At 38.9% G+C, this 487,587-nt stretch overlaps 1 protein-coding gene and 2 pseudogenes across 2 annotated transcripts; 1 reads left to right on the plus strand and 2 right to left on the minus strand.

Annotated features, from left to right (window-relative positions):
* The first annotated feature begins 87,198 nt into the window (after nt 1-87,198).
* On the plus strand, nt 87,199-92,891 carry LOC118993808 (coxsackievirus and adenovirus receptor homolog; annotated as a pseudogene).
* Nucleotides 92,892-180,613: 87,722 nt separating this feature from the next.
* Nucleotides 180,614-474,948, minus strand: PRIM2 (DNA primase subunit 2). Of its 2 annotated transcripts, XM_037056323.1 has the most exons (14): nt 474,850-474,947; nt 473,944-474,103; nt 472,220-472,323; nt 468,554-468,633; nt 467,106-467,226; nt 420,535-420,624; nt 418,013-418,150; nt 308,518-308,585; nt 287,666-287,738; nt 283,004-283,189; nt 229,127-229,253; nt 218,133-218,215; nt 196,347-196,415; nt 180,614-181,197 (listed from the first exon to the last, which is right to left on the minus strand). In XM_037056323.1, the coding sequence occupies exons 2-14, from the start codon at nt 474,095-474,097 to the stop codon at nt 180,973-180,975; spliced, it is 1,518 nt and encodes a 505-aa protein (XP_036912218.1). In that variant the 5' UTR covers nt 474,098-474,103; nt 474,850-474,947; the 3' UTR covers nt 180,614-180,972. The 2 variants fall into 2 exon arrangements, with proteins under 2 accessions (XP_036912218.1, XP_036912219.1); XM_037056324.1 differs by lacking the exons at nt 180,614-181,197; nt 196,347-196,415; nt 218,133-218,215; nt 229,127-229,253 and adding an exon at nt 261,508-261,593 and having other exon boundaries at nt 474,850-474,948.
* Nucleotides 377,342-388,669, minus strand: LOC118993836 (proteasomal ubiquitin receptor ADRM1-like; annotated as a pseudogene).
* Nucleotides 474,949-487,587: the final 12,639 nt, after the last annotated feature.

Consider the following 487,587-nt stretch of genomic DNA (forward strand, 5'->3'; position numbering starts at 1 on the left):
AGTTCTGCAGAGATCCTGGAGTGCAAAGGAAGAGCAGGCTGCCGCTGAAAAGGCTGTGACCAAGGAGGGATTTCAGGGGGAATGGACTGCTCTAGTTCCCAAATTTACTGCTCCTCAACTCAAGGTCACAGACTGATCTGAAGGTGCAGGTGGCCTCTGTGCCTGCAGAGCAGCTCCCCAGGAAGACGGGTCCACAGCCCCCACTGCTCAGCCAGTGAACGGGAAGGAGCCATCAGAGTGGTCTTTAGCTGGTCTTCCACAGACTCTTAAACAAAAAGCGGAAATAAGGTTGGTGGAAAATAGTTTCTGAAAAATAATAGAAGAAGTAAAGAAAGAAAAAAGAAAGTAAAATTTAAAGAAACAGTTTGTTACAGGTTGACAAAAGTAGGACAAAGCTGGCTCACTGGACATTCCAACACATCTCCTATTGCACCTAACATGGTGCGATACAAAATTGAAGTGACAAACTGGTACATCAAATTATAAGTCAGAAAACAAAATATGTAGGTGTTAGTGCCTGCTTTAAACATTTGGTGTGGGGGGCGGTGCTGCAAACAATACCCTAGCTGGCAATGTATCAGGTTAGAAAACTCTAGTAGGTTTTCCTGATATAAAGTAAAAAGTAACATGATTTTAATTCCAGTGAGACAAAGTTAATTGATGAAATGGTCAATAACACATACAAAACAAGGTTTCCCCTACCAAGAAAACAGGTGTCTGCTTGATGGAAAGGCAAAGTTAGACAATACAACCACCTTTAATTTCACAGTCTGTGATTCTTCATAAAAATTTTAAAGATCAATTATGTCCCATCAGTGTTAGATACAAGCCAAACTAAGTGATTTATGTACAAATATCCTCACACATGGAGCAATTATTGATGGAGTAACTTATCTTTATTAAATATGAACTCAAGAGATTATATTAGCAAGTAATTTACACTTATGACTCTCTACACTTTTTAACACACCTCTACTTTCTCTTTTAAGAGTACACATTTTAAATAACTAGAGGACAAGAGATACCGCTTTTATTTTACAACTAGATTAAACACAGTAGTTTACTGCAGTGATTCAGATGTGTTCATAAACTTTACATGATATTATGTTTAATCCACCGTTTGAAAATGAGAGCTTTCAGTGGTACAGCACAGCAATAAAAATTCTACTCCCTGAGAGTTGGCTTCATTTGTTCATTACACAAACATTCATACCGTTATTTACTACTGCAGTGAAGACTTAGTGCCAGGTGCAAACGAGTAAGGAACAGCCTCTGACCTCAAGGAGCTCATAGGCTAAAGGTGGAAACTGACCCAGAAACAGATAATTACAAACATGAGATGAAAAAATACAGTGATAGAGATCTGCCACAGACAGGTACCTGACGCAGCCTGAAGGCAACAGGAAAACATCCCGGAGTCAGGAGCACTTGCTATTAGCCTGAGTGACTGGGGCAGGAGGTACGCAGACTTCGGCAGATGGAACTAAGTCACTGAAGACAAAAAGGGAGTAAAACCCCCTAGTGCATCCAGACAGCCACAGCAGCTGAATCTGCTGGGGGCGTGGACCATTTCTCAGATCACTATAGACCTTGGTTTGATTTGCCTCATGAATTATGCAGTTATTAATGAGTAATAGCTGAAGTGTCACAATATACTAGACATTCAGTTAGGGAAAAATATACTTAAAACTCATTTCTGGTTTAATAGTACTCTATTGATAGATCCCTCTACACTGCCCAATTCACTAAAAATAGTTAATGTTTGGAGTCAATTTAACACTCTTCCCAATTTTTATTGCCATTTTTTACTGTACCCTGAGTGATTTTACATTTAAATGTTTAGCCAAGGAGAATCCTAAGTCTTCTTTTGCTATCTTCTTAGATTGAACACCGTGAAAGAAAAATCCTTTGGAAATAATATTAAGTCTGAGAAGAATCCAGGAAAATACCCCCATGCAGCCTAACACACCAACAGCATTACTAAATCCTTATTGTCCCACAACTGTCATGGCATCCTGAGCTGTAAATGAGCTGAAGTATATCTACTAAACCCACCCTGTGGAGACAATCAGATTAGCAGGAATGTAGTCCTGCTGCACCCTGAAGCAACAATAAACTTACCCACGAATTACCCTAGAATACCTAGCTCTTAAAGAAAACCCCATGATAACTGAACTAAATAATACTACCTTGAAAATGGTGATAATAGATTATATAACCAGCTTATGGATAAATATGTAAAAAGAATAAGTAGAATTAACTAAATGACTTTTCAATTACATTCCCAATAACCTATAAGAAAATCTTATCACTATTCAGTATATTCTTCATTAAAGTGTGAGGTATAACATTAAGAACAATATAGGCATAGAATCTAAAGTAAGTATGCTTTGCGAAAATCTCAAAATGCTTTTAGTTCCTTTAACTCAACTGCAGAAAAGACGTAAGGCAACTGGACTATCTTAATTTTTCAGGTGTAACTGCTTTATCAAAATATATTTTAAAATAGAAGAGCTTGGAAATATGAAAAAATAAATTATCTTTTTGTACCAAGATGTAATTCCCAGCTAAATGTAACCTCAGCAAGTCAAAGTTTACATTTCACAATTGCTTTTATGTCAATCACATCCATCAACTGTTTAAAAGTCCAGTCTTTTCTAAGGCTAAAATAAGTTGTTAAGGATCACATCGTGACAGAGACTTGGATATAAAAGTGTGGTAAATTTCATTTTGTTTATTCATCAGTCACAGGGGAAAAGAAAGGATGAGAATTGACCACATACTCTGAGTCAGACTGAACAAGTTCCTGGAAACACAAAATCCAAGTTCTAAGAGAAACAAAGAATTGGGAGCTGTGGAGACAGCTCCCTGGGAAACATGGAGACAGGTTCTCAGATGAAGAAACTTCACAGAAGAAGAATCTAAGCCTTGAATGTTGAAGTCCACCAAGCAAAGATGGAGACGAAGGAAACTCCAGTTTCAGGGATCAACAGAGGCACCAATATATGGCAAGCTATGGGTTTGTGCAGGGAATTCTGTCTGCTCTGATGCTGCTAGGACATGAGTGCATGTGTGAACATTCTGGGAGACAACAGAGTAGTCAGGACTTTCATACAAGGGTTACGGCCTATATGAAAGTAAGCAGGAGTACAAGATGCACAAAGGTATGGGTAGTATGAGTAGAAAGGTCACTCTGAAGTCAGGTGATGAGCTGGAAACATGGACATAATTTAGAGGCCATCCTCATCCCAGTGAGAGCCACTGGGTAACGTAACTAAGACAGTGAAAATGGAGAGAAGGAAATGGACCTGAAAGACATACCAGAGGCAGAATAAACAGTAACTGACAACAGAACAGATACAGAGAGGAAGACAAACTTACTGATATGAAAGCATGGGATAATTTGCTATTTCATAGAGAAAGGGAACACAAAGAGTAGATTTATAGGGAAAGAAAATGAGTTCAGCATTTTTCTACACTGGGTATGCAGTACCCACAAGATGTCCAAGCAGGGATGCTCAGTGTATGATTTGAGGTAGGGATGGCAAGGAACTGATGTTGTCAATTTTTTGAGAAGCTGAAGTCTTTGAGGCCAGCGTCTTTGCCTATTACCACTTGTCCCGCTGCCCTACTTACTGTCTGGAATAGAGTAGACATTCAATAAACATTTACTTAATTATACTTATGAAGGAATAAGCATAAAAAGAACAGATAAGGCATTAAGAACAGAACCCTATAGTCAGGGCACATGCCTGGGTTGTGGGCCAGGTCCCCAGTATAGGGGGCTGTGAGAGGCAACCACACACTGAACGAGAATCTCCATCCAGAAATCTTTGCATTTTACACACTCCCTGGGTTAATGTAACACAATTAGTGAGCCACTAGTTTTAGAACAGGCTTCTACAAGATTTTGATCTAGCCAACCAGCCATGTGCTGCTTAAAAGAACCACAAAAAAAAAATCCCTGTCATTTGATTTGTAAATTTCTAGAGACAGGAAATTCACACTCTCCCAAGAAAGCCCTCTTTAATATTTAAGTGGTTCACATTGTTGGAAAATTTTTCCTTATGTATATGTAAAATATCTCCACAGGACTTCTCATCTTTGCTCTTAGTTATGTGCAATGAGGCCAGTCAGAGCGAATCTCATCTGCCTTCCACATAACAGTCCAAACATTGCAGTTTCCTTGTTTCTCCTAAGTCTTCTCTTATCATCCAGAGTCTATTAAATCAGGCTGATGGAAAGGAGCTCTCCAGCAATCATCTGGGGAAAGATCTTCAGGACAATAACTTTAAATTATGAGTATGTAACAAATTTATTGGTCAGGGAAAGAGGTCACAGGCTTTTTAATGTTCATGTGAAGATATGGAGGGTTTGTCGTTGTTGATGTTGTTGTTTAGAAATAAAAGAAAAGAGAGAGAGAGAGACATCAATCACTTACCTTCCTTATGCACCCCGACCAGGAACTGAACCCACAACCTTTTGGTACACAGGACGACACTTCAACCAACTGAGTGACCCAGCCAGGGCAAGAGGTGACAATTTTTAACCACTAAAATTTTTATTCTAAAGCTTTATTGTTATAGTTATAATACTGAATGAAACACACAAGAACTAGTTTAACAATAAAAACTATATGTACATTCAACATATATACATGCTGATGTCACAAAATGTACAGATTTAAAGAAACATCAATGATGCTGTTGTTTGATCATTTGGTTCCACAGAAATCAATTTGGAGAGTCTATTAAAAATAAAATAAACTCTGGGAAATAATATCAGGCAAGTGGATAGGGGTGATATATGTTCCCAAGGGAGGAGAAATTACTTTTCTAATTGGTGAACTTTGTAAAAAGCCATAAGCCAGCAAGGTAAGGCACCTTCCGGTTCCCTTTCCTAGTTGCCTGCCCGCAGACAGTGCATTCTACCTGTTCTCTGCCACATGGTAAGGCCCCGTCTCCATGCAGCGCAGCTTGTGGCTGAGCAGCTGTTTTAGTGATGGGCAGCTAATTCCACCTAAGTCAGCAGTAGAGTATTAAAATGAATGCAGCCACCCATTGCTCCAGTCTTTCAATGGAGCTTCTATTGTTACAGTGGAATGAGCAGCCAGAGGGGAAATAAAGGCGGGGGGCCTTGTCACTGCAATCTAACAAAGAACTTAATACAGGAGGCTAAAAGCAAAAGCTCAGGCGTTGACCCAATAATCCTGAGCCTGGCTTGATAAGGCTGCTAGGCTTTCCAAACAACAAGTAAAGCTATGATAGTGTAGAAGGGGGAGGTGCCCTTGAAAGTTTGTGCACATCATCTCCACTAGCTGGGAAAAGGAAAACCCTGAGACTGTGTATTCATGCCAAGGCCTGGAAAGGGGGGAAAGGAGGGGTCTGCAGTGCCCAAAGAAAGGCCCCATAAACAATTTTGGTTAACTGCCTGCCTCTTGTCACATATGCAAAATGAACAAATAAAGTCTGGAGCAAGACAAGGATTTGAACTAACAGACCCCCACACATACCTACATTTGGGTCATCCTGTCTACCCAGGGGAAGCTGGCACCACCTCTACCCACCAATCAGAATGTACCTCACCCCCTCTCCACCAACCATATAAGTCCTCAGAACAAAAGACTCAGTCTCGTGGCCTCTTGGCCTTCTTGGCTCTTTTTGCCACACAGAAGCTTGGGTGCTGCTCACCCGGCCTCTGGCTACCCTATACTAGCCAACCTTGCTTTTGCTTTCCTATTAGAATTTAGCACTAATAAACCTTGCTTGGATGCTAATAGGCTCACTGCCCTGCAATTCTTTACTGTGTCAACAAGAAGAACTGGGTTCCTGAGAGTCTCTCCTATAACACTATCAGTAATAATACTGACACTCTCTCCAAGTGTCCGATTCCTATGTATTATCTGTCAATATGTTCAACCTCGAGACGGCAAAAAAAAGAAAAGAGAAAAAGAAGAGCTACTTATTGGGCCCTAAAATTCATCTTCTTTTTCCATCCAGGCTTCACCTGGATCACAAGCTTCTGTATTTACATGATTGTGAGTGCAATATACAAGGAATATAAGTTGATCCTTCAAAGTTATAGCTCCAATCCCACCTTCTCCTTGACACTGTCCTGACCCCTGTACACTAGACAGAAGTAACCTTTACTCGGTTACTCATGTGGGACCTTTAACTTACCCCTTTCAAAAGTTTATTTCCATTTCACATTCATATATTATTGGTTCACGACGCTGACCAAGAGCTCTCCAGGTATAATCTGAAATGGGCCTCCATAACAGGAGTACAGGAAAAAACAAGAAAAGAGGCAGACTATTCCAGATTGGTGGGTGGCAGGTTCAAAAACAAGGGGTTGTACCAGGTTTGTCTTGGGCAAGACGAGTAGTTTTCCACACCTGCCCACCAAATCTTAAAATTTTATCTAGAGATCTTAACTGGGTTCAGTCACATACCCAGTTCAGAAGTCTCAATACCATATTTCTACTTTAAGGACACAACCTTGGAGAACCTTCTGGGTACATGGAATGCACATTCCAAGGCACAGGAGACTGACTGGGGAGCCTTCGACTGCCAGGGTCCAGCTCCTGGGTCAAACTGACAGTCACGTTTTGATGACCTTCCCCAATGTTTATGTATTTCTCACGTGCATTATGGGACTGTAAGTTTTTTAGAGGAAAGGATAAGTGTTATAGTTCTCCTTTCTGCCCCTCAGATGCCTCCTTAAGTGCCATACACAGAAGAGGCAATCAATAATTTTGGATGGCCCAGTAGTCCTTCCAAGCAGCTCAGACATCCACAGTTGAAATGGTTTATGGAACACATTAATTTCACAGTCTACAAATAACTAACTTCTCCTCTCTTCCAATTTGATCCATAGCTGGATACAAAGCTTACTGCTATGAATTCCTGCCTCTCCACACGGCTCCCCTGCTACTTTAAGTTAGGTGCCAGTGTGCCCTTGAAGCATTTCTTCCATCCATTTCACATACAATTACATTCTTTCAATTCACCACACACCAAGGGCCCTGGCATCCTGGTGTCATCCATTCTCATTGCATTATTAGCCAAGCATCATGGAATTGTGATAAGCTTGGCATGAATGCCTATGGAAGGTCTCTGTGTCCAAACCTCTTTACTAAAGACAATTTGATGTGAAATAAAGCAAGCAGGTGTGGCAATGGACTCTTTCCTAAAGCCAAAAGAATATTGGCTGTGAAGAGGTCCAAATGCCACACCCATACCATAAACAGCAAATTTTGCTTTGTTGACCTGTGAATTCTTTAAAGGCCTAGCTCTCTTCTCTGCTATAAAACCTGTTAGAAAATTGCCTCTGAGAACCAACTATAAAAACCAAATGTTTCTGTGTAGTGTGGAGCATAGGAGAAAAGTGTTAAATAATCTGAACTTGTTTTATTCCCCAACTATGTTCCCACTATTTTGTTTTGTCTTGTTTTGCTTTGTTTGAGGACTGCAGTTGGACATAGAACCTTCTGGCTGAACGGCAAAGGCATCAGGATGCAGAATATCGTTTAAGACATCCAGTAAAGATGACCAGCAAAGACGCTAATAGGGATTTGGGATTAAATAAACTGGTGGAGTCATAAATATCAGGATCTGGATGCAAAGTAAACATTCAAGGTCAGGATGTAGGTTGAGGGCGATATAGGACATAGGCTCACAGGAGCACAGTTCATTGGCCACCAAGAACTCAGGATAAGCAGAGGCCAGTATCAGAGAGGACAAAGTCTCTTCTTGGGACTCAGAGCCTAGAAAGGAAAAAGCAAGTCAGCAAGGATACCCAGCTCACCTTCACCACATAGGCTAGTAAAAGCCAGTTTGAAATAGCAAAACCAACAATTACATAGCAATGTTTCTCAAATGGTTCATGTCGACAGGAATTTTGTTGAAATTCACATTCTCACGCTGTAGTTCTGAAACCAGGCCTGGGAATATGCATTTCTAATAAGCTCGTGCTGCTGGTCTGCAGACCACACTTGAAGTAGCACCTATGTACCAGATACTGCTTTATGTTCTTTGCATATGTTTACTCACTTCATCCTCATTATAGGTGCTCTGCTGGCATAACCAGCAAGCAGCACTGTTCGTCCAAGGCTGTGCTAAGCTGAGTCTGGATGCCCTGGCAAAGTTAAATCACTGCAATTATCACTCATATCCAACTTAACTCAACAGGAAGAGGAGGTAACTCTAATAATATTCACTTGGTTTAATAAAATCACAAAATCTTCAGTGTGCTAGCTACAGGCTTGTTACACAAAATGGTATGTTTGCATATACATTCTCCCATCATTTATTTATTGTATCATTTCTACCCGAACTCATCCCTGAGAACGGAAAATAGACAACAGATTAGCACAACGAACCACACACATGGATTTGCTCTCATTTTTTTCTCCCTGCAAGAGACTCTGGCCCTACTTCCTCCTCAAGACTTTATATCTTACCAGCCTCTGTGTTTGTGCAGTTTTGCTTGTCTTTGTGAGGCAGAGAAATAATGGCATCTCCCGTGGATTAAAATAACTGTAAAAACCCCAGTTTGAAAGGGCCTCTGGGCCCACTGCCTGGCTTCTCCAGGCAACTAAAGATTCAAATTTTTATTGAATTACAAACTAATGTGGTCACAGGCTGTGATTGTGGCGGTGAAGGAGGAACGCCAGGCCAGCCGCCTGACAGTGTGGCACAGCGGCTGATTCTTTGCACAGGTTCCCAGCAGCTCTCCAGTGTTTGGTGGCAGCCACGGCAACCAGCCAGGCAAGGGCTCCTTCTCAGCAACAGCACCCCTTGTGGGGAGGCTTAGCTGGCTTTTTGCATTCCCAAATGCACCCAGAGAGGTTCCTCTCTGTCAAACATGTGCATGGAAGCAGAGGTCAGAGTAGGGCAGTAAGAACAGGGAAATGATGCTATGTTCCCTGCAGAGGGAGAGTAAGGAATGAATATCTTCTTCTAAACAAGTAGAAGAAAATTGCTCCCTTCCCCCTTTTGTGAAAATACTTCCACTCTTTAATACTTATTGAATTGTTTCTGATAAATTTATATCTTGGGTAAAAGTAATAACATGGAACAGTCAAGAAGCTTAAATGTGAAAAACAGCATGTGTCTTCAGTGTTAACAACAGGCAAACAGGTCGTGACTTGCCTTTTTTTCTGTGTGATGCTAACAATTGCATAAAAAGGAAGTAACTTTCTATAACAATATTTTTTTGAAGATCTATTTACGTTTTTGAGGTAAATTAAACTATTATGTGTATATTAAGTCAGACTAGGAAGTATATTATTATAATGTTTAGAGAACATTCAACTCATATCTGTACCAAATATTAAGATAAAGTACTTTTTACTTACTATAACTGATTCTTTCAGGATAAGTGGATGTAAATACATATGCATGTTTAAATAATGCAAATATTTTCTATTTTGCTGAGAGTTTGAAATGCATAAAAAAATTTAACATGGTTTTCTTCTTAGATTTCCTTTTAATTCATTCATCAGCATAGCAGAATAGCAAATATTTAACTCACAAATCATTTCAGGTGTGCAGAAATGTCACTTCTTGATTTGTCTATAATTAATCAGCCTTCCTCTCAAATTGATTATCAAGAAAAAAATAACCTACATGTCTAGTCTGTTTATTTGAGGTCTGACCCTATCATTTAAATAATACCTTTAAGTACCACTCAGTTTCTCTTGGGTAAAAGTGCTTCTGAGAGCCCCCCCCCCCGACACTGTATCTCTCCATGGATTTGTCTCTAGGTGCTTGGTGCAGAAGAGGGACACAGCGCTTCGGGGTTAGTTGTGATCCTTGAATCCACACTGAATCTCACGCTGGTTTCTCCTTGAATTAGTGTGAAAGACAGTATCCCTTATCTGACTGAAAATTGTTGACACCTCCATCATTTAAAGCTGACTCTATGACATGTGTAAGTTGCAGTTTATTGTCTCTAGGTCAGGGCCTGGTAGTGTTCCGTCCATGATTCAGCCTCACTTCAGTTGGCAAAAGGTGTAACTCCTTTGAGGTCTAAGTGGGACTGTCCAGTCATTCTGCTAAGTGAAATAAGCCAGTCACAGGAAGACAAAGTCTGCATGATTCTACTTAGAAATGTGTGTGATGATAAAAAAAATGTGTCTTGGTCTCTTCCCCTAGTTCCTGACACAGAGCACCTGAAACCTTTATAATTTCCTAAATAACAAGAAATTAGGAGCATCTTTTGGTCTCATATTTGGTCTTTGACCCCAATTCCTGACACAGGGCTCCTGAAATCTTTGTAATTTCTGGGGTGATAGAGAGGAGTATCTTTTATTCTAATGAAGGAGCTTTGAGTGGGCTCCTCGAGGCTCCCACATGAGGGCCGGTCACCAGAGAGGACAAGCCATGAATGGAAGCTTAAAATGTTCAGCCTTGCTTCACATTCTCTTGAGAAGGACGAAGGACCAAAAATGGAGTTCATGATTCATCATAAATATGTAATGAAACTACTTAAAACTACCAAAGGTATGGGTTTTGAAGAGCCTCCAGGAGGATGATGTCCTAAACTCCGTGGAGACAGAAGCTCCCGCATTCAGGACCCTCCCAGGACTCACCCTACACATCTCTTCACGTGGCTGTTCATCTCGATCTTTTACCGTATCTTTCAATAAACTGGTAAATGTAAGTAAATGTTTCCTTGAATGCAGTGAGACCCTCTAGCAAATTTATTGATTCTGAAGGGGGCTATGGGAACCTTTAATTTGTAGACAGGTCAGACAGAAGTTGTGGACAACCTGAGGACCTACTACTTGCACTTAACCTGTGGGATTCACTGCTCTGTCTAGGTAGACAGACAGAATTGAGCTAAATTGTATGACACCCAGCTGGTGTCACAGAGGGTCACTCGGTGGGGTGAAACCCACACGCGTTTGAGTAACCAGAAGTGTCAGAAGCAAAGTGTTCTATGTGAGGAGCAACAGAGAGACACAGGGGTAAAATAGAATTTTTCTAATACATTATCTAAAATAGTCAAAATTGTAGAAGCAGAGATTGCAAGAGTGGTTAGCAGGGGATGGGGGAAATAAAAATACAATGGGTGTAAAGTTTCAGTCGTGCAAGATGAGGAAGTTCTAGAGACCTGATGTGTAGTGTCTATAGTACAGTTGACGATACAGTATTGCATCCTTCAAAACTTGGTCAGAGGGCAGATCTCCTGTTAAGTGTTCTTACCACATACACTCCCCCCCACACACAAAGGGCACAAGAAACCTTCAGAGATGATGGGTATGTCTATTACCTTGAGATGCATATATATATCCAAATTTACCAAATTGTATATATTAAATATATAGCACTTGTACCTCAATAAAGGTTGGACAATTAAAGTGTACAAATGGGCTCTCCTGTGTGGCCTCGGCTCAGGTGGGCGGTGCTGGGCCCCCCCTGGCCCTGGCACACTTCTAGGCTAGACTCAGCCGTTCAAACATCCAGCCATGCCGTCCGAAAGCCAAGAACGAATCAGAAACTTCAGAAATCAAAATCTCCAAAGTCCAAACAGAAGAACCCAGGTGGGAAATCAGGGCACATGCCTGACCCATTCTCACGTTTCTTTTAACATCCTCTTTTACAAACTCCCCTAAGTTTCACTTTGAAAAAATTGCCTCAAGCTTTCCCTTTGTATCATCAACCAAAAAGACTGCAGGTGTTTCTATCATTGATAAAAATGTTAAAATGTAACAGACTTCTATGTACATGGGTCTTTCAGATCTGATTATTAGATATTTTACAGTGATAAATGAATTTCTAAAAAATAGTTTCACCCTGGCCCTGGCTGGTGTAGCTCAGTGGATTGAGCACAGGCCTTCGAACCACACGATCGCAGTTCGATTCCCAGTCAGGGCACATGCCTGGGTTGCAGGCCAGCTCCCAGCAGGGGACTCACGAGGGGCAACCATACATTGATATTTCTCTCCTTCTCTCCTTCCCTTCCTCTCTAAAGATAAATAAATAAAATATTTTTAAAAAATAGTTTCACCCTGGATCTCAAAACTTACTTGAAAATCCATTTTGCATGTTGAAAATTAACTGTACAATGCTATACTATGTATAGTATATTATACTGTGTATATAGGTAACTTGGCCTTGGGATAACCTGGGAGAAGGCCTAGTCCTCAGAAAAACAAAAGAAAATAAGACATTAGCAAAATGTAAAAAAAATCCCATTAATGACTCAAGACAAACTTAGACTGCATGTGAAAATCACTGGCCTGTACTCTAAATCTTCACTGCTTTGCATGGCTTTTATTAGCTTCTAAAATTAGAAACACATTTATTACTGGCCACTTGGTGAGTAATCTTATAGCTAAAAGAAGCTCACAAGAAAGGAAAGGTTTTTCAGAGAAATAAAAGGTAGTCTGTCTTCAGGGACTCACCTGTTATACATGATGCGACAAAAGTACTTTACATCTGTATGTGGAACAACATTTATTCTTGGGTTATTAGTTTTTAATTATTGCGCTATTTTTCATATGAACAAATGTAAACCTACGCTTGCCCTACCCTGTATGTAATAAAAATAATACAAATAGGGTTCTTTCACCCCTGTCCAAAAAGCCATGAGAAAGAAGGCGGTGGAAGACTAAGCTCCTTTCCCTAGTCCTCTGCTATATACTGAATTTTTGTGCCCTCCCCCCATTTCATCATATTAGAAGGTAGGATCTTTGGAAGGTTGTTAGATCATGAAAGCAGAACCCTCATGAATGGGACTAACGCCTTTATAAATGGAACTCTACAGAACTCACTCCCACTTCTGCCCTATGAGGACACAGTGAAAAAAACAGTGGTCTATGAATCTGGAAGCAGATTCTCACCAGACACTACTACTACATCTGTCCGGACCTTAATCTTGGACTTCTTGGGCTTCAAACTCTGAAAAATAAATGTCTGTTGTTGATAAGCCAGCCAGCCTAGGGTATTCTGTCCCAGCAGCCTGAATGGACTAAGCCTCCTCAGGCTGAGTCTCTGACAAAAGCTGCAAGGATGAAAGCTCCTCTCTTCCCACCCAACCCGAGTGGATTGAGGCAGCGCTCACCTGCTTCCTTACAGTTACGAACAATGTTCCTTCAGGTCCGTGAAGCAGCAGCACCACGACCATGAAAGCAATGAAATTCTCAATGTACCTTGCAGAATGACGCTTTTCTGGACCTTTGTCATTGCAGGAGTTTTTCAAACAAAAACTACAGCAGAAAAAAATATGTGACTTAAATAATCCAACATCCTAGCCATAAAACTGAAGCATTAGGAACTTCGGTTTTGCCTGGAAGACCCATCACATGAAGCTGTTGAAGAGCGTAATAGAGACAGCTGGAGCCCATTATATCCTCTTTTCTTCTGGGCGCCCAAGTAAACTACGTTTTCAACTCTCTTGCAGTTCAGCTAAGATCATTTCTTGTGACGCATTTCTGGCCCACAGAATCTAAACTAATCTTAGCTGCACAGAATCTAAACTAGCAGGTGACTCTATAAAAGATACAGCCACCTCTGTGTTCTGTTGTCCTTGCACAAGTCAAAATCCCTACCAGTTTAACATGGGGCTAAGAGGGCAGGTGACTCTTGGTCTCTGGTTGTCAGTGTGTGGAGTCGTAATTGAACAAGTCTGTGAAAGTGGGCGGCTCCCAACAGGAACAGTGCCCAGCACCTTCCAGAAAAGCTATTCCGCTGGAGGGCCACTCGGGAGAGGTGGATGGCTGCTACCCTTCAACTCCCACGCAAGATCAGATGTGATAGACAGACACAAGAGCCTTTGCAACTAAGCACGTGGATTTCCCTAGGCAGAAAAATACCTCCTGTCCTTCCGCCCACAAGGCACAAGGCAGGAATTCCCGATATTGCGAGTCACATCATCTGATGTACAGGTTATAACTAAAATCTGGATCCTAAGATTAGAGGAGAAACCATCTCCAAGAGCCTGAGATCTCTTGACTCAGAGACCATGGAAGAGTAGAACATAAAACGGCTCTAGGACCTTCATTACCTCGTTCCCGTGCAGCAGCTGTAGCCAGAAAAAGCACAAGACCATCTTCAATGGAGCCAAGTAACTCTGCTGACAGCAGGGCCCCAGTAAGAGGTTAGCTCCGAGAATGAGTTCTCAGTAGGACCAGTGTGTCCGGAAGAAGAGAGAATAAACTCCCTTCCACAATCGGGTGCCAGGGAAGTCGGGCGAGTGAAGTAAAACAGTCAGGAGGATAAGCACACTTCAGATCTTAAGTTCTCCCTTCTTGGGTGGTTTGGCTTAAAAAATCCAAGAAAGATGGCAAAACAAATCTGAAGTTGTGCGATCCCATAAAGAAGGAAGAGATTCCAGAGGCTCCACCACCCGTACTCCTGAAGACTGTTAAATTATTTACAAACTCTCTCCAGGCCTGGTTTTAGCAGGCATGGTATAGGTTGTGCACACATATTATCTTCCAATTGCAGCACAAATGCTAATCTGTGCATATTGATTTTCAGCCAGAATCGTACTTGCAAGGACATATGAACATTTATTCTATGTACAACTATCCATATAGAAAATCTCTTTAAAACATGTTTTAAAAACAGGCGTAGATAAAAGTAATACCTTACCTAAGCGTGATTTTGTGATAGTGATTCTCAGAGAAAACTATTATCTTTTAATCTTACTAGGAGACTGGTCAATAAATTATGACAATGCAAAAGACAGACAAAAATCGGCACTTTTTATCAAAGTATATTCTCACTATCACCCGTATCACCTCCCTGTTATATTGGGAGAGAAGAGGAGGGTTTTCTGAGTCTGTCCTGTACTGCCTACTCCACAGTCTCCACCACCCTGACACTTAAGAGCACCTGATGTCTCTTAGGCCACTGATCCAAAACCTGTTCCTTTGTTATGTCTCTGGACAGCTGATTTGGAGCAAGTCACATTTCCCTTTACTCTCGCTTTATTCTTAACACTTTCACACAGCCGTACAGGAGTATTCAGCCTTACTCAAGGGCTGGAGAAATGAAAGAGAATTATGCATGGGAGAAAACTGAACTGTGCAGTAAGCCTGGCTTTTCTCAGAGTCAACAAAAAAACAAAAACCGTCGAGATGAATAAACCTTCCCAGGATTCCCCAAACGGTCACAACTCACTCATAACCTTTCTCTGCAGTCCTGAGGTCTGCGCTTCGCTGCTTCTTTTGCTGGCACTTCCAACTCCACATGTGGCTGGGCACCCACCTCAAGGTGAATCCCACTGTATGTCCCCAGGAGCTGCTTTGAAACCAGAAATTCATCTCTTTCTCCCAAGTCTCATTTCTCCAAATCTGATTAATTTGGCCTAGAAGTAAATCTTGGAGAGCCTCAGCTGTGTATGGTATTTGGCTTGAGGACTAAAGTATAACTCTGATACACCAAAGTCCTCCAGGACAGAGAGGTGGCTTTCAAGTCTGGCACCCTTCACATTTCTCCACCAAGTGACTTTCAACCGTACTCTTCTACTTTCCCAACAATTGAAACACTTGCTCACCTACACACACAAATATGTTATTCAATCACAAACATATATAAGATAAGCATTAAACATCTAAGTATGTGCTACATAGTACTGAGTCATTTTTCCTTTCCTTTAAAAATTTTTCCCTTTGATATTAAATTATGTCTGCTGAGACCTGCTGAAAATATAAAGTAACCACAGCTCAGTCATCCTTCTCTTAATAGCTGCTCCCTTAACAGCCCAGCGACTGGCCCTGGGTCAACTTTCAAGCCTGACAGCGGCACATTAGCGGGGCTGATTCACCTTCCCTGGCCTTCCGATTAAAGACCCATGAAAACAGGAAAAGACTCTAAGTTGTAACAATTTCGGTAAAGAATATCAATACAGGCATTCCCAATTTGTAAAAACAATTTATCTCCAAATACAAAACAGATGAATGGATCTGAGAAATAATTAGCACCCGAGTCATTTAGAAAGCACTTCAATATGTAGAGATAAGAGGTGGGAAAAGGCTTGCAGCCCCTCCTAATGGACACATTTGAAATTGCGATTATATCCCAGACAGCTGAGAGTCACTTTCCTGGCCACTCCATTCTACAAAGAAGCTCTTTACTTCCAGGAGCTCTTATGTCAATGTTTCCTTGTACCCATTCAGGAGACCGAAGCTCCCAGTAGTGGAACACAGGGCAGCAGTGCAGCCTGTCCTCAGCCATGACACCAAGAGGTTCCAGTGCTCCAGAGCCTCATTCACTGCACCATTTGACAACTGTGATGAAGGCAGTAGAGTTTAGCAGAGGAGACTATGAACACTAGAACCAGACAGACGTGAGTTCTAGTTCTGACTGTCCTACTTACTAGCTGTTTGACCTTGGGAAAATAATTTAACCTATCTGAAGTCCCTATTTTTTATTTTCAAAATTAGAGTAATGTTTCATCTGATTGTTTTGAAGGTAAAAAAGTTAAGAACTTTGTCACAGTGTCTGGCACATGGCAAGCACTTAATAAATAGTATTCAAGAGCATTACCTCATTTTGCTTCATGAAGGAAGCATACATGGAAGGTAAACTTTCTATGTTTCTGCATGTCTAAAAATGTACATTCTCTTCATGATAAGTGATAATTTGTCTAGATATAGAAGTCTAGGTAGAAATTCATTTTCGGTCTGGTTATTTTAACTTCAGGTTCTACTGCTTTCCAGAATCTACTATTTCCCTTGAGAAATATGACATGCATTTAACTTAACATTTGTAGTCCTCTTCCATTTGAAGAATCATGCCATTCTTTGGCTGTAAGAAATTATATGCTTTTACTCCTTTTAAAACTTTCTTTGTTGAATCTTTCTGTTCTCTCTTTCTGGAAGACTTATTATCATATGTTAAAATTTCTGAAATTATTCTCTATGTCTCTAAATTTTATCTCATACTTTCCACTTATCATCTTCTTATTTTATCTTATAGTTTCTGAACTTTACCAATTCTTCTATTGAAATCTTATATTAATAAGCATAACAATATTTACTAAGAATGTTTTATTACCTATAAGCATTCTTTTTCATTGCATGCTATTCTTATTCATGGATGCAATGTTTCCTTAAATTATCAAATTATGCCAAATGCTTTATATGGATTATCTCATCATTTCCTGGAATCACTCTCTGTGGGATAAGGAATAATTATTATTACTTTACACATAAGAAAAAAAGCTTAGCAAAATCACATTAACTTTTAAGATCATAAGAGAAATTAATCTTTAATCAGGATAAAATTAAGATGCCCCCTCAAATAGCCTGACTTTAAAATTAGGAATTTTAGTGACCATATTATAATACCCTCATTTTCTTCTACTGGATTATAGTAGGTTGAACAATAAACTCCCCAAATTTCAATATTCTAATCCCTGGACTCATTTATTATTTTTTAAAGATTTTATTAATTTTATTTTTAAAGAGAGGAGAAGGGAAGGAGAAAGAGAGGGAAAGAAACATCAATGTGTGGTTGCCTCTTGTTCACTCCCTACTGTGACCTGGCTCACAACCCAGACTTGAGCCCTGTCTGGGAACTCAACCAGTCCACCTGGCACTCAACCAACTGAGCCACACCAGCCAGGGACCTAATCCCTGGACTCTTTGAATATGTTATCTTACGGGGCAAAAGGACTTCGTAGACATGATTAAATTAAGGGTCTTAAAGAGATTTTCCTGGATTATCTAAATAAAACCTAGGTAATGGTAATCTTTAAAAGATAAGACAGGTTGAAGAGTCTAAGTAGAAGCAGAAACCACAGAGATGTGACAGCTGCCTTTGAAGGTAGAAGAAGGGGCCGTAAGTCAAGGAATGCAGGGCACCTGGAGAGACAACAAAACTTATTCTCCTCTTGAGCCTCCAGAAGGAATGCAGCTCTGTGAACCCATTTTGGACTTCTGACCTCCAAAGCTAGAAGACAGTAAGTTGGTGTCGTCCTAAGACACTGACTTTGTGGTAATTTGTTACATTAGCAATAGATAACTAAAAAGTAGATCTTGCGTATTTATTCCTTTATGTTCTAAGTTTTTTAGCTATTTTAAAAAACATCCTTTCATCAATTACACTTCTAAATTCCATTTTTTCTATTATAATGTATTTGTGATAGGTAAGAGATGGAGAAGGACTCCGCAAAGTATGGCCTTTGGTTACTATTTATTGAAATACTACTTTGATTAATCAAATATATATCTAAATGAATGATTCTATATAAAAGCTAAGTTTAAAGGAGATTCAACCTGGACATTAGTTTACTTCACAAGTTTTACTGTGACAGGTTATTTTCCTACATAATTCTTGGGAGTTAGGGTAAACCAATAAAAAATACTTGGGTACAAAAGAAACTAAGCATCCTTCTCTACACAGCACTAAGAACTCAGCATATATATGATATAAATCTAAGTGTTTTTAGATACAAATGATTTTGTCCTCCTCCTTTTTTTTTGGGGGGGGGGACAGGAGGGGTTATAGAATCCAGCCTAGAGTATTGCCTGGACCACTCTTCCCAGGGAAAGCGCCGTCTCTCGGGACCTCAGGAGTTCTGTGAGGCTGGGCAGAGCAGTGTTGGAGTAAGAAAGAGCCAGGTGCTGGTTGGCAGAGGCCCTTGTCCCAGATTCATGGGTGAAGTGACCCACTGAACCCACTTATCAAGCAATGATCATTTGTACCTCAAAACACTTAGATCTCTTCTCACCTGGCTCAGCTGAAGACATGAATGTCCTAATTATTTTCACCAGTTCTAAAGTGTTACAGCTAGGCAAACCCAACCAACTGTTCTTCCTTTTAAGATCCACCAAGCCCTACATATCCTATCTCCGGCACTTGTTAGCTCCTTCTCCCCATTCCCATTTCCTTCTTGTGACATTCCCATCACCCCAAACATTACAGCAAGCTCCAGTCTGATCTCCTTAACCCCAGTCTAAGGAGACTAACACAATGAAGCCTAAGTGGGTTTTCTAGAATACAAATTATCTGAATACTTTAATGCTTAAAATTCTATGTGGTTCCTCTTTGCCAAGATTTGGATAAGAAAATCCATTAGCCTGGTCTTACAAGGATTTTTTTAGTGTAGATACTTACCCAACTTTCCAAACTCATCTTCTGCCCCCCATCCAACCACAAACCCACTTAACTCTTCTCATAATCAGATTCTTAGTTTCCTGAATATAATGAATTTTTCACACCTGCATGTCCTGGAAAGCTCTTATTGCCCAGTTCCATCTGGCTGATTCCTATTTATCATTCAAACTCTTTTACTTTATGTGAAGCCCTGTTAAATGCTCCCACTCTCTTCTTTTGACCGAGCCTCTCCTCCCCCAACTTGAAATATTACACATTATTATTTCTGTATTTAGTGCCTTTCTCCACACCCTCTCCTGCAATACCTTGGAATGCAAGCATTTCTCGTTCAGAAACCAGGTCTTTCTGAGGCGGCGCCGTGGGTAGTAAGAGGTAACCCAACAAACGTCTGCTGTTGGATGTCGTTAACTCTTACTGGTGTGTGACAGGCAGTAGGGAAAGGAGAATAACTCAAAGTTATCATTAAAATAAAACACCCAACGTTCCCCCGCCCAAGCTCATTTTGCACAAGGTGATGCTGGGGAAACATACATTTTTGGAGGTGGAGCCACGACCACAGCTGCTGCCCTTGTGAGTCTGCGGACAAGGAAGCTTCTGGGCCGGAAGTGAATGGTGATCACCCAGGAGAGCATGGATTTCACGCTCGAGACTCCCCCTGGGCCTGGGTCCTCACCAACCCTGCACCACTATAGGCATGTGGTGAAGGCAGAGCAGGGAGAGGCATCAGAAGGGAAGCAGTGTATCAGAGCAACTTAAAGCAACTCCAGCTTCAGCCTCAGAGGGACCTCGGAGTGGGGCCCGGCAATGCCAGAGTGAGGCAGGCATTTCCTAGTAAGAAACTAGGAAAATTCCCTGCCAAGTAGAAAAGAGAAACTGAAATGAATGGCTGAGCAAATGGCCCGAATAGCTGAGCAATTAACAGCCAGCTGATAAATCACAAGACTCTATCCTTCCTAACCATAGATATCTAAGAGCAGGTGGTTTAAATCACCTTAGTCAGGAAGATAGTTTTAAAAAAAATTAGAGCCAGATTATTTCACAATAAAGGTGAAACTAACCAGAAAATGACCCTAGACCCCATCATATACTCATTTTAATACATCAGCATACTAAATGACACATCCGGAAATCTAATGAACATCCTGTTGAAATACTCCCCTGGGACATCCCCTAAAATTCCTAGCTATAGCAGAGCTCTCAGGACAAAGGAAGCCAGTGCGCACTCTTCTTTGAGTACACCTGCTTCCCCTTTCCACAGGTGTGCACTTTGCTGTTTCCATCCCAGGCTCTAAGGGTCCAGAGGAGACTTGACGTCTAGGGAGCAATGGGCAGGTTACCCCCTGATCCTGTCTCCAGGGGCCCTTCCTCTGCCTCACTGTCTCAAGCTTTAATAAACCAACTTTCACTTTCACCTGGACTCCTGTCTTGAAATTTTTCCTGAAGGAGTCAAGAACGTAGGTCACCTGCCACTCAAAGGGCCCCAGACAGTGCTGGGAGAGGGCCAGCCCCGGTGAGAGCCCCGGCCAGGCCCGATAATGAGAGCCTATACAGATGGAGATTACTGGAAGACCTGACCTTCAATAGCAAATCATACATCGATACACTGACCATTCTAGCTAAGAATCTACCCTTAGCCAAGGAGACAGTCTCTCTCATCAAGGCCCAAACCGCCAAGGTTTTTTACACACCCCACAAACTCCTATTCGTCTCATATTCCTTGATTTTAAGGTCAGCCTCCAACCATATCGCCCTTCCATCCACAGGTTCCCTCCTCCTAACCTCCCCCTGAAACTCTGGAAAGGTCTTTGGCCCAGGCTTCCCATGTCGATAGAGCTCTTTGGGGAAGGGAAGACTTCATTAAAGGCAGTTCATGGTATGGAGAAGTAAAAGTTAAAGCCATTTTAACCCTCTGGGAAGGTGGGGAGAGAGTATTCTTCTCCCCAAGCACTCTCCTTACTCTTTTTGATAACTGTCCGCTGTGGGTTGGAAGGAGGTGAAGGGGGACCAGGGAGCGAGCTGTAGGTAGGTTGCAATGGGGCATTGACTGTTAGTGGAGCAGCCCCCTGATGGGAGCCAACTGAGTGCCTGAAGGCAGTTAACGTAAGAGGAGGAAGGAAAATCACTGCACTGCCATCCAGGCACCGGGGGTGGCTAGATATAACTTTGTTTTTCTGTTGGATCATCTGATTTGCCCACAAAAGACTGGAAATTGGGGTTAAGTCTGGGGCTTGGGCGAGGGGAGATCTTATCCAACCTGCAGGTGGAGAACCAGCCCACTGGGTACTACAAGTACTTGTAGTTTTTTTAAAGTTCAGGTCCTCTTCTGTTTCCTTTTTTCTTTCTCCCCCTCCCTTCCCTGATAGTGAATAAGAGCTTTTTTCCATCTCTTAACCCCTCAGTGCCGTCCCAGAGCTCCCTGTCGTCCTCCTCGTGTGTGGGTCCATGTGGGGGCCACGTCACTGAAAGAGTTCCTATTAAACGTACCTTTATGAGTGCTACTAGATTTCCTGTACTATGTTTGTGTAGTTGGGTTTTTTTTCTTGTTGTTAGGGATTGAAATCATCAGGATGAGTCTCCTTTTAGCAGAGTGAACTGTTTTTGAAAGGCTGCTTTAACGACAATCACCAATATATTGTTTTTTTTCTATAAATGCATTTTCCTTATGATTTTTCTTTATATCTTATTTTATTTATTCAAGTATAGTTGGTATACAATATTACCAATATATTGTTTATAGGTGGTTTCTGTCTAGTGTAAAACTGAGTGGTCTAACTTAATAAATGGTTTTGAAATATGTGACTGGTGTTATGAAATTGCAAATAAAACATATAGAATTTTAAAAAAACACCTCCTCTGAAATATCTCAGGATAGATTATATCTGATTTGCTCAGCCACTCTTTTCTCCAATGGGGTTCAATATTAAAACAGTGGCCTATTACAGCTGTGAGAAAGGGAAGAGGGAATCAAAGGAGAGGAATGAGTTTTGGGGCCAAGCAGACACAGAGCACACTGGGAGAGGATCTGAGTCTACCCACACTCCTCAGTAAAAGCTCCGGAAACCAATTACTCCTCTCTACCCCACCCTCTCCAACAATAATCAGCCACCGTTTTGTCTCCTAAAACTGTCCAAACCTATGGAGGACTTTTATCAGTTTATTTGAGCCAAAGTGATTACCATTGCAAGGAAGAAAGATCTCAAATGCACCAGAGAATGACAGTTTCAAGTTTCTTTTATGCATTTGGAATTAAGGAGGGAACATAAGAAGATTACACAAAAGTGGGAGAAAAAAGGCTGAAACTGGGTTACAGGATAGTTAACAAGATTATGCTCCCCGAGGGGTGTGGAAAAGAAGATTACTGCTGGTGTTTCGAAGGAGTGTTAACCTAGAAGCACAAAAACTGTGGGCACGGCTGGCTTAAAAACTTCAGTAGAAAGGTTCTAGGCCTGGGGTGTAACTCCCCACCATGACCTCTCCAGTTTTGAATTTAGGATCGGATCACCCTGTGAGGTTACTTTCAGCTACATTTATTACCATGTCCCCTTTCAACCAGGCACATTTCTGAGCTCCCCTGGGGAGGCAAGGCTCTCCTTAATTCTCACTGAACTATATACTTCGCTTAATCCTGAACTTTGCCAGAGTTATCCATGTATGGAAACAATGAGTTCCTGGTCTTCTGAGCTGGTTACTTCAAAAATAAAAGGCCTGTCTCAATAACAAGAAGGAGACACAACACAAGAAATAAAAGGCACCAACTGAGGGAAGAGCAGCATTTACACTTTGCTCTTTTTTGAGTTGTAACTCATTAAGTATGAGAGATTGAGATGGGTCAACCTCAATATTCGGACAGCTATAACATGAGAGCGATTGCAAAAGTTTTAATATAAAAGCTATTACACTAGCTTTTGCCATGCCAAATTGACACATACACACTCTCTCTCAGAGCCCCTCAGTCTGCTCAGGCTACCGTAAGCAAATACCATACTCTGGGTGGCTTAAACAAGAGGCCTTGACCTCAGTGTGTACTCACATGGCCTCTTCTTTGTGTCCACTGTGGGTGGGTGTCAGGGGAGAGGGAGAGAGTACTCTCTGGTGTCTCTGCTTAACAGGGCACTAATATCACCATAAAGAACCTACCTTATCGTCCTCATCTAACTGTAATTACCTCCTAAAGGTGCCCTCTCTAAATGCCAATTCATTAAGGGTTAGAGTTTTAACACATGAATTTTGGACACATTCAGTCCATAATAGCCCACAGTCCACAAAATAAATAGCACCGCATACCTTGCATGACTTGAGCTCTGTAAATCATGTGTTGTTCACTGCAAAGTACCTTCACTAGTTGTATTACTTCCACAATTTATGGTTATATAAATACATAAAAGATTGAGTCATTATCTGTAGTTCTTTTTCTATCATTTATTGTCTTCCTTCCATTTACAGCTGTTTCTGTGCCCGCCACACTGACATTAACAGACACAAATGTTTTCTTCAAATTAAGCCACTCCATTTCTATTTCTAGTCAGCAGCACCGTCTATCTACTGCTGTTTGTTCACAATTGCCTACATGTAGTTCAAGTGATGCCTCAGTGGCTATTTACACCCTAAAAAAAGAGAAGCCAAATATTTGCAAAAATTCTTCATGCAAGTGTATAAAAAGTCCACCTGACATGGAATGTTTTGTCTTCCTGAGTATTAAACAAATGCATATCACTCATAGCCATTTAAATACAAGGTGTCAAAACATTCTTTTCTAAAAGATTTATTTATTTATTCATTTATAGACGGAGGGGAATTGAGAGAGAAAAAGAGGGAGAGAAACATCAGCGTGGGGTTGCCTCTCACACACCCCTACTGGGGACCTGGCCTGCAACCCAGGCAGGTGCCCTGACTGGGAATCGAACCCACTACCCTTTGGTTCACAGGCCAGCACTCAATCCACTGAGCCCCACCAACCAGGGCGAAACACTCTTATATGGAACAAAGTTGATTGTTACAGAGATTCTGCAGGGATCATAGTTTTATCAACATTTTTTATGGAAATTTCAAATTCCCTAATGTAGAAAGGTCATTTCTGTTTGGTTTATTGTCAGAAAGGAAAAAAATAAATAAAACTTAACTCTCATAACCACCTTGGAAGAAACAAGATGGAAGGTAAATTGGCGAAAGCAGGTATGAACAGAAGTGCTGCCACACAAAATAAATAAATAAATAAAAACACAATAAGTGTATCCATTTGAACTAAGCAGAAAACAAATCCTATGGTACTGCCACATAGAAAGAAAAATCCATCACTGACAAAAGAGACTGTCTGAGGACACCGGTCTCCTTTGAATGTCTGGAGCAGCAGTTCGGAATAACAATGATGGCCACTGCAATGACCACAATTTGTGCCTTACAACTGGTAGGCTTTAATAAGTTCTCATACTAATACATCTCTTTGTTAGAAACATCCTATTTCTCCCCAAGTCATTTTTCATGTTCTTCTCCCTGACTACACCCCCCTTTTCATAACGAAACACTATATCCGTATTAATGGTACAAAATGGATCTGAGTAAACAAATTGTGTAATGTGGCTGGGAAAGCTCTGTCCCTGTCAGCTGAACTGCAGTTAACCTTGGAGGGAAGGTCAGGTTTGAGAGTCCTAAGGTTGTTCATTGGAGCTGAAAAATGCCAGCTGTAGAGGTAACAGCACACTGAGGGAGACAGAAGGAATGACAGCTGTTTGTTCTGCCAACGTGGATGCTGGGTAATTCATGATTCCAACAGTAAAGCCAGCCTCCCAAGACAGTCGTGAGCCATGGAATGGCTTCCCCTGGACAACAAAGTATTTCTTTTGCAAAATGAGAGTACACCGTCTTTATTTCCACAAGCTTTGTAACTAGATGTCAGTCTGACTGGTTGTTTGACAATTCTACAGTGTGTATACAGCCAGGCCTCGGTATCCATGGGTTTCCCATCCTCAGATTCTACTAATCACACATCAAAAATATTGGGAGAAAAATTTACATTGTTGCTGGTGTGTACAATGTAGTTAGGCCTGCAGTAGTTGTCTCTATACTGAACATGTACAGACTTTTTCTTGTCATGATTCCCTAAGCAATACAGAATAACAACTATTTATATAGCATTTACATATTAGGTATCATAAGTAGTATAGAAGTGATTTAAAGTATAGAGCAGAATATGTTTAGGTTACGCGCAATTACTATGCCATTTTATATAAGGGACTTGAGCATCCGTGGATTTCGGTATCTGCGGGCAACCTGGAACCAGCCTCCCACGGATGCCGAGGGATGACTGTGTAGCCAGATGTGTGTTTTCCGAGGAGTCCATTGGGAGCTTTTTATGTTTGTTCTACCATTGAATGTTTGGAGATACCATTATTTAAATAACTTCAGGGTAAAATGAGGCAAGGCCTCCCAAGAAGAGGGGAGAGTGGTGAGACACACTCAGTGTTTAAAGAGCACCGAGGCCGGCATAAGCAGAGTGAGGCAGGGCGGGGGTTGAGGGTGGTGTTTGACAGGAGAGGCAGGCAGAGTGGTGGGGGCAGCAGTACCCCCTACTGGGCCTGAGAGGTCATGAAATAGAGTTTAGAATTAATTTTCAGTTCGATGGGAAGCCATTAAAAATATTTAACCAAGAAAGTGACGTGACACCTTTAAAACTCTTTCTGGGTGCTATGTGAAGAACAGACCACAGAAGGGCAAGAGGAGAAGCAGAGGGACCTTTGCTAGGGTGCAAGTGAGGTCACGGTAGCTCCAAGTAGTGGGGCAGCGAAAGGAGTGCTGGGAAGTGACTGGGTTTGTGATTTGGCTGTGAATGAAAGAAAAGCAATAATAGTAGAGGTGAAAAAATAAAGTGTGTAAAACAATTTCCTTTATTACTCTTTCAAACACTGAAGACACAAGATTAAGAGATTGATTCTTGTGCTTCTTTATAATTATTTACCTCTGCCCTTCTTAAAGAAGTGTTTAAAATTATTGAATTAAGAAAAGCAGTGCTGTTTTAAGTTTAAAATTAGTACACTTTAGTTCCAATTCTTCTAAAACTCAGAGTATTCATTTGTTCATTTATTCCACAATTATTTACTGACAACTTAACCATATATATAGTGTCATGCTAGGTACTAAAAATTGAAAGATGGATAAGACATAGCACAGTTTAGCTACAGTGTCAAAACCACATAATTGTTATACAGCTCACGGGTAAAAACACACCTAAACTCTTAATTGCCATTTCATGGAGGTACCTACCATCCAGGTCAAATTGTACTTCCCTAATATGCCTGTGTTCCATGTGATAAATCCATGTGTGTTGTGGTAAGGGCAGTAATCATGTGAACTGCTGGTGTGACGTAGTCTCAGAATCATAGAAGAAAGGAACAAATAGGGGTGCTCAGAGAAGGTGCAGTCACCTCTACTCCACCAGTCAGGAGAAGAATGTCTCTGAAGAGGCCATTATTCGTCAGAGGCCATTATTTGTCAGAGGCCACAGGACGTCAGTGTTTCAGACTGAGATAGTAACATCTACCCAAACCCCTCATGGAGTTTTTATGTGGTACATGTCATCTTTTCTACATCCATGTGATCATCCTATAATATTCCAATTATGGAAACTTACATAATTTATCTCCCCTCATAAATTTCAATAATCATTCCTTTTATTATCATGTTGTGACTTGACTCTCACTAAAAGAAAGTTTCCGCCTCGTGTATTTCCACATTCGCTATCCTTGACCACTTATATTTTAATTTTGTATTTGAGTCCTAATATTATTTATCTTTTGTGCCACAGGATTTCAAGTTTCTCAAGGCAGGAATTTGATTAATTAAAATACAGCTATGGTGCCTGCATCTAGAAGGCTTAACATATATTAAATAATAATCACTTCAATATCAAAACAAATTAAAGGAAAGCCCAAACTATTAACATTGTACCTTAAGATATATTCTATATGTAAATAGAAATGTTGCACTTATATATCTCCTTATGTACATCTTTAAAATATTACTTTTTCTTCTCTAAAAATAGTATGTTTAGAAAATTAGTTTTTGGAGACCTCTATTTCTAGCTGAGATGAGGTAATGCCCTGCCTGAAATTAAAACAACAATAACAATAAAACCCAAACAAATAAATGAAGCAAGGTTTCAAGAGCCTGGACATGAGGGATAAAAGACAAAAACGAATGAAGTAAGCCCTAAATTGCCTCAGCCCAAAAGACTTTGCAGGCCTCAGTACAGAGAGGGAAGCCCAGGCTGAGCCTAATGAACTTTCTGAGTTGAAGAGATACAGCTGAGAGTCCAGGAAAACCAAAGAGGCTAGTGTTCATAAGACAGAACATCAGACAGGAGAGAGCTACATAGAAAGAGAAATGCGGAAACCAGGCGGAAGTCTCCCTTGAGTATTCAGCTGAACATTGACTGGGCCCTGCATATGAGGAGATTAACCCACAGCCAGGGAAAAAACTGTTTGAAATAATTGGAAGGAACAGTGCCAGATGTTCACACAGGACTGGGAATAGTTCCTATTCACAACAGCCAGCCCCCAAAACCTAATTCATGTGGCCTTGGCTGTAATGTTTAGGAGGTTCTTGCCTCAGTGGTAGGGAATAATTAGTCCTACACTGGGCATTACTCCAGATCCACCTAACAATAATAAAAATAAGACCTGAAATGATCAAACCAATTTTAAGTAAATTAACAGCATCCTGGAGCAAACTTTGAGAAGATTTTTAAAAATGTAAAAATATCCAACACTTAATAAGATAAAATTCACAATGGCTGGCAACCAGTCCAGGATTATCAGTCATGCAAAGAAGTAGAAAAGTGTAACCATAAGAAGCAGAGTCAATCAACTCAAAATTGACACAGGTATTAGAATTATTAGACAAGGACATTGAAACAGTTACTACATCTATGTTCCATATGTTCCAAAAGTTAAATGGTGACATTGAAGATATAAAATAGATCTAAATCAAACTTCCAGAATGAAAATTACAATGCTGAAGTTAAAAAAAAATACTATGGATGAGATTACAAGCAGATTTACATTGCAAAAGAAAAAATGAACTTGAAGATATGGCAATAGAAATTTTACAAACTAAAATAGTGAGAAAAAAGATTTTTTTAATAAAAAGTGAATCAGTTACCTTGGCACAACTTAAAGTTTTTGTGTAATTTAAGTCCCCAAAGAAATAGTGAAAAAAAATAGAAAATACATTTGAAGAAATAATTGCTGAATTTTTTTCAAACTTGACAAAAACTAAATCCACAGATTCAGAACTTCAACAAACTCCAAGCATAAGAAACATGAAAAATTAAAAAAAACTATAGTAAGGTACATCATAATCATATTACTCCAATCCATGATAAAAATAAAATCTTAAAAGGAGCTAAAAGAAAAACACAGTATTTATAGGGAAACAAAAATAAGCATAATAACAGATGTCTCTTCTTAAAAAGAAAAACAAGAAAATAAAAGTGCAAATCTTAAACTAGGAGAAATTATTTTAGAAGCCAATATCTGATAAAGGACATATATAATATAAAAATTCAATAATAAGAAAACAATCTACTTTTTAAAAAAGATTTTATTTATTTATCTTTAGAGGGGAAGGGAAAGAGAGAAATATCAATGTATGGTTGCCTCTCATAAGTCCCCTGCTGGGAACTGGCCTGCAACCCAGGCATGTGCCCTGACTGGGAATTGAACTGCAATCGTGTGGTTCTCAGGCCCGCGCTCGATCCACTGAGCTACACCAGCCAGGGCGAAAAACAATCTACTTTTAAATGGCAAAAGATTTTGACAGATACATCACCAAAGAAGATACATGAATGGCCAGTAAGTACATGCAAGGTTCTCCACATCATTAGTCATAGGGAATTGCAAATTAAAACTACAAAGGACACCACCACCCACTGGAATGTCTAGCATTAAAAAGACTGACTGTACCAAAAGTTGGCAAGCATTTAGAGAAACTGGAACTCTCTATTACCACACTACTAGTAGTAACAGAAAATGGTATTTTATATTGGAAACAGTTTGGCCCTTTATTAAAAAACTATATATACACATATCATATGCTTAGCCATTTTACTCCTTATTGTTTTCCAAGACAAGAGAAGACATATATATGTTCATACAAAGACTTGTATGCAAGTGTTCATAACGACTCTATTTGCAATGGCCAAGAATTGGAAACAACCCAAATTTCTATCAACAGGTGAATGGGAAAACAAACTGTGGTATATCCATATAATGGGAAAAGCTCAGCAACAAAAAAATTTTTGATAAATGCAACAACATAAATTATTTTCAAACTAATTATGCTGAGTGAAAGAAGACAAAAAGTTTAGATGCTGTGGGAATCCATTTATGTAAACTTTAGAAAATACCGACTTATCTGTAGTGACAGAACAATGGTTGTCTGGGAACTGGGATCAGGTGGAAGAGAAGATAGGACTTCAAAGGGGCATATGGAAACCTTTGGAGGCAATAGAAATGCTCAGTTCCTGGACTGTGCTGATCTTTCACTGATGTATATAAATGTCAAAACTTACCAAAATGTCTACTAAAAATATGTATGCCCAGGAACTTCCCCAAAACTGTTAATATTTTCCATATAAAATAAATGAAAGAAAATGAGCATTTTTACACTAGATTTTCTTTTCAGAGCACTTTCAGGTTTACAACACTATCGAGCAGAATGTGCAGAGATTTCTCATATACTTCCTGTTCTCACCCATGCCTCCCTCATTATCAACATCCCACACAAGAGCAAATATTTGCTACATCCCACACCAGAGAAAATATTTGCTACAGTAGATGAACCTACAGTGATGCATCTTTATCACCCAAAGACCGTGCTTTACATTATGGTTCACTTGATGTTGTACATTTTAAGGGTTTGGACAAATGTGTAATGACATGTATCCATCATTACTGTATCATACAGAATAATTTTGCTACCCTAAAAATCCTCCAAACCCCATCTAGAAAATAAAAATTTTATTTAACTTCTTTTAATATTTTAATTTATATGTGATAATAAATATCAAATAGCATTTCTATCTTTCCAATTAACTCAACTATCTTTTGGAAAATGAATAAATGGTTGAAGAATATATATCTTGGTACACTTGGAAAATTCATCTTTAAATCACATACATGTTTAAGGACATTTTATGTAAAACTTTATATGCAAGACTTTAAGAGTTCATGGTTTGTTTATTTGTTTGTTTGTTTGTTTGTTTGTTTTGAGAATTATGTCATTGTTCTGTTGACTTCCTGCATGCTTTAGGCTTTTTGACTCAGTGTTAAAATAATCCCTGATGCTCACAGATTTCATACTGAAACTCCCTAGTGGACACAATAATGAAGGTTGTTTATTTGATACGCTTATTTTTTTCAAACTTTACTACTACACTGACCCCCAGGTATTAAATCTCAGAATGAAGATGTTTCCAAGTTACATTTACACAACATAGCCATCCATAACACGTCAGGGATTTTACATTATAGTGTCTATGTGATCTTCTTATAGCCGCTGTGGTTTTTCACAATCACTGTGCCTTCACATTATGACTGCTGCTTATTAAACAGTACATTCAAAGGTATTTCTTATCACAGTTGTGATCAACATGAATATTAGTGCACATTTTTCTTTGTCATTGTAAAGCAAAATTCTTTATTACCTAACTTTTCCCTGACTAGATAAAAGTAGACACATGGTGTGTTTTATAGCTCATTAAATTTTCCAAATGTAGCATTTACTGACATGAGAATTTTACAAAATCTTTCCAGTAATTTTTATTGTGTTTTGATCAATATATTACTAAACTGCTTTATTTTTTTTAATATTTTATTTATTTATCTTTAGAGGGGAAGGGAAGGAGAGAGGGAGAGAAATATCAATGTATGGTTGCCTCTGCCGAGGACACACAATGTATCGTGTGTCCCCTACCGGGAACCGGCCTGCAACCCAGGCATGTGCCCTGACTGGGAATGGAACTGCGATCCTCTGGTTCGCAGGCCCGCGCTCAATCCACTGAGCTACACCAGCCAGGACTAAACTGCTTTAAACATTGGGTTTTATCATGCTACTCATATGTGTCAAACAGTGATTCTTCATACCCCCCCTCACCTAATGAGAAAGAAAGAAGTGAAGGTATTGTCTGACAAATATCATACAACAATCTTATAAGCAAAAACCACATTAAAATTCAAAAGATCTCAGGCTAACACTTAGAAACAAAAAACCGCATGTTATCATGCATTTGATTTCTTGTTAGAAGTAAAACAACACAAGTTCTCAAAAGACCTAAAAGCTGTTTTGATGTTTTTTCTCAGTGTTCTTGTAGTGGCAGCATTTTTCAAAGTTTTGGTACAAGTCACAGAAGATAACTAATCCATGAATTCCTTTTTGTGGGGGGGAGGCTATATAATTGTTGGTATGGTTAGTAGCAGTAGCAAGAAGATGGAGTATTGAAGATCATCTTACTGACATTATTTTATTCCTTATAAGAGGATTATGTAATATATGCATTTAGATTTTATCCAACAAGCCTAAGAATGATTTACATCAGGAAATTTCTATTTCATATTCCAATAACACCATGATGGCCAAATACGTAGGTTTGTCACAAATAAACATTTCTAAAGGGAGAGTCTAAAGAATTCCTGGGCTAAGATTACCTAAGAAATAGCATAATGGATTGATAGCACTCTTATTCAGGCCCAATTATATATAAAACTGCTAGTCTTTTTACCTGGTATGGTAAGATGTACTGTTTGAGGCTGGTATTCCTGGTGGTACAAACTGAGGACCCATAAATGGCCTGAAAGTGAGAAAACATTACATGGCTACAGTAAAAGAAAAATTAGATGAATTTTATTGCATAAGAAATCTAGAAGTCAAAAGTAGCTATCAAAATGTACCTATGAGCTTGCCGACTGGGCGGGCTAACCAACAGAGGTGTGTGGCTTACCATCGGGAAAGGATGCTGACACTGTTAGGAGAGAAGAGACTTTCTCTGGAAGCTGGAAACTCCTACGTTCTCAGGGAGTTAAAGGCTATAGCAGGAAATAGCTAGAAAATGGGCATCTTCATAAGAAGAAAATTCATGGACAGTAATTAAGGAAAAATGTTTAATCCCTGATTTTATCAGCCAATGTTTACATATATTACTTATGGATTTCAGAGTTTATGAGCAAAGACATGATTGAGGCAGCCAGGAGCCACGATGCTAAGGAGACCAGATAATAAGCAATGTCTGGTACCAGAGCCTGAGTGACAGAAAGAATTTTGGGTCTGTCAAGAAAGCTCAGATGAAAACACTTTATACATGTTCAGCCATCATAAACAACAAAAGGCTTTGGCAGTATGTACATCATTTATAATAGGAAACACAAATTATAACTAAAATGGCATACCATAATTTTCTCAACTTGGAAGAAATGTTGGTACATTGCTTATAGAAGCAGAAATTCTTATAGCTTCTAAAGAAAGCAATTTGGTGATGTGTCAAAATTACAAGTACCTACACCATTTTTTCCTACAAATGGACTCACAAATGCACAAAATGACCTAATCATTTAATAAGTATACTGAATTAGTGCCAACTACATACCAGGGCTACCATTTGGGGCACTGGAGATCAAGCAGCCAACAGAATCTCATGAAGCTTATACTGGTTGGGGAGATGGGCTGTAGATAAATAGATTCAGGATATGTCAAGGGTTGGCATGAAGGAAAGGAAAGTAGGGTGAGAGGGGTCAGAAGTAATGAGGGAAGGATGCTGCCTTATATGAGGTAAGGAGGTGACATTTAAACAAGACCTGAATAAGATGAGGGAACAAACTATGCAGACACCTATGGGAAGTGTGATCTAGATACACACCATCGGCCCTGGCTGGTGTAGCTCAGTGGACTGAGCACAGGCCTATGAAGCAAAGGGTCACTGGTTTGATTCCCAGTCAGGGCACATGCCTGGGTTGCAGGCCGGGTCCCCAGTAGGGGACACATAAGAGGCAACCACACATTGATGTTTCTGTCCCTCTCTTTCTCCTTCCCTTCCCCCCTCTCTAAAAGCAAATAAATAAAATGTTTAAACATAAATAAATACAAATAAATAAATAAAAAGTACACACCATCGCAGCAAAGTTCATGGAAAATTGAAAACACAATGAGGCCTGGTAAACTAAATTGAGGTAGATAGACAGTTAGAAACATATAGCATAAATAAATCTGTTATAAATACTTGTAAACATAGAGAAGAAACAATAAATTGGTTATGCGGGAGTCCTGGATGCTGACATTGCTGACTTTTTAATAATAATTTTTATTTTTCAATTACAGTTGACATTCAATATTATTCTAGTTTCAGGTGTACAGCATAGTGGTTAGACATTTGTATGACTTACAAAGTGATCCCCAACAGTGCTGACATGTTTTTCACTGAATCTCTCTTGGTATCTTTCAAATTTTGTACCACATGAATGCATTCTCAGTTTGGGTTAGACAAATGCCTAAATTTGACTAAGGTAAAACTAGCTGTCCTGTTTAAAATATTTCTGGGAGTTCTGGAAATTCTAAATGATAATGTTCTGCCATCTAAAATACCTGGAGAAATGTATATGCAAATACATATTACATGTGTTACACCAAGAAGATATCTGGACTTGCTGATAAACACATGTAACATAAAGAACATTTCTGTAATTTTTTAACTATGGAAAAAATTATACCTTTGGAAGGAGCAATTCAAACAACATCATCATTTATATCACTAAATTATGGGGCTAGATCTCACAGATCCCTAATATCTTATCAAATTTTGAAGAAACACTGAACTCAAAATTGTTATAAACACTAATGCTAAAAAAATTCATTACGTTCAACTTCCCTGTCTTTTTCTTGACATTTTTATAGAAATATGAATTTATTAGTAAACCATAGCTTTATTGTTGACAGATAAGCAACAGGACGTGAGATAGCTTTACCAAGAGAATAAATTTCCAATATTTAACTGATGAAGTTTGCTCATGCTCCCTTCCTCTGCACCACATCCTGACGGCTGCAATCCACGTCCCCAGCTGATATCATCAACCACTCAGGTGTGAGGATGGGAGCAGCCCATCCTGGGAGAAGTGCCAGCAGGCTCATTAAGTGGACAATGGCGGTGGCTACACACCAAAGGACTTGGACGCTCCACTCCCCAGGGCCCTTCTCCTGTATCTGTCTGCTTTCTTCTCCCACTGCCAATAACCAGCCTGAAAAGATTCTTCATTGAAGAGCCATGGTAGGCAGGATTTCTGAGATGCTATTCACTTTACTAAGTGATTTTCAAGTCTGAGGTAAAGAACTATAAAATGGGCAAAGAGGGTCGAGGCTGGGGTGGTGGGGTTTTCCCAAAGTCTGTTATCTGCCAAGCTATTCTTTTGTGGAGCTCAAGACTTATAATAAGCTTGGACTTAGGAGAAACATGTTTAGAAGGAAGTTCAGAATTTTCTGCCTTTAACTATTTTTTATGTTTTTGTTATATGCATGTCCATCTTTTCTGTTGTTTTAGCAAACAAAATATTCCTACTGTGTCTTCAAGGCAATGTCATGAGACATACAGTAGCTACCCTTCATGCACATTCCCTTGTAATTGACAGGAGTGGCATGGTCTTCCTCCCGTGACCCCAAGCCCGACTAAAGTAGACCACCAAAGTCAGTCTGAGAGATTTAAAACAGCATCCTTTTTATCTGTTTCTCAGAGCTCAAAGTACAGCTGCATGATATTGTTTTTTTAATTGGTAACCATAGAGTATAGCCAAGTGCATGGTGTGTTCTAGCATAAATCTAATCTCAAATTCTTTTCAGATGTCAGAGAAATCCAGGAATATAAATGGCATGTATGGCTGTCAACTTGTACATGTAATAAACATTATTTCATAACAATATTAGCTAAAACTGCTACACTAGTTTTCTTTTGTTATATTACTACATAAATATACAGCAATACAAGGTTCATATGTGCAGAGGGGAGTGGGGAGGAGACAGAAAAACAACAGGGATGGCGGGAGTTGCCTAGAAGCAAATGGCTCAAGATCCTCGAAAAGCTTTTCTCTGCAACCCTGACAGTTTCAGTGATGAGATCAACCTTATGTTGAATGTTTTCACCCTCAAAATTTCTTGTCAGCCTGTACTGCATAGCCAGCAGATAGGAACACAAAGGACTAAAGGACAAGGGCACCCGGTCTTGCTCATTGCCCCTGGAAATGACAGCATGAAGAACACACCCAGCTGCACTGCGAAAGCATCACTGTTTCTACTGAGTCCCACACGCTCTTTCAGGGTTGGGAAGCTTGTGCTGTTCTGGGCCTTTCCTTTTCCTGTGCAGATGTAGGTGCACATGGTGAATAACCATAAGTCCTGTGCTGTAAACCTGAAGTTATAGCTTTTTTTCAGAATGCATTCTACACAAGTTTGTTTCCAAGGCAAGAGCATGAAGCAGAATCTTACTGATGGAGATTTCATCTTGGGTGCCGACTTGGAGCTCCTAAAAAGAGATAGAGGAAATTTATCAATAAAAGATCAGAATAAGCTTCTTAGGTAAATTTGGAATACATTTGTGGTAAAATCTAAGCATGCCCTCTGTTTATAGCAAAGAATGTGTAGTTGTGATACAGGAAAGGGCAATTAAGGGGGGAAAAGATGGGAAACTCTGAAAGACAAAGAACTGTGGCTACTGGGTATCTGAAGGGTCTACCATGAATGTGGCTGCTATGGATGAAAACACCAGACACAGTTGCTCTGACTGGGAATTAACTGTTAAGTGTGCGAGGCATGCAATAAAAAATAAGTTTTCAAACATAACACAGTAAATTCTGTTCATATACCCAAATAGCCTGCTTTTACCAAGTAGAAATAGGAAGAGGTCATGTTCAGAGAAGAAAAGAAAAGCTTCCTACGTCAGAACCCAGTTTACACAATGTTCATCCTCAGTTTAAAATCAAGTTATTTTTTTGTTGCCTCCATCAGGTTATGATGGAGAGAGAGATCTCCTTGCTCACAAACTTTGGACGCCTGGTTTAAGTGAGAAATACAACTTTGTTGTTTTAAGTCACTAAGAATCATTTATTGCTGCTGTCGTTACTGTTAAATCATCATAGCTTATTCCCATTAAACAATCTTGTAGAACTGGAAAACAATAAATATCAAATCAAGTCAAATCACTCTATTCTGTGAAAATAACTCTTCAGAGGTTTTTTAACACTCTGGATTCAAGTTCAACCGTGATATCTTGGGGATATGAGGTATGGAGCCAGGAGAATCTTAGCTTATTGAAGTATATCATTATATGAAAAATGTCAGTCTGCTCTTCTTAGTTTTGTGACACTGTTTTGTGCCAGATAAACACACAAAAAATAGTTTAAGAGTAATCAAAACAGTAAATGTCAAGTACTTTACCTTGTACTTCTCAAAGGACAACTTTTACCTTCAAAATAGGATTTACCTGCTCTTATGATCTCATCCACAGCAATTGCCACTTTAAGATTTTTCCGAACAGAGTAAAGGAGAAAAAAAAAACATTTGTAGAGCAAGATGAGCCCTGTCGTTCCCCCAACGCATTCTCTGGGCTTCTCACTTTCCCATCCATGAGAAGGCTTCATTGATTTGTCATTGAGTGCTCCCTGGAGTCCCATGAAAGCACAGAAACCACAACCATATGTTTCTGCCATGCCCTTGGTCAGGGAGCTGCTGACACCTTCATTGTCCAGCCTTCAAGATTCTTTAGCACATTTTATGTCTTGGAGACAGAAGTTATTTTAAAGTGATTGACTGAAGCAGAGCTTCTGGAATTAGAACAGGTGTGATTTGCGTACACATCTGTTTGGTCATAAAATACTGGCAAGTAAATGGAATACCCAGATTGAGAGCTGCCTTCCAAAACCTCCACACTAAGGTTAATACCTTCTAAGACAATGAGAGTAGGGGAAAATATTCTCTCATTATAGACAACAAAAATTATCTAAGTTTTGCTTATAATTTATCCTATATTTCTGATTTTTAATAAAATTAACATCGAATTTATTCCTTTGTTTTAAAATGTCCTTTCTGTTAGGCATGGATACATGAAAGAGACTGACAGCTGTCAGAGCAAAGGGGAGCGGGGGACTGGATGAAAGAAGGTGAAGGGATTGGCCAAAGGCCATATATACATGACCCATAGACACAGACAACAGTGTGGTGACGGCCCGAGGGGAGGGGGGTGGGGAGCTTGGTGAGGTGTGAAAAAGAGGGAGAAATTGGGACACCTGTAATGGTGTCAACAATAAAAATTAAGTAAAAAGTAAAATAATGAAAAGTGAATAAATAATTCACAGTCTTCCAAAACAAATAAAATGCCCATTCTGTTTTCTTATAATACACATAAGGCAGAGACCAAATATTTAACAAAATAAACTACTGAACTGTGCGTAATGGTGTGGTTTCATCATTCCCTTAGAATAAATCTGAGGAATGAATACAATTATGTCTCTATAAGAGGGAAGAGCATCCCAGAGAATGCAGATATGCACACACTTGGAAACAATTAGCTCATTCCAGATATTTGTATTTCTTTTTTCTTCTTCTGTAAACATATATTTTAACAAATACTGACCAATTCTGATATGGAGGTTTCTATCTAGGAATACTCCATTAATGTATTCAGACAGCCAGATCTTTGCATGTTATTAATACTATAACACATACTCTGAGAAAATAAATTTTAGCTCTGCTTCTGTAATTCCCTGTACACATTTATACACAGATATTTTCTCAGGCCAGGAAACAAACTAGCAAAGGAAAAATCATCTTGCCTTTCACCCTACTTCTTTCCACAAGGCCAGTATTTCCATTGAGGTAGGTGCTTATGGCAAAGTTTGTATATTCATTAGGAAATCATGCCTTGAAGGTTATTTTCATTTGTTTGGTACCTCCAAAGGAACTCAGACACATAAGCCATTTGATTTAGGTAGTTTAAGGCAAAGAAACATTCCTAGCTAGCCCTAGATTCCTCACTTGCTATTCTTTCTCTAGATTCACTATAAACGTTTGTTCCCCAACTGTCAGCTGACTGGCTGGCAATCACCAAGACCCGAATTGGAATTACCAGGTGATTCACCTTGTAATTCCCTAGCAGTTTGGAAAGATATGTAAAAGACTGAGCAGAGTGCCAAATGTAAATGAATCCTAGCAGACAGTGTGGGCCAGTCCCAAACAGAACTATTGCAAGCTAAGGCCCTACCAACCCTCCTACAAGGGCAACCTAATACTGTTGTCCAAGAGAAAGAGGAGGTTTTCAAAGGCTCGTAGATACTAAAGTAGGGGAATGCAGACTGGAGGAAAGCTGATCTGCTCGATTGCCGCTCCCCCCTTCTGGCCTCAAATAGTGTAAGGATCAAGAATCCTCTGAAGACACAGATCAATAACTAAGAATCTCCTTCAGCAATCCCCCAGAGGTCCTGTCAGAATACTGATCAGAATACTGACCAGGGCTGCATTTAGATTCCCCATCCACACTGTCACAAGGACACAACACTGGAGAGTTCCATACCTCAAGTTAGATACCAAGCCAGGTGACAGCCACCTCCCTCTGTTCTCCAGCCAACAGGGAAGCACCAGCCTTCCCTTTAGGCCCGCTTCCACATACCCTCTTAGGTAATCATGGGGGGGGGGGCAGCTATTATTTTTTATTTTATTTTTTTAATTCTCACTCGAGGACATGCTTATTGATTTTAGAGACAGGGGGAAAGAGGGAAAGAGGGAGAGAAAGATTGATGTGAGAAACATCAATCAGTTGCCTCTCAAATGCAGCCTGACCAGTGAACAAACCCAAAACCTCGGCATGCGCAACAGAATGACGCTCCAACCAACTGAAACTGGCCAGGGTATAATCATTTGTTTTTTACTTCAACCCACTGAGCCCTGACTGTTTACAAGTGTAGTTACAGTGCGTGGGCCAACCTCAATCAGCCTCCACGTCTTTCTTCATTGGATCCAAGACTACGTAAGCTCAAGCTCAGACTGTAGGACATTATACCTGATGCATAGCTGACCTTCAAAATGTCAACCTCCTTCCTAGGCCACTCCCTATTGTACACAACTTTGGTATGATCAGATTTATTCACAAAAGCACATACCAGATGCTCCTCCACTATCTTCCTGTTTCCACTATTTCCCCCACTGACCTCTTGATTAATCCATCTTTCACAAGTACAGAGATTCTTCAGTCTTTCCATGTGAATCTGGAACAGTCTTCAAGATCATGAATACCCATAATATTTCATCAGAAGTTTTTTTAAAAAATAGCATGTATTGATAATGTTGAGAATAAACACTTGTGGTTGCTTAGGCATTACATTTAATGCCGTACCAAGTATTTTCCTTTGCAGGGTAGAAGAGGTGATGCTGTGGGTATTCACAGAACAAAGTCTGGCATTGGACTTACCTAAAAATATGAAACAGCTTGAACACATAAAACACAATACAGACATTAAGGAATTTTTATTTTAGGATAAAGCTCTCTTGAAGTTCAACACTCTTTGACTCCGTTGCCTTTGTTAGCTTATTCCCTTGCCCAAATCAATCCTGTTCTTACCTTTTTTAACTCTTCAATACCACTTTCGTGATGACCCCAAGTTCTATCTACCTCCAGCCCTGAATTTCCACATTTGTGTTCTACGATTACGCTAAATACAACATGCCACCACTAGCTTCCTCAGAATCACTAAACGGGGAGCTCAGGGTTCTCTGTTTTCAATTTCTTTTTCCTCATTCTTTCAGTTACATCAATACATTTTCAATTTCCATAAAATATTTTTCACCAACTCATCCCACTGCTTAACATCCTTTAAAGATTTCTGTTTCCTCTAGGGTAAAATATGTGATATTTCTAGCTCAGATGTTCTATAGTTTATCTCCACATTACCTATTTCTGACTTCTCCCCAAGTCCTACTCTATATTCTAGTCTACTTATTATTTCATTCTTTTGACATGTTAAGCTTAGTCTCTGTTCTAAGCTTTTGGTCCATAGTTCCTTTCATATAGAATACATTTTCCTTCCTTTCTAGCCAATTTCTCACCATCTTTTAAAAAGCAACTCATTTAACATAAGCAGAGTCTTTCTGGCCATTGCTGGCTTTGTTAACTTTCCCCTGTCTAGACCACTCATTTTGGCCATTTCTATGTTATCATCCATTCTTAGATACACACTTATATGTATGATTTATATTTCAAATTATATTGGTTCTTAAATAAGAATAGGTAGTATTCCTTACATTTTCTTTTTAGCATTGAGCATTGTAAGTGCTTTATAAATACTTATAGAGAATGAACAAATGAGCCAACGTGCAGTTTGATTTTACATGGAGTAAAGAACTGTGAGGAGGTCAGAACAGTTTAAGCTGAGTCAAGTCTTCATGATTCCTGTTAAATCCTAAATTTTCTTCCTAAATATCCATGTTTACTGCAAATCCTTAACTGCATTGTAAAATCCAATCAAATGGTAAATCACTTTACAGGGGAAAAAATGTGAGAATGAAAGTATCACTACAGCACCAGTTTCAACCAAACATATTTAAAAAGAAAAAACTTACTTTGGCTTATATATATTTAGCAGGGCACTATTCCCTGATATTATATACAAGGAAATATGTAAATATTAAACAATTACATGTGACCAAAATAAAAATCCTGGAAGTACTGCAGGTAATAAACAATGTTTGTTCAGTGAATTTTCATGTCAAAAAGTAAAGTCTAATGTATGTGGGCAATAATTTCTAGTCAGGTCATCATAGTATATAAATATAAAAATGGCAAGGAAAGTAGTATCTATAAAATATTAACTATTTTAAACTCTTCAGTCATTTGAGAAATATCTAATTGACAAAATTGCACTTAATTTAAATAAGTGTGTTCTCATTTAATCTCAACAAAGCTATGAATTATTGAAGGTACCATTTTTTCCTTTTTCTACCTGAGGAGAGTGAAACCAGACAAGCTAAGTAACTTGCCCAAAGTCACACAACAAGCTGGGGGCAAAACAGATTGTGGATCCAGCAGTCCAACTGCACTCGGGGAACAGTTCTGTACCAGTGTCCTTTGTCTAGGTGGGTGGTGCTAATAATTGTGTGTCACAGCTTGATCCATGATGATTTTCAGTTGAAGATGAATCCTTGCTAACACAGAGGAACTGAAGATTCTGTACATTTTTAAAGTATTAAATCAACTAGAATCTGTCTTAACACTCACTTTTTGTTCATTTCAGCATCCATTACCACCTTATTCAAGAGATCTAATGGACTTCCAACTGCTTTATGAGTTTATAAAGAACTGGGTTAAGAAATATAAAGTACCCCTACTGATATTTTAATCCTTGCTGAAATGTGACGGGAAATAGCAAATATAAAAAGAAGAAAAACAAAATCTTTGAAAGGTCTATTTTTGCTGATAAATTACCAATATCATACAATGAGCTTCTTCAAGCCCAGGACCTGGAAAGAAAATTTCAAGTATTCAAAGAACCATATTCCATGGTCAGTTGCTGTAAAAAGGTCACAGAAATAGAACCTGACAAACCTCAGAGTATGACCTGAGGGAAGTTAACTTATTTGTGGGTTTATTTCTTCATCTGTCAGGGACAGATGGTTTCTCCTTATGTCATTTATTCCTTAATGTACTTGGATATTTATTTTTACATTTGTCTGTATTTGTAAATAATATAACATAATTGCATAATCTATAAATATTCCCATATACTTAAATGATGATTTAATGACTTTATGGTGAATTTTTATTTGTCTTTTATTCCTTCATCATTTTAATTTTGAAAAATTGCAAAGATACAAGAAGTTGAAAGAACATTTCAGTGAACACCAGACATTCTTGACCTAGATCCAGTTGTTACCATCACAACACACACAGACTTACACACTTTTTGACAAACCATTTGAGAGTAAGTTACAGATATCATGACAACTCACCACTAATTAAATGTCACACACCTATTAAGAACAAGAACATTCTCTTACATAAACACATCATTATCTTACCCAAGAAATTTAACCTTGAAATAATATTGTTTACTATACAGTCCATATTCGAATTTCTCTGATTATCTATAAAGATGTTCTTTCTAGCTGTTTTTTTTTCAATCCAAGGTCTATCCAAGGATCACACATTTCACTTAGTTGCCACCTCTCTTCAGTCCTCTCTAACTTGGACTGTACCCTCCTTTTGTTTGTTTGCTTTTTATGACATTGACATTTTTCAAAAAGTCCAAGTCATGAAAAATTACTATAATCTGGACTTGTTTGATTGTTTACTTGTCTTTTTTTAAATATTCAGTATGCTATCATCTATTAATGCCAATATTCTTTATGTTTATATTATCTCAAAGTTAGTCAAACAGTGTGCCTGTACTCTTTACACATGTCCCCATCACTCTTTCAGCCCTGCCTTGCTTTCTGACCCAAGATGTTTCATGTCTATCTTATGCTCTTTGATGGAAAGTTATGGGAATCATTCAATACTCCAGAGTCCTGGTTATAAGGATGCTCAAGGAACATAGTGAAGACCTCAACAGCATAAAAAAGATAAAAAGATGCAGTCAGAAACACAAATACACTCACTGAAATAAAAAACAATTTACAGGGAAACAACAGTAGAGTGGATGAAGCTGAGAGTCACATCAACTATTTGGATCACAAGTAAGCAAAAAAAAAAAAAAACAACCAATCAGAACAACAAGATAAAAAATCCAAAAAAATAAGATAATGTAAGGAGCCTCTGGGACAACTTAAAGCATTCCAGCATTCATATCATAGGGGTGCAGGAAAGGAGAAAGAGAAATAAGTTGGAAATCTACTTGAAAAAAATAATGAAATAATACTTCCCTAATTTGGTGAAGGAAATAGACATGTGAGTTGAGGAAGCACAGAAAATTCCAAACAAGATGGATGCAAAGAAGCCCACTCCAAGAAACATCATAATTAAAATACCAAAGGTTAAAGATAAATAGCAGGCAGAAGGAATGTGGGAAAGGGATAATGGTGGAAAGAATGGTGTTCTGAAGAACACAGATGAATGACCCATGGACATGGACAATGGTACAGGGAGTGACTGTGAGAGCAGAGGGTGTGCTAGGCGAAGGAGGGCAAAGAGAAGAAAATTGGGACAACTGTAATAGAACAACAATAAAAAATATCCTAAAAAAAAAAACAAGAAGAGAGAGAATCTTAAAAGTAGCAAAAGAAAAGCAGTTAGTTACCTACAGAGGAGTCCCCCTAAGACTGTTATCTGATTTCTCAAAGGAAACTTTGCAGACTAGAAGGGATTGGCAAGAAATGTTCCAAGTCATGAAATGCAGGAACCGACAGCCAAGATTGCTCTACCAAACAAAGCTATCATTTAGAATTGAAGGGCTGATAAAAAGCTTTCCAGACAAGAAAAAACTAAAGGAGTTCATCATCATTAAACCATTATTATATGGAATGCTAAAAGGACTTATTTAAGAAAAAGAAGAACATAAAAACTATGAACAGTAAAATGGCAATAAACACATACCTATCAACAATTGAATCTAAAAAAACAAATTAAGTGAACAAGAACAGACAGAATCATGGATACAGAGGGTATTTTGATGGTTGCCAAATGGGAGGGGAGTTTGGGGGAATGTTTGGAGAGGTGAGAGGATTAAGAAGTACAAATAGGTAGTTACAGAATAGCCATGGGGATGTAAAGTACAGTACAGGAAATGGAGTAGCCCAAGACCTTATACTCATGACCTATGGACATGAACAACAGTGGGAGGGTTGCCTGCGGGAGTGGGGGGTCCTGAGTTGAGGGGAAAGGGAAACAATTTGTGACAACTGTAATAGCATAAAATATCGTTTTTATAAAATATCATTTTTTAACAAAGTAATTCCAGGACATATGATCTTTTTATAAATGACCAGAAGAGTGCTGCATCATATGGTAACACTATTTTTAATTTTTTGAGGAACTTCCACGCTATCTTTCTATAGCAGTTACACTATTTTGCGATCCTACTAACAATGTACAAGGGTTCCAATTTTCCACATCCTCACCAATACTTGTTATTACTTTGATCATAGTTAGCCTGTTAGATGAGGGGTGTCAATATCATATTCTTTTAACAAGAGAAGCATTAGAATATGTTTTAACACACAATTCAATCATTCTTTTCATAGTGCTCTTATTTTTAGGATGTTTGGTGCATATTTACTTTTCCACATGAGTATTTTCTCATTTTATTTTTCAATATTTTCACATTTGTATAAAAGTCGCTGAAATAATACCATCTTCTCCATATACTTCATCCATAACAAAAATTAGGTGTGCCTAAGTTAGCAGATCCAAACCGTTAATATGCTTCAGCAGCTCTGAGCTGTAAGAGTTCTGAATGACAGCTTATTCAGATCCTCATCAAGTTATTGATCAATACTCAGAATCCTCAGGGATTTGATTTGATTCTTAGGTGAATCTAAAAAATAATTAAAAATTGAGACTGGCATATCAATATTATAGACAATTAATTTTTTAATAATTCAAAGAGTTCATTTTAACAAAAAAGTTACTCCCTCTTTCACATTGTCTTTTACACCTGTTCCATGTGCTCCTGTATTTTTAATGTATCATAATGTACCTATTAATCTGATTTTTTTAATCATATCAAAATCTTTCTCCAGGTTAATGGGTAATCTACACAACGGTCATTTTGGAAGACTGAAAATATTCTGAATTGTGTCAACTCTTTTTTTTTAAGATTTTATTTATTTATTTTTAGAGGGGAAGGGAAGGAGAGAGGGAGAGAAACATCAATGTATGGTTGCCTCTCATGGGTCCTCTGACAGGAACTGGCCTGCAACCCAGGCATGTGCCCTGACTGGGAATCGAACTGCGATCGTCTGGTTAGCAGGCCCACGCTCAATCCACTGAGCTACACTGGCCAGGGCTCCAGTTCCTTAATTTTCACTGAAAAATACTATTCTACTATTTGATTATACCATAATTTTCATGCATTCTTCTCTTATTGAACATTTAGTTTGTTTATCATTTTTGCTCTTACAAATGCTGTTACCTTTCTTGTAAATACATCCTTTATGCCTGTGTGGAGGCTTCTCTAAAGTATAAATGCAGAAATGGACTGCTAATACCTAGGATACTGTATCTTAAAGTTGTGTAGTTGCTGTTATAAAATTGTCCAAAGTACTTTTCCCTTTTATTCTCCCACCACAGCTCTGGTATTCTAGTAATAGGTACCACAGTCTGAATGTTTGTGTCCCCTCAGAATTCATATATTGAAATCTAACTCCCAAAGGTGATGGTATTATTGGGTGGGGTCATTGAGAGGTGCTTAAATCAGGAGAGTGAAGCCCTCAGGAATAAAATTAATGCCTTATAAAAAAAAAGGCTCTAGAGAGAGACCTAGACCTTTCTGTCATGTTAGAAGACAAGAGGTCTGTGACCTAGAAGCAGGGCCCCACCTGACCATCCTGGCACCCTGATCTTGAACTTCCTAGCCTCCACAACTGTGAGCTACAAATTTCTGCTCTTTAGAAGCCATCCAGTCTGTGGGGGGGTTTGTAACAGCAGTCCAAACAGACTGAGACGAGAGTATCCTCTGACTTATAATATTTGCCTGACAGATATTTCATTTTGGCTTTACATTATAATTTTCTAAACACTAGTAAAGGTGAGCATTTATTGGCTACTTATGATTGCTCTTTTGCAAATCACACTTATTTTTCCTATTTTGGGCTGTTTCTGATTGGTACGAAAAGATTCTTTTACCTTTTTTTTCCCTGAGTCCAGTTGGAGACAAGGATGTCTTTGTCACCTCCTTTTCACTACAAGAGGGAAATTTCTACCATGCTCTTTTCTCACTGCAGATCTACCACAAGGAATTGCTTTATCCAGAAGCCTCGGCTCCAGCTCCCCATCCTGCGCAAACCCAGTGCCCTGTCTCCTATTCCCTGTTTCCAATTTCTGCTACAAGGAAATGCCCTTGGGACATTCTTGGACTTGCTTAGCATTCGGGTTTCCTCATTCTCCTTTTGGCCCCTAAGAATACTGCTTACTTTCTTGCAAGTTAAACTGTGCCTTCAAATAGATGTTTTATCCAGCAAAGGATTTTGGTGGAAGTACCTTTGGTTTGGTATTCCATATAGTAGATGTATCACAACATAATTAACAATGTCCCTGTTGGTGCCCATTTATATTGTTTTTAATGTTTCCATATTAACAGAAATGCCACAATAAACTTTCCTGTGAACGTACCATGCCTACATGAAAGTACTTCTGTTGCATAAAATAAAGTATAAATTTCTTGTAGACTTGATGTTTCAAAGTGTTATGTGCATTTTTAGTTTTCTCACCAAAAAAAAAAAAAACCTGCATGAATTTACATTTCCAGGAACATTAGGTGGCAGTGACAGGGTGCCCAGAGGCTTAACAACACCGAGTCTTAATAGTCTTTGCCAGGCGTTTATATGTCTTCTTCCTCTTCTGAGTTGCCTATTGATATGCTTTGCCTGCTTTTTCTCATTGAATTATATTAACATGTATTTTGTTTTCCTATTACTTTGAAAAGGTAGTTTTATCATTTAGTGCTAATCCTTTCTCCCTCCAACTTTACTCATAATAAATACCTTTCTAAAACAGAAGTTTCAAACTATGTCAATTCAAGTACAACATTTTTACCTTTATTTCTTTTCATTCTCCCAAGATTATAGAAATATCACCCTGTATCCTACACATTGAAAGAAATTTCAACAGGTTTTGAAATCAATAACTAATTGCTCCAATGTCACTTAAATGTCCGTGTTTCCCCCATCGACTTAAAAATCATGTACACTATACATATGAGGGCATGAGTGTCTGTGTGTGATGCAGAATTTTTTCTCTAGTTTGTTCATTTATTTGCCTCTTCCTAAGCCCATAGCCAATACCTTGCTGTTTCGATTATGGCAACTGTATGCTTTGACATCTGGTGGGGCCAAATCCCAATGAAAACAGGAGCCGCCTTTCAAAACTCTCTTTGCTAATGTTGCATATGTCCAGATGAACTTTGGAATCGTTATTTTTATCAAGGTCCTCCCAAAGGGATTTTATTTTGTTACAGACAGACTACCTTAACCATATTGGGTGCTTAAAAGATCAATTACAAGTCCTGAAAATGGAGTTCTAGAGAAGAAGTCAAAAGTAGTAACACCAAAAAGCATCACAATCCCTCTTCTTTCAAATGCTTAATAAACATGATTTTATATCTTCTTTTTAACAACCCTGCTAGGGATGTTTTGTCACATTCATTTTGCTGGTGAGGAAACAGAAGTTTAGGGGGCTTACCCAGAGGAGAGGCCGCCCACCTGGGAAGGCAGTGAAGCAGGGATGGGAAGTGACACTCACACTGGAACACTTGGCCCTGCAGTTTCTCTTAATCCCAGTGCTGTCTCTGACCAGCAGCATCAGAGTCTCCAGGGAACCTGTTAGACATGCAAACGTCCTGGCCCTACCCTAGACCTACCAAAGCAGAAATCTGGGGGATGGAGTCCTGCAATCTGAATTATAAGAGCCCTTCAGATGTTCTGATGCAGGCAAAACGTGAGAACCACTGATCTAGGATTCAAAGATGGAGGAGTAATGAGAGGGGACAAGAAATGTTGTGTGGAGGAGGGGGATAATGGAAAAGAACAGCACTCATTGAAATAAGTGAGACGAAATGTTAGAGACACTGGAGCGTTTCATTAAATGATTATTGTGTTGTCTGCAGGTAAAAGGAAAAATAAAAAGTGCTAAGCTAATGGGGTCACTTATACTTTTCAGGTCAGAACCGTTAAGTAGATAAGCGTCCAAAGTGCACCATGAGATCTGCAACTGAGAAATCATCAGTAACCCTTGGCTAAGGCCCCAGTGCCTATCCCTCTGAATGCTGATTGATCTTCAAAGGTCAGGCCATCGACAGGCCTGGGGCCTGAGTGAGGAAGAAGTTTGGGAAAACCTTGAGAAGAGAAAACGTTGACAGGTGACAGAAAATTAGGGGAAATTGTTGAGGAAGACCGGCATAAAGCAGCAGTGCAGCTGGACGGCTGAGGAGAAGGGGCGGGGGCTGCCAGTCTGGGCATCGGGGAGGCCGCGCCGGCAGCACCATCTGGGGCGGTAAGGGGAGCCATATGCCCTGTGCTTTGGGGGCCTTCCACAGCCGCCTCTGTGATTAAAAGGGAACAAAAGAATAACTTTTTCATTATTATTTTTAATTGGATACATTTACCATTATTTGCAACCACATGCAGTTTGGCCAAATTCATATTTAGTAAAACTGCACCTAGAATCAGCTGGATTTGCCCGTGCAAAAAGGACTTGAGGGGTTCAGGTGTTTAGCCTCTTTGTAAGAATTACCTATTAATTAAGTGATTAAAGATAATTAGCCTTCTGGTTAAGTATTCTGTCAGAATTAGAAATAAATTATCACAGAAGACTGACTGTTAAAGGCATAGGATTGGATTGAATACATTTTAAATATTCCTGGGTCTTTTATTCAGTAGGGAGGTGCTTGCTTGGCTTGGAAAAATTTAGCACACAAGATTTTTGAAATAACCCTACGAACAGGAAGACTGTTACTGCAGCATATCTTTGCCACCCTCTTGGAATTTAAGGCATCCTTTTTAAGGTTAATTATTTGTATTGGTTTTAATAGGATTCTTTCATGAACCAGTTTAATGAGGAGTATTTAATTACTGCTTCCTGAAAACACTGCTGTAATATCAGACTGCATGCTGTGAGGCCTCTTTTCAGGAAAAGTAGGTGTGATCTGAATGGAAAATAAAAGAACTATTAAATAGCCATTTCTTTCCTTTACTGTATCAAGCTTTCTGTCTGCCAGTGTGGGTGAATGATGGATAAAATATGCAAATATGCCATCTTTCTGGTTTGGTAAAGCCACTGCATTTAAAAAGAAAATGTATTTAAATCTTAAAATCCATATCTGACACTTAGCAGATAAGGACTTTTTCAAACTAAGACCTTCTCTATTTCCTCTGACAAATCAAAAAAGATTGGGTGGAAGTTTTCTAAACCTGTGGGATGATTAATTAGAGAGGGTGCCCCAGGCAAGCTCAAGAACTCAAAATCAAACATGCACATTTAACATGTAAAACTCAATCTGGAGTTTTAAGCTGGATCTAGCAACTTGGAGCATGTGCCCCAAGACAGGGCTCAGGGACTCTGCTTAAAAAAAAAAAAAAAAAAAAAAATGAGACTGATACCCTGAGGGAAGAACCTGAAATTGTTAATCCACTTTTAATCACCAATCAGGAGAACCTTTGCAAATGCCCGATAAAACAAACCAGCATTCCACTTGAGCTGAAAGTGTTACACACCTTTTATGCCTATTTAATTACAAGCTATGAAAGCTCTCAAGAGCTCATGTACATAATATTTCATGTAGCTCATGTAGATAACATTTCATTTTTAGGAATAATGACTGGGAATGTTTAAAGCCAGTTTGGGAGGTTCTAGAATAAAGCCATCACTGAACCAGTGGTTGGGGCAGGAGGAACTTCTGACCAAGTCAAGACCGTATCCACCCTTCTCTAATTATCAATGTGTAATAGTCAGACTTTGAATTTTTATATAGATGGAAGAGTTTTAACCACTTGTCACCCAAACATTTGTTATGTTCTACTAGACAATTTCATACATGATATAATGCTCATCTCAAAAAAGAATTTCATTAACTTCCCCGAGGCCTTCCTTGGGCACTTCAGCCTTACACAGATGGGCAACGTCTTGTGAGAGAAGGGCGTGAGACAGACATTACAGGACCAATAACGCTTCCTTTGAACAAAGACTACACAAGGATTAGGTCTGAGGGGGGTGTATTGATATGAATAAATTATTCGGAGTTCTGCAAGAGCAAAGCACCAGGCACCAGCCAGTGTTAAGAAATGGCTTGTGAGGAGTGAAGGGAGGGAATGAGGCAGCTGGACAACCCCCCTTCTCTACCTCCCTGCCCCATCCTTATTCTCTCATTGTTCACAGTCGTCATTTTCTTCATTTTAGGTCAAGCGCGACACCAATACAACCCCAACACGAGTCTCTAGCCTCGCCACTTCTTTCCAAATAAATTGCCACCCCACTTCTATGTAGAATTTCTGGCACTGGTATCATATAAATGTTAAGTACTGTTGGGTTTTTCTTTTTCTTTTCTTTTTTTTGTTATTATTATTGTTGTTATGATTATTATTGTAATTGTTTCGGGGTAAGGTTGAGGGATCTCAGAACTTCCTGTTGCAGTTCTCTTCCTCCTATTGAGCTGGAGATTACCACCTCATTATGCCGAGTTTTATTCATCACCAAAGGGATGCCCTGGGATGGGGATGCTTTAATTAAAATATTTTTCATAACAGCCTGATGGTATGGTTAATATGATTATACTACTTAATTGAAGCAGGAAAAACTGAAGTAAAGAGATGCCTTGCACGTCCCTAAAGTTTACCTAAAGTTAGAATTTATATGCCCTGACTCTCTCACTAGTAGTCCAGCCAGTTATACAATAAAACAAAAATAAAAGAGAACATTGCCACCCAAGGAAGTGTTTATCCTAGGGTAAGACAAGTTGATATAAATAAACTTACCTTATTAGTTCACCGAAACACTGCACCTTAGCACTCATTCATCAACTATTAGACAATCTCATTGCAACTGAAAAACTTTAGCAGAGAAAGAAGTGCCCCATCATCAAGAATGTGGCCCAATTACACACCAATAAAAAGGTACCGAGTCTTTTGTCAAGGCTGTGAGATTTTCAAAGATAAACAAAAAGTTTGTCCCTACAATGTGGTCTAAATTTAAAGATTTCAATGTGGTCTCATGGTTTTTGTTTTGCCTGTCCCTGGAGTAATTCCCCCTAATTACTCACTGGACCTATTGATACCTGGTACAAACACCCCTTCAGGTACTAGGTGAAGAGATTCTTATAATCCACTCTCCACCTCTGGGACATGGATCTTCATCAAATTTGAGTTACCGAGCTTATCCTTTTCTTTCTCCACTTGGTCCAGCTACTGTAGGAAAAATCAGCCAATCTCATTAGATTCATTGGCTCGCCAAAAATGTTCAGACTTATCACATACACAGTCACTTAGATCCTTCTACTTAAGAGCAGTTGATTGGCAATGGTAACACTTTTAGGATCTCTATTGCTACATCAAGCCATGAATTATCACTGATGCCTTTGCTACTAGAAAGAAAGTCATTAATGGCCTTAAAACTAATCAGAGTGGCAAATCCAGAAACCCCAGAACCAATTCATAACACTCATCCTTAAAATTCTGTTCTTCTAGAATCACTCTTGGTACTAAAATCAGTATTAGTCAGCATTCTCCAAAGAAACAGAACCAATAATAGATAAATGGATAGCTAGATGTGTATTGTGTATTGTGTATTGTGTAAAGAAGCTGGTTCATGTTATTATGAAGCTGCCAAGTACCAAGATCTGTAGTCAGTAAGCTGGAGACCCAGGAAAGCCTATGGCTTAATTCCAAGTTTGAAGGCAGGAGAAGAAGACCAATAGGCCAGCTCCAAGCCAATTAAGCAATGAGAGCAAGTCCTCTTACTCTGACTTTTGTTCTATTCAAGCCTTCAGCAAATTAAATGGGGTTCGCTAACCTTGGGGAAAGCAATCTGCTGTACTCAGTCTACCAATATAAATGTTAATCTTATCAGAAAACACTCTCAGAGACACACCCAGCATAATGTTTAACCACATATCTGGGTACCCTGTGGTGTAGCCAAGTTGATGCATAAAATTAACCTTTTGAGGCATCACAAAACCTTTTAGGTTCCTCCCAGTAAGTTTAGAGATTACTATTTCTGTCATGTCTGTCCCATTCTCTGAAGACCAGCACAGCAGAAAGTCCCCAAATATTAACATGACAAAAATATTTTAGATTGAATAAAAATCAAGTTAAGCAACAGTTTTAAGTGCCAAGCGTGCACTGTATGGAACCAGGACTTCTATGCTAATTATATAATGTTATCTTCAACCTGAGGTTTGACATTATCTATGTACCTACTCAAAAAACACCCTGAAATAGCAAGATGTTCCTCTTCCAAGAAGTCTTGTGTTGTCTCTCCAGTTTGACACCATATGCATCTTTCATTCTTTCTTTTTACTATTTTTTAAATTAATTTTAGAGAAAGACATAAACAACTATTTGTTGTTCCACTCACACATTCATTGGTTGTTTCTTGCAACCGGAGGTCACACCAGCAACCTTGGCACATCCATACTGCATTCTCACCAACTGAGCTATCACGCCAGGGCTCAGCATCCTTCTTCACGTTGCAATATCTGATGACTGATTCTCTTCCTCACCATTCTAGAAGTTATTTCAGTGCCTTATTCAATTTTAATCACCTTTAAATTTCCAATATCCAAGATATTGGCACACACTAAATGCAAAATTTAATAATTTCACAACTCACAGGTATATAAAGCATGTGCGTATATATAGTCATGTATGGCACAACTACATTTTAGTCAACAAGGAAACATATATATGAGAGTGGTCCCAGGAGACTGTGTGAATATAAGCAGTTTGCCATGTTGAAATACAAGGTTGGACTTGACTAAAATGTTGAATATACTGCTAGCTATGGGTGGCTTCAATAAATGAGGACGTTCACCTGCCCCGGGCTCTGGGGCCAAGAGAGGCTGGGGAGGAGAGGAGCTTGTCTGCCACTCCCCTGCACAGGTGCACACACACTTGTGTGCACAAACTAACTTCCCTTTCCTCAGTTTCTCTTTTTTTTCTTTCCTTTTATTGTTGACTATTACAGATTCTCCATTATTCCCCACTTTGCCCGCCTCCACCCAATCCCCATTCCCCCTTCCCTCTGGCCATCACCACACTGTAGTCTGTGTCTATGAGTCATGCACGTATGATCTTTGGCTAATCCCTTCACCTTCTTTCATCCAGTCCCCCCTCCGCCTTCCCTCTCACTGCTGTCATTCTGTTCCATGTACCCACGCCTCTGTTTCTAATTTGTTCATTAGTTTATTTTATTTACTAGATTCCACATATAAGTGAGATCATAATTCTCTTTCTTGCTCCTGTCCCATTCCTCCTCCCTCCCTCCTTCTCCTCCGTCCCTCGCCTCTCTCTCACTCTCTCTCCTACACCCCGCCTTTTTATTATTTCGCTTTTCAAGCTTTATTTCTGGTTCTCTTTCCATTTCTCTTTTCCCTTTCTCTCCCTTTCTCTTCCTTCCTTTTTTCTCTCCCTCCCTCCCTCTTGCTGATTTCTACTCTCCCTCCCTCCATGCCCTCCCCACCTCCGCTCAGGCACAGGCACGCACACATACTTTATCTTTTATACTGACTGTATTTTTACTGTACCTTTTCTATGTTTAGATAGACAAATATTTACCACTGTGTTATAGCTGCCTGCAATATTCAGTACAGTAACATGCTGTGCAGGTTTGTAGTCTAGGAGCAATAGGCTACATACCATATGGCCTAGGTGTGTAGTAAGCTACACCACCCGGTTTTGTGTAAGTGCACTCTGATGTTTGCATAATGAGGAAATCACCTAATGATGCGGTTCTGAGAACATATCCCCATCGTTAAGTGATACAGGACTATATGTGTACATATATATGCACACATACACATATATGTCACTGAAATAGTTTTTTACTGTGGCATGTAACATTTGTTTTGTTTTACAGACCTGCCTTATATGTAATATTAGATTATACACTGCCTTGTAATTGGCTTCCCACTTATTTTTGTGAATTTCTTGTCTCTCCAACAAGACAGTAACTTCCTCAAATGTCAAAGATCGTGACTTTATCTTCTTTTGAGCTGTATTTGTGAGCTGAAACTGTAACTGATCAATGAAAGCTGAATGAATCATATACCTTTGTATTATTGTTTGAATAAATGAAAGAATAAATGAGTGCCAAGCCCTCTGATACACACACATAATATATATAATATCACACACACACACACACATATGTGTGTGTATATATATATATATATATATATATATATATATATATAAAATCTGAATTTCTAAAGGAGGGATGAAGGAGAGGATCTATTCCATAATTAGCAACTAAGAAATTTCTCCACATAAAAAGGTGAAAAATTAATCTATTCTTTTAAAAAATTTATGTTTCAAACCAATATAAATAACAGTGTTCTTGAAAACAGTATTTTTTTAAATACTGCCTTATTTAAGTCAACTCTCAGTTATTCAGGAGCTAATTATTTAAGGGTTATAACCCAAGAATTCAACCTTTATAGAAGTGGCCACTGAAGGTGATCATACAAGGTTACTAGAAAGAAATGCCCCTTGAAAAATTCTACTTGAAAAATTACTTGAAGACAGAGAGAAGAAATATAATTAACAGGTCAAGAACAAGAAAGCTGACATAAAAGAATAGGCAATGAACATGCAGACCAATTAAAATAAAATATCTAAATAATTATAAATCTGGTTATAAAACTGGAAGCAAATGTCAAAAAGAGAAGGTTTCTTAGTGGGGAAAAAGTCTTAGTCATAATATAGATCTAAACTTCAAGATTTTATTAACAAAGGCTGAGAAGTAATAAGGGAAAAATAGAAATACTGTTAAGTAAAGAGGTTTCAAAATAAACCTTTTATTCTTGATTTTAATAATTATGGAAAATGTTAATAATGCTTTAGAAAAATGTAAAATGAAAATGAAATAAAAGAGCAAGATATATAATTTTAAAACTTTGAAGAAGATTAACAGAGTAGTTACTTATTCATTTATCAAATGTCTTTTGAGAACCACTGTTTGCTAGCACTGCTCTGGTTGGTGGGCTTACAGTAGTGCCTTGCCATCTCTTGCAGGTGCTAGACAATGTCTCTTAAATTAGGCCTAAAAATGATTTAGTAAAAATATGCCATGTATAAGAAATAGTCATAAAACAAAACTAAAAAGTTAAAGGTTAAAAAATAGCCCTGGGTGGTGTAGTTCAGTGGATTGAGCACGGGCCTGCAAACCACACGATCGTGGTTTGATTCCCAGTCAGGGCACATGCCTGGGTTGCAGGCCAGTTCCCAGCAGGGGACACATAAGAGGCAACCATACATTGATATTTATCTCCCTCTCTCCTTCCCTTCTCGTCTAAAGATAAGTAAATAAATTCTTTTAAAAAAAGTGAAGATCCACCAGACCCTGTGAAAGGAGTCTGCAGCCTTTTAGGAGCTTACACCCACGGGGTTATAGATTCCCTGCATGCCACCAGCCATCTTTCTAGCCTCACCACAAGCATTTCTCTCAATTACCCATAATACTCTGCTCCAGGGGTTCCCAAGGGTATGGCATATTCCCTGAGAAGTACATTTCTGTCACACTGACTGGAACTCCTGTTGGTATTAATGGATGGACCTAGTATGGTAAAGAGACTTCCTGCAATTCAAACAACTTTAAAATATTTCACCAGACACTCATGTAAGCAAAACAATTTTTTCGAGTTAATGTTACCTGAACCATCTCCCCCAGTTAAAGCAAGGCAAATTATTTTTCATTGTTATTAACCAGTATATAGCCAGTGACTAGTATAAGGCCTGAAATATAGTGGGAGCTTAATATATATTAGTTGAAGAAATTAAAACTCTTAGAAATAAATGTTTTTTTCAATCTTTCCATTTTAAAGGGTGAAATGAAACACAACCTCCAATGTTGTGTATTCCACTTCTGGGAATATATCTGAAGAAATCCAAAACACTAATTAGAAAGAATGTAAGCACTCCTGTGGTTACTGCAGCATTATTTACAATTTCCAAAATACGGCAGCAGCCCAAGTGTCCATCAGTAGATAACTAGATAAAACAACTATGGAAAACTACAGAATGGAATACTACTCAGCCATAAAAAATAAGAAAATTTTACCTTTCGCAACAGCATGGATGGACCTGGAGAACATTATGCTAAGGGAAATAAGCCAGTCAGAGCAAGACAAATACCACATGGTTTCACTCACATGTGGACTCCAATGAACAAAATGAACTAACAAGCAAAATAGAGACTCATAGGCAGAAAGCAGGAGAACAGCTATGGGTGGGGCAGTTGAGGGGATGAAAGGATTGAGCAAACAGGAAAAAGGACTCTGGACGTGGACAACAGTGTGATGATTGCAGGGGATGGAGGAGGAAGGTATATAAGGGATAAATGGTAACGGAAAAATACAATAAAATGATTTTTAAAAAGCATTGAAACATTACTAATTTTTTATTTTTAGGTGACCTAGGGAATTCTTCTTTTCATCCTCTTCTCTGCAGGATCTGACTTTGCTCTGTGTCTAACTATGAGGAAAAGGTTATAATGTCCCACTCATCTCGGGACGGCAGCACCATGCCACGGGGGTGAAGATACAGACTCTGGAGCCACACTGCCTGGCTTCGAATGCTGGCTCTGTCTCATCTCTGGACTGTTCTAGGCCTTCGTTTCTCCATCTGTAAAGTTAGAAGAACAATGGCTCCAATCTCATGGGATTTTTCAGAAGATTAACCCATCTCATAAAATTGTTATGAGTATTAATTGGAGTAATACATAAACTACTTGACACAGTGCCTGGCTCACAGCATACACTATATAAGAGTGATGTGGTTATTAGAAGAAGCCCGGAAATATGACCTTCAGCTGGTATCCATGGGCCCATTAATATCCAAGACCCAGTATTTTAAAGGAGGAAGGGGAGAATGTACGTCGGTGCTCTGACAGCAGTCTTGGCCTCAATCTATAAACCAGATAACAGGTTTCTAGGTAATCGAGAGTTGTTATTACTGTGATTAGGGATTTTCTTCTCAAATTTGATTAATCTAGAATGGATATTAAACATCCCTATATTGCATATGCAGGAACTGAATCGATTTTGAGTAATTTTCCACAAATCACATCGACAATAAGTAGAAGACATGGTGCTTGAATATTCCTCTTTCTGACTCCTGTGGTGATGACAGAAGACATATTCTTCTGGCATCAGTGACAGGCACCAATATTGGTAGTGACATATTCTTGAGAAGGTCATTTTTGCTATAATTATGATAAATGAGTGTTCTCTACAGAGGTCTTAAGACAAAAGTATAAAAATTTGGAGAATATAAACAGTATGTCCTTTAAGATTACGAAAGTGGCATCAGAAACACATTCTAAGAGATCAGCCATTGGCAATGAAAGATGAAGAATTTGTTGAGCTGTGATTTCATGATTTGGTTTCATAATTGGATAGCTCAATAAATTTCACTTTTTGGTTGCCAACAATAGAAACTTACTCCAGTGAGCAAAAAGGCCCAAATGTCAGGAGGACATTGAGATGTGACGCCGGCTGTTGACGTCACAAAGGATGGGGCCAGAAAGAGGAAACCCACCAGAGACCAACACAGCTGCTCTCCTAGCCTCCCTCACCCTCTCTTGCTCTCCCTTTCTCCACTCCTGTCTCATCTCTCTATCGCTCAGCATGATGGCTTCCTTCTTCTCTTTCTCTGAAAATCAGTATGATTCAGAGAAGGCTCACCCCTCCCCCAAGAGCAGCCTTTGTTCGGGAATTTTTTTCACCTCGGGCAAAACCACTAAACAAATCAAGTAACATTTCTGAAGTCTAATTCCACATTCCCAGTAAAAAAGACTAAATTGGCTCATCTCAGTTAAAAGTCAACTGCTGGTCCAGGCTGCTATGGCCAGAGGGCAAAAGTTGTGTACAATCGTTGTAGGCAGGTGTGGAGAGTGTAACAATCAGAAAGAAAGGGCTGTGAGTTGGGCAGGTGCCCTAAAAATGCATCTACTAGAGAGGAGTTTTTTTATTAAAGACTGCACCCTTAGAGAATACGTCAAACTTGTATTTATTTTTGTGAAGAAAATTAGTAAGACAGGGCTATTTAAAAACTAAGGAATAATAATTTTCCTGAAGTTTTTTTAAGGCCTCATTATAAATTACAACACCAGGGGCTAAGAAGACTATAGGAGAAAATGGGGTGTCCACATTGATTTTTCACATCAGCACAACTTTTCCTCCATTTGAGGAAAGCCGACATGTAATTAAAGGAAAAGCCCTAAGACCATTTGAAGAAAGCTTGGGATCATCCAAAAAAAAAAAGGACACTAAATTCTGCATCTCTTTTTCTACTCCTTGACTTCTTTTTTTACAAGCAATAAGCTGAGTTCAGCTAGAAAACCTTTTACAGTATTCTGTGTTCAGAAATAGCAACAGAGAAGAGCTTTTCAAAATAAGAGACTTCTCACAGTCCCTGCAAGGTATTTCCTATATCACATGCCACCAGTTTCTGATTCCGGTGCGTATGTTACCTTGACACTGACTCTGGGAAGCTGTGCCGTATGAAAAGATTGTTGTGTCCACTGTCCGCATGTATTAGTTGAGGACTAATCAGATGATCTCTGGGAATTGAAATGTGGCCTGTAGCAGGAGAGGTGTTTCTGCCCTCATTATCCATGGATGATTTCACTCCCTCAAAGAATTAGTGGGTTTTCTGAAATGAGATAGGGCTTCCAACTTTTGCCTACATCTGTGAGAGCCACGGAAACACGTTAGTAGCTAAACAGATACGTCATCTATGGGGGCAGGACCAGAGAATAGTGTAGAATAATGTGGAACTTCACATTGGCCAACAGTTCCTTACAAAATAAGGTGAGGAAGGAAGAACTGATAAGCCCTGTTAGTGAACAAGCTTATTATATAAAATGTTATCTTGAGCCCTAATTTCATATCCTCCACCAGATTTCATAAAGTCAGAGTAATCTCTTCTATTGGACAGCTCTCATGATTTTAAATATCTTCTCAGAAATAAATCACAGAACTTTCATTATATGTCCTAACACCATCCCCAAGTGAAATGCTGATGATGAACAGAAAATAACTGTTCTTTCCCCCCATTTGCTCATTTAAGCTGACTCTGAGGGACTGGTTCTTTTCCTGCCCCTCTTAACACTTAGAAAATCTCCATGACTTTTCTCTTTACATATTTTATTTACAATAAATTTGAAAAACATTATTCTTATGAATTATATTATTCTTATTATATAAATGCATATATATATATATATATATATATATATATATATATATATCTGTACACTGATATAGTGAAAATGAACTTACAGCTCTATTGAGAGAGTTAAAGCTTTTCTCCTCTTTTACCTTCAAGGCTGCCCAGAGTCTGTCCTGCATTGGGCTGGCAGCTTGCAACGGGAAGCAGGGATATTGTGCTCACCACATTCTCTCTATCCCCACCTGGCCCTTCTTTTTCTCCCAACCACTCACTAGGTTGCCCCCACCTCCTCCAGATCATGGCACTATACGTTGGTGCTGTCTGAGCTGGGCAGATATTTACAGTGTGCTTTTCTCTCATAACATACTTTGCAGGTTCTTTGAAGCTCCTTTACATTGTACCATCACTAATCCCCTCACTGTAGTTCCCTTGACAGGGTGAAAGCTGGCCTTTTTCTATGGTCCTTTTAGCCTCTACACCATTGAAGGAACACCCCCACATCCTTCTGCTGTGACTCTCTCAGACAAGATCCATTATAACACTCTTATGAACCCCCGTGAGCAACCTCATTAAACCCAGAGAAACATTCCTGCACCCTTAGCTGGACAAACTCTGAATGCACATGTGCAGTGGTCTGGTCAGATACCATTAAATTCCAATTTCTGAGGTTACTTCTGAGGTCATTCCAGTGTATCTACCTCTCTTTTGTCCAGTCTTGGCCAAATGGCCCTAGTCTTCAGCTGAGTAGATATTTTTCAGGAATAAGCAGACATCAGCTATAAGAGAAGTCTGTCTAGCTCTCCACAGGGTGACACTGAAGCTCCTTTCCTTTATTTGAGAAAAGGGAAAAGCACTCTCTTTACTCATGCTCCATGTCACTAGAGAAAGGGAGACTCAAAACAATAAGAACCTTGTCTTAAAAAAAATCATCTTTAAGACTCCAACTTAACCCTTCTCTGCCCTTAATGAAGAAAAGGAGATAACAGCTGCCTGACTGGATTTTGAACACTTCCTCAGAAGTCTTTCATGAAGGTTTAACCTCTCACTTCCAAGTGCAGAGCAGCTGGCCACACATGCTTGGGGCTGCATCTGAAAGTGAAATTGATGTAGGTCCATGTAAATCATGCTACCTGTGAGAACACAAATGACACGGATAATCCTTCTTCCATAGGAAAGCCTTTGAAAGACCCTTTGAAAGGATCCTCGAGGCTCTTTAGAGTCTTCAAGTCATTCACATCTATTGTGGTATTTGGAATTCCTCTGTAATGTAGGATACTAAATGAGGACTCCAGAGAGGTAGACAGTCCTGTGCAGAAAGTTCTTCGGACCACAAATCCAATGCCCAGTCATAAGCTGAAAAATTTGAAAGCAAGTGGAACTATTTGGTCAAATGGAATTAAAAGCCCAGCTACTAAAGAAGATATCGCCACCTTATCTACCAAATTGTGAAGGGCCCTTGAAAAAAAACAACCACCTCCTCATCTATTGTAGTGATTCCTATCAGAGATGCCTAAGTATGTGGAGGGGGGTTTGTGAAAAGGTTTTTCAGGTGATATGATTTTGGGATATATAGCTCTCCTGCTTCTTTTTACTTCTTTCCTCCTGATTGTTCCCAACCTGTACCTTTCTGAAGAAAAACTACTGTCATGGGTCTCAGCAAAATTGTGGTAGTGAATTAAACAACTAGTTGTTTGGACACATAGCCTATATTTACTTACTAATATGTAGTGTAGAACAACAAAAAAAAGGGCCAGAGTTCGTGCTATGGTTATTTATCATAATATACTTAACTACCAAACACTTCTTAAAGTATTACATAAAGTAGACCAAAGATAAAGAGGTAGCTGTTTGTGACCTTTCTCTTGTCCTTAGATTTAATTTCCTTTTTGTTTTTCTCTTTCAATTTTTCCCTGTCAAGTTAGACCATTAAAAGAGATTGAATAAAGCAATCCTAGGAAATAATTTCAGTATAAACAATTTTATGTGACTTAGGGATTCTTTAACACACAAATCTTAACTCAGAACATTTAGAACACATGGTCACCGCAGCAGAAGTCCCAGGAGAGAGAACAAAAAAGGGTGATTTTTAATTTTGTGTGTGTGTGCAGTAGAGTGTGTCAAGTTGTGGGAAGAGATGGATAAAAGGGAATGATGTCAGCGATTATGCATTAAGTATAGAAGGTACATAAGAATTTAGTAGCTGGAAATGGGTTGCTGCTTTAACAAAAATGTAAGAAATGTGTCATTGGCTCTGGGACTGGACAACAAGGGGAAACTCACCTGACCTAGGAATATTGTCGGTAAGAGTTTAAAGAAAGTGAGGAAAAGAATTGTACAGTGGTGGAAAATTCAGCCACACTGACTCCTGTGGTCATATGGAAAACAAAAGGGGTATCTTAATGAACTTAGGAATCTGGCAGAGAAAATTGCCAGGCAGAATGTAGAAGGTACCAACTTGCTTCCAGGTGGCTATGACAACATATAGAAAAGACAGATGAACTATTTCATTTTACTATCTATTTTATTTTTATTTTTAATCCTCACCTGAGGATTTTAGAGAGAGGAAGAGAGACAAAAAGAGAGAAGCATCCATATGTTGCCTCCCATACACGCCCCGAGTAGGGTTGAACTCGAAGCCTAGGTATGTGACCTGACCTGGGATTTAACCCCTTTTGGTGTATAGAACAATGCTCCAACCAACGGAGCCACCCAACCAGGATGAGACAGATGAACTTTTAAAAGAACTATTAAATTTTCAAGCAACATTTAGAAAAATATGAGCAAGCCAGGACTCACATGGTGGAAAATAAAAATTGTTTAATATCCCCAGCCTCTCCCAGCATAATATCCTCAAGGATATAGCTTCAAGGAAAAGATCAAACCCAGGACACTACCAGTGAAAGGTGACTATTTCAAAGCATGGCTATAAGACTAGTTGTTAAAAGCTGAGAAATATTTAAGAGTATGTCTAGGAGAATTTCTAAGAATCTTAAGAATATGCTTCAAAGAACTTCTCAGTTAAGCAACAGGGCTTTTTAGAATCCTAAGGCCATTGTCCTATCGCAGCCTCAGAGAAAGCCAAAGGTGGAGAAAGAACCTAAGAAAAAAAATATATTGGTGTGGTTTTTCCCTCAGGCAGTTTGTTATAAATCAATATCTAAGAAACTCAAAAATTTATAAAATAATTTTATTTTCTAGATTGAACATGATAAAGACACTTCGAAAGAAAATTTAACTTTTCCCTGATTGGTTGGCTTGATTGTTTGGGCATTGTCCTGCAAAGTGAAAGGTCATTGGTTCAATTCCCAGTCAGCACTTATGCCTGGGTAGCAGGTTCAGTCCCTGGTCTAGCCATGTAGGCAAGGTGACCTATCAAGGTTTCTCACATCAATATGTCTCTCCCTCTCTTTCTCCCTCCCTTCCCTTCTAAAAATAAATAAATAAAACCTCTTTTAAAATAAATAAACAAAAAGATAACTTCGGATCTTAACCTTCCATGAGAAGGAAGTAAGTTGGCAAAGCTACTCAGCTTCAAACATGGGATACATAGAAAAGGAAGGATAATTTTGATAAAAAACAAAAGCCCAGAAAGCAGAGCCAAGAGCTGTGGAAAAACCTCTCCATGAAGCAGAACTGGGTCCATCACAGACTGACAACATATAGTCTGTGGGTTTTAGGATATCTATGGTCTAGTGACAGTGGATTCCTTTTTGAATGCAAATGTCTATTAGAGTGACCTTGTCTCTGAGCCAATATTGTGTATCGGGGACACATGGTAATGATAACATCTCTTGAGGTAGTTGGTGTTCAGATAGAAAGTAACTGTACCTGAGGATCCACACATAAGGAGCTGCATCTGCCCATGATGTGAAGCTGATAGCAGGGGTTGGCCAGATAGTAAGTACACTGTTTGCGGGCCGTAAAGACTCTGCCACAATGACTCAGCTCTGTCTTGGTAACAGGAAAGCAGTCATGGATCATCTACAGTCCCAAATTCATGGGCGGGACTGTGTCCCAGTAAAACATCATTTGTGAAAACAGGTGTTAGGCCATGTTTGCCAACCCCTGATGTAATGGCATGAGATTTTGGTGCTCTGATATAGAATGTTTTGCATGTGAGAGGAATATAAATAATTTGTGACTAAATTATAGCAGATTAAAGATGGCCACAAATTCTTTGACACGCCTCCCTGAGAATTTGGGCAGACTGACTGCTGTGACCAACAGAACACAGCAGAAGTGACATTGTGCCAGTTTCCTCCCCGCTAAGACTAGCGGCTTCCACTTTCTATCTCTGAGAACTTTTGTTCTTGGGACTCTGAGCCATCATGTAAGACCTCCAGTTAACTTCTGGAGAGACCACGTGAAGATTCTCCAACTGCCTGGTGTGGGAGAAGGGTCCAGTGGAGCCACTGTGGTCAAGACACAGGTATGTGAGTGAAATTATCTTGGACTCTCCACATGGCTAGTTAAATACTACTGAGTGATCTCAGTCAACGCTACAGGGAGCAAAAGAATCACCCAGCCAGGATTTGCCTGAATTCCTGACCCACAAGCCCACAGGATATGGTGAAGCAGTTCTTTAAACCACTAAGGTTTGGGGTATTTTGTTACACATCGTTAGGTAGAACACACACACACACTAATATTAGAAACAGTTCAGGAATTATGAGGAATTTAAGTTTGTAGTTTTCTCTTGGTTTTTTGTTTGTTTGTTTTATGATTTAGTATATTCCTCAAGTTTTTTAAAATAAACCTGAAAATTTTCCCTTTCAAAACAGCAATCGAGAAGCAAATCTGTACTCAAATAAAGAGGAATGGCAGGGTCAAAATGACCTGTAAGACAGAGCAATTATTTTTGCTGCCCTAAGAGGAAGGACATGCAAAAGCCTGACAGGAGCTTTATCAGAGCCAAGAGGAAAGTTGATTAGGATTTGGCAGTGAAGAAGAAGGAAAAGAGGCAGATATTTTTCAGTGTTTTTCAAAATAGGTACTTGCCCTCCCCATCTTTTGCATTTACATTCACAGAGTTGCAAAAGGCCACAAGAATTATATCCAATGGCAATAAGACTGTATCTCCATTTTTCTGTTTCCATCCTAAATCTAAGGAATCAGTGAATACAAGAACAGAAACATTTTTGCATTCCATCAAACTCATGAGGGGTGATATTTATGGTTTTTTTCAAAATAGATTCTTTTATTCTAATAGTCTTTAAATATGGTAGTATTCCTGAAACATAGGCCGCCAACCCTTAAACTATGACAGCCTCTACTTCCACCCCCATTTAGCTTTTCAAAACAGATGCTGAACTGGAATTTTTTTAAAGCTATTAAGCATCTCAGCTACATACTATTAAAGGTCATGGGCTGCCTCATAATAGATATTTTAGGAACATATTAATTGTCTCCAAGGTGATTTGGTGGGGGGGGGGAGGAGACAAGGGAAGTCACTGTTGTCTTCAGCAAAATGTCCAGTAACCCTCTTACTGTATCCTAATAAGCCATCAAGAATACTTGTCATTTAAGTTATTTGCATTCTAAGACACTAACTTTTAAAGGCAAATTACTTGAACCAATTTGCAACACCCCAATATCTTTAAATATTTCATTTCTTTTTCTTTATTTTCCACTCTGCTCTCACACTGCAACAATAGGTAGCTTATTCATGTGCCCTGGAAATTTAAATTCTTGCTTTGATTCTCCAGAAAAAGAGAGATGAGACATCTTAATGAAGGACAACAGAACACAAAGGAGAAACTAATGAAAAGAACATGATGATGCCCCAAAGGTGACTAACACATTGTGAATTCCATTATAAATAAAATCTGATTATTTTTACTTTCTTATCAGATGCATCTTCTGAGCTTGTCTTTCATTCCTGCTGCAGGAAATTCTTTACTGACACTGAAGTGAAGAAATGGTTATTTTCCCCAACTGCCAGTTTTGTGTTTCTAGAAAGATGACTTTCAACATGCAAATTGGATGCATCAAAAATCATTCCAATGCAAGACCAGAGCTTCACAACTCTTTTTACAATTTCAAAATGAGTTTGCTGCCCAAAGGAAAACATAATACACACCAAAGCTGAAGAAATGGCTTAGAAATTTCTTTTTCTCTGATGAACTGCTTTTATTAAAGAGTTTACTGTTTTCCCCCAATTTTGAATAGATGTTTCTAAAAATGGATGAAAGGTGAAAAGGCAAAAGAAAAGAATCTGACAAACTTGTAACCACAGTAGTATCCAGACTCAAACAATAGGAACGGAATAATAAACCAGGAAAGACACTACTGACATAACAATGATAGCAAATACTCGTGTAGTCCCTACAGCACATCGCCACTACCGTAAGCCCTTTGTGTATAGTAACTCCTATAATCTTCACAACAGGAGTAATTTTAATTTCCATTTTACAGATGAGAAAATTGAGCCACAAAAAAGTTTAAGTTGCCCGTGTGGTAGAGGCAGGATATAAACACAGGCAGCCTTAACTCCAGTTAAAACTGTCCTATAGGTCTGGAAGAGAGAGAGACAGAGAGAAGCTCCACCCTTCCTTATCACTCCAAAAGTATTCAGAGTGTCTTAAGGATAGTGAAAGGCATGTTCCCCAGGGTGAGCTGGTGTCTGGGGAATGATAAAAACAGCAAGGCTGACTAAAACTTCATAAATCGCCTACCAGGAATCCCATAGGAAAGCACAACAATGGTCTGGTTTCAAATACCACGCCCACCCCTGCTATTTTAATAGACCAAGATGTTTACATATATTTCTTTCAAGTTTTTATAGCAAAACTAAGTTTACAGGCAATATATTAGGGGGAACCTAGAAAGAACATTTCTGTGTTTCAGTGGTAAATGTACTTTTGGTTGACACAGGAATTTTTGTCATTGAAAGTCAACAGGGCCCCCATGAAAGTTACTCAGGCTCTCTGCTCCTCCCATGTTACAGGCAGTCATGGGCAGTGCCAGCCAAGACCCCAAGGCATGACAGTGAAGGTTGGAGTGAGTGGATTGGGCCATACTGGGTACCAGGTGCCCAGGGCTACTTTTAACTCTGACCAAGTGGATATTGACTATCACAATTAATAATCCCTTCACTGATCTCAGTTATGTACTCTACAAGTTCCAGTATGATTCCACACATGGCAAGTTCAAAGGCATAGTCAAGGCTGAGAATAGGAAGCTTGCCATCAATAAAAAGTTCATCTCCATCTTACAGGAGTGAGACCCCCCAACATCAAGTGGGGTGATGCTGGTGCTGAATATGTCATGAATTCAACTCGTATCTTCACTACCTGGAGAAGGCTGGGGCTCACTTGAAGGGTGAGGCCAAGAGGGTCATCATCTCTGCCCCTTCTGCATGTTCCTTGTGTTTGTCATAGGTGTGAACCATGACAAGTATGACAACTCCCTCAAGATTGTCAGCAATAACTCCTACACTGCCAACTGTTTGGCCCCCCAGCTCAAGGTCATCCATGACAACTTTGGCATCATGGAGGGACTCATGACCACAGTCTATACCATCACTGCCACCCAGAAGACTGTGGATGGTCCCTCTGGGAAGCTGGGGAATGCTGGCTGAGGGGCTGTGCAGAATATGACCCCTACTTCTACTGGCACTGCCCAGGCTGTGGACAAGATAATCCCTGAACTGAATGGGAGGCTCACTGTCATAGCCTTCTGTGTCCCCATCCTCAATATATCAGTCATGGATCTGACCTGCTGCCTGAAGAAATCTGCCAAATATTTTGAAGTATTCATCATGAAGTAGGTGAATCAGGTGTTAGAGGGCCCCCTCAAGGGCATCCTAGGCTATCTGAGCACCAGGCTGTCTCTTGTGACTTTAACAGAAGTTAAAGGGACACTTCCTCCTCTACCTTGATGTTGGGGCTGGCATTGCCCTCAGTGACCATTTTTTCAAACTTATCTTCTGGTATGACAATGAATTTGGCTACCGCAACAGGGTGGTGGATCTCATGGTCCAGATGGCCTGCAAGGAGTAAGAACCCCTGGACTACCAGCCCCAGCTGCTGCAGAGTCCTTGCCCCAAATCGATCCCCCAACACACTGAGAATCTCCTGACCTCAATGGTTCTCATCCCAGACCCCCTGAAGAAGGGAAGAAGTTTAGAGAACCCTACCTTGTCATGCACCATCAATAAAGTTCACTGTATGCCCCCCAAAAGAAATCATTCAGTATCCAACATGTCCACTGAGTTATTTGTATAAAAGCTGTCAGTCATCAGGGAAAAGTAAATGTGCAAAATTGTGTAGTATAGTTGGGGCTTTTGTCAACATGATGAACTTAGAAAGATGCTGCTTGAATAGATCTTTGTTTTCATGGCTAAATAGAGATTAAAATTACATCTATTCTTTCACATGGCAAATGTTTTTCTAGGATTGCATTTGGTTCAAATTGCAATTTTTCTGGGAAGATGGAATATGGAATCTAATAATGCATTGTTGGAAATAATGTTTACTTTATATAAAAAATTCAATGACATATTTCTCTGCCTTAAATTAATTTTATCACAGAATCTTACAGCCTCTGGAAATTTTAAATATGGATTATTCATTCACCTCAAACATTCTACTTATTCCTTCAGAAGCCCCGTGGGTTTTTGGGAGAGAAGAGAACGCAATATTTATTAAATATCTACTCAGGGCTAGGCACCATGCTAGACATATCACTTGTGAGGTAATTTTGTTCTCATAAAATATTACCATTCTCAGTTTGCATTTAGGAAAAGAGACTCACAAGTAATAATTTTTTCCAAGATTATGTAAGTGCTAAGTGTCGGAACTGGAATTCAGCCCCTGGTTCTCTGGTAGCACAGCCAAATTCCTTCCCGCAGCAGGACCGTGCCTCCCTGTAAAACACACAAAAGCTGGCTGGCACGTCCCTTCCCAGCCACAGCAGACGGGTGAAATGGAGGCCGCAAAGGAGGCTGGGAAATGGCAGCTGCTGCGGACTGCACCCTTGGCTCCCTCTAGAACCAAAGCAGGCCGGAAAAACGCCTTAAACACCATGCAGCACCAGAGCTGGCACTGCTCTCCTCCATGCTGTTTATGCTCAAGGTGAAAGTGAGGTTTTGCATCTATGGTAATTTGGATTATTGTTGAGAAATATTTAGCCTCCTTCCCCCACTTCCAGGGAGGTGTATCCTCATTTAGTGAAGGACTTGGTCATGTGACACACTTTGGCCAATTCTCATTGTAAGCAGAGTTGGTATTAGCAGATTTGACACAAGAAGAGAATTCAAAGGTGCTCACATGGTTGCGGGTTTGTTCCTTTTGGCTTCCAGAATTACTCTGAGAAGCACATCATCCAGCTATGAAATAAAAGACACATAAATCCCCCATAATGTGTAGCCAAGATGAAAAGAAAACCATGTTATTTTGAACTATCAAGATCTGGGTTGGTTTTTATACAAAAACAAAAAACAAAAAGCTGGTTAACTCACTATTTCAGTCAATTCTACTGAGATTTATCTCTCAAAAATTCCTCTTTAAGTTCAGCTATTTTATGAAAGTGGATTTTGCATTGCATGAAGCTGGAATTTACATTACGAAAATGGATTTACATTTGCATTACTTAGAAAATAGCCTAAGGTAACAGGTTCTGGGCGACTATTCTCAGACACTAACCTTGCCACAAAGGTGATCTATAGATAGATAGATAGATAGATAGATAGATAGATAGATAGATAGATAATAGATAGATGATAGATAGATAATAGACAGACAAACAATAATAAAGTTGTAGGTAAGGTGGTACAGTGGATTTTGTGTATATGATTATGTGTATGTGGTTTTAACAAAAAATACAGCATCAATACAAATAATATTTGCCTCATTTTTGTGAATAATGTGCTTTGTTTGACAATTTTAGGAGCACACTGGATAACAACCAGTATGTTTATGATATTCCTGTGGGGAAATATTCAAATTATGTAGACCTTTCTTTATCTTATGGTACACTGGTACTATTCAATGAATTTTTATTTCTTGCATTTATGGATCCCCTTCTGACCAAAGAGCTGAGGTGCTATTTAAGTTTTCCCTTGGTTCTTAGATGGGTTTTAAAATAAGAAGTCACTTACCAGTCAATGATGATGTACAGATATCCAAGGCACATCTGGGACAATCACTGTCCTGTTTTGCCTAATTTTATTCTTCTCTGCCAATCTGATGTCATTTCTCCAAAATAGCCAGAGAAAATTTCACTTCCCTTACATAATGATAAATAGACTAAAGCTCACAATGTGTTTATTTTAACTGCAATTCCACTAGATTTGTCTATGACTTATCCATGTTACAAATTTTAAAAATCCATATATAAGGAATAAATCATTAGTTAATCTCCCTCTCGCCTCTCTCTTTTGGATGGAGAACTTACTAAGGTATAATCTATAGGGATTCAGGCTTGGGGCTCACCCTTGTGACCAAGAAAAATTAAAAACAAACACTTGGGGATAATTTATGCCACTTACAGCTGTGTTAGTTTTCAAATGTGCAAAGATTACAAAACAGTGGGAGAACAGGCAAAATTAAACAAAACTTTGACTAAGATAATCATGAGCTGGCCCTTTTCTCAACCAGTCTGCCATTTCTACCCATCAGATAGTTAGTTCTCTCTCTCTCTCTATCTCTCTCTCTCTCTCTCTCTCTCGTTTTTCAACTATTTCTTGCCATACATTCTTCCATAATTGCCAGTATTTTACTCCAGGCTTTCAACTTTGCTAGGCAACATTTGTCAGTGTTTTCATGCTTGTATTGTACATTGCTCAAACCCCCCCCCACATCATTAGCCAGATATTTACAGAGATAACTCTATGACAATTATGATATGGCAAATCTATAATTTTCCAAAAACTGAAGATGTTAACCTATAGGGCAAAAAAGAAAGAAAGAAAAATATCCTCAAGCCCTACCTCTTTATCATTTTAATAACACAGAAGCTCTTTCTTTCTTTTTTTTAGAAGCTCTTTCTAAAAAGACAATTTGTCACTATGATAAAATGTAAAGAATACCTGCCTAGAAGTCAAAAGCCTTTGGTTGATATCATTGGTCTGCTAAAAGTTTTGATTCTGGGTAAGGCACTAACCTTTACTGGGTGTTAGTGGTCTCTTCTATAGTATAAAGATAATGCCAGTTATGCCAGCATCATAGAACTGTTGGGAGTATGAGGTGAGAGAATGCCAGGATTGATCTATGTTTAAATAGTATCAGAAATTGCTTTAATAAGGTAAAACTAAGAATTAGGAAAAATAATGAAAAGAAATAATGATTTACTTGTATTTAGACATAGTCAATTCTGGCACATACTATTATGCAGGCTACTTAAAATTGATTTTGAGAATGGTTTACTAAGTCTACTGAGTCTCATTACAGAGTCTTAGAATTAATAGTTTGAGAAATCCCTAGAGCGGGTTGAGGTAGGCTGAGAAATGATGCCCTTCCACCAAAGATATCCATTTCATAATCCCTTGAACTGGTAAATGCTACTCTATTTGGGCAAGAATTGGTCTTTGCGGTTGCAATTACATTGAAAGTCTTGAGATGGAGAAATTATCCTGGATTACCTGGATGGACCCAAAATGCAATCACAATATCCTTTTTAGTGGATGCAAAGGGCGATTTTACACACAAAAAAGAGCAGAAGGCAATGTGATCCTAGAGGCAGAATTGGAACTAGTGGAGCTACGAGCCCAGGAATGCGGGCAGCACCAGAGGCTGGACGAGGCAAGGAAGGGAGTCTCCTTTATTACACTAAGGAGAACATGGCTCTGCAGATTCCCTGATTTGGGCCCAGTGACATTGGTTGCAGACTTCTGGACTCCAGAATTAGAAGAGAATGATGTTTTGTTATTTTAAGCCACTACATTTTTAGTAATCTGTTACAGCAGGGTTAGAAATTAATACAAGTACTTTAGCCCTACAGTTATTAGATCTCCTTGTATAGGAGGCAAGAAAAATCTGCTTTACACAAACATGGTTTCATAATAAATAAAAAAATTATGTAAACCAACAGGCAGAGAGTAGGTGCTCATTAAGTATAAATCTTTGTTTTCCTATTCTATGGGAAAGTATTCTAACAAAAGTCTTTACCAAATGGCTACCTTTTACTCAGAATTTACCATAAGCCAAGCACTTTTTAAAATGTTCATTGTGTATTAAATTTGTTTCATCCCCATTTTTCAGATGAGGACACCAAGACACCAAGAAGCTCTTTACCTTTCCCAGGTCACACAGGGATTGGCAGAGCCAGAACTAATCCAGGCAGCCTGGTCCAGAATCTATTTTTATCCTCTGTCAACATGGAGTCCCAACATACCAGAGCAAGACACAAATGTGGTTCTCGAGGGAGTTACAGTCAGGAGGCATGGCTGTAAAAGCTATCTACTTTATCAGTTGATCTATTATACAATACACTCAGTTTTCACATGCAGCCACACTTCTCTGGGAACACACTCAGTTCAGAGCCACAAGGATCCCAGGGCAGTGACACCTCCTGGCCTCAGGATGCACCGCTATGGATCTGCTCTGCCTGTCCCAGGGAGACAAGATGCAGAGACGATGGATCTGCCCAGAACACCATATAGCATATTGTACAGCCCTAACTAGTGGGGCCAGAAGCCTGTCCCTCATCACTGTAGTCAACAATGTCTTTCATTCACCCATTCAACAGAGGGTTATTGAGTGAAGCACACTCTCCTAGACCTCCTGTAGGTGATGCGCAGGTGCATGCTTCCCACCCTAAAGGAACCAGCAATGTAGCAAGAGATCCAGGCTGCCACTCTGTGTTTCCAAAGCACTTAATAACCCAGTACGGGACATCTAAAATCCATTTGGTTTTCAGTATTTGTCACAGACCATGGCAAGATCAATATTATTTGGTGTTTTCAAATCACTATTGCTTGTAAGCATTGTGAGAGGTGTCAATTTCATCATAAATAAAGTTTTTCCTTGAAACATTTAGATTGCTGTTTTAAAGACGGCTGTTCTGGGGTATGCTGGTTCTACTTTGTATTCTGCCTTGTAGGCATGGAGCTGGGAAAGCAACCCTGTGAGCAACAAAAATGCCCGTCATCCTATTCACATACCAGTCAGGATCTGAGTTCAGAACCCTGTGTTACTCCTGAAAGAACTGGGGATATTAGAATCATCTAAAGCAGAATGTACTCCTACACTGTCTTTAGATCTCAAGATAATAAACAGAAACTTGTTATATTTTTTCCAATGGAAAAGAAAGAAGACTGATATCTCAATTTTTTTTCAAGACGGTCTGATTCTTCTTTTTCAGAGCAATGTCAGAAAACCTTGACCTGTTTTTTTTTTTCTTTTTTTGAAACAGACTGTATCAGTCGAGAGCCTGTTTCACTTAATATGTGGAAACAGACATCCTGAGTCTGAAGAGAAGTAAAATGCAGTCACCTCTACAGATCATTCTTTACTCAACTTTAGAAATATTACCCCAAATTTCCAACATATTATTGAGTAATTAGGAAAATGATTACATGCCATTTTCAATAAATTTGAGAATCTCTTCTCTAAAGTATGGTTCCAGCTTTTAAGATACTAAACCATATTGATTGCTGAACACCAGCATAAACATTTTCTTCTCACAAATATTACACATACACACACACACAAAGAAATTTCTAATCGAGAGACTTTTTGTGACCTTGCAATAGAAACAAGTTCTAGAAGCAGCAGCTTCTCTTGTTGGACCATTGTAAATGTCTCAGTTAAGGACCAGTATCCACAGTTGTCTACTGAGTGCCATGAAAGGATATAAGCAATATATAGAAAATGATAAAATGTAACTTTTATATCTGTCCACAAAAATAATTATGGAGCACTATATACAAGGCAATGTGTTCAATGCCTTCAATAGATACTTTATTCATAAGATGAATACACAAACAGATATAGGCCAGTCACAAAACTGCCATGGGGATGTAAATACAGCACAGGGAACATAGTGAATAACACAGTAGTAAGTATATATGGCACCAGGTGCATACTGATAATATTGAAGGTACCACTCTATAAAGTATATGATTGTCATACCACTATGCTGTACACCTGAACAAACACAAAATAATACTGAATGTAAACTGTGATTGAAAAAGAAAATGTTTAAAAAGATTTAAAAACAGATATAGGCCTCAAATTCCTACTATGTGCCAGATACATAGTATGTGCTTTAAACATATTTTCGGCTACCTAACATTATTGAGAAGTAGATATTTTTGATCCCCTGATACCAGATGAGATTCTGAAAGGTTGCAAGGTCAGTGTTTTGCAAGACTGGGACTCCACTCTGAGTCCAGGCCCTCCCTGTTCCTCAGCACAAAAACATGAGGCAGGGTGCGACAAGAAGCAAATGGACGCTGCAGCATGTTTCCAGAAGTCTCTTCAAATCCCATCAGACAAAGTCCTGAAACCCTAATGAACTTTTTAAAGTGGAAGGGAAAGCAGTGGAATTGCAAAAGTACCATCGATTGACAAGATAGACCAGATGCTGTGTGTACTTAGGTGATGCTAACCACTTCTGAACTACTTGGCATGACTTAAAAGTCATTCGTACTAAATTGGCCAGGACTCTCCAAACACCATTTCAAAAGCTTATGTATCTACCCACACAGGCCCATATATGCATGCATGTGCATACACACAATCACATATTTAAAACCTATCTTCTTCAGAACTAGATGAACAACAGCTAGCAATACCTTTGATAGGAAATACATGAAATGAACCATAATAACCTCTTTCTCGTTCCTAGGCTTTGTCTTGACAGAATCCCTTGGGACCTTGAAAATACAGGCACAAAAGTCCTCAGTTCCCAGTTCAGTATAAAAATATATATATACTAGAAATAACATTGATGTTTTTCAGTACCAGTAGAAAACACATGGTGACTCTTCTCACACGAATGGTACAAAAATGTTTTCATTTACAACTTATTTGATACATTCATGCAACCTCCTTCTACTGCATCTGTAAATGAGATTGCTTATGTCCAGAGATAAACATGATGCTTTGCTGAGATACTAATATATGCAGTAGTGACAACCCAGTATCTCAGACTGAGAGATGTTCCATAAATTAAAATATAGTACCTGCAAGTACACTACAGTTCTTCCTAGTGATTCTCAGAATTTCCACATACATCTCAAAAGCCTAATTAGCCTTATGAGAAAGCAGTAGTTTATTTAAACATGATTTTGTAGGTGCTAAAATGGTTCTCTCACACCTTACTACCTTTCCCCATTACCATTAATTCCCCCTAAAGAACCACTCCTTTGAGTTCTAAAGCCTTTTTGGCCCTTAGAATACTCCGTATTAAAAGGCACCTATCACTGGGGCCTCTGTTGGCTAAGTAAAAGAAATACTTATCAGCTGGTGTTTTTGCTGTGACAGCTGGCAAAGAATAACATTCTCCAGGAACGAGATATGGGACTTCTGCCCTGGGGTGATTGTACTGCTTGGCACAGAGTAATGTGGAGGGAGAGAAACAAAGACCAACCTTGCCTATTTCGCTATATTGCCCAAGGCAGCCCTGTTAACTGATTTTATCATTAAGATATCTTGCTTGACAATTTCAAATTCTATCACATGCTACCAGGTAATACTCAGCACAGTTTTCATGCTACTAGTCAATTACTGCTTCAGTGCACTGAATGGTGTACCATATGACTACAAGATGGACTACGGTTTCCTAAAGAACAGAGCTCGCTCCAAAGGAACTGTTTTACACCCTAGCAGAGTTAGACTCAGTAATGTCTGTCTTTTATGGGTCCACTGGAAGCTAAATTTGAGCCAAGTTATTCTACATATGTGCCCCCCCCAAACATGTCCTATCACTGTAGTGACAACTGTTATTTCCTACTATATATAAAAAGGCATTTAACCCACATACTCTAAATTCTAAAATAAAAACTTGCAAGCTAACTAGTATTGTGCCCATTTTGCAGATACTGAAATTGCAACTAGAGAAACACAAAACTACTAAGGAAAAAAGTCTGAACTTACTGACAGGACCAAGCATGTCCCAACACACTGCAGTGCCTATCCACAAACAGGGGTCTTATATTATTATTATTTAGAACTTCTGATCAACTTCATCACTGTCCTCAGACAATTTTGAGGGCCTGCTGGTCACCAACCAAACAGAGCATAAAGAAGCAGTGCCTTACAGAACACACAGATGACTTGGGCATCAAAAAATGGTTAATAATTTAAGATAATGTGGATTATTGCTTGAAGAACAGTACAAACAATAAGGGTTCCAAAGGTTTTTGATCACTAAAAACTACAATGTATAATGTTGTATTAGTTTCAGGTGTACAATCCCAGGATTAGGCATTTGTATAACTTACAAAGTGATTACCTCAATAAATCTGGTAGCTATCTGACACCATATATTACTGACTGTATTACTGACTGTATGCTCTGTGCTGTACTTTGGATCCCTATGACTATTTTGTAACTGTAACTTAAAAAATTGAAATATTAAAATAAATATAAATCACATTTTTTCTAAATTAAAAGTTTAAAAAAGGACAGAAGTGGCCCACACATTCAAATGTCTCTTACAGCAGCGGTCCCCATCCTTTTTGGCACCAGGGACCAGTTTCGTGGAAGACAACTTTTTCACAGACCGGAGAGGGGGATGCTCTCGGGATGATTCAAGTGGACTACATTCAAGCTCACCTCCTGCTGTGCTGCCCAGTTCCCAACAGGCTCAGACTGGTACCAGTCTGCAGTCCGGAAGTTGGGGACACCTGCCTTAGAGGTCAAGTAAGACAATATATATTTTTAAAAGAACTATAATGATTGAAATAAAAGATATGGCAGGACAATCTTACCAGTACCCTTTAAAATGATGTTGTAGAAGTTTCTTATTGACAATGATTGACATTTTGGGTTGCATAATTCTTTGATGGGAGTGGGGAAGGGATGCTGTCCCATTTTTGTAGAGTGCTTAGCAGAATCTCTAACCTCTACCTACTGAACACCAGTAACACTGCCCATTTATGACACTCAAAAATGTCCATAGACATTGCCAATGTCCCCTGGGAGAGCAAAATTACTCTAGTTCAAAGCCTGTAATAAAAAATATTTAGAAATGCAAAGTTTAAGTTTAATAATATATTATTTTCAAGTGAAAAGTGGTTATAAAATAATATAACTCTTTTTGAAGATAAGGATATGTTTACCAAAAAATAAAACTTTAAGAGCATCAATGTGTTCAAGTGGTCAACCTGGTTGTAGGGGAATATGTAATTTTTGTTTTCTTCTTGGCACATTTTCCAGGCTTCCTATATTTACCACAACAAATACGAATTTTCTTTTGTAGCATATTATGGCATTCTAGAAACTCTAAGCATTCATTTATTTTATGTAATGATATTTTTAAATTTATTTTAATCTTTGTTCAAGTACAGTTTTCTGTCTTTTAGTCCCATCTCATCCCAACCCACCCCCCTCAGTGTTCCCCACCTCCCTCCCATTTCCAACCCCCCTAGTTTTTGCCTTTGTGTCCTTTATACTTGTTCTTGTAAACCCTTTCCCTTTTCTTCTGAAATCCACCCCCCCATTTCCCCTCTGGTCACTGTCCGCCTGTTCTCTATTTCAGTGTCTTTGGTTATATTTTGCTTGCTTGTTTGTTTTGTTGTTTAGGTTCCTGTTAAAGGTGAGATCATATGGTATTTGTCTTTCACTGCCTGGCTTATTTCACTCAGCATAATACTTTCCAGTTCCATTCATGCTATTGCAAAGGGTAGGAGCTCCTTCTTTCTTTCTGCTGCATAGAATTCCATTGCGTAAATGTACCATAGTTTTTGGATCTATTCATTTACTGATGGGCACCTAGGTTGCTTCCAACTCTTGGCTATTGTAAATTGTGCTGCTATGAACACTGGTGTGCATGGGTTCTTTTGGATTGGTGTTCCTGGGTTCTTAGGATATAACCCTAACATTCACTTATTTTAAATCTACATAAGAAATTGTCTAACCCTGTCTAAATCAACAGAGAAATTGTCTAACTCTCTGTTGTCTGATGGAAATTTCTCTGTCTAAATCAACAGAGAAATTGTCTAACTCTGGACTGAAGATAAAGAAAAGTATTCCCTGATAAATATAAATTCCAGATTTGTAAGTCATACCTTTCCATAATATCAGTCACTTCTACCATTGTGGTCTGGAGACCCCTAAACTGAGAAATTACCACAAAAGTCAATGTTGGATAAGGGGTGCCCCTACATCATAGAGCAAAAGGAAATATAAAACTGCTCCAGAGGAATTTTCCCGTATCCTAAGCTTCAAAGGGAAATTTTTGCAAGAAAAAAAAGAACAATAAAAGCAATGAACAAATCTCCCATAAATTTAGTCACATTTATCCAGGGACCATTTACCATGGGAAAGTCAATAGGCACAAACAAGAGCTTAAAGCTGCAAGACCATGAAATAACTGAAAGACAATCTGAACAAACATGATTAAAGCGATAAGAGAAAGAAGTAATTACCCTACCCCCAAAAGTAAGACATTGTAAAAATAAATAAGTAGTCAATATCTTTCTAAAAAGAAATCAAATGGATCTTTGAAAAATGAAATGTATAATTGAAAAGAGAATTAGAGAACTGAGACATATGAAAAAATTAGTGCATCCCAGAGATGGAGCTCATAAAGGACAAGTTTAAAATCATGGAAAAACAACCATGAAAGTCCAAGATATCTTTAATATCAGTTTCCAGAAGAAAAAAGTTAAAAGAATGGAGGAGAGGCAATATTTAAAGAGATAATAGCTGAAATTTTTTCCAGAGTTGATTATATCTATGAATTCTTAGCTTCAAGAAGCTCCAGATAATCAAGCTACAAAGCCATAGCTATAAATAGAGCAGAGAATTGATAAAACACGAGAAACAACTAGATTGACAGGTGATTTCACAAAAGAAACTGTAGAAGTTGGAAGGCAATGGGGAAATAACCTCTTGTGGATGAAAAAGGGCCTGGCCACTAAACCTGACAGGTTCAGGGGCTGCCTGCACAGTGGGCCTTACAAACTAAGAGGCTGAAAGTAACCATGTAGGATGGACTGAAATTAAACCTTTCTAGCTAAAAGCAAGTTATGGCTGGTCGTCATGTCCTAGGCCAGTATCTTTCTTGACAAAGGTCAATCTTTACCTTAACTGAGTCTGTCTATTGTCCTTTTGCATCTACAATAACACACTTTTGGAATGTCAGGGTAATTTCCTTTTTCCAGATCCTCAGAGCACAATCTCTCAGCCTAGCAGAAGACCACAGAGTCCCTCATTGTTATTGTTATCCTACTAATCCTTAACTGCTAACTATTCTGTACCTACCTATGTAAAACAAGCATGTGTTTTATTCATTTTACTTTTTTATCCAATCTCAGGGATTTCCCTACTTTGCTTTCTCCTGCCTCCCTTATGTCTTTCTCTTTGATTTTGATGTATAAAATAAGTGGCACTTGTCAGTTTGGCTCAAATAAACTCATAAACATTCTTACAGGTTTGGATGTTTCTTATGTCAACACTCAAAATGTGATGAAAAATAACTGTCAGCTAAGTATTTTATTTAGAGGTAAATGTTATTCAACAGGGTGAGCACACACACACACACACACGACTCAGAATTCACAAAGAGCCACAATCATTCACTTTTGCTGAAAGAACTACTAAAAAAGTAGTCTAGAAAAAAGAAAACTGAAGCCAAAATGAATGAATGGAATACAAAATGCAAAGAAAAGCAATAAAATCGGTAGATGTGTAGGTAAATCTGAACAGGTATCACTGTGTAAAACAATAACAATACGTAACTTGAAGGAATACAAATAAGATAAAATTAAAATAGTGGACAGCTTCTCTTTAAGAGAATGTATGCAGTTATTTATACCTAAAATTATATAACTCCCAGGGTCTTCTTAAAAATACCTAGTGACAAGTGGAAGGCGTGGCGAGAAATGAACATATATGAATAAAACAGGATGGGAATATACTAATAATTATTGAAGCTGAGTGAAGAGTATTTTGGATTAATTATATTTTCTCTATGCTTTTGTGATTATGTGGAAAATTACATTATAAAAACTTTAAAATAAAATACTAAAAACAATAAAATATAAGGAAGGGAGGGCTAGGGTCCAAGCATTTTCTGTCCTGATATGTTTTGGGGGGGGTAGAGAAATACTGATTACCTTCAGACTTTGTTAAGTCAAGTGGGGTATGTTACGAATGTAAAGGTAAGCACTAAAAGAATAAATTAAAATACATAATTCCAAATTATGTATTTTATTTCTTTTACTGATCAAAGATAAATAAAGGAATGATTTATACACTGAAGATAATAAAGGAATTAAAAAAGTCATAAAAATAGTAGAAGGTAAGGGAAAAAACAGCATCAGAAGAAAACATGATCTACACAAGACACAAAGTAGGGGGTGGGCTGGTATGGGAGTAAAAGGCAGAAAACTGTACTGGAACAACAATTAAAATTTTTAAAAAATAAATAAAAATTAAAAAGACACAAAGTAAGGTGTCAGGAATAACTGACACTAATAATTGTAAATGTAAATAGACTAACCTATTAAAATTTAGAAGATCTGTATCTGGATTTAAAAAAATAATAATTCCAGTTATGGGCTGGTAAAAGAGGCCACAAGGAAGGTTGAAAATAAAAGGCAAATACATAGCAGCACTAATTTATCTAATAATGGATATCAAGGCAAAACAAATTATTAGAGATACAAAGAGACATAACATAATGAGGAAAAACAATTGCTTAAGCTAAAATCCTGAAGTCATCCTTGGCATTCTGTTCTTTCCCATTACAAATCCATACCATTAGCAAATCCATTTGGCTTTATCTACAAAAGAAGCTTCCAGAACCAGACCACTTCCCTCTACCTCCACCTCTATCATCTTTCCCTTTCATTATGATAATGGCCTCCTGATGGTCTCCTGTTTCTGTTCTTCTCCCGGTAAGTCTATCCTCAACTCAGCAGCTTAAATTATCATATTACAAATATAAGGTATATCATATAATCCCTTTGCTCAAAACATCCCAATGAATTCTCATTTCATTTGACATAAAAATCCAAAATGATTTAGAGAGAAGGCAGCAGAAAGAATAAAAGTCAGAAGTTTCAAAAATAGATATGAAAGCAATAGGGGCAAGAACTTCCCAGCAGTGAAGTTGTATTTCTTTCTTTTTTAAAAAATTTTATCTTTATTGTATTTTTTCCATTATCATTTAGTCCCCTTATACTCCCTTCCAATAGCAATCCCCACACTGTTGGCCATGTCCATGAGTCCTTTTTCCTTTTTGCTCAATCCCTCCACCCTCTCATTTCCCCCACACTAGCTGTCATCTTGCTCTCCATCAGTCGGTCTCCATTTTCCTTGTTAGTTCAGTTTGTTCAATAGGTCCCACACATGAGTGAAATCATATGGTGTTTGTATTTCTCTGACTGACTTATTTCACTTGGCACGCTGTTCTCCAGGTCCATCCATACTGTCACAAAGGATACATCAAACTGAAATGCTTTTGAACAGCAAAGGAAATCATGGACAAAAAAAAAGACAATCCATAGAATGGGATAACTTATTTGCCAACACATCTGATAAGGGGTTAATATCCAAAATTTATAAAAATTTTGTAAAACTCCATACCAAAAGTAAAATAAACAACCCACTTAAAACATGGGCAAATGACCTGAATATACACTTCTCTAAAGCAAATACACAAATGGCCAATACACATATGGAAAGAAGCTCAATATCACTAATCATCAGAAAAGTGCAAATTAAAACCACTGTGATATCATCTCACACCTGTCAGAATGGCTATCATCAATAAATCAATAAATAACAAGTGTTGGAGAGGATGTAAAGAAAGGGAAATCCTTTACATTATTAGTGGGATTGCAGATTGGTGCAACCACTGTGGAAAGCAGCATAGAGCTAACCTAAAGAATGAAAAATGGATCTATCTTTTGACCCAGCAATCCCAATTCTGGGAATATATAGAAAGGAACTGAATACACTAATTTGAAACAACATAAACACCCCTATGTTCATTGCAGTATTATTTATAATCACCAAGATAATGAAAGCAGACCAACTGTCCACCAGTAGATGAGTGGATAAAACAACTGTGGGACATTTACACAATGAAATACTATTTGGCCATAAAAAAGAACAAAATGTTGTCCTTTGCAACAGTATGGGACTTTAGGGATGAGAACATTATGCTAAGCCCTGGCTGGTGTAGCTCAGTGGATTGAGCGCGGGCCTGTGTGGGAACCAGAGGATCTCAGTTCAATTCCCAGTCAGGGCACATGCCTGGGTTGCAGGCTGGTTCCCTGCAGGCCAACTCCCAGCAGGGGATGCACGAAAGGCAACCATACATTGATGTTTCTCTCCCTCTCCTTCCCCTCTAAAGATAAATAAATAAATAAAAATATTTTTTTAAAAAAAGAACATTATGCTAAGTGAAACAAGCCAGTCAGAGAAAGACAAATACCATATGATTTCACTAATGTGGAATCTAATGAACAAACTGAACTAACAAGGAAAGTGGGGACAGACTCACAGATGAGGAGCAGGATGACTGCTGGGTGGGAGAGGTTAGGTGGTGGAAGGATTGAAAAAAAAGGAAAAAGGACGCATGGACATGTACAACAGTGTGGTGATTGTGCAGGGAGAAGGATATAATGGTACTAAATGGTAAAGAAAAAATTATGATAAAAGTTAAATTAAAAAATAAAATAAAATCATAGATACCATTTACAATAATATATAGAGATTATTAGGTTTCCATGTACCCAATATAAAAACTATCTGTAAATAACTCAAAATCTGTACATGTATTTTAAATAAATCTAACAAAACTATAAATAAAATATCATATAACATTTATTACTAAAAGATATAAAGACCTAAATTGATAGAAAAATATACCATAGTCATGAATGAGACTTAAAAATGGCAATCATTCACTGCAAAGTAATCTATAGATTCAATGCTATAAATTTAAGAACTTTTTCTCAAAACTTGGCTACCTATTGCTAAAATTCATAAGGAAGAGGAAAATGCCAAGACTAGAGAAGAAATTTTGAAAAAAATAATTATGAGAGCTTTCACCCACAACATACTAGAATGATCTATAAGCACTACAATAAGTTAAATAGTGTGGCGTCAATACAGTGATAGCTTCCATTGATCCATGGATAGGATTTTAGGCTATTTTTATGCATGTATTAAAATAGACTTATTCATAATATACCTGTAAAAATACAATTTCATCAATAATCAGGAAAATACAAACCAAGGAGATACAATTTTTAACCCATGTAGATGGAAAAATTTTTTAATGAAATAACCTAAAGCTATGCCAGAGACATTAGGAAATGATTTTGTTTGCCCAGTAACAGTGAGGTTCTGAAGTTAGTGCAATCTGTGTATAAAGCAGTTTGACAATATGTTTTTAGAAAAGAGGAATACAGGTATGTCCCATGAGTCAACAATTCTACTCGTACAGCCACAAGATGACGTGAACATGGATGTTCATAGGAGCACTACTGGTTAGATGTGGAAACAACCTAACCGTCCCTCATTAGAAAAACAAATTGATAAATTGACTTGTTTACATATGAAATATTATGTAGACACTTAAATGAAGACAGTACTAAGTGAATACATCTTTAAAAACAATGTTAAAAGGAAAACAATAACATTGTAAAAAGGATACATACAATATGATGCTGTTCATGAGAATTTTTCTTAGTTTTTGTTTTCAGGAGCTTTTTTTTTATTGTTGTTCAATTACAGTTGTCTCCATTTTACCCCCTTTTTCCTCCCCCTGCCCTGCCCACCCCCATGTTCATGTCAAGTTTTAAAAACATGCAAAGTAAAGCACATATTATTTTAAGAATCATGAATAATAAATATAAAATAATATGGATAGGAATGCTAGACATCAAATTCAGGATAGACACTAACTCTGGGAAGAGAGGGGGTGGAATGGGTGGAAACTATGTATATATAGATAGATATACATGATATAGACTATAGATACAAATATAAATATAGATATAGATAGACAGACACAGCGTTTGTTTATGAAAGAATGAGAAGTAGGCAAATTTGGCCAAAAATATATTTTTATGTAGTCTCAGTAATGGGTATATAGACATTTACATACCTTCCTATAGATATCTAGTTTGTTTGAAGTGTTTCTTAATTTGAATTTTTTGAGTTGTAGCTAGAAACATCTTTGACATTAAAAAATGTGTTTTTCCTCAGTGTTTTATTGAAATCTCGAAGGGAAAGAGTCCGTCTGAAGGCTTTCCTTTGTCTCTTAAGCTAAAGCTTATCTACCTAAATTATATTTTAGAGCCCAGGCACCTGTACCATTGCTCAGTGTCATCATCCAATTTTCCCCTTTCTTTCATTGCATCATACTTGAAAGTTTTATTGAAATGCAGGGTATAAACATGACACTAGTGACCAGATCTTAAATACTCTTCTTAACAACAAAGCAGATTTTTTAAAATATTTTATTTATTTATCTTTAGAGGGGAAGGAGAGAGGAAGAGAAACATCAATGTATGGTTGCTTCTCATGCATCCCCTGCTGGGAACTGGCCCCTGCCGGGAACTAGCCTGCAACCCAGGCATGTGCCCTGACTGGGAATCAAACCGCAATCGTCTGGTTCTCAGGCCCATGCTCAATCCACTGAGCTACACCAGCCAGGCTCAACAAAGCAGATTTTTAAAAAAATTTGGCACAGAACCCATTTAGGAAATTAAGGCATGACTAGACATATCCTCACAACATGCTAAGTATCTCTACACAAGGCTTCTGTTCCAACTGCCTTCATATACCTTAACTATTTCTCCAGCTGTTATTAAAGACATGATTGACTTCCTGCTTAACTGTAAAGGGGGGTAAAAATAAATACCACCCAAGGTTCACTGCTGTCTTCAGAAAGTATCATCCAAATTCTAATTCTCTTTAGCTTAGATATAACTTTTTCTAAGCTCAGAGTTTTTTGAGATTGTGCCAGTCATTGGGTTAAATATTGGGGCTGCTTGACACTAAGGGACCACCATAGCCTAGCACCTAGGAAAAAAGGAAAAGTCTCCTATTTGTCCAATCAGGTAATAAAATGTCTAAATTCCAAACAAGGAAGTTTGGATCCCGGGAACACTGAATAGCAGATCTGAATCTGCTTAGCTACAAATGATTGACTCAGGAGAAGCAAGTATGCATTTAAAGTTTCATCATATTTTTATATGTATCTGAAAACTCAGCTAGCAGTCAACATAATCAGTGGGGGATAGATGAGTAATAAAAATAAGCCATAAAACTAGCACTTTTAACCTTGTTTTCTAATTACATAAACTTAAAAAATATCTAAACTTGTCTACATAGTGCAACAAATCGATTATTTTAACACAATCGCTTATTTTAAAAAGCTGTCCAAGTATTTGTTTTAACTTATTGTTTGTATTGAATTGGCTAGGTCTTCTTTTTCCCTTTTTTTAAACACTAAACACTAAATAGGCTGTATTGACAACATCACAGGTAGACAAAGTAATTACCTTGCTTTACATTAGACTGATACAGTATGTATGACCTATGTTTGCTTACATTCTTCAGAATTTCTAAATCAGTCAGCAAGTGCCTTTCTGAGTGAATATCCTATATTACAGTTTCTCTTTGCACTACATAACTCCCCCAAAGCTTGCATGACTTACTGAATAACAGCAACCTTCATAAAAATCCAGCTTCATAGAAAAACGACAAAGTGTTCAACTACCTATTGGACCTTTGTTGGAAGAAAAAGTTGTCCCTGAAAGTCTGTTGTACATATTACTCCCTAAATTAGACTAATTCACAAATAATACAATTTTTTCAGGTTTTTAGCAGCAATAATCCAGCTGGAAAATTGAGTAAAAGGCAAGAGGAGTTAGAGCAAGGCCAGCGCTGCTTGAAAACAAAGCTTACTAAGCTAGGAGAAATGCTGTCTGTTTGTTTAACATGTGTTGAAAAAATGTCAGAGAGTAATTATATTTTTTAATAATTTTTACTTGAATTTGCATATATGAATCAATAACAGCTAGAGGATATGTTTCAATATAGTGCTGGTGTGACTTTTTAAAATTCTTGCTCAAGGATATACTTATTGATTTTAAAAAGAGAGGAGAGGAGAGAGAGAGAGAGAGAAAAACACCCACGTGAGAGAGAAACACTGGTTGAATGCCTCCTGTATGCACCCTGACCAGAGCTCAAAACCACAACCTAGAGACGTGCCCTGACAGGGAATCAAACCCAGGCCATTTCAATGTATGAGACAGTGCTCTAAGCAACCAAGCCGTGCCAGCCAGGGCTGATTTTTTTTTTTACCCTTTGCCATTGCCAGAGAAACTTACACCTGGCAATGGTGTAAATGAGGGCAAACTTCACCCTCATTTACCTTGCATTATTAAGCAAAAATCAAGAAGCTTTACCCAAAGTTTGATCTTTCCCCTTAAATGTTCCAATGAGTATAAACCTGATTTTTTACAGCTTTACCCAGGCTGTTCCCTGAATGGCATGTTTCACTTCATTCCTTCTCTTCATCTAGCTCATCCCTAAAGTCCCATCAAGTGTAAAATCAAGACATCTTTTCTTTTTCTTAAGTATTTATTTATTTTTAGAGAGAGGGGAAGGGAAGGAGAAAGAATGGAAGAGAAAATTCAATGTGTGGTTGCCTCTCATGTGTCCCCTACTAGGGACTTGACCTGCAACCCAGGCATGTGCCCTGACTGGGAACTGAACCAGCGACCCTTTGCTTCACAGGCCCATGCTCAATCCACTGAGCTAAACCAGCCAGGGCAAGACATCTTTTCACAAAAGCCTTTCTTGACTCCCTTTCCCCCTTCACAGTCACTGGGTCTCCCCCTAAGCCATATCTTCTACTTGAAGCTTTCTCCAATTTCCTAGCTTGCCTCTCCTCTGGAATATCAATTAGCAACCTATATTTACTACATTGTTGGTATCAGTTAACAACCAAGTATTTACTCCTGTACATCAGTGGTTCACAGTCTGGTGAGCAGGAGAATCTCCACTGGAGAGCTAACCAAGACCACAGGCTCATTGAAGTGAGTAGGGCCTGAGTATTTCTACCAAGTCCACTGGTGATTCTGATACTGATCAGAGTTGGAAAGCCACTGTTATATAGCATCCTGACTTATTCGCTAGTGGTTCCATACAGGCAAGTGCTTTCTCCAACATAATTTGAAATCCCTAATAAGCAAATGGACTTATTCTTTGGTATCTCTTTTTCTATCCCACCATACCCCTCCATCATATATATTATCCATTAACTATGAAAACTGGAATTCATTTATGTCAGCTCTTTGCAATACCATGATTCTTGATAAATTAAAGTATGGGAAGATAAAGATACTTCATTTTGGCTGGTGACAAATAACCTAGAGTGAGTAGCTATGTATCACTCAATAATTAATTCTATGGTATTTTTGTGTATGTTGTATCATTTTTTATTTGACATTTTTGACATATTTCCTCTGTGTCAATAACAAGGCTAACAAATAGATATACATCAATATTTTCTTTTGCCATAAGTACTTTACACCTAAAAATGTCTTTTATTCAATACTATAATGTCAAATAAAATGACAAAGAAAAATATCACATAGCTTTTACCTTTCACTCAGCCAGTTAATATTATAGTGAACTCATAGAAAAATCAAAAATATTGAAGTATGGGAAATCTATTCACTAAAAATTCATTCGACAGCATGCTGAGGTGCCTCATCTGGCAGCCAGTCAGTAGCCCACGAGGTGTGGGAAGACCCAGACCCTGGGCAAGAACCCCACCTGCAGCTGTCACCCACAGCTGGATTGCCACCACGGCACTTCTGCTGTGCTTCCTCCACCTGTGCAGAGTCACTGATGTCACCAGGAGTTTGAGTAGAACCACTCACGACCAGATGAGTGAGAAGGCCAAAGGGGAAACTGCCAAGTTGCCATACAAATTTATCCTGATATTTACAGGAAGACCAGGGACCACTGGCCATCAGATAGCTGCTATTACCAGCTGATAATCAGAAGGTAGATCAAATGATTATTTTATATTCTAGAGGCAAAATTTATGATGACTACTATCAGGATCTGAAAGGACAAGTGCAATTTACAAGTAGTGATCTCAAATCTGGTGATGCAACAATAAATGTAACAAATTTACAGTTGTCAGATATTGGCACATATCAGTACACAGTGAAAAAGTCCCTGCTGTTGGAAATAAGAGGAGTCAGCTGAGAATTCTTGAAATGACTTCATCTGTTATATCTGTAAAAAATGCCACTACCGAGTACTCTGGGGCATATAGCTCTACAGTCAGCAATAGAGTGGGTTCTGATCAATGCCTGCAATAGAGCAGGCTCTGATCAATGCCTGCTATGCCTGGATGTTGTTTCTCCTTCAAACGAAGGTAAAACAACTTCAGAAGCTATTACAGGAACTTTGCTTGCACTAGTGCTCATCTGTCTGATCATCTTTTGCTATCATAAAAAGCACAGAGGAAAAAATATATACAAAATGAGAGTTCGTCATGGTATCAAGGAAGATGCATCTTCTCTGAAGACATGGATGCCCACTGTCAGAAGCTACATGGTAGTAATTGTTCATTCCTGGGGTACATGTCTCCTTCCAAAATGAAAGGCTACTCCAAGATTCAATGTCAAGACTTCCTATCAAAATGGCAGGTAAGTGTAAGTGGTACTCACCTTCTCCCACAACCACATCAAAATTACAACTAAACTACAGAACAACCGTCATTCAGAACTGCATGAAATCTGGCTGCATGGAAGTCCTACAACTAGGAAATTCAAGAAAAAACTATGCAAGACTGGTAGGAAGGGCAGAGACGCAGAAAGGGCTGGTCCCACACCACATGTGGTTGATAAAAATTAGGAGGAATATCTAAGCTGCAGGAAGAGAAGTCCCCATAACTTTTGGTTATAGAAATCAGCAGGGATTGAAGCTGAGGGAGACAGAGGTCTTCTGGAGTCCCAGGTAGTTTCTCTTAAATGAAATGGCATGGACATACTTGGACTCACTCCTTCTAAACTCCAGAGCTGGGGCAGCAGCTTATAATGCACCAGAAACATATGGGGAGGAACCAAAATATCTGACATCAAGATAAGAGCTGGGGGGGAGCTTTCTCCCAGATAAAAGTGCTGGCAGAGGTCATTGTTCCTTCGATGAGCCATCCTCTCCACCCAGATCCAGCAGGCAGGCACCATATCTGTGTCTTTCAACCTGGTTTATACCATTTGCTCCACCTGGTGATTCCCTGAGGTCCCACCCTACTCAACTTTCGGGCCCATCCAAGCTGTTTCCAGTGGCTTTTCCATACAAATGGCCTGTCTCTAAACCCTTAGATTTCCCTAAGATCTCTCAAACAAGTAGCATCTGGCCTTAGCATGCCCTGTACCTTTCAGTGGCTTCAGGCCTAGTACTAGCAGCAGCCAGTCTTGGTTTGCAGCATGGCCTTTTCTGGGCACCTTCAAGCCCAGTACAATAATCAGCCATCTGCAGATTGCTTTGAAACTTATGCCAGATGTCACAGGCAGAGCAAAAGCAGCTGCTGACCTTATCCTGCACCTCCTGGGAGGCCTCAGAGCCTACAAACCCAGTGGACTGCTTCAAACCATGTTAAAACATTACCACCCAATCACCTCAACAAGTGACACACACAATGGACAAACTCAGCAGGCACTAGAGTCCACTGAAGTAAGTCCAACTCTGTGAAGGGGTCCCCTGCATAGGTAATCTTACATGGTGGCTGGAGGTCAGTGGTTGGTGATAGCAGCCAACTGATCAGCTTCAGGGTAAATCCTTCCCATTAACATGCCAACAGCATTCAAGGCTCAACTAGAAGAGGAGGGTGTACACAACCCACATAGGAGGGCTCACCTCAAGTGCCCAGCTTAAGTGATTGGCAGAGGGGCAGGGAGAGGCTGTGCCACTGGACACTACAGGACACCTACTACATTAGGACACTCTACCAAGTCTGGAAAACATAGCAGCTCTACCTAATACACAGAAACAAACACAAGGAGGCTGCCAAAATGAAGAGACCAAAAAATGTGCCCCAAATGAAAGAACAGAATAAAACCGTAGAAAAAGAACTAACAAAATGGAGACAAGCAATCTACTCAATGCAGAATTCAAACACTTGTTATAAGGATGTTTAACGAACTTAGTGAGAACTTCCCAGCATAAAAAAAGACCAGTCAGAAATGAAGGGATTTTTAAATGAACTTAAATAAAGAATAATGTACAGGTGATCAACAGTAGAGCAGATGAAGCTGAGAATCAAATCAGCAATTTGGAATATAAAGAAGAAAAAATCACTCAAATGGAAGAGCAAGAAAAAAAAGAATCCAAACAATGAGCATAGTGTAAGGAGCCTCTTCAAGTATACCAAAATTTGCAACATGAGGGTACCAGTAGAAGAACAGAGATGGCAAGAAATTGAAAACTTATTTGAAAAAATAATGACAGAAAACTTCCTTAACTTGGTGAAGAATATAAACATAAAAGCCCAGGAGGTGCAGAAAGCCCTAAATGAGATTAACCAAAAGAAGCCCACACCAAAACACATCATAATTAAAATGGCAAAGGTTAAAGACAAAAAGAGAGTCTTAAAGACAGCAAGAAACAAAGCAGTTAGTTACCTATAAGGGAGCTCCCATAAGACTGTCAGCTGATTTCCCAACAGAAACTTTGCAGGCCAGAAGGGATTGGCAAAAAATATTCAAAGTGATGAAAAACAAGGATCTATAACCAAGACTCCCCAGGAAGATTGTCATTTAGAAACGAAAGAGAAAGAAACAGTTTCCCAGACTAGAAAAGGCTAAAGGAATTCATCACCACCAGCATCACTAAGAAGGTTAAAGGGTCTTCTTTAAGAAAAAGAAGAAAAAAATCAAAATATAAACAACAATATGGCAATAAATACATATTTATCAACAACTGAATCTAAAAAAGAAAATAAATGATTAAGAAGAACAGAAACAGAATCATAGATACAGAGAATGTTTTGGGGGTTGCCACATGGGGGCAGGGGTGGGAGGATTAGTGGAACAGATAAAGGGATTAAGTACGAATTGGTTGTTACAGAATAGTCATGAGGATATAAAGTACAGCATAGGGAATGTGGTCAATAATATTCTAATAACTACAAATGGTGTTAGATGGATATGAGATTTGTTGGGATGATTAGTTAATCAGTTATGTAATACCTAATCATTTGGTATACACCTGAAACTAATATGATAATATATGTCAACTATAATTAAAAAATAAAAATATTATTTCTAAAGTATATTTTATTGATTGTGCTCTTACAGTTGTCCCAATTTTTTCTCCCTTTTATGCACACTCAGCCCTGCATCCTTCCATCCTCCAGCATCCCCCCACCTTAGTTCATGTCCATGGGTCATACATGTAAGTTCTTTGGATTCTCCATTTCCTCTACTACTTTTAACCTACCACCGTCTATTTTATGCCTACTAATTATGTTTCTTATTTCCTGTACCTTTTCATACCCATTCTCCCCTTCCATTCCCCCATTGATAACCCTCCGTGTGATCTTCATTTATGTGGTTCTGTTGCTCTTCTAGGAGTTTGCTTAGCTATTGTTCTTGTCTTTTTGGGGGGGTCAGTTGTTGATAGATATGAGTTTGTTGCCATTTTATTGTTCATAGTTTTTGATCTTCTATTTCTTAGATAAGTCCCTTTAACATTTCATATAATAAGGACTTGGTTATGATGAATTCCTTTTACTTGACCTTATTTGGGAAGCACTTTATCTGCCCTTCCATTCTAAATTATAACTTTGTTGGATAGAGTAATCTCTGACAGAGGTCCTTGCCTTTCATGACTTCAAATATTTCTTTCCAGCCCCTTTGTGCCTGCAAGATTTCTTTTTTTTTTAAGATTTTATTTATTTATTTATCTTTAGAGGAGAAGGAGAGGGAGAGAAACATCAATATATGGTTGCCTTTCATGCATCCCCTGCTGGGAGTTGGCCTGCAGGGAACTGGCCTGCAACCCAGGCATGTGCCCTGACTGGGAATCGAACCACGATCCTCTGGTTGGCAGGCCTGCCCTGCAAGATTTCTTTTTGAGAAATCAGATGATAGTATTATGGGAACTCCTTTGTAGGTAACTCTTTCCTTTCTTCTTGCTGCTTTTAAGATTCCCTCTCTATCTTTAACCTTGAGTACCTTAATTATGATGTGCTATGGTATGTTCCTCCTTAGATCCAACTTCTTTGGTACTCTCTGGGCTTCCTGAACTTCCTGGAAGTCTATTTCTTTCACTAGATTGGGGAAGTTCTCCTTCATTATTCATTCAAATAAATTTTCCATTCCTTGCTCTTCCTCTTCTCCTTCTGGCAATCCTAAGATTCAGATGTGCAAATGTTCAAAGTTGTCCTAGAGGTTCCTGAGTATCATCATCTTTTTCAATTCTTGCTTCTTTATTCTCTTCCATTTGGATATTTATTTCTTCCTTTCTTCCAAATTGTTGATTTGAGTCCTGGTTTCCTTCCCTTCACTGTTAGTTTCCTGTATATTTTGCTTTATTTCACTTTGTGTAGCCTTCATTTCTTCCTTCACTTTGCGACTGAGGTCAATCAATTCTGTGAGCACCCTGATTATCAGTGTTTTCAACTCTGTATCAAATAGGTTGTTTATCTCCTTGTGGCTTAGCTCTTTTCCTGGAGTTTCAATTTGTTTTTTCATCTGGGCCATATTTCTTTGTCTCAGTGCCCCTGTTGTTAAGTTGTAAGGAGCAGAGCCCCAGGTATTTGTCAGGGCGGGCCAACCCTCTTGGCTGCATTGTGGCACTGTTTGTTGGGGAGGGGGTCAGAGAGGGAAGAAGGCTGCTTGCTCAATCTGCTCTAGCCCCACTTTCCAACAAACTCTCCTCTGTGATGGAGTTTCTCCCACCTTGACAAGCCCCACAGTATTTTACCACTAGAGATTTTGACTCTAGCTTCCCAGTGAGCCAGCCCCTTCTCACCCACAGTCTGCACCTCAGCACAGGTCTTCTCTGCTGGCTCACTGAGCTGCCCTTCTCACCCCCTTCTACCTGTCTGGATGAATGTTTCTTTTACTCATTGGTTGTTGGAGTTCCATGCAGTTTGCTATTCTGGCAGTTCTGGTTTATTGTTTTTAAATTGGTTGTTGTCCTTCTTTTGGTTGCGTGAGGAAGCAAAGTGTTTCTACCTACGCCTCCATCTTGATTGGAACTCCTAAAAATGATTTTAAGGTGGAGAAAAAATAGGGTAAACTGGCGAGGTAATGGATAGGTTAATCAGCTTAATTGGGAGAATTATTTCACAATGTATACATATATCACAACATTACATTATATGCCTTAAATAGATACAATAAACATTTGTCAGTGAAATAAAACAACCATGCATTTCACTGTGAGAAGGAAAGACTCTGTACAACCAAGTACCAAGCGAAGATTTGAACACTCCTCAGAGTCCAACTCCCCAACTGGCTAAAGCAGCTGCCCCAATCTCAGGAGGATGGAGGTGGTGCCTGTGAAGATTTCAGCACAGAGCAAGGACAGGTCTGTGGTATAGCGACTCTGTACCTTCTGTCTCTGTGCTTCTTGACTCTCTTCTTTGGAAACATGAAAACCTGTTGTGTTCTAAATTTTGCTACCCGCCTCAATAGATCAAAAGGAAATGAATCAGAAACTGTCAGAAATGTACTTCCAAAACTTTTGTTTGGCTATATCAAAATAGTAAAGGCATTCAAGTTACTAAAAACAAATTTGCCATCTGAAAAAGATTTCCTTTAACAGGTTGATTTTATACATTTGTAAATATCAATACACAGTAAGATGTAGCACTTTGGATATGAAATCATAGGGGAAGCAACTGGTGAACTGACATGCCCACCAAACTGATACTTGAATCATCTGAAAGTAGTACTTTATCCTTTCTACCATTATTTTTAGGATGCTTTTCTCAATTAATTTATGACCCAAAATTGGTAAAGAAGCATTTATAGCAAAAATTCTTATATAACTTTATGTTTGTTCTTGTTTTATAGCTTCTTGGAAAATTCTAAAGGCATTTGGAATAGTTCTAATAACATAAAAACACTACAGTGTTCTGGAAATTACTAGTTTAACTTTCAAATCATTCATAGACCTTGCTTATCAAATGATTTCTTAAGTATTTGACTGATAGACTACTGTAGGCAACAGAGACATAGTAAGCTCTTTTATATGCTAAAATAAAGGAGCATCTATGGATTTATTTAGAAAATTTTCTGTGAGTCACATAGAGCAATGACTCCATGGTACCACAGAATGAATTTCAGCAATGAGTGATCTGATACTTGGAGACATGTGGTGATCTTCAGAATGGTAACCAGTTAGACCCAGGATAGAGCATTTTGCACTTTCCAACTAAATGTGCTCTCTGCTTTAGTTGATATTTTCCTAATAAGAAAAAATATGACATTTATTATTTAATGTAGATTGAAATTTCCTAATTATTAGTTCCAAATTTTAAAAAGCTTTTTCTGGCTCAGCCAGAAAATTTTGTTATGGCTGTTTTTGAGTGGTGTTGTATGGTATATGTTCTAGAAATATGTAATCCTAAATTTGCCTTCCTGAATGCAATTCCAGGAGGATGTTTTCTTCATAGACTCATACTGATGAAATACATTTTAAGCCAGTAAGTGTCCTCTGTCAATTCTATGTTCCAGTCTCAGGAGGATGTATAGATACTATTGTATGGCCAAATGTCTTTGCATAATTGCAGAAAAGCAATTGAGCTTTGAAATGTTCGAATCTTCATTTCACGAAAGTAATTTATTCTCTAAAAAAAGAAAAAATAAATGAGCCCTGTCCAATGTGCCTCAGCTGGTTGGGCATCGTTCGCAAGGCCAGAGGTCACCAATATGGTTCCTGGTCAGGGGACAGGCCTGGGATACAGGTTCATTCCCAGGTCGGAGCGTATACAAGAGGCAACTGATCAATGTTTCTCTTTCACATCTATGTTTACCCCCCTCCCTTGCTCCTTGTTTTCTCCTCTCTCTAAAAATAAATGAATAACATCTTTTAAAAAAAGAAAGAAATGAAATGAAAGAAAGAGAAGCAAAAGGAATACTCCTACCTAACTGCCACATGTGTTTAAAACTGAGTAGAAGAAAGTGAATTTATTGTATTTCCTTTGTGATTGTGAGAGAGGATGAATCAAGAGTTTCTTTGTAGTGAATAAGGTCTGCAATAAATTATTTCACTATCTCTAAAATCTTTTCCCTAGGTTTTGGTAAGGAGTTGTTTTCTGCTAATCTCTTGGGTGCTGTAGTAGTACATGCTACCTTACAAATTAATGTTGGCATGAATCTATTACTAGGAAGGGCATTGTGTACAGTTTTTAATGGTAAATTTAAGCTGAATGGCTGTGTAATGGATTTGTGTATAGTTTTATAAATTTGGAATAAAGGTTAAGTTTTATTAACCTTTGAATAAAAGTTAAAAACCTTTAAGAAGGTTTTTAACCTTATATAATATTGTTGTCATAGTTATATTAACATTTTTATTTGTGCCTGTGGGGTAATTTAATTTTTATTATGAATTTCTGGTCACTATGAGCTAGCCGTCAACTGAAAGGTAGCTAGAGGTGAAGGTACAATTCCTTAAAAAAAGTGTCACTATGACACCTTCCTATTTTCATACTTTCAGTCTTGCCTCTTCTCTGCTGTTCATCTTGGATGCAAGTTAACAAATTGTGTTATTCATAAAGATTTTTAAATTTCAACACCCAAAACACCCTTTAGCATGCTTCTGACTTTATTAACAGAAACTATTTTTGAACTCCAGATGTCTGGTCTATTTTATATGAATAAATTTATTTAGATAAGAGTATAAGAAATAGAAAGCACAAACTTTAATAAACAATGTTTGGTCCTTTCAAAAATATTAATCCAACAACCTGGTGGAATACCATATATATCATTTGGACACATGAATGCTTATGGAAGCAAGTATCATTTCACACAGTAGTCTGTAATCACAAAACTGCAGAGAGAGTAGTAACTGTCAGAGGTCATTTAGTCAGTCCAGCCTCCAAAGAAAACTACATCTAAAAAACTCCTGTCACATTCTTGTATATCCAAAGCATAAGATCTCCATGAAGGGAAGAATCAACAGATTCCCTTGGGAAGCCGTCATAGACCCTTACAACACACCGCCATTGGTGTGTTTCTATTGTGAGAATGTAGGGCCTGGCTACCCCAAGTGTGGTCCTTGATCCGCTGTGTGGGCATAACCTGGGGGCTTGTCATGCAGGAATGCAGAATCTCAAGCCCACCCCAGTCCTACAGCATCAGGACCCACACTTTAACAAGACTCCCAGGTCATTTGTGTGCACTATAAAGTTTGAGATGTCCTTCCCTTGTACATCAGGCTAAGAATTTAAATGGGAAACGAGTGTTTGCAAGTCATGATCTAGACTTTGTAAGCACTGAATCAAAAAGGTGGAACATAACTGAAGTGTTCTCCTGACCACATTAGAGATTTGGGGAGTAATCAGCACAGCCACAGGATTGATTGGTGTTTATTCCATATTACCCAAACACAGGCAGTAGGTTCTGACTAAAAATCCCCAAGACCAAGGGACGGGGGTGTCCGTGGAAGATGGGGTTTTGAGGGGGTGTTTCCTGAGGGAGTTTGCAAAGGGAGTAAGGAGAAGCTTCTTCCATGTTTGGCCATAAATTAAACAAATGTGAATGTTACAACACATGGAATTATTTACAACAGGTACTCCTTAACAGTATCAAAGTAAAGATTTTCTCAGAGAACGTGAAATTTCTGTGAATTCAATGCTGTTTTTTTATTTTTATCCAAGGACATTTTCATTTGCTTTTTTAGAGGGAGGGAGGGAGAGAAACACCATTTAAGAGGAGCATTGGTTGGTTACCTTCTTACACACCCAGACTGGGGATCCACGCTGGTCCACACATGTCAGGACACGTGCCCACACCCAGACTGGAGACGAATCTGCAACCCAGGTATGTGTCCTAGGGAATCAAACCTGCGACCTTCCAGCTGCAGGACGACACTCCAACCACTGAGCAACAGGGCCAGGGCTGAACTCAATACTGTTTCCTAAGTTTTTTGAAATCACCTCAAAGATTATTACTCACTTTCTTTTTGATTTTCAATGATCAATGTTTTTCTAATACTATAGCTTTAAATTTCTTTTCCAAAGTATTTTCCTCTCAGTTCCTAAAAAATCCATAAACAAGAATATAACCAACAGAAAAAGGCCTATCATTCACAGACAGATCCTCTTAACAACTACTAATACATAAAATGCTTACTATGTACCAAGCACTGTGTAATTGAATAATTTTATTCTCACAATAAACACATGAAGTAAGTGCTTCTACTGCCCCATTGTACACACGAGAAAACTGAGATCCACTTACCATTATTGTTAACTAATTTGTCCAAAGCCACACAGCCAGTAAGCAAAAAAGCCAGTTTTGAGCCCACGTTCTTATTCACTATACTCCATGTCAGTATACGAACACAGGCATGCAATAAATGACATATACTTTGACTTTGTATAGTTCACCTTAATTTCAACTCTCAGCTTCCATCCAGCTGGGCTTATTCGTTGGGTTCCTCCTGTGCATGCTCTCTAACACTGTGCCAGACCTGAAGTCAGAGAGGGTGCCTGCAGTGGTGAAGCCTCTTGTACTTTATCATCCTCCCACAGGGGTCACTTCTACATTATTCGCCATCTACCCATGTGGTCCCGTCAGGCTCCTCTTCTGTGCCACTCAAGGACATGCGGGACTTAAACAAAGCCTCCTGGGAGCTCTAAGGTGCTGTGTTCTCTGATATTCCACAAGACAGCGTCCCTGATTTCTGTCATATCTTGGATGTAGTCGAGGTGCAGACAGTAATCACAAAACCTTCCTCTCTCCAGCAATCCTGGTGTACTCAATAGCTTATGCTTTTGAAAAACAGAACAGGAATCCCCTAAAACAAAATTTCTCTGAGGCCAGGAAAAACAAGGGGTGCTATCTGCTTGAACATATAATGAACTATTTCAGAATTCTTCCACACATAAATCCTAGTTACCAGATGAATAATAATTGAAGGCAACAATGGGGAGAAAATTGGTTCTATTAGAATTAAAAAGAAAACAAACAGTAGATCACCTAGATTAGTCCTGGGTGTGAAGATGCTAAGGTAAGTACAACCTCTGCGGCAGCTTAAACCTGGTGTGGACCAGCAGTGGCTGAGCAAGAGCAAGTGGTGGCTCTTTAAATGACTTTCTGCCCAAGGTCATCAATATTGAACCAGGAACTGAAACTGAAGGACGGAAAACTGTGTTGCCTGTGCGTCGGTGAGCCTTCTGGGATTGATAGCCTGCCACCGTGGGTATAAGCACATGGCTTCTCCATCCCTATCCTCCAGAATTGGCTGGTCTACATCCTGGCAAGGACAAAGGAAGAAAGCCTGTCCAGATGAAATGATGAAAGGATCTATGACCTATGACCTATGGTTCCTTTCAACCTACAATGGCCAAATTTCTAATCACAAAAGGTCATAAAGAGCCATTTTTCATTTGTCTTCACAAACAGTGGAAGCTAAAGAAAACATAGTTAACCTGTGTTAACTGTATGTGTCCCCATCAAATATAAAATTCCATCTAAAACCAAAAATATATTGCATAACACCTAGAAACACAACTGTCTTTCCTGCAGAGAGCAAGGAGGTCTTCAGAAACAAGGAAAATCTATCTATTCAAATGCAGCTCAGTTCAGCTGCTTAGTTTGTGGATATACCCCAAGAACCTAGAACAGTGCCCATATCCTAGTGAATAGTGGACAAATATTTAGTATCTGAATAAATCACTAGACAAGCTAAATAAAGTACTGGGGCTCTGATTTAAGCCTGGATATGGAAGAGTGCAGAAAACATTTTCTGGTCTCTTTAGAGCTAAAGACAGATCACTGCATTGTGCTTATGAGTCTCAGAGGAAAACAACACCAGAGTCACCACCTCACAGGAAAGAAGGGAAGAAGGCAGGAAAACTCTCGTCTCTCTCATGTCTTACAAACTGCAGAGCTATATTGGCTAGGATTTAGTGTGGGCTGCAGTGAAACTTCTTATAACAGTGACCTGAACAAGTCAGAATTTTGTTTTTCTCTGATGTTAAAGTTAGGAGAGAGACAGTCCAGAGTTGTGTGTGGGCTCTAAGCCACCATAGAACAGGTTTTTAACGTAAAAAGGCCTTGGGAATCCAGGCTCTGCCTACCTTGCGGTTCTGACTTGCGCAGTCTCCACTCCCACAGTCTCCTTATAGTTCAAGATGGCAGCTCTAGCTGCCGCCTTCATCCCAGAATTCCAATAAAATTGTAGGAGGAAAGCAAAGTTATTAAAAGGGATGGGAATGTCCACCAGCTATCTCTGGGAGACTGTTCCAAGGACCGCACAAACACTATCTCATTGGCAAGAACTTTGTCAAACACACACATCTAAGGGCAAGGAAGGCTGGTAAATGTGGACTATCTTCTGGGCAGTGCCTGTTCTTAAAACTTCCATTATCACAACAGAAGGAGAAAATAGATGTTAGGTGACAACAGCAGTCTCTTCTCCAACAGCTAATGGAATGACACTTGGGATTCCTGAAGTCCTTCTTCCAAAGGGACACTTTGCTTGCATATTACTAACTGACAGCTGGAAAGACCAGGCGCTGTTACTTTATGAGCACAGACAGAGACTTTGTTAAGCAACAATGGTTTATTGTTATTTTTTGACTATCCCATATCAAGTGCTTATTGAGTACCCATCACAATGCTAAGTGCTTTTTGTCATTGTTCCATTTAATTCTTACAACAGCCTTTGATATTGGTGTCAAAACTCAGGCCCTTGGTGAGTGAATAACTTGTTAATAATTGGAGAAGAGGCAATTGCTTCTTAGGTGCGTTCATTGCAAGAACCTCTGCTCTCAAATACCATCAGTATATGTGGCCATCCCAAGACTGGATTAGCAAGTGAAGGCCCACTCTCTGAAAGTCCATCTGTTCAAACAATGATTTATTTAGAAAATATCATTCTGTGTACTTATTACCCATGATGTATGCTGGCCTCTTGAGCTACAGTGAGCAAAAAACTCATGCTGTTTAAACACTTGTGGGGATTAAGTAATTAACCCACTAATCCCAAGAATAATTATGATGACAGCCACAAAAGAAACTTTTATAGAATTCTAAGATACAGCCTAGTCTGGTGGATCTGAGAAGGCTTCCCCGAGTAAGAGACATTAGAACTGAGATCTGAGAGCTGAGGATCGGTGACGGAGGCTGCAGTATTCTGGCAAAAAGTACAGCATGTGCAAAGGCCCTGAAGAGGGAGGAGCCTACAGAACATTACCAGGATTCATAAATTGGAGAACTCATTATTGTAAAGATATTAATCTTCCTTATGTTTTTAAGAATTAGTAAAATCCCAATCAAAATCCCAGCAGGCAAAAATCAATCCATGTCATTGACCATAGCAACAGGCTGGAAAAGAATTATGCAAAGAGCATAATTAAGGAATAGAGACAAGGCCAGAGGGTTAAAGTGAAGTAAATGTTGACAAAAGGTGAAGCTAGAGGGAGGGCGACCTGACTATGAAATCCTTTAGATTTGGGGTTTTAATCTAATAACAACTAGACATCTACCAAAATGTTTTAATATGAAGTTGGGGAATGGGCAGAGAAGCTTGATACAATTTATTTTGCATTTTCACAATGGAAGAAGTTTATCTATCTACATCTTATACATACAGCGTTCACTAAAACCAGATTTGTGAGATGAATTAACACATCAGTAGATACATTTTGAGAATCCCATTCTGGCTACACTGTGGAGGACACTGATTGGAGAGGGGAGCAAGATGTCCAAGGGAGGCCACTTAAGGGGATATTCCAGAACTAAATAGAAGACTTTGTGATGGACCGAATATAGCCAGGAGGGAGTGGAAAGTATCAGGATAACTCCTAAGGTTCTGGCGTGAGCCACTAAGCAGATGACAGCCGTATTCACTGAGACTGGGACAAGGGCCAGTTTTGAAGAGGAAGGTCACATCATGTCACCAGAAGTATTTTCCATTTATATAACTGCAAGCTGTGAATTCTGTCTGCAAAGGTAGCAGGAAATAATAAAATACATCCCAATAAGCCCAAACTGTATCTGGAATGAGAAATAACCTTAGGTTTCTCGACCCTACCAAGTTCTTCTGAGAACCATCACTAGAAGTTAAAATAAAATCTCCCTATGGACACATACCTCTAACATTTGTGATATAGGGCTCAAGCCAATCAGAGAAGTCAGTGTGTATTGATTGGATGTCTATGGGAGATAGAGTTGTTCAAAGTGCACTGGTTTGGTGACCCAGTGTGAGGACGGTGCATGTAGTAGCTTCACACCTTTTTAAAAGATAAAACAAATCATCAGCCAGAAGAGTTATCACTGCACTGAGCTGGGGGCCAATTACCAGCAGGGTTATGGCTCATTCCCCTCCTTTTCACCAGCCACCATTCTCCACCACAATTACAAGCACCAAAACCAGGTTTTACTGGGTCTGAGAACCTCGACTGTCAGACTTGATAATACTGTGCGTCCCAGAAAGGAAAACTTATGACCTAGTGATCCAGTAGGCATGAAACAAACTGCTTTCATAGGCCGGAGAATTATTCATGTACTTTAAAAATCCTAATTTTACAATCCATATATCCAGGAATCCATCTAAAAGGTAAGATGTGTTAAAATGTCTCTACCACTGGCATCCTGCTTTACCTTACAACGGGGCAGTAATTTTTCAAAACTAGATTTGCATGGTTTCCCTGAGGTAAGAATGATTGACAGCATTTTACACCACAGATGGCTAAGCAGATGTGCACATAGGTAGGGTACCTCACTGCAGACAAGCTGGCCAATCAGAGAGGAGCTGAGAATTGCACTCTGAAGCAATTATAAATTCTATCTAGGGAGATCAGAGATCCAACTTGTACAGAATGGTCCCATTTTCAACCACATTGGAATACACAATTAGGTAATACTGGGACCTGATCAAGTATTCCCCACATCTACAACTAATATTCCCACCCTAGAAGTTACACAAGGAACTCCAATTCAAAAATCCTTCACTTTAATAGTATTAGGGGTTAAGAGCACAGTCCTTGGAGACAAACAGACCTGACATTGGATTCCTGCTCTGTCTATGAAAACATAGGCAAATTGCTTCTCTAAGGAGCAAATGTTTCACTTAAAATACGATACAGTATTGCCTACCTTGCAGAAATGTTGCAAGTATAAATGAAAAACAGTGATAAGCATAGTGTCTGGCACATACCAACAAACAAAAGGGACTTAGTAATTTTCAGAATTGCATAATCAGTGCCCTGCAAATCATGGCACGAAAACACTTCATTGTTCCCCTGGATCAAAACTAAGGCACAGCATAATGAATCTCAAAAATTCCTACCAAAAGAGAGTATAAATATAAATTGATGATTTTGGCGTGATATTCTAAAATAAGCATTTGCAAAAATAATATTTCTTTGAAATCCTTTATCTTTTCAAAAGATGGCAAATTATTTGATTTACTCTATAATATACCATCATATTTTGACATTTAAATTAATTACTCTTGAATAAAATGTCCTCCAGGAAAATATGCCATATTAATGTTTATGCCCCTTGGTGAAGACCTCAGACTGCTTCAATAAGCGTAGTGAGGAAAGAACAAAAGCACTGAGCCAGATACAGTTTCGGGCTTGAATTTTGGCCCTCCCTCTACATGGGCAAGTGACTTATCTCTCTAGGTCTTCATTTCCCATATGTAGAATTATAATAAAAGTAAATATTCTTCATGAGGTTTGCTTCCACTTCCTTTTTCTCACCCACTCCCATCCTTATACACAGGAGTATAGCAAGACACTATTTGAAATGATTTTAAACGTATTTATAGAGTCTAGTGCCAGGCACCCTGGTAAAGGCTGAATTATTAAACATAGTTTAATGTCAAATTTTAAAAGAGAATTTCCATGTTGAGAGCTGGCCTTTTCCAACTTAGCCTGAGCAGTTACACAGCATCACTTCTGCTGCATTCCATTGGTTACAATCACGTCACCAAGTCCAGCCCAGACTCAAGAGAGGGGAGCCTATGTCCCACCATTTGATGGAAGGAGTGCCAAAAATATATGGATATATTTTAAAACAAGTGCATAGACAACCTGCTCTTAAAGAGATCAAAAGGAAGGAAAAGGAAGGAAGAAAGGAGATGAAATAGAAGGAAAAAATAGAAGAGGAAGAGAAAGAAAAATGTCTGAGGCCCCTACACAGGAAACTATAAAACATTACCAGGATTCATAAATTGGAGAACTCATTATTGTAAAGATATTAATCCTCCTTATGTTTTTAAGAATGAATAAAATCCCAATCAAAATCTCAGCAGGCAAAAAACAATCCATGTAATTGACCATATCAACAGGCTGAAAAAGAAAAACAATGAATTAATCTCAATAGATACAGCAAAAACATTTGAGAAAATTCAGCATTCATTTCTGATTTAAAACAAAAAACTCTCAGAAAATTAGGAATGGAAAAGAATATGCTTGACCTGATAAGAGGCATCTATTGAATACAAAATACAGAAAAGATCTTACTTAATGGTAAAGGACTAAATGTTTTTCTTCCAACACTATGAACAAATAAAGGATGCTCATTTTTACCACTTATATTCAAAACTGTAGTGAAGAATCTAGCCAGTGCAATAGGCAACAAAAAGAAATATAAGGCATCCAGATTGTGAAGGAAGAAGTTAAACTCTGAATTCTCAGATTACATGATTTCCTATGTGGGAAAATGATCTCAAGGATTAAAAAAAAAGCTAATAAAGGTTTAGCAATGTTATAGGAAAAAAGAACAAGAATAAAGATCAATTACATTTCTGATACTAACAATAAAGATGTAGAAATTGTAATTAATAAAAGTGTAATAATTACAGTAACATAAAAATATGAAATATTAGGGATAAATCTGTCAAAAGGTATCTAAGGCTTGTATGCTGAAAATGATAAAATATTACTAAAATACATTCTAGAATATATAAACAAATGCAGCAATACACCACGTTTATGGATTGGAAGACTCAATTTTCCTCAGATGTCAGTTCTCCTTAAATTGATCTGTGGATTCAATGTAATCATAATAAAAATTTCAGCAAGCTCTTTTTGGCTAGAAACTGACAAGCTTATTCTAAAATCCATGTGGAAATGCAAAGAGCCTAGAATAGCCAAAATGACTTTGAGAAAGAACAAGGTTGGAGAACTAATATTATGTGACTTTAGGACTTATTAAAAAGCTACAGTAACCAAGAGAGTCAAGTATTGGTGTCAAGAAAGACAAATTGAATATGCATTTGAGTAAAAAATCAGCTTTGATCTACATCCCACATCATATAAAACTATTATCTCAAATGGATAATAGACCTAAATATAAAACTGAAAACTCTAAAACTTATAGAAAAAATATAGAAGGAAATCTTTGTGACATTCGATTTGGCAAGGATTTATTATACACAACACCAAAGGAAGGATCAATCATAGAAAACAATAATAAATTGGACTTCATCAAAATTAAGAAGTTTTGCTATTCCAAATACATTCTTAAAAAAATAAACAAGCCACAAATAGGGAGAAAATAATTGTAAAGCACATATCTGATAAGGTCTTGCACCCACAATATATAAATAATTCTTAAAACTCAATAATAAGAAAATAAACCAGTAAAAACTAGATTAAATATTTGAATAGACACTTTAGCAAATAAGATATAAAGATGACAGATAAGCACATAAAAACATGCTCAATATCATTCGTCATTAGGAAAGTACAAATTAAAATCACTTCACTTTTATTAGGGTGGCTAAAATAAAAAATACTGATTATAGCAAGTTCTGGTTGAGGATATTGAGAAGCTGGAATTCTTTCGCACTACTACTGGTGGAGATGTAAAATGGTTAACCAAGTTGAAAACCAGTTTGGCAGTTTCCTACAAAGTTCAACATACAACTTTGACCTAACCATTGGTTAGGAATGACCTCACCATTCCACTCCTAGGCAATTTACTCAAAAGAAATAAAAGTACATGTTTATACAAAGGCTTGCACGTGAATGTTCTTTGTAAGCTTTATTTATAATGTAAAAAAACTGGAAACAACCCAACTGTCCACTAACAGATGCATAGATAAATAAATCCATATAATGGAATGCTATTCAGCAATAAAATGACATGAAATATTGATCAACAACAGAATGAATGACTCTTAAAATAAGTATTCTGAGTGAAAGAAGTTTGACCCCCCAAAAGCATATGCTCTACAGTTCTATTTATAAAATATTCTCAAAAATGCACACACATACTATATAATCTATACTCTTAGTGGTTATCTACAGATGGAGTTCTGAGAGGAATGGGATTGAGTACAAACAGACACAAGAAAAGTTCTGAATGTAATAAATATGTTTGTTATTTTGATTGTGATAATGACATTATAGGCATTTTCATATGCCAGAACTTATAAAATTACACTTTAAAAGTGCAGTTCATTATATGCTGAATATACTTCAATAAAGTTGTTTCAAAATTCCAACAGTTTTTTTTTTTTTGTGGAAAATTAAAGACTGTTTCCGAAATTTATATGAAAAATGCAAAGTGCCAAGTATAGATCAGACAACTTTAAAGAACAAAATTAGAAGACATACATTGCCAGATATCAAGATTTATTATACAGCTTCTTCATTAAGAAACTGTGATAACATCACTAGGATGGAAAAATAGACCAATGGAATGAATTAGGAAGTTGACCTATAGTCACTTGATTTATGACAAAAGTGACATGGTAGAACAGTGGATTAAAAATGAACTTTTCAGTAAGAGGGGCTGAATAAATTGGACATTCATAGAGACTTTTTAAAAAATCTTGACTTCTAACTTACATCATGCACTAAAATCAACTTCAGGTAGATTGTAGGTCTCAATGTGAAAAGTAAGACAATAAAGCACCTGGGCGATAATATAGAAGGTCTTTTCTTCCCCCACAGAATAGGCAGAGGTTTTGGAAAAGGGACACAATGAGCAGTAACAATAAAAGAAGAGACAGATAAATTGGACTACATTGAAATTTAAAACTTCTGTTCATCAACAGTCACCATGAAAACAATGAAAAGGCAGCCAAAAGAGTAGAGGATCAATACAATACTTGTTTGACCCTAAAAAGATTTGTATCCTACAAGTTGATAAGAATAAGATAGTAAACTTCATTGGTTTTAAAACTGGGCAAAAAAGTTAAATAGAAAGTTCACAGAAAAGGATGTCCCAGTGACCCATAAACATCTGGAGAAGTGGTTGACTGCTTTAGTCAACCAGATAATAAGGAACAAAATAAAACTGAGACACCACAATATACCCAACGTATGACAAAAATCCTGGTATACAACAAGACCGAACATTGGGAAGGTTGGACAGCAACTGAACTTTCGCTGCTGCTGGTGGGGATGTAAATCGGTGTAACAACTCTGGAGTACCATCTGGCATTATCTAAATTCAAACATATATATTCATTACCTAGGGCCCCACAGTTCTATTCCTCATGGTAAATTCAATAGAAATATGTTATTAGTAGTAATATAATTGGTGCAGACTGTAAGCATATAATTTGGCAATATCAAGTAAAATCCAGCAATCCTACTCTTAAGAATCTATCTCACAAAAATATTTATACAAATGCCACAACAAACCTATGTATATAGATGTTTGTCACAGTGATATTTGTAGTGATAAAAATAAGAAATAACTTGAATATTATCAATTGGTGAATGGTGATTTGAAAGATCCATGAAAATTACCTGAGAGTTAAAAAGAATGAGTTAGATCTATATGTAGTCATTAAAAAGGTACCCTACCCTGACTGGTGTAGCTCAGTGGATTGAGTGCGGGCCTGGGAGCCAGATGATCACGGTTCGATTCCCAGTCAGGGCACATTCCTGGGTTGCAGGCCAGTTTCTGGCAGGGGCCAGTTCCCAGCAGGGGATGCACGAGAAGCAACCATACATTGATGTTTATCTTCCTCTCTCCTTCCTTTCCCCTCAAAGATAAATAAATAAAATAAAATAAATTTTTAAAAAAGGTACCCTAGATACAGTGTTAAATAAAAAATTTTGCAGAGCAATATACATAATATGATTTTTATTAACAGAATATATAAATTTAGTTTAAAATGGTTTAAATTTACATGTAAGCAAATATAGAGAAACATCTGGCAAGATAGAAACAAATGGTTAATAGTATTTTTTTCAGGAAAATACAATCGAATGAGGGGAAGACCTGAAAAGCGATCTTTAGTTTTTTTATTATGTATTTTAAACAACAAAAAAACATTTTGAAAAATTACTTGCATTGTTTTTTTAAAGACTAGTTTTTGTCACCACAGGGAGATCCTCAGACAAAGAGACAGTGAAATGCAAACATCATTCAAGTGAAAATGAAACCCGCCCCATTGTTTGAGGAGGAGGGGGACAGAGGTGTTGACAGAAGCCAGATATTTCACTTCAGGGAAAACCTAGTCGGAACAGTGGCTTCACCTCCCTCCAGTGCAAAGACAGAGTCCTAGGGCTGAACTTTCATTAGCTTCCTTATTAAATATCACAGAGATCTTGGATGTAGTAATGCAACAATTTCCAATCAGAGATGACAGAGTAGTATAACTAATGTATCCTCCGTCAGAGGACTGTATGTTGCCAGTGATTTTATTTCAGCTTACAGCCTAAGAAATGTATACATATTCAACCTGTAAACTGTTACCAGCTCACATTCATGTTCTATGGTGATGTCAAGAACAACAACAACAAAAACCCACAGCTAATATTTTTCTGACCGATTGAATATGCCTTCTTGCTTTAATAAAATACCTTACAATAGATTTATTTTTATTTAAGCCTTTAAAAATTACTTGTCATTCTTTGGAAACTTTATTTAAAAGAATATAAGAATGCACTTATTCAGAAATGATTGCATTAGAGCCTAGCTAGTAGACACATGGGACCGGAGAGTTGGAGCTGATGGGAAAGCAAAAGGCGTTATGAAAGTTTCATGAGATCAGGAATCTTGACTAGTTTGCTGCTGAGTCCCCAGTGTCTACTGCCTGTCAGAGGACACGGCAAACTACGATGATGATTTCCACATAGTAAAGCCAGATTCTGTGACACGCACTTCTCTCAACAGTCCTTTTGGGACTGTCATTACTTCCTTTATTAATGAGTACAATGAGGCTTAGCTTCATTAGGTGGCTTACCCAAACTCACGCAATTATTAAGTGGTAGAGCTTGACAGTCCCATGTCCCAGTCAAACTTCAGAAAATACGGGCTGTGGACATGCTTCATTAGATCAAAGGAAGAGAGGAAGGGAAACGAAGAAGGTGGGAGGAAGAGAAGACAGTAGTAGTGGAGACCCCCATAGCATTCACTTTTCGGGAGGAGAACCATTTCCCTCAGTGTTGGGGGCAGAGCGGGGTGACTGGTGAAACTAACCCGGCGTTCTTGTTTCAGGAGGCCTGTGCTGAGCAGATAACCAGGACAGGCCTATGCACCAAGATCAATTCTCTGTCCACTTTATTTTGCACCACTCACCACCTTGCATTCTTCTCCAGCTCTTCTCCAAAGCTGTGTCAAGTAGTCGTCCTCCTGGTTCAATGGTGGTTTGTCCACGCTGGTTACCACTGAGCTGTCCATTGTTCTGGTCTCCTTTGTCCCTTTGGATCTTACAATATTACTATTTTCTGGTCACAGGAACCTTGATGGGGCTGGATCCAGCCTCCCTCATGATATACAGTCATTGTCCTGAAGGCCACACCCAGGGCCCCTGCAGAGAGCCTCACAGACTCCTCTCCTCCCTTCCTACATGGGCCCTTAAAAGCCTTTCTCTTCTCAACTCCTCTGTGAAACTGAGTTATGCCATTCCCAAAGACCAGCCGTGGACCCCAGGCCACTTACTTCACACACAACCAAGATCCCCCAGGCTTGGAGTCACACTGAGAGACTCACTGTGTGAGAAAGTCACACCATTTTTAAGTGGGTTGGACAGGGAAAACATGAGGAGAAAAAGCACAATGCAACATTTCAATACATTAATTCTGTCACATTTCACTGGGTGAAGGGCGCTACCTTTCACTGACGAAGAAGCGTAATGTGATGACTAAGTCTGAGGCAGGAGACTATCGGTCTGGTTTCTGGTGTGATAAACTGAGTTGCCTTTGAGACATGCAAGGGGAGACATGACAAGGCAATTGGATATCCAAGTCTGGAGCTCTCTGGCTAAATTTTTGTAGCACCCTGTGCAAAAGTCCATTATTTTTCAACTTAGCCATTTCGGATATTGGACAAATAATGTTTTCTTACTGTGCAATAGTTTATAGGACCAAGCTTATTTATTTCTAGCACACTATTTGGTTCCCTAGTTTCACCAATATTCTGAAAACCACTTACAATTTCATGTTGGAAAAAAAGGACAAGAACAGAAATTCAATAAAATAGTTTTTCTCTAGGAGTAGTTAAGGCCCATGAACTTATTTAAAAGCTCTGTTACTTGAAAATAAATTGTTACAAGTGAAGAAAATTATGTCCTTGGAGATCAATGTCTCATTTTCAACTCACCACCATCTCCTTTCTGTTTCAACTGATGTATACAATATAGTGTTGGACCAACCGAAAAGAGTGACATGAAATATTTAAGATATTATAAGAAATCTACACTCAAAATTTTAACTGCTGAATTAAACTGTAAATATTGCCAGCCCATCAACCTAGTCCCCAACTTCCATGACTATTAACTACTGCTGAAGGGACCATGTTCCAAAGAGGGAAGAAACACAAAATATAGCTTATTGTGTAAAAAGTTTTAAGCTCTAAACATTTGGAATATTATAAAATCATGCTATGGATACCCTGTACTTGCATTTTTTCTGTGATTGATGGATTATCATCCATCTTATTTATATGGGGATTAAGTAGTAAAACCAGGTCACAGCTCCAGCAACAGAAAATGTAAACTGAGAAGTGACATGGAGTTTGTTGCATATAAGTGAGGTGTACAGGAAGAGCAGAGAAACCTGGAGATGCCACAAGGAGTCCATGCCTCCAGCTGCAGCGCTGACACGGAACCTCATCACTTGTCAGAGTAGAACACACTCACCCCGCTGAGCCCACGCCACTTCCCTTCATTACTACACACAGGACAGAAATGCTGCCATAAAAAGTTTGTCATTTGAATCTCCTTTCACTGCACAAATCTCAAATTCTGGTCTAAACCTACCATGAGGGTTCTACAGCCAGCAAACAGTACTTTGGACCACCAATATTATGAAATTGGGCCATCTTTCATGATGTTCTAAAATCTGAAATAAATCACAAAACACAGCTGCCTATATAATGAACAGAATAAGGTCAATTTCCTATTGGAGTTATCCTCTGTGATGTTTAAACTTGGGGTGAGATTTTGGGCAAATTTTGATGGCATTGTGGACAGAGACTTAGAAATAACCAGTTCCTTCCATGTTCACCCATGTTCCCTGAGGAAATCTGGACCGAGTTACATGCAAAATACAACAGAAGACTGGGAATCCAAGTAAAATTTAAATAATAGCTGGGAAGACACCCAAACCGCTCAGAAAATGACCTTCGTAAAGGATGGGTTGTAAACCACAGCTTAGGCTCCTACTCTCTCCCCTTACCCCGCATGTATCCCCACTGAAAACTAAGATGGTTGGAGTCCCAGAGTAGGGGTGGATTGTAGCCTGCTTGTGCGCAGGAAGAAAATGTCTTCCTTCCTAATATCTAACTCAGTGAACGGCCCGACCAATTGGATTAACAAAAAATCCTTCTAGAACTCTGGGCTGAGGCCGGTCTGATGTAGAAAAACAGGTAGAAATGCCCCTATTCCTAATAAATAGCTATTACAGTAAATAGTGGATTTTATCAAGCCAAATTTCTGTCAGTTCAGCCAAAGTGTTACTGATCATCACTTATATTCAAAATGTTACCATAAGTGTTTTTTCTTAAATGCTTATCATGTAGCATATTAAATAATTATCTAATTAGAATATGAAAAAATAGAATATTATATGCAAGATACTGGAGGCTGCTGGGGAGAATATGGCAATAAATAACTACACAAGCATTCTCTTCAAAGGACTTAACAATCTGGCAAAAAAAGACAAGATAAGCAATTTATTTAATAAGCATATCTACACCAATGCTAGATAGAATGGGATAAGCACAGAGGAGGCCATGAGAATTCAGGGCAGGAGTCCCTTTTGGATTGTCAATATTGGGGGAGGCATTAAGGAGGTGGTTGGATTTGCAAAAGTAAATATTATATATTTTTCCCATAATAAGATTACTGCATACTTAGGACATAAACAGTAGTTGTTCTGAGGGTGAGGGGCACTAGCGAAAGAAAAGAAATAAAACAAATCACTCATAATTCCACCAATTTCAAAGGAGGGTCACTTCAGGGGAAGAGACAGCACACACCAAGGCACAGAGGAGGGAAGACACAAGGAGAGATCCAGTTCCACTGGGATATATGCGAGAAGCTACACAAGGAAGAATGGAACAGTCCCATGGAACTGAATTAAGCACCAAAAGGCCTGAAAATCCTTACAGGGTACCCAAGTGGGTCAAGATGCTGCCAGAGAGAAAACTGGAAGGTAACCCTCCTCCCCATGGTTCCAGACGCCATTTGTCCCTGAGGGCTGGATCCTTCTCAGCACTGCAGTCAAGCAGCAGCTTCTTTCTATGTATTTATTAGTATCTTCTATTCCCCTCTGGGGCTATAAATTCTATTTGAGTCAGAAAGCCAGAAACTCTAAATCCCTTCAAGAACCAAAGATATTGGCAGATCAAATGGATGCCAGCAACCCCGACCAAGACCCAGTTATGGAAAGGACCCACATGTGAACTGGGAATCCAGGAACCACAGATTCAAGGCTTAAGAAACTTGGACAGGAAAAAAAAATGTGTCTTTATTTTTACTGATCTTTAACAGCAACATAAAGCAGCGTAGTGTCATCAGTATCTGGAACTTTGTCACCAAAAGACGATACAGATATTTTCATATCATAATAATTGTTGCTGTTAATTCAAAATATTATTTTATTGCCATTTCAAAGTTGGCTATTAGACCCACCACTGGATCTTGTAATTAAACGTATAAAAAAGCACATTTTAAAAATATTTGGTTAACTGTATTTCATTATAATTAGCCTACTTTATAATTATGTGTATAAAATGCATTATGTATTTAAATACATTATCCTGATAAAGGTCCACAAGCTTCAGATTGCCAAAGAGGTCCATGGCTCTAAAAATTTAAGAGTTTCTCATCATATAGTGGTCAGAAATTTGTTCTGGAAGTCAGACTTAGCACCAAATCGGATAAGTAGATCGGAGTTCACTTTGCACACAGCCAAGTGATGCAGAGGTAACTGGCATAAGGGTTGAGAAAGGACAGTAGTTGCCATTGAAGTGCATTCTCCAAAAGTGACACCATTTGTTAAGGTAGCACATTGATGGAGTCCTTTTGTGAAACTGATGAAAACACACGAAAGGAGTCAATAGGAATACAGGATGTTGAGATACATAGAGAAGTCGATCAGTGATAGCATTTTCATAAAGCATATGCTTCCGTGTGAGGCACAAGTCTAGCCCTGTCTTTGGTCCCAGTCCATCCACTGGCTGCACTTGGGTTGCCTCTGGGGTAACTAATACTTGTACTTGCTTCTCTCCAGCTGCTCTGAATACATGGGTACCCCCTGGGTAGGAAAGGGCAATGACAGTGGCAATGGCAAGGTGGGGAATGGCAGCCTGTGAGCTGAAAGACCTTTCACAATTATTGGCTCCGGTCAAACATCATTCAGAGAGGAGAAATACTTTCTCAACTCTTAATCACATGTGATCACCTCACGATCACATGGACAAATTGGCTGAAATCCTCCATGAAGACAGCAAGGTCTTAATTAAACTGCTAATTGCCAGATTAAGGCAGGCAGGAGAATGGTAACAGAGGAACCACGTACACCTGGCACTGTTGTACAGCATAAAAGGAACATCCTTCTCTTTCCTTTACACGTGTCCATTCACCATTTTCTGGTTCTCCAGCTGAGTGGCAAAGCGGCGCTTGGCTCTTTCTGTGCCTGGCTTCAAGAGTGATTGAGGCACCAGCAGAGCAGTGCTGAGAGGAGAACAAAGCATCTGAATGAGGCTGGCCAAAGATACCTGTGGATTCTGCAGGAGAGATGCTGTGACCTCCTAGCTCTGCCAGCAGCAGCTGTGGGAAATGGCCAGAGCAAAGAGGAGTGGAGATACAGAAGCCACTGAGGATTCTCAGAACTCAACAAGAAGAAACTATGGTTGGCAGGGAGCAATGGAGACAAGTAAATTGTCCTTGGTCAAGGAGGTGGAACCTTAAGAAATTAAAATTTGGATATTGCCATAATTGTGGCCACATTTTAGTAATAAGTGGGCAAAGCCGATGACTTTCCCTTTACACAGTCAGTAGGAAATCAAATGCTCGGATTGTTGGTTCTGAGAGGCCCTGGTCAAAAAGTGAAAACAGGACACCAGATTTTGTGCTCAACTTGATATAGCCTGCTCCCTGTCTCTACACTTTTGAGGCAAAGTATCCAGCCTGTGTGTTGGAACCATGGTGTAATGTGAAACTCCTCGTTCCATGGTTTAGAAAATGGCCACATGGCAAAGAGCTCAGGCTGTCTCTTCCCACTTCTTCATCAAGAGCTCTGACTGAGGGAAATGGTTCAGGGGATGATGAAGCCGGCCATGGGAGCCCCACGACCCCCTGCAGGTGCCCTGTCTGCAGTCTCCCTGTCATGAGGACTCCTCTCCCTGATTTGTCTAGTGGAGAAGAAAGAGATAGAAGATCAGAAGCAAAAGAAAGCACTCAGGAGAGAAAGAAGCAACTGTTCCCTTAAGTCTATAAGTAAATGAACATTTCAAAAACAAATCCAATGTTTGGTTTAAAGTTCCCAACTGAAGTCAAAGCTTTGTAAAGATATCCAATCAGGAAGGACTTAAAATGAACTTTAAGAAGAGAATTATCCTACTATGTAGTAAAAGAAGAATATCAAGTTTAGGTTCATAGAAGCCAAATTAAGTTCTTTATCACTTTTACTAAAAGGTCCTCATTTATAGTAATATCTGGCCGAGTAAATATTCTTCTATGATAATTAGCACCTAAGCCTCAGAAGCAATGCAGAGGTGAACAACAGGAAGACAAGGGCAAATCTGAAGCCCAGAATCAGTCTTTCCATTGGAAGACTTCTGTGTTTTACTAGAAAGTGAGAATGGTGCAACATTAGGATCATGAGAAAAAAACATAAAATAATTTAACATGCTCTTTAATAATTAATTATGCCTTTTCAAATAGAAGAAAGCTGAGGCCTCAAAACTGAGAAAATAAATTTGAGGTCATTTCTTTTTCAATAGAAATTCTTCCCATATCCATCACCAGACAGCACTGCTTGAAAAATTAATTGAATGTTTTCTATGCCTAGGGAGCTGTGAATAATGACAACAAGGAAGGTAAATAATAACTCAAGGTCCTTTGGAAATCTTAACTTTCAAGTAAACAGTAACACAATACTTCCAAGTTGACAATAACAACTTTAAATTTTCTAGTACTCAGAAAACACAACCTAACATCATGCTGGTACTGTGTCAGGAACAAGGCTATGAACCAGAAAGGAATAGGCTTGTTTTCTATGTTTTCTCTTTATTGCTCAAGAGCAAAAGGTACTTTTTATTGCTAGGGTCTTACCATGATACAGAGAAAGGCCATGACAGATAGGAGGGCTGTGCCTGCCAGGTCTATGCTGGTCTCACATCTGGCTCCTGGCTCTCTCCATTTTAGGACCACCATCCTTCCCAAGATAAGCCTCATCTTATGATACAAATTTTCACACTGGATCAGGAAGAGACCTTTAATTTTATGTTGCAGGGAGAAAAAAACACTAGTGTAGGAGTCTGGAAATTTTTTTTCATTGTTATTCAAGTAAGTTGTTTTCATTTTCACTCCACCACTGCCCCTTGACCACCCACTCCCAACTCCCACCCTCAATCCTACCCCTCTTTGGCTTCGTCCATGGATCCTTTATACATGTTCTTTGATGACCCTTCTCCTTCTTTTCCCCATTATTCTTCTGCCCCATCTCCTCTGGTTACTATCTGTTTGTTCTTTATTTCAATGTCTTTGGTTATACTTTGCTTGCTTGTTCATTTTGTTGATTAGGTTCTACTTATAGGTGAGATCATATGGTATTTGTCTTTCATTGCCTGGCTTATTTCACTTAGCATAATGCTCTCCAATTCCATCCATTCTGTCACAAAGGATAGGAGCTCGTTCTTTCTTTCTGCTGTGTAGTATTCCATTGTATAAATGTACCACAGTTTTTCTGATTCATGTATTTGCTAATTGGCACTTAGGTTGCTTCCAGCTCTGGGCTTTTGTAAATTATCTAATCCACACTCTACCACTAACAGCTGTGTGACCAATGATGGTGACCAATTTCCTCAACTATCAAATGAACTGAGTGGACTATATCAGAAGTCAGAGAACTTATCCATAAAGAGCCAAATAACAAATATTTGGGGCTTTGAGGGCCACCCACTCTTTGCCCAACTACTCCACAATGTCACTGTAACATAAAAGCAGCTACTGATATTACATAATCAAGGAAATGTCACTATGTTGGAAAAAAACTTTGTTTACAAAACAAGTAGCAGACCAGAGTTGGCTTAAGGACTATAATTTGCCAACCCTTGAACTAGATAACCTCTTATATCTCTTCTAGCTCTGAAATTCTATGAGTCTATAATTCCAAAAATGAGGTAGTCAGAGTGAGACCTATTAGATAAGATAGAGCTGTACAATAAGAACCTGCAGAGAGATCCAGAAACACTTCAGGGCAACAAAGAATGCTTTGGCTATCTCTGGAGCCTACAAATTCACTCATATTTAGACAGTGCAATAAGACTAAATAAATAAATAAATACATGTTATAAGGATTAAAAAGGAAGTAATAAAACTGTCATTATTTGTGGAGGATATGATTGTAAATATTCAAAGAGAGAGGAAGAGGAAGTATCAGAATAAATAACACATAATCTGTCCAGCTACTGGTTAATCTCAAATTTATTTCCTTTTTCTCTATTAAAAGAAAGGAAATTTTACAAGCTCTTATGTCCTCTGGCTTCTACATACATTCAACCAGTGAAAGGTACTGGCTCAATATTAGTGGGCAGGGGAGAGGACAATTCAGGGCATCTCTTTCTTTCTCTCTGCTTTCTATGGCATCTCAGGTAAATACTAGTTTTTCTAGCTCCTGATGTATAAGCTCTGTTGTTCCACTTCTGCAAAATGATGCTGCTCTCTGGGATTCAGTAATACAATCTTCTTTTTTTATTCCCCTAGTCTAGAAGTAGAAGCATTTTACTGCTTTTTTGTAATTTAGGTTACCTCATTACTTCTTCTCTTCCATTTCTCAATTCCTCTCTCACCAGTATTATAAATCTCTTACATTAAGTTCTCTCTGTATAAAATACTTGGAATAGTTTCTGTTTTTCTGGTTTGAAAGCAAGTTACTATACACAAGTTCAATGCACAAGAATTAATTTTGCTTCTTTGTAACAGCTACAAACAATTCAAGATGAAGTTTAAAATAGGTACTAGGTGTAAGAGTGTCAAAAATATTAAATACCAAACTTCCAGCCAAGATGGAGGTATAGGTAGACACACTGTGCCTCCCCACACAACCAAAAGAAGGACAACAATTTAAAAACAAAAAACAACCAGAGCTGACAAAAAATCAAACTGTATGAAAGTCCGACAGCCAAGGAGTTAAAGAAGATGCATCCATCCAGACCAGTAGGAGGGGTAGAGACTGGCAACCTAGTGGAGAGGACTCATGGCAAGGTAGCAGCTGGAGGATCCAGAACCAGATTGTGGAGCAGAGCGTGCAAGGCTGCAGCTGGCCAGCAAGGCTACGGCGGCAGCTGGTGGAGCAGGCAGTCCCACATTCATGCACAGATGAAATGGGAGGAACAATTGAAGGGTGAGACAAAAGGCACAACTCAGGGCTCCAGCAAAGGGAAATAAAGCCTCAAACCACTGACTCAAAATACCTGTGAGGATTGAGGTGCCGGGAGAAACTCCTCACAGGAGAGTTCATTGGAGAGACTCACAGGGTCCTAGAATGTACACAAGCCCACCCACCCAGGAACCAGCACCAGAAGGGCCCAATTTGCTGGTAGGAAGTGGGGGAAGCAACTGAAAGCCAGCAGAGAGAGGAGCAAGTGCCATCGTTCTCTTTTGACCCCTTCCCTACATATAGCATCACACAACCCAGCCATATGGGTTGCCCCGACCTGGTGAACACCTAAGGCTCCACCCTTCACTATGTAACAGGTGTATTGAGACAAAAAAACAATGGCCCAAATGAAAGAACAGATCAAAGGTCCATAAAAAATACAACTAAGCAGTGAAGAGGTAGCCAACCTATCAGATGCACAATTCAAAACACTGGTAATCAGGATGCTCATAGAATTGTTTGAATTTGGTCACAAATTGGATGAAAAAAAAAGAAGGCTATGCTAAGTGAAATAAAAGAAAATGTACAGGGAACCAATAGTAATGAGAAGGAAACTGGTACTCAAATCAAGGGTGTGGATGAGAAGGAAGAAAGAAACATCCAACCAGAAAAGAATGAAGAAACAAGAATTTAAAAAAATGAGGAGAGGCTTAGGAACCTCCAGGACATCTTTAAACCTTCCAACATCCGAATTATAGGGGTACCAGAAGGGGAAAAGAAACAACCACAAGTGGAAAACTTATTTGAACAAATAATAAAGGAGAACTTCCCCAGTCTGGCAAAGGAAATAGACTTCCAGGAAATCCAGGAAGCTCAGAGAGTGCCAAAGAAGTTGGACCCAAGAAGGAACACACCAAGGCACATCATAATTACATTAGCCAAGACTAAAATGAAGGAGAGAGTCCTAGAAGCAGCAAGAGATAAGGGGACAGTCACCTACAAAGGAGTGCCCATCAGACTGTCAGCTGATTCCTCAAAAGAGACCTTACAGGCAAGAAGGGGCTGGAAAGAAGTATTCCAAGTCATGAAATCCAAAGACCTACAGCCAAGATTGCTCTATCCAGCAAAGCTTTCATTTAGAATGGAAGGACGGATAAAGTGCTTCTCAGATAAGGTCAAGTTCAAGGAGTTCATCATCAACAAGCCCTTATTATATGAAATGTTAAAGGGACTTATCTAAGAAAAAGAAGATGAAAAATAGGAACAGTGAAAGGACAGAAAACTCACAGTTATTAACAATCACTCCTAAAGCAAAAACAAAAGCAAACTAAGCAACAACTAGAACAGGAACAGAACCACAGAAATGGAGATCACATGGAGGGTTATCGACAGGGGAGTGGGAGAGGAAGAATGGGGAAACGGTACAGGAAATAAGTAGTATAGATGGTGGGTGGAAAATAGACAGGGGGAGGGTAAGAATAGCATGGGAAATGTAGAAGCCAAAGAACTTATATGTATGACCCATGGACATGAACGAAAGCAGGGAATGTGGGTCAGAGAGGGTGTACAGGGTGGAGGGGAATGGAGAGGGGGAAATAGGACAGCTGTAACAGTATAATCAATAAAATATATTTAAAATTTTTGAATTAATTTAAAAAATAAATTAAATAACTACAAATAAAACTGAAAAAGATATGCAAGGCTGTGTGGAAAACTATAGAACACTCTTAAGAGAAATTGGAAAAATTGTAAACAAATTAAGAGGGAATTATTTTTATATAGTATATACAAGCACTAACTATAAACAAAAAAACTGATAAAGTAAGCTATAATAAATTTTATAGCTTCTATGATTAAGACAGGAAAAAACAAACTATAAAGTAAGAAGACATATAGTAATATGCATGTATATATTGATATGTATATATAATATGTATATCAACATGTATATATTCTAAATACTCTTATATAAAAATAAGGAAAAGACAGACAATGCAATAGAAAAGTGGACAAGACTCAAACTTCAAAAAGTAAAAGTAAAAAACCAAAATATTTTAAAAGCAAATAGTAGACAGCTAAAACTTAAACAAAACATACTGCAGTCCCCCCAAGAAAAAATGACTCTCTGAACAAAATTTGCAAACACATACAGTGTGTATATATATACACACAATGCTCAGTGGGGCTTCATTTTAGTAAATAAAAATATTTATATTGGGAAATTTTCAGGCAGAAATGTCTTTCTATTAATCTTTGAAGAGAAATAGAATTTCAGAAGATAGTATTATAAAGTGAAATTAAAAAAATGGACATGAAGGCTATCAACATAGCCCACCGTATGTACAATGGGTGGCCTCCTTACTAAGGAAAGAATTGTAAATTGAATAACTCTTCTCAACACACCAGTATGGCTAAAACTTAAAAGACTGACAATACCTAAGATTTACAACTCTATGGAATAACAGAAATCTCAGGGGCTACTGGAGGAGTGTACATTACTACAACTCTGGAAAATACTTTGGCATTATTTACTAAAAATAAATGCATACACTCATTGGGAAACATACCTATACGCCTCAATGAATAGACACTAGTTATGATAGGCAAAGACACGATACAACCAGATGTCTGTCAACAATAAAATGGATAATGACATATTCCCATAATGGAGCACTATATAGCAGGGAAAATAAACAAAATCCAGCCATATCCAACAATGCAAATAAATCTCTTAAAATATGGTTAAGAAAAATAGCCTGTTCTGGATACCTTCCATTTGTCCCTCTGGGCGCACTCTCCATTGTCTCTTCACCTCTGTGTCTAGGGGCCTGACCCATATGGATTTCTTTAAAGGAAGGCTCACCCTCTGGCTTTTAGTCAAATCCCACCAATAAGAAGCAGGTAAAAGAGCAGGAGGAAAGAGGTTTAGGGTATTTGTCCCTCAGACTCTCTCTGCCAGGGCATAGTCGGCAATGGTTACGTTTCTCCACCAAAGGCCACACGTACTGTTGAGCAGCTCTCCCCTCCTCCCAGCAACAGGGAGCCCAGGGCTTCTGGAACAGCTTGCCCTGCAGGCCTGTGGAAAGTAAAGCTCCCAGCTTCCCTGCTGTTGTTAGCCCTGGGACCACAGCATCCCTAGTTGATTTCCTTTATTCTGGTGTACAATTTGTGTATAGTCTCTTGATGAAACTCAAATCCTCNTCTCCACCAAAGGCCACACGTACTGTTGAGCAGCTCTCCCCTGCCCCCAGCAACAGGGAGCCCAGGGCTTCTGGAACAGCTTGCCCTGCAGGCCTGTGGAAAGTAAAGCTCCCAGCTTCCCTGCTGTTGTTAGCCCTGGGACCACAGCATCCCTAGTTGATTTCCTTTATTCTGGTGTACAATTTGTGTATAGTCTCTTGATGAAACTCAAATCCTCCTTTTGAATATGCTGCTTCCTCCCAGGAACCACACCCGTTCAAAGCCAGACCCAAATGTTTATAAACCATGATTATAAAAAGTTAAAAAAAATAGACCAAACTAAACTACAGTTTGAGGGAATGCATACATAAGTGGTTAAATTATAGTAATTACCATAAAAGTCAGGCCAGTGGTTAATTTGTGGGAGGAAAAGCAGTGTGATTGAGAAAGAATGCATGGTGGGATTCTGGGGCACAGACAATGTTCTATTAACATACCTGGGTGATGGTTAAATACGCTTTTGCCTTCTAATAATTTATTAAGCTTTATACATTTTTACTGTATATTTTCCATTGTTCACCATAAAAACAGGTCAAAAATAAATTAAAGGGGAAATTTTATTTGATTGCTGCATGCCATCAAGTGCACTTCTGGTTTAAGAACATGGATGTCAAGCGTGTAAGTTAATCAGTCTCACACAGTTTGGAGAAAAAAGCAGAAACCAGGAGTGTTGAAAACTGTTTCCCCTAATTGCCCTGAGACTTAACCAGGAATACCATTTTACAAGCATCCAGTTGATTTTGTCGGCCTAGAAGAGAATAGAATGAAAGTCAAAATCAAAAGAAAAAGAGACAGAATGCTTGAGCAAGAGGAGCACAATGATAAGGAAAATAAAGAGTTTTAAAAAAGATTTCAGAAATACACCAAACCATTATTGCCAGTATTTCAAAGATATGTGGATACAAAAGAATATACAATAAATGTGCTTACATCTGGGCTCAGGTTATTAACATGAATACAATTTCATCTGTCATGTTCTCTTAGTTGCTAACTTCCAGGCAGTCCTCAATAATAGATAGGTAGGCAATGAAAAATATTTACATGCCCAGACCTATAAGAGAATATCAAAACAAAGAAAAGTTGACAGAATACAGTCTATGTCAAGGGCATTTCCCAGCAGGCAAGCTCATTCCTGCAAAATATTTGGAAAATAAATGAAGGTCAGTGGATGAATGCAGCCTATTTTACAACAGTCACATAATGGCTCCTTAAGTACCAGTGTAATCTTCTGCTTGGAAGAACTACAGGCTCCAGTCTAGTACCACTAGGTGCACACATTCAAATCATGCAAACAGTTGCCATACATTACTTATTTCTGTAGTGACACTCCAAATGCTATTGGACATAGATAGCCTAAAAAAACAAGACACAGCGCTACCTCTCACAGAGTCTCAAACATTGCCCATTAGACCAAAAAAAAAAAAAACCCTCATTAAAAAGTTTAAAAATGGCAAAACCTGGTTAAGATTAGACAAGCTTCTTTATTGTAGAGACAATAGCACAGAACACATTTCACTCAGTGGAGGGCAGTTTACTTTTAGCTGATTGGGTGGAGAGGCTTCTGTACTCCTGGGTGGGTTTTGTCAGGGTGATTTGAATCCTGTGGCCTTAGCATATCTCTAGATTTTTCACATTAACTCAGGATATTATAGGAAATAGCATTTTCCACATGTAAATATTTTGTCATATTTTTTATTCTTCCAGGAGANAACCTGGTTAGGATTAGACAAGCTTCTTTATTGTAGAGACGATAGCACAGAACACATTTCACTCAGTGGAGGGCAGTTTACTTTTAGCTGATTGGGTGGGGAGGCTTCTGTACTCCTGGGTGGGTTTTGTCAGGGTGATTTGAATCCTGTGGCCTTAGCATATCTCTAGATTTTTCACATTAACTCAGGATATTATAGGAAATAGCATTTTCCACATGTAAATATTTTGTCATATTTTTTATTCTTCCAGGAGAACTAAACTGAATATAAGATTTTAAAACACCACAGAGCAATTTAACCTCCACCTGAAATGCCAGATTTCTTTTCTGCCATTTGTATCGTTTATTTTGTTAAATGTTAAATTACATTTGTTTCTGGACAGATAACGTTTGTACACGGTATGCCACTCAGCGCATGAGAAGGTATTCTGTGTAAAATGCCCCTCCTGTGCCTCTGCTCCAGGCAACCAGTTCCCAATTTGTGAGCCGTCCGCATCACTGACAGGAGCCATCTCAGAAACGCAGACATCTCAGAAATCTGTCCTTCCCCGCTCCGAGGTAATGGCATTCGAAGGACCTCACTTGTCTCTCCGCAAAGACCCACAAAAACAAGCCAATCCAGAGAGGCCCTCTAAGTCCCTTGGGTGTGTTAGGGGATACGCCGAGACGTGAAGGCAACAGAGATGTAAATGAACTGACCAGCCCCTGGGCGGTCACTGGTTCACCGTGGTCACCATGGGCTGGCTTATGCAGCATCATACAGGGATCGGTCTTTCCCAATCCCTGAAACCACCATAGGAGGGTTTTTTCATGAGCAAAAGAGTGTACTCTAGTCCTCCCTGTGTCATTCCATTAGCAAGTATTATTTTCTTACACACTGTTGATTGAGAACCATTTAGAGATATTATACAAGGTCAGTTTGCCACTACGGTGGCTTAAGGGGTGTGTGTGTTTATACAGATATGTGTGTACATATATATAAGATATGTTTATATATGTATATATATATCTTATTTATGTACTGAATATATATATATATCCATGTTAGAAATTTTACATTCTTCATGTGGTACAAATTAATGATTTTGTGATGTAACCTATAGCCTATTTCATATACCAATTTTATTGATCTTTTTTTTTAATTTTTATTTCTCTTTTTAAAGATTTTTATTTATTTATGTATCTTTAGAGGGGAAGGAGAGAGGGAGAGAAACATCAATGTATGGTTGCCTTTCGTGCATCCCCTGCTGGGAGTTGGCCTGCAGGGAACTGGCCTGCAACCCAGGCATGTGCCCTGACTGGGAATTGAACCGCAATCCACTGGTTCGCAGGCCTGTGCTCAATCCACTGAGCTACACCAGCCAGGGCTATTGATCTTTTGATATAATTTAACTAACCTTGTTTCAAGAAGAAAAAGAAGGGTGGTTGATTGAGCTGTGATTAAATTTAATTGAATTTTTAATGTTCATCAATCATTGCTAAAGGATAATTCTCGAAATTTGGGATACACAGAAGGTAATCTAGAGATCTCAGTGGATATGAGAATTATTGGATGGATAATTATTGAATTATGGATAAGAGAATTATTCCCTCTGGACTTGGAAAAAAAGGATTGAGAATATATTTTGTATTCTTTTTGATCATCTGTACTTTTTTCTAAAAAATGTCTAACATTCCTGCAATATGAAGAAATTATAAGCTATTAAGCTATATAAGAATTTACCGTTCCCATCTCCAATTAGCAAAACCAAAGCAGCGATGGCCTGAATGACTTTGCCACGGTCCCTCAGAGATTCAGTGGGAAAATGGAATTTTGTACAGAGTCCCTCCAGGTCTGAGTCTGTTTTTGAGCCCACTGACTCCACCGTCTTCTTTCATAAGAGTGCTGTATCTTGAAAGCATCTCTCAGAGACACCCCTGAGGTTAATGCCTTAGAAAAACCTATCAAACGTAATGACTCCGATAGAGGCCATTTCACATTACCTTTACCAATCTATTTTTCCTGGTTCATGCTCTCAAAAAAAAAAAAAAAGTCTAACTTTTCCCGATGACACTGTTCACACTGATTCTAGTTTTTAACAACGTAGGCAAAGATGAACCTCATTGCCTACGAGGCGAAAAGAAGGTGGCAGTAGCATTCCATTCTCCAGGACGGATAGGGACTATGCAATACATCTCCATATCAGGCACCATCAGCACTGCCCCACCCAGCAACCCCTACAGCAGCTAAACAGGACGACACTGGCAGCCTCGTGAGATCCTTGGGGAAATCTCTCTCCTCCACTTCCACCCCACCCCAACTTATTCCCAGATTATTCTTTTGGGAATAAGAATTCCCAAAAGAATAATCGCCTTAATAGCCAGATTATTCTAGCTATTAAGGTTGCCAAAATAAGTGGCTCCAGATCCCTGAAGTGTGAATTTTGTGATGAAGAAATGCAGGAAATGTGGGGTATGGAATTTCTAGAGAATAGAGAACTCTGGTGACATTTATTCGCCAGATAAGGGGACAGTTACCTACAAAGTCTAACCCCTTCACAAACAAGACATACACATAAAAAAGATCAAACCTTTTAATTCACTAACAAGCGATAGGCTCCGCTTCTCAAGGATTTGCATCACCGTGAAGAAGTAAACCCATTTGCCTAGTTTACCCTACGCACTTTTCAGGACAAAGGAGGTGGAGCAGACCTGAGGGTGCCCCTCGAGGAAAATACAGGCAGATCGGCCTGGAAGTAGTGAATCACTGACCTTGACTCTCTCACCACTTCACACAGAATCTGCTTTCTACCTTCTGATGTAGACATTCTACCTCCTCCAATCCATCTTGAGGTGGTTTCTCATGAGCCACAACTTATTTCTATCCATATAGCAACTATCACCTCCCCGGATCCAGAGAACTGGAGTAAAATGGATTGAGATGGGCTAGGCAGGTCCAACCATTAACCCAATGGGTTACCTGGAGGCAGGAATTAGATCCTAAGGGGATAATTAGCAGGCTAATTCAGATGTGATGAGTCAGAGAAAGGTTGGTCTGGGTCCCAGTCCTCAAGGAGGAGATGTAAACTAAGCCAGGGAGTCTCATATGCAACCAGTTCTAAGAACAGCATTGAGGCCTAACTATGGAATAGAGCTACATGAGTCAGGAGAAGGAAAAGAATGGAGTGGAGTTGGCAACAATGAAAGTGTAACGTGTCTATGCAATTTTGGTTTGGGGAGTCTACTGCTTGTCTTTAATTTAGCAGTGGACAGAATGCTGAAGTTTGCATTGTACTAGCTGAAAACATGCACCATTATTTGTAGTCTTCTACACTGCCATCTCAAAAGCCAGAGGGAATTGTCTATGCAAAATTAAAGTACAATTCATTACCTGCAATTCTTCTTTATCTCTCCTTAGTATGTGTATCAGTCAGACTCTAGGTGGCAAGCAACAGAAGTTGACACTGGCTGACAAAGCAAAAATATATAAGGTTGGGAGGCCTCAAGAGCAAGGCCCAAGAGTGACCTTGGTTATAATGTCAAAAACCATAGTGCAACTGGCCTGTTAAAGAACAATCACCATTGTGAAGGCCCCACCAAGACTGGAGGAAACAACCACTATACCAGAAAGCACAAGGCATACCTAGGCCTGCTTCCTCATACTGCTTCCTTCTATATCATTGTCTCATGTGGGTATATCAGATGGCTGAGTCCTAAAGTACATGCCACATTTTAGCTTACAAGAGAGACTATAAGCTTGAGGTCTGATTCTACACTGGGAATGTAGGACTCAACAATGGAATCTTTTTCAAATACAGAAAAGCTTATTCAAAAGGTAATGGGTAATTTGGGAGTGAGGGGTGGCAGGGGGGTGGCAGGGAGCAAAATAATTCAAGGATAAATGTTCTTTTCAGAAAATGGTGCAGATCAACTGGATATTCACATGCAAAAGAAATAAGTTAAGCACCCCTGCCCTGACCAGTGTGGCTCAGTTGGTTGGGCAGCATCTCGCAAAGTGAAAGGTCACTGGTTTGATTCCCAGTCAGGGTGCAAGCCTAGGCTGAGGGTTTGGAACATGCACAACAGGCAACAAGAGCAACCTATCAGTGTTTCTCTCGCACATAAATGTTTCTCTCCCTTTCTTTCTCCCTTCTTTCCCCCTCTCTAAAAATAAATAAATTAAAATCTTTTTTTTAAGAAAGCATTCCTTACACCTCATACAAAACTTTATTCCAAATGGATTACAGATCTAAAACTATCAATATATATCTCTTAGAGGAAAACATAGGAGTAAATCTCTGGAACCCAGGGTTAAGCAAAGCTTTCTTCAATATGGCACCAAAAGCATAAAGGACAAAAACAAAAAGATAAATAGAATTCATCACATTAAAAACATTTGTCTTTCAAATGATACCATCAAGAAAGTGAAAGAAGATACAAAATGATAAAAAAAATTTGCAAATTATATACGTATTTTTGACTGCTTTCTCTTTGCCTCTCGGTGAGGCAGGGATTCCCGCCCTAGCATTATGGACATTGCCAAACATACAACACCCACAAAGAGCACATGAGAATGACAGCAACTCATTAGTCACATACGCTCACAACCCAGAGGAGGAGGACATCATGCCATGCAGAACGATGTGGGAGCTGCACTCAGACACGGAGTAAACCATCTGGAGCTACGGAGGCCAACTTTGTGGTATTCAGAGAATGGGATGCCCTCTGGTTCCCAATGTAGGATGTAATTGGCTTATTTAATTTCACGACTTGGCAAGAAATTGAAACTTGCCAGACAAGAATAAGCAGAAACCACATTTGGTCCATTTGATTAGGAGGGCTGTTTGTCTAGGTGGCCTTAAACACATGGGAGTAGACTCATGCACTGGAGCGGGGTGCAGAGGGAAACAAGAAGTTAGGTCACTCAAGGCCCTTGAAGTCTTTCAGATGTCAAGGCAGCACATGATATTAAACCTTAAGTTTATTTCCTACACCACCATAATGCACCAAGTGTAATAAGGACCCATTTCCAGGAGATATAAAGAACTCTTACAATTAAACAATAAAAATACAAGTAACTGAATTTAAAAATGGATAAAGGATTTCAATGAACATTTCTCCAAAGAAGATACATAAATGACTAATAAGCACATGAAAAGATGCTCAACATTATTAGCCATTAGGAAAATGCCAGGAGATACCACTTCACACTCACTAGGATGACTATAATAAAGAAGACAGACAAAAACGGTTGGCAAAGACACACAGAAACTGGAGCCTTCATCATTGCTGGGAGGAATGCAAAATGATGCAGCTGCTTTGGAGAATGGTTTGGCAGTCCCTCAAAATGTTAAACATAGAGTTACCACATGAACCAGCAATTTTACTCCTACTTATATGCTCAGGAAAAGTGAAAACATATGTCCCCACAAAATTTGTACATGAATGTTCATAGCAGCATTACTCATAACTGCCAAAAAGTAGAAAAAACACACATGCCCATCAACTGTTGAATAGATGAATAAAATGAGGCCCATTCAGGCAATGTAACATCATTCAGCAGTAAAGAGTATGAAGTATTGGTATATACTGCAATACAGATGAATCTTAAAAATGTGGAAAGAAAATAGTCACAAAACAAACCTATCGTATGAGCCAATTTACAAAAATGTCCAAAATGGGCAAATCTATAGAGACAGAAAGTAGATTCCTGCTATTCCACTAACTGGGGGTGGAATAATGAGTGCCTGCTAATGATTACAGGGTTTCTTTTTGGAGGATAAACGTGTTCTAAAATAGATTGTGATGATGGTGGCATAACTTTGTGAATGTATTAAAGGCCATTAAACTGCACACTTTAAATGGGTGAATGATATGGTATGTGAGTTATTGAAATATAAAGTGGTTATTTTTAAAAAAGGTAATTAGTAGCCTGAATATGATTGATTCCAGTGGTTTCATTATTCTCAAATATCTATTTGAATCTTCTACTTTAAAATAGCTTCACAAGATTTGAAAAATCTTCTCTACGGCTGATTGCCTGTACAGTAGTCCCTGCTAATTCACGGGGGATGCATTTATAGACCTCAGTGAATGCCTGAAACAGTGCATGGTACCAAATGCTATATATGTATACTATGGTTTTTAATGCACACATACTTATAATAAAGTTTATTTATAATTTAGGCACAGTAAGAGATTAACAACAATAACTAATAATAAGATAGAATGATTATAACAATAAGGTAAGGACTGGTTGAACACAAGCACTATAATACCGTATCAGTCACTCTCAAAACCACGGCTGCCAAGCAGCTAACTGGCAGGTAGCTTACTCAGCACGGGTACACTAGATGAAGGGATGCTTCACATCCTGGGTGGGAGGGAAAGGGATGATGCAAGATTTTATCACACTACTTAGAACAGCATGCAGTTAAAACCCTGAATTTTTTATTTCTGGAATTTTCAGTTTAATATTTTTGTACCACAGTTGCTTGTAGATAACTGAAACCACAGAAAGGGGACCTGCCAAAATGGGGTCTACTGTAGTCCTTAGAAGTCTCCTATAATCTTGCCAAATTTGATGTTGGCGGCAATGGTAAAAAACATAGTCATTAAGAATATAAATGAAAAAAAAAGCTGTGGTACATTTCCATATGGAATACTACACAGCTATAAAAAAGAAGAAACCCTTACCCTTTGTGACAGCATGGATGGATCCGGAGAATATGATGCTAAGCTGGTCAGAAAAAGACAAATACCATATGATCTCACTCATATGTGAAATCTAATCAATAAAATAAGTTGACAAACAAAATAAAGCCAGAGGCTCAGAGACAAGAAGCAGACTGACAGATCTCAGAGTGGAGTGGGATGGCAGGGGCTGGCAAAGAGTAGTCAAAGAACATATATGCATATACGTATAGCCCATGGAGACAGACAACAATGTGGTGAAGGGCTGAGTGGGGACGAATGGGGGCTGGGGAGAGGGGAGCAACCCAGGGAGGATGGAAGTGGGGGACATCTGTAATAGTGTCAACAATAAAAAAGAACGCAGCTCCACTAAATAAATACACCTTGGAGGCTGAAAAAGAATATATATGAGAACTGCAATTTTATTTTTTAACCATCTGTGTTTAGGGAATAGGCTCAACATGGTTTTTAGATGAATAAAGGTCAATAGAGACCCACCAGATGATAAAAATGCATCTGAGAAAAGTGAGCTATCTGAGAAAAGTGAGACAACTACAAGGTCACACAGCCAAATGATGAAGACATCGTGTATTGTGGACACCTAACACGCCATCTGTGACAGCCATTCTCCATGATGTCCCCCAATGATCCTTGCCTCCTGGCATTTACATCCTTATGTAGACCCCTTCTCCATTTCCCATTGCTCATTCTGGGGAAAGCTACCAGGATGTAACGATGATATTCAAGCAACCAATGGAGAGGTCCACGTGTGGAGGGACTGGGGCCTGCAAACAAGCACATGAGTGAAGCTGGAAACATATCTTCCCCTCGCTGAGCTTTCAGACAAGGTTGCAGCCCCAAGTGATGGCTTGAGAGACCATGAGTGAGAACCACAGAGCTAAGCTACTCCTGAATCCCTGCCCCACAGAACAGTGAGATAATAAATTGGTTTAAGCTACCAGGTTTGGGAGAAGTTGTTATGCAGTAACAGATAACGAATACACCACTTATGCTCTTTTCACTGTAACAGATACTTCTTACCTGGGAACTATTAAATATTTACAGTGATTTTCCAGGCTACATGAGTTAAAATTTAAGCCCTAAACACTCTGGGTCAGATTTTGATTTACATTTCTCCACTTAAGAAGAGGTAAAATAAGTATCACAATAATTATATATATTTTTTTCTATCTGATTAGTTTTTGCTTCCTACCTCTCCAGCTACTTCCCCTCAGTCTCTTTTCTTGACTCCTCTTTTTCTACCTGCTTTCCAGATGTTTCTGTTCCTCAGGCCCAGTCCAAAGACTTCTCTTTTCTCTCCTGCAAGTTGCTCTTCTACTCCCAGGAAGTGAAGTCCATGAAATGCCAAAATTCTCACAGTCATGCCTCCAGATTTAGATATAAAACTGTCATCTTGAGATCTCTACTTGCCATGAATACCAATTAGACTTACCATGTTTAAAGTAGAACTCTTCATTCGCAAACAAATTACTCTCCTAGGTGTCTCTATTCACCTGGACATTCAAACCTGTAACTAGCTGGAGTGTTATTGAAAATTTCTCCCTCTCCCTTAACCTCCATCCACATTCAATTCAACAGCAAGTCCTCCGGAGACGTGCTCCAAATTGTGTCATGAATCCATGCATTTTATGTCAAATGCCCCCAACCTGGTATTATGCAGTCCACCATTATCATTCACCTGTCATCATACTGCAATAGCTCCCCTTTTCAGCTTTCCCCCCCTCTAATCCTTTCCCCAAGCAGAAAGCAGAAAAATTGCCTTAAATGACACTTGGAAAACTCAGCAACAAACTTTCAACTCCCTGCCTACCCCTCCAACCTTATCCAGTGCCAACTCCCAACTCTCCTCACTTATGAACTATCACCACTTGGACCTTTCATTTTCTGGAGCAAATCTTAGTCTTTCTTGCCAAGACCTTCACAATTATTATTACATATTGTAAGTGTTTAAGAGCTCCAAGGTAAGAGGCAGCTTGTACAATGAAGAGGGCGTAATGGTATAATAGTTATTTATTGCTACATAACAACCTTCCCCAATTTCATTCTGTCTAAAGTAAGCCCTGCCCCATCCCATCCTCCAGGCTCTTTAATTGATTAGTCTCTTATTTTTGTATATATTTTAGACTAAATATTATCTAAGGTTTTGACTCAATCCCTTGTATTCTCTCTTTTATAAGTTCTTTATGGCTTATAATTGTCAAAGTATTTACTTGTCTGTTGCAGCTGCATGCCTCCTACATTGTAAATTTCATAAGAAAACCTCTGTGTCTTCTTCATTCTTCATTCCAAATGTAGTGTCCAGAACAATGCTCTGACTATACTCATTCCTTATTAGTATTTTTGAATTAATAATAATGATAATGCTATGTGAGATTCATAGAATCAATGAATATTCTGCCTAAGAATTACAAGATCAAAAGACCTTAATAAGCAAACTGGCCATTGTAGTGCAAAAGGTACATATTATCAGTATGCCTTACATGTAAGAAGTTTACTAATTTCAATAATGCAAAATTACTATATTCCCATCCTACCAGTGGCATATTGTTTGTCTGTATGTACAGGTTGTGTTTATCTCTTAAAAGTTCTTCTCTTGCCCTGGCTGGTGTAACTCAATGGATTAAGCCCAGGCCTGGGAACCAAAGGACTGCAGTTGGATTCCCAGTCAGGGCACATGCCTGGGTTGCAGGCCAGGTCCCAGCAGGGGACACACAGAGGCAACCATACATTGATTTTTCTTTCCCTCTCTCCTTCCCTTCCCCTCTAAAGATAAATAAATAAAATCTTTTTAAAAAGTTCTTCTTGCCCTGGCTGGTGTAGCTCAGTGGATTGAGCGCGGGCCTGCGAACCACACAATTATGGTTTGATTCCCAGTCAGGGCACATGCCTGCGTTGCAGGCCAGGTCCCAGCAGGGGACTCACGAGAGGCAACCATACATTGACGTTTCTCTCCTTCTCTCCTTCCTTTCCTCTCTAAAGATAAATAAATAAAATCTTTTTAAAAAAGTTCTTCTCTACTATTCTAATTCCTGATTCCAGCACCTTCTGACTCAGATGGACCAGGATCTGTCCCCCATGAAAATGCCCTTGATTCCTCTTAGAATATTTGACCTTAAAAGGCCACCTGTCAGAAGCCTAAAAATGTCATTTCCCCAAGATGCAGAGGCTTGTCCTGTTTCTTTAACCAGGAAACTAAATGATAAATCAGAGATACACTAAGGGCGGGCGGGGGAAGGGGCTATCAGAAGTTTTACCCATAAAGCAGAATTGAAGTTGAAAAGAAAGTAGGAACCAGAACACTATCTGGGCATCAGCAGTCACAGGGGAATCCTGACAAAATTCAGAAATAGCTTCTCAAGGGTAACCATTTTCAATCTATTTCATTTCTTTTTATTATGCTTCCCAGGTCACAGAAAATTCCAACTGATATGAAACCTCTTAACAAATGCAGCTTGTAATACGGTCTATTTATATTCTTATTTCATTTGAATCAGTTATTCTCCTATAATTCTCCCAGTATTAAAAGTCCTTTTGATAGTTGCTCTGTTTTCCATTTCCAAAGTCATTAACCTCATTTTCTACCAGAGGTAAGGGAAATGCGCGGAGAGTGACAGCCTTGTTTACAGAGAGCAGGAAAGGACTTGGCAGCTGTTTCAAAGTATCAAACGAGATAGCCTCAAGAATGCTATAGAAAGCTGTCACCAAATGGGGAAGCCACGTCACACTAACTAGACTGACTTCTTGTCCACCACTAATAGAATTCTCTGATGGGTACCTCTGGAGAGGGAAGGATTTGCTAGGAGGAGAGCTGGGTAATTTCTTTTGTACCTTTCATATGACTTCTACAGCCCTTAAACTTTCTAAAGCACAGGGGTTGTCTTAAAAAGGCAGATAAGAGAACCAACTCTCTTAATCTGAATTAAAACATGGAACCCTTTTGAGAATTATTTTAAACATCTCAGAGTACTTAAAAAGCATATATTCATTTAGCAATTGGCCAAATTTCTCTAAAATATTTGAGTATTAAATTTTCTCTTCTCTTGTTACATTTCATCTCTTGGGAAGTCCAATTTGCTCATTCAAAGACATATTTTTAAACACCTACTATGTGAAGGCACAACTCGAGGCACTTACAAGCAAATAAAATTTAAAATTCAATTTTCAAACTGCACTAGCCATATCTAGGAGGCATCACATAGCTCCCAGTGAGATAGGACGAACAGGAAAGAGGACGGCAGTGCTACAGTAGTCACAGGCCCACTCACAAGGCAATAGTATCTCCCTGTGCTTCTTTGGACCCTTTCACCTAAATCCTAATCTATTTCTTCCAATCCATGAAATCTCCCATCTTCACCTCAAGGTCAGGATGTCCAAAACAGATATTTTCATTGCTCCCAACCCCAGTCTGGTTCCCATCCTTAGACTGTCAAACTAATCATCAACAATGAGCCCAAACTATGTGCAGGGAACTGCATTAAGTGTCCCACAGATTATCTGACTGGACCTTCAACATATTTCTGTGAACTAACACTGTTAGTCTATTTTACACATAAGGAAATGACCATCAAAAGATCTTCATTTAATAAATGTCCACAGGGAATGCTTCAGAAAATAAAAGGCAGGAAAACTTTAAAATACAAGAATGGTGACCAAAGATATTGGTAACATGATAATAAATCTAATATATATAGTAATAACGATGTCTACTGTTTAGGGTTTAAATAAAAAAGACCTAAAATACTGAGCAAAGATCAGATGTAAGGTGCAAGAGTGTGATTAGAACTAAAGCTCTCCAAGGACCTTCAACAGTTCCAAAGGAGCTTAAGATAACAAGTAACTTCTTTAAATCAAAAAGTACTTTTAAGGATGAAGATGGGTGGGGGGTGGGAGGGCAGGGCTGGGAATATAAGACAGAAAACTGTACTTGAACAAGAATTAAATTTTAAAAAAAGGATGAAGAGATTTACTGTATGTTAATAAACATATGTTAGTCAGAATCTTTAACCAAGAAGAGATAAAAATCCTAAATCACTATGCAAAGAAAGATATAATTTAAATGCTTATATTTTAAAAAAATTTTTAAACATACTGAAGTAAAAATTCATCCTAAATATTTTTTAAATAAAACAATACATCACACTTCAAATTGTTTTGAAGGCATTATATAAAATAATAATAATACCTAAACTGTGGAGTTTAAAAATAAGACAGTCATGAGTACTGACAAAAATTAGACACGATGCAATAGGCAAGAGGAAGCAAAGGTACATAAAACTTTCAAAGACAGAAATAAAACTATGTCTCTTTGCAGATGACATAACTGTATATCTAGAAAACCCAAGAGAAGCAATGGGGAAAATTACTACAAACAATAAGAGAATTTAGCAATGAAACTCTAACATTGATATACAGAAATCAATATTTTTCATAGGTACCAACAATAACCAGTTAGAAGATATAAGGAGAGAGAAGACTCAATTTACAGGAACAACAGAAAAATATATATACTTGATTATAAGGTTAACAATAGATGTATAAATTTATATGAGGAATTTTTTATATTATTTCTGAAATATAAAACAGAACTGAACAAATAAAAAGAGAAAAATATTTTTGGATAGGAAGACTAAATATACTAAAGATATCAATTCTCACTTGCCCCTAAGTTAATTATAAATTTGCTTCAATTACCCCCAAAACGACAATAAGTTTATACCCAGATACAGATAAGTCGACTATAAAGATTGAAAAATAAACAAGCAAGTTGCAAAAGTTCTAGAGATCCATTGCACCACAATCTGAACATACTTAACACTGTACTTGTACACTTAAAAATGGCTAAGACAGTAAATTTTGTTATTTTTAGCATAATTAAAGAAAAACAGGAATGTAGGACAACTTCTTCACACTGATCACCTCCCAAGCACTCCCACAGAACATTATAGATAAGCTCCCCATTCAGAGGCAGCGTCTATCTACTGATCTAGAAATACTGATTTTATTGAACTTCAGTACATTACCTCAAATGTGGTGCACTTGTGCTTATTGAATTCAATGCCTGACACAGAGTGAGGGATCAATAAATATAAATTATAAGTAACCTCCAATTTTCCCTCTAAATGTGTTGAGTTATCAATAAATCTATATGCATTTGTAAAAAACTGAACAAGGAAAAATCACCAAGAAGTCCCAAAAAAGAAGAAAAAAGAGGAAGCTAACCCAAATGGGTATTAAAACATTATTATAAAACTGTATTTAAAGTTGTATGGTATCCAGCGAAAACAATATATAGTATCAGAAGAAAAAAGGAACAAAATAGGCCCAAGGACATATCTAAACTTATGTGATAAAAGTGATATCTCAAATCAGTAGAGGGAAATATAAAAATATGAATGAATGGCATAAAGAAATCTGAATGGTGACTTGAAAGAAACATCATTGAATCTATGCTTTATAACATGCATCAGGGTAAACTCCAAATGAATTATATACGAAAATGTAGATAGATAACAGATCCATAGAAAAATGGATGATACGCATGCTAGAAAAGAAAACAAAAGTTAAGAAGAAAGAAAGGAAATGACAGAAGTACTATAATAAGACATGAGTAAATTTCTATATTACTTGGGAGAGGAGAAGAAGTTCCTAACCATGTTTCAATGTCTAGGAACAATAAGATAAAAATGGGTAATTTTGAAAAAATTAAAAATAAACACCTCTTATAAGGCAAAACAATAACATTATAAGCAAATGACAGTGATAAACCAGAAAAAAAAGGTCTGCAATTATTTTAAAACAGAGCTAACAGCTCTAATATACAAAAAGTTCCTAAAAACTCAGAAGAAATAAAAACTGATAGAAAAATGGAACACTACACACCTATTGGAATAGCCAAAATCCAATACTAAACGCCGGGGGGCGGGTGTGTAGAGGAACAGGAGCTCTCATTCACTGTGGGTGGGCGTGCAAAATGGCACGTCCACTTTGGGAGACAGTTTGCAGCTTCTTACAAAACTAAACATAGGCTTAGCATACTACTCAACAGTAACACTGCGTGGTATTTACCCAAATGAGTTGCAAACTTACGTCCACACAAAGACCTGTGTACGGATGTTTCTAGTGGTTTCATTCATAACTGTCAAAAATTTGGAAGTAACCAAGATGTCCTTTATTTGGTGAATCAATAAATAGATGGTTATAACCAGACAAAGGAATATTCGTTAGTGCTAAAAAGAAATGAGCTATCAAGTCATAGAAATATATGGAAGAAACTTTAATATGTATTACTAGGTAAAAGATGCCAGTCTCAAAAGGCTGCAGACTGAATGATTCCAGCTATATTGCATTCTATAAAAGGTACAACTATGAAGGCAGTTAAAAGGTTGTCGGTTGGCAGAGGCTAGGGAGTGATGAATATATGAGTACAGAAAAATTTTAGGGCAGTGAAAGCATTTTGTACAATACTACAATGTTGAATACATGCCATTATAAAAGATACATTTGTCAAAGCCCATAAAATTTACCACACCAAAAGGGAATACATGTCATGAAGTACACATTTATAAAAACACTTAGAATGTACAACACCAAGAAGGAATCCTAATGTAAACTATAGACTTTTGGATGATAATGATAACTAGAGACTTTTGGATGATAATAACTCTTCAATAATGAAGAGTTCTTGAAACAAATGCACCACTCTGCTTCAAGATGTCATTAGTAGGGGAGGGTGTATATGCATAGGGGTAAACACGTATAGGAATTCCATGCACTTTCCACTAAATGTCACTATGAATTGAAAACTAAAAAATAAAGTCCATTAAAAATAACAAATTAATAAATCAGTCTAGGGGTTACAGGAACAAGTATAAAAGACACATGGACAAAAACTAGGGGGCATGGAAATGGGAGGGAGGGTGGAGGGCTGGGTGGGTGGGATGGGATGGGAGTAAAAGACAGAAAACTGTACTTGAACGACGATTAAAATTAAATTTTTTTAAATCGGTCTAATATACACCTAATTTAAGTCCCATAAAAGGAGGAAAGGCATGAAAGCAGTATGAAGATACTTCAAAAAAATTAAAAATGTTTTTTTAAAAGAGATTTTATTTATTTAGTTATAGACAGAGGGGAAGGAAGGGAAAGAGCAAGAGAAACATCAATGTGTGGGTGCCCCCTATTGAGGACCTGGCCAGCAACCCAGGCATGTGCCCTGATTGGGAATCAAACTGGCAACCCTTTGGTTTGCATGCCCACACTCAATCCACTGAGCTACACCAGACAGGGCTCAACCCACCTTTTGAGCCAGTACTCCCATTTCTGAGAATACAAGGTCTGTCAGAGAAAAGTCCAGCCATTATTAACACAGTGAGAACGGTTTGCAATATAACCTGGCAGCCAAGGAGAGTGGACTGGAACTCACATGCTAGACAATGATGACTTCACTGTACTAGTCAGTGAGGGAGGTAGATGCCATTGAGAGAGCATCTGTACTGTGTGGCCGTCACATTCAAAATGACTGAGTGAGTAGAGCCATGAATCCATATCAAAGTTTGCATTAAGCTTGAACATTCCTCCATGGAAACTATTTGGATGATTCAGGAGGCCACAGCTATGGCCAACTAGTGATTGGCAGCTTCATCATGACAATACACCCCCTCACACATCACGTCTTGTGCAGAGTTTTTTGGTGAAACATTAAGTCACCCAGGTGCCTCAGTCCCCCTACAGCCCAGATACAGCACACTGTGACTTCTGAATTTTCCCAAAACTATGGTATTTGATTTGGTAAATCAAATACCATATGATTTCACCCTTGTATAGAATCTAATGAATAAATTGAACTAACAAGCAAAGTAGAAAGGGAATAGATTTCAGACATTGATGACATTCAGGAAAATGTGATGGGGCAGCTGATGCGATTGGGAGAGCTGTGTTAGTACCTAACCTTCCTACTTTGAAGAGAACTGAGGCATCATTGTCTTAGGTACAATATTTTTTTGTATCTTGTATCTTTTTCAATAAATGTCTCTTTTTTTCATATTGCATTGCTAGACACTGTCTGGACAAACCTCATGTACAAGAAGGAACCCAAAACACTAATTTAAAAGAACATAAGCACCCCTATGTTCATTGAAGTGTTGTTTACAATCACCAAAACATGGAAGCAGCCTAAGCGTCCACCAGTGGATGAGTAGATGAAACAACTATGGGACATTTACACAATGGAATACTACTTGGCTGTAAAAAAAAAGAAAAGACAGATTCACCCTTTGGAACAGTATGAATGGACCTGGAGAGCATTATGCTAAGTGAAATAAGCCAGAGAAAGACAAATACCATATGATTTCACTCCCGTGTAGAATCTAGTGAACAAATTGAACTAACAAGCAAAGCAGAGAAAGATTCATAAAAAGAGAGCCACATCTATCAGGGATTAGGGGGTCGAGGAGTTGAGCAAAAAAGAAAAAGTTCTCATGGACAACAGTGTGGTGACCGCAGGGGTGAGGGGGTATAAGAGGGTATATAAGGAGACTAAATAGTAATGGAAAAAATACAATTAAAAAAAAACAAATCACAAAAAAGGGAGGAGAGACAGGAAAAAACATCTGAAGAAACAGTGGTCAAAATGTCCTGAACAGTATAAAGCAACAATCCAAGATATTCATGATCTCTAAGAAGAAACATTTTTTAAAGTATATTATAATCAAAGTGCTGAAAATAAATTGTAGAGGGAAAATATTTTTTAACCATTTTAAATTTATGTATTTTTAAAATACTTCTATTACAGTCTACTTTCAGTATTATTTTGTATTGGTTTCAGGTATACAGCATAGTGGTTAGACAGTCATACTCTACAAAGTTACCCAGTACATACCTGGCGCCGTACAGAGCTACTGCAACATTATTGACTATATTCCCTATGCTGTGCTCCACATTCCTGTGACTATTCTGTAATTACCAATTTGTGCTTCTTAATCCCTTCGCCTCTTACATCCAGCCCCCCAAATCCCTCACCTCTAGCAATCATTAGTCTGGTCTGGTAAACAGAAAATCTTAAATATGTCTAGAGAGAGAGAGAGATTATTTATAAAAAAAAACAAAGATAATTATCATGGCTGACTTCTAAACAAAAATTATACAGAAGAAAATGGAATGATATCTTAAAAGTAATAAAAAAAACCTCAAGTGCTAGACTCAATGAAATTATCCTCTAAAAACGAAATCAGAACGAAGTCCTGTTCAGATCAACAAAAGCTGAAAGAACCGCACCAGCACACCTGCACCTAAACAACCAAGCTAATGAAATACAAACCTTCAAGTAAACCTAGGTAGGCTTAACACTACTTCCCCAATGAATTCATTTCATGAACTATTGCTGTATAGTCAGATCCTCTAACTCAGTGGTTGTCAAGTCTGGATACACAGCAGAACTATCGGAGAAACTTTCTTAAAATTAGAGTTACGCAAGTTCCAGGCCACAGCAATTAAGTAAGACAGTGAGTGAGGCATAGGTTCCTCGGGAGATTCTAATGTTCAAGTTAGGCTCAAACTGGCTACTTAACCTCTCCCCTAAATCCCTACCCCATTTCCAATCTTGTCTGCTCTGCTGAAAATACCTGACATGTAGGTCAGCCATGTTTCCCACCAGTTAAACTAAAACGTAATATAATGACCCGGGAAAGCCACATAAGGAACATCAAGTGAACAATTCCACACTCTGCCATCAAAATTCAATGCAGATGTTTACTTTGCCCGTTGGGCTAAAGAAACCCCTTAGCCCCTCCTGAGGGTGACACTTCCAGATCCTTCACACTTACAAGAAAGTCGGTCTTGTGTATGGTTCCACGTCTTTAAAAGAAAACAAAGGAGAGACATAGCAGTTCTTTCCATCTCCATGTTGCCATCTTGACTAATCCTTCTGCTTTTCTCCTACAAGCTCTTCCTCTGCAGGACGGACAAACTCCTGCTGTCTCCATCATCAACCTTCAAGGGCTTTCCTCACTCCACTGTATGATACTCTCTCAGCCACTGTCCTGTTAGTAAGAAAGAGCAAGTCCGTTTCTTCCAATCTGGCTTAATAGGCTTAGAGTTAAGTCTATTAAGATAAAACCAAAGCAATTGTTCCTTGCCCCAGCCCAACATTTATTTCCCTCAGATAAAAATTTTTCTAGTCTTTTCTACAATAAAAGGTGGATGGGGTTGTTTTTTGTTTTTTTTTTTTGGCCCAGCCTGTCTTAGACAACTCCTGTTCTCTGTTACAAACAATTCAACAAGAGATTTTCCCAAGAACAGAAATATTTTAAAGCCACTCCATTGCTAACAAAATCTTTGACAATATGTGGTTGCCTATGTCCTAATTTAATTATTAATAGCATCCCTGCTTACTCTAAAATTTCTCCTACTTTGGATAATAAATTGTATGTTTACCTTGTTTTTTTTATTGTTCAATTACAGTTGGTCCAGTTTTTCCACTATTGCTCTCCTCCACCATACCCAATCCTCTGCTCCCTTAGTCCATCCCCACCCTGTTCCCCGTTACCCTGGGTCCTTTATGCATGTTCCTTGACTAGACCCTTCCTTTCTGCCCCCCATTTCCCCCCTCCCCCCTGCCCTCTGGTCACTGGCAGTTTGTTCTTTATTTCCATGTCTCTGGTTCTATTATGCTCATTTGTTTGTTTTGTTCACTAGGTTCCACTTATAGGTGAGATTATATGGTATTTGACTTTCACCATCTGGCTTATTTCACTTAGCAGAATATTTTCCAGTTTCATCCCTACTGTCGCAAAATGTAGGAGTTCCTTCTTTCTGCTGTGTAGCATTCCACTGTGTAAATGTAACACAGTTTTTTCTTATCCATTCATTTACTGATGGACACTTAGGCTGTTTCCAGCACTTGACTACTATAAATAATGCTGTGATGACCATTGGTGTGCATAGGTTCTTTTGAATTGGTGATTCAGAGTTCACAGGGTATAGTCCCAGCAGGGGAATCACTAGATCAAAAGGAAGTTCCATTTAGTTTTTTGAAGAAATCCCACCCTGTTTTCCACACACAGTGACTGCACCAGTCTGCACTCCCACCAACAGTACACTAGGGTTCCCTTTTCTCCACAATCTCCCCAGCACTTGATTGTTGATTTGGTTATGATGGCCATTCTGACTGGTGCGAAGTTGCATCCCATGAGGTTTTTATTTGCATCTCTCTGATGACTAGTGGTGTTGAACATTCTTTTGTATATCTATGTGCCTTGTGTATGTCCTCCTCCTTGGAGAAGTGTCTGTTTAGGTTCTTTGCCTATGTTTTAATTGAACTGCTTGTCTCTTGATGTTGAGTCATTTGAGTTCTTTATATATTTTTGACATCAAACCCTTGTCCAAGGTATCACTGGAAAATATGGTTTTCCATACAGTTGGTTGCCTTTTCATTTTGCTGATGTTTTCTTTAGCCATACAGAAGCTTTCTAATTTGATGAAGTCCCCTTTGTTTATTCTTTCCTCTGTATTCTTGCCCTATTGGCAAAGATATTGCTGTGTGGGATATCTGAAATGCTCCTGCCTATGTTTTCCTCTAGGACTTTTATGGTGTCATCACTTACATTTAAGTCTTTTATACATTGTGAGTTATTTTGGTGTATGGTGGTCTAGTAAGTTGGTGGTCTAGTTTAATTTTTTTGCATGTACCTGTCCAGATATCCCAGCCTATTTATTGAAGAGGATATTTTTACTTCATTTTATTAATTGACCATAAAGACACGGGTTTATTTCAGGGCTCTTTATTCTGTGCCATTGATCTGTGTGTCTGTTCTTATGTCTGTGTTTTACCCCTACTAGACTATCCCTACTAAACAAGTGGCCTTGTAATACAATTTGATATCAGGTACTGTGATCCTTCCTACTTTGTTCTTCTTTTTCAAAATTGCAGAAGCTATTCAGGGTCATTTATGGTTCCATATACATTTTTTAAATATTTGTTCCATATCTGTGAAATATGACATTGGTATTTTAATGGGGATTGCATTAAATCTATAGATTGCTTTGAGTAGTATGGACATTTTAATGATATTAATTCTTCCAATCCATGAACATGGTAAATGCTGCCATTTATTTGTGTCTTCCTTGATTTCTTTCTTCAGTGTTATGTAGTATTCTGAGTACAGGTCTCTTACTTCCATGGTTAAGTTTATTCCTAGGTACTTTATTTTTCTTGTTGCTATAGTAAATGGGATTTTTTCCCTAGTTTCTATCTCTGATATTCATCGTTAGTGTATAAAAATGCCTTCAACTTCTGAATACTGACTTTATATCCTGCTGTTTGCCAGATTTATTTATTAGGTTGAGTAGTTTTTTGGTGGAGCCTATGGGGTTGTCTCTGTACATTATCATGTCATCTGTGAACAATGATAATTTTGCTTCCTTCCTTCCAATTTGGATGCCTTTTTTTTTCTTGTCTGATCACTGTGGCTAGAACTTCCAATGTTACGTTAAATAGAAGCGGTAAAAGTGGACAACCTTGTCTTGTTCCTGATCTTAGGAGAAGGATTTTAGTTTGTGCCCATTGACTATGATTCTGGCTTAGGTTTCCCATATATGGTCTTTTTAAGGTTGAGGTCTGCTCCTTCTATTGCCATTTTGCTGAGCATTTTTATCATAAATGGGTGCTGTACTCTATCAAATGCTTTTTCAGCATTACTGATATGATTATGTGCCCTCTGTCTTTCCTTTTATTTATGTAATGTATTATGGTTATTGATTTGCAAGTATTGTACCATCCTTGCATGCCTGGGATGAATCCATCTTGATCATGGTGTATGATCTTTTTTATGTATTGCTGGATCTGATTTGCCAATATTTTGCAGAGGATTTTATCATGTATGTGCATCAGTGATATTAGCCTGTAGTTTTCTTTGTTTGTATGTCTTTACCTGGTTTCGGAATTAGGATAATACTAGCCTCATAAGAAGAGTCTGGGAGTCTTCTCTCTTCTTGAAGTTTTTGGAATAGTTTGAGCAGGATAGGAGTCAGCTCTTCCCAAAATGTGTGGTAAAATTCACCTGTGAAGCTGTGCAGTGCAGTTTTTGTGTGCTGGGAATTTTTTCATTACTGCTTCAATTTCACTATCTGTTCCTGGTCTATTCAGGCTTTCTGCTTCTTCTTGATTCAGTTTTGGAAGATTATATGTTCCTACAAATTGGTCCATTTCACCCAAGTTGTCAAATTTCTTGGCATGTAGTTGTTCATAGTCATTTCTCATAATCCTTTGTGTTTCTGTGGTGTCAGTTGTAATCACTCTTCTTTCATATTTGATTTTGTTTATTTGGGTCCTCTCTTTATTTCTCTTGATTAGTCTGTCTAAAGGCTTGTCAATTTTGTTTATCTTTAAAAAAAACAGCTCCTGGATTTATTGATGCTTTGAATTGTTTTATTAGTCTCTATGTCATTTAATTCTTCTCTGATCTTGATTATTTCCTTCCTTCTACATGCTCTAGGCTTTGTTTGTTGTAGTCCCTGTAGCTCTTGCAGATGTAGGGTTAGGTTGTTTATCTGAAACTTTTCTTCTTAAGTGAGCCTGTAGTGCTATGAACTTCCCTCTCAGTACTACTTCCACTGTGTTCCAGAGGTTTTGGACTGTTGTGTGTTCATTTTCATTTGTTTTCAAAGACTTCTTTATTTCTTCCTTAATCTCATTGTTAACCCATTCATTGTTTAACATCAGGCTATTCAGTCTCCTTAAACTTGAATGGTTTTGAGTTTTTCCCTTGAGGTTGGTTTCTAGTTTCAAGACATTGTGATCTGAGAAAATGCTTGATGTGATTTCAATTTTCTGGTATCAGCTGAGGCTCATTTTGTGTTCTACCATATGGCCCATCTTTGAAAATATCCCATGTACATTTGAAAAGAATGTGTATTTTGCTTCTTTGGGGTGAAAGATTTTGTATATATCAATTAAGTCCATTCAATCTAGCACGTTGTTCAATGCCACAATATTCTTGTTGATTCTTTGTTTGGAAGATCTATCCGTTGTTGACAGTGGGGTGTTAAAATCCCCTGCTATAAGTGTGTTGCTATCTATATCTTTCTTGAAGTCTTCCAAGATTTTCCTTATATATTTGGGTGCTCCTATTTGGGTGCATATATGTTTACAATGGATATATCTTCTTGATGGATGCTTCCCTTAATTATTATGAAGTGTCCTTCTCTGTCTCTCTTTATGGTCTTTGTTTTGAAATCTATTTTGTCTGATATAAGTATTGCTACACTGCCTTTTTTTGTATGTTCATTTGCTTGAAATCTTTTTTCCATCACTTCACTTTCAGTCTGTGTAGATCTTTTTTTCTTGGGTGAGTCTCTTGTAGACAGCATATATGTGCATCATTGTTACTTATCCATTCAGCTACCCTATGCCTTTTGATTGGAACTTTCAGTCTATTTACATTTAAGGTTATTATTGATAGGTATTTATTCATTGGCACTATTTCTGTAGCTGTGAACTTCTCTCTCTCTTGCTCTCTCCTTTTCTCTCTCTCTCCTTCTGTCTCTCTTTTCATAGCAATTCCTTTAGCATCTCTTACAATGGTGGTTGGTGAAGACATGCCCTTTTAGCTTTTGTTTGACTGGTAAGCTCTTTATTTCACCATCTAATACAAGTGAGAGCCTTGCTGGATACATTAGTCTTGGTTATAGGTGCTTGTTTTTCATTATATGAGATGTTTTGCACAAATCTCTTCTGGCTTGTAGTGTTTCTGTTGAGAAATCTGCTGCTATCCTTATTGGAGTTCCTCTGTATGTTACTGTTTCTTCTCCCTTTCTGCCTTTAAGATTCTGTCTTTGCCTTTAACATTTGGCATTTTAATTATGATGTGTCTTGGAGTAGGCCTCTTTGGGTTCATCTTGATTGTGACCCTCCATTTTTGCTGAACTTGTGTGACTTTTCCCCTCACCTAGTTAGGGAAGCTGTCTATCATTATTTTTTCAAACAAGTTTTCTATTCTTGCTCCTTTTCTTCTTTTTCTGGTATTCCTATGATGCCAATGTTATTACATTTCATGTTGTCCTGAAGTTCTCTGAAACTATTCTCATTTTCTGTACATCTTATTTCATTCAGTTGCTCTGCCTGGGTATTTCTTTCTACCTTATCTTCCAGCTTGCTATTTGGCCCTCTGCTTTATCTGGCCTGTTTTTCATTTCTTCTAGTGTATTTTTCATTTCAGGTATTGTATTCTTCATTTCTTCCTGGTTCTTGTTCATAGTTTCTACTTCCTTTTTCATGTTTCTGTAGTTTCTATTCAGTTCCTTGTACTTGTCACTGAGTTCCTTGAGCATCCTTATAACCATTTTTTTTAAAATTCTTTGTCCGCCAGATTGCCTGCCTCAATTTCATTTAGCTCTTTTTCTGGGTATTTCTCCATTTCTTTCAATTTGGGATCCTTCCTTTGTCTTCCCATTTTAGGTGACTCTTTTTGTTTGTTTCTGGATCTCAGGTTGCTCTGCTTTGCCTGCCTGTCTTCATGGGGTGGCCTTTTGTGGTAGGAGTTCTGTGGAACACACTGGTGCAGTCTCTTTGATCTCCTGATCTCAGTGCTCTAGAGTTGCCCTTTATTCAGTTTGTGTGGGCTCCCTTGTGCTTGGGCTTTGCTTGTTTCTGGCTCATTTATTGGTGAATTCTCCCCTCCAGCTGAGCTGACTGGGAGTCACAACTTCTGCCTCATCTTACGTGCTGCTGTACAGGTGTTGGTTAACAAAGCAATACTACTAGAAAGCCAAACCCATGACAGGAAGGAAAAAAAAACCCTACCACATCAGCAATATCAACAGCAATTGAGCAAAGACTAATAAAGGTACAGAGAGATTAAGAATATTACAAAATATGACAAAGGGACTATGAGATGACTAAAAGGGAAAAAATAATTTTGAGTGAGAAGAGGGAGAAGAAATAATAAAAGTAGGGCATAGAAACAAGGCAAAGAAAGGAAAAAATAAAATTAAAAATGTAAGTAAAACAGGGAAAAGTGGTAGCAAAAATGCAGTAAGAAAAGGGAAGTGTATACTGTGAGGTTTGAAGTAAAATTAAAAGGTTATTAAACCAATGGGAACAAAATTACAGAAATACCACAGCAGGGTCAACAACAACATCATCTGAGTGAAGATTCATAAATGTGGAAATGGAATAAGAATATTATACAAAAATGAAAAGTGAATATGAGATGTCTACAGTAAAGAAAAATCATCTTGAGAGGATGGGAGAGGAAAACTAGTAAAAGAAATAGAACCCAGGCTAAGAAAGGGGAAAAATGAAAAGAGCATTCTGAACTCAGTTAATCAAAGGCACGGGAAGTCAAAATGGAGTAAGGCAGGGGGAGAGTGTCCTCTAGGATTTGAAGTACAAACAAATAGTAAACAAATTGTTATACCATTGGAGAACAACAATAACCACAACATCCTCGCTCAACTAGCCACACCTTGTAAAGGTGGAAAAAATAAGACTATTATAAGAGAGGAAAAAGAATATGAGCTGACTTAAGTAAGGGAAAAGACTTGCAAGGAGATGGAGGAGAAATAGCAAGAGTAAGGAATAGGAATATGGCATAGCATATTTAGGAAAAAATTAAGTTTACAACAGTAAGAAAGGTCAGGAAGAAAGCAAAATGGAGTAAGACCAGGTAAGGGTACTATGTTGGATTTGAAATAACAATAATATAAATATATATATATAATCTGAATAAAAAGAATATAAAACCAAGAGTAGCCCATTAGAATGCAACTGAAGCAAAAGAAGAAATATTTAACAGCTCTGTGAAAGGAAAAGAAACATTCAAGTTCTGAGGAAGTGAGATGAAATTCATCTCAGTTGTTGGTGTTTGCGTTTTAACTTCTTTCTGGATCTGTTTCTGGTTTTTTAGCAGCACAAGGTCCAGGGGCAGTCCGCCAACTTCTGACAGCACTGCCTGTGTCTCCTACACCTGCATCTAGAGGGAGCTTCTGTTGTGACCCAGAGGGGGGGGGGCTCTGTGTCTCACCTGGGAGACACCGGTTCAGTCTTCTGGGAAAATTGTGAGTATGCTCCCGCTGTCCCTACACCTCCTGTATTAGTCTGTCCTAGTTTATTTCTAATAATGTATAGATTCTGATTATATAGCTGTCCGTTTCACGGGGTGAGAGGGACACTCTGTGTAAGACTGTCAGCTCTCTCCCGCTTGGTAGAGAGGGCAGCTCTATGTGCAAGCCGAGGCTGGGTGGAGCCCTGAATCCCCCTCGCTGCACCACTTTCTGGACTTCCTGCGTTACTGGCCTCAGTGAAATAGGATCCCAGTGAGGAGTACACCTGGATCCCAGTGTACTTTGCCTCCCTGTGAGGAGTTCAAAATGGGCCTTTTTTCTTTTCCAACCTCCGCCCGGCCTCGCCCCCGGGCTCCTGCAGGAGGTGGGGGCTGGACACAACCTTCCCTTCCTGGAGGTTCCACTGAGGAAGGGGGGCGTTTCTGGCCTCGAATAATCTCAGGTGCACGGGTCCCGGCTCACCGCCCTCACAACACAAGGGCGGGCCACACTATGCACTCGCGCAGCTGTGCCGGGCCGGGCGGAGAAATGACCTCGCTTTGCACCCCTTTGATCAATTGCCCAGCTGTACTGAGTGGGAGCAAATCATGCCCACAATCCTTCCTCCTAGTTGTCAGGGCAGCTATGTGTGCGGGGTCCCTGCCTAGCACTCCACAGCTCTTAAAAATTCTATCCGAACCCTTCCACTGCAGCGCCGAGCCATGGTTTGGTTTTCCGCTCACACCACCTCTCCCAAAAATAAAGTGTCTATCGAAGTCACAGCCAGCCACACCTCCCCTCCTTCCCCAGATCCAGGTGCAGACAGAATCTGTCTCACTGTCTGGCACTCTCACGGCCACCGCCCACCACCACAGCTATGGGCTGTGTGTGTGTGTGTGTGTGTGTGTGTGTGTGTGTAGCCTGGTTATCCTCAACTACTTTACGTATCCAAGTCTCTCCAGGCCAGGGTCTGGGGATTCCTCGCCTGGGAGGTGAGGGGACAGCTAGGCAGCGCGCTGTCTCTGACTAGGCTCTCAATGTGTGCAGGCACCACAGCTGCCGGCTCCACACCTGGGAACTTCCCTGTCGGGTTATAAAACCTCCTAACCACCCGTTTTGAGGCCTCCTCTGTATTATTTAGCTTCCAAACTTCATATTAGGTAAGAATCTGTTGACTGTTCACTTTATTTTTCACAAGAGAGCTAAGTGTCCAAGTTGGGTGCAAGAGCAAGTAGACGCAGCTCCCACCCAGTGGGCCGCCATCTTCCACCTTCCTGTTTACCTTGTTTGCAGATGAAATGAAGACCAGTTTTCATCAGAAGGAGGTTTGCCTACATTAGCTAACATTACTGAACTAGCAGATTCATGCGGCCTAGTCATCCCCCTTGTGCCATTGTATCACAGAGCGTTAAGGCCCAACTGTTACAGTTGCAGTAACTGGAACTATGGCTAGATGCAACTAATCCTACAGGGTTGAGCACTTACATTCGAGTTTCCTAAAATTATATAATACAACTGGAGCATTAGGAAGGGTTGCTAACAAGATGAAAATAAGAGTAGACATTGATAATGCCTATACAACTGGTTTGTAGCCAGTATTTAAATGCCAAGCCAGGACCTTTCTTTTTTTTTTTTTTTGGAGAGGAAGGCAGAGAGAGAGAGAGATCAACTTATTGTTCCACTTATGTATGCATGTATTCACTGGTTGCTTCTTGCACATGACTTGACCAGATATCAAACTTGCAACCTTGGTTTATCAAGACAACACTCTAACTAACTGAGCCACCCGGCCAGGATCACCAGGATCCTTCTTCTTTTATTATTATTTTGTATTGATTGATTTTAGGGAGAGAAAGGAAAGGAGAAAGGAGGGAGAGAGGGAGAAAGAAAGAGAAACATCAACTTGTTTTTCCACTTATTTATGCATTCATTGGTTGCTGCTTCTTTTATGAGCCCTAACCAGGGATCAAACATGCAACCTAACCTTAGCATGTTGGGACAATGCTCTAACCAACTGAGCAACCCCAGTCAGGGAGCCAGGATTCTTCTTGACCCACACTGTTCTCAATAAAACATTCAAGTACCTCTTACACATATGAATTTCTGACCAGGTGATCTCCTACTGATCTAATTCAGATGCATCTTGCTGAAAATGTGATTTGTTACAACCTCCAGTTCTATTTCTATCTACTTCTATCTACTACCCTCAGGACTTACTGCCATATGTTTCCCATTTTCCCTAATTAAAAGTTCCATTCTTCATACATTGTATGCTGGCCTACACATTGATATCAATAGTCCAAGATGATACCCACCATAAGAAACAGTGGGAGAAAACAAAATAGCCCTACCCAAATCACTGAAAGACCTAATAAAAATGAAGAGAATATTTAGCAAACTCCCTATGTGTGCTGCCAATAGATACTGGTGACGTTCACATTCAAGGACTTCCTGAGGGCAACTGAATGATAACAGGCGTGGCTCCCGCAGTCCCCATAGACCCAACTCTCTATATAGCAAGGGTCTGGCTGCATTGCATCTCCTCTAACAGATCCATTCATAAAATCTTCTAAGTGAAATTGGTTTCTTTTAAATAACAAATAAATTTACCGTGATTATTTCTAGCCACCATTCTATGGCTAGTCACCATAAATAAACTGGACCTTTAACACAGGGCATAACTGAAATACAGCAGGCATGTTTCTCCATAGAAATATACCAGAATGATGTGCTGCATCCGTTGACCTTTCCAAATAGTCTTGCCTCGTGAACCAAAGGCAATTTTAATTTCCTCAAGAATAAGAGCTGATGCAGTTGTCAAAGATCACAGAAAAAGGACACAATAGCTGCAAACTTTAAATGTACTCTGGATAGTGAAATAATGATAGCCAAGGAGATCAGCGACCTCGAGAATGACAACATACTAAAGTGGGATTTAGAGGTCCCTGAGTATAATGTATTCACCAACACTTTTTATTTCAAATGGACAAGCAATGGAGAATTAATGTCCTGTGGAACTCATGGCTGTGCATCGAAATCCACCAAGTTACCAAGACTTATGGGCCTTCCAAACAACCCAGGTGAAGGTGGCACTCTTTACGGTGTGCCTGAGCAGCAGAATACAGATTTGGTTTTTTGACCCTTGAGAAAAATACAAAGCAGTCACTTTGAGCTAACACTCCAAATTAGAGCAGTGGTTCAGCTTAGATTTCTTTTGTGGAATAAAACTTGCTGACTAAGTCCATAAGATTTGATTTATCTTTTCCTTTTAATGGTGTTTATCAGAATAGAATTGGTCTCTTGTTACCACTCTGAATACATTGGGCTTTGCTGCATATCTGTATCAGTACATTTATTCTAACCTCATTGTGGCTATCAGCAAATGAATTTGCTAATTAATAGTAGAAAGGAAAGAATAAACAGAGAGAGGAAATGCAAAAGAATAAAATTCTTTAGGAATAGTGTCAACTATATTTCAGATAACTTCCTCTTGGCCAAATAGCACACAAAACTAAACACACGAGGACTTTCAGCCGTGAAGAGGCAGAGAAAAGAAAAATCAACAAATTGAATATAGAAATAATTTGTCATCTCAAAAGACTTCCAAAGCACAATAAAAGACTGTTTGGAATCTCATTGAAATGATTCAGGGAATGAAATGACATCAGCGCTTGGTGAAGGCACATTAGAAAAACAGAGTTGCTCGAGTGAAGAACTAACGAAGCCCTCACTTGGCCTAATGGTGCGTAGGAAAAGGCGCCTTCCAGGTCATCCACTTTGGCACCACCACAAATCACCGCGATGGGACAAACCAAAGACACAGCGGACCCCTGAGAGTGCGCATCAGCGAGGCCCCTGCTGCCGTCAACTGGAAGCACTCGTGATGAGAACCCAAAAATTAAATATGGGGCTTTCCACGCTCTCCACAAGCATCTGCTCCCCTGGGGATAAAAAGTGTTGAGAAATAGTAGGGCACACTGCCAGCTCCTTGGACATGGAAGGGAAGACCCGAACCCTACATTTCTCTAAAAGAATTTCATTTCGTTGAACGAATGTTAACTGAACATTACTAAGAACTGGGCAGACACTGTACATAGCACTGGAGACCCTAAAAGTCACAACACTTGTTTTCATAAAGTTGCTGCCTTATTGAGGGTTAAATTATAATACTACAATGTGGCTATACAAAAAAAAAAGCATGTGTCAAGTCCGGAATAATTTTGTCCAGGCTGCAGAGCTCCCACAGGTGGAGATGCCTCAGTGTGATGTTGCAGCATGAAGGTGAGTTCACATGCTGATGAGGCAGAGAAGGGCACGCCCAGCTGCCTCTGAGAATGAAGCCATTAGAGTGAAGCTCCAGAACTGGCGTGGCCAAGGGACACGGAAGGGCACTGAGACAGCAAGTTGCTGTCCAACTGTGGGGGCCCGAAACGTGGACAGAGACTTCCCAGTAAAATCTTCCCTTGAAAGAACTGTCTCTTTTCTTTTCTCCAATTCCTCTTTTCACATTTTTTCTTGAACCTACTCCAAAGAGGCATTTGGCCCCACTCCGCTAAAATTGCATTTGCCAAAATCACCAAAATCTTTATGTTTTGAATCCAAGGCCAATCTTTAAGCCTTAAAAATTTTATCCACTTAATAGAATGCCTCACATCCTCTTTCCAAAAACACTTTTTTCTTTGGCTTCGGAGATACCACCAGTCAATGGGGTCTCCTGCTGTCTCTAATAGCACCCCTTCAGCCTCCTTTGGTTCCTCCTCATTTCTTTGCACCCTGAAAGTTGGAGAGCCCCTGAACTCAGCTCTCATACCTCTTCTTTGCTCTGTTTAAACTAACTTCCTAGGATGTCTCACCCAGCTTCACACATTTAAAAATTTATAGGCTGATGACTCTCACCTTTCTACCTCTGGACTAGGTCTCAACCATGAACTCCAAGTTCACATATCTCACTGCCGATTAAATATTTATCCTGGGAGTCTCATAGGAATCTCAGTCTTCTCACATGCCAAAGAAATTCTTACTCCTCCTCCAATGTGTTTCTACTCTGATCTTAACCTGTCCCAGTTAACAATACCTCCATACTTCCATTGCTCATGCCTGAATCTTGGTGACTCTTCTCTTTCTGTTCCAGCCCGCATCCAGTGCAACACGAAATCTCTTTCAATATATACATCCAGAATGTGACCCGTTCTCAGCAGGTGTACTCACAAAATCTTGGTCCAAGTCACAATTATCTCTCACTGAAAATAGTGCAATAGCCTCCACAAAAGGTCTCCCTGCTTCTGTTCTCCCAGTCAAAGTGATTGCTCAAAAACATATCAGATTTCGGCATTCCTCTGCTCAAATCCTTCTAGTGGTTTTCCACTCAAGTCAGACTAGAATCCACAGTTCCTTCCCAGTCTCTACCCCTGACGTTACCTCCATCACTTCTGCCCACCCCCTGCTTGTATAGCCTCAGCCACACTGGCCTCCTTGAATATGCAGTCTGTTCACATGAAGCAGTCTCCCTCTTCAGAGCCTTTGTACTTCCCTTCCCTCTGCTTCTACAGCTCTTCCCTCTTGGAATTGCATGGCTTGGCTCGCTTTCTCAATTTCTTTAACACCTCCATAAATGTCACCTTTGCAGTAGGATCTTCCATGACCACTTTTTATAGCATCCCTATTCCCCTTTCCCGGTGTTTTCTAAATTGCACTTATTGCCAACATGTTTGTGTGTACACATATCCATTTGTCTCTCTGCCCCTATCAGAATATAAGTTCTGGAAAAGGTAAGACTTCGTCTCTTGTTTAACTGGTGTACCTCCAGCTCTCCGAATGGTGCCAGCTATGTAGTCAGCACCCAGTAAAAATTTAGTGACTGATTGCATTAATGAACAGAAGTGGGTGCTTGAACCTGAGCACTGAGAAGAAAGCCAGTTCTCTAGAATGCCAGCAATACCAGTTCCTCCAGAGAGAAGGAGCTAGAGACTGATATCAGAATCACATAATTTCTTCCTTGCTTATATAAACAAAATACTCTCTCTCACACACAGTAAATCCCCAAATTCTCATAATTGAACACTGATGCAATCATTTACAAGGCTCTCTCATAAACTTCATAAAGTCACTAATTTAAGAACCTCTTTTTAAGTATCATTATATTTTATGCTTGAACCAAATTCATACTTATCTGCCTAGTAGAGTCAAGAATCGATTGCCTTTGGAGAAAAATCTAAACTGACATTTTTTGAAGAATTTTGAAAAAATAGGTACTAATATTTAAGATGTACATGTCATTCTCCTAGGAATCCCATCCTAGGTATATGACCTAGGTAACCATCCCATGTGCACACAAGGAGACACAAATGCAAAATATTTATTGAAGCATTATTTATAACAGTAGGATATTGGAAACAACCTAAATATCCATCAATAGGAGAATGGATACATAAACTATGGTGTGTTCAAACAGTGGAATACTAAGTAGCCCTTTAGAATTAGAGTCTCATGGATCAACTTGAATAAAGTATTTCTGAGCAAATAAGCAAGTTGCAGGATGCATACCACATAATACCACTTACATAAAGCTTAACGTGTGTAAAAAACCAATACCATGTAGAATTTATGAAGGCATCAGCAACGTATTAAGAGAATGAAATGATAAATACCAAATTCAGTAGGGTGGTCGCCTCTGGAGAGGGAGGAAGGAAAGGAGGTGGCTGAGTCTCTGAACCGTATCTGCAATGACATTTCTTAACAAAGAAAATGTATCTGAAGGAAATCCGTCAAGGTTTTAAAATTTGACAAAGCTTGGTGGTGGTTTCCAGTATTTTTCTCTCTGCTTTCCTATGGGCTTGAAATGTTTCATAATAGAAAAGATTTAGTTTCCAAAATGGAGAAACCAGATAAACAGCCCCCTTAACATTGTGCGGTATTAATGAAGCTCAATTATATTTACAAGGGCATTCCAAGTGGAGAAAACTATATTTGCATAACTGCCTATTTTGGATAACACTAGTAGTCAGAGTTAAATCATGAAGGACTTTATAAGTCATGCTAAACCGTTGAAATTTTATCCTGTTGGCAAAGGGAGGTCATTGAATTTTAAGCAAGGGAGTAACATGATTTGATTTACATTTTAGTGAGATCACTTTTAGGGAGGAATTTGGGGAATAGAATGAAGGACTAAAGTGAATGGAGGTAGTAAAACCAGATTGGAGGCTTTTATAATGACCCAGAAAAAATATAATGAAGTCCTAGACTAAGTTAGTGGCACAGGGGTGGAGAAAATCAAATGAACGTAAGAGTATTTGAGGGGAAAAATCAACAGAATTCCCGTGTACAAAGTGCAGAAAGAAGGAAGGAAATGCAGGGTGCCTTTCAAGTTTCTAGCTTGTTGGAGTGAGCAGATAAGGATCGCAGCCACTCAAGTAGGGAAGGGCGATTTGGGAGTGGCAGGCAGACAGGAGGACGGCACCAACCGTCTGTCCTCCCCTGTACTGAAAGGATTGAATTGCCTCCTCCCCCTGAAGGCTAATGTCTCCACCTGGGCTTTGGACGACTTTGAAAGCGCATGTGTAAACCCATGAAGACTACTGGATACATTGTCAACAAAAGTCTCAAAGGAATCAATTTCCAGAGCCTCACACTCCATATGACCCCTCTTGAAACTGACCTGCCTGAAAATACACTTCGGGCTGGAGCATTAGAACAATCCTTTCCCACCTCTCCTTTAATAATCTCTTTCTTTACGCACACACATACACACACACACACAGGGAGAGAAAGACATTCTCCTCGCCCGTTCGTTTCTTTGTTTTCTTAATGACTGTTGAGAGGGAGGTAGGGAGAGAGAAACAGTGGAAGGGAAAGAAAGAAAAAAATTGATTTGTTGTTCCACTTATTTATGTATTCATTGGTTGATTCTTGTATGTGCCGTGACTGGGGATTGAACCCCACAACCTTGGTGGATCTGGATGACATGCTAACCACTGGGATTCCCTGCCATGGTTCCTTGCCCATTCTTAATACTTGGATACATTCCTCTAGGGTGTAAAAACATGCAAGGGGCCAAAGAAATAGTTCAAGATTTTAGTCTCAGCAGAGCCTTATTGAATGAATTAAGCACCTGAAACACATTGTGGGCCTCCTGTCTTTTCCTACCTTGCATATTTCTGACAAGGGCTCAGCGTGGCTCTAACATCCTGGATTCTGCACCCACCTCCAGTGACCTCTTCCAGTCCTTGCCACGTCCTTTCTTATTCCCCTGTCCAGTTCTGCACAGGCTTTGACCAGCTTCGTGCAGGTACAACCTAGAAGCTCCTGGCCTCAGCTTCCCTGGTGCTGTGGGTTAATGGGTACTCACACCAGCGCAATCTGCAGTGTGAGGAAGTTAACTGTCTGCAGGGCTGTCCTTGAGCCCTGACACAGGTAGATAAAGCCATCCCCTTTTATTCAGAGAGTTGGTCCTGAGTCACTTTCTAGTAGTCTCCTCAGATGGGCATGTGGTATCCAGCAGCCCAGCTTCTGCAGCCAATGCCAACTGGGTTCAGCTTCCTGGACTGGCTCTCTTCTTCCTTCACCGCCCTCTGCCTGAGCCTGGCATGCAGACTCCATCTCAGGCTCTGCTCTTAGGGAACCCAGGTTAAGAGAGCGGGGATGCTCTGAAATCAGATATCTTACGAGATGGGGAAAAAGGAGTGATAACAATTTCATTTAACAACTTCCCTTCTTCCATTTCTGGACTATCGCCAAAGGATAAGTCACGGCAGGGAGCATGCTAAGAGACCAGAGAGAACAGGAAAAATACCAAAGGCGGCAGTGCCTTACTTTACCCAAGTGACGAAGTCAAGGTTTTAAAATTTGGATCGTCTTTCTCCCTGCCCTAGAATTGGAATATTTGAGATACTTGGAAGGCATGCCAGGAAATCCAGTAGGCTATGCCTGGGGCCTGCTGTGCTTTTTGAATTTTTTATTTAATGAAAACTTTTGGTGAGAACTCATGTAGATGTGTCTTGATCTGGGTCTCAGAAGTATTTTCATGATCTCAAGGAGGAGGTGAGAAAATTGCCCAACCCGGTGAGTGTTACATCTTCAGGCAAAAGGAAAATATTTGAAGGTAAGTTAGCATGTATAGAATCTCGAACATTTATTCCGATGTCTGGGAGAAAAAAATTCATTAGCTTATACTAAAATGGTATTGAATTCATATTCACTTTTTCTGATATGCAGGTCTCCTGTCTGCTACTCCGTGTCAATCCCTTCGCTGCTACTTATGCATCACTGTTATGCGTATGTTAAGCTTGCATTACCTAATAGAAATATATTCTTAAGTCTACTGTAAATAAGGTTTTAAAAGGTTAATTCACTGAAGTCCCACATCTACTGGTGGTCCAATGCCTTTTTTTTTCTGCTGTGAATTTCCATGAAGCAGGTTAAAGTGTGCTTGTAAAGCAGAGCATTGCCTTGTGTATGGAAAGAGGATACCCTGTTGCGTAAATCAGTCTAGGATGTAATGCCCTGAAATTTGGGAAACTGAATATTTATTTCTCCCTCTCAGAGGCAGACATGCTGTTGAATTCTCTCAGTGTATGAAGTTAAACAATTATCTTTAACCATACAATGAAATCACCAATTTGTGTATAATAATATTCCTGTGTGACTCTCTGACCTCCACATATTCTGAAAGCAGTTTTTGGTAATGTAGAATGAGATGAATCTATTGGTCACTATTCGCAGGTAATGGGAAAATCCTAAAATACACAATTTCCAATTTTGTGGTGTTAGTTTTTGTGCAGTTGTCTGTATTTTTAGCTCCCAATGCAAGGAGTTTCTCAATGTAAGAATAGCAGGTGCAAGTAAGAGGCATTTTGATCAGCCTTGTTAAAGCTTCTAAGTGTATTTTCCAGAAAATGAGAAGTTAGTAATTCTAAGTGTCAGGTAAAAAATATTTTGGTCAGTCATCACTTTTCTATGCTTTTCCTTCAACAGAATTAAATGTAGGCCTAACAATGGTCAGTAGCTAAATTTTTCAATATCATTTTTATGTTACTATGAATTTGATTACACAACTTGGAAGAATTTCTAAGAATTGAGTGATATTATAAAACTACTCAATTTTCTTCCTTTACTGTGTAAGTAATATTTCTTATTTAACAAATATAAAAATAGGAGTATAGGCAATGCTGAACCCTGTTTTTCTGGCAATGTCATATTTATCTGGGGATACATAACCTAATTAGAAAAAAAAAGCCACCTGTCTCACAAACCAATGCAGTTCCCATAAAATTTTACTCTCTAGAATTATTATTGTATATACTTATACTGATTTGATAAACATGTATTAAGATAAATATAACTTATGCTGACATATATTATCTTTGAGAAAGATACCAACATTTCCATTTACATACATATTTTGTTGCAGAGAAGTTTGCTAGAATAATACAAGGCTTTTAAGCACAAAGTTATATTACATTAGGATGCAGTTCACTGGGGGAATTAAAATGAAAATATTTCAAGGAGAGAGGGTAATCTTTCATCTGTTAGAGTGCTCATATTTGTAGATGATGGTGAGTCATTATGTAGTTTAGATTTCCTTGTTTACATTTAAAAGTGTTCTAACAGCATTTTTAAAAAATAAATTATGTACATATAGTGGGGGTTATATCCTTTTTAACTTTTTAAACTTAGAATGAAAAATTTTAGATGTTTGCATAAAAATGTGTGAGTGAGCAGATAGTTTTTAAAACTATTTAGGGTTGCTCTAACCAGTTGATTCAGTTGGTTGGAGCATTGCCCCCTACACCAAAACATTGCGGGTTCGATCCCTGGTCAGGGCATATTCCTAGGTTGTGGGTTTGGTCCAACGTAGGGATACATATGGGAAGCAAATGAGCACCCACATCAATGTTTCTTTCTCTCTCTCTCCCCCCCATCCTTTCTCTCTAAAATCAATAAAAAGTATATCCTTGGGTAAGCATTAGAAAAACAAAAATTATTTAGGATTCATGTGGGCAAAAATATTTGAAGGTCATCATATTAGTTTCTTTTTGCTACTGTAACAAATGACTACAAACTTAGTGACTTCAAACAATACACATTTATTTTCCCATAGTTCTGTAGGTCAGAAGTCTGGCATGGGTCTCTGGGTTTAAAGCAAGGGCTGAATTCTTCCATGGGGGATCTAGAGAAAATGTTTCCTAGCTTTTCTAGCTGCTAGAGCCACCAAATTCCTTGGCTCATGGCCGCATTCCTCCGCCCTCAAAGCCAACAGTGTTGGACCATGTGCCTCTCCCACTGCCGTCTCTCTGGCTCCCTCTTCGGTCTCCCATGTCTCCCTCTTCTCCTGTCTTCGTATTATCAACTCCTCTCTACTTGTCTCTTCCTTAAGAGTAGAGAATACCCCTATTCTATTCATATAGTGCATTTGTTGTACATAAGTGAATAAATTACAAATTGCTCAAACAAAGACTTCCTTCCAGTCCAGACTCCCCTCATTGAACTCCCCAGGCGTTATCCTACCTTTCTCTGCTTTTACTTGGTTCACTTTCCTCACTGCTGACCCTCAACCCCACAATCTGCCTTTCACTCATGAAAATGCTCCTCCCACCATGCTAAACAATGGACTTTGTCATTAAATCCAATGGCCACATGACAGCATAAAATGCGCTGATGATCCGTTTCTCCATCTGAAACTCTTGATTCTCTTGTTTTTTGTGTCCCCACATACGGGGCTTTCTTCCTACCCCTCTGCTAGGTGCCCACAGTCTCCTCTATGACCTCCTTTCTTCATACCCAACCCATGTGTCTTGCTATTCTTTGGTGTCCTGTCATGAACCCTATTTTAATTCTGCACACTCTCTCCAGGCAATCCCACAGCTTGATTACATCTATAGGTAAATTGTTCCCAAACCCTTATCTCCAGTCAGGCCTATCTCTTTGTTTCGGATCCACAAATGTCTCTATTGATTGAATTTCTCTGTTTGATGTGCTGTAGGTACCTCAGTTTTAACATACTAAAAACTGAATTTATCCTTCACTACCACACTTCAACCTCCTTTAGCCCTTCTATTCTCTGTCTCAGTAAATGCCGCACCAAACCCTTGTTAAACAAGCCGAAACCCTGGGCATCATCCTCTCCACTCTCATCGATCACCGTCATGTCCTGTCAGTTCTCTCTCCAAGTGTATCGTGAATCAGCCACACACTTCCCAAGTTCAAATCACCATTCCTTCTCTGGATTACTGGTCTTCCTGCTTCCAATTTTAACACCTTCTTCCTGATCTCCACACTTGAACTCCGCTGCAGCCAGAGCTGAAAGACAAATCTCATTATGTCAGTTCCCTGAATAGAACAGTTTCATGGCTCCCCACTGCCCTTAGATAGGCTCAAGACCCTTGCCTGATCTTTCATTCCCAAAATGCTAAACTTCTTTCACTTCCTTCAACTTGTCATGTTACTTCTCATTCTCTGACCATCTTCCAGGCTATTACCCAGCCAAGTATATGCTTCCCATCCTCCTTGTCTTCCTTTTTAACGTCTCCTATTTAATTCTGAACAGGAAGGTATCTCATTTTCTGAAATTGGTGGGGAAAAGGGAGGCATGGGTAGGAGAACAAATTATCTTGTAGCTTGGGAGTAAGAAGGTGGAATTCTTACCCAATAGTTTTCTCAGGGAAGTGGTAAAGGCATCTGCCTAGAACAGGGATAGGTACAAGTAGAAAGAGCTCTTTCTACTTGTAAAAATTGGATCTAGCCTTTATGGGAAATGGAAGAGGAGGGTGACCAAAGACAAGCCAAGAAATATTCAAATGGAGCTCCATTAATATATGTTTGTAGCTTCCAGTCTAAATACTTGAGGAGATCTTTCCAATAATGGTAATTCAAGCCTCCCCTCCTAAAACCCATTCACCTGATGCTGAGTCAATGCACCTGCTTGTTGAAAAACTCAGACCTCTTTTAAATGTCTTTACAACTGATTTGATATATGCATGTGTTGTGAAATACCCCAATAAGTTAGTTCATTTTCATCTTTTCAAATAGTTACTATTTTTTTCTGGTATGAAAAACTTCAAGATTTATTTCTGTAACTTTCATATATACAATACAGTATTATTAACTATAGTCACCATGGTGTGTATTAGATCTCCAGGAATTGTCTTATGATTGGAATCTTGTATCGTTTGACCACGTTCACCCATTTTCTCCGTCCCTCCCCCACTCCTCGGTGATAGGATGTCTCTTTTCTCCTAGAGAAGTGGCACTGAGTGAGCTCCTGGACAGGTGCTCCTTGCCAGAGAGGCCGAACCATAATCAGAAGCTTGAACTTTTCAGCCACACCTCCACTTGTCTAGAGAAGGGAGAGGGACTGGAAATGAAGTTAACGATTGTGCATGGGTGAGGAAGCCTCCCAAAATCCCAACCATGTGGGGAATCAGAGAGCTTCTGGGTTGTTGAACACAAGGACTTTCTGGGAGAATGGCCGCCTGAAAGGGCACTGAATCTTCAGGCCCCTCCCCACCTTGCTCTGTGCGTTTCTCCCATCAGAATGTTCATCTGTATCCTTTATCATATTCTTTATAAGAAATGGATAAATAGTAAACTATTTTCCTGAATTCTATTGAGCATGATGTTAGCTATGGGCTTTATTATGCTGAGGTGCTGTCCCTCTGTACATAGCTTGTTGAGAGTCTTTGTTAAATTTTGTCAAATTCTTTTGCTGCATTGCAGAGATAATCATGCAGTTTTTAACAGTCATGTTGTTTATGTGCTGTATCACACTGATTGGTTTGCAGATGTATCTTGAATTGCTTTGTGGGTCTCATAGACACAAGCTCCATTGGCTTACAGAGTCAGACGTTTTGGGGGTCCATCTCTCAGGTGGACATCTTAAAAGTTGATGTACAATATATGCGGCCCAAATTTTTACCTCCTCAGGGGAAAGCTGGGAGTTGTGAGCCTTCTCCCAACTGTGTGTTGTTGTGCCTTGATGGCTGAGGCTTATGACAAGATTGTTCCTCAGCCTCTCCTCCCCACTTCAGTGTGAGTTTCCCCTCACTGGCCCAGTAGGTGGGGGTCCCTCAGTTGGTTTTTGGATTTTTTTAGAGGGAGTTGTTGCATATGCTGCTGTAGATTCTGTGTGTTCCTGGGAAGAGGTGCCTTTAAGAGGCTTAAGTGTCACCGTCTTGAACTGGAACGGGTCCCAGTCTCAGGAATTTTAAGGAAATTTTAAAACATTTCCATGTATGTTTTTTATAGGGCAATTATTAAACATTTAAAGGGCATTTCCATATTCAAAAGGACATTTCTAACTTCTATAAGTATTTATCAAATGTATAATCTTGTGTAAATTATGAAACTATTGGTAGCTTTATAGTTGACTTTTTCTATTTTTCTTTTGAACACTTTAAACACTGGTCACTTTGGAAGTATTCGCTGTATTGAATTATAATCAGTTATTAATGCGCTGCACCACTTGGCCTCATCCTTAAAGTAGATGCAGTTATGACACTGCATCTTTTGGACACTGGAATCTACACTCTGGAAGTGTATTCATATTCCTTTCATGCTGGGTCCCGAAGAGGCCCAAGGCAGAGAAACTAGGATCACAGCTCCTGTTGTGCCTGTTTCCATTGCATGGGGGTCTCTCTGTGGCAGAGACCAAAGGGCACGCTTGTCACTTAAGGCCTTTCTAACATGCTGACAAATAACTGTAGGGTGTGTCTATAAGAGATGTGAGAGAGAGCCTGGCTGGCACTATCGTGCACAAGCTGATGGGCATCCTAAGTCCGTGGTCTCAAAAGAAGAGTTAAATGTGGCTAGTTTTGCTTCTATTTCCTATTACCTTTGTGGATATAAAATAAAAATAAAAAACCTCTTGTGGAAACCTTGAAGCTTTCCCAACTGGATTCATCACTTGAAAGAATCACAAAATTTTATCCTAGAAATATCTTTAGCGATCATCTAGTTCAACACTGCCCCCTCCCTAGTTTTATTTCATACGTTATTTACCTGTGTTCTGGCATGAATAAATGCCTCTATTTTTAAATGTTTCTACTTATAAACATTTGTGCATGAATAGCCAGTGTGAACACTACACAGGATGTGCTTATTGTAGGTTATTTTATTTCCTTTGCATCTCTCCTCCTTAGAGCTCTAATGCAATGACCTTTCATGAGTAAATATTAGAAAAAGCACATTAAATACTTGATTCGGAGATGCCTAAATGCTAAGGAAGCAGAGAATAGTGTGGGGTGGAGAAAAGGGGAAACCCAAGAAGGCCGATGCGAGAATCCAAGGGTCAAAGGACAGGCCCTCTCGTGGTCCGCACAGACCGTCAGAGGGGTTCACTGAGTGGCAAAGTGGGAAGGAGTCACAGGGCTGCTGTAACAGAGCTCAGTTTGGAAAACATCATAGTCAATTTCGTTTCCGTGTCCAATCACTCTCATTTGAAGGAAGAGATTTGAACATGTCCGTCCACTTTGCTTGCCGTGCCTATGGTGCTGAGCAGCAGAGAAAGTGTCCCAGAAGAGACAGGGCTGGATATGAAGAGCTGTGAGTGTCAAAGCATTGGACAGTGGAGGCTGAGGGGGGTTTCAGGTTCACATTTCAGCTGATTCTAGCTTTGCATGTTACCCGGAACACTGCCCAACCTTTTCTAACCTCAGTTTCCTCAAGTGGTTAACTGAGATTAGGCTGGGGACCTCTGTAAGATCCCTTCTGACTCTAGCATCCTATGATTACATGTGTTGAGCATCTCCTAACCATTGCCTTAACAGAGACTGCTCGACATGAGATTCAATGAAACTTGAGTCCAGTGCACCCCTGTCTGAGTGAGGTAGAAGGACCTCAGTAGAACCCAGTATCTCCTCTAAAGCTATCACCTAAAACAAGGTCCACAGGAGCTTAGTTTTGGAAGCAGCATCTCCCACAAAGCTTAGCAGCATGCCTATAAACTGCAAACCTGAAATATAGTTTCATCCACTTGGTAAGTACAAATGCGAGGCTCTAGGATTGGAACTGGCGGTAAGAGATGAAACGTGTGGCCCTCACCCTCGGGAGAGCAGGGATAACTTTTGTTCTGTGAGTGGTAGAGAGGAGATGTGCACAGAAGGTCGAGGAGGCCAGAGAGAGTGGTGAACTCTCTGCAAGCAGGGGGCGAAGTTCCAAGGGGAGGCTGCCCAGCCTTTGAGTAGGATGTGGAACCGTGAGCATTTGTGAGACAGTAACGGGCAAAGAGCATTTTCAGGCAAAAGAAACAGTTTGGATAAAGGCGCAGAGTGAAGGGCAGTACTGTTTAAAGAAATGCTGAAAAACTAACTGAAGCTAGAATGTAGGGCACAGGATTACAGTGGCCAGGAAAAAAGGAGTGAATTAGGTTGAGGCCAAATTGTAAACGACCTTATGTGCCTGTCAAAGGAACTGTGAATTACTCCTGTGGGCAACAGCTGGGAGTTGACAGGTTTCTAGGAGAAAAATGTACCGGCGGCAGCATGGAGGTTGAGGAAAGGCTGGTTGGTGGGAAACCAGAGAGGGTGTTCCTGCACAGCAGGTAGCTAGCTCATCCCAGCTCACACTACCTGTCATTTGCAGGATGGAATCTGAATTATATTTGCACATCCGTTCTGGCCTGATCAGCAGTAGATATTGAGATGCAGAAAGAGTTTCCAGGAGTCATAATGGGAATAAGGCAAATCTCTAGACCAACAGTGACAATCTTATTACAGAAAAAAGACCGTGCATAGTATTTCTTATGACTCAATTTATGACACAAACCTTATACAATTTATCACAGAAATTCGTAGTATGCTACTTTCCCTGTTATAACCCACGCCCGTAGGGAGGGCTTCCAGAAAGGATGCATTTTATTTCTTCTTCTTGCCTGATTGTCATGGCTAGGATATCATTACTATGAGAATAAGAGTGAAAGCGAACATCCCTGTCTTGCACCCAGTCTTAAGGGGACATGCTTGTAGTTTTTGCCCATTGAGTATAATATAGGTTGTGGATTTCTCATATATGGCCTTTAATATGTTGTGGTATGATCCTTCTGTTCCCATGTTGCTGAGCGGTTTATAATAAATGGGTGCTGGATTTTATCATGTGCTTTTTCTGCATATGGAAAATAATCATGTGGTTTTTATCCTTCATTTTTTTATTAGGTGTATTACATTTATTGACTTGTGGATATTTTATTAGGTGTATTACATTTATTGACTTGTGGATATTACCCACCTTGCATCCCTGGAATAAATCCCACTTGAACATGGTATACGATCTTTTTAATGGATTGCTGGATCCAGTTTGCTAATATTTTCTTGAGGATTCTAGTATCTATGTTCATCAAGGATATTGACCTATAATTTTCTTCATCTATAGCATAATGATTTTGGAAATAGGATAATGCTGGCTTCATAAAATGAGTTTGGGATTCTTCCTTCCTCTTGAAGTTTTAGGAATAGTTTGAGAAGGATAGATGTTAGTTCTTCTTTGAATATTTGGTAAAGTTTACCTATGCAACCATCTGGTCTAGGATGTTTGTTTGTTGGGAGATTTTTTTTTAAATTACCACTTCAGTTTTATTAGTTGTAATTGGTCTATTCAGAGTTTCTGATCTTTCCGACTCAGTTTTGGAAGATTGTATGTTTCCAGGAATTTATCTATTTCTTCCAGATTGTCCAATTTATTGGTACATAGTTGTTTGTAATATTTTCTTAAAATCCTTTTTATTTCTTTGGTGTCACTTGTTGCTTCTCCTTCTTCATTTCTGATTTCATTTATTTGAGTCCTCTCTCTTCTTTCTTGATGGATTTGGCTAAAGGTTTTCCAGTCTGGTTTATCTTTTAAAAAAACCAGCTCTTGGTTTCATTGATCTTTTGTAATTTTTTAGACTCTTTTGTTATATCTGATCTTTATTATTTCCTCCTTTCTACCCATGTTGGACTTTGTTGTTATTTTTCTAGTTTCTTTAAATGTAAAGTTAAATCCTTTATTTGAAATTTTTCTTGTTTCTTAAGGTAGGCCTGTGTTGCTATAATTTCCCTCTTAGGACTGCTTTCACTGCATCCTGTAGATTTTGGGTGGTTGTGTTCTCATTTTCATTTGTTTCAAGGTATCTTTTTATTTCCCTTTTGATCTTTTTGTTATCCCATTCATTGTTTAATAATGTTATTTAGCCTCCATATATTTGTGTGTTTTTCAGTTTTTTTCTTGTGATTGATTTCTAGTTTCATATCATATGGCCAGTGAAGCACTTGGTATAATTTCAGTCTTCTTAAATTTATTAAGACTTGTTTTGTGTCCTAACATGTGCTCTGTTCTAGAAAATGTTCTGTGTGCACTTGAAAAGAACATATATTCTGCTGCTTTGGGGTGAAATTCTCTGATATCAATGATCAATTAAATATCAATTAAATGATATCAATTAAATCCATTTGATCTAGTCTGTCATTTAAGGCTGCTGTATCCTTATTGATTTTCTGTTTGGAAGATTTATCCATTGATGTCAATGGGGTGTTAAAACACCTGACTATGACTGTATTTCTGTTGCTCTTTCCCAGCATCAAGATTTGCTTTACATATTTCGGTGCTCCTATGTTGGGTGCAAAAATGTTTACAAGGGTTATAGACTCTTACTGGATTGCTTATCATCATGCAGTGTCTTTCTTTGTCTCTTACTTAAAGACTGTTTTGTCAGATAGAAATATCTGTACCCCACCTTTTTTTCCCTTTCCGTTTGTATGACATGTCTTTTTCCATTCCTTTACTTTTAATCTGTATGTATCTTTCATTCTGAGGTGGGTTTCTTGTAGATAGTATATATGGGTCTTGTGTTCTTATTTATTCAGCTACCCTATGTCATCTGATTGGAGCAGTTAAGCCATTTAAATTTAAAGTGATTATTGATAGGTGCGTATTTATTGCCATTTTATTTTTTTAACTATGTTCTTCTGGGTTTTTTTTTCTTCTTTTTTAAATAGGACCTTTAACATTTCTTATAATACTGGTTTACTGGCAACAAACCTTTTTTAGCTTTTTCTTGTCTGGAAAGCTCTTTATTTTCCCTATAAGCCCTTTATTTATCATTTTAAATGATAGCCTTGTACTCATGCTTGTAGGTCCTTACTTTTCATTGCTTTGAATATTTCATGCCAGTTCCTCCTGGCCTGAAATATTTCTGTTGAGGTATCAGCTGATAGTCTTATGGGAGCTCCCTTGTAGGTAACTGCCTTTCTCTTGCTGCTTTTAAGATCCTCTCTTTGTCTTTACCTTCACTATTTTAATTATGATGTGTCTACGTATGGGCCTCTTTATATTCATCCTGTTTGGACTCTCTGTGCTTCCTAGACTTGTGTGTCTTTTTCCTTCACCAGGTTAGGGGATTTTCCAGTCATTATTTCTTCAAATAGGTTCCCAGTCCTTTACTTGCTCTCTTCTCTTTCTGGTACTTCTATGATGCAGATGTTGGTATGCTTCATGTTGTCCGAAAGATCCCTTAGACTATCCTTTTTTTTTTGAAATTCTTTTTCCTTTTGCTCTGATTGGGTGTGTTCTACTACCTTGTCTTCCAGATTGCTGATTCAGTCCTCTGCTTTATCTAACCTATTCTTTACTCCTTAGAGTTTATTCTTCATTTCATTCTCCTTCATTTCATTCTTCATTATTCTTCATTGTGTTCTTCAGTGCCGACAGGTTATTTTCTATGGTTTCTATGTCATTTTTCCATGTTGCTGTAGTCCTCATTAAGTTCCTTCAGCATCCTTATAACCACTATTTTGAACTCAGTATCTGGTAAAATGTTTGCCTTCATTTCACTTAGCTTTTTTTTTTTCATGAGATTTCTCTTGTTCTTTCATTTTGGACATGTTTCTTTGTCTCCTATTTTGCAGCCTGTTTTATTTTTAGTAGCTTCTAATAATTCGAGCTGTACCCAGACCCATCAGCCTCCAATAATGGAGGATATTAGTTAGCATCTATGAAATTGGATGAATTTCACTGCCTTAACTACAAGTTTGTTGATCTTTTCATTCACTTAATACAGTCTGCAGTTGAACAGCTCTACTGAAGTTTTCAGTTTAGTTATCATATTCCTCAGCTCTATGACTTCTCTTGGGTACCTTTTTATTTTCTATTTGTCAAAATTCTCACTTTGTTCACACATTGTTTTTCAGACCTCGGTGAGCATCTTTATGGCCATTAGTTTGGATTCTGTATCAGGTAAATCACTTGTCTCCATTTCTTTAAGGTCTGTTTCTGGAGTTTTATGTTGGTTTCATATTTGGATCATATTTTTATATTGATTCATTTTTCTTGACTCTCTGTGTTTATTTCCATGTAATAGATTAAACACCCACCTCTCTCAGTCTTGACAGAGTTGTATCCTATAAGAGAATAATCTTATCATTCAGTCCAGGCCCAGTTCTTGGTTGTCTCTCAAACCTTTGTGATTTTCCAAGCAGCCTATTTTATTTTTAGTGGCTCTCAGTAGTTGATGCTGGGCCAAGACTCTCAGCATATCAAAGAGGAGGATTTCAGTTAGCATCTAAATGAAGGCTCATTGGAAACCAGACCCCCTGACAGTGGCTCTAAAGTATGCAAATAGACCTTTTAGACAAAGTCCGGGAGGTGGTCATTTTTGTCTGCTCCTTCTGCATTGAGCCCTGAGGAGCTACCAAGATAAGAACTGTTTGTTTATTCAGGCTTTTAAGGGACCTTTCAAATCAAGCCCTGCTTGCCACCAGAACCAAATGATTATGGTTGTGCCCCTGAGCCACAGTCAGAAAAAACAGAGCCCTGCGGTGGGGGGTGGGGGTGGAGTAGTGGGGGGTAAATGCAGATAACTGTACTTGAACAACAATAAAACAATTTTTTAAAAAACCAGAGCCCCATAATCATGTTCATAAGGTCCTTCCATGGAAATACTTATGATGTGGATCTGGCCACAGGGAGAATGTCAAGATGGTACTGGCAGACTTCCCTAATCTCTGGGTAGAATAGCTGTCAGCCCCTAGATGTGTGCAAAATTTGAAGTCTGACCTACAGGCTGCAACTCTTAAGATATGCAAATAGACCTCTTTCAGGGGAAGAATGTTAGTTGAGTATTTCTGTCTGCTGCCTCTTTGTTGATGAGCCTTGGAAAGATATTTGGTTAAGAACTTATTCGTTGTTCACTACAAATCTACTGGACCTAAGAACATAAGCCCTGCTGGCCACTAGAGTGAGGCTAATCAAGGTATATGTCCTCTGGGCTGCAGCAACAAAAAGCCCGGGTACCACAGATATGCAAAACCTCCATTCACAGAGACAGAAGCCATGGGGAATAGAGCTGAGGGAAAGAAGGAAGAGTGAATCCATTGACTCATAGGAAAGGATCAGAGTAGGTTGCTAGCACTACATTAAATTAGAAGCCTGGCCCTTTGCGAATGTTGGACCACTTAAAGTTGTTCAAAAAGCTGCTTACACTATCCTTATTTTTTCGGGGGGGGGGATTCTTTTTTCTTCTTGTTGTTCTGATTGGTTGCTTTTTGCTTCCTTGTGTTCCAAATCATGAATTTGTATCTTAGCTTAATCCACTCTACTGTTATTTCCCTGTAAATTATTCTTTATTTCAATTAGTGTATCCTTTGTTTCTGACTGGATATTTTATATGCTACTGAGGTCCTCACTAANGGCTAATCAAGGTATATGTCCTCTGGTCTGCAGCAACAAAAAGCCCGGGTACCACAGATATGCAAAACCTCCATTCACAGAGACAGAAGCCATGGGGAATGAAGCTGAGGGAAAGAAGGAAGAGTGAATCCACTGATTCATAGGAAAGGATCAGAGTAGGTTGCTAGCACTACATTAAATTAGAAGACTGGCCTTTTGCGAATGTTGGACCACTGAAAGTTGTTCCCAAAGCTGCTTACACTATCCTTATTTTTTCGGGGGGGGGGATTCTTTTTTCTTCTTGTTGTTCTGATTGGTTGCTTTTTGCTTCCTTGTGTTCCAAATCATGAATTTGTATCTTAGCTTAATCCACTCTACTGTTATTTCCCTGTAAATTATTCTTTATTTCAATTAGTGTATCCTTTGTTTCTGACTGGATATTTTATATGCTACTGAGGTCCTCACTAAGTTCCTTGAGCATCCTTATAACTGGTGTTTTGAACACTGCACCTGATAGATTGCTTATCTCCTTTTTGTTTAGTTCTTTTTTTGGAGTTTTGATCTGTTCTTTCATTTGAGTCATATTTTTTGTCTCTTCATTTTGGCAGCTTCCCTGTGTTTGTTCCAATGTATTAGGTAGAGCTGCTATGAATCCCTGTGGCCTAATATAGTGGCCCAATATAGTCCTATAGTGTCCAGTGGGTATAGTCTCCCCTATCACCCAAGCTGGGTACTTGAGACAAGTCTTTCGTATATGCTGAGTACAACCTCCTCTTTTAGTTGAGCCTTGATTGCTGTGGGCAGGTCAATGGGAGGGATATACCCAGACCAGCCAGCTGTGAAGACAGGCTGTGACCACTGACCACAAACCTCCACAGTACAATGGCAGGGTGGTGGTGCTCCAGTGTGGTCTGTAGCTGTTTATTGGGTATGCAGGCTCTGGGGTTTCCTGGGTGGTGTAAGCCAAGGTCAGCCGCAACCTGTGTTCTTCCTGGGGTCACTCTGCCTGGGCTATTGAGCAATCTGAGATGGCTGCTATCTGTGCTGGGCTTGGAGATTCCCAGGCAAAGCCATGCTATGCATCTAGGCTGGCTGCTGCTAGACTGGGTCCTGGGACCACTTAGCAAGAGGTACAGGGGCTGGGGGCTCAATGAGGCTGGCTGTTGCTTGTTTCATTGGATTTAGGAACTTGTAAAGCATGAGCAAAAACAGCCATTCATATGGAATGTCACTGTTAACAGTTTGGATGGGCCCATAAGTTGAGTGGGACGGAGCCTGAGGGGATCTCCAGAGTGGGGCGAACTGTGTTAGCCAGGTTGATAGAATATCTGATATGGCACCCACCTGCTGGTTCTGTGGCTCTTCAGTGGAGGGCTCAGAAAAGGCACAGTGGCCTCGGCCCACCTTTCTGTCTGAGAGAAAGCTGTCCCCAGCTCCCACTTTGATGCCAGACACTTCAGTTCCTCCCTGTGTGCCACTGGTCCTTTCATGCCGCTACCACGGTACTGGAGCTCAGAGGGAGTGAGTCTGTCTGTGTGCAGGTTGTTTAAGAGGAACTGCTTGGGACTCCAGAGTTTCTTCCGTGGACTCAACCCCCACTGGTTTTTGCAGCCAGAAGTTTTGAGAACTTATCTTCCTGTCACTGGAACCCTGAGCTGGGGGAACTGGTGTGGGGCTGGGACTCCTTGCTCCCAAGATATCCCTCCTGAATCTTTATATACCACATGTGGATGTGGACAAGCCCATTCCACATCTGTGCCCTCCTACCAGCCTGGTTTCTTTAAATCTGTAATTGTCAGACACCCATTCCACTCAATTTCTGATGTTCCTGAGTGATGGTTGCTTTATGATTTAGTTGTAATTTTGATGTGGCTGTGTGAGGACACATGCCATGTTTACTTTCACCCCCATCAGACCAGAAATCAGGTACTGTATTTGTGATGATCTTGTGGGTCCCATGGACCTAGATCCACTGGCTTTCAGAAGGATAATTTGGGGGGCCTGTCCTTCAGGCTGGATTCTTAAAATTGGTGTCTGGTCCAAATCCTTTACTTCTCAGGTGGAAGCTGGGAGTTGGAAGTATCCTCCAGATTGTATGTTACTGCACTGGAAATGGGGTTCATGGTGAGATTGTGTCTCGGCATTTTCAACCCATTTCAATGCATTTGTGGTTTTTCCAAGTTTATATAATATATAGGAGCCACTTGCTTAGTTTATGGAATTATTTCAAAATTAATAGTTATTTCAGAAATAGTGTAGCTATGGTTTGGTGTGTCCATGGAAAAAGGTGAGTTTAGGCACCTCCTGTATTACCATCTTGAACAAGAACTTTCAGTTCTGACTTCTAGCCATGAACAACATCCATTCCTATTTGGATTTTCATCATCTGCTTCTGCCCTAGAGTCTGAAAAGCTGAGCACAGATTACTGTAGTTTTATGGGCTGGGGGAGACTAAAATTAGAGTCAGTCAGATTTCAGCTGAGGCTCCTGAAAGCTAAACCTTAGAGGAGGATGTCCAAAGTAAAGAATAGTTAGAGACTTCTGCCAAGATGGAGGCATAGGTGGAAACACTGTGCTTTCTCCCACAACCAAGTTTGAATACAACAAAGGTTTGGAGAACAAAGACACAGCCAAAAAACAGAAAATTGAATTATACAGAAGTCCAACTACAACTAATCATTCCATGGGGATGGTAAGAGGGGCGGAACCAGCAGCAGAGCAGGGTCCGGCAGGAAAGATCCCCAGACCTAGGGGCGCAAGTGGCCCAGACCCAGGGTGTGGGGCAGACTGACCGCAGTCGCGCATTCGCGCACAGTGAGACGGATCATGCAGGCCCCAGGGGGCGAGGGCTGACGGCAGTGGCACACTTGTGTGCAGTGGGACGAAACGCGTGGGCCCGGTGATGGTGGCAGCTGCAGCACCTGTGGGGGCCGAGGCAGGAGACGGCAGATGGGATGCCATTGCTCCTCTTTGAACCCGCCCCCACATACAGCATCACAACCCAGTGACTGAGTTGCCCTGCTCTGGTGAACACTTTAGGGCTCTGATCCTGCTACGTAACAGGCACAAACAGCCCAAAAGATGGTGCAAGAAGAACTCAAAGTCCCAGAGCCGATAACTCTCAGCGACCCAGAAATTGCCAGCCTCTCAGAAGTACAATTCAAGACACTGTTTATCAGGATGCTCACAGAACTGGTTGATTGTAGTTACAAATTAGAGGAACATATGAAGGCTAAACTAATTGAAATGAAGGCAGATGTCTAGGAAACCAATAGAGATAGAAAGGAAACTGGGACTCAAATCAATGGAATGGACCAGAAGGAAGAACAAAACATCCAACCAGAAAGGAATGAAGAAATGAGAATTCAAAAAAATGAGGAGAGGCTTAGGAACCTCCAAGACATCTTTAAACGTTCCAACATCTGGATTATAGGGGTACCAAAAGGAATCTGAGCACAGATTCCTTTCTTTCCAAGGAAAGAAACAGCCACGAGTGGAAAACGTATTTGAACAAATAATAAGGGAGAACTTCCCCAGTCTGGCAAAGGAAATAGACTTCCAGGAAATCCAGGAAGCTCAGAGAGTCCCAAAGAATTTGGACCCAAGAAGGCACACACCAAGGCACATCATAATTACATTAGCCAAGACTAGAATGAAGGAGAGAACCCTAGAAGCAGCAAGAGATAAGGGGACAGTCACCTACAAAGGAGTACCCATCAGACTGTCAGTGGATTTCTCAAAAGAGACCTTCCAGGCAAGAAGGGGCTGGAAAGAAGTATTCCAAGTCATGAAATCCAAAGACCTACAGCCAAGATTGCTCTATCCAGCAAAGCTTGCAATTAGAATGGAAGGACAGATAAAGTGCTTCTCAGATAAGGTCAAGTTCAAGGAGTTCATCATCACCAAGCTCTTATTATATGAAATGCTAAAGGGACTTATATAAGGAAAAGGAGATGAAAAATATGAACAGTGAAAGAACAGCAATCTCACAATTATTAACAACCACACCTAAAACAAAAGCAAACCTAGAGAGCCGCTAGATCAGGAGTGGAACCATAGAAATGAAGAATGCATGGAGGGTTAGCAACAGGGGAGTGGGAGGAGGAGAAGTGGGGAGAAGGTACAGAAAATAGCATAGATGGTAGGTAGAAAATAGATAAGGGGGAGGGCAAGAATAGTGGGGGAAATATAGAATGTAAAGAACTTGAGACACGTGGTTATAAACTAAGGGGGGGAGAATGATGGGGGAGGGAGGGTGTGGGTGGAGGGGAATGAAGGGGGGGAATAGAACAATTGTAATGGTATAATCAATAAAATATATTACAAAAAAAGAATAGATTAGCCCTCCCAAAGACCAAAATCATGCCTTAAACCAGCGGTCCCCAACTTTTCTGGCACCAGGCACAGGTTTTGTAAAAGACAGTCTTTCCATGGACTGGTGTGGGGGTTGGGAGATGGTTTCGGGATGATTCAAGCATATTACATTCAAGCCCACCTCCTGCTGTGCAGCCCAGTTCCTAACAGGCCTGGACTGGTACTAGTCTGCAGCCAGAGGTTGGGGACCCCTGCCTTAAACCGCCTCAATCCCTGGAGTGGATTAGGATCATATACCATTGCCTAATTGCCTCACAGAAACAAAAGTAAGTCATTTCAGGAGGAAGGAAAATTAGTTCTGCAATTTTTTCTGTATTCTGACATTTAATCAAAACTTACGAGGCAAATTGGAGATGAAATCATCAAAAAGCAAGAAAAACAAACAAACAATAGAATAGAGCCACAGGCAACTCAGTCTTGGAATTAAAAGGAGGCTATAAAATAACTATGAAAGTTAATTTTTAAATTGATAATTAGATGGGGAATTTTAATAGAGAATTAGAAGTTATACAAAGAATTGAGTGGATATTCTAGCTAAAAAATTACAGTAATAGAATTTCAAATCTCAATAGATAGGTTTAATGACAGGTTCAGGTTTATCAACAATCAAGCATTAGAGAACTAATTTATAGGCTGGTAGAATCATCATAAACTGTAAAGTTTATGAAATTTTATACTATTTGTAAGGTAATAATTGAGGCTGCCACAAATTTATAGATGCTGAAGAAAACATGAAAAATTCTTGGGTCAGAGACCAAGGTTTTTATCACTCAAGGCTTCACACTCAGTTCACGTCTTGTGCACGGTGGCTGCTGCACTATGGTGACAGGGTTGGGCAGTGGTGACAGACGCCCGGTCCTCCAGCTGATGGCATGACTACATTGGGCTGGAGGCTGAACTAGGACAGTTCTAAAGGGCCAGCCTGCTTGCCGGTAGGCTTCGAAGGATACATGATAGATTTGGAGTGGGCTGTACTCTCCCAGTTTAAGTGGCAGGAATCTGCTGTTAGCCTTTCTCCTTCTAAACAATGGACAACACGTTCTTCGCGCAGAAGGCTACTTTACCCAAGGTCAGGGGGAAGTCACCCAGGGGCGATATGCATTCCCTTTGGCCTTGGTGCTTTTACAGCCTGCTGTTTGTGTATGGATTAGCAGCTGTGTGTAACTCTGGTGCTTATCTTATTTTGACGTACAAATCAATTTACTAAGGATATTACACCTGGATTTAAGTGGCATGCTTAGTACCAAGAAGTTGGTATGTCCCAAAGCTTCTTTCTGAATTCTATGGGACTGACAACCCACATCACGTGGGTTACGGGAGATAGACTGCTGTGGTCCGGGGAGGGGGCTGATTGAGAGGGTAGGGAGATGCCATGAGAGAGACCAGGAAATCGAAGTGTAGAACTCGGACCAAGGCATGAGGAGGACACACTAACTACTCTTGAGAAGCTTATGGACAACACACAGCCGAGAACATTTCCCGTAATTTTGTTCGCCAGTTCTGGCTCTACTTTTTCTAGATGATTTCATGATACCAAGGATGCCACAGTTAGGAGAAATCCTGGTAGTAGAAACTCCTTATAATTTTGAGAGTCTGTAGTTTGCTTTTATTTAAAGATCTAAGGGTTATGAAGTTTTTATTCTGTAGAGCAAAATTAAAATATAATTCTCATCCTTTAATATAAGAAATATTCTATGGTAGTTTCCAAATTTTGTTTCGGGCAAACCTTTTCTTTGAACAAAATTTAATAGAACCCCTCTATAAGAACAGCGAACAGTTATTTAAAGCTTAATGTGTACCTGGCCACATACAAAGCTTTTAATAAGTTATCTTATTTAATCTCACACCACATGTGGGATGTAGGTAATAATCATCCCAATGTTACTCACAAGAAAATTGAAGCAAGAGGGTTAATTAACTTGACAAAGCCAACAGAAGAAGTCAGTCGGGTTGGGGACTGCGCTGTGGGCTGAGCAGCCCAGTCGCTGCTCCGGAGGCAGCTCAGTGCGAACAGCAACGGTGCAGAAGTGTGCAGGCTGGAGTCCCGGTGCCTGATACCATCGGGGACTGTGTGCCCCAGCTCAGGGGGCTTAACCTTTCCACCTGTCGCTTTATTTTTTAGGGAAAATGCAGATGATTATTACCACCCACTTCCAGAGGGGCCAAGGGAGCAGCTGATCTGATCTTCACGAAAGCACTCCTTTTGTAGTGCTTACAGACTAGGTAGCACACAGGCATCACTGAAATATCACAACCTCCACAGAGCACATTTTAGGATGCCTTCTATATACCAAAGCCCTGTTTGCCTCGAGCCTTCCCTTTCAAAGGACCACTAGGACCACTCTGTAACGCCCTGCCAGCAACTTTTCACACCACAGTGTCTGCCACAGATAGGAAATCCACGGAGAGGAAATCCTCCAGGTTTGCAGTTTGCATTTCTCCATCTCTCCTGCTGGCTACAAAAGCATGGAGGTGAGGCGGTCAAAGGGTGGATCCAATGTCATTTTACTAAAACCTTGTTTGATTTGTGCCTCTTCCCCGCACCTACNAAGCACTCCTTTTGTAGTGCTTACAGACTAGGTAGCACACAGGCATCACTGAAATATCACAACCTCCATAGAGCACATTTTAGGATGCCTTCTATATACCAAAGCCCTGTTTGCCTCGGGCCTTCCCTTTCAAAGGACCACTAGGACCACTCTGTAATGCCCTGCCAGCAACTTTTCACACCACAGTGTCTGCCACAGATAGGAAATCCACGGAGAGGAAATCCTCCAGGTTTGCAGTTTGCATTTCTCCATCTCTCCTGCTGGCTACAAAAGCATGGAGGTGAGGCGGTCAAAGGGTGGATCCAATGTCATTTTACTAAAACCTTGTTTGATTTGTGCCTCTTCCCCGCACCTACTACAGCATGGCGCACATGGAAGGATCGCTCTAGGTAAGAGTCCCCCAGAATGAATGCCCCTCCATCAGGAAGGGCCCATACCTAACAGTTGCTTGTAGGGTTGAGTATCAAATAGCAACACCCAGAGTTCACCAAGTGTTACCATGGGTCAGGCAGTGTTCTGAGTGCTGTAGCTGTACTGGCACTGCTCTAATAGGACCTGGTACTCTAACAGAATAACCCTTGAAATGGACGCAATTATCTTCATTACATAGGGGAAGCAAATAAAGCACAGGGAAATTAAGAAACTTGCTCAAGATTACACGGTAAGAGATAGCCCCAGTCTGGGGCCCCAAGTCCATTCTACCCCTGATTTGTAGTTACGGAAGCTCAGAATTTGAGATTCCTGTAGGATAACTAACTAACCCCCCACTCTATACACGCTTCCTGAGTGCCCAAGATTTCATGCATGATGCTAAAAACTAGAGACAATGATAATTAATGAGGATTCAAATATGAAAGTGACCGAGTTCCTGGACATAGTTCCTGCCTTTAAGCACTTTACAGTCCAATGAAGGGCAAATAGATGGTTACAAACATAAGTACTGTGTTAGAAATATGTTATGTGGCCTAAAAGGAGCAACGAACCTACATGGCGCCTATCAGAGAAGGCTGAAAGAATGGGTAACTGACCTGAGCTTCAGAGGAGAAACAGTAGTTAGCAGGACAAGGAGTGAAAGGATGCTCCAGACAGGAGAAGTGGCAGAGATAAGAGAGCCTGGTGAACGTGCAGGGCAAGCTTGTTTGGGATGGGGAAGTCACAGGGTTCAGTGGCAGAAGAGAGGGTTGATGGCAGTGGATGGGACTGGAGAGGTCGGCAGGGGTCAGATGGGCGGTCATGAAGGTCATGAAGGGCCTCATGCATGAAATCGTAGAGAGTTAGACTTCATGTACCTAAGGGAGAGGTGTGTTAAAGAAGGTAAACACTTAAGGGGGAAAAACTGGAAACGGACATAGGGAGAGGAAAACGGAGACCAGGCCAGTAAGTTAAAGGATCACTGTGGTAATACAAGCTCGGAGTGATGGGAGAAGTGAGAATGCGAGGACGGAAACCCACTTAGGATTTCTCAACCACACACCACTGCCATTGTAGGCCGGATACTCCCGTCGTAAGGGACTGTCCTGTGAATCGCAGGCTGAGGAGCAGCATTGTTGGCCTCTACCCATTAGATGCCAGTAATAGGCTGCTTTCCCGTTGTGACAACCCCAAATCGCTCCAGACATTACCCAATGTCCCCTGCAGGCAAAATTGCCCCCAGCGGAGATCCGTGGGTTCAGACATACTGGTGTTAACTCAGAATCAACTGGACGTGGCTGTGTGAGGAATGTGAAAAGTGAGAAAGTGAGAAAATGGTCAAGGTTCACTTCAGAATAGAATTTCTGCGATGACAAACTCATGGGATGACAGATAACAGGCTTGATTTGGGACACACTAGAGATACTGGTAGGACATGCTAATGGAGAAGCCCAAGCAGCAGTCAGACAGACGAGTCTGTGCTCAGACAAATGTGAGTTGGAGACACGAATTTGGGAACTACCTGCATGTTGGAAGTACCATAGAGTGAATGAGCTCACCCATGGAGCCTTGTGGAGAAGAGCACCAGGCGGGAACTCTAAAGAGAACCAAGAGTTAAGGGTGGAAGAGGATTATTAAATCACAGTCCTGATTCTCAGCAATGGAAGGGGAGGTAGAAGAGAAGCACGTGGTACTATGTCCTTTTAGTCAGTAATGATCTTGGTACCCTCTATAACCCAAGTGCATGCTATAATTAAAAAAACAAGGTGGGGGGAAATTTAAAAAATTTACACAAGATGGTTCGTTTTCTTATTATACAGAGTCTTAAATTAAAGGTATCATTTGCTGAATTTATTTTCTCTCTATGCTTTCAGTGCAAAATGAAACAAAATAAAAAAACATTAAAGAGCCTCACAGTTCTGTTAGGGTGAATGAATACCTTGAAATGCAGGCCTGAATTGGAAAATCCATCATCCATTTATTAGCAGTGTTGTTTCACAACCTTGTCATCAATGTTCAAAAACGGTACTGCAACTGAAGGCTCGGGGAAAATACAGAAGCTTTATATACAGAGATATCCTTTAGCTTTTGATTATGTTCTACAGTGATAATTCTTGGAGAAAATAAAATGTCATGAAGAAATGGACAGAGAGAGCTTATGGGATAGAAAGAAAATCCAATAACTGGAAATACTATCACTTTTGGCAGGAAGGTCAGATGAAGTGGGAAGATAATTTCCTAATAGACAACAAGATGGCCATGGAGTCCCAGAGCTAATTGCTTACGATGTCAATTATGGTGAACAGTCTTAGACTCGGGCAATAGCTGTCTCTCAAAAAGGAACTCAGTTTTGAAGAGAAGGCCAGATGCTTTGGGTCAATAAGTGACTGCCTGAACGTAGTAGGGGACACACCCTTGTGAGAACCAGGAACTCTTTGGGCCCACAGCATATCTGGGAGGCCCACTCCCTAACAACGCTGTGCATTGGCCAAAGGGCCTGACCACCGGACAGGCACCTATTCAAAATGCAGCATTCACACATTGCAGTTGTCTGTGTATTGAAAAGAAAGACAAACTCCCCAAAAGTTCTTACAATAATTTCCCCATCTTACTTGTCAGAGGGGATATTTGCCATTTTTCTTTGCAACACAGGACTCTGCACAAACCCCACAGGGAACACTGGGCCACCTTTTCAGTTCCCGCCTCTCTCGCCTCTGCATCACCTCACCCCCTCCCTTTGCCAACATTAGAAAAGAACAAATGGATCTAATTACCACAGCGGTTTGAGGCTTCTCAACTTTTTCCCCTTCCAGCTTCAAGGATGTCCTCAGACTGAGCTTCACATTCAGAACTGCTGTCAAACCTCACTTGGATGGGCACTTATATTTAATGTCAAGCTGACGCCTGTGGAAGACCTTGATTAAATTTGCAAACAGTAGACTCTAACCAAACCAGAACTTGAGAGTTGTCTCATTTTGTCTTTCAAGCTTAAATCCCAGAAGCTTCTTTCTCTTCTTTGCAAAGAATTACAGAAGTTTGCTTGCAAAGACCCCGAGTGTCAGTAAGACAGCGACGTGTAACAAGCAAATACTCTGAATGCTTTTAGAGAGAGAAGAAATCCCTCAGCTTTTTAAAATTCTATATGAATTAAAGATTTTTCCCATTGCTTTATTTGGCTCCCTCTCATTCAAAATCCACAACTCTTCACTTTTATGACTCTATAATATTATAGGTAGACCCAAAGAATTTACTTAAAAACTTCCTAGTGATCTTTCATGCGCACTGCAATTAAGAATTTTGTACTCTACCGGCAGAGTAAGAAACATTATGGAGAAACAATGAAAGAAGTATAATAAACTCTTTGCTAACAATATCATCACTTCAGCCAGCTACAAATTTCCAGCCTAGTCTCTTTCCTCTCCTGTTTTTTTCTTCTGTCTCTGATAATCATACAGCCTCTCCTCTCTGAAGAAGTCATAACAAACTAGAAGTTAAAAGACCTGGAAGACTTATATTCCTTTTCATTGGCCATTGTTTTGAAATGAGACTACAGGCTTTTGATTTTTCTTTTGGGTTCTTCCTCCATCATTTGATTCAAACAGGTCTGCTTTCAAAGAAAACAAATCAAAATTGTCAAGACCTGTGAAGCATGAAAAATACATTGCTTTTTCCAACTCCAAAAAGCACCAAAAAGGCATTAATTTCTGCCATCTTATATAAACCTTTTGCCCCTATCCTCTAATCTACGGACTTCACAAAATATTTATATATTCTTCTGTATAATACATGACGGGAGATCAAGTCTTATTACAAAGAAATTGAACTTGTAATACAACTAATATTTAAACTAGTGTTATTTTGCAGTTTGACTAGAAACATATAAAACATTCAAGTAGGACGATAAATTCTCGGGGCTGCCAGTATAAAATAAAAAGTCAGCTAAGACACATATATTGTGCTGTTAATGGCTCTGTCCTTTTTGCTGGTGGGAGCACCGGCTTCATAAAGAAGGTGAACATGAGGCAGTAGAAAAAGAAAAGCCTTGCAAAATGTTGCCAGATATGAAATATCTTGTCATAAGGTTTCTCATTGAATTACAGCAGTGAGACTGCTTCTAATATTTCCCTTCTTTTTAATACAACAGAGACCTACATTTCTGTGCTTGGCTTTCTAAAGCTAATTTAATTCTGTGGTTAAAACAGCCCCATGCAGCACTTGTTCTTAACATTAAAAAAAAAAAAAGACTGGTGGTTTTGCAGTTCATGGATAAAGTGGTAGGCAATCATCAGATTCCTGTTGAGAACTATAAATGATAAAAAGAATAGCAGATGGTTTCAGAAGGGAGAAAGTTATAGGGGTAATTTGTAATGGAATAATACTATTTTCTGAACTAGGTAATAATAATTCATGAAGACAAGGTTCAGATGGTTATCTCATGAAATTATATAGTACAAAATATTTCAAGAAATCTTTGCATAGCAGTTTAAAGTGAAAACCCGATCAGCTGACACTTTCAGGTTCCAATGATCTGATCCTGCTTATATCCTTTTCATGTTGCTGCAGTTTTCCACGGGATTTAAAATGTGGTGCTTCTAACAGTCTAGTTTTCTGAATACAATATTCTCTTTTCACTTTAGTTAGTATGAGATTCAAGAAGATAAAGGGAAAGTGCCTTTCTTCACCAGGAAAAGGGGACTGAAAAAGACCGTTATGTTTACATAAACAAGTTAACAGATGAGGAAGGGTTACATTTCCACGGGCTCTCCCTTCTTAGAGACCCCGATTCTCAGGTGAGTAGGACCACTGGGAGGAAGTGCGTTAGACGAGGGCCTCCAAAAGGACTGCTCTGCAGGGCGGAAAGTGCGCCCCCTGCTCGCCAAAGGCATACCCAGTGTGTTCTCATATGCCAGTAACTGTCCACAACGTTTACTAAATCCCACAGCAGGCTCTGGAAGGAGGGGGTGGTCACTATAAATGCCAGAATATTCATTGCTGAGCTTAAGAAATTTACTAAATACATATGGCAATGCAGCAGCCACAGAAACAATAAAGTATGAAAGTTGGAGGGTGGAACAGAGAAACATTTCAGACTCTCCTCACAACCTTCTAGTCTATTCTTTGTGAGCCCGCCCCCCCCAGAGTGAATGGAAAATAATAGCAGATAAGGAGTTAGCATCGTTTTACATAACAAAACACTTCTGTTCATTACTTACATAGCTGACAAAAATTCCATTTGATCTTAATTCACAGTTCATTTCAGTAGAGTTTTCTGCCACTCAAAAGGGCAAAAGCTCTCCTTGCTGATAGGAAACAACCACAAATAGCCAAATCAAGGGAAAAAAAAAAGAGAAATGTGTTTAAAATCTTTACTGGTAATTGATAGTGTTGGATATTCCAAAGTGCCACTTCAAAAATGAACATAATGTCTAATCTGTTATGACATAATATGACTCCTGCAATTACACACAGACACACTCATATGCATTTTGATATTTATTAACAAAAATGATCCAAAAAAGGGTTGGATCAAAATTACAATGAGGGTTAAAATAAAAGTTGTTTTCACTATATTGTTTCTAGGGGCCTGTAACCAGTCTAGAAAGCTGTTTTCTCTCCTAAAGCAGGACTTAAATTAACATACCATGTGTTACATTTCAAGAGTAATTTTTCTTCTTCCCCGTTGTTAAAGCAAAATATGGTGGAGGCCTTCATTTCAACCTGCAAACCTGCCTGAAACACAGATGGATTAGATTGAGGTAGGGTGGAAGGAGAAGTTAAAAAGAAAGGTTAAAAAAGAAAAAAGCAGGAAATGAAAGCTAGTGAGAAAAAGGGTTGTGCATCAGTCACTGAAGTAATCTTCCAGTCCCTCCATGTCCACTTCCAGACAGGAACTCAGAGAGGCCAGAGCAGATGACGCATCCTTGGGTTTCTGGACACCTGGTTTGGGCTGAGGGGTTTCTGGCTGGGCGGATTCCTTCTTGATGTCTTTACCACCATTTAGAATCTTTTGGCTCTCGATAAAGAACTGATTAGGATGATTCAAAGAAAAGCCACAATCATCTACCTGTATGGGGAAGTAAATGGATATCACATTAATATATAGCTAAAGTATAAATATAAGGGCTTCAAAAACTGTGCCAGACCTCATAAAAAATCTATTTAATACTTGAAACATGGATCCTAGCAGTTCTCTTTCATAACACTCAATCCATGACCTACATTTCACTCAGAGTGACCTTCAACCACTACCTAAATACAAATGGCTCTGTATTTCTAGCCCGACCATCTGTACTTAGCTCCTGTTCCCTAACCATTTAGTTCCACACCCAATTCCTACTCAATATCTTGGGTGGCTGAAAGGCAGTTCCAAGCAAAATGATGGCACACTGTCAGTCAATAGGTATTTATTGTTTTAAAAAAAGGCAGAAAGATCTTTAAACACTCCAGAGTCCCAGAGAATAAGTATGAACACAGACACCAATGATACCACTTGTATGTTGGAGCTTATTTATAAGTTTGGCATAGGCAACCCCATGAAGTATAACACAAACTCTGAAAAAGCAACCTAATTTAATGTTAATGTCTTCATTCCAATTTTGGATTCTCTCTGCTCTTTGTATAAAAAATATTTTTCTTTTCACAATTTTTATCATCACTTTATGCAAACATGACCAGGCTCATTGTCTGATACAATTTCTTTTCTTAAGTACTATTACTCAACTTAAAATAAAATTTTGAGTATCATTTCAAATTACTCATGGCTATGTGCCTTTGGTACTCTATGAGTATTCAAATGGGTATCAATTAAAAGGTATCAATACCTTTTTTATTTGAAGACTCAGTGATCATTACTTTTTCTACATTTTGATTCTAAAATTTACTTTTGGTGAACAAAAAAATATATTCCTTAATAGTAGCTAACAATTACTTAATGCCCATTACGTGCTAGCCATTGTTGTAAGTGGCATAAACACACACACACTCATTTGCACATGTGTACTTGTACACCCAGTTAACTTCCACCAGAACCCTCTGAAGGGAGGCTGTCTGCTTTCCCAGTGTTGCAGAGGAGGCCCCCCATGAAAGGGGGAGATTAAGCACCTGCCCAAGTCCTCACTGACCGGGCTGGAGACGGGATGTGACTTAGCACAGCCCATGCTCCTAACTGTATGCTCAGCTGCCTTGTTCTTGTGCCAAGGTCAATACTTTTACATTGTATTCATTCCCTAAAATGTGTAAACCTTCACTAACTCTTGGTGTTTTCTACTGGGGTGTGGCATAAGAACACGATAACACAATGAAGTTTCCTTTGAGTGTGAACCTCCTGCATGAGTCACTTTCTTCACATTCAACCAATGGGTCAGACTGAGTTGACAGTTTGTAACACAGACAGATTCAAATCCCTGCCCTCCCTGCCTCTGCCATTGGAGTTGCCAACAAAAAATGCCATTTTGCTTTAGTTATTTTGTTGGTTGTTGTTGTTGTAAGGGGGGTATTTTCATTTCATATTTTTTATAAACTGAGAAATCATTACACTTCTTTTGGTCATCTGTCTTATAGTTATCAACCTTTTTATGTCTCACTCTTTGTACTAAAGTGATTTGCATACAGTAGATATCTAATAAATATTTGGTAAGTTGGATACAGAACTAACCAGTGTATGCCAGTGTTACATGAACATTCATTGAAGATTTAATATGTATAAGGCCATGTTACCGTACGTACTAGTAATTTTTCCACATATAAGAATGTATTTGACTAAGACTAATGCTGCAGACATTTCCAGCCTAATAAGTCACATGCTTAAAAACCTCTATCAAGAATGAAGAAGTGATTGGGGCCACAGATAAAGACCTATTATTATACTCTCATCACATTAGAGAGAAATTCTGGCTGGGGAGATCAAGGAAGGCTTTGTGAAGGAAGCAGTTGGTACATGAGTTAAGTCTGGAAAGTGAAAAGCTGATAATGAGGTCAAGGGCAAAACAAGCAGCAAGATGACAGGAGGAAGGGGAACACGCAGTGTCCTAGGAAAGGAAGTAGCTCAGATGGCCTGGTGTGAAAGGCACATAAAGGAGAATAGCAGGAAATGAGGCTGGAAAGATAAACCGGGGTCAGACCTTGGAGAGCCTTGAAAACCAGGCTAAATAGTTCAGACCTAATCCTGTAGGCAACAGGGAGTCATTTACAATCCTTAAGAAGGGACAGAGCTACGTGGTTAGAGCTGTGTATAATCTTACAGTTGATTAAAATGGATTAGTAGGGGTTTAAGGACCTGCTGTCCTAGTCCAGAACAAACCCTCTTAAGGGGTGGGCCAATAAGTAGAAATAAAGTCTTTTCTGGTAATACTCAGTACCCTGGGATTTTCTGATTCTCTTTAGTCAACTGCTGATACACGTTGGGCCAATAATTTTACTGTAACTTCAGTGTATAGAAGATTGATAGTAAACAGAATGATTTAAGAGTTATTACCCAGATAACTCAACAAATTTTTATCTGCTTAATTTCAAAATGTTTCCTGAATGTTTCATAGTACCATCTATGATTTTTACTAACAATGCGGTAATTTGTAAACTTCATTATTAGGTTCGTTTTCATCAAATTCATTAAAAATAGGGAGACTGAATTAAAAGTTTGCATTTTACAAAGTATTTAATGGAAAGTAAGTCTACCGCCTAGCACATTTCAATCAGAAGGCTGTGTTCTATAAGTAGAGAATATTATACTGGAAATATCTTGGGGCTCCTTTAAGCTGAACTCCCCCCATGTACAGATTAGGAAACCAGAAGAGATTAAATGGTTTATGCAGAGTCACAGAACTAGGAATTGATTTGGTCTGAATGAGAATTCAGACTCTTTGACTACATCACTTAGTTGCTCTAAAATGTGTTAAGCAAAGTGAAATAAACACACAATCTTACCATTACAAATATGATTTTTAGAGCTAAACCTGACTATAATGATTATACAAAACATAATGGTGTTATTTCATGCAAAAAGAATCTAGTACCATGTGTAATAATTACATATTGAGAATTTTGTACACTTTGCTTCAAGGTGTTTAAATTTCTGATACATCTGTCCAAAAAAGATGACTCTGTGGATTAAACTAAATTATTAGACTTCAGTGTGGATAAAAAGAAATATGGTCATCTTTGTAAGCCTCAGTTGTCTCATCAAGGAAATGGAGGCAATAACAGTGGCTACATCATAGGGCTGCCATGAGGCGGACCCAAGAAAAATGAATGTAAAAATAAAGAGTGGTTGGTTCTATGAGTTCTGAATTAAATATATGCAAAGGCTCAAGAAAGGCATCGCTTTAAAAAAAGTTGAATTCCCAAAAGATGGGGGAAAAGATTATACTGATCTGCATGTAACTTTAAGTTCCTTTTCCACTTTAAAGAAACCCAAAGTAGGACTTCGTGATGATGTATTAGGGGTATAATTTATGAAAAAAAATGAAATTGAATGCCAATCCCTAAACTTTATTCAATAAAAGATTTTGCCCTTACATCATAAGATTAGCAAATAAATGACATTTAAATGTTTGACTTTTATGAATCCCCATTTAATTAATATTCTTACTCACTAATGAACACAGTGCCAAGTCTTGAAGTGAGGGCCTATCTCATGATTCTGTGTGATGTTATGTTTTTCAGTTTTCTCTCTTAGGTCTACAATTGCCCTTTCTTAACTCATTTTAAGTTCACATTACTCAACTTATGGTCTGTTAAATTACTTGACAGCATGATGAAATTATGAAGAATTTACTTCTGTTTACTGCATTGTAATTCTGTCTAGGATGGGCTGTCTTTTGAGTGTCTCTTTCACTTTTACTTTGGCTAAAGGAAGTGTACAGAAGTCCTCAAATAAGTCATTTTGTTACAGCATTGTAAGATGCCACAGGAATGTAATTCTTGTTTATATAATTAGCTTATGGTAAAACTGGTTCCGCTTACACTTAAAGGTTGTTGTGCTTAAAATCACAGAACCTATCAAAGACATTACATGACATTACTAAATGTAAGTTCCCAGTCAGTTTCTTTTCATCTTGCTTAGGAAAATAAACTCAGGGTTTTGGGGGTGGAAGGTGAGGGGCATAAATTAAACAAAATGAAAAGAAATTTTATTTTAAATCAAATTAGAAAAAAGAATAGAGAAAGTTACTTGCAATTCCACTTGTTTCTGCTTATCAGTCAGTAGCTGCTGTTTCCTTTACTCCTCAATAAAACAAACAAAAAAACCTGTTTGTTTCATTCTGTATTTGGAAATAGTGAGAATTTTCACAATTTTGCCTGCTGTGAATCTTGTTTCTTTCCTTGCCTTTCTTCTTGTTTGGTTGCTATTGGTGATGTTTTCCTTTGAGGTTGATGATTTTTTTATTAAGTTTTGTACATTTTGTTACATATTGGGAGAGGGAAATTCTACAGTGCACTTTCATTCTGCCATATTAGCTTGGAATTCCCAAAGAATTAGGAAGGATCTGAAACAAGATCAGTCTAGTTGGAGCCTGGAAGAAGGGGGTTGGGTGGAGGACGCTATAGGCTACATTATAAATTTTGGATTTCATCTTAAGAGCCATCAGGAAGCCTCCTAAGGTTTTTAAAGAGCATGTTACTAAAATGACCAGATTCTTCTATTTAAAGACCACTTGAGCAGCTGTGTGGAGCAGAATGCATTGGAATGATGTGCGTGTTGCGGATGCTGGGAATGAGTGAGGAAACTGCTACTGCAATGATCCCAATGCGAGTTAATGGTGGTGGCTTCCAGCCCAGCATCCTAACCTATATTCACAACAATAACCTTGAGTTATTGTTAAAAAGCTTAATTGTATTTGGTACATCCTGTTTAAATTGCAGGAAAATACGTGATAGATTTTAACAAGATATCTGGAGAGATTTATATGGTTGGAAAAAAACTTAGGCTCAGCTGTTTGGAAAATAAGTATGCAGAATGACTAAGTGCCTAAAAGAGGTCTATTTCTAAAGAGGTTATTTTCTATTAAAATTCAGATTAATGTACAAAAGGCCTAGTGTTGTCATTTTCAATGGGGCATGCTGAAAGAAAGTATAAAACATTGCTCCCCCAAAATACTGAGGAAAACAATTTCCAGCTTCTGGAAACAGGAGCTTCTGACGCCTACTAAGTGAATCTCTCTCAAACATTTGCTTGGAATCAACACATTTGTACACGGTGACCTTCACATGAGCATAGTCTCATATTTCTGCCACAGCAAATGTAGATTTTGAAGGAATGAAAGCAATATTGTTTTACCTATGGGATGTTTGGGTTTTAATCAAGAGGTTTTGCAATGACAGCTTATAATGAGGCAGCTGGTATTACCAAGAAAGCCATATGGAGCTATCAGAGTGCTGCTGTAAATGGTATCAATTAACTGGTTTATTTTCAGAACTTTTATTAAAGTGAGTTTGATTATAGAGGCCTCAGGAAAATAAACATAGGGGGGTATTTTTGGAGGGGGGGCAGGCAGAATGGCAGAAACCTAACAATAAAAATTCTGTTTTTAAATTAGATTAGAAGGAATAAGTGGAGATATTCACAACTAAAAATCTATAATGAGACATCCAGTGAACACAAATAGCCTTTTTATTTCATTGATTTATATGCAGTTTAAGGTAGACCATTTCTACATGTGGGAGGATTTAGACGTGTCTGTTCAATGTCTTTATTAACGTAAGGCAGGTGGTGAGAACTAACAACAGCAGCACTACTCCAGTAACACAATTAATAGGAAAGAGACCACAAAAATGATCGAGAGCTAAAACACCCTTTTTAGTGGGCATCTCACAAAATCGATGTTTAAATCTATCTTTCATCTTATTAAAAAGAAAAGAACTTGAATACTAGACCTTAATTTTTTAAAGTTCTGAGTCCTCTTAATTAGAAGGATCCACAAATAATTAAAAACACATACAAAATTAATATTCTCAAGCTGAGCAAGCAAATTAAGGAATATAGTCTTCAGGAGAAAGAGTTACGTAAATCTGATGCAGAAAATATCAAACGTCGCTTATCTGGTGGGACTGTGATAAAACTAGTAAGAATCTGTTGTTTACTATTTTACTGTTAGTCCTTTATATTTTGTAAAAATAAACCGTATTTACTTAATAATTTTTAACTGCAGTTGACATTCAATATTATATTAGCTTAACCTATGAAGTGATCACCCTAATAAGACCAGTGCACAATAATTATTATAATATTACTGACTTTATTCCCTATGTCCTATTTTACATTCTTGTGACTATTTCGTAACTACCAATTTGTATTTCCCAATCCCTTCACCTTTTTCACCCAGGCCCTTAACTCCCCTCCCATCTGGCAACCTCAATTTGTTCTATGAGTTTGTTTTTATTTTATTAAGTTGTTCTTTAGATCCCACATATAAGTGAAATCATACGGTATGTGTCTTTCCCTGACTTACTTTACTTAGCACAGAAACCGCCAGGTCCATCCATGCTGTCGCAAATGGTAATATTTCATTCTTTTCTATGGCTGAGAAATACTATCCCATGCTCTGTAAGTATCACTTCTCCTTTATCCATGTGGCTTCTACATGTTGGCTATTCTAAATAATGCTGACGTTCTCAAACTGCTGTTTTGGTTTTTCAAATATAAACCTAGAAGTGGGGTTGCTGGGTCCCACGGTAGTTCTAGTTTTAACTTAAGCAACCTCCATACTGTTTCCATAGTGGCTGCATCAACTTACAACCCACCAACAGTGCATGAGGGTGTCCTTTCCTCCACATCTCCACCAACACTTGTTTGTAGATTTACTAATAACCATTCTGACAGGTGTGAAGCGATACCTCAATGTAGCTTTAACCTGCCTTTCCCTGATGATTAGTGATCTTGAGCATCTTTTCATGTCTGTTGGCCATCTGTGTGTCCTCTTTGGAGAAGTGTCTATTCAGGTCCCCTGGCCCCTGGCCCCTATTCAGGTCCCCTGTAAATTGGATTGTTTGGGGTTGGTTTTTTTGTTTGTTTTTGGTGCTAAGCTCAATTAAGGTCCTTATATATTATGGATATTAGCCCCTTACCAGATGCATCACTGGTGAATATCTTCTCCCATTCATTAAGGTATCTTTTTGTTTTGTTGGTGGTTTCCTTTGCTGTGTGAATCTTTTCAGTTTGGTGTAGTCCAATTCATTTTTTTCTTTTGTTTCCCTTGCCCGAGGAGACATATCCAAAAAAAATCTTACTAAGAATGATGTTGCAGAGTTTACTGCTTATGTTTTCTTCTAGGGGTCTTATGGTCTGGTCTTACATTTAAGACTTTAACCCATTTTGAGTTTATTCTTATATATGGTTTAAGTGGGCTAGTTTCATATTTTTGCATTTATCTGTCCCGTTTTCCTAACACCACTTATTGAAGAGACAGTCTTTACACCATTGTATATTCTTGCCTTTGTCATAGGAGTGGGTTTATTCCTGGGCTCTTCTGTTCCATTGATCTGTGTGTCTGTTTTTATGCCAGTCCATGCTGTTTTGATTACTATCATCTAGTAGTAAAGTGTGATATAAGGTATTCTGATACCTCCAACTTTGTTGTTCTTTCTCAAAATAACTGCCACTATTTGGGGTATTTTGTGTTTTCATATAAATTTTAGAATTGTTCTAGTTTCAATGAAAATGCCATTGGTATTTTGATAGAGATGGCATTGAATATATATATTGCTTTGGGTAGTATAGACATTTCAACGTTAATTCTTCCTATCCATTAGCACAGTATATTCTTCCATTTATTTGCATCTTCAATTTCTCTCTTAAATGTCTTAAAGTTTTCTGAGTACAGGTCTTTAAACTCCTTGGTTAAATTTATTCCTAGGTATTTCATTATTTTCCATGCAACTATAAATGGAATTTTCTTAATTTCTTTCTGATAGTTCATTATTGGTGTATAAAAATGCAACTGATTTCTGAATATTAATTTTGTATCCTGCTACTTCACTAAATCCATTTATTAGTTCTAAGAGTTTTTTGGTAGAATCTTTAGGGTTCTCTAGGTACAGCATCATGTCCTCTGCAAATAATGACAGTTTTACTTCTTCCTTTCCAATTTGGATTAGTTTTATTTCTTTTTCTCGTCTGACTGCTGTGGCCAGGACTTCCAATACTATGTTGAATAGAAGTGGTGAAAGTGGACATCCTCATCATATTTCTGATCTTAAGGAAAAAGCTTTCCATTTTCCCCCACTCAGTGTGATGTTAGCTGTGGGTTTGTCACAACATGGCCTTCATTATGTTGAGGTCTGTTCCTTCTATCCCCATTTTGTTGAGAGTTGTTACCATAAATGGATGGAGAATTTTGTCATATGCTTTTCTGCATTTACTGAGATTATTTTTATCCTTCAATTTATGTGTTGTACCACATTAATTTATTTGCCAATATTGAACCAACTTTCCATCCCAGGAATAAATTGCTGAATTTGGTTTGCTAATATTTTGTTGAGAATTTTTGCATCTATGTTCATCAGTGATAATGACCTATAATTTCCTTTTTTGGTAGTATCTTTCTCTGGTTTTGTTGTCAGGGTACTGCTGGCCTCATAAAATCAGTTTGGGAAGCTTCCCTCCTCTGCAGTTTTTTGCAATACTTTGGAAAGTACAGGTATTAATTCTAATTTGAATGTTTGGCAAAATTAATCTGTAAAGTCAACAAGTCCAGGACTTTTGCCTGTTGGGAGATTTTTTTGTTTTGTTGTTTTTCTTAAAAAAAAAAAAACTACTGATAAATTTCCTTAGTAGTTATCAGTCTTTTCAGATTTTCTGTTTCTGATTGGGTCTTAGAAGATATGTTTCTAGGAATTTATCCATTTCTTCCAGGTTGTCCAATTTGTGGCATATATTTTGTAGTATTTTCTTATAATTTTTGGGGATTCCTTTGGTGTCAGTTGTTACTTCTCTTTCATTTTTTATTGTATTACTCTTTTTACTTGATGAGTATCACTAGGTATATCAATTTTCTCCATCTTTGCATAGAACCAGCTCTTAGTTTCAGTGATCTTCTCTATCAATTTTTTAGACTATTTTAACACTATGAACTTTATTATTTCATTCTACTCACTTTGGCCTATGTTTGTTCTTCTTGTTCTAGTTCATTTAGGAGCAAGGTTAGATTGTTTACTTGAGAGTTTTCTTGTTACTTGAGGTAAGCCTGTATTACTAAAAATTTCCACGTGAGAACTGCTTTGGCTGTGTCCTACAGATTTAGGGTCAATGTGTATTTGTTTGTATTTGTCTCAAGGCAACTTTTGATTTCTTCCTTAATCGCCTTAACCAATTAAAACTGTTAACCAATTCATTGTTTACAACCATAATATTTAGCCTCTATGTGTTTGTACGTTTTTCAGTTTTCTTGTAATTGACTTCTAGTTTTATACCATTATGATGAAGCAGATACATGATATGATTTCAATCTTCTTAAATTTATTTGAGTACTGTTTGTGACTTAACCTGTGGTCTATCTGGAAGAATGTTTTGTGTGCACCTGAAAAGAATGTACATACTATTGCCCTTTGTGTGAAATGTCCTAAGAATATCAATTATGTCCATCTAGTCTAATGTGTCATTAAAGGCCACTGTTTCCTTGTTGATTTTCTGTCTAGATGATATATCCACTGACATCCATGGAATGTTAAATTCCCCTACTCTGTCTACATTACTGCCAATCTCTCCCTTTAAAACTGTCAATATCTGCTTTATATATTTACGTGCTCCCACATTGGGAGCTGAGACGTTTAGAAGGGTTATATCCTCTTGATGGAGTGATCTTTATCACTATGAAATGCACTTCTTAGTCTCTTGTTACAGTGTTTGTTTTAGAGTCTGCTTTGTTATAAATATTACTACCTAGTTGTTTTTTTAAAAGATTTTACTTATTTTTAGGGAGAGGGGAAGGGAGAGAAAGAGGAGAAGGAGAGAAACATCAATGTGTGGTTGACCCTCCTGTGCCGCCTTCTGGGGACCTGGCCTACAGCCCAGGCATGTGCACTGACTGGGAACCCTTTGGTTCACAGGCCAGCATCCAGAATCCACTGAGCCACACCAGCCAGTGTGCTACCTTACATTTTTTTCTCATTTTCCTTTGTATGAAAAATCTTTTCCCATCCCTTTACTTTTAATTTAAAGTGAGCCTCCTATGCCTTGTTTTTTAAGGCTGAATAGGTATATGCCTTGTTTTTTATCCACTATGTCTCTTGATTGAAGCATTTAGTCCATTTACATTTAAGGTAATTATTGATAGGTATATAGTCACTGTCATTTTATTGTTTTCTGATTGTTTTGTAGTTCTCAGTTCATTTCTAATTTTCCTACGCTCTTGTATGTCAATGACTTTGTATAGTGTTATATTTGGATTCCTTTGCCTTTATTTCTTGTATATCTCTTACAGATTTTTGGTTTGTGGTTACTATGTGCTTCATATAAACCAAACTATGTTTATAGCAGTCTATTTTAAGTAGATAGTCACTTAACTTTGAGTGCATTCTAAAATCACTACAATTTTTATTCATCCCCTCATGTATGATTTTGTCATTATTTTTTACCTCTTTTGTGTTTACATGTATCCTTTAATGTACTGTTGAAATTACACATGATCTTCCTACTTTTGCCTTTAACCACTGTTTTTACTAACTCTGCCTTTTCATTGTGAATTTTTTTCTTTCCTATATTTTCGATCTTTTCTTTTCTTCTTAAAGAAGTGCCTTTAACCTTTCCTCTGATACTCATTTCCTGGTGATGCAACACTTTAGCTTTTCCTGTCTGGGAAACTCTCTCTCTCCTTCTAAATGATAGCCTTGCTAGGTAGTGCATTCTTGGCTGTAGGCCTCAGACTGTCATCATTTTGAATATTGTATGCCATTTTCCTACGGCCTGCAAAGTTTTTGCTGAGAAATCAGCTAGAAGTCTTATGGGAAACTTCCTGGTACATAGCTAACTGCTTTTGTCTTACTACTTTGAAGATTCTCTTTGTTTGACCTTTGGCGCTTTAATTATTATAGGTCTTGGTGTGCGCCTCTTTGGGTTTGTCTTGTTGGGTATTCTATGCTTCATGGACTTTTATGTCTACTCCCTCTGCCAGGTTAGGGAAGTTTTTGCTCATTATTTCTTCAAACAGGTTTTAAATTCCTTGCTCTCTCTCTTTCTGGTCCCCCTCTGATGCAAATGTTGATATGTTTAATATGGTCCCAGAAAAACCTTAAACCATCCTCATTTACTTTCAATCTTTTTTCTTTCTGCTGTTCTAATTGGGATTCTTCTGCTATCTTGTCTTCCTGATTACTGAGTTGATTCTCTACTCCATCCGATCTGCTGTTGTTTCCATCTAATGTATTCTGCATTTCTGACTGGTCCTTTTTATGTTTTCTATCTCCATTTTTATTTTTCCTGCTTCTTTATCAAAGTTCTCACTGGGTTCATGTATTCTTCCCCTAAGTTCAATAATCTTCCTTACAACCAATGTTTTGAACTCTAAATCCTATAGATTGCTTATCTCTATTCTGTTTCGTTATTTTTCTACAGTTTTGTCTTTGTTTCATTGGGATATGTTTGTCTCCTCATTTTGGCTAACTTCCTTTATTTGCATCTATGTATTAGGTAGATTTGCTCTATCTCCTGGTCTTGGCTGAATGGCTCTATATAGTAGGTGTCCTGCGGGGCCCAGTCATATAGTCTTCCTGGTTCCTGAGTTGGGTGTTCCAGGTGTGTCCCTTGTGTGAGTTTTGTGTACCTTTTGTTGTAGTTAATCCTTGATTGCTGTGGCATTTCATGGGTTGGGACTGACCATAAGGCTGACTGGCTATGACTATAGTAGATGAGCTGTTGTTCAGGGGCTGACCCCCAAGACTGAGTTGCTTAGTGGGGTTGTAATGCCAGCTGAGTCCACCCTTCAAGTGTGCCATTTATGGAGCTGGGTGAGTGGTGCTCTGGTGTGGTCTGATGCTAACCATCAGGCATGTGGGTCCTGGAGCTCTGGTGTGTTTCCAGCTTGGGACCATCTGGTAGTATTTACAAAGTGATCTGTGCTTGGTTCATGCTTGGGCTGAGCTTGGGGGTGCCTGGGAAAGGTTATTCTGCGAACTGAGGATGGCTGTCACTAGTGTCAGACTTGGGACCCTTTGGTGGGCACCATGATGTGAGTTGAGGCCAGCAGCCACTTGTGCCTGGTTTGTGGTTGTTTAGTTGAGGCTACATTCCAAACCAAGATTGCCACTTCTTACGCTAGGCTTGGGACTACCTGATGGGAGTTACGATGTAAGTTGAGACAAGTCACCACTTGGTCTGAACTTGACATAACTTAACTAAAATACAGGACCCGCAGAGGTCAGGCACTATCTGATTACAGTTTGTGGGCCTTGGAGATAGTTTAGGGATGTCTACAGCACAAGGCAAGGTTGGTTGCTTGTATGGAGGAGTAGCTGGAAGAGGTTAGGCCAAGCATGTGAGTTGGGTGGGGAGGAGTCTCGGGGTATCTTCAGGGCAGGCAAACAGTGTTAGCCAGGTTAACGGAATACTCAGATTTGGCATCCACCTGGGTCAGGCAGCTGGGTGAGGGGAGAGCTCAACAAAAGAGCATTGGCACCGGCCAGCATTCCTGTCCCCAAGAGAGTTGTTCTGACTCTTGCCTTTCCAGCCTTTACCCTGAAGCCAGTCAATTTAGTTCCTCCCATACGCCCTTGGCACTTTCTGAGCTGCTGCTTCTGTGCTGGAGCCCAGAGGAAGTAAGTCTATGCATGGGCCCTTTCAGACCTGCAGTGCCTAGGTCTCCATCTGTTCTCCGTCTCACTAAGATGTAATCCCCACTGGTTTTCACAGCCAGATATAGCAACTCATTTTCCCAGCACTGAAGCCCTAGGCAGGGGAGCCAGGTGTGGGGCTAGAACCCCTTGCTCCTCAGGGAGGACCTCCACCGCTGAGATATCCCTCCCAATTCTTAATCACCACATTATGGATGTGGGACCTGCCCATTCCACTTCTCCACCCCTGCTACCAGCTTCTTTATACCGTCGGCTATAGGACTTCTATTCAGGTAGGCTTTAGGATGTTTTCAATGATGGTTGTTCTAATTCAGTTGTAATTTTCATGTGGTAGTGGAAAGAGATGAGCACAGCATCTTCCTATTCTACCATCTTGACTGAAAGTCTCTAAACTATTTTTTAAAATAATAATGATATTTTTAACCTTTAGGTATAATAGGGCGAGGGCCTGAGCCACAACAGACCAGAGTTCTAGCTCCAGAGCTCCCAAGGTTTGGTACCTCGGGCAAGTCCCATAGAACTGGTAGACCCGAGTTGTTTTACCATAAGCTATGAAGGTTGGATGATGAATCTAGAAAGGAAAGTGCTAATGATCACAACAGCAGTTATTACAAATCCAGTATAAGGTACTGTAGAACAGCACGGTTAGGCTTATAAGCTCTAGATGAGTTATTCAACAGCCTAGTTCAAATCCAAGTTCTATCCGCAATAAGCAGTGTAATTGTACACTGGCTATGCAGCTTTTCTAAGCTCTATTCACAAATGGGGACAAAAGCAGTGCCTAATAGTAGTCTTACAGTGTGAATCCAAAGAGTTAATGTGTCCAAAGTGCTTGTGCTATGCCTGGAATGCATTAAGGGTTCTACAGATATTGGCTGATATTATTATCATTGTTGTTATTATTTTTATCAACTTTAGTCATATTATAGGATATATTTTCTTATGAAATATTTTATCAAAAATATAACCAAACTAGAAAAATTTCTGCAGTCATATAACCAAACTAGAAAAATCTCATGAAAACTAAATTAAAAAACATAAAAATTATAAAACTTAGCATAGCATGGTAGCTAATAATGAATTCAATACATACATCTTTTTTTTAATCCTTACCCAAGGATATGTTCACTGACTTTAGAGAGAAGGGGAGAGAGAGAAACATCGATATGAGAGGGAAACATCAATCGGTTGCCTCCTATATGCGCCCCAATAGGGGATCCAACCCACAACCTTTTGATCTATGGGATGACGTTCCAACCAACTCAGCCACCTGGCCAGGGCTCATCAAATACACCTTTTAGGTGAAGGTATGGATTCCTTCGTATCAGAACAAAACCACTGACTCCAAGAAAGGCTCACATATACTCATAAAAGAAATGTTTCAAGAAGTGCTTGGACCTTGAAGTCCACTCTTGGATGTCTGTCTTCGGTTAGGAAGCCATGGTCAGGATCAGTGGTTGAAAACTCAGCACCAGTGAGCTGAATTTGACCTGCAGAGTCTTAAAACTTTTTGATGTGAATGCCTCTAAGGGTATGAATTCTTCAGTGCACCACAGTTCCTACCATACTCCCTGGTATTAATCTCAGGAAATGTCACTCTTGAGGGTTATTTGCATGACCTCTATAGGCCTCTGAGTTTGTGACCCTTGTTTTATACCGTTCAGCCCCTACTGTAGCAGGCCTTTCTTGTACTAAGGATGCTGGCATGAAAGAAACCAAACACATTTCCCTGACTCCCTTGCAGTTAAGGGTCCACCACGTAACCTAGGTTCTGCATGCAGATAAATACAAGACTTGGGTAGCTGATCAGATTAACAAGAATTGGCAGCAAGTAAAACAATCAGATTTTCTGTGTGGAAGATGGCAAAAACCTTAGGTTCTTTTTGGCAACTGGGGCCGAAAGTTCTAGATCTACTCCTGAGGTTGGCTATCTGAGGCCTGTGTGTCAGATCTGGCCCACTCTCTGTTTTTGCAAATAAAGGTCTACTGGAACACAGCCATGCCTGTTTGGTTACCTACTGTCTACGGCTGCATGTGTACTACAACAGCAATGCTGAGCGACTGTGACAGAGACCATATGGACTGTGAAGCCTAAAATTTTTACAATCTGACACTTTACAGAAAAAGTTTACCGACCTTTGGTCTCATCCCTAGATGTGTAGTTGTAGGTGACAGCTGTAGTAAAATAAGACTTTCTCGTGATACAGCTTCTCCTAGGAACAGTATTCCTGTTCGGGAGAATCTAAGCTCAATTCTCTGGACCTTCTTTAAATTTTAAAAGGTACCTATTACCATGTAATAAATTCCTTTCTACTGATGATAGGTGGAGTGGTTTCTATTGCAGTAAGTAAAAACCCTGAATGAAACACAGAGTCACAAAAGACAAGAAATTAGGCTATAAAGTTAAAAAAATTTAAAGTTTAAAATACTTACATTATGTGTCATCTCAAAGTACTTCTGACAGGCTACCTGGTAATGTGTGCCTTTGACTAAATCCAAAATCTAAAATGAATGAGAAAAGAGAAAAGAATTAGAAATTAAAAGTTTCTTCTACACCAGAGTACCTCATGGTTATTGGCCACCTTCATTCCAGACAGGAAATGCGTTAAATCACGCAGCATGCCGTACTTCTGCAGCCTGAGCACTGTGATCATTGTGACATTACACAGTAGCAGTTAAGGTCAGCATTAAGCCACAGATGACAACAGATAGAAAGTGATCTTTCTGACCTACTAACTGTGAATTTCAGTAACTTTACCGTGACAACGAGATGAAAATAGATCCTAGTGTTGTGACTTTGACAGTTATTTTTAGAATGTCTTATTGCAACGTCTCTTCTAAAATTGTAGATATAAATCTGGTCATCTAAATGGTCAGTACATGAAGCAATCAAGTATACTATTTAGATTTTTATTTGCCACATTACCAGTTTATACAGATACAGCATAAAATACAGCTGTACGCCCATCAGGAAAATTCAATGTAAACCCTTTGGATGACTATCTGTGGAGAGGGAATGCTTTTACCTTCAATCAGATTTGTCCTGTTTTGAAATGAAGTTATATCTAGTAAAGCTCAGCAGAATATGAGAGTAAATAGTCTATTCTGAACACCTATTAGGAACATCATCCTATCTTTTGTAAATACAATTTGCTTTCCAATTCTACCTCATGTAATCTCTTCAGAGTGGTGCGAACTCCCATTCTTATCAGCAGAGTGCAATGCCAGTTGAAATTCGTAAAGTTCCATCACCTCCCCCACCAAATAAATAATATATATATTTGGCCTGTTTATCAAACACAGTAAAATGCTGGAATTAAGAGACAGCCTCAAATGGAGGGAAATAACATTCTGGAGATATATAAATTTCTATCCCTTTTCAAAAGGCTGGCCTTCCTATGACAAAAAAAAATGTATATGAAGTTTAAAATTCTTGCTATCTTCATTATTGAATATAGCTTACCTCTTTTGACAGACACGCAAACAAATTACAGTTGAAGAATGAGTATCATAGAATACTGATAAGAGAGGGCTTAAAAAATTGTACTTCTCTGACTGTCTTACAGATTACATTTCCGAATTTCAGGTCATCTTGTAATTAAATCTACATGAACGACCTATGTAAATGCCAACCAATCATAGCACCCAGGATCCTGTCTGCCTATCTGACGTATCTACTTTTCATGAATTATTAGAGCAAAAATGAAAAATAGATCAATTAAAATAAATGACTATAAACTTTAAAAAATGAAAAAGCCACAAAATTCCACATAATTCCAACATTCTGAGCTCATATTTGCCAATGTTTTTTACACATAGATAATTCAAAATGTGTTAAGGTGAACTTACAATTGATTGTTGGCAAACATCAATGATACCAACACAGAGCTGGGCAAAAGCAGGTTTACAGTTGGTTATGTGGAAAATAATACAGTAATTAATAAATAATAATACAAGAAAAACTCTGTGTTTCATGTACTTACAACTGTAAATCAACTTTTGCCAACCCCTGTATATGCATATCTGTGAATACAATTTTGGAGAAGCCAAAGCATAACATAAAGTTTAAATGATACCATAAATTACCAGAAAAGGAATTCACAGAAATAAGCAAAAAGCTCAACTGTGTAATGCACAAGTTACTTTTATATAAAAACCAAATAGTGCATCTCATATCTTATTCTATATAAAATATATATACATTTTGTGTTATATATGTATGTATATATGTATGTTACACACATATATATAATAGACTTTGTATATAGTATTTTCCTTACAAAGTAAATAAGTAACTTATACACATAAACTCTAATAAATATTGGAAAGCATGCTATAAAGGAATACTTAAAAGAAATATTAATAAAAATATCTAGTTGTGTAATATACAAATGAGTAAAAAATTTATCAAGGAAAACTGACATATAAGCCACAGAATGTGAGAAAAGCAGATTTATGTATCTTGAAATTTTAGATTTCATCGAAAAAGTTGAATTTAGATTAATCACCTAACAACCACCCCACCCCACTCCACTCCCATAGTAGGCCCTTTATTAATAAAACTATCACTTACTTTTCCTCTGTTTGTATATGATTTTTTCAGGAAGAATTTTTATTTGAAATTTTCTTGCAAATGTACAAATAAATCATTTAACTATCTATCCTTAGACAACTTCATTAATTGTGTCACAGCATATATGAGTGGATAAAAGTCCTTGTATAATGGGAAATAATGGGATAATATAAAGGTACAATGGAAAAAAAGGACAATAGAGGGTTTTTCGTGGGCTAAAAAGCTATTCAAAGACAGACAGATAAACTTCGGCCTAAGGAGAAGAGCTAGGGAAGGAGAAAGAATTCTAAGTAATAAAAATATGGGGACAATAAATGAGCTTGTAGAAGAAATCCAAGAGAAGGACTGCTTTGAGGTAATCAGGTATTATTTTCATTTTAGAGATGAAGAAACACATCCTCTTAAGAATTGGGTATATGTCCAGTGAGGACCAATTACTATGGTAAGAATTAAAAATTAAAACATCAGCCCTGGCTTGTGTAGCTCAGTGGATTGAGCGAGGGCCTGCGAACCAGAGGATTGTGGTTTGATTCCCAGTCAGGGCACATGCCTGGGTTGCAGGCCAGTTCCCAGCAGGGGACTCACGAGAGGCAACCATACATTGATATTTCTCTCCTTCTCACCTTCCATTCCCCTCTAAAAATAAATGAATAAAATCTTTAAAAAAACTGAAAACATCATATGTAACTAAGTGATCCTGTTTTCCTGAAGAGAATATACAATATTTATATGTTTTAAAATTAGTATAGAAAATATACACTACTCAAAAAATCCAACAACTAATACAAATATATACTTTAATTTTACATTATTATCTACGTTGCAGAGATACAGGAAAAGAAAAGAAGAGAAAGAGATGGGTCTTGTGGACCAATGAATGGAGTATGGCTTTTTCTATTAATAAAATGAGGAGCTACTGCAATGTTCTAAGCACAGGAGTGACAGCAACTGACTTACATTAACAGGAATAGTTTTCCTTCAGTGATAGGAACAGACTAGAATGGTGGAGGAAACAGGAAGCTGATTTCAAAAACCCAGGAAATAGGTGATGGAGGCTTGCTTGGGATGGTAACAGTCATGGTGAGAACTGGTCAGGTTTGGAGGTGGAAGGATTTCCTACTTAACGACCATAAACTGTTCTTGAAAACTAGTTGTTCTACATGAAAATGCTTGACATGAGCCTTGGCTGGTGTGGCTCAGTGGACTGAGCGCTGGCCTGTGAACCAAAGGGTTCCCAGTTCGATTCCTAGTCAGGGCACATGCCTGGGTTGCAGGCCAGGTTCTCAGTAGGGGGCACATGACAGGCAACCACACATTGATGTTTCTCTCCCTCTCTTTCTCCCGCCCTTACCCTCTCTTTAAAAACAAACAAATAAATAAAATCTCTAAAAAGGGTGCTTGACAAGAACTTGATCCCCAATGTTTTGGAATGAGGCATTACCTATCATTTAACTCCTCCCCTCCCAGACTGATTTCCTAAATGAAACTAGTTAAAATACCAACATATAAGTAACAAGCTATCGTGTGAAATAAATGAAAAATACCACTTACTTACTAGTCACTAAGCAATATGACTAAGATGCTTTCTAAGCAGTAAAAAGTGTCACCAGAAGTGTCAACACACAACCTTTCTGCTGACGTCAGGAGTTTCACAAGTGAGTCTGATCCTCTACCATTTGTACTTGAAAAGCAACTTGAAACTTCTTCTGCACCTTATTTTCCTAGATTTTTCTGGTATAAACATCACTGGCAAACACTGGATTAAGAGGTCCTACAGGTATGTCTATTTTAAGGATGGTGCTGGCGCAATCTGCTGATGAGATGGATGACTCTGAAGCAGGAAATGCAAGTCTAAATACCAAAGGATGGGAGAGGAGAACTGAGGTGTGAGCAAGGTACAAAAATTCAGTTTGTGAAGAAGGAGCAAAAATAGAAACGTGGCAACGAAACACTAAAACACAAGAAGGGCAGGCGACGGAGGGAGAATCTGTCAAAGAGATTTGGGGACAAAAGCTAAAACCTCTACAATATGTTTTACAAACCCTGGAAAGACCGTTCTTCCCAAAGTGAATCACTTCGTGCAGAGAAGCTGAGGGCGCCCACAGCTAACCCAGTGAGGCCGAACAGGGCGACTGAAATGTGTGATGACTGGGATTACTGAGCCATCTTTATTCCCTGAAATCCAGGGTCCTAGGAATAGCTGGTCTCATTGAGAATATAAATTTTTTGTTAAGTCATAATTCAAGTGCCTTTTTTTTAAGTGCCAAGGTTTGAGGGACACATGCAGAAGGGCCCGTGTCCCAGGGCCATGGACAGAGAGGCTTGACTTACAGCCAGACTACTGTGAACCTGAGAAGGGCTAGGGTTTAACCAAATGTGCTGTGCTTTTCTTTGAAACTGAAATTTTTCTTTGATGTCTTCTTGAGAATGAAGAAATACTGGATAAGGTAATATTTCACAATGTGCTAATTTTGACCTTACCTACCTAGCCTTTTAAAAAATATATGCTTTGGCGTGGGGGATACAGGGTGTTCATAATGTGCTTGTTTACATAATCTGTGTTAGAATCATATATAAAATATATTAAATGTTTTTTAAAGAAAAAATATTCTGTTGAGAAGCCAGAATGAAGATGTGGTCAGACAACCGTACTTTCTGACCATGTTAGTTTTGCCCATACAGCTTGAGAAGGGCCTGACCTCCATCCTCACAAACTGCCTTTGCCCGTCTTACAGGGATAGTTCCCCTGTGCCCAAGTCCTTCCCACAGTAACTGGCCAGAGTGAGGGTCAGAAATAACACGGGTGAGGGAAGCCCATACTACACAGAGGCAGAAACTCACTGAGAGGAACAAATGCCACGAGATAAAAGGAAACAAACAGGAAGATGAAAGACTTTGTGAAAGAAAAATGTGCAAAACCAGAGAAATAGGTAAATGAAATGGAGTCCACAATCTGCTACTTACATGGCCTATCATTAAGTACTTAACATTAAAGTGGAACAACCCACAGCGCACAAAAGGTGTTCCACTGAGCGATGGCATGAGCCCGCAGTTCCCACATTCCATTCTAGAAGAGCAGGGCACACCACGAGTTCCTCGTGTACAGCATTAATGCCCAAAGGTGTCTAAGGAGGAAACCAAGACAGGCCTAGCCCAGAAGTTCCCTAATTCGGGTTAAAAATATATACAGCTAATTTGAACAGTCATCTCGAATAAAGGCATTTTTGAAACACAAGCTTATTATTTAAAGAAAATACTTCTATGAAGATCTAAGACTACCCTCAAATAGCAATTTGACCTTTGGTTTTTAATGCCAATATTTCCAGTCTAAAGTACAAAATGTCAAGAGTAATGATCCATTTATTATTCTAATCTAGTTCGTCAGTAATCAAAAGGCTAAGAAAAATTAACGGTAGTGATATCAACCTAATATATTTGGTCAATCATATTCTTTAACTTTTTATGTCTATTCTTTTTATCAGCTAACGTCCACCAAGAAGAATATTAGACCTGGTTTTCTAAACACTGCAGTTTGTCATTTTTGCAAGAAAACATTCATCATCCTTGTATTTGCTAAGTTTGGTTAAAGTACTATTTACACTCATCTACTATTTCATCCTCAAGGCAAATCACAGTCTGGTTTTGAATTCTAATAAAGTAGCTAACAATATACCACTACAGTGGATAAACAAAGAGCAAGGAAGATGGTATTTTCCTCATTTGACTGGTGACAGACACAGCCAGCTGACAACATGTGACAGAGCAGCACACTGGGACGAGGAATGCTATATGCACATTTATACACACATACAAACACGTATAAAATAGAAACATAGACTGCATTTTATAACTTTGAGCCACACTTCCTTCTTCCTTCCTAATCTCTCTAATACTCCCTACCACCTGCAAATTCCTCTCTGCCTTTTGCTCCAGTGCCGGCCAGCGAGGCCCAGGTGATTGATTCTCTGGCAGCAGAACGGAGCCACCTGCCGGCCTTGGCCCCGGTGAGCAGAGTACTGTTACAGCCAAGGATGCACCACTCACACAGTTCTTGGGCCTCTAATTCAAGGTCATACTGTGTCTTGTTTAAATGTGATAATAAGTTTGTTTCTCCCTAAAAAGCACAACCTTTCAAATGCAGACCATGCTGATTTTTTTCCACTTCATTTTTAGCCTGCCTTATTCCAAAGGTGGGAGAAAACGTGAGAGGAGCCGAGTCTGGAACACCCTTCAAACACATGGTTTCTGTTTCTCACACACTCAGCAGAGTTTATCCTGTGCTGCCTACAACTCTGCTGTGACCTTCCTTGGCTGGCAGATGGGGGTAAGTTTCCCCCCTGTGAAGACAAACTTTCATTCACTTCAAACTTACATGCTCAGAACTGTTCTGACACATTCTTCATTACCTTTATTTATTTATTTATTTATTTATTAAAATATTTTTATTTATTTATCTTTAGAGGGGAAGGGAAGGAGAGAGGGAGAGAAATATCAATGTATGGTTGCCTCTGCCGAGAACACACAATGTATGGTGTGTCCCCTGCTGGGAACTGGCCTGCAACCCAGGTATGTGCCCTGACTGGGAATCGAACCTCGATCCTCTGGTTCGCAGGCCTGTGCTCAGTCCACTGAGCTACACCAGCCAGGGCCTCTTCATTACCTTTAAACATAGTTATCTGACTGAATTGATCTACCTCCAAATGTCTTGCAGACCTATCTTGTCCTCTCCATTGTTCAGACTCTCATCATTCTCTTTATTATCACAAAGCTTCTAGATTTATTCTTTCCTTACTCAAGAAAGCATCTAAACTGCCACCGCAGTAACTTTTCTAAAATCTAAATGAAGTCTTGGCATCGCTGCTCCCTGCCATGGAGGGGGCTCGAGCTCTTCGCCACCGTTCACATAGCCATCTTCATCAGCCACAGCCTCCCTCTTCGGGCCTGCCTGGCCACATGGTCCTTGCCCTCTAGTCCAGCTTCTGCCATGGTCTCTGCAGCACACAAACTCCTAGGGGTGAATCAGTGGGTTTTCTAGTCTGATGCATCGTTTGATGTGGTTCAATCCAGAATTATCTCAGCTTCCTGATGGCGAGACTTACTGGGGTGGTATTTCTAATCTAATTTGTCCCTAGAACCTGTTTTCATAGATCTCCCAGGACTAGGGTGCCTCGGAGGACACCCTGACAACCTTACCTAAATACTTGTAGGTCCACCTCTCACAGTCTCATTATTTTCCTTCAACTGGCATACAGTCATTGTGCAATTATTATCTGTTGATGTTGAATGAGTGTTATTTCTTTTGTGTGATAAGCCTCATTTCCCTCTACTGGGGAAACCCTTATTCAACTTTAAAATCCAATTCAAGTAATACTCCCCACCCCAGCAAGTCTGTCTCTTCTGGATCTACAACTAGTCCTTAGGAGTTGTATTTTTACTAAAGCGATGATCATGCCTTATTTTAGTTAATTATATGCCTTTTTGACTCCACTAGGCTAAAAGCTCTAAAATAGTTTCTTAATCATCTTTCTACTTCCAGATTTGAACATAATAAAAACTCGGTGACATGATGAGCACTCAGTAAGTGTTTATTGAGTGATAAAGTAAGTGTCTTTCCTCACCAAAGCAACTTCTGTTTCAGTCGGCCTTAGAACACTTCTACTAGAACCTGTGCAAATTAGGACAGTTGCCCTTCCTTCCTCCCTTCTCTTCCCTCCCCTCCGCTCTGGTCCCTCCCCCGCTCTCTCTCTCTCTTCGTGGTTTAGTTATAGCATCACAGGGAAAAAAAGTCACTTAATTTAGTTCTTCAACAGGTTTTAAAGGCGTAATAACTTGAAACCTGCCCCCACTACCACTCTCCTGTCACCTGCCCCGCTCCAGCTGACACGGTAGCAGTGGAGGTGGGCATGGGGATAAGCCTTCACTCGACAGCCTAGAAAGGGCTGAAGGGGCAGAAGCAACGTTCCAGCCTGAGTGGCTAGTGCTCACTGTGGCTACACCCAGTGCAGCACCGCCCACACACCGTCACAGAACCCAGTAGAGGCAGCTGGGACACCTCAGATAGTAAGGGGCGGAGAGGCTGGCAGCCTCCAGTTACAGGGAAGCAGCACCAGGAACTCACAGGCCCAGAGGCCCATAGTGTGTCATCTCACCACAGGGTGGTGTCCTGAGACCGAGGTGACCCAGTCATGGAGGGGACATCACCTCCTCAGGTTCGGTGCATTTTCCACAGCCCGGGCAACACCGCCCACTGAAACACTGAAGTCCCAGTAGTGCCGGTAAGAGAAAACAAAAAAACGGTGCTATAGCATCATCTACTGGAAAGCAAAAGAAAGGCCTCTACTTACCAACCTTCTAAATCATCAACACAAAACAGTACCTAAAAAAGATTTCAATTCCTCAACTGTCCAGGCAGAAAAGTAATCCATCAGTAGTACCATGAATAACAAAAGTAACTCAGAAAGAAACTGAAGTCTCCAAAAAACAAACTCAAAGACAGAGAACACTGTGATTAACACGACAGGAAATTCAAAATTGTAGTTTTAAAAAAATTAAATGAGACAAGAAAACTCAGAAAGGCAGTTCAATGATCTCAAGAATAAAATAAATGAACAAAAGGAATACTTTACCAACGAGACTGAAGCTGTAAAACAACCAAACAGAAATTCTAAGCTGAAAAACTCAATGCATGAGATGAAGAATAAATGAGAGACCTTGGGAAATAGGGCAGACCAGACAGAAGAATTAGGGATCTCAAAGAGAGAAATATAGAAATGACTCCGGTGGAAGAACAAAAAGAATTGAGTTAAAAAATGAGAGGACTGTACAAGAACTATCTGACTCCATTAGAACAATATAAGACTAACAGATCCATTAGGAAGGATGGGGGTGGGGGTGGGGAGGAGGTAGACAGGGAGCCTAGTCAAACAAATAATGAGAATGCCCCAAACCTGTGCAAAGAGCTGGAGCCTTGAATCCAAGAAGTTAATACAACACCTAATTATCTCAATGCAGAAAGACCTCCAAGACACATTATTTTAAAACTGTCAAAAGTTAATGACAAAGAACAAATTCTTAAGGCAGCCAGGAAAAAGCGGACTGTAAACTATAAAGAAAGACCCATTAGATTATCACTGGATGTTTCAACAGAAATCTTACAGGATTGGAGTAAGTGGAATCAAATACTCAAATATATTAAAAGAGAGAAATGATCAGCCAAGAATAATATATCCATCGAAGTTACTCCTCAGACATGAGGGAGAAATGCAGGCTTTTCCAGACAGACAAAAGCTGAGGGAATTCACCACCACGACCTGCAGGGCAGAAAGGTTAAAAGGAGTTTTACACCTAAAACAAAAAGACAAAAGGATACAAGACTGAAAGATGACAAAGACAGAAGCAGGAAACTGCAAGTCTATTTTACAATAGGCTATTAAGCAATTATAACATGGGGATTAAAGGAGGTCAAAGCACTTAAAAAATAAAGTTTCTGCAATTCGGAAATGAATGTGCAGCATAAAAGAGTGTAAGTTAAGAACACAAAAGGGGCAAGGGAAAAAGGACTGAATTGGCACAGGTGAATGGAGATAAGAATCAATTAGAAGAAAAAGAACTACTGTTTGTATAAAACTTTTTTCATAAAGGAAATCATAACACAAATTTAGAACTGAATTTAGAACCACAGAAGCCATTTCAAACCTATTCCAGTAGGGAAGTGTTTGCAGGAAGTTATTTAGCTAACTAAAATTTTTAAAAGATATCGTTTTGAGTACTTTAATAGTAAGGATGATGTACAGGTGATTAATTTTGCATCTTCATGTAATTAGTACATTTGATTATTTTAATAACTGATCATACTGTTTTTGTTATGGATTATAATACTGAGGCAAGTATTTTCCTCAAGAGTTGAAGACAGAATTTCATCTAATGAATAGCGTTGATAGGCTATAGTTTCTTTAACAAGCACACCCATAGTCCCTTAAATCCATCCTGTTCTATTGGCTCAGTGACTTTGTTCACATCATCCCTGTACTCTGAATGTGTCCTCTTGTTCTTTTCTCCACCCACCACCAATCCGCCCATCCACATTCCATCCATCTTTATGTATCAGCTCAAATCCTAAATTCAAAGGGGTTTATTTTCAGCCCCTTAAGCAGAATGAACACCTCTTAAACGCAGACTTACTGTATGACCCAGCAATTGCACTCCTAGGTGCACAGCTGAGAGGGATGAAAACTGATGTTCCCATAAAAACCAGTGCATGGATGTTTTTTGCAGTATTATTCAAATAGCCCCAAGGTGAAAACTACCAAACAGCCATCAAATGATGACCGGATAAATGAATGTATTCCATCCACACAGTGGAATATCATTCAGCCACAAAAAGAAAGTACTGATAAGTGCTGCAACAAGGATATACCTGGAAAACATTTTGCTAAGTGAAAGTTACAAAAGACCGTATACCATGTGATGCTGTTGTATACCATGTGAAGAGGCAAACCTACAGAGACAGAAGTAGGTTAGTGGTTGGTGGGGCTTGGGTGGAATAGGGGCTGATAACTAAAGAGCACAGGGGTTTCCTCTTGAGGTGATGAAAATGTTCTAATACGAAAAACCATTGAATTGTGTATTTTAAGTGGGTGAATTGTAAAGTATATAAATTATATCTCAATAAAGCCATTATAAAAAACTAAATTTAAAAATTAGTGCCTCCTATCCATATTCCTATATGGATTGTTATACCTCTAGCAAAATACTTAGCACAGTCTGGTTATAATTATTAATTCAAGAACTCCATCTTTCTTATTGCATTATGAAGCTCCAAAAAGAAAAAATAGAGTGTTTTTTTAGTATTCTCTAACAAGCAAGTGCTTTGCTCTCTGTAAATATTAATTTAATTGAACTTCTTCACAATTATGTTCCATCCCCTATAAAACAAGAATGAGAAAAAAAATATTTGAATGTCGCCACAAAGTGTTGTTACAAAATGGTATTCCTAAATTTTTATAGTTAATTAGTTTTTGGAAAAATAAATGTTTGCTCTCACATATTAGGAAAAAAACCTAGTCCTGGATGGTGTGGCTCAGTGGATTGAGTGCCAGCCTGCAAACCAAAGGGTCACTCCCCATCAGGGCACACGCCTGGGTTGCAGGCCAAGTCCCCAGTCGGGGACGCATGACAGCAACCACACATTCATGTTTCTATCCCTCTATCCCCCTTCCCCTCTCTCTAAAAATAAATAAAATCTTAAAAAATAGTAAAAAAAAATCTAGAATGGAGACACATAACATTAAAAAATAGCAAACAGGAAAAAATAATAGAATACCACCAAACTAGAAGAGCACATCGAAACACAAAGAAAAAGAAACAATGGAATTGAGCGCGGGCCTGCAAACCAGAGGATCACGGTTCGATTCTCAGTCAGGGCACATGCCTGGGTTGCAAGCCAGTTCCCTGCAGGCCAACTCCCAGCAGGGGACGCACAAAAGGCAACCATACATTGATGTTTCTCTCCCTCTCCTTCCCCTCTAAAGATAAATAAATAAATAAAATTTAAAAAAAGAAAGAAACAATGGAGATACAGAGCAACAGAAAACAAAATAAAATGGCTATACTAAGTTTAAGTCCTCATATTTCAAGAATCACCCTAAATGTACATGGACTAAATAGACTTCATGAAATTGATCCCATAGGCCAGTGAAGTAAAAGCAAGAACAAGTAAATGGGACCATATCAAACTAAAAAGCTTCTGCAGAGCAAAAGAAGATATTTGCAAATGATACCTCTCATAAGGCACTAATATCTGAAATATATAAAGAACTCATACAATTGGACAACAACAGAAAACAATCCAATTAAGAAATGGGCAGAAGACCTGAACATTTTTGCTGAGAATACATATGGCTAACAGATATATAAAAAGTTGCTCAATTTCATTTGTTAAAAGGGATACTCAAATCAAAACCACAATGAGATACCACCTTACATCTGTTAGAATGGCCATCATGAACAAGACAAGAAATAACAAGTGTTAGAGAGGATGTGGAGAGAAGGGAACCCTCACGCATGGCTGGTGGGAATGTAAATTTGTGTAGCCTCCAGAAAAACAGTATGGAGGTTCCTCAAAAAATTAATAGAGCTACCAGATGACCCAGCAATTACTCTTTTGGGTATCTTGCCAAAAAATCTGAAAACACTTACCGTAAAGATATAGGTACCCATATATTCACTGTAGCACTATTCACAGTAGCCAGAACTTGGAAACAACCTAAGTGTCCTTTGATGGATGACTGAATAAAGATGTGGTACAAAGTACTCAGCCATAAAAAAATGATGAAATATATTCATTTGTGACAACATGAATGGATCTTAAGATCCATCCATTCACGTTAAGTGAAGTAAATCAGACAGAAAAGGACAAGAACCATATAATTTTACTTATTAGGATATAAAACAGAAAGCAACAAGCAAACTCATTACACAGACCACAGCATGTTAGTTACCAGAAGGGAAGGGGGAGAACGCATATAAAAAGAGTAAATTTTCTTGTAAGACTAGTTTTCAGTTTAATGGAAGTAAACTTTATTAGATTTAGCTAACAAAGGCATGTTATTTGACTTCCAAAGTGATTTTTATTTGAACCACCTTGAACAATACTAAATGATCTTCACATGACCTTCAGTCTAGAAGAAAGGAGGCTATACACAGACATGTGTGATAGAGCCCAAACTACAAACACAGGCTCCTGGCGCCAAAGCTAATGCTCAGGTTTCCATCTTCTCCTTAATGCAGTTCTAAGTTCTATCGAGAACAATGTACACATTTTCAACTACAAAACGGAGAAAAGCAAGCTAAATGCAGCAAAGTACTGTTCTTATAAATCAGAAGAGATGCTCCTGAAGATGAAACAGATGGAAAAGCTGCTCTTAAAAGCAGTTACTGTTCATAAAGTAATGGACAGACTGACTACCATCATCTATTGGTAAGTACCCTCACCTATGAAAAAAGTAGAAGTTTTAGGTATTTCAGATTTATATGAACATTGAATACAGAGTCTTTGAGATTTATCTTTGTCATAAAATCTTTTTGACATAGTGTTACTTTTAAGCCTTTGAAACTACTTTGAAAGATTTCTTGATTAGATTTAATATGTTCACTAACTTCTTGAGAACTGTTGTGCTGTGAAACCTCGCAAAAAGCATCAAGAGCATACTTTTTTCCTCATATTTCATGATTTTGCTATCAGTAGCAAGTTTTCTTAGAAGCACCAATAAGAGTTGCTTTTAGCCCTGGCTGGTATAGCTCAGTGGATTGAGTGCAGGCTATGAACCAAAGGGTCACTACTTCAATTCCCAGTCATGACACCTGCCTGGGTTGCAGGCCAAGTCCCCAGTAGGAGATGTGCAAAAGGCAACCACACATTGATGTTTCTCTCCCTCTCTTTCTCCCTCCCTCACCCTGTCTCTCAAAATAAATAAATAAAGTCTTAACATAAAAATTTGCTTTTAAATAATCATTAATGGTTATGCTGAGTCAAAATTATAAAACCTATTTCCTTCTGCTATACAAATTTTTAAATATCCTAAAATGTGAAGTACAAGAATTTCAAAAATGTATTTGTAAATAATGCATCATTTCAATGAGAAATACTGAAAAAAGGGTAGCCTTATACTCATTTATAGCTCAACATGCAGAAGTTAAGTATTGGTTGTAATTGGTCAAACACAATTGTTTGCTAGCAGCAAACATTAAAATATGTGGAAATAGAAGCTAATCACTCTAATACTCAATAGTCTCAACCAACTGTTTACAGCTGTGCTATCCAATACAAATAGAAGTGACATCTGTAATTTTAAATGGTCTATAAGTACAAAGGTAAAAAGATAAAGTTAATTTTAATAATTTAAATGATTAAATCATGGTTGCTGATTTAAATTAGTGTTGTTATTTCAACATGTAATCAATATAAAATATCATTACTGAAATATTTTACAATGCTTATTTTTTATACTAATTTGTTAAAAGCTGGTATATATTTTATACTTACAGCAAGTGGTATGCTTGAGCTGACTCAAACTGGCTTGTGAGAATTGATTGTGCATACCTCTTCCCAAGTCAGGGTCTGTCACATCACACTGGTAGTTTGACAATGGCCCCAGTAGGAGCATTTACATCACAAATGGTATCATCAGAGCTCCCTCCACCCCCAGAGAGCTGGTTTACCAAAACATCACAGACTCCAGCCCCTCCCAATTTGGACCAGCCACGAGTCTCAAACTGAAGAGTCATCGTATGCAGCTGGAGACCCCTACATTGAGCAGCACAGCCCCAGCACACAGACGGAATCCGACCTGCAGAGCCAGCAGTCTGTACTGGTCAGACGTCCTCCAGTGTTCTAGAAAACATGAGGATGGGAAGCAACAAGAAAGTAGGGCCCACTCCCAGGAGAACCACCAACTGTCCCCAAACAGGCCCAGGCATTATTACACTTATTAAATAAAGACTTTTAATCAAGTGTCTTAAAACATTCTCAGAAAATAGAAACCAGAAGAATGGTCTTAACAGACAGAAAATAGTAATAAAGAGAATGAAACTATAAAAAGGGCCCAGACAGAAATTCTACAGCTGAAAGTCATAGTAACTAAAAGGAAAAATGAAAAAGCCAATTTCAGCAGGTAGTAAAAAAAGAATGAGCAGACTTGAAGGTAGGTGAATTGAGATCACCCAGTCTGAAGAGTAGAAAAAAATAAATATTGAAGAAAATATGAACACAGCCAAAGACACAGTGGCACACTGTCAAGTATACCAACAGGTGCATCAGCGGTCCCCTAGAAGGAACAGACAGAAAGGGATAAAAAGAATAGTTGAATTAATAGCTGAAAATCTCCCAAACTTGATCAAAGACACACATGGTAGTAGCTCCGCAAACTCCAAGCATGACGAATACAAAGACATCCACACTGAAGCGCATTATAAGCAAACCAGGAAATGACACAGAACCTGGAAAGCTGCAAGACAGGCTCCTTCCTCATCACACTCAGGAGACAGTCAACAGACTAACAGATGATTTTCTCAGCAAAAACTGTGCAGGCAAGAAGGCAGTGAGATAACGTATGTTGCTGAAAAACTGTCAACCAAGACTATTCGTTCAAAAATGAGAGGGGAAATTAAGACATTCCCAGATAAACAAAAGCTTAGGGAATTTGTTTCTCCTAGAACTGCCCTGTAACATATGCTAAAAAGACTCTTTCAGGCAGGAACAAAAGGTCACTAAATAACTCAATGTCATAGAAAATTAGAGACCCTAGTACAGGTATATAAAAGCTTGTACTTTTGTATGTACCTCTACTCTTCCAATATGATTTAAAAGACAAATACATATATAATTATAAATTGATGTCAGTGGTCATATATAATATACAGGGTCCAGCACAAATAACCCCCCCTTTTTTATTACAAAATCATAAGCATTTAATTCTGTAACCTACCAATATCACACTCAAGCACACCATATGACATTTTAGGTGAAATGTTCAGATTAAAACTGTAAATTATTACACCCATATCATTACCCTACCAACCACGCTCAAGCAGGCCTTACTCCTGCCGGGCCCTATATGAAGATGTAATTTGTGTAGACAAAAAAGGAGACAGCTATAGAGAAGCAGAGTTTATTTCTCTGAATGAAATTCAGAAGAATTTAAATTCTTTTAAATTCTTCTTTAAAAAGAGGAAAAAGAAAGAAAAGAAAAACACTACAGAAGCAGACCAACGCAGTGGGAGAAAGCGGAGCCTCGGGCCAGGTGAGGTGAGAACACTGGCCTTCTCGTGTACTAAGCTCTACGGTCGGAGCAGCCTCTCATCTTTTACAAACTTCAGCTTTCTCTTCTGAAATGCAAGGGCAATACTGTGACAGAAATCAAATGAGATATAGTTTAAGAAAGAAAAACTACTAAAAAGTAAAAGCATTCATACATTACAACAAAAGACATTAGCTCCACTGTGGCATATATGAGCATTACAATGAGCCTTTTTTTGACTGTGGCACATAGTTGTATTCACTTTAGTTATAAATTGCATTTCCTTAATACCTAATGATGAATATTTTTCATGCATTTATCATTCACGTAGTTTCTCTGATGAAATGTCTGTTCAAAGCTTTTACATATTTAAAAACTGTTTTGTTATTGAGTTCTGAGAGTTCTTTGCATCTTTATATGTTCTCCATACAAGTATTTCATGAAATATACACCTTGCAAATATTTCTTCCAATCTGTGGCTTATTTTGTCATTCTCTCAACACTGTTTACAGAAAATTTTAACTTTGCTAAAATCTAATTTATCAACATCTTCTCTCATGGGACGTGCCAAACTGAAGGTCATTCAGATTTTCATGCTTTCTTGTGGAAGCTTTACATTTCGCATTTGAACTATGATCCACTTCAAGCTAGTTTATCAATAAGGTGTGAGGTAGGAGTCTATGCCCTCCTCCCCCTTGTCCTGGCAGATGGACATTCAGTCCTTCTGGAACTACTTGTTCTCAATACTACCCTTTCCCTATAGAACCCCCCAGGTACCTTTGTTTAAAAACAAGTTGGCCATACATATGTGGGCCTGTTTCTTTCCAGTTGAATCTCTATGTTCATTGTTTCCCTGACACCACACTGTTCAGATTCCAGCAGCTTTACAGTATACCTTGGAGTCAGGTAGCTGCACTTCCAATTTTCCCCTTTGATAGCTTCCATCAGTGTTTCGGCATAAAGATCTTGCACATATTTTGATAAATACATTTAAAAGCCACTGATATCCTTCTGCTACTTTTGCATATGGCACTTTTAATTTTTTTAAATATTTTTAATTGCTCATAATTGATTTTTGTATGCTGACTTAGAATCCCACCATCTATTGGTTACAATAGCATTTTGGTAGATTCATTGAGATGTTTTTCATAACTAACATTGAGAACAGAAGAAGGTTTTTTTCTTTCTTACTTTCTAATCTGTCTTTTATTTTTATTTTTCTTGCCTTATTGTACTGATTATAGTTGGAGAACATATTTTCTATAGTTTCAGTTTGTTTAAAATTTTAATGGCATTTTGAAGACCCCAAATATGATCTGTCTGGATTAATGTTCTATGTACACATACAAAAATTGTGCTCACCTGTTGTTTGGTGTTGTATTCTATAAATATCAATTAGGGTGGTCAGGATGGTTGACAGTGTTTTTCAAGCCATTGTACACTTACTGATTTTCCGTCTGCTTGTTCCATTAATCGCTGAAAGAGGAATGCTGACGTCTCCAAATATCAGTGTGGATTTTTCTAATTCTCATTTCAGTTCTGTTTTTGCTTCCTGTATTTTTAAGCTTTGTTGGGGTATAGACATTTACAATTTTGATATCTTGGTGAACTGACCTCCATGTTTTTCCCTTTGTGGGGAGGGCTGAGAAATAAGTGCAGGCCTGAGCATTTTCTTTGGCTTTATTTTGCTGTTCAATCGCTTTCTTTTTAAGCTGGATACCAAGCTCATCCAAGAAGGAAAACGAAATGTGATCCCATAAATATGCTTTTTAAAAAAAGTATGTTATGTCAGAACAGGCACAGTGCCCTTTCTTTTGGTCATCAACATTCTAAGATTTAATATTAAAGTATTCCTAAAAGTTGAAAGTTTTTTAAGTAGTTTTCTCTGAAAAGCAGCTCCATTGAGTTTTACCTTAAGTGCATGTAATGATGTTTTTCTTCACTTTCATTCAATATTTTAACATTCACTTGGACTTTTTAAGATCTAATTTACTCTTATGCCAACCTGCAACTAAGCATTTAACAAAATATTTTACTTGAATTTTTCATTCATCAACATTCTACCCTTTAGAACTCACTCCCCCCAGTGTTTCACTCTGCTGAGATCCATTCAATAAAGCCATCAGATGAAAGCCAAATATTATTCACAGCTTGCCCTTGTGTACTGTATACATTTGTGTTCATCTTAGATAAAAGGTTACAATGCAGGTCCAAAGGATAATGTGGAAATAACTAACCAGCTTCAACTAAGTAAGGAATCTATTTATAAATCAAGAGGATCCAGCCCTGGCCGGTGTAGCTCAGTGGATTGAGCGCAGGCCTGTGGACCAAACAATCGCGGTTCAATTCGTAGTCAGGGCACATGCCTGGGTTGCAGGCCAGTTCCCAGCAGGGGATGCATGGGAGGCAACCATACATTGATATTTCTCTCCTTCTCTCCTTCCCTTCCCCTCTAAAGATAAATAAAGAAAATCTTAAAAAAAACCTGAGACCAACTGAAAAAGGTCATATAAAAAAAAGAGGATCCATAACTTGCAATGTAGGAATGCAATGGAGTTAAAAGCAAGCATAAACAAACATAATTATTATTATTAAATAAAAACAATCTCTCAGTAGACATAGTAATAAATAGGAGACTTCCAGCCAAGATGGAGGTGTAGATACACTTTGCTTTCTTGTACAACCAAAAGAAAGACAACAACAAATTACAAAACAAAGACTGCCAGAACTTCCAGAAAGTCTAACTGTATGGAAACCCAACAACCAAGGAGTTAAAGAAAAAACATTTATCTGGACTGGTAGGAGGGGCAGAGACAGGCAGCCGGAGCAGAGGACCTGCGGCAAGGTGGCAGGCCAGGTGAATGAGTCAGTGGCTGGAGAACCAGGCAGTCCCACATTCACTTGCAAATAAAGCTGGGAGGAACAAATGGGGAGAGAGATATACTGCACAACCCAGGGTTCTAGCATGGGAAACTAAAGCTTCAAAACCTCTGGCTGTAAAAATCTATGGGAGTTATGGCAGCAGGAAAAAACTTCCAGCCTCACAGGAGAGTCCACTGGAGGGGCCCACAAGGTCCTAGAAGGTACCCAAGCCCACCCACCTGGGAATCAGCACCTGAAAGCGCACAGTCTGCTGGTGGGAAGCAAGGGAAGTGACTCAAAGCAGGGTGAGAGCCAATCAAGTGGCACTGTTCCCTCTCTGACCCCTCCCCACGTACAGCACCACAACAGAGTGATGTGGGTTGCCCCAACCTGACAAAACCTAAGTTTCTGCCCTTTATAACATAACAGGTGTGCTGATACAAAAAAAAAAAAAACATGGCCCTAATGAAAGAACAGATCAAAATTCCAGAAAAACAACTAAGCGACGAGGAGATACACAACCTATCAGATACAGAGTTCAAAACACTGGTAACCAGGATGCTCACAGAAATGGTTGAGTTTGGTTGCAAAATGAAGGAAGAAATGAAGGCTATGCAAAGTGAAATAAAGGAAAATATACAGGGAACCAACAGTGAAGGGAAGAAAATGAGGACTCAAATGAAACATTTAGAATAGAAGGAAGAAATAAATATTCAGCCAGAACATAATGAAGAGACAAGAATTCAGAAAAATGAGGAGAGGCTTAGGAACTTCCAGGACAACTTTAAACATTCCAACATCTGAATCAGAGGGGTACCATAAGAAGAGGAAGAGCAGGAAATTGAAAACTTAGTTGAAAACATAATGAAGGAGAACTTCCCTAACCTGGCAAAGGAAATAGACTTCCAGGAAGTCCAGGAAGCCAAGAGAGTCCCAAGGAAGTTGGATCCAAGAAAGCACACACCGAGGTACATCATAATTACATTACTCAAGATTAAAGATAAGGAGAGAGTCTTAAAAGCAGCAAGAGAAAAGGAGACAGTTACCTACAAAGGAGTTCCCGTAAGACTATGAGCAGATTTCGCAGAAGAAACCTTGCAGGCCTGAAGGGGCTGGAAAGAAGTATTCAAAGTAATGAAAGGCAAGGACCTACATCCAAGGTTACTCTATCCAGCAAAGATCATCTAGAATTGAAAAGCAGATAAAATGCTCTTCTGAAAAAGTGTTCCTTGGCCTCGCCTGCTGGTTATAATACCTGCCTTCTTCAGAAAATCCAAGATATTTTCCGTGTACAGTAGTCTCCCCCATTATCCATGGTTTCAGTTACAACAGTCAGTGACAATCCAAAATATTAAATTTCCCCAACCATCACCACAGCCTTGTTCCTAACATCCAACCATTGACACTGTCATGACCTACTGATCCAGGGTCACCTGAAGCAGATGATCCTCTACATCAGAGGGTCAATAGTAGCTGTAAGTGATGCTCACGTCATGCTTCTCACCTCGTCTCATCATGCAGACAATTTTACCATCTCACAGCATCACCAGAAGAAGGGGGAGTATAGTACATAACATATTGTCAAAAAGAAACTACGTTCACACCATTTTACTACTGTATATTGTTATAATTTTTCTAGTTTATTATTAGGTATGATTGTTAATTTCCCACTATGCCTAATTTATGAATTACACTTTGTCATAGGACTGTATGTATAGGAAAAGCACAGTATTTACTGTAATATCAGGCATCCACTGGGGGGTCTTGGAACGTATTCCCTATGGATAAGGGGGAACTACTGTACCCCTCTCCTGACACTTGGCATACTTGCCCCCAGACTCTTGGTTCTGCGGAAGCAGCAAGAATTACATACAGTTTTGCTTTGCACCCCCCAACAGCACCTAGGGCACTGTCTTGCCCAGAACACTGACAAACCCAAATATTTGAACTGAATTAAACTAAATTCAACCTCAATTTTGGACAGTGTAGGAGTAGTAGAATTCTAAAGTAATTATTTTCTTCAAGTAAAAATAATTGTTTACAGATACATGATTTAGATGTTCCAGCTGTAAAATGTATATATTGCTCTTAAACTCTGAAAAGAGCTCCTCTTGAACTCCTTCAAAATCCAAGTCAACTCAAAAGCACACTGTGGCCCTGGCTGGTGTAGCTCAGTGGATTGAGTGTGGGCCTGCGAACCACATGATCGTGGTTCGATTCCCAGTCAGGGCACATGCCTGGGCTGCAGGCCAGTTCCCAGCAGGGGACTCACAAGAGGCAACCATACATTGATATTTTTCTCCTTCTGTCCTTCCCTTCTCCTCTAAAGATAAATAAATAAATAAATCTTTAAAAAAAGCACACTGTGGACAGTAATCCTTGAGATGTCACAATATTTTTAAAAGTATATTTACTAGAAGATATACTTTTAAATATTTGATTTACATTTGTGGATTTTTAAAAATCTTAACTGTTTATGAGCAACGTATTTTGACAAACTATTAGATCAAATGAACTATCATTAGAACTGGAGATTTAACATAGCAACAACTGACGCTTATCAGAACATTTAGCCACTATACACTACATCATCTTCCGCAGCATAGAAAACAATTTCCAAAATGAAATAAGGTGTCATTAATTTTCAGCTTCATTCATAAGCTTCAATGCATTCCTCTATAAATGTTTTTAATGTCCTCAATTGAGACAGTAAAACAAATTGGGACAAAAAAGGTTTCTAGCTCCCTTATTACCAAGGAAAATAAAAATGCAGCCTAGCAGACCAAAGAGCTAGAAAGAACTTGGAAAGAATTTCGAAGCAGTCTAAACTAGAGAAGTCAAGGTTTCAGCCTAACTCACCTAGCAGATAGGCTGTCTGCTGGGAGGCCTGACAAGGAATACACAGAATCACTGCAAGAACATGAAATGAAAATGAGAGGAACTGTCTGATGCCTCATTGCTGAGGGTGCACAGCAGAGTCTGACCTACCTGGTTTATCGCTGCGGGAGAGATCTTGTATGTCTGCAGCTTCTGCTTCAGCAGCTCTGGATCACTGTGACGGAATGGGCACCCTGAGAACAAAAAGCAGGCCAGCACACCAACAAGGTTATTTACTCGGGACTCAGTACAGTGCCACACTCGAGAGACTATCTAAGCTCCCCTTAATTGTCTAACAGCTTATTAATAAAAAAGTTAATTGCCCATGAGTGCAACTGCTTTCCCCTCTTTATCTAAGTGACGACTTTGCTACACGGTTATCAGGGTACCACAGGCTCAAGAGTTACATAGAGCATTACAGCATCATCAAGCTAAGCTGCTCATTCACTAGGAAGAGAAAACAGTTTTAATTGTGCTACTTGCTAAGAAGCAGGGATAATCACAAAGTAGCTATAAAATAGTTTATATAAAAACTTTATATAATTGCACATTTTTCTACTCAAAAGATTACATAAAAGGCATATTAGAGAAGGAAGATAGTATAAACAAAAAATGGATGCAAACTCTAAAAAATATAAAAGGCTCACATCATTTTTGGATATAAATTCTATACCCATTTCCCATTGAGTAGAAATGATGTAAATTTCAATGAATCATGGATGTAAATGAGATGAACTACTAAGAAAATCTTTCACAGAAAAACAACTTAAGTAGATACATGTCATCTCTGTATCATTTCATGAGAAAAATATAAATAAAGATGGGCTACTAAAACTATTTGCATAAATAAGAATACAGAAGAATTGAAATGTAAAAGCTGTAGTAGGGCCAAAACCTAGAAAATTTTAATATTTTAGTAAGGAACTGCAATGACAAGTCAAAATACTTAACTTAAAATTTAATACAGGATGCCGGATTATTTCTTTCTGTCATACAGGTCTGTAAGTTAATTAGAAACAACTGTGCATTTTTAATGAAATCAACAGGAAATTGGTTGGGGCAAAATAATGGAAAAGAGCCTACAGTTCAAACAAATGTGTTTACCAAAAATCTTAACTACAAATAAAAACATTAATGATAATAATACAATGGATTCCTACAAATTATTAAATTCACAAAATTCATATTATGTACTTTATTCAGATTAAAATCATAGTAATTTATAGTACAAGGAAATATTCTGAGAAGCTATGTGGCACATGTTTAAACCACACACAAGAATAAATGTAAAGACTTAAATGTTAGACTCAAAACCATAAAAATCCTAAAAGAAAATATAGACAGCAAAATCTTGGACACAGCTTGTAGCAATATATTTTTTTAATATATCTCCTCAGATAAGGGAAACAAAAGAAAAAAATAAACAAATGGGACTATATCAAACTAAAATGTTTTTGCACAGCAAAGAAAATCATCAACAAAATAAAAAATACATGGAATGGGAGATCATATTCACTGATACATCTGATAAAGGGTTAATATCCAAAATTTATAAAGAACTTACAAAACTCATCACCAAAAAAACCCCTAACAAACAACCCAATTAAAACTGGGCAAAGGACCTGAATAGACACTTACCCAAAAAGAACATGCAGAAGGCCAATAGACATATGAGAAGATGCTCAATGTCACTAATCATCAGAGAAATGCAAATGAAAACCATGTGGAATCTAATGAGCAAACTGAACTAACAAGGAAAATGGGGACAGACTCATAGAGAGCAGGATGACTTCTGGGTAGGGTAGAGGGAAGGGTGGGGAAGTGAGAGGGTGGAAGTATTGAGCAAAAAAGGAAAAAGGACTTACAGACATGGATGACAGTGTGGTGACTGCTAGGGAGTGGAGGGCATATGGGGACTGAATGGTAATAGAAAAAATACAATAAAGATTAAATCAAAATAGGCAGATGATGATAGATAGAAAGACAGTTTGGAGCTATACTGCCTGCATTTGACTCTCAGTTTAACAGTTACAAGCTACAAGACTTAGGCAAATTTTGTATCTCCATGTTGACTCAGCTTCACTTTCTGTCAAGTTAGGGAAACACAGCAAGAATGGAATATAAAGCACTTACAAGTACCTGGCACACAGTAAGCACGCAACATATGTTATTATCATTATTATGCTCAAAACCATCTGAGAATAAAATTGTAAAGAATCACAATGAAAAGGTTATGAGGCTGCACGTGGAATTCTTGGTTCAGCCCAGAATTATTAAAGGAAACAAAAAGATTAATTGAATTGCCCAAATTACATTTGAAATAATGGCTATACCTGTATGAAAGGTTGGAAAGGGCAAAACCAAGAACAAACTAAAGATGGCCAGAGTACTAATGTCTTTTACTATGAGGTGAAAGCAGAAGAACCAGATTACTACTTAGAGAAGTTAGTGTTATTTTAACAGATAAAAGAAAGAAAACAGAACTCAGAACTTTATTTCTATCTTCCATATCAAAGAGAATAGGAAAGGGTTGAACTAACAACATAACTGGAAAAGTGAATTCATAAACAACACTGACTACAGCTAAGTGTTTGACAGAGCTTTCTGGAAGAGATGGATAAGCATCACCCGGAATACAGTTATACCCACACAGATTCATAACTGGTGGTACAACCCTGCCAGGCAGTGCTGCTTAATGAAATAATGTCAACCTAGGAGGCCAGTTCATTTTACAAGTAACACAAAAATAAAAGGATGGAGACTTCTGCTTTCCAGTCCAGCATGTAAGGAGCTTAGAAGTTGCCACTTAATCCAACTAAGTAAAGAGCTGAACTGAAAAATCAGCAACTCACCTCAGAAGTGAGGTCACATGGCAAAATGCTGCCCCCAAAACTGAAGAGAGGAGCAGATACAGAGAATCACAACTTCCCACAGCAGAAATCTCTGCAGGAGCGAGTACTGGTGTAGGAAAACCTAACCTGGACAAATCTCTAGGCAACATTAAGAGTTAAAAACTCCAAGGAGACCCACTCATGCCGCCCCGCACCCCCTGGCCCAGTTTTCTACGTTTAAGCTCCAGAAGCTCTTCTAGATCCTCACAGTAAGAGAGAAATCCTCACATCCTTCTAGAAGGAGAAGGGAAAAAATAAACATTTTGAAATAGAGTGTCCAGCCTTTTGGTGTCTCTGGGCCACACTGGAAGAAGAGCTGTCTTGGGCCACACATTAAATACACAAACACTAGTGAATACTGATGAACAAAAACAGATTTTAAGTAGATTTGTGATTTTGGTTAAGCCACATTCATAGCCATCCTGGGCCGCATGCAGCCCACAGGCTGTGGGTTGGACACCCCATCTTCCTCTTAACAAGGCCTGCCTTCAGGAGACACAATTTTGCCAGGACATAAAATGCTGGTGTTTTAATACATCCTAACTTACCTGGGGGAAGGAAAATACCCACCTACAGCCATCCTGCTCCACCTAATTGGGTAAAAAATGACTAAGAATCACTAGTGAAATTCGTAACTCCAGGCCACAGGCTCACTACAAGACTGAGATTGAATCACAGGTCTATAGAACACTTCCGCCATTCCATTAAAGGCCTATTTACTGGAGTTCTTGTCACCCAGTATGTCATGTCTACCTTTCAAAAAACAATTACAGTCATATAAAAAGGCAAAGATAGAGTTTAAAGAGACTGACCAAGTGTCAGAACTAGAGTCAGATGCAACGAGCTCTAATGAAAAATGTAGATAACCTGCAAGAACAGATGCGTAATATAAGCGTAGAGGGGATATTCCAAGAAGAATAAAAAAGAGATAAAAACCACTCAAGGAAATGAAGAATGCCTTTGATGTGCTTATTAGTAGACACACCTAAGTAAAGACTCTCTGAATTTGAGGATATGTTAGGAGAAACTTCCAAAAGAAGAAGAGAAAAAAGACTAAACAAGTAGACAAGAACAGGATATCCAACAACTGTGGGATAACTATGAAAGGTGTAACATGCAACAGGTAAAACCAGTAGGAGGAAGAGCAGCAATACCAACAGAGACTTTCCTTCGAACTGATGTCAGACAGCAACCCAAGGATCAAGGACTCCCAAAACACACCAAGAACAATAAATGCCAAAATGCACTTCTAGGTGTAATGATATTCATACTTTAGAAAATCAAAAATGAAGAAAAAAGTGCTGAAAGAAGCCAGGGAAAATAAACAGCTTAGCCACAAAGGTGCAGAGAGAACATCTAATATTATCGGAAGGAATGCAAACAAGAAGAGAGCGGAGTGGAATATTTAAAGCGTTCAGAGGAAAACCTAGATTTCTGTACCCTGTACCCACAAACCTAGATTTCTGTACCCTGCTAACTTACCAGTCAAAAGAGGAGAAATGGACTTTCTTGGAGAAACAAAAATTGAGGCAATCTGTTGCCAGTACACCTGCACTGCAAGGAACGTTAAAGGAAGTTCTTCAAAAAGAAAGAAAATGAAATAGGCCCAAAACTATGTAAAGAAAAAACTATATTCAAAAAAAGAACATCAAAGAATGATAAGAAAAATAAACTAAACATTTTTATTTTTCTTATTCATTTTTTTAAGATTTCATTTCATTTATTTTTAGAGAAGGGGAGGGAAGGAAAAAGAGTGGGAGAGAAACATCAATGTGTAGTTGCCTCTCACATGCCCACTACTGGGGACCTGGCCTGCAACCCAGCCATATGCCCTGACTGGGAATTGAACAGTTGACCCTTTGCTTCTCAGGCCTGTGCTCAATCCACTAAGCTACACCAGCCAGTGCTCTTATTCTTAATTGATCTAAGAAATAAGTTTGTTTGAAATAGTAAGAACAATGTATTCAATTATATTACTTATGTACTTTCATGTGTGCATTTATGTGCAGATGAAATGAATGACAGAACACTATAAGGGAATTAGAAATGTTTCAGTATTAAAACATACTTGTGCTACCTGTGATGTGGTTTACAGTGATTTGAAAGGAGACTTGGATTAATAGAAATGTATGGTGGAAACTCTTAGAAAAGTAAAGCCATTAAAAAATGTAACATAAACTGTAATAGATATGCTAAGAAAGGAGAAAAGAGGTAATAATATAAAATGCTCAATAAAACCCACAAACAGCAGAAAAGTATGGAGGATGAAAACAGAAACAAAGAATAAGGGCAACAAATAGAAAACAGTAACAAATACTGGAAATGTTAATCCAATTATATCAATAATTACTCTAAACGTCAGTGGGCTACAATGAACTGGACATAATTGATTTCTATAAAACAGCTACACCTAACAGCCGATCACACATCCCTCTCCGCTCACGTGTCATAAGCACTCTGATAGTGGGGATGGCTGCTCAGATCTGAGGTAGGAGACATCTGGGAATGCTACATTCTGCTTGGTTTTGCTGTGAACCTAAAACTGCTCTACAAAATGAAGTTCTAATTTTAAGAAAAAGATAATGCCTCCACCAAATCAGCTCTACGAGAAATAGTAAAAGGACTCCTTTAAGGAAAGGAAGGAAAAGAGAGAGATAGAGAGGAACACAGGTACACAAATGGCAATGAATAAGTACCTTTCAATAATAACCTTAAACGTAAGTGGATTAAATGCTCTAATCAAAAGACAAAGAATAGTGTAATGGATAAGAAAGCATGACCCACACATATGCTGCCTACAAGAGACCCACCTCAGGACAAAAGACCATCACAGACTAAAAGTGAAAGGATGGAAACAAATTTTCCAAGCAAAGAGACAAGAAAAAAAAGCCAGGGTAGCAATTCTCATATCAGACAAAATAGACTTCGATAAAAGGGCCGTAAACAGAGACCCAGAAGGTCACTTCATAATACTCAGGGGAAGAATCCACCAAGAAGACATTAACATCGTAAATATATATGCACCCAATGTAGGAGCACCCAAATATATAAAGAAAATCTTAGAGGACCTCAAGAAAGATATTGACAGCAACACAATTATAGTAGGGGATTTTAACACCCCACTGTCAAAAATGGACAGATCTTCTAAACAAAATATCAACAAAGACATTGCAGCATTAAACAGCACCCTAGATGAAATGGACCTAATTGATATATATAGAGCCCTTCATCCCAAAGAAGCTAAATACACATTCTTTTCAAATGCACATGGAACATGTTCAAAGATAGACCACATGATAGGACCCAAAATGAGCCTCAACAAATTCAAGAAAATTAAAATTATACCAAACATTTTCTCTGACCACAAGGGACTGAAACTGGAAACCAAACCCACATGAAAAAACCCAAAATACCCAAAATCATGGACACTGAATGATATGCTATTAAACAACGACTGGGTCAAGATTGAAATTAGGGAAGAAATCAGAAAGCTTCTGGAAATAAATGAAAATGAACTCACAACAATCCAAAACCTATGGGACACAGAAGTTCATAGCAATACAGGCTTACCTAAAGAAGATAGAAACACTTCAAACAAACAACCTAACCGTACGCCTGGAAGAACTTGAGGAACAACAACAAAGACAGCCCAGAGCAAGTAGAAGGAAGGAAATAACCAAGATCAGAGCAGAATTAAATGACATAGAGACTAAAAGCACAACTCTAAGGATCAATGAATCCAGGAGTTGGATTTTTGAAAAGATAAACAAAATAGACCAGGCTTTAAGTAGGCTCATCAAGAAAATAAGAGAGAGGACCCAAATAAACACAATCAGAAATGAAAGAGGAGAGATTACAACTGATACCACAGAAATAGAAGGGACTGTAAGGAATTACTATATGGAACTGTATGCCAAGAAATTTGAAAACCTAGATGAAATGGACAAATTTCTAGAAAAATATAACTTCCAAAACTCAATGAAAAAGAAGCAGAAAACCTGAACAGACCAATAACAGCAGATGAAATTGAAGCAGTAATCAAAAAACTCCCAATACACAAAAGCCCTGGAACAGATGGTTTCACAGGAGAATTCTACAAAGCATTTAAGAAAGAGCTAACCCCTATTCTTCACAGACTATCCCAAAAAGTCCAAAATGATGGAAAAATCCCAAACTCTTTTTATGAAACCGGCATCATCCTAATTCCAAAGCCAGATAGAGACACAACAAAGAAAGAAAACTTCAGGCCAATCTTGCTGATGAACATAGACACTAAAATCCTTAATAAAATATTGCCAAATCGCATCCAACAATACATCAAAAAGATCATGCACCATGACCAAGTGGGATTCATCCCAGGGATGCAAGGATGGTTCAGTACCCGCAAATCAGTAAATGTAATACATCACATAAACAAAAGCAAAAACAAAAGCCACATGATCATATCAATAGATGCGGAAAAAGCTTTTGATAAGGTACAACACCCATTTATAATAAAGGCACTCAGAAAAGTGGAAATAGAGGGAACATTCCTCAATATAATAAAGGCCATATATGAGAGACCTACAGCCAACATCATACTCAATGGGAAAAAACTAAAAGCTTTTCCACTAAGTTCAGGAACAAGACAAGGTTGTCCACTTTCACCACTTCTATTCAATATAGTATTGGAAGTTTTAGCCACAGCGATCAGACAAGAAAAGGAAATAAAAAGCATCCAAATTGGAAAGGAGGAAACAAAACTGTCATTGTTTGCAGATGACATGATAGTGTACCTGGAAAATCCTATAGCCTCTACCAAAAAACTGCTCAAACTAATAAATGAATTTGGCAAAACAGCAGGTTATAAAGTCAATATTCAGAAATCAAAGGCATTTTTGTATACTAATAATGAATCAGCAGAAGCAGAAATCAATTAAAAAATCCCATTCGATATAGCAAAAAGAAAAATAAAATATCTGGGAATAAATCTAACCAAGGAGGTAAAGACCTGTATACAGAAAACTACACAACACTGAAGAAAGAAATCAAGGAAGACACAAACAAATGGAAACATATACTGTGTTCATGGATTGGAAGAATTAACATAATCAAAATGTCCATACTACCCAAAGCAATTTACAGATTCAGTGCAATACCTATTAAAGTACCAATGGCATATTTCACAGACATTGAACAAACACTTCAAAAATTTATATGGAACCATAAATGACCCTGAATAGCAGGTCTTTGTTTCTTTGAGAAAGAAGAACGAAGCAGGAGGGATCACAATACCTGATACCAAACTGTATTACAAGGCCACTGTAATCAAACAGCCTGGTACTGGCATAAAAACAGGCACATGGACCAATGGAACAGAACAGAGAGCCCAGAAATAAACCCAACTCTCTACAGTCAATTAATATTTGACAAAGGGGACAGTAACATAAAATAAACTAAAGATAGCCTCTTCAACAAATGGTGTTGGGAGATCTGGACAGCTACGTGTAAAAAAATGAAACCTGAGCACCAACTTACACCATACACCAGAATAAATTCAAGGTGGATAAAAGACTTAAATATAAACGGTGACACCATTAAAGTCCTAGAGGAGGACACTGGCAGGAAAATCTCAGATATTCCATGCAGCAACATTTTTATTGATATGTCCCCTAGAGCAAGGGACATAGAGGAAAGAACAAACAAATGGGATCTCATCAAAATAAAAAGCTTCTGTGTGAGTAAAGAAAACAGCATTAAAATAAAAAGACAACCAACTGTATAAGAAAACATATTTGCCAATGATACCTCAGACAAAGGTTTAATCTCCAAAATACACAAAGAACTCACACGACTTCACTCTAAGACAACTAACCCAATTAAAAAATGGGGAAAGGCCTTGAACAGACACTTCTCCAAGGAGGACATATAGAGGATTCAGAGACACACGAAAAGATGCTCAATATCACCAGTTATCAGAGAGATGCAAATTAAAACCACAATGAGATACCACTTTATACCAGTAAGAATGGCCATCATAAACAAAGCAACAAACAACAAATGTTGGAGAGGTTGTGAGGAAAAGGGGACCCTAGTTCACTGTTGGTGGGATTGCAGACTGATACAACCACTATGGAAAACAGTATGGAATTTTCTCTGAAAACTAAAAATGGACCTGCCTTTTGACCCAGCAATTCCACTACTGGGATTATATCCTAAGAACCCTAAAACACCAATCCCAAAGAACCTATGCACCCCAATGTTCATAGCAGCACAATTCACAATAGCCAGGAGTTGGAAGCAACCTAGGTGCCCATCAGTAAATGAATGAATCAAAAAATTATGGTCTGAATACACAATGGAATTCTATGCAGCAGAAAGAAAGGAGCTCCTACTCTTTGCAACAGCATGGATGGAACTGAAAGTATTATGCTGGGTGAAATAAGCCAGGTGTTGAAAGACAAATATCATATGATCTCACCTTTAACAAGAAGCTAAACAACAAAACAAACAAGCAAGAAAAATAAAAACAAAGACACTGAAATAGAGAACAGGGGGACAGCGACCAGAGGGGAAAGGGGAGGGAATTTAAGGGGGAAAAAGGGGAGGGATTTACAGGAACTAGTATAAAGGACACATGGACAATAACTAAAGGGGGTGGAAATGGGAGGGAGGGGGGAGCACAGTGGGGTGGGCTGGGATGGGAGTAATAGACAGAAACTGTACTTGAAAAATAATTAAATAAAAAAATAATAAATAATTTTTTTTAATTTAAAAAATCTTGGGTTAGCCCAGAAAAAAACTTAGAAAAACAAAAGAAAAAAGATAGATAAATGTGTCTATAAATAATATGAAATCATTGAGTATTTGCTAAGTTTAACATTTTTAATTGATGGTTCAAATTAAAAACAAAGTAAAACAAACAGCATAGACTGGAATAAATAGGATATAACTTTTCAGGAATAATAATTTTAAAATCCTGCATTTAAAGTAATAAAAGTCAACAAAGTAAGTGACAAATGCTAGGACCTAGAAATTGACAGGAGAACCTCTGAGAGGAGCTTCACTTGGCCAGACTGAATCTGAGTTACCGGTCTGTAGGGGCTTCGAAGAAACGCTAGAGGCTTTCTCAACTAGAAGTGTCTGGCCAGTAGTTTTCCAAGTTCAGAAAACATAAAGATCATCCAAGGAACTCGTAAATACATCTGAGTTTTTATGTCTGAGGGCGGGCCTGAGAATATGCATTTCTAAAAGGTACATTAAGTGACTGACAAGTGATAAGAATCACTCACTGTTTATACCACCAACATGAGCTATTTTCTCATCTATTAAATATGAATGTAGAAGCATTTTTAAATGTTCTATACAAATGTAGCATCTTTCTTAAAATTCTGTTTGTGATTATATGATCTTTAATAACCTAAATGTGTCTAAATCTTTTTTAAAAGTTTCATTTAAGATGGTAAAACAAGAAAACTTTGACATCCAATGCAGTGAACTTCAGCAGTCCAGAAAATATATTAATGTGGATTGTTAAACCGTTTTCTGACAGACCAAATGAAGAAATTTTCAAGGTATACCACGGGAACTATTTTAGAGAAAGAGTTGCTGAACTCAGAAATCTATAGAAAATAGTTTAACATGAACACACACACACATACACACACACACACGTGTGTGTGTGTGTGTGTGTGTGTGTGTGTGTGTATATTAACCTACAACTCAGGCAAATTGATAGATGTTTGATACCATCAGGACTAGTGAAATTCCTGACTTAATCTGTGTTTGTTAGTCAGATGACAATAATGAGAATAAAATATACTTCCTCACAGTCTTCTGAAAAGTGATTGATCTACTATTATTGTAACATTTGAGGTATTCAGCTTCAAAAAGCTTTGAAGAACTTGTGTTCATCTCCTAAGACACTCGCAAACCACAAGAAAGACAGAGAACAGCCAGTGAGGGGCAGTGGGCACTGGGCACTAGGCACTGAGCACTGAAGCACCTGGCCCCGCAGAGACTGCTGCAGGCTGAGTGCCTTTCTCTTGCCTGATCTAGTTCAGCAATAAGACAAATGGACAGGAGAGTAATGGGGCTCTGGTTGACACTGATAACTGACCTAATCCAGAAACCAGTTCCTGTCAGTAATGCAAAACGCCACTACGCTGTTTCCGTTTTTCCTGCAGAGCTCATGGGCTTGGGTACTTCACAAACACATTAAGTGGAAGCACTTACCATGATAATCCCCTTGGCCTGGAGGATTGTTTAGAATAATCTTCATGCAACTGAAAGGCGTATAGTCTGTCCTCTTGCCTTCTTTTCCAAAGCTATGACGGATATTGTAGGAGTAGCCTTTGTCAAACTGATTGGAGGAAAAAGAAGAGACGAGGTAAGTCAATATTGTACCAGTGGCATCAGCCATGTCAGCTAGAATCAAAAAGCACAAAGTGATATTTTCTAAAAAAAAAAAAAAATCAGCATTCATGGGCAGATATATTGTACATTCAGATCACAGGTATCATTTGGGTCTTTTATGATACACATATTTTTTAAGGTACAAAACTTATAATAAACAAATTTCTTAGGTAGAGACAGCTAGTTAATGTTTATATTTGTAAAGATGAGGCTAAACCCTTCCTAAGAGAAATAATCAGTGTGCCCATTTCTTGATTTGATTCTAAATATTATACTAGAAGTAAATCAGTTGAGCCTCTTCACTGACCTTATCTGAGTTCTCCTGGAATCCTCACATTCCACACATTCTACTTCTGAAATGCCTGTTAACATAATTAACCCCTTCCTCTGTAGTTTCACTATACAAAGCAAGTAGTCAGCAAATGCATGATGAATGAATGAACTATTGCTACTACCTACTACCTGGAATGCTGGCCTCTGCATTTATAACAAGCTAATGGGATAGAAAGAATTTTGAGATGGATGGGATAGGAAGAAAAAAAGGAACTAACATTTATTGAAAGGCTCAGTATAGTGGGACTAAGCTGTTCAACATCTAAAGTAGGAAAGAGAATCATAGTAAGACAGATGGAAAAATACTCTGTCATTTTGGGGGTGAAATTTTTTAATATTATAATTCATATATAGCGAAAGGCATGGATCACAAGTCTATTATATGATAGGTTTGGACAAATCACTGTACCTATGTAACCCATCACCCATATGCCTACCAAGAGAGACCACTTCCATCATCGCAGAGTTCCCTGGTTCTGCTTCTCAGTCAGCATTCTTCCCCTCTCTCCATTCCCAGAGCTACTCCTGGGCTCATTTTTGTCATTGTAGTTTGTTATTCTACAACTTTATATAAATAGAATCACACAGCATAAAGTGTTTTGTGTCTGAGTTCTTTCATGTCTTTTCATTTTTTGAGATTTATGACATGCTGTTACATGTATTTGTTCATTCACTGCTGAGTAGTATTCCAGTGTATGAATACATCAGACATTGTCCTTGGTCTCCTACTGATGGACACCCGGGCTTTTCCAGTTCGGGGTTATTAGCAACAAAGCTGCCATGAACATTTTTTAATTTAAATATTTAAATTCATTGGGGTGACAATGGTTAATGAAATTACATAGGCTTCAGGGGAACAATCTGATAATACATCATCTGTAATTGTATTATGGGTTCACTGCCCCCAAGTCCAGTTTCCTTCCATCACCATTTATCCTCCTTTACCCTCTCCTTCCTCTCCCCACCTCCTTCCCCTCTGGTGATCACCACACTGTTATCTATGAGGTTTCTTTTTTTTTTTTTTTTTGCCATAGACATGTATAGATGACTTTTGTGAATATATGTTTCTATTTCTCATAAATAAATACCAAGGAGTGGGCCTGCTGCCATCTGTTTTTCCAGAGTGACTGTACGCCCCCACCAGCAATGCATGGGAGTTCCACCTGCTCCCTGACGACTAAAACTGTAGAGCACTTTGTCATACTTCTTTCTCGACTAGTGATATGCCTAATCTATAAACTGCCTCTTCAAATCTTTGGCCCATTTAAAGAAATGGACTGTCTTATTTTAATCATTCCACTGTAAGAATTCTTCATCTTTTCTGGATACAAGCCTTCTGTCGGATGATGCAGGTCAGGTTCCGGAGCACTGCAAAAGAGTGACTGGTAATCTTTTTGTTAGTGGAAAGTCTTGCCTTCAGTTTGTAATAAGCACAACACCTGTGAGGTGCAATAAAGTGAGGGCTGTCTGCTTAGATGTTACACATTTTCAGTTTGTGGCGTATTTACGAGACCGATACTTCACCACTGCGTTAATGGCCTATTTATCTTCTTGATATTACCTTCTGATAAAATGAGCAGATGTTTTTATTTTTGGTTACTCCCAATTTATCGACTCTCTTATGGTACTGCTCTGTGTCCTCCCTAAGGTAGGTTTCAGAGATGCTCTCCTCCGTTGTCCTCTGGAAGGTGCCATGTTTTGGCTTCTAAGTCTAGGTCCAGTTTCATCTCAAACTAATTTGTGTGTGCCATGAAGTCGCAGTTCAGGTTCTTTTCTATTTCCTGTAGGGGAAGCAAGATCTTTTCTCCTCTACCTTCCTAGGTTCCCTTGGTGGGGCCCATGAATCAAACTACTAAAAGGCAGACTCACAAGAAAAAAACAACACAATTTATGTATACATGTGGGAGCACACACAGACATCACATGAAGAAGACTCAAAAAGGTAGCCAGATAAATTAGGACACAAGCACATCTTTATAAATGTGTATTTTCTTTATTTAAAGGGGAACTTTATACTTGTGCCTTTAGCTCAAAATAATCCCTATGCAAAAGTGGCATATTTGGGGATGGCTTATTCTGGTACCCTTCATCTCATGTGAATAAACACTTTTCCCAACACCATCTGTTGAAGACACTTTCCCTTCCTTACTAAATCACGTTGGTACCCTGTCAATGTTGACTATAAGTGTGTGGGTCTATTCTGGACACTGTGTTAGACCACCAATCTGCCTGCCTATCTTCCTGCCAGTGCCGCACTGTCTTCATTACAAAGTCTTCAGAGTTAGGTCTCAAATTCCGATGATGTAAGTCCTACTGATTTGTTATTTTTCAATACTGTTTTGACTATTCTATGCCCTTGCATTTCCACAGAAATTTCAGAATCAGCTTATCAATTTCTATTTTTAAAAAAAGACTGCTGGAATTTTCAATAATCAGTAGCTTATGTCTTCACAACTACCTATCTGCCCATAGGAATCTACAACCAGGAAAACAAAAGGTATTTCAACTAAGAGAAAAATTTCAAAAAGAGAAGACAGCCTTTCAAAACAACATTAAATTTCAGCAGTGAAAACAAGATGCTTTAGAAGTTCCAGCAAACATCTTCTACAAACAACTCCTGTTTGTGTTGTAAGTTACGAACATTAACTATAATCAATCACTTTGTGTAGACTTCTAGGTATGAGCTGAATTTAAATACACATGCGATGTCTGTTTGCTGATCAGCAAACACCAACAGACCTTTTTGGTCAGCGACCCTATTAAAGCAATGGAAGGCTACTCTCTCAAAAGGACAGAGAGCTAAATTAGTATTTTTTGCTGTCCACCTGTGTGTACATGCCTAAAATTTGGACCTTACTGTGCTTCCACTATCTGCACATTCATCACACAAACAGCCCTCTCTGGTTTTCAGACTGGCAAAATCTTGCAATGTTGTAGAGAAGGTGTAGTTACTGGAAGAAACTTTTTAGAAAATACTTTCTATGTGTCCATATCCACAGCTCAAAGGAATATCTTTAAGTATTCACAGGGGAACTGAGTGAAGAACACACTTTCTGGTCTTGGCTCCTCCATCCCACTCCTTCCAGTGACAGGAAATGCCAGGAAATCAATACTGGTCCAAAGGTGGGTGAGTGGCAGTCTGTGACCTCCCAAATTAGTCCTGACATCCCAGCTGTGGCCCTGGCAACACATCAACCTGTATTTCCGCTGAAGTCAACAGTAAGTTATTTTCAGGGGCACTGTGTCACCAACGGAACTCAAGGAAAGAGATAAAGGAGGCACATTTGTTTGTTTTTCTCTTATAAATCTGTCTTTTGTCAGTCTAATTTACAGGCCCCCAGCTGAAGAACTTGAGTGGAGAAAAAAGGGTATGTTCCTCCCTACAGTTTCGTCCAAAAAAAGAGGGACATATGTTCTTCATCTTCACTTCCTAATTCCTTTCCTTGTAGTCAAGGAGAAGGTTTTCAGTTCTAGAGTAAGCAGATATTCTTTCCTTCAAATTTCCCCTGAGGCAGGGGGAAGCTAATTTTTTTTTAATTTTTAAAAGATTTTATATTATTTTTAGAGAGAAGGAAAGAGAGGGAGAAAAAGAGAGAAAATGTGTGGTTGCCTCTTGCGCACTCCCTGCTGGGAACCAGCCTGAAACCCAGGCACATGCCCTGCCTGGGAATTTTATCAGGGACCCTTTGGTTTGTAGGCCTACACTCAATTCATTTAGCTACACCAGGCAAATTTCTAAAATTTTGATTGACCAGTTTGTTAGAAAATGAAAAGGAAATAGCAAAATGCCAAACCCACTAGAAAAGAACTGAATAAAATGATTGTATGTAATTTCACAAGGTAACTGATTAAGCAGACTACTTTCAGTAAAGCCAACAGATCAAGAGAAACATCAGCTGTGTATAAAAGAAAAAACCTGTAATAATCACCGGAGTTAAACGGGGAGCTACCTGTTCAGGAATGCTGGTGGTATGTGGGCTTGCAGGTGTTCTTTCTCTTTTTCATGTTCTACCATACAAGACTCTACCGAAACAGTCTCGGAAAACAAGATCTGAGGGTCGTCTGTGACCGGGAGCTGTGTGAGCCACATCATTCTAACTGTACTTATTAGGTCAACTATTACATACAGAATATCATTTATAAATTCTTAGTGTAGAATTTAATACAAATACAATACTGTCACTAACAATAAAAATAAAGTAATACTTACTGATGTTTCAATACTAATAGCTTACATTTCTACAAATCTTTAGCAGTGACAAAATGATGATTCTCAGACCCCTTACTATTTACAAGGTTTAGACATCCTTATTTTATAAAAGGAAATTAAGGTTTTAAGAAATCAAGTGAATAGTTATTTCCAGTGCTTAGGAATAAGTAATTCTAGGGGAAAAGCTGGAATTAAAATCCTACTCATATACTTTCTAGAAAACGCTACAATATTATAGATGGAGACAATGAATAAATAAATAAATATGAGCAACTGTCGGTTACCCATGGCAAGCATTCAAGTGCAGGCTGCTTCCTACTGTCAGTCAATTTCTTCAGGGACATGTGAAAGTCAGAGTAAACCACCATAAAACAAAATGTTTCTGATTCTCGTGAAAACTGGAGAAAACTGTCTACTCTCAAAAGAAACACTAAGTCTAGCAAGCCACTCACATATTATTTATTTGGTTTCTAATTTACCATAATTTTAAAATGACAAAAAATGGAAAATTTGAAATCACGTATTTGAAGTAAAAAAACTCTAGTGTTTCTAAACAATAAAAATAAAATCGTGTATCTGCATGCTCTCAAATTACGAGGTACACTGGGTAGTCCTCCTCCTATAGTATTCTACTTGGAGACCTGATAAGGAAATGGAGAGCAAAACCAGAGAAAATGCATTGTGAAAAATGGAGAAGAAAGAACGCAGAACACACCATCTCTTATTTAGCTGCAACTTGAACTGCAGCTTTAGCAAATTTAGCTTCTTTATCAGACTCCTAAGTTAAAGCTGGAACAGACTTCAGACATCATCTAGCACAGTTATTATTACACAGGAAGCAGTAACAGAGCATCTAACCCTTTCCTTGCAAGGTGAGTTGGGGAAAGAAACCCTATCTGTAAATCCCACCAAGCCTGGCACATTGTAGCTGCTCACTAAATGTTTCCTAGGGCAAACTCCTAAGACTCTTCCTTGTCCTTTATGGTCACTGGCTTGTTCCTACTAGAGGACAGAAAGCTACTCTTACACTTATTACTTTCACTGACTGTTAACTTTCACTGACAAGAGATTTAACAAATTTCTATCACTACATACTGTAACTTAACACATCACTTATGGAGGCCTCAATGATCCCACCTGGAGGAAAGGAGGTGGAGGAGTCATGCAGGTCATTTTAATTGCTGTCTGTTCAGCTCCTGTGCCTTGATATCAAGAAAAGGACATTTCCTGACGACTTTCAGCATCTTGCCTGGAACACTTGTTTCACAGAAATGCTCTATAACTCACTGATAAAAACCACTGCCATTGCAGTCAAAGTTGATTATGATTCTAAATATAATTTGCCCAAATTTGAAGACAGAAACCACAAACAACCCTCATTCACTCAAATATACTTACTGAATCACATACTTAAAGCCTAAAAGACAATTTAGTAACTCTTCAGAGGTAATCAATTTCGTCACTGACTCACTGGTATGGTAAGAGCCAACATAAAACGAGTATCACCAGAGAAGCCCGGGCCCAGCTGACTGATGCAGAATGCTCTGGTCCAGGAAGAGTGACTCAGCGTGGATAACTCGGTCTTCTCACTCACAGCACACGGGGCAGCAAACCGAAAACACCATCCAAGCCTGCAGTCAAAGACTGCACAAAGTTCACTGATGAGAAGGAAAAGGCTCCCTCTTCACAGATGTAAGGACTGATTTTTACAACACTTTGAAGTAAAAATGAAATGCAAATGTATTTAACTTCTGCTAGATTAGTTTAATCCCATTTACTTATTTTCACAGGAATCTCTGTCAATTTTTTTTCACACTTTGCTTTTTTAGATTGCCTTATTTGGCAACTTTATTCTCCAAGTGAGTATTTTCTATCACTAAATATCTATATTTGATAGAATTTTAAAGATCTGGCTTGATCATATATGAAGAAGTTTAAGATTTTGAGGAGCTAGGAGGATGATTAGAAAATATAATTTCCTAATCCTACAAATGTTAAGAAATACCTAAATATTTTTACTATAAACATTTAAATATTTTATATATTAATATATTTCAATAAAGGTTTAGAATTTTCCTATATCCCTGGTGAAGTATACCTCTTATAAACACATATTTGTCCTGTGTAATACTCTTCTCCTGGGACTGAATTTTATGTAATATTTTCAGTCCAGTTCTTGTCTTTCTTTTTTTATTCCATTTGCTAGTATTCCTCTCCCCACCTTTACTGTTGATCTTCCAGCATCGGAATATCTTGAACAAACTGCACCATGGGTACTCGGTTACCTATGACCACCCTTTCTAGTGGTTACTCAGATCATATTAAAAACCCATTTTTCTATGAATGCCAAAAATGAATCAGGCTCTCTATACACAGACACACAAAAGGTATTTGGCACACTTTTACTTCCATCATAATTATAAAATGAGAACTGCTAAAATAATTAAATGATTTTCCCAAAGTCACCTCAATATAGTGAGATATTTCTCTCATTAGATTACATATCATCTTTTAGAGCAGTGACCAAAAAAACACTGCATTAGATTTTAAAAGCTATCAAAAAATGGTAGATGAAGGTATCATGCCTGGAAATAGCAAATGGCCTGAAATGAACTTTTAATTTACAGTGACAAGCCAAACTGTTCCTCTACAGCACAGGTGGCAAACACAAGGCCCACAAGGCCCACAGGCTGAATCCAGCCCTCCACCTTGTTTTATCCGGCCTGGCACCTTGTTTCTACCCGGCGACAGTGCCGAGCTCTCACTTAACTGGTAAGGAGTAGCTACATTTATACAGCCCTAAAATTACATTTGGCCTTTTGAAGGCAACCATGAGGCTGATGTGGTACCTGGTGAGAATGACTTCGATACCTCTGCTCTACAGTTTCAGAATCAAACCGAAGATTTGTTGCCTTCTGTTTCTAAAAATAGCTTCTGCTATTAGAACTTAATGATAATTTTCAACTTGCTTCAAATATAAGGGAGGGAGACAAAAAGGTTTTTTGGCATAATAATAAGGGGTGATTACTATATATGTAAATAAAAACATTTTAATTTACTATAACATCTAGCAAGTTTTCCCGAACTCTACAAATTACAACCCACTGCTATGCTTCCCAATATAAAATATAAGAAAGGTTGATTTGTTACAAAGGTTGTTCAATGTCAACAGGTATAGGTGTTTTCTTACATAGTTCAAAGATACCTAGCGTACAAGACTTAAGTGAATTTTCAGATTTATTTTAGTGGTTTTTTTCTTGCAACATTATACCACTTACCTATATAACCAACATATAAATATTATTTAATACAAAGAAAACGCATATCAAACTCCAGGGAAATATCTGAGAAGTAATAAAATATTCATGACAGAAGAGAAATACTTCCCCCTCTCCCCTTTTATTCATACATTACTCACAGGCATCAAAATTAAAGTCTCCAAAGAAAGTGTCTGCTTTCTTGTAACCTAATGTAACTAAATTGAATGTTGTGTTCTCAGCAATGCAAGAAGAAGGCTATGGAAACTTGTTGTACAGCTTCAGGGCATGTCTGCTTCCCAACTTTGTGCCGTCTCATTAAGACAGTTAATTCATTCTGCCATGCTGTTCTTTTGAATTAACTACATATGGAGGACATGCTAAGAGAAAAGAATGACAAGATGAACCAGAGAAATACTTTTTTCAATTCCACCCACTTAATTTTAGAATCACATATTTGTAAATGTTAGAAGATACTTTAACAAATCTTTTATACAATCACTTATAGCAATTTAATGTAAAAATTAATATATCAATGATATATTATAGTGAACACAATCTAAAAGAACAATGGTGGAGACTAATCTGCTCACTGAGCAAAGACTAACTCAGACACAGTTTGAGACATTTGAAAACAAAGAGTTGGGTTTTGTTCAAACCAAAATGTTGAAGTCTGTAGTACCTTAGTTAAGAAAAACAAAACCAAAACCAAACAATAAACACACATAGTTTACATTAAATTATGAACATGAACATTGTTATTACCTAAATCTGATATACAACTCTCCCCCTTCTAAAGAGTGAATTTTTAAACCACTTGGTCATTACCTCATTTACTTTCAACACACAGTTAACTTACTATAGTTCCTGATGGATACCTGAGTACCAGAGTTCAATAGCAAATCTGAAACTGCAGCCTAGCTCTGCTGATTCCCTATCCAGAGCTCATTCACCGACTCATGACACGTCTCAGCTATTTACCATGTGTCGTGAAGGATACAGAATAGCTTGTCACAATGTATTAGAAAGAGCAAATACATTATAGTTGTGTTTAGCAGTCTACCAGGCTCCACTTTTATGTCTGGGTATATTTTAAAATTCACTAGATGAAAACCACCATTTGGTGCTATAGAAATTACTGCCTTGTTTATTGGCTCTATTACCTTGACACAGAAAAAGAAAGAGATCTTGGGCTAGGTCATACATTCAATATCCTTCTACTTGTGATATCTATCTACAAAGTAGATAAAGTCTAAGTGTATTGTGTATTCATCAGGAATTTGGTTTAAACGTGTTTGGATACCTATTCAGCACCCAGGTGGACATGTAGAGAAGGCAGTTGGATAGATGTGAGTCTAGAGTAAGAGAGCTCTGTCTGGACCACCGAAGAGAATGCAATATCCAGAAAGACAAGCGTTGTCTTTTTGTTAACCACTGTGCCTTTAGCTTTGTCCTACGACAAAGCCTAGCACATACCAGCAGCTCTGTAATTAAATGGGACCTAATGCAGCTGCTGTGACATTACTCATTTTAATCTACATAAATGGCAATTTCTTATGGCTTCACTTAATACTTATCAAATGAATAATAAACTATAACTGTTCACAGTCTTTCCTCTGGGTCTGAGCTAAAAAAAAAAAGGTGTCTTTCTAGAAAAGGGGTAGAGCAGAGTGAGTGGAGGAGCCCCAGGTTTGTTCTGACTCCTTTTCAGAGCGAGGAGCTGGAGTTCCCCGTTCCTTTTCTTGCATCATAGGCATTGAATACACATTTATTGTTGGGGTGATGATGACTACAATTAGCCTGTCCTGATATTTCCTACAAGTAATTATTAGAATCTTAAGAATAGCCTCATGTACATTATATAAGGAGTTGACTTTGAATACATTTGCAGTACCTTTCTCAGTATACAATCCCCATTTTATAGCTAAAAGAATTGAGTAACTGATTATTTCTACAAAGCCACAGCAGATGCGTAGAGGGGAAAAAGAAAACTCAAAGTCTCTAAATTCACTTTTATGCTCAATTCATCACAACATGTCTTTATCACCAACTATAGAGAAATATTACATATCCGTATTTATAAGTATGTTCTTATGATATTTAATTATATTAGGGATTTCCCCCCTTAACTTTTCTTCTATACTGTCACATTTAGAAACTTTTAAAGAAAAATCTAATTCCTTAAAATTTTACCAAGATAGCCACCTAGATAATAATGTGAAGCAACTCTCCTCCTGAAATGCACATGCCCATATATATTTCATATTTATGAAAAATGTTTCAGATGACCACGTTGCTACAAAAAATTTCTTGAGTAGCTATCTTTTCCAGTTTACCATGCCATTAATTAAGCATTCACTATAAGTTATCACTTTCTGTTCTGCTTTACAAAGAAAAGTTGTTCCTGAAATAAGAACTCTTAGCATACATTAATTTGAATGCAATGTTTAAATGACAAGGTCATAACAAAAACAAAAGCCAGAGACAGCTGTAAAAATCTAAAAATGGCTCTCTGATACGGCAGTTTCCAGAATCACAAGTCTACTAGCCACTTCACATGTAGATTAATTTGCTTTAAAACTTGAAAGCCACCTCTGGTGCCCCACACAGCATGGGAAAGAGCAGAATAGTGATGAGAAACATAACGCGCATAAAATTACAGAAGTAATATTTTGATGTGTAGCTTTCAAGAGCAATTTGTTGAATACTAATAATTCTCAAATCATGTTGATAGACTTAATTTGTTTTTAAAGAAATAAAAGCACATTAACACTTTGGAAACTTCAATAAGAGATAATGAGAACCTTTCCATCATATAGCTACTAATACTATATATATATATATATATATATATATATATATATATGCTGAAAAATGTGTTTTATCCTGTAATACTGAATAACTCCCCCTTCACAAATCTCGCTGCTCTGACTTGTGCTAAGCGATGATGTGCCCCATCATGTGATTTAGGTTTCTCTCCCTTTACTGTATCAAATCCAACTGGACAGTGAGTCGTGGTAGCAGGGACTTCTCTCAATTTCCTTAAACCTCTCTGCCCACAATTCCTGATAGTGAGGTTCTTCAAAAATTATACATTAAATTCCATAGGTATTCATATAAAATTGCATATAAACATATAATGAACATTTTAATGATGCTGATTCTTCCAATCTATGAACACAGTACATGCTTCCATTTGTTTGTGTCTTCCTTAATTTCTTTCTTCAGTGTTCTGTAGTTTTCCAAGTACAGATCTTCTACCTCCTTGGTTAAGTCTATTTCTAGGTATTTTATTTTTCTTGTTGCTATAGTAAATGGGATTTTCCTCTGGGTATCTGTTTCTGATATTTCATTGTTGGTGTACAAAAACGCCTTTGATTTCTGAATACTGACTTTGTATTCCACTCTTTTGCCAAATTCCCTTATTAGGTCTAGTAGTTTTTTGGTGGAACCTATAGGGCTTTCTATGTACAGTATTATGTTGTCTGCAAATAGTGACAGACTACTGCAGCCACTGTGGAAAATAGTATGGAATCTCCTCAAAAGACTAAAAATGGAACTGCCTTTTGACCTAGAGATTCCACTGCTGGGAATATACACTAAGAATCCTGAAACACTATTCAGAAGAACCTATGCACTCCGATGTTCATGGCAGCATTATTTACAACAACCAAGTGCTAGAAACAGTCTAAGTGCCCATCAGTAGAGGAGTGGATAAAAAAATGTGGAATACCATGCACCAGAACGAAAGAAGGAGCTCCTACCTTTCGCAGTAGCATGGATGGAACTAGACAGTATTATGCTAAGTGAAATAAGCCAGGCAGTAAAAGACAAATATCATATGTCATCACTTTCAACAGAACCTAATGAACAAAACAAACAAACAAACAAACAAAAAATAGATCCAGAGGCATGGAAGCAAGGAGCAAATTGACAGGGACCAGAGGGGAGGTGAGGAGGAAAGAAGGGAAAGGGTCTATCAGGGGCGTCCAACCTGCAGCCCGCATGCTACATGCAGCCCAAGATGGCTGTGAATGCAACCCAACATAAAATCACAAATTTACTTAAAACATGAGATTATTTTGTGACTATGTGTCACAATGTATTTAATGTGTACTCCAAGACAACTCTTGTTCCAGTGTGGCACAGAGATGCCAAAAGGTTGGATACCACTAACATTAAAGAACAAGTATAGAGGGCCCAAGGACATGAACAACAGGGTAGGGACTGACTGTGGGAATTGGGGGTAGGCAGGGCAGGGGAAAGCAATGGGGGGAAATTGGGACAGCTGTAATAAAACAAGAATAAAAAAATATTGAACTGTTAAAATTCAGTTTCTTAAAGGTTCAGAGGATTATCATCTACTCTTCTCTTCTGCTGTGAAAACATCATATTCTACAAACCTGCAAGATTAAGCTACCCAACCCACCCGAGCTGTTTAGCTCATAAATTGAGGTGACACAATGTGCAAAGGAAAGTCACCTTAATTCCACTAAGGAAAAATAATGCACTAAAGCCCATCTCTCTCAGCTGAGCCTTCATTCAATATTTAAACAAGTAATCTCAAATTCCATGGTTTTGGCTGCCGCTCAACACTATTCCATTCAACTGGGGATTGAGCACAGCAAAATGAAAAGGAGCTTTAATCTGTCTTTTCTTCTCTTTTTCCTATAATACACTGACAGCATCTTGTTCATTAATTAAACTATTTTTTCCTTAAAGAAACTGACTGTGGAGTACCATATTGGACACCGAAGAAAGGAGGCAGAAGGTAAAAGGCATGGTTTTCAAAGATCTAGGTATTAAAATTATAGATAAAAATATTCGTAAATGATATGGCAAATACAGAGAAACATTTCAACAAATACAAAGGGATGCAGAGGCAGAACCAGAAATACACATGAATTGAGGCAGCTCCACTCCGGTGACTCAGAGTTCACGTGCATTGTCCATGTTTGTTCAGGCCCCTAAGGAGGTGGGGCTATGAATTTAAATTTTTAGAATTTATGACCTTACTATGACCTTACTATAAGAATCACTATAAACTTGCCAAATTTGCTGGAATCCCCCAATGTAGTTTTTTGTTTTGTGAGGCTCATTTTCACTTGGTTTCTTAAGAAGAGAATGTATTCACTGCTAGGAGCTCTAATAATAACCAGGGTAGGGAGATCATGGGTGGGGGAAACAACCATAATGCTTATTCATTAGCTTATTGATATGTATGAACTTTTGCTTTGACACTTATTTAAAGAAGATATGTCATTTCTAATTTTGCCATCCTAAAACACAAAATAATAATGCAGTAAAATTCAAAGTTTGCATTAACTCTTCTGACAGAAACAACAGGTGTTCTAAAGGGAAATGACAGAAAGGTAAAAAAAAAATGAGAAAATGCTTTTCATGTCTTTTTTACTTGGGTTTTTGATACCTCAGTACACAGAACTGGAGGAACACTGGCTTGTGTTACTATTTTATCATTATGTAAATCAAATAGCTTTTCTTTTCTAATAAAATTCTATGTGTAAATTGCCAACATAAATATCTTGGGGAAAAATTATAGGAATGTTGCCAGTTTGAAGGTAATATCAATAAAAAAATACTCCTCAGCTTTACAACCTAAATATTAACAAATCTTACAGTTTCCTGGAGTCTCCACTAAAAACTGAAGTCCAGTGTGACCTAGATAATCTTCTTCCTCAGGCAACAGTGATTTTAACAGTCACCTTAACCAATAATCTTGACCTCCAGACTTCCAGCCAAGATGGAGGCATAGGTAGACACACTGTGCCTCCTTGCACAACCAAAATTAAGGACAATAAAAAATTTAGAAACAAACAAAAAAAGCACAACCAGAACAGACAGAAAATTGAACTGTATGGAAGTCCAACAACCATTCATCCAGATTGGTAAGAGGGGCAGAGTTGGCAGCCGGCAAAAAGGGGTTGCAGCAGAAAAAAGCAGTGGCCAGTGACCTGGGCGCACAGGTAGCGGTTGGCAGATCCTGGGAACAGTGTGGCAACCAGAGACCCAGTGAGGCGTGCAGGATGGGTGGCTGGCTGACCATGGTCACATATTCGTGCACAGATAAACCAGACAAAAACGGGCAGTGAGACAGACCACACAACCCAGGGCCCCAGCACCAGGAAATAAAACCTAAAAGCACCAACTGAAAAAACTTTTGGGGCTGAGATGCCAGGAGAGACTCCCAGCCTCACAGGAGAGTTCGCTGGAGAGACCCACAGGGTCCTAGAATGTACACAAGCCCACCCACACGGGAACCAGCACTAGAAAGGCCCAATTTGTTTGTGGGAAGTGGCAGAGGGGACTGAAATCCAAGAGAAAACGGAGCAAGTGCCATTGCTCCCTCTCTGACCCCACCCCCACATACAGTGTCACAATCCAGCAACTGAGTTGCCCGGCCCTAGTGAACACCTAAGGCTCTTCCTCTCATACGTAACAGGTGTTGCCTGACTAAAAAATTATGGCTCAAACAGAAGAACAAATCAAAGCCCCAGAGCCAATATATCTAAGCTACCAAGAGATAGCCAACCTTTCAGATATACAGTTCAAAGCACTGGTGATCAGGATGCTCACAGAACTGGTTGATTTTGGTCACAAATTAGATGAAAAAACAAAGGCTACATTAAGTGAAATGAAGGAAAATGCACAGGGAACCAATAATGATGGGAGGAAAACTGGGATTCAAATCAATGGAGTGGACCAGAAGGGAGAAAGAAACAATCAAACAGAAAAGAAGGAAGAAGCAAGAATTTTAAAAAATGAGGAAAGGCTTAGGAACTCCAGGACATGTTTAAATGTTCCAACATCCGAATTATAGGGGTACCAGAAGGGGAAGGGGAAGAGCAACAAGCAGAAAAATTACTCGAATAAATAACAAAGGAGAACTTCCCCAATCTGGAAAAGGAAATAGACTTCCAGGAAATCCAGGAAGCTAAGAGAGTCCCAAAGAACTTGGACCCAAGAAGAAACACAGCAAGGCACATCGTAATTACATTACCCAAGATTAAAATGAAGGAGAGAATCCTAGAAGCAGCAAGAGATAAGGAGACAGTCACCTACAAAGGAGTTCCCATCAGACTGTCAGCTGATTTCTCAAAAGAGACCTTACAGGCAAGAAGGGGCTGGAAAGAAGTATTCCAAGTCATGAAATCCAAAGACCTACAGCCAAGATTGCTCTATCTTACATTTAGAGTGGAAGGGCGTTCTAAGTTTACATTTAGAATGGAAGGGTAGTAAAGCACTTCTCAGATAAGGTCAAGTTCAAGGAGTTCATCATCACTAAGCCCTTATTATATGAAATGTTAAAGGGACTTATCTAAGAAAAAGAAGATAAAAATATGAGCAGTAAAAAGACAGCAAACTCACAGTTATTAACAACCACACCTAAAACAAAAGCAAACTAAGAGGACAGCTAGATCAGGAGTGGAACCACAGAAATGAAGATCACATGGAGGGTTAGCAACAGGGGAGTGGGAGGAGGAGAGAGGGGAAAAGGTACAGAGAATAAGTAGCATAGACGGTAGGTAGAAAATAGACAGGGGAAGGGCAAGAATAGTAGGGGAAATGTAAAAGCTAAAGAACTTAAGACACATGGACATGAACTAAAGGGGGGAATGTGGGTGGGAGAGTGTGCAGGGTGGAGAGGAATGAAGGGGGGAAATGGGACAACTGTTATAACGTAATCAATAAAATATATTTTTAAAGAAGCAATCTTGAATTCACATCACAACATCTCAGTTTACTTTTGGCAAAGAGAAATTGTTGCCTATCAACAGTAATTGTTATCTTTTATTGAGTTTTTATTCTGTTCTAGGTACTGTGCTACATATTTTATTATGTTTACTTCCTAGCAATACTATGAAAAAGACTTCACTACCACTTTATAAGCCGAGGGAACTGAGGTTTGGAGAAATAAAGCGCCTTGCTCAGGGAAGCCAGCACAGCCAGCTAGTGGGACTGAGCTCTGGAGTCAGGCCTGAGTGACCACGGAGTGTGTTACAAATCTGAAATACAGCATGTAACTGGCACCTAACAATATAGTCAGAGTATGAGTATTCCTATTTTCCAAGTTTGAAAAGCAGACATCACAGTCACCTATTTTTTTTGATTATACTATTCATAAATGTATATAGCATGAATAGCCACTCCAAGAGTTATCTGAGTTACAAGATTAGACCCACTTTATGTAAGTGATACACTAAATCAGTTCTGCTAGTAGAGACACCCACATTTTCAACACATTTTCCAAAAACTGTGTTTAGTAGTCATGACTTAGCATCCTGAGAGCATCAGCGGCGACTATGAACTTTAGAGCATGACATATGGCCTCAGGGCCACACCTCGCCCTTCATCTTTATGCAGGACAATATTTTTTTAAAGGAAAATCTCAGTGCTTTAATTCCAATTGTGAAATTAAGTCAATTATTGAAAATATGTTAAATGACATGGTTTATTTTCCTCCTAGTGTAATTGCAGTTTTGCAGGCAAAAGGCTGACCAGAATCTTTACAGTTCATGTAGGACAGCCTGCAAAGTCCCCCAAACTCCTTTGTTGGCCACCACAGAAAGGAAGCAGTCCTTTCAATGTTAACTGCCCAAGTATTTCACCATACTTATGCTCAGAAAAATCATCCTAATATTAGAAAAACGATGCTATTTATGGATGCCAAGAGAAAGCCCTCCAAGTATAAAGAACTGTGATGTTGAAGGTATTATCAAGGTCATGAATTCTAAAAGGAAATTAAAGACATTTGTTATTTGTTAATTAGGAATTGCAAAAGACATGGTAAGAAATCATTTTCTACTCCATGACATTAATAAGGGATCAAATCGAAAAGCTGAGACAAAGGCATTTGGCTGGTACTACAAACCTATATAAAAAAGAATATCAAAGGCTTATAGGCAGCTCTTTTGTATCAGTTAACTTTGATTTCTAACATTCTCCCAGACAAGTGTTTCTATTACTTTTCTTAAAGATGTCAGCATGGCTCAGCAGTGGTCATAATGAGTTAATGGACTAAAAAGATGGTTTCTCATGCACACACAATTCATTTCCACATCCGCAAGAAAATAATGGGCAAGAATAACTAATAGAGTCAACCAAAGCAAAGAGAATTGAAATGAAAGCTGGAGGCTTATGAATTCACCTTAGAATTCATTGGCAGGATATGAACTTTATAAGTTTTTCTCATTGAATTATACTTTTACATCTATAACTTGGTGTCAAATCCTGTTTGTCTGTTTTTTAAAGTCTAAGTAATGAACACAGTAGATGACAACATTTAGGGAAAAAAGAAAGACCATCAGTGTAAATAAAATCTAAGCTTAGAATGTCCTTACTTATTATAGTCATCAATGTTTTGGTTTCAAGAAAAATCAATATTATTTACTTAATTTCACAACATTGATTTTCAATTAATACCACTATCTTAAAAGAGAAAATGATTAGAAACTGATACTTTCCACAAATGCCACATGTTGTTAAAACTAACAACTTCCTCCTTCTACCAAAAGGGTTTAGTTAGTTTCCTTCCTAGTAGTATGCACCACGTGGATGTGTGTTAACTATCAATACTTTTTTGAAGCAAATGACAGCGGCAGCTACCCCACACAGAACATCTGTATGTGCCTGGCATTGTGCTGGGCATTTGACATAACTGCTGCTCCTCACAAGAACCAGTGAGAAATATAAATTTTTTCTCACATACAATGAGGGCACAAGGCAGACCTGGGTGGGGTTGTTGGTACCTTAACCAGGCTCATAAAGTGAATCAAATGGTCAAAGCTTAAGGGAACCAGACAATCACCACCGAGTTCCCTCATGACCAACATAGCATATAGTAACTTCGATGCATTAACAACCTGCACTTTAGAAAGAATTTTCACTTCCAGGAAACTTACTTCACTCTTCATCCTCACACACAAAAAAGCAGGTATTATTTCCTCCCTTTTGCATGGGAGAAAACAGAGGCCCAAGGGCAGGAAGCAATTTTTCAGAGCTCCCAGAGCAGATCCGAGGGCCTGGTCTGTGCCCTGCCTTCAGATCCAGTGCTCTTCCCAGCACTCAGACCTTGCGAGTAGTTCAAACGCTTACACCCGTATCACAGTACCTGGAACAAGCATCCCCCCCAAAGGTTTGGACAGCTCCCCAATCTTCATATTTAATCACACACTTACGATTTTTATTATTCTCTTAGTATCTTTGTAAGAATAGAATTTTATGTATATTTTGCTTTATTTGAAAAATAAGAACTATCTTAAAACTCAATGATCATTGTTTTTAAGAAAAAATGGCCTACCTGTACAACTAGAAATTGGAATAACCATACACATTCTGATTCATGTGGCCAAATACAAAGCTCTTACAAAAACTCAGAAAATGTTAAATGAAGTATAGCACATATCTGTAACATAACTGTCCTTCTGAACGTGGCTCAAAGATAAATGACAACTCAAGAAATAGAAGAGGAAAAGACTTTCACAATATTGCACAACAAATCTGAGAAGAAATGGCTACGAACAAACAGTTATCATCAAACTAAGTGCATACACATACTTTTGGCACAGTCTTAAAATGTGAACCATTAGAAAATAATGCACAATGATAAAGTTTATAACAGACTTCAAAAGTACATCTTGAAAAATATAATTATAATTTCCATTGCCATATAAGATGATGAAAAATACTGTGCTAGAGGGAAGTCTTAAAACGTGTCTTTAAACTGCCCACAAATACAACTAAGATGACTATAAACACAATTTAAGTATAATTATACCATCTATAACTAGCAAATGGGTAATGGAAAGAAGGGTAAAGGAAAAGTGCATTTTGCTTTTCCCTCATCCTACACAATACAGTATTTTACATTCTGTTAAAAATATGGCAATACATTTGACAGTTTTTCCTCCTGTACTCAGAGAACAGCTATAAGACTCCAGAAAGGTGAGTGTGATTGTGGGAAGAAAAAAAAAGATTCCATAAAGAAGTATTCTTATGTTAAGAAATTCAAACATAAAAAATTGAAAATGCAGAACATACAGATTACATAGATGTTTTCAATCGCTATCACCAGAGTTCACTGAGTAACTAATTCTGTGTAAGTAGCTAAATTTAAAACAATGTTTCTCTGCAGTTACAACTGTTAATAGAAGTGCAGCTTCCACAGGTTCAATTCTTCAGATTCATGCTCTCTCTCAGGCCATCAAATAAGACCTCCCAGATACTGACCTATTATCATCACTTTTAGCATCACAGCACGACATGATATTGTCTTCCTAACAATTACCATGCTATTTCGAATGCTCAGTTTGGATGGCTAATAGAACTAAAGGTGTAGGTCTTTTGACAGTTTTATTTCTGAAAGCTAAATGGTACTGGGCACTTATTTTTTCATGAGACCGTTCTAAGCACTTCCCTTGTAGCAACTTCATTTATTCCTCACAATGACCCTCCAAGACAGATATTATCTGGATCTTCATTTTATAGATGAGAAAACTGGAGCATGGGAAGGGTAAGTAAGCCACCAGGAGTCAGGATACAGCAGCTAAGTGGTAGAGCAGCAACGTGCGTCAGAACAATCTGATTTCTAAGCACTCAGTTGCTCTGGAACACTATCTTTGTAGTTTATCTGATAAAACTGCCTCCTCTTTTCCTGAACTTATTAGGGGTGGGGTAGGAGGGAAGGAACGAGGAAAGGGAAATTACCCCAAATTGCCCGACTTCTCACCCTTTCACTTCTGAACCAAGGAGGCTCATGACTCGGTCCACCGGCTCCTACTGCTGCTGCTGCATCTGAGACACCTAGGGTGGGTATCGGAAACTTCACTTTGATTCTGAACTTGTGACTTCACACAACTCACTGAAATGTTTTGAAACTCAATCACAATCTATAAAATGAGATTCGAAAATACTGCCTTCCCTGTACTTCAGGGTAAACAAATAACCAGGGTGATTGGAGGCCATTTCTCACAGAAGAATTTCAGCTAATAAATGGAGAAATGAAAATAAGATACCTGATTTGTAAAGATGATTCAATGGATAATATCAGATAAAAAGTTGAAGAGGAACTTTACAGTGGAATGTTCATGACACTGACATGCTTCCTGATGTGACACAATAGGAAAAACAAGGTACCACTTACGAAGGATTCTTGCCAAAAGGTTGAATTTACATAAGCCTTAACAACTAACTCCATTTACGGGGGAAAAAAAAATGGGAAGTAACAAATTAAGTGACACCACAGGAAGCAAGCAAACATACATCTGGAATGTAAAACATTCTATAGAACAACTGCTTCATTTCTCCAAGAAGTTGCAAACTAAAAAAAACAACCAAAAAAGAAGAAAAAGGGGGTAAATAAAGAATTACTAAAAGAGATTTATGACACAAAAGGCAAATGTAACATATGATCTAATGTGGATTATGATTCAACATATATAGTATATAATCATATAATCACATAATCATATAATCATGTGTGTGTGTGTATATATATGTGCACACATGTGATTGGGGAAATTTGAAATTTACCTTGATATTAGATGGTATAAAAAATTATTGTTAATTTTGTGAAGTGGTAAGATAATGGTAGTGCAATCATATAAGAAAATGTTCATAAGTTCTAAAAATATACAAGTATGTAGGCATAAATGACACAGTTTGGAATTTGCTCTTAAATGCTTCAGCTAAAATAAAAAAAGAATAAAAAGGAATATGTAAGTGAAATATGTATAATACCAATAGCTGTTTGATATGGTAATGGAAATATGGCTGGTGATCTGCATTTGCACATGTTCTATATTAGAAGTTGATAAACCATGTCCGGCCCGTAAGCCCAGTCCAGACAGACAGCCGTCTGTTTAGTCAGTGACAACATCGTCTCTCTACTTGTTTTGTCTACGGCTGCTTCCATGCTACACCAGCAGAGTCAATGCGATGCACACCACATCATCCACAAAGTCAAAAATACTTACTATCTTTCCCTTTAAAATTCACTTACTCCTGTTCTATTTTTTTTACTGCCTCTTTGAGAGGAAAAGTAGCCTCAAAAGGTTTTCAGAGCCTTTCTCCTTGGAATTTACCAAGGATCTTCCCTACATAGACTTACTCATAAGGTAGAATTTAGGCAGCCTCATACTTTTTCCTGTAAGTGAATAAATCAGTTCATAGCTTCAAGGTAGTTACTTTTCTGCTAAATCTAGAAGCTTATAGTGAAAATAAATAAACCAAAAAAGCAAAGGTAAAAAAATTCAAACTTAAAAATGTATTATTATTATTATTATTATTATTACTTCAAGTTCCCTAGGTTAAAAAAATAGCCCAAGGGAAACAATGTGTTACATTTCAACACATTACAACCAAAGAGTTTTCTTCACTTAGGGATGAAGGGAGGAAAGTACCCGTATATGCACACACAATGCTGGACTTCTGTCCTTATGAATTCAGCAATGAACACCATAAACCCATGGGCCATTTTTTTCTGACTATAAATTCTGTATATTTTGAATTAATAGTTTAAACACATTCTTTGGCAGTCTTTAACTTAGCTTACATAACCTTCAGGTATACCCATGAGCTGATTAGTAATTTAAGGCCTGAGAAAAGCAAAGTTTCGGAGGGAAATACACTGAGACATGAATGAGTTTAATATGCAAGTACACTAGCTAAAGGGCATAATTAAAACTACATCACTCCTTTAAATCTACATAATTATGTCTCAAAGACATTCTCATTAGTATCTTCAACTTTGTCACAAAGCCAGAAAGGGCCTCAAGTCTTCATGGCTGAGAAATAAATATAAAATAAAAAGTTAAGGCATATATATATATATATATACAGGTCAAATAAAATACCTATAAAATTCAATTATTGAACTTTCCTCTTCAAAGTAATATATAAAATCCACCAGTCAACCATCATTGCTCTTGAGTCCACAACAAAATATTCAACCATATCTGTGGATGACCTTATGCCCCATGTCTCAGAAGAAAATAATAAGCAGAAAGGTTTAAAAAACTATTTTTTATTTTAGAAGAGAGAAAGCTTCTTTTTTCTGACAATAACTCAGCTGGAACTCTCTACCAACCAGCACCCCCATCACCACGCGATGGTAGCGGGTGCTCCTAATGATCAGCCTGCGGTGGCCCCGGATCCTGGAGTTCATTCGAAACCATTAAAAAGAAGATGAAATTAATTTTGGGATACTTTTGGTAGTGAGTGCAAATCCTAATATTCTCACTATTTTAAGATTAGTAATATACTTAAGATACACAAGGCAACTGTCCATCAAGAGGCTGTTAAACTCCAAGTCAGACATTTACAGGGGTCACGCTGAGAAGCTCTTATATTACAGCTGACAAGACATACGTGCCTCCTTTCAAAATCTGGGGCATGAAATTCTGTGTAAGAGGGATTCTGTCCAAGGACTTGAAAACATTTTAAATTCCTTTTAGGGAAAATATTGGCCGAAACAGTGGCCCTTCTTCCGCCGCTCCTATTGACACTGATCACGTCTTCTCAGACAGAAGCTGGAAACACAATTAGTAAGCTTCTGCAACAATCCACATGGGAGACAGTGATGGCGTGGACCCTCGCTGGAGCAGCAGGGACAGTGAGGCATGACAGACGTTCAAGACTGAACCAAAAGGATTTGCTGACAGCATAGATACAAGAGAAAAAAGTGAGTTGAAGACTGTGTACACCAGGGTTTTGGATGTGAGCAAGTGAAAGAAAGAATGGAGGTGCCATTGGGAGATAGAAAAGACAGTAGGAGTTGATCTGGGGAGAGCTGGTGGGCCAGGAGCTCAGTTTCGGAGACATCAAGTTTGAGATACTTCAAGCATTACTGTGTTTGTATGATCTAGAATCTGGATCATAAGGAGACACTCGGATATCAGGGTCTAGAGCTCAGGGGAGGTCAGGCTGGTAGGGACACAGTAGAAACCTTACAAAAGAAGGAGTTCACCTAGGGAGTCAGTATACAACATTGTTTTCTTTTTTTAGGACTATGCTATTTCCTGGGGCACTAACATATCAACAAAATGTAATACTTCCTTAGCAATATTCAATATCTATTACACTATGTTCTCTAGGATCTAACCTATAAAGTATCCCCTGAACCCTTTGAACCAGTTCTTGAAATTCTGATCAAAGCGTTAACTTGTCTCTGCTGCAACTGAAGAAAGACGGTTATGAAGACAGTGATCAGATGGGATTCTAGCTGATAGGTCTCCAGATATGATTTCAACAGAAGCCTAAAGGCACAACTTGCCGTAGATGAGAAGCACAGCTAAAGCCCAGGGAAGACTGTGTGAGCTCACTAAGACATGTGCAACACTGACGTCGGGCAGACAGCAATCCCACTGAGACAATGACAGTGTGGGAGGGAGACCGAAGTGACTCTGCAGTACCTTTCATGCATTCAACATAAATCCTTTGAGCATGCCACCAAAATGTCAAGTATCCAAAATATGTGACACAAAAATTTTGAGAGGTACTAATCTAAATTATCTTTCTATCACCTCAAAGCTTAAACGTTATCTTTCAAATGACTACCTAGAAGCTAGAATTTTGGCTCGTTACAAAACTGAACTCTGAATAGATCTCAGCTTAGCACTCACCACCAATTTTCTTTGGACATCTGACACTGTAAAGGAAAATCCAAACACATGTATCAGGTAACCATTCTTTTAGATGTTCTAATCTCTCTCCCTGTATTAAGATCACTAGACAGCAATGAAACCAGTCTATAATTTCTCAGTAGACAGCAGGAATACTTTTACTGAGATTGACTAACAGGATCCTGGATTTTTACAAAGGTTCAACATAAGAGTCACCCACCTGAGTTACAGATCTGTTCTTTTGCCAACCATGGTTTTACAAGGTACTCCATGATGTTACCAGTAGCCTTTACACAAGCACTTCATAGATCATGAAATACGCCTATGTTCCAATTCTATGTCCAAATCCTATCATCTTTCCAGGTTTAATTCAAACATCAATTTCCCCATGAAGCCTCTCTGAGTCCCCTGGGTAGATACAGCATCTTCTGAACTTGCCCTAATACTGTACTAAACACTTTCAACCTAGAATGAATGAGAACTAAAATGAGGGCATTTTATTATCTACTATACATTGGATGTTATGCTAATGAGCAGTATCCTAAGAATATTATCTTCTGTAATGTCCATTTCAACTCCATCACTTCCTTATTTGAGGGATGAGAAAACTGAAGTGAGAGAAGCTGACTCATCAAAGTCACACAGCTAATAAGCAGCGGATGGGATCTGAACTCTGGTCAGACTGCCTTCCAAAGCAAGTTGAACTACCTTGTTCAGTAGGCTAGTATTTTATTCATTAAGTTATATGAAAGATTCCCAAGTATTCCATAAGTGTTACTTGAATTTTAACTTGAGAAAACTATGGTCTATGCCCCTCAAAAAGTATGTAATTCACTGGAAGGCAATTCAATAGTTGTATTGCAAGACAAGTTATATCCTTCTAGTATAGGTATTTTCCTTAAGGTCATGAGTCATTCCTTTCACACATTTTTTCACTCATAGCCTTAAAAACATTGATATATATATAGAATCTAATTAATAAGAATATGCAAAATTTTATACTACTTTCCAAAAATGAGGATCGTAGGAATTTTCCCTCTTGGCCCAATTTTGGGCTCAAGAAGAATAGTTAACTTAGCTAGATGTTCAGCAATGTCCATTTCTCTGTGTCTTTCATATTCTGTTTTTGTTTTCCATCTTTCCATAGGAAGGAGACGATGCTATCAAAGCACATCTAGTATATGTGGTATGGTGTACCCCGCAGACAAAAAGATCAGGTGAACCTTGGAGCTTGTAATTACTAAGAAACTCAATGAAAAGGCTTCTGGTCAAGGCAGCGGCACAGGTAAGCATGGTTTGCCTCCTCATAAAACCACATCCAAATTACAACTGAAATAGAGAACAACCATCACTCAAAACCATCAGAAATCAAGTTGAATGGAAGTCTAACAATTACAGAATTAAATTACATCCATCCAGACTGATGGGAGGGGCAGAGATGCGTTACGGGCTTGTCCCACATCCAAATGTGGTGAATAAAAATTCAGGAGAAATATCTCAGGAACAAGAAGTCCCAACCCAACACCAAGACACCAGCCCAGGGTTCCAGTAACAGGAAGGTAAATCACCGTAACTTCTGGCTGGAAAACCAAGCAAGGACTGAGTTGGTGAAAGAAATTCTGGAGCCCCAAGCAGTTCCTCTTAAAGAACCCACACATGGACTTACTCAGACTCACTCCCTCTGAGCTCCAGCACTGGGGTAGTGGCTTGAAAGGCACCAATGGAATAGAAGGAGAAACTGAAGTGTCTGGCATCAAGATGAGAGATGGGGGACAGCTTTCTACCAGACAGAAAGGTGAAGAGAGGCCACCGTCCCTTTACTGAACCCTTCCCCCACAGAGCCATAGAGCTGGCTGGTGGGTACCACAGCTGAGACTCTATCAACCTGGCTAACACTGTTTGCCCTGCCCTGGAGATCCCTGGAGGCTCTATCCCAGAAAACTTAGACCTTTTAACAGTGGCTTTTCCATATGAATGGCTGGTCTTGGATAAATACTTCACAACTTCCAAAATCATTTCGAATAAGTAACAATGAGCTTCAGTGAGCCTCCAGCACCAATACCTCTTGCTAAATGATCCCAGGCCTGGCACTAGCAGCAGCCTGACTAGATAGATTCACAGCTTGGCTCTGCCTGGAAATCTCCAAGCCGAGCAAGTGTAGCAGCCATCTAGGATTGCTTAATAGCTCATGAAGGGTGGCCCCAAGCAAAACACAGGTTGGGGCTGACCTTGGCCTGCACCACCTGAAAAACCCCAGGGCCTGTGCACCAGTGGAGAGTTACAGACCACGTCAGAGCACCAAAATCCTGTTCCCACACAGCTGACCCACCAAGGAGTGTGGAGGTTGGTGGTCAGTGGTCAGAGCACTGACCAGCCTGGGTAAATCCCTCCCATTGACTTGTCAAGGCTCAAGTATAAGAGGAGGGTATACTCAGTTCATACAGAGGGTGCACTTCAAGTAAGCAGCTTGGGTGACAGGAGAGGCTGTGCCACTGGACCCAACAGGACACCTACTACATTAGGCCATGCTACGAAGGCAGGTAGTCATAGCAGCTCTACCTAATACATAGAAACAAACACAGGGAGGCTGCCGAAATGAGGAGACCAAGAAACATGACCCAAATGAGAGAACAGATCAAAACTCCAGAAAAAGAATTAAACGAAAGGGAGATATGTAATGTATCAGATGCACAGTTTAAAACACTGGTTATAAGGATGCTCAAGGAACCTAGTGAGCACCTCAACAGCATAAAAACATACAGTCAGATACAAAGGATTCACAATTAAAATAAAGGACAATTTACGGGGAAACAACAGTAAAGTGGAAAAAGCCGAGAATCAAATCAATGATTTGGAACATAAATAATCAAAAAGCAACCAATCAAAACAAGAAGAAAAAAAAGAATCAAAAAAAGCCAGCATAGGGTAAGCAGCCTCTAGGCAACTTCAAGCCTTCCAACATTCACATTATAGAAGTGCCAGAAGGAAAAGAGAAAGAGCAAGAAATCAGAAATCTATTTGAAAAATAATGTAAAGAAAACCTTCCAATTTGGTGAAGGAAATAGACATGCAAGCCCAGGAAGCACAGAGAGTCCCAAACAAGATGGATGTAAAAAGGCCCACTCCAAGACACATCATAATTAAAATGCCAAAGGTTAAAGATAAACGATCTTAAAAGCAACAAGAGAAAAAGCGGTTAATTACCTACAGGGGTGTTCCCATAAGACTTTCAGCTGATTTCTCAAAAGAGATTCTGCAGGCTACAAGAGATTGGAAAAAATATTCAAAGTCATGAAAAGCAGGGACCTACAGACAAGATTGCTCTACCCAGCAAAGATATTATTTAGAATCAAAGATCAGATAAAGAGTTTCCCAGACAAGAGTAAACTAAGAGTTCATCATCACCAAGCCATTATTATATGAAATGTTAAAGGCACTTATTTAAGAAAAAGATCAAAACTATGAACAATAAATGGCAATACATACATATCTATCAACAACTGTATCTAAAAAACAAACTAAACAATTAAGAACAGGGAAAGAATCATGGATATGGTGAACGTTTTGATGGTTGTCAGATGGGAGGGGAGAGGGGGTGAAGGGGTGAAGAGGTCAAGGGATTAAGAAGTACAAATGGGCCCTGGCTGGTATAGCTCAGTGGACTGAGCACAGGCCTGTGAACCAGAGGATTGCGGTTCAATTCCCAGTCAGGGCACATGACTGGGTTGCAGGCCAGTTCCCTGCAGGCCAACTCCCAGCAGGGAACGCATGAAAGGCAACCATACATTGATGTTTCTCTCCCTCTCTCCTTCCCCTCTAAAGATAGATAGATAGATAGATAAATAAATAAATAAATAAGAAGTACAAATGGGTAGTTATAGAACAGCCATGGGGATGTAAAGTATAGAATAGGAAGTGGAGCAGCCATGGAACTTATGTGCATGACCATGGACATGAACAATGGTGTGAGTGTTACTTGAGGGAGCAGAGAGTGCTGAGTGGAGAGGGGCAAAGGGGAGAAAATTGGGACAGTTATAATAATATAATCAATAAAATATAATAAAAAATTACAAATAATTAAAAAATAAATTCACTGAGTGTCAGGGAATCTCTGCAAAATTTGGATAATATAACAGCTACTCATGTATGATGAACACCAAAGGTTAAACAAGAATATTTACACAAAGTGCCAGGCGTACTGCAGGACTCAGTAAGTGCTAGTGCTCTCCGTTTGACAAGTCACTCCAAATGCCTTACCCATACCAGAGGACAGCCAATTTACTCTAAATCAATCACCCTTCTAAGAGCCATTAAAATAATATATACATTTCTAAGGAAAAGAATGACATTTTTTACATTTGTATCTACAACCTCAAATATTATATAGCCCCTATATAGCTTTTCTTCACTGGAAATCCTACAAATAACATGGAAAATACACAAAATCTTTTAGGATTTTAAGTGTCAGTAATAAATAGAAAATACCACAAGCCACTCACTATGGCCCCCAGGGGCCACCTTCTCTAAGGATAAGCCACCTTGTGCGACAATTGTCTGGAGGGTTCCCTGAAAGAATAAAATCATTGTCCTGACCAATTATAAATGTTTAATGAAAATACATCTTTATTACTAGAGCAAAATGCAAATATGAAGGGAGAAAAAGAATAAAGCACATCCTGAAAATGTTAATGAGGAAAACTAACAGTTTGACATACTCAGGACCACTTTCAAACATTGAATACATATTGAGGATAACCTGGGTGCAGTGCATTCTAGTGAGGCAGGTGAGTCCAGTGAGGCAGGTGGGGAGAGTATAAAAATTGTAAGATAGAGTCTCTGCTACTTAGACACTTGAATTTTACCTGAGATTAAATGGGATGTGGAGGGGGACAGGAGTCACTGTTGGCTCAGATGTTCAGGAAAAGATTAACCCAGAGGCTGGGCCTTTGGTGATAAACAGGAAAGATTCTTTGGCTCTTATCAACAATGGCTTAAACTAAATCCAATTTATCCCCAATAGTGCTGAAATGAATTCCACCTAGCAACTCCTAATTATTCAGACTCTTCTCCCCTCATCACAAAGTACAATCTCTTCCTTTTCTCTAGGCACTAAATTTATCCATACTTTGGGTAGATCAAAATTATCTTAAAAAAAAAACCCACAAAGTTTTTGAATGGCCTTGAATATGAATGTCCACATTTAACAAAATAAAGCTTTAAAAACTATTTACATGTAAACCATACATGCTACAAGTCCAAAGAAAGGAGTTTTCATTAGTGGCTGAAATGAAACATAATACAGTTGTAAACTGAGATTAAATGGCATTACCACAGCATTATTCTAATTGCATCCTTTGTGTAGAAGGCCTCAAGGTACAATCAATAAGTCAATAATTAGAACACATAAAACAGTATCAGACAGTAATCACCATAAAACTGTGTTAACATAATATTTAAGTGTTGACTTATCAAAAAAGGCCAATTATTAAAGCCAGGTTTTTTTTTTGCACTATTACTAGACGGTCCATAAATTGGAAAACAACAGCAAGGGATGAAGAATGCCTCATATAAGATACTTTTTGGAAGCCATCTTTGCTCACGTTCTTTGTAGTAAGGATTTAGAAACTGCAGAAACATATTGCCTCAATTCATGTGTGGCCAAGGCAAGCTTTGCAAAGGGCAAGGGGACAAGAACAGCGGACTGGAAGTAACCTTAAGTGTGATGACATCCCCAAAACTCCAACGACCAAGCTACCATGTTTCTGTTATCACAACATTAGTAAAGAATGAGAATACTCAGACTTCAAAAAGTATGAGAGTCAAGGCCTTCATGGTGAGCTATTATTGGACATGCCACAAAGAAGGAAGAACACCCGAAGCTTATGACAGGACAGGACAGGACAGGACAGGACAGAAAAGAAAAGAAAAGAAAAGAAAAGAAAAGAAAAGAAAAGAAAAGAAAAGAAACCGCAGCCACCTTTAAAGACAGAACGAATGGGACATTTCCTGGGAAAGAAGGAAAAATACTTTGGGATCTCTTCTTGAATTACCTTGAGTGGAATCATCTTTGTCAATGAATATCATGTTCAAATACACGGGAACTTCCACCAAGATGGAGGCATAGGTGGAAACACTGTGCCTTCTCCCACAACCAAGTTTGAATACAACAAAGCTTTGGAGAAACAAAGACACAACCAAAGGACAGAAAATTGAATTATACGGTAGTCCGACAACAACGAACCGTTCAACCGGGACGGTAAGAGGGGCGGAGCCAGCAGCAGAGCAGGGTCGGGCAGGAAAGATCCCCAGACCTAGGCGCACAGGCAGCCTGGATTCAGTCAGGGTGTGGGGCAGACTGACCGAGGTCGCACATTCGTGCACAGTGAGACGGACCATGCAGGCCCCAGGGGGCGAGGGCTGACGGCGGTGGCACACTCGCATGCAGTGGGACGAAATTCGGGGGCCCCGGTGACGGCGGCAGATGCGGCACCTGTGGGGGCTGCTGCGGGAGGTGGTAGACGGGACGCCATTGCTCCTCTTTGGCCCTGCCCCCATACAGCATCACAACCCAGTGAGTGAGTTGCCCTGCTCAGGTGAACACCTAGGGCTCCGATCCTGCTACGTAACAGGCATGAAGAGCCCAAAAGATGGCACAAGAAGAATGCAAAGTCCCAGAGCCGATAACTCTAAGTGACCAAGAGATTGCCAACCTCTCAGAAGCACAATTCAAAACACTGTTTATCAGGATGCTCACAGAACTGGTTGATTATAGTCACAAATTAGAGGAACATATGAAGGCTAAACTAATTGAAATGAAGGGAGATGCACAGGAAACCAAGAGTAACGAAAAGGAAACTGGGACTCAAATCAATGGAATGGACCAGAAAGAAGAACAAAACATCCAACCAGAAAGGAATGAAGAAATGAGAATTCAAAAAAATTAGGAGAGGCTTAGGAACCTCCAGGACAGCTTTAAACATTCCAACATCCGGATTATAGGGGTACCAGAAGGGGGAAAGAAATAGCCACAAGTGGAAAACTTATTTGAACAAATAATAAAGGAGAACTTCCCCAGTCTGGCAAAGGAAATAGACTTCCAGGAAATCCAGGAAGCTCAGAGTCCCAAAGAACTTGGACCCAAGATGGAACACACCAAGGCACATCATAATTACATTAGCCAAGATGAAAATGAAGGAGAGAATCCTAGAAGCAGCAAGAGATAAAGGGATAGTCACCTACAAAGGAGTACCCATCAGACTGTCAGTGGATTTCTCAAAAGAGACCTTACAGGCAAGAAGGGGCTGGAAAGAAGTATTCCAAGTCATGAAATCCAAAGACCTACAGCCAAGATTGCTTTATCCAGCAAAACTTTCATTTAGAATGGAAGGACAGATAAAGTGCTTCTCAGATAAGGTCAAGTTCAAGGAGTTCATCATCACCAAGCCCTTATTATATGAAATGCTAAANGGAATGTGCGGGCTGAGGGGAATGAAGGGGGAATAGAACAACTGTAATGGTATAATCAATAAAATATATTTTAAAAAAGAAGTAATGAATAATAGAGGAATAATAAAACATATTACTTACCTTTCCTGAAAAAAAAAAAAAACCAAATACACGGTAGGGCAAAAGTAGGTTTACAGTTGTTCGTATAGAAAATAATAATTAATAGGTAATAATACAAGAATCAACTCTGTGTTTTGCACGATCACAATTGTAAACCTACTTTTGTCCCACCCTGATTCTGACAAAATGACTATGTCCTAGATTTGTTTTTGGTTTAAATTTTTAAATGGTTTAAATATAAACGTAGTAATAAAAGTATAACCTGGATAAAACTCATATCTAAGAAAATTTGTCAACATACATTTTTTCCTCTGTAGGTAGAGAAACATCACATCTATAATATATTTTAAAACATCAAAGTGGAAAGCATTACTCATCTTTAATGTGTTTTAAAGTATTCTCATTATATCTAAATTACCATATCTACACCAATGAAAGTCTTTAATCCCCACATTTTTATGAAATGTCAGTTTTACCATTGACTTTACTTCACATATGCATTAACTGAATGGTTCTTCTTAGCCACTCCCTCAGCTAATGACAGTGATGTATTGTCTCATAAATATTTAATCATTCCAGCAAGTACTTTGTTTCTGTTGCACTGTCCAAATAAATCTGATAAGATAAAATACAATTTATTTGTAGAGTTTTTATTATTACAATGGAGAATATCTGACATGAATTTTCATCATGGAATTTATTTTGAAAGACTATGGGAAATAAGGGTTTATTAATACAAAGAACTTGTCATTAAAATCTGCCCAAGGACAGGGCAGAAAAGACAGGTGGTCACAGAGTAAGTGGGACTGTTTGCACAGTGATGGCAAAGCTGACCTGCAGGGTCGGGGCTAGGACCCCAGTGTGTAATGCTATTTACTTACCTGAGGTCCACATGAAAATTCAGAGGGTCAGGATGGCATATAGGAGCCTATCTGAAGAATGTAAGGGACAGTCAGTCTTACCAATGCAACGGAAAAGGAGAAACAAAAGGTCTTTAGGTACAAAGATATGGAGAAAAATGTAAGGATATAGTAGCTAAAAAGACTAATTTAGCTCAAGACCCAGATATCGCATTGGAATTGGGCATCAACCATTTCCCTCCTGGGTATCTTCCCAGTTGGGGATTAAAACATAGGCAGGCAATCTTTTGAGACTTTTTTTCAGGAAAGCCCTCATCTTCCCTTCTCAAATCCTGGAACCCTAACTAAATCACAGGATCCTCTGCTCTAGGTGTGATTAACAGTTTTCCTTTACTCATCCTTCTGGGCTGTAGAGATCAGAACCTGGAAAACCAGAATGTCAGCCCCATTCAGCCCTCAAGTGACCACAGACAAAGCCTGGTGCCTCATTTTAAACCATAACCCTTCCAAAAAAAAAAAAAGGTCTAAAACTACTTTGCTCACTGAAACCTGAGATGCAGTGAGCTCAGTACAGGCCTCAGGGAGTGCCTGGGTCCCCCCAGCCATGGCTTCTCACCCACCTTCTGCTAGGTCTCCCCAAACCTTATGACTGGGAGTCAGCCTCAGTCCACAGGGCCTGCTCCTGCCCCGAGGGGGCCTTTCCTGAGCCCCTAACTTTTTGGCTGGAGCTGGCTGCATGGCAGCTTAACTTCCAGAATCCAAATCGCAATATCCAACGGTTCTAAGATCCAGCATCTGCTGTTTCTGGGGACAGCTGGACAGGTTTCTTTCACTGTAAAATGGTGGACGCTGCCATTCACTGACTCATAGCCCGAGACATAAGTAGCCACCATGCCAAGCCTAGAGCTCGTGTACAAAACTCAAGCTGTGCTTAAAAGTCATCTTTTACTTACACCTTCCCTGACTACGTTATTTAAAAACCACATGCCCTGTTTTCTCCCTGCAAAATTTCCTCCAAAGCACTTAGCACCATTAATATATAACTCACCTACATGGTTACTATCTCCCACCAGAATGTAAACACCAGAGGGCTGGTATTTTTATCTAATTTTGTTCACTGCTGAACCTCTAGTACCTAGAGTGTCTGGGACACAGTAGACACTTGATAAATTATCTTTTGAATGGATGAATAAAATATGCTCTTAACGTAGCCATCTAGGAAAAGACAGGTTGGGTTGGGTGTATTTGTATAGTGCAAAAGAAGATGACAACCTTATTCTAAAGTAAAAAAGGAATTACTTCTTAGGGTGCCTCATCACTGTCATCCTCAAAATTTTTAACCTGAGTTACGGTAAATTTTTTAACTTACCTCATTCTTCTCTGAACGTATGCTCGCTTAGAAGCTGGCATTCTTGCCAGTCTAAAACACTAACCATCTATATGTCCCCTTGAGTAAACAACCCTCTATTCCTTACCTGGTTACGGTTCCTATTTTTCTGCACACAACACAAGGAACTGCACTCTCACAGCAGAGCCATCCTCCGAGGCCCCACAACATGGAAACTTGCCAAGCCTTCTTATAAAGAGCAATGCACGTTGACATGTGCAAAATAGCTATTCGTTTTTTCTTTTTTAAGTAAAATAAAATCCTACTTTACAAAGAAGTAAACTAATTGGAAAGATACTGCCAAGTAATTCTTTTAAAACAAAAACTAAAAAATAAGATTTATTGGAGTGTTCAGAGTAATAAAGACATATGGGTTGTTAAAGAAAACCAAGAAATACCTTCACACATCAAGCCCTTGAGATTCCTAACGTTAATAAGTTTTCCAAAGAACAATCCCTTAGTATCAGAAGTCGGACCCATTTCAGAACATATACATAGCCAGCTTTTCTGGAGACAATTTACCACCAGCGCATGGCAATTAAGACAAACTGTGAAAACTTAAACCGGTACCCCCTTATTGTCATTTTCTCCTAAAAGCATTCTGCATGTATTAACAAAATGTTAACCTATCTTTTAAAATGTTGGGTAAAATGTCATTTTATAGCAATTTTAATTCATAAGATATCACTGATAAAATGGTTATACATGAACGTTTAAAGTTGAAGTTTTCTACTTTTTTATCTCATTTGCATAGTTTAAGAATTAAAAAGCATTTGGAGTAGAACACCAAAAGAAATTAGACTTGCTAAAGCTACTTGTTACCAGAATAGTGTTGGGAAGGCATAACACTTGTTTTATTCTAATGATAGACTTAACGCAATGCATAATTTAATTGGAAATTGACTAGCTAGCCTCTTGACAATTCATGGAAGTCAGTCCCACCTGCTGATGTCGGTGTTTTAGTATTAAACTTATATTGTGTTACCTGTAATTTGTATCACAAAGGCAATGGAAGGCATGGCGGTAAGAGTTAAAACCTTAATACGTACACATCTCTATTATACATTAAAATATTTGGAAGAGAGACTACAATAAAAAGATTATTATAAAAAAAAAAACTTTGAAAAGTTCATTCTCTTGAACTTTTCTTAAAGCCCTAACTACATCAGATCCTTCTGGTAAGTGATCTCCCTGCTCAGTTTACTAAAAAGATGGGCATGAGATTCCCCAGCTCCTTTCTTCCTTCAAACACTTCTTTAGCAACTTAAAATCTTTAATATATCTTGGAGGGGTCAGACAAATAGACATCCTCACTGAACTCCCTCCATAATTCATTCATTCGTTTAACAAATTTTATTGAACATGCATGACTCTGGGCACTGTGCCAAATGTTGAGTGTATGGTGGTAAAAAATAAATAAAAAAGAACACAGAGAAGATCCCTACTCACAGAGTGCACTGTATGGGAGGGGAGAGTCACATTCTACAACAGCCACACTATACATGTATATTTATAAATTCTCAGTTTCCTCCATTATTTCTTGCACATCTTCCATTTCCATGAGCTTCACTGCTTCTGACCACCACACCTGAAAATAACATTTGCCTGGCATGGTCACCCTTATAGCTAAGATGTTCTGTTTCTTTCCTTCCTGACACCTCGAACTTCTGGAACACTGTATTTCCGTTGCCTCCATTGCTTTCTATGCTCAAGGAAACTAGGAAGTCTGTCTCCTGCTCTGTACTTTAATTCTTAGTTTTCTAAAAACAACATCCATGCCCTTCTCAGTTCTGAAAGAACCAAGTACACCTTACTTTTGCAACTGTCCTCTTTCTTAGTGCCTAGACCTCCAAACTGATTTCTCTCTTCTACCTGAATTTTTCTGATAACCCTGCTTTCACTTTAGGTTCCTCTTTTTCCATTCCAAGCAATGGGTATTTCTCAAAGTTGAGTCTTCTCTCTAAATTTCTCCCTGTACTCTCTATCTGCCAACTTCTTTACCTTCAAAAGATTTTCCTCTCGTTTTTATTTTAACCCTCAAACCAGTATCTCCATGTTCCTTCACACAGAAGAAATAGTGCCTTTCACAGTGTAAGTACTTAACAAACAAATAATTACAGAATGAATGAAGGAAGGAACAAACAAGCCAACTAATCAACCAGCAAGAATTCGTACTTGGACATCAGCTCAAACTTATACCTAAAGCCAAACTCATGACCTGTTTCTCCTCCGCTCTAATCCCAGACAATTCAGCTCACCACATGTTACCCATGTTAATGGAACTTCTTATTTTTCTATTTTCCATAGGTTGACCAGCTGAATTAAATTCTTTCCTCATGCTTTCCTATAAACTGTTCCTCAAAGCATTTCTACAATCCATCCCTCCCATTTTGTCATTATCAATGTCACAAGACCTAATCAAGTCAACAATGTATCCATTCTTAGTCTCTTTCCATTTCAATTCTGCATACCACTTCCACATTAATCGCCCCAAAAAAGTTCTCCCCATTTAAAATTCACTAATGGCTTTCTCTTGACTAAAACACAAATTTCATTTATAGCACCTATATTCTCGCACTAATGTCTCTTTCTCCTCTCTCCTAGTCCTTTACTATTTTCCTAAAATGTACACTACAAATAAAGTAGGATAGTAATTTTTAAACATTTTAAGTACCCAAATCCAACTTTTAAGTGAAATCTTGCAGAGAATTATAGCATGTAAAGATAAAGACACAGGCACCTTGTTAAAGTGGGGCCAGAAATCAGACATTCAACCTCCCTTGTGGTGTTCTGCCCTTCCTTGCTATGGAATTCATCCCACTGAATATGGAATCATGGGCCACGGTCTACGCCCCTTGAACATTCCCTAAAAGAAACTCTCGGCAGTAATTCAGTCCTTAACTCCTTTCTTTCCCCTTAACCTTCCTCTCCATTCTAAGTTACAGGAACCTCTTAAAAGGCCAGCACAAATGTTACTCTACCTGAGGAAACTTTACTGACCACTTACTTCACGGCAAGCTAACACCTCCTTCCTATGAAGTGCTAGAATAAGAATAACTAGCACTTACAGAATCTCAGAATCTGCCCCGCCATCAATGAAATGTAGACAGATAAGTAGATAGAGATATATCTATATATCTACATATGGAAACATAATTACTGTCCAAATTCTATAGATAATGACCATGTTAGGCAATGTGCCCAAAGGCACAGTTTTTTTTCCCAGTAGTGGAGCCAAATCTGATCTCTGACTCCAACAACCTCCAATAACCTGCCAAGAGCAACTAAAGCCAAACTACAAGAGGACAGTACACTTAACTCACATGAAGAGTGCACTTTGATTACCTAGTTACGGTGATACGGGAAGGCTGTGTCACTGGACCCTACCAAGACAGGGAGTCACAGCAGCTCTACCTAACATATAGAAACAAACACAGGGAAGCTGCCAAAATGAGGAGACAAAGAAACATGGCCCAAATGAAAGAAAAGATCAAAACTCCAGAAACAGAACTAAACAAAAGGGAGATAAGCAATCTATCAGCTGTAGAGTTCAAAACACTGGTTGTAAGGATGCTCAAGTGATCTCACTTAATGAGGACCTCAACAGCATAAAAAGCATACAGTCAGGAACAAAGGATACACAATTAAAGTAAAGGAAAATTTACAGAGAAACAACAATAGAGTGGATGAAGCTGAGAATCAAATTAATGATTTGGGGTAAAAGGAAACAAAAAACCACCAAACAGGAAAACAGGAAGAAAAGAGAATTTAAAAAAAACAATGATAGTATAAGCAGCCTATGGGACAATTTCAAATTGTCCAACATTTGCATCATGGTGGTGCTAGAGGGAGGAGAGAAAAAGGGAGAAATTGGAAATATGTTTGAAAAAATAGTAAAAGAAAACCTCCCAAATTTGATAATGAAAGTAAACATGCAAGACCAGGAAGTACAGAATCCCAAACAAGATACATGCAAAGAGGCCCACTCCAAGACACATTGATACAGGGTGCAGCCAAGGGGGGGCCCAGAAAAGATTTGGAATGGTGTCCAGAACTCAAAGTGTACAGGAATATTGGAGGAAATATTAAGATGTCCTCACCAGCCCCCCACCAAGTGTCAGTTGGGGGAAGGGACAAATGGAGCAGGGCCAGTGAGAGCTGTTTTGCATAGCAACAATTTTGCAGCTAACCTCTGGAATGGTCTTTTAACATATCTATAACCTTTAACTGGTTTCATAGATATGTTAAATAGCTGTGGCCAAGTTTTGGGCCAGGGAGAAGTGAGTGGCTGCAACCCAGGCTGGAATTGGGGGCTGCTTCTCAGAGAGAGTGCCTGTGAGAGAGGCATGTGGCTTTCGCAGAGTGAGGAACCCCCTCTTGGCCAGGTGAGGGGGAGAGCCACACTGTTTTGGAAAGATGTAGACCCCTGTAGCCATTAGGAGGGAGAGCCATGCGGTTTCAGCAGAGTGCTGAAAACCCCCTCTTGGGCCAGGTGAAAAGGGAAGACCACGCAGCTTTGCCAGAATGGAGATCCCTGCAGCTAGGTGAAGAAGAAAGACGCGTGCTTTTGGTGGAGTGCGGCTTTGGTAGAAGAGGCCCACGCGGCTTTGGGGTGCTCCCTTTGGCCGAGTGGCCTGGAAAGCAGGAGAGACTTTGACTGGAACTTGGTACAAAGAACTCTTGCCGGTGAAAGGTGCCACATGACTTTGGATTCATTGGAGATCTTGCCTGGACAGGCAGGCGACACAGCTCAAGTGCCAGCGACCTGAAAAACGGACGTGTGCTCTTTTCCTGATTTACGGTACCCGGAGTTGGGACAGTGGGAGAAGGGAGCGCTGTGTGTGGGTGTGTGTAGGTGTATACCCTTAAAGACTTTAATATTTTAAGGAGGACATTAGGCCTGAACAGCATTAAATAAACATTTTGTTTCCTTTTCACAAATCTCTGGCATTGAGAGATGTCTTTCCAATTGGCGGTGGACAGAAGAGCCTAATAGATATTAGTATATTGTCCTTGGGAGGGGCCCCTGTTTTCTGAAGCAGTTTTTGGCATCCCTGGGTGGGCCAAGTATTGCCCCCCCTCGGACCCTTGTTCGGTAACAACATCATAATTAAAATGCCAAAGGTTAAAGATAAAGAGAGAATCTTAAAAGCATCAAGAGATGAGCAGTTAGCTACCTACAGGGGGAATTCCCATAAGACTGTCAGCTGACTTCTCAAAAAAAAAAATTGCAGGCTAGAAGGGACTGGCAAGATATTCAAGTCATGAAAAGCAATGACCTGCAACCAAGAATGCTCTACACAGCAAAGATATATTTAGAACGAAGGGCAGATAAAGAGCTTCCCAGACAAGAAAAAACTAAAGGAGTTCATCATCATCAAACTATTCTTCTATGCAATATTAAAGAGAACTTATTTTTTTTAAAAAGATCAAAACTATGAATAACAAAACGGTAATAAATACATATCTATCAACAATTGAATCTAAAACACAAACTAAGCAAACAAGGACAGAGACAGAATCATGGAAACGGACAGCGTTTTGATGGTTTCAGAGGGGAGGAAGGGTGTGGGAGAATGAGTGATGAGGCAGGGGGATTAAGAAGCACAAACAGGTAGTCACAGAATAGTCACAGGGATGCACAGCACAGCAAAGGGAGCAGCCAAAGGGCCTATGCATGCCCCGTGCACATCAACAGTGATGTGGGGACTGCCTGAGGGAGTGGGTTGTGCTGCCTGGAGGGGAGCAAAGAGGCAATCATTGTGACAACTGTAATAGCATAATCAATAAAATATAACTCAAAAAGTAAAATAAAATCATAGTCTTCCAGTCAAGATGGAGGTATAGGTAAACACTCTAGCCTCCTCACACAATACAACTAGACCACAAAACAAATATCACCCAGAAACATGAGAAAATCAAGCCGTATGGAAGTCTGTCAAATAAGGATTTAAAGAAACCACATTAATCCAGACAGGTAGGAGGAGCAGAGACGTGGAGATAGGCAGAGAGACACAGAAACACAGTGTCACACAGAGAGATGGTGGAACAGCTGGTCCCACTTGTAGTGGGGAAAATCAGGAGGGATACTTTGGGAGGAGGGATACCAGCCCCAGGCCAGACAACACAGCCAAGGGCTCCAGCACCAGGAGGATAAATCCCCATAATTTCTGGCTGTAAAAACCAGTGGGGGTTAGGGCAATGGAAGAAATTGCTGGGTTTTCAGTAAACTCCTCTGAAAGGGCCCACACAGATTTGAGATTACACAGATTGACCCCCTCTGGGATTCAGCACGAGTGCAAGAGCTGGAAGGGCACTTGTGGCATACGAGGAAAAAGTGAAGCAACTGGAAACAAGACAAGTGCCAGGAGACAGCTTTCTCCCAGAAACCTCCAGAAGCCAGGCAGCAGCAGCATCGCCTCTCTAAGCCATCCCCCCACCCACACACAGAGCCACAAAGTGGTGAATCAGGTTGCCACACCCTGGCCATTAGCAAAGGCTCCTCCCCACATAATTCGCAGGTGACTTTTCTACAATAGGCCACACTAAACTAAGACATGGAGTCAAGGCAGCTCTACACAATACACAGAAACCAACATAGGGAGGCTGCCAAATTGAGAAGACAAAGAAATGTGGCCCAAATGGAAGAACAGGAGAACACTCCAAAAAAAGAAGTAAATTAAACAGAAATAACCAACCAAACACGTGCAGAATTCAAAACACTGCTTATCAGGATGCTCAACAAACTCACTGGGTACTGCAACAGCATAAAAAACACCCAGGCAAAAATGCAGGTTACACTAAGTGAAATAAAGAAAAATCTACAGGGAACCAACAGTGAAGGGGATAAAACTGAGATTCAAATCAATGATTAGGAAGATAAGTAAGAAAAAGGGATTCAATCAGAACAGCAAGAAAAAAGAATTTTAAAAAATGTGGACAGTCTAAGGAACCTCTGGGACATCTCCATGCATACCAACATCTGAATCACAGGGGTGCCAGAAGGAGAAGAGAAAGAGCAAGAAATTAGAAATCTGTTAGAAAAAATAATGAAAGAAAAATTCCTTAATTTGGTTAAGGAAATAGACTGAACATACAAGTCCAGGAAGCACAGAGCTGCAAACAAGTAGGACCCAAAGAGGTCTACACCAAGACACATCATAATCAAAATACCCAAGGTTAAAGATAAAGAGAGAATCTTAAAAGCAGCAAGATAAAACCAGTTAGTTACCTACAGGGGAGTTGCCATAAGACTAACAGCAAATTTCTCAAAAGAAACTTTGCAGGCTAGAAGGGACTGGCAAGAAGTATTCAAAGTGATGTAAAGCAAGGACCTACTACCTAGGTTACTCTATCCAGCAAAGCTATCATTTAGAATGGAAGGGCCGATAAATTGCTTCCCAGACAAGGTAAAGCTAAAGGAGTTTATCACCACAAAGTCATTATTACATGAAATGTTAAAAGGACTTATCTAATAAAAAAGAAGATGATCAAAACTATGAACATTAAAATGGCAACAAGTTCACAACTATCAAGAACTGAATCTAAAAAACAGTAAGCAAACAACCAAAACAGAAACAGAATCAGAGATACAGAGAACATTTGGAGGGTTGTCAGCTGGGAGGGGGGAGTGGAGAGAATCCACCTGTGCATGGATTAAGAAGCATAAATGGTAGGTACAGAATAGACAGGGGGAGGTTAAGAACATATAGGAAATGGAGAAGCCAAAGAACTTACATGTATGATCCATGGACATGAACTAATGGCAGGGGTTGACCGGAGGGTATGGGGGTACTAGGCAGAAGGGGCAAAGGAGAAAAATTGGGACAACTGTAACAACAAAATCAATAAAACTATTTTTAAAAATAAAAAGATAATAGTTTATCCATCTTTAACGCATCAATTTTACCTGGAAGGATTGTGAAACCACAAACTATTGGCTCCAGGTTCCCTGAGTCTGATCCAGAGAGTTGAATTTCCAGATGATGCTGAGCTGATGCTCTTGGTACATTCCTGGGAGAACCCGGGGTCTTATTTAACAAAAACCCAAGTGATAAATATGCCTCATACATTCATGCTCCCCCCATCAGCACCAGCCAAATATTTAATCCTTCGGTAGTCAATTTTTAACAACGTAAGTCATGATGCAAGCTGGGTTCTGGGACAAGAGATAAGCTTTTTAAATAGTGTTAAATGTTCCTTGACCCAATTATAACAACATGTAGTACACCTTAAGTATGCTATCATCAGGACAGGAACTCAGCTATATAAAATGAACATGATCTACGCTGTACTTACTATCCAGTGCAGCCAGGTCAAAGCCATTCGAACAACAACAATGTAAGCAATCTGATTAAGAGGACACAGTGCTTTGAATTTATTATAAGAATTATCCAGTTCAATTTATTTTTAACAAAGCTAGTGGCTGAAGTGATTTAATATCCAAGTTCCAAGTGAACAGATATTATAGCAGTATGTACGTCCATGCTATAAACCGAAGTTTGATTAATGCATCTCTCGTACACAGCATGAGGCTTTTTCTCAGGTACACTAGCATGTAAATAATTACAACTAAGAAACACTTGCATAAAACTACACTGAGATTAATTAAATATAGTTTATTTACAGAAAGCATAGATGCACTTCTTTTAGGAATCTAAGAAATTATTTAAAGAATAGGATACTCAAAGCTTTGAATACCTCTTAGAGAATCATTCACAAATCCAAAGGATGCTATTTGACAACCCAAATGCAATTTAACTGTCCCCAACTCCCACTGACAAGGGTAACTGAAAAGGCTTTACTTAAAACATTTTAATACATCATAAATATTTATACTCAATATATGCAATTAAATCTCTCAGCATAAGAACCCCACATTATGAAATTAATATTATTGGAGTAAAGTATACCCTAAAGCAACTACTTTGTTATAAGGTCATTCATAACAACAGAATATTCTCTTGCAAATGGTTGACATTTTAATACTAAAAGCCTTTATACTCTAGTACAATATGCATCCAAATTAAAACAATATTCAAATATACTGACCAGGTAAAATTCAAGAAGTCTGAAAGCACAGATTTAAGAATGACAACAACCAAAAATCACAACCACCCCAAACCAGCTGACAAAAGAGAGAAAAAAGACTCAGTGAATGACAAATTATAAAGTAATAGAAGACAAATAGTGAAAAAGCTGACAATGCTCTGCCTCCCTCACCCCTTGCTCACTGTACCTTCTTACCCTTGCTCATCTCTCTACAAATCCATGCCATTCACTTCCTTCAAACCCTAACTCAAAATGATCTTGAACAAATCTGAAACGTGGTCTACTTTAATAATTTCCTTCCTCCACATTACCTCAATAATACCTTCCCTTTCTCTGTGTTTTGAAATTGTTTCCTAGTTACATCTATCTCTCAACTCATCCTATTACCAAATAGGTTAAAGATGAAAATCTTAATCAAATGAATTGTTCATTTTTAAAAAATCAATACTGGCCCAGATGATCAGAAATCCATATTTAGAGGCCAAATTAATTTGTACCAAGTGAGAAAATAAGTGAAATTTTTGTTTATATTATTTTTTGTCAATATACTTTAAAACATTCCCAGATTCACTATAAAATTTTAGTAAATATTTAAATTATAAAACTATATATATGTTTATGTATTTCATATGAGATAAATGAAATTACTAGCATATATATGAAATTTTTTGTATATATGTTTAACTAAATTACTGTTATCAATTGAGCCTTACAGCTGACCTGACCCCAGTTGGCAGTTACCACTTCCTCCTGGCCTACTAATCCATCCATCTTTGGCAATTATTTTTATAACAAATGCCATATGATTTCGCTCATATGTGGAATCTAATGAACAAACTGAACTAACAAGCAAAACAGAGACAGACTCATAGATAGAGAGCAGGCTGACATTTCGGGTGGGGGTGAGGAGTAGGGAGTTAGGGGGTGGAGGGATCGAGCAAAAAAGAAAGAGGATTCATAGACATGGAGAAGAGTGTGGTGGTTATGGGGGTGGGGGGTGGGGGGTGGGGGGTGGAGGTGGGTCAAGGTGGAAGAGGGCATAAGGGGGATAAATAGTAATGGAAATAAATACCATAAAAAGAATTAACATTAAAAAATAATAAAAATAATTTAAAAAACACCTAAGTCTACAGACTCATCTCTAGCCGTGATCACACCTTTACTGCTCAGGGTCCCATCACCAAAAGGGTGGGCTACACTCTCTCATCTAAGGTCCTTTGACGATGCTGCTCCCTCAACATGGTATTTCACTTATTTCTCTGGCTAACTCCTTAATTTTCCCTGGCAAATATAACATCTTCACTCAGTGACACACTCAGTAACTATTCTCCTTTCTATTAGCTCCTCCTCCTGTTCTGTAGAATCCTATGACCACCTCTACCACAGCAATTACTATGGTGAGTTTGTATATTTTTATTTATCCAGTTTTCCCAGGAGACTGAAAAGTCCTCATAGAGAAGGGCTTGTGTCCTGTCCGCTGTGAACACTCAATAAAAAGCTGCTGAATGGTCGATGAAAGTAGACAGAGTATACATATGTGTATGCATATGTGTATGCTGAAAGTAGACAGAGTATACATATGTGTATGCATATAAATATATATGCATATTTCTGTACTCTTAACAAGACATAATTTGACAACTATAATTTCCATATTTGTAACTGCATATATATTTCTAGACATTAATAATGATAATAATGCTTACCACTTCTTGTATAGCTACATATTCTTCCAACCTGTATTTTGATTTAGAGAAATACATGGAAGACAACAAATTTGGCTAGCTACTAAAATTAGTATTAATACTTTAGAACTTTTGAGAAGTATAGCTCTACCTAAAAAGAAACAAAGATGATTTCTTTTCTCTTACTAAAAGCCACTTATAAAGCCTGGGCAGACTTTTACTGAACACTCAGCAAACACCGATGGGTTGCCAGGTCCTGTGCTAAGCCCTTGAGACCCACAGTGGAAAAGTCATAGTCCCTGAACTCAAGTGATGCGAAACCCAGTCCTAAGACACACATGCGACAAAGACGGCAGTTACAAAGATGGTGCATACAAAGTTCAATAAGCGTAGATCAGTATAGCTATTCTAGTCCCAATTTAGCAGGGAAAAAAATGAAAACTGCAGTTTCTGAACAACTAACTAAGTGTAACACAATAAACTAGAAGCCCTATCCTCTACTATGATAACCTTTTTTTAAACCACGGACCCCTTTGGCAAGCCCATGGTGAGAAATGCCTTCTAACTTATAAAATCAATTGTTCCTATGCAAACTTCAGGTCCTACTGAAATGCTTGCTTTAATTCAGCATCAAGTTCACTATAAATGAGATAACAGCATATTAACAAACAGTTATATAGTCCTGATTTATGTAAAGGCATTTGGGAAAAACAGATTTTCCATGAATTTATATCTATGAGGACTTATTCTTCAGGTCACTCAATGAGCAATAATTAAGTGCCTACTATGATTCAGGCACTGTTTCAGGTGCATAAACATGCAACAATGAACAAGAAAGACAAGACGCCTGCTTTCATGTGGTTTTTATTCTAATTGTAGGATACAGATAATAAATTAATAAATATGATCAGTGATAAGTACCCTAAATTGTAAAAGCAGAATCTAGCAGCAAGTAACCAGAAGATACATAAGGCAGCACCTCTTTCTATCACTAATACCATACGCTGGACTATGTATGCTAGTCTAAATATGGTTTTAAAAGATGAGAAAAATAATCCAAAGTAACAATTCTGAGTAAGCATTTTATAGTCAGTTGGCTCCTTTTCACATCCATAGAGGGACCGAGTATATCGTATTCCTAATAAAAGACAACTAACAGTGAGCCTCACACATTAAGTTGCTTCTACAACCACGTTATTACTATTCAAAAATGTCTGAATGAGAAAACGAGACTGTGTACATCACAAATTGATTAACCTTAATAATAAGTATCTAGAGACATGCTCTTTTAATATTTATACTCTGGATGACAGTTACCTAATACAGTTTTAGATTATTTTGAAATATGGACAACAAATCCCCCCTCTAACTTTAAGCAAAACCTCAGATGGACAAGTATTCCAAGTATGAAACAAACAAACAAAAAAAGCCAACTAAATAAATGCCTGCAACAGAAGCAAAGGAAGGAGGGAGAAAGAGACAGACACTGATTAGGCAATCAATTCATGAAGAATGGAGCTTAATTTTAGAAAGGAGGTAGTGAAAAGAGATATTTAGTGTAGGACAGTGTGACCTGAGAAGGTGGTAGTGATGACTGTTAACAGCTAAAATGTGTGTGAGGGACAAAGCCCTTCTCTGTTGCCTCAAAAATAATGGCTAAGTACCCACGATTTCTGCTCAGATGCATAAAGCAAGGTATCTCAAATAAGTCCCAATGAGGACATAAGCATAAAGAGAAAAAAATCAAATATATGGTCATTCAAGAAACAACAGCAAAGGAGAACTGCAGTCGAAACTGGCCGAGTTACCACAACACCGTCTTGCATTGTCAGGAAGTAAGCCATTCGACAGAAGCGACTGCTCCAATCCTTCCTAGGGTTCTCACTGAGTCCTTCAGAGCACTGCAAAAAATGTCTAACGTACAGTACATCCTCCATGCTGACTCTTTATCAATAGTACTTAAGCCACCAATTTCTACATCTCATAACAGTATTTTTAATTGTGTGTGCAATTAACAAAGAGGTACAAATACGAAACAGAAGAGAATATTTAATAAACTAAAAGATACTATATTACATTTTACTGCAAAAAATATGTAAGAGATATAACTGAGAAAAACATGAACCTGTATTTACAAATACAGACTCTAAAATAGAACACTAGACAGACACCATAAATCATAAGTATAATTTATAATCTTTTGTCAAAATAATAGATTTGCTATCATCAATAATAAGCTAATGAATATACAAACTGCTATATATTATCTAGAAAGGTAAAAATAGTTACTGATTTCCTTTTGCAATAATTTTTTAAGAAAACTTTTACAGTGCAAAATAAAAATCCCATTCAAGAACTATTTTCAAGCACACAGGTTTAAAAATAACTAAATACCGATGACACTTCTACATAGGCCATCCCAGATGCATATAAAAACAGGCAGTTCAGTGAGCGGGTGTGCAAGTCAAAGGCCTAGTATTTAGGGCAAGTTTTCTCTTCTGTCACTTTCGTCTTCCCCCCTCCCAATGCACAGCACACGCCATTTCAAAATGCTAACTCTGCTTCTCTCTTTTCACTTCAAAATCATGGCCTCACTTTCTCCGCAGTTCATAAGATTTATCCACTGAGATGATTAATTTTGTGTCAATTTGACTGGGCCACAGAGTGCCCAGACTTTCATTAAACATTATTCTCCAGAGTGTTTCTGGATAAGATTAACATTTGAATTTGTAAACTGGGTATGACAGATTGGTCCCTGGCAGCGGTGGGACTAGGCCAATACCAATGTTTGGAAGATAGGAATAAAACAAAAGGGCCGACCCCCCAGGAACAGGGCACTTCCTCCGGCCTGCCTTAAGCTGGGGCATGGACTTGTCCCTGCCTTCGGATTCAAGCTGAAATACTAGCTCTTCCTGGGTCTTAGGCCTCCTTGCCCTTGACTGGAACTGGCATTCCTGAGTCTCCAGAATGCTGACTGAGGATCTTGGGACTTCTCTGCCTCCACAAGCGCACGAGCCATTCCTTATGATCTCTTTCAATATACATGCATTCGACTGGTTCTGTTTCCCTGGAGAGCCCTAATACTCCTTCCTACTTAATATACAAATTCTTCATAAAATATCAAAAACAGTTTGAAGTAATAATATGCAAGATCAATGACAAAGCAAGATACACAGCTTCATGAGAGTCTGATCTAAAACCTTTCCTAACAGTCATTTCATGGCATACATCAAATCTTTAAAACTGTCTGCAGTTTTCACCAGGTAATTTTATTACCTGATGAATATATACAGAAGACATAATCAGAACTATAATAAAAGATTTATGTGCTCAGGATATCCATCGCAATAACATTTATGACAGAGTCAAAGAAATACAACCATATGTCCAATAATAGGGGAATGTTAATTAACCATATTAAATCACTTTCAAAGGATGTGTTGTCTGACAGCTAACCCAAATGTATTTTTCAAAAATTACTCAGCAACACTGGGAAATAATCATAGTGTAATGTCAAAATAAAAAACGGGGGCAAGCACAATGGTATCTGGCTACCTAGGTTACAGAGAAAGGCTAAATGTTCACAGTAATTATTTCCTAATAAGGAAATGGCAGGTAATTTTTTTGTATTTTTCATATTTTCTATAATCAGAATGTTACCTTTAAAGATAGGGATAACTGTAATAGCATAAACAATAAAATGCAATAAAAATATATAATAGAAGTCTAATAACAGAATCCAAATTTGTGTTTAAGGAAAACCCTATTAAATAATAAATTAAGACTCTATATGCTTACAATGAAAACAGTTTGTAAAACAAATCTATAAAAACTGTAAGAGCTTTTGATATATTGTAAAAGAATCTTAACTCATAAAAACATATGAAGCTTGAGACATGTGGACTGAATTGCATCCTCCTAAAATTAAACGTTGAAGCCCTAACTTGAAATTGTGACTGTATTTGGAGATAGGGCATTTAAACAGGTAAGGAAGGTTCAGTAAGATGGTAAGGGTAGACAGTAATCCCTTCTGATTGGTGTCTTTATAAGAAGTAAAGACAGGGCAGTGAGGGCACAGGGAAAAGGCCAGGTGAGCACACAGAAGGTGGCTACCTGGAAGTTAGGGAGACAGGCTTCAGAAGAGACAAACCTGCCAACACCTTGATCTTGGATTGCACATCTCCAGAACTAGAGAAAATAATTTCTGTTGTTTACGGCACCTGTCTATGCTATTTTGTTACGGTAGCACTACCACACTAATATAATACATAATAAATTGTTATAAAATATACTTGGGGAACTTCCAGTCAACATGGCGGCGTAGGCAGGTTTGGCTCGCCTCTTCATACAACCACAACAAAATCAGAACTAAAATATAGAACAACCATTGCTCAGAACTGACAGAAATCAAGTGGAATCAAGTCTGAAAACTATGAAATTAAAGAAACCATATCCATCCAGACTGGTAGGAGGGGCACAGATACAGAATGGGCTGGCTGGTCCCACACCCACGCGTGGTGGATAAAAATTCAGGAGGGATATCTTGGGAACGAGGAGTCCCAGCCCGACACCAGGCCCCCTAACCAAGGTTCCAGTGCCAGGAAGATTGGTCCCCACAATGTCTGGCTGCAAAAACCAGCAGGGATTGAATGGGTGGAAGAAACTGCTGGAGCCCCAAGTAGTTTCTCCTAAAGAACCCACACATGGACTCAGCTACTCACTCACTCACTCCCCTCGGAGCTCTAGCACCAGGATAGCTGCTTGAAAGGCACCGGCAGTACACAGGGAAAAACTGTAGTGTCTGCCATCAAGGTGAACAGAGGCCAGTGTCCCTTTCCTGGGCCCTCTCTCCACAGAGCCCGCAGACTGTTGCCTATCTGAGACTCCATCAACCTTGCTAACACTGTTTTACCAGCCTTGGAGACCCCCAGAGACTCTACCCAACCCAACCTATGGACCTACTCAAGCTGCTTTTCTGTGTGAATGGTTGGTCTTGGCTCATTCTTTACAACTTCCTAAATCCTCTAAAACAAGTAGCTGGCCTCAGTGACCCCAGCCAGAAACTAGCAGCCTAGATGCATAGCCTGGCTTTGCCTCGGTATCTCCAAGCCCAGCACAAGTAGCAGCCATCTCATACTGCTTTGTAACTCAGGCAGGGTGGCTCTGGGCAAAACACAGGTGGGGATTTACCTTGGCCTGCATCACCTGGGAAACTCCAGGGCCAGCATATCCATTGGATAGTTACAGACCACGTCAGAGTACCACAGCCAATCCTTGCAACTGACTGGCCTGGGTAAATCCCTCCCATTGATCTGCCAACAGAAACGAAGGCTCAACTACAAGAAGAGGGTGTACTCAGCTCACACAAAGGGTACACCTCAAGTACCCAGCTTGGGTGATAGGGGAGTCTGTGCCACCGGACCCTACAGGACACCTTCTACATTAGGCCACACTACTGAGACAGGGAGTCATAGCCCCTCAACCTAATACACAGAAACAAACACAGGGAGGTTGTCAAAATAAGCAGAAAAAGAAACATGGTCCAAATGAAAGGACAGATCAAAACTCCAGGAAAAGAGCTAAATGAAATGGAGATAAGCAATCTGTCAGATGTTGAGTTAAAAAAACTGGTTATAAGCACGTTCAAGGAACCTAGTGAGGACCTCAACAGCACAAAAAAAGACCAAATCAGAAGTGAAAGATACACTAATTGAAATAAAGAACAATTTACAGGGAAACAACAGTAGGGCAGATGAAGCCAAGAATCAAATCAAATTATTTGGAACATAAGGAAGCAAAAAACAACCAATCAGAACAAGAAGAAGAAAAGAGAATTTAAAAAACAGGGTAGTGTATGCAGCCTATGGGACAACTTTAAGCAATACAACATTCGCCTCATAAGGGTGCTAGAAGGAGAAGAGAAAGAGCAAGAAATTGGAAATCTATTAAAAAAGTAATGAAAGAAACTTCCCTGATCTGGTGAAGGAAAGAGATATGCAAGTCCAGGAAGCACAGAGAGCCCCAAACGACATGGATGCAAAAAGGCCCACCCCAAGATGCATCCTAATTAAAAGGCCAAAGGTTGAAAGAGATGAAAAGGAGTGTAGAAAAATGGGTGAGAGGCAAGGGAATTAAGAAGTACAAATGGGTAGTTACAGTATAGGAAATGTAAAGTACAGTATAAGAAATGGAGTAGCCAAAGAACTTACATGTGTGACCTATGGACACGAACAAGGGTAAGAGAATTACATGAAAGAGTTACAGGTCCAGGGTGGAAAGTAGCAAAGGGGTAAAAATCAGGTCAAATATAATAGCATGAGCAATAAAATATAATTTAAAGAATAAAAAAGAAATAAATTAAATATTTTTAAAAAGAGACAAATGTACTTGGTAAATATCTTTGGTTTTATCATTTATCTTTACCAGGAAGAAGAATCCGAGAAATACAATAGTAAAAAATTTACTTCGGCCCTGGCTGGTATAGCTCAGTGGATTGAGCGCAGGCCTGCGAACCACACGATTGCAGTTCGATTCCCAGTTAGGGCACATGCCTGGGTTGCAGGCCAGTTCCCAGCAGGGGACTCACAAGAGGCAACCATACATTGATGTTTCTCTCCCTCTCTCCTTCCCTTCCCCTCTAAAGATAAATAAATAAAATCTTTAAAAAAAATTTACTTCGTAGCACAGTGCCATGGCTTTAAAGAGGCAAGAAACCATATTTGCAAAATAAAATGTCATTAGCTAGTACAATTAAATAAAGAATAGGATTGGGAACGTGAGTATCATAGATAAATTTAAAAACAGTTCTTTCAATATCTACCTAAAAATGCTTCATAATATAATTCAATATAACACAATAGAAAACATTTTAAATTGTTTTCACTTTGTTACTATCTCCTAGTCCTGAAAATGACATTATATGGGCATATATGTAATCAGACTTCTAAGAAAACCTATTAATATAATCATCACTCAAACCTATATTCCACTGCAGAAACTGGAGAAGAAAAAATGGAAACTTCTATACAAATATACAAGAAGAAGCTGGCATGCTGATAAATATAAAAACAAAAGTAGGAAATAAGACAGAATCAACTGTCATCAAAAGACTTGAACTAAGAGTCAGAAATAGAGCAGGAGATTGGCTCATAGATTTGTGCGAAGATACCAACTTGTCAACCACAAACGCATGCTTCAGACAAGCGAACAGACGACTGCGTACACGGCCAGCGCCAGACGGCCAGCACAGAGATCAAACAGAAGCTGTATTCTCTCAGCCAAACAAGACCAGGAGCAGATTGCGGTGCTGACCATGAACTGGTAACAACAAACATTAGAGTAAAGCCAAAGAAAGCACTAAAGAAACTGTAGTGTCAAAATACAATGTAAAAAACACCGCTGCTGGATTTGAAGTCCACATAAAAAACAGATTGCACAGTTACATTTAATAGGCCAAGAACCAGAAGAACTAAGCCTAGAAATATTATCATGGAAGAATGTGAAAAAAAAAACACGCCAGAAGTAAAAACAAAAGATAAATCGAGATGGGTAACAGAAGAAATGCTAAAAATTGTTAGTGGCAAACAAGAGGCAAGTGCAAAAGGTGACAAAGGCAGGGTTAGGATCCCGAACTCGCTTCTCAACAGCTGTCACGTAAACATGAGGGGAATTATTACAATGGCAATGTAAGGAGTTAGAAGAGGACAATTACAAAGGAAAAACAGAGACTGCTACCAAAAGATTCAAGAAATCAAAGGGAAATTCAAGCCAATAAGGAAGCGCATTATCTAGCCAGGAAAAAAAATAAAGAGCAGGTAGAAACAGTGTATTGAAAATACAAAAGGAGGACAGATACCTTTGAAGAGGATTCCTGGGGAAAAGAATCTGTAATACTAGAAAGTGAAGCGAAAGCTGCCCTGAAAGTACTGGGAAGAAATAAGTCACCTTGGTAAAGGGCAGCCAATAGAAGTATTTCGGGTCGCAGAGACTGAATTTGTCATAATGCTTACAAAAACATGTCTAGAATGTGGAAAGCAAAACAATGACCTACAGACTGGATACAGCCAATATACAGCCCAATCTTCAAGAACGGAGATACCAAGGAGTACAGGACCACTGCTCTGATTTCCCACCGAGTAAAGTGAAGCTCAAGGTGACCTAACAAAGCGTCCTACCTTCCGTGGAGCAAGAAATGCCAGAAGTTCAAACTCGATTCAAACAAGAAAGAGGCAGGCGAGATCTAATTGCAAACGTTCACTCAATACTGGAGCGCCCCATACAATTTCAGAAGAGAGTTACTCTATGTTTTACAGACTACATACAGTAAAGCCTTTGACTGCGTAGATCCTAAAAAGCCATGGGTTGTCCGAGAGAAATGGGTGTGCCGCAGCCCTCAACTGTCCTGATGAGTGGCCTGTATTGTGGACAGGAAGCCACTGTCAGGACAGAACAGGAAGAGACAGGATGGTTTCCTACAGACAGAGGTGTCAGACAAGGGTATATTTTATCTCCTTATTTGCTGTACATAGAACATATCATCATGGAGGGAGAAAGAGTAAATTTTGATATAAGGAATCCCAGTAACCTAAGATATGCAGATGACACCATCGTCCTGGCAGAAAGAGGCAGTGATGTGGAAAGACTTCTGACGGAAGTGAAAGACGTGCCAAGGCAGGACTGCGTTTGAACTGCAAGATATAGAGCTTTGTAGAAGGACACAACTTTAACACAGACCATGGAGATGTCAAAATTGTCAAAGATTTTGCTTGCTCTAGTTTAGTCATCAATTCAAATGGAGATTGCAGCTAAGAAATTGAAGCAGCAAGGGAAGAATTAAAAAAGATCACCAAGAGCAGAGATGTGTCATTAGAAGTCAAAGCTAAGATCACCCACACCCAGTAGTCCCAGTTTCTATGCACAGATGTGAAAGCTGGACAGTGAAGACAGCTACCAGGGGAAAGACTGGTGCATCTGCAATACGATGTGGGAGAGCTCTGTGAATAATACCCCGATGGCCAGAAAGACGAACCAGTGGGCCCAAGAGCAAATTAAGCCTGAAACATCCCTAGAGGCAAAAATGACAGCACGGAGGCTGTCCAACTTCTGGCATGTCATTTTGGCAGGGCTATTTTGGAAAAAAGAATAACACTTGGGAAAAATAGAAAACAGCAGGAAACAGGAAGACCGTGCATGAAATGGATTGATTCCATGACAGAAGCCATAGGTATGAGTCTACAGGAGCGGAGCAGGGCCGTTGAGGACAGGACCTCGTGGATATCGCTCAGGCACAGGATTGCCGGGAGTCGGAGCTGACTCACTGGCATGTCCGCACACATATATTTGTATACTATATACACATATACAGTCCTACAGAAATATAACTCAGAAAGTAATTTCAGTCTTGTAACAACCACTCGCAGTATACCTACAGAGGAAAAGACTCTGCATTTAGGTATTGCTTTACACCTTACACTGCTGTCTCAACCTTCCCCTTAGAATTAATGTAACTCTCCCAATTTTTTGTTTAGCATCTATTAGACTAAAAAAAAATGAGAGGTCTTTTGTTTGGTTTTGTTTTCACCTAAAAGAAATTGTAAACATGTTCTTTTAGAATTATCAAGTACATTTCAGGAGCATATTCAAAAAAACATATCACTGAGTTTTCAGACCCAAGTAAAATTTCAATGACTGCTCCCATTCTCCATTATTACCTTGTCTGGATCCATCTTTCCCCTGATAAATTCCTGCTTCCAGAACTGCAATGCCTGCTCCAGTGTCAAGCCAATGCCCTTCAGGAAGAGGCCGTACTGCATTCGGCCTCCATGACGAAGATGGTGGTTTTCCCGCAAGGCTTTGTGCAGCTGACGCATGCAAGGTGGAAAGGACTTGGCGGAAAGCTACAAGAAAAACAGAGGTTTCGGTTATACAGAAGATTTATCAAGTCAGTCACAGTATTTGTTGCAAATTCAATCTAATTTGCAAATTGCAAATTCAGTCTAATTGGGCTAAAAACACAAATTATAAGAATTACTGTCTTACTGTGATTATAGATGAACTTTTTATTACTATTTTTATGTTGATTACATGTTGAAATTATAAATATTTTGGTTTGGTGGTTAAATAAAATATTAAAATTTATTCAGACAAATTCTTTTCAAAAATTTTGATTAAACTTTTTCTTTTGAGAAATTATAGATTCGCACGTAGTTGGAAGAAATAACACAGAGATATTATCACATACCCAGTTCCCCCCAAAGGTAATATCTTATAAAACTAAATTATATCATCACATCCAAGATACTGACATTGACATAATGCACTAGTCTTAGTTAGGTTTCCTCAGTTAACCTTCTGTGTGCATTTCTGTAGTTTATTTAGTTTTATGTAATTCTGTCACATGAAACACACGCGGGTTCTGGCCTCCACCACCACAGTCAAGATGCAGAGCGGTTCCATCCTCGTGAGGACCCCTCATGTTTCTCTTTCATAACCGCCCCCACCTACCTTCTGCACCCCCCCAGCCCCTAACCCTTGACAACCATTCATCTATCTCTGTCAATTTGTCATTTCAAGCATGTTATGTAGTCAGAGAGTATGTAATGCTTTGGGATTAGGTTTTCACCCAGGATAACTCCCACAAAATTCCTCTTAGGTTCTATGGGCTTCAACAGTTCACTCCCTTTCTATTGTTGAGTAATATTCCATGGTATAGCTAAACCACAATTTGTTTACCCATGCACTTGTTTTAGGGCATTTGGGCTATTTCCAGTTTGGGTTGATTTCAATTAAATGAATGCACAGGTTTTTGTGTGATCATAAAATTTAATTTCCCTGGAATAAATGTTCAAGAGTACAGTTGCTGAATCACAGATAAATTTTTTAAAACAACCCAAATACAAAGTAGAACACTAAAATAAGAGAAATGGTTCTCAGAAGAAATACTCAAATAAATGTAGTAAAGAAATCAACGGTTCAAACAAAGTACAGGTCATTCCTTTAGCATCAAAGGTGATATCGTTGTGTGCTTTCAATTCAACTGTTTCATTCATGGTCTCAAATGCATTCTCTCAGACTTGCTCAAATACCCTCTTCCTGCCACTTGAATCCTCGCCTCCTCAGCTATTCCTTGGCAAGTTCAACTTTCCCTCTGAGCAGGAGCAGGTCGCACTTTGCTCGAGGTTCCTGCTCCCTCTAGTGGTGACGCAGTTTCTTCATCCTTACACAGCAACAACCAAATTTTTCCATCCCCAACCTAATTCTTAGTCAGGTACCTAACCTCCCTGGGCAGCCTTACTGAAAAGCCCTCTGCGTGAACATTCTTGTTCCTTCATACTATTACAAAATCATTTTTCTTAACTATTGTTCTAATTCAAAACATCAATGAATATTCAACATCCTTAGTATGAATATGCAAGTTTCCCTCAATGTCTATAGTGAACCACTTTTCAATTGTGTGTCACAGAACAAATATTTATTGGATGTTTTGGGTAACAAGAAGGTTAATAAAACATAATTTCCCCTGCTATTCAGTTAAGTGAATGAAGGAGGCCTCCAACGGGGGCATCAATCAAATGCCGCGGAAGATGGGGACAGGGTGGGGTGGAAGAGGCCCGTTTGTGACTCCACAACACGCACGCTCTGCCCCAGCCAGCTGGGTTATTCCAAGCTCACAACGTTGTGGTTTGTACCTCCTCACTGTTCTCACTCCACCGGCCCTGCCTGGTACAGTCTTGCCACTCCCTATGCCATCCAGCCAAAACCCAGCCGTTCATCAAGACCCAGCACAACTACTTCCTTTGGCGCAATTCTTAGATGAGTTTTTACTCATTCGATCATCAAATATCCACTGAATACAATTATGTGTACAATCCTGGGCAGCCAGCAATGAACAAAGAAGGCAAATACTCTATTGCCAGAGAAGCTGTATTCTCATGGGAGGAGATAGACAATAAACAGACATAAGTGAAAAAAGATAACGTCTGATTCCAAAAGCACTGGAAATAAAACAGAATAATGGGGTCAAGTATAAAAAGGAGAGGAGTACTTTAACTTGCATGGCCAGGGAAGCCCCTCTGAGGAGATGGCACTGCAGCTAAGACATACATTTAAGTAGGACTCCAGGCAAACACATACCCAAGATACTGCTCCAGTGAAGGACACACTGCAAAGGCCCTGAGAAGAAAGGAGCTTGTGTGCTAACGAGAGCACAAGGAGGCCCGTGTGGCTACGGCACAGTGAGCGAGCCAGAATGAGGAAGTCAGTGTTGAAATAAGTACACGTGCCTTCAGTGGCCATACTCATGAGTTTGGATTTTAGTCTAAATGTGATGCAAACCCAATAGAGGGTAATGAACAGAAGGCTGACGTGGTCTGATACACAAAGAGAACTCTGGTTGTCACGTAGTGAACAGAATATACAGAAGCAAGAATGAAAACAGGAGGAACAATTAAAAGAGGTTTTGGCAATAATCCAAATAATGGAAATGAAAAGATAAGGTCTAGGTGTAGTCACCGTGGGATGGAAAAATGACTATGGATATCGAGCTGACAAGGAATTAGAAGGCCAGGGTATGGGATGAGTTATCAGTGTGGATGTTGCAGAGGTCAAGAACAGTAACAGGAGTACTGCTAGTACCAAAGCCCATGGCCAAATGCTAGAGCCATCAATGAGGGCAAGGATCATGAAATATCAGGGGAAATAGCAGGATCACAGGGGTTTAAAGGAGCTGGCAGTTCTGACCTTGGTAGGCAGAGAAACAGTTTAGAAGTGGTACCGTGGACTGAGGAAGGCGCACCCCATACTTACGTAGGGTGTGGGAGAAAAAAGCAGCTTCTACTTGAAAGAGGCTACAGGGCAAAGTGTCATCAAGAGAGCCAGACTACAGTTAGAAAAGAAATCTAAAGGAAACATTTAGAAAAAAACTGAGAACATCAAGGGCTATACTAATGGCACGCCACAGTGAAGGTCAGACGATGCAAACACGGAGTAAGGAAGAGATCCAGGTAAGGATCTATCTGTACCACTTAGCACAGGATCTCGGTCCCAGCAAGGTCAATGAAGATAGAGGTATTTTCTGTTTTATTCATCTCTGCATCCACAACACAGTGGCTGGAGCCTAACTGGTGGGCTTAATACATACTCACTAAACGAATTAATAAATCATATTTCTGTATCTTCCTACAGTAGCCAACCAAGTTCACATTTGCTTGTGAATGTGACAGGACTAGAAATATAATTGACTTCTAACCATTCACATAATATAAACACAATCATATGTCAGGGGAAGTGTTAGAGATTTCAAATCAACTGCATAAGGTAGGCAATCCTATTGTATCTCTTGACATATTAACTGCAAGTGTTGAGAATAATTTTTCCAATAGGTAAGACCTACTCATTCTGGTCTCTAAAAACTCATCATCTCTCCCTACTCATCTTGTTAGAATTCTTGTTTCCAAGCATTAAAATCTCAGTATATTTTCAATTTATTGTAAATAATTTGGTAATCGTCTAAACAAAGATTATTTGTGGCCCCTTTATTTTCCACTCTTCGGATAAAGGGGAAATTCAACTGTGCATTAAAGAGAAACCCTACGGACTACAGTCAAGCATGCTACTCCTTCACCCTACTAGAGAACCAGAGAGTGAAGCTGGGGTGTGCTGACCAGGAATCCAGTGGCAATCCGAGGATGGGAGCCTGTACTTAGTGGGATAGATTTTATCCTGCCAAAATGTATCATGTTCAAGTCCTAATCCCCACTACCTCAGAATGTGGCCATATTTGGATCTGGAGCCTTTAAAGACGGAAAGTTAAATGAGGCCAGGGGGGTGGGGCCCTGCTCCGAGGAAGAGACACTAGGGATGTGGGCACAGTGGAAAGACCATGTGAGATGAGGACCCAGAAGAAATCCCAGTGGCTGATGCCTTGGAGTTCTAGCCTCTAGAACCAGGAGAAAATAAACTTGTTGTTTAAAGCACCCAGTCTGTGCTATATTGTTACAGTAGCCCTACCAAACAGACACATTTAGTATTTTTCCATCTCTTTCTTTCTAAATGTATAATGTATTTAAATAGAAAGATATAAACACCATTTAGTTATCATCAGTTAAAAGAATTTCCCTCTGGAGTAATCAACTATATTCTGGTTTTCATCAGAATACAATTTTCTGATTAATTTTGGTGTTCCTATGATTTAAAAATATCTTATGTATATAGCACATGGGATTTCCTTTAAAAATTATTGGCAGGCTAAGAAATAACATTCTCTCCCAATCTGGTGTCAAATATTCTCTCCCATCCAAAAATAATCTTTGGTTGAGGAGTCTCTGCTTCCTCCATTGACAAAAAGTCTAAACTTAAAAGGGCACGACGCTTACCGAATCAATTTGATCTAAAGCAATCTTCCCAACGTTTCCCTGTACGCTGTAATCTTGACCAGTGTAGGAATGACTAAAACGAAAAACAAAAAATATATTAAAATAAGATTGTAAAACATTTTAATTACGTTAGAGAGAATTATTATTATGATGGTATTAAGTCAGAATGAGAAACCATTTTACAGATAAACCTTAGCAGAAACATAGCTAAGGGTTTTGAAGGTACTTCAGTAGAACGCATTTAAGTAACTTACCTAACAGTAGTACAAGAATATAGTGACGCTCTCCCTCATTCCTAGCCTAGTGTGCCACTTTCCCGTTTCTTCGTAGCATAATGCAAATTGTTAAAGTTCAAATTTCTACTACTGACCCTGTATTAAGAGCACAGCAGCACAGCAAGGAAGAAACTAGGGCTTAAATCAGGTACCATCACTTACTAGTGGTAAGTCCCTGAGCAAGTTACTCAGACCCTCTGTATCCCTGGTTCCTCATCTGTGAAGTGGATATGGCAATGCCTGCTTTGCGGTGTTGATAGGAGGTCTGAAAATAACTTTCCATAAAGTAAAGAGAATACACTCAGTAACATTGTAGTAACTATGTATGGTGTCAAATGGGTACTAGACTTAGTGGGGTGATCACTCCATAAGGTACATGAATGTGTAACCACTAGGTTATGCACCTGTAACTAACATAATATTGTTTATCAACTGTAATTGAAAAATAAAACAATTGCTTAAAAGATCTGACATATAGCCTTGGCTGGTGTGGCTCAGTGGATTGAGCACCGGCAATGTGAACCAAAGGCTTGCCGGTTTGATTCCCATTCAGGGCACAGGCCTGGGTGGCAGGCCAGGTCCCCAGTAGGGGATGCATGACAGGCAATCACACATTGATGTCTCTCTCCCTCTTTCTTCCTCCCTTCCCCCCTGTCTAAAAATAAAATAAAATCTTTAAAAAAAACCCACATATAGTAACCATTATTTATTAAAATAGATTAAAATCTGAATTGTACTTCACATATGCAGAGTTCTTATCTATATCATCTACATACATCCTCACAACCCTTAGAGCATTTTAATTTTACATTTCACAAGTGAGGAAACGCAGGCTCAGAGGGGTGAGGAACTTGTCAGATCAGAAAGCAAGTCTGCAGTGCAGTGAGGAACTCAAATCTTTTAACTCCCAATTCCACTTCTTTACATGCCATAATAAATGTCCCTGTAGCATTACTCATAAATTAGGATTTTTAACTTTATATATATACATATATATATATATACACACACATATGTAACTTTGTAACTTTTCATCTCCTTACATAAATAACACCATGTGCAACTCCACAAATACTGATTCAGATGCAGGCACTCAGATACAACATAGTGAGAACCAGTGGCTAGAGCACACAGAAAACCACAATCCGATCACGGTCCATGCTAAGGGAAAACAGCTAAGGGGAAACCTGGAGAAAAGCACCACTGCGGTCACAAAGAACTGCAGACTCCACATTCTACCTGGTCAGTAAAGATTCCTGCTGCAGAACGACATAAATACACACACTCAAGGTGCTCTGTAGAAGGCTGTTGTTCCTACAGCCAATCAATTGTACTGACTAAACAATGGGAAGGGACGATGAAACAAAACTGCAGTATAGCCAGGGGTGCTGCAGCCAAGGCTAGGAGACTGTTAGGAATACAGATTTCTCCCCCCATCCCCCTCCTTCCGTGGAATCAGAAGGGCCTGAAAGGTGCTCAGAGGAGGAGGAATGGGATGCCAAGGAGTGATACGGAACGACCCCACACCCCAAAAGGTGCCTTCTTGCTCCTGGTATATTTATCCCTCAAGGAACAAAGTTCTGACAATTAATGTATCACTGGATTCTATCCACTCCTAAAGGATCCCAGTGGTTCCATGGCAGAGAAAGCTCATGCTCAGTTAAACCAACAGTTGCTGTTTAATTTTAATATTTCACATTTTAATATAGACAAAACCAGGTAACTGTGTCACTGGAATTCCAAAACTAAAAATGTGTTTCGGGTCCCAGTACATCTCACAGAGGAGCAGAGGCTGCAAGGGCGATGGAAGAAACAGCAGGAGGCCAGGCGGGCTCTTGTTTTGTTTTCTAATCATCCACTGGCAAACCGGAGTGAGTCAGTGACTGTCCTGATTTGCACTATCATCACTTGTAAAATGGCATTAATAATGCCAGGCTCACCTATACTGCCAGAAGTGCTGGTAAATTAAATGAAATAATATATTCAAAGCACTAATTAGAATCATTAAATCATATTCCAGTACACAGAGTGATTGCAGCCTTGACCAGTAAATACAGAAAAAACAGGACGGAAATGAGGGGAGCACGACCCTGTAGAGCCATGACCCCGTTGGGAGGTGTGGGGCACTCCACTGACCCCTGCAAGCTTCAGCTTCTTAGCCTATAAACTGACTGCAATCATGTAACGGGACCATTCAGGTCAAATAGACTGACGAACACAAAAGTGCTCCACCACGGTGAAATGACGTACAAGCGTGACTGAATAAACACAGCCAGGGGTTACCACGAAGGAACTTGTCTCAGCCTAGAGAAGTATGAAGCCTACGAAGTACAAAAAGAAGGTATGTGAAAAGGAAACGCACATTTGCCTGAATAACAGCGCAAAATGCTTGTTCCTCAACACTTCAGTAAAATATGCAAAAGAGCTAAATTCCAAGGGAAAAAAGTAAAAAGAGAATGCTAGCAATAATTAGTGCAAAGACTTTAATGGATATTAATAACTACCAAGAGGACATAAAAATCTATGTAGACATCATATTTCTAAAAATGTTATTAGTAGACAGGAAAATGGCCACCAGCCAATCCAGTGGGGACAAGCATGGAATCCATGGAGGGGGAAATGATGGAAATGAAGATGTTAAGCTTCAGAATTAAGAATGAGACTTCTTCTCTACTCATGATCAGAAGGGATAACTTATGTCTTGTTTAAAAGAGCTGGTACGTCACAGCTATTTAATATATTTTTGAACTAGTTATCGAGAGATGTCGTAGGGGAAGTTTTGGGTGTAACACCAGAAAGGCAGGTCAGGGGAAGCACTGTACCCAACACTTTGTAAGCAGTAAAGAACTATGAAAATAGTTTTAGGGAAGAACTCACAGAAGCAGCCTTACACTTGAGACAGAAGACAGACTGCAGGAGTGACTAGAAAGGGGAGAGACTGGGCCAGAGACAGTCAGCCGGCAGAATACTGCAGTCATCCAGACAGGGGAAGGTGGGAGGGAGCCTGAGGCAAAGTGGTGCCAGTATGGAGAAAGGAAGGCAATCGAGGCAGAAAAAAAAAAGGAATGAGGAATGCTGTCATAAAGGAACAAAGAACAACTCACATTAGCTCACAAAACTGGACCTTCGGCTTTGACTTGGTGGTGTCACTGGAGGTTACTAGTGAGATTCATAACAGGTGCCTGGGGAAGAGAGGCCCCTTTCCCCCATGTTCAGAACTCAGCATCGGCTTTATAGCACACTGCTTCCTGATGAATGCAGCTGCTACACTAATGAACTGTCAACATGCATTCTTATTTTCATGATTTAAAAAAATCAATTTTACAAATGAACATTTCTTATACTGGGAAAACACGGAAATGGGAATAGTAATTCCTAATCATTTCTAATTGGTTCAAGAGATGGACGAAAAGATATTTGCAAACATAGAGATATAAACACATGTAAGACCAGCAGAAAACACTGTTTTCTGTCTATCTTAAATAATGTTATTCTAAGAAACATTCATTGTTACTTATGTATAGTTTTTCTAAAAGGGAGATTTAGGAGGCATAAAAGTTTTCCTCCTTGTAACCTTTCATAAAAGAATAAATTGAGATATACCACAAGGACAATTTTTTAATACAGCAGGCCAACAAATATTTTAATGGGCCACAAAATTCAAATTATGTCACTAACTACTATTTTGCCAAATATAAAGAGTAATATTTGATTAACTAATTAGAGAAGCTTGAAACAAATTAAGATGTAATTTTAATTCTCAGTTTAGCTACAAATTAGCCAATAGTAAAAAAAAGGGGGGGGGCAAGTCAAACTATGCATCAGTTGGTTCATCATACACACACTGGGAAGGGGCGGATGGCAGTGACACAGTGGCGTCGTCCTCTGTGCATAACTTATCTTTTATTTGCCAGAGTATCAGATGAAAGGCACTAGGGTGAATGTTTATCATTTTCTCAAGTTACCAAAAAGCCAGAAAAGTAGTGAAAATAAAGATGTGATTCAGTGAGTAGTCAATTACATTAGAATACTGTCTAAAGATACTAGGTTATAAAGAATATAGTGTGCTTTTACTAAAATGTAACAATTACTATACTGCACCAGCCAAATTAACACCTTCACTACCCAAACTACCATATAAATTCATAAAACCCAGGATAAAAATCATTAGACTGCCAAGATTCTCTATAACAGGCTTTTTTCCAGCTATTGTCCTCATCTGGATATAACACATTCTAATTACCAGGAAAACAACAAAACCAACCAAAATGCTTTCAAGCACCCCTGTATGGCCCCTGAATCACTCAGCATACACTCAATAAGCACACTTGTAACCAATGAAGGTCAGAAAGTAGTGAAGGATCCAGAGAAGATGTGGAAGGACGATGCGATCAAATGTGCCCCAAGCCCACAGAGAATAGGTCTCTTCTGAAACAAGGGTGGGAGCAGGACATTAGCAATGTGCAGCAGTAAAGTTCTTAAGCAATGAAATGGCACTGACTAGAGAGCTACGCGCTTCAGAAACACAGACCACAGGGCCCTAGAATGCTATGAGAATGCTGCTGGAACGACTGACAACAGAGTCTGGGCCGAATAAGAGAAATCTGTTAGCCAGAGGGAGAGGTGACTTGGGGGACAAGCAGGAGAGGCTGAAATGAAAGATGGCAATCATTGAGAATGAGGGGCTAGGCATACAGGGGAAAAGTAAGAGATTATTTTCAGAAAATAATTTGAAGGTTTAGAAGTAGGATGTGATGGTCACATAAAAGTCAAAGGCCTGGCTGTTTCAGTATTTTTATCATTTTAGTTTAACAATTTTATATGCATTGAAACATTCTTAAGTTTTGACCAAGTTCATAGGTATGTGATTTGAGTTTATTAAGGCTGTTGTAGGGGTTTAAAGGTGAACATGAGATAAGAAGGTGGCATTTTGGAGTAATAAAAAGGTCTGTTTTTCTCAGAATCTGGAAAGTCAGTACATATCAGATGGACAGGCAGAAAGAGATAAGCAAAACCAAGGAAAATTTTAAACCACGGTTTATAGAAGAGGTTGGGTTAGGTGGGGGGAAAAAAAGTCAAGTGCAGGCTAGGGAAAAACTCTGAAATTAGGTAGGTAGGTCCAGGAGGCAGATCTGTAAACAAAAACCTATCTCCTTTTGCAGTAACATAGTGCTAAATTGACATTATAATGAAAATTTGAGGCTTTGTCAAGTTTAAACCCTTTAAAAACTTAAATGTATGCATAAGGGTGCTTTCTAAGAAAACAATTTTGCAATTGTGGATAACAAACCTTTTAAAGATGCAGAAGTAATTCAGTGTTTGTTCTCCCCCACCCTTTTTTCTGTTTTGAGGCACTAGTCCTAAATTCTCTAATCAACTCTGAGAGAACTAGTAATACACACAACATATAAAAGCATTTTCTCACTGTAGCATTTGTTCAATAAACTTACATGCAACTTAAAACTCAGTCACACCTGAGGAACTTTCCCCTCCCATATTATCTTGCTTATTAAATAGTGAGGGATAAGCACAACTAAGTTTCCAATATAACTAAAAAAAAAATCACCGTCAACGAAAATTGTAAGGCTAAGAGTTTCAATATATTAAAAGCTGAAAGAAGAAAAGGCTTTCAGAATATCCATAAATATTTATGTAACAAAGTTAAAATGATCCTATTTTAAATCCAATTAAAGCAATGCAAGGGGGTGAGGAGGCTGAGGGATAACCAAAACAGGGAGGCGTGTAACTCATCACATCCCCAGGGGGCCGGAATTCTCCCCAAACACGACCACACAAACATCTACTTTACAGAATAAACACACAGCAACCAGATAAACAAGGTAAATCTGAAACACATCGGCTCTGTGGATCACAAGGGAAAGGCAGGTCTCCTGGTCTCTGCAGAAACCACAGAAATTTAAGTCCTGCTCAATGCACCACAAGTATCAACATGAGCACGTAGGTGCTCAGCAAGGAATTATGTTTTGACTATTGCAACTGAGAACTCAAAACAAAAAGAAGAAATTATATGAAAGTGGATTTGTGGGTCTCACAGCAAGATTAGCTGGTTAAGAAAAAATAATAACCTTTTCATGCTGTGGCACTGATCGTTAGCAGAAGATGGATCATCACACCTGGGCTCTGGGAGTGGTAGTCAAGAGCTCCACTACAGGGACAAAAATGCCACAGGGCGTAAGGGAGGAAAGGAGAGGAGAGAGCCAGCTTTCCAAAGGTGATTACCTCTCCAGCCACTTTCTCCTTTTTGAATCCTGAGGAAAGCGTGAGGGAATAAACAAGGAGCACAGAATAGGTGCAAAAGTTTATAACTATTTTGCATCACAATAACAGTTTATAACTGTTTTGTATCACAAGTAACAATTTATAACTATTTCGCATCACATGTAACAGTTTATAACTGTTGCTCCTATTCCGGTGCTCTTTGTTTATTCCCTCGTTTTCCTCAGGAGTCAGAAAAGGAGAAAGTGGTTGGAGAAGTAGTCACCTTTGGAAAGCTGGCTCTCTCCTCTCATTTTGTCAGTTACAGCAGCAGCAACTCCTCTTTATTCACTAATTTGTTCCCAAGCCCCATGCAATGATCGAGGCAAGAAAGCATAAAGGAGTAGGTAAAATGATTAACAGCACAGGTTTCAGAATCCTCTAGTCTGGGTTTTGCATACACTAACTGTGGGACTTTGCGAAATCTCTCAATCTTTTTCAGTGTCCTCACTGGTAAAGAGGATGGCAAAGGGGATCACAGAAGTACCTCCCTCAAAGGGCTGTCCTGAAGACCAAAGCAGATGTCTGTAAAAGAGTTATCACTCAAATTTTAATCATCGCCATCATCACCTGGGCCTAAATTTATTGCATTTAAATGATTTGGTGGTTGTTTTTCTTCTTAACATTTACCAGTTTCTTCCCTTGAATATTAGGGAAAAATACATTTCTTTCCTACTTTTTTTATACCATTGCATAAAATATTTAATCTTGAAGTTGGAGGATGTACATGTCCTTGAATAACCTGATGACCTGGAAAGGTTTTATCTACACTTACACTCTTAAAAAGTTTCCAAAGTACAAAAATTCAACATCAAATATTTCAATCTCCATTTCCACAGAGATTTCAATGGAATCCAATTTTACAGAACTGGACTGTTCAGTACAGTAGCCACCAGCCAAATGTGACTACCGAGCACCTGAACCATAGCTTGGTCTGAACTAAGACGTTCAATAAATGTAAAGCATACACCAGATTTCTAAGAGTTAGTATGAAAATATAATGTAAAACATTTCGTTGATTATTTTTTTCATGTCAGTTACATGTTGAAATGATATTTTGGATAGAAGTTAAATAAGATTAAAATTAATTTTACTTAAATAATTTAAAATGATATATGTGGTTCACATTTGTAGTTCTTATTACATTTCTACTAAATAGCACTGCTGTAATGACACAAGGCAATCAAACGATTTTCAAGGGCCAGGTATACCTGTAAAATAGCCAACTGACCAGCCTGACTTGTATTTGCCAAGTTAAGATCAATTTCTGTTACTTATAAGCAGAATATAAGCCACCATTGGGCTCACTAAAGGAAGTGCCTCAAGTCTATTGCAAATATGCTCGTTTTCACATTTTACTTGGGAATCAAGTTTTAAACTTGAGCCACAGGTTGCTACATATATTGTTAGGGAAGCAATCTTGAATTCTGATTAGCTGGAGGTAAAATGAATTCTTTCTTTGGGGGGAAATGAAGTGGTGACAGATTTCTTTCTCTTTTTTTTGCCTGTTTATTTGTATGTTTTTTTTAATTATGTTATTGTTGTTCAATTATAGTTGTCTGCATTCCCCTTCCCCCCATTTCCCCCTATCCCAGCCACACCACCTCCCTCCCAAAGATGTCCCCTTGGTTCTGGGGAAGGGTTTTCAGGAACAACTGGGAATCTTTGGGGCTGCTTGGCCTACACCAACACCTAATTACAACTGTCTGTTCTTCCATCATTTGTGGGAAGCCATGCTAGGTGGGGCAGGACTCTGGAAGACACAAGACCTTGAGACAGACTGAAGAATTCCTCTCCCATCCTTGAGAAGGGTGTCTCTGCCCACCCTCCCCAGCAACAGACTGATTCTGGGGTTCATAAAACAACTAACATGAAATACGCTCATGAAACATATTTCCTTTCTTTGTCAAGAATTTCCCAGAACTCTTGAACCTAAAGAGACTAACACTATTTACTCCTTTCTATCTGGCAGGCTACACTGTCCTATTTTAAAAACTGGTAAGAAATATAAAAAAAAAAAGCAGAGAAGAAAGCATCGCAAGTAATCAAAACTGATCTCTACATCAAGGAAACATTTATTGGGACCATTAAGAAGCAAGCTAAGACATCTTTCATAGGAACTGCAATCCCCTACATCATTCTATAAAAGGATACAGAGTTCCAACACAGCCTTCTCACACACAGCCAGGTGTAATCAACGGCACAAATGGAAAAACAATTTCACGAGGAGGAAACAAAGGTTTTGTGTATCGCCCATCTATCCACTTTTGCAATCACAATTTTACCACTTTGGACGTTAAGAAAAATAGTCTGTCCACACAAGCTAGGCTATTCAGACATTTAGAAAGCATGATCCCTGCAGGTTGGATTTGTTAGGTGGGGAGGAAATCCAGGGAGCTGAAGTTACAATATATCATTTCCTGCTGTGACGGATATCACACAAAAATTCACTCAACAGCTGTCACCACTGAAATTGAAATTAGTTTCTTTTTACAGCTAAATCCCTAGTAAATGGTATCCAACTTGTGTTGGCCCAGGTGATTTTCCCTGCAGTTATTCCAAATGAGAACACAATCGATGAAATTCTGTTAAAAATCGAATGTAAATTACTTTCCACAAGCTTAAAGTCTGCAGTTACATTTTTAAAAATCTTCCTAAAACTACCATCACCATATGCAGTGTAATAATCTATATTTCTCTACAACTGGGACCAATTCTCTGATACCAAGAGGCTCACATATCCAATAAAATCCAGGGTCAAATGGGTTTCCATGTCAGATGAGAAGCATAAACACCACACTTGCCACTTTGTTTTGGGTTGGCCTCATCTTGCTCCATATGGCCCCTATTTTCCTTCTTATTCCAATTTCTAAGTTGCAACAGTCCTGTGAGAGCTAAAAGGTGCATCTCGGCTTTCTATCAAAAATATCTGTACCTTACATATGGCTAAAGTCATTAAGCTGTATGTTTAAAATAAGTGCAATTTACAGTATGTAAGTTATACCTCAATAAAACTGATGTCAAAAGTAAAACACACAGACACTTACTGGTAAGGCACATTCAAACTACAGACCTACATCAGTGTCCTCACCACACACATTTAAAGCCTCTGACAAATACCTCTATTTTCATAAGTAAATTTTTATATTGCTTTTACATTCACAGTATATATTCTAGTAGTCTAACTAATTTGGTTTTGACCCAAGAGAGTCAAATAATTACAATACAGAAAGGTTGCCAAAGAGAGTGGTACTGAAAAATTGAGGAGGGTAGGGAGCACGGAATAAAGTTCAAACATCCAGCAGAATTACTACATTGAATTGATGGACATCTCCTTCCCCCACAAATAACTTACAGAGCATGGAATGCTTCTGAGATTGGCTATCACAAGTTTATGGTATCCTAGGGTCGCCTCCTCACATTTGTTCTCTAATAACAGAAAAAAAATCAAGGACAAAATGTTTTTAGGGTTTTGATGGGGACTTGGGGAAGGAGAGAAATCTAACAAATGAATAAGAGAAATCAAATAAACAAATGAAAATGATGTTTTTGGACAGTGATGCTGCTTGTGGAAAAAAAAACAATGAGGTAACGTGGTGAAGCACCTCGGGGTGCCTCTCATTGGGGGGTCAGATCTTCTCTGTAGGATCTGAGAAGACTCACTCTTCTCCTCAGTTGATGCCTCTGCCTAGGGGCCTCCTCTCCATTCTATGGACACAGTATGCTAAAGACCAAGGTAGCTCAACTAAAAGGGGATTTTTTATTTATTTTGTATTATTTTTTACAGAACTACTTTCTAAAAGTATTTATAAACAACTAAGAGGGCATTATACCTTTACTGATCTTGGTAGTCTGTCTTTCCTCAGCCCAATTCATCAGCTTGGTTTTGTTTTTACTGAGTGAGTAGAGGCCAGGTGTATCAGGAATGCTTGGAGGTCTTCTTAGATGAACTGAACACTTATATCACAAGATGACCGCAAGGCCCCCGCTGACTCAGAAAGGTCCAGGCGGGAATCCCAGCCTGCCCAAAGCTTCAAGCACTGCTGTTCCACAGGGTTCCTTGCCGCAGTCCTGCACAGGTGGACAGCTCCCACGCAGGGGGCAAAATCCACCCCAGCAGGTGCAGGAGCTGCCTGGGCATAGTGGCCTCATGACCCTCCACAGCCACAATGTGTAATGACAACTCCATAGGCTTCACTTCAGGGCCACCTCGGAGCTGGGCCTCCAGAGTCCACTAATGTAAACACCATTATTGTGATTTTTCAAAGAGTAAATAATTATCTAAATGTATTTCAAATATGATATAGAACTGCATTGCCTAATCAAGTACCCAATAGCTACAACTGGCTATTAGATTTTTACTTTTAATTGATTAAAATGAAATAAAATTAAAAATTCACACTAGCCATATTTCAAGCATTCTATCGCCCCAGGTGGCCACCAGCTACTGGATCAAACAGCACAGGTAGAGAACATCTCCATTCTCATAGATGGTTCTACTTCACAGCACTCCACAAATTACCTTTTAGCTGCTAGATATGAGATCACAGTAACTACCACAAGGTTTTCCCAGGCTTTTTAAGAAAGATATTTCCTATAGCATCATCATCATTTTCTATTTTGTTGGCACTTTAGGCCTAACATAGTCTAAAATAACTAATTGTCTTTATCATTTAACTAGAGGACAATCAATGTTTTAAAGAAATCCAAAGAGTGAAGAATAAGAAACTGCAAGTAAAAAAAAAAAACCTAATTGAAAAGCATCATCATAAATTTTGCTTTCCAGGAAACCTGCCGTATCCACAAACCAAAAATCCCTGAAGAAACGATGGAGCCGAAAGGCTGACAGAACCCTGACTGCCTCTCACTGGGGGTCAGCTGCAAGAGTGCTGTGGCACTCAGGGCCTCGCTCCTGCCCCATGCCCTGGGGTCCCACAGAGCCAGTGCCTCTGCTGGCAGTCGTCATAACTTAGTGTCACTGCTTCAGCTCACATTCTCTTTCCTGATCAATATTAAGTCATATAACAGCAGAAATAAATATATATCCCTAGAACATACACCATGTCTAGCACCAAGTAGGAGTTCCTCTAATATGTCAAATAAACAATAAATAAAACAAACTTTTAGGAGGCTAAAAGGTTAATGACCATGCATTTACTAAACACCTGTCTTACCAAAGTACCTCCACAAGTCACAGGCACTACGTACAACCTCATCACAAAGTCTATTGTTTGCAAAGGTGTATATTCGCCTTGACTAGCTAGCCAGTCAAAGGGACTGAAAAGATTTTCCTATCTTCTTTCTAGATCATTAAAAAGAACATCAGTAATTTATTTATATTTATGTGAAAATCATTTGTTAACTCTTTTTTGTTTAACTTTAAAACACGTCAAGCTTGCAAAGGGAATTAAGCTAACCACAAAAACTAAAATTCCCTAACTCAGGGAAATTTAGTTTTCTACATAAATTAAGACCGGTGACATACTTGTAAAACTGAAGAGAAGTGATACAAAAAAGCTGTTTTCAACTCCCCAAAAGAAAACCCTCACCATGAAAAGCAGGTCGATGATCCTCCCAAGATGTTCACACTCTAATCCCAGAACCCATGCACCTGTCGGGTCACAGGGCAAAATGTGCTATGCAGATGTAATTAAGGATAAAAGGCCTGAGAGGAGGCGACTGTCATGGACGTCCATGTGGGCCAATCTAATCATAGGAGCCTGAAAGCAGAAAGCTTCCTTGGGTGGAAACAGAGACATGCAGCAGGTGGGGTACAGGGCATGGAGGGGAGGGGCTGCGGTGAAAGAGATTTGAAGCATGACAGGCTGTTGCTGGCTCTGAGGTGGGACACATAAGGCCCAGGATGAGGCTTCAGAGGCTTACAGAAAGCATGAGAAGAAATGGGGGCAGCCCTCCTGGGGCAAAGATGGCTACCTGGTTGACAGCCAGCAAGGAAAGAGGACCTCAGTCCTACAACAGCAAGGAACTAAATTCAGCCAAGGACATGAATGAGCTTGGGAGCAGATTCTTCCCCAGGGTCTCCGGTGAGGACCATAGAGCCCTGCTGACAGCTTGGGTTTAGCTTGGTGAGACCCAGGTCAGATTGCTAACCTATAGAACTGTATGAAAATAAATTTGCATTGTTTCACACCTCTAAATCTATGGTAGCTTGTTACAACTCCAATAGAAGGTTCTGATCTAGATGCACTANGGCGACTGTCGTGGACATCCATGTGGGCCAATCTAATCATAGGAGCCTGAAAGCAGAAAGCTTCCTTGGGTGGAAACAGAGACATGCAGCAAGTGGGGTACAGGGCATGGAGGGGAGGGGCCGCGGTGAAAGAGATTTGAAGCATGACAGGCTGTTGCTGGCTCTGAGGTGGGACACATAAGGCCCAGGATGAGGCTTCAGAGGCTTACAGAAAGCATGAGAAGAAATGGGGGCAGCCCTCCTGGGGCAAAGATGGCTACCTGGTTGACAGCCAGCAAGGAAAGAGGACCTCAGTCCTACAACAGCAAGGAACTAAATTCAGCCAAGGACATGAATGAGCTTGGGAGCAGATTCTTCCCCAGGGTCTCCGGTGAGGACCATAGAGCCCTGCTGACAGCTTGGGTTTAGCTTGGTGAGACCCAGGTCAGATTGCTAACCTATAGAACTGTATGAAAATAAATTTGCATTGTTTCACACCTCTAAATCTATGGTAGCTTGTTACAACTCCAATAGAAGGTTCTGATCTAGATGCACTAATAAGGTTTACAATTCAGCTTCCTGAATTTCATCTTTTTCAAGTCACTGGTTCACTTATGAAGAACTCTGCCACCTTCTCACCTGGGCACCACGACACCCTGAGAATAATGAGCTCTTCTGTGTCTTCAAAGCTACACATACTCCTCATTTGCTGCTGTTCTTTGTTCTTATCGCCATCTGCTGGAAAACATCTATTTCATGATTTTTCTTCACAGGTTTATTCAACCAAGCCTAAATACTCAATAAAAGGGGAATAGCTAAATCACAGGTGGCAAACACAAGGCCCGTGAGCCGAATCCAGCCCTCCAACCTTGTTTAATCCTGCCTGGCCCCCTTTTTCTAGCCAGCAGCTGTGCTGAGCTCTCAATTATTAAGGGATAGCTACATTTATACAGCCCTAAAATTATATTTGGCCTTTTGAAGGCAACGGAGATGCTGATGTGGCCCCCGGTGAAAATGGATTTGACACCCCTGAGCTAACTAAAAGTAGATATATCTATCCTCAACTCAATATTATCAAGTCACTTATAATTAAAGCCATGAAATCAATTGTTTACTTTATTATATAGTTGTGCATATAAAGTAAAAAATAAAAATTAAGTTTACCCACTTTAACTATAATTACTTAAAAATATACGTACAGATTACAACACAAGCCTAGCAGCACGTTCTATCAGTGAAGCAGGATTTGTTTCTTCAAATTTTCTATATTGTGCCTATAAACTGTATCAGAAACAATGAAATGACATTGAATTGGTAACAGAATGACAGACACCACCTCTCAGGAAAGATTCTCCACCTCTCTCTTGATTAAGCTGCAGCATTTCTGCAGCACACCCTTTGGGGGGGCGGTGTGAGAACATTCGCACGTGTGTGTGTGTGTGTGTGTGTGTGTGTGTGTGTGTGTATAAATCAGCCTCTGTTGCCTGTCAGAATATAAACTTACTGAGTTAAGGAACAACACCTACCTACTCTGTACTTAATCAGAGTATCCACCATAGTGCCCTTTACACATTAGGCTGACTCTAACAAAACGCTGACTTATGACAAGTACGTCTCTGAGAAGGCATGAACACTTTCCATACAGATGTGGAAAAAATAATTCAAAGACATAAATAATGGAAAAGGGTATATTTTTTCTGATTTATTAATATCTTACAAGGTACCTGAAAAACCTTCACAATGAAGGCACTGCCAAGAGGCAGAAACAGGTGATGAGAAAGAGCTGACAAACAACCGGAGCATGTGGACCGTGTTAATGAGGCTTTCATTTCAGCCCTCAACTGATGGAAGTCCCTATCTGCTAAATCTTTTTCTAATATGTACATGAATTCCCACACAGTTTTCTGATTTCAAAATGAGAGCTAATTCAAATAGGAAACACTGAGAACTACACCACTCTGAATATTGGGCAAAGCTTTCTTACAGAGACTGCATTTCTGATATAGAATCTTTGACAGCACATTCTTTACAGGAATAAACAAAAGTGGGTACATATTAGCCAAATGTACCACATTAGGAAAAAAAAGTCACAACGATAGTCTGTAAGAACACCAACTGAATGAAGGTACTTTCATTATTTTAAATGGCTTTAAGTTAAAAGTCAATATGAACATCTGCTTATAAACTCAGGATGCATTACACATTAATCCACACGACACAGTCTAAGTATTCGCTGCCCGCAATACTTTCTTTGCTCGCTTGTTGTATCCTCTACCTACACTTCATCGTTGGACTCAAGTGCGGTAGTAGGATGAGGAGTGAAATATAACAAATACATGGGTTTGAAATTATCCTTTAAGAAAAACATTAAATGAAAGTAACTACTAAAGTGATCTTGAGGTGGAGGCATGAGGAGGAAGATATCACTGTGGGGAATGGCGTTATTTTTAAGGGAAAAAATCTCAATCACACAACTAAAGTTATGATATGCAAGTTTCCCTCTCTAGTCTCACTTGTTTGTACCCTGCGTTTGTGACATAATAAATAAAAACAATAATCTTTAACATACACCCTTGATAGTTCAATACTACTTTATAAATATTATCTCAAGGGCATCATTGATAAGGTAGCAAAAATACTTACATACAATAAACTTCTACATTCACAGGAACATATCCCAAGACCTTTATATATCTCCAAATTAAAAAATCACTATGCTATAGAATTCATCCTAGAAAATGTAGTGATATATGGGAATGACTGTGAAGTCACGTTGAGATGTAGACTCATTAGATGACATACCTAATGATATGTGACTTGGGGAGAGCAGAAACAATGTTTACAGAAATTCCCACTGGCACTTTAGAATTTATAACATTTGGGCATAAGTCTAATAAAGCAAGTTTATTTCTTCCAATGAAGAAGTTCTTGGTATCAATTTTCAAAAATAATAAAGTCTTATAAAATAAACCATTCATCTCTTCCAAAAGGAAGTCTAGTCCTTTTCATTTGAAAAATCAGGTTTTAAAGTGAACTTACTGAGGCTCCATCACCAAACTTTAAAATAGAGACAATGATAAGTGACCATCTCTTGCCCTCACTGGGTTTTTCTGAGTATGAATTAAAAAGCCATGTTGGAAAGTACTCTGTAAACTCTTGCCAGTTTGATTTCTTTTTTTTTTTAAGATTTTATTTATCTTTAGAAGGGAAGGGAAGGAGACTAGGAGAGAAGGAAAGAAACATTAATGTGTGGTTGCCTCTCATGGGTCCCCTGCTGGGAACTGGCCTGCAACCCAGGCATGTGCCCTGACTGGGAATCAAACCATAATTGTGTGGTTCGCAGGCCCACGCTCAATCCACTGAACTACACCAGCCAGGGCCCAGTTCGATTTCTTTGTGTGTGTGTGTGTGTGTGTGTTATTTTATTTTTTATTTTTATTTAATTCTTGTTCAAGTAGTTTTCTGTCTTATATTCCCAGCCCTGCCCACACCCCCAGTGCTCCCCACCTCCCTCCCATTTCCACTCCCACCTTAGTTATTGTCCATGTGTCCTTTATACTTATTCATGTGAATCCTTCCTCTTTTCCCCTGTGATTCTCTCCACTTTCCCCTCTGTCCCTACAGAACAGGCTGACATGGACCGGTTTGATTTCTTAATCCCATCTCCTCCTACCTCTTCTAAAAACTTCCCTTTTCAATTATTTCATCTTATTCTCATAGGCAATTTCTCCTTAATCTATAAATATGCTCATCTTTCCAACTTTACGAGAGAAAAAAAACAAACACTTCTTCAACCATGAAGCTCACTGAAAGAGGATGTAGTCTTCTTACCATCCTTGCTCCACCAAGAGCAGCCTATACTCACTGTACCTCCACAGCCACAATTCTCATTTGCTCCTTGGCTCCTCACAGGAATCACACTTTTACCTGTACCATTACAACGTTGAGTCATTACATGACTCACATGTGCCTAATCCAACTGGCATTATGTAGTTCTGACCTGACTTTCCTGTGGGATTTGACAGTGTTTACCTTTCCTTTTTTAAATCTTTCCCTTAGTACCTTTGATACCTGATATCACTATCCTTTGCTGTGTTCCTATTTCATTCAAAATTCTTCCCTGGTATTTTCACTGGTTTCTCTTTTTTTTTAAAGATTTTATTTATTTATCTTTAGAGGGGAAGGGAAGGAAAGAGGGAGAGAAATATCAAAGTATGGTTGCCTCTCGTGAGTCCCCTGCTGGGAACTGGCCTGCAACCCAGGCATGTGCCCTGACTGGGAATGGAACCGCGATTCTTTGATTTGCAGGCCCTTGCTCAATCCACTGAGCTACACCAGCCAGGGCTGGTTTCTCTTTTAACTCATCTCCTATTTCCATTGCTGCTCATCACAAGTCACTTAAACACTGATGTTCTTTGGGTTCTATTCAAAAACACTTCCCCTTTTCTTGTCATTCTATACTCGTTCCCCGAGTGATAGCAACCATTCCCCTGACTTAACCACCAGGCGCACTGTGATTAGCAGATGTCTCTCTCTGATGTACCCCTCACTGGTAAAGTGTGGTTTATATCCAGCTACTTACTAAACATCCCCCTGCAATATCCTGCAACTAAACATGCTTCCCAATACCCTCCACAGGCATCTCAAGTTTAAAACATCTGAGACTACTAAATTGATAATCTCAGCAATCACATTCATTCCCTAATCTCCTTGTCCTCCTTTATTCTTCTTAGTTAATGAAACACCATTGTCCAAGTAAACGCGCAGCTCAGCCTACTCTGAGGGCCCACTGTGAGCTGCTGCAGTGCTAGGGAGTACGACGGAACCCAAAGCCAGTACTAAATCACGGCCCCATTACTTACGAAAACAATTCAGTCAGGGGCACAGTTCAACTAATAAAATTAAGTACTTTGTGCTAAATTCTTAATAGAAAGGTTTACAAATTTTGTAACATGTTTAAATGCCTATCTCTCAAATGAAATCAAAACTGTAAGTTCCTTGAGAACAGAAATCATGTCTATTCTTAAAATTGCAAACACATAATTGTTATACCAAAGCTCTTCAAGCATTTAAGTCCTATAAAATGATTGGTAAATTTCTCTGTATTGCTACTTCAATTTTTACAAGTATTTATATCATTATCTCCAATTAGTTTTATTGACAAATTTAATTACAATGACAGTCATCATTCCACTCTGATCATCAGAACACTAAAAATTAAATCTAATAACGATTTCAGCCTCAACCTCCTAATGTCCACCCCCTCTACCAAACATTTAAACTGTACAGTTCATGCAAATCAATGATTATTTTTTCCTAACAAGATTATCATTACAGTCTCTCAAACCAAGTAGTATGCATTCCTATTTTGACCTAAGCAAAAGAAAGGTAAAAAAAAAAAAAAAGCACTGTGTTCAGACAACCAAGAGAGACAATTCAATATGATTGAAAGCCATATCACGAGGTTACTTTGTACAACAGGAAGTGTCAAACTATGCACATCAACTGCCAACCTACATACAGATGTCTCTGACATGGTAATAAAATGAGAAACCATTTGGTTTAATAATAATAAAAAAGCAACACCAATTGGTGCATATTACATGTAGCATCTAGCCCTGGTTGCCTAGCAACCAGGCAGAAGTGAACTGCACGGAGAATGAAAGCCCTCAACGAATGTACAGTTTGTGCAAGTTTCAAGGACTCGAAGAGACATGCCAGTAGTTAATCTAAATTCTAGTTGACAATTACCATGCTGAGGTGGAGGAAGGAAAATCCATCTTTATCGCACTGAATCGACTGACGAGAGGTGAGATTTGGCCCTTTTAATGTGTATCTTCCATACCAGTGGCTTTTTAGAGAACATTGTCACAATATGATTTAGGAATTATAAAAACTTTGCATAAGTAAAAACAAAATATTAATGTTATAATATACATTTATTCAATCAACAAAACACATAACGAATACGTGTCGCATGCCAGATACTGCCCCAGCCACTGGGGACACAAATATGGAAGTCATTTCACACGCTCTTGAGCGGCTCATACTATAATGGAGTACTCAGACAAGTAAATTGAAAATTACATCGTAAGTTCTGTAATACTGAAGTAGCTACAGGATATTAGGAAAACACATATAAAAAACCTCAGATTCAGACAGAGGGGAGGGGGATGGGCACTAAATAAGGACAAGAGCTCAATACTAAAGGACAAGCAAAATTTGGTCAAGTTATAAACATGGCGGAAAGGGAGAAGAGCATTCCAGGCAGAAGGAGGAATATTTAAAAGGGCATAGAGGTGAGTAAGAACATGCTGTATCAGAGCAACTTCAAGGCACTTGATGGCACTAGAAGTTAGGGTAAGAGTCCTAAAAGAAGAGCCAGGCTTCTTCCAGAGAACCTAGGATGTGAGACTAAGAACTGCAGAGTTCAAGCAAAATAAAATTGAAGGAACGGAAGGGTTTTGAGCCAAGGAATAGTATAATAACTCTGGGAGTTATGAGAAATATTTCAGAGAGGGCAAAGTTGGTGTCAAGAACAGATAGACGCTACCACAGTCAGAGAAGTACTCTGGAGATAAAAGCATCAACAGATTAGAGCAACGGAGTGAGTTGGGGAAGTGACTCAAACATGATTCACTAACACATGCTCTAGGGAACTGAACAACTAGGCATACTATTTATGATATTCAGTCCTGATAAATTGTAGTCTGACCCCCCACCCAACAAAACAATTACACAGTTAAAAACTACATGTCTGGAAGGAAAAGTTACTAGAGAGCAGGATAGGAGGGGGGGGGGAGGAGTGGGAAAAGGAGAGAAGGAGAAAAAAGAAAGAATACTGAAAGATACTGGAAATTAGTATCTTACCAAGTTTAGGAATGAAAAGTGATAAAAAAAAATTTTAAACCATAAAGAAAACTACTATTGGTGCTTGGCTACATAAAATTTGAAAATGTAGGTAGGTTGGATAATTAAAACCTTTCAGAAAAAAAGTTTGTAACAAATACAATGAAGTTATTATTGTTTATATTGAAAGTATTTACTTAAGATCAAATACAAATCAGGAGATGCTATCAATAAATGGGCAAAGATACAGATAGTTAATCCCATCCTAGAATAAAAACCGGTAATAAAATGTTTTAAAATCATTCTAAATAAATGAAATGTACATGATCACAATACTATCTCTACATTAACTATTAAATTAGGAACTGTTCTGGCTGCCCTGGTTTGTTTACAGTATGGTAATATGGGTGATCTTGTATAATATGAAAATATAAGTAGAATAAGTTTTAACAAACATATACTTAAATCTTTGAAATGGTTCATATGCTTTGAAAAGGAATTCTACTTCTGAAAGTCTATACTAAAGAAATGGTCAAAAATATAGATCAAGGTATACACATGGCATTTTTTATACTAGTGAAAAAACTGGAAATAGTCTAAATGCCCCTCAAAGAGAGATACACTACAGTATATCCAGATAAGGAAGCATCATATAGTCACTAAATATTATGTTTTTGGAGAGAGTCTAATAACAAAAAGTCTTACAATCTTTATTTTAAAAGGAAAAAATAACAAAGTACATAAAAGTATAATCTCAACACTGGGTTTTAAAACATTATAAAAAGAAGAAGGATTATGGGTAGCGATAATGGGTTGTTCCTTTCACTCTCCTGTATTTTCTAAATTTGTTTGTCTGTCTTTAATGAGGATACATTATTTTTGTATTTGGAAAACAAATCCTACCTATGTCCTCTATCCGCTATAATAAATGTGGAGGTCCCAAAGTACTACCTGGCTTTGCATTTAAGTAAGTAGCTCATTCTTAGTGATCATCCTTTTGCCAGTCATCTCTACTCATTTTAACTTAAACTTGTCAACTAGTTCTACACACTTTTATTGAATTGAAAGAGTTTTCTATAGTACCCTAAAATCAATGGTACCAAGTGTATTGTATTAAGAACTTCATCTTAAGTCACTGAATTAAAGCAAGAAAAAAAACTAAGCTTTCAGCAATTGAAGGGGTTCTCACCACTTTAATACACCCGACTTGCTATAATGCACTTGCATTTATAAGCATTAACAAGGCTGTGCCTTCATATTACCTGAGATGCTTAAGCAGAGGCTGAAGTCTCTCATCAGACTGCACGGCAGGCAAGGACCTGGCTGTTAACTAAAAGCAAAGAATAGGGTTAGTAAAAACAGCAAAGGCCAAATAGGAACACGTCTGAACGGTGAACGCAAAACGGGGATAAGGCAGCAAAGGGAGAGGGAGTACTTAACATGTAAGGGCATTTTCCTCTTTGACTCAAAGAACTGTATAGAAAACTGACACTTTATATAATTAAAGCAAACTATATGGTCCTAACTTTATAGGTTATGTCACTGAGTTTACAAGTAAAGAAAAAGGAGGCAAAACAAACAATACCATCTGAGTTATTGAAAAAGCCTTGAGTCGTGAAAATCTTTTCTTTGTAAATAAAAATGGAAAAACTTCTAAATGTACAGCAACCCACCTTATAGCACTCATCCCTGGAATGATGAAAATTGGAGCGAGGGACGTGCATTTACAGTTAAGCCACTGTGAAATTGGTTACACACAGAAGCGCACTCGCGTGCACACACACACACACACACACACACTCATATACACACTACCGCGCATTCCTCCATTTGACAACCTTATGGCTATAAGTAACTAAGAATGTCTTTTAATCATACATAAGGTATTTAATATTGAAAGACAAAGCCAAATTGCCCTAGGAAACAAAATGTAAGAGTCAAAGCCTTATCCTTAAATACTGTGCATGAGGTTCACAGTAGAATCAAGGAAATACAAGCCTCTGGCAGACTTTATTGCAAAAATATGAATTATAGCTCTATGTGTACCTATTTTCCTATCGTTCTTAAAAAAATTCTCTTGTGCTATGAGAATAGGACCCAAAGGAATTAAAAACATCCATCTCAAGTAATTACATAGCTTGAAGTAACCTTACTAAAATACCAAAACAAAAATAAAAGATAAATTTCTTCTGGATTCTATTGTGTCAAAATAGTTCTTATATTCTAACAAATCATTTGACAATTCACAAAAGAGAACTTTCCTTAAGACAAGCAGCAAAATGAAAGATGCCCTTTGGTTTTTATGTAGGGTGTCTGTCTTCTCCCTTTAACTATTTCATAATTAAAATTTTGTAAAAAACAGACATTTAATTCATCAAGCCTAATTTTCAACATTATGCAAACAAAATAAAACCATCCCCTTTAAAACATCTAATAAATATTATATATGTGAAAAAATGTTTAACAAAATGCCACATATGAAGTCATTTTTATTAAATCATATCTAATATTAATAATAATGAAGAAATTCTCCCAATTTGGTGGAAGTTAGCAAAGTTATGGACTGAAATCAATAAAGGAAGACAATCACTCTGCTGTGATTTTAACACAATGAAAAGACTCTCAGTATCCCTAAGAAATTTTAACTCTAGTATTTCATGACATAGAAAACGATATCAAGGCTTTTTAAACAAACCACTTTAACACACCCTATGCCTGCTGTCAGCTCTCTTTACAAAACGCCATTTTCATTGTTTAAGAGATTTCATGTCTCAGAGGCAAAGTTATGCTCTAAAAATATTAAAATTATTTACCTGGATATTTCAAAGGTCAATTTTCTGGGGAAAAAAAGATGGAGCAGACAGACTGTTTTTCTGTTATTTCTGTCAATCTACATAGCATGCCTCTTAATCAAATCATCTTTTCTAAATGAAAGCAAATGAATTAAAAACACGGGATTTAGAGGAACATATATAAAGGACACATGAACAACTGAGAAGGGTGGAAATGGAAGGGAGGGGGGAGCACGGAGGGTGGGATGGGATGGGAGTAATAGACAGAAAACTGTACTTGAAAAATAATTAAATAAATTTAAAAAAATAAAACTAAATAAAATAAATAAAAACACCTCAGTAACAGCAAACTATTTTTGAATGTCTGCTCATTCCTCCCGGTAAATTTTTCTCCATTCACTCCTATCTTAATCTTAGCCTTCGTTTCCTTTTCCTAAACTATTAATACATCTCCATTTCACTGTGGTTTCTGCCTCAATTCTTGCCTCTCTCCTAATTCATTCTCCACACCAAGACCAGATTGAAATTTTGAAAATGCAACTTAACTGCTCCCCAATTTAAAACCATTTGAAGGACTTCTGAACACAGACAACAGTGTGGCGATAGATAGGCCCGGGTCGGGGGTGGGGTGGAGGGGGAAGGGGACTAAATGATCATGGAAAAATACAATAAAAATTTAAAGAAATAATAATGCCCTAAGGCTCTCAGGCTATTCTTTCATCAGACATTCTCCTAAAACACTCCCTGGGGCCACGCTGCAGAAACCCTAGGCACAAGACCAGTGTGACTGACTGTGGAGCTCCTGCCAACTCCACAAGCCACAACAGGAGGGAGCGTACAAGGGAGAAATCGGCCACAGCTCCAGTTTCTGGAAGACATGTGCTCAACGACTGACTCCCTCTCCACCCATCCCCATCCCACAACTTACTTTCAAGTTTGAATCTCACCTAAACTGTAGGTGAGTGCTCTAAGTAAACTTATTTCAAGAAAGATTTTAGGCTTTGCAAAAGTGTTGTTGTCAACTTTCAAAACAATATTTTCAAAAAGAACGTATATCTCCTCATGTTAAGGAGCTGAGGTAATAAAGCCAGTATTCCACAGCTCTTAAAGGAGGCAAAGCCATCTGCTGACTTTTTGCTGACAGATTTAAATGTCCTTTTAGAGGCTTAAGGCTCCATCGTTTCTTCCCAAATTTCTCTCTGAGCCCCAGTAGTTACCACTCTGTCCACTGGACTATGAGGGCCAGTGCATCCCTCACACTTGCAACGTAACAGGTTTTTGATAAATATTAAAAGTGTGACAAATCCCAAAACTTGCAACTGTGTAATTCTTATTCACTGATGAAAACGAAAGTATATCTACATTTCACAGTTAAAGTGTTTTGAATCCCTGCTTTGAGCAAAACTAAATGAAAATCAAAACTAAACTAAATCACAATGGTCAGCCTTCCAAGAAAGTAATACACTATCACAAGAATTTCATCACTGGTTTCTTCTATAATCGAAAATGAATAATTGTCTAGTTGAAACTGACTTTGGTCTCCACATATCTTAGTTGTTTGTTTTTTTTCTAAAACAACAATGACCTTGGCCCTGGCCAGGTAGCTCAGTTGGTTAGTGTCATCCAGACACGCAAAGGTTTGACTACCAGTCAGAGCACGTATGAGAATCGACCAGTGAATGCATAAATACACAAATAAGTGGAACAAGTCAATCTCTCTTTCTTTCCCCTCTTTCCTTCTCTCTCTCTCACAAAAACAATAAAAAATAAACAGACAAACAAACAACAACATCCCTGATCCATAAATCATCAAGAATGAAAGAGAAAAAGCTATCACAGTTTATACCTGCGAAGCGGTTGTCTGAGTTAGGGCTGTTTCGTGGGAACTATAATACAGTCGACATAATTTATAGTTCATTTCTTATTGTTGAGAGGTCAGAGGTGAGCTGTTAAGATGTCCATTCATTATTAAGAATATATCTAGCATACTGAATTTATTAGTGCAAAGTTTGTGTTGCTTTAGACAAGTATAACAAACTACTAATTCTTAAATTTTACTTTAAAGATTAGCATCACTAGTCAATCTTGCACTTTGCCATATACTTGGATAAAAAAAATAATAAGGCATTTTTCCAACTAATGATTCTCCTTTTATTCCCCATAGATTTAAAAGCACATTAAACACACACACATACACATACACACACACGAGAGACTGGAAGGATCTGGGCCAACCCTGTCGTATCATTCTTGAAGAAACTGGGTTCTTCAGATGGTAAGTAGGGGCTGGTCAGCCACTGAGGTCAGGGCCCACACAGCACAGGGCAGTGTGCTCAGGCACAGTATGACTCATAGCACTCTGCAAGCCGGCATCAGCCAGGCAGAGGCCTCTGCCTTGAGGCAGCAAAGGCCTCTGCCTCCTCTCATTCCTTCCACTTGTCAAAACCAGTCAATTCTCTTCAAGATTCACAAACCATGGACTTTGTCTTGAAGACTCCAAAATTCCTACCTTGAAGATTCCTTCACAACATTCGGGATTTGACTCAAATGTGACCCCCTCTCTGAGGACTTCCCAACCGCCTCCGCAAAGTAGTATCCTCTCTGTAGGTAATCTATTTCGGGTAACTCACAACATTTATCACTATCTGGAATTATTTATTAGATCACTCACTTCTGTCTTTCTCTCTCCACAAGAACATAAACTCCATCAGGGCAGGAACACTTTCTGTCTTGCTCACCACTCCTCCCTTATGTGACGCTAAGAAAAGCAGGCAGTGCAGTATGCAGTAGGCACTCAATAAATATTGTGAAATGACTAAAAGGTTCACCTCAAATATTTCCAATAGAAGTATGAGTTTAGAAAAATCTGCCCTGGATGCTGACCCCTTTGGTCTCGCATTTCTAAACTTTTCATAAGGAAATATGACCTATGAACTAGAAAAGCCACACCCATTTCTCTCTCCATTCCCATATGAAGTCCTCCCTGTAAAAGGAGGGCAAACGCTCTCCTTTTACACTCAGCGCCACTTAAACTGCAGCTCCCTGGTTCAAGGAAACAAGCAGCCCCAAACTAACAGTCCAAACCTCAAGGTATGGACATACTCTAGCAGGCACTACTGAAAAAGCAATCACGGCAGAGTTCCTTTGCTCTAGTTGATGTGTCTTTTGGCTTTTGGTGTACTTTTTTGGCCACTAAATAATAGCCACAAATAAAGCAGAAACGTCAGCTAAATATATATATTTTACAACATTACTAAAATCTTAGAGCATGCAAAGTTTAAAGACTTTTACAGTGAACAACTGTTAAAAAAAAAAAACTTAACCTAGCAAGACTGAAACTGCTTCAAAAATTCACAGAAAGGAAATAAGGAACAGACATTGTAAATGTGACTATTCGAATACGACTCACTTGACAGATGTGAAGGAACATGCTTTGTCATTATACAATAAGGAAATTAAAGTGCTGTGTGAAACAATTTCCAAGGTACTACTGCTAAATAATGGGTTGCAGTTTCTGGCACATAAGTTATTTTGAAAGGGGATCCAAAACGTTTGTCTCAAACCACTCCCACCCCAAAAGGACACAAAGTTTCAAGAACACTGAAATCCGAGTAGCAATTAGAACATTAATTCTAATCAAGGATGGCAAAACCTGGGTCTACATCATGCTTGATTCTCACACCCTTTCAAGAGTAAGGCAAACAGAGAAGATAGTTTATTCTTAGGCTTTCCACTTAAAAATTAGATCATCGTGAGAAGAGTAATTTTCTGGACTATGATCCTGCAGGTAACTACGTGAGTGTTTGTTATATTATTTTACATACATTTATGTTTGAAATAGTTCAAGGGAACGAGGGAGGGGGGGGGAGATAAGGAAAAATGGACTGATTTTCTAGCAACGTGAGGAACGGGTTGGAGGAGAGTGATCAGGGATCCAAAACGAAGATCCAGATTGGGGCAGAGGCAGTGGCAATGGAAAGGCACACAGGAATGTGAGACACATGAAGGATGGTTGCTCAACACAGCTTCACGTGTACAACAGAAGGAGAAGTAAGACGGGACAGCCGGGTGGGTAGACAGCTGGATTGACTTCAACACAGCAGCTACGGGAAGAGGAGGCTGGGGAAATGAAAGGAAATGACTAGTTTCATGCATGCTGAATTGGAGGTGCTTTTTAATATCCAAAAGGCAACTGAATATATATGGATCTAGAGCCCAGGAGAGGTTATTGAGCTACAGATTTATACTTACATGTTACCAGCAAATAACTATCAGGTAAAGCTCTAAAATGGCTAAAAATTCCCAGGGATTATGCAGAAAGCAGGGATGTCCAATTGTCACTCGCTAGTAGTTTACGGGGGTAGTATGTGGAAAGTTTGTTCCAAGCCATATTCAGAAAGAAAATGGGACTTGTAACAGCATCTGCCTGGATATGGAATGGGAGATTAGAGATATCTGTCAGATATGTGCTATCCCTAGTGAGAATGAAATAATAAAGAGAAATAAGGAATTTAGCCAATAGATTTAAGAGTTTTATAATACTGATTTTAAGCAACTATAAATTTATGAGAGAGAGAGGGAGGGAGGGAGAAAGAGAGAGAGAGAAAGAGAGAGAGAAAAAGAGAGAGAGAGAATGAATATAACGAACAGCTCCTTTAATTTAACTTGTTGCAAACCTGGAATGAATGAATTTCACTTTTTCACTTTGTGGAAAGAAAAAGAAAATGTTCCCTGAGGAAAGCCTTCTGCCTCCAGGTATGAAGCCGACTGACGCTCTTAAAATCCTACAGGAGATTGTGCTGTCAGCCAGCTGCTATTTTGAAGTAGAATTTTATAAAGGAGTCTTCAGGAAAAAAAAAATTTCAAATGATGGGCATGGAGTAAGGAAACAAGATACACAAAGGTAACTACAGAAGTAAATACGGTAAATGGTTCTTAAAGAGTCAACCTTTGGAAAACAAAGGTGACTCAATCAGGTGAAAATGAAGAACAAGAGGATGCCTTCTTTTTTAAATAATAAATCCCTTCTCTCAGAACTACTAGCCCAATACTGGCTAAATTAAAACACATAAAAATGACAGGAAAACAATGCTCACTTAGAAAATATTGCTCAATTTTGTTCTCTGGTGTTTTTACTCTCCACCAGTCACTTCAGCTTCCTTACAAAACTGAAGAGAAATGGCAATGCGCACTAATATCAAAGCTGTACCTTAAAAGAAATCCAAGGTAGGCCCTTCTTTTCATACAACCTTGTTCTACTCAAAGAAGCAGAACAGTGCTCTCTGCCAGTGATACAAAGGCAGGGGCATTTATGTACATTTACAATGACAGAGAGACCAACTTCCAGTGGTTTTTGTTCTGGTTTGTTTTTTTATTTCTAATAAATTTTATTTTTTCCAAGCAGTTTTAGGTTCACAGCAAAATTGAGAAGAAGGTACAGAGAGTTCCCACACACCCTCTGCCGCACCCATGCACAGCCTCCCCCATTACCAATATTCCCTGTGAAAGCAGCACATTTATTACAATTGATGAACTTACAATGACACTTCATTATTGCCCAAATCGCCCAAAGTCCACAGTTTACGGTAGGGTTCAGTCTTCGTGTTGAAGGTTCTATGGGTTTGGACAAATGTATAACGACGTGCATCCACCACTGTGGTATTGCACCACTGTGGTATTGTACAGAACAGTTTCACGGCCCCAACAATCCTCGGTGCTCTACCTACTCATCCCTCCCTCCTCACTATGGTTACACAGTTGGAGTCACAGTTTGTAGTTTTTTCAGATTGGTTTCCTTCACTTGGTACTATGCATTTATGGTTCCTCCGTGTATTTTCATGGTATGATAGCTCATTTCTCTTTAGCATTCCATCATCTGGAGGTACTACAGTTTATTTATCCACTCACCACTGAAGGACATCTCTGATACTACAAGTTGTGGCAGGTATAAATAAAGCTGCTATACACGTCCATGTGCAGTTTTTTGTGTGGAAACAAGTTTTGAACACGTGTCTTTTTAAGTGAAAAACAAATGGGGAATGATTTTCAAAATACCTTTACATTCTGCTCATTTGCTGCTCATATGCTGCATTTTACTATCTTAATATTTAATCTGCATTTTAATATTAAAAAAAACATTGGGGTATATAGATCACAGAAAATGACATGATGCCTTTGGGGAAAATTAAGTTTTTTCTTTCAGTAAGTGTAATGCAGGTATAATGTTCAATAAACTTTTCTAAATGGGAGCAGGGTAGATATCTGAGATGCCTTCTACTGCACCTTGTAAATCTCCAAGACACCAACTCAAAATCTAGAACAACAACCTTTTTCTACTAACTCAAAGATGCATAGACTACACTTATGCAAATATCCTAGGTGACACACAATTTATAGGTCGAGAAAATAATTATTTTAAACCAAAAGGCATCAGTTTATTTAAACAGAGCCTCCCACAGTAATATATATATATATGGCGCACTAGAGAAAACAGGTTGTTCTACAGAACTACCACTTTTATTACTGGGAGGGACTAAGGCAGATTTCAAGTACAATTAACTTCACAGGCAGCTGCTCTTTTAATTTCATTGATTTTAACAATGGAAAATCCTCTGTCTTTTGATCTGCATTTTCTCATAATACAATGGATCCCAATTACAAATCCCAAACAGTGAGACTCCACATTATATTCCACCTTGCTCTTAGAACCAAATTTGCCCCCCAGGTTCATGGTCTCCCTGGGCTGGCTGGGAGACTGTTTGCTACTAATCCTAACAGGTGAGTGCTTTGATGCTCACACCATTTCCCGGGGTTCGTGGGGCTTTTACGCGCATTATCTCACTGGATCTTCACAATAGTGGTGGTTTTATCAGTACAGTGCTCCTGAGCATGGAAATTTCTCCATCAGCTGGTCACAAACACGAGTTTCAATATGTAAGCTCTAAAACCCAACTCTGTCAAGCAACTTTGTCGAGCAAAACACATAGATTCCGCTTGAGCTCTAAACACGCCCAAGTAGTTTAATTTCCAAAGAATATTAAACAGTACAGAAGAAACAAGATATTTCCAGTTCAGGGGTCTGAGTGATATGAAGAACTGAGAGAGTAAACCTGGGAATAGTGCAAGCAGACATCCCAGCGCTAACTTTTGATCATGAAACCTATGGTGTGAAAAGAAGCCTGTTATTCAAAGGCTAACCTAAGCACCTTACTGATGCTCTATATCACTTAGAAATGTAAAACAATTGCTTGAGCAGGAAAAAAGGTATTAGAGATGTGCAGCAATAAATATGCATGGATCGCTGCATTTTCTCCCTTAGAGTAAAACACCCATAAAATCATTTCACTGCTAGAATACCCTGCTAATTCAAAATTAGCAGGTTCAAAATTCTTAAGCTACTACAGCAAGCAATTTTACAATTATGCTTCTCATAAGCAAAGCAGAGACCTAGAAAGTAAAATTTAGCATGGTTTGTTTTTCATGTTGGCACCCAAGAGATTAAATATTCAGTCAAAGGCATCTGGCACACCCAAGCAGAGGGAGTAGGTGCCCTTTATGCCCTAAGCACCAACTTTGCTCAGCCTCATGTATGTATCTTCAAAATGTATCCAAAATCGGCATTCATTCCAGAACATGTTCTTCTTGGTCTTACTATAAAGATGTTTAATTATTTTATCATTGCCATTATTGTCCTATATGTACATTCTATATCCTCTAGTATAACTAGTCCCACACATCCTGGCTATCCTACTGCTTCAGAAAACATGTCACCACCGCATTGCACTCTGCACAGTCCCCCCGAAGTCTCTACATCCACGTGGGGCTGGGAAGCTGGTTGACATGCTTCAGGTCTCACTGGCCCACGCCCAGTGCCTTTCATGAGACCAGTACAACTGTTTCAGCCACAATCTTTATATGCAAAACCTCTGAAAATCATTTAAATTCCTAGATCTTTCACTCATTTAATAAATTTGTGAGGCAATAACCAAAGCTCTAAAATTCCTTATTCATTATTATCATTTTCATTTGTCATTTTTGTCTTCCGAAACACCTGTATCATATTTACCTAAATTTGCATTTGTCAATTTCCTATTTAATGTAAGAAATATTCTTATCTAGGTTTTCCAGAACCAAACTGTTCCTTTACTGTTTGTTGTAAGCATGAATCTTGAGCAAAATCTTATTATGTGGAAGTTTCTCATAAAGCTTCCTAAATATGCACATAAATTCTACTATGTGCACTGGAGTTGCCAACTGTATCTACAGGCTTCTAGTAAATGTTTAAAAGACTGGCCAGACAGAATAGTGGCTTTTGTAGTATACGTTATTTATCTTCTTTAAGTAGTACAATCCAAAATTCTTCAACTTCCTGCTGAGTCTATTTCCTATTATAAATGTCAAACATAAACTCCTCATTACATTGGCAATCTTATCTCCTTCCCAAATATTACTAAACAATGTACCACCTCTAATGTTGGAAACTTTAAATTCAACATAATCTACCCTACACTACACTTACATACTTAAATTTGTTTATTAATTAAGCTGAAATTAATGTCCAAGCACCCACAATTATATTTAATTACCAAAGTGAAGAGACACAAAAGGTATGTATGTATAAGTGCATAATTTCATTTTCTACAAGAATTCTTTTTCTCTCGATTTGGACTTTTATGAACACTTGGAAGTAAGAATAGAGCAATGGGGAATACAGCAAAGGGGGCAAATAGGATCTTTATTAAAGCCTGTGTGACAAAACAAATAGTCCTACGGTACACAATTGAAGAACTGGAGGGCCATCCGTGACTAGGAACAACCGATCGGCAAGGATATATAGAGACTTCCATTTCCCCCAACAGCTCAACTTCAAACCACTGATTCAAATTTACAGTCAGGATGGTAGCTGCAGATGGCTAACAACACACCTCTAATGTTTATGTTAACAGATGTGGCAAACAGTATTCATTTGCTTCATACTTTTCCTTGCCTCTGAGACTTAATTTTCCCTGCTGTTTCAAAGCACCTTGATTTCTTTCTTGTCAGTGACCCTGCTTTTGTAGATGTAGAGAATGTTTTTAGTTAAGTGTAAAAAAAAAAGCTCAACGTATCTCCACATCACCCAGTCTATTTCTCTAACCTGATATAATCAGCACACTTTTTGGTTTCGTTCAATTTAGTTGAAATTTAAGCAATTTTCTCTATTCATGCAGTAATCCTACAGTTTTCCTTTAAAAATAAGTAAGACTATTATATAATTGTGTTCCTCCACTAAAGAATTTCTATAATTAAGTCCTTCTTAAAATATTTGACCAGCTTTCAATTACACACAGAAGCATGGTTTACTACCCAAACGAAAGCCTTATAATTAATTATAAAACTTCTAAATGTATTTTAAACAAATCAGAGCAGAAACAAATAAATTATTTCCATTACTAAGACATAAAAATCAACCATTCATTAACAACCATTCACTGTGAAAAAAATAGATAAGTATAGTGTTTTCAGCATGGCGAACATTTAAACACAACTGGACTTTTCACTTCAAATGCTAACATTAGACAAAATGCACTTTCCAAAAGGTTTTACTTCATCATAAATTTAGAGACAAAACTTATTTAATATGACTAAAAATATGGACAAAAATTAAATAAGTGCATTTTTTAATGTTTCAACAAATACAGCAGGGTTCCCAAAGCCTCTTCTTTCTTGCTTGCTTTTTTCCCCTCAAAACATTAGTAAATTAGCACAAGGAGCACTCCGGATCTCTGATGTCTTTTCATTTCTAAGTTCATGGAAGTTTCAAATAATAATACACTGTCCCCTTAACACAGATCCAAGCTTCTGAATTTATTTTTATAAAGGAATAAATCAGTTCATTGTCAGTTTAGATGACATTATAAGTTAAAATTGCATGTAAAATTCTATTTTCCTGAGAATGGTAAATATTTTTCTTATTCCTTATTTCCTTTCAGGTTATGACCTTTTCTATTATTTTTAAAGTTGTGGGCAATAACTAAATCCTATGGTAAAGAAGAAATAGTGGCCTGAAAAACTGAAAGAATCCTTACTTACTTACTTACTTACTTACTTAGATGGAAAATTTTTCAGAAAATAATGCGGCTATTATAACAACTGCCTACTGTTTTAACTGCCTAAAGTCAGGAGCTGACATTTTAGTGAAGGAATGGATCCTACCTAGTATTTTGCTACAAGCTATTGAAGGTATAGATTCTGGACCACTATGACATAATATTAAGTGTACCTACCCCATCTGGCTCAAAGTACTAAGGTATGAAATCAAGAGAGAAGGGGGTGGGGATAAAGTGAGCCTGTTCAAAGATACACTTCCTAAGAGTAATCATTTTATGGTATCATATTTGTTAAACATCCTTTGATATCAGAACAGTTAGTTGAGACTTTTAAAAGACCTTGATACACACTTGACTGATGGCTTTCTAGTGACATTATTTCTTACTTTCTGGCACAATCGAGTTGATAGTGTTTGATGGATAACCAGACAAGCAAAGGGCAAGTTTGAGCAATAGCCATCCTTTATCTCTGACACCTCCATGTTTTACTACATATCTTAAGAAAAGGGAAAGGAAATAAAACTCCATTTTTGTTAGTTAGACAATGTTAGTTCCAAAAGATCTCATTACACACAGAAAGGCACAAATCAGTATTATTTTGAAGTAGCCAATCTCTAAATAAAAATGCATTTTGTTGCAAATAAAGAATCATCAACAGTCAAAAAACCGGGGAGAGGAGAAATTTGCACTGTACATTTGTTAAAGTTTGCTTCTCTAATACAATGTCCTTTGGGGGGGGTTGTTTTTGTTGTTTTGGTTTGTTTTTAGAAAGAGGAGAAGGGAGGGAGAAAGAGAGGGAGAGATGCATTAATGTGAAAGAGAAACATAGATCAGTTGCCTCTCATACACACCTTGACTGGGGACTAAACCCATAGTCTAGGTATGTACCGTGACTGGGGATCGAACCCGTAATACAGGCATATGCCCTGACCTGGAATCGAACTGACTACCTTCCATTTTGCAGGATGATGCCCAATTAGCTGAGCCACATCAGCCAGGGCTCTAATAAAATGTTTGTAGCCATTTAAGTCCACAAGATTCCCTGGGCAAAGCACAGTACACCAAATGCAAAGTTAGGTTTCCTTGTTCTGCTGTTGGACCCGACTTATAAATATAAGCTACTCCTCAGCTGGCTCATTTTAATCAGAGGCAAACTAATGCCAGCATGAACTAAAATCAGTCCTACCAAGACACTTCAACAGTGTTGGCATGTGAACTACCAGACAGACAGCTGACAGAATTTTAAAGTCAACTACTGAAAAACACATATACTTGTCCTTAATCTCCACTGAGGTTTTTTTTTTAAGTGACATTAACATTATTTAAAGTATTCAGCAGACTTTTTTCATCATAGATACATCACAGTAAAAGTATGGGCAACCAAGGACTCAAGAAACTGGACATTTGCAACAGGAGACTGTGACTTTCACGTTCTAGCCAGAAGTAAAGGAAGAATTTTTGGCCTGGTGGCAGGAGAGAACAGAGAGGCCGCTCACTAATAGGAGCAGAAGCAGATCTGGAAGGAAAGATCGTAAGTTCAGTTTTGTCCATGTTAATTCTGAACTCCCTGTTAGATACCCATGCAGGTAGAACTATATGAATTTAAGAAATAAAACTGTAAAACCAGTCAATCGATCTCAGAATATCCTGTGGGTATGTGTGTTTAACATACGTTCTACCCCAAACTACAGCCATGAAATAATACCTTACGCTCTTAGTGCTCCTTTTTATGATTAGCTACAACTAATGGATAGAAGTATCCCTTACTACAGGACGCCCTTAGTTCTAAGACCCCTTAAACTCAAGGAGATCGCTTCTTAAGCCACCCAACAATTCTTACACCACTGAACCACCATCTGCTTTAGGAATGCACTGACAATATGTCAGCTCCCAGCCACTTGCAGTCCTGAGTTCTTGGAGTGTAGCTAGTCCAAATGGAGATATGCTGTGAAACAGGTATGAAATTTTGAATACTTACTATTATATACTTTCGAATACTTACTACTACATTATTTTCTCCATTGAGAAAAAAATGTAAAATGTCTCATTAAAATGTTTGTATACCAGTTATGTGTTAGAATGATAATATTTTGTGCAATTAGGTTAGTAAAATACAGTAAAATTCATTTCATCCTTTTAAAACTTTTTTAAATGTTGGATACCAGAAATTTTTAAATTACATTTGCCACATTATATTCCTATTGAACAGAGAATTTCTGAATGATGATAAATATGACTTCTTTCTGGTACACAAGCAGTAATAACATGCTATTTAAATAACTAAAATCTAGGAGCAAGAAGAAGAACAACTGAAAATCACTTGCATCATATGTAATTATTAGAAATAGAAAGTTATCCATATCACACCTATGGCTGCAAAAAGACATTTCTAAAATGTACATGACCCAATATGAGTTCAAATGGAACCAGAAAACTGAAAATAAAAAAATAAGGAGACCCAGTCAGGGCACATGCCTGGGTTGCAGGTCAGTTCCCAGCAGGGGACTCACAAGAGGCAACCATACATTGATATTTCTCTCCTTTCCTTCCCCCCTAAGGACAAATAAATAAATAAATCTAAAAAAAATTAAGGAGAGATGTTATTGCTTTAATGAAAACAGTTAACAGCTTTTCCCAAATATTTATAAAAAATATTAAAAAATCCTAAAATTATATATTGTGATCAGCCACCTTAAATCTTTTTCAATCAGGTAGGTTATAAAGAAAATATGTCCCTTATTACACTAAAAAAATGTTAGCAAATACCATGTGATTTAATATACTTATTATATGTTTTAAATTATATATTATACAGATGATTTCCCTTACCTCCAATATGCACAATAACTGAGACCCTCAGGGCTAAAACAGTAACTTAGTCTGATTCATGTTCATTTGTGGATAACCATTCTTTTGCTCCAAAACTTTTTAGATTTCTTTGGCTATGATATTCCCAAATTTCACTAGTCTATACCATGATACAGATTTTTCCTGTCCTTCCTCCTTGGATTCTATTAGCCCTTTCAATCTGAAGTCTTCGTTCTTTCTTGATTATGAGTAATTTACCATCATTATTACTTTGAATACTCCTCTCTCCTCCAGTTCCCTTTCCCCTCCCGGGAACCCTACTATAGTAGGACCCTACGAATCCCACTACATGGCACTGCTGCCTCTCCTTCGCCTCTCTTAGCCTTCTTCAGACTTTCTATCTCTACTGTTCCTCTTCCTTCAAATTTCTACAGCACGATCTACAAGTTCATTAACTCATTTTTTCACTTGTGTCCATCCTGTATATATGATTTCTTGAGTTCTTTACTTCAGTTACTATGTGTGTCATATCTAACATTTCCACTTTGTTCTTCTCAACTTCTCAGTATTACTACTGCTCTCCTTTATCTCTGAGTGTATTTATGTTTATTTTAAACTAGTGATCCCTCTGTTCCAACAATTCTACTTCATGAAGTATCCACTGTTCATTTTATCCTTTTATCTTTTCAATAGTGGCTGTACAAGGGGGACACTCAAAAAACCAGGAATTTATCCATAAAAAAAATGTGTGTTTATTCTTACATGTTTAAACTTCAGTCACCTTCAAAGTACTCTCCATTTGATGCAATACACCTATTGAGACTTTTTTCCCCACTGCTCAAAACAGCTTTTGAACTCATCTATTTTGATGCCTTTTAGTGTTTCTGCTGTTTTTTGTTTCACCTCTTCCACATAAGCAAAATATTTTCTCTGTGAGGTCTTTTTTCATCCAAGGAAACAAACAAAAAAAAGCCACTCGGGGTGAGATCAGGTGAATAGCGAGGGTGGGACACAGGGGTCATACTTTTTTGGGGTAAAAAAACTGATGGACACTCAGTGTGGTGTGGGCAGGTGTGTTGTCATGAAATGGGCAAACATGTTGCAAGAGTCTTCAAAACAATCACTGAAGCCGAATGCAGTGTCTTGCAACAACAGCAGCTGATACCCTGATACAGAGGGGTTCCTAGAACACTCACTTAGAGGGGGACACCTGTATTATAAGGGGCCTGCCCTCCAGAAGATTAATTCTGGTTTTTCTGGGTCCCCCCTTGTACTCTACAAGCATCTAATTATTTTGGTCTGTGGGGTCATGTTCACCAAAGGATATGAGCTAATAGATCTGGAAATGTATGTGGAAAATGGCTAAAACCCATGTCCTACTATTATCCCCCCTGATATATTTGAGGAAGATGGCAGGGATGAGCCACAGGCATCAAATAATCACTCTTGACCATTTCTCTTGCTGCTACCACCCAGCAGCATCTTTGGAAGGGATTAGCCTTTATACTCTTAACAAGCAGCAGTGGCAGAAGGCAGTCTCTGTAAAGTACAATCTGCAAACCCTGGGAGGAATGAGTGCCCTGGGTTTGCTGATTAACATGCACCTGTTCTCAGCTCCTCACCCCAGCAGGGTTGTCGTGCATCCCTAACAGGACCTCACTGACATCAATTTCTCTAGCAGGCAGGCAGCAATTATCATTTCAAGGCAACTGGAGAAAGTCAGGTCAAAACAAAACTTAAAAGGGAAAAAAATTAAATTAATGTGTGATTTCCTGATTCCTCGGGAAATCCCATGCCTTATGCTAAACCACCTACAGTAACTCTCAACAGCCTCAGTCACCCCTGAAGTTTTTGCAGTTATTTTAGTTATTTCTTGATCGACGCTTTTTTCTTACTTCTGTATTTTCTCCATGGTTAGTTTTGAGAAAAAAGAGCCAACAGTGCCTCTAGACTATCTTAACACGATCCGATGACTTAGCAAAGGAATAAGATCCCTGTGCTACAGTTTAGGAAACTGGTAAAACATTAGGCAATCCTGTAAGGACTCATTGACAACACTAAGTATAAATAACCTGGCACTTTTAAAGTAACACATAACAGTTAAAAATACAAGTAAACATCTACTCCTATTGTCAGACTAATACCAACAATTAGAAATAATTCTTCAAATAGAAAAACAGAGCCCTGGCTGGTGTGGTTCAGTGGACTGAGCATCAGCCTGTGAGCCAGAAGGTTGCAAGTTCAATTCCTAGTCAGGGCCTATGCCTGGGTTGCAGGCCAGGTCCCCAGTAAGGGGTGTGAGAGGCAACAGATCTATGTTTCTCTCCCTCTCTTTCTCCTTCCCTTCCCCTCTCTCTAAAAATAAATAAATAAAATCTTTTTTTAAAGAAAGAAAAATAGAGCAAAACTCCTTTACAGAACTCCTAACCATGAGATATTGCTGGTACAACGTACATATTGAGAAAGGCAGTCATGTGCAGCTTGTCACCATGCCTAACTGCGTAAGAATAGGTTTTGGGACCAGATTCTCTCATGAAGAGATAAAGCGCTCTCACAGCCTGTGCTGGTCATATCTCTTTGCTTGGGAATATCTTTGCCTGGTCTGGGTTTGACCTGTACTTCTTTGTTCTGCTTAAGCCTCTGTGCCATGCGGCACCTGGCCAACCCCCCTGCTATCTCCGTTGTGGGCAGGAAGGGAATGGGGTCCCTCACCTACAGCACAGAGGGGTACACACAGACCATCTTCCTGCGTTGGCTGGCTGCTGGCCACGGAGAACCGAAGTTCCTGCAGAAGCTGATCACGTGCTGCCTCTTCTCTAAGTGAGTAAAGCATTCCATCTAGTGTCTGTGTGAGTCGCATTTTTTTGGTGATTTTGACACCAAACATACATTGGGTTGACCCTGGGACCGCTGCTCCTGGTGGCAGGCACTGTCATACCCTTTGCTGTGCTCCACAGAATGGGACTCCTCCCCTGAAGAGTAACAGGTGTCGCTCACTCAACAAGCACAAAAACATCCTCAGAATCACAGAATTCTCAGTGAAATTCTGAGTAACTGTTAAAACTTACATTCTACTTTTGAACTAATCACACAATTTGTACTATTAAAAATGCACAGCTTTAAAACCACATTGTATAAACTGTACAGTTTTCCCAGGTCCACTCACTCACTCCTGGCTCAGGTTAGATTGCAGGTGAGGGGGATGGGTAACAGGGCCCTTGTTCAAGAAATGCTGCTGAGGCAATAATCCTGGGAAATCTGATCTACTGGGATTCCAACCAATGCCACCAACAAACACGAATCACTTGTGGCCGTTTGTTCCCATGGAAATCTCCTTTCCAACCACCTATAACACAAAATCAATACTGTGTACTATCTGACTGTAGACAGAGTTACATACTAGGATTTTAAAGTAAGACTGAAAGAGGAAGTGAGAAATCAGGTATAAAGAGCACAGTAATGAATGATGCCAGCCTGAGCTTAAAGTCAGACTTGCCTGCACTCAAATCCTAACTCTTACTACCTGTGTGATCTTGAAATAAGTATTTAATTCCTAAGTGCCTCAGTCTCCTCATCTGTAACATGAGGGGACCAGTCCCTATTTTGCATGGCTAATGTAAAAACTAAAAATAATAAATGAAAGAAAAGTGAGGACATAAGATGCCTGCAGTTATTCAGCAAATACGTGTTGTGCAAAACATATTTTTGTGCTGAGAGCTGCTGGCTACTGTAAGCATACGCTAACCACTGCTAAAACTACCACCCCCACCACTACTATTAGCTCTATTAATTCAAATAAACTGACTGAGCTTCACTCTAAATTCGTATGCTTACCCTTGAGGCAATTACCCTAAGAATACATTTACTGAATTCCCAAATTATTTCAATTCCCAGTGGGTCCAATCTGCTTTTTAAAAAATCAAACTATTACTCTATGAATTTTAGTAAAATGTCTCCTCCACAAGTTGGTGAATGTGTTTACTTCTCATTATTTCTAAATATAGTGCTTGTAGCACCATGAAAATAATGACTTGAAGGTTTCAAATTTCACTGATCAAAAATACTCAGCCCCAAGCATGATATATATTGCTACATTTGTACCACAATATGTATTATCCCAAAATAGGCAATGCTTTACTAAGAAATATATATACATTTGTATATATAAACACCTTGAAAGCCATTCGATGTATGTCTCTTTGACACTAGTTTCCATCTCCTTGTCTGTCTCTGCTACATGACTATTTTGTACAAGAGAGTAGATTTGCAGACACTGATTCAAAACCAAGTTGAGTGCTTCTTCCGATTAAAATTTAATATTAAACAAGCTTATTAGAAGACATTTCTTTGTTGTAATTTTCTAGGGGAATTGTTAGAACTTGACTAGCGATTTTTCAAATTGTGTTTCTGATGCAATGCCTGTAAAAATTCAGGGGCTAAATAAAAACCACTAAAATTAACATTAAAACTCAGCACACACCTGCTCTGCACACATCTCTCTGCTCATCGCTCTCCCTCTCCTGGACAGCAAGCTCCTCTCCGCCCTACAGAGCACAGCATAGTGTTCACTCACTAAATGACTGACAGATGGATTGATTAACCTTTGCATGTAAGGAAAATACCCCATACAGGATAAGCACTCATTAAATACATACTAAATAAACAAATGAAGGAATAATTCTCTAGCCATTGGTAATAATGTGTGAACATCTACAGACACTCAAATTTCTTATAAACTAAGAGTTTGGAAATACAGATGCAAACTTTTCTCCTATCACCTACTCTTCTTTGGAAACCTAAAACAAAAAAACAAACAAAAAAACACGAAAATGCTGCTCTACCCTCATCACCCAATTCCACAGACCAAAACCAGCTCAGACCTTGCAATAATAGTTATATCTGGACGAATTCACATGACCTGTCTCTGCCCACCTGTTATTAGGCAGAACTCTCAGCAGGGGAGGAACAGACACAAAACTTTAACTACCTGATGGGGGAAACAGCAATTATTAACAAGAGTCCAGGCTGGACTAGCTCACAGAATCTAGGGAAGAACTACAGTAAACGAGAATGGCAAGGTCTCACGGAATAGCGCCACGTTACCCTGGACATCAGTGCAGTTTGGGGCAATACGTCCTAGGCCACCACTGTGGCCAGCAAGGGGTGAAACAATAATTCCCCGGCCTCTGTCACACGGTCACAGAATCTGGACCTCCAGTGTGGACATTCATTTATCCTCCCGCATATCACTGCATACAACTAACCCACTATCCAAATATCTCCAAAATATCAGCTCCATAGTAACTCGTCTTTACAGCTTTTAAAAAAACTTTTTACTTTCCAATTCTAGTTGACATTTTTATATTCGTTTCACTTGTACATTACAACTTAATGAGGCAAGTATTCACCTATTCATCAGTACTTACCTGAGTATTTCTGCCCAATCACAGTTCTAGATCCTAAGGCAAAAAGCCCTGCCCCGTAGTGGTGGATACAGTAAAGCAACACCAAATTCCATGTCTGGGAGGATTAAGTGCGATAACGAAAACAACAAATTAAGGGGGGAGGGCACAAGAAGGAAGGTAAGGCTGTTTTAACCAGGAACATTTTCTCTTGGAAGATGACGTCTATGGAGAGAGACCAGATTAAAGAGAGGACACAAGCCACATAACTCTCTGAAGAGAGAGCATCCAGGATGAGGCAAAAACAAATGCAAAGGGCCTGAAGGACCAGTGTTCAAGGGCCCACACAAAAAAAACCTGGAAAAGGAATGGTCTGTGGGGAAGGAAGAACATGGAAAGGCCCTGAAAGAAGAAAAACACGGTGCAGCTAGAGAACAGCGAGGAAAGCGTGGGCTTCCAAAATAAAATGGGACAGGTTAGGGGTTGGGAATTTTTCATTCTGAGCTGATGGGAGACCATGTGAGTTTGTCCCTCATTCCAAACACACAATTTTCAGTTGACACATGTCCATGCCTTCTTATTCTAGGGTGAAAAAAAATCAACTACAACAGCAAGTGACAGCATAATCCCTGTAACCATCCCTAGCACTATTATTTACTTTCTGACCATCTGTGTAAATACTATTATGCATCGGGTTTTGTAATCAGTAATAAAGAGATTTTATGTGATCATTCAAGCAAAAAAACACGATTTTAATTTTCTCTGTTATCAAGCTTTTAAATCTATGAATCTCAAGCAAGGTCAAATAATATTTGTGAACAAGCAAAAAGAAGTAAATAAATTTCCAGTATTAATACCCAGCAATAATAGGATCAAGGATTTGTCCTACCATAAGGTATTATAAACTCAATGAATAAAATGATACAAAGACTTGTACTATTGTAAGAATATCAGAACTACTTAATATCTTCATCATTTTAGTGTCAAACTCAGGCCACTTAATTTATTTCCTTTTTTACTACTTCTATACTATACATTACCTTCTTGTGCCTTCAGTTCAGACTAATACTGGCTCACATTTCACTATGTTATATTACCATACACTGCCAAAAATAAATATTCCACTGCGCCACAACAGTACTTGTGTCAGATGCAACACAAGGCTCAGTGAGTAATGACAGCACAGCACACCACAACCGCCTCTCCCAACCAGAGCCCCCACGTGCAATACAGCCAATGGCATTTCCTTCATTACTCCCATTCTATTCCTGCTGAATGAATCTTTTCCTTCTTTTGCCTTCTAGGCCTATACTACGTCATCCTCTACACTGCATTCAAGTCAGCATGAACAATGCCTTGCCCAGCCAGCCTTTCACCTACCCTGCATCTCTTTAAAATAAAAAACAATCAAAATGAAAAAAACAAAGCCTATCTTCTGGTTGATCTAAGAGTCATAAATTTTGGTTTGAGCATTTTGTTTTGTTAACTATGATATGATTAATGTATTTTCATGTTCACAGTAAAAAAATTTAAAGGCAATTTTTTCCAGCAAGATATACAGGAAGACATGTATGTGTCCCTTTTAAAACAAACCCACTGATAGGATTATAAAATATACTGTTTATGCTGCTGGCACTTCCTTTCCCTGCTGCTGCTGCTGTTTAAACATTTTAATGAAACATTGCATTGTACTCATATCCTGAGGCTTTAATCAAAGCAATAGTTTTATAAATAAATAATCTGGAATCATCCAAAATGTCTCATAAAGGAAAACCATCTACTTTCCTAAGATCAAGGGAGCCACCTGATGCTGTCCTCAGCCTTCCTCCCCAAAATCGGTTGGCACATCCTTCTCCTTCTTCCCTCTTGGACCCTGAAAGAGGAATTGAATTTCCTTGACAGAGATGATGCTTTCTCCTGAATTTCGATGTTGTCTCTAACATGCTCCTTGCATCTTGCTTCAATCAGGAAACTTTGCTCTGCAGCTTTGAAACAATTTGCCCTCACATGTATCTTAAACCTTTCCTGGTTCTGTTGGTTCCTCTTTTCTCTTCACATAAACATGCTCACTTCTGTGTTTAAAAAAAAATTCCAAACTTATTGTTCCCATTTACGCCTCAGTTCCTCCAGAGTGAGCATGTGCGTATCCCAGTGGGCTGAAAGTGCCAGCCCTTCCTTCGTCCTTCTCTTCCCTGATCTTCTACAGGCTGTGACTCTGCTGTGAATCTTCTACCGGCTGTGACTCTGCTGACCAACGCCCACTAAATTGGTCCCTCCTGTGTCCTTCCAGACCTCGGACTTACAGATATCTTTTGCTTACCATTGCTTATATCTGAGCAAAGTGGGAACTCCAAATGAATTCCCAAATTAAAGAGAAAATTCTGAATTATCTATTTGACAATATTATCCCAAACGTTCAGTCATCAAGCATCAATACCCGAATTTTCATTTTACTGTTTCTCTCCATTATCCTTAACTATTCACATCCATACCATTCTTTCTCTGCTAAAGTTGGCTACTTAAGAAGCCTTCTGAATTTTCCACTTAAACTAGTTCGATAGCTTCCAAATTAATCTGTCCCTTATTTCTCTTCTGACTTGTCCAACACTCCCAGAAAAACATCAGTTTCAAACTCAAATATTTGATGGAAAAAAATGTTCAGTATCGTTAGCCATTAGGAAAAAATAAATTAAAACCACAACGAGCTAACACTACACACCTGTCAGTATGAAGAATGCCAGACAGAACACAAAAAGACCACTCTTATATTGATAGTAGAAATGTAAATGATATAGCCACTCTGGGAAATAGTTTGGTAGTTTCTTAAAAAACTAAACATGCAATTACCATATGAGTCAGTAATTGAACTCTTGGGCATTAATTACAAAGGAAAAAATAAAGCCTATATTCACATAAAAACCATACACAAATGTTGGTGGCAGCTTTATTCATAATAGCTCAAAACAGGAAATAGTCCAAATGTTCTCCAACAGCTGACTGGTTAAACAAGCCATGCAGTGATAAAAAGGAACGAACTACTGACACAAGCAACAACTTTGGTGGATATCAAGAGTATTATGATGACCAAAAAAAAATCAATCTTAAATGGTCACAAATTGTGTAAGTCCGTATATATAACATTCTTGAAATGAAAACTATGTGGAAAATGAATCAGTGATTGCCAGGGATTACAGGTGGAGTAGGGCAGGGAGGATGTGGGCGGGCCTATAAGGGGTAGGACCAGGGAGATCTCTGTGGTGACTGAATTGTCCTGTACCTCGATTCCCGTGGTGGTTACATGAATCTACACGTGATAAGATCGCACAGCACTATATGCATCCACTTTGCCAAAGTCAATTTCCTGGATGTGATATTATAATACAGTTATGCAAGATACAGCCAATCAGGCCAACTAAGTGAAGGGTACAGGGAGGGACTTCCATACTGTTTTGGAAACTTCCTATGGTTCTACGATTATTCGAAAATAAAAGGTTTTTTTTTAAATCGTTGCATACTATATTATTCCATTTATATAACATTCTTAAAAATAACAAAATTATAGAAATAAAGAAAATATTAGTGTTTACCACCAATGGAGTGGCCATGGAGAGGAAAGAATAGGGGCACTTAGTAAGGAAAATCTTGTGATGTTGGTGACACAGATCCGCACATGTGACAAAAGTACACCTCCCTCTACCTCTCCCTCCCTCCCTCCCTCCCTCTCTCCCTCCCTCCCTCCCTCTCTCTCTCTCTCTCTCTCTCTATCTCTATCTATCTCTATCTCTTTCTCTCAGTGTTGCCAGGTCTTTATCTGCCATTCCTTCAGCCATCTAAGCACCACCATGAGGGTAATGGTACACCTGAATGTTCTTTAAAGACCACGTATACACAGGACGATATATCCAGAGGCAAGGGAGACAGAGAAAGAGAGAAAGCTTCTTTCCCTTGTAAGACAGTAATAAGAACATTTTAAATTATGCTTAAAAGTGTATCTTTCAGAAATCTCCAAGCTGCAAATTATCCCCTACTCACACAGGAAAAATCATTAGTTCTTCTCTACTTGAGTTAAGACCGGAGAAACAAGATGAATCATGAAAAGCAGTCAATACAAAGCTTTTCCTAATCCTGTTTTTCCTGAAAGAATTACTTTAAGTTTTGATGCATTTTTTTTAGAAATTCACAGTACATTAACCAAGTAAAAATGACGAATGGAGCAATTCCAAATGCACTACTGTACAGCAAAGACAAACACATAATGCTCACAATTATTAGTTAATACTCAAATAAATCAGTCTAGATGGTCTATTCTTAATTCATAGGATTTCTTTTCATATTTAGGCCAGCTTCTAAAATCACATAGAAAGACTGTAATAAATGTTTATCCTAGAATACAGTTTAACAAATTCTCTTCACTCTCTAGAACAGTCAGTTAGAGAACCATGGAAATAACGACCACTTCACAGATGAGGAAACTCAGGCTCAGAGAGGGTAAGGAGCTTGCCCAAGGGAACAGTGAGTAGACTGGCATTGCTGAACTTCAAAACCCAGGTCTGTCTGAGTCCAAAATAGATACAAATCCTAATACTCCCACCAACTAAAATTCACCAGCTAAGAAAAGATAGTCTTAAAAAGACAAAAATTGAACAATATTAGTAGAGTGTGTTAATCTCCAAATATTTCATATATGTTTTTGTATGTATCAAGAAACATACATGTAAGACACAATATACTCTGATTTGCTCAACTTGTTACAATGAATATACAGTATTTCATCATAAGAAAAAGAATCCAATAAAAAACAACACAAAAAGGCTGTACCACAGTGGTCAAGAACACAGATAATGGGATCAATGAGGATTAAGTGATCAGTAGCAAGTTCCTTAAACTCTCTGTGCCTCAGTTTTCTTCCATCTATAAAGTGAGAAATCACCACACCTCACAGGTTCTCAGGTGTTAAATATACGCACATTATCTGGCTTATAATAAACAAAACTAGCCACTACTATTTCTGTTTTATTGTTACTTATATAGGTACTTTATTGCAGTGCATGACTTTGAATTATCACTGACACGCTGATGATCTATTATGTCTAGAAACAAGGACCAGTATGCCACCTAAGACACAAACAGCCTGCAACACCAGTGAGTTTATAATGCTCACTTTAAAAAATACTGCCTATAATCACATATACATACTACTCGTTTTAGGCTGTTTTCCATGTCAGTTATTACCTGGTTTTAAACAAATATGTCTTTGCTCACTAGTCTCCAATCCCCTATCACCACTCTCACTGCTATCGCCTCCTATTTTTCTACACTTAAAAATCTACGCTCTTTTACTATTTTAAACACCTGTTGTTGCTAGTAGTAGTAATAGCATACAGCTTAAAGGCACGTACATGTGAAAAATTCTGTGTCACTGCAGTATAAAAATAAACACTCATTTAAAAAATTTTAATCATTAAAAGCTATACAAATAGAAGACATTTTAGTTCCCTATGAAGAGTGTAAAAAAGGCTATTTTCTTTGGATTTCAAGTTGTAAGGAAACATTTTTGATATTAGATGCTATTAATTCTGAAGTTATAGTTATACTACTGTGAAATGAATATATATGCTTCAAACTATAGCTATTCAGTACTATTTGTAATATCTAACACACCTTCAAAAGCTAGGAGTAAAATTTCACAAAATCCTTAAAATCCAACTCATTTACAAAATTAGTATAGAAAATATTTTCCTAGTTCTTACGATTTATCATAAAGTTTTAAATCATATAATATCACTTATACTACATGATATTTAAAATCAATGAATCAAGATGCCCTACAGAGTTTTAGCAAAGAGCAAGGTAAGTACACAGAGAAATGTTCATCTGTCACAACCAATTATGCTATATTACAAATAAAATGACAGAGGCATTGTGAATATTTTTATATGATATAACATTCTCTAACTCTAACAATCAGGAAAGAATGACATTCTAGCTATAAAACCTAAGTGAAGCAGATAAATGGCATTTCAAAACATCCTAAAGAGAATTTCTCTTGCAGATCTGTAGACCACTCAGCAGGCCACAACAGGTAATATGCAATGCTTATCAGGGCATGCAGAAGCTACAAGGTTTCCCATCCATTAAACCTGCCTTTAACTTGAATTACAGCTGAATTAAATAGGATATTATCACTGTGCAATTTTGGTAGCTGAATAGACTTTTCCATTACTGAACATTTTTGTGTAACTTGGTACTAAATGATACTCTACATTTTTAGATCCATTATGACCCATAACCTTCGAGAGTCTAATAAAATTTTAATATTTATTACTTTTAAACTGGAAAAACTCCAAAATAACTCAGACTCATGTTTTTGATCTTTAAATTTATGGGCAGAGGAGAATAAACTTGTTAACTACAGCTCATATCTAGGAGACCAATGCCACTTCATGAAAGGTAAAGTTATAATAAAAATAAAATAAAAAGATAATAAAAAGAAAAGAAAACATTGACCTGGGAGCCAGGAGACTGGCAGCCACAAATCACGAACACAAACAAGTCTTTCCTTCCTCTGAACATGATTTTGCTTACAACATACATACAGCACAGGTCACATGTTATGACATCTCTTTTATGTGTTTATACTGTAAAATCTAGCATTGTGCTATACACACGTTAGGCACTCAATATAAATGTGATAAATGCACAAAAGAAAGAATGGTTCCGTTTTACCTCTACCTAACTGTGCAACTGCATCTATTCTTTCCTCCAGTGCTGAGAGGCATGGCCTCAGCTGTTGAAGCCAAAAACAAGTTCAGAGTCAGGCAAGAGTCGTAGAAGTCAGAATAAAACCATCCATCTGCTACGTCCATACAATGGAATGCTATTAAGCAAAAAGGAGGAATGAAGCTCTAATACATGCTACAGCACAAATGAATCCTGAAAATTTTATGCTAAGTGAAAGAAGTCAGTCACAAATACCACATATTATATGACTCCATTTACATAAACTACCCAGAATCGGCAAATGCATAGAGTAAGGAGATAGGGAGACCAGGGGTGAAAGCTAAACATTATACAGTTTCTTTTGGGGGTGAAGAACGTGTTCTAAAACCGACTGGGGTGATGGTTGCAAATTTATGAATACACTAACACCACTGAATTGTACACTTTAAACGGTTGTTATCTGGTATGCGAATTATATCTCAACAAAGCTGTTAGCAAGAAAAAAAAGAACAGAGCTGCCAACTGAACTGTATTTACACCTGTATGAAATGTTCTCCACCTGCCATTCTGGTATCCCCCTCACCATGCGAAGCCCCCACACAGGCCTGTGTTCCCCAGTGCCCACCTCACCCAGCCTGAGAAGAGAATGCCAATGGCAGGTGGCTGCCTGATGCTCGAGGCTGGGTTGATGCTCAGGGAGAGAAGAAAACAAAAGAGGCTGAGGCCAAGCAGGTCATTGAGTTCCTCTGGAAGGAAAGCGGATGTGAGCAGAAGCTCTATGCTAGAACGGGTCTGCAATAAGATGCACAGAGGTAGGAGAAAAGGCAGAAGAGCTTAAGTTAAAAACCAGGTTCTGGGGTAGGCAAACCTGGGCTCTTCCATCCACTGGCCTCCACTTTCTTTTCATGTATAAAGTCAGGGTAATAACAGTATGCACACCTCAAGGTTAGTGAGAGGCTCCGAGTGGCCGACGTATGTGGAGCACTTAGCACTGCTTCATACCAAGTAAGCTTTCAAAAAATTGCTACCACTGTTATTGGTATTAATAATAAGAGTCTCCCTTCAGAACTTTTTGCAACATTATTTAGGAGCATCTGCCACAACTAGATTACAACTCCCAAATATATTCAAACAAAAGATAGCACAGTAGCACTAACAGATAACAGACACTAAACCCATTTTCAAATAGACAACCTGAAGCTGTGTAAGATGAATCTGTACTCAGTTTCCTCTCCTTTAAAAGGATGGATAATACTTATTAATTCCTCAGGCATGTGAAATCTAAACAAAACAGAGTTTACTCAGTAATTCACCAAAAAAATAGAAAGATGTCATGAAAAACACTATAAATCCTTATTTAAAAACTTTTCTAGGTCAAAATGTGATTTTAAATATTCACACACACACAAAAGGCAAAGCCTCACTAAAAAGCAGGCCCTTGGTGGGGCTATAAAACTGTCAAGTTCACCAAAGAAATCTTAGATTAAACATTCTTTACATAGGTGAAAAAAATGAAGTTACAAAACTTAAGGGAAATGCCAGGAAAATGTTTGCCTCTGAATAGAATTATACAACGAAAGAAGCCCAGGAGAAAATAATGCAACCTGGTTTTGTTCATTTGTTTCACTTGATCATATTTTCTGCTTGTAGAAGGAATATTGGATATGAGGCCAAGAACAAAGAAGAAATCTAGCTTTTCAAGTGAAAAGCTACCAAATAGGACTGAATAGATGTTTCCATGCTTGGTTACACATTAGATTCAACAGGGAGGCATTTAAAAACATCCACGCCCAGTATTTAATTGTTAGGTGGGGACCTGGAGGCGGTGGCAGTTGGGGGGTGGGGGGCAGAGGGGTGGGACTGAAAGTGAAGAACAGCTGGCATTGACAACCACTGAGTTAGCTGCAAAGAGTGTCTGCCAGGTGCAGTACAAAGCCTGGCATGATGCTATAAGGATGATAAACATCTGGTGGACACTTTCTGATTAATGCTTTGCAGTTTTCCGTTTTGAACTGTGATGAGGCCACCTCCTCATCACAGGACCAAAATCTCTTCCAGGTATCTGATCATCTACAAAGTTAAACAGCTTCAGCAATGCACATTTAAAGCCAACTGAGAAGTTTTCGCTGAATCAAGTACCTTTGATGAGATTCTAAAAGACAGGATTTTCACTATTTAGCATAAGACCTAATATAAGCAATTCTTCTTCAAAAGGAGAATTTAGGTTTACTGAAGCAGAAAACTAAAAGCTGTTAATACAAAGCTGTAATTAATGGGTATTATAAATCATAGCAGTGCATCTATGATTTCAAGTTTGTGGGATGCACTGTGTGCACCGCACAGTAATTCAACAAAAAGTGGCCTCCCGCATATAATTGCCTTTCTTGGAGAGAACCAATTTGATCCCAAAAAGGTTGGAAGGAATGCAGATAATTACACACACTTACAAAACAATCGCCTCCTGCTCTCCAAAGCCAACTTTAAAAAGTATGCTTTCATTTGAAGCAAAATGATTTTTCTTCAGCTATGCCTTTTTATATTCAATATACTAGACTAGTAAAACCAAATCGTCACATTTGCCTATTTTATATATATAATTAGTTATTCTGAGATTTGAACATTCCAAAATTTCATACAGATTAAATTCCTATACTGGCCCAATACAGGATATAGTAGGCAAACTGCCCCACCATAAAAATACAAATCAAAAGGGATTTAAAAGACACCATTCTTATGATGTCACTAACAAGCATCCAGAGAACCCGGCTGGGAATCCACTCAGTGGTGACAGATGGGCAATCTCTGCTCCACCCATGACCTTCTCTTAGGAGAGGACAGCTCTAGCCAGAACTTTGCTTTAATGCACAAGGGTCCTCTATAGCGAGAAGCCTGTCTGCCCTCCTTGGCAAAATTCATACCCGCAGCTCCAGTTCTGTCCTCAAAGTCTCTTCCTCTACCCCACATCGAAGTCATCTACATGGTAACTGGCTTCAGAATAACGTCCATGTAGGGTAGTCTTTGTTTAGTTTTCAGGGATGACCTGGTCAGCATGATAGTTCCCCAGAAAAGCAGCACACCTCAGAACAAGCGCTCCAGAATAAATGCTATCAAAAGCTGCTATAAAATAGCTAGCATCTTTAAAAATATTCAGCTTAAGTTTTCCTTTCTCTCATATATTGAATAAAATATATAAAATTCAACTTTTTATGTATGTAATGAACTATTATCATTGTTCAAAGAAACTTTCTTACTAGAGTGTATGCTTAATTTTTTCAAAGGAAAGAAAGGTATCATAATCTGATGATTCACCTGGCTCAGTTTAACTTCAGAACACTTTGCAAAAGTGAAAAGATGTGCATCACTGCTCACCCACCCAGTTCCACAGTGGGGAACTGCGAAGCACCGACCACCACCGCACCTGCTGGGAATCTACCTTCAACAGAAACAGACCCAGTGACCATCTGCAGTGCCTCCTGCCTATCCCAGCAGAGCACTGGATGGAGGGTCTGTTCCTCCTTCCTCACCATCCTTCTCACCATAGCTCACCTGCCCTTTCATTCCTCCAACTCTCCCTAACTGCTCTTTTACTACTGCTTTTTCTGCCTTACTTTGAACCCATTCTACCTGCATTCTTTTCACCACTTATTTTTCTCTAGACTCTCTCCAACCTCCTCTTTTCCATGCCACCCCCTCTACCACCGCCCCAACCTCAGCCTTTTTCTCCTCTGGCCGGGCTGGCCCTCTCCTCTTGGCCCTCTGGCTCTTGCTTCTGCCTCAGCCATCTCCCTCCACTATTCGTTTCCCTCCCTCTCCTGGTCTTCCTTCCATGAACTCACACCTCATTACACTAAGTACCTTTCCCAAAACAGGTGCTCCCCGGAGAAAGGCAAGATCTAAAATTCCAATCAACTAGAAACTCTAGACTCTATATTTAAAAGAGAAAAAATGCTAATATTTTCACTGTGAATCCATGTCACATGGGGCCCACTCAATTATTGCTATCACTATAATTTTCTGCCAATATTCTTTCAAAAACTGAACAGAGAAAGTTAGATTCTGATCTCATGGAATTAAATAAGTGGTTTTATTAATCTCTGTGACTGTACCCCCGAAGTTACTCCTGGGGCTCACTGTGGCTTCCCCTTATTCAGCCTCTGACGTTCCCATGAGAGGGTAGTTAGTGGGGAAGAACAATTGAAATGCCAAACACTAAGAAGAAAGTATGGTTTTCATGAAAACCTAGGATCCAGGAACTACTTGAACCATAAAAATGAAAGCACGAGGTAATAGGCTGTAACTAAAACTACCTGTAACTGCAATCTAGTAAGATGTGAAAAGACAATGTTCATCCTCTATTGATCCTACCAAACTAGAACATCTGCTCACAGTGAGGCCACTAGCATTTATTTAGTAAACACCTTTTCTAGTATAAATTCTGAATGGCATTTAAAGATAAAAGCAGAATCCTGGGATTTCAGGTGTCCAAAAGTCATTCCGATACATGAGGATCCACATTTACTTTCTGTGCATTATTCTACCAAAGCAGCAAAGCTTCTGTTGTAAGCTTTGCTGGAAATTACCTAAAGAACTACCTTTTGCCAAGAAAAAAATCTATCAGGAAAAAAATCATCCCTTCATTTTACTTAAAGCAACTAGCTCACTAAGAACCCAAGCCAACTAACTTGTGATGGAATTTAAGAGACGAGAGCCCAGCCCCACAGAGTAAAGGAGGCAGGAAGGACAAGAGGGTTACCCAGACTGAGGAAATAAAGGTGTTTTCAAATATCTGTGAGATGTGATGGAAAAGACTGAGGGAAAATGGAAAACACATCTGATGAAATGCCACACACTCAAATAAAAATCTACACGTTGTCGCTGTTTCAGGAAGCAGAATTTATTGAACACTATTTGCCCAAAAGATAATCCATGTTTCCTAAGTCAAACTTAAAATGGAAAAGCATCTTTAACAAGTCAAGGTAACCCAAGTACTGCATTTTTAACTTCTAATGTACTACAAATTGACAGATAAAGCTCTAGATGGGTAATTTTACAAAAGAGCAAAATTCAGAAGAATGAGAATGCAGAGAAGAACTATGTTCTCACACGGGCAGAGCAAATTTAAAATCCTTTCATTAGGGTCTTTCCAAGATACTATGCTAGGTTCTTAATAATATATATATTTATTAACAAATACCACTTCAAAACAGAAAAACACAAATGATAGTGTTTTAAACATATAGCTATAAATACATAAGAAAACTGAATACCCCTTCTGTTAACATACATTAAAATATTAAAAGTTTATACACTATTCAACATAAATTCAAATCTACTGCATAGGACCCTGGGTCTCATTGCTTATTCTGCATCAAGGACAAAAACTCATACTATTTTCATACCTTGCATACAAAAGAGCTTATTCTACAAAAAATCAGTAAGTCAAATATTTGACTGCTCTACATGCTCTGATTGGAGAATTCTCATCACTAAGGTCACAGGCGGGTTTCTACCTGCTTTTTCAAGTTTTTCACATTAACAGTCAGTATCCGGGGCTGAATCTTCCTAGGTTTAAATGTCACTATCTGTTTTCATTGTGATGGTGACAAAACCATAAATGTGATTCAGTAGTGTTTTTATACGGAGGGTGGTAAGAATTTGCCTGCTGTGAAAATACCAATAGTTCACCTTGCATGACATATTCCCATTTGAAAGTATCTGCTTTCACAAACTGAAAGCTAATGTGCCAGAAGGCATTGTGCTTGTCGGCAATGCAAACAGGGTTCCAGGGGGAAATTCAGCCTCTGGAATGGCCCTTCACTCGGGGCAAGAAGTGAGTTAAACAGTGTCCTCATAGAGAATGCTGATTAGGAGCAGTAAATGTATGCCGGGATCATCTGGATGGATACTGAAATCACTACCTGACATCAGCCAGATAGCCTAACACACAATGCTCCCCTCAACTATTTCACCACCGGGAAGAATCTGTTTTGGAGTTTATAAACAAATATTGCAATAAGTCTGGCATCAGAGCCTGAGGTCCTCAGTGAAGTGAGCCAATCCAAAACAGACTAGAAAGTGAGTGAGTTCAGCATTTTTATTAAAATAACATAAGCTTTGGCCCTGGACGCACATGAGGAAATGGTTCTTCTTTACAAAGAAACAGATGATTATACAATACCCCACACATAGTTCCCATTCAATAAGTGTATGTTGTATCAGTCAGGGCACTGGATTGTAAACAACCTACTCCAACTGATAAATGTAAGCAGGAAAAAATAACTTGTTAAAAAAATGATATGTACTTCTAGAAAACATCCAGAGAGTCAGAGAATAATGACAGAAAACACTAATATGCATTAGAACAAGTATGCCAGTCACTGTTCTAAACATTTTACTCTTAATTAACTCATCTAACCCTCACAACTCTGGAGGTACGCGCTATTATTTTCCCTTTTTACATTTGAAGGAACTGAAGCACAGAGAGCTCAACTAACCTCCTCGGGCCGAGTCACAGGGCTCGAAGCGGCAGAGTTGGGCTGAGATTCCAGAAGGAACTTGAATGCTGAGAGCCTGGCACTGAGTCTGTGATCTGGGCTGCCTGTCACAGACAACCAGATCAGGAGCAAAGTCCAAAATCACTCTTCTCCACTGGTCTCACGGGGAAACCAGTGGTCTATTTCTGGACACAGACTCTACAGCTTGCACCACAAACTCCACTAACTCTGCACCCTGGACGGTGTCTCTGCAATGACTGATAGTGCTATTTCTGAAAATCCTATACAGCTGCCGTTCCCACCTAATCCTCAGCAGAAGTGTTTTTCCCTGGTACCTTCCTTTTTTGTGTCATGAGCTTCTGATTTGGAAACAAGGGCAAATGCATCATATTCCTACACCCTGGCTACAAGAAAAGCTGGGAAGGCAGGTATCTGACATGTTCTGCTTATATGAAAAGAGACAGGTTCTGTCATCCTGGGAGGGAAAGACGACTTCCAGACACAGGAATTTCCCAGGAAATCAGAGGCATGGTAGCCTTATTTTGTGATGAGGTATCTTCTACAGTCTGATGGTAGGGGTGAATATAGTAAAGAAGGAAAAAAAATTATGAGCAAAAGGCAGGACTTGATCTACATAAGAAATGCTATAGAAAGTTTTTGATCTTTTCTTCTAATATTCCCAATTGTGGAGCATAGTTGACAAGGATGTAGATTCTGGGGTCCATACCTAGGTTAAAATACTCAAGAAATTGTGATGATGATGACAATGAGAATAACAAAGAGCCCTGGCTGGTGTGGCTCAGTGGATTGAGCCCAGCCTGGGAACCAAAGGGTCATCAAGTTCAATACCCAATCAGGGCACAGGGCTGGGATGCAGGCCAGGTCCCCAGTAGGGGATGCATAAGATGCAACCACACATTTATGGTTTTCTCCCTCTCTTTCTTTCTCCCTCCCTTTCCATCTCTAAAAATAAATAAATAAATATCCTTAAAAAAAAGAAAAGGAAAATAACAAAGATGAGGATGGAAACAAGAGCAGAAGAATTTTGTCTGGCACACTGGAAGTGCATAACAGCCTCTGCTACTGGGTTATTATTGTTATCCTTATTTATTCCAAGCCAAGAGGCTCTGGTAGTTTGGCTATGCACTCACACAACAAATATATACTGCGCACCTATCTACTAGGTTCCAATTACTGAGTCAGGCACTAGAAATAAGTATAAAGGCAGCAAAAAAAGAGAAAAGGGGCATGACCTGCATTCTCAGAGCTTTCAGTAAGTATATAGGGGAAGGAAATGAGTAATCAAATAACCATATGAATAAATGACATTATAATGATGGCAAGTGCTACAAAGGAGAGGTATATGGCACCGTGACTACGTATGAGGAAAACTGACCTAGTCAGGCAGGTCAAAGGACTGGGCCCTTTTATGTGATTCTTGAGGGGAGGCCGGGAGAGTGAGTAGGAGGAAGCTGACTGAGAGAGGCCAGACAGCAATGAGCAGTCCTGGCACAGAGAGTTGCCATCTCTGTGTCAGCAGAAAACACTGCATCCCAAGAACTAAAGGAGGCCAGTGTGACTGGAGAAGAGGCAGGGACAAGGTTATGAGACTCCCAAACGATGTAAGAGAGGCTTGCAATCCCAAGGCCAGTGACTGGGAAAACAGCACCGCATTTTTCTTTAACCAGCTTCAACCCCTCCCTGGGATTGTTGGAGTGTCATCGCCACCTGAAGATGGGACCTCTGTGTGAGGAAAATAGCTTATGTGGATTTAAGATATTGGTAATACCCAATACTTAACATGTACTCTTTTGTCTTTTTTCTAATAAAATATTGATATATATTTTATTTATTTTTAAAGATTTTCCCATTGTTATTCTATTATAACAGTCCTAATTTTCCCCCCCTTTGCTCTCCTCCACCCATTCCCACCTCCTGCTCCCTCGGTTGTCCATGTCCATGAGTCATTCATGCACGTTCTCTGACTTGTCCCTTCCCCTTCTTCCCACCATCACTCCCCTGCCTTCTGGTCACTGTCAGTCTGCTCCATGTTTTGAAGGCCTAAACAGTTTAAAGTCTCTGAAGATGCTTTAAAAGACATTTGTTGTCACTCTGCCCTCCACCCCCAACCCCCCAAAAGTGTTTTAAATCATAGAACCAAAGGAGGGTAAATTAAAGATAAAAAGGATCTAGGTATTATCTAGCCTTCCTCATGTTCTAGAAGAATCCATCATACTGGTGATTAGTGACAAAACCAGGACTAGAACTGAGCCCTAGATTTCCAATGCAGCACTGTCCCTACCACTCCTCTGCCGCTCAGAAAGTCTTGTCTCTTTGCCCCAAAGCCAAAACTGTGTCAACACACTGAGAAAGCTGGCTCACTTCACCGCTGAGCACAGGCCTGCCTTGAAACAAACAATACTAACAGGCAACATAATGAACCAGAAACTAAAGGGTAGCACATAGCGGGGGATGTCAGACCACATTTGTTTAACAGCTGTCAGCTCTCCTCCAAAGCAGTTAAATCTTGATTAACTGGAAACTTCCTTTTTTCGCTAAAGACTCCACTTTCAAAAGGAATCAGATTACAAGCAAAGAACTGACACCAGAGATTTTTTCTTCTGTTAAAAATAATAATTAGAGGGAATAAAAACTGCTACGACAAGCTGGGTGACTCCCTTATATTAACGCCATCACAGAAAGTCATGGGCACGATGGCAGCTCCAGGGAAGTGGGGTTTCCTCCAAAGTGGCGAAGGAAACACTGCCTACAGCGCTGAGCCCTTCCCCTGCAGCCTACAGAGGCCAGGCTGGGTGGTGGGCAGGTCACAGAGGGAAAGCTAGGAGAGTAAACAAACCCCTGCGCGGCACCCCCGCCCCACCCACTGCAATCCTCCATCAGGGTTTCACCAGACACAGGAAAGGACTGCTCATAGTTTTAATAACAGGTAACAGAGAGGCTAATCTCATTTTTCTAATGACAACAAAACTCTTTGGGCTTCTGTCAAAGAGTGTAAAACATTAGTGCGAAATTATAACATTAATTCAAAGTTTTTTAGGGCAATAGCTTAGTGAATCCAATATCATCTTCAAATGGGCAGAACTGAAAATACTAATAAATGCGTTGTTTACTGCCTTGATTTTCACAAAGAGGTATGATTTCTACAACATTCATCGTTTCATACCTTTTTGGGCTTTATTTTAATCTTTTGTGACAAAATGGTCACAATCTACGGTTACCCAGTGCTATGGACTGAATTCTGTCACCCCCAAATTCCTATTCTGAAGTCCCAATGTAACTATATCTTGAGATTGGGCCTTTAAGAGATAACTGTGGTTAAATAAGGCACAACAGTAGGGCCCTAACCCGAAAGGAGTTACAGGGGTATAAGAAGAGAGCTCTTCCTTCTCTCCAGCCCCCTCAAACCGGGAAGAGGGTCAGAAACCAAATTGGCCCACATTTTGATCTTGGACTTTCTAGCATTCAGGACTGTGAGAAAACAAATTTATGTTATTTAAGTCACCCAATCTACAATGTTTTCTTATGGCAACCTGAGCTTCCTGCATTTGTTGACTTATTTGAGCAAGGAAAAGCCACTTCAAACCACTCCTGCAAGGAGAAGGACGTCGTCATCTTTACCATCGTCATCTTTACCACCGTCATCAGGACAACTACCGTGCACTGGGCAGGCACGTGTGTCATGTACCCTGTTACTAATAACTCACCTGGCACTCTTTTGCCTGCTACTGTCCTTACATTGCAGAAAGAGAAATGGCAGACTGGAGTGTTTAAACAGGAAAAGAAGAGGTCTGAACCCATGCATTCGGGTTCCGAAGCCCAAGTCGCTAATCACAAATAGTCTATGTTTCCTGCCAGACTGACATGTTATCATCTTTAATGTTTTAATTCCTCAAGTACCTTTTCTTTTTTTTCCAGGCTCTATTCCATGTAAATTGATTTGGATTTCTATCATTTGTACAACACACTATTCCAGAACTGGCTAACTGAATTCTATGAAGAGATAAAAGCAGGCTCTGACTCCTTCTGAGGTATAATAACATTTTTACATATAAATTCTTTTTGCATGAAATTCCTGTTATTGTATTAAAAGTACAGACCCTCGAAATTAACCAAAGTTGATCATGATTAGCACAAGCTAACCACAACAGGCCATCTGATTTCTAATGTGTCTCCTCTTCTACAAGCTGATTCACACTGAATTCACTATCAGGTTAAGCTACCCGGCATGCTGGGAGCTCTGCTGCTATACCATCCAGACATTCAGAAACACAGAAAATGCACTTGCACATCTGCCAGAAGCTTCTGCTGCCAGAACTTGTCAGAGTAAGAATGATTTAGTACTAATTGCAGTGCCCTTGACAGTCCCGAACAACAAGGTTTATCCATCTCAGGAAGATGGAGCAGGTGAGGGAGCAGGTGAGGGCAGACGCAGGAAGCAGCACAATCTTCTCTGACAGCTAAACAACAAGACCATCAGTAACAGTGCTCATCTTTCCCCCATGTCAGCAAAGCCACTTACCAGGTTTTATGTAATGTTTTGCTGGCCGCCCCGATGATTCCCCCTCCCCTTCCCACCAGTTATGTTCAAAACTGCATCACTGCATGAGCCCTCTCCGTTCTCCCTCTCTCCGTTCCTACACCTTAACTCTCCATTCTCAACTACACATGACTTTTCCTTCTCTTTCATGGATCACATCATCTTTAAATATAGACTTTTCAACTGTCTTAAAATGAGATGAGAGACTTCTGGGTTCCTTGATTCTAATCCCCCTGCAACAAGGCACATTTTTCTTATCTGTGTCATTAATCAATAAAGATGCTGACGAGAGGGTCACTCAGTATTATGGGCCATTCCGTTGAGTTGTAACATTGCTCAGTTAAAATTCAGCATAAGAAGTCGTCAAGCTTCATAAAATTGATCTTATCCCAATAAAATTTGGTTAAGGAGTCCTTCTTCATTTTTCACAAGAAAAATCCAAGAGCAAGGAAAACACATCTTAGAAGCAGTTTTATAAAATTAAAATTACTTTTGCAGTAAATCAAACCCATAGGGGAATTTCAGAAGTTACACCTAGAAGTCAACCTTACAGTTCAATCTAAAGTCATTAAAAAAAAGAGGTAAAAATTGGGCTGATAGTCATAAGCTTGGCTTATCAAATGGCTTAAATCAGTGAAATCTTAAAAGACACTCTTTAAAATGACACAGGTTTAAAGTCCAGTAGATATCATATTTAACCTGTTAACAAAGACAGAACTTAACAAGCATTACAGAATACCCTCTTGATAGTTTTCAGAAGTATCTCCATCTGTGAAACTGTGGGGACTGTTCAATTAACAAAGGAGAAGCTTACCGAGGCTCAAGTATATTCCTGAATACATGGAAAAGATCCACAAAAGCCTACCAAAAGCCCTGACGGGTGTGGCTCAGTTGACTGAGCGTTGTCCTGCAAAGTGAAAGAAAGGTCTCGGGATCAATTCCTGGTCAGGGTATGTGCCTGGGTTTCAGATTCAGTACCCAGAGTCAGGGCGCATATGAGAGGCAACCAATCAGTATTTCTCTCTCAAACTGAAGTTTCTCTCCTTCTCTTTCTCCCTCCCTTCCTCGCTCTCTACAAATAAATAAATAGGAATCTTAAAAAAGAAAAAGCCTACCAAAAACTATCACTGAATTAAGCACTCCAACAGATTGAACACACTCCTATTTTTTCTTTTGGCAGCACATGGCCAGCAGCAGCATACTATTTCTAGACCCATCCTCCTCCTGATAACTGTGAACAAGTTTCTTTTTCTTTAAATGTTAAGTTTGAGAAACAGAGTCTACAAACAGTTCAAAGACCACAGCAAAACCACTCACACTGGTTTATACATTACTGCCACTGCCACACTGCATCAGATGTACTAGAAAAGCATGGGGAATGAGGCTGCAACAACCTTCAGTATGAACGGGTTGAGGGGGGTGACTCCAGGTCTCTGCACCCCTCACACCCTCTTCTGCTTCAGGAATCCCTTTGTGCCTGCACAATGGTTAATTTTACTGCATATGTCAACTTGGCTAGGCTATGGTGCCCGCCTGTCTGGTCAAACAGTAATCTAGGTATTGCTGTGAACGCAGTTTATAGAGCTAATTAACATTTTCAATCAACAAACTTTAAAAGAAATTACCCTTGATGTAATTACCCTTTTTTACATTTTGGTGGGCCCAATGTGATCAGTTGAAAGTCTTAAGAACCCAAAACAAGTTTTCTCAACAACAAAGAATTTTGCCTCAAGACTGTAATGTAGAGCCTCTGCCTGAGCTTCCAGCATAACAGCCTGCCCTGCAAATAACAAACTCCAAACTGCAACTTCAATTCTTGTCTGAATTTCCACATCTAACCCACAGATGTCAGACTTGACAGTCTCCCCAGTCACGTGAACCAATGCCTTGTATCTCTCTCACCCGTCTCCCTGTCTCCCTCTTCCCCCACATTCTCTCTCTCTCTACCCCTTCATCCCACTTTTTTCTCTGCATAGTATCTGCTATTGGTTCTGTTTCTCTGGAGAGCCTGGAATTAGATACGACCTGCTTTAAGTATTAAGCTCAGGAAATAGTCGGAAAATCACTGGGGTAGAAAATCAAACCAAAAGAACTAGCACCAATAAAAGTCTTCAGATAAAAATAAAGCAGAACACCTTATTGCCCTAGCTGGTGTAGCTTAATGGATTGAGTGTGGGCCTGCAAACCAAAGGGTCACCGGTTCAATTCCCAGTCAGGGTATATGCCTGGGTTGCAGGCCAGGCCCCCAGTAGGGGATGGGCAAGAGGCAACCACATGTTGAAGTTTCTCTCCCTCCCTCCCTTCCCCTCTCTCTAAAAATAAATGAATTCTTTTTTTAAAAAAGCAGAACACTGTATACCTTTTTTCCAACAAAGACTAAACTTTTTCACCTATATACACCTTTTAGGGTTTTACTAAAAACATCACTTTTAACTGAGAACCAATTAAATATAAGCTACAGATGTGACTTCTCTATTTTTTCAGTCATTCTGTCCAATTGAAAGGCCACATCGTATATTGAAAGGATATACTGGGTGTCACTGAAAAGATCCTTCAATCTACATAGTCAGAGATTTCACTAAGCATTAATTATCCATTGCTGTGCAATAAGTACCTCTAAAATTTATTATCCCACACCAGTGCTGAGGGTTGGGAGTACAGATGTGCCCTAGCTAGGTGGCTCTGACTCAAGATCTCTCATCAAATTGCAATCAAGCTGGTGGCAAGGGATGCAATTACCTGAAGACTTGACTAGGATTGGTGGGGCTGGAGACTCATTCCAAGAGTGTTTGTTCCCATTGGTCAGCAGCCTCAGCTTCTCCTAGCAATTACCAGGGGGCCTCAGTTAGTCCTCACATGTACCTTTCCATAGGGCTGCTTCAGTATGTTCACAACACGGCAGGTGCTTTCTCTCAACATGGGCAATCCAAGAACAACAAGGATGCCACAGTGCCTTTTATGAGCCAGTCTTGGAAGTCACCTGCTATCACTTCTGCCACATTCTGTCCATTAAATAGCCACACTCCATCTTTTAACAGGAACAGTATCAGACAGTTTTTAAATATATTTTAAACCACCATAGGGTATGAAACCATAATCTTGATTTGATCCTTAAGCTTTGATTCATCTTTACTTATCATAATTTTATTCTTATTGTTGGACCTAAGAGTTAGTTTGTCTCTTTCTATCCTACAACTCCCTAAATGTGTAGCCTCTATATACTTTTCCATTCCTACTTGTGAACTGGACACTTCATCTCATTTTAATAGCAGCCAACACATCCACTATTAGCATTCTAGTTTAGGTACATGATGCCTCCACAGATGCCTCATCTTCTTGAGCTAGGACAAATCATAGGTCAGTAACAAGCTATTAAGCTAGCTGATCTTGGTTCCAGTGCAGCAGTTCAACCTTCATGGAGGACGCTGGTGGTGGTGATGGTAGCACTCTTTAGGCAACCTGACTATTCAACAGGAAGAGGAGTTTCTCTTAGAAGAGCAGTATGTTTGGTAGGCGAGCTGCACTGGGGCCTGTTTGGCTCAGTTAAAAACCTAGTTGACTTATCACTGTATAGGAACTCATCATCTGTGAGAAAGATCAGTTATAAAAGCATCTGAGGTGCCTTGGCTGGTGTAGCTCAGTGGATTGAGTGCGAGCCTGTGAACCAGATGATCACAGTTCAATTCCCAGTCAGGGCACATGCCTGGGTTGCAGGCCAGTTCCCAGCGGGGGATGAACGAGAGGCAACCATACATTGATATTTCTCTCCCTCTCTCCGTCCCTTCCCCTCTAAAGGTAAATAAATAAAATCTTTAAAAAAAATAAAAATAAAATAAAAGCATCTGAGGCTTTCCTCAGAAGGTAATGCTTAAATTGGAGATAAAAAAGGTCCACTTAGGCATTTCATCCAATCCCTAATCTCACAATTGATTCTGTTCAATCAATTCCTTTCAAATAATCCTATATTTAAATAACTCTACTAATGGAGGAAGCAAAGTGGAAGGTAAAGGGAAGGGAGATGACATTTATTAAACTCTTCTCATGTACTTAGTGCAATGCTAAGTATTTTATAAGTCATCCAATTTAATCCTACAATCAGAAATGTAAGACAGACATTATTATCTTCATTTTACAAATGAACAAACCCAGGCTCTTGGAATTCAATAATGTACCCCAAAATCACACTAGTAGCAGAGTTAAGATGAAGCCCAGGTTGTCTTAATTCCAAATTCCATTTTGGCAAGTAGGCTTTTGCTGATCATATCAAATCCAAAAGCTCGGTGACCTACCACATCATTTATTCTTTTGTTCAAATGAAATGAAAGTGATAGGCTGAGCCAAGCTCTGTTCCACACTGCAGGTCTATTCCACATGTCTGCTCATACTGGGATTCAAGCATAAGGAGCCGTCTCTATCCAGAAAAAAACGCAAGCCAAATCACAAAAACCACATTTAAAGCTTCTGCTCAGAGTTGGCATACCTCGTGTCTACACATGTTCTACTGACCGAACAAGTCATATGGTAAGCCTTACTGTGAGGACACAGAATACACTCTGCCTACCAGAAGTTACTGAAATCAAAGGCTATGGATGTGGCTACATACTTCCCACAAGATTTTTAAATTCTCTCGTACAAGAAGAGAGGATTTATTCCACGTAAGAGGAAAAGGAAAGTGAATGGCTGAGAGCAGAGGAGCGGATTGCAGTAGTCATTAGTGTTGCCTGCCACATAACTGCTGCTCTCTTTCTTCCAGGGCATGTGGAAGGGTTATACTTCCTCATCCCACTAAAGTCATGGGTGGCCAGGCAACTACCTTTGGTCAATAAAACATGAGCCAAAGATATGCCACCTCTGGGGGAAAGCTGTATAAAATGGTGCATGACTGGGAACTTTTTCTCACAATGTTTCAAAGGATGACTACAGCTTGGGTCCTGAGTAAGGACAATATGGGACAGAGCCCCCAGCCAATCCATGATGAACATAGAGCACACATAAGAAATTATATGGATAGTTGTTACCTCAACATAATTAGCTTATTTGGAAATATACATCAATTAGATTATTCCCTTAAGGAATGTGGACTAAGAAAGAGAAAAAACTGGGTGGTAAGCAGTAGATGACATACACAAATGTTGAATCTAAGACTTTATAACAAGCCAAAACTAAATTATCAGTTAAGCAGAAGCTAAGACACAAAAAAGAAGACAAAGTAAAAGATGATGAATGTAGTATGCAGTTAGAATTCTAAAAATGGAGCAGACACAAAGAAAACAACAGACACACAAGGAGAGGTCATGTGGTTCATAAGTATATTGATGAGCGTTTCCAAACTCTAGAGCTACCTTTATTACTACAGCTTTCTGGCCTGGTTCAGGATGAATGAACCATTACAATCCCCTATTTTCCTTAAAGGACTCAAGTGAGTATTCAGTGATAAAAGTTATATAAGAAAAAAGAAAAAGTTATATAGTGAATCCAATTACAGAATAAAGATTTACTTCCTAATATAATCATTAGTTTTTATATCAAGTTTAGCTAAGGTAATATTCAGAAATAATCAAAAATGTTAAATATATATACTTATATAAAATCATTAAATATCTCCTCCTAAATATCATCTAGGCACATAAAGAAGTAAAGCAAAAAAAAAAAAAGACTCTCCCCAAATCAAAATGCTAAAACAAAAGGAAATCTCATCTTCCTAAAAAGTGTTCTTATTTGTAAAGCGAAGGAGACAGGCTGACCCTTTATAAACACATGCTGATCATGCACAACAACCCCCCAAGGGAAACCCTAAGCACCTGAAAGGACCTATTTTAATACTGGAATTCAATAAATACACGGCTGACCGATGGAGCACATAGATCATTAGGAAAGGTATTTGCTTTATAACTCACTTAGTACATACACTCACACTTCATCTTCACATTCCAGGTAAAAAGCTACTGGTGATGACTATGTTGGTTACCCACTGGGCCAGCCGCTGTAATTCTAAGATCTAAAACGAAATTAATGTAATGACTTAGGCATATGATTGGGGAAACTAAATGGCTAAAAAGTATATCAAGCTTAATTTTTGTTTATACACATGCCAAGTCTTTTCAATCAAAATAAGAAGTACTGACTGAAAAGGTAATTCATGGTTGGCACAAGGCTAAGACTTTTCATATGGAAGAAGTAAAAAATGATCAAGAAATGTTTTATAAACTATGGTATAGTACTAAAGCACTGAATTTTTTTAGTAAATTCAAAGAGTATATTGGCCAAATGAATAACAAACTCCACAAAATTAAACTAAATGGCTAAATTTTTTTAAAAAACATAAACTTTAAGTGAGCATTCTATTTTTGTTACATGATACTGCAAAACTCTCACTGCCTTGAAAATTTAGGTATTTTATAAAAGTGGTTAAGTTTTTTATAGAGCATTTTTGGGTATGAGACACTGGGAAGAACTAATAACCAAAAAAGTGTTCCCATTTGCATTTTTACAAGCGAATAGATATGAAGTTCCTAACTTTTTGATAGTTACATTATAAAATGTATTTTCACCTATTCCCTAAGTCCTGTTTTTGTGTTCAGTCAGCTAGGGTGATGGACAAACAGGAAAATGACAGAATTTATACTTAACTGATTTTTAAAAGATTGGATATACGTTCACCCCTAACTGATAGGCCCTCTAAGAATGGCATGTGACAGGGAGAAGTAAATGAAATAAAACTGAATTACCCTTGTCATCAATCTTGTTCCTCTGTGTAGTAAATCCGGTTTGGGAGTGACATGTTCTGAATTTTACTATTCAAGCACTAAATGGACGTGTCTCTTCCACATGACAGTTCTGGCACAGCAGTGATACGTTTCCTCACTTTAATTAACCTAATGGTCTATTCACAGATCATACTTGGAGGTCTATTTCATTACCCTAAATTAACATTTTCTTTCCATTAAAGTCACAAATAATAAAATAAAATAAAAAAATCACTGCTTTCGTGTGCAGCTTACAACACATTTAGTCTATAGTACTCCTTTGCTTTGTGATTTCAAGCACTTAAATTTTCTTTGAAAAGCACTAAGAGGACTAGCAGCCTGATGATTTATTTACTCATGTGCACAGAGGGCCATTAATAAGAAAAATAAAAATGCAATATTTCAAGAATAAAAATATCTATTCATTAGCTTAATGAAAGCAATTCTAAGAAAAGTGTTGATTGATCTCATTTTCAAAAGTGTGATGTTCTCCTGAAAGTAAATAGGCCTGTATTTATGTAAAATAAGTAAACAATCTTAACTGACATATTTTGTCATTTTACTTTCCTTGCAATTAGAAGATTTAGAGTCAAACATAAGAGCAACAAAGTAATTTTAGTTGTTCAAGAGGACTATTTAAAGCAAATGTTTGCTGATTTAATGAGAAATTATTTGGTCATAACTTTCTGATACAAATTCAACACCTAAGGCCAAACTGTCAAACTGAATAGAAATTTGCATATATATCTGTACATATATATGTATATGTACAGATATATACGCCCACTATTTTTTAACTTTCCAAATTAATCCCTGGTGATCAAAATGAAACATAAACCTCAGTCTGATTTAAAACACACTCTCAAAAGCGCCAACGGTTAAACACAATGCATTCCTTTGAACTCTCTCCCTCTGCCCATCTAATCTACATCCTATTGCAGAATTTACTTTCAAAAACTATTCTGATGCCTGAAAAAAAACCCATAAATTTTAAGTGAGCATTCTATTTTTGTTACATGATACTGCAAAACTCTCACTGCCTTGAAAATTTAGTTATTTTACAAAAGTGGTTAAGTTTTTTATAGAGCATTTTTTTACACTTTTAAGTCTTTATTGTACTGTCTTCCATTACCATTTATACCCCTCTCCACCCAGCAACTGTTGTCCATAATTTAAAATTAATCTATTTTGATTAAGATTTCTTGTCAAAAACATATCTTAGTAAACATATCTTGAAGTTACATTTTTCTACGGAAATCCTTGTATAGCATTATCTTAATAAATAGAGGTTTGCACTTTTAAAACTGTTTGCTATACATTTGAAGACAGTATTCTTTTAATTCTTTCAAATTCACTTAGAAAACTAAATGCTGATTTGCTTAGTTCATTTTCCAAAACTTAATGAAACAAATACTCAAATACTTCGAGATTAACTATCTCCAAAGTTAACCTTGGAAGTCTGGGAATAGTTTTGTGTCTATTAGGATACTACCAAAACAAAAGATTATTCATTCCAACTATTTTTCTTCAGTGAACAATATACAAAACTACTCTATCAAAACATACAGTTCATCCTTGAGCAACACGCGGGTTAGGGACACTGACCATCCCCCCACCCCCACCCCCCCCACACACATAGTCAAAAGTCTGCATATAACTTCTCACGGCCCCCAAAGTTAACTACTGTACAGTCATCCCTTATTACCAGCGGGACAGGTTTCAGGACCCCGCAGACACCAAAACCCGGTATGTTCCAGTACCTTGCATGAAATGGCATACAATGCACACACTCCGCCCTCCACATCTGCGCACCCCCAACCAGGAACAGGAAATACTGTTTTCAGGATGAGGTTGGTTGAAGCTGCCCCTGAGCTAAAGAGGGCCAACTGTATATTTATTGAAAAAATGTGCATGTAAGTGGACCCAGACAGGTCAAAGCTGTATTGTTCGAGGGCCAACTGTACATGTATTTTTTAGTTTTAGGCCATTTTAATAAGAAGGTAGAAGGTTTTCCTAACTCTCTAACATTTCCTCAATTTGAAACAAATCATGTGAAACATAAATTCTTTTATGTTTCTATAAATTGTGTTTCATAAATTCTATACTTAAGAAACTACTGCTGAGAAGCTTTACTTAATAACCTCCTAAAATACCCTATTTTTAATCTATACCTTTCTCCCTGCCTTCTCTGGATTTCTACTAGAATGTCTCACCCTACCTCATCCTACTCAACCTTACTTCCATCTGCGCTCCTAATGGGCTCATTACTTCAGTTAAATCAACATGATCATTATCTTCCAGTGCATATTATATAGTTCATCCTACCTTTCTTCCTATTCTCTCAGAAATGCCTGTCTTCCTTTTCCTCTCCACCTACCCCAAACCTGCCCACTTCAGCACCCAATGAAACACTTCGTAACGGACTTCCCCTTCAATCTCTAGAAATTTACTGTACATAAAGTGTTACTTTTTCTTCAGCTGTTTCATATGTTCTGCAATCAGCTCCTTGAAAGCAACAGGGACGAGGTTCAGCACCACATACTACCTCCAGAAGCATTATCTCCATAAATCTGCATGTAGGCATCTGAACATGCCCCGTGCCAGTCAGTCCCCAGAGCTGAGTAAAAGTAAACAAGCCCAATCCTACAGCAAAAAGTCACTAACTCTATTCTGAATTATTACACATTTGTATACATCTCAGAACTCAGTGGAAAGACAGTTTCAAGCAGTACCTCATGGCCCTGCCCCTGACGTGGGCCAAGCAGGCAGGAGGTCTTCCCTGACCTGTGTCTCATGGAAGTGCTAAGTGCAAGGCCTCAGCTGAGACAGACCTCCTGTCTAAGGTCTCAGTGATGAGGCTCTAGGGCCTAGACCTCACTGCCCCCTAGCAGTACCAAAAGGGTAGATGCCTCTCACCTCGACCAACGTCTCCTTCCATCCCAACTTCTGACCTCCTTCCACCAGGGAGTGGTAGGTGCAGCCTACTGAACAAGCAAATGGTAGAGTGGAGAGCCTATCAGGATAACATAGACAAATGAACGTGGCCAGATGAGTCTGGGCTCATCTGAGGGAGGAGTAAGCACTTTCCCAAATACCTACTCCAGGAAAGCAGAAAAGTTGGGTGCAGAAATTTAAAGTTCAAGGGTTGCTTTACCAACAGCCCTAGACCCAGATGCCATTAATAACTGAATGGATAGTTCTGATGATTCTTACCTACTCAGTCCCCCTCTAAAAACCCAAATAAAACACTGTGTTCTACTTTTTTATCTCTCTAGGAACTGACACAATCCACCATCCCTTCACACATGCTATTCGTTACCTTTCAAACATCGCACATTTAAACATTTTTATAAAAGTATTACAAAGAAAGCAAAGAGTAGACTTCTAGTCCAGATGGCAGCAGCATAGGTAAACAGAGCTCTCCTCCTCTCACAACCACACCCAACTTTCAGCTACACTAGAAAAACCATAACTCAGAACCGTCAGAGTACGAGTTGAATAGAAGTGCAATAATGACAAAATTAAAGAAACCACATCATTCCAGACTGGTGGAGGGATGGGGATGTGGAATGGGCTGGTCCCACATCCATATGTGCTAAATAAAAATTAGGGAGAAATATCTTGGAAGCGAGGAGTCCCAGACCCATACCAGGTCCCCTAGCCCAAGGTGCCAGTGCCAGGAAAATAAGTCCTCATAACTTCTAGCTGCAAAAAACCAGCAGGGATTGAGTAAGCTCAAGAAAGTGCTATAGTCCCAAACAGTTCCACTTGAAGAACCCACACACAGACTTCCTCAGACTCATTTCCTCTGAGTTCCAGCACCAATGTAACAGCTTAAAAGGCACCAGAGGCACACAGGGAGAAACTAAAGTGTCTGGAATCAAGGCGAGAATTGGGGGACATATTTCTCCCACACAGAAAGGAAGGCAAAGGCCAATGTCCCTATAGAGAAAGCAGGCAGGTGCCATATCTGAGACTTCATCAACCTGGCTAACACTGTTTGTCCCACCCTGGAGATCCCCTAAAACTCTGTCCCACCCAATGTATTAATCCACCCAAGCTGCTTTTCCATATAAAAGGCTGGTCGTGGCTCAAGCTTTACAACTTCCAAAATCCTCTTAAACCAGCAATGGCCAGCCTTGGTGAGCCTCCAGCCCCCATACCCCTTGCTAAGTAGCCTCAGGCCTGGCACTAGCAGCAGGCGACCCAGATTCATAGTTTTCCTACACCTGGGAATCTTCAAACCCAGCACAAGTAGCAGCCATCTCAGATTGCTTTATAGCCCAGGCAGGGTGGCCCCAAGCGAAACACAGGTGGGGGCTGACCTTTGCCTGAACCACCTGGGAAAGCCCAGAGCTTGTGCACACAGTGAACAGTACACATCATGTCAGAGCACCTCCACCCTGCCCCCACACAGTTGATCCTCCCATGAAGGGTGGAGGTTAGTGGTTAGTTAGTGGTCACAGCCAGTCCTTGCAACTGAGTGGCCTGGGTAAATCCATCCCATTGATCTGCCAACAGCACTCAAGACTCAAATATGAGGAAGGTGTACTCAGCCCACATAAGGGCACACCTGGAGTATACTGCCTGGGTAATAGAAGAGGCTGTGCCATTGGACCCTATAAGACACCAACCTACTACATTGGGTCAAGCTACCAAGGCACACAGTCATAGCAACTCTACCTAATACATAGAAATAAATACAGAGAGGCTCACCAAAATAAAGAGACAAAGAAATAAGGCTCAAATGAAAAAATATACATCAAAACTCTAGAAAAATAACTAAACAAAAGGGAGATAAGCAATCTATCAGATGCAGAGCTCAAAACAATGGTTATAAAGATGCTCAAGGAACTTAATGAGGACCTCAACAGCATAAAAAAAATCCAGTCACAAATGAAGGACACACCAATTGAAATAAAGAACAATTTAGAGAGAAACAGCATTAGAGTCGATCAAGCCAAGATTCAAATAAACAATATGGAACATAAGGAAGCAAAAAAGCAACCAATCAGAACAACAACAAGAAAAAAGAATCCAAGAAAATGAGGATAATGTACGCAGCCTCTGAGACAACTTCAAGTATTCCAACATTCACATCATAGGGGTGCCAGAAAAAGAGAAAGAGAAAGAAATTGGAAATCTATTTGAAAAAAATGAAAGAAAACTTTTCTAATTTGGTGAAGGAAATAGACATGCAAGCCCAGGAAGCAGAGAAAGTCCCAGACAAGATGGCTGCAAAGAGGACCACTCCAAGACACAAATTAAACAGCCATAGGTTAAAGAGAGAATCTTAAAAACAGCAAGAGAAAAGCAGTTAGTTACCTACAGGGGAATTTCCATAAGACTGTCAGCTGACTTCTCAAAAGAAACTCTGCAGGCTAGAAGGGATTGGCAAAATATATTCAAAATCATGAAAAGTGAGACCTACAGCCAAGATTGCTCTACCCAGCAAAGCTATCATTTAGAATCAAAGGGCAGATAAAGAGCTTCCAAGACAAGAAAAAACTAAAGGAGTTCATCATCACCAAACCATTATTATATGGAATATTAAAGGGGCTTACTTAACAAAAAGAAGATCAAAACTATGAACAATAAAATAGCAATAAGTATATACATCTGTCAACAATTGAATCTAAAAACAAACTAAGCAACAAGAAAAAGAGGAAAAGAATAATAGATATGGAGAGCATTTTGATGGCTGCCAGATGGGAAGAGGGTGTGGGGGACTGGGTGAAGAGGTAAGGGGATTAAGAAGTACAAATAAAGAGTTACAGAATAGCCATGGGGATGTACAGCACAGTATAGGAAATGTAGTAGCCAAAGAACCTATATACATGAACAATGGAGTGGGGACATGAACAATGGTGTGGGGATTGCCTCGGGGACTGTTGTGTGCTGGGTGGAGGGGAATAAAGGGGGAAAATTGGGACAACTATAACAGCATAATCAATAAAATATAATTAAAATTTAAAAATTAAAGAAAGCAAAAAAGCAAAAAGTAAAATCTCATCTGATTTTAGCCATCATTTCATTCTATCTCTCACCTTAAATAGTTACTATCCATTTTATATGACTTACAAGTAGGACAGGAAAGTAAGATTTAACCCTGTCACTGAGAAATCAAGAATACCGGCAAAGAAATGAGCTTAAGATACAGAGTAGTCTCCCCTTATCCACAGGGAATACATTCTGAGACTCCCCAGTGGCTGCCTGAAACTACACTATATGTTTTTCCTATAAATATACACATGATAAAGTGTAATGCCTTTTTACATCTTAACTCTGTATTTATGCACTGTGGCTACAACTTTTGTTGTTTGAATTACAACAACAAAACTAGCACATATTTCTTTTTCCTCTTCACAATTTCACAGGGAAGATCTGTTCTTACATAGATCTTTACAAACTCAGCATGTAATTACTTCCCTTATTACAAGAATTTTCACCTTTTCACTAAAAAAAAGCACTTTACAGCTTCTCTTTGGCACATCTGAACTGTCAGTATCCCTGCTCTTTGCTCTGGGACGATTGTTAAGTAAAATAAGGGTTACATGAACACATGCACTGCAATACCCAGACAATCGATGTGCTAACCAAGATGGCTATTAAGTGACTAACAGGTGAGTAGTGTGCACCATGGGGATACATGGGCAGACGGATGATGAACATCCCAGGAGGAGTGGAGTGGGGCAGTGCAACATTTCATCATACTACTCAGAATGGCACATTATCTGAAACTCATGAATTGTTTATTTCTCAAATTTTCCATTTAATATTTTTAAATTGGTTGACCATGGGTAACTGAAACTACAGAAAGCAAAACCGCAGATAAGAGGGCACTACTGTACATAATTCAACATTTTTTTCCAGTATTTAAAAACCAAAAACTTCTTCAGGATATTTTTAATGAACAAACATCTGGCCCTTAAGGCTATGCAAGCTGAAGCCACCACCACACTCCATGGGGATCACTACACTTTGTAGCACCTCTGCTGCTCCAGATGAATCCTACCTCACCCTCAGTGCCAAGGGTAGGTCTGAACCGGCCCAAACAAATGAGCATAATCTCATTCCCTTTGCTACTATCTTTGATTTAGGAATAAACACATGACTTCAGTTGGTCCAATTGGCATAAAACCAAAATATTAATTCTCAATTCCTCTGGACCATTTGGTATGTGGGTGTGAAGCCTGGCATTATTGCAGCTATTTTGATAACACAAGGGAAGCTATCCAAGGTCAAAGCTGATACTGAGAAAATACAGCCAAGAGAATCACAAAGAAATGGAGCCAAAGCCTATCAGACCTAAAGCCTACCCTGTTGGGAACTGCCCTGCCCGGTTTCAGAAGCTGTAACCCCACGTGGCTAAGGCTCAGTGAGTGACCTTGGGACCATAAGCCATTAAGGAGACAAAGCCTATCTCCTTGATAGGGGTGCTGCCTCTGCCTCTTTTACTTCACCCTGCCTGGCCCCCAGTGCATGATCGGTTAGCCAATAACGGGTAAGATTCCTCAAGTGAGGGATGACCTAAAACAGGCATGATCATGGAGGGCTCCCAGGGGATGACCTAGGGGGCTATAGCAAAAGGGGGTGATGGACCCTTGCCCCTCAGCTTTGACACAGACTGAGTCCTTATTCTGTCTGCAAGAAGTCTCCTAATCTCTTGGCTTCCTTACTTCCTCTGCCTGACTTAAGCCTGAAACAATGACATAGGGTGGTGCAGCCCTGTGCTGGAAAGGGCAGGTTCCCTGGGTGTTCAAGCCTAAGAAAGAATATGTAAATCCTGCTTTGCTAAGAATGCTCTCAATTAAATCATAAGGGTCTGAGCAGGAAATGAGTTTGTTTCCCAGAGTTGTATAGCCCTTTAGCTAACAGACCTTGACTCAGAATAAGCCCTCATAGTTCTTTGTATGCTATCTATTGTTTGATCCTTACTGCCTGACAATGATTAATGAGCTTTACCTCTATTCCTGTGCAAAATGAACCCAATAAAAGCCCACTGAGGAAAAGGCTCTTGGTCCTTCTCCTCTGAGAGATCGGCCAACCTTCCTCCCCAAGTAGATCATGTCTTGGTAGACTTATTCTCATCCATGGCAGTCGGTGGGGGGAGGGGTGGCCTGTAGGCGGAGCCACCCCCACACCACCCTACTCGGGATTTTATCATTACATGAACCAATACATTCCCTTTCCCGTTTAAGCTATTCTGAGGCAAGTGTTCTATGATCTGCAGCTAAACAGAAATGTCACTCATCATTCTGAGGCACAAAAAAGAGTAAGTCCATAGGTTTAAGGACAGAAAGGACTGTTCTTTATCCTAAGGGTCAAGATGTTAAAATTTCACAAGAGGAATTTTCAAACACAATGCTGGCTAGGACTGCAGCTCTCCCTGATCCCAGCCCTGGATCTGAAAGAGTAAATACCAAAGAAATGACTTTGCATGTCTGTGCATGCTAAAGAAACCAAACTGGAGAGCTGGAAAGACTATGGCTGGGCCTTCCTCGACCATTGGGAGCAAATGCCAGACCAGCAGTGACAGCACATCTATCTATTACTGTGGGGTGTTGGGCTACATGGAGAACCACACTCTCCTCTCTAGATAAGAATGCACTGGGCTGCAGGGAACACAACTCCTTTGGTAAAATAATGAGATCTTCATGTTTCCATCTGTGAAAACAGTAACCAGGACCAACTATAGGAATGAGTAAGCCCCTTGGGACTCTCAGGCAACTACATAGAGAGGAATCTTGAAAATAAAAGAAGTTCTCAAGAAAATGTGGTAGGGCTGAAGGTAACATCTGTGAGATTTTAAAGAATTATAGCCAGCCCTTTCCTTTCCATCTTGCCTCCCACCCTGTTTCCAGCACGGAGGAGTCAGCACAGTGGCTGAGGTGACTGAGGACGCAGCAGTGAGAAAGAGTTGGGGGTCTGTGCAAAGGCCCAAGCCGGTCAGGGAAGGGGCAGGCAGTGGCCTAGAGGTGGTAATAGCAGAGACAGCGGTGTGATTGACAGATACACACACAGTAAGTTATTTCTGATTGAGCAAATAAAATGTACTGAGGACAACAGGTGCTGTGTTTCTCACTGCCACAGAAAGTATTTGCAAAGTATTACAAGATATTGGGTTAGAACTGAAGGTATCATTATGAACACATGATCTTATTATACACACACACATAGATACAGAAACATTTATAGGTGTGTGCATATGTGTACATGCTTCTTATAACCTTCATAAATATATATCTCCTAATCCTGTCTCCATATAGGGTCTCATTTTCTTCAGTTACAAAAATAAAAATTAAAGGGAGACCATAAAGTGACCCTGAATCCCTTCTGGCATTAAAATATAGGCTGAGACAAAGAGATCCAACTTTCTGTAATCTGCCTAACCTACCAAAAATAATATTTCAGAAATACATATGTCATGACAGTTAAGCATTAGATATTGAACAGGAAAAAGCAGAATTATCCATTATATCTACCACACAGCATGAAGTCACACATTACAAATGTTCACTCTCTGGATGTTGTTAGCACTGAGAGAAACTGTCACCTCAGCAAAGAATTTCTGTTGATACCAGACAGATGCAACACGAACACTACTCTGCTCCTAGAGGGCGGGCGGCAGGAGGGCGGCGGGGGAGGAAGGACTATCACTGACAAGAAGCTACCACTCTAAGTTATTTCACTTCCACTTTACAGTAGAGATGAAATTTTAAATATTTAAGACCAGAACACATAACATGCAGAGAAGAGCCAAGGAAAAGCAATTAGAATTGTGAAATATTAATTTTAGCTTTTGCTTCTCACAGCCTTGATAAATACATCAAAATGCTAACTTTTCTGCGAAAACTAAAGTACAAAATGCCCTTGTAAAATGAACACGTATCTATGAACTCTTGTACTCTTTTTTACAACTTTGCCACTTCCCAAGTAGCAGAAACAAATTTAACATTAGCCACCATGATAACCAGTATTCTTACTCTACACAATGACTCTTTTAGGAAATACATATTTACTTTCTGTCTAACTCAGAAGCGGTTCTTTTTTAAACTGCCCTGTGCATGTCCAGTATCTCAAATGCTGTTTCAGTCAGCATCACACATTCCTGATTTCCTCATTAATTTCATGAGTTAAACAAACTCTTGACACAAATTCATTGCATGTTTACCTGACAATGACTTTAACTTTTTGAAATGACCCTTTAACACAATAAAACCAGAAACCATGTCTGTACAGAATTATGATGAGTCAGTTTATGCAACCACTATTCATTATTAATTGGTTAGATCAAACAAATTACTGATGAACATCAAAACCATTATTATCTAGCTCCTAGGAATCATTATTTTCACTGTATAAAAATTTTTAATGCACTGATTCATTTTCTCTCACTGAATTTATTTTTTGTATTTTTGGTTTTTATTTTTTAGTTACAGTTTACTTTCAATATTATTTTGTATTAGTTTCAGGTGTACCACATAGAGTGGTTAGACAATCCTATACTTTACGATGTGTTCCCCCAAACAGTTACCCCAGTACTACTGACTACGTTCCCTACGTTATACTTTATATCCCCGTGACTGTTCTATAACTTCCGATTCTTACTTCTTCAGCCCTTCCCCTCTTTCAGCGAGTCCCCACACCCTTCCCCTCTGGCAAGCACCAGTCCACTCTTCTCTGTGCCAATGGGTCAGTTTCAATTTTACTTGTTCATTTATTTTGTTCTTTGGGTTCCACACATAGGTAGAATCATATGACATTTGTTTTTTCTGACTACTAAATTCACTGGACATAATATCCTCTAGGTTACAATTTCTCTGGTAAGCTCCAAAGAGCTAGAAAGAAAAGCTGTTGACTGCTAAGTCCAGCAGAATGTACAAATCACAGACAAGGGAGCCACAGCTCTGGCAGCTGGCAGGGGGCCCTCTTGACTGGGCTTCTCCTTAAATTATGCTTGAGAAGGAAAGAGTACGTAGAGATGTGAAAAAATCCACACTAATACATAGTTAATGAGCAGTGAGATCTGTGCAGCTACACTCAACACAGTATCACACGCTCTTACTAAACAATACGCAGTGCATTTGACTTCGGCAAACAATAAATAACCACCTGTAATTCCAATCACCTTCACGGAGCTGCCAAGAGGTGCAGACATTTCCTGATGTTAGGTTCAATGAGAGGTTCTAATGCTGCTTATGGCAAACCAGCATGATTTCTGTTCTGCTATATTTCTTTTACACAGGGGTGTTATTTCAATTTTACTGTTAAAAGACATATAGAAAAGTCTTACTTCAAGATTTTTCTGTAGGAACTTCCATAGCAAAAAAATTTCAACAGAGTAAGCTTTACAGAGAAAGAACAAATAAGGCTACTGGGAAGCAATTTAATTTGGTCAACAAACATAGTTACTATAAAAACTTGTTTGTTGATGGAATCACTAAAAATGCCGCCAGTCAGAAGTCGAAGGTATTCCCTAAACGACAAGAGACTGCAGGAAGGTGAGATTAGTTAGAGCACTGGAGAGCCTGCAACCTGGGGAAAAAGCTTGAGCCTAGGGCCTGGAGGAATAGCTGTCTACAAACAACTACAATTGCTTCCCCAAAAGAGAGAACTGATGGGGAGTCTGATTCCAAAACAAGTACTAATCTTTTACTCCTTGACTTACGGTGCATTTCTCTCCTACTGCCAACACATAATCCAAGAGTGTTTATAGGATCCTCAACTGGAAGTGTTGGCTTAGAAGATTCTCCTAAACATAAAATGCAACTGAGCTGGAAAAATAATGGAAAGCTCTTTGCCAGAATGTAAATTGTGGCTATTTCTATGTGATGGGATTCTAAATTACTTTAATTTTTACACTGGCACTTCTCTGCATTTTCTGAAATTTCCAAAGAATTTCTATTCATCAGAAAAAGCAAACAGACATACTTAAACATATGTGTATGTATACATACATATATACGTAATTTTAAATATTTTTAAATGAGCAGTGATCATTCAAAACTCTTTCACTTTAACATAATTTAGGAAATATGAATGAATTTGAAATTGACAATCTCATTATTAGCTTTTAAAAAAATACTTTAGTCTATAGCCATACCACCCTGAACACACCCGATCCCATCTAAAAAATGCTTCAAAAAATTCTACATGTCAGCTACAATATTTGATTATTAGAGACTAAAATTTTGAAATCTGGTTTAAACATATTTTACATAATCTTAAAAAGCACACGAAGTGACAGAATTTATGTAAGCTTTCAGAAGAAAAGTGTCTGTTCTCAAAGTTATGGCATTCTAACCTCTCAGCACAGGACAAAGGCGATAAAATAACTCAAACTACTGATCAGGATAGAGAGAATCCTCTGAGAAAGAGAAAGGTTTGCCTAGTTTACATTCAATTAAATAAAAAAGAAACAAGTCAGTCACAGAAAGACAAATAGCATGTGATTTCACTTTTATGTGGAATCTAAAGAACAAAATAAATGAACAAACAAAACAGAAACAGACTCAGATACAAAGAACAGGCTGATGGTTGCCAGAGGGGAGGGGAACTGGGGGGCTGGGTGAAAAAAGTGAAGCAACTGAAAAGTACACATTGGTAGTTATAAAATAGTTATGGGGATGTAAAGTCAGTCAATAACATTGTAATAACTATGTGTGGTGGCAGGTAGGTACGTGAGACATCAAGGGTTCACTTTGTAAACTATATGACTGTCCAACCTCTATGCTGTACACCTGAAATTAACACAAAATAACACTGAATGTAAACTGTAATTGAAAAATAATTTTTAAAGGTTAAAATAAATGTGTAATTTTTTCCACTGAAGAGACAATATACCCATCAACACAAATCCAAAGTCAAAGTGGTCATAATTAATATGTTTCAAAAACATTAATTAATTAATTAATTAAACATTAATTAATATGTTTCAAAAAACACAGTCCTGGCCGGTGTGGCTCAGTGGATTGAGCGCGGGCCTACAAACCAGAGTATCGTGGTTCGATTCCCAGTCGGGGCACATGCCTGGGTGGCGGGCCAGTTCCCAGCGGGGGACACATGAGAGGCAACCATACGTTGGTGTTTCTCTCCCTCTCTCCTTCCCTTCCCCTCTGAAGATAAATAAATTTTAAAAAAAAAACACAAAAGAGTCTGATCTAAACAATATAACAAATCCAAGTCCTAGCTGCTGAATTCCTTTAAAAAACCAACTCCCTTAAAAAACCAACAGTGTCTATCCAAAGATATAACATTTCCTCAAAAAGTTCAAAAGCAAGAGGCAGAGTTTATTAACTTGAGGAATATACCTAGACAGCCAAGGACCACTCTCCCCTGGAAATAAATGAACACTGCTTTTAAACTCCATGAGATTCTCCACGTTTCAGAAACTAATCATTTTAACCTAACTCTTTCAAGGAGCATTTAAATGTATTCCATTTTGCTTCATGCTTGAGGTAACACAACTTCTACGCACCGATACCCAGAATTAGGGTGAGTTCTAAAATATCTCAATTTTAAAATATGCTCATATTCATCAAGCTCAATGAAAGTTACAACTGCAGGCTAGGCTTGGTAATTTTAGAGGTCATCGCTTCTTTATTCCAGTTGTAAAAACCAGTAAAGCACTTCCTATATGATTTTTAGTAACAATTTTCCTGCTCTTCATTTCCTTTCACACATTCCCTAGCATTCAAGAGCATTTGAACCTAGCCCGCAAACAAAAACCTTTCCTTGAAGGACTTTTCCTTTCAAAGTAGTAAATTAAAGCTCATAAACCTGAACATTTCAACAAGGAAGAACTTTTGCCACTGATTTGCTACTAAAAAAAGAAACTTAGAATTCTTAAGGTTTAGGGATAAATCTTAAAAAGTGAATCATGCAGTTGAGAAAAATAACTAGTGGATTTTTAATTTATTAATTTCGGAAAAAAACTACATTTAAAATATTTCAAAACTGAAAGCAGACTTTTTAAAGCCAATTTTTAAAATGCTATTAGGAAAACATTTAACTTCTTTTAGTGACCAATACCATTTAAATAGTGGAGTCGGGGGAGGGAGATATTTAAAAATCCTTCCCAAGAATCTTCGTTAGTTGTTCAAGTACAGATCACTCTCTTCCAGTTACTTTATCTCATAAAATTCTATGCTGAAAATGAAATCTAGGTCCTAAACCTCTTTTCCAAAAGTTTTCTGCACCTCTCTTATCCCACCTCTGGAAGGCAAAAGGTACGAAAAAAAGCTTGAGCAAGAACAAATAAGAGTCAACCAAGTAAAAACTGAGTATTTAAAAAAGACAAAGAATGAGTGCATAAAGGTGGGAAGAAGTAATGACAGCAACCCAAAGTCTCACCCCTAAGCAAAATCTACAATGCCTTCGCTGTACAGTTATGTTGCACAAAAACTGCAATGACAAGAAATACAGCATCTTAAAGTAGTAGCACTTTCTTTCAAGTTCAAAACCAGTACACGACGTAATTTTTGTTAGGTAGATACACATCCACAGGACTCACAGGGCTTGTATGATTTAGTTAAATAAAAGAAATTCTTTCACTCAAACTCTTGGCCAATAGTAAAATAAATCTATTCATCACAATAACAAAATAGGGTTAAACCTTTACATGAAATGTACCACGCAGAAATACATTGCATTACAGGTCCTTTGCACATCAACATGCAAACCTAATGCACAACTCAAAGACCCTAAGGGCTGAGTGAGCAGCATCCAATCTAAGTCAAGTCAGTCTGTATTTCACTCATGAACACTCCTCAGCGGTCAGTACTGCCAATGGGAATCCAACTCATTACTGCTTATAAGTTTTGTGAGTCTAGGAAAGTTGAAAATCACATTTTCTGAAGACAAATGATCAAACATTTAAATAGGAATTTTTCTCTCTCGTGATTAATGGCATGTGCAGCTCACAAAGGCAGACAACCGACAAATCACATTATGCTCTGGAAGAGACTCAGGGACCTTATGAGGACTTATTAGATATGGTGTGGTTTTTTCACACCTTTACTCATTTCGAATCCTCTTCATCAGAAATAAAACTGTCCCCATGGTTCTTAAAAATTACAACCCAGTCAATACTACTGTTGGCAAACTCAGCAGAAGTTGTGCTATCAAGTATCAGCCTCCTCCCATTCTCATATGTAAGAAAGGAAGAAGTTAATCCAAGGAAAAGAGAAACATGAGAAGAGAAGATGGAAAGATGGGGACAAAACAAAAGAGAGAGATGGGTAAAGTATTTAAAACTTATAAGCAGACTTCCAGTCAAGGTGGCAGCTCCCTGCACTATCACATTAAAATTACAACTAACATACAGAATAACCATCACTTAAAATGGTCGGAAATCAAGTTGAATGAAAGTCTAACAATGAAATTAGAGAAACTACATTCATTCAAACTGGTAGGAGCGTGCAGACACAGAACAGGCTGGTCCCATATCCATGTGTGGTGGATAAAATATCAGAGGGAAAACTCCCAGCCCCACACTAGGCCCCCCAGCCCAGGGTTCCAGTACCAGGAAGATAAGTCCCCACAGCTTCTGGCTGCAAAAATCAGTGGGGATTGAGCCTGTGAAAGAAACTTCTAGAGTACCAAGCAGTTCCTCTTAAAACCTGCACTCAGCCCTGGGTGGTATAGCTCAGTGGACTAAGCACAGGCCTGTGAAGCAAAGGGTCACTGGTTCGATTCCCAGTCAGGGCACATGCCTGAGTTGCAGGCCAGGTCCCCAGTAGGGGACACATGAGAGGCAACTACACACTGGTGTTTCTCTCTCACTCTTTCTCCTTCCCTTCCCCTCTCTCTAAAAATAAATAAACATAAAAAAAAAAAAAACCCTGCACTCAGACTCACTCCCTCTGAGCTCCAGCACCTGGGTAGCAGCTTGAAAAGCACCAATGGCCTTCAGACACCAACTGAAGTGTCTATCATAAAGGTGAGTAGAGGCCATTGTCCCTTTTCTGAATCCAACCCCCTACAGAGCCACAGAGCCACAGAGCCACAGAGCTGGTAGGCTGGTGCAATATCTGAGTCCCCATCAACCTGGCTAACACTGTTTGCCCTGCCCTGGAGATCCCCATTCAACTTACGGGCTCAGCCAAGCTGCTTTTCCATATGAATGGCTGGTCCTGGCTCACGATTCACAACTTCCTAAATCCTCTAAAACAAGCAACAGCCAAGCTCAGTGATGTCCTCAGCCCCATACAGCTTGCTAAGGGGTTCCAGGCCAGCAGTAGCAGCAGCTGGCCTAGATTCACAGCTTAGCCTTGCTGGGAAATCTCCAAGTCCAGTACAAGTAGCAGCCATCTCAGATTGCTTCACAGCTCAGACATGGTTGCCCCTGGCAAAACACAGGTGGGGGCTGACCTGTGTTCTTGGCCTGCACCTCCAGGAAACCCCAGAGATTGTGCACCTAGTAGGTAACTCCAACTATGTTGGAGCACCACCACCCTGCTCCCACATAGTTGATTCTCCACAGAGGGTGGAGGTTGGTGGTCAGTGGTCATTGCCTATCCTTGCAGCTAACTAGCCTGGGTATATACTTCCTATTGACCTGCCAACAGCAACCAAGACTCAAGTACAAGAGTAGAGTGTACTCCACATGAAAGGTGTACCTTGAGTACCCAACTTGGGTTATAGGAGAGGCTGTGTCACTGGATTTTACAGGACACTTACTATATTAGGCCACACTACTAAGACATGGAGTTAAAGCTGTATCTAACACATAGAAACAAACACTGGGAAGGTGACAAAATGAAGAGACAAAGAAACATGGTCCAAATAAAAGAAAAGATCAAAACTCCAGAAAAAATTAACAAAATGGAAATAGACAATCTATCAGGTGCAGAGTTCAAAATACTGGTTATAAGGATGCTCAAGGAAATTAGTGAGGACCTCAACAGCATAAAAAAGATCCAGTCAGAAACAAAGGATACACACTAATAGAAATAAAGAGCAACTTTTAGGGAAATAGCAGTAGAGTGGATGTAGCCAAGAATCAAATCAATGATCTGAAACATAAGGAAGAAAAAAAAAGAACAACAACAACAAAAGAATCCAAAAAAAATGAGGATAGCATAAGCAGCCTCTGGGACAAAATTCAAGTGTTCCAACATTCACATCATAGGGATGCCAAAAGGAAAAAAGAGAAGGAAATTGAAAATCTTTTTGAAAAAATAATGAAAGAAAACTTCCCTAATTTAGTGAAGGAAATAGACATGCAAGCCCAGGAAGCACAGACAGTCCCAAACAAGATGGATGCAAAGAGGACCACACCAAGACCCATCATAATTAAAGAGACAAAGGTTAAAAATAAAGAGAATCTTAAAAGCAGCAAGAGAAAAGAAGTTAGTTACCTACAGTGGAATTGTCATAAGACTGTCAGCTGATTTATCAAAAGAAACTTTGCAGGCTAGAAGGGATTGGCAAGAAACATTCAAAGTCGTGAAAAGCAGGAACCTACAGCCAAGACTGCTCTACCCAGCAAAGATATCATTTAGAATCAAAGAGTAGTTAAAGAGCTTCCCAGACAAGAGAAAACTAAAGGAGTTCATCATCGCCACACCATGAAACGTTAAATGGACTTACTTAAAGAAAAGAAGAGGATCAAAACTATGAACAATGAAATGGCAACAGATATGTATCTATCAACAATTGAATCTGAAAAACAAACTAATCAAACAAGAAGAAAAGAGACAAAGTCACAGACATGGAGAGTGTTTTTGATGATTTCCAGACAGGACGGGCAGCATGGGGAAATGGGCGAAGAAGTAAATGGATTAAGAAGTACAAGTAGATAAGTTACAGAACAACCAGAGGGATATGAAGTACAGTATATGAAATGGAGCAGCCAAAGAACCTATACACAGGACCCATCGACATGAACAATGGTGTGGGGACTGCCTAAGAAAGGGAGGAATGCTGAGTGAAAGGAAGAAAAGGTGGAAAAATTAGGACAACCATAACAGTATATCACTAAAAAAAAATTAATTTCAAAATAAAAGACTTTACAGCAAAAGACAAAAAAATAAAATAAAATAAAACTTACAAGCTGAACTCAGATCTCATTTTATCAGTGAAAGAGTGGCATAATTTTGCTAGAATCTGAATGTAATGTGCCCATTGCTGACAGAACAATCAATCAGCAGCTCCAGAGAATTCTAAATTAAAAAAGATCAATTACTGTACTCAAGAAATATAATAAAGCCCTTTGATAGATTAGAAGAATAAATGTCCAAAGAGCAATGCGGGCAATGTCTAGTCACACCAAGGTGCTAGCAACGAAAGATCTCAAAGTCAGGATGGACCGCAAGTTTAATCAATCATCATTTAAAAACTATTTAAAAGAAATTTCATGTGAAATATAGCTTGACAGTGGTACAGGACAAATGTATTAAAATCAGCATTATAATGTTGATTAAACATAGGAAGAGATTCCCATGACAGGTTGTGAAATTCTCTTCCTTAGAAATTTTTTAAAAATACAATGCAATAGTTTAAGCACAGGCCTCTCTGTGGGCATGAGACATACAAAGGGCCCCTATCACCACTCAGATTCCCTGGCAACACCTTTACCATTTAGTACAGATGCACATTTTACAGTGACAGTCACTGAGCAACTCTCACCATCAGCAACATGAGGACCAGAAGTTGCACGTCAAAGAACAACCTTGCCCTTCCTCTATCGTATCTAATTGCAAAGACAATTACAGAACAAATTAACATGCAGATAAAACACTGTTACGTAGTGATAACTCTCCTATACCGAGGCATAGTAAAGGGAAGGGAAAGGAAAACTCATTTTGTGGGAGTTATATTAATGGAATGCTCCAGAAAAGTACAAGAGTAGAAAACCTAGAAGTTATTATGATTCTTTGAGTATTAGTCACCACAGATCTACTAAAAAATACTGAATTTGGGGAGACACTTGAAGCTAAATTAAAAAGACTTATGGGGTCTGAAAATTTTAACAGGAAATCGGGAGTGGCCACTGTCTTCAAGTGAAGAAAAATGAGCAGGCAGATGGCCTCAGTGTGGCAATAAGGAAGAAGGCAACCCTGAGAAGCCTGAGGCAAAGTTTAGCCAGGCAAGTCAGAGCAGCTCCTCAAGCGTTAGAACAAAGGGATCCATAAAGCCTTCAGTCCTTTCAATAGGATTTTTAGAAGCAGAGGTCTCTATCTTAGAAGCGTGTATTTGCAAAGGTTGCCTTTTCTTGTCTCCAAAGTTCTTTTGAAATTATCTGGCTTGTCTTGACAGGGTTAGCTCAGTGTAAATACAGTGTAGGCTTAAAGGGGAAAGAGTAATCTGAGGAAGCCAGTCCCAGGCCAGCAAAGCCAGAAAGAGGTAAGAACAGTCACAGAAGTGAGACCTCCTGTCTCCTGAATGTTCTTCCTCCACAGTCCCTATTCAAACCTCAGCAAATTCTGGAACATCGGCAGCAACTGGCTCACTCTCAACGGTTTTCATCCCCTGCACAGTCTAGCTTCTTACCGAAAGTGTAGAAAAAGTCAGAGAACTCAGTGATTTGTACTTCAAATCATTTCGTTCCCCATATTTGGTTCTCAAATTTCGGTGTGTGTAAGAATCAAGAGGTGGGCAGGGTGAGGATCTGGACTCAGCCAGGCTCCAGAGGATCCTAAGGATCCGGATGCAGTCAGGGCAGGGCAGAGACCAGGAACCTGACAGGTTAAAAACTCCTCCACACTTTCAGAAACTCAAGCTGGTGGAGAAAAATATTTAAATGGCAGAAGGTAAGCAACAGAAAGAAAAAAGTTAAATCAAGGGATTGAAAGAAACATTTGCCTCAATTTATCACTCAGCAATTAAAACTGATTGTACTACATGGATAACTTCCATTTTACTTCAGAAATGAAGCTTCGTAGCTGGCTCTCAACTCTGATTCTTCATATGAATAACATCACTAGACAGTTACTGCAAGTACAGAAACAGCCCAGGTTACAGGGCAAATTCTTGTGATTTTTTTTTTTTTTTTTACCTTCATCCAAGCACAATGCTTTCAATTACAGAGGCTGCCACCTTTTGACTGGAAGAGCTTCAATAAAATACTATAAAAGTAAGGCATTCTAATAACAACATAAATTAAGCATTCACAATATACAAGGCACTGTACTAACCCAACATTTATATGCATTAACCTAACAACCCTATGAGGTATGTCTTATTGTTGTCACCGTTTAACAGATAAGAAGACTATAGGGCATAACTTATTGGGATGATCACTTCATAATCACTATGTTGTATACCTGAAAATAATGTCATTTTGGATGTCAACTATAACTAAAAAGTAAATTTTTTAAAAAAGAAAACTAGGGCACAGAGAAGTTAGGATACTTGCCCACACAACTATTAAGTGAAGAAAGCGGAATTCAGAACCACGTCTGTCTAGATGTATCATAATAGATTCCCTCAGGGTTTAGGGAAAATATTAAAAATTGGTTTTCATATCATAAAACATAAATGAGATAACTTGCTATATAGACTGTGAGGCAACAAAATAAAATATGAAAATAAATAGTTCTAAACACCTGCTTTGAGTGTCCTGTATAATTTAACTGTTAACTCCTTAAAAGATACTGGTTTGTCACCCTTATTCAACCACTTAGCGGCTGTTTAAGGCTGTGTGTGACTGCTCGTTAAGGCGCAGCTCATTCCTGCGCCACGCCGAGGACAAACTGCCTATCGAAGGATTGCCAATGCTGCCAACACACGCGCCCTGCTCCCTTCTGTGCAGAACGATAGCCTGATTTTTTTTTAACCAGGAACAAGCTCTAATCTTTTAAAATCATTTTTAAAAAATAAAATTCTTTCATTTGTTTTATCTTTTATCTAAGATCTATGCACATTTTTTCATGCTATCATTTAGCTCTGGGGTCAGCATTCTGGCAGTAAATATTATAGGCTTTGAAGACCACAGAGTCTCTGTCACAACTATTCAATTCTGCCACCAAAGCCAAAGACCATACGTAATGAATGGGCATGCCTGTGTTCCAATAAAACTTTATTTACAAAAATAGGCAGCTGGCTATATTTGGTCTGGTGGACCCTCAAGGTGCCAACTCCTCATTTAGCAGGCACTACTAATGGTAGAATTTAGAAAAGGCTGTGCTGCTTGTTTTGTTAATTAAAATTCCTAACTACCCCTGGCAAATGTCTCTGTTTAAGTTATAGTGTAGGGTGGAACATCCTCTGGGCATTCTGCTAACATTGCTGAGCCACAGCAAAATTTAGTTTTTAAATCAGGTAAACAAATATTCAACTGCCTAGTATTTCAATGACAAAGGACTAACTACTCAGTTCCTCAAAATTCTGTAGCAATTTAAAGGAGCTTAACATCTTGTGAAGCATGTAATAATATAAGGCTCTTTTTATTATTCCTTTGTTTGTTTAGCTTTTTTTAACTTTAATTGTTGTTCAGGTAGTTTTCTGCCCTTTACTCCCATCCTAGCCCACCCCCCAGCCCTCCCCTCCTCCGTCCCATCTTATAAGTTATAAGACTCTTAAAAATACTGAAAATACTGTTCTGTGTGTCTGTGAATTATAGAAATTCTTTTCAAATTATTGTTAACTATTAGTCTTAAAAATAAAATAGAAAAATTAAATTTTTACTTTAATGATACTATACCTCTATTTGTGGAATTTTTTAAATGCAAATATTTTACTTGCTAGTTGGCTATAATTCAGGCAAAATTTAGATAAATTTTTCTTTTTCAAAATTTTTAAAATATTTTATTCCTTTTCTTTTCTTTCTTTCTTTTTTTTTTTTTAGAGAGAGGGGAAGGGAAGGAGAAAGAGAGGAAGAGAAACATCAATGTGTGGTTGCCTCTCACACGACCCCCACTGGGGACCTGGTCAGCAACCCAGGCATGTGCCCTGACTGGGAACTGAACCACGACCCTTTGGTTCACAGCCCGTGCTCAATCCACTGAGCTACACCAGCCAGGGCTTCTTTTTTCATTCTCTAAAAAGCTATTCAGTGTCCACTGTTCAGCTTCAACAATCCTCATCACAGAATAAGTAGAACAAAAGTCAGGCGCTTCCCAATACCTTTTGTTCCTCCTACCGCACAAAAATGTATCATCAATACCATTCTTGGTATTTTAACATATCAAGCCTAAATTTCAAAAATTTTCTGCTTTACCATTTTCACTAGAAACTAAGCAAATTCCTTTCATGAAAGGAATTGTATATTCTACCAAAAGAAAAAAAGTTACACTTTTTCATTTCTCATATTTCCAAATTCATTTATTCCAAGAGTTGGCAAATTTAATAATCTAATTTCTTCTCCTTTTCATAAAAACTCATCCCATTCATCTTACTTTTACAAAGGCTAAGCTTGTGATAACATATTAGTTGGAACAGACTATATCTATATTAAGAAAGAAGATGTTTTAATATCTTACAGTTCCTGTGATAAACCAGATGCTATTGTAGACCCAAATCTAAAAAGTCTGCTTCCATCTTGATGAACTGCACCCACAACTACTCATGCAGTTCTATGATTTTAGGTTCAAAGCACAGAGAAATAAAACTTAACACACACACACATATTTTAGAAAAATAAGGCAATGTTATGTTTGGAAGTGGAAGAGAGATAAGATAAGCACAATAAAGTTATCAAAGTTATATCTGGGCCACAACAGGGTGGTATTGAAATGAAAATACCATTTAGGCCCATGTGATTAAATACCTAGGTTTACCTTTCAAAAATGAACTGCTCAAATTTTCTTTAAAAGTACATTAAGACAGTCTAGTCACTGAAGAATGAAACAGGCAAATTTGACCTGATCTTTGGGAAGCCCATTTACAGAACTGAGGTAGCTCACAGTTGTTAAGTAACAAGTGGGGAAAGGAGATTTGGTTATATGACCACCTGAGAAAAATCACTGTTTCTCGGAGTGGGTTCTCGAGTGGGCCAGAGAGGACACAGACCTAAGAACATTAATTTACTAGTTTCTATATGGACACATTAAAAGAGGAGATAGAAAAGATGAGGACAATGGACAATGGGGAGAAAGGGAAACAAAAAGGACTGGAGGAATACCGCCTGTGTGTGTGTGTGCACCCACGCGCATTCATCCTTAAAACTGTCTTCTACACAATCCACAACACGGATGCATACTATGCGAGAAAGTGGTCTGAATTAAAATAATACATCTTCAAAACACGCAAAAGGTTTGGTTTTGTTTTTCTGCAATCAGTTCCATTAAAACTAGGATAAGGTTATTTGAAGAAAATGCCTGAAGTCAACAGAGAATACATTAAAAATTATTCAGTATCCAAATAATCTTCAAACCCTACATTAAGGAATTTAATTATATGTATTATGTATAGTAATCTAGTTTGCTTTTCTCAGTAGCAGCTTTTCAAGATTTGAGAAACTCAAATTAAAAGCTAACATTTTTGTATAAAATTGCTTTCTGCGTTCCATTACTTATTTATAAACTCAACCTTTAGTCCCATGTCTTCAGGATTCTGGTTTTTACTAGCTACTTGCTAACCCATATAGTACTATGAGCAAATCTGTAAAGAGGTAGAAACCAGTTCACCTATTACCCTTCATGAGTAGCATTCATGCATTTTAACTGTCTCTAGCAAAATAGACTTGTAATTCAAGCACTGATTTTTCTTAACACAATATTACAAAGGACAAAGCCCAATTGCAGAATTCAATTCAATGGACAATTTTCATTGTGGCTGAGCTAACAATTCACCAGCTCTTAAAGTATCCCACTTTCAGTAATGCCAAATGTCCTTTACATCTATCCTCAATTTCAACTTCCTGGCCTTGACTCTAGGTTTGCAATCGATGCTCTGCATATCTGAACTACAGTAAGAAACAATTATGACGCAAGGATGGCAAATAAGTAAATGAAAAGATGTTAAACCTCTTTAGCCACTAGGGAAATACGCCAGTTACAATGGCAATAAAAAAAAATACCGACAACACCACGTGCTGGTAAAAACGCAGAACAAATGGAACTCACGCACTGCCAGTGGAAACGTAGGATGGTTCTGCTGGCCTGGAAACCAGCTGGGCAGTTTCTTCCCACGTTAAACATGCAGTTTCCACAGCACCCAGCACTTATTCCTGGGCAATTATCCTAAGGAAATACACACATGTTCACAGAGAAACTTGTACATGAATGCTCACAGCAGCTTTATTCAGCATGACTCCACACTAGAAACAATCCAAATGCCCTCTAATGAGTGAATGAATCAACAAGCTGTGGGACGTCCACTAGTGAAATGCCACTCAGCAATTTAAGGAACTACCGGTAGGTACATTATTGGATGGAGAAAAATTATGGTGAATTTTTTTTTCAGATAAAAGCCAAGACTTTTATTTATAAGCAAGTCAGGGCAGAGCTGTGAGGGCATGCAACGGGCCACAAACACGGCTCATTCGCACAGCGGAGAACATCACCCTGTAAAAGACAGCAAATAACTTAATCTAAGCTAAGCTCATGCCCTCATCTTTGCCCTTCTTGTCCTTCCCGTTGCCCTCCCGCTCTGATCTGGCACTGCTCTGCATCTCTTTGGCAAACGATTCCACATCACCCTTGTTGGCAGCCCGCACAGCCTCCACGGACTGACCAAACCGGAACATGAGGGAAGCCGGCTGCCCAGAGGCCAAGGCGGCGCTTAACACGCCCAGGGCCTGCAGGAAATGGGGAGAGGTCAGCGTGTCCTGGATCTCCTCTGCGGCCTGGGGCAGCGACTCCCCAGAGGGCAGGTAGGGCAGCAGGCGCTCCTGGACATCCGCGTTGGCAAGGATATGCACCATGATCTCAGGCATCAGGACACTGGCCGGGTCCACCTGCTGGGCCCCTCCTGGCCCAGGCGGCACGTTCACAGTGACTAGCATGCTCTGGAGATCACTAGGCTGGATGGGTTGGGTTGGACTAGCTGCCGTTCTGGTTCCAATGCCTGAGCGCGGGGCTCTGGGAGCTGCTGGAGGAGAGGGAGATGGGATGGTGCGGGCGGAAGAGGTGGAGGACAAAATAACCGCTGCCGACTGGCTCCAGGAGCCGACTGGAGAGCGGCTCCTCGACTGGAGAGCGGCTCCTCACTGGAGGCCCTCCGCTCCCCAGTAGGGTGGTCAGGCCTGGCCAGCGCCCCCCCCCCACCCGCCCCCACCCCCCCACCCCCGGTCCTCCGAGGCCAGCAGGTCTGATGCATGAGCTGGCTGTGGCTCGTGTTCCCCAAAAGGCTCTTCCTAAAGTTCTCCTCGTTCTGGTCCATCTTGGGTTCCTGCATCCAGCAGAAGGGTCTCCTGCCTTGACCTTGAGCATGTAGAGCCTCCCGCTGGGGCACTGCAGGAAGCACCTGAACTCAGAATGGTCAGGGAAGATCAAATCTTATTCCAAGTTCCCAGGCGTCCTGTACTTCCAGAAGAAGTGAGTGAGGGAAGTAGTCTGTCCCTCTGCTGGATGTACACGAGCACTTTCCTTTTATCAGGGGTGATAGTAGTTCCTTTAAATGACATTTCTTCTGCCCAAAACCCCACCAAATACTTGTTGGAGGCACCCATGGGAGCCCGGCACCAGGCAGGGAAACAAAGCCTGAAGTCATCATCCTGGCTGGAGTGGAGACTCAGCTGAGATGTGCCCTCTTGGTTCACTATTTCTCGCATTTTTTAATGATAAAAGGTGACAGACTGTCTATGTATTAGTTTGCTAGGGTTGCCATTAACAAAATACAGTCTGCGTGGCTCAAACCACAAAAATTAATTTTCTCACAGTTCTAGAGGCTAAAAGTTCAAGACCAAGCTGTTAGCGGGGCTGATTCCTTCTGAGGCCTCTCTGGCTTGCAGATGGCCTCCTCCCTCTATGTCCTCACGTGGTCTTTTCTCTGCATACTTGCACCTCTGGGGTCCCTTTGTGTGCCTCAATTTTCTCTCCCTTTAAGGACACTAGTCACATCAGTTCAGGGCCCATTCAAACAGCCTCATTTTAACTCTATCACCTCTTTAAAGGCCCTATCTTCATTTACGGTCATCCTCCAAGGTACTGAGAGCTAGGATTTCAACACAGGAGTTTTGAGGAGACACATAGCAGTACGGTTCCATATATACAACATCGCTAATGTGACAAAATTATAGTCAGCAACAACAGATCAGTGGTTGCCAGGGCTGGAGGGAAGAAGGGGTTGCTATAAAGGGGTAACACTGAGAATATTTTTAGGCATGGTAGAAGGGTCCTGTATGCAGACTGTGGTGGCTACAAATATCAATGCATGTGGCAAAATTTTATAAAATTACAGCGTGCATGTAAAAACTGGTGAAAATTGAAAAAGCCCAGTATTTAGTTGATAATAGTACTACAATTATGTAAAATGTTATCTTGGAGAAAGCTAAGTGAGAAGTATAGTGAATGCTACTATTTTTTATGTCTTTCATTGTCTCTTCTGATTTTTTTTTATTGGTTACACCATTACAGATGTCCCCCATTTTCCCCTCCTTGCCCACCTCCACCCAGCCTCCAGTCCCCTTCCCAGGCCCTCACCACACTGTGTCTGTGTCNGGTAGCACTGAGAATATTTTTAGGCATGGTAGAAGGGCCCTGTATGCAGATTGTGGTGGCTACAAATATCAATGCATGTGGCAAAATTTTATAAAATTACAGCGTACATGTAAAAACTGGTGAAAATTGAAAAAGCCCAGTATTTAGTTGATAATAGTACTACAATTATGTAAAATGTTATCTTGGAGAAAGCTAAGTGAGAAGTATAATGAATGCTACTATTTTTTTATGTCTTTCATTGTCTCTTCTGATTTTTTTTATTGGTTACACCATTACAGATGTCCCCCATTTTCCCCTCCTTGCCCACCTCCACCCAGCCTCCAGTCCCCTTCCCAGGCCCTCACCACACTGTGTCTGTGTCCCTGGGCCATGCATACATGTTCTTCTTGTATCCAAACCCTCCCCTACAATATCTGTCGTTTGATGGAACTCTACTATTTTTGCAACTTCTGAGTGAGTCTATAGTCATTCCCACATAAAAAGTTAAAATATGTACATATAGTCATCCCTCACAGAACCTCTGGTGAAGTCGCGGGAACCACTGTTGGTGGCTGTGCTGCCCGCTGCAAAGCCCTGCCTTCACACACCCGCAAAAGAAACAGTTCCGGTCTCCGTGCGCTCCCCGTAACACTCCACTCCCACCACAGCATTATGCGCATGCTGTCAAGAGGCTCAGAAAACCGGAATCGGAAGTCCTAGTGGAAAATATCTGAGAATCAATGTTTTAGGCAGATTCTCAATGGCTTTATTATTTCTTTCTTCGAAATATCTTTATATGAGGATTTGAACACTTTACCTTGAAACAGGCGGGCCTAGATTTCAAGAGCAATTTCTGTTTACTCATTTTATTCTCCCTTGAATTTAATTTTGGAAACAATGAAGATGGAGAGGAAAGATAAACAACTTTACAGTTGGTACTATTGGTTCATTTTCAATTAATGAAGAATTGCCTCAAAAATGATTACATTTCAGCCCTGACCGGTGTGGCTCAGTAGGTTGGGCATCATCTTGCAAAGAGAAAGGTTGCCAGTTCAATTCCTGGTCAGGGCACATGTATGGGTTGCAGGGTCGGTCCCCAATAGGGGCCCATTCAAGAGGTAATCAATCAATGTTTCTCTCTCTCACATCGATATTTCTCCCCCCCCTTTCTCCCTCCTTTCCCCCCTCTCTAAAAATAAGTAAATAAAATCTTTTTAAAAATGATTACATTTCAACAAAAACACAATGACAGGTATAACACATTTCTTGTGTGTATAATTAAAAAAAAAAACCTTTCCAGGGTATAAATAAAACTTGTCTTAAAAAATATTATCAGTGTTAATTGCCTAAAATGGAGCTACATACTTATTAAATCCTTTCTTCTTTTAGTTCATTTTTAATCTAACTTCCCTCCTGTCTAAATGTAGCCACAGGATTCCTACATCTTAGGAAACAGATGTCCTCTTAGGAAACAGTCACTATTGGAGTTTTCCATATAAATTTAAATTCATTTGAAACAGCTTGAAATTTGAAGTTAATCTGTGCAGTTTCACTTGTAAGAGTAAGGTTCACATTTACAGTATTTGTATTTCACACACAAAAAAGCATGATTACAAAACCACACGTAAAGGATTCCAGAATTGTGATTCTGATCTTACAATTTTCTACCATCTCACTTAGTATCCCTGATAAGGCTCTTAATTCATCATCCTTCATGAAGTCAAACATTACAGCTTTCATTTGTAAATAAATCCCAAATCCCCCCCAAAAGACTACGACTACAATAAAGACAACACTGATATGAATTCACTATTCACTGAAGCTGAGAATTGAATCACACCATTAAAATACAATTCCAGGAAAATTTCTGATTCAAAAGGCAACCTAACTAACAAACAATTCTTGATACAACCATTCCCAAATTCTCATTTAATACCTACGAAACGTGGAAAATAAAAAAAACTTATAACAAAAAGTATTACTGAAAGATTCTGAGAGGAATCAGAACAATCAAAACAAACCACTTTATTGTTTAAAGTCCAATTGTGCCAGGGTGATAGTCCACCTCATTTTCTAGATAATTCAGTTCTGACCCAGAAGGAACTTTCTGTAGAGAACTATTTTCATACAGGTAGAACATGGCTGGGCAACACTTTGCATCATACTCTACTAGCTTTTCCTAGGTCACATACACAGTGCAGAAATAAAATATGTACATATATTCACCACTGCTTTTTTTCCCTTTTATCCTCACCCAAGGATATGTTTATTGATATTAAAGCAAGGGAGCTTGCTTTAATATTAATACATGAGAGCAAGTGAGGGGGGGGAGACAGAGAGAGAGAAACATTGATCAGCTGCCTCCGAATGGGGATCGAATCTGCAACCTAGGTCTGTGCAGTAAATAAGGATGGAGCCCGCAACCTTTTTGTGTACAGGATGACACTCTAACCAACCGAACCACCCAGCCAGGGCAGAAATCCACTGCTTTTTTTAATGTGTTAGGAATAAAATGAAATCGAATTCTATTGTGATTTTTGGTTTAACAAAGACCTGGCTATTTTTTCAATACTCTTTCTGAAAAAGAGTCTTGAAATTTCTGGAAATTTTACTTTTTTTTAAGTTAGCCAAGGACAAACGTCAGGTACAAGAACAAAATAAAATCTATATAAGAATGTATTTCACTCAATGGTGGACATCTGGTTTATTTCTAGTTTGGAGCTATTATGTGCAAAACTGCTGTGAATATTCATGAACAGTTCTAGGTGTAGATATGTTTTGCTTTCTTTTGTGTAATATCTATGAGTGAGATTGCTGCATCACATTATGAGTGTATGTTTAAGTTTATAAACTGCCAAGTTATTTTGCAAAGTGGAGACACCATTCCGCCAATCCCAATGAATACATGAGAATACAATCTGGTCACCAGTACTCAGTATTACCAGTTTTTAATTGTAAGCATTCTAGAAGGTTGTGCGGTTGTATCTCTCTTTGACTTTAATTTGCATTTCCTTAGACAACAGATGACGCTGAGCATCTTTTTCACATACTCTTAGGCCATTAATATATATACCTTTGAAAAATGTCTGTTCAAATCCTTTCCATATTTTGGGATATTCACACAATGGAAGGTTACTTAGCACTAAAAAGGACTTAACCACAACAAATGATGAACCATACAGGCATCTTTCTGAACAAAAGAAACCAAACACAAAAGAGTACACACTGTATGACTGCACTTAAGTAAAATTCTAAAACAGGCAAAATTAATGTATAACATTCAAAATCACTCTGGTCACCGAGGGCAGAGAGTTGGAGAAGACTGACTATGAAAGACCACAAGGGTACTTTCTGGGGAGATGGGAATGTTCTGTGCTGTGTTTGGGATGGTGACTACATAAAAGTATACTTCTGCAAAAGTTAGAGGCCCATATATTTAAAATGTATAAAGTTCATTATATGTAAAATAGATCTAAGTAAACACTATGAGATACTTCACATACCTTCACACGTCTTATCTGAATTATAATGGTTCTCTGTGCAGTGAAAGGAAGTGTTTAGTCATTAGCTGTTCGCATAGACTTAATAGGAGACTGACACCTGACTCTGTGATGTAGGTTCAGGGTCCCTTCTAGGCACTAACAAGTTTATATTTGACTAAAAGACCCTGTCAGTCAGGATTTCTGTCTATTTTACAACACTTCAACTGATCCCTGGGGAGAAGGGGAATAAGCAGCGTGATTTACTGTTGTCTCTGCCACTGTCATTCACCCTTGGCCTTCTGAAAGTACCTTGGAGTTGAATTCTTAAATGACCCTCATCATCACTCAGACTGCTAATGGCTTCTAGCTTCTGAGAATTATGTGTCTGGTCTTTAAAGAGACCGTTAAACTGATGTTGACCAAATGTTTCCCATGCTCAAAGGAGATTTTTAATCTTTCACTAACATTTCAAACATCTAATGTTATAAATTAGACTACACTCTGAATAAATTAAAATAAGCCCATGGAAAACAACGGGCTTAGAACCCAAGTCAAATGGAATATTATTTGCTCTGAAAGAAAATAATAAAATAGAATTAAATATATAATCACACAAAAACTAGATACGGTACATATTTTATGTGAGAAAAGCATGAAAAGTCAAAGCTATTCTCTAATTATAACTTTGTAATTACCTACTTAACAAAGAAAAAAATGTTTTATGTGCATGTATGTTTATTCACTCATTCACTTATTCATTCACTGTTCCTCTACCTTATACTTGAGAGAACACTGTCAAGGTTTTTATTTTAGTTATTTTATTTGCATGTGTAAAAAAATCTAAAGCAATCCTTGTTAGTTTAATAATTAACATTTCAGTTATCTCAATTTATGCTTGGTGCATCAAAATTAATAATAACCTTTTTATTGTATAAAATTGCGGATCAAAAAAGGTATTTCCAGCAGCCTGTGCAAAATCTGAAGTCAGAAATGCACATCCTAATTAATTTCTTCCATCTGAATTATCCAACTTGATGTCTTTTTAAGGTATTATTAGACGTAAGGTTCCCTTAAATTATAGACCAGTGTTATTATTTAAGCATTTTTTGATTTAAAGGTAATTTAATCTCCTTAATATAAGAATTTCCCAAATTTGATAGTCTTTTAATGAAGTCATTGCAATGAAGCTGTATCTTTTCTTGATATGCTATTTACCAATTACTTCACAAGCTTAAATACCTTTATTTTAGCACTTACTCATGTCATCCTCTAGAGACAGGCACTTGCTCATATCTTTTGCATCTGTTTGCACATAATTAACTAAATATTTAAAATCTGGTGGGGTTTCCCCCCCAGACTTCCAATTTTGTTTACTCTCTCCCTTGATGCAACTTAAAGAACTTTTTCTTATATTCTCTACTTTAGCTAAAATTCTGCTATCTTTACGTTAATAAAATACATTTCTTCAAGCACTGTAAGCTGTGGATGTAACACACAATAGTTTAATTCACCTTGGTCTTTTAGTTAAATCCCAGAGAACCAGTGAGCCATGAGTAAATATGCAAAGAAAGAATATTTACTTTCCAGGAGCATCTGATTTTTATATGAAATCTTATAATTTATTGAAATAAATGCACTTTTCCACAATCCCTGCTGGTGAAAATAAACCCATTTCTACCTCTATATCCATCTGCTCACCTCTAGCCTTATAGACAAAAATTTCTGGTCAGCCCCAGGTCACACAGTAAGAATGCCACTCCTAAGAAATAAGATATTGAAAAGACAAGCTTTGGAATGTATCTTGAACTAATACTGACTGGGCTTCAATGAAGCTGAAATCTTGTGGGATACACATGCAGGCACATGTGCACGCACACACATGCACCCCTCTACCATGTACATCTACAGGCACACATACCACTCACGCAGGCAGGCACCCATAAGAAGGAGCTCCAACAGAGTCAAAAGGTGTAACTCCACCTTCAGACATGGACCTTTAAAGCTCCTGCATTGACTAGATGATTTCACAGGCTCATGGGGATCAGCTACAGAACTAACATGTGCCCTTAATCATAGTAAGTGCTTCTCTAAGGGATGTACCTGAGACAGGGGATGTGTAGAACAGCTGCAATCAATAAAAGCTACAGGAGCTGTCCAGAAAAAAGACCCCTCCCACTGGATTCGGGGTTTAAAGCTGGCAGAGACCAGCTCAATCCAACATGGTGATTAATTTCATCTACCGGTAATCCCTAGCCTCATTACACACTCATTGTTCTACATCAGCATGCCAAACGACACACCCAAGCCATCATGACCAGAAGTGAAAAGACCATGTAAGGACACAAAACAGCCAAGGACACTCCTCTGAGAAATCTCCACACCTTGCAGGGGAAGACCGTGGATATTCCTCCCCTTCACTGAATACCCTACCCCTCAATTAAATGAACCTCAATAAGGGAAACAAATTCTGCTGAGGGGGGATGCTCTCTCTGTGGGATAGCTTCACTAAAAATCTCTCTTTCACTTTAAATTCTGTGCTTGCTAATGTTTGAAATCTTTCCTGTGCAGAGCAAGAACCCACAGTGGGTCACAGACCCCCCAGAATTCTTGCATCATACCCACCAGACAGCCCTGGATCCTTAAGCGTTAAATGGTCAGGGGTATTTATCAAGGCAATATATACCTTCCTTTGGTTTTGCACAAGCAACCTTAGTTTGCTACTTCGTCACAATTATCTCAAGAGGACTTGTGACCACATCTTAGGCCATGAATCTTTTACTTAAATCCTGCGGCCTAGTATCCACTGATATCCTACCAGACCCTAATTCTGCTGCCTCCACACTTCCTGACAGCCACAGCCTCATCCACCACACTGAGCATCACTCCCACTGTCGAGGTTCCCACCCCAAACCCATTCAGGGGAACAGAATCAAATGTGAAGTGTGTGTCATCTTCTATTTTGATGTGGGGGCCTTCTAGATTTCGTTTGTGTTAACCATCAACTGATTGATACTGATTAATTTTATAAATTGTCAACTGCAGCATTTCTCAGTTCACTGGCCTAAAATGAAGTTTACTTATAAGCTTATCTGAATAATGATAGAAAATTATCATTATGTGAAAGTCTACTAAAATGTCCCTAAACCTAGAACTTCTCCGACTATAAAAACAGGGGTGCCAACAAATTATCAGTAAAATTCCACGGTATTATACTAGTGAAGAAATGAAAATAGGCTTTCTAATAGGCTAACAACTCAACTTTGAAGTGAAAAAGACAAAAGACACCAGGCTTTTTTGTGTTGCTAAATTCCCTTACTATACTAACCTTCTGTGTACATACTATAAAAATCATCTACTTGTGCTACAAGGAATTACTTCGGGCTAGCACGGGAAACATGGTACCTGAAGCAAATTCCAAGTGACAAGCTCCTCATTAATCATCATTTTGAAATATTCATGCTTCAACATGGTCTTTTAGCTCATTATTTAACATTTCAAGTAAACACAGCACCCCAAAGATTCACCGGAAAAAAACTACATTTTTCCAAACCTTCTTAGCTCTTAGCATCTGACATGCTTGCCAATTTATTCTGAAAGGTCACAGTGTAAACAGAGTTCTGCTGTATCTAGAGGGAAAAACCTGTTTAGCATAAAACACTATCATTTGTACATCAGCAGTACGCTATAGAAGGGAAAATGCCATCAAGAAAAAATGTAAATGCTATTATTGTCATTGAAATTTTGACATTTTAGTTCAAATAAAGTTATTAAAAATTTTTTTGTATAGCAACTTAGTCCCTAAGTAAAATTCTAAATTTCAGTAGTCAGCACAGCCTATTGCTATGGGCAAAAAAAAAAGAAAAGAAAAAATTTTAGTTTTTAGACTATGACTTATAAACAACTCTGTCAAAATAGTTTATTAAAACAAAGTAAATATCAGGCTAGAAATTCAAAATCCACAGTATACATCACTCTACCCCAGACACCAACCAGGTGCAAGCCAGCCTTGCACGGCTTGGTTTCCTCCATCTTGGGGGTGGGGCAGGAGTGCCTCTCTGTGACTAGCACCAAATAAGGTCATACTTCCCGTGCATGCTGCCTGGAATTATGGCATAGATAAAGCCAATAACTAAAAGGTACTTTAAACTGTCATTTACATAAAGGAATAATTTAGAGAGGGGTTTAGATTCTGAACTAGATGACCCCTGAAGAATCCTTAATTTAAATTTCTGTAATAGGTAATAATATTCAGATCATCATCTTCCATAAACTGAAAGCGAAATGCAATCAATTTTAAAACACTCTGCCCCAAAATGACAGAACGTATAAATAAATCTTTATTTAAGAAACACTGTTTGAATATAATGTCTTCTATTTGACTGCAGATATTATGGCAAATAAATTAAAATTCCATAAATTTAAACTGTATGTTTGATGAAATACCATAGCTCAAATCACAATGCAAGATACATCTCTAAGACTGGTACAAGTCAAGATCCATTCCGGTGATAATAAACCCCTGTAAATTCAGACTGGCATCTTTGAATCTCTCATCTGGCTTTAGTATCTGATATCTATTCTAGATTATTTTGCAGCCACAATTTAAGGCCTTTGGACCTTCATTTTGAGCAGATAAATTCTATCAGAATATCAAACATAAAGAGACAGCTCTTTTAAATAGAAAAATGAAAACATAAAAAGACAACACTTCAGCATACAGAAAAAATGAAAATCTTGAGTACCAGAGGCTCTAACCAACACAAGTAGTCAAGCTTCTTCAGTAATAATGAAGTCACTGTCAATGAGCAGGAGGGGAGAAAAAGCTGGAATAAAGGAAAGAAAAGACGGGCTGCAGATCGGGCAAAAATGTAAAGCGAGGTCAAACCATTCATTAACAGTGATCATTGTAATACTTACAAAAGGAAACTTTCCACATTCACAATCAAAACACAGATGTCACAAACATTTAAATTCTCTAACATTTGTTTACAGCTTACATAATAATGCTTAATGAGCACTAAAATTGTAAGCAAAATATTTTCCCAAGTTTTTCACACTACAGAGCTGTTGCCTCATTAAAACAAAAGAATGTGATCTATCAATGCAGTTAGACAGACAAACTTAACAACTAGCCTGATAAAAATCGGGTAAGGAAAAAGATATGGGCTGCTCTCTGGTTTCAGAATCTATTTTATGATCTGGATTCCAAGTCTGTGTAACAAAATTTGACAAGAATCTCCCATCAACCTCTTTCATTGCAGGTAGCACCTCCGCCCTTCACTCTGCTACTGTCGGGGGCTGTTCCTTTTCCCTTGACTTTCTCCAAAGTCACAAACATCCAACCCTTCTGAGTCTTGACTCTCCTCTCTAGGGTTTGATACTACCGACTTAAAGACTATCTTCTCCTTGCAATTCCACCCTCTTTGAGCTTCTCAAATAGTATACCCTGAGTTCTCTTCCATCCATCCAGAACACTCACATTCAGGCTTCTTCTTTTTCCCTTCCCCCATCTTCCCTATAACTATGGACATTCCCAAAAAGTCTGTCCTCAACCCTCCTCTCTCCACATTCCATGTTGCTGCCCTTGGTGCTCCAGTGTTCCTGCACTCTCACCCGATTTCAACAGCCAGATATCTCCGTAAGTGAGTATTTCCACTGGTATCTCACACTAAACATGTCCAAAACTAACACTGTTCCACACTCCCGACATGCAAACAGACCAACTGCCACCACAGTTACTCCCCACGTCTCTTCCAGCTGCAGGCGTTCCGAACAGGCCCCACCAAGGTGTGCCATCTTGGCATGTGAATCATTTCTAACCGACGCAACTGAGAGCCTGCAGGCTCACAAGAAACTTTTACCTCTCTCTTAAAAATTTAAATCTAGGGCCTTGTCCATAGTAAGTGTTAGCCCCAGAATTAACTTTTCATGACTTTTCCACAGGGCAGAGTACATGCCCAATTATTGAACATCTGCTCTCCTTACCATCCTGCAAATGACCTCCCCGCCCCCTACCCTGAAGCCACAAGGTACCTTCCCTCCTGCTTAGCTCAGAATGCCTCATTGTAACTTTCCGCTTTGAACCTCTTGAGTATGCGGGGGTTCCCATACATATGTAATTAAATGTGCTTATTTTCTATTGTTGATCTATCTCAAACAGATTTAAGTATTAGATCAGCTAAAAGAGCCTAGAAGGGCTAAAGATTTCTTCTTCTCACACACGATTTACCCCAAAATACAATCTGAAACAAGTCCCCATTTATGGGGTCTATCCCCAGCCACCGCCACTCCTACAGCAGCAGGAGCTGACTTGGCTGACACCCACAGGCTCAGCTGCAACCAGTCACTAGGTGGAATCCGATGAAGCCTAGCAGGCATCAAAAGCTTTGTCTTTATCTGCTGCCTCATCTCCTAAAGTACCTAGGGTTCTCAGTTGAATACAAAACAGGCTAACTCAGGCTGATCAGCAGAAAAGGAGTTTCTTAAGAGATCTTTGGGTATCTCACAAAACTGTTGGAAAGGTGAAGAATGATGCTCAAAGTTAACTTTTCAGGAACAATGTCGAATCATGCCACAAAACAGGACTGACTAGAAAATGGCCACCAGTGCTGCTGTCCCACAGAGAACTAAAGAAACCCCACCACGCCCACCATTTCTGGAAGTCCACTGGGCAACCACTGGGAAGCCACTGCCGCCACCAGCAAAAGTGGAAGCTCTGAGCGAAGTCTGTTCCCTCAATTCCAGACGAAGTGTTATGCGAGGTGAGTCTCACTGGTGAAGTCTAAATCACATGCCCCGATCTGATTACAAAACCAAGTGCAACTTCGAGTAATGCCTTCTATGTTGGCACGACTGACTCCTACATATCATTAGCAAGGCTAAACTTACATTAGGAAAATTTTACCAAATATAAAAAAGACCATTTAAAAGGTAAGGTTAAATATGAATGCAACTACTACATACCACTCTTCCTCCTGCCCCTGCCTCCTAGCCTGCAACAGAGCTATCCAAAATCCTGTCAGAATTTGGTGAGCATACTTCAACATACTTGCTGGTCCTGGACATACCCTGTGGCCCAGGTCACTTGACTAGACTCCAAATTCCCTGCCTGAGTACTGCCCATCCCCTCCACCTAAGGCCAGCACCCCCTCCCCAAGCCGTACCTAGGTCCTCCCCCACACAAAGGCAGCCACCCAAAACCCACATTAATGTCATCACAAACTTTAAGTGTCAGCAGTAACAAGGCACTCTTGTTGCTGTGTTCCAGACACCACAGTGAGTCTTCTTGGATACCAAAACCAATCAAGAGTAAGACTGATTTCTACACAGCCTTTGAAAACCAGGACTTGATGGACTACTTCCCAGGTTCCCCTCCCCCCATCCTCGGGGCTAGCCATTCCCCATCAACAACTGGCCACCGAGATCTCAGGGCACATCTCTCACAGGCATCCCTCTCCTTCTATCCCCACTGTCACCATTCCAGCCTGAGTTCTTGTCACTGCTTATCTGAATATTGCAATGGTGTCCTAACAAATTCCCCAGTGGCAACATTCACCTGGTACTGCCTCCACCATCACACACATACACACACACAGAATTCATGTCAAATATTTAATTCTTTGGAAAGCTGAATATCTCAGAAAAGTAAGCTGTTTATAAATACAACAGCATGTGCTCCAAAAGTACATTCCTAGAAGTTAGGAGAACTGGTTCTTCATCATCCTCATCACTTTTATACATGAATATGAATAGAGACAGGAAAGAAAACCAGGTTTGGCAAGCAAATAACTAACCTCTTTCCTGACTGACTTGGCAGCACTAAAATACGAAAAATGCTTCCTAAGTTCCTCTTTATAGACTACGAACGGAGGAGGCACACATGAATTATTTAATGAATGAATGGGAATATAAAAGCATAGGGAACATAATGCTATTCCATTACTATCTCTAAATTGAGTCCTTATCCAGACTCTAAATTCTTCCATTAACTTTTTAATTTAGCCCTAGACTTCTTTTCTAAAAAACCCTTTTGACTAATAGACACTTTTCCTATTTGAGTTTCCTCCCTAAAATTTCCCCTACATTGGTCTAATGCAAATGTAGTCTCTGCCTAGTTATTTTCTCCATTCAATCGTATTATTATGGCACTTGTATATGGCCATTTTTAAGCCTTCTTATTAATAAATACCTCCGTTTCTCCTTTGTTTGGTGCAGAATTTTTTAGCATTTATTTTACACTATAATTTTCCTCAGAGCTGCCTTATAGCAACCTTGTAGCCATAAATATTCACATATTTGCAATGAAGCTAAATTCCTGTTAAAATAATAATTTATAGTATTTGTGCTCTAACAGATTAGCAAGGATCTAGACAGCTACATGGAACCTTGTCAAAGGCAAGGGAATGCATAGCTCCTTTTCTTTCTTAACCAGTAAAACGTGACTGGGTAAGTTCACGAAATGCATCTTCCTTCTACAGACTAATCAGCATGGCTTTCACAACCTTTATCAAGTCGGACATCTCTCCCTTCTCCTCACTCAACAGGCACAGCTACTGAGTAATGGTTTTACTGTGCCATACTCACTGTCACCTGTTTCTTTGTTCACATCAACTGGAATTGTATAGAAGCCACTCAGAGCAAGAAGCCTGTCCTTTAGTGCTTCTGTTCCACATCTCCCACACAGACAGCCCTTGTGAAACATTACTTCACATATTCCAGGAATACCGTGTTGGATACTACGCTGGGTGCCAGAAATAACCAAATATTTAACAGTCCAGTATGTAGACTGGTAATAAAAAAGGTAATCAAAGAACTCTGTTCATTAAGAAGCAATGCTTCACCAGCTACTGCTTTCAGACAACCAAAATCTGTGCTTTCGCTATCAGATTAGTGACCAACATCTCCGTATATGAGATTGTTTTGTAAGTATATACAAGTTCCTTTAAATTAGTATTGTTTCACTTAAATATAGAAGGTAAACTAGAGTCTAACAAAAAGAATACTGACAAGTTATCACCAAAACTATTTTAGAAAAATAAACAACTCTACTCACCCAGTCTCTTCTTTAAAACTCTTTCAAATGTTTCTTGTCATTTAATTAGTATTTTATTTCTCTTATCAATTGTTATAGAACACCTCTCTCCCATTTTTCTTTTTAGTCATTCATTCAATAAACATTTATTAATACTAGGAGAAAACTTCAGAAACAGAACTAAATAAAATGGAGGCAAGAAATCTACCAGATACAGAATTCTAAACACTGGTTATAAGGATGCTCAATAAAGTCAGAGGAAGAACAGATAAACTTGGTAAGAACTTCAACAAGGAGATAATAAGCACACAAAAAAGGACATAGAAACAATAAAAAACAAAAACCAGTCAGAAATGAAGAAAATTGAAATGAATAATATGCTACAAGAAATCAATAGATTAGATGAGTCAGAGGATCAAATCAGCAATTTGGAAAACAAGGAAGCAGGAAACACCCAGTTGGAACAGCAAACAGACAAAAAAAGAATATTTATTAATCCTTTACATTATGCCAACTAGTATGGTAAGCATTGAGAACTCAAAGATGAAAAACAACAATCTATTCTTTTCAGATCTGCTTCTCAACTGGCATAAAAATGCTCACATTCTTCAAATGAGTATCATTTATGATCTATCTTTCGTGACCATCCTTTGCAGAGAATATGAAAAGCGGCCTCATATTCTCCACTCTGATGTTATTTGCACCCTGAACCGAATCTAAAACACAAACACCAGCTGGACCTCACCTTTGTCACAGTGTTTCTCCTACAGAACGTCTTCCCAGCCCACAACTTATTTTCCACTTAATCAGATGTTGCAGGACCCAGATCAAGTAATTTGCATAGTTCACACATCGACATAAGTACCTTAGACATCTTAGACCTTATGTTGAATTATTATTTTTTTTAAAGATTTTATTTATTTATCTTAGAGGGGAAGGGAAGGAGAAACATCAATGTATGGTTGCCTCTCATGCGTCCCCTGCCGGGAACCGGGAAGTGGCCTGCAACCCAGGCATGTGCCCTGACTGGGAATCAAACCGCGATCATGTGGTTCACAGGCCCGCGCTCAATCCATTGAGCTACACCAGCCAGGGCGATTTTCTAAATGTTTCCTGTTGTTCATTTGCCTTCCTGCCCAGAACTTAAGCTTTCATGATATAGAGACTATGTTAAGTGGATCTCTATCCTTCCGAAGCCCTGACAACATGCTGAGTGTATGTATAGTAGCTTCTCAGTGAACATTACATAAATAGGACAAAAACATAAATACCAAGATATAAATGAGGTCTGTCCAGAAAGTATCCAGCCATGTACTCTGGAAAATAGAGACATTTATTGAAGAAGATACAGGAAGCATTGTGCATAGGACAATGACACCTCAGTCCCCTTCAAAGTAGGTCCCTTGGGACCTCACACAGTTCTCCCAGTCACCACTGGCTGCCCCATCATATTTTCCCAAATCTCATCAATAGTCTGTAATATCTTACCTTTCAAAGGTGATTTTAGTTTTGGAAAAAGCCAGAGTTGCAGGGCACCAAATCGGGGCTGTAGGGGGGCTGTTGGGGGGCTTCTCAGTCATCCAAATAGTTTTCAAGGACGAATGTTCAAACTTAATGCAGATCCATTGCTCTACTCACTCAGTCACTCTGAATGCGACAGGCCACACAGTACACATGCTCACTCAACAGTGTCTACCGCCCCCACTAGTACAGTGACTAGCACAGTGAAGTGGCTAATGTTCATGCGTGCGCATTCCAGTCCACTCTCCCTGGCTGCCAGGTTACAACAATGTCACAAAAACCATTCTCATTATATTAGCAATAGCTGGACTTTTTCTGGACAGACCTGGTAAATAACAGTTCAGATCACATCTACTATAAAGTTTAACAGAAGTCTCAAATATAGTAGAAGATTTGAGCATTTTGATGACTTACTGTTTTTAAATTAAATCATATGCCTTCTTCCATCGGTAAAAATTTTTGCTTAGTTGGCACAGCATAGGCCTTAAGTCTTAGATTCCAGAAACTGGTACATTCCCTCTTTCCTATGTAAACAATTAGTTTCCTATTTGCCTGTATTCCCAGGAGATGTATAACCTAATATTAAGTACAAAAACAACATCCATGTTGACACTTAAGAGTTACAATTTTGCATTAGTGCTAATTTTCTTTTTCTTTTTATCTTAATACTTCAATCAATGTGTTTCATTGTAAGCTGCCTCAGATGTTTCGTGGAAAAAAACAGGTCATAAACAAATTTACCTATTATAAAAAAGATATACACCAAATTGCTATTCAAAAGTTCACATTTTCTTTTATCCATTAAAACATACTTCAATTCAAACTCACTCCCCTCCATGTCTCCTTCTCCTCTAAGTTTTTGCTAGTCACCCATGTTCTTAAACTGTATTGCCTATCACATTTACTACAAAGACAAAATTTTCTACCTATGGCTTCACACACTTTGCAAATTTCACTGCTATTTCCTTTCACTTCTTTCAAATTACTAATTTTGAGTGGCTCATTATTATAGTTGAGGCTGAACAAGCTCTCTCTGTGCTCTAGACACTTCTAGGTAACAGGTAGCAAAAACTTTCATCAATGATATAAGCCATAAAAAGCAAATTTATAAGTATTGAGATTCACTAAGTTTATAAAGTGTTAGCATAGTTTGAAGAAATCGGAATAGGCGAATCACAGTTCTTGCATCACTCTATTCATTTCCTATTAAACTATGAGACTTTTCCATATAATCTAAAATCCCTTTCCCTTTCCCGAGGATATATAAATTCTAGCAGGGGCATCCAACCTGAACCTGCAGGCCACAGGCAGCCCAACACAAAATCGTAAACTTACTTAAAACCTTTTTTTGCTCATGAGTTTTCATTAGTGTTTGCGTATTTAACTTGTGGCCCAAGACAACTCCTCTTCTTCCAGTGTAGCGCAGAGACGCCAAAAGGCTGGACACCCCTGTATAGCTTTACACTTTTGTTTTTCTATTTCTATTCATTTTACTTCAGAAACTTGTTTTCCATAGATTTCCCCTTCAATACTTCTGTTGTATAACTCTTCAGAATGAGCAGTCTAAAATCATTCAAGAGAGTTTTTAAAATATTTCCCAAGTAATTAAAGAAATGGAACTAAGAGCAATAAGACTACTTCTTACCTATCGTATTAGCCAAGACCATTAATTGTAAAATCCTATACTGTTGAAGAGCTGAAATATTCTTGTACGCTGCTTGAGACAGTAGATACTGAAGTAATATATAGAAAAACAGTTCCATAAACGCACCAAGGCATCAAGAACTTTAAAATATTTAGACTTTTTGACCCAAGAATTGAATTTCTAACTATCTAAAGATTTCAGAAATAAAAATAGAGGCTTACACAAAAATTTAAATTACATAAGAAAATCAGAAGTGGTAAAATTCCAATATCAAAGATACAGAAAAGCAAATTATTGTACCCCACAAGATAGAGTACATAGCCATAAAAACCCTATTAATATAAATTACATTTTCAGAAAATGCTTGTGAAATGTTAAGACAACAGAATCCAAATGTTAAATACCATGTCACCAGTAATACACTATATAAATTTTTGTCTCCACACATTCATGCACTTTCCAAATTTTCCCAAATATTCTATGAAAAATCCTACTGCCCTAAAATAATTAGCATACCTATTTTTAAATCAGTTTTTGACTTATGTTTTAAAAAATCTTAATACTTAAAATATTCACTTTTAATTATAAAGTATTAAACCAGCTTATAATACAAACTTAGTTAAGATCTATTTTAATGAAAAATAAGAGAAAATTGAGGGCAACTTACATTATTCCATATATAATTAAATTGTATGTTTTACACTACACGACTATATAAACTGCATATTAATTAAATTGTATGTTTTCACTACACTACTAAACTGCATATGGAAGAGGAAACAATTTTCCAACTCCTTTTATAAAACCAGCATTAACCTGACATCAAAATCAGACAGATATTATAGTTAAATAATATCTGTCTAAAGTTCTAAACCAATATTCCTCATGAGCAATGAAGCAAAAATTCAGCAATTTATGAAAGGAAGGAAGGAAGGAAGGAAGGAAGGAAGAAAGAAAATATACTTTGACATAGTAGGTTTACCCCAGGAATGCAAAATTGAGTTAGTATTTTAAAAAATAATCAAGTGCAGAGGATTACGGTTCGATGCCCAGTCAGGGCACATGCCTGGATTGCAGGTGGGTTCCCTGCAGGCCAACTCCCAGCAGGGGACACACAAAAGGCAACCATACATTGATGTTTCTCTCCCTCTCCTTCCCCTCTAAAGATAAATAAATAAATAAAATCTTTAAAAAATAAAAAATAATCAAGTGAAATAAGCCAGGCAGTGAAAGACAAATATCATATGATCTCACCTATAAATGGAACCTAATCAAAAAAAACCAAACAAGTGAGCAAAACAGAACCAGAGACATGGAAATAAAGAACAAACTGACAGTGACCAGTGGGAGGGGAGAGCGTGATAATGGGGAGAAGAAGGGGAAGGGTCATCAAGGAATATCTATAAAGGACCCCAAAATAAACAAACAAGCAATAAAAATAAATAATCAACTACATTAGGAGAGTAAACAAATTATTTCTAAACAAAATGGTCATCTCAATAAGTGAATAAATGCTCAAATCATTAGATAAAATTCAATATCTACTCATAACAACCCCTTGCAATAAAAAAATAAGGAAACTGAGAACAACAAAAAAAAGCTTCCTTAACCTGATCAATGGACATCTATGAAAAATCCACAGCTAATATCAAACTTAATAGTTGAAGACTAAACACATCCCCAGATTGGCTGCCAGGCAGGTCGTCCCACTCTGACCGCTTCTGTTTGACTTGTATGAGGACTGCTAGCTAGTGCAATAGACGAGAAAAACCAAAGGCACCCAGATCAGAAGGAAAAAGTAAAACTTTTACTCACAGAACACATGGGCATCTATGTAGAAAATACTAAAGAATCTACCAGAAGACTACTAAAATGAATGAGTGAAGTTAGCAAGATACAAAGGAAATATTTTAAAAATCTATCTGTATCTACTAGCAACGAAAATCCTGACAGTGAAAAAAATTAATGCTACTTCTTAAAGCATCCAAAATATAAAATACTTAGAAATAAATGAAACAAAATATAAAATACTCTACAATGAAAGCTACAAAACAGTACTGAAAGTTTAAAAGATCTCAATAAGTTTGATATATTCCACCTTTGTAGATTAAATGACTCAATATTGTTAAGACAGCAACTGACTCCAAATTGATCTACATATTCAATTCAATCCCAATCAAAATTCTGGCAGACTTCTCTGTACAAATTAACCAGCTGATTCTGAAATGTACATGGAAATACAAAGACATAGAGAGCCAAAACAATTTTAGAAAAAGATAAAAATTAAAACATGCTCCCTGATTTCAAAACTTATTAAAAAGATACAGTAATCTTGACCTGACTGGTGTAGCTCAGTGGATTGAGCATGGGCCTGCGAACCAGACGATCGCGGTTCGATTCTCAGTCAGGGCACATGCCTGGGTTGCAGGCCAGTTCCCAGCAGGGGACACATGAGAGGCAACCATACATTGATATTTCTCTACTTCTCTCCTTTCTTTCCCCTCTAAAGATAAATAAATAAAATCTTTTAAAAAAAAGATACAGTAATCAAAAGGCAACAGTTATAAGGACAGACATGTGCATCGATAGAACAACATAGCAGAGAAACACACCCACGCTCACATGAGAAAATCATTTTCAACAATGTGCCAAGGTAATCCAATGGGGAAAGAACAATCTTTCTACTGGTGGTGCTAAAACAACTTAAAATCAATATGGAAATAAAAGAATAAATATTGACCTTTAAGATATTACCTGAAGCAATATCTTAAAATTACTTCAGAATGGATCATAGAGCTAAGAAAGAGCTAAATCCATAATATAAGAGAAATTCTTTGTGCTCTTGGGTTAGGTAAATATTTCTTAGATAGAAAATAAACCATTCAAAAACTCATAAAATGGCATGAATCAAAACTTAAAACTTTTGCTCTTCAAAAGATGATATCACTAAAGCAATAAAAGAGCAAGTCCAGACTGGGAGAGAATATTCAAAATGTACACACACATAAACACACATTCGTGTATATGTATGTTTTATGAGTTCTATTACATTCTTCAGAAAAGTTCTTATATGGATGGTGTGTGTGTGTGTATGTATAAACACATGCAAACACATAAATACATAACTTATCTGAAGAATATATATAGGACTCATAAAACCCAGTAATAAGAACACAAACAACCCAGATTTTTTAAATTGCAAAAGAATATGAACAGACACTTTAACAATGAAAATATATGAAACACAAATAAGGACTAAAAAGATGTTCAACACCATTAGTCATTCAGCAAGTGGAAATTAAATGAGACAGCATCATACACACATGAAAATGCTTAGAATTTAAAATTCTAAAGTCAATCTTAAAAGTTCAGAATATTAAAAAAATTGTAACTGTGTGGTGAAGGATGTTAACCAGACTTACTCTGTTATTGTTTACAATATATACAAATACTGAATCATTATGTTATACATCTAAAGTTATTATGTTATATGTCACTTTTATCTCAAGTTTTAAAAAATAAAAATCAATAAAACTGACAATACCAACTTCTGGAAAGGATGTAGAGTAACTGTAACCTGTATACTACCACTGAGAAGGCAAAAGGGTCTTTCCACTTTCAAAACAGTTTGGAAGTTTCTCATAAAATTAAAATACTTTGCACACATGCACCATACAACCCAGCAACCCCACATGTGTTTATCCAAGTGTTCAGGGCAGCATTATTCACAGTAGCCCAAAACCAGAAACTATCTAAAGGGCCATCAAGTGGGGACTGGGTAAATTCTGGTGCATTCATACAATTAAACACTACATAGCAATAAAAAACAATGAACTACCAATATGTGGAGTGACACAAATACTGAAAATATCATGCAGATTTTTTTCAAGCCAAACACAGAGGAATAAATACTATTCGATTCAATTTATATGAAATTATAAAACAGATAAAATTTTCATGATAATGAGTGTTCCAGGGTTGGGAAGAGGGAATGAACTACTAAAAAGCACAAGAGAATTTTGGGGGGTGAGGGTGAAGAAAATATTACATCTCTGGCTTCTGGTGACGGTCACATGGCCATACACGTGTCAAAACTCCCCCAACTGTACACTTAAAACTGGTGAATTTCATGTATTAATTTATACCTCAATAAAACTATTTTAAAAATTCAAACCTGATACTAATAAAAAGCATAGTCCCAATCATATTATAAGAAAATAAAAACAATATTAAAAAGAAAACCACTGACCTCATAAACATTAAAAATAGTCTGGATATATTACTAATCAAAGTACAGTGCATAATAGGTGATTCTAATCTTCACTGTACTTAGTCTTCTAAGAATGTGCTGCCATTCTTTAACACAGGACAAAAACCCATACTCCTGCTTCAAATAGTTTCTATTCTGCTTGATGGCTTTTCTTGAATAGTCATGGGAAAAGTATCTCTGATCCTTAAGATTGTGAAATCAGGATAAGGGATACTTAAATGAATTGAAGCCCAGATGCTGAATTAAAAGCCCTATTGTGAAGCATTTCGTAACAAAATGTCAGTTTCAATGCCTCAGATGCCAAGGGTGGTCATAAAGAGAAACACTAAACACAGTTAAAGCAAACATATTAATAACAGCAAAGAAGATAACCGACACTGTTCCTTTAAGGGAACACACACGCACACACGCACACCTCTGGGGATGGGGTTTGAACAATTTCCAGAGGATGACCTAGAAAAGAGAATAGCCTGCAGTGCATATAAAGGACAAAACAGTTTTTCATTAACAAAGCTTACAGGACCTTGAGGGTATTATGCTAAGTGAAATAAGTCTGACAGAGAAAGATAAACACCATATGACTTCACACATGTGGAATCTAAAAAAAAATAAATTAAGGGGAAAAACAAAACTCATAGAAACAGAGAATAGATCAGTGGTTGTCAGAAAGGAGGGCGCTTGGGGAGGGCAAGATGGGTGAAGGGGGCAAAGAGGTACAGACCTCCAGTTAGAGAATAAATACGTCATGGTGATGTGCTGCATGACACAGTGACTATAGTTAATAATACTACATTACAGGGCCCTGGCTGGCGTAGCTCAGTGGATTGAGCACGGGCCTGCGAACCAGACGATCGAGGTTCGATTCCCAGTCAGGGCACATGCCTGGGTTGCAAACCGGTTCCTTGCAGGCTAACTCCCAGCAGGGGATGCACAAAAGGCAACCATACATTGATGTTTCTCTCCCTCTCTCCTTCCCCTCTATAAATAAATAAATAAATAAAATCTTAAAAAAAAAAATACTACATTACATATGAAAGTTGCTAAAAGAGTAAATCGTAAAAGTTCTCATTAACAAGAAAAAAATTGTAACTCTGTATGGTGACTAGGCTTCCTGTGGTGATCATTTCCCGGTACCTACAAATATTGAATCACTGTGTTGTATGCCTGAAACTAGTATAATGATATATCTGAAGTCTACCTCATTTTTTTAAAAAACAGAACCTCTTAAGGTTAAAAAGAAGCTTACAGTAGAAATAGCAAAGATATAATAATTCCTCCTAATTCTTAAAGTGCTCTCTACCAAAAGTATGATATAATCAACATTTGGATATTTCTTTGGTGAAGAATTAGAAATTTATATAAAAACAGACACTATCTAAACTGAAGATAAAACTTGGCCATTATGACTAAGATACTTTAAAATTAAACTACCTATTATTTCTAGATGCATCTTCCCAGAAGCCGCTAATCTTTCTTACCATAATATTGTGATAAACTAGCAGAGTCATAATGAAAAAATTTTTTAAATAAAATTGGAGAATATATGCAAATATGAGTATGCATTTACACAATGAACCATGGATTCATGTCCAAACATACTGAATTATGAATTAAGCCTAAAATGTGTTGAAATATTCTAGAAACATAATAAACAATAAAACAAGAGTATAACTGAGAAGTTTTTGATACTATAATATGAAATCTTAAAAGTTCCACAACCTGGGAAAGGGGAACCCTAGTTCACTGTTGGTGGGATTGCAGACTGGTACAACTACTATGGAAAACAGTATGGAACTTTCTAAGAAAACTAAAAATGAACGTGCCTTTTGACCCAGCAATTCCACTATTAAGAGTATATCCTAGGAACCCTGAAACACCAATCCAAAAGAACCTATGCACCCCAATGTTCATAGCAGCACAATTCACAATAGCCAAGAGTTGGAAGCAACCTAGATGACCATCGGTCAATGACTAGATCAAAAAGCTATGGTCCATTTACACAAGGGAATTCTATGCTGCAGAAAGGAAGAAGGAGCTCCTACCCTTCGCAACATCATGGATGGAACTGGAAAGCATTATGCTGAGCGAAATAAGCCAGGAGGTGAAAGACAAATACCATATGATCTCACCGTTAACAGGATTCTAAATGACAAAACAAACAAGCAAGCAAAATATGACCAATGACACTCAAATACGGAACAGGCTGACAGGGTCCAGAGGGGAGAGGGGAGAGAATCATAGGGGAAAAGGGGAAGGACTCACATGAACAAGTATAAAGGACACATGGACAATAACTGAGGTGGGGGGTGGAGATGGGAGGGAGGTGGGGAGCACTGGGCGGGGGGGGGGGCAGGGCTGGGAATACAAGAAAGAAAACTGTACTTGAACAAGAGTTAAATAAAAATTTTAAAAAGTTCCACAACCTGATTTTTAAAAGATAACTTACAATATTCTATCTAACAATAAGTTTTATTTTGAAATAAAAGAGTAGGCTCAAATATATGATACTCTCAGAAGTTAAGAACTTACTGAAGCAAAATAAATGTCAAATTGTTGGCTAGTCAAATATCAAGTATCACTCATAGATTTTTTTTGATTCATTCATGAATTATGTACTTTTAGCAAGGGTACATGCAAAAATTACAAGTAACTAGAGGAATCATAAATTATATTTGACCACAAAAACATGATAAAAATTGCTGTGACCCAGCACTAAAAACTACAACTGTAGATCATCACCAGAAGCAGAGAAAGGTCCGACGAAGGTTTCCACAGATGCAAGACAGTGCACAGGGCTCCCTCACAGGACACTCACCCCCCCATGAAAATCAGAACCACGTATAGTTTCCCCACATGTGAAACTGCAGTGTTTTCAAAAGTCAATTAATTACATCTTCAATACTTTAAAATATGTTGTAGATTAATTTCTTCTCCCTTTACACTTCTAAAAACACAATAAAATCTGATTTGTCAATTTACTCCATATCCTCAATTTACTTTCCCAAAGTATTTATTATGCAACAGTGTCTGCAGAGGCACATTTTGTTTACCTCCTTAACTAAATTGTGTACCCTACTGGGCCAGATTTGAACTCCAAAGACATAGTGGCCAGGCTTCCCCTAGGGCAGCTCTTACTATATTTATATTTATTTAAAAAACATTAATAATGTATTTATTAAGATCTTGTTATATGATTAATGATATACTTATTTGATATGTCATAATATTTAACATAGGGGTAAAAATGGTAGTTTACAGTTGTATGTGAAAGTTTATTCCTGTATTATTATCTATTAATTATCATATTATTTATCTGTATAACTGTAAACCTGCTCTGCCCACCCCTGTATATTATGTGATAATACATTATCACATAATATATTAATTCCTAATTTATTATAATATTATATATATTTATATTTCTTTCAAGGCAATTTCAAAAAATAGCTGAGGAAAACTGGAAGATGAATGGTCAGCTCCACACTTTCTAAGCACTTCCTGTATGCCAAATACTAATGCAACACAAAATATAGTAATATAACAGGCTACAAAGCCCAACACAACTCCTTAAACTTATACACTGAACAATTTGTTCTGTATTTCTCACATTATGTTTATGAAGGTAGATTAACACAAGCACCTCATTTTACTCCACTCAAACCAGTGTTACTTACTAATAAGTTCCACCCCACCTCACCCTCCCAGCTCTTCACACCTAGCCTTGCTTTATCACTAAGAGAAATTTTAACAAAACACAAGAAAAAGAGAAGAAACACACAACTAGAAATATAGCTGAAGAGTTAAGAGGGACCAAAAGAGAAAAGTGCACTTCCAAAGAATATATTAGACTCATACTGAAGGAAGAGAATTTAGTTTTATTTTATAAAGAGCACAGGTGGTCTGAGTACTATTTATTCAAAGACACTGCAATGCAAATGAAGTAAACTATCTCAAAGGGATATGCATGTTCCTTAGCCAAGACATGGAATCAACCTAAATGTCCACTGACAAATAAATGGATAAAAATATATATGTATAAACACATACACACAAACAAACACACGGGAATATTATTCAGCCTTTAAGAAAAAAGGTGAATCCTGCCACTTACAACAACATGGACACACCTTGACAGTTTTCTGCTAAGTGAAAAAAGCCAGACAAATTATGCATGGTCTTACATGTGCTCTTCAAAAAAAACGTAGAAGAAAGAACAAATTCATAGTAACAGAGATTGGAATGGTGCTTATCAAAGAATGAGGGCTGGAGAAAAGGAAAGATGAAAAGGAACAAAGTAGAATGGTGGTTGCCAAGAGCTGAGACGGGAAACATGGGGAGTTATTTTTTAATAGGACAGTTTCCGTTTTGCAAGATGAAGAGAGCTCTGGAGAGGGGAGGTGGCGGTGGCTGCATGACAATATGAGCTGCTTAGTACCACTGCACTATACACTGAAAAATGGTTAAGACAGTAAGTTTTGTTACATGTGTTTTACCACAATAATAAAATCAGAAAAAAATATGGAGAAGAGAAACTAAGACACAAGGCTCTGAGCTGAAAGATCATGGCGTATATTAGTGATAAGAAGAAGATGAGTATATGAAACATTAAGACACGGGGTGGGTAGGCTGTAGGGTTAGTAGAAAAAGTGGGAGTGAGGATACAAAGAGTTTAACTGAGACAGAGGGTTTGAACAATAAAAATATCCACGTGTCTGCAGCCAAGGTTAAGCTCATATAAAAGACATCACAATTTGTCACACACACGAAAACACAAAGACAGCACAAGTCCCTGTTCTAAAACAACAATGAATTAAGGGACCTCAGTCAATGGAGCAACCTAACATGACAGAATCATGGAAAAGGGAACTTATTTTTCAAGTGAAGATATTCTTATTAGATAACATACAGCTAAGGGCTACTTTGTCACCTGCCAGGCACCTAGGCCCCACAAAGTGAATGACAATAATAACTTTTCATTTGTTCCGACATCTTCCACTGTCTGCAGACTTTTCCTTTACACAGTATACAAACTCAGAGGGCTGTAAGTCATACCAAAGGCTGTTTTCCCACCTCCCACGGCTACTTTCTCCAGCCACAGTTAGTGACTTGGGACAGGAGAGCAGGAAGAATCAGAGACAACCCATTCCCAAGAGCATCTGGACAGTGACAGCCCCCACCCCACTGCTCGTGAGTCATCAGTCTGGACTTGGTGAGCCAAGTGATAAAGATAACACCAATCTAATCATTTCAAAACCCCTGCTATAAACAAAACAAAACAAAACAAAACACAGGCTAGTAACTTATTACTTAGCCCTTACTACATACAAGTCTCACATGGATTCAGCACATTCTTGATTTCACATTTTCTGTCTCTCAACACAGTTTCTCTCAAAAATAAATCGCACACTCCTTTCCCCCAAAGCCTCTCCTCTCTTCACCACTTGCAATCACCAGCCCATTTAGCTGGAGATAAAGGTATGTTCCATTAACTCAGCAACTATATTGTCACCTCCTAGTACTATCATCCACTATGGAATACAACTCATGCCCACCAGGTACACATTAAGAAAGCCCTCCTCTAAATCCATCTACAGGTAAGTACATTTCATCTCACCTAAATTCAGGAGAGCTCACCAATCTTGTCGCAAACCTGCAGCTTTGCTCCTCAATCACCTAATCCCCTGCCTACCTCTACCAAAGTGGCTGAAGAAATGAAATATTTGTCTACACTCTCCCAAACAAAGGCGGCGATGAGGCACAGGTTTCAGCCAAACAAAAAATACAGAGCACTTTGCTAGGAAAGAGGAATAAGGGATGGAAATTCTGAGAAAGCATTTGCTCCCCAATGAAGAGGAGCGGAAGCAGGTGACCATTCTAAAGAAGGCAGGAGATGGAAGCTAAGCAGCCAGGCACCCTGCAACCCAGTGAGTGGCACAGCCAGGAGGGAAGGAACAAGGAGATTTAAGAGACATACCCTGACATTGCTGAGCCACTGCAGTATGAGGAGCAAGCCCCTGTCTCAGGCTGCATCAGGAAAATAACTCCTACTTCAGTTAAATATCTTAAATGACTTGTTCAAGACATTTCTAAGTGACAAAATCCCCAATTCTACCATGGCTATGGAGTAAGGGGTTGATTAACACATTTATGTTCATCGACACTGATCCAAAAATGAAAAAGGAATCATGTTTGTGCCACTTCTCATAAAGAGGCAAACATCAGGAAAGATGATGAGCAGAGAAACAAACCATGGATGCAATACAACGGCCTAGAATTCTGGCTCAGCCACAAGTACCATGACCTTAGATCAGCTACTTTACCTTTCGAAGCCTCGCTTTCCTCATCTGCAAAACCCATGTTACTAACCATCTCATAATGTTACAGACAGTATTAAATTGGCAATGCACATTGAAATTTAATAGTGGCTGGCTTACAGTAAGTGCTGACTAGAAACCTGCTTCCATCACCATGACCAGCAGGCCAGTTCTTCAGCTAAACTGGCCAAGTTCAGAGCTTCTTGACCTAAGAAGAACGATTCAGCGCCACATGAAACTGAAAAGGAAAATACAGTTTCAAATTTGGTGTGTGTGTGTGTGTTTGTGCACAAGTGCACAGCCCCTCAGGCCTAACCCACAGTATGCAATTGATATATACTTACTGAAGGAAAAATTCCTTGATCAAAGAGTTAAGAAATGAGAGGAGAAACACACAAAACACTGCAGTCATCAAGGTAAAAAGTAATTTCTATAACTTTCAATACATCACCTTTTTCAGCCATCCTCAAAAAGTAGAGATGATTTCCTTCTTAATATTTTAAACAAAACTGAAAGGTACTCCAAAGGATTAACGAAAATGTACTTAAAGATTTAAGCTACTTGGGAGAAAAAACTATAAATGCAATTTGTTACTCTATCTACTCTTAGGGATTATAACTGCCGTGACAAAATCCAAAGCCATGAGTTTGTTTGTTCCTCAAAGATTGAACATTATTTCATCTTCTCTCCATTATTTCATCTTCTCTCCATTATTTCAGCTTTAATCATCATTGCCATAACTGGAATTTTCGATGGCATGGTTAGAGAAGATAACGCTCTGGTTACCAATCTTGCTTGCTACTCTGTTTTCAAATTTAGGAGAAAGAAATCTGTCTTCTATATCTTCTTCCAGCTTCAGTTCTCTATTTTCTAGATCATTACCCCATTCACACCTCCTTTTAGTAAGCTCATTGACATTGTTCACTTAACTGTTTTGCAACTCAACAAATATAATTTGTACATGGACAAAATCATAGTTTCACAAAGGACAACTGTGATATTTTTAAGACCAGAGCTTAAGTGCTTTCCATATTACTAAAGTCTCATAACTCTATGATAGGTTTCTGATTAAAAATACAGGCATGAAAACACAAATTCAGAGTCCTGGCTGGTGTAGCTCAGTGGATTGAGCACGAGCCTGCAAACCACACGATCACGGTTCAATTCCCAGTCAGGGCACATGCCTGGGTTGCAGGCCAGTTCCCGGCAGGGGACACACCAGAGGCAACCATACATTGATATTTCTCTCCCTCTCTCCTTCCCTTCCCCTCCAAAGATAAATAAATACAATTTTAAGAAAAATACAAATTCATCCACTGTCATGTTTTTAAGTGTACCCTAAAACAATAAATTATAAAAAACAGAAAGAATTTTAAACAAATAGCAAGAGCCTCATAAAACATTCACTTCTAACCGTAGTGGCTTTTTATATTTTTAGGGGAAATCAAACCTATACATTTACTTATTCTCAATTCTACCATTCCTTGATTATTTCTAGTATCAACTATTATTGCTATCAATTTTGGGACAATTCTCAGTTGTTATTTTTATTTTTGTTTTGAACGCACACGTTACTCTCCCAGAACATGACAGAAGCCACTTTCTGCGCCGCTCCAGTGTTAGATTATCTGCTGCCTACTTGAGTCCACAGGGTTCTCTCTGTGCCACTTGATCAAGACATAAAGTCTTAATAAGAGTTTTATTCTGAGACACAAGATTTTCCAATGCATGTAAGTCAGAAGATGGATTCTGCATTCCCTGACAAGTTCCTCAAATATATATGTGCAATTAAACAGACAAGCAGTGGAATTTGAAGGCACAGAACTCGCCTGCCTGAACGGAGCAGGCAGGAAGAGAAATGTCAGGTCTCATTATCAGCCAAGGGTGTGGACGAGGAAGAAACGCAGAGAACTTGGTACGAATGAAGAAAAATCACAGTGGTCCCATTCTCCATCCCTTACCCCAAAATGACAAGAGCAAGGAATTATTCACATCGAAGATAGAGCCCTGCAAAACCAAGCTCAGAGCTGACATTTTCTTTTATCCTCACCCATGGACATTTTTTTTCATCGCCTTTAGAGACAGAAGAAGAAAGAGAGGAAGGTAGAGAGAGAAACGTCCATGAGAGCATCAGTTGGTTGCCTAGCACACATGCTGGAATTCCATGTGCCCAGACAGGAGGCAGTAGGAACTGGGGATCAAACCCGCAGCCTAGGTATGTGCCCTGACCAGGAATAAAACCTGCAACATTTTTGGTGAGGGGATGCCACTCCAGCCAACCAAGTGATACGAGCCAGGGCGAAGTGTACATCTTTGAAGCTCTAAGATCCCCAGACTAAGTTCATCACTCTCTTCTCTGCCCCATCTCTGTCCAGTGCACACTTCTCTTTTACCGGCCTCACTGTATGATGACAGCTTACATCTCTCCCCGCTACTGTCCCCTCGCACATTCTGAGCACCCTGAAAGCTTAACCAAAGGCTGGTGACCCAGTGTTTTTGCCTGGCACATACCGAATACACAAAAACAGTTACTCAATTGAACCTGAACAAACATCTTTCTTCTAAATGACAATCAGCTAGAAGGAAAACTGTAAGTGATTACTACCAAACACTTCATTTTAACATTCACTCTTTCTCTGGCAGGTAATGACTAAGTATTGTAGGCAAAAGAGCAGACGCAGGTGACTCAATACTGAATGTGGACAAAGTTGGTTTAATTCACACAAATTTCACTTTGGTTTAAATTTCTCTGTGTTGTGTGTGTGTGTCTTGTTCTTGCTCTTTTTCTCATTAACAATAAATCAGAAAACTTTCAGAAAAGAAACTCAAAGGCATATATATAATCATTACTGTTCACTGTCCAGTCACTGTTAAAAATCACACCTTCAACAGGATCGATCCTGCAACATTATCCGTACTCCTGGGCCCCCTTGTGCAAAATTTCTAAATTGAAAAACTAACAAGTGATGCATCTTTCTTTGTTGTGATTGAATAAATTTTTGCTGTATGAGAGTAGAACTGTCAAAGAGTTGAATTTACAAGAACCAAAAAAAAATTTTTTTCAGTATTCAGGTGTTTCTTAGCAACTGCACCTGCTGATATTTTCTCATCACAAGTAATAGGAATAAAAATCAGTGTTTCAGTGCACTCTGGTGTCAATGAAGGCAGTGCAGCTCAGTGGGAAAAAAACCTATAAATAATGTGTAAAATTACTAAGCATTTTCTAGTCAATCTAGGCTGAGACTTCTGAAACAAGCAATCATAATTTTTACATATGATAAATGATCTGAGGAATGGGTGTGTTTTACACTGCAGTGCGGATGAATCTTTTCTTTTCTGTCAATGGGGTCAGGGGTGCTGAGGACACAAAGGTGACCACAAAAGTTGTAACCTAAGAACTACTCTGGAGAGTCAGTTCAACCATGAAGAATGAGGCTGCTATTTCAAAGTACACGTAGCTAGAGTTTAAACCTGGTTTAAATCTGGTTTACGCAGCATCATAAATTTTTAACAAAGTATCAAACTCACATCTCACATACCCCAGAGAAAAGCTGTCAAAGAGTAATAATTCAAACCACTGCAGCTAACTGTAGTAATTCTTCACAAGTATTTTGAGACCATCAACATTTGCAACTGAGATGTCAGAAATATTCTGCATTTACAGCACTTCACACACATTATCAGGTACCTCAGTTCTTTACAAATAGTACACCGAAGTGCAACCCCCTTTAACTTTAGTTTTCTCAGCTAATAAGGAGAATACCAACCTGCCACTCTTACAAGGTAATTCATCAGATTCCGAGCACCTACTCTTCCCGAGGCACCGTGCTAGCACCAGGGATAGCAAAGATGAATGTGGCACAACCCTACCCTGGAGAACCGTACATTAAACATGTAATGGAAACACCACTACAGGGAGGTTGAATCAGAGAAAAGTAGTAGAAAGGTCGAGGTATTTGGGCCAGAGGAGAGGTCACAAACTTCTGTAGTAAAAAGGGCACTGAAAACTCAAGGAGCTATGCAAGCCCCAGGTCCTTCACCTAGTAGCCATGTGAGTTTTGGTAAGCCTTCTGGGGTTGCACTTTCAAGGGCAAATGAAGAGGCCTGACGGGTAAGTTTTACTGAGAATCCCATATAAAAGAAGGCTAATAAACCCTACCATACATAATAGGACAAGCAAGCACGTCCACTGATATACAAACCTAGAGTCTGCATTCTAGTTGGCAAGCAAGAGGGCAAGGTAACACACAGATGATACCCAACTCTAAGATCCTTCCCTTAAAAATTCTCTAGGTGCCAACATTTGCTAGCAGCTGAAAAGCCAAGAACTTGACAGAAGTTATTCATTAAAATTCTTGCCACCAATATTTTCCATAAACACAAAATGCAGAACTGTACTGAGCACTAAAGGAAGAAATAAAAGGGAAAAATCAAATCCTCTTAAAATATTCTCATGAACTAGCCCCTTCAAATGAACACCTAAGAAATATATAGAATTATGGCATTTTAAAGCACTTTCATATGCATTATTGATTTGTTTCAATGAATGAAACTTGTTCTACCAAAAAACTAGAATATTTCCCTAAATTAGAAAAATAACTGTTATTCAATCCTATTCTGTGATTTGTGCCCAAAGCCTCACGTTCTAAAATAAAATACATAAGGTGAAAGATGCCAAGACTCACGTATCATCACCTGTTTATTTGTGGTATTCAGCTCACTGCGTCCACCTGATCCCCACATCCAACCTTGAAACATTCAATTTGGTATTTGGTCTTCTTCTCTTTTTATTCTTTACTTAACCTTGGAAATTGCATCTACTAGTTTGGCTGCAATTTTCAGAACCATGTGGTGAGTCCAAAATCTGTCTCTAAATATCTAAGAGATTAATCACTCTTCTGAGTTTCAACCCAAGTTTACCAGGATGCCCGATTAATCCAGTAAACTCAACAGGCCCAATACCAAAGCCATTCTCTCTCCCAAACAGCGCTCACAGCCCTGTTGCTGAAATGCAGCTCCAAGGGCCCCTGCTTTCCGCACCCAGCCATTTAGCTCTACTGCTCTCTGCAAACTCTTCGTCTCCCTATCACCAAATCATTTACTTTTTTAAACATAAACCACTTTAATGCAGTGAAATTTTTTATATATGTCCAAAGTTGGACAAATAATAAGGATACAGTTTGATGAATTTTCACAGTGGATACATCCATGTAACCTCCAAATAAATAAAAAACCTGAATATTGACATTTAGAGTAATATCTATAATTTGGCTAAAATTGATATTATATATTGTGTGACACTGGGGTTAAGATAATGTATATAGTCTTGTAGACACCACTACGGTCATGGCATAAAATATTTCTGATACAGTAGGCAGTCAGACATCAGGAGCAGAGTAGGAACAATAAGCCAGGAACAGAGGTCACCAAGGTGAAAGGCCCAGGTGCCTAGCAATGGGCAAACTATAGGGTGGGATTTCACCTCCGGGTGGCCTTTCCTCCCCTGGCTTATCACTGGTCATATGGTTTAGACCCCCTTAGAGGAGGAACAAGAGGGCTCATGTATCTCCTCAGGGCCAAGGTCTCCACTGAATGGTTGGCACCAGGGCAGGGGGTCATTAGCCCTCGTAGCTGGCCCTGATGTCAGCCCCAGTGTCACCTGCCCAGCCGTGCTACTCTCCTGGGCCCGGAGCTGAAATATAACTGAGGCCTAGATGTTATCTCCAGTTTGACCAAAACTCTGTCTCTGTGGCCAACAGACCTGAGGCTTTATTCCTAAGATTATTTGATTTGGGTCAGAACCTCCTTGTCTTGAGGGCTTAATGCTTAAGGGAGTAGTTGTGTAAGAGTTTATATGGGAGTTAAATCATTTGAGGTTAGCCAAATCATTTAAAGCAAATGTCAACTCTATTGCTAGAAGTTCCCTGAACTCAGATGACATAACTCTCAGGACACACCCACTTTCTCCCTCATCACTGAGTCCTTTGTGTACATCTTAGCTCTCCCTACTAGACATCCCATCTCACAAATCTCCCATTTCCCATAGGCACTGTGCAGTAAACATGATATATGTCCAAGAAATGTGTGTTGAATGGACAACAAATTACAAACTGTACATTATAAAGCGCTTAACAAACCAGTACCTCACAAGCAGAGCAATGATCAAGTCAACAAACATCTCAAAGTGGAAACAAGCGTGTATGTTTCTCCCCCAAAATGAGTGATTTCTTCCTGTTGAGTTCATGCTTTCAAATGCAATGTTTCCTACAGATTGGTATGATGGGAAAATAAACAAGCTGGAGCCTGGTAGCAAAGGTGGGGAGAAGATGTGATATCCACAATCTTCATATTGATGGGTTACCTGTAGCCCTAACTAGTTCATTGCAACCACTTTAAAATAGCATTTAAAAAACCAGGAAGCAGTATTAGAAAAGACGTATCAGTCAATCTAAACCCCATGAAAATCAACTAGACACAAATAGAGCAAATAAAATTCCTATATGATTCCAAAGTAAGTCAACTATTCGACAAAATAATTATATTTAACCACAGCTTAAGGAACCAATCTGAACACTGCTTTTAAAAAGAGAATAACAGGTTTAAGAGGGGTCCAAGTTCTTTATATGTAAAAATTACTTGATTGAAAAAAAAACATTTTCCAGAGCGACAAACAGTTGGTGAACCATAGACTCAACTAGGATTCCAAAAATGTGAAAAAGGAAATCCTTTTTTAAAAAAAGAAAATCCTTATGTTTCTCTGTGACTCCAAGAGCTGCTTACTTGCCTGTCAATCATTTCCTTGAGAACTCAAACTACTTCCTTCTATATCTAAATTAAAATGTATAGATAAATGTTCTGAAAGTCTGGTTTTTAAAGTTTTACCAAAGCCTCTTAAGAATGAGTCTCACAAACAAAGTAGAATTTGTCATACTATGTGAGCAAAAAAGAGGATTTGCCTTAAAGAAACAGCTACAATTTAAGAAACTGTCCATTTTCTCAAACAGAGCCTTTCTGCCGCTTAATGACAGAATGGAGTGTGCGGAAGCTCCAGCTCAGTGCGGGCCCTCCCTTTCCTCCGCGGACACGCCACACCCTTCCCGTGTGCCCTCAGAGTCCCACAGCTGCACACTCTCCTTCCCAGAAACCCAAACTTCCAAATCGAACTGCGTACTTGCTGTCTCCATCTGGATGGCCAATAAGCATCTCCCACTTAACATGGTCAAAACACAACTCCTGACTTTATTTTAAATATTTCTCTCTCAGTCTTCAGCATCTTGGTAAAAAGGCATCACCCTCTAATCCGTAATTCAGGCCAAAATCTAGGGCGTGGTAATAGAGTGTTCTGGAACACAGACTCATAAACCAGACTGCACGAGTTCATGTCCTGCCTCCGCTTTCACTCCCTGTGCAAAGATACTATAAGCCTCAGAAGATAATAACGTTACGCACCAGACGGGGTTACTGTGAAGATTAAATGTACTAATTCACGTCAAATATTTAGAACAGCACCTGGCAAGTATTAAATTTTCATTGAGTTTAAGGTCCCATTATTATTACTCTCCTGATTCCTCTTTGTCTCTCACACTCAGTCTATCATTTCAACAATACTTCAACAACACGACTGAAACCCATTTGCTTCTCTCATGTGTTTCCACCCTATTACAAGCCACCATCCAGATTAATGTGATAAACTCCCAAACTAGTTTTTCTTTTTCTCCTCCTCACCGAGGGCATGCTTATTGATTTTAGAGAGAAGGGAAGAGGGGGAGAGAGGAGGAGGATGGGAAACACTGATCAGCTGTCTCTCACGCACACCCAACTGAGGACTGAAGCCACAACCTAGGGCATGTGCTCTGACCAGGAATCGAACCTGCCACACCTTCTGGTCTGTGGAATGATGTTCCAACCAATTATGCCACTGTATACCCACCAAAGTGGTTTTCAAGCAGCAGCTGCAGCCATCTATTTAAAATATAAGTCAGAGCTCATCACTCCCTTACTCAAAACCATCTAATGATTTTCAACTACACTAAGCTGAAATCCAAACTCTTTACCCTGGTTTCTATAAAGGTCTACACCTAGGCTTTCTAGTCTCAGCTTTCACTACTCTGTGCTATCTCACGACACTTCAGCTACACCGGCCTTTTTAATTCTGCAAGAATGCCAAGACTCCCTCCTTGGGGCCTTTGCATTAGTGACTTTTCCTGCCCGTAATGCACTTTCCTCTATATTTGTTCAGCTGGCTCCTTCAAATCATAAACAATATTGCTATTGTTTATTTATTTAGTAATTGTCTATCTCCCAATAGAATATAAGCTTTATTAAAAAAAGAAATTTCATCTGTCCTGTTAAATACTGTGTCCCTGGTACCCAATACATGGGTGAACAAATAAAAAGTTATTGAAAAAATAAACTATTAACTGAAAGCACTGTCTAAAGCTTCTACAACTGTTACGTGAAGCAAAGAATATATCCTTCCCTCATTCTTTCCATAACTGATCATCAATGTATTGCATCTCAGCTCCAAATTCACCTTTTTTGCCTGCTCTGTAACTGGACCCTAATATAATTTCCTCCCAATATTTTCTCAGAGTGTGAAGATCTAAATTTCCTAATAATACAGCTCCTTACAAAGAAACAGTTACCATCAAAAGATCTTCAGAATTACAATTAGAAAACCTGATATTCAATTATGGCCTCAGCAAAAACCTTGGATAAATTACTTAGCCTCTCAGAGCTGCCTTTTCCTCATCTGTGTAATGCACATTAAACCTCTGTCTATCTCAGAGGCTCATGGAAGGAACAAATGCATAAATAGCAAACTATGGACTAGTAGAAGTTATTATCATTCAGTACCTATCAGTCCAACAAAATTCTACTGAGCACTGCTCCTACGGGCTAGATGCTACACTAGATAGGAAATTTTCATTAAGGCAGCTCTTTACTCTCAAAAAGCTTATATTTTAGTTGAGGGGAGAAACACACAATTGGAAAAATTTCACCATAGTTAGGTCGGGTGATGAGTGTTACGGGAGCACAAAGGAGAGATACTTAATGCAATCTCGAGGCTTAGAGAAGGCGTGCTGGAGAAAGTGAGGCCACAGCTGAGTCTCAAAAGAACAGTACGATGAGAAAATTGTTCTCATCAAATGTGAAGGTAATGGCCACCTTTTACCACTCCCAGAGCCAAACACTCCCATGTTCAAAAGCCAGATTGATTACATTATCATCAAAAGCCCATGGTCACAGGTTAAGAGCAAACTTGAAGATAACACCTGGAATAAAGCCTTCACCAACTCAGACTTCCCCAGTCCCATTTATTCCATCCTCTACCACTATTAAAATACATTTTTTTCATACTTAGGGCAATTTTTCTCATCATACAAGAATATCTCCATTCATAAGGCTGAAATTTTTCAATTACATACTCCAAGGCGAAAATCTTCCTTGTGGGAAAGGACAGTATTAAGAGACCATAGCAGTTGATTTAGATTTTTCCTTCACCATAGCCCTAAAGGAAATAACTCCCTTCCTTCCAGCTCCTTCCCACAGCTGTCAGGACAGGTTCCCAGGCAACAGACTCCACATGCTCTCCTGCAGGATAAAGCAAAGGGTTCTCTAGACAACCTCTCCACCAGACTTGGCCTTGACCTATCCAGGTCAAAGCCAAGCAGTGCCTGAAGCAGCAAGTCACAGTCCCTCTTCTACCAAGTCTAATGACACCGAGGCCAGAGCTGCCCACAACCCTTGGCAAAAAGGACAAGTTCAGCAAGTCTGAATCCACTGAAGCAGAACTTGAACTACCCTATACTCGACAATTACAATCCTCCACATAGAGTCAACAGAAATGTGTTTTCCACAGATGTCCTAGAATGTTCAGAGCAGCAGTATAAGAACCAAAGAAAGAAAACAAAACTCAAATGTACATCTTAACAAGAGAATAGGTAAATAAACTGCTAAATAAAGTCCATCAAAACTGGGATGAATCAAAATCAAGTGTCTCCTGATAGTATGCAATGAAAATACACCCTCACTTCTGTGATGTTCCTGCTTAAGATGTATAACATGCGTCTAAACATGCAAAAACATCAGACAAACCCAAATTAAGAGGTATTCTATAAAGCAACTAGCCTATAATCTTCAAAACTAACAAAGTTGTGAAAGTCGAGAAAAAAACTAAAAACCTGTTCCAGGCTGAAGGAGAGTAAAAAGACTACACCTGTGGTTTAGGACAAACACAGGACGCGACTAAGAGAACCGGTGAAACCTGGAAGGGTGTGGGGATTCGTGGTAGTCATGTAGGGATGCTCCTCTCCTTATTTTGATAGCTGACCTGTGGTTATGGGGGAGGACGTCTCTATTTGCTGGTATTACACTCTAGAGCAGCCTTCCCCAACTTTGTGCCACCAGGGACTGGTTTCCTGGAAGGTGGGGGGTTGTGGATGGGGAGACAGTAGGCAGAGTCTGGAGCTGGAGGGAAGAGGGAGACACAAAGTGGAGTTCAGGCCAGCTTCACTCACTGCTGGGTTCCTAACAGGCCGCCAATTGCAGGTGGGGAGGTGAGGTTTGGGACCCCTGCACTAAAGTATTGGGAGTGATGAGACATAAGGTTGGGAACTTATTCACAAGTGATTTACGGAAAACAGTATTGTTTATAACTTGCAACTTTTCTGAAACTTTGTGATTATTTCAAAGTTCTAAAAGACTTTTAAAATTTCCTATAGTATGTTGGAAGGAGGAAAGAATGAGCAGGAGGGAGGTACAAAGCTTAAGTGTAATTTGCTGGAAAAAATAAATGTATTACTACCTTACAAACTCATAGAGTTTTAGCTTTAGTCTTCATACATTTAGATCCCCCATCTTCTGCCCAAAAATAGAGGAGAAAAAATTTTGCAAAGATCTGCCACATATCCTTCTTTGCACATTAGATTGTTAGGAAAATAAGTGGCAGAGCAAATACACCTGTGCCCATGTATTAGCAAGGAAAGCTTTTTTCAGAAGCCCCCAAACAACTTCTCATATTTTCAGCCAGAAGGCATTGTATCACGTGCATAACCCCCACAATCTGGAACGGAGGAAGAAACCACTGGGATCAGCCCCAGAATGATACCAACACCCCAGAAGTTTTCTGCAACACCTGCTGATACTTCTGGTTGTAATGGGAACTGGGAGGCACTATTGGCATTTGGAGGATTAGAGCTAGGGATACCCAGTATTCTGGAAAGTATACGGCCATTTCACATATGTCAAAAAACAAAATGAGGGAACAAACCAATAATAATAAAACAAGGAGAATGGCCAACCAGTGGGCAGATATGTGTCTGTTACGGAGATTGACAGTAGTGATAGGTACTATCTTTACCTGTAAACAGATTACGGCACAGGGCAAATCATAAGACAAGGAAAAAAACTGCAAAAACAGCACTACTCAGGATTAAAAACAATAAGATTAGCAAGGGAGGAAGAATATTAACAGTTATTAAACACCTATTGTGCTAGGCATTTTCATAAACTACTCTATTTAATAAAACCAGAGTTAACATTTTGGTCTTCCCAAATGCTAATATAGCTGAATTACACATGCTTAATTAACCCAGGAGAGTCAATAATAAAAATGAACTAGACCGGAAACTATTACAATTTTTAACTCAAAAGGAAAAGTTACTTATGATGTAATCAGTGTAGCTTAAAAAGAACCATATCACATAAATTTGCAGTTCTCTTCTGCATTAAGTACCAAAAATATAAAAAGAACTAGACTTGGATTAGAGCATAATACTGCAAAATATATATATAAGATGTTACACTTAAGTATAACACCTTCAACAAAATCTCTTACAAAACAGTGATGGCGCTATTTATTGGACACGCTACCACCAATTTCACCCAGCAGTAGGCTGTTCACTGCAGCACTATCATATCACTGTTGTTAGTACTTAATGTACAGACTCTCTTCTACATTGTCCTCTACTGACACAAAATACCAATTTAGAACAAAATTTCAGGGTTACATCCACCACAGACCTTTCTAATTGTGAAGGGTCTTATAAGAAATCCATCTCCAAGCAAAGAGACATGACCTAGAAAAAACCCAGAGGCCACCCACAAATTAATCAGCTCTCCGTTAGTATTACTAAGACAAAGAAAAAAATAGGAAAACTAACTATGGGCAGGAACAAATAAAAACCTGGCATTCTAGAATTACCAATACAACATTATAAGCAATTTGAATATCATTATGAAAATTAAATTATTCCTTAAGAAGTAAAGAACAAAACTAACAAGGGTGTCTCATTAAAAATGTGACTGTGGAAATAAAGTGAATATGGAAATATGGTAATAAAGTGAATATACTTACTGCCAAAGCCTTGGACAGTTTGGTTCTAAATTCATTCAGAATGATTGCCACGATGTCCTTAAGTGGTACGTAAGCAAAGCCACCTTCCAAATAGACTTTCCTTCCTCGGAACAAGTCCAGAGCATCAGCAAAAGGGATCTGAACTCAGAGTGAAACAGGAAAAACAAGCAATATCTGTTATTTTGAAATCCTCCCAAGTCTTCATATGTACCAAGTCCAAATAAAATTTTTCCTATGAGAAAGTCATTAATCCAAGCCAACCAGAGAGAAAAAAATTTACACATCTTAATCAATTTAAAAGTAAACAATTAGCATTACGAAGAGGTGGCAGTCTAAAACCATGCTTGTTTCAGGTAGATGTTTTGAAAAAAAATAAATCAAGCTACAATGCTTTCTTTTTACTCACCACATGAATGCACAAATTACAGTCCCCAGGATTTCAAAGCCCCACCCCCAGCCCTCTGCACACACTGTACTCCTCTCGTGTGACATACTCCACGTTTTATTCGGCAACAAGCAACATCCTAATCTGTACACAATACATTCGGTGCTGAAAATTACTAATGAGTGGACACAAATTCCTTCACCTATGTTCCACTCTTTCTCTAGAGAAATAGCCTTCAAAAGCTAATCTCAATAATAAGAAATAATAATAAGCAGTTTTTCTATTAAATATTTGCCAGTATTTTTTAAAAAACCAATACTAGTCTGCATACATTTTAAAGCCCTATAACCTATACTAAAATTTTAAGCTATCATCACAATATATTAGTATTCTCCAATAGTTTTTCTCCTTCATAAAAATAAGGTAAAAAATTATGTTAAAAAATGATCCCCAAATTGCCTATTCACCCAAGTTTTAGGGAAATGCTAAATCTTCACGCCCATCATGCTTCAATATATCCAATGACATCACACAATGAATAGATCATGTGATTCTGACAGTTAATTACTTTACAGACTTCTAGGACAGTGACACGGCCCTTGTCCTGGAGCAGGTCCATCACTGCGTTGAGAAGACAAGACGGACACACCGGGGAAGTCAAACAGCTCTCCTGGGTACCTGCGTGTGCTCTGCCCCAAACAGGGAAGTTACACAGGACATATCAGAGGGGCGGTAAGAGGCTTTACTTCAATAATCCAGGCAGGAAAAGGAGACAGTGCTTGGAGACGTGAGCCTTTCACCCAAGCTCTGTGACTTACTAGACTATGATCTCAGTACACTTAATGAGTGCTTCTAAACCCCAGTGGGCAAACCTACAAAACCAGGAGAGGGCAGGAAGAGAGAGTCTAAACCAGGGGTGTCCAACCCCTCCATGTCTCAGGCCCACACTGGAAGAAGAGGAGTTGTATTAGGCAACAAGTTAAATATACAAACACTATCAAAAACTGATGAGCCAAAAAAGGTGATAAGGGAATTTACGAGTTTGTGTTGGGCCGCATTCATTCAGTCATCCTATGCCGCATGGGGCACAGAAGCCACTGGTTGGACACCCCTGGTGCTAATTCTCCTGGGTTTCTGAGCTCTAAAATCCATGATCCTAGCTTACTAGGGTGTTCACAATGGACATAAAATGCCTAAGCAGAAGCAAAAAATGATTATCAATAAAGAATAATGGGAAATGTGTGATGTGGGAGGGATAGATACACATTCCTAAACTCCAAGTTTGGAAGGCTGACGGAACGACGGCCTAACTGGTATAGACAGGGAGGTCTGAACGGGAGCTACTGCGGAGGCAGGGTTTTAAACTAGAGACAGGGAGGTCTGCACGGGAGCTACTGGGGAGGCAGGGTTTTAAACTACTGGCACTCGACAGCAAGAAAGAGTATATTCTTATCAAAGGGAATTGGGGGCAGGGGGGTTGCAGCTATCAAATTTTAAAATGGATTTCAGCTTTCCCCTCTTCCCCTTCTGGAACTATTTAGTCCAAAAAACATTTAATGGATTCAAGTAAAGCAGGCATCTGCGCTAAGGAACAGCAGAGGCAACAGCAGAGAACAGCAGAGGCAACCCGTGCATGATGCTGGGACCTGGATGGGGCAAAGAAGGTCTGGCCACAGGAGAACACGTGTAACAGCCCAAGCAGAACGCAACCACATTCACACAGGAAGACCGGCCAAGCGTGGTGTCAGAGCCCAACAATAGCCAAGAGGGCTTCTGTGCGGAGCAGTCATCCAGAACAGGCAGGGACAGGAGTGTCCTTGCGGGGGCGGGGGCAGCGCAGCATGCGGTATAAAAGCCTGAGCACTGCAAGAAGAGAATTCCCTTTAGAGAATGGCTCGCAGCAGGGAGTCAGAGCCCAGGCAGGACACGGCGGTGTCTGTGGGGGCCAAACGCCTCACACAGAATGCTGGCTCACTTCCACGTGGGTGAAGAAGAAATGTGCATGGCAAAGGGGAAGGGAGGCTACACACACACACACACACACACACACACACACACGGGTCCATTAAATACAAAGTGTACAAAGCTCACTGTGACACATTGAACAGCCCAGACAGTATTTTAAAACTTTACATACCTTATAAACTAACTCCGGCACAATCCCACCTAAACTGGGTGAGGAAGCAACAATATCCTTTTGTCGGAGTGCCTTCTCTTCATCACTTATCTAAAACAAAACATATTTTATATCACTCAAGAAAGTGAGTCTTCACTCAGTTTCTATACAATACTTTCCTGTTCTGGTGAAGATTTTATATTTTTATAAAATTTGTTAAACCCAGATATTCCAAATCATTCCTAATATAAGATTACCAAATCATTATTGTCATTAATGAAGGCAAATATAAAAGAAAATTTAAATTCAATATACTTTCAGATTTCTACTCTGCCAATTTCTGATGACATAAACCAAAAGAATAATAGCAGAAAAACAGAGAGTATTATGATATTTAAAAAATTATAGTAAAAACTCGGGGTAATATAGTCTGAAAATGAGCATTATCCCAATTCAAGAGTTATGCTAATTAAAATACCTATTTGCAGTCAAGAATGATTTAACTATTTCTCAATTTTCTACACATAAAACAACTCCAAACTTAAAATACTAGTTTTTCTAAAAACAACTGTAATTCTATTATCTCAGACTAATTGTGGTTTTAAAGAGTGATATATCTGCCCTGGCTGGTGAAGCTCAGTGGATTGAGCATGGGCCTGCGAACCAGATGATCCCGGTTCGATTCCCAGTCAGGGCACATGCCTGGGCTGCAGGCCAGTTCCCTGCAGGCCAACTCCCAGCAGGGGACGCACGAAAGGCAACCATACATTGATGTTTCTCTCCCTCTCTCCTTCCCTTCTCCTGTAAAGATAAATAAATAAAATCTTTATATATATATATATATATATATATATATATATATATATATAAACTTCTATGCAGAAAAATAAAAGATTTGCAACTTAAGACCAAATATAAAAGACAAACCGCAGGAAGTATTTTCATCACTGGATATCTGAGTTACTCTCAACAAGCCCTTTAGAAGTCAGGCATAAATACTCGTAATTCAAAAGTAAACTACAGCCACTATTCATGTAAGTGAAAATAATAAAAGTAAGTTAAAATAAAAATGTCATGTTGTTTTCTACCTGTCAAACGGCAAAAGTTAGAAAATTCAGGGTACACAGCGTTGGGACAAACTCTGTGAAAGGCACTTCGACAAAACGTATCAGGAAGCGGTAAAACATGCAGACCGGAACAGTTTACTTCTAGGATGTTAATCTTAAGTAAACAACAGGACAAGCACACAAACAGGAGCAATCTTTCTACATCACAATACTGTTTATAATATTAAGAAAATACAAATGCTCAACAACAGGTATTTGGTTTAAAAATTTGCAGTAGATCCTATTTCAGTAGAGCAGGCTACATTATGCAGATCAATGTCTCACAGAAATCAAAGCAAAAACACTGAAGAAATTTTTTAAAGCATTTTCTTTACAGTACAGAAGACTAATATACAAAGTCAGGCCCAGAGGAAGGATGGTATCTAACTTCATTCTAGCTCCATGGAGACCCTCCTGCTCAAATGCCATGGTCATTAGAAAAAACCCCAAGCCCTGAACTGGTTTTAAGATGGTCCCTGATTCATGCCCCGACGCCTGGCAGAGGCAAACCCAAATCTTCTGTGGAGCAAAGTACATTCACGGCATGCCTTAAATGATTCCTACAAATATATTTTCAAACACAGTGTCAACTATATTGCATTTTATATAACAAGGCACACAATAAAACATCAGTTCATGAGCAAAAACAAAAAAATAGACTCAAAGCACACAGGTGTGTAAAGAAATAAAAGACAAGTGTAATGACAGCTATATGAATAGGACACTATAAAAACTTATTTGAGAAAGAAAGGAAAGAAAGGAAAGGAAAGGAAACAAAGAACTAATAGAAACACAAAACAACCCAGGAACCAGGATTAAATATTCAATGGAGCCATAAACACCTTAAGTTTCAGATAATGTGGATGAAGTAATTTAGACCAAACCATGTGCATCACAGTTCTCACAGGTCACTTAGCAACTGCCAGGCTAACAGTCAAGGCCTGTCATTTAAAGCCCACTTTTATATGTGCTCATTCTGGGGAAGCAGCTTCAAAGAAACTCTGTCCAAAGTGGATCAACTATCCCCTACTCTAGGGCCCCTGAAGGATTTAGGTGGGGGCAAACCAGAAGTTCATCAGCCATCACATGGATCAGTCCAATTCCCAAGTATCTAGCAGGCCAGGGACCTCGGATTAGGGATTGAATTGAAGTTGGCCTGGACTGCCAGTGCCCCCAGACCCATGAGAGAAACAAGTGAAAACTCTTACGGAGAAAGCTATAACCCTCTGAGGCCCCGGTGTAGCTCTCCAAATAACGTTCCAAACCCCATCCCCAGTACTCAAAGATAAAGCTCACAGGGATCAAGACTCCACGAACAATCACCAGATCGGGAAGACCAAATATGAGCATAAGGATTGGAAAAGAAACAAAACTGTCATCCTTCACAGATTATAAGGCTAATATCCTTAGAAAAGTCAGAAGAATCCACAGATAAATTATTATACCTGTTGACCTCATTAGTCAATGTTTCCGGATATAAGGTCGAATGTAGAAAAACCAATCATATATCTGTACACCAGCAGCCAAGTACAATAATGGAATTTTTTTAAGGTACCACTTACAACAAAATTAAAACTATCAAGCACCGAGGAATAAATCTAACAAATGATAAGGAAGGCCTCTACAAAGATACTATAACTTTACTGAAGGAAACAGGAGAAAACCTAAATAACAGATAACCCATAAACATGCACCAGAAAACTTAATATTATAAATGTGCCAATTCTCCTCAAATTGATCTATATAGTCAGTACACTCTCAAACAAAATCACAATGGCTTTTGTGTATGTCTGTGTCTGTTTGTAAACATTTACAAGTTGGTTCTAAAATGTATATAAATATGCAAGAGGCCAAGAATAGCCAAGACAAAAATAAGAGACAATCAATCCAAGAAAAATAAGAAAAAGATACAAATAGGCACTTTACAAAATGATAAAATACAAAAAATCAGTAAGTCTACGAAAAGATGCTCAATCACCTTAGTCATTAGGTAAGTGCAAACTAAAACTGTAGAGGAAAGCCAATTACATGACACTACACAGACATGAGAATGGTTAACATTAAAAATGGGGGAAAAACGTTCGTGAGGGTGTAGAAGAACTGCAACACCCATTATTGGTGGGAATATAAACAGTTCGCCCACTTGGGAAAAAAGACCTGGCAGTTGCTTTGAAGATTAAAAAGACCTGTCCCTATGACCTACCAATCCCAGTCCTAGGCATTTACCCAAGAAAAATGAAAGCACATAAGCATAAAAAGCCTTCTATGATTCCATTTATATGAAGCTTTAGATCAGGCAAAAGTGAATAGTAGAAAAAGACCAGAGTAGCAGTTATATCTGTGAGAGCCAAGACAGATTTATTGAGGTGGAGCATGAGGAAACTTTCAGACAGTAAAGCTCTGAGTCTTCCTCTGAGTTTAAGTTGTACTAGTTTATGCATTTGTCAGAATTCATGAATTTGGTATACTTAAGATTTGGGCATTTCATTGTATTGGGTTAGGGATCAAGTTCATTTGTTTTTTTCCAGAAGACGGCTCTAGTAGCACTTACTTGTCTTTAACTTCATTTGAAACAATTTTGTTAGATTGTATTGTGACAGCTGTCATATCAGCGTGCATTTAAGAAAAATAAAAATTGGTTAATGTGCAGCCATTTTAATAGTGTAAATGGAAGAAAATAAGCAACATTTTTGGCATAGTATGCTTTACTATTTTAAGAAAGGTAAAAATACAACTGAAACACACACAAAAAAAGATCCGTACCCTGGCTGGTATGGCTCAGTGTATTGAACGCTGGCCTGTGAACCAAAGGGTTGCTGGTTTGATTCCCAGTCAGGGCACATGCCTGGGTTGCGGGCCAAGTCCCCAGTAGGGAGCACAAGAGAGGCAACCACACATTGATGTTTCTCTCTCTCTCTCCCTCTCTCTAAAAAATAAACAACATTTTTAAAAAAGATCTGTGCAGTGTATGGTGAGGGTGCTGTGACTGATCAAACGTGTCATGTGGTTTGCAAAGTTGGAAAAAAAAGAAATTTGGAAAATACAGGCAAGAACCTAGAGCAATGGGAACTCTCTTAACCTATTGACAAGAGCATATTTGGTATAACTTCTTTAGAAAATGGGGTATTATCTCAGGAGTTGAAAGTAAATATACCCTATAACCTGGCAATTTTAGTCCTAAGTATATACATCAAAACACATAAGCAAACTTTTGTCTAGACAAGGCCAAACAGTTAATATGTTAGGCTTTGCAAGCCATAAGATCTCTGTCACAAGTCCACAGTTTTCTGTTGCAGCAGAAAAACAGTGGAAAATAGCTATATGTAAGTAAATGGACACAGCTGTGTTACAATAAAACTTTATTTATAGGCTCTGAAATTTATATTTCATATAATTTTCCTGTGCCAAAAAATGTTATTTTCCTTTTAAGGTTTTCATCTATTTAAAAAGGAAAGGGAGGAATAAAAATAAAATAAATAACAAAAAATATATAAAAACCAGCCTTAGTTTGCAGGCCATGCAAAAACAGGCAGCAGCCAGGATTTGGCCCAGGTCCACATTTTGCTGACCCTTTCCCTAGAGCAATGGATTCCAAACTATAATATTCACAAGAATCACCTGGAAGGCTTAATAAAACACAAATTACTTGGCACCAGCCCTACAGCTTCTGATTCATAAATATGTAGTGGGTCCCAAGAATTGGCATTTCTAACAAGTTTCCAAGTGGTAGGAATGTTCCAGTTCTCAGACCATTGCCATAAAGCAACATACAAACAAGTAAACGTGAACAAGCATTATTCATGTAACCATAAGGTAACATTATTCACAATGGACAAACATTGGAAACTCAAAGATCTATCAAAAGCAGAATTAATAACTGTGGCTATATTCAGTATAAAATAAAGCATAACAACAAAAACAATACAACTTCGCACAATGTGCATAATCTGAAATATATATTAAGCAAAATAATGAACAAAATAAACATGAACAAAATAAAATATACCTGATTGTTCCACTTATATAATGGTTTATTTATTTTTATTTTTAAAGAGTTTTATTTATTTATCTTTAGAGAGGAAGGAAAGGAGAGAGCGGGGAGAGAAACATCAATGTATGGTTGACTCTCATGCGTCCCCTGCTGGGAACTGGCCTGCAACCCAGGCATGGTCCCTGACTGGGAATCAAACCGCCATTCTTTTGGTTCACAGGCCCGCGCTCAATCCACTGAGCTACGCCAGCCAGGGCCTAATGGTTTGTTTTAATACAAAAAATTATGTGGTTTAGGAATGAATACTCGGGTCAACTAAAGAAAAAATGTAAGGAAGTGTTTACCATCATGTCAGATTAGCAGTTTCCTCTAGAAGAGAACAGAAGACGGGCTCAAAGGGGCAGAGGGAGGCATCTCAAGGCAACAGCAGTGCTTCTTCCCCCACCTGAACGACAGCTAGACTGACGTTCACTTAGTGGTCAACTCCTAAGTTCTGTATTTTTGCACTATACTCTTTTCTGGATATGTTTATACTTCTTACCACTTAAAAGGTTAAAAAAAATCAATAGTATTATAATAAAATATGTATTCAGTAAAATTCATAAATTATGGAAATTTACAATTATTGTCATAATGCTGTTGGGTGAAAGTACATTAATACGGTTAGGTGTAGGAAGTAAAAAAATCTTTTAAGAGATTCCAAGTATGTGTTTGTGTGTAACTTTATGCCTGGAAAAAGTCTACATTGTCTAACTTTGGATAAAGGGACCATACATAATTTATATTTTCTTCTTTATAGATACACTTATTTGATTACATTTATCCCTTAGATATTTCATGTTCTGGATTTTATTATAAATTACTATTTCCCTATTTCAATTTCTAATTGTTCACTGCTTTCTTGCATATCATTTTAATGTTCATTTATTAAAAAATTAAAGAGCCCTGGCTGGTGTGGCTCAGTTGGTTGGAGCATCATCCCATAGCCCAAGGGTTGCAGGTTCAATTCCTGATTAGGGCTCATGCCTGAGTTGTGGGCTTAACCCGCAGTCCAAACACATGTAAGTACAGGCATGTGCAAGTGCGGGCGTGTGCAGTCCCCGTTCTAGGCATGTACAAGGGGCAATCGATGCTTTTCTCTCACATCAATGTTTCTCTCCCTCCCTTCTTCTCACCCTTTTATCCCTTCCTCTTTCTCTACAAGTAATAAAAAAAAAGTCCTCAAGTAAGGATAAAAATTTTTTTAATAAAATTAAAGATAATGTTGACTAGCTTAAGTCCAAAAGTATTACAGTGACACTGTAGAATCTCCACTTTTGGCATACCCAGTGATTTCCACATTTACCCAAATCTACTGAGTCAAAGACTTCTGTTTCTTACTAGTAGTATTAGTTAAGCATGTCTTTCTCTGTTTTCCATGGAAGGTAGAAATACAATAGAAAATGAGAAATACAACAGATTTTCAAATGCATTTTCAGAACAAAAATCCTTCTTCAAGAAAATCTTGCTTGAAAACATACTGTGTTGCAAAAACTAGAAAAGGAAAATACTCTGGTTGAAGCCGGGCTAGGCCCAAAGCACTGCCTATTCGCCCCACCAGCACTCCGCCCCGGCCCTTCTGTGGCCCGTTTCTAAAGGGGACCTTCAGTAAAACCCCAACAAGATACTTAAGCAATTGCACAAACAATACCATAAAGATGATGAGAGAAGTAAACTAGGGTAGATTAGTAAAGAATGTAATAAGCTTTTCTTTCACTGAAATGTACCCCCAAAACAAAAAATAATAATATCTAGCCTTGATTAGATTAGAAATAATGGGTAAAATTCTAAGGAATTCAATGTGGTTCCAAACCATTCATCCAAAATAACCAGGTGCACTCCCAAATCGCATGACAGCGATCTAAATTACATTTAGTCACTTCCTGCATTCCAGCCTTTCAGTAAATACTTTGTTTTCCCTTGGTGCATTAAAAAGTTCACCCATTTGTCACATATATTCTAAATTTTCATTCATCTATTTAGTTAGAGCCAAGATTTAAATTTCCAAAGAGAATACTCACTGAAAAGATTGTCTCAAACTTTACTAATTAGTGTAAACTGCTACTGACTTCATTATTTCAAAAGTTTAAATAATCTGGAGTACTCCCTTCTGCTTTCTAGCTAAAAACCACTGAGAAAAATATAAAAATACTTCCTCAGACTCCCTTAACGAGGTCACCTACTGCTTGCCTCAAAAAGACTCATTGTCTCAAAGAGCAAGACAAAATTAAATGGCTTCCTGCTTCTACTAACAAAGCGTCTCCTGTAAGAGTAAAACAGCTACGGTGGAACGATTATAAAAGCCAGCAACAGAGTGGAAAAGACATGATTTTTGTAACTGCAGAAACCTAAGTTCAAATCTTAAACAAATTAATTAACCCCTTCATACCTCTTTTTCTCCAGTAAAATGAAGTACCTACTACATGTAGCTTTTAATAAAATAAAATATAGGGAGAGTCTAGAATAGTCATCACAAATAGTCTGCCCTTAATAAATGGTACACATTTATTATTATTATCAGCAATGTACATTTTGATTATCTTCTGTTTTCCAGGCTTTTCCCCCAGAAATAAAGTGAAAAGTTTCCTGCATCTAAACTGGTTTCAATAAACTTTTATTAGTTAAAACTACTAACTGTATTAAACCAACATGTAACTGGTGTTTAGAGGGTGTTCAAAATACTTAATAAAGCAAGCTAGGTTATCACTGCAACATCTCACAATCAAGACACAGTAAGTTCCCACTTACTATCGTCAAAAGGTTCTGTGACTTTAAGCGAAATAACATATAATGAAAATTTTACTATAGGTTAAATGGTAAGCTCTGACAGCATCTCATCAACATTACAACAAATGATGTTGAATGAAATGATGTTATTCAAGGACCTATTATATATCATGCTTCATAAAATAAACATCTTCCTAAAGAGAAGTATATAAACAAACTGCTTTATATGGAATCACATTTCCTAAGTGACTTAATTACTATTCCAGAAATGCTCAACCTTCACTCTGACTAATTTTCAATCGGCAAAAACCCTGATCATTTGAGCTTTGAAGTCCTTCTCTTCCCAACCCATTCATAATTCCCCACACCTCAATCCCTACCATCTATACCCACCCACTCAATGGTCAATCCCGACTGCTTCAAATGGCAAACAGTATAATGGTAGAATCTTCTTGTCAAGCACAAATCACTCTAAGCATTAATAGTTTGTGTAAAGTTTTATTTCTATATTTTATAATTGCATTAGTTTACATGCTACCTTACTAAAAGAGTTAAGGATTTGGGTTGGGTTTTGTTTCGTTTTTTAAATAATACATTCTCCATCAAACCAAGAACAGCAAGAGCAGTCTCATTCTTGCCGGCAATCCTGAATGGAGGTCAGGAGCAAGCTCTGGAGAGGCAAAATGGTCCTACATAGTAAACACATAGGTAGAGGCTGTCTGTGTAGAGGCTTGCATTACTACTCACCCTATACAGAATCCCTTATGTATCCCCTAACTGCTGGACTCCCACATGGCCTTATAAGTTGTTGTGGCCAGTGAAATCTAAGCAGAAGTGGCAGGTGTCACTCCCAAGCAAAAGCCTCATAAGCACATGGTTTACCTACTTCCTCCCTCCCTCTGCCACAGCAAATGGTGAGGTCCAGATAAAGACTGCTCAATCCACGGAGCTGTGCGTCAGTACCACACAGAGCAGGGCTGCAGATGATGGCCCACAGGAGACACAGGGCATGAACAAAAAATAAACCTTCTCAGTGGTCCGGAGGCTTGGGGATTACTTTTCACCACGGCATGAGCTGCCCTGACGGCAGAGTCATCTCTCTCTTCTTTGGATCACATGATTTTATCAACAAAAATATTCTGAGCACATACTTCCAGTATATGTATACTGTTATAAATTACATACACATACTATTGTACATTATGTATGTAAAATAGGCCTGCCCTAAAATGTTTAAAAATTAGGTTGAAAATATACCTTGTATTATTTATTTCCTTCCCACATTCCCAAATGATCATCTCAGGCACACCACTTGGACGTCTGTAAACTGTCACCCTACCCTCTACAGTGAAGATATAAATAAGGCTTCCCAGAGATTTATTCTATAAGCCTCCAATCAACAACATTCAATCACGTTTATAAATAATGTGAAGTTTTCTACCTGAATGCACATAGCGCACGCTTGCTCTCTCTTGCTCTCTCTTTCTCTCTCTCTCTCAGGCCCTGGTGCTTAAGCAAGAATGTGCATCAGGTTTGCAGTGGAGCTTTTCAAACTTATACATTCCTGGTGCCACCCACACCTGCAGACTGAAACCAGGTGAACATTTTTTTAAGTCCACTAGTGATTCTGATACACATCACCTGTCTAGAGAGTCATCCCAAGGAAAGAATCATCTTTTCTAAAATAAATTTATCATGTCCTGAAAATACCAACATTACTGCTAAAATTTTATTTTCTATGTAGAATTCATTCATTCCTTCTAAAACACTGAGGACCTACTATGTGCCAAGCACTATTTCCAACAGATGAGATCCAACTATAAACAAAGAGAAAAAAACTGTCCTCATGAAGCTCACCTTTTATGAGGTGAGAAAGAAAATAAACAATAAATAATAAATAAATAATCAGGTAGCAAGCACGACAAAAGACAAAAAAAGAAGTGCTATGGATTGGCGGACTATACTTTCAGATGTACGGCCAAAGCCTCTCTGAAGATGCTACATTTAAATGGAGACATGAATGAAAGGAGTCAGCCATGTAAACCCATGGCAACACCATCCCAACCAGGGGTAACATCCCAACCAGAGGTCCTTTTAGGACCTTTGCCCTAAAGGTCCTAAAAGGTCTCTTTTTCCTCAAGAGGAAAAAGGCTGGAGAGCTGAAGGAACAGGAAGAAGACAGCACAGTGGCAGGCAGGGGGTGGTGCCAGAGATGAAGAGAGAGCTGGGTGAAGCCCTCAGACTCGGGTAAGATAGACGTTTATACTAAGAACTGTGCATTAAACAGAGGGAAGTTAAGAATGAGTTCCCCTGCGCAGGCCAAGAGGCTATTTTGGTAGTTTAGGAAAAAGATGATAGTGGACTGAACTGGAGGAGCACTGGTGGAGAAAACACAAGTGGACAGAGCTGGAGTGGATTTTGGAGGTAGCAGAGATGGACAGACTGCAAATGAAGGGGAAAAAACTTAAACTGGTGCCTTAGTCACTGGGCAAATGGTGATGCCATTTGCTTAATGTCTTTCTTGATCCTCATTATGCTCTTTATTTTTTAAAAATATATTTTATTGATTATACCATTACAGTTGTTCTATTCCCCCCTTCATTCTCCTCCACCCGCACACTCCCTCCCCCACCATTCCCCCCCCTTAGTTTATAACCACGTGTCTCAACTTCTTTAGATTCTATATTTCCCCCACTATTCTTGCCCTCCCCCCTATCTATTTTCTACCTACTGTCTATGCTATTTTCTGCGCCTTCTCCCCCCTTCTCCTCCTCCCACCCCCCTGTTTCTAACCCTCCATGTGTTCTTCATTTCTATGGTTCCACTCCTGATCTAGCTGTCCTCTTGGTTTGCTTTTGTTTTAGGTGTGGTTGTTAATAACTGTGAGTTTGCTCCCCTTTCACTGTTCATATTTTTCATCTTCTTTTTCTTACATAAGTCCCTTTAGCATTTCATATAATAAGGGCTTGGTGATGATGAACTCCTTGAACTTGACCTTATCTGAGAAGCACTTTATCTGTCCTTCCATTCTAAATGAAAGTTTTGCTGGATAAAGCAATCTTGGCTGTAGGTCTTTGGATTTCATGACTTGGAATACTTCTTTCCAGCCCCTTCTTGCCTGTAAGGTCTCTTTTGAGAAATCCGCTGACAGTCTGATGGGTACTCCTTTGTAGGTGACTGTCCCCTTATCCCTTGCTGCTTCTAGGATTCTCTCCTTCATTTTGGTCTTGGCTAATGTAATTATGATGTGCTTTGGTGTGTTCCTTCTTGAGTCCAACTTCTTTGGGGCTCTCTGAGCTTCCTGGATTTCCTGGAAGTCTATTTCCTTCACCAGACTGGGGAAGTTCTCCTTTATTATTTGTTCAAATACATTTTCCACTTGTGGCTGTTTCTTTCCCCCTTCTGGTACCCTTATAATCCGGATGTTGGAATGTTTAAAGATGTCCTGGAGGTTCCTAAGCCTCTCCTCATTTTTTTGAATTCTCATTTCTTCATTCCTTTCTGGTGGGATGTTTTGTTCTTCCTTCTGGTCTATTCCATTGATTTGAGTCCCAGTTTCCTTTCCATCACTATTGGTTTCCTGTGCATCTCCCTTCATTTCAATTAGTTTAGCCTTCATATCTTCCTCTAATTTGTGACTATAATCAACCAGTTCTGTGAGCATCCTGATAAATAGTGTCTTGAATTGTGCTTCTGGGAGGCTGGCAATTTCTCGGTCGCTTAGAGTTATTGGCTCTGGGACTTTGAGTTCCTCGTGCGCCATCTTTTGGGCTGTTCATGCCTGTTACGTATCGGGATCAGAGCCCTAGGTGTTCACCAGGACGGGGCAACTAAGTCGCTGGGTTGTGACGCGTCCCGGTTGAACAGGTTCATTGTTGTCGGACTTCTGTATAATTCAATTTTCTGTTCTTTGGCTGTGTCTTTGTTCTCCAAACCTTTCTTGTAGTCAAACTTGGTTGTGGGAGAAGGCACAGTGTTTCCATCTATGCCTCCATCTTGGCGGAAGTCCCTCATTATGCTCTTTATGTTGTACTTCTATACAAATTTGTCACATGTGTCTTGTTGCAAGTCACCTCAAATCCTTTGTGGAAAGGGGCATGGCATCAATAAATGCAAATATTAATAAATGATTTAAGTATCAGTTTTTCTGAAAATGGAACACATTTGTACTAGCAGGTAAAAATACCTGTTAACAATTCCAACAATATTAAAACAACAATTAAAATGAATAATGAAAACAGTATTTAAAACATCCAATGTCTAATGAAACCATTAAGAATCATTTATTTTGTAATGAAATCAAAAATTTATAATGAAGCAAATACTGAAAACAAATGATCATTTTTAATAGTAGTGCTATTTCTAATAAATACAGGTTTTGAATTGGTAGTAAGTATTGTGACCTATAATGGGCGCCTTGTTTTCCCAAATGCATGCACTGTGACCTAATCATTCATCGTCCTGTGAAGATTAAACTGGCTGCAAAGTCTTTGAAACTGAGAGCCGAGATGTACCTGCCCTCCTTTTTTCCATGCTGCCCTATGACTGCTCAGACAAACAACATGGAAGGAGCGATGCCCTGCCAGTCTCAGGCCTGGTCTTCGAGGGGAATGCGAGCACACTGTCCTCTCGGAGTCCTGGGTCACTCCCTTCCTTATTGGTGGGGGTTGGTGGGATCAGAGAGAGGATCCCAGCAGGGTCTGGCCTTCTCGAACTCTTCCCCTTGGCAGTAGGCATGGGGGGAGAGCCGTTTTGTACATCCCAGGCCGGAATGGCAGCCAACGAGTAACCCCCGGGACTCCATATGGAGCAGAATTGCCCTATTAAGCCCAGTTTGAATCCCAACCCTCAAAATGGAGAGATATGATCAAATGGTCATTGTCTGAAATTTCAGGGTTTGCTCTTAATTTTTGATGTTGGATTTTAGAACTATTTTTAAATATTTTATTTATTTGTTTTTAGAGAGAGGAAGGAGAAAGAGAAACATCAATGAGGGTTACCACTTGCGTGCACCCCCTACTGTGGACCTGGCCCATATGCCAGGCCTGTGTCCTGACTGGGAATCCACCTGCAACCTGGTTCGCAGGCCAGCACTCAATCCACTGAGCCACACCGGCTAGGGCTAAGGTTTTAGAATCCTTGCTTTAGTTTGAGAGTAGTTGCTACACAGCAATTAATAACCAGAACACATTTGACCTAAATTTAAAGTTAGCTGAAAATAGTTTTCTATTTACAACCCAGTACAACACACTGTCTTCATTTAAATGTACAAAAGAGAGCCAAATACACAAGAAAAAATATTTCAGTTAAATTGTTAACAACTGGTAAATCTTTATGAAAGAGTGAAAAATGGGAAATGAAAAAAGAAATAATGTCCACTGTGTGACTGTGTTAATTAACCAAAATTGACAGGATGGTATGTTATTTCACTTACAAATTCTTTTATAATTGTCCAAAACACTAAAAGTTAGAAAACAAACAGTAATTTAATATTCTGACATTCTAATTAGTTATGTTGATGTCTCAGTAACTCTGCCAGGCTGATCAATGTAAAAAAAAAATCAGTTGTCTGATTACTTTATAACTGTTTTTTTAATAGCTCTGACACATTTGAAAACTAAAAATTACACTAAAAGGAAAGATTAATTATACTCAAGCATGTTTCTTCTCTTCTACAAGAAAACAAATCCCTTTTTAAAACATGTTTAATTTATACAAGAGTTCTTAAAAGTCTTCCAAATAAATCACATCAGCAGCGATCCCCGCGCTGGGCATGACAGGCCAGATACACGTTTAGATACAGCACAACCTGACAGCACACATCAGACACACGTCCCGCTCTGTGCCGCCCCGCTCAACAGGCACTTCTTCAGCGCCTTCTACAAGCCAGCTACAGCACCAGCAGACCACACAAACAAAAGGTAAGATGCTAATCTATAAATTAACTACATTATTCAACCACAGCACAAGTTTATAAGAGAAGACAAGTTGACTCTACTCACAAGAGGAAAAAGCCTGATTCCAGCAAGCTGCTGAATGACAGCAAGAGCTCTGGGAGAGCCCGAATGCCCAGCAGGCCTGGTGCTCAGCCTTGCTTTTGAGTTACGATGAGCAGAATGAAGGGAAACACACTCATTACAGGGAAAGAGAGGCAGCGAGATGATCCTGCCCAGGAACGTAACTTCAGAGCCTACCTCAGAGACGGCTCAAACAGTTCTATATAAACTCAGCTGAAAGTAACCCAATGGAGCAGCTGTGGCAGTGACTTTTGCTGAGGCTTACAGAAGAACGGTGATACACAGGGTACCAGGCAGCATTTAGAGCATTAAACATTAAGATTTACTGAGAACAGCATGATGCCTCTCCAGAGACCAGAAACCTCGGATGCCATGTGGGGCACAAAAGAGGGAAGTGAGACACTTCCAATCAATCAGTCTCTGCCTTCTTCTCCCGCTCTCCTCCTCCTCCTCTGCCTCCCTCCCTTTCCTCTCAGTCAGAACTGAATACAACTTTATACCAAAATTTTCAATGAATCTTTTGGTCAGTTATTTCTGTCTCTCATCCTTGCCCTCAGTGTCCAAAATACAGATTACTCTAGAGACCCAGCACTGCTCCTTAGTCTTATCTAATTCAACCCATCCACCCACCTAAGTCATTTGTATTTTCTCTGCTGAACTCAAGACAAACATTTTCCATTTTGTCCTCTACCAACCAATCCCCACCTCCCGCACGCTCAGCCTCTCTTTAAAGGAGCCTCTCAGGCTCCTCTACTGGCCTGAGAACACCATTCCAGCACAAATTAGCAACAACACATTCCCTCCTGTCTCCCTCCGCTCTGGCCAGCCCTCTCCCCCTTGATTTCTCTCCACCTTTCAAAGCTTAAGATTCATCCTGCCCTCCTGGCACCTCACTAGGGTGACCAAACATCCCAGTTTTCCAAGGACAGAGGTTTCTCAGAACAGGGACTTCAGTGCAAAAACTGGGACAGACATTGTCTAAATCCAAACCCTGTCAACATCTCGTGACACTCACCTTCTTGCCACTGTCCTAAGTGATTGTTACATCCACAAGGATGACCCGGGGATGCCCCACAGACCCAGGCACACCCGCCCCCTCCCACTGTCAGGGCTCGGTTCACAACCACCAGCCCCACCCCAGACACTCACTCTCCCCAACTGCACCCCACCTAATTCTCTACCCCCACTATACAAGTTCTCTGGGTCTGTCCAAGTCCCTTTATACCGAGGCCTTTCAACTCTTTCCGGTTTTCAATTTTCATCCCCAAAAGACTTCACCCGTCAATCAATTATACCAACCTACCTGTACATCCTATAGCACACCATGACTTTTATCTCCATGACATTACACACACTTCCCATACCTGAAATGTCCCTCCACGCCATGTTTCTCCTGGAAATGTCTGTCACTTTTACATTACCTCTGCAAAGCTTGCCCAGATATCCTCAATAATAGTTATTCCCTTTTCTCCGTCTGAACATGCAGTATTATAGCATTTATGTACGATACCCTAAGCATTTATATGCCCATCTCCCTCACTATAACAGGGAACTATGCACACATTAATGTGCTATATGTATTCTTATATTCCCAGCTCTCATCACAATACCTGATAAAATGTTTAAAAACAGGAATATACAAACTTTGAAAGGTGACAATTTTTAAACTGAAGAAATAAAAATACAAAAAGAAAAATATACTGTATGATGAAACTCCAAAAGACTAAAAATCTACAATGAGAGTATATAATAAAATATTTCACCAAATGATAGAAACAGATAATTCACAAGAGGTCATAAAAAGTCATAGCTGCAAAAGAACATTCAATTCTGGTAGTAACTAAAGACCAGTAATGAAGTATTTAAGAGGTTACAAAGTATGTAAAAATAACCCTAGAATTAGGATACTGTGATAGAAATGGAAGAAAAAGAAAAGCAATTAAGAAAGAAAGGAAACACCAAGAAATTAAAGATGACGGGCTCGTGCCTGAGTGAATAAGGACAGCAGTACCTTTAAAAAAAAATGGTTTTTCTCTAACACAGTTCCTCCAGCCAAGCACGTGAACACTTAGGCAAATTAAAGTAATATTACCCTCAAGACCCACCCTGCCTCCAGCCCAGCCTCTACAGGTGCTGCACGGAACCCGCTGGCCGAGGGGTGGGTTTACAACAGCATTCCCGACAGCACTGCAGCAGGTTCAGGCTCTTAGGCTCCAGCCCTGGGCCAGCGGGCAGTTTTTGATTTCTTAAGCTACTGAGATCTACTTCCCACTGAAAACAATGAAAACCACTGGATAAACTATAAATATATATATATTTATATATATTATATATATAATATATGCATATGTATGTGCATATACACACACATATATATATATTAATTTAAGAACACCAAAAAAATAGACAAGGGGCATTGCGAGGACAAATTTTGAGTAAAACCTCAGCTCAGGAGAACCAAACCCACTTTGGCCCTGAGGCATCAGCCAACGCCATCCGCTTGCATTTCAGATTTTCATCCTCACGAGGAAAGGTGGCAAAAGACAAGGGTTAACTCCTGCCAAACATGGGATTCTTAAGAAATTCTCCATCCGTTCAACTGGGACCCAAAAGGATAACATCTCCAGGAAAAGAATGAACTAGAATTGACCCACCATCTCTCACTCAACCACATGAGAATGAAGAGCAGTTTCTCTCGGCGCTGGACAAAGCAGGCAAATAAGAAGGAGGAAAAACAAAGTCTTTGAGATGTGGCCACCCCAGGCACACAGCCATAGTGAAACAGAGAGTGAAAATTCTAAAAATGATTTAAAAGGAATCCCTGACCAGTAATACCCCAGAAGTGTGGCAGAAGCAACCCAGTATCTCTCGGAGGAGAGCACATTCGTCCTGCGAACCCCATAAACAACCATGCGAGGGCAATAATCAGAGATAACCAGACACAAGAAAATAAGGCAGCAAAAAGCCCTGGCTGGTGTAGCTCAGTGGATTGAGCACAGGCCTGCAAACCAGAGGATCACGGTTCGATTCCCAGTCAGGGCACATGCCTGGGTTGCAGACTGGTTCCCTGCAGGCCAACTCCCAGCAGGGGATGCACGAAAGGCAACCATACATTGATGTTTCTCTCCTTCTCCTTCCTCTCTAAAGATAAATAAATAAATAAAATCTTTAAAAAAAATAAATAAGGCAGCACAAATGAGAAGCAAGAGTAATAGCAAAGATAGACTACACAGATATTAAATCTTAGAATTATTAGACAGATTAAAAAGCAACCTGCAATATTTAGACAAAAGAACAACAAATTTTAAAATATCGGCAAGGTACAAAAAATCCATAAAAAATAACATAACATTATGTTATGTTAATAACATAGATCTTTAAAAAAAAACTTCCAGAAATTATAAGAGCCAAAATGTAAAACCCAACAGCAAAATAGATACAACAGAATAAAAAATAAACTGGGAAATAGTTCAAGAGACATACGTCATTCAGCAGAGAAAACATAAAAAAGGAAAATGCAGAATGTGGACACCTGACTGAGAGGATTTAAAATGCATTTGACTAGAATTCCAGACAGAAAGGAGAAAGAGTGGGTAGGGGAAAGTATAAAATCAATAATGGCTGAGAATTTTTCAGAATTAGTACAAGACAGACACCAGTCTACAGTTCCAAGAAGCCTAGTTATATCCAAGCACAAATAAATAAAAAGAATTGCACTCCTAGATAAACTGAGAATGTTTAAATCAAAGAGTCTTGAAAGGAGACAGACAACCAGAGGGGTGGACTATCTTACCCTCGTAAGAGCTATGGTTAGACTCTCAGCTGACTTCTCAGCAAAGGGTCAAGCCAGAAGACAAGAGAATTGTGCACCTCCAGTGTGCTCAAAGAAAGCATCTGCCAACCTAGAATTTGACATCCAGCGCAAATATCTTTCAATAAAGAATGTAATCTACTTTTTTTTGTCTGTGTGAAAGTATTTTTAAACAAACAAAAGTAGTAGTACAGTAATAAAAACTATAACCTGTATTTTACCTCAAACTAACACAACATGAGAACAGCTGGACATTGACAGGAAGACAACCATTTCATGGTTTCATCCACATCTCCTTTACACGTACAATCACATGTTTTCCTTCATTCTTCATTGGTTACTCCTCTAATTGCACTGTGGTTCTTCAACAGACAGGAAGGAAGGGTCGGGCAGCATGCACTGAACAGGCTTCAGTGGCCTGCCTCGGACACCCACTCAGAGCCGCACGGTGCCCTGTTGGAAACACGTACTGGCTGCTGAGACTTTCAACTGTTCAAGGCTGAATCCCCATGATCATAGTTCATTTTCACCAAAATATACTTGTAATTTGATTTCAGTGGTTTAACATAAAATATTAGAGTAACAATCCCTCTGATTTTACATAATTAAATTTTATAATCAGTAAATACTTTGAAGCAAAACTTGAGTGAACAGCAAGTATGCTTCACAACTAAGTCATACGAAACCTGTCTCCCTCTTCTCAGTCTCTCTAGGAACTAAATGACCGATTCTTAACAGGTGTGCCACAAGAAGTTTTAAAATATGCAATATCTGACTACTTAGTCAGGGCACTGGCCTCCTTTCCCTTAGATTGTCAAATTGAAAAATGACAACAACCAACACAATAGCCATCCAGTGTGAATGAATCAAAATTATACCTCTTTCTGTCAGATTAGCAAAAAAATATATATTTTGGTGTGCCACAGAATTTGAGCCATTAGTTTATATGTGCCATGAGAAGGAAAAAGTTGAAAATCGCTGAACTAAGTGAATCAAGTCTTTGAAATTTACAACTGTTTCTTTAATTCTGAACTATTTATTTCAAGCACCCAGTTAATTGGCTGAATGCCTATTTCTTCACAAGGCTGTCGATTACTGAGCTCCGAATTTTCTTTTTTATGACATCCCCCTTATGTTATCTTCTGCAATAACCTTTTGGTGCACAATTAAAGGCCTCCCGAACTCAATCTTTCTGGAGGCTCCAACTGGCAAATGTCTTACAAAAAAACAAAAGAAAAGTCATTTGCCCTTCCCAATTTACAACATAGCCCAGAAGAAAATTGTTCAACTTTACTTAGTTCTCAGTTTTTAAGCTATGTGGCATTTTGGACATTTTCAATACCATTAAAAGAGAGGCAGCCAAACTGATTCATGAAATATCTGATGAAGCCTGAAGCTTTCCAAGTTAAGCAGCTAACAGTAGTATATCACAGAAATAAGGCCTTACTTAGCCGTGAAGGGAAGGCCAGAACTTGCTTAGAGTCTATATGGACCAATGGTAAAGCCATGTTTATTGAAGCAAGTGGAAAAAATTTAATTTGTTATATTTTCTCTTATTAGGCCATGGGAAATCAAATATTTGGATATTAAGTTTTTTATTGTCAGGTGTTATTAAATCTATATTTGTATCACATTTTTCAAATTCAAGCAGCTAATAGAATCCAAGCTATTTTTTGTGTCTGCAGTGAAGGGAAAGAAAGTGTTGATTCTAAGAGATTCTGGAATACATATATTTACAACTAAAAATATTAGAAATCAGTTTTATGGCTTTGACAAACGTGTCATTTGTTGACCCAATTCAACATTTTTAGTTCCTTAAAAATACTCAGACATTTGAAGTTGCAGCTGGCATGATATCTCTCACATGATCTCTCTCTGCTACCTTTCTGCCTAACCTTTTAAGATTCAGTCCAAATAATACTGTTAGCTCAAAGACACCTCCCTAGAAGAATCGAGCCCACAGCCCTTTTGTTTAACTCTTATTGAGTGTATCAAACTTTCTGGCATGTGATTATTTTACTTGTTCTCTGTTTAATGAAAACAGTTTCTGTTCTCCTAAATTATAAGCATATTACATTAATATAAACATATTAATGTAAAACCTCCACAGTATACAACATAATGCTGAATATACGTAAAGCATTTCTTAAACATTGGCTATAAAGTATTATCAAGGACAACACTGACTCCAGAACTTCTACATAGGAAGGGGTCAGACGCAGAATCTGGTAACTAAGGACTTATCTTAAATGTACATTTGTCTAGAAAGCATACTTTTTATAAACTGAGTTCATCTGGGGTGCCTTGGAAGGCAAAGGGCTGGTAGATTCAAGTCCCTCCAAGCCACTTTGTGATGCTAACAGGGACTGAGAGAAGCAACACCCCCCCCCCTCCCCGCCATCTCATACACGTGGGAACCAACAGTGGAGAGGATGAAGCTGGGAATCAAATCACTGATTTGGAACATAAGGAAGAAATGAGCATTCAACCAGAACAGCAAGAAAAAACAAGAATTCAAAAAAACAAGGATAGAATAAGGAGACCCTGGGATGCTCCAAACATAACAAATCTGAATCACAGGAGTGCCAGAAAAAGAAGATGAAGAGCAAGAAACTAAAAACTTATTTGAAGAAATAAAGAAAGAAAGCATCCCTAATTTGGAAAAGGAAATAGACATACAAATCCAGGAAGCAGAGTCGCAAACAAGTTGGACCCAAAGAGGTCTGCGCCAAAACACATCATAATTAAAATGCCAAAGATTAAAGATAAAGAGGGAATCTTAACAGCAGCAAGAGAAAAGCAGAGATTTACGTACAAAGGAGTTGCTATAAGGCTGTCAGATTATTTCTCAAAAGAGACTGCAGGATAGACGGGCCTGGCAAGAAGTATTCAAAGTGATGAAAAGGACCACAACCTAGATTATTCTATCCAGCAAAGGTATCATTTAGAATAGAAGGGCAGATAAAGTGCTTCCCAGATAAGGTCAAGTTAAAGAAGTTCATCGTCACCAAGCCCTTATTATATGAAATATTAAAGGGACTTATCTAAGTAAAAGAAGGAAATCAAAACTATGAACATTAAAATGGCAGCAAATTCACAACTATCAAAAACTGAATCTAAAAAAACAAAAACAAACAAAGCAAACAACCAGAACAGGAACGGAATCACAGATATGGAGAACATTTGGGAGGTTATCAGCCGGGAAGGAGGAGAGGGAGAATGGGAGAAAAGGTACAGGGATTAAGAAGCATAATTGGTACATACAAAACGGACAGGGGGAGATTAAGAATAGTATAGAAAATGGAGAAGCTGAGGAACTGACATGCACAAGCCATGAACATGAACTAAGGTGGGAGGATTGTCGGAGGGAATGGGAGCACCAGGTGGAGGGAGGCAAAGGGGGAAAACTGAGACAACTGTAATAACATAATCAATAAAATACATTTTTCAATAAAGAGCTCATTTCAGCGTTGAGGAACCTATAGCGTCAATATGAGCTTCCCTATAAAAGCGATNCAAAACGGACAGGGGGAGGTTAAGAATAGTATAGAAAATGGAGAAGCTGAGGAACTGACATGCACAAGCCATGAACATGAACTAAGGTGGGAGGGTTGTCGGAGGGAATGGGAGCACCAGGTGGAGGGAGGCAAAGGGGGAAAACTGAGACAACTGTAATAACATAATCAATAAAATACATTTTTCAATAAAGAGCTCATTTCAGCATTGAGGAACCTATAGTGTCAATATGAGCTTCCCTATAAAAGCGATCATATTCTTATAATTTTATAATCATGTATCTGATCCACATTGCAGTATCACAATGTCTCCTGATCCAACACCTGAACTCCTACCATACCTCCATATGGCTATTTTAATTCTCCTTCCCCAAATTTGAAAAAAGACAGAAAATGTTGAACTCATATATTCTAGATCCGTTATGTTGTTTTCTGTAATGACCCTGACATTGATCTCTTATTCAAAATATCAGTCACTTGATATTTTTATATAAAAATATAAAAATATCTTTATATTTTCCTTCCTACTGTTTCACGTTACAAAAAAAGAGGCAGATTTATTATTTCTGTTTTGTAGAAATAATTAAGAGCAGCCTTGGGAAATTTATAAAAAAAACTGTACGCTGCATCTTGTTCCCTTTGTTTCTGCCTCTGGTAAGACCAAAAGTGATACAGCTGAAGAAATCCAGAAAGCTGAGCAGTAAATTCAAACAGCTGTTTTGTGTGTTTGCATTCATCCAGGATTCGCCTGTTCCTTAAGCACAGTGTTATAATCGCGGCAAATGTGTCTGCCAACACAAAAGGGTGTATTAGGCTTCATCTGTCCTGTATCTCCGGACTTATGAAACAGATTTTTGATCTATGTACGTATTTTCAGTCTTCAATGAGAAACAATTTCAATAGACTTTCCATATGAATTAAAATCTCACCTAAGCCTAAATTCCGCATCTTGAGAGCCAACATAAAGCATCAAATGTTGAAAATAAAAGAAAGTAAAAATCAGCAAGTATTTCAAAAGGGCACATAAAAATCAAGGAACATATATGCTTTGGTGTCTAGGGCAACTTATGTTGCTTTTGCTCATTGATTTATGCCCCTTTCCGTTTAAGAAGGTGCCTTTAAACCCCCCAGAGCAACCACACTGTGCCCTGAACATCTCTCTTAATTCATCATCTTTTACTAGAATTGAATTCAGCGAACAATAGAACTAGATACAATCTATGCTCTGAAAAACTCATTAATTCAGGCTACTTTAAATTTTGGCAAACTCTGAGGTGGGTAAGAGCCCTGTATAAGAACATCGACTACTTTATACCTTCTAACCTCACTTCCCAGGATCCTGAAACATAAAAAGGTCTCATTGGATATAAAGGCGACCGAAAGGATCCACAGACTATGAGCGGATCTCAGACACGCAGCAGCCTCTCCAAAATTAAAAAGCCATAAACTGTTCAACCAACTCTTTTTAAGCAGCTTCACCAAATTTATGAAAGGTAGATAGCATTCACCAACAATTTTCCCCTTCCTGTTTTGAGTGATCTGAGTTCCCTCAGAGTTAGCTTCTCTATTCACGTAACTCCCAGAATTTCATTTTCCATACCATTAACCATAGTTTTCTTTACATTTCATAAATGCTTTTCAAATCATGGTAGGATTGTTTGAGGGCATTTGGGGCACACTGTTTTTTAGCGTTTTCAGCTCAAATTGAAGAAGCCAGAAGCTCTAGCTTAGCTATTGCTTCCGATTATCTATCACTGAATAACAAAACGTAGCAGCTTAAAACAACAGCCACTTTATTCTGTCTCCTATTGTGTTAGTTGGAAATTCAGAAAGGATACAGCAGACAACCTCTCTGCTCCGTGTGGTCACTAGAGGCACTGAGCTGTTTCAGAGCACATCTCTCCAGCAAGTCTCAGCAAGGCCAGTCACACTTCTCTCGTGGCATTTTAGGACTCCCAGAGTAAGTGTGCCAGGTGCGGGAAGGGGCAGCTGCCAGTTTCTTGAGGCCTGCACCCAGACGTCCAGAATCTGCTAGTGTTCCCTCCACCACATTCTATTAGTCAGAGTGGTTACAAAGTCCACAGCACCCTGCTTCCCTTCTTCCTATTACACAGTAACTTGTTTTTAATCTTCTGGGAGCTACAAATAACTGTATTGTAAAGTAACTTCCCCTTTTATCGTTTGACTTAAAGTGCAAAAAGCGCTCATAACCAGAATAGACCAGTTGTTAGTCTAGCACTTACCTACACTATCCTTGAACCCTCACACTGCATAAAAAGAAGGAAGATTTGAACTAAAATCTGTGCCTATTCACTTTAATGTAACACTACTATTTCAAATTCTATCAGCTTATCTTATACAAATGAAGTTCTTATAATTTTTTACTGTACATGTATTTACAGCCATCATTTTTAAATGACTCAAAGGGGTATTGGGGAAAGAATCTAATGTCCACCATACACACACAATATTTTGCAAATTTCATGCAAAAGTTAAAATGGCAGCAGATAATAATAATAATGTTAATATTCATTGAGTGTTACTATCTGCCAAGCACTGTTCTGTGTACTTTACACGTATTAACTCATTAAAGTAATCTTGTGAGGTAGTACTATTACATTTTCTATTTTGCAAGTAAGGAAACCAGAGGGAAAAAATATCTAGTACCGGGCTGGACGGTACTCAACCCTAGACAGTACCACACCAGAGCCTGTACTCGTCTCCCCGCAGCCACGTGACCTATGGATCATCCCCACGGAGAATGCAGCCACCTCACCCCACACTGCCCCGATCTTGGTGCCGGCCGAAGCAGGATCCACATGTCTGTACCCTGGGTCCCCTATCCTAACATCCGAGGTCTCCAATGCAAAACCCCAAACATTTTCTGCCACTGGGCCTTTTATGCCTGATTCAGGTTAGCAGTTGTAGTTTCCGACTTTCTTTCTCTAGTCCTAACCCTAAATCAGATGCTTGTAACTAAATAGTTAGTTTTCTGTCTTTGTTCTCCCTGAAAAATAAAAAACAAGCTTGGAAGAATACAAAGGCTGGGAACACGGATCCAAATTCTTGCTCAGTTACCAAACTGAGGATCCTGAAACATAAAAAGGTCTCCCCCTACTTCCTGGCATTAACACTGACCTATACCTGTTGACTGTTTCCTGCCACACGTCAGACTTGTTAAGATGAAGACTTGGTAACTGAAGAGAACCTGGCACACCAGTCTCTGATACACCTGCCTGTTTCTGTGCCTGGTGTGAATGCACACCTCGGCTCCCTTGTGCTCTCTGATTCACAGCAGAAGGAAAAAGGAGCCAGGAAAAGAAAATCAGAGACCCAAAGGACCAACAAGAGTACAACTAGAGAATCTAATGAGCTCAGGAAAATGACAAAGCTCAACTCTTAACCTTTGGGAATACTGGAATTCATAATGACACTGCACACGCCGAGCCTCTGGTGTACACAGCATTTGGGTTATTCTCCCCAGTGTTACACCAGAAGTCTACAGATAACTACTGGTATTTGTTACTCCTTAAGTTTATGTCTTAATTAGTTTGACAAGTTGATTTTAAATAATGAAAGCCACCTCTGAAAGGTCCATTTAGACTTGTGCAGATAATCAGCATCTGCCTCTAATCAAACTGAAATGATTAGCAAATTAAACCCTTTAATTAGCATTTTGCATAATTTAGGCAAATTGTGCTTCTTCTGTTTAAGAAGGTGAAACAGGGTTAATTTATCAGTTAGACATTCCTTTAAATCTTTATTAATTATCTAATTTTACCACATATACAGAAACATAAAGAAATACAAATTAAGTTCAGTTCAGTTTGCTAAAACCTAGTCCTTCACATTTAGGCTAATTCTGTCATTTGGGACAAATTAACATAATACTCAGAAAAGAGAAAGAACGTTTTATTTCAATTTTCTCCGTTAACTCTCCCAGAGGTCAGCTTTACCCAAATTCAATTCAAATAGCCTTTTTTACCAAGGAAGAAAGGAAGAGAAAAAAAACTTCTTTCCACTCTTATCATTCAGCACTGCAGAAGCCAAGGCTAATTTCAGGCATTCAATCACACAGTTTTAAAGAAAAACATTCAAAAGGTAAGTAACCTGTCAATTTTCTTTGTTAGACAAAGAGAAATCAGAAGACAATGAAGTAGCAAAGCTGCCGTCACAACAAACCAAGCTACCACGTTATTTTTACCTACAGGAATGACCACATTCTCTAACACACTCCAGGATGCTGGCATTTTTTTTTAAGGATTTCCTCTCTTGACTGACCCAAAATATCCCATTTGCTAACAAAAGTAAGCAACTTTGAGATTTAGTAAACAAAGTCAGGTAATAGATGGCAAGAGATTAAGGGATGGTGCAGGAAGAATACAGCTATCACTCCTAACATACACTGAACCCCCTACTTCTCGTGAACACATGGTCTTGGAGATAGCCCCTATGTTCTAGAATTAATCCTCTTATTTAAAAAAGAGGAAGCAAAATTCAAAAGTAGACTTTTCTCATGACTACAGATAGCATACTAAAAACTTCAAATAAATCATATCTTTATCCTGCCATAAATTCTACCCAAAATATAGCTCTTTTTTATGTGTGTGTGTCAGAGGAAGTGGTAAATAAAAAGAGAAAAAAATCATGCCAAGGTTTAAAAGGGATCTAAAACGAATGTAATCCATTTTAAAGAGTATACAACAAACTAAATGAAAACTGAGACAAAAAAAGGAAGAAGCTATCCTTTGCGAATGCAAATCCAACCTATTTGCATGCACAGCCCATTGCATCCCTGAACAACCTGTATCTAGAAAACCAAACAATAGCTCTGATGCACACTAATCAAGCAAACAGTACCAAAACTGTTTCTTTAAGGACTCACTCAAGTGGCAATATTTTTAATATAATTTACAGTGATTTGCATCCACAGGCACTAACAAAGTATTAGTCAGTTCATTGACCGGAAAAATCAAGCCTACATTCCAAAGGCTGCTTTTATCAGGCATTTCATAGTGGGTCTCAATTAGACAAGGAGTCAACGGTCTAACCTGAAACAACTACAGCTCTGAAGATGACACATACCCAACTGAAAAGACTAATTTTGACTCTGGTCAAGATGGCGGCATAAGCAGACATGGCTCACCTCTTTGCAAAACCACAACAAAATTATAACTAAAATATAGAACAACCATAACTCAGAACCAACAGAAATAAAGTTGAATCTAAGCCTGAAAACTATGGAATTAAAGAAACCACATCCATCCAGACTGGTAGGAGAGGCACAGACACAGAACAGGCTAGTCCCACATCCATGTGTGGTAGATAAAAATTGGGGATGGATACATTGGAAGTGAGAAGTCCCAGCCCCACACCAGGCCCCCCAGCCCAGGATTCCAATGCCAGGAAGATGAGTCTCCACAACTTCTGGCTGTAAAAACCAGCAGGGATTGAGTCAGTGGAAGAAAATTCTGTAGCCCCAAGCAGTTCCTCTTAAAGAACCCACATACAGACGCACCTACTCAGACTCACTCCCTCTCGGTTCTGGCACTGTGGTGGAAGTTTGAGGGACACCAGTGGCATGCAGGGGGAGGCTGAGGTATCTGCATCAAGGGGAACAGAGGCCACCGTCCCTTTTATGGGCCCTCTCCCCACAGAGCCAGCAGGCTGGTGCCTAAGATTCCATCAACCTGGACAACTGGCCTTTGAGATTCCCAGAGACTCCACACCACCCAACTTATAGGCCAGCCCAAACTTCTGTTTTGCTGTTGCATTTGAATGGCTAGTCTTGGCTCTTGCTCCACAACTTCCTAAATCCTCTCAAACAAAAAGTACCTGGCCTCAGTGAGCCCCAGGCTTGGAACTAGCAGCCTAGATTCCCAGCTTGGCTTCACCTGGCTCCAAGCCCAGCACAAGTAGCAGCCATCTAGGATTGCTTTACAGCTCAGGCAGANAACCTGGTTGACTGGCCTTTGAGATTCCCAGAGACTCCACACCACCCAACTTACAGGCCGGCCCAAACTTCTGTTTTGCTGTTGCATTTGAATGGCTAGTCTTGGCTCTTGCTCCACAACTTCCTAAATCCTCTCAAACAAAAAGTACCTGGCCTCAGTGAGCCCCAGGCTTGGAACTAGCAGCCTAGATTCCCAGCTTGGCTTCACCTGGCTCCAAGCCCAGCACAAGTAGCAGCCATCTAGGATTGCTTTACAGCTCAGGCAGAGTGCCTTGGGCAAAACACAGATGAGAGCTGACCTTGGCCTTCATCACCTGGGAAACCCCAGGGCCAGGACACCCACAGACCACGTCAGAGCACCAACACCCCGCCCTTGCACAGCTGATCCTCCACAGAAGATGGAGGTTAGTTATCAGTGGTCACAGCCAATCCTTGCAACTGACTGGCCTGGGTAAATCCCTCCCATTGATCTGCCAATAGCAACCAAGGCTCAGCTACAAGAGGAGGGCGTACTCAGCTCACACAAAGGGCAAACCTCGAGTACCCAGCTTGGTAATAGGGGAGGCTGTGCCACTGGACCCTACAGGAACCCTACTACATTAGGGCATACTACCAAGACACGAAGTCAAAGTAGCTCTACATAATACACAGAAACAGACATAGGAAGGCTGCCAAAATGAAGAGACAAGGAAAAATGGCCCAAATGAAAGAACAGATCAAAACTCCAGAAAAAGAGGTAAACCAAATGGAAATAAGCAACCTATCAGATGTAGAGTTCAAAACACTGGTTATAAGGATGCTAAAAGAACTTAGTGAGGACCTCAACAGCACAAAAAAGACCCAGTCAGAAATAAAGGATACACTAATTGAAATAAAAAATAATTTACAGGGAAACAATAGTAGAGTGAATGAAATGGAGAATCAATCAATGATTTGGAACATAAGGAAGCAAAAACAAGCAACAGCACAAGAAGAAAAAGAATCCAGAAAAACTAGGATAGTGTAAGCAGCCTATGGGACAACTTCAAGAGGTAAAAAATTCACTTCCTAGGGTTATCAGGAGAAGACAGAAAATTGGAAATCTATTGGAATATATAATGAAAGAAAGCTTCCTTAAATTGGTGAGGGAAATAGACATGCATGTCCAGGAAGCGCAAAGTCCCAAACAAGATGGACGCAAAGAAGCCCACCCCAAGACATATCATAATTAAAATGCCAAAGGCTAAAGATAAAGAGATAGAGGGTGGGTGGGGGAGAATGGGTGAGAGGTGAGGGGATTAAGAAGTACAATAGGTAGATACAGAGATGGTAGTTATAGATGGAAGTACAATAGGTAGTTATAGGTAGCCACAGGGATGTAAAGTACAGTCAAAGAATTTACATGCATGACTAATGTAGACGAACAAGGGCAGGGGGAATTGCCTAATGGAATGCAGGGTGCTAGGTGGAGTGGGGCAAAGGAGGAAAAATCAGGACAACTATGATAGCATAATCAAAAAATATAATTAAAAAAATAAAAAATTACAATAATTACAAAAAGAGAAAATACTAGTTTCTCTTAACCCTTAAAATATCACCAGGACAATTAAAATGCAAATATAAAAAGTTGCAGCACTCAGTTAACAAGCACCTAACATCTAGTTTTATTCACTTAGTATTTAATAAACCCCCCTAACCATTTACTATTAAAGCAGAAGAAAAAACAAAAACAACTGCCAAGCATGCACTTTCACTCATTTCACTATTTTTTCCCTTCTCCACCGAATGGCAGCTTGTCGGCTAAAGCACAGTGCTTTGGCTCCCCCACGTGGCACTTCCAGAGGGTAATGATCCTGTCACAGAGAGAAGAAAATTCATGCCAAATATGACCAGGCTCCTCGTGGCCCATCTTCATTGGAAGAAATCTGTCAAGTATCATTCAGTTTTACTGTCATCATCCTTCATTGACCCCACGCTCTACCTAATGAAAGAAAAATATCATGTATTCAACCAAGAGTTTATCTCTAAATCCTCAAAGGTGAAGAAATTATATAATTAAGAAACAGATGAGAAAAGTGACCGTGAATCTACTGTACCCAAGTTTGCATTATACAGGAATTAGCAGTCAAGAAAAATGTGAGCTTTCTATTAAAGTACCTGAAAGTAAATTAAATAATTATCACAAAAATTAGTTCCAAGACTACAACTAACCAGACCTTCAAAAACCAAAAGTTCTAATTTCAGAAATAAAGATATCACTGCTAATAAGGTCACTTCTTAATTTCAAACATTCAATACAACTTCTAAAGTTAGAAGTATAATTCAGTTGTTTTTATCAGCATAACCAAAGTGCTTAATAAATAAGATAGCTTACCTTTAGTGTTCACCATGTGCCAAGCATTATGCAATTTACATAGTTAATTTCATTCCGTTCCAAAACAATCCTAGGAGAAATATACTACGCTGTTCTCCATTTTATGGTAGAAGAAAACGAGGCATTCGTTGTGAGGGTAAGTAGTTTGCAGAGGGTCATAAGAAACCCACTATAAAATTAATTCTCCCTGGTCTTCTCACTTACATTCTCTCCCTTAGCAAATTTCTTTCCCACAATTTCAAATACTACTGTTATTCTGATTATATCATTTCAACCATGACCTCTTGAATACAAAGTAATGTTTTGAATTATCCACTGCTTATCTTCATCAATACTTTCATAACCAAATGTACTATCCTATCCCCAAAACATTGTTCCTATTTCTATATTCCCAACGTTCACTAACATTACACTATCCTTGTACTCCATAGAGCAAATAGCTTGGAGTCATCCTCACTTCACATTCCATCATCTTCAGATTACTTCCGTAATATCTACCATTTCGAAAGGCTTCTTTCCACTGTCACAGCCACTGCTATTGTTCAGACTCCCATCAGTCCCGTCATTTGGTCAGTCAACAAACTCCCTTTATATGACATTAACACAAAAATTGGCAATATCCTAACAGAACTCTGTTATAAGTCTCATTACTTGACAACCCTTTTTTTAAAACTTTTAACTATAAAATAGTTAAGAGACTCACAAGAAATTTCAAAAATAGTAGAGAGAGGTCCCAAGTACCCTCCTCCAGTGTCCTTCAATGGTTACAACTTACATAACTACACTATAATACCTAAACCAGAGCACTGGTACAATGTGTATATAGTTCCATGCCATTTTATCACATCTGTAGATTTGTGAAACAACCACAACTGACAGTAATTATTTTTATCCTGAGGGTCTTAATGCTAATTACTTAATCTCATTAAGCTTTTACTAGACTCAGTCCTGGTTCAGTTAGTAGGCAGGTCCACTAGAAGACACGTGAAGTGGTATCAACTCTCTGTTCCCTTGCTCACTCAGATACTGCAGGCACCTTCATCATACTAAATTGTAACACGTCAGTCCACGCCTCAAACACCTTCAACAATTCCTCCTGCCCTCATTTTCCTCTCTTACCCTAGTAATCCTCTGCCCTAGTAACCCTCACTTACTAGCCTCATTTTCCACTCAGCCCCATAATTTAATGACAAACCATCTTGTCATAATAATGTACAACCAAAACCAAGATCACTGTGCGAAATAGTACATGAGTGTATTTCCTTGAAATGACAAAGGGAAAGAAATCATTGAAATAATATTAAATGAATAGAGTATATGACATCTAGGAGATGTCCAGAGGGGTAGGAGTTATGCTACGGTTAGAAAAAACGAGACAATGGAACTGTCCATGCTCAAGCTGGAAACAAGGAGAAAGAACCACACCACATAAAGGAAAAGCAAGCTGCTATTACTTGAGGGTGGGCAGGGGCAGGGGAGGCTGCCCTCTCCCACCAACCCAGCCTTGGACCAGAGCCCCAGCAGGCACTTTGGTTTCCAACAAAGGAGCAAAAGAAAGACATCACCCTAACCCACCCATCCCATCCCTCAGGTTTTATCTTCAGGAACTGCAGGCTGACAAATTAAATTTCAGAGGTCCCTAAGTCCAAAGACAAAGTTCTCCCAATGGTTTATAAAGCTTGGGATTCCTCTTTGGCAATATTTACACATCATAATCATGAATTAAAGTGCAAATAAGTAAACTTTGATAAAATCAGAATTATTTTTATGATTAATATTCCTCAAGACCAGCTATTTTAAGCCATAATCACAAGTATTTACTCTCTAGGGATTATTTCTATACAAAGGTGGTCCTCACTGATACAGACAGCACACTCCAGGAGAGAAGGGACCTTCACTATGCTCTATGTTCTATGTTCTATGACAGAGATTTTCAACCGGTGTCCCACAAGAATTTTTAAAACATACAGTAGCTGACTATAACAGCCAATATTACAATAACCATCCAGTGAGAATGAATCAAAATTATACATATTTTTCTTGTGAGACTGGCAAAAAATATAGATTTTCTGGTGTGCCACAGAATTTTAGGGATTAGTTTATGTGTGCCATGAGATGAAAAAGGTTGAAAATTGTTGGGAGCCATCCCGCCTGGTTCCAGAGACAGTACCTCATTAACTGACAAAAGAGTCCCACAGCTCGGGCTGGGTGAAAAGGGCTTGGGGCCACGCGCCACTAAGGAGACAGAACCTATCCTCCTGGCAGGAGTGCAGCCCCTGCCTCCCTCCTATACCCCTGCTTGGCCTGGGTGGATGACTGGTTGGCCAATGACAGGTAAGACTCCTCAAGGAAGGGGCAACCTAAGACAGGCAGAGTCACAATGGGCCATCAGGGAAGGACTTAGAGTCTACAGAGAAGGGGCAGAAAGACCCTCACCCCTCAGCTTTATCATAGCCTGAGTCTTCATTCTTTCTGTAAAAGTCTAGTAATCTCTTGGCTGCTTTGCTCTCCCAGCCTGACTCAGCCTGAATACAATGCCAGAGGCAGCTGCAGACTTGTACTGAACAGACAGTTCCCAGGACTGAATCGGGCCAGAGAAAGAATATGCATTGTTTCCTTGGAGGCTTGCTCTGCACTGTTAGTATGAAACACACTTGAACTAAGGCCAACCCTGACCAGAGACAATCCCTGTGTTTCTTCAATTATTATCTGTAAATGATGTCAGTTTTTCATGACTATAGCTTTTGGGACATTGGTTGATGAGCTTTACGTACATACTATGTATCTCTGCGTGAGCTGAACTCAATAAAGATGCAGGGCAGGATATGTCCAGGACCCTTCTCCTCTGAGAGGTTGATTACCTCTCCTCCCCAAGCAGATCATGTCTTCGTAGATCTATTCTCATCCACAACGGCAGGGGAGCTCTGCGGGTGAAGCCCCCTCACATAGAATCACTATTCTACAAAGACAGCCCCGAGAGGAACAGAAATAATTGGGTGTCCTACTCCAGGCCCACTGAGGGATCTGTGAGCAGACAGCCAGTCTTATTCTCTGCATCTCAGAAGTTTGCCTTCCCTCTTCCACCAGGGCACCGGGAAGCTCTGCATTCACAAGGCATGAAGTGCTTTGAACTCTGCTCATTAAAGGAACTACAAAGAAGTATTATTATGATACCGCTTTTGGCCATTTCCTTCATCTAACATGCTGACAAGTTGTTGTGGATACTGGAAGTATGTGACATGCAGGGTTTATTTAAGAAGGTTCTTTTTTTTTAGATTTTACTTATTTATCTTTAGAGGGGAAGGGAAGGATAGAGGAAGAGAAATATCAACGTATGGTTGCCTCTAGTATGTCCCCTACTGGGAACTGGCCTGCAACCCAGGCATGTGCACTGACTGGGAATCAAACTGCTATTCTTTGGTTCACAGGCCCACGCTCAATCCACTGAGCTACACCAGCCGGGGCAGAAGGTTCTTTTTTACAAAGAAAAAATAAAAAGGCATCTGGCTATAACTTGTGCCTCAGATGACAGGTACATAAGTATCAATGAGGTAAACAATATGTTTTTTAAAGGGTGCAATTCCATACATAAAATTTAATTTAAATTTAAAAAGTGAAGTAATTTAAAACAAAATAATACACAAATGATCAGGCACAGTGCATGCAATGACATGATCAAGCTCCCAGACACCATAACCACTCCTAGGAACACTGCGACTGCAACACCTTCCCGTGCAGACCTGCACTGTGCGTGTCGGCACCCCCATAGCACATCAGTGACGTGCCTTCCCAAAGAGGTGAGCCACTCGCAGAAACATTCGGAACAAAACGCAGTGTAATATTTCACCAATAACAGAACAGTTGCATTTTGCATTCTAGGAACAATCAAGGCACATAAAACCATGAGGGGGAAAACACTTTGTGTCTATTTCTATAACTGTTTGGTTCTAGATTTAGATCATTAGAAACAGAGTTTGTTTTGTTTATTTGGTTCACATAAATATACAAAGAACATAAAAAATCACATAGCACATGGGAAAAGTCACTTTTGCACAGAACCATCTATTCAGTGCACTGGCAGCACGCCAGCACCCCTGTCTCCTGTCTATGAAATGCCTGTAGCCCCCATTAATCACTGTGCAACCACTAGAAGTACCACAAAGGTGTCCAGAACACCCAGTAGGGGAGCACAGCCCCTTTAGTCTGGAGCCGCTAAACTGAACCAAGAAGCTATCCTCTTAAAAGACACAGTCTGACCCTGGCTGGTATGGTTCAGTGAACTGAGCACAGGCCTACAGACCAAAAAATTACCAGTTCAGTTCCCGGTCAGGGTTGCATGCCTGGGTTGTAGGCCAGGTCTCCAGCTGCGGGCCTGTGAGAGGCAAACGATTATTTCACACATCATCTCATATACCAATGTTTAGCTCCCTTTCTCCTTTCTCTTTCCCCTCTCTCTAATAATATATATATATATGTATATATTTTTTAAATGCCCCAGTCTGAAACAACTTGTGCACCTCCATAACTTTTCTTTTCCTAACCTGTTAAATTATTCCTGGCTCAACCATAAATCTGCTCTTGGACTTTGGTTTACACTAATCCTAGAATATTACATGAGTTATTGTTGAATATGAACTAAAACATACAATGTGATCAAACATACAATGTGTTAAAACAAACAAACAAGAAAAAGGTACCAAAGAAAAGCTACAAAGGGCACAGAAAAGCTACAAAGGGCAAAGGGCATGGGCTAGATAATGAGCCCCTCACCAACGGAGCTGTGTGAACAAAATGTTTTCCCTAGAAGCAGCACACATTACATTGGGAAACTACTCACATTATACTCACATTATATTCATATATTGTATTGGGTTTCCATTTCTGCCAAGAACTGTTACCTAACATAATACATCTTAGTAAAACTGCACTTAATGCTTTAATTTCCTATGTTAATGTAAATCCCTCACCTTGTATGTGAGCATCTATTCCACTAGTTAAGGTCTAGCCGAGAAGAAATCTGCCCATATATTTCATAATACACTCTGGAATTTACAGATTTCAAAAAACCTAGAGGTCTGATTTTTGGATTCCAGTTGTACCACTTAACTCTGGGGAGATTACTTAACCAGTCTTGTGTTTCAGTTTCATCCTGAAGCTGTTGTGAGAATTCCATTATGTAATCCAGGTAAATCACTTAGCTAAGTGGGTGGCACTCCGTAACCAGATAACAAACGTTAGCTACTGGTGGCTAACTTCTCTCTCCTCTTACTCTTTACAGCACTGGGCAGACAAAAACCTTAGTAAGTCCACTGCGCATTGAATATTCAACAAGCATTCCTTCCTTCATGAGTAAGAACCCCATGCAAGTTCCAAAACAGTCCTCCAGATATTCTAACATTCACGCAGATATTGCTCCTGGGTCAACCAAAAGGAGCTGGAAAATATCTGACTATTAGGCTCCAGTATAGATGACAGAAGGATTCTCTTGCCCAAAAGCATCATGGGACACTGGAATTGAGAGGGCACATTTTAACCAGAACTAATAGGGGGGCAGGGGAAGGGCAGGGAGCCAGACAATTGTCAGGTATCGATAGCTAGAGTATGGCACCAGAAATCAAAAAACTCAGAGATCAGCAATCAATGGCAGGTAGCGTGTAAATGGACGCAGAGTTCAGAATAAGAATTTTGACTGTTCTGTCTACATGCCTTCAGGGGTGGGGAGCAGCAGGATGGTAACGCTGACAGGGCCTGGGCTGACTGGTAACTGTTGTTACTGCGACTACTTCCTCTGGACTTTGTACTCAGGTTTAGCCTCTTTTTCTGCAACTCTACATCCCTGGTTCTTATTCGCATCCAAAGTCCTAAGAAAAGGCAGTCTGACCTGGGTCTAAACTAGTCCATGACATCCAACTAAAAAGGATTAAATGTTCAAGGATCTTGGGAGGAACAGGAAAAGGTTAGAAAGATTACAGAATAAAAAAAAATAATGTAGACGTTAAAAAACTCAGTACCTTATTTTGGAACACCTTCAGAAAATATAACACTTCACAGTGTAAATGTTTAACCACAGAGAATATTAAAACACTGATGAGGATATTTAGTAAAATTTATTTCACTATCATAGGATCTAAATAGCAACATATATAACATTATAAGACAATTAGGGCACAGCTGTACCTGTGGGAAACTTCACCTAATTTAGTCATACACTTTTTTCAAGGGCAAAGTCATAGACATGGAGTCATCAACAATGAGAATACAAGGAATTCCAAATTCAAAAGCAGTATGATAACTTTAAAAATGAGAAACGACTTTGCGAGTTATTTTGAAAATTTTTGCATATGTTAATTTTAGCCTTCAAGGGTAATTCAGCTTGAAGTTTCACATTTAGCTAGGTTTAAACTATCTTATAATGAGCAGAATCTAATTTTGTAGCTTGATAAGGAAAATCCAGATTCTGTGAACCTCTAAAATATTGCCACTAAAGACCATCTGCCATGGTGTATTTTTACAACTATATGCATAAATGGTTAGGCCTCAATTAACTAGCAAATTCAGTGAAACTTTTCCTCATTCTCCAAATATAATACTATAGCTACCCAACAAACACATATAAAATAATACAAGGTTGGCTTCCATAATTATGTCCTTTGAAAAAAAATGTCAAAGTATTATAGTACTTTGTGGAGTCTGCTTACAGAATGGAAGCCCTGTGTTAATTGTTAATGCCTTCATTTAAATAATTTGGAAAGTTCTAGTTAGTTATTGTAACAAAAACACATAAAGAACTGTCTAAATCATAAATTCCCCTATATAAAATACAAAACAAATGGAAATTTGCTAACAAGTATAATCCTTCAAATTTACTTCAACAGAAAAAGTTCATTTCATATATAACATATATTTCACCTAATATTTAACTCTAAAAAGGGTAAGTATTCCATGTCCCTGTACTCATCGTAAAGATTACTTAGTGCTCCTAAAACAAAGCAGAGGCAAATCTTTTGAACTAACAACTATTTTTTCTAGAAATTAATTCAAACATTTACTCAACATTCAGAGATCACCGTGCTTAGAATCATTAAGAAATCCAACTCAAACCTGACTACTTCTCATTCTCAGAACATAAAATGATTTACATCCCCACTTCAGAAATGAACTTGACCCTTCATCTGATTATTACTTCTTTCCCCCTCAGTTCCTTTTAGATCTGAAATTTCCACCAAAAGTGTTAAGAGCGTGTGTCTTACCATCCCACTTCACTCTGCTGCAAACGCCCTTTCCACTCCTGTCAGGGTCACTGGCTTGTCGGAAGTCCTATGAAAGCATCCAGGCTTAACAAATACATTTGTTCTCTAGTGTGTTCCACTTTTACATCTGCGTGTCCTGTCTCAACTATATCAGACTCCCTATCGCCTGAAATGTATTGTGTCAAAAGGAGAGATTAAAAGTATGCATACATATTTCATTTTGCAGGCACCACATTAAAATCACCTGCAACTTATTAATAGGCTTATAATTTATAAATATATTCCAGAGGGTAGGTAGAAAGAGTCAAGTATATCAAGCGAATGGCATTTTCACTTTTTAAATAGTAGAAATGGAGTTGACCACAATGACGAATGTACATTGCAGAGGGGCTACAACCCAAACTAGATCAACTAACCCTGAACAACACAGGGTGGGGCAAAAGGAGGTTTACAGTTATCAGTACGCAAAATGCACAGCTTATTCTTGAATTATTATTTACTAATTATTGTATTATTTTCCATGCAAACAACCATAAACCTACTTTTGCCCTACCCTGTAAAGAAAGGGCCAAAATGATCAGAAAAGCATGGCTATTTTAAGGTCAACTTGCAAATATCTAAGAAACAATGATACACAAGAAAACACCAAAAACTATTTTAAAAGTCTACACATGTGAAACTATTAAATCAATGTAAAATCAATGTTCCAACGTTAACTGGAGAAAGGCATCCAAAGTTCCTAATAAATTCACATAACTGGCATTTTCGATTACAAACTAAAAACTTTAATTCATGTTCTCTGAAAAGCAGTCATCGTCCAAAACTGACATGAAATAATTTCTAAGATAAAAGAAATTAAGATTTCAAATTACAAGGGCTAAGAAGCAAATTTTAACCGTCAGGTTCAGGATAAAGAAAAACTATTTCAAAATAAGCAAAAACAAGCAATTACAAGTTTTGCATGCACTTATTTTCAGTGAGCAGGGCAGTAAGGTTACCAGCCACACTTGCTTTCACTCAAAGTCTTAACTCCAGAACATACTTGGCAACCGAACAGCACTAGTTCCATTTAACAAGCAATGGAGTCTTCGTTGGTGACACACAGGATCCTCTCCCCATCCTTTAGGACGCTCACCTTCACGGCCCCTGCCATTCTGCACTACCTAATAAAAAACCCTGCCACTAACTCCGCTGGCATTTCAAATCAATTAAAAAATATTTTTTGACTGTCCTGAGGTTGGAAAACACTGAGGTAGATTATAAGCTGCTGTCAAGTGTCTGAGCGCAACAGCACAGAGACCCTTGTCTGTGAGGCTGACAGCTGTCAAAGCCTGACCTTTCCCTAACTGGTCAACTGAAGAAGCGTGAATAGAATCCGTTTAACCTTACCCACTCACCTTTAATGTGACACCAGGGTAAGTCAATCAACTCGGCAGTGGGAGGTCCAAAATGGTCCCCACAGACAGCAAGCCTGATTTATTCATTTCTAATCCTTCCTAGAAAAATCTAAGCTATTTACACTCAAGTCCAAAAATTAAAAAAAAAACACTGGTTTTCCTTTTTGAATACTTCATATTATGGCTTTCTGTTGTGTGTCATAAAGATTCAAAATCTACTAGCCAATGGAAATCTACCTACAGACTACAGGAGCCAGAGTATCAGAGCAAGGCCACAGCCAGAGACAGAACCCAAGAACCCCGAGATCCAATAACCAGCCCCATTTGCCTCCTCCAATTTTTATCAAATAAAAGTACATCAGCCATGGCAAACTGAACAAAAGCAAAATTTAAGGAGAAAAAACTATGCAAAGAAATTAATTATCTATTTTTCTGTATGTCTCCATTACAGCAAACTGTAATTTAGTCGTGACACTGCATTTCCTCATAACATAAAAACATTTATTTTATAGAAGGGGATCATCATAAAAGTTATTGCCATTTTAATGAAGCCAAAAAGATAGAGAAAGGCACACAAACAAAGCACACACACACACTTGATTTCCGGTACACTCTAAGATGTGTGTGCCAGAAGTCCAGCCTCTGTGACACAGAAACCCCCCACTCTCCACTCCCACTGTGTCCTTCAGCCTCGACTGAGGCAACAGAGCAGAAGCAACACCACATACCAGCGGGTGTGACAAATGCTAGGAACATTTCCCTAACCCTTGTTTTGTCCTGAGTCTAAAGCATGGGCCCTGAATCTAAAAGCATCACCAACATCTGTTTTAGTAAAATAGTTTTCAAATGCAAACCAAACATTCTAATCAAAATGAGGAAAATGTGTGTGTTTCTATATATTAATGAAATGGTAAAAGTTGGGAAATAAGAAGAGCTATGGGACCTAACTAATCAACAGCACCCGAATTCAAGCCCTCAGTCACCTGCATCAGAGGCCCTGGGACAGTACCAGAAAAAGAGGGAACAGGGCTCTGCCCAGAGAGTGACCATAATCTAGCACAGCAGTGATTTTTACGCCAGGCCTCCTGGAATGCTTTCTTACTCCATGAATCCCCACTGGCTACAAATATTTGATCATGTTTTACATTCTACAGTGTTTATTGCAAAAACAAAAGGCATAATGTTTTTCACACTGTACACACTTTGGCCCCAAGTTCTGACAAAGCTCCGAGGAGGACTACCTGTATTCTGTGCCCCAACTGAGAACCTCTGAACTATAAAAACCAAAACAGTCAAACAAGAAGCCAAAATTACTGTTCATTCTAGAAACTGTACTGGACACTCTCCCCTCTGCTGACATACAAATGTGGATATTACTTTTCTCTTCAGTAAATCTTTCCATTTTATCCATATTTCTACATCTTAGTGTGTTTATTATAATGCCCCTCAAATGACCTGCAGAATGAAATACAATAGAAAGAAGAAAGAAAAAATTATAGCAAACAGACTAGCAACCAGAGTAATAAGAAAAACCAATTGTGACAATAAACACTAGTTAAAAGTACAGTAGATACACCAGGCAAGGTAGCTCAGTTGGTCAGAGCATCGTCCTATTCACCAAGGTAGCAATCCTTGGGAAGGTCACATACAAGAAGCCACCAATGGCCCTGACCAATGTAGCTCAGTAGGTTGGGTGCGGTTCTGTGAAGCGAAAGATCACCAATTCGATTCCCAGTCAAGGAGCATGCTTGGGTTGTAGGCTAGGTCCCCTGTCGAGGGCGTACGAGAAGCAGTTGATCTATGTTTCTCTTGCAACAATCAATGAATGTATAAATAAAAGGAACAACAAATCAGTGTTTCTCTCTCTCCCTTCCCCTCTAAAAAATCAATACTTTTTTTACGTTTTTTTTTAAAGTACAGTAGTCTGCACTTATGCACAGTTTTAGTTACCCATGGTTAATTGCGGTCCACATACGGGTCCGGCAGAAGTAAGGCCTGCTTGGGTGTGGTTGGTAGAGTAATAATATGGGTATAATAATTTACAGTTTTAATTTGAACATTTCACCTAAAATGTTACATGGTGTGCTTGAATGTAATATTATTATGTTACAGAATTATATGCTTATGATTTTGTAATAAAAAAGGGGCATTATTGGTGCTGGGCCCTGAGTATTAAATGAAAAACTCCAGAAACAAACAATTCCTAAGTTTTAAATTGTGTGCCATTCTGTGTAGTATGATGAATGTTGCACCACCCTGCTCCATCTCACCCAGGATGCGAAACATCACTCTGCCAGTATATCCATGCTATATACACTACCCACCCATTAGATGCTTAGTAGCCATCTTGGTTATCCAATCAACTGTCATAGTATCACAGTGCTTGTGTTCAAGTAACCCTTATTTTACTTAATAATGGCCCCAAAGCGTAAGGGTAGTGATGCTGCCATTCAGATATGCCAATGAGAATAAGGCCCACTAGTAATGCCTCATACACTTGCATGTGCACATAAAATCCAATCTTGCAATTCACTTTTCAGTCTCTCAATCTTAAACAAATAACAGCCCTGACTGGTGAGGCTCAGTTGGTTGAGCATCATCCCACAAAGCCTAAGGTGTCTGGTTCGATTCCCAGTCAGGACACATGCCTGGGTTGTGGGCTAGTCCTAGTTGGGGCGTGTGAAAGAGGCAACCAATCAATGTTTCTTTCCCTCTCTTTCTTTCCCTTCCCCTCTCTCTAAAAGTAAATAAATAAAATCTTTTAAAAAATAGCAAAGGGTCATTATGCATTCAAGGAAAACATTCAACATGATATGGTGTCTAAAACAGATGTACTAAATAAATAAACAAGAAGCAGACAATGAAAGGAATAGAAAAAATCTTCAAAAAAGATATTACATTTATAAAATAAAAGCAGAAAGCTATAAAAAGAGAAAAAAACAGAAAGATATTGAAACTGAAAAAATTCAATAGAAAAAAATTTTTTTTTAATTATTTATTTATCTTTAGAGGGAAAGGGAAGGAGAGAGGGAGAGAAACATCAATGTATGGTTGCCTTTCATGCGTCCCCTGCTGGGAGTTGGCCCGCAGGGAACTGGCCTGCAACCCAGGCATGTGCCCTGACTGGGAATCGAACCACGATCGTCTGGTTCGCAGGTCCCAATAGAAAATTTAAAGTTGAAGAACTGTCAGGTTTAAACAAATCTTTCCCATAAAATAAAATAAAAAGAAAAGAATGGATGTCAGGACAAAAAAAGGAAACATAAAGACCAAATTCTAAGTAACAGGAAATTACAAAGAGAAAACAAAGGAGGAAATTTTCAAAGAAGTAACAAAAAGAAATTTACTAAACATCAGAACCCAAGTCTTCAGATTAAAAAGGCCGACCAAGTTCCCATCCCAATTAATGAAAAAAGATTGAGATATCAAAGTAAAATTTGACAATACCAAGATAGGAGATGGGAGGGCCAAAGTATACAAAGTGAGTTGCAAATTATCAGAAATCAAGATGCAATCGAAAGAGGAACTCAGGAAGCTAAAAGGTATGCAGCAATACAAAATCCTATGAGAAATTATCCCTATTTGAGCTGTAAACCAAAGCAAACTTCACTCAAGTGTGACAGTATATAATAAAGACATTTTCGCAATTTCCAGACCTCAAAAAATGTACCAGTGGTAACATATAAAGATACCATTTGTTTGACAATAACAGCACAGCAGTAGGGGGAGGGAAAAGAGCAGTGTGAGAGCAAGTTATTGTACACTACTACAGTTAAGTGTTAATCCAATCTAGATTGTTTTAAAATAAAAATGTTAATTGTAATTCCCAGGGAAATTACTGAGAAAAAAAATCTAAGAAAATAAACAAATGATAAGGGAATTAAAAGGGCACCCAAGAAAATACCTACTTAACAAAAAAAAAGTCAGTAATGGAGAAACAGAAGAACAAAAGAATCCTAAGATATATACAAAACAGTGACAGAGCAAATGGAAAATACTAGCTTATCAGTAATTATATTAAATATAAATGGCAAAACACTGCAATCAAAAGGCACAGACTAGCAGACTGGATTTTAAAAAACAGGATCCAACTACATGCTATCTACTAGAGACACATTTTAAATTTGGATACAAATAAGTTGAAAGTAAAATAATGAAAAAAGATACATCATGCAAACAAACAAAGTATTTGGAATGGATATCCTATTATCAAACAAAATAGATTTTAAAACAAAAAAATGTCACTAGAGATAAAAGGGATATCATTTCACAATAATAAAAGGGTCAATCCATCAAAAAGATACATTTAGCCCTGGCTGGTGTAGCTCAGTGATCGTGGGCCTGTGAACCAAAGGATTGCGGTTCAATTCCCAGTCAGGGCACATGCCTGAGTTGCAGGCCAGTTCCCAGCAGGGGACGCACAAGAGGCAACCATACGTTGATATTTCTCTCCCTCTCTCCTTCCTTTCCCCTCTAAAGATAAATAAATAAAATCTTTTTTAAAAAGATATATTTATAATTACAGACACATATGCACCTAGAAACAGAGCCCCAAAGTATACGAAGCAAAACTGACAGAATTGAAGATAGAAACAGACAATCTAACAATAATGGTCAAAAACTTCAATACCCCACTTTCAGTAATGGATACAAAAAAAGGCTAAAGATCAACAAGGAAATAGACTTGAAAAACACTAGACTAATTACACCTGCCATACTGGATCAAGAGAACACTCCAACCAAAAGCAGCAAATGAACAAACACAACATTCTCCAGGACAGACCATATGGCAGGCCATAAAATAAGACTTCATTTTAAAAGGATTAAAGTCATACAAAATATATTCTCACACTAAAATGCAACTAATTTTTTAATATTACTAATAGGAGGAAGTTAGTAGGAAACGACATAATACTAATGGCCAATATGTCAAAAAAGAAAAAAGGAAATACTCTTGAAATGAGTGAAAATGAAGCACAGCATACTAAAACTCGTGGAATGCACATAAAAGAATGCTTGGAAAAAAACTTATAGCTCTAAAGGCCTACATGTAAAAACAAAAATACACTTCACGCCCAGGACTGTGCGGCTCAGTTGGTTGGGCATCATGTCATAAACCAAGAGGTCCCCAGTTTGATTACCGATCGGGGTGCATGCCTGGGTTGCGGGTTCAGTCCCCAGTTGGGGCACATAGGAGAGGCAATTGATTCGTGTCACCCTCACATTGATATTTCTCTCCCTCTTTTTCTCTCACTCTTCCCATCTCTCTAAAAATAATAAATAAATAAAATCTTTATTTCTAAAAAATATCCCACAAAGGTAAGCCTAGGATAAAGTCACTATAAATTCCACCAAACATTTAAAGAATTAACACTAAACCTGTACAGTGTTTTCAAAAATCACAAAAGGAGGATTCTGTGAGGCCAAATATTATCCTGATACCAAAACTAGAAAAACATCACAAGGAAAGTACTAATATCCTTTCGTGATAAACACAGACATCCTCCACAAAATCCTAACAAATCAAATCTAGCAACATACAAAAAGCATCATACAGCATGACCAAGGGGACTTGATTCCAAGAATATCACAGGAAGGTCATTTTAACACCCAAAAACCAGTTAATCAGCTAGTGTAACGTTACCATATTCACAAAATAAAAGACACAACCATATGATCACTCAATAGGTGCAGAAGAAGCATTTGGAAAAAACTTAACACTCTCGATGGAAATGCTCGACTAAATTTATTTTTATTTTTTAGAATGGACAAGTAAAACATATTGATATTGCTCAATTAAATTTTAAAGGAAATTTCCTCAATCTATTTAAGGACATCTACAAAAAAAATACACAGCGAACACCACATGTCTCCCAAAAATCAGAACCAAGCCAATTTTGCCCACTATCGCCACCTCTATTCCTAGGGTACTAGAGAGCCAACTAGGGAAGCTGGGCAAAAATAAAGAAATCAAAAGCATCCAGATTGGAAAGGAGTGAGGTTATCTATGGGTAAGAGAAATAATCTCCTAAGGAATCCGCTAAAAATTATTAGAACCAATAAACAACTTCCAAGCTCAATATATAAAAATCAATCGGATTTCTGTACAGAAGCAATGAACACACCAAAAAATGAACTGTAAAAAAACTATTACAATGACATTAAAAAATAAAATACTTAGGTATCAATTTAACAAAAGAAGTGCAGTATTTTGTTTGAGAAAAATGTTTTAAATCTTAAGAAAAAGAATAATATCGCATCTTCATGGATCAGAAGACTTAACCTGAAGATGGACATATTCCCCAAACTGATATACACAGTCTCTGCAAACCCAATCTGGTTCCTGGCTGGCTCGCTTGTAGAAACTGACAAGTTTATCCTAACACAAGAAACAGCAAGGTACCCAGAGCAGTCAGAATAATCTCCAAAAAAGAATAGTTAGAGGACTCCCACTCCTCAATTTCAAATCTTCCTGCAAAGACAGAAAGTACATTAGTGGCTGCCAAGGAAGGAGAGTGAGGAACGAAGAGCGACTACTAACAGGCACAAGTTTCCCTTTTAGCAGAATGAAATGTTCTAAAATGAGGTCAAGGTCATGGTTGCACAGTCCTGTGATTATACTAAAAATGAACAAAGTGTACATTTTAAAATGATGAATTTCAAGACAGGTGAACTCTATCTCAATAAAGCTATTATTTAAAAAATCGTACTTGTGATCTCATATGTTGAATCTAAAAAAGCCGAATCACGGAAGCAGAGAGTAGAATGCTAGTCGCCAGGGGCTGGGGGTGGAGAAAATGAGATTTTAGTCAAAGGACAGAAACTTCTAAGTACACGAAGAGTAAGTTCCAGGGATCTAATGCACAGCATGGTGATTACAGTTAATAGTGCTGCACTGGATACTAACGAGAAAACTGCTCTGACAGTGGATTTTAAATGTTCTCACTATAAAAACAAAATGGTCACTATGTTAGGTGAAGGATGTGTTAACTAACCTTATTGGGGTAAATATCAATCACACCCCAATAAAACTGGGGGTGGGAGATAGACCACATGATACTTTTTATGTAAGGTCAAAAACAGACAATTTATGAAATTAAAAGTAAGGACAGTGGTTACTTTTAGGGGGAGGCAGGAGGCTGTGAATGGGAGGAAGCACAAGAAAGCACAGGGTTACAGCAATGTTTTTTTCTTAACCTTGATAATGCTTACTTTGTGATAGTTCAGAGCTGTACACTTAATGGTCTGTGCAATTTTCTGTATATGTTATACATTAGTTTTAAAAGTTTTTTTTAAAAAAGAGACACAGTTTTCACTTCAAAAAATTATACTTGCTGACATTTAAGGTACTCTAGAATAAATCTCAGGACACTTTTTCTCTATGGCATAATAAAATCAATAAAGGTAAAAATGGCAAAAATATAAATTATTTTGAGTATGAAAGGATAAGTTGACTGTCATTGATATTGGCAATACTGAACTTCACAAAGGATCAAAGTTAAAAGTGGAGAAAGTATGGGGTCTGGGTGAGAAGGTCCTGAACTTGACACCATTCTAGGCCTGGGCAGATTATTAGAAACCTCCCAGGACTCTTCTGAGAAGTGAGAGAAGCTGTGGCAAGCGCCTCCCAAGCACATAATAGACTCTAAATGTCTACAAATGTTTCTTTACTTCCCTCCATGCAATCTCTTTCTTTCCAACTCAGTAACCCACACTGATAATTACATCTTCCACTTCTCAGATAGGAAGGATGTCTTTCATCTACTCCAAATTTTATTTTATTTTGGCCTCAAGTTACCCATTCTAACACCCAAGTAGAGTCCCAATCGGTCCTACTACCATCTGACTGCTCAAGTCTTTCCAGGCAGAGCCACTCAGCCTTCCTACCACAGCACAGAGCCACCTAAGGACACGAATTCTATTTCCTCCCACAACGCTTATCCCTGCTAACCACGCTCCAGACACTTCTTCTTAATATAATTACTACATGTAAATCATGCAGGTTTGTCTGCAAAGTTATTTTCAAAACTATTCAGAGATTTTACTGAAAACTGACTTTTAAAATAAAGTAGGAACCCCTCTGAACTTCATTATTGGAAATAAGTGCTACCACTTCTACTATCTTTTAAACGTTATTAGCTTTAAATTTTTGGCCTAGAAGATTCTGCTTAAAGATGAACTTTTATGAAGTCAATCTCTTTGAATTAATCATGTAGTTAAGAAAGCAACTAAACGTGAGGCCTTGGTACTAAGGAGCCCCTTTCCTTCCAGTGGAGGAAAGGAAAGCTTCATTGTCATGCGAGACTGAAATCCATTCTCTGAGACAGACACTTGGGGAGAAGTTAAAAGAACAAACTCCACACACCAATACTAGCACTTAGGGAGGGATGAATAGTGAACGCAATTGGAAATGACTACAAAAAATACACTTACAGCCTCGAACTGCAAATGACTGTCCTTCAAAAAATCTTGAATTTTGTCCTTGGGTAAAATACTGAATCGAAATCGAAGGAGATCCATTTCCTGTTGAATGAACCAGCGTCTCAGATCTTCACTGAAATGGAGACAGGAAAATTATAAGTATAAATAATATGTTCAATGAGTACTTTAAAAGTCCACTGATTGTTAAATCCAAGAAGTTTCTATGAAACAATATTCAAACGACCACGACACCAATGGACGAAGTGAAATGGGCTCTACTGCAACACAGAGGGTACGGACACCGAACACCGCAATCTTCCAGGATGGAATGTGGGGAGAGCAGTGCAATGAACAGGATAGTAAAAGAATTAAATGCAGTACACTTCAAGCCTAGCTTCATTATTATCAAATAATGTAAAATAGTTCACTGTACTTAATGTAACTGCAAAACAGTCAATTACATTAGAATGTAGGGTATTACTTGTGCCTAAGGTGGTTTCATCAATGCCAAATAAATCCAAATTTTATACAGGTAACTTTATCTTCGAACAGATTATGATCAGATAACTTCTCAATGTACCCTTTGCTTACAGCTTATAGCTTACAGCTATAATTTCACTAAATTTAAGATACACAGCATACCTCAATTTTTTAAAAGCCAACACACAAACGTTGTATATTAATTTACAAGACAGATCCATATTCAGCATAATTGTTGTTATAATAATTATGCTACCAGCTGTAAAATACGATTTAGTTTTTTCCAAAGTGATTTCACATTGTCAGCAATTCACTCACTGCCTTAAATGCATAAACTACATATTCTTTTTTACAAAAGAAAATCTCTAGGACCAAAGCTGGTCAATAATTTCTCAGTTACTGTCTTGGGGTAGTAAACAATTCAACATTCTCATTTGATAAACCTATTAGTAAAAAGAAACAGAAAAAAACTTACAGGTATGTTATTTTGCCAAAATTAATACAGGGAAAACAAGTTTAAAATAAAAGGCAACTCACTGCTTTCCCTCTGGGTGGCGCTATAGACTTATAATAAACCAGCTACTGAAGGACAGTATCTTAATGGTCAGTAACCCATACACCTCAACTTCTAAATGCCAATATCAAAATCAAGAGTGTATTTGATTCATTATTTCTCATACATATTAGCACTTCCTTCTGGAAAAAAAAATCCTCTTCTTACTGAAGTCCCCTCCAATTTTAAATCACAAATGAAGAGACTCTTCCATAAAGGTAAAGTTTTCAATAAAAATTTTGAAACAGGATTTTTTGGGGGGATACTATATAGTAAACAACTTGTTTCAAACAATTCACTGATATATGAACCACTGGTTTCTGGTGCTCTTCTCACGTTTCCTATGTTCAATGCATGTTAACTTTTTATGCATGGTTCATAACCGAAGACATCAGATTTGATAGGGAGAGTATAAATGTGTACTCACGACTGGCAATACGCGAGGCGCAGGATAAAGTGAGAAATGTGATCTCGTCTTCGTGCTTCATATTCATTTTCTAAGTTTTCCTTAAAAATAATGATATATGAATAAAATAAATACATTAGAGGAGTTAAGAGATATAAAGAAGTTCTGAGTCAGCATAAGCTGATGTAAAATAACAATTTCAAAGGCACAAATTTTACAATATGCTTTTCAGGATAATTACCATTTTACTTAAGTCAGCAACAGGGTGAAACCGAGAACTGAATTAATAGCAAAACTTCCCGGGTTTGAATCCCCACTATTTTCTTCCTATCGACTCCTTTTCTCTTACCTTTTTTAAAAAAATTTTAACCCTCACACAAGGATATATTCATTGATTTTAGACACAAAGGAAGGAGTGGGGGGTGGAGAATGAGAGAGAAACATACATTGATGTGAAAGAGAAATAGCAATCAGTTGCCTTCATCCACAGCCATACACACCTGAGCAGGAAATCGAACCCACAACCTTTTGGTATACAAGACAACACTCCAACCAAATGTACCACCCAGCCAGGGCTTAACTTTCTTTTTTATCCAGCATATACCCAAGGTATTCAGTGTTTCAATAACTTCTTACATCAACCCTGAACTTCTTGCCTTTCAACCTTCTGGCAAAACCTAGATTCTAAATTAATCTAGAGCTATACTCTGCAATCCTATTCCAAAATTCTGAGAACCTCTGCAGAAAAAATACACAACTTTGGGAATTTGGAGTATTAAAAAAATCACATCATCTATCCTCAGCTGGACCTTTACCAACACTAAGGAAACCTTATCAAGCCCAAAATAGTAAGGGCAAACGTCTTGCGCACTTACGAGGTACCAGGCACTATAAAGCATTTTTAATCAATTAACCCATTTAATCCTAAAAAAAAAAGCCCTATGAGGTAGACTCTGCTGTGTATCCCTATTTTAAAGAGGAGGGACGTGAGGCACAGGGCAGGTGTGTGACTTGTCCAGGGTCACAAAATGTTTAAGCAGCAGAGCTGGGATTTGACACATAATCATCTATGTTCTCATTTCTTAGAAAAGCTGTTTCCCTCTTCACTGTTGGCCCAAATTCGTATCACATCACCTTCCCCTTCTCTCTCGGCTAATGACTTCACCTATTTCACAGAAAATAAATGCCACCAGGCTGACTTCTTCAGCTCCAAGTTTCCGCATCCACACGCTCTGTTGCCTTCCCTGCCCTTCCCTCCCCTCCCCATGGACAAAGTGTCTCTCCATCCCCCTACAAAAAGCTAATTGCTACACCTAAGCCCTGCAACCTACCTGTTCCTGCCTAAGGACTGTGATCTACAATGTTCTCTCAAAGTATCTTCAAGCTCCTCTCCTCTTCTTTCTCTTTTAGCTCTTCCTGCTCAGCTTATAAATGTTTAACTATGTCCTGTCATGTGTGTGTATATATATATATATATATATATATANTTAGAAAAGCTGTTTCCCTCTTCACTGTTGGCCCAAATTCGTATCACATCACCTTCTCCTTCTCTCTCGGCTAATGACTTCACCTATTTCACAGAAAATAAATGCCACCAGGCTGACTTCTTCAGCTCCAAGTTTCCGCATCCACACGCTCTGTTGCCTTCCCTGCCCTTCCCTCCCCTCCCCATGGACAAAGTGTCTCCCCATCCCCCTACAAAAAGCTAATTCCTACACCTAAGCCCTGCAACCTACCTGTTCCTGCCTAAGGACTGTGATCTATCAATGTTCTCTCAAAGTATCTTCAAGCTCCTCTCCTCTTCTTTCTCTTTTAGCTCTTCCTGCTCAGCTTATAAATGTTTAACTATGTCCTGTCATGTGTGTATATATATATATATATGTATATATATATGTATACACACACACACACATACGAGTGTCTTCACTTTCCCCTACAACTTCCTCCATATTCAGCTCTATTTCTCCCCATCCTTCCAGCTAAACATCTTAAAAGAACACACATTCCACCTCCACCCCCAGCCTCCCCCTCCAACCCCTGTCATCTCTGAGGGTTCTACTATACAGAGTCCACCCCGTTGATAAATCAATGGATCCCGTATAACTCATCTTACATGATCTATCCAAAGCTTCTGAAACTGTTGGAATCTTGGCTCCACCATTAACTATCTCCTGAGCCTGGGCAAGTCATTTCGCCTCTCTGTAACCCAGGAGTCTCCCATGTGACAGGGACGACAACAGCACCACCTGATAAGACTGATGTCTGGGTCATATGGGTTAATATAAGCAATGCACTTAGGACAAACTCTGAAGCAGAGTACGCATGACAGAAATGTTTGCTGTTGTCACTCCTATAATATCCCTATTAGTATCATTTATTGATTTGTATCTTAGGACTTTTTTTCAAATTAATTGACATAGTTCTTCAGATCTTGATATCAGCTTTTTTGAAAAATATTTATGGTGAACATTTCCTACAGTTTGATGACTGCAAAGATTTCTAAAATGTTTTTTTAAACGCACAACTTTACATTTTTAGAGTCAAATCTTTAGACTTTTTTTCTTTGTAATTTATTATGTTTAGTTTCTTCTCCTATCGAGAGATCAGATATCCATGTAAATGTCCCTATGGTCTGTGCTCTAGGTTTTTTCAGGCAGTTCTCAGGCTTTCAGGTGTCTTTTGGGGGCCAGGCAGCTCCTTCCTGAACTCCTCCCTTCTACTTCAGCCTAAACATGGGTATTACTCACATCCTGTCCTCTGTCACCTTGTCTTCTCATTCCATTATGTCCCTATAGTACTCTCACCTACTCCTGATAACTCCATCATTCCTCTCAATTCTATACTCCTACTCCAGATGTTCTGTAAGTGCAGACCTCTATGTCCACCAAACATCTTCCCAGGCACCTGAAGCTCATATCTAGAACTAAACTCAACATCCTCCCCCTAAGTCTTGCTTCTCCTCCTATGTATCACATCTCAAATATCACCGCCATCCACCTTATCGTCCTAACTAGAAACCAGGGTGCCATTCATAACCCTTCTCTTTCTTCTTCCTGCAACCAGTCACTAAAATCCTTTGATTCTACCTCCTTACTATCTCTTCAATCAGTCTTCTTCTCTCCCTTCAACTCACTGTCATTTCCAAGCTCCTACCTGGTTTTCCTCCTACCAGACATGTGCCTATCGACATCTTCCCAAAATGAAAATTGAATTGCTTCCATCGAGATACAATCCCAGCACCATATCCTCTGGGAACCCCGCCCAAACCACCCCAAAACACCCCCATCTGAACTGGGTGGTTATCCGTGCCCCTGGAGTTCCTCAAGCACCTCCAGTGACAGCACTCATCACCCTGTGTTTCACAGCATACACACTGTAGTGTCTAGAAACACCCAGTGGACAGAAACCAGGAATGCTACTGAGCATCCTACAATGCACAGAACAGACCCTGCAACAAGGGGTTAGCATTCCCAAAATGTCCACAGTCCCAAAGGTGAAAAACCCCACCGTGTGACAATCATCTCACTACATGTCAATCACCCCTAGGAGACTGTACAGACCTCCAGACAAAGTCAATGCTATATTAATCATTGTGAAAGCCCTGTGCCTAATGCAAGTGCCTTCCCATAACTGATACTCAGTACATCAATATACAGAAACTGAAGGAACACTTTTTCTTTCACTTACTCTGAAAGAAAACTTGACCTTTCGAATCTCAGCCTCCAGCTTACTCTGGTATTGCTCACTTCCTTTCACGTGGCTCACACCAAGATGTTCAACTGCTTTTAACACTAAAAAAGATAATCATTTTAATAAAAGAAAAACATATAAATACAAGATAATCATTAAAAACTAAATTCAAGACATAAAATCTATGAATAGCAATTCCACAATTGTTTATAAAAGATGACAAGTTGTAACAGTTATGCAAGTACAATATATATGAGGCCTGTCCAGAAAGTATTCAGCCATGTATACTGTGAAAAATAAAGATTTACTGAAGATAATACAATATATAAAAAACATTGTACACAGAAAAATGATGACTCAGTCCCCTTCAAAGTGGGCACCTTAGGACCTCACACAGTTCTCCCAATAGCCATCAGCTATCCCTTCATAATTTTCTGAATCTCATCCATGGTCTAAAATCTTTTCCCTTTCAAGATGACTTTAGTTTTGAGAAAAGCCAGAAGTAATAGGGCACCAAATTTGGGCAGTAGTGGGGGCTGAGTAACCTGGATGATCTGATGTCGCGCTGAAGAACTCTGCATGAGACGCTTGTTGTGATGAAGCTGCCAATCACCAGTTGCCCATAGCTGTGGCAGATTCATTGCTCTACAGACTCAGTCACAGAGCAATGGCCACACAGTACACATGCCCACTCAAGGGAGTGCTCACTGGGGCAGTGACTGGAACAGTAAAGTCATCATTGTTCACACATGCACAGTCCAGTCCACTCTCCCTGGCTGTCAGGTTACATCAATGTCGTGCAAACCATTCTCATTATATTAACAATGGCTGGATTTTCTCAGACAGACGTCGTGAATTATATATTTATAAGAAAATAACCTCCTTTCATGTGGAGGTTATGGACAAAAAAATATGGACATCCCACAGCACAATCTAATACCAAAGATTATCAACCAGGGGGAAGGGAGAAATGGTGATAATCACGGCTATACTGAGCCACTGTGGCTGAAGAACAGAAAAGGAGAAAAAAAAATTAAGCACCCCCTGTTTGCATCCCTCATGTAGAGCTGCCTTTTGGCAGTCTGCTTCATGTACTCAGCACAGACTCATCAGAAAGATAGCCCTTGTTTTCTGATAAAGCAGAGAAAAAGACACAATAGTGAAGAAGCAGAGCCCTCCAAACATCCAATGAACCACTCTGAATCTTGTTTAAAAATTCCTAAAGCCCCTTGTCAATCCTTCTTCAGATGAATTTTTCTTCCCTTGATACAAACAGAGAGGTATTCTGGAATTCAAGAATTAAAAACTGCTCAGATAAATCCTGAACATAAACCCATGCCCTACCAAAGCAAACTAATCATCTTCCTCCAAGTCCTGCTCCTTCTCTGGCTAACACCATCTCCACTAGCTTTAGTCACCACCACAACTACAGTCTTTAAAATACTAAATTATGATTTTTATTTTGGATGCCTGTCACCATGTACTAGAATACAACTTCGTCAAAGATGAGAATTACATTATTCATCTCAAAACCCCTACCACCTACAGTCCAGTGGACTCAATAAATTTGAACTATACAGAAGTAAATGAATAGCAAACTCTCAATAAATACTTTTTGAATGGATTGCTTAATAATGGAAATAAATTACCATACTCATTCTCACAAAGTGTTTAAGTGAGGTGTTCATGAATATATAAGTTCTAATTCAATTATCACTCACATTTAACTCTGTCAATAGCCAAGTTTTCAAACTCTATCAAAGATATGTTTTCAGTGGGCGGCTGCAAGTAAAACTGAAGGCTGTGAGGGTAGCAAGCATTCCTCTGATCACCTCCCAACTTCAGTTTCTTCCTCTTTCCTTTAGAAAACTCCATTGTTACCTTATAAGAAAGCACATGAAAAGGTTGAAATGATGGAAACTGGAGTTGAATAGAAAGCAACCAAAAACATAAACAAAAAACAGTAACTCTACACAAACTAGAAAAAAAAACTGAAGTTCAAGGGCATATTCCTGGGCATGTCCTTCTGTATTTTCCAGATCTTCTACAATTCACCTGTAAGAACTTTGTAATTAGTTGCATGGGGGGGGGGGGGCGGTTAGAGAAGACGTGCAGGTGGTCATCCTAATCTTCCATCAACATGAGAGCCAGGTGATGTTGCCTGCTCACTCTAAGTCTATGTACCACGGTCCTTAGACTCCGACGTCCCAGGAATTAAGATGAAGTTCATACCGGCTGCAATCCTGTACTCGTGGGAAAGAGCGGTAGGTTCTACATAATAAGAAACTTACTGGACCGGGTCCAGATACTTCCTATCTTAATGACCCGTGGAAACAAAACTGTCTTGAATCCAGTCTTTCGGAACTCCTTTAAGGGAGCATCCACAAGTTCCTTATAAAAATCCCCAACCCCATCCTTCCCAGACCCCCTCCCGTGAAGTTGTCTCTACCGAACCAATTCACAGGCATCTGAGTCTCTGGCCCAAGCAACCAACCCAATACCCAATACCGGAGCCAGATCGATCCTTCTGCTCCCACTGCCCGCTAAGGGCTTTCCCTTCTTTCTCGACTTGCGAGCGTCAACGCCAGCATTGCTATCCCTCCTAAATCCACGGGAACGTCTCTTACCTGCAACCACAGCAAAAGTGCAGAGACGCAAACGCCCACCGCCGGCTTTCCCGGGTGGCGGGAGATTTCCACTTAAACTGGAAGCGGAAATGACTGACAGAAGCCCCGCCCCCGAACGTCCCGCCCCCGCAGCGCGGGCCGGAGGCGGCTAAGGGCGCGCGCTGGAGAGCCAGCCGGGTGGGAGGTAGGTAGTAGCTTTTAAAGGTGGACAGTGCGCTGCTGGAATGCTGATAACAAAAATTTCCACAGCCGAAGAGTCTAATGCCAATAACTCTGTTTGGGAGACCAGAATCGATTCCAGAAGTTGACAATGTGACGCTTTAACCCACAGAACTGGCACTCATCACTTTCGATCTGGGGGAAATTGGAGAAAGAATAGGCACTTACTAAGCTACTTTATTGCACCTGGCTCATTCTTAGGACCTCGTAGTTGTATTTTTTAAGTACTTTATATTTTATTTTTCAATTACCGTTTACATTCAGTATTGTATTACTTTCGAGTGTACAGCATAGTGGTTTAACAGTCATATATTTTCCAAAGTGTCTCCCGACCCCATAGAAGCTCTGATTTGTCTAGTTTAATATTTCAGCGATCCTGTCAGGTAAGTGGCATTACCCCATTTTACAGATTAGAAAACAAGAGCTAAAAGATCATCGTTAGTGTGCCCATCTATGTACAATGCTTATTTTGTTTTTTCTTTTGGACGGCAACCTCATCAAGACACACAGTTTTTTATACTGGAAAGCGACCCCATCAAGTTCAGCTCACTACCGGCACGCCCCAACCGGCCCCAACCCTTCCCACAAAGTGAGCGCCCAGAAAAAATATCTGGAACTAACTAGAATGAGTGAATGAATGCACACACAGAAAGAAGTCGCTCCGGGATCTACGGAAATTAGTAAAAATCAGGCTCAGAGGGGGAAAAAAGGAGGGACAGAATAAGAAGGGAAAGCGCTGGGAAGAAAGCGGATCTCGGACTGGAGACTCTCGGAAGAGGCGGGTCAAAGCTGTCAAAACCCTGCTGTCAGTAGGGTTTTCTAGAGCTGGAAATAAAGCACTCTTGTGGCCTCTAGGAGGCGTGTCTCACTTACAGAAGTGGCCGAGCAAGGCTCTAGTGAAAGTAATCACTAGAAACGAAGATCACATTGAAATGTTCAAGTTTTGGAAATGCAAAGTATATTGAAACAGCACCAAGCATCAGAGCCCCTACCCAGCACTGGCCAAACTGGGTGGCACTGACTTTGTATCAGGATGTGTTGTTCTAAGTGATTTACATGCCAACTCATTTTATTTGCAGTACCACCTAAGGTAGATTCTATTATCAACCCATTTTACAGATGAGGAAACTGTAGAATGAAGAAGTTAAGTGACTTCAAAGATCTCAACAGCCAGCTTCCAAGTCAGAGAAACTGTCTCCAAGCACCACAATGCTAACCATCACACTGTACCCATTCCACTATTAGGATAGCTGTACCTCTCCGTAATTCCTCCCTGTACCAGACAAATAACTGATATCATCTGGCCCAAAAAAGATACTTGAAAGCATGAGAACTGCCTGAAAAAATCTAGAGCACAGACCATAGGAACATTTACATGAATATCTGATCTCTTGATAGGAAGGAAACTAAATATAACAAGTTACATTTGTAACAAGGGAAAAATCTAAAGATTTGATGTTAAAATTATAAAATTTGCACCTAAAAATTATGAAAAATTTTTGGCCATCAAACTGTAGGAGATGTTCACCATAAATATGTATCAAAAAAGCTAATACTATCAAGATGTGAGGTATTTCAATTAATTTGAAAAAATCCTAAGATACAAATTGGAAAAGGAGAAAAGAACAACAGATAACTCAGACAAAATAAATAATGATAAAATGTGAAAAAGTGTTTATCACTAACAGCAAAGAAATTACTTCCTACAAAATTGGCCCCCAAAATTACAGTGAATACTCAGTGTTGGGAAAAGTACAGTACAATAGGCTCACATAGGAGTTGATTGTGGTATAATTCTGGGGTACAGTATAGTAAGGTGTATTATAATCCCTAAAAGAATTTATACACTTTAACCAGATAATTTCATTTATATAAATCTGTACAGAAATGGACACCCAAATTTGCGTTCAAGGAACTTCATTGCCCCATTGTAGGAGTGAAAACCCAGAAAAAAGAATAAATAAATTATGGTATATTCATGCCATGGAACATTACACAGCCATTCAAAAAATATTATGTTTTGAAGAATATCAAACCACAAAAATGCTCAGGATACTTTAACAGAATACATAAAATCACATATGCCATATGATCCCAATCTTATAAAAAATTACTCAACAACATTAATTTTTAAATTATTTTTTCTAGTAAATAAAGGTACCATATGTCTATTGTGAACATTAATATCAAAAAGAAAATCCAGCTACTGTGTTGCTATCCACTGATGGCTTCACCCAGTGCCACTGTTAACACTTTGCTTCAAGCAGCAAAGCCTCATGGTTGATGAGAACTAATGGAAGTTCCCATTATTTACATTTTTCTGTGATGCTTCTGACTACCATGAGGAGGCTGCCCTCTGCCACTCCTCCTGTCCAAACATTCACTAATCCCTGTCCTCCCCTTATTTTACAGTCTCAGCAGATGTTATTCATTACAATCAGAATTTTAGGTGCAAGACAGCTCCTCTGGTCTACACTGATTTTTATTTAATTTTTCTTGGCTTTATCTTCAGTCTGGTCTTTAACTGTTCCACCTTTATTGCAAATGCCAATGCCCCTTTTTCTACAATAGTTAATGTCTGTTGAATATTTCTTTGGACAGTTAAAAATAGCCTACCACAAACAAAAATGCTTACATTAGTGGCAACTAAGACACTGGCAGTAGAGTAGAATATATGAGCATTTGATGATATTTTTAAAGTTCTATTTTAATCATTCAGCAAACATCTGAAGGCTTCCCACCACATGGTACCCAGGTTCGGTGACTTTATTGCCCACTCGTGCCCTCCAGCTTGACAACCAGCTCTTCCCCAAAGAAGGCCTTGCACTTCCCTGCCTTCTGTGTCTCTTGACAGTGGTCTCTCCACGTCAAGAGATTTACCCCTCTCTACAGTGAGACTCCCACCTATCCATCAGTAGTCACATACTGCCTTCATCCTATTGAAACTTTGCCATGTCACTGGGTTGCTCCTTATTTACACCCCATGTTCTTTGTGATTTCTGTACAGTACAGTTTTTCTCTCCTGATATTTCTTTATTACATTGGTTCTTAATCTTTTGGGACCATGGACCACTGGGTGATCTGACATACACACCCCTCAGAAAAGTACACCTGCACACCAAGTTGGTACACTACTTCAAAAGGTTCGTGAACACATATGCAGCGAGTTAAGAATCCTAGCACTACTAGCTTTTAAGCTTTTTTCCACCAATCCTTTTGTTTACCTTTGTGATCCCTAAAGTGCCTGCCATACAAAGTATCTTCCAAACTAAAAGATGAGGTAATGTCATTTTATGACCAACTCAGAGACAACTGGAAAAAAATGCTCGTGATTAACATTACCAATATCTTACTAAACATGTCTCATAGTAGTTGCCTTTCATCATTTAAAAAATCTATTTTAAACCTCAGAGAACAAAGTAGTCTCTGTGCATAAGCTATTCCAGCATCTTTAATGTTTTCTAAATGCCGGTTTAGTTCCCTACCTGTGAGGAGGGTTTTCTGTACCTACAGGCAATTGCGGTATGAATCTACAAACTATAGTACCAATTATGCACAATGTTATATGTTTCGGTAGCCATGTTTGGTAAATCACCGCAAGCTCTTTAGTGTATTTCATTTTAGTGAACCAACAAAAGTGGGTTCACACGATGCTCACCCCTGGCAACCAAGATACACATAAGTTACAAACTCTGACCTCACAAATGGGGTCGAAAAATACATATAAACTAACTGTTACTTCCACTAAGCCATAAGAAGCATCCCCCAAACAGGAACCACTGTATTGTTTATCTTTGTAACCCCAGTGTCTGGCACTCCATGGGCCCCCAACAAATATGTATTATACTAACCTGACGTGAAATGTGAGAGATGTATGAGAGAAGTGATGGGTTCAGCCTGACAATTCAACAGATGGTTTTAATCAAATGTGACTCCAACCTATAAAACTTCAAGTCCTCATCTGAAAATTTCATACACATTCCTTCCAGAATGACTTGGCTCCTTGGTTTATCCTTTAATAAAGTACAGAGTACCTTCTCTGACAGAATTTCCATGAATCATCACTGTTCAATTCAGGTCTGCCCTGGGCATTACTCAGCTGCAGACAGTCTGTCTCACAGAGCAGGCACCTCAAGATGACTCCACAGTTCCAGGAGTCCTGTCCTGTAGCGTGTCACACTTACAGGTGGGGTTTTAGTTGCCATGCTTGGTAAATCAAAGTGAGTTTCCATTCTCCCCCTGGGCAGAGTGTGTCACCCTAAAAACCGAAGGCATGGTATGTTTTTTTACCCGGTGAGGACACTGGAAACTCTAGATCCCGCCCACTCTGCTTGCCGTGGAAAGCAGGACAGGGGCCATTTCTAGCACAGTAGCATACCCATAAAAGCTAATGTACAGCTAACCAACCACTGGCCCCTCCACCCTTTCTATCCCACTACCCAGCTCTGGGACATGGCTAGGGAAGAAACCTTAAAGAATGCATCATTCTTTCTTCCTTTGCTTCAGAGTCTTTTTATTAATCTAACATCAAGGAGCAAGAAAACTAGAGAAGAATCCTATTCTTAAAGGGAAGGACAGAGAGGAAGGGTGATCTTCCCATATATCAACATTATGTAATTTTTTAAGTTTTTTTTTTAAGATTTTATTTATCTTTAGAGGAGAAGGGAAGGAGAGAAGGAGAGACGTATCAATGCATGGTTGCCTCTTGTGAGTCCCCTGCTGGGAACTGGCTTGCAACCCAGGCATGTACCATCACTGGGAATCGAACCACGATCGTGTGGTTCGCAGGCTCGCGCTCAATCCACTGAGCTACACCAGCCAGGGCTCAACATTATATAATTTGTTCCAGAAATACTAATTGAGCACCTTCTAAGTGCCATGCAGTGTTTTCTGTGCTGAGGATACAAGAATGATGAAATAGCCCCAAATCCCTGAACTTATAAACCTAATGTTCTAGTAGGAAAGAGAGACAATAAACAAGAGAAGTATATACATTACTATATTAAATAATGATTTTCTTATTTGTGGATATTTTTCTAGAGAGAGAGAGAGAGAACCTTGATTTGTTGTCAATTTATTTACGCATTCATTGGTTGATTCTTCTATGCGCCCTGACTGGGGATTGAACCCACAACCTTGGTATGTCAGAACAACACCCTAACCAACCGAGCTACCCAAACAGGGCTGTTAAATAATAATTTTGAAGAAGAAAAAAGATTAAGCAGAGAAGGAGGATATAAAATGTTTGGAACAGATATTGATATTTTAGAAAGAGTGGCCAGGAAAAGCTGACTAAGGATATGACCATGAAGAAGAGACCAGAAGAAAATTAGCAATTTAGTAGTGTATATATTTAGGAGAATAGCATTTCCAGTAGATGAAAGGCTTATCATAATTCCATAGTATTTAAGACAATGTGATGTTGGCACAAGAACAGGCAAATAAGCAATGAAACAGAAGAGAACACAGAAATGGACTCACACCTGTGAAGAAGCGTGGTATATGGCAGATCCAGTGTACAAATCAAGGGAGAAAAAATGGACATTTCTAAACAGTGCCAGGACAATTGGCTATCTATATGGGGGTGAAATGTGTTTCCTACCTCCCGCTATACACAAAAACCAATTTCAGATGATTTAATGACTTATGTATGAAGGCAAAACTTTAAGAATTTAGAATAAATATATAGATGGTCTTGGTATAGCAAAGAATTTCTTAAACAAAACATTAAGAAAAAGTACAAGCAGTTCTGGAGATGATAGTGGCGGTAGTTGCACAACAATGTGAATATACTTAAGGCCACCGAACTGTGCACCTGAAATGATTAAAATAAGTTTTGTGTAAATTACATCAATTTTTCTTAAAAATCACTTAAACATACATCTTTATAAAATTTTATTTATTTATTTTTAGAGAGGGGAAGGGAGGGAGAAAAGGAGGGAGAGAAACAGCAATGTGTGGTTGCCTCTCAAGCACCCCCTACTGAGGACCTGGCCCACAACCCAGGCATGTGCTCTGACTGGGAATCAAACTGGTGACCCTTTGGTTTGCAGGTCGGCACTCAATCCACTGAGCCAAACCAGTCAGGCACATACATCTTTTAATGGGCCACAAATTGGGAAAAGAAAGTTGTCAGCTAAATTAACACAGGAGTAATATCAAAATATATTCAAATGAAAAAAGATAAAAACATAATAGAAAAGAGGGAGAAGCCGGAATAGATATTTCACAACAGAGGAAACATAATGGCCAAAAAATATATGAAAGTATGTTCAACCAGATTAGTAATTGAGAAAATGCAAATAAAACCACAATAATAGCCCTGGCTGGTGTGGCTCAGTGGATTGAGTGTCAGCCTATAAACCAGAGGGTCACTGGTTTGAGTCCCAGTCAGGGCACATGCCTGGGTTGCAAGCCAGGTCCCCAGTAATGGGCATGTGAGAGGCAACCACTCACTGATGTTTCTCTCTCCCTCTTTCTCCCTCCTTCCCCTTTTCTTTGAAAAATGGGTAAATGAAATCTTTCTAAAAACCACAGTAACATAATACCCTGCATCCACTAGGTGGACAAAAGTTTTTAAGTCTGAAAATATCACATATTGACAGGAACTCATGTACTCAGGTAGAAAAGTATTAATTGATGCAACTACTTTTGACACCAAGTTGGCATCATCTGATAAATTTGACCCTTTGTCTCAGTGCAGTAATTCTACTCTGAGTATATTCTCTAAAGGAGTTCTTGTACATAAGGATCAAAAACCATGCATAAGAATGATTATAATAACATCAAAATAGTAAAACATTGGAAACTACTCATCATCAAGAAAATGGGTAAATGAATTGCAGTCAATTCACAGAGGAATATGAAAAGAATAGTGAAAATGAATGAACTATAATTAAGGTTAACATAACATGGATAAACCTCAAAACATGTTAACTGAAAAAACAAACCACAGAAAAGAACATCTATGTGCTAGATATCTTCCATTCTACCCTTCAGCTTACATGCCCATCCTCTCCCCTGCTCTCTGCTCCTGACTTGTATGAACCATACAAGGTTTGTTCAGAAAAAGTCCAACCATTGTTAATATAACAAGAATGTTTTGCTCAACATTAGTGTAACTTGGCATCCAAGGAGAGTGGACTGGAATGAGTATGGGCAAACAATGATGACTTCACTGTACTTGTCAGTGGGGGCAGTAGTTGCCATTGAGTGAGAATGTGTACTACGTGGCCATCACATTCAAAATGACTGAGTAAAGCAACAAATCTGCATCAAATTTTGTGTTAAGCTTGAACATTCCACTATGGAAACTATTTGCATAATTCAGAAGGCCACAGCCATGGGCAACTGGTGATTGGCAGCTTCATCACAACAACGTACCGACTCATGCATCATGTCTTGTGCAGAGTTTTTTGGTGAAACATCAAATCACCCAGGTGACTCAGCCCTGCCACAGCCAAGATTTGGCACCCTGTGACTTCTCACTTTTCCAAAACTAAAATCCCCTTTGAAAGGGAAGAAATTTCAGACTGTCAATTAGATTCAGGAAAATATGACAGGGCATATGCCAATAGCAATTGGGAGAACTGTGTGAGGTCCCAAGGTGCCCACTTTAAAAGGGACTGAGGCCTTGTTGTCCTATGTACAATGTTTCTTGTATCTTCTTCAATAAATGTCTCTGTTTTTTATATTCCAGGCTGGACACTTTCTGCACAGACCCCAATATGTCTTCCTGTGCCATCTGCTTCCAGGATTCCTAAAAGTTACCTAGGGACCCCAACAGGAAATGGGAAGGAAGGAAGGAAGGAAGGAAGGAAGGGAGGGAGGGAGATGAATGTATTTATTCCCCTAGTTGCCTCTCCACAACTGTCATTGCTCCTCTAATGGGGACTGACTCGAAAGGAGTCCCTCACTCTGAGTCTGCTAACAGCTCCCTTCATTCTGCCTTTTAGGTCTCAACACAATGTAGACTTCAATAAAATCCTAGTTGATTTAACTACTAATCCTTATGGTTCCTGACTTCTACACCTTTACAGATAATTTCTCCAAAAAAAAATCCACCTTTGAATTAATCTACATTGAGTGTGCCATCTGTCTTTTCTTAGATCTTGATGAGTACATTCAGCATTCATATAAAATCTTTTTTTAAAAGGTGAAATAATATATGGTTCAGGGATACATACTACAGGTAGGAAATTATTTAAAAAAAATCAAGACAGTTAACGCTGAGGAAGGAAAAGGATGCACTGTTGTGAGCACACGAAGCCTTGAAGATTCTGGTGATGTTCCAGTGCCAGGAGGGATCCTTTTATTCTTCTTTAAGTGGTACATAATGCCTAGTGGGAATTTTAGAAGGAAAAGAATAAACACAGTGTGACAACCTAAGAAACAGAAAAGTTCACTTATTCTTCCTCCCCATAGTATCCCATTGGGGAGTGTTCGAAATAGTTTTCACCCTTATTCCCTTCCCCTTCCTCCCTCCAACTCATCTCCACTTCTAATCCCCCCAAAGCCCTCAATCCTCGCCTTTCTCTCCCTATAAGACCCAAGACAGATCTGGTGTATGATAGGGACTCAGACTTTTTCAGAGCATGGACTGCTGACAGCTCAGTGTGGAGGTTTCCTGCAGACAAACACACACATGAGGACCCCTGCCACTCCCACCCTTGGCCCTGGGACCAGGAGCTCACCCTGACAACACAGGTCCTCTTCCTTGTCTGTCTCCCTTATCTCTGAACCGCTAAGTGACAAGATCTAGAAATCCTTTTTTACCTACGGCTACCATCCAAGCCTAAATTCTCACCCTCACCTGCCAGGGCAGTTCTCCCTTTACTCTAATGACCTGGTAGGGGGAATCGCCTGAACCCCCATGCAGCTTGTCCTGCCTGAAGCTCCTCAGCACCCTGCACACATCTGGGGGGACATGGTGTGGTAGATGTGCTAGTTTGGCCTTCTCACTTCGGGTAGCCTGGTGTGGAGCTGAGCACAGAATCCTGACTCTGGGCGGGCCCAGGAAAAGACGTGAGACAGGAACTCTGTGAAGTTTAATTTGATACCTTTGCTTCAAGTTTCTCCATGCATTGTGTGAGTAGGAGGGGGGCGTGTGAAGTGAATCTCACAATGAACATACTATCGAGTAAAACTGTTTGTTCTTGGTATATATATCACATATATGCATACATAAGAAGCACATAAAAAATTGACCTTGGGTTAGCCATGTGGAAATAACCTTACCTGTATTTATGAGCGCCACTTATCATTGATGTATAATTACCCTATGTACCACAATTTTAGATATTTCATTATTCTGTTAAATTAATTTTTGCCAAATTAATTTTATTATAGTGCTAATTACATATGCTAGCTCAGAACTTCCAAAGACTGTAAGAAATATCTATTTTTAGGTAAGTACACAACTCAATTTGGTGCATAACAATTTAGTAGAATGTCCCTTACTGTTTTTTTACCCTATTTAAGCTGACTGGAATCCACTGTGCTAGACCCGCCTACTTAGAACCACCTTGCTGATGTTAAAAGGAATTTATTTGAAGAAAGAGAGCATGAGAAGAGAATCTAAGCAATTAAGGAACTGCCTTCTAATACACTTTTAATTTTTTTTCTCTTCAATTAATGACATTTTTAATATACTGCCTATATAACATGATAAATGAGAACTCCTAAAGTGAATTGGTTATTTTACATGAATTCAACCAGATCTTGGCAACATCCATCGTCCAATGGGCCGGAACTACTCTGAATACTTGAGTTTTTAATAGGGGATTGGTTATTAGACCATGTTCTCCTAGAGACCAAGCTACTACCTCACTTGTTTTCACACTCCTGCCTCCACCACAGCTCCTGGCACAGGACGGTGTTCCATAGCTGTCTGCTGAACTGGATCGAACTCCTCTTGGATTGACAGCCCACTCCAGATGGGCTCTCATACGCTTCATGATGTAATCCTTCACAGAAGATATGTTTTCACTTTAGGTTTTGGCTTTCCCACTGAAATTCCTGATCAAAATATTTTCTTTCAGTTGGCTGATTTTTAGAAACTGAAGTAGGTGTAAATATGATCCTGTGAGGGGGCCAAGATTTAGTGCTACCCTGACTGACAATCATGTCCAAAATTTAGGATTCTTAGAAAATCATTTTAACATTTTAGAGAATGGAAATTAAAAAACAGAAGTAAATCTACCTTGCTCTGACTAATCTAAACATTTCAGAATCCATGTTCAAGGTTATCCTAAGCAGAGAGGAAAAAGGGAACTTCCTAACACATGTGGAGTAATCACCTTATCTGCACATTCTTCTCCTTGAACAACAAAACGATCTGTCAGCCATGGGCCCATGTGCTAAAAAAACTTCATCCCCCTAGAAGGAACATGGTTTTTTCCTATGAGGTTAAATATTTTCGGGTCAGCGCCCCAGAAGCAATGTAGCAGGTACTTGGGACTTCACTCTAAATAGGCTTCTCACCTACTGCTCTCTCCCCAGACCTCTCTGTCCCTTGGGGGATAAAGCCACAAGCCCCAAAATCAACTGCTACAACCTCTCTCACAGAGACAGGCTCCTTTTCCTTCCCACTCAATACTACCTTCCCTTCACCCAAACACACACACGCTCAGGCTACACAGGCAACTCTTCGCACCAAGCTCGGTCTTCCCCAGAGTACATTTATGAAGGAATTAGGTAGTTTTGTGCTCTTTCCAGTGGATTGATAGGAGCAGATGTTTTCCTGGAAACTCTGTTTAATGATCTCCACTGTGGGAATATTTTGTCTGCTATGTAGAGTTAATCCAATCGTTTTTATATTAACTCCAGACTTTTCTAATTATCTTTGTTTCCTAATAATAATGGTATTGGCATTTGTGGAGCATGTTATAGTTTTCAAAGCAATTTCATTTACATGCTCTAACCAAGGATTTCTCAAATCAGTTGAATCTCCAGGCTCTTTAATATACTCCTTATTCAACTATAATTTCCATTTTTCCTCTCATTTTTATGGTAAGCTTTAAAAGTTTAATACAAAGCATATCCTGGGTCATTTGTGAGACTCTGCTATTTCCAAATAGTGCTACACAACTTCAGGGATCGCCTTTGCACGTGACACCAATCTCACTGGTGTCTTATAATCATCTGAACACACACAGGGTAGCTTGTCTGTATCGGTAAGATGCCCTCAGATTACCAGCAGGGTCTAAAGGCAAAGTGTCAGTAATCACCCTGTCTCACCAGTGTTCTTAATTGGATTTTTTAAGTTATAAAGACAAAACCAGCTTTTATCTTGCAGTCATAATTTGCCATTGCAAAACATTCTATTCTCATGAATAAGCCTTTTGTTTCTTAAGACATTAGATAAGTTGAGGTTTGGTTTGCTATTGTGAAAACAAACCAGCATAGAAAGATAAAGTACTACTGAAAAGGTGAACTGAAACATGAAAATGATTCCTTAAAACCAAATAAGGTAAATAATACTTCAGTTCACTGAACAAACCGATGGCACAGTAGTTGAATAGATATTTGTGGTAGAATGCCTGGGTTTTCACCAGGTCTATAACTTAGTGATGCCAAAGAACCCGCGGAGCCCCTCCAACCAGTACTCATGGTACTGCAAAGTGGAAGGATGCCTCCCATTCTGCCTTTGTAAATACGGACTTGCAACAGCGCGCCATCCGTGTAAAACTTCTGTTTGCATTTTACAGGGAACAATTAAATTGACTGACCCTCTGATCCATTATAGTGTTTAGAAACAAATTCATTTTTTAAATAGAAAAATAAATAAGCAACCATGGTAAAGACAATGATACAAATAATGAGTTACCGTGGTCGAATAAAAAAAAATCAAGTAAAAAAGTGACTAAATCTTTCTATAATTAACCTCAACATCATATGCTCTTTAATTTTAGCAAACATCGTCCAGAAAACTGAATTAATACTGTTAATTGGAATTGTATTGATTTTACAATTTTGTGTTTAACATATAAATGTATTTAGATTTTGTGTGAGTGCCTTTAGTATACACATATAAAAACTATCATAATAGCAATGACATCAAAATGAAATACATAAACTCTGGATATTCTCAATTATTTTCTTTCTCTTAAGGGCTTATTTACATTACTCAAGTTCGAGAAATTCTAATCTAATCATAAATAAATTAACAGTAAATATTTTGATTTATAGTGTTTCTCAGTTTAAGTGCTACCCACAGTAACTTAAAATGGTTTTTGACAAACTTAGAAATTTAAAATCAATTTACATGTTAGAAATTAAAAAATTAATCAGTTCTTACTTCAATAATTTCTCCTTCAATAATTATTTCACTTGAATTACAGAGCACGGACTTTTATCACTGAGTTGTTTCCAGAATGCATTGGCTTGAGAATAAAAGTACTAGGGTTCTGAAGTGTTTAGTTTGTGGGAGACAATGTTGTTTTTTAAAAACACTCTTCCAAATGACTCAGAGTTGTTTAGAACATCCACTAACCCTAACGGAGTTACAAAATATTAAAG

Source organism: Sturnira hondurensis, unplaced genomic scaffold (assembly GCF_014824575.4).
Source record: "Sturnira hondurensis isolate 20B ecotype Veracruz unplaced genomic scaffold, ASM1482457v3 Scaffold0008908, whole genome shotgun sequence".
Lineage (NCBI taxonomy): Eukaryota > Metazoa > Chordata > Mammalia > Chiroptera > Phyllostomidae > Sturnira > Sturnira hondurensis.

What these genes read in the sequence shown, in the direction of transcription:
- PRIM2 (XM_037056323.1), bottom strand. Translation starts at nt 474,097, where the DNA reads ATGGAGTTTTCTAAAGGAAAGAGGAAGAAACTGAAGTTGGGAGGTGAT. An exon ending in AGGTCAAGTTTTCTTTCAGA is followed by an intron (nt 468,634 to 472,219) that starts GTAAGTGAAAGA and finishes ATTATTTTTAAG; the next exon opens with GAAAACTTAGAAAATGAATA. An exon ending in CCTCTGCTTAAGCATCTCAG is followed by an intron (nt 287,739 to 308,517) that starts GTAATATGAAGG and finishes TTTTCGTTTTAG; the next exon opens with TCATTCCTACACTGGTCAAG.